This window comes from Panthera tigris, chromosome D4, assembly GCF_018350195.1.
Source record: "Panthera tigris isolate Pti1 chromosome D4, P.tigris_Pti1_mat1.1, whole genome shotgun sequence".
NCBI lineage: Eukaryota > Metazoa > Chordata > Mammalia > Carnivora > Felidae > Panthera > Panthera tigris.
Window position 1 is genome coordinate 28,603,912 of NC_056672.1, and position 576,716 is coordinate 29,180,627.

General features: G+C 41.1%; 2 protein-coding genes and 2 non-coding genes across 21 annotated transcripts in view; 3 read left to right on the top strand and 1 right to left on the bottom strand.

The window, feature by feature from the left end:
* The first annotated feature begins 43,133 nt into the window (after window positions 1–43,133).
* Window positions 43,134–383,210, top strand: AOPEP (aminopeptidase O (putative)). Of its 11 annotated transcripts, XR_006210295.1 has the most exons (19): window positions 43,134–43,197; window positions 79,214–80,142; window positions 93,058–93,224; window positions 113,094–113,247; window positions 120,616–120,861; window positions 229,869–230,058; window positions 234,068–234,174; window positions 256,428–256,532; window positions 257,879–257,981; window positions 258,614–258,721; window positions 270,156–270,199; window positions 280,816–280,876; window positions 307,148–307,210; window positions 307,630–307,704; window positions 359,445–359,561; window positions 377,473–377,559; window positions 379,470–379,614; window positions 382,030–382,276; window positions 382,665–383,210. XR_006210295.1 is itself a non-coding variant. In XM_042963287.1 (18 exons), the coding sequence occupies exons 2-17, from the start codon at window positions 79,346–79,348 to the stop codon at window positions 379,608–379,610; spliced, it is 2,565 nt and encodes an 854-aa protein (XP_042819221.1). In that variant the 5' UTR covers window positions 43,134–43,197; window positions 79,214–79,345; the 3' UTR covers window positions 379,611–379,614; window positions 382,665–383,210. The 11 variants fall into 11 exon arrangements, 8 of the variants coding, with proteins under 8 accessions (XP_042819221.1, XP_042819222.1, XP_042819224.1 ...); XM_042963287.1 differs by lacking the exon at window positions 382,030–382,276; XM_042963288.1 differs by lacking the exon at window positions 382,030–382,276 and having other exon boundaries at window positions 382,807–383,210.
* Window positions 53,017–53,161, top strand: LOC122233358. The gene has a single exon (XR_006210908.1). It is a non-coding gene; the product is annotated as a U4 spliceosomal RNA (small nuclear RNA).
* Window positions 91,653–91,759, top strand: LOC122233363. Its single transcript, XR_006210912.1, has one exon. It is a non-coding gene; the product is annotated as a U6 spliceosomal RNA (small nuclear RNA).
* A 15,637-nt stretch (window positions 383,211–398,847) lies between the features above and the next one.
* The window catches only part of FANCC (FA complementation group C), a 261,535-nt gene continuing 83,666 nt past the window's right edge, over window positions 398,848–576,716 (bottom strand). For 3 of the 8 annotated variants that reach the window (XM_042964675.1, XM_042964672.1, XM_042964678.1), the window contains 14 exons: window positions 564,227–564,469; window positions 562,555–562,639; window positions 556,898–556,992; window positions 484,103–484,216; window positions 483,153–483,217; window positions 464,218–464,382; window positions 444,544–444,700; window positions 433,887–433,939; window positions 432,522–432,621; window positions 424,477–424,552; window positions 421,834–421,915; window positions 419,190–419,364; window positions 414,919–415,125; window positions 398,848–399,663 (listed from right to left, as the gene is read on the bottom strand). In XM_042964675.1, coding sequence (XP_042820609.1) covers window positions 399,409–399,663; window positions 414,919–415,125; window positions 419,190–419,364; window positions 421,834–421,915; window positions 424,477–424,552; window positions 432,522–432,621; window positions 433,887–433,939; window positions 444,544–444,700; window positions 464,218–464,382; window positions 483,153–483,217; window positions 484,103–484,216; window positions 556,898–556,992; window positions 562,555–562,639; window positions 564,227–564,391 — 1,794 coding nt within the window. In that variant the 5' untranslated portion in view covers window positions 564,392–564,469 and the 3' untranslated portion in view covers window positions 398,848–399,408. Of the gene's footprint in view, window positions 399,664–414,918; window positions 415,126–419,189; window positions 419,365–421,833; window positions 421,916–424,476; window positions 424,553–432,521; window positions 432,622–433,886; window positions 433,940–444,543; window positions 444,701–464,217; window positions 464,383–483,152; window positions 483,218–484,102; window positions 484,217–556,897; window positions 556,993–562,554; window positions 562,640–564,226; window positions 564,470–568,637; window positions 568,745–568,950; window positions 569,017–569,042; window positions 569,171–576,716 lie in introns of those variants that run through there. The other 5 variants (XM_042964676.1, XM_042964680.1, XM_042964674.1 and 2 more) reach the window with 5 other exon arrangements.

The window sequence follows — 576,716 nt, forward strand, 5'->3', positions numbered from 1 at the left end:
CAGTAAAATCCCACCCTCTCAGCATGGCTGCAGCAAAGATTATCAGGGCCCTACTCCTATCTGCTAGCACTGGCTGTTCCAGGATATGCCCAGAGCATCCTAGCGTAAGCACCTGCTGCTCTTCACTTGAGAGAGTTCTTAGTTGTGAGCAATGGAGCATAAGTGCCAGGAAATCAATGCTCCTGGGCAGCAGGCTTCAGTCAATGATAAATGGGAACTGAAGGATGAATTCTCCATCTTCCTGGCTCCTGGGGCAGGGAAGCAGGGGAAGAGGGAGAGAATAACTGAGGTATTGTCCATGATATCTCCCAGATTTTCCCAGTGGAATCGACCCCAATGGCCCACAGGAGCAGTCTGCTCCATAATGCACATTATTTTTGCTTCCTTCCCTTCTCTGTCTTGCTTCCCCACTCCTCCACCAGGGCTTCATAGAATCACCCCTCCCAAAAAAACTACTTGTACTCAAAACTTTGTGCTTTTGTTATTGTTGTAAGTTGAATTGTGTTTCCCAAAATCATATGTTGAGTTCCTAACTCCCAGCTACCTGTGTATATGACCTTATTTCTTTATAGATGTAATTAAGATGAGGTCACACTTGATCAGGGTGGGCCCTAATCCATCCAATATGATGTGTGTCCTTGTGTGTATTTGTGTGTGTGTGTGTGTGTGTGTGTGTGTGTGTGTGTGTGTGTTTAGTTACTTTAAGACAGAGTACGAGCAGGGGAGGGGCAGCAAGACAGGGAGAGAAAGAATCCCAAGCAGGCTCTGTGCTGTCAGCTCAATCCCACAAACTGTGAGATCATGATCTGAGCTGAAATCAAGAGCTGGTCACCCAACCGACTGAGACACCCAGGCATCCCAAAGTGTGTTCTTTTAAGAAGAGGGGAGACACGCACAGGGAGGAGAAGGCCATGTGAGGGGAAAGCCATGTGTGACAACACAGGGAGAATGCCATGTGACAAAGGCAGAGGTTGGAGCGATACATCTACAAGCCAAGGAATTCCAAGGATTGCCAGGAACACCACAAGCTAAGAGAAAAGCAAGGAACAGATTCCTCCATAGAGCCATCAAAGAGAGCATGCCAACACATTGGTTTCTGACTTCTGGCCTCCAGAACTATGAGATAGTACATTTCTGTTGTTTTAACTACCCAGTGTGTGGTACTTTGTCATGGCAACCCTAGGGACATCAATGCAGTTATCTATTGCTGTGCATAACAACTGCCTCAGAACTCAGTGACAAAAACAATGGCCATTTTGTTTTATCTCACAACTTCCTGGGTCAGGAATTTGAGAAGGACTCAGCACAGTCTTCTGTCCCATGTGCTGTTGACTGAAGTTACTCACTGGTATTCAACTAATAACAGGGCAAGTCCAGAGTATCCAAGACAGCTCGTTCATGTGTCTGGCACTTGGGTAGGGATTTCAGGGATAGAAGGCTGGACTCAGCTGGGACAGTTGTCCAGAAGGTCTCCACATGGTCTCTCTAACATGGCTATCTTAGGGTTGTCACGGTCCATATGTGGCAGCTGAGGGCTCCCAGAGAAAAGGTGTTCCATGAGACCCAAGCCGAAGATGCAAGCTTTCTGTGACTTGACATCAAAAGTCCCAGAAGGTCGCAAATGAATAAATAAACAAAAAGCAGAATCAGACCTATAAGTACAGAGAACAGACTGACGGTTGCCAAAGGGGAGAGCGATGGGGGGATGGGCAGAATGGGTAAAGGGGAGTGGGAGATACAGGTTTCCAGTTGTAGAACGAGTAAGTCACAGGGATAAAGGCACAGCATAGGGAATATAGTCAATGCTATTGTAATAGTGCCATAAGGTGACAGATGGTAGCTACACTTGCAAATATAGCACAAGCTATAAACTTGTCGAATCAGTTCATTGTACACTTGAAACTAATGTAACAATGTGTGTCAACTGCACTAGAATTAAAAAAAAATTTTTTTAAAGGATGGCACTTCTAACGCATTCTATTGTTCAAGAGGGTCACTAAATTCAGTCCAGATTCAAAGTGTTGGGAATAAGATTCCCCCTGTCTCAATGGGAGAAGTAGCAAATCTACTCACCTGTCTCACCTGTCTCAGCGTCTGCTGCTGGGGGAACCCAACCTGACACAACAGCCTACAAGAGCCTTTAGCATCTGGCCCCTGATCATCTCTAGGGGCATCTCTGGCCCTCACATTCACCTTTGGTACCTGATATGCCAGATTCCTCACTCTTTTCTAACACCCCAAGTTTTTGTCTTGCTTCCATGCCTTTACTTCATTTTTTTATACACAAAGTAAAAAATATGTATACACAATAGTTGTTCTTGCTCTTCTCTGCCCAAAATGTCTTTCCCCCTGATTTTTGCTCACCAGGCAGGTGAACTCCTCCTTCAAGACCTAGATTACTGGACATCACCTTCTCCATCCCAGCAAGGTCACACATCTCTCTTCTTGCTTCTGTCTCAACTGCTGGGTAAATATCTGTTTGCTTGTCAGTAAGTTCCTCAGGAGAATGGACTCTTCTACTCTCTATCTCTGTACACACACGTCTGTTGATGGATGAATGATCTGTGGGCCCTAAGAACCCCAGGGTAAGTATCCAATCAATTAAGCAGATTGCTGAAGTCTTATATCAGTGTTATGCCAATTCTTGAGTGATTTTCTTGATTTCAACCAGCTCAGTGTAGGAGATGGTCCTCAAGCTGTCATGGGAAAAAGAGACATAGGTGAGAAGACAAATCAGAGGAGATGGGGGGGGGGGAGGCGGGATGAAAGAGGTGATGGGGATTAAAGAAGTCACTTGGTGTGATGAACATTGGATGATGTATGGAAGTGTTGAATCACTACAGTGTACACCTGAAACTAATATTACATTGTATGTTAAGTATACTAGAATGAAAATTAGAAAAATAAAAATAAAATAATGGGACAGCACATGCACTGGATTGTCTCTACACCACCATTTAATTCTTCTTGTTCCCTAATAGGCTTTGTTGACATATAAGCTGGAATAAAGCACAAAGGCAGTGCAGGCATTGGTAAAATCTTTCTACATAGGGATCAATAGTAAATATTTTAGACTTTGTGTGCCAAGAGGCAAAATTGAGAATATTTTGTGTAGATGCTTATATAACCAATTTAAATGCAACCTTTGAAACATTTTTTAAAAACATCCTTGAGCTGGCAGTCAGTGGGCCAGATTTGGACCATGGGTCACGGTTTGCCAAGCCAGGGTGTAGCAGATTGGGAGCAAGATTTGAAGCAAGGAGAGCTGGGCTCAAGCGCATACCTGGTCACTTATCACATGATCCTCGGCAGCCTCCTCTAGTGCAGAAGGCCCCATGGAGATTCTACAATATAGAGTCTCTGCTTCTGAGAGGATGGAGTAGAGTTAGGAATCCTGGCTAACCTCCCATGTTCCAGGGCCAAAGGGAGCTCCAGATACTTGATCCTAGCAGAGCAATAGAGAAAAGGAATATACTTAGAGCATTGAACCCCAGGGAACAAACTGTGAGCTTAAACCCCACCCTAACACCATGTTGAAGGCCTAGTGATGCTGGGCCATGGATTATGTAAAGGGACCTATATGGTGGACCTCCAGCCAATGCAGTGACAGTGGTTCCAAGCAGAGGTCCCCACCCAACATCCCATCCATTTGCATGAAGGCCCAAACACGCCTCTCACAATCCTGGATCCAGTTCTTTTGTTAGTTAGGGATTAACTTATACTCAAGTCCCATTATCCAGGAATTCAGTAAGCCCAAGTGTTCTCAGCCAAGGGTTGTAGTGTGCTCCTGCAGCATCTGCAAATGTGCAAAGGTGTTTCTGGTCAGCCCATTGGCCTTTAGGGAAGCGCATTTGCCAGAGATGATACACATTCTACAATTCATGGAACAGACCCACACAATGAAGACATGTCCTGACCAAATGCCATTAACACTTCCATTGAGAAACATGGCTACTGAGGCACTCCAGCATCTCTGGGCTGTTGGAATGGGGATAGGCGAGACATCCTCTTTATCTTTAACTCCAACGAACTTCACCTTTCTCATCTAAGCTCACAGATGCTTGCAAGAATCAAGACATTATGCATATGAGAGACTTTTGTAGAGTGGCAAATGTTAAAAATCTATCAACCATTGTTATTGTTATGAACAATGGTGTTCTCAGGTAGCTTCTAAATATGATGCCCTTTTTGAAAAAGTAAATGAGATATAACCTACATGCAGTATTGTGGACAAATCTTAAGGTATAGCTCAATGACTTCTCACAGGTGTGCATACACTTCTTTACCACCCAGATCAAGATATAAGATGTTCCCACCACCGCTAGAAAGTTCCCTCATGCCACTTTTCAGTCAGTACCCCCTCCCAGAGGCAACCATTCTTTTGAACTCTCCGTAGATTACTTTGCATATTCTTGAACTTCGTATAAATGGAATTACACCACATACACTCTTTTGTGCCTTCTTTTGAGACTCAGCCATGTTACATTGCTTGTATCAGCAGTTTATCCCTTTTTATTGCTGTATCATGACATATATCTTTTTTGGGTTGAAAGGAATTTTTTAACCTCACACTTAGAGCAGAAGCAACAAAAAATCATTTCCTTCCCAGCACGACTTCTGATCCTGGTCTCTTTACCAGCCTTGCTCCCATGCTTGGGGAATTATAAAGTCAATTAGCTTTCAGCTGCATTAGATTCAGACCACACTGTCATCCCTAACAACGACAAGGTCCTAGAGGGGAAAAGGATCTGTTAGCTTAACATTCATTAATCTATTTATCTGTCCTTCCAATCAAAATTTGTTTGTCCCATAATTAACTGTTTTATTTACACAGAAATAAGAGAGACAGACTACTCTCTCAATTTGGGAACATGGTGCCTTAACACAAAAAGTACACAAGCTGCAAACAAGACATGGGGAGTGGAATGGAAAACTCCACTGAGTGCTTTCCTGGCTTCTTGCCATTCTGTGACTACTTAATGATATATATATATATATATATATATTTTTTTTTTTTTTTTTTTTTTTTTTTTTAAGCCAACTGGTCTCACATTTAGGCCAATTTTTCTTTTACTAACATGGTCTTTTTTGTCTTCGATCCAAAACAGATTGAGAATCAAGGAAGATATATTCTATCCACAGTTTTATTTCAATAGTCTGTTCAATTTCCACTAATGACAATCATTTATATATCTTTAAATATAATATTGGTGCTAAAGAACACAAGGCAAAGGCAACATTCGGAGCCCAAGTTGAGTAAGAATTCCACAGAGATGCAGGTGAGGTGGGGTTTTATCAGATTGGTCAATTTGGTCTGCTAATGCCCCTTGCTGGAAACGAGTGCCCCTCAAGGAAACGAGTGAGCCCATAGGGAAGTGTCTGTCAACAATCTACAGGTTTACGTATATGGTGCCTAACACATATCGTCAATGGTGCCATATTAAGTTGAATCTGGACTCCCTTCAAGGCTGAAAAGAAACTCAGGGAGAAATGACTTTACATTACCCCTGCCCCCACTTCTTGTCACTGACATCACTGCACCAATCAATATTGCCAGTATGAGTCTTTGTATTTCATTGCTCTGTCCCAGGGCTCACCCCAGTTTTGTTCGTCAACTAACCCAAGAGGTGATTAGGAAAATGTTATTGCCACACTGAGAAGTTTATGGGGCTAAATGAAGCCTGTAAATAATGTAGTTAGCAAGTGGAGGCTGTTCTGCCCCTTTTCCTCTTCTGCCTCCAGGTCATTCAAGCTGCCCTAAGGAAAGCATCAGAATAAGCCCTTCAGAATATTTCGTAAAGGCTAATTAAAAGACAGACTCCCTATTTTCATGTAATTAAATAGAAATCTTGCCTGTAGAATCAGAATAAAGTTGCTTCACTTGTCCCACTGAACTGACTAAAAATAATCAGGTGTTCTGACTTACTGTCTGTCTTCTCTCCCACCACTAAAAAATAAGCTCAAATAGGACAGTGACTTTGTTCAGTTCACCATTACATGCCTGGTGCCTAGACCAGCGCCCGACACATAGTAGATAGACTACACCTACTTGTTAAATAAATGAGGGGTTGTAGAAAAGAAAGAGGAAGGAAGGAAGGAAGGAAAGAAAGAGTAAAACTGAGATAGGTGAAGTGCCTCGCCCAAGGCCCCATAATCACAGTAACCTGGGTATTCAAGAAAGATTGACTGTAAATATCACCTCTTTGTTAAATATTTTCATTTCTTTCTTCATATCTATTGGCAGTATTCATGGTCTTTAGAGGGGATAAAAGAGGAGAAGAGTTGTCACTTTTCTAGATAAACACTTGTAATGAGTCATCAGAGTTACTGTATATCATACATGAGAAAAAGAGCAATAAAGATGCTTTGGGAGTGAATACTGGTGACTGGCTAGGCCCAACAACCAGCCAGTAACTTGCTGACTTACAGCATATGATTCAAATCCACAGGTCACAACATATCCGAGATCTTAGCCAGGCTAAGAATGCTGTAATTGCATGGGTATTAAAGGTCTGGGTAGTTAGTTGCCCCAAGGGTCTTCTATTCAATCTACTTTTTTTTTTTTAACCATATAACCTAAGATTCTTGTGTATCACAAGACATGCCCATAGAAAAGGTAGAGTTGAGAGCTGATGCTCTTTTTCTTCATGCTTAGGGTATACGAAAGAAATATACCTGTTCACAAATATGCAAATAATTGACTTAAAGTCCAACTGATTTGTAAGAAAGTTCTTGAATCACCTCCTGGTGTTCTAGGAATTCAGTATTTCTCAGTGCAAATATCAGACTCCTACTCAGATACACCAAATGGAGACTTGGCTGCTTTTGAAGCATCTATTTACTTAGAAGAATAAAGCCCACACTTAAGAGAAAATGTGCCTTATTTTATTTGATGTTCCAAATGCTTCTTTGCTTAAGGATTACTCCACAGAGATGCCAGCACAGACAATGCAGCTTTATAGTGAAAAGTAGATCCAATCCAGCTCAATATTACCTATTCATATTTCACAAAACTATAAGGCTCACAGCAAGGAGAAGGAGGAACCAACACAGAGAGAAAGTGCTCCTGCTTCCTGGAAAAAAAGGAGATGCCAATATGGGGATGGTACCACATAGCATACCTTAATGCCTTTTTAAAAATTTATGTGTGTACCTTTCTCCTTCTAGTATGTGTTCTCAAGATAGAGAGCAAATATGTGGCTTTACAATGTTTTCTACCAGCAGAAAAATCACAGTAACCAAGCATACCTGAAAGCTCATAATTTTCCTGGCCAGCCCTCTTTAGGTTTATTCCTTTCATTGCATTAGAAACGGAGGCTAATTAAGGCAACTGGGGAGAGAGCAAGCCAAATTGGATTTTTCTTATAGCTTTCCCTTCATCTCACAGAATGATGTCATTAAATGTTCAGACTATGAAATGCCAAGGACAGCCTATTTCCACCGTACTATGGGTCATGCTGGAATGCCAGGGAAATATGCCACAGAATGTCATAAAGCTTTACAGCGCTACAATAAAACCTACATGGAGGCCAAGCAGAGTATGGGCATTTACTTCTCTTTGTAAACAGACTCCATGAAGCCAGAAGGAACCTAGGTGGGAAGCAATGCAGGAAATAATGAAGTGAACAGCATTGCATTGCCACTCTGCAGGCTTTTTGGTCTGGAGGCCTCTTGAATGACTCAAAGGCTTTACGTAGAACTGAGGATTGGGACTGCCAAATCACACACCTTCTTGGCAGATATACTTGACCACAGGTGGCTCTTGAGTTATAGGGCTCTATCACGTGGCCCCTTGATACCTCTTTATAATTGAGCAAGCTCCAGTGGGCTTTCATAATTGAGATATATTAGTCAAATCGGTTTACCTCATTTGTTTGCATGAACCCTGTGATTTGAAGAGTTAAGAGTTAGGTTATAATCCACTAACCAAGTTTGCTTCATACAATTGATTTCCTTAAATTAGGATAGCTTGATTTCATTCTCAGGTGAAAATTATGTAGTCAGACTCCTCTGCTTTTATTGTTTTCATGTGTCTAAGCAGTAGTTGAGTCCTTAACCTTACCCAGATATAACCATTTGTGTTGATGTTGATCAAAACATGTGACTATTACCAACTACCCAGCCCATATTACTAATCTGTACTGTGTGTAAGGCATGGCTCTAAGTGCTAGGAGATAGCCATTGATCCAAAAGCAATAACACCTGCTCACAAAAAAATAAACTAAACACACATTAAGATGATTAATAACATAAGCCTATGAAAAGGGCAGAGAAATGCAGCAGTTTAAATTAATAACTGGAAGAACATGAATGGAAACAAGGTCAAAAGAGGTAAATATAGCTTACGAAGATCAGGGAAGATGTAAAATTTAAGGGCGGTGACCTGTAAGGATAGTTAAGCAGAGAAAAGGAACAAACAAGTGGAAACTGTTGCCTGACATCTGACTAGAATAAAAGGTTGGTTATGTTCCTCTTATGGACTATCTCAACTGCAAAGCTGAGGAATTTAAACTTGTTTTTATAGACAATGGGGAGATATAGAAGTTTCTTAACAAGGGACTTACATTACCTGGGACTATTTTATCATGAGCAACAGAGAAGCCAAGTTGACCTGGCCCAAACAATACAGTGACTTTCTTGGCTTACAGAATGGAAATATCCACAGGTGATACTGGCCTCCAGTGAGGCTTGATCTAGCAGTCCCAACAAGGACATCAGGGGACTTCTCTATGTCATCTCCATCCTCACATGCCATATTGTCTCTCCTTCCCATCCCATCTGCCTCACTGGCAGCTCCAGGCTACTTGTGGTAGCAAAATGGCTGTAGCAATCCCAGACCCCAGATCCCCTCCCACATCTTCCAGGGGAAGAATGAATATCTTTTCTGGTAGCACCTGTGTAAGATAGAGGTCTCAATGTCTCCTTGTGCCTTGATGGATCTGACTGGGTTACTGGCATATCTGGGAACCAGTGAAAGAAGTAAGATAAATGAAAAAAGCTGAGTCGAAGCCAGGAGAAGTAGGTGGGGTCTATCCCCTCTAAACCATAAGGCTCAAAATGAGGAAGGAGAGATTTCATAAAGGAATATCCAGGTACTGTTAGGAAGAAAGAATGGCTACTTGGTAGCTAGAAAGTGACAGATGTCCACTAGAGGGAATAACACAATAAAAGGATTATGTGATAGGCAAGACCAGTCTACCAAGGTGGTGATTTCAGACCAGACCCAAGGGTGATTTCTCAAGTAGAAAGAATTCTTAAAATTTTTATTTGGAAATAAAGGAATTATCTTTCTAGAGATGTCAGCATTATTCAGAAATCATATCCATAGTTTTCAAATTTATTCTGCACACTGACCAGCCAAGAGAAGGCAGTGGGCATTCAGAATGCATGAGAAAAGCATGGTCGGCCTTGAAAACTGCCTTTTTGTGTGTGTGTTCCTTTTTTTAAACTATTGGGCTCAGCCCTTTGGCCCTCACAAAAGCAAATTTTGACACTGACTTCAATAGAAGAAGGAAGCCACATTTTCAATAGAAGGGCATTTTTTTTGTCTGGCTTCAGTCACTGCAGCCGGAACCCATTGTGAACTACAAAGCTATCTGCGCACAAATTAGGAGCACACCCACCAGGCCTTGCCAGCTGTTCTGCCTTCTTCAATGAAGTCACAACTGTCGTTGCCACCATAGTTCAATGCCACAGCAACAATTGTGAGGGCTTAGTGTCTGTATTTCTCAAAGTTTCTTGGGGTGGGGGAGGGAGACAGGTGTCCCCCACCTGGCTTCCTACAACAGAGGCTCACACTCCCCCCAACCCTTACTTATCTGCTCTTTGCAAACGAATGCAGTCCCAGGTCTCAGGACAGTGTGAAACTAGGCAGTGCTGGGAGAAAATCCTTGAATGAGAAAGGTTGACTGAAGGAAGGACAGCGAATTCTAAAGAAGACAGTTTGATGGTGATTGGAGATGTGTCCCTTATCAAGTGCATCTGAGCTTGACATGATTCTCTAACCCTAAGAGGAACTCCTTTACGTATGGAAGGCTTTTAATTCACACGAACAGGCTGAACCATCACAGCTCTTGATTGGGAAGGAAAATGCAAGTTCAAGTCAGAAAGAAAAATGAGGAGTGAAGCAGGAGTCTTCCACTCCCAGCCTAGGCTTGTTGGTACTCATTGAACAGCTGGACAGAGAGGGATTTATTCTTATCCTCTCTGGCAGTAAACACACTCAGAATGAGGAACGCTAATTTGATGCTAAGACCAAAGGCTCCAGGTTTAAAAAAAAAAAAAAATCATCTTCCCCATGCAGATGGCGCGCCCTTCTTAAACACAGCAGCTGATAAATGACCCATTGAAGATAATACTGTGTGTCTGAAAAAATTCGATACCGATGAAAAGCGAAGAGAAATGAACATCTGCAAATTGCTTAGTGTCAAATAAACAGGGCCTAGGTATAGAGAGGCAGAGAATGAGAACAAGAGGAAGCCAGGAGGCCCGGGATGGGTGACACATGATAGAATGTTTTTCCCCAAGTGTATCAAGCACTTGGTCAGTACTAAGGTTTTTGACATTTAAAGCCAGTGGGAGCTATTTCCACTACTGATGGCACCAAGGAAGTGACCTTGGACTTGTTTCTTCCCTTTCCTTCCCTTTCCCTTGTTCCCTATTCTAAAATATCTCTTTGCTAAGTAGCTTGAGCTTTGCCAAGTAGTTTCTAAGGGCCTTGAGGCACAAAACAAATGCAAACAGCTCTAATTCAATTTTCTGAAAGCTCACCAAACAGATGCCACTAATGACATTGCTCACTTTTGCCTAAAGAGAACAGGACAACCACATCTTTGTGCCACAACAGCAACATCTTTTTCTTGACTTTTTATCAGTCTGTGCCCATGACAGTGAGTGACACAGAGAAGCTCCTGATAAAATCAGTAGTCTTCCCCACAGCCCCCCTCATTCTGCTCCAGTCATTGAAAAAATAAAGTGATATTTCTGTGTTTAGTTCTTCTGGCGGTTTCTATCACAACTCCATATTTTATGCTTATTTCTCAATTTCTTGACTTTAACATGAGACTTTTTTACTAACTCTGGTAAGAAAGATGATGTTTCAGTTGACTTTTGTCTCCCCCATCACTTCTTTCTACTTCTTTAGTGCTTGAGAGTTGTTAGATGGTGATTATTAGATCTTCTACGGGTGATTGTTTAACTATAAATAATATACTATACTTAAATATTATTATAAGATAATAAATAGTATACTTGAATCTCTAGTTATTCCAGCAACTTCCCCTTTTATAAGATGAGGATGTTGCCTAATCGGGGCTTGTCTCCTTTTCTCCCCACTTCTTGCTCTCCGCCTTCTGTTGGCTACAGCCTTTCCATCATATCACCAAGATGTGGCCTAAACCTCCACCATGTCTTCTGTGCTTTGACTGAGACTAGTTCTCAAACTGGAAATCCAATGCACAGAGGTGACCACTCTTTTACTCTTGGTCCCTGCCAAAGAGATGGATTCCTTTCCAAAGTCAACTGTATTACCAAGCACCAGCTCAAAGAGGCACCTATTTGATTGGGGGAGACAATCATAACAGAGACTTTTAGCATCCTACTCATTTTCCTGGCCTGAGAGTTTCAAGATATAACCTTGAACCTTGCTTCTTCAGTCATTGTTTTTGTGTAAATTAACACCACTTCACCTGCTAAACAAACCCACCACCCAAGGTTTTCTGATGCAGGGAACAAAGCACCAAACTACAAACGCACAGAACTTTTGGCAGTCAAATGCCCCATTTTAATTGTTAATGGTGTCAAAGTGTATTCATCAACATTTAATGCTGCCCCTTGAGCAATCTTCTAAATATGTAGAACTCAAACACACCTCTTTCCAGTAATGGAGATCTAAACGTGACTAGGGTTAATAGGAATAAATTTGCTTTTTAAAATATAAGCTGGAAAAATTTTCATTGCAACCCAACGTTTCTTGATAATTGACAGAAAACAATCTTCATATGTTACTTGAAGTTTAAAGTAAGTGCAATAGTATAGCAGTACTTAACTTTTTCTGAGCAGCTAAGATGGCCAACTGTCCTAGTTTGCCTGGAACTTCCTCAGGTTTAACACTGAAAGGCCCACATCCCAGGGAAGCCCTGAATCCTGGAAAAGCCTGAGATGGTTGATGCCCCTGCATATGGTAACAATGATGACAGTAATATTATTTGTGTTCATTATGGGCCAGGTGCTATGGTAAGTGATTTAGATTGTTTTCAATTTTAACCTTCATAATAACCATGCAAAGTAGGTATTACTAGTATCCCCATTTTAGAGTTGGGAACACTACAGCCTGACAAAGCCAAATTACTTCCCAAGCTTGCAGAACTAAGTGGCTGAACTAAGATTCAAACCCAGGTTATCTGAGTCCATATTCGCTCCCATATTAAAACAAATTCCATCGCATTTTAGATTAAGGTTGTCAGATAAAATACAAGGCACCAAATCAAATTCAAATTTCAGAAAGGCAACAAGTAATTTTTTAGTGTGTTCCCAACTGCATGGGACGTACTGATCCTAAAAAATTATTCATTGTTAACAGAAATTCAAATTTAACTGGACAACTTATAATTTATTTGCTAAATCTGATGGTCGTAGTTTGGGGCAATCACCTGTTCCAATAAAAATAAATTTTTATTGATGCTTTATGTGGCCCAGTGTATTTATGGGCTGGTGAGATCTAGCGAGACAGGTTTCAAATTAAAGGAAACCAAATAAATTAGAGCAAAAATGCATCCACGTGTTGTTTTATTTGAGCAACCTGGTTGATCTAAATAGCCTCTTTCTGAGATAGAGTCGTAATTCTGATATATTTGGCTATGAGAATGGAATGAAAGTAGGGGACATTTACCCATTCATTCATTCATTCATCGTGTGTTGAGTGCCTACTATGTTCCAGGCACTATTCCAGATATTAGGTTACAGCCAAATAAAACCAACTCCTAGTTCTCCTAGAGCTTACATTTTCTAGGGGGGAAATGGGCACTCAATAGATACACTAGCAAGTAACATGGTTTCTGGGAGTGGTATAAACCATGAAAAAGAATATAGCAGGATAGGAGGCCAAAATGAAGCGAGGTGTTGCAATAGCTATAGTCAAGAGAAAGTATCCAGTAAGGAATAAAATCCTGAATGAAGAAACTGAAGCCCTGTGTATATGTGGGAAGAAAGATGTTAAGTAGAAGAAAGAGCAAGTGCTAAGACCCAGAGGTGAGAATGTGCTGGGCATGTCAAAGGCATAGCACAGAGCCTGCAGACAATTAGGTAAATTGCAGAGTAGGAGGCAATGAAGCTAGAGAGAAAGAGGCAGGGGTTAGTCACGTAGGGCCCATTGGCTGTGGTGATAACCTTGGATTTTATTCTAAGTGTGAAAGATTATGAGCAGGATGTTAAGTGATCAGGTTTATACTTCAGATTCACTGTGGGTGCTGTGCAAATAGAGATACTGTTGCAGAAGTAGAGGAGAGAGATGCTAGTGGCCTGAATTAAGATGGGAGCAGTAGAGAAGGGGACTGTCACATTTAAGCTATATCCAGACGGTGTGACCCAGGCAAATGTGACATTTAAAATCATTACCAGTGTCGTCACAAGGGAATCTCCAAGATTAAGGAGCACTGCTACTTTACATTATGATAAGTCATTTGGACTATTAGTTCAGAGTTTTTCAATGTGGTTGCACTTAGTAAGCACCCAGGGGACTTAAAAAATACTAACGCTTTGGTCCCATCCTTTGAGATTATGGGAGTACAGGCCTGGACATTGGGTTTTTGTTGGTTTGTTTTTTATTTCTTTATTTTTAAAGAGAGAGTGAGAGCCCACAGGGGAGAGGGGCAGAGAGAGAGAATCTTAAGCAGGCTCCGGGCTAAGCATGGAGCCCAATGCTGGGCTCAGTTCCACAATCCTGGGATCATGACCTGAGCCAAAAGGAAGAGTTGGATGCTCAACTGACTAAGCCACCCAGGAGCCCGACATTAATTTTAAAGTCTCCTTGGATGATTCTTATGTTCAGGCAAGTTGAACATCTCTGATCTAAGAATAGTGGGAACGCTGGGGTGTGAAGAGATAACATTTCAGGGCATGGGGCAGGAAAGGAACAAGAGTAGATAAATGAGGGCAAGGAATTCATCAACAAAGCTTTGTTGTTAAAGCAAGTCCTATTAAAAACACGCAGAGATGAAAAAAGGATGGGGGAGGTGCCTGGGTGGCTCAGTCGATTAAGCATCCGACTTTGGCTCAGGCCATGATCTTGCAGTTTGTGAGTTTGAGCCCCGTGTCAGGCTCTATGCTGATAGCTCAGAGCCTGGAGGCTGCTTCAGATTCTGTGTCTCCCCCTCTCTCTGCTCCTCCCCTGCTTGTGCTCTGTCTCTGTCTCTTAATAATAAATAATGTTAAAAAAAATTAAAACAAAACACTCAGAGATGGCTCTAACCATGTATGGTTCCAAAGCCTCTGGCTCTGGAGAGATAGGACAAGTGTTCTGCATGACTACAAACTTTGGGGCTGCCACAGCCTCCCCCACTTCCTGCTTCCCTTTCCCATATACACTCAGAAGCAGATCTGGTCAGCAGTAATTATTGTTGCCTTGCCCTCAAAGCCTGCCATGGCCAGGTGGTGACCTAACTTGCAAGTGTCATCTCCTTCATCAATTTTTGCCTAGGCCAATTCAGTTTCCATGGGACTTCAAGGTCTTAGAGATTGCAAGATAAATTGGGAGGTGCCCAGACCGCAGTTCTCTTTTGTTCCTTTCCAGGGAAGGCATATGGCGACCATTCTCCTATACTCTCAGGAGCAGGCCTGAAATTCCCTTGCCATTGATGGGAAAACTCAAACAAAAATCAAAGTAATAATCAATGTCACTTAGTGAATTAGTGATGGAGACAGGAACAGAATCCAGACTTTCTAACTTGGGGATCTCCTGCTTTTAAGTCTAAATGCTTTTTATTTTAATCCAGCTGTGCTGAGTTAATAAGACTTTGACGAAATCCAGCCCTGTATTTTGTAGAGTTAACATATTTGATATTTACCTCAGCTATTTGTTGTCTGTTTAATAAGTTTTGTTTGTCTTCCCAGATGCACACTATTTGGCAGTGTATAATCACATACAATTGTTTACACCATTTACTGTTTGCTTTCAAGTCTTGCCAAGCAGGACTTGGTGTAAACTAGCTGTCTGCAGCAGCCACACTAAGTTAAGCCTTTAAAAGGGTCTAATCGGGCCTATATAAATAAACAAAATGATATGGAAAATAAGCCCATACAAATTTACTCCGTGCCTGGCCAGCTGGTAAATATTCAGACCTTTTCTCCTACGAAACAGATGGGATTAAATCTTACTCAGGACAGTACAGTCCCTTTGTAATGATTACAGATAGCTATTTAAGTTTTAATTTAGAGCTATAGCCAAACCCTACATGCACACACATGCACGCACACACACAAACACATACACGAGAAATCCTTTCTGTGGAAATAAATTTCAGTCATGTGATTAGCAAAGCTTCACTCTTATTTTCAGAGAAAATGGTCAGGGAAGCAAATTTCATAGCTGCTCATTAGAAGGCCAATGGGCAGGTCATGACAGCTGGGGAAGCACAGACAGTTTGATCATCTTTTAAACTAATAAAGGAGATCAGCAAAAATTCACCAACTAACTGCTTAGGCTTCTGAAGGAACTCCGAGTCTAAGGAGAGCAGTTTCTTTCTGAAAGTGTCCAGTGCAAGCCATCCCTTATTGTAAAATAGCTCAATGCTTACTTCTTCCCAGTAGTGGTTGCAGGGGTCCTATGGCATAATCTTTGTGTATGAAAACAATGCAATATCACATAGGAGTTTTTGAACTGGCTGCGAGTTAATATTAATAGTCCCTTGGGTAAAAAGTGAGTTTTGCATTCATTTCTTCAGTAAATGTTAGTTGAATAGCCACTGCATGTCGGACACTGTGCTAGGTGTCACAGGCCAGGGCAGCAGATTTGCAAAGATGGAAGGCCTAGTCTTTGCTCTTGAAGAATAAATAATTTAGGAGATTTTGTCTTCTTCTTTTTTAATTTTTTTAATGTTTTTATTTTTGAAAGAGAGAGAGACACAGCACAGGCAGGGAAAGGGGCAGAGAGAAAGGGAGACAAGGAATCTGAAGCAGGCTCCAGGCTCTGGGCTGTCAGCACAGAGCCCCACGCGGGGCTGGAACTCATGAACCGCAAGATCATGACCTGAGCCGAAGTTGGATACTTAACCGACTGAGTCACCCAGGCGCCCCAGATTTTGTCTTCTTTATGCCTTTGTTCACGCTCCTTCCTCCAGTGAAAAGCCCTCTTCTGCTACTTGAGAAGAGGCACACATCCTTCAGAACTCTTTGATTGCTCAAGCTATGTGTACACTCATTCATACCTGGTTCCTCCTGCTTTGAGTCACATGTACTTGGATGTAAACCTGTATACTCCATAAGCCTCAAGGGCAAAGGTCAGATCTTGTCGATCTTGGTATCCTGCACCTAGCAAGATGGGCATTCAATAAATACTCGTTGAATCAATGAGTAAGTGAACAATAGTAATATTTCTTTGAAAAATGGCAAGCTATTTGAATAGTTGATTGGTGTGCTTGAATTTACCTCCCCTGAAGTGGTAACAGAATGGTATTTGAACTTGTCCACATTGTGTAATTAATACCAGAAAGGTTTCTGCTGGCTAAAATCCGGGGAGAGCATTTCTATTTCATCCAACAAATTTTATTTAAAGTGCCTTTTTTTGGAATTGCTGTTGATTTTGGAGCGTGTGTGATGAGGGCATTGTGGTTATGTTTAAAAGGGAGAGTCATTGTGTGTCAGAAGTACATACTGAAATATTCACAGATGAAATTAGGTGATGTCTGGAATTTGCTTCACAATAACTGGGGAGGGATAAAGAGTAGGAATTAAAATGAAGAAAGACCAGCCACGAGTTGATTGTTGTTGGGATGATGGATACATGAAGGTTTGTTAAACTATTCCCTTTACTTTTGTATGTTTTAAATTTTCCACATATAATTAAATTTTTTCTTTACATTACAAAAAAGAATAATCCTTTTTAAAAAAATGTTTATTTATTTGGAGGTGGGGAGAGATTGCACAGGGGAGGGGCAGAGAGTGAGAGAGAGAGAGAGAGACAGAGAGAGAGAGAATCCTAAGCACTCTCCATGCTGTCATAGCAGAGCCCGATGTGCGGCTTGATCTCACAGACCATGACATCACGACCTAAGCTGACATCAACAGTCGGATGCTTAACTGACTGAGCCACCCAGGAGCTCCCAGAAGAGAATAATCTGATGTAAGGATCACAACTGGACAACAAGATGTAAAACCACAGATCAAAGTTGCTTCTGCTCAGAACACCCACAATGCTGTAGTTTTGGGATGAAGTAAAAAAAAAAAAAAAAGAAAAAAAAAAAGAAAGAAAGAAATGTACACTTGCTTCACTTCTTTAAAAGATTTTTTAAAATGTTTATTTATTTTTGAGAGACAGAGACAGAGTGTGAGCAGGGAAAGGTCAGAGAGAGAGGGAGACACAGCATCCGAAGCAGGCTCCAGGCTCTGAGCTGTCAACACAGAGCCTGAGCACAGAGCCTGAGCCTGGGACGCTCAACCAACTGAGCCACCCAGGCGCCCCTACACTTGCTTCACTTCTGACCATGCCATTTCTTGACCCTCAGAAGTTGTCACTTTTCTGAGGGCCAAGATTCATTTTCAAGGATTACAACCTGACCATTTCCTCTTATAAGCACATTTGCTATAATTATTTATGGCACACTCTGAGAACCTGTGTAGACAAAGGAAAGAAGTGTATGGTGATGCCAGGATCTCACCCCAGAAATACGTTGAGCTCAACTCTGGAACACCTCCACTGAGGATGAGTAAATGAAAAATCTTCCACCTCCTACCCCCATGCTGTGCTCCATTCTAGCAATTTTTGTGAACCACGTATTTCTTGGATAGCGTTGTTAGATAAAATATAATTTTAAATATATATATTTTATATTATATATAATATTATATTATATAATTATATAATATAATATTATATAAAATATAATTTTAAAAGTTAAATTTGAATTTTGGGTAAACATTAAATAATCCTTTATTAAATAGAATTATGTCTCAAATACCCATGTGGGACATATTCATTTTTGTTTGCTAAATCTGACAACCCTATTCTTGGGGTTTATATGGTGCTTATAGCTCCAATAGTTAGATTAGTTGATTAATTAATTAAAGGATGATTTTCCATATTCAGTTGGTTTAATTATCCTGAAAAGCCTTTCAGCCCTGCCCTTCAGTAAAACAATGAACTGAAAAAGGCCCAACTTTACTCAAAACCACCAAACTGTGTAGAATACCTGTATTTTCAAATCTATCTTTATTTTAAGCAAAGAACATATATACATTGTTAAAATCAAATAACACTAAAAGGCTGATAATAAAAAAAATATTAGCCTTCTGCCATGCCCTCTTCTGAACCCTAGATCCACTCACTCCTTAGAACCAAGAGTAAGGTGAAGTCATCAGTCCAGTGGCTACCTTCATATCACTAAAAAATAGCCATATTATGTTATTTCAATTTTTGGCATTATATATTGAGTTTCCTTTTAATACGTAGGGATTTCACTTCTTTCCCACTATTCTCATTCTGTCCTTCTGGTTTTATTACCACTTTTAGGGAAATCAATAATCACATGTTTGCATCATTGTCATTATTTCTATGGAATGAATCATGTCCTTCAACATTCATATGTTGAAACCCTAACCTCCAATGTGGTGGTATTTGGAAACAGGGGCCTTGGGAAGTACTTAGGTTTAGATGAGGTCATGAAGGTGGGGCCCCACATGGGGTTAGTGCCCTTACAGGAAAAGGAAGAGAGACCAGACTGCTCATTCTCCTCTGTTTCCATGTCTGTCTCTCTCTCCCTACCCCCCTTTTCTCTCCCTCTCCCCCTTTTTCTCATCATGTAAGGACACAGTGAGAAAGCAGCAGTGTACAAGACAGGAAAAGAGCTCTTGCCAAGAACAGAGTCTACTGGCACCTTGATGTTAGAATTCCTAGCCTCCAGAACTTTGAGAAATAAATATATTTGCTAAAGCTACCCACTCTGTGGTATTTTGTTATAGCAACCTGAGTAGACTGATATAACCATACATATACTCACTGCAGAGCCAAATAATGTATTATGATTACATTTTATTTCTTTTATTAATTTTTAGATAAGATTTTCTTTGTTTTTTTTCTAGCTTTATATCCTCAATTATTTGCATACATTCTATTATAGTGCAATTCAAAGTATGGCCCCACAGACCAACAATCAATACCATGTGGGAACTTATCTAAAATGCTTAAAATATTAGATATCCACATGCAAAAAAATATATTTAAAAAAATTGTCCAACTGTTTTTCAAAGTAGTTATACCATTTTAAATGCCACCAATAGTGTATAAGAATTCTAGTTCCTCTACATCCTTGCCAACATTTGATATGGTCAGGTTTTTAAAAATTTTAGCCATTTCAGTAAATTTGTAGTGGTACAATGTTGTGATTTTAATTTGCATATCTGTAATGATGTCAAACGTAATGATATCAAAATTGACTAATGATATCAAACATATTTTCATGCCCATATTTTCCATCCATATATCTTCTTTGGTGAAGTGTCTGTTGAAATCTTTTTCCCATTTTCTCTTTGTTGTTGTTTATTTATTTTGAGAGAGAATGAGAGAGAGATAGAGAGCAGGGAGGGGCAGAGAGGCTCACCACTGTCAGCACAGAGCCCAACACAAGGCTTAATCCCATGAACCATGAGTGAGATCATGACCTGAGCGAAAATCAAAAGTCAGATATTCAACCAACTGAGTCACCCAGGAGCCCCTGAAATCTTTTGCCAATTTTCTATTGGCTTGTTTCCTTATTACTGAGCACTTTTTATATATTCTTGCATAAGTCTTTATCACGTATATTCTTTGAAAATATTTCTCTAGTGTATGACTTGTCTTTTCACTATTGTAAAGTGTTTTTCAAACAGTGTAAGTTCTTAAATTGATAAAATCCAATTTGTCAATTTTATTTTGTCTAACGGATCATGTTTTTGTCTTTAAAAATTAAACACATGATACAGGCATCCCATTTCTAGGTATTTACCCAAAAGAAATGAAAGTGTATGTCTACCCAAAGACTTGTACATAAATATTTGTCACAGCCTTATTTGTAATAACTAATAACTGACAACAATGCAATGTCCATTAATAGGTGAATGGATAAACAGATTGTGGTATACCCATTCAATGGAATTCTATGTAGTAATAAAGAGAAATGAATTACAGTTTACCCTTGAATAACAGGGGTTTGAACTGTATTGGTCCACTTACATGTGGATTTTATATATATATATATATATATATATATATATATATATATATAGTACCATACCATAAATGCATTTTCTCTTACTTATGGTTTTCTTAATAACATTGTCTTTTCTCTAGCTTAACTTTATTTTAAGAACATAGAATATAATGCATAAAATATACAAAATATGTGTGAATCAACTGTTTATGTTGTCAGTAATGCTTCCAATCAACAGTAGGGTATTAGTACTTAAGGTTTTGGGGAATCAGTTCCCATAACCCCTGAATTGTTCAAAGGTCAACTCTCCTAACACACACTACAACATGACTGAATCTCAAAATAATTATGCTGTCAAAGAAACCAGACCGAGAAAGAATACATACTGTAGGATTACATTTATGTGAAATTCTAGAAAATGCACACAATCTATAGTGACAAAGAAAAAAAGATCAGTGGTTGCCTAGGAAGGTAGAGGAGTGCGAGAGAAGAGAGGATCACAAAGGGACAAGATGAACTTTCTGGGATGACAGGACGTCACAGGTATGCAAATTATCAAAAAAATACCAAATTTTACACTTTAAATATGTGTGCAGTTTGTCATATGTCAATTATACCTTGATAAAGCTGTTAAAAAATACTGACTGATAATCATGGCGTTATGTGGGTTGAGGGGAAATGTGGGGGGCGCTTTTCTTGGGCAGCTTCACAGCAAAGGAGATTGTTTTTGTAACTCCTAGAAGCATGATGGTACTGTCAAGAAACTAAAGTATCAAAATAAGTTCATGGAAAGGGCAATGCACACTGAGAAATGTTAGCTGCTGATGCAGTGGGTCTGCAACAATGCAAAAACTGCAAACTTTTCATCAAGGTAGAAAATAATGCCATGAGCTGTTCGTGTGTTCGGTTGGCGGTGACAGTCTTGCTGTCTATGTGACCCAGTCCACCCCTCCTTTAGTATTGATTTATAGGTGCATGTTGCCACTTACACAGTTTTCCATCTCTTAGTGCATGGTTTTTCATCCCTTTTCGGTTGTTTAAAAATTTTAACCATGATCATGTGTAGTTTCTTTCTTGGAAATGTCAGTCAGTTGAGTATGATATCAGCAAAGAATTATTCCTTGAAATCTTTCAGTGCCCCTACCTCTCCAGTATCTCTGCGAATTGTCTTTGTCTCTCCTCTTTTCTATCATTACCTCTGCCCTCAAATTGTTGAGGATATCTAGAAGGTTCCCTTGGCTGGTTCAGGACCACTGAACCTGTGATTTTATAACATTGTCCCACCCTGCCTTTCATGCAATTTTTTCTTGTGACTCAAGACTGCCTAGTTTCACCCTAGGTTTGCTGCAATATAAATTGATTCCAGAGAAAGTCTCTCCAGGCTGGTCACAAGTTATCTGTATCCTCATGGGACATTAAACACTCTGAAGACTCTCTTCTCTTACAATTGGTATTTTGTACTAGTTTGAGTCAACAACAGTTTTGGAGTAGTTTAAGGTGACCATAGTTTTCTTCCACTTCCAGGTACCTTAAAAGCCTCCCTCCCCTAAGTAAAAGAATTCCCTAGGACCCCAGCACACTAGGAATGCTAACAATATGCTGGGACATTCTAGAGTTCTGTGTGTTCACACACAGACAAAATTACACAGATGCTCCTTTAATTAAAGCCATGGGGACTTATTTGAACAAAGTTCAGAAGTCAGTGGAAATCCAAGACTGGAATAGTCAAGGTGTCTTCAATCAACTGTGCAGTAAACTCTACTCCTTTCTGGAAGCTGGCATGGCTCAAGCCAAGCCATCTGTTGTTCCCTCTAAGAACGACTAAAGCCACCCTCACTGTGTCTGCAAAAGTAAAGTAGATTTGCAAACCTTATGAAAGGTTCAAGTAGGACACTATATTGTGCCGTTGGATAGGTACTTTTAGAAAAGCCACCAAACGCATACCACTTTCAAAGACTGGAGTTCATGCTCAAATTATAATTTGAGGCATAAAGCCCACCCATGACATGTTTGCCAAGATATGGTCTTTTAAATAGAAAATGTGAAATAAAAGATGGCAAAATTATTTATGACTGTAGCTAGAGATTTGGCAAGCTTTACTTCATATCTTGATAAATCATCCAAACACTGAATAGCATTTGTGTTCAATGGAGATAGAACTAGAATTAATAGGGTAATGTCATCCAAGAGTGTATATTATTAATTCTTAATGGTGTGACATTATTTTCACTGATGGAGATATTTAATGTCCTGGAATCAGAGCAAAGAGGAATATATTAGAAAAGAAGTACTATTGCTCTATCATACCCCCATATAGGGCCACCTACATGCAAAATTGTCATCTTTCTCTTTCCATCATTTGTTTCTGTTCCCTCTTTGAAGTTGTCACCTTCTACCCAAAGTAATGGACCCATTAGGAGTCATAAATGGCTCCTTTGTACCCATTGGTACAGGGCCATGTACTCATTAAAGTCTCATTAAATTGATCTCAAAATAAGGGAAGTTTTTGGAAATTCTCCAACTGCTATTAAGACAGGCATAGACTGTACTCGTTATGAGTTGTCTTAATTTGGGTTCCCCCAACAACAGACCCTGAGACAGGGATTTAAGTGCAAGTAACTTATACCAAAGCTGATCAAGCACTGAGGGAGAATTAAGGAGGGAGGAAGGCCAATAAAAGGTAAATTACTGATCAACTTATCTCTGTGGGCAAGTAAGGCTAATTTCTACCGGGGACCCTCTGAGAGACTTTGCACAGCATACCTCAGAATCACCTGAGTGAGGGGTGAAGAAGCTGACCTTTTCATTTACCAACTCTTGTCCTCACTGGTTGAGGGTCACTTCTATGAATTAAATCTCTGTGCACAGGTCAAGTGGGTGCCAGTAACCAGAGAAGACCCTCACGCAGAGATATCCAAGAAGCCTGTGGGGCATAGAGGGAGACTCTTTGCAGGTGACCTCCCAGGTGGGTGTGTGGGGGCTGACTGAAGGGGGCCTCAGAGGTGGGTGTGAGGGGGGTCATCTGCAGGTACCCTCCTGGTGGGCCAAGGGGGTATTGGTGGAGCACCAATCACGTCTGCTACAAGAACTCTGGTCAGGCCGACCTCAATTCAAATCCTCACTCTGAAACTTACTAGCTGTTTGGTCCTGACTAAGGTGGTTCATCTCTCTCAGCCTTGATTTCTTCATCTGGGAGGATAATATTAATTGTGCACACCCAGTGGCAGTTCCAGATCCCAGGGTATTAGGAAGGAGTGCTTAAGGACTTGTCTAGAAGCTGCATTTCCATTGTAAGCACACTGTTGCATTATAAGAATACATGTTTAGGGGCGCCTGGGTGGCTCAGTCGGTTAAGCGGCCGACTTCGGCTCAGGTCATGATCTTGCGGTCCGTGAGTTCGAGCCCCGCATCGGGCTCTGTGCTGACAGCTCAGAGCCTGAAGCCTGTTTCAGATTCTGTGTCTCCCTCTCTCTGACCCTCCCCCGTTCATGCTCTGTCTCTCTCTGTCTCAAAAATAAATAAACGTTAAAAAAAAATTAAAAAAAAAAAAAAAAGAATACATGTTTATTTGGGGTGCTTGGTAAAGATTACAAGGTTGCTAAGCTTCCCTAAAGCTAGTTCCATTGTACTTACCTTAGAGAAATACTGTAAAGATAAAATGCCTATAGGGCAAATGTGATTGCATCACTCCCTTATTTAAAACTCCTCAATGGCTTTGCATTACCTTCAGGAAATGCCTTTTTTTATTTTATTTATTTATTTTTTTTTTAGGGAAAAGACCAACACAAGGCACAAGACCATGTAAACCTGACACCCTCCCTATTAACTGAAGTCTTCTTTCCTATCTTTGTCCTCCTCTCTTCTGTAAGTTTCTTGGATGTACCTGTCTGCCACAGGATCTTTGCATATACTGTCCCTCCTGGAATGCTACTCAGTCCTCACATCCTTAGACTAACCTGAACTTTCACCACTTAACTCTTCTTCTTACTCTTCTCCTTGCTTGGGCCAGCTCTGCCTTGACCCCACAGTACCCTGGCTCTCCCATCACCCATTATCATCACTGGATGGCAGGGGGTAATTTCCAGGCACCTTAAACTTCAGCTTTCCAAGAGAAAATCCATTCTAAAGCTAGGGAGATAAAATGCAGAACACGAAGACTTCTTGGGATGGGGAAAGACAGCTACTCCCCACTCATTCCTACAGCACTAAGAAGAGACCCCAAATTAATATCCTACCATAATCATCTCATCAAAAGCTGGTTTCATATCTTACCCATATCCATTCATTATTAATGTAGGAAAAAAATTGCTTACTGCTTGAAGTTCCTTTTATACACATGTTATCTTTTCAAAATATTACTATATTTCCCCGTAATGAGGAACTTCACAGTCAACAGCTGCTTTGACCATTGGCCTTTTCTGAGTACATTTCAGTCAGTGAAAATACTTACTCATGTCTGCTTTTCTTTTAATTTAGCCAGAAGAAAATATTGAATTATCAGTTTCTCTGGATGAAAACCCAAAACACCGATGGAGAATAGGAGATATGGTGGAACATATTAATGTGTTTTTTTTTCCTGTGTTCAAAAGAATCTCTCAAGAGCCTCTGCAGTGTGACTCTGTCCCTGGATTCCTGCTCTCTAAAACTTAGTTAGTAATAGAAAGCTACATGTTTTTTTAAAATCTATAAACACCGCCAACCAGAACAGTGAATGTTCACGTTGTCCCACATGCAACTTCATCACAGGGTACCTTCCTCTGAAAAGGCTAAAGGTAGGTAGAGAAAGATTGGTTGTGATTCTCCTCAACTGATTCTATCTTTTCCATTCTTGAGAATTAAAAAAAAAATTTCCTCTGAAATTAGGTTTTAATAACTTAAAAGAGACTAAAGCTTATGAGAAAGAACATAGAAATAGGCCAGACTGTATAATCTCTATTGATCTCCGTGATGTGATTAATCACATTAGTTTTCTGGCAGCAAAAGTAAAACAGTGCTCAGTGCAAGAAACTTTTCTGAAATTCTTGTGCTATTGTTGGTCTTATTTACAATGAACACCACGGTTATACAGCCCAAGGGGTATGCAAGCATTTAACTTGGGATCTTATCTGGTGACCTGCAGATTTTAGTCAAGCTTTTCCGGGGGTGCAGTGAAGGATAGGAGGCAGCAATACTGTCCAGCTGCCAAGATTTATCTTTGTCCTCTCTGTAAGCCAACATTCTCATATTGCTATACGATAGGCCAATGATTTCCTAGAGCCGGGTGTCTAAATTTTATCTAAAAATTTGCATGATTAGCATAGGGATTTGCTTCATCTGCTGGGTGGGGTATTTTCACACTCCTGGCAATTAAACATGAGACTTGGGGATCTCTCTCCCCCCATCCTCTTCCAGAGAAGGCTACTCAGCAGCGATGTTTGTGTTCCCTGGCCAGAGATGAGTGGATTAGGCATACACACTTGACCTAAAATGGTCTTAATCGTGTTCTTTCTTTCAGTGATTTGGAATTGGAATTAAGAGATCTGCTATCTCTTAGAAGGAAGAGATATAAACTTGAGTATTCTGAGATGACCATCTTTGCTTATTACATGGCTACAGAGCAAGAAAAAGTGTATCTAGGAAGAAAAAAAAAAGAGAAAAGCAGAAATACTTGAAAACAAGAGAAGAGAGAAGACAGCTCTACAGGCTTCCCATGGTTCCTCTGACCCAGATGCATTCCTGCCTTTGGGTTCTGTGAGTCACTACTGTGTTTTTATAAGAAATTCCCTTATATGATACTTGAAACCAGAGTCACAACTAATACAAGCATCCAGCCAGTGCTAACCTTTTGTTATAAGACAAGAGATTAGTGTTTATCAATCCTTTTATGGAAGTGTTTATATTTTAAGTGGGTTTGAAAACCAGTTATTACTGACAGTAATGGAACTAGAAAAAATTAGTGACTTTTGAAGGGCTTTCAATCAAGTTGAATCCTACAGATTCTTAGGAATATATCTCTCTAGGTTGAGACAAATAGCAAGTTTTTGCATTCAGATAGAGTATGAATGTGGGATGTGCAGACAGAGAGGGGGATACAGAATCTGAAGCAGGCTCCAGGCTCCGAGCTGTCAGCACAGAGCACAACACGGGGCTTGAACTCATGAACCACGAGATCATGATCTGAGCCAAAGTTGGACACTTAACAGACTGAGCCACCCAGGTGCCCCCACCCATTCTTTTAATAAATAAACATATTGAGCACCTTCTGGATGAGTCAGAACTGGGTGTTGAGATCAGCTGCTCACACTAGCCTGAGGCTGGCAAACCACTTAGTCTCTCCCATTCTGTCAACCACAACCACAACCACAAAAACCATCCTAGGGTCACGCAGGCTATCTTCCTTTGACTTCTTGCACTCAATCTGTCTTCAGCTTTTTTAAAAAATATAATTTATTGTCAAATTGGCTAACATACAGTGTGTAAAGTGAGCTCTTGGTTTTGGGGTAGGTTCCAATGATTCATGGTTTACATACAACATCCAGTGCTCAACCTGGCAAGTGCCCTCCTCAGTGCCCATCACCCATTTTCCCCTCTCCACCACACCCCCAGCAAACCTCAGTTTGTTTTCTGTAATTAAGAGTCTCTTATGGTTTGCCTTCCTCCCTCTCTGTTTGTAACTATTTTTTCCCCTTCCCTTCTCCCACAGTCTTCTGTTGTTTCTCAAGATCCACATATGAGTGAAAGCATATGATATCTATCTTTCTCTGACTGACTTATTTCACTCAGCAAAATACCTTCCAGTTCCATCCAGGTTGCTGCAAATGGCATGATTTCATTCTTTCTTATTGCCAAGTAGTATTCCATCATATATATAAACCACATCTTCTTTATCCATTCATCAGTTGATGGACATTTAGGCTCTTTCCATAATTTAGCTATTGTTGAAAGTGCTGCTATAAACATTGGGGTACAGGTGCTCCTATGAATCAGCACTCCTGTATCGTTTGGATAAATTCCTAGCAGTGCTATTGCTGGATCGTTGGGTAGTTCTATTTTTAAATTTCTGAGGAACCTCCACACTGTTTTCCAGAGTGGCTACACCAGTTTACATTCCCACCAACAGTGCCAGAGGGTTCCTGTTTCTCCACATCCTCTCCAGCATCTGTTGTTTCCTGAGTTGTTAATTTTAGCCACTCTGACCGGTGTGAGGTGGTATCTCAGTGTGGTTTTGATTTGTATTTCCCTGATGATGAGTGATGTTGAGCATCTTTTCATGTGTCTGTTGGCCATTTGTATGTCTTCTTTGGAAAAATGTCTATTCATGTCTTCTGCCCATTTTTTTCCACTGGATTTTTTGTTTTTCATGTGTGAGTTTGGTAAGTTATAGATTTTTGGATACTAACCCTTTATCCATTATGTCATATGCAAATATCTTTTCCCATTCTGTCAGCTGCCTTAGTTTTGTTGATTATTTCCTTTGCAGTGCAGAAGCTTTTTATCTTGATGAGGTCCCAATAGTTCAATTTGCTTTTAATTCCCTTGCCTTTGGAGATGTGTCGAGCAAGAAATTGCCTGCTTTCACCTCTAGGGTTTTGATGGTTTTCTGTCTCACATTTAGGTCTTTCATCCACTTTGAGTTTATTTTGTGTATGGTGTAAGAAAGTGGTCTAGTTTCATTCTTCTGCATGTTGCTATCCAGTTCTCCCAGCACCATTTTCTAAAGAGGCTGTCTTTTTCCATTGAACACTCTTTTCTGCTTTGTCAAAGATTAGTTGGCCATACTTTTGTGGGTCTAATTCTTGAGTTTCTATTCTATTCCATTGGTCTATGTGTCTCGTTTTTGTACCAATATCATGCTGTGTTGATGATTACAACTTTGTAGTAGAGGCTAAAGTCTGGGATTGTGATGCCTCCCGCTTTGATTTTCTTATTCAATATTACTTTGGCTATTTAGGGTCTTTTGTGGTTCCATACAAATTTTAGAATTGTTTGTTCTAGTTTTGAGAAGAATGCTTGTGCAATTTTGATTGGGATTGCATTGAATGTGTAGATTTCTTTAAGTAGTATTGACATTTTAACAATATTTATTCTTCCCATCCATCAGCATGGAATGTTTTTCCATTTCTTTGTGTCTTCTTCAATTTCCTTCATAAGCTTTCTATAGTTTTCAGCATACAGATCTTTTACATCTTTGGTTAGGTTTATTCCTAGGTATTTTATGGGTTTGGTGCAATTGTAAATGGAATCAATTTCCTGATTTCTCTTTCTGTTGCTTCATTATTGGTGTATAGAAATTCAACTGATTTCTGTATCTTGATTTTCTACCCTGCAACTTTGCTGAATTCACATATCAGTTCTAGCAGACTTTTGGTGGAGTATTCTGAGTTTTACATGTAGAGTATCATGTTATCTGCGAAAAGTGAAAGTTTGACTTCTTTGCCAATTTTGATGCATTTGATTTCATTTTGTTGTCTGTTGCTGATGCTAGGACTTCCAACACTATGTTAAACAACAGGGGTGAGAGTGGACATCTTGTTCGTGCTCCTGATCTCAGGGGGAAAGATCTCAGGCTTTCCCCATTGAGGACGATATTAGCTGTGGGTTTTTCATATATAGCTTTTATGATGTTGAGGTATGTTCCTTCTATCCCAACTTTCTTGAGGGTTTTTATTAGGAAAGGATGCTATATTTTGTCAAATGCTTTTTCTGCATTTGAAGCAGCCCTGAAGCCCAGGAATGAATCCCACCTGATCGTGGTGAATAATTCTTTTGATATGCTGTTGAATTTGATTTGCTAGTATCTTGTTGATAATTTTTGCATCCATGTTCATCAGGGATATTGGCCTGTAATTCTCCTTTTTTGTGGGGTCTCTGTCTGGTTTGGGAATCAAGGTATTGCTGGCTTCATAGAATGAGTCTGGAAGTTTTCCTTCCATTTCTATTTTTTGGAACGGCTTGAGAAGGATAGGTATTAATTCTGCTTTAAATGTCTGGTAGAATTCCCCTGGGAGGCCATCTGGCCCGGGACTATTATTTCTTGGGAGATTTTTGATAACTGATTCAATTTCTTCACTAGTTATGGGTCTGTTCAAATTTTCTATTTCTTCCTGTTTGAGTTTTGGTAGTGTGTGGGTGTCTAGGAATTTGTTCTTTTCTTTCAGGTTGTCCAGTTTGTTGGCATATAATTTTTCATAGTATTCTCTGATAATTGCTTGTATTTCTGAGGGATTAGTTGTGATAAGTCCATTTTCATTCATGATTTTATCTATTTGGGCTCCCTCTCTTTTCTTTTGGAGAAGTCTGGCTAGGGGTATATAAATTTTATTTAATTTTTCAAAAAACCAGCTCCTAGTTTCATTGATCTATTCTACTGGTTTTTGTTTTGTTTTGTTTTTGGATTCTATATTGTTTATTTCTCCTCTGATCTTTATTATTTCTCTTCTTCTGCTAGCCTTGGAGTTTATTTGTTTTTCTGCTTCTAGTGCCTTTAGGTGTGCTGTTAGATGGTGTATTGGTGATTTTTCTTGTTTCTTGAGATAGGCCTGGATTGCAATGTATTTTCCTCTTAGGACTGCCTTTGCTGCATCCCAAAGCGTTTAGACTGTTGCGTTTTCAATTCATTTGTTTCCATATATTTTTTAATTTCTTCTTTAGCTGGCTGGTTGACCCATTCATTCTTTAGTAAAATGTTCTTTAACTTCCATGTATTTGGAGGTTTTCCAAACTTTTTCCTGTGGTTGATTTCAAGTTTCATAGCATTGTGATCCAAAAGTGTGCATGGTACTATCTCAATTCTTTTATATTTATTGAGGGCTGTTTTATGACTCCGTATGTGATCTGTCTTAGAGAAAGTTCCATGTGCACTCGAGAAGAATGTGTATTCTGCTGTTTTAGGATGAAAAGTTCTGAATATATCTGTCAAGTCCATCTGGTCCAGTGTATCATTCAGGGCCATTGTTTCTTTATTGATTTTCTATCTAGGTGATCTGTCCATTGTTTTAAGTGGAGTATTAAAGTCCCCTGCAGTTACCACATTCTTACCAATAAGATTGCTTATGTTTGTGATTAATTATTTTATATATTTGGGTGCCTCCAAATTTGGTGCATAGACATTTATAATAGTTAGCTCTTCTTGATGGATAGACCAAATAATTATGATATAATGCCCTTCTTCATCTCTTGTTATAGCCTTTAGTTTAAAATTTTTTTTTAACGTTTATTTATCTTTGAGACAGAGAGAGACAGAGCATGAACGGGGGAGGGGCAGAGAGAGAGGGAGACACAGAATCGGAAGCAGGCTCCAGGCTCTGAGCCATCAGCCCAGAGCCCGATGCGGGGCTCGAACTCACAAACCTCGACATCGTGACCTGAGTCGAAGTCGGATGTGTAACCAACTGAGCCACCCAGGCGCCAGACAGCCTTTAGTTTAAAATCTAGTTTGTCTGATATAAGTATGGGTACTCCAGCTTTCTTTTGACTTCCAGTAGCATGATAGATAGTTCTCCATCCCCTCACTTTCAATCTGAAGGTGTCCTCAGGTCTAAAATAGGTCTCTTGTAGACAGCAAATAGATGGGTCTTTTTTTTTTTTTATCCATTCTGATACCCTATGTCTTTTGATTGCAGCATTTAGTCCATTTATATTCAGTGTTATTATTGAACTATTTATATTCATTGTGTTATCTGTAGGTTTCATCCTTGTAGTGATGTCTCTGGTCCTTTGTGGTCTTTGCAACATTCCACTCACAGAGTTCCCCTTAGGATCTCTTGTAGGCTGATTTAGTGGTGATGAATTCCTTCAGTTTTTGTTTGTCTGGGAAAACCTTTATTTCTCCTTCTATTCTCAATGACAGGCTTGCTCGGTAAGGGAGATTCTTGGTTGCATATTTTTCCTATTCAGCACATTGAAAATTTCCTGCCACTCCTTTCTGGCCTGCCCAGTTTCAGTTGATAGGTCTGCTACTACCCCTATGTGTCTACCCTTGTAGGTCAAATCCCGTTTGTCCCTAGCTGCTTTCAGAATTCTCTCTTTATCTCTGTATTTTGCCAGTTTCACTATGATATGTCATGCAGAAGATTGATTCAAGTTACATCTGAAGGGAGTTCTCTGTGCCTCCTGTATTTCAATGTCTGTTTCCTTCCCCAAACTGGGGAAGTTGTCAGCTATGATTTGTTCAAGTACACCTTCTGCCCCTTTCTCTCTCTCTTGTTTTTCTGGAACTCCTATGATACGTATATTATTATGTTTCATTGAATCACTTACTTTTCTAATTCTATTCTCATGGTCCAGAATTTTATTTCTCTTTTTCTCAGCTTCATATTTTTCCATAATTTTATCTTCTATTTCACCTATTCTCCCCTCTACCTCATCAATCCTCACTGTCACTGCTTCTATTTTGTGCCTCACTTACAGTATTTTTTAATGGATCATGACTATTTTTAGGTTCCTTGATCTCTGTAGCAATAGATTCTTTGCTGTCTTCTATGTTTTTTTCAAGCCCAGTGATTAATCTTATGACTATTATTCTAAATTCTTGTTCAGTTATATTGTATATATCTGTTTTGATCAATTCTTTAGCTGTGATTTCTTCCTGGAATTTCTTTTGAGGATAATTCTTCCATTTTGTCATTTGGCTAGTTTTCTGTCCCTTATGTGTTTTACAAGCTTGTTATGTGCCCTGCACCTGTGAGCACTACTATATTAAAGAGGGGTCATACACTGTCCAGGGCCTGGCCCTTCAGGAGGTGTTTTTTGGAGAGTGTTATTTGCTCTCTGTTTTTGTGACTTGGATGACTTTATCTCCCTACTCATAGTGATGTTTTGGACCCTACACCAGGTGTGGTTTGATTTGTTCGCTGAAGTAGCCTTGGAAAGGAAAACAAACAAAAAATAAATAACAACAAAAAAAACAACACACACACAAACAAAAAACCCAAAAACAAAAAACCAGAAACACCAGCTACAAGTAAACAGCAGGCTGGGGGTGGCGCTGATGGAAAAGGTCTTATCCCATACAAAGATAGAAATGACAGAGGCAAGGAAAAATAAAATAAAATAAAATTGACCAGACAGAGAAACTATACGACTTAATCCAGAGAGTGAGAAAGGAAAATAAAGAACGGGGTGTAGAACAGGTATAAAGAGAATAGATTAAATATGTCTGCTTAAATAAACCAACAACCAGAATAACCAGACTAGAGGAGAGGAGAGATAATAAGGAGAAAAGGAAGGAATAAATATATATATACACAATATATATAATATAATAGAACATAATAAATATATTATATTAAATTATATATTATATTATTGTATATTACATTTTATATAATATATTATATTATTATATTTTATATAATACAAGTATATTATATTAAAATATAATAATACAATATAAAAGATATATAATATTATATATATATAAGAATTGTCTGAGAATGAAATCAGGCCATGCAAAACTGCTGGGTGCCTTGGAACCCGTGGCGGTGCTGGTCTGGCTCGGAGGAAGGGCTGTCTGGTTCCTCAGCATCAATCCCACTCTCTTAGATGCGGAGTTACAAGGTGCAAAGGGGCGTGGTTTGGTGCAGGCGGGTACCGCCTCCCCTGTGGGTCCCCTGTCCCAGGCCCACCTTGTTGGTGATGGGGAGAAAAATGGAGACACCCAAGTCTCTCCTCCACAGACTGGGTGTCCAAACCACTGTGTTCATCCCATTCTCACTGTGCCTCAGGCACCAATGAGGCAGTTTTTCCTGCTCCACCAACTCCCACGCCTGCCTGGTGCTTGGCTGGAATTTAAACCCCGATGTCTTAAAGGGGCACACTTGCGGGTGCAGATAGTCTTTGTCCTTTGAATGGTTATATACTTCTTCCCACAGCACTCCAGGGAGGGGATCGCTTTCTCCTACTGTGGATTGCGCCTCTGAACTAGTTACTGAGCCTAGGGCTGGCTCCCTTCCTCCCCAGGTGCGGGAACAGGGCAGCCAGTCCCAGTCCAGAGATAGCTCCACAGTTAGAGATTGGGTCTATCTCCAATCCCCGTCTGTGGGTTTTCTCTTGTCCAGATACAGTCCTACGCTTTCCAGCCTCTTTCTCTTCCCTTTGTCTCTCTGCGGAAGGGCATCCTTCCCCTCCGTTCCTCCTCCACTCCTCCTCCGCCCATTTTATCTCTGCCGGTTCGCAGTCACACACCCACGGCCTGTCATGTTGTCTCAGTGGGTCCCTGGAGGCGTCTCTCTCACTCTGCTGCCCGGACTCTTGGAGTTCAAGGTCCTTTGGCCTCAACACCGCTATGTTTGAGGGACAGGGGAACTTCGGTTCCGTACTTCTCTGCCATGTTGGATTGTCTTCAGCTTTCTTGGTTTCTCAATATCCATCTCTCTTCCCCAATTTTATCTTCATGTCCTGGTTTGTCTTTTTCACCATCCTGGCTTTGCTATTTGGAATCCACCTAGGACACAATTCCAGAGCTCTGATCTCTAATGAAATATACCCCTTTTATCTCCACAATAGCCTGGAAGTTCTTTGATGTCAGGGACATATTTTTCATCTTTGTATCCTCAGACCCCAGAAATGTACCCAATTCATGGCAGCACTCAGGAAATGTTGCTAAAAGAAAAAGAACGAATGTGGCTATATGACACACGTCCAGTTAGCAAGGAATGTATCAATCTTATATCTCACATATCCTCTTTTCCATTGAACATACTCCTGCGTTAGAGAAGAAAAGAGAGACCAGAGATGAGTGTAGAAGGACTTTCTTTTCTAGAAGCCAGAGGCTCTGTGCCATCTATGGCTGAGCCACTTTAGTGTTTGCTTTCACTGGAATCCTTTGAAAACTGTTGTTTCCTTCTCTGGTAGAAATAAATATTTTATCATGAATGCCACTCTCTTTCTTTCTAGGAATCACTGTATTCCATCCATTTTGACAATACTTTGATGGCTTCCTGTGCCTTTTTTTCTTACTTTTAGTAAAAGGATCATCATTTTCAGTTTTAGTGCTCTTGGAAATGACCCTGTCACTCTAAGCCACAGGATCTCTTCTGTGTTTACTTTTCACATCAGCTTCAGTGTGGTAATAAGATCTGTGGCCTAAACTGCTATATGACTATAAAGTTAACCCTTAAACAACTTGGGGGTTAGGGGCACTGACCCCATCCCCACCCTGTGCTGTCAAAAAATACACATATAACTTTTGACTCTGCCAAAACTTAGCTACTAATAGCCTACTGTTGGCCAGAAGCCTTACCAATAACATAAATTGGTTTTATTGATATATATTTATATGTTATATGTAATACATACTGTATTCTTCCAATAAAGTAAGCAAGAGAAAAGAAAATGTTATCAAGAAAATCGTAAGGAAGAGAAAATACACTTCTTACGTTACTGAACTGTATTTATCAAAGAAAAAATCTGTGGTAAAAGGACCCACACAGCTCAGATCCCTGTTGTTTGATTGACTGTATATAAAATCTATAGTAATCTCTTCAATCTATATTGACCAAGTCACTGAGATGACCTGTGGCCTATGTTTGTTAGGCCTGTCATTATATTCAACTTTCATTTACCAACCATCCTTCTCTGGTATGATTTTCCTTTTAAAAACTTGCAAACATTTCATATCCTGCATTTATATTTTGACACATTCACCCCACCTGTCTCTCATCAATCCATAGGGATTTTTAGAGAGAATTCTTTTTGCCACAACTCCTGCCTTAGGCAATGATGGCATGCAACCCATGCTGGGTTCTAACATGCTCACTCCCTTAGGTGTGACATGTGGCTGGACTATGGTGACATTAAATGGGCCAGAGACATGGCACACAGGCTTTAGGCTAATTTCCTTATTCTTTAAGAATTTTTTTTAATGTTTTCTATCATTTTTGAGAGAGAGAGACAGTGTGAGCAGGGGAGCAGCAGAGGGAGAGGGAGACACAGAATCCAAAGCAGGCTTCAGGCTCTGAGCTGTCAGCACAGAGCCTGAGGCACGGCTTGAACTCACAGACTGCAAGATCATGACCCAAGCCAAAGTCAGACGCTTAACCAACTGAGCCACCCGGGCGCCCCTAATTTTTTATCCTTAAGGAAATTCTATTAAGAGTTTAGAGGCTTATGTAACTATGTTTGGTAGTTAGGGGAAGTTAGAAAAGTAGAAATTTGAAATTAAGAAAAAATGACAACAAGCATGAAATCATTTAGTGACATTTTCTCATTATACAAATGAAGAAAATGCAAACTCAGACAAGATGAATAAGTTGCTGGGGCCATGCAGATAGTGACAGAATCAGGGATAATTATGAATTTTCCTTTAGTGGATGGGAATTTAGTAGACCACTCATACCAGAAATCCTGGGGCCTCTTATAACAAGGCAAAGCACAAACTTTATCTTCTAGAGAACACGAAGACCCATTTCCTTTCTGTGAACTCCTCATAGTTCATCCTAAAATAGTGGTAATGGCTTATCAAAAACCGCACTGGTATTAGAGCTAGGCAAAAGGGTATTGTAAAGATTGTTTAAATCTAGTGTACAGTAGAGTAAATTGTGGATAAGTGTTTATTTAGCACATTCAAAGAGTAAGATGGTAGCAGTGACAAAAACAAAAACAAAAACAGAACAGGAGAGGGGCACCCGGTGGCTCAGTCGGTTAAGCGTCTGACTCTTGGTTTTGGCTTAGGTCATTGTCTCACAACTCATGAGTTCAAGCTCTGCATCGGGCTCTGAGCTGACGGCACGGAGTCCTGCTTGCAATTCTCTGTCTCTGTCTCTCTCTGTCCCTCCCTTGTTCATGCTCTCTGTCTCTCTCAAAAATAAATAAATACATTAAAAAAAAAAAAAAAGCAAGAACAGCCATAACAGCAGAAGCATCAGCACGGAGTACTATTTAAACATGGAAGAGAAGGTTTGGTATAGAAAAGAGTGAAGAGGTAAATCTACAACCCCCCAAATGCTGGAATTATCCGCCCCTTTATTTTCTTTAAAAACATTTTTTTAACATTTATTTATTATCGAGAGACAGAAATAGAGCATGAGCATGGGAGGGGCAGAGAGAGGGGAGAGACAGAATCTGAAGCAGGCTCCAGGCTCTGAACTGTCAGCACAGAGTCCAATGCAGGGCTCGAACTCACAAACTGTGAGATCATGACCCAAGCCGAAGTCAGACGCTTAACAGACTGAGCCACCCAGGCACCCTTATGCCCCCTTTTTAATTGCACACAACAAAAATTAATTGCACCTAGCAGCAGCAGCAACAACAACAAACTTTACTAATGGGCAAAAACCAGAAACAGTATTGTTTACTAAGAAGTCCAAAGAGATATCAGGGTCAGCATCTCAATGTCAGCAATGACTCAGGATCCACTCTCTTTCTCCTCCTCCTTTGTCAGCACATTGGATTTTCATCCTTTCTTAACTTTTTTTTAAAGTCTATTTATTTAGTTTGAGAAAGAGAGGGCACGAGTTGGGTAGGGACAGAGAGAGAGAGGGAGAGAGAATTCCAAGCAGGCTCCATGTTGTCAGCGCAGAGTCTGATGCGGGGCTTAGACTTATGAACTGTGAGATCGTGACCTGAGCCGAGATCAAGGGTTAGACGCTTAACTGACTGAGGCACCCAGGCACCCACCTTTTCATCCTTAGGCTTACCATCCAAGGTCAAGATGGCTGCCACACTCCAGCATCTTTGCCCTCAGGCCAGCTAGCTCTTCTTTTATGACTATCTTTTTGTTAGAAAGGTAAAATCTGTCCCGGGAGCACTTAGCAGTCTTCCCCTTCCTTTTCATTGCCCAGATGGTCCCACATGACGTAACTTAGCTGTAAGGAAAGCTGGGACCATGAGGAAGGGCAGAGAGGAACCGGATTCCATAACCAGTTTAGATTTGTAACTGTTCATCCATTGAGACTGAAGGAGGGGCCTATCTTCTTTGAGGTCAATGGATTTTCTTCCACAAAATCAGGGTTCTGTTACCAGGGGAAATGAGGGATATTACGTAGGATACGAGTGAGGCTACAAGAGGGAAGTATCTGATTTATCAAGAAACTGAATTTAGGAGTTAATGCCTTCAGACAGTATCTCTTACAGGCCTCTGTTATGTTCTCTCAGGGGCTTGGGGTTACAAAAGTGAGCCTCCACTTCCTCTGAGAGGATTTTTCTTTTTGGTACTCAGGTCTACATTCAATCCACAAACGCGTTTACTGTGTATTTTTCTTTTGACCCCTAGTCCTCATATCAGTTAGTTTTAGTAGAAGAAACAAACCCAAAATAAAGTGACTTTAAAAAGAAAGCAGCCTATATTTCTCTTGGTGCAAGTGCAGAGATGGATAGTTTAGAGCTGGTATGGTGGTTCTGTCCACAAAGTCCTCAGGGGTCTGGACTTCCATCTTGGTGCTTTTCCTTAAGGTTCTGAAGATTGAATTATAACCCAAGATAGCTACTGTGGGAATAACCAAGACGCCTGGGTGGCTCAGTCAGTTAGCATCTGACTTCCGCCCAGGTCATGATCTCATGGTTCGTGAGTTTGAGTCCCACATTGGGTGAGCTTGAGCCCTGCTTCTGGTGGTTCAAGCCCAGGTTTGGGGGAGCCCCACTTCTCTCTCTCTCTCTCTCTCTCTCTCCCTCACTCACTTGCATCCTCTCTCTCTCTCTCAGAAAAAAAAAAAAAAAGGAATAACTAACACATCTGTGTTCCACTCAATGGACAGGAGGATGGGAAGAACACAAACTATGTCCCATCTGTTTTGAATTTTTTTATGTTTTCTTATCTATGAGAGGGAGAGAGAAAGAGACAGAGCGTGAGTGGTGGGGGTGGGGGGAGAGGGAGACATAGAATCTGAAGCAGGCTCCAGGTTCTTAGCTCTCAGTACAAAGCCTGACACGGGGCTTGAACTCATGAACCATGAGATCATGACCTGAGTCAAAGTCAGATGCTTAATTGACTGAGCCACCCAGGTGCCCCTGTCCCATCTGTTTTGAAAGGATGGTTGCTACATTATACTTACTCTTACTGCCATTATCCAGCACTTAGTTACAGAGCCACATCTAGCTGCAAGGGAGGCTGAAAGGTAGTCTAGATACTTTTTTAAATATTTATTTATTTTTTAGAGAGAGAGAGTGTGAGCAGGGAAGGGGCAGAGAGAGGGGGAGACACAGAATCTAAGGCAGGCTCCAGGCTCTGAGCTGTCAGTACAGAGCCTGACGTGGGGCTTGAACGCACAAACCAAGAGATCACGACCTGAGCCAAAGTCGGACACTTAACCCACTGAGCCACCCAGCTGCCCCAGAACTGTCTTTATGTTGAGTGGCCATGTGTCTGGCTAAGATAGGATTTTCTATTATTTAAAATCTGAGGGTTCTATTATTATGAAAAAAAGAGATTAGATATTGAGGAATAGCCAGCAGTCTCTGTCTTCCCCTCCTCTATTGTACAGAGTTCACCTGAGCCAAGCCACAAATTCCCTTGAAAATGTTCCAGTGCACTAAATCGCAGTGGATATCAACAGATTTCATGGGCTGATAGCCTCAAGGGGAAAAACAGTCATTAATGAAAAGCATATCTGCTATACGCATTCCAATTATTCCAGAATTTAGGAAATACCTCTGCTTGCGGCATGAATAAATACTCATAAATGTGAGTTTTATAACTGAAAGACCAGCTGAAGATTTTCAAGAGTTACTGAATAAATACAAGATGTTGACTCTGTCATTTTGATTCTGTGGGGTGATGATTTTGTATATGTGATCATAAACCTTTAAATCAAAATTATACCTACATCAACAATTTTAATAAAAAAACAGTATTTTCTAGAAAACTGTTTTTTAAATGGATTATGGCAGCATTCAAAATAAACTTCTTGAACACTCTTGGACCCAATCAAAATACTTGCTTTTTGTGAGAAATTTCTTGAGAGACCTTTGAGATTTATCTTTAAGAAATAACACACAAGTGGGGTGCCTGGGTGGCTCAGTTGGTTAAGCATTGACCTCAACTCAGGTCATGATCTCATGGTTCGTGAGTTCGAGCCCCATGTCAGGCTCTGTGCTGATAGCTTGGAGCCTGGAGCCTGCTTTGGATTCTATGTCTCCCTCTTTCTCTGCCCCTCCCTGACTCATGCTCTGTCTCTCTCTCTCTCTCTCTCAAAAATAAATAAACATTAAAAAAAAAAAAAAAGAAGTAACATGCAAGTTAAGGTAAGCCAAAAGCAGGGATGGGTGGACTTCTCCTTCAGTTTGGTGGCCTGGATACTTCAGCTTTACAAGCTGAGGGATTCTTTTCCATCAAAAGACAAATACCGTATTTTAAAATATCTAAAGACTGAAGCTACAAATGTAGAACTAGGGACAGAGCGTTTAAAAAGGCAGTGAGTTTGATTCTTTAAATATTCATTTTTAATCTATGTTTGTGTGAAGAGTGAAAATTTGTTGACATTTACAAAATTGTGTTTGAAAGAAAACATTTATCACATAGCTGTTTGTGTATGAAGAATATAAAGTGACTTAAAAATATCTTTGTCTATGTATTTTGAGATATGAGAAATTGACACAAAAATATTTGGACTTTTTAATGTTTCAGATTTAAACGCATCTTCTGTATAGGAAAGATGGCACTTATGTAATTATAGTCTTAACTGTTGTGCAAAGAGTCTTCACAGAACATACCCACTTGACATAGGCCAGAGTCAAAACCTAGAAATCTATTCCTTTAAAAAAAAAGATTCCATTTTTTCATAATAAGTTACTTTGTAAAATATAATTTATCCTATATAACCATGAGAAACAGGTGGGAAGAAAAAAGACAGTGGAAGGGGACCTTTATTCTTATTCTTATGAGTAACAAACAACAATATAATTGGTAATGCATGAATAACTTAGAAAAACAAGATAGCTTTTACCATGTGGTTTGTTGTCTTGGCTACAGTTGTTGGTTAGCTGCCATACACAGAGTTTTAAGTGAGTACTTGTCCACTTTTCTGAGTTCTTTTTACTCTGAATCATCAAAATGAGAAAACTCTTTTTTCCCCCCTTTTTTTAGATGGGTGGGGGGAGGAGGGGCAGCGAAGAGGGAGAGTGAGAGAGAGAGAGAGGGAGAATCCCAAGCAGGCTCCATGCCCAGTGCAGAGCCCAATGCAGGGCTCAATCCCAGGACCGTGAGATCATGACCTGAGCTGAAACTAAGAGTTGGATGCTCAATTAACTGAGCCACCCAGGCATCCAAAAATGAAAAAATTTTGCATGTAAACCAACTTCTAATGACTGTTAATATCAGAAATCACCATACTCTCAACTTCAACTCCAGGTTTTAAAATTCTACTCGAAATCTTTAAAATCAGATATTAAATTCTTTAGAATAAAAAAAGGGCAAATTTCATCATGCTATTGAAATGCCATGTTCGATTTTATATAAAATTTGTTTCTTGTTTTTCCATTGTACCAAAATTATTTTTACTGGAATCAGTTTCAGTTTTTTTACATATAAACTTTACAGTAAAGTTAAAATTCAGTATTTTTTTTCTTCATGAAAAATTATAGCCATTAGAGCTTCTGGTATTATGAACTTTCTTTTGTGGTTAATTAACCAAGACAGATTTTTTTCTGCACAAACCTTGTAGATTTAAATTCTGTCAAGAATATTTGTTTTCCCATCAACATTTAATAAAAGAGAAATTGCATTTGCCATGTCTGTTTTTCTCAATTTTTCCAGTTTTCAATATTACCAACCAGTAGCTTCTTTCATTTTTTATTCTGTAACAAAACTGTGTGTAGTTTTAGCTATTTGTTAATTTCATTTTGTATTGCTTATTTTAATCAAGTCCTTTTTTTCCCTGTTAACCTATTCACAATATCTTTGGTATTAAAACAGCCAGGCAAAAACCACAAAAAAATTCTAGGCAGTGATTGTGATATGTTTGGTGGCTTTAGAAGACAGAATTTTACAAATGGAACAGATCTTAGAAATCAACTAGCTCAATCCTCTCATTTTACAAGTGAAAAAACAGAGGCGCAGAAAGGTTATGTGACTTTCCCAAAGAGAGATACAAATGCTTCATCAAAGGCAGTAGTCAGTTAAGAATGGAGGTGATGGGCAGATGTGATAAATATTGAGAAGATCAAGGTCAGCACATGTTTAGTTGGACTGTGGGATAAGGGAGAGATACAAGTCTGGGATCATCCTGGATTTTAGGCTTGGGTGACTTGGTGGATGTTGATACTGTTAACAGAGACAGAGAATAACTAAGTAGGTTGGGTTTGAGGGTGAGGGTAGATGATGAGTTCAGTTTTAAATGTCAAGTTTGAGATGAGAACTGGATGTCTAGGTGAAGTTTGAGTATTTCGATAGGAAATTTTAGAAAGGCTTGGGTGGAGAAACAGACTTGGGAGTTATCAGCTTACAAGTTGTAGTCCCACAAGAGTAGATGAAGTCACCCTGCTGGGAAAATATCCACCAAGGAGGCAAAGTTGTAGCCTGCAGATGTGTTTTGTTTGGTCCAAAATAAAAATTTAACAAAATTTGAATTAGTGACTAATATTTAAAATTTAAGAAATTTTATGTAAGTATCTGTATATTTATCCGTATATTGATTTATCTTTAAAAATGAGAGGATCTGACATCACCAAGCCAGCACTCCTGGTTGGCAAAAATCATCTAGAACTGAGTAGGGACCATGAACTCCATTTCTCCATAGTCTCCATTCGCGAGCTGGCCCATAATTTAGGAGTAATTTTTGACACCTTTCTTTCCCTTTATCGCCTTATGTAATCCATCTCCAAGGCTGTCATCTTTAGCCCCAAATTATTAAATTTGTCAACTTTTCTCCATCATTCCTTACACCATCACTGCAAAAGCAATTGTCTCTTTGCATCCTTTCTTGTCTTCCAATGAACTACTATAGACAATATCGTTCATTGTATACACAACAGCTAGGGCGGTTTTATAAAATCAGATCCTGTTACTTGCATGTCTAAACCTCTTCACTGTCTACCCATTACACTTCAAATAAAACCCATGCCACTTATGATAACCCAGAAAGGCTCTGCAATATCAGGACTCTCCTTGCCTTGTTGTTCTCATCTTCGGTTTTTTTCCCTACCCTACTTTCTCACTTTCTCAAGGGCACCACATTTTATTTCCTCCTCATAGCTTGCGAACATGTCAACACTTCTCTTGGTTGTTCTTCCTCCAGATCTTGACAGAGCTGGCTTCTTCTCAGTTCAACAAGTCTCTTCAGAGTTACTTCCTTAACATCTCAAACTAATAGGGCACCCTCTGTCCTTTAGTTTCTGCGGCAACTTTTTCCCTCCACACACTTCTGATCTCTACGAATGCATGTGGATTTGTTGAGTTATTCAATATGTACTTTCTCAACTATAAAGGAATCTCCACAAAGAGATTACTGTTTTGTGCACTGCCGTACCCCAGACTGCTTGCCGGGCACATAGTTGGATTTTAATAAATTGTGGTGGAGTGAATATGTACACTTACACTCATATATAACAGAGGCCGAAAAAAAAATAAGGAAAAAAGTGCACTACTGTAATTCAGTAACTTTTCCTTTCCTAAATACTTGTAAGACTTTGCAATTAGAAATAATCGAGAAACAAGGGCAACCCCACACTTCCCAAAACCAGCCGAACATTCCCCACCAGCCCACGCTCGCCGCAGCTCTGCGCTTGCGCAGACCTCCCCTCGGAGACTCCGCCCAGTCTTCCTGAAGGGGTGGGCCGGGCCGGCAGCGTCCCGGGCGCGCGTGGATGACGTCACTCGACGCGGCCGGGGTAGCCCGTGGTAACCCAGAGTCTGCGGAAGTGGAGACCGGTGGGCAGGCGACTGAGACAGGTAACATGTACGCTCCCAGTTGGGTCCTTGCCTTCCTCTCCTTTCGCGCCGCGATGGCGGCGGGGACAGCAGCATCCTGTTCTAGAGGCGACCGGGAACCCTCCTCAATCCTCATCTTCCGTCGGTGGGGTCCCTATCCCTTCTGAGTCGTCTCAGACTCCTGAGGCTGAACCCGTCCTGGGGACTTGGGCTGAGCTGCCACTTCTCTCCGCCTCAGCTCTTGGGGTGGCGATGGGCCCTGACCTCTCCTCTCCCCACTGGCACAGACCCTTCTTCAGCCTGCATTTGTCTCCTTCTTTTGCCTCCAGGCCCACTTAACCCCCCCCCCCCCCCCCCCCGCTCCTAGCTCCACAAGACTCATCTCCAGTCGTGTTTAAGGAGACAAAAACAGTTTACAGGTCTCTTAATTTCCACTTGCAGTGAAGCCCAACCACCTTCCCTGCCCCCCAACCCTGTACCACCCCCAACACCCGCCCCAAGAATCCTTACTGAGATCACCAAGCTTTGAATTTGGGTGTCCCTAAAGAGCATTCTTTCTGTCAGTCAGTTTTACTCCTTAACGCACGTATTTGTTGAATAAGGGAATGGCGAAGGAATGTGAAAATCTAGTGTGATAATAAATGATCCACATGGGATCCAATCAACTGCTGAGATGGATGGAACAGTTACAGCATCTCATTAAAATATTCCTTATTCCTAGTTTCCTTTTTGGTTTTCAAGCGGTGGCGACAAGTACCTTTGCAAAGTTAGTCAGCAAAATAAGTATCAGAACCCCACTGGGAATGTGTAGACAGCAAAAAATTAAAAAAAAAAATTCAGGGGCGCCTGGGTGGCGCAGTCGGTTAAGCGTCCGACTTCAGCCAGGTCACGATCTCGCGGTCCGTGAGTTCGAGCCCCGCGTCAGGCTCTGGGCTGATGCCTCGGAGCCTGGAGCCTGTTTCCGATTCTGTGTCTCCCTCTCTCTCTGCCCCTCCCCCGTTCATGCTCTGTCTCTCTCTGTCCCAAAAATAAAATAAAAAACGTTGAAAAAAAAAATAAAAAAAAAATAAAAAAAAAATTCATATTGTTGATAGTGGGACACCGGTTGTTACAAAACCAACCAGAATAGATATGGGAGGAAAGGCAGGATTCTGAAATCTATGATCTGGTGATGGTTTGGTTTTGTGTTTGTCTTTAAGTATGTTCCATTTTTGAATAGAGCATATCTTCATATAATTTTGAGAAGCCTGCCAATTACTTGCTAATTGGTAAGATTAGGTTCTTATAATATTAGGGGGACAAAGTAGAATAAGGTTATGGAAATAATAGTCACTCATTGTTAACCATCTGCTGTGTCTCAGGGACTTCATTTGACACTTTGCATATGTTTTCTTCTTAGCTCACACAACAACCTTGTGTGAGTTAGGAATTACTAATCCTCAATTTACAGAGAAGGAAACGAGCGCAGGTATGTGAGGTTAACTTGCCAAAAACTCTAACTAAATGCTGGAGCCAGGCTTTAAGTTCAGGTCCGTGTATGACTTCAAAGCATATACCTTTTGTTTGTTTGTTTGTTTTTAAATGACTCTACTATAAATGACAAAATTCCAGCTTTTTCACAGTAGTCACATCTAATTGTGTGAGTTTATTCACTCATCTATCTAAATGATTTGACACTTTGTAATATCTTTAGTATTAAGTTCTTATATACCTGGAATTAAAATGCCTGGAAAGCTTAATTTATGATTCCCCCTAGACACACACACACACACACACACACACACACACACACACACAATCCTTGAGAATGAGATAAGTGGGAAGCAAGATTGCTCAGTACAACCCTTCTTCCTTCTTTTTAGACCCCTCAGGGAATGTGTAATTCATGATTTTGGAAAGTTTTACCCCTTTAAGAATTGAAAACCCTATTGACTATTTTGGATAGAAAAATTTTAAATGTCCTAAACAATTCCTTGCCTTCTTAAATACTAAGTATACTGATGTATTTTAATCTTTTCTTAATGTCTTAGAGCAGTCATTTTATTTATTTATTCTTTAATATTTATTTATTTTGGAGAGAGTTCAAGCAGGGGAGAGGCACAGTGAGGGGGACAGAGGATCTGAAGTGGGCTCTGTGCTAACAGCAGAGAGCCCAATGTGGGACTCGAACTCACAAACCATGATATCATGACCTGAGCTGAAGTCTGACGTTCAACTGACTGAACCACCCTGATGCTGCTCAGAGCAGTCATTTTATTTTTTTAATTAAAAATTTTTAAATTTATTTTTTATTTTTATTTTTTTATAATATAATTTATTGTCAAATTGGCTAACATACAGTGTGTGAAATGTGCTCTTGGTTTTTGGGGTAGATTCCTGTGGTTCATTGTTTACATACAACATCCAGTGCTCATCCCAACAAGTGCCCTCTTACTGTCCTGTGTTATAATTTGGTAATTTCCTCAGAGATTTTATTATATTTGACCACCCAAACTGCTTTGCATTTGGAGTTTACCTATACTTTATGTATTCCATTCCTCACTGTCACCAAGAGATAGTAAACCATAGTGATTAACCATAGGGATGGGGTTGGGGGGAGCGTGGGGTGGCTCCTGGGTGGCTGTCATGATCTCACGGTTTGTGAGTTAAGGCCCCTCGTTGGGCTCTGCGCTGGCTGCGTGGAGCCTGCTTGGGATTTTTTTCTCCCTCTGCCTCTGCCCCTGCCTCTGTCTCTGCCCTTTGTCTCCTTCTCTCTCTCTCTCTCTCTCTCTCTCTCTCTCAAAATAAATAAATAAACATTAAAAAAATAAAAACATTCAGGGACTGGGGAACCACACTTCCATTATTCAGGTCCTAGCTCTGTCACTTACTAGCAGCTCAGTGAGCCCAGACAGGACAGTTGACCCCTCTACACCTCAATTTGCTCATTTGTAAAATGGGAATAATAAGATACTTTTTATCAGAAGATGTTGTGAGGGTAAAGTGAGTTACTTTATGAAAAGGGCTTAGAACAAATCAGGCATATTGGAAGAGCCATGTAAGTGTTTGCTAATATTATTAGTCTAGTTTGGGCCTTAGGTTCTTTGAAAATTGCATTCTAGTTCTCTGAAAATTGTTATTCTTTGAATGATATTTGATATATAATATTTATGACTTTACTGGAGAATTAAATTATCCTAACTAGAGTGCCTTAACCTTAGCCATTCTGGGAAAATGCTAATTTATTAAATTTACTTTCATTTTGTCTTTGAAATGCAATATGCTTTTTGGTTGCACTGTTTGGAGTGAAGACTTCAAATATTTCATGTTATTATATGTATCAAAATAATAGACCTTTAATTTCTGTTTTGAATTTGGGGGATATTTCAGTGGTTTAAATTATGGTTTACCAATATATGGGAACCCACTCTACTTTTGAATTGAATACCAGTTGATTTATATATCTGTTTATTGTGCTCTGCACAGGTATGCTGTTGCTCTCATGTTATGATTCTATGTGGATAAATACCTCCTCATAGAACTAACCATTATGCATTGGTCACATATAAAGCTACCTTCTCAGTGTAATTCTCTTTTTCTGTCTTCAATGAGCTAAAAAAAAAATTGACTATACGCAAAATTAAATAATGTTCCTTATTGAATTTACAAAGTGTGTACCCATTTTCAAGCATGTATTTTAAACCAAGTTCAAGCTAGGAGTTGATATTGACTCCTTTGGTATCCCTAGTCAGGAACTTGAGAATAAGTGATCTACTTTTTTAATTTTAGTACCATTAAAGCTGATACTCATGTTAAAACTTCCTGTTGAAAATGTAGGTTGTATGTTTTAAAGATTTTGATTGTGGTAAAATATTCATAATATAAAATTAACTATTTTAACCATTTTTAAGCATATAATTCATTGCAATTAAGCACATTTGTAGTATTGTTTAATTATCACCATTATCCATTTCCATATTTTTTTCATCATTCCAAACAGAAACTCTATACCCATGAAAAAATGATTCCCTATTCCCCTCTCCCCCTCCCCCCAGCCCCTGGTAACCTCTATTCTACTTTCTGTTTCTATGAATTTACCTATTCTAGGTGGAGTCATACACTATCCTTTTGTATCTGGTTTATTTCACTTCATATATTTTCAGTGTTCACCCATGTTGTAGTAGAGTTCATCTGTGTGGTAGCATCTATCAGAATTTCATTCCTTTTATGGCTGAGTAACATTCCATTGTATGTGTATAGCATATACTATACTTTTGATGCATATTGAATCATGCTTTTATAGACTTCTCATTCCATATAGTATGAATTTAATACTTGGTGATTTGGTTTGTGAACTTCTAGAGGATGGGAATGGAAATACTTGAAATAATGTTATTGAACAGTAAACAAAATGCCTGGTAATAGTGTTAAACTGGAGCTTGAGCATGCATTATAGTGTAATTTTTCTTCTCACCTATTATTTAGTCTAAATAGAATAAGGGAAATAATAATCATGATAACATTACATAGTATTTCTACAGTGTTTACAGCATGCCCGGCATTATTCCAAGCACTTTACCTGTGAAGTAGGTACTATCACCATTCTCTTTTATAGATGAAGAAACCAGGCACAGAGAAAAGTAATTGAATTGTTAAAATTGCAAGGCTGGCAAAGTGGTGAAATTGGGATTTGAACTCAGGCTAGGTGGCTCCAGAGTTGATTTATCCTATGTTTTGTGTTGACATTTGGCTCACTACCAATTTTGCAACGTAAATTCTCTTGCCTGCCACACTCTTCCTCTACCTTCTCTTTTTATACCGTTTTTAAAATAGAACATTACTTCTGAGCTCAGTAGGTAACAGAAGAGCCTCTGAACCCAAATTGTCAAAAGGATGACAGGTGCTTCTTATTTGGCTGGGCGATAACATTTGAATGACATTCAAACTGCGTTTTCAAAGCTTAGTTCATATTATCTTTCTCTGAGAGCCTGTCTTTGAAAAAACAGATTTTGAAACGTTTTAAGATCTCATATTGCATATATATTTTGTTGGCATTGACTTTAGATGTCGCACAATTCCCTCACTCTTTTTCTGTGTGTGAAAAGAGTTTTTTGTTTATAACGTTACTGTCAGGATCGTTTATGGCACATTCATTTTGGTGCTAACTCATTACTCTGCATGGTTTGATTCCTGAAGAAATTATCTTCAGATAACATTTTTATATATATAATCAATTTCATTATAATTTTTTCTTGGCTTTTTCCTTTGTTTACATTTTATTTCTTTGACACTTGCAGTTGAAGGTTTGGTTTTTGAAACTGATGGGAATTGGGATATGCTTGATAGATTTTGGCAGCAAAAGAGAGATATATCAGCCTATTTCATTTGCAGTAATAATGTTTTGCATATGTAGCAAGTATGGTGCATATTTGGAGGTATCAACTGTCTGAGTAATGTCTGGAGGAAATAGAATTATAGAATGAATGTTAAGGGTGCAAAGGGTCCTTAGATATTTCTCTCATACCCTTCATTCAGCAGTTGGGAATCTGAAGCCTGGGATGCTTAAATGATTTCCCTATATTCAAACGGTATTAGAATCCATTTTTTTAAAAAGAGTTCCAATGTTCTGTGTTCTTTTTAATCATACCTCATTGTACGTATGTAGCATCCTTACTTGTAAGAGGGACTCCCATTTTTACTCATATGTACTTAATCTTATAATACGTTCTAGGTGAGAGAGAATGACTTGAATTGGATAGGTTGCCAAGAGAATGAATTGATATGATGGATTCAAGAGGTATTCAAGTTAAATCAGTAAGACTTTGCAATTGTTTACATGTGGCTGAGAGTAAGAAATCTGGGGTACTTGGGTAACTGAGTAGATGGTGGTGTTGTTCACTAGGAAAACTTAGAGGAGATCAGGACTGGGTGTATGAGGTCAAAGTGAATAGAGCATGGATTGCACATGAGAAAAATAGAAGCTAGAGCTGGAGGACACACCAGCATCTACGAAGGGGGAGAAGGAAGCACCAAATTGGCAGGAAGGGATAGAGGAGAATGGTATCACAAATACCAAAAGAGGAGAGAAATTTAAGGAGGGTACGGTCATGTGTGTTAATGCTCCAGAATTCAGGACTGGAAGAACCTACTGCAGTTGATAAATAGGAAGTCATCTGCCTCCATTGTGGAATTTTTGTGGCACGGTAGGATGTAAGCAGTGGACTGGAAGGGAGATGGAATAATGGGGGTGGGAAGTGAAGACAGTCCTTTTTAGGAATTTGGCTGTGAGGGGAGAGAGAGAGAGAAGAGCTGGAGGGGAATGTGGGAGTAAGGAAAGGTTTTTGTTCATGTACCCCCCCCCCCCACCCCAAGAAGAGATTGGAACAATCACTTATTACTGAGATGTAAAGGGTGGAGAGAGAGAGGATGAAGTTGAGGGAGGGGCCTTAGGGGCTGGATGATTGATGAAGCAGGGTTCCAGAGAAGGGCAGTGGGAGAGGATGTCACAGGCTGTGATCAGGGAGTCCTGGGACAGGAAGGACACTTACTCCACCTTCCTGGAAGGGACCGCTTGGGGAAGGGTGGGGATAAATGTGAATAAGTTTGTAGGTGGGGAGGGAATATGGGAAAATTCTTGCCTGATGGTAGCAAACTTTCCTAAATGAAGTGGGTAAATTTGCTGATATTGAGTGCTGATTCGGTGGAGGATTGGGGATAGAGGTAAAAGTTTAGAGTAGTCACTGAGGGGAAAGAACAGGAGTTGAGGGGGCAACTAGAGACACATGAAAGGTTGCCTGCCTGGTAATGCTGGGGGTCTCATTGAGGTTGGAATCTGTGAATATGTAACATCCACCTTTTGCATGGTCGTGTGATATTTATTTAATAATTTATTTCTTTAGCTTTGGTTGAGTTCAGTACACTGACTTTAGAAGTAGAAAACTTGGGTGTTCAGTTGGTTGAAAGGTTTTATAGAATAGGTATCAGAAGGATGAAAGAGCAAGAGAATTGAGGTTAAAATGTTCTAAGAGTGATTGAAGAAAGGAACCACATTATCTAAAGAAGACCACAGAGTAGAGATTCTCAACTTCAGAAATGTAGAAGCTGTGGGGCTGTTTTGTGCGGTGTAGGATGTTTAGCCTTCTTGGCCTCTACCTACTATATGCCTCCCCCTCTAGTTGTGACCATCAAAAATATCTTCAAACATTGCCAGATACCCTCTGAGGGGCACTCCCCGATTGGAGCCTCTGTCCTAGAACCAGAGGGAGCAGATGCATTGAAGATAATGGAAAAGCTGAGGGACTGGAGTTTCAATATAATAAGAGTTGGTGAATAATTAAGAGAAAGAATAGGGAGAATAGGAAGCCATGCTCTGATATAAGATTATGGAAATGAAGTATTTAAGTGATGGAACTGTTCCAAGTAGTGAAAATGTCAAGAATGGACCATTGGTTCACCGAATGGAGTGAAGGCAAAGGTTGTTGGCACTGAGTAGGTAATTTGGGGAGAGAGAGAAAGCCTATAGTTACGGAACAAGCTGGGAAAGCAGCTGCCAGAACTGATTTTTTGGATGTTTGTTTCTTTACTCTATCCATTAAGTGTTTCTCAGTTCTTTTTCTAACATTATCAATTCCCTGACCATGGACCTTCCTTCTGTAGTGTTTTAAAAAGTCATGGTGGGGGCAGCGGGGGCACGTGGGTGGCTCAGTATCCGACTTCAGCTCAGATCATGATCTCATGGTTTGTGGGTTCTGGCCCCGCATCAGGTTCTGTGCTGACAGCTTAGAGCCTGGAACCTACTTCAGATTCTGTCTCCTTCTCTCTCTGCCCCTCCACAGCTCATGCTCTGTCTCTCTCTCTGTCTTTCAAAAATGAATAAATGTAAAAAAAAAATTTTTTTTAAAAAGTCATGGAATTTATTCAGCTTGGTTTTTGTAGTATTTTTAGGTGAGGAGTTCTTTTTTGTTTCTTTTTCAGTATTTTCTTGATCTGATTTTGTGATCCTTTACTTATAAGTATATTACTTTTCAATAAGCCCAGGTTCTGTGCTGTGTGACCTAATTTCAGGGTATTTCTTTTGCATTTGGGCACCTCATTATGAAGTCTGCTATCTTTGGCAGAAGACGTATCAACATATCCTTAAATCTTACAACCTCTTAGAGATGTTCTTCTTTTCCCTTGCCTTCCCCCACCCCATTGTTTTCTCTTTTGCTCTTTATTATTTCATATTTATTATTTAAAAAAAATTTAATGTTTATTTTTGAGAGAGAGAGAGAGAGAGAGAGAGGGGGACACAGAGTGTGAGCAGGGGAGGGGCAGAGAGAGAGGGAGACACAGAATCTGAAGCAGGCTCCAGGCTCTGAGCTGTCAGCACAGATCCCCACGTGGGGCGCGAACCCACGAGCTGTGAGATCATGACCTGAGCTGAAGTTGGACACCCAACCGACTGAGCCACCCAGGCGCCCCTGTTTCATATTTATTTTTAAGCTGTGATTATATGTATGTGTGGTGTTGATTGACAAGTAATTACAGTGGACTCAGTAAGCTGGACATATTCATAGAATATGCCTTTAGATGCTTTTCCTATGTAATAATGCTTACTTTGCATTATTCATCAAGAAAGTGCAATAACTCCCACCTCTTTTACAAGGCATTAAAAAAAAAACTTATCCACAGATATAAGCTGATGTAGGTTTTATTGTAATATCCCAAGTATTGTCTTGCAAAATAGGAAGTAAGTAGGTGGCATTAAAAGCCTTGACATTTTTACTTGATTCTTACATGAATTATTTTTTGTGAGTGCTGATCTATTTGATCAGTATTATACTATGTTTGATCTAGTATAATAAGTAGCTCTGTCTAGGAATATCCTATTATGGCTAAATCCCCTAATGGTGATGAACTGATTTTTTATGACCTTATTTCTATACTTAAATATGAGGATTTCCAAGAAAAAGATTAATCTGTTACTTCAATAAAGAACAGGATGTGAGGGCGATCTGGCTGCGACATCTGTCACCCCATTGATCGCCAGGGTTGATTCGGCTGATCTGGCTGGCTAGGCGGGTGTCCCCTTCCTCCCTCACCGCTCCATGTGCGTCCCTCCCGAAGCTGCGCGCTCGGTCGAAGAGGACGACCTTCCCCGATAGAGGAGGACCGTTCTTCGGTCAAGGGTATACGAGTAGCTGAGCTCCCCTGCTAGAACCTCCAAACAAGCTCTCAAGGTCCATTTGTAGGAGAACGTAGGGTAGTCAAGCTTCCAAGACTCCAGACACATCCAAATGAGGCGCTGCACGTGGCAGTCTGCCTTAAAAAAAAAAAAAAAAAAAAAGAACAATGACCAGTTTTTCTTGAGGACTTAATTTTGGTATTTAGGATCTAACACCTCAAAGGAGAAATGCGTTGTTCTCTCCAAACCACAAAAACGGACATTCATCCTAAGTACAAAAGCAGGCCAGAAACATTTTATCGCAGAAGTTGTGCTTTAAAAAGCAGCAGCATTACATCCCCATCGGTTGTTCTCTAGCGGCAGATGACACTTGACGATTTTTGTGCTCAGTCTGCAACCACATTCAGTATTGGACAGATATAAGATTCTTCAGTGATGGCATTCGAACACACGTATGCCCAAGGACTTTGTTGTTAGTAACAAATCATTTTGATTCTGAACATGGTTTAATGACTTTTCTAATAGAGTGTTTTAGGTTCTGGAAATACCATGGTCATAGAATATGTTTTGTTTAGTCATTTTCTTACAATGATTTAAGAAAGTCATATTTTTCACACTCCTTGTAAATTGTTAATGTTATGCAGTATTTGCAGCATTTAACCAGTTTATGGCTAACATTTTAAAAATATCCTTCCAGCTTTGTGCAGTGGCAGTATCGTAGCCAATGAGATTTATCCGAGGCGCGATTATTGCTAATTGAAAACTTTCCTAAAAATATCCTTCCCTGTTGGGGCACCTCAGTGGTTCAGTTGGTTGAGCATCTGACTTTGGCTCAGGTCATGATCTCGCAGATTGTGGGTTCGAGCCCCGTGTCTGGCTCTGTGCTGAAAGCTCAGAGCCTGGAGCCTGCTTTGGCTCCTTCTCTCTCTGCCCCTAACCCACTTGCATTCTGCCAGTGTCTGTCTCAAAAATAAATAAACATTAAAAAAAATTTTTTTTAAATATCCTTCCCTGTTGCTATTGTTCTGTATCATTCTCCGGGTCTATACTTTTTCCTTAAGCATATATCGAAGTCTCAAAGAAAAATGAATTGTTTTTTTTTAACGTTTATTTATTATTGCAAAACAGAGAGAAACAGAGCAAGAGCATGGGAGGGGCAGAGAGAAGGGGAGACACAGAATCTGAGGCAGACTCCAGGCTCTGAGCTGTCAGCACAGAGCCCGATGCAGGACTTGAACTCACAAACCACAAGATCATGACCTGAGCCGAAGTCAGATGCTTAACTGAGCCACCCAGGCACCCTGAAAAATAAACTGTTTAACCTGCCTTTTAAATCATCCTAATTAATTTTAACATGGTCCCCAATTACATATGTTCAGTTGTATATTCAAATTGAAAAGATAATGGAGATCCTGGAGATCTTCTAAGATATTGAAGCTATATCAAATATGTTTTCTTTATTATCTTTCTCCCAAATGCTTTTCAGTTTCTAGGAATTAGTTGAAATCTCTTTTCTTGGGAAGGATGAACTGCATATATGTTCAGTTCACCACTGAGACCATGATAATCACTAGGAGTATATTGTAAACCTCAGTGAGATGGATTTGAAAGCCATTTACAGAGAATGGGACACCTATTTGTAGTGTGTAAATTGTGGACCTATCTCTCAATGGAGAAATCTGTTATATATTTATTCCCATGGAAGAGCAGAGTGTAAATATTGAGATCTGAATGCTATTTCTAAAGAATCTAATTTTGTCAAATTTTGCCTTTGGGTACAGTACTCCTTTCCTTGTCCTTGGTTGTCTGTAGCTGTAGCCCTGTGACAATCACCAAATAAATCACTAAGTAGAGGGAGTCTGTCTTGATTTCTGGCTAAAGGAAATGTAGTTTCCTAACACAGGAACAGAGTGACCTCTTGCCCTTCCTACAGCTTTCCTGCTGTAGGAAGTATGGTTTCCTATAGAGGACAGAAAGGTTGTCCACGCAGGGTAGAAAGTGGGGGCTGTAAGGTCAGACAGAGTCCAGGAATTAGGGGAGGGATGTGAAGGGTATTTATCCCTGCAGATGCCAAGAAAGGACAAACTTTTCACCCATACTACAAGTTCTGAATGATGGAAACTTCTTGAAGATACTGAGAAGAGTCTTACACAAGAAGCCCTATGGAAAGTGGTTAGAGAATTTGCCAAGTGGAGCCATTTTTTAGCATCATTGAACTCCACAGTGAATCCTGAACAGTGTTGATTGGGAGGAGACCAGAGTTACTATAACCAGAGTTAGATTAAGCCAGTGGTTCTCGAAGTCTGGTTGCTAGACCAGCAGTGTCAATATGGAATTTGTTAGAAATGCACATTCTTGGAGCTCACTAGTTGGTATTTTAACAAGATCTTATTTTTTTATTTTATTTTTTTTTACGTTTCTTTATTTTGAGTAAGAGCACATGAGCAGGGCAAGGGCAGAGAGAGGGAGAGAGACAACCCCAAGTAGGTTCTGTGCTGTCCTTGCAGAGCATGACACGGGGCTTGACCCCACCATGATCATGAGATCATGACCTAAGCCAAAATCAAGAGTCAGACGCTTAATGGATTGAGCAACCCAGGTGCCCCTCACCAGATCATTCTTATGCATGTGATCCTCAGCCTACGCTTTGAGAAACACCGTGCTAGATCTTTGAGAAGAGCAGTAATTTATTGGATTACAATTTTATCCTTGAGGAGTTCTGAGATACAGATGTGTTCCTGAATTGCTGGAGATATTCACAGATATGAATCTTAATTGCTAGCAGTGAAGCTCTCTGAATATTTAATACTCACTAGTAAATTGTATAGAGATGCTTGGGATAAAGTTCTAGAAATCATGAGTATCCTTCCTAGGTTAAAGATGCCCCCCCAAAGGCCAGTTGGACAGTATAACATTATAACACAAAACCAGTCAGATTTAAAAATTTGTTGTATATAGTTCATGTTTTCCAAATAGTTTTTAGGAAGCCTACGTTTATAGTTATGGGGCTACATATTAAAACTTTATACAGAAAAGGAATGGATTTAGTTGAGAAAATACTGGAAAAGTGTATCTTTTTGCAGCCTCCAAGCCATGTGTTAGAAGCCAAAAAGGGATCAATAGTATTAAGAAAATACTCTGTCACTGTGCCTATAGGCTAGTACCCTAAGTTCACTGTTGGGGCAGGAGTAGATTTATCTAAAATGATATATGATTTTTTACTGCATAGAATTATATAAAAATTATTTTATCTAGTTACCAGAAAAATGATTCAAGAACAAAAATTGGGGCAGGAAACATCTCTCTCTCTCTCTCTCACACCCTCCCCCCTTCCCTCTCCCAGTTCTCTTTGGAGACAGCCTCAGTTACCGGCTTTCTCTATGCCTCACTACCTAGGACTCAGTTAGGGCTTCTTGAAATGAATAAGAATAAAGGCAGTGACTTATAATTGTGTCACTTATTTAGGATAGATAACTACAAAAAGAGGTAGTCCTCTTTGCAGTGTGAAAAGGAAGTGAAAAAAAAAGTGGTTAAATATCCAGTGTCTTCAGGGTGGTTTTTTTTTTTTTTTTTGAGGGGTGTGAGGGCATGGTATCATTGCATCCCCCATCAGGAATGGGGGTAAGCTCCTTTCAGGAAGCTGTTTCAAACCACCTACGGTGCTAATATTTCAGAATGAAATCTAACCCATATGTCTTCTAGATGGGAGGAACAGGTGTGGTAGAGCCCAGACTCTTTCTTTGCCCTAGAATACTACTTTAGGAGTGGGCCCTTCTGCAGGCTTTCAGTACTGGTGTTGGCAGGAAGGAAGCAGGATAAATAAAAAGCCCTGCCCACCTGTCCATTAGGCAGTTGGTCTTCTGCCAAGTTCAGCTCTGTGGCTGTAGCAAGAACCCAAGAATTTGTAAAGAGGACCTAGCATCCTTGTTCTTTCAGCTGCTTCCCTCATGGAGGCCTACTGCCTGCCATCTTTCTGTACCATCCACTCCAGTGTTATTCTCAAATACGTTTTCTTGGCTGAATGCCAGCCCTGTGGCTCCCACTGATAATGTGCCTTCATAGAGTAGGACAGTCCTAAATTTTGCTGCAAAGTGGCTTTTGAACATTCTGATTTCCTTAACAGTTTTTAAAGTGTAGATACAGATATGTTACCAGGCTCAGCTGATTTTTTAAAACCAGTGTTTTCTTGACTTGTGTGCAAGATGATTTAAAGTGGTACATGGATAAGCATCTTTTGAATTTTAATAGTTATGTGTCCATTTTAATATACGGTGGAAAAATGTAAATTAGCCAGTCAAACCCATGATTTCATGGATATTATAAAAGTTGAGTCAGTGGTAAAGTGGATTGAAGAAAAAGTATTTAATAAATAACAAGGTGGTATGAAGATGGCAAAAATACTGAAGGTGGTACATACATGACCGAAGTTTAGGAGATACTCAGGGCTTACACTTTTTGAAATAGTCTTTAAAACAATATACAAAATAAATTCTGAGGCTGAAATGCCATGCCATGTTGGAAGATGTGCATTGGGTGTAGCATAGATCTTTAACTACAAGTTCCTATTCAAGTCAATGTACATCTCTTTTATTTAAAAAATTTTTTTTTAACGTTTATTCATTTTTTGAGAGACAGAGCATTAGTGGGGGAGGGGCAGAGAGAGAGGGAGACACAGGATCCGAAGAAGGCTCCAGGCTCTGAACTGACAGCACAGAGCCCGACATGGGGCTCAAACTCACAGACTATGAGATCTTGACCTGAGCCGAAGTCGGATACTTAACCGACTGAGCCACCCAGGCGCCCCAATGTACATCTCTTTTAAATGGCCCTTTTAAAACATGAAGCTTATACTAATCCTTGCTAATATCATTGATACGTTTTTACTGAGTCTTTTCTAAATTATGTAAGATTTTCTATCTTCTGTAGGACATGGGTAAGAAAACCACTGTAAGACTTTGTTAAAACAGTTTGCTGTTCTTTTTTGCCACTTTTAAAAATAATAGCTTTGGGGCACCTGGCTGGCTCTATTGGTAGAGAATGCAACTTTTGATTTCCAGGTCATGAGTTCAAACCCTAAGTTGGGTGTAGAGCCTACTTAAACAAATAGCTTTGTTGAGATGTAATTTACATACCATAAAATTTAGCCTCTAAAACTGTATAATTCAGTGGCTTTTAGGATATTCACAGAGTTGTGCAGCCATCTCCTCTGTCTAATTTTCAGGTATTATCATCACTCCAAAAGATATTTTGGACTCCTAAACAATATTTTAAAATACCTGAGGTCTTTGGGGCACTTGGGTAGCTCAGTTGGTTAAGTGTCTGACTCTTGATCTTGACCCCGATCATGACCTCCCAGTTCATGGGTTCGAGCCCCATATTGGGCTCTGTGCTGACAGTGCAGAGCCTAGTTGGGATTCTCTTTCTTCTCTTTCTCTGCCCCGATCCCACTCTCACTCTCTCTTGAAATAAACTTTTGAAAAATTAAAAAAAAAAAAAAATTAAAATACCTGGAATCTTTGAATAGCTACTAGATGACTTCTGTTGGTGTGTTGTAGAGGAGCCTCGTGCAGTGAGTGGGAACTGAATTTTGAGTCTCTTGTCATGGATTCAAGGAGTCTGTATCTGTCATCTGTTTTTGCTAGTAAAATGTATTTTCCTATGAGCCAGAGCAGTGACTTTTTCTCTGTAGCAGAATGTTCATTAATAAACTATTTTCACAATACCTCTTTAAGTACTGAGTTTCCAAAATAGTTTCTATTTAAAAATAGTGTTTTTCAACAATTCTAGAAGAGGAAATCTTATGGAAAAAGCTGATATTTTTGTCTATATTTTCTTTTCCGATTTCTTTATTTTTACCCTACTGAACTCTGTAACCCAGCTCTATTAATCTAGATCTTGTTTCCACTCTATGAATATTTATAGATAATAATAAATTATATTAATTCTCTTAATGGAGTTTGAAAAGTTTTGTTAACTTTTATCCTAGCACAAAAATTCCTGGGTGGTCTGATAAAACCCTCATCTTTATTAAATATTAAGCCAGTTCTTTTAATTAATTATTATTATTTTTTTTTTTTGAGAGAGAGAGAGAGAGAGAAGCGGGGCTCACCCAAAGCAGTGTTCGAGTTCACCCACTGTGGGGCTCGAGGTCACCAACTGTGAGATCATGACCTGAGCTGAAGTTTGATGCTTAACCGACTGAGCCACCCAGGTGGCTTTTTATGTTTAAAGGCTGTATTAACTGAATTATGTCTACTAAAATGTTCAATAGTTATTTATCTTGGACCTGTAGTGTACAAAGCACTTCATGGAATAATAGCCCTTCCTTTTGCTTCTGCTGAAGTCCTGCCTGATTTCAACCATTGTACTCAAATTCTGCAGTGAGGACAGCGAATGAATTTGAGCACGAGCTGGGATTATGAAGGTTTTAGAACCATTGTTGGGTGAGTAGCAGGTGAAAGAACTGAGCTTGGAAGAGAAGACTTGGGCAGTATCATGAGGGCTCTCCCAGCCATTCCGAGTTTGTCTTGTTCTGGAGAGTAGTGGGGGAAGTTGGTGTGAAAGACGCATATGTCAACAAGGCTGGAACTTCTGCCAGCTGAGGAGGCCTACAACATGAGTTTGTGTTCTCATGTTCTAATTTCCATCCTTAAATACCTTTCCACCATCTTCCAGTTCCTAGAATATCTTGTCCAGTGTCTGATGGTAAGAATGGTTTCTGGACAGTGTTTTGGCTATTCATGGATATATGGAATGTTACATTATTACATGAATGCATGATTTTATCTTTAACACATAGAATACAAACATGTAGCATTGTTTGGTATAATGCAGTTTTATGTAGTTGTATTATTAGGTCAGGATTTAAATTTACTTTGCATTTGGTGTATGTGGAAGATTTTGTTGCTCCTTGAAATGTAGGATCTATAGAATAGTATAAACCCTCTTGCCCATAAACAACAGAATATGGTGTTAAGAGTGGTGGGGAAGACTCTGGTAACAGTGGGTGTCCATGTTTGTATGGGGATATGGGGATAGTCCTTGACCTGTTTCACTGTTGCTTGTGTCATTCAACTTACAGGGTTAGGATCTAACGAGCTTTGCTGCACTTGAAATGGGTATTTTTGATCTAGGCTTGGACTGTATTTGAGGTAATACAGTATAGTGCTGATCTAGGGTCTAGAGCCAGACCATAAGAATCTAAATTTCAACTATGGCATCTAATAACTGTGAACTTAGGGAAGTTATCTTAACCTCTCTGGGCTTCAGTTTACTCATCTGTAAAATGGAGATAACGGACCTCACTGGATAGTGAGGAGTAAATGAAATTATGTATTTAATATGCCTTGCTTATCTCATAGCAAGTACCCAATAGATGTTAGATGCAGTTGCTAATTGTTATTCATACTGGGATATAAAGGTCAAGTGCCTTCTCAAAGATTTCTAAATAGTCCAGATGAGTTCTGAATTGACTGAGTCCCCAAAGGAAAAAGACTCTGGTCTTCTTGGTCTTTCCAAGGACTTTTAGATTCATGTTGCTTGTTTGGGACCAACACATTCTAGGGAAGTTTTGGGTGAATGGCATTCTCCTGGCTGGCGATAATTTGGATATCTTCCATACTTTGTTCCTGGAACCTCTGAAACATGGAGCGTTTGTGGGATGGGAGTTTCTCTGGCATTTTTTCAAAGTCCATGGCTGAATGTGCAGATACTCCAAAGAAATATTGCAAGAACACTTTGAAATATATCAGAGCACTTCGAAAAATTGTACCACCTTATGCTACAGGAGAAAAGCAGTATATTTGTCTCAAGGGAGATATAGTAAAGGACACAAAGAGTTTAAGTTAATAGGATGACAAAGTGTACTATATCTAAATCTTCATGAGTGTCATAAAACTATACTCAATTTTATAAGATTGAGGTATTCATTCAACAAGTGTTGATTAAGCACTTATTCATACTGGTTAGCTTTGAGTGTTAGTTACCTAGGAGAGTGTTAGGAAACCCCTTGGCTTTTGTTGCTAAGACTGCTTCTCAAATCAAGGTAGGATCTTCATGCTCTTTTCCTGGTGGCAAATTTCAGGGGCTTATCCTGGTTTTCTCTCTCAGAACTGCCTCCACTCACTCCTTTCCTGGGATTTTATTTTTCCCAAGACTGGCTGCAGATAGGCTACACTATCCTTAGCTTTCACCTTTCCTTGTTGCCCCTATGGTTATCTTCAGATCCTTGTGGGATTCAGGATTTTACTGCTAATCCTTATGGAAAAAATAGAAGGCGGCTAACAAATGCAGAGTTTAAAGATTTGGTGTTTTTACAATTATAGTTACCAATTCAGTGCTAAGATAGTAACTTACAATTAAGACTGAAAGACAATTGAAAAATAACTAGGGCTTCTCTTTTCCTTATGCTGAACATGAAGTTCACCAAGTATATTCTATTCTATATTTTTTGTCTCTTCTACCCCCTTGAAAATCCTTTTTCTATCTCTTCTATCCCCCGTGAAAATCCTTCTTTCCAACAACACAGAGATTGATGGAATCAAGAGAGAGCCTTAAGAATCCTCCCTGATATCAAGTATGTAGTTTGCATTCCCAAAGAGCTCCTAATAGGATGATAACATGTTTTAACATGGACCTGGCATTTGTTTTAATCAGGTATGATCAGGTGACAGACATGGAGATGAGTTGTCTTTGAAAGAAAAGTTTCTTATTTACAGTTCCCAAGAGGAGGGGGCATACCCCTAAAGCCACACATGGGAGCACCAGGGTTGGTCAGGAGGCAGAAGAGCAAGGGTAGAGCAGGAGCCTGAGCCTTTATTGTGGTTTCTGGGGAAGACCAGGCAGGGCAAAGTCAGCAGACTTAGGACTGGCTAGTTTGAGTCCTTTTGGAGGGGTCTGGGCTTTTGGGGTGGTCCCTAGTCCTTGATAGCTTGCCCTGGGAAGAATTGGGGCTGGGGGAATATTGGCTTGGTGTATGAGTATTAAAGGAGGTGGTTGGGAGCAACTTCTTACTCAACATGTCTCCAAAGGGAAGGGAAATAAAAGCAAAAATGAACTATTGGGACTTCATCAAGATAAAAAGCTTCTGCACTGCAAAGGAAACAATCAAAAAAACTAAAAGGCAGCCAACAGGATGGGAGAAGACACTAGCAAACATATCGGATAAAGGGTTATTATCCAAAGATCTATAAAAAACTAACCAGACTCAACACACTAAAAACAAATAATCCAGTGAAGAAATGGGCAGAAGACATGAATAGACACTTTTCCAAAGAAGACAGCCAGATGGCCAACTGACACATGAAAAAATGCTCAACATCACTCATCATCAGGGAAATACAAATCAAAACCACCTTGAGATACCACCTCACACCGGTCAGAGTGGCTAAAATTAACTCAGGAAACAGCAGATGCTAGTGAGGATGTGGAGAAATGGGAGCCCTCTTGCACTGTTGGGAATGCAAACTGGTGTAGCTGCTCTGGAAAACAGTGTGGAGGTTCCTCAAAAAATTAAAAATGGAACTACCTTACAACCCAGCAATTGCACTATTAGGAATTTATCCAAAGGATACAGGAGTGCTGATTCATAGGGGCACGTATACCCCCAATGTTTATAGCAGCACTTTGAACAATAGCCAAATCATGGAAAGAGCCCAAATGTCCATCAACTGATGAATGGATAAAGAAGATGTGGTTTATATATATCCTGCCATTTGCAATGACGTGGATGGAACTGGAAGGTATTCTGCTGAGTGAAATAAGTCAGTCAGAGAAAGATATCCTATGTTTTCACTCATATGTGGAACTTGAGAAACTGAACAGAAGACCATGGGGGAAGAGAAGGGGAAAAAAATAGTTTCAAACAGAGAGGGAGGCAAACCCATAAAAGACTCTTAAATACAGAGAACAAACTGAGGGTTGATGGGGGCTGGGGAGAGGGGAAAATGGGCGATGCGCACTGAGGAGGGCACTTGTTGGGATGAGCACTGGGTGTTGTATGTAAGCGATGAATCATGGGAATCTACCCCCGAAACCAAGAGCATACTGTATGCAATGTGTGTTAGCTAACTTGACCATAAATTATATTAAGAAAAATAAAATAAAGAGAAAATTAAAAAGATAAAAAGAGGTGGTTGGGGATGTGAATTCTGGATTGGTTGATTTGCATATCGGCTAGCCCTGGAAAGACTTGTCTGTCTGGGGGCAGCAGGGCCCCAAGATGTCAAAGCATCATCAAATACAGAAAATGAAAACCATGATTAACAGATCTCCTGTCTGGTAGACCTGTGCTTTTATCACAGAAGGGACTCTTTCAGCAGCGTTTTACTGACTGATACAAAACATGGTAACGTGGCTCCCTGACCTTCAGGAACTTACAGTCTAGCTTAATAAAGAAAGCCTGCACGCATCAGTGACTGGTCATGCAGGGCACAAGGTTATGTACTGGGGAGATCTCCAGAGTGTCCTGGAAGTTCAGTGGAAGGGGAGACAGAGTGTCCTGGAAGCAGTAGAGGGCAGTGGTTAGGAGGATGGGCTGCTGGGTTCATCCGGCTTTGTCATTTATTCGCTGTGTGGTTTTGAGCAAGTTACTTAATCCGCATGTTTTAGTTTCCTCATCTGTAAAATGAGTTTAATAATAATAGTACTCATCTCATAGAGTTACTTGAGTAAATTAGTTAATACATGACAAATGCTTAGAACAAAACCTAGCACTTAACAAGTATTCAGTGTTAGCTGTTGGTAGAGCTGTGGGGGAAAGTTTGATTGAGTAGATAGAATTGATTATTTACCATAAAGAGAAGAGAGAAGGGAAGTGTTCCTTTTTTGGGGGCGTGGGTTGGTGGGTGACTGGAAGGGAGCCTGACAGTTCAGGAAATGAGAGGTTAGTCTCGTAGGATAAGACTGAAAAAATAGGTTGGTAAGAGTTCTGAATGCCAAGGAGTTTGCATTTTTCTTTAATAGAAATTCATTCAAGGTGCTTTTTTTTTTTAGTAGAGCCAGGATATTAAATTCACACTTCAAGAATCAGTCATGGTAAGTATGGTTTTAGAGAGAGGAGAGGCTTGGTACAGAGTGTATGAGTCAGAATAGGTTAAGTTAGCATAGTAACAAATAACTCTAAAATCTTTGTGGTTTTAACAAGGTAAAGGTATGTTTCCTGCTAATGCTGCATGTCTATCACAGCTCAACTGGGGACTCTACTTATAATCATCCAGGCTGACAGAAAAGCCACCCTCTCATGTTTTGTTTGCCCAAAGAGAGAAGAGAGCACTCTGGAAGGTCATGCACTAGCAATTAAATATTAGGCCTGGAAGTGACACTCATGCTTCCATTTATAACTTATTGGCTAGAACTAGATGGCAGTCACAGGCTACCAGAAATTGCAGTCCTTCTATGTATGAGGATTAGGGACTGGGGAAGAAGAACTGGGAATATTTGTAAATAGCACTAATGACTGCTCACCACCCATGGAGACTCATTTAGAGGGTTGTTGTATAATAGTTCAAGTGTGTGGTCTTAGTGTATGGATTAGAGTTGTCCCTGGCAATGTGGAGAAGAGCTGGATAAAAGAAAGAATTTGAAGGAGTAGAATTTAAAGGTTGATAATTGATTGGGTAGAGTTACAAAGGAGGGAGGAGTCAAGATGAGGCAGAACTCTTAGACCCAGTGGAAGGTGATGCTGCCATAGCAGACAGAAGTGTGGAAGTTGGTGTGTGTTAGGGAATGGTAGGGGCCCAGTCCATGCCCTGCAGGCCTCTGGAGCAGTGCTCCTTAGTAGTCTGCCAGCCAGTGCTCAAACAGAGAGTAATCATTTAAAAACTATTATAGTGGGGTGCCTGGGTGGCTCAGTCAGTTGAGTGTCCCACTCTTGATTTCAGCTCAGGTCATGATTTCATGGTCCTGAAATTGAGCCCCATGTCAACACGGACGCTGCTTGGGTTTCTCTCTCTCCCTCTCTCTCTGCCCTTCCCCCTCTCGTTCTCTCTCTCTCTCTCTCTCTCTCTCACTCAATAAATAAACATTAAAAAAACTATTATAGTAATTATTTTCTTCTTTCCCATGCTATGGTTTATTCTGGTTGCGCTTATGTTAAATCCGATGATAAAATAATCAGGGCTTGTGTTTTGTAGGGTTTTTTTTCTTTTTGTGATTTGTTTTCATTATGTTTTACAAAAGTGTTGACCTGTAACGGGAAAAAATAACTAGCCCCTCGCCACAGATAGTTTGAGAAGTATTGCTTTGAAGGTAAGGACAGGGACTTAAAGACAGAGCTGGAGGTAAGGAGCTGAGTCCTTTCCATAGGGAGGTTAGTTGAGTACCAGAGATGTGAGCAAAAGACAGATTCCAGAATGAGAAGAGGGCCCAGGACTGTGAGCCTGGGGGACATCCAATGTCTGAGAGCAGAGATGTAAGAGGGGGTGTAGACAGTATAGTCTCCTAGGAATCATTGGAGGTGATGGGAGATTAGTAGTGACAGATGCCACAGAGAGTCAAGGAAAAGGACTGAGGTCAAGCTAGATTTGGCAAGAAGAAAATCCCTGTGAATGTTTAAAAATAAACTTTTAGTGAAGTGGTATGGTCAGATACCAGATTTCAACATTGTAAGAAATGTGTGATCATAAAATAGAAGAGGGTATGGGCTATTGGCTGGGAAAGTTTGATAGTAAGACAGAGGCAAAAGCTCGAATGGTACTGTTGGGCCAAGTAAGGGAAAGCATATTTTGCTGTTACTGGGGTTTGTTGTTGTTGTTGTTGTTGTTGTTGTTGTTGTTGTTGTTGTTGTTTTGTTTTATTTTGTTTTGTTTGCTGTAGGAGAACCTGAGCAGCTTTAAAGGCTCCTATCAGCTGGGAGGTGGGAGAGTAGATGTGGGAAGGAAGGAGGCGGTGGCCGTGTTCATGGCAGGAGCAGGAGTGGAGAGCAGAGGTCATGAGTGAGCCTGGGGGGGTGGGAATGGGCTCTGCCTGAACAGGAATGGAGCATAACCCAGTAACTGCTGGTAGATGGTAAACTGAGGGTGGTTAGCAGGAGAAATGGATGGGAACTCGCAAGTCTCTGTGGCTTCAAAACCGAAAATGCATGGTAGGGCATTACAGGGGTGAAACGCTGATGTGGTCCGAGTTCAGTGAGCAGGGACTCAGAAGCCCTGGTGAGAGCATTGGTGAAATGGCTCGAAACAGCATGGGTCCAGCCTGGGAAATTCAGCTTCATACTCCAATCACTGCTCAGTAAATAGGAGTTACTGAGAGACAGAGTCCTGGGGAGATGGGGAGTGGGCGTCGTATAATCCCCATCATGGTTCAAAGAAGAATAAAAATGTGGTAAGAAATGGACTTAACATAAAATTATTTAATTAAACTTACATCTGATATTTAGAAACACAATTGTTATTCATTAAAAGTATGAAAAAATACAAGTATGTTTTAGGTACTGTAAACATTATAATATTTGAAATGCACCTTAAAACCCTCTACCTGTCAAAATCATCTGTTAATTAATTTCTCATTTTCATGGACTTCTCTCTTAAGTATTAGAATGGGGGAGGGGCACCTGGGTGGCTCAGTTGGTTAAGTATCTGACTCTTGATTTGGCTCAGGTCGTGATCTCATGGTTTGTGGGTTCGAGCTCCACATCAGGCTCTGTGCTGCCAACACAGAGCCTGCTTGGGATTCTCTCTCTCTATTCCTCCCCTGCTTGTGCTCTCTCTTTCTCTCTCTCTCAAAAAAAAACCAAAACAAAACAAAAAACACAACAACACCAAAAACAACAACAACAACAACAACAAAACAACTTAAAAAAAAGTATTAGAACGGGACAAGAGCTGGGCAGAGATGCAGTGTCTGTTGTTTGTCCTCACCCCTCCCTTCCCTGACCTAATTTTGCTCCCTTCATACTCCTGTACCCAGTTCTAGGTTTTCCCCTCACCTCTGCGGTTTTCTATGATGGGCTTCTGTTTGGTTTTACCTGTGACATTAACACGCGGTGGCATGCCGTGGTTACTCTGTAGGATTGCCCTGCAGTAGAGGGCAAGAGCACTCTGGAGTCCAACTACTTGAGTTCAAATCTTGGTAATCTTGGACACTTAGCTTCTCCCCACATCATTTCCTCATCTGTAAAAGGGGATAAAGAATAAAAATAGAATAGAATAGTATTACAGTAAACATCAATTATTTCTTCTTCTAGATAGATTATCTCTAACAGATGTTTTCATTGCTTTTCGCTAGTGTCCAGTTTTTCATAAAGGCACTTAAAAAAAAAACCTGACAAATCATGGCCTTTGCCTCTGGATAATGGAGAGTTGTCAGTATATGTTAGTAGGTCTTGTGCCATCAACAAGACGGCAAAGAACACAGGAAGGGGGAAGGATAAAGGGATTCTGTGAGGACAAAGTCAGCTTGTCTGGAGAGGTGTATCCACAACAGGCCACGCTATGATTGATGAGTTCTTTGTTGTGTTCTATTGACATGTCTAACAGTTTTTACACAGAAAAGCTGTTTTCTAGTTTTAAAGTTTAGATGTTTATATGAAACCTTTAATTGTTGTTAGTGCCAGGAAACAAATCAGTGTTGATGAAGATACATCTCCTAAGGAGGAATGAGATGTTGCAGTTCAGCAGGTAAAGAACTTTTCCACTGCCTTTGCTGGTCAGTATGACTTCTTGAAAAAGGAGTAGAAAAGTGAAATTTCTATTTTCTGTAACTGTAATGTGTTCTCCTAGGAATCCTTTTGCGATCACTCTGCTATAATTTAGTTTAAGTGGCACTTTTAGAAAACTGGAACAAGTTCTACTTTGCAAGCAAGTAGCAATCAAAGGGATAAATTCTTTTCTCTTTGAAAATAGAGTGAAATCACTTCCAATCTGATCTTTGCAACCCAATGCCTGCTGATACTGTGAGCATAAACACATTAGGCACCAGAGAGGAATGGCATCTGGATGCTGAGATGGGATCAGAATAGCCAGAATAAACACAAGCTGCCATCAGGGAAGCTGAATTCCATCATATCACATCATGTTCAAACATAATTCAGGGCAGTCATATACTGATGTGAGTAAAATCAGTTTTTGTTTTCTGTTTTCACATGTTAGACCTCTCTCCCTCCCCCCTCCCCCGCCCCGACTGGTTATAATATATAAATCAAGCCACAGCTGACAGTGATTTGCTTTCTTTATCCGGAAAAAGGCCTTTGACTCTAGTTCTGACTTGGCCTCACTGCACTGATCTTCATCACAGGCACTTTCTTTAATTCCCACAACAACATTAACTCCAGTTGTTGTGTTTTTTCCCCCACATATACATATCACAATAGCTCTTTCATTGCAGGATCACAAATTATATGCAGTCACCCTTATATGCTTCATGAAAGCAGTAAATTTAAAGAAAAGAGAGTCTATTTAAAACTTGAGACCAGAGACCATAGTTTATCTTATTTACAGTTTGGTTTAAAGATTGGTATTTAATCTTTATTAAATCATACATATCATACCACATGGTAATCCTGAAAAGTGCTACATATTTTTATTTATAGTTAAGGGAATAAAGCAAAATCCCCTTTTCAGTATGTTATCTTGCATTATTTACTCAGTGATAAATGACATTGCCTCACAGGTATGAGTTTTGCAATGAAAGACCCTATTGTAGCATATATTTATACCACGGGCGGGGTGGGGGTGCAGTGCAGGCTGTTAGAATTAGGGTTCCAGAGGGAATTTAAACTCTGAATATCCTGGTACTTTGTTCAGTTAAAACATATAGCTTAATGTTGTTTTAACACTGCATTTTTACTTGAAGTAGAAGAAAAATAAAAAGAAATGAACAAAAGGGGAAAGCTTAATGTTAAAATGCTGGAAACCAAATAAAGTGACTGAAGGCATATTGGCATATCCTAAACTCAAAGATCAAAACTGTACCAGAGATAATGGTGATTATCTGATTGGCTTGTTTCTGCTGTTTAAAAATAACTTCAACTTTGAAAGTTTATTAACTGTTTAAGGCATCAGTGAACCATTGCTATCAAATTGGCAAGGTATTAAAATGAGCAGCTGAAAGAAGAGTTCTGAGGGGCCAGACACTTTAATAGCTACTCAAACTTTTGGGTGGAAAACCTGCTCCATGCTATGTCAACTTGTCCGTGATTCATGAGCATTTCTACTGAGAAGGAAAGAGCCAGGTATTTTGGAGAGAGGATTAGTCTTTTAGAGTATACATTTGTCTTTAAATACAAAGAATTAAAAATTTAAAAGTAAGTAAGAGGAAATACCAATTTTAAATTAAAGTAGAAATTGGTCCAGGCCCCCTTTATTCAGAAGTTTGGATAATTTAAGTGGAAATGGGTTGCCGTCATGCTAAGCACAAAAACAAGAGCTTCCTAGTAAATTGTTCTTATAAAATAAATAGTATTTTAGGACTAATATATTTGAGGCAAATGTGCTTCCCCAAATTCATTAAACACTTACAAGATATCATTCCATTGTTTTCTGAGCTACCATGATTTCTGATAAGTGTTGTTCTGATGAGACGCCAGATGTCATTTGTGTCATTTTCCTCCTGTATGTAATATCATTTTGTTCTGGCTAGTTTCAAGATTTTTTTCCTTATTTTTGGTTTTTAGCAGTTTGTGTCACACCTAGCTGTGGTTTCCTTTGCATTTATCTTGCTTGAGTTCTCAGATTCTTGAATCTTTAGATTTATATCTCTCACCAAATTTGGAAAATTTTAACTATTCTAAAAATAAATGGTTTCTTTTGTGATACTTTCAGATTTACCAGAAGATTTGCAAAGATACTATAGAGTTCCCATATATGTATCACCCAGCTTCCCATAATCTTACATAATGATGGTGTATTTGTTAAATTATAAAAGTAAATTGGCACAATGCCACTAATAACTACAGTTTTCCCACTAGTGTCCTTTTTTATTTTCTTCTTTTCCTGTTTTGGGATCCAGTCTAAGATACTACATTACATTTTATCATCATGCCCTAAGCCTCCTTCAATCTGTAACAGTTTTTCAGATTTTACTTGCTTTTCATTGTGTTGACAATTTTGAAGAATACTGGACAAATATTTTTTAGAATGTCCTTCAGTGTGGGTTTGTCAGATGTTTTATAATACTTAAACTGAGCTTATGGATTTGGAGAAGAATACTACAGAGGTCAGGTGCCCTTCTCAATGATTGAATCATAGGATGGGATAATGATACCAGAATGACTTATCACTGGTGATACTAACCTCGATAATGTGGTCAAGTGTATGTCTGCCACATTTCTCTAAATTTTGTAGTTCTTCTTTTCCATTCTCTATTCTTTGGAAGTGAGTCACTAAGCGGAGCTCATACTCAAGGGGAAGGAAATTAAGCCTTACCCCTGCCTTTTGGAAGAAGTAGTATCAATTTCTGTTATTTGGAATTATTTAAGGAAGATGTTCCCTTCTTCCCCATTTATCAATCATTTGTTTTTATCAAAATTGAGTTATAGGTGTTTATTTTACTCTTTGGGTTCTAATCCAATACTGTCATTATTTATTTTCCTGCTCAGATTGTTCTACTTTTGGCTATTGGAAGCTCCTGCAGTTAGTTCCTGTGTCCTTTTGAGATGCCCATTCTCCCCCACCCACTGCCTTTTTTTTTTTTTTTTTTAAGCTTTCTTACTTTTGGGATCTATATGATGCTGTAGGCTCATCTTCTGTTTTTCCTGCCCCACTCCTAGAATCAGCCCTTCCTCCTAGGAGTTCCTTTCATTGGAAAATGGTATTTAGGAACCATAACCTGGGTGCTGGTTGTTGTCACTGCTCATTATTTTTTAATGTATTCTTTGCTGCAGCATTCTTATTCACCTGTTCTTCTTGGACTTCAGTTCTATATATGTTAAATCTTTGACCCAAAGTACCTGGGACTCTGTTCATTGATTCACATTTTTTCTCCCTGGTCTTCAGATTGCTAATAATAATATTTGCTATATAAATATTGCCATATAAATATTTTTGCTATATAAATATTTTCAAGATTACTTATTCTTCTATAATCTCTGTTAAACTTCAGTGGATTTTTTATTTCAGACATAGTATTTTTCAGTTCTTAGAATTTCCTTTTTTTTTTTTTTTTTAAGTAATTTCTTTTTCTCTGCTGAGTGTACCTTAGTTCATTCATTATGGTATTTGTGTCCTTAACTATGATACTAATAACTGCTTTAAAGTCCTTGTTTGCTGTTTCTAGCATTCTAATATTTGGGTCCACTCATGTCAGTTTCCATTTGATTGCTTTTTAAGTATGGGTCATATTTTCCTGTTTCTTTTTGTGTTTAATAATTTTGGATTTTATCTTGGACATTGTGATTGATACTTTAGTAGAAACTGGATTTATGTTCCTCTGAAGAGTATTAATGTTTTGTATTTGTATTAGGAGGCAATTAACTTGGCTGAACTTAAACTTTCAACTTTGCCTTCCCTGAAGTGGGCAGCAGCAGAAATCTTACTTCAGTTCATTTAGCCATACTTGGACTATTTGGTCTGCCTCTAAATGCATGGTTCAGGGGTTCCATAGAAAAGTAGGCAGTATATATGCAGAATATGGGCCTCATACCTTTTCTGAAGTTTTCCTTCTTTACTTTCCAGGTACTGAGTCAGTCCTGAACTCTGTTTTCTGATTTTTTAGCCAGTAAGGTTGCAGGTCTCAGTCTGAATTTTAGTAGTATAGTGCCAACTAGGGTCTGCCCTCAGATGAAAAGCAATAACCCAGGAAACTCAGTGCCATTCCCTTCTCCCAAGTGTTAACTCCCTACAGTTTCTGTCAGCTTTCTGTTCATTCTCATGAACCTTCAGATTTTTATTGTTGATGTCTAGAGTTTACGAGTGCTATCAATAAGAGGATGGGTTTGATATAAGCTACTCTGCTATTACCAGAAGTGGTACTCTCTTTCATTTAAGAGGAAGAACAATATTAATTAAACAATCAAACAAAAAATGTAAAATGAAAACTATAGTGCTATAAAGAAGTATACAGTGCTATGAGATCTAATAGGGAAATTGACTTAATCGGTGAGGTCTGGAAAGTTTTCCTTGAGGACATGGTTGGGAGAGAGAAAAAGTTAATAAAGAGAATAGAAGAGGATTCCACATAGTTGTTGAATGAATGAGCAATATGGTCCAGCTTTCTTTGCATCTTGGCTTCTTTGCATGTATTCTTATCCCCTCAGTCTTTAATCATCTCTCTAGGCTTCTGTGATGATGAAAGGGAGGGAATCTGTCGCTATGGTGCCTAGAAAGTTATACAGCAAACCATGGCCTGCATGAAAACTTCTTAAGCCAGGGGACTTGTGGCTGTGGACCATTTAATTGGTAAAGTGGATTTCGTGGGTTTCTGGTCAGTATGATGAACTGAATTATGAGGAATTCCCCACCCCCCCCTTCAAGTATTTAGAAATGCTGGGGGCATCTGAGTGGCTCAGTTGGTTAAGCGTCTGACTCTTTTATCTGAGCTCAGGTTGTGATCTCAGGGTTGTGAGTTCAAGCCCCGTGTTGGGCTTCATGCTGGGTGTGGAGCCTACTTAAAAAACAACAATAACAAACAAAAAACTTACCAAGTATTTAGAAATGCTGGACAAAGTATAACACACACACACACACACATGCAGATTCACAACCAAGAAAGAGTTATCCTAGTTAACCAAAATGGAGAGGGAAAATGTAGGCTTAATCGCAAGGGGGTTGGATCCTGATATATACCAAGGAAGAGGTGTTTGGCCATAGACCTAGTACCTGTGGAGAACTGAAACTGAGATACCTGTATAAAGCCAGAAGCCATGAAGGGGCAAATGGAGAAAGAAAATTCCATTACACTGTCTCAATAGAGAGGCAAGGAAAATTCCTGTCTACTTGGCGTTATACATGGAAAGAATTCCTCAGACTAAAGGAGCACACTGAATCTTGAGCAAGCCATATAAAAATAAATTCACATTTAAATACATCAAATGAGACAATAGAACATCAAAGATAATGAAAAAGTATAAAAGCCACTAGGGAGAAAAAAACAGATACATATCAAGAAATGCAGATTAATATCAAATGCCTTATCAGCACAAAGAAATGTCAGAATATAGTATAGTAATATGTTCAAAGTACTAAGTGAAAATAACTATCAGCCTAAAATCTACACTTAGTTAAGTGATCATTCAATAGTGAGGATATAATAGTGACATTTTCAAACATATGGATGTTGAAAGTTTACTACTCATGGACTCCTGAAAGAATTACTAAAGACATACTTAAGTAACAAGGAAATTGTGGCAGAGTGTATTTTCCCAAAATGGCCATAACAGTGTCTACCTTCTCACAGGCCACTCTGCAGTATGACCTAGCCACTCTCCCATCAAGACATGAAGTTGAGTTCCCTCTCCTTGAATCTGGACTAGCTTAGCTATACAACTCTTTTTGAAACCAATAGGATATGGTAGAGTGATACCACAGTGACTTTTGAGGCTAGGTCAGAAAAGGTCATTCAGCTTTCAACTGGTCCTTTGGGACACGTGCTCTGAGGCCCACCAGTTGCCATATAAGTTGTCCAGCTCTTCTGAAACCTCTATGTTAGATGGGCTGTGTATGACTGCTCCTGGTCATCAGAGCCCCCAGATGAGCCATCCTCTTACCACTGAGTGCCGTAGTCATTTTCATAAGATTCAGAAAATAGCCCAGCTGAGTGATACCCAAATTCCTGACCCACAGAACAGAATCAAATGGTTGCTTTTTGAAGCCACAAAGTCTTGAGTTAATTTTTCAGGTAGCAATAGCAACTGGGACAAAATTGAACCCTGACAGGATGAATGGAATGCATAAATCAGTCATGAGTAAGGAATCTGGTAAACAAATACAAGTAAGTATTAACTTTTTTTTTTTTTTCTAAGTTGGATGAGGGTTGTTAAAGATGTGATATTGGGCTGCCTGGGTGGTTCATTCATTAAGTGTCTGACTCTTGACTTCAGTTCAGGTCATGATCTCATAGTTCATGAGTTTGAGCCCAATGTTGGGCTCTGCACTGGTAGTACTGAGGCTGCTTGGTATTTTCCCTTGCCTCCCAGTCTCTCTCTGCCCCTCCCCCTCTTGCATGTATGCCCTCTCAAAATAAATAAACTTAAAAAACCCCACAATGTGATATTAAGGCATTAGCAACAATAATGTGGAAGCTGATATATCAGAGAGTGGGGAAGAGGAGAGACTGAGGGTAAAACTTTCTAGGGTCTTATTATTTAGAAGACTACTAGAGATTGACTTTAAGTAGGCACGTTAAAGAAATAGATTGTATAACTTATGAAACAGTAGAGGGAAAAAATATTTCAGAAATGCAGCAAAAAGCAGAAAGTAAAAGCTAAGTAGCAAAGAAATCATGGTAGATAGAAGACACAAAATAGGGGCGCCTGGGTTGCTCAGTCAGTTAAGCCTCTGGCTTTGGCTCGGGTCATGATCTCACATTTCCTGAGTTCGAGTCCTGTGTCATGCTCTGTGCTGACAGCTCAGAGCCTGGAGCCTGCTTGGGATTTTGTGTCTTCCTCTGTCTCTGCCCCTCCCATGCTCACGATCTGTTTCTCTCTCTCTCTCTCTCTCTCTCTCTCTCTCTCTCTCTCTCAAAAATAAATAAACATTAAAGAAAGAAAGAAAAAGAAAGAAAACATAAAATAAATTGGTTGAGATGAGATCAGTGCTGTTATAGCAGTAATCATGATAAATGTTAAGTAAATTAACCTCAGTTATTAAAAATGATAATTATATGTTTTAAATACAGCCAACTGTTGCTTTAAAAGGATACTCAAGGCAAAACAACCCAGAGCAGTTAACAATAAAAATAAAGAGATAAAAAAGATGTATCAGTTAAAAACAAACCAAAAGAAAGTTGGTGTGGCAATACTAATCTGAGGCCAAATGGAATTTCTAGGTGTTTCACCCAGGGAACACTTGCACCAGGAGACCTATATAGGGATGTTCATTGTAGCATGGTGTATAATAATGACAAATTTAAAAGGATTTAAGTATCAGTAGGGAAATGTGTAGATAAATTGTAGAATATTCATATAGGGACACTAAGCAGCATTTACAAGACATGAGCCAGATTTATGTGTATCTACATAGCTGTATTTCAAAACCACTGAGTGAAAGAAATAAGTTACAGAGTAATATGTCAGTGTGACATTTCTAAATACAAAATAATACATTTGTGCTTCTAAGATTCCTTCTAATTCTGAAATTATTTTATCAAATTTCACAGCAATAAGCTATGTTCCTATGATTATATGCATTTGAGTGTCTGAGGAACTGTGCCCAGAAACAGTATACTTCAGCAAGTAAACTGGCTGTCATTAAGAGCAATCACTGTATTCTACAGAAGGAACACACTTGGAATAGCAGAAAGCTATCTTCCTCTGAACAAGTAGTCTGTAGAATGAAATATTTTGTAACCACTCATAGTGTGCTCAGTGGTATACGGTAAATTTCTCCTTTTCCCTTGACTTGCTTACAAGGAAAGAGATGTGGCATAAAGAGGGACAGGTATGAGAAGAAAAAGTGAGAACCATTTGGAGAAAGATGTTTTTTAAGCCATAACTTTCTACTAGAACCTATGCAAGCCAGAATCCCTGCTCTGTAGATAGCTAGACATAGAAGTCATAAATGACCTCAGATGTCAATTCCACAGATATTTGCTGAGAACCTACTGTGTACGTTCTACTCAACGTGGCCATGCATACAAAGATGAATCAGGAATCTCTAGTTGTTTTTAGACCATGGAAGGGTAGAGGTAACTGCAGAATGAGGCAGGATAAGGGAAGGGTCATGAGAATCACACATGTGGCTTTGTAGCTTGAAAGGAGAGTGAAATTATTTTCTTTAGAGGTATCTGGAATGGCTCTACAGAGGCTATTTTACACATTTGTAGGTGTGTGCACTTCTGTTTGGCGAGTGAAAGTGGCAGGGCAGTTTCTTCAGTGTGCCATAACTGTTTAGCATTTGATCCTCTCTTTTGCCCCCTCCTCCCACGTTTCTCAAGAAAAATATTGCTGTACGTTAATCCTTTTGAAGCCTTTACTGGTGTTGCTAAGACAATCGTTTAAGCGTTTAAAATACATACCACGCAGTACACTTATTTTAGAGGCAGCAGTGGTTAGCCACTGGAAACTAACCATTGGGTTTGATAAAGGGGGGAATTTTATATGTTATGGCTTATGACAGAGAATGGAAAAATGCTTCAGTGAGACAAACTGGCATTTTAAATTGGAGCACAATAATAGCAAAAAGTGCTGAAGTCAACAGACTGCTTAGAAATATGGTTACTATTTGCTGAGAGAAGCCTTACAAGGTGGCCACGTACTCGCATTTGCAACCACAGTTAGTTCAGTTCTTCCCTAAACGTGGGGCTGTGACCCTGATTGACATCAGTGAGAGTTGTGAACTTGTCGAGAAAGGAGATTCAGGTCATCTAAGAATCCAAGGCAAGGAGGAAATAGGTGTAATAAGCAACGAATTTAACAGACTTACATACATATTGTACACAGCTTAGGTTGGAAACCATGCAGAGGTGACCGTGATCTTCTGAATCTTCTGGGGCTGGCCTAAAAATTCTCCTTTCCCCACAAAGCTATTACAGTATGAAATGAGTCTAGTCCATATGACTTGAAGGATAGGAATGGGAGCATGGGAATACAGGAAGACAGTCTTAGGAGGTGACATTTGATTTATGACTTGGACAACATAAAGAAAATGGCCACAAGAGCTGGAGAATGAGAATTGCAAGGGAAAGAATTGGCAAGGAGAAAAGCATCAGAAATGAGTGACCGTGGCACATTGCTTTACCTCTCTGGGCCTCATTGTCATGATTTGTAGAACTAGACAGTTGCACTAAGCCCTAAGGAATCTGTCAGTTCCAGAATGCAAAGAAATAAAAACTTAGTTAACATAGGCAGCAGGGTCGAATGTTTTTGTTTGTTTTTATTTTTTTCCAGTTTAATTGATGTAATTGACATACAACATTGTGTTAGGTTAAGGTGTATAACATACTGCTTTGATATGGATATATTGCAATGTTTGTTTTTGAAGATGGCAGCCCCTGGGAGTGTTTGAAACATTGGGAATAGGATAGAAACACTGAGAGGAAGAAGATGTTGGCAAGAGAAAAACATTTTTTGTCAAATGTAAGAAGATTCCAAATTAGTAGGAGGAGATAGAGTTTGAGGGAAAGCTTCTTATTTCTGATATTTCCTGTCTTGTGAAGGGTGCTTAATTACTGTAAAATTCTTGATCACTTTACTCCTTCCCTCTTAAAGGAGGTGGAGCGGGAAGAAGAAATCGAGCATGTTCTGTTCCTTTGAGTTCCTCCCTTTTGCTTTTAGGCCAGCAGTCCTGACCTTGGAGGGCTATTCTCCTTACTTCTCCAGGCCCTAATTCTTACCTGGAGAGGGTACCTTTTGTGGGAGCTTTGACCTGATCCAGTGTTTCCTGTGACCCTGGGGGTAAATCTATTGAATTTTGGGATTGAGTTTTCAGGTACCTTTGGCTCCCACACTAAACCATCTTCTCCAGTTTAACCTTCACCTGTAATAATAGTGATATTTTGGTATCCCTCTGCCATATCCTCATCTTATATTTCAGTGTGTTCAGAATTTGAGTGGGCAAGAAGAGTGCTATTCATTTGGCCCTTTCATACCCCAGAAGCTAGGATTCAAGGGGAAAGGAATTAGCTTTGGGGAGAAGGGATACTATTGTTTTCTTTGAGTCAAAAAGGAGAAGGCAATAGTTGTGAAGAACTACAGATACTTGAGCCATGAGGGAGTTTCAGAGATTTGAAATAATCTCAGTAAAGTGGGAGGCCAAATAGTTAGCCGAGAATGAGTCAGCAGGCATGGAACTGGAAAGTTAAAAGAAGAAAAGATTTAGAACTGCAGCTATGGGGAGTGTACTCAAGAATCCATGGAAGAGAAGCAAATGATTCCAGTTAGGGTGACGAGGTGATGTTAACAGGCTTGGATGGATGGGATTCTCAGGCTGCCTTATTATCGGCCACCAGGGACAAAAGTGGTGACAACTGCTCTATAGAATACATTTTATTCTTAAATTATATTAATTTTTACAAGTAAATGAAAGGATCTATTAGGGTTAGACTATGAATTATTCTTTACATGACAAGTTCAATTGCTTTCATGCAGAAAAGAAAACACTCTGTCTTCCTCCCTTGGCCTATTGATTCTTCTAGAGCCCAGGCGAGTGCCAACTTCTTTATAAAGTAATCTCAAAATATTCTTTGCATCCCTGATTTCTCTCAGTTCCTATTACTTTTAAAGTCAAACTGTATATTGCCACATACAGTTTGGTGAAGGGTGGGAGAATAGAGAGTAAGGAAGGATTTCAGGAGGTGATTGCACTTGAACTGGGTGTGGAGACAGAATAGAATTTGGCAGGTGGCTATGGGAACACTCCAGGTATGGCCACTGCCTAGTCCAAAGAGCAGGTCATATTTAGGGAGAGACTGTTGAGCAGGCCCTTTGGCTAGAGGACACGGATGCAAAGGGAGTATGGTCTCCGTGCCGGGAAAATAGCTTGAAACCAGATTGGACAAGGATGCAGGAAGCCAGGTTTTCCACCCCCCTCCCGCTTAGGGTAGGTAGGATTTTCCTGAGGAAGTAGCCTGTGGAGAGGTAGAAAATGAAAATTCAATAGGTTTGATTTCTGGAATGAGATTCTAAAAGGAAGGAAATAAGAGTCTAGTAGACAGGCAGATAAAATCTGAGGGGAAGTGAGGAGGAGTTAAACAGAATAAAAAGGGAGGGTTCAGTTTTACTTGAAAAGTCAAGCAAGCGATGTTTTGTAGTTGATACAAGAATACCTCCTGATATGTAGAAACACAAAGATTATTTTAAATATATCTACCCTGTCAGAGTTGTTATTTCTTTCCCCCGTTTTCATTTTTGGTAAAAGAATAAAAAATAAAGAACAGCATATGCTGAAAGAAATTAGGTACACAACAGGGACTGAAATAATTTCAAATAATTTTTCTTATAGCCGGATTGCTATTATAAAATAAGAATACATTTTGATTCAGAACTTTTATGAAGAACTTGGGCATTTTATTACAACATCTGTTTCTACATTTTAATTTCTCTTTTTCCTTTTATAGGTATTTGCATACTATTTTTTTTTTCAAGTGAGAAGACCTTTTTGTTTGCCACAAGAAGGCTATTATCCAGAATGTTAATGGGTTTTCAGCTATTAAGATGTAATGATATACCTTGAGTATTTAACTATAAATTTGAAAAATCTCCATGAACAATCTCAAAGGAATACTTAGAATGCACTCCTGGTAAATTGGCTCATTTTCCTGTAATTTACTGGAAGTGCTGATATGAGAGCAGGCCTAATGTGAAAAGTACATTAATCCCTGGAGTTACATTTTATGTATTAAATTATTACTCTCAAAGAATAAAACGTATGAGGCCATTTAGCCTTCGTTCACATTTGTTACTTAGAATCACAGTAGAGAAACAATCACTTATCTTTGATGCACAAAATTAGAAATGATGCATTTAATATCTTTTAAAACAAGAGGCGCAGTGATGCTCAGTTATGCTTTTGCATAACAATTGCTCTTTCCCAGAACAAGGACTGTTCTAGTTAAGAGCAAGAATCTTCAGGCTTTGTGGAGGCCCCTTTCATTCCATTGGTAATTGAAATATTTTTAGAAACCCATAATGCAGCCTTCTTTGATGTCAGTCAGAAAGATTAGTCTGCCTTCTAGCCATGAGCTTCTACCACATTGGGGGATTATTTAAGGAGGGAGTCAGTTTGCTGAAGTGAAGCAGTGGTTGTAGGAACATTTAGGGTCTTTTTTGGAATTTTGTCTAATGGTGTTTTTCTTCTTTGCCAGGGGACTGAAAGAGCCATAATTATGACATCAGGTGTTTTTTTGGTAAGCGGCCATTTATGATTCCGGAAGATTAAGGCAGCTAGGAAGCCCCTTCTGAGATTTTAACAAAGCTCTCGAACAACAACCAACGCCATGGACACAAAGCTGGACCCTTCCCGGGATGACCTACCTCTCATGGCCAACACCAGCCACATACTTGTGAAGCACTATGTACTGGATTTAGATGTGGACTTTGAAAGTCAAATCATCGAGGGCACCATAGTGCTTTTCTTTGAGTCTGGAAACAGATTCCAGAAACAGAGTGGGTCCACCAAGGAACCCTGCCGATCAGAGTCAAACGAAGCCTGCAGATTTAGGATGCCTGAACCCTGCCATAGTCCTGTGACAGATACAAGGACCTTCTCCTCTAAAACAAGATCTAATGATTTTACAATCTGTGGTAAAGGTGAAAAAGATACTTCTGGTAAAGATGGTAACCATGACAACTGGGAACAGGCTTCTGGGATTTCTAGCTCAAAGTACTGCTGTGACACAGGGAATCATGGGAGTGAGGATTTTTTGCTAGTGTTGGACTGCTGTGATTTATCTGTGTTAAAGGTTGAGGAGGTGGATGTTGCTGCTGTGCCAGGTATTGAAAAATTGACAAGGTCTCCCAAGCTCACAGTTGTTTCTGAGGAGCTCAGGAATCAGATTGTGTGTGAACTTGTGACTCTGCCTGCAGATCGTTGGAGGGAGCAGTTAGACTATTATGCTCGTTGCAGCCAGGCTCCTGGCTGTGGGGAACTCCTGTTTGACACTGACACTTGGAGCTTGCAGATCAGGAAGACAGGGGCTCAGACAGCTACTGACTTTCCTCACGCCATAAGGATACGGTACAGCACCAAACCCCAGGGGCGATCAGTTACCTGGACCTCAGACCAGAGTGGCAGGTAGGTTATCTGGGCGCCCCACAGCCCCCTGTCCGTTCATCTCACACACTGGGAGAGGAGCCTTTGCAGGGACACTCTCAGGAGACAGTCTCTGCAAAGATGCTCCTCTTTATTCTGTGGCATTACCCATCTAGCCTCAAATCCCTAGACCCATGGTGAAGCAGGTAAATTCCCAGGCATGCTCAACTCTTAATGGGATTATTTCCCTTAAGTCAGGATGAAAAGATTACCTTATTAAGCCCCTGTATTTCTGATTTAGGAGATTGAAAGGCAAGCCTAATGATTAAATCCCGAGCCTACCTCTCTGTTGGGATCTCTGCTGGCGACTTGAGTGCTGTAGATGGAAGCGATATGTGGCTCTGAGCAAATACTTTCTCAAAGTTCCTTCAGATTCCCCCTGAGGGAACAAACTGCCGCCAAGCTTTGTTGGTGTGAGGCCTGCTAAAGTGGTTCCAAATAACGCCAGCTCTGCTTGGGGACTTTTCTTACTGTACCTGTGTCTTGGCAGCTGCGCCTCCCAGACTGTCAGTTGTCAGGTAGCGTGAACCCCCACAACACTGGAATGGTGTGTTTTTGTGGGGTGTGGCGGTCCTGCTGAGACTGCACACTTGCTCCTTTGGCGCTGATTCTTCATATTTGACACCAGGAGCCTCTGGGTTTTTCGTGTGGAGAGAAGGAATTGATGAAGCATCAATTTCCAAGGGCACGTTAGGTTAGGCAGCCATTTGTTCTGTTCTTCTTGCCCTTCCTCCCACAATTGTTCGAGGTTTTTAGAATTTGAGGATTTTTAAATCAAACTTTTTTGATTCCTCATTATTTTACTTATGTCTTTGTGCTAATGTACTGCAAATCGATAGGAATGCTGATCTCCATGATCTTGTTTTGAGCGCCTTCTTTTATGGCATCAGACTCCCTTGACAGAAGTGGTCGTCTCTGGAAATTGCTTAGATCTCTTCCCTAACCCCCTTCCCCCTCAAACCTTTTAGATTTGCTTTTTTTAAAGCATCACTTTAATTTTGGGCTCTAATTATCCTATTCCTTGCCTCCAATCTTACCTCTCTGCTCTGGTCTCCCACTCTACTTACAATGAGTTCAGTTCTTGTCTTATTTCTGTTGGAGTCTGAGACAGTCTTTGGGAAATTGCAGGGTTGGTACAAACTTACACCAGTACAAAAGCATACTGATTTATGTATAGAATAACTTATTGGATATTCTTGGGAAACCAGGAGAGAAAGAAACAAGTGTTCTTTCTTTTTTTTTTTTTTTCTTTTTTAAGTTTATTTATTTATTTTGAGACAGAGGGAGAGCGCCAGCAGGGGAAGGGCAGGGAGAGAGGGGGAGAAAGAATCCCAAGCAGGCTCCATGCTGTCAGTACAGGGCCTGACGCGGGGCTCAATCTCACAAACCGGGAGGTCGTGACCTGAGGAGAAATCAAAAGCTGGACACTTAACTGACTGAGCCACCCAGGCTCAAAGAAACAGGTGTTCTAAATGTATCTTTAAAATTTTTTGAAATTATTAAGGATAGGGTTTTCAATGAGATTTAACAACATATGGTCTCTGAATACTTGATTAGGAAATCGGTTTTTAATACTCCTAGATATTTCATTTTTGAAATAAAATAATGGGGAAGAAGAGTCTATTAATAGTAATTGGAAGAAATATTCATTAATGGCCTCACACATGGCTTCCTTCTCAGTGCTCACTACACAGAAAGAGATTAGATTTTTGAATTACGTTCCATGTCAGGTGTGAATTACGTATGGATAAATGCTGCTTTCTGTAAAGGAACTGAAGGGGTGCTTGGGCACATCTTGTTCCTGCAAAGGTTGTCTTGGCAAATTTACTTGTAATGTTTCCTCTTCTGATAATTCAATAAAATGCATGATCATAGCAGGAGTTTAAACTGTATCCTTGGAAATTTGTGATTATGTGTTAGTAAATAAATGGCATTTATGCAGCCTTACGAGGATAATAAATTTTGTTTTAAAAAAGAAATCCTCAAAAGATGTTTCCTCTCCCTTTTGTCTTTTTTTGGGGTAATTTATGGCCACTAAATCTTTTTAAACTCTCCCACATGCTTAAGAATAAATCTAGGTGTATATTGGTAACTGTTTGGATAGTTTAAGGACTTTAAAATGCCTAAGGATCCCAGGTTGCTAGACAGAAAAAATTCCTCAGTGATAAGAAGTTAATCATCATCAGGGTTACTAGGCTTTATGAATACGATTGTGTGAAAATAGAAAATTTTACTATTGTATGAAAAATATAATTGGGTAGAGCTTATTTTCTCCAAGGCATAGAGTCTGCTTTTATTAAAACTAACATTTTATCCTTGAGTGGCAGAATACTATCTGCATACCTACCATAAATTCTTAGTCCTGGATAAGAAATGTTTTATTCTCATTTTACAATTAGGAAAATTGGATAAAGTTACTGAAAGCTCCTAGAAAAATCCATGTTTCAATTATAAGAGGGAACTATGTTTCTTACTTTTGATCTTTACCATGTCCATTTTTATGTGCAAAGATTTCAATATGTTTAAAAAATAATTACATTAGTTTTCAATAAATTTCTATTTTTAATCAGTAGAAACTTAAGAAAATCTCTAAATTGTTAATACCTTCCCTTTTGAGTTCCATCAGTACCTTCTCCCCTTGTCACGCTCCCCCTGCCCCATGTTGAAAATAAAACTTAAATTATTTAATTTGATAATATATAAATAATTATCATTTAGGAGATCAGAGGATCCCAGGCTGGAATGCACATTGTGACCAAACAATCTAACTGTATTAAAAATGTATGAAACAACCTCGCTGGTGGGGGTTGGGGGAGAAGGTGCTGACCTGTCACTTTGGAAATGAGGGGAGTCTGTAAAACTAAAGGCAAAAGGCAGTGCACCTCAGTACTGTGCTGTAGTTGATTAAGGTATTTCCCATGGGGATACAGGTTAACAAGTCCAGGACCACTATACATGTCTACTGGAATTGAGCAATTCAGTCAGTTATGTAAACCTGGGAACCAGGTTTCCTACTTTTGAAGTGGGAGGTTACAGAGAGCCAGGGGAGGACCCTAGAATGATCTATGTGCTGATAGATTAGAATTGGAGGCATCACTGTAAACTTATGTTTGGCTTAAGAGGGATACAGATGGTTGTATGTAGAAATACTGTAATTATAAGTAGGTGTTTTCCAAGGGTTAGCATGAAAGCATAAATTTCCTTGCTTGTCAGCCAAGAGGGTCTAAAAGCACAGTGCCTGGATCTTGGTTTTTACCATTCTCCAGTAAGGAAACCAGGGCTTCTTGGAGGAATGGCTAGGACTGGAGGAAATAGACAAGATGAGCCCTGGACACCTTGTAGTGCCAGAAAATAAGGAAGTGCTCAAACAGCAGCAGTAGTAGCCTGCAATTGCGAGTATATGCCCAAGGTCCAAGGAGCCATCTGAAAGAACTCCTAATGAACAAACCTGGGCAACAATGTAAAATAGTTTTGGATGATGACCTGAAGTATAAAATAAATATTCATGAGTTCACATTGATATAAATATTTGAATAAACAAATGGAGGCGAACAGACAAATCTAAGGTATAGAAGTTGTCCAAATTATGTAGATACTCTATCCTCAAGGAGATGGAACATAACTCCTGGCTCCTTACCAAGTATGGACTGAGAAAAATGAGTAACTTTACATTAGAAAAACCTGACAATCATGACCTGTCAGTGAGGAGGTCAAAATTAACATCAGTAGTGATGAGTCATGTTGATAGTGTGTACCCTTGGTATGATGTGATGAAATGACATCTTTGTGATTGTCCTCCCTCCAAACCCATCATCCCAATGGAACCAAGAGAAAAACATCAGATAAATCCCAGTTGAGGGACATTCAAAAAATACCCAACCTGTACTCCTCAAAACTCTCAGGGCTAACATAAACAAAGAAAAGCAAGTCTTAAACTGTCACAGTCCAGAGGAGCCTAAGGAGACATGAAGGAGATAAAAATAGTATATCCTGGAACAGAAAAAGGATATTAGGGAGAACCAAGGAAATCTGAATAAAATACAGACTTTAGTTAATAATGTATCAATATTGGTTTATCAGTTGTGACAAATATACTAACGGAAAATGTTAATAAAAGTGAGTATGGGGTAAATGGGAAGTCTATGTATTATCTTTTGCACTTGTAAAAATAAATCTAAACCTGATCTAAAATAATGTTTATTAAAAAAATAAACTACAAATTTGGAAAGCAGTCACCATCTTTATACCTTAAAACCTCCTTTTTGTAAGGGAGATTTTTATCAAGTGACCGTGTTTTCTGGGGAACTGAAAATGTATTTGAAGCTATAATAGAGTATTTCTTCCAATAGTTTTCAGTAATTTCTTCTTCCCCATTATTATTCTAGTTCTAAAGTGAGATATCTGGGGGTGCCTATGTGGCTCGGTTGATTAAGTATCCGACTTCCGCTCAGGTCATGATCTCACCACTCGTGAGTTGGAGCCCTGCATCAGGTTCTCTGCTGACATCTTAGAGCCTGGAACCTGCTTCAGATTCTGTGTCTCTATCTCTCTCCCCTTCCCCCACTCATGCGTTGTCTCTCTCTCTCTCTCTGTCTCTCTCTCTCAAAAGTGAATAAACATTTAAAAACATTTTAAAAAAATAAAGTGAGATATCTGGTAGTGTGAAAGCTACAGTTTCCTACCGAGGTTTAGCCATTGTGGGATTATGGAAGATCTTGAACTGAAATGCTCTTTCTTGCCTCAGTCATTACAGGTGACATTTAAAAAGGACTGCCAAAACAAACATGTATGTAACAATTTGATACAACATGCTTCTTGAAAACCCTGTTTACGTTTTGTAGTGTGAATGTGTGTGCCCTCTCAAACTATTTTGAAGAACTATTTCAGAACAGGGACTGAGTCAAGAATGTGTTAAGGAGTTATTGTTAAGCTGGGAAGGAAGGGGACTTAATATCTTTTTGGTTCTAGATCCCTAGTATACCTAAGAAAAAAACTTTTAGAAATGAAAATCTTTAAGGGTGGTGCCTGGCTGGCTCAGTTGGTTAAGTGTCAGACTCTTGATTTCAGGTCAGGTCATGATTCCATGGCCATGAGATCAAGCCTGAGTCTGCTTAAGATTCATTCTCGGGGCGCCTGGGTGGCGCAGTCGGTTAAGCGTCCGACTTCAGCCAGGTCACGATCTCGCGGTCCGTGAGTTCGAGCCCCGCGTCAGGCTCTGGGCTGATGGCTCGGAGCCTGGAGCCTGTTTCCGATTCTGTGTCTCCCTCTCTCTCTGCCCCTCCCCCGTTCATGCTCTGTCTCTCTCTGTCCCAAAAATAAATTTAAAAAAAAAAAAAAAAAAAAAGATTCATTCTCTCTCTCTCTCTCTGCCCCTCCCCTCTAGACCTCTGCCCCTCCCCTGCTGGAGCGCGTGCATGCTCTCTCTCTCTCAAAAAAAAAAAAAAAAAAAAAAAAAAAGTCTTAAAAAAAAAAATAAAGAAGGGGTGCCTGGGTGGCTCAGTCAGTTAAGCATCTGACTCTGGATTTCAGCTCAGGTCATGATTTCACAATTTCTTGAGTTCGAGCTCTACATGGGCTCAGTGCTGACAGTGTGGAGCCTGCTTGAGATTCTCCCTCTTTCTCTGCCCCTTCCCCACTGCACTCTCTCTGTCTCTCTCAAAATAAATAAATAAATTTAAGGGAAAAAAAAGAAATGGAAATCTTTAATTCAAAGTTTATGTACGTTTCCATTTACTTTTCTTTTCCACTGAATAAAATGTTATTTAAAACCAAAGCATTCTCTCTGGTAACCCATTCTCTTTTCCCTTAGGATCATTGTAATAGTCGTGGAACCAGCCAAGTGGTGTAGATAATCTGGGTTTAAGCTGATGACATCACTGAACAGGAGTTGGAGTTGAAATTCAGTTAAATATAGGAAATTTATTTTTAAAGCCCCGCTTACTTGGATCATCGTTAAAGATAAGGAAACTGATTAGGAAAATACACTATAATTTAAAGTAATATTAAAAGTTTTTAATTCCTTACATCACTATGATGTTGTTTTAGACAAGACCAGAATGAAGTTGGCAAGATACTAAAGAGAATAATTTTTTTCAATTATGTTTATTATTTAGCTATTGGACCAAGGAAAATGTAGACTTCAGGAGTATTTTTAGTTTGATATCAAAACCAGATGTTAAAACATGTTCCCCCTCCCCCACTGAAGTAGTTTCATTGTTTAATATCTCACTATAAAGGAAAGATTTAAGAGAATTGAGCAGATCTTTTGGAAGAGATTTCAGGTCTGAAAGGAACATTTCTACAGCTAATCCTTTTTTTTTCTTGCTTGCTTCAAGAAACCAATACAAAATTCATGAGGACTGAGGTAGGGATGCACAATAATGCTGTGATACCATTGTAAGAGGAGGAAGTGATAGTCCCAAACTTAAAAGTTTGCAAGCGTTCTACTCTAGCCTCTTTCTCCCCTTGCTGACATTCTAGATCTATCTCTGTTTCCTAGAATCCCAGGAGAAAAGGCAAGGATGGACTGTCTTAATTTACAAAAGTAACCCAAATGACTAACCAGCCAAACAGAAAAACCCTGAATAACCAAACATCAGTAGAAAATAACAAATCACAATGACCTATACCAAAGAGCATAGTATGTTGGAAAGAAGCTGGAAAGTGAGAGCCAGGAGACCTGAGGACTTGTCCCTTGTCCGAGCTGTGCTGCCCATTAGCTGTTTGACTTCAGATAAGGCATTTTACTTCCCTGGAGCTTAATTTTCTCATGTGCTAAAAAGAGATTTCATTGTAGGATCTCCAGATGAGACTTCCAGATGAGAAATACTGTCTTTGCCTTTATAAACAACTTGCCTATTCTGTACCCAAAACACTTGTGCTGAAAAGTGGGGAGTTTCTGACTCAAAGCCACTTCCATTCAGTCCAGTTCATTTTGTACACAAAATCTGAGTCAAAGTAGCATTCTCCTTGTACCTGCCACATGTCCAGTATGATTGATGGATCCTGGTTTCAGTAATTATGCCATGAAGGAGAATATAATGAGGAAGGTGTGTGTGGAGAGTTGAGGGGAGAGAGTGAGTCATAGTTGACATTTCCTATTTTAGTAGTTCGGTGCTTGGTTTTTGTGGCACAAGAAAGCAAGAGGGTTGCTTGCCTATAACTTGGGTTTAAGGAGAACATGGAGTCTTACAAAAGATCAGGTGCTGGAAAGGGAAGAGATGGTAATGAACTGAAAGAGGCCTGATGACTTTGTCACCCTGGCAAGTTTATGAAAGAATCCGACCCACCGGCACTGTTAACATCTTCGGCCCCCTAGCCTCCAGTGACCAGATCAGTATCTCATTATGGGAAAACACCCCAACAAGCTATACTCATGGCAGCTTCAAGCTCATCACCTCCTGCCCGCTTCTCCTGAAGCAGCCCTCTCCCCAGTCACTGAACCAAGTCTCTGAAAACAGGTGATTTTATGGAAAGCGGTGGAATTTGAAATGTTATTTAAAATAAGAATAACCCCCTTTTCACACTGACTGCAAAAAGACAAATCATATAATCATCACCTGAAGAAAAAGAAAATATGTGGCTTGAATCAATCCCCTTCAAGTGTTCTTTCTATCTAGAAGTTTATCTTCTGTCTATAAGGTGGCTCCTTAAGACAATGAGCAAGCATGGGAGTGTTTGCCGACCTCTTACCTTGGAAGGCATAGGTCATAGTCCATTGGGCTACTATAACAAGATGCCACAAATTTATTTCCTACTGTTCTGGAGGCTGGGAGTCCAAGATCAGGGTGCCAGTGTGGTCAGGTTCTGATGAAGGCACTCTTCTGGGTTGCAGACTGCTGATTTCTAGCATGGGGGAAGGGGCTTAGGAGCTAATGGTATCCGTCACGTTCATGCAATCCTTGTCCTCATGTGACCTAAGCACCTCCCAAAGGCCCCACCTTATAATCCCATCAGTCACATTGGGCATTAGGATTTCAACATAGGAATTTGAGGGGACACATTCAGCCCATAGCAGCATAGTGTGTCTCACCCTTGTTTGACCACTCCACGAACACAAACGTGTCAAACTGAAGTAGTAGCCATTCTGGCAAGTTCTTCCTCCACTTAGAAGTTCTCTTTTATTTATTTATTTATTTATTTATTTATTTATTTATTTATTTATTTTATTTTTTAACGTTTATGTATTTTTGAGAGACAGAGAGTGGCAGACAACGAGCAGGGGGAGGGGCAGAGAGAGGGAGACACAGAATCTGAAGGAGGCTCTGGGCTCCGAGCTGTCAGCACAGAGCCTGACGTGGGGCTCAAACCCACAAACTGTGAGATCATGACCTGAGCAAAGTCAGATGCCCAACCAACTGAGCCACCCAGGCACCCCCAACTTAGAAGCTCTTTAATGGCAGCAAGTCATGGGGCCGCTCTTACGCTGTCTTACCCTGTTCTTTTTCTGATTTTCAGTGTCTTCCTCCACATTCCCACAACTCCTGTGCAGTTAACTGAGCTCTCCAGGAAGTCTTTCATTGGGTGGCTATCCCAGGGCATGTGGGATGAGCCCTGGTGTGGGAGAATTTTCCTTTGCGTGCTAGAAGGAATTTTTCAGTCTGGAAATAATGAAGTTCTAAGCATTGGAGACTGGCGCCTGCACATCTGTCCCGTGAGCGTTTTAGCAACATGGCCGAGGTGCAAGGCTGTGCATGTTGAATAAACACAGCTGCATTTATTTCTGTGATTACACATCCAGATAGCTGCATAGCATGTTTATAAATGCACATAGATTTTCCTCCCCTCTTGGAGCACCAGGGGTGGGGGACAGGAAATCAGTTGTCTGTAGTTCTTGTTTGTAGGTGTGCATGATGGGAGCCATCTTTACTCTTGAATCACTATGTGGGGAGTAAGATTTTCATGATTCAGTGAAGTCCCTACATTCACCTATTCTCCACTTTTTGTTGGATGCCCCAAATTCCACCATTAGAGTTTTATCCAGAGGTTAAAGTTTTCATCTCTGTTAAAATATAGTTACTTAACTTTAAATTGTATTAGATATTTGCACTAGGGCATGTGACATGCGTAAGGATACCAGGTTGTAAAAGCTCAAAGCGCCATTGCTTATAAAGTCCCTGGTGCTTGGTTTGGGCATGTTGGGAAGGAAGGAGAGAGGCTGCAACTGAGAAAGAAGAAAAGGCCAAGAAAGGAGGAGGCTGAGAGCACGAAGATAATCTGCGATTTCAAGAAATTTTGCCTAGGACCTCCCTCTTTGGTGATTATTTTCCTATTGGCGAAAACATTCCAATAAGAAAGCAATGGTGTCTTCTATTAGACGTGGCTATATTTATGGATGGGGCTTCTACACTTTCAGAGTTACTGCTCTGGAGACCAAGGGGAAAGTGTGGTGTTTCTCCTAATCAGATGGTGCGGGGGGGGGGGTCCCCAAATGTGGGGCGTCCTGATAGGGTGGGGGCAGGCAGCATGGGCAGTGAAAGAATTCACCAAAGGCAGAGCAAGGGAGATAGAAGTTTACTGAATACACTGCAAGGGAGCCCAAGGGAGGACAGCAAAGGACAGACTGTCTGCATCGAGGCTGTGGTTGGGGCTGTTTTTAAGGGGGAAGGTGAGGACATATGGGGACATAAGGAATTTTCCCCTTTTTTCGTACCTGCGCCTGGTTGTAAGTAGCTCATAAGTCAGTTGGGGCCTGTGGATATTTTGAGGTTTGTCACCTGATGAGCCAGGTGGTTGCTGTGGGCCCTTTTGCCTTCCTCTCCATTCCATTACTGAAGCCTGTTGCCTAAAAGTGGCCTCTACAGAAAATAGAAAACACATAGATTAAAGAAAAAAAATGTTTAATGTTTATTTTTGAGAGAGAGAGAGAGAGCAGGGAAGGGGCAGAGAGAGAGGAAGACACAGAATCCCAAGCAGGCTCTGTGCTGTTGGCGTAGAGCCTGATGCGGGGCTTGATCCCGTAAACTGTGAGATCATGACCTGAGCTGAAGTTGGGCGCTCAACTGACTGAGCCACCCAGGCGCCCCTTGGGCAGAGAAAGTCTTAGGAGATCTCCAGTCAAAGGTCTGTCACTTCCTTGTAAATATCACAAATAGGTTTAACTCCACATGTCTACTTAGATTGGAAGTGGCTTCCTAGAGCTCTTGAACTGAGAAAAGTTGTGGGATCCATTCTGCTTCAGTGAGGAAGAAAGCCTTGATTCTCAATGTCTACCATTGTCAGAGGAAACGAGTTTATACCTGCCATTTGGCTGGTGGGAATACACCCCATTTCCACTGATGATACCTTTCTTCCTTGAGACCCTTCTATAAGATGGGCTTTGGGGGAAAAAGCAAAACAGTTAGTAGAGTTTTCAGAAGTAGGCATACCTTGAACCCCAACTCCCATGAGCTACTTGAGCTGCTACAGCACTGTCCCACCATGCACCCACCACTACCAGCCCCACCTGGGAGGAAGCTGGGAGAACCTCATTAGGTTCTTCAACAGTCTAAAGCTGGATGGTTAACCAAGATTAAGTCAACTGACTAAGGGTCCAAGGAGGCCAAGGTGGGAGTTCAGAACTCGTTGGTGGGAGATTCTGGGCCTTCTATGAAAATTTACCTTTGTTCTTAGATTTATAAACTTGGGACCAGAATCATAAGTTTATGGCCCAGAATAGAGGTCGGCTCTCCCCTCCATCGCCGTTTGACTTGGGACTCGGAGAGGTCAAGGGACTTTCTCACAGTCATTTGATAAGTTGGCCAGGACCACAGGCTCCTCCATTTCTAATCTTTCCTTGCCCTGTGTTGGACTTGCGAGCACACTGGCATGCACACCGCCTGGACAGAGAGGCTGCAGCTGCCTGTTTGCTCTGACATCCAGTTTCTGCCCTCCTTGTGACCTCTGAATGACAAGGAACCTCATTTCCCAGGCTGCCTTGTCTTCTGCCTCCTACTAGGTTTGGCCCACGGTTTGGGGCACTGGTGGAAAATTTGAGAGCAGGAGTTGGTGAGAAACAAGGTATTTCTTCCTCCCTCCCTGCTTTCTTTGGCATCTCCAGCAGTGACTGAGTCTCCCCTGGTCCCAGCACCCGTTGGACAGTCCCCACTGTGCCTCTGGCTTCTGCCACATGACCCCTTGAGCTGCAACCCAGTAATTCCCAGTAACACCAGCTCCCTCAGCCTGAGGACTCACTGCTGTTTACCCCTTCAGCTAATTCCCGGGTTGCCTCATTTTCCTCTGGCTTCTCGGCTCTTCTATTATTTGTATAGCCAGTTGCCTATGTTAAATTACTTATGTTTGGTAAGATCTAGACTGGTGTGTCCTTTCCTTACTGGGCCCTGAATGATGGAGTAGGACCATCATTCTGTGTGTTCCCTCACATTATAGGAACACAATAAATGTTGAGTCATAATCATGTTAATGAAAAAGGAAAACCAGTTTACCCAAGAGAGTTAGTGCTCTGCTCTATTCCTTTACTCTGTAAATCAAGCTGATTAAAACTACATCATGTTGTGCTCACTTCGGCAGCACATATACTAAAATTGGAACGATACAGAGAAGATTAGCATGGCCCCTGCGCAAGGATGACACGCAAATTCATGAAGCATTCCATATTTTTGGGTAAGGGGCATCAAGGAATCTACCCCTGAAATCATTGTTTCACTATATGCTAACTAATTTGGATGCAAATTTTAAAAAGTAAAAAATAAAATTAAAAAAAAAAAAACCCTACATCATGTTTGTCATAATTCCTGAAAAGCAAAAAAGTGGAGACATTTTCTTAAGACATTTTCCTGAGGGTCAGTCGTGTGCCTTCAACTCTGGTGTCAAAAGAATGGATTTCTTTGATCTCCTGGATCTTTTCCATCTCTGTCCTCTGATTTAATCATGGAAAGGATCGTTCTTGGTATGGGTGGGTCTGTAATTTTTAATTGTTGCAGAACGAGCCCTAACGTCATACTATTTGGTTTCCTCCACTCGCTTTGGTAATGACTCTACACTTGGCCTTCCCATCACAAGCTTGGTTGTTGTGACCTACGGTCCTGTTTAAGTTTTTTTTTTTTTTTAATGTTTATTTATTTTTGAGACAGAGAGAGACAGAGCATGAACGGGGGAGGGTCACAGAGAGAAGGAGACACAGAATCTGAAACAGGCTCCAGGCTCTGAGCTGTCAGCACAGAGCCTGACGCGGGGCTCGAACCCATGAACCGTGAGATCATGACCTGAGCCGAAGCCGGACGCTTAACCGACTGAGCCACCCAGGCGCCCCAATATCTCAGTGATCTCTAAACATACTTTCTTTTCCAGAATGTTTTCCAAAAGGTTTGTAAGAATGTCTCTAAACCTTTTTGTTTTCTTCTGAAGGTATTAAGGGCCTAAGGGGAGGGGCATGGGTAATATCAATTTTAAATTGGCAGAATAGTGGGGCACCTGGGTGGCCCATTTGGTTAAGCGTCCCACTTGGTTTCAGCTCAGGTCATGATCTCACAGTTTGTGAGTTCGAGCCCCACGTAGGGCTCCCTGCTTGGGATTCTCTCTCTCTCTCTCTCTCTCTCTCTGGCCCTTCTCTGTTTGTACTCTCTCTCAAAAATAGATATATAGATAAACTTAAAAAAAATAAATTGACAGAATGGTATTTAAAGCTATATCCAAAAATATATTCTTCCCTTAAAAAAAAAACAAAAAACAATTCTCTTTACATATTTAAGTAATTCATTTGGGAGAAGTTACTACCCAGCTATTCACATAGCCAGCCCTTGGCAGTTTTAGTTCAAAATGCTTTGAAACCAGTCAACTACAAAGCCTCAAATGTTTTCTCTTTAAAAGCTCAACTTAACCTTCACTATGGCGGTGGTGAGAAAAGTGACAACTCATTTAAAGATTCTCCCCTTTTGTTTCTTTGTCTTTCTTCTGCAGGCCATGTGTTTATACTATGGGATCTCCCATAAACAACAGGGCCCTTTTTCCCTGCCAGGAGCCACCCGTTGCCATGTCAACATGGCAAGCTACAGTTCGAGCAGCTGCATCTTTTGTTGTTTTAATGAGTGGGGAAAATTCTGCCAAGCCAACACAGCTTCGGGAAGGTACCGTACATGTGTTCTGTGCTTCTTTCTGTATTGCGCACATGCTGGACCCAGGGATCCAGTACGCAATGTTTTTCTCGACTTTAAAGAGCTCCTTGATTAGTTGGGTTGGAATGAACCTACTAAAAACATTTTGCCAGAGAAAACAGCAGGGGATGGGGAGGGGCACTTGAGAGTCTGGACAAAGCATGCGGGGCTCTTCATGCCAGAGTTATCAATTCCTAGATTATTTTAGCAGTTGCTTTCACCTGGTGGTTTGTGGGCCATAAGCGGGTGGTCTCAGCTGAAGACTTTTGGGCAGGCAAATGTGTCACAGAAACACTGTTACAGTTGGGTTGTCTGGAGTTCAGTCATGGAGCCTGTACCAGGTTATTTGTTGCACTGAGCAATCGAACTCCTGTTGGCTGACCCACTGGAGATGCCCTGCTAAGGCATCTGTTCTACACACTGTTTGCCGATTCGGTTCTGAACCAAAGGTGTGTAAGAAAGATGGAAGGCAAGTGCTAACGCATCAACGTTTTGTCTGCGAGTCACGTGCCTATTGCACTAGCTAACATTTTCAGTTAAGATCCAGAGTGTGTTGACGCCAGGTAAAACTTTTGTAATTATAATATATATTATTTCTTCATTTAAAATATGGTGTCTCCTCCTATGTACTTATTATAGAAACTTTAACACTTATAGAAAAGCAGAAGTAACACAAAATAACTTTAGAGAAAATGGTTGCTAACATTTTGCTGCATTTCCCCCCAGTGTTTGAAATCAGTATGTATAATACGTGTTATCATTTCAAAATTGTCGTCGCAGCATGTAAGAGTTTTATATTCCACTCTTTTCACTTGTACTGTATCTTGAATTTTTTCAGGCCACTAAGTATTTTTCAAAAATATGATTTTAATGTCTGCATAATAATTTTGTTGTATATATATCAGATTTTATTTAACGTTTCCACAGTATCAGGCATTTTTATTATTTACAGGGTGTTTTTCCTATTACGAATAAAGTTGCATTAAATTCCTGAGGAGATAGTGTGTATAAAATGAGATAGTGTGTGTTGAGTCAAAAGTTTTGAACGTGTTTAAGGTTGTTGGCACATATCTCAAGTTATTTTCCAGAAAGGTTGCACCAATTTCCATACCTATCTAGCTCTGAGGTTAACCTGGAGCTTCACCTGTCTGACAGGCAAGAGAAAGTCTCTCTTTAATTGGACCGCTTTGATTATCAGTGAGGTTGCACCTGTCCTTGTGGGTTTCTTAACCATTTTCATTAACTATTCACTTCCTTTGCCCATTTTTATTCTAATAAATAAGCCTTAGTGAAGCTTTTCGAAAGTTTGTTTCACCTTTTAATTTGATTGGGTCTTTAAAAAATAAAGATACTCGGGGCGCCTGGGTGGCTCAGTAGGTTGAGCGGCCGACTTCGGCTCAGGTCACGATCTCGCGGTCCGTGAGTTCGAGCCCGGCATCGGGCTCTGTGCTAACAGCTCAGAGCCTGGAGCCCATTTCAGATTCTGTGTCTCTCTCTCTCTGACCCTCCCCCGTTCATGCTCTGTCTCTCTCTGTCTCAAAAATAAATAAACGTTAAAAAAAAAATTATAAAAAAAATAAATAAATAAAGATAGTGGAGCCTCCAAGTTGGTAAATGTGAAGATGCAGAGAGAAGGCATGGATGTTTCATGCCTCTTCCCACGTCCCTTCTCATATGTGTCTCTTCCATCTAGCTGTTCCTGACTTGTCTACTCTTCATCAAACGTAGCAGAGAAGTACACTGGCTGAGGGTTTCTTTGGCTCTTTGTTTCCTTATGGGGCCCCCTCATCACATAAAACTTATATTAAACAAATCTGTAAGCTCATCTCCTATATAAAAGAATAAAATAAAATAAAATTATTAATCTCGTATGATATTTGTGGAAGTATTTTTCCCAGTTTATAATATGCCTTTTAATTTCATATAATGTTTTTGACCTAGAGGAGATTTTAATTTTTATGTAGTCAAATCTGTCAAGTTTCTCTTAGAAAGTCTTTTGTTGCTCTGAGATTCATCTGCTTTGTTCTAATATTTTTACTTAAATTTTAGTTTAATTTTTGTAATTTAATCTGTTGGCAGTTTATTCTGGTCAGCTGTATGAAATGAGAACTAAACTTTTTTTTTTCCCCAAATAGGAAACCAGTTGCTCCAAGATCATTTATTAGATTTTGCTGACTTGTAGTATCTCCTTTTTTAAAACAAAAAAATTATCTTTATTTTTGAGAGGGAGTGAGAGAGAGAGAGAGAAACTGAGAGGGAGAGTGGGGGAGGAGCAGAGAGACAGACAGACAGACAGACATAGAATCTGAGGCAGGCTCCAAGCTCTGAGCTGTCAGCACAGAGCCCCACGTGGGGCTCAAACTCAGGAACCATGAGATCATGACCTGAGCCAAAGTTGGACGCTCAACGGACTGAGCCACTCAGGCTCACCCCTCTCCTTTTTTTAAGTTTTTTATTTTAACTCCAGTATAGTTAACATACAGTGTTATATTGGTTTCAGGTGTAAAATCTAGCGATTCAACAATTCTCTGCAGTACTCAGTGCTCATCATGACAAGTGTTATCTTTTGATTTGTGAGATCTCCTGTGTCAGAAACTAGTTTTATGCATGTACTGGAGGGTTCAGTGACTGTTTACTTGATTCCCAAGGTCAAAGCCAAACAAAACAAGCAATATATTTAAAAATTTTATTTGTGAGGCAACTGGGGGGTTCAGTCGGTTGAGCATCTGACTTTGGCTCAGGTCACAATCTCACGGTTTGTGTGCAGAGAGCACAGAGCCCGCTTCTGATCCTCTGTCCCCCTCTTTCTCTGCCCCCTCCCAGCTCACGTTCTCTCTCTCTCAAAAATAATAATAAAAATAATTATAATTTTAATTTAAAAAATAGTAAGTAAATTTTTACTTTTAAAAATTGGTCACATTTACGTGGCTCATTTGGAAATGAACAAAGGACCGGGGTGCCTGGGTGGCTCCTTTGGTTAAGTGTCCTACTTTGGCTCAGGTTAGGATCTCACAGTTTGTGAGTTTGAGCCCCACGTCAGGCTCTGTGCTGACAGTTCAGAGCCTGGAGCCTGTTTCAGATTCCATGTCTCCTCCTCTCTCTGCCCCTCCCCCACTCACACTCTGTTGCTCTCTCTCTCTCTCTCAAAAATAAATGTTAAAAAAATTAGAAAATTTTTTAAACAAATGAACAAAGGACAAGAAAATTGCAATAAAGTTACCTTTTTTGCTCCTAATTTCCACCTACCCAGTAATTGTCCCCCAAGGCAATCAAGGTGACCAATTTTCTTTGTGGATGGTATAGTTTCTCCTTTTTTGTTGCACAAATCATAACATGCTATACACCTTTTTGTATTATGCTTCCTCCTCTAGAATAAATGTGTCTTATAGCTAATCTTATATCTGAACATAATAAAGAACTTCCTCATTATTTTTATGACTACAGAGTATTCTGTAAATGGATGTTTCACAATTTAGTTAACTGATAGCTCTTGACTTCACTCTTTATCAAATAATAAATTTAATGAGCATTTACTTCTCTCCTCTTCCCTCATCCACATTCCCCAGTTTTAATTAATACAGTTTGTGGTTTGGGACTGATATTATCTTTATATTTTGTTTTTGTATTATACCTTGTTCATTTAAGCCTTGTTCATGAGGTGTGACAAATATATATCTCTGTGTAATTAATCAGCCCCCCTATGAAGACATAGACTCTTTCTGTTCCCCTGGTAATTCCCCGTGCCTTTGCCATCTCTCCTTAAGTCATTTCTCCCCAGCCGCACACCAGTCTCCCACTGCTCTGATTTCCATATCTCTGCCTCTCCTGTGGATTCACATAAATGGACTTATTCTTTCATGTTGGGCTGCTTTTGCTCTGCATGTTTGTGAGTTGCATCCATATTGTTGTTGGTGTCAATAGTTTACTTTTTTATTATTTTTTTTATTAAATTTTTTTTTAATCTTTATTTTTGAGAGAGAGACAGAGTGTGAGCAGGGGAGGAGCAGAGAGAGAGGGAGACAAAGAATCCGAAGCAGGCTCCAGGCCCTGAGCTGTCAGCACAGAGCCTGACACGGGGCTTGAACTCACGAACCGTGAGATCATGACCTGAGCTGAAGTCTGACGCTCAACTGACTGAGCCACCCAGGCGCCCCAATATTTTACTCTTTTAAGGAAATTGGTGGTGGGGGGGGCCTTGGCTGGCTCAGTCAGTGGAGCATATCTCTAATCTCAAGGTTGTGAGTTTGAGCCCCGTGTCGGGAGTAGACTTTGCTTAGAACATTTTTGTTTTTTTAAATAAGATAATTGATGAGTAGTCACCCATTATATGAATGAACTGCACGGGTTTTTGTTTGTTTGTTTTTTGTTTTATCTGCCCACCTGGTGAGAGACATTTGAATTGTTTTTGCCCATCACAGAGCATATGCTGTGGACATTCAATTATAAGTCTTTTTGCAGATATAGGTTTTTATTTCTGAGTAATCATGGAGTGGAATTGTGGGATCATATATGTATATTTTAACTCTGTAAGTATCTGCCAGACTAGTTCCAAAGTGATGGAGTCATTTTCTGTTCCACCAGCAGAACACGTGGTGTTGTCAGTCCTTTTAATTTTAGCCCTCCAGCTGGTGGTAAAAAACTTCTCCTTGTGGCTTTAATTCACATTTCTCTGACGGCTAATGATGGTGAGCAACTTTTCATGTGCTTATTGTACATTCCTATATCTTCCTTTAAAAAAACATCTCTTCAACTCACTCATTTATTAAATGTGGGTTTTTGGTTGTTTTTATTATTAGATTGTAACAATACTTTATATACTCTAGATACAAACCTTCTGTCCAATGTATGTATTGCAAATACACTCTTCCAGTCTGTATGGCTTGCCTTTTCATTTTTTACTAGTAGTCTATAATATAACACTGATTTTTCTTAGAGACATTTTGTTCTGTAGTAATTCCATTACAGATTAAGTTGTTTCTGTAACAGTTTCTTGCAATCCTTCCTCATCTTTTTTATCTCATTACTTTGTTGTCTTTTGATCTCACTATGTTACACTGTCTCAGCCTGTTGCCTTCGCGTGGTTTTTTACTATTTTTTTAATAGAAGTTATATCTCGTATCATAATTGGAATGCCAGTTTGCTGAACTTGTTTGGGGTCTAGTAAATTGACTTCCAAGGCTTGTTCTTCCTCTGAGTCCTTAGAACAATGTTTTCTTTGACCTTTATTTTGAGGTTTTTTGTTTTTTGTTTTTTAATAGTGTTCATGGCTTTCCTCTCTGCTATGTACCGACAGGATAAAGTCTATGGATTTCCCTGCATTCCATTCACTGTCTACTTATATGCTGCCTAAAACCCTCTCTCTGTTAATCACAGGAGAGGTTACAAAGCACACCGCTCCTTTATCCAGGCTCTGGTGCCTTCTTGCAAGTTGTCTAATGAACTTCTGGTGGGCTCACACAGGGTCTTTTTCTACCCTCCCTATGTGGTTCCGTGACATGCTGAATTGATTGAGTATATGAAATGCCACAGCCTCAAGCAGGCACTGATACCTGAACTCCTCCAGCCTCTGTGGCTGCCTATTGTGGTTTACTTGTGATAACTACACTTCCTCAGATGCTGTGTGGCTCTCCCTCCTCCCACTTCACCACGGCTACATACTTCCTCATTCATAATTTGGCTCTGCAGTTCAGATATAAAGGCTGTGTTTGGCAGTGTTTCTCAAACTTGAGTATTATTTGTCTTTTTAGAGGGGAAAAAAAAATCCCGATTCACTGGAGTTGACTTAAATTACTTGTTTTAGAATGATATTTTAGAAAGTATAAATGGAAGACTGGGTATAAACTTTTACACAGTATATGTTATATTACATTATGGATATATTATTGATATATATTATTATGATATATGTGATATGGTCAGTATATTTATTATTATATATTTCGATAATATTTGTTATATATGTTATTATTATGTAATAACTCTTACACATCTATAAAGCCAAAATCAAATATAAACTAAACATAGACCAAACTATTAAATCAATAAAATTCAAATTAGCAACTTAATTTAATGAAAAGATTATTATTTTGCTGAAATGAAATTGCCCCTCACTATAACTGTAGTGTGGACAGCTCCATGAAGGTTCTGTTGAGATTATTGTGCGTCTTCTATCCTGAGCCACACAAGGATCTTGTCCTCCACTGCTTTTCTTCCACGTGTTGTAAAGCTTTTGTTTACACAGCATACTATTATGTCATCTAGTCCTTATTCACCAAAAACATCATCCATATGTTCTTTTCTTGTTATCTTTCAATAATTAAAGCAATTTTGCATGTCCCTGTGCAATCATATACACTAATGCAGATGTAAACTGTGAAATTGTTTACCAGTACTCAGTTATATCTGGATGATCCAGCCTGCTTGCCAAATCTGGCCTGCTACCTGTTTTTGTAAATAAAGTTTTACTGAAACATGGCCATTGCCTATGGCTGCTTTCGTGCTACAGTGGCAGAGCTGAACTATTGTGATAAAGATTGTATGGCCTGCAAAGCCTAAAATGTTTATTAACTAGCTTATTACAGAAAAAAAGCCTTCTGACCCCTTTCGTATCTGTCTATAATTGTCTATTTGAAGATTATCAAAATTAGAACAAGAATTGATTTTAAAATTTTCATGGAAATTTTTCATGCCTGCAGGAATATATCTGAGAATCTTTTTTTCAGAATTAACCAGTTCAGGGCAGAGTTGTAATAAAGGAGATGCCTACTGGGATTTGCTTATGTTCATACCACTTACACTTACGTGATATCATGGAGTAGACTTTACCAATTCAAACTGAGAAAGGATTGAGTGAGACAAGGAAAAATACTCATACTAATACCTAATACTGCAGTTCCCCTACAGACCACAGCTGAGGTTTTCCAAAGGACAACCGGAAAAGAGTACTAGCAAAGCTCTTTGCTAGTTCCAAAATGGCTATCTTGAGGATGGAATAATGCCTCCAAATTTCTGTGCGCTCCCTAGAGAAAAAGGGTATGTGGCTACAAGATGATACTACTTCCTTTCTAAGTTATGTTTTCTAGATTGTAGAGTGGTCTCCTAGGTCCTCCACTCTGTTGTGCACAATGCCCTTTAAAACGATGAGCTCCCCTCAAAAACATGAGCGGAAAACTGGGCCCCCAAGTCACAGTTGCCATCACAGTGACGCATCAGCGTGATTAGCACATTTGGCAGGCACCAGCTGATTTCTGGAAAGAAGCAAAGCACCTGGGAGCAGCATAATGTAATGAGGCAGATAACAGCAACAGAAATGACAGCAGCCTTTGGGCAGGGGACAGACATCAGAAGATGGACCTCTGAGCCCTTGCTACAGGAGGGAAATCATTCCTCTTCGCTCTTTACAAAAAGAAGGCTAATGGTTTAGATTGCAGCATGATGACCATCATAAGAATTTTATTAGCTCAGAAGTCACTAGCCTTTTTTTTTTTTTTTAACGTTTATTTATTTTTGAGACAGAGAGAGACAGAGCATGAACAGGGGAGGGGCAGAGAGAGAGGGGGAGACACAGAATCCGAAACAGGCTCCAGGCTCTGAGCTGTCAGCACAGAGCCCGACGCGGGGCTCGAACTCACGGATCGCGAGATCATGAACTGAGCCGAAGTCGGACGCCCAACCCACTGAGCCACCCAGGCGCCCCTCACTAGCCTTTTTTCAAGAAGGCTACCTCAAAGCTATCGATTTAGATTGGCTGGTTTGGCCCCTTTATTATTTAACTTCCCCAGCATAATTTCATTTGGGCAGATAGAAATGTTAGCTTGTATGTTACGGTTGGCCTCTGTTGCCTGCCAAAATGTAGCTCAACTATTATGCACAGAGACCCATTGCCCCCCAAAAGTGCTTTGTATGTAATAGGTGCTCAGTACTTGCTTTAAAAAATGTGTTCTGTATTATCAGATAGAAGTTCATGGAAGGAGCATTTAAAAGCACTACTGAATAGTAACAAAAAAGATTTCGGGGTCATTTCTGTACTTATGCTTCTGTTTAGAGTTTATGCCTTTTTTCCTAGGCTCAATAGATAATAAAAGAAAAAAGAACGGCACAACATTCTTATTTTTCCCTGTTCTGCAGTTCTTTTGTTTAGTTTAGTTTTATTTTATTTTTGTAGAGTCTAATTTAGTTTTATTTTTGTAGAGTCTAATTTAGTGTATTCCTACTTCCTAGATAAATAAAACATTCCACTTATTTTTCATGGAAAGCCTGATGTAAATGAATAAAACTAACCTAAGCTGCTTACAAAAGTAGGAGAAGAAGCATATGAACAAGAGAAAGGTGTTAAAAACTCTATGTGCCCTTGCATAGTATCTGATTTCATTTTTCTGTGCAAAAGTAAGAAACTGTAGACATTACTTCATCCTGGGCAAAATGCTACTCTGGCCTGCCCAATAGACTAAGTCTCTGACATTCTCTCTCTTGACTTTGTGTGGGGAAATTCCAGGAAAAAGCCAGGATTTCAGGGTCCAGACCCTCCTGTGTGCAATTGAAAGCCAACTTTCTTTCCTCTTGATGGCTCAAAATGAGCAATACTACTTAGACTGCTCCCACAGTATGCAACCAGGAATTACGTATAAGGAAATGATAAAGTAAAAGACGTTTAGGAATGGTTATGATTAAGAGTTTTCACCACAAAGAGAGAATGCAACGTAGAGAAAGCTCCTTGTTTCTAGAACTGAGGAAACTGTATTCTGAGCTAGCACACATACATATGTTTCAAGGGATAGGAGTACAGAGTGAATGCATTCACCTTTTTCTCTTTAGAAAGCTCCTGGTGATCGAGACAGTGTTGTGCTCCGTTACATCCCTCACTTTAAGGCCTCACATCATGTCTCAGCACTTTCTAAATCTTTGTCCATTCATTCTTTTCATTGTGACTTGCTTCTGACTGGCTCTTGCTTGCCCTCCTAGTGCTGTACTTACCATATTTGGCATACGGGAAGTCATCATGATGTCTTTTGGCTAATGATGATTACAACAGGCATGGACCAATTCTTTTTGCTATGGATTTTTGTCTTAGGCTTGACGTTCATGAATTTTTTCATGTGAATAAAGTTCTCAAGTGTACCTGTGACCATCTGCAGCAGTATGATTTGGTGCCTGGTTTGCTGACCCATTTTGTACTTAAGTTTAAGGGGAACTGGGTAATCTGTGTCACAGGTCAGAATGGTGGGTGAGATGTGGAATAACAAGCCTGGTGAAATGCTATGTATTCCTTTAGGTATTCGTTAACCGCGAGGGAAAACCTCAAAACCAATGGAGGTACTTGTGTTCTCAGTTCAGTAGGTGGCGCTCTTTTACCTGGTTCACAAGAATGATCTTGAAGGTCATTCTCTTCGGGGAGTCCTGTGCCGCAGGCAGTACCATGTTGTGGGGAAGGAAACCCGAAGCCCTGCTGGGTGGCATCAGTGCCTGAGAAGTGGTGGCATGACCTGGCAGTTGGCCCTGGTTAGGCAGTGCCGGTGCATACCAGCCCAGGGCATTCTTACTGTCTCCTTTGTTCTGGTGCCAGTTCCCGCCCTTGAGTAACAGCAGAGAAGAACTAACGAAAGACAGTCACGCCATGGGTATTCAAGAGGGTGGCACTAGCTCATAAAACCAGAACGTGTAGACTCAGCAGCTCAAAAGTACTGAAAGAGAAAGGGCTGGGGTTTGCTGAAAGACCCAAGCACTGGACAGGCAAGCCAAGAGAGGAAGAGCAACCCAAACCGGGACCTTTCCCTCCTTTTTATGTGTCTGTGATTATTAAAAAAAAAAACACAACACGTATATAACCTGCGCATTGTGTATGGTGTGACTATCTCTTACACTTAAAAATACACATTTTCCTTTATACACGTGTTCCTATACACCTTTAATTTGTAATACAAAGATACTGCAAAATCATAAAATAGCTTGATACATGGAATAATTTGGGCAGGAAATTCTGAAATTAAGAAGAGGGGCTGGAGAAAAAAAAATCAGTCGTGAGGTAGGAAACAAGCAGGGGCTACAGAAGAATTGAGGAAAGAAACCCGATATGTTAAGTAAAAGCATGTATCAATCTGATGTTTCCTAATGCTTCATGTTATTTGTCTAACCTACAGTGGAAGGGTTTAAAAGATAAAGTGAGAGCTTTTAATAGGAAGAATTTAAGTGCCTGTTTTAATTTTCAGGGAAAACAATAACTCCTTAAATAACAAAAAAATTCTGTGAGATGTTTAACTTTGCAAAGATAAATTATCTGCCTTTGCCTCTAGAAGCAGGGTGGTTGTGGATGGGGTGGCAGTATTTTTACAGTGTGTTTTGTATTTCCAAGACTCCCCTAAGAATAGGATAATGACTTTCCATATATTTTGTATTTAATTTACTATTCGTGGGCATAATTGATGTGTCAAAATGACTACAGTATCTTAATTTTCTTCTGGTTTTCTTTTTATAAAAGTGATCTTCCCAAATAATGAGCACGGTTTTTTACAGGCTTAGTGTAAAAAAGTTCTTTCTGCCTCCATGGGCTGATTCCATCAAATTCTTCCTTTTTCCTCTTTCCTCTTCCTATGGAGGAAGACTGAACCTTTAAAACTATTCATAGGACGGTGTTTTAAAATGTGATAAATAAGAAAATAATTAAGGGAATTGTTTTAACACTCCAGTTATAAGAATTTTTAAAACTAAATTTTGAACTGCCTCTTATGATTTAAAAAGTGACCTATTTCAAATCCTTATCATACGTACAAAAAATACAGTCATCTTCAAAGAAAATTTCAATTCCGTTCTGGACACGAACAGGTCTATTTGGATCTTATAGCAGCTGCTATTGTGATCATAAGAACAATACTTGATATGATGTATCTGTCTTACTCGTGAGACCATCGGAGTATAAGAATTTTTCCACCCTTAGTAAGTTCCAGTTTGAGGAGGTGGTGAAGGGGTATTCAGGAGCTTTCTGAGGAGGCCCAGAAGGGAGGCAAGATGGGTGGCTGCTCAAGCCTGCTTGGTTAGGGAGTGCCACTTCCTCTGGGCCCCTTCCTACCTCCCCCCTCCCTGTTAGTCTTGCTAATGAATCCGGCCTGGCTGTGAAATCATCCAGTGGTGTGATGGGCTTCTGGCCTTTGCAGAGGAAAAACTCTGGGTTAATTCAAGTACAGCGTGTTCTCTTTGTTTTGCAGCTGGTGTAGCAAGGGAGTCTAGGGCAAGTGGATTGAATCAAAAAGGAAAATGAAGGCATTCACTGTCTGTTTCATCGAGGATGGCTCATTTAAAGTAAACACCATTTAAATAGTCTCCAAATGGCCCATTCTATATGAAGTCATACAGGATGCCCCCTTTGGGCTGTCATTCTCCTTTAAATGGATCGCTTTGTGTGCACTGCGTTTTAATGCCATTCAACCTTAAACCCCCATATGTGGGCCTCATCAGGCCACAGGCTTTGGTGCACATGTGGCAGCCATACCTTCAACATTCTTTGTCTCTGTCTCCAGACAGTCAGCCCAAGCAACAGGGGGAGGTAGTTGTAAAGACAACAGCAGTTAACATTTCTTCAACACTTATTATGTGCCAATTACTATGTCAAGTGATTTCTATATATATTATCTAATTTAATCCTCACATAATCCTATGAGGCAGATACTATGATTATTCCCTTGTTATAGATGAGGAAACTGATGCATAGAGAGATTAAGCAATGTGCCCAAACTGGTAAGTGTGGCTCAGGGAGTTGGACCCCAGCAGTCAGATTCCAGAGCTGGAACTCAATCAATGGACATATTCAGAAGAAATAAGCTCTCATCAATTCTCTTTGCAAGGTAGGCTTATCCCAAACAATAGATAATCCGGAAATTATTTCTCTTTGTCTTTGGAATGCATGCTCTGCTTTCTGGGGCAGTATTTCCACCTTGTTACTTGCATTTTTTGCCGTTGGGTTCGAAGATGAGATCAGGTATTCCTTGAGCAGCTAGCTCCCTGTGGCAGTGGGCAGTCTTCATACAAGATTGGGCTCAGTGGAATAATCCATTAGCAGACAACCCCAATGAGACTTTTCTACCAGACATGCCCTCATAGTAAGAAACTAGTAAAAACCTCCCCCAGAGAACTGAAAGCGTTCAGTTGTCACAGCGGTTGCTCCAACATTCACCCAGGGTTGGGCAAGAAGCCCAGGGCTGGACAGCTTTGGGGAGCCTCTGTGAAGGGTCCAACAAGGGTCTTTGGGAAACGCATTTCTAGCCAGTTTTTATTTGGCCCAGCGCATTGATCCGCCCCTGTTTAACCATCACTTGGTAGCCTAGAGAAACTTTTTTGCTGTTAAGGCTCGAAATATGAAACAGTTTATTCTAAATGACCTCCACTAAGTAAAGGAACTTTAAGAATCTTAAAAAATGAAAAATCCTGAGGATCATATAGAAGAAAATCATCTTGAACATTTAAGATATGGGTTTGAGTGATATTTTCAATACATCCTACCCCTGCCCCCCAAATCCTTTCTTTCCATTGTTTAACTTCAGAGAAGACTACAAGGGAGCAGTGGTAGTTTGGATATATTTTTGCTGGGCTTGACTGAGGTTCTGCTATCACTTTTGCTATCTCACTCCCAAACTTCAGGTCGTTTAAGGTTTCTGCCCGAAAAAAATAAAATAAAATAAAACAAACACATTGATCTCTCCCTCTTCCCTGCCACATCTCTTTATGGCTTCCAGTGCCCTCCCCACATCACCTCTAGGATACAGACATTCCAGTAAAGGCCCTGGGACAGGATGTGATTGGGCCCTCTCTGTGACCTTGCATAGCATCTAGCAGAAACCACTTATTCCATTAGCACTGTTCTCTCTGGAAAGCAGTTCTAGTTCTTGCTGTTTCCAGAAGCCTCCTCTTGCCCATGTGCCAGTTGTATGGTACAAGAACCAAAGAGACAGTAAACATCAGATCAAAACTTCAGTGCAGAGCGTAGGGAGAAAGCCTGTTGTGTACACGGTTTCCTCTCTTTTCCCTCTCAGCTTTACTGAGATATAATTGACATATAACATTGCTTACGGTGTACAACGTCATGATTTGATATCTGTATATACTGCAAAATGATTACCACAATAATGTTAGTTAACACATCCATCACCCCATGTAATTACATTTTTTTTGTTTTAAGAACTTTTAAGATCCACTCTCTGATCAACTTTCACATATACAATACAGGATTGTTAACTGTAGTCACCTTGCTGTACATTACACCCTGTGAACTTATTTATCTTGTAACTGGAAGTTTGTTTCCTTTGACCACCTTCACCCATTTCTCTGCCACCTCCCCTGCCCCCCAACCCCTGGCAGCCACCAATTTATAATCTGTCTCTGTGAGTTTGATGATTTTTTTAGATTCCACAAATATGTGAGGTCATTCAGTATTTGTCTTTCTCTTGTGTTTTACTTAGGATAATGCCTCCAAGGTCCACCCATGTTGTCAAAATGGCGGGATTTCCTTCTTTTTTTATGGCAAGTAGTATTCCGTTGTGCGCGTATACTTCACTTTCTTTATCCATTCATGTGTTGATGGACACTTAGGTTGTTTCCATGCCTTGGCCTTTGTAAAGAACATTGCAATGAACATAGGAGTGTAGAAATCTCTTTGAGATAGTGATTTCATTTTCTTCAGGCACAAACCCAGAAGAGGAAGTGCTGGATCGTATGTTAGTTTTATTTTTAATTTTTTTGAGGAACCTCTATACTCTTTTCCACAGGGCTGCACCAATTTACACTCCCAGTAACAGTGCACAACAGGCCCCTTTCTCTGTTCCACATTCTCACCAAAACTTGTTGTTTCTTGACTTTTTGATAGTAGCCATTCTGGCAGGTGGGAGGTGATCTCTCACTGTTGTTTCGATTTGCATTTCCCTGATGACTAGTGATGTTGAGTGTGGTTTCATGTACCTGTTGGTGATTTGAATATCTTTGGAAAAATGTCTATCCAGGTTCTTTACTCCTTTTTAATCGTATTTTTTGCTGTTGATTTGTAGGAGTTCCTTATATGTTTTGGATATTAATTCCTTATCAGATAGGTGGTTTGCAAATATTTTCTCCCATTCTGTAGGTTGCCCTTTGATTTTGTTGATGATTTTCGTGGGTTGTTTTATTTTTTTTTTCTGTGCAGAAGCTTTTTAGTTTGATGTAGTCCTGCTTGTCTAGTTTTGCTTTTGTTGCTTATGCTTTTCATGTCATATCCAAAGAGTCATTGCCAGTGCTTTATTCTTAGAAGGACTTTCTAATAGGTTAGTACCTCTTCCTTATCTCTAAATTGCCTCTTACTTCTGAGTTGTATGTTATCATTTCAGTATAATCTTAGGACCAAAAATATTGTTCTTTTTTCATTAGTTGACTGATTATTTTTATTTTTTTATACTAAAAAGGCACATATTCAAAGAGTGAAATAGTTCTATTGGGTTTATTATACTCCTCCCCAAAATACCTCTACTGTATTTCTTCTGTTTCAGAAGTAACCCCTTTCACATCTTTTAGCTGATTATCTGATATATATGTCCATGTTGTTCAGTAAGATGCAGGACTGTTCAGGGTTGATCTTCCCACTCTGGCAGGTGAGGATTTAGCTCTCTCCATGCCCTCGTAACACACATACCCCCTTCCCCAAATCCCATCGTCCCGATGTAATAAATTTCATAACCTTGATTAGATCAATGTTCTTCACATCATTATATCTATGTTCTTAGAAGCTGAGTCTTGTACAGCTTTGATTATGTTATTGTTTCTGTACAACATGTTAGTTTTTCATGGCGTTAATCATTGTTTTATTGTTTGTTTTTCCTATTTGCTTAGTATTTACCAACCCCAGAGGTGTTGAAAGTTGTTTCAATCTTCTAAGGTGCTCGAATACATCAAGTTGCCTATCAATTTCCTCCTGAAGCAGTCTTTCCCAGGGTCCTGGAATCTGCTGAAGAGCTGGGTTACCCTCTCTGCTGGGCGCATAGTTGGCGCCTGGGATCACCCTTCTCCATTAGTCTACAGATTCCCTGTGCTTCTCTCTTGTATTGGCTTGTCTGCCTTCCTCTTGGTTTACTATATCTTTGTGAAGCATATTTTACATACTTAAGTAGCTTCCAGAGAATAGGATACGTGGGAGGTGAATTTTTTGTGAAACTGCATGTCTGAAAATGTCCTTATTATATGTTGATTTTTTTCCTTCTTTTTGGAAGCTTGTGGAATCTTGTCTTTGTCCCTAGGGTTCTAAATTTCAAAATGAAGTATCTTGATGTGGATTGATTTGTATCTAGTGTCCTGGGTTATGTGCCCTTTCAATCTGGAAACTCATGGCCCCTTAAATTTGAGGAAATCTTCTCAAATTTTTTAACTGATGATTTTTTTTCCCTTTCTCTTTTCTCTGTTGTCTTTTTCTGGAGCTTCTATTACTTGGATATTGGGCCTGCGGAACTGGTTTCTATTTTTCCCTCTTTTTTTTTTTTTTTCTTCTTTCGCTACTTTTTGGGAGATTTCCACAGCTTTCCATTCCATCTCACACCTTTATTGAATTTTTCTTTTCTTCTATCGTGGTTTTAATTCTCTTTACTTTGGAATGCTCCTTTTTTATATTATACTCTTCTTATTTCAGCACTGCAATACTTAGCAGTGTATACTTAGTGGGTATATGTTTGGTGTTCTTTGAAGTTTTCTTCTCACAAGACCACTGACCTTCAAGTTGCTCGTTTTCATCTCTGTTTCACATCAGAGGCTTTCTAGATGTCCTGGAGGTGCTTGATTTGTCTGTAGGCATTCAGGAGTAGGGACTAAAATACTGACCGGAAGCTCTGTGCCCACGTAGGGCTTCTCAGCTGTGAGCTAGCTTCACCATAGGCTGATCATAGGACACCTCCAACTTAAGTCTCCTTAGTTGCCTTCTCTTGGGCTGTTCAGCTTTTTCATTCCTCTGCCTGGAGGGTAAAAGACTGATTGCCTGCACTCTGGGAACCAAATGAGAAGCTGGCTGGTGGTCTCAGCATCTGATATGCGTATGTTCATCTAATCCCATTCATTTGCCTTCAACTGTGCCAGTTTCCTCCCTTCTTCCCCACCCCCACCCACAGCCGCCCCCAGTCTAGAGGCCTTCTCTCTTACTCTCTGTAGAAAACAAATCTCCAGTTATTTGCTGGGGTGTTGTGGGGGGCAGTGTGGGGGGGAGCTAGCACAGGTGTGTGGAGTAGGGGAGTCCATCTGGGGATCTAAGCCCTTCTTAGATGGTCATTCAGCCAGGCCTGCTTAGTTTTGTGCTTCTTCCACCCCCAGCTTTCTGGGGTTTCTAGAGGATAAAATGAGGTGGCTCTTGTCTTTCTCCGTTGCCAACTCAGGATTCAGATCGGCTGCGTCATTAGCCCTGCCTCCATCCGCATGGTAGCTTCCAGTATTTTGCAGCTCCTGTCTCCTATTTTATTCTCCCTGTTCTTCTTGGTGTATGGATTTTTTTTTTTAAATCCTTTTACGGGGTGCCTGTCTGGCTCAGTCATTGGAGTGTGCGACTCTTGATCTTGACATTGTGAGTTTGAGCCCCATGTTGGGTGTAGAGATTACTTAAAAATTTTAAAAATCTTAAAAAAAAAAAAATCCTTTTACTGTCCTTTAATTGGGCTTTGAGAGGAAGCAAAAGTAGCTTCACGTGTTCAGTCTTCCATTTTTACCTGAAAGCCTCACCATTGCTATTTGTCGAATGCCCAGTGTCTGAAGTTTTTAAAAGGAAAATTCAATGGCCCACGGTAAACACTGCAAAGTGTACATCACAGAAAGCATGACCAGACCACAGCCCTTTGATTAAGAGAATTTTGTTAGTCAAGATTTTTCTTTTAAACCGAGGCTGTTCCAAAGATTTAGTTCCTCACCCACAACTCCTTTCCTCTTCTTTCATCTCCAGCCTCCCCTCAACCTCTCATCGTGTTCAGTCCAAACTGAAGGTCTTCATGGAGCAACCATGGGGCGGCATCAGGTTGCAGGGAATGAGGTAGTTAAGGGAAGGTAGAAAAACGAGGGAGGTGGGCTCGGTGCAGCGTGTCCTGCTGAGTCCATGTCATGCTTTTATTAGGTCTGCTGTGACTGTCTCTACCCTCTTCTTACTGGCTGGGGATCAGAGCAGCTGTTCTCTTTAAAGCTGTGGCTTTCTTTCAAGCTGAGTAGAAGCTACACACATCACCGGATTGGCTCCAACATCACTGGATTTGGTTGTCTCTTTAAAGAGGAGTGTGCCTTCAGCTTCTTAGAGTGGCCGTTCTGACTCCAGAAGCAGGATGAACTTGCAAACAGGTTTGGGAGCATGGCTGCCTCTGTGATGGGTTTCCAGTAGTTCTGAGTGTGCCCTTCTATATTCTTTCATCAAATATCTCCTCCAGTGACTTCCAAACTTCATGTCCTATCATACTTATTCAAACTTGATATCATAGTTTTTCTTTATGTTTAAGCCTTTGTTTTCTATTTAAATTTTTTTCTTAAGATTTTTTTTTATTTTGGGGTGCCTGGGTGACTCAGTCGGTTAAGCATCTGACTTTGGCTTAGGTCATGAATCTCACGGTTCATGGTTTGAGCCCCTCATCGGGCTCTGTGCTGACAGCTCAGAGCCTGGAGCCTGCTTCAGGTTCTGTGTCTCCCTCTCTCTCTCTCAAAAATAAACAAACATAAAAAAAAAAGATTTTATTATTATTTTTTTAATGTTTATTTATTTCTGAGACAGAGATAGAGCACGAGCAGGGGAGGGACAGAGAGAGAGGGAGACACAGAATCAGAAGCAGGCTCCAGGCTCTGAGCTGTCAGCACAGAGCCCGACATGTGGCTCGAACTCACAAACCGTGAGATCGTGACCTGAGCCGAAGTCGGTCGCTCAACTGACTGAGCCACCCAGGCACCCCAAGATTTTATGTTAAGTATATTTTGAGAGAGAACGGGCGCGTGCAAGTGGGAGGAGGGGCAGAGAGAGAGAGAGAGAGAGAGCTCTGCTGTTAGCACAGAGCCCGATGCAGGGCTTTATCCCACAAGCCATGAGATCATGATACAAGCCAAAATCAAGAGTTGGACATTTAACTGACTGAGCCACCCAGCTGGTCCAGATTTTATTTTTAAGTAATCTTTACACCCAACGTGGGGCTTGAACTTACAACCCCAAGATCAAGAGTTCTGTGCTCCACTGACTGAGTCAACCAGGTGCCCCTAAAATTTTGTTTCTTTGGATCTAAGTTGGTAGTTTCAGGGGATAATAAATAATGACCCCTCTAGCTTTTGGAGTTTCAAATGAGTTGAGAGACAGAGAAGACAAGCATAGGGAGATCGAAATCTAACCTTTATTATTGATTTTTACAGGTAAAAAAAACACTTTGAAAAATGTCATGTTAGGTCTACTGGCCAATGTGGGCATGTTAACTATTTGACTCTGAATTTGACATCTTATCCACTCACTGATCATATTGGACAATCACAGGCCACTCCATGAGTGTATGGCCCTCTAAAACTTTTAACAAGAATGACAAAGGGGCGCCTGGGTGGCTCAATTGGTTAAGTGTCCGACTTCGGCTCAGGTCATGATCTCACGGTCTGTGAGTTCGAGCCCCACGTCGGGCTCTGTGCTGACAGCTCAGAGCCTGGAGCCCGTTTCAGATTCTGTGTCTCCCTCTCTCTCTGCCCCTCCCTGTTCATGCTCTGTCTCTCTCTGTCTCAAAAATAAATAAACGTTAAAAAAAATACATTTACTTTAAAAAAAGAATGACAAGAATAGCTCCTGCAAAAGAATTAGTATTGGGCTGAAAGAGAGGCTAGGGCTATTTGAGTAATGGAAGTTCCCTACATGGAACATGAGGAAAGGAGAAGTGTGTTCCATAACAAGAGGTGATATGAATTCTCCTTAAGCACATCATCAATTTATAGCAGATGCTCAGGAAAAAAAAAAAATACTGTATTAGATCAGGTTGTAGGGTGCATTCAGATATCAGAAACAGTGAAAGCATTTTCCCATCGTAGAAGTAAGAAGTATAGTGTTATAAACTATCAGTCATTTGTTTTTTTTGTAAACACCTTCACTATGTTTTGGCCTAAGTGGAACACACACCCTTGGCTGGGGTGGGGAGCCTCAGCTGAAATTCCAGGCCTGTTACAAACTAGCTGGGAGTCCTTGGCTCCCCTGAAACTCTCTAGGCCTGGTTTTCATCTGCTCCTTAAGGAATGGGGGAGGAGCCCAATACCTGTACAGATAAAAAGGATAAGGGATAAACCTAAGCTTCCAGAGCTAATTAGTTTCAGAGTTGGGACTAAAACCCAGGTATCTTCCTTCCCTGGTCTCTCCATTCTCTACCATATCCATTTTAGATGGACTTAAATTGAATTTAGACAAAATAGTTTAGCAGCACAGTAGTGATCATTCATGTGTTCATTTCTTCATCTATGTATTCAGCATAGCATCTTTTTTTTATGCCAAACACTGCTCTAGGCAATATGTATGAACAAAAGATGTTCTTGTTTCTATAGCAGCATACAGCCTGTGCCCTTTATGTGTTTGTAGCCCTTACGTGACCATCTCAAGTGCCACCCTTTATTTATAGCCTCACTTGAAGTGCTTCAAACTGATCCCTGGTCTTTAAGGAGATACAAACTTCCTTAGCTGCCCTGAAACCGTCATCCCTCTAGGCTCTGCCTGAGAACTGCAGTGATGCCCCTTGAGTAGATATGACCCATCTCCAGGAGTAGCTCATGCCATCTTATCACACAAATTCTTTAAGTGCCTAAAGCGAAAAGGTACAGAGTGACGTCCAGAACCATTCATTGGCCTCATTACGGATTTTCTCCTTCTGTTTATAGGGTGCTCAAGCTGGCATTACTATGTAACCATGCCAATGCCGGCCTCCACCTTCACAATCGCAGTGGGATCCTGGACAGAAATGAAGCCAGAGACCTGCTCATCCAATGATCTGGCAGCAGAGAGATCTCTGTCACCTTCCGAGGCTGACTTCAGGTTCGTATTTGGGAACTTGCTGAAAAACAAACACTTAAGGGAGCAGTATGATGCATTTATTCCAAGCACTGGGAATGTGAGTCATCCCTGCTGAGAAACTAAACCAAAATATGATTAATCAAAGCAGGAAAACCCTACTGGGAGGGAAAGGGAGTTGAGAGGCAGAAATGTGGGCATATTGTTTATGCAGAAAGAAAGAAAAGAAAAGAAGTATATATGAAATCCTCTGTGAAGTCAGGTGAAATATTTTTATGTGTTTGGTTAAGTCAACAGAATCCTCAGATTCAATGTCTTCCCTCCTTCTACACTTTTTAATTTTGGTTTTCAATGCCAATTTGGTCAAAAACACAATAAAGAGGAGTTGCTTGTCTGCTGGATTACTTCGTAGGCCACTCTACTGTTTTCGTTCCAAGGACTGCTGTTAGCAGTGCGTTTGTAGGGGTGGCCCTCCATCAGTGGGGCTTGTCAGTCTACTTTGGAGCACAGGACACAAGGTAGCTTGTCACAAGGTCATGGTTACAAGTAACCTCCTGGGTTAGGACTCCATTAACTTGAGTAGTGATTCCTTCTTTTTCAAAGTGGACCAGAGAAAATCAGTTTAAAGTGTTTAAAAATCAGCATAGGCCATTGGATATTCACTTGCAGCTTCCCCAGACCTTCAACTGTTTCTAGCTTTGAGAACCAAAAGGGAGGAAGGGAATGGACATAGGAGGTACGAAGTGTCCAAATTGTGCATTATTGCATCATGCTTCATTCCTGGGACTTGTACACCCAGCTTAGTTTAACCACTTTTCCTGTTTATACACAGTCACTATGTCCAGTACCTTCTGGTAGAGAAAGCCCAGAGTAAACCAACCAAGATACGCTTTTAGTGCAAATTCCCTTGTGTTGGTTGTGTTTTGCCATGTTGTTTTCACTCTTACTGCAGTGGTTGCAGTGGTGGTTGGTACTGTTAGGACATAAAGCCATTGAGCCCTCTCCTATGACAAGCATGTCTTACCACTTGCATTTTGCTTTTTGGAGGAATAGAAGGGATTTCCACTTCCTGCTTAGTAACTTGCCTATTTTGGACTAGTCTTCCCTGAGCTATACACAGTATCCTAGATTGCTTATTGGATTTTACTTATGCACTCTTGGGAAGAGGAGAGTTGTGGATAGAAGTGACACATATTACTTTCACGTGGGAATACTTACTTGCACGTGAGACCCTTTCCTGCCACTGAGCTCAGAGTAGGCCAATGTGGCCTACTCTGTTTTGGGTGGCAAAATTTCTGCATAGGGAGGACAGGTGCTCTAGAGAGTTAGTGCGATCCTCAGTGGACTTGTTAGGAACAAGAAATAAACTTTTTTCTGTTGTTAAGCTACTGAAACACTGAGGATGTTTGTTATTGCAACATACCCTAGCCTATCCCAAAATGATAGAGAAGTCATTGGATGCTTGAAATCAGGAAAAGTCTTGACTTAAATGTCATCTTGATTAGTCCTGAGGATAAGCCTATAAGATAGATAGGCTTTATTATCTCCATTTTATAGATAAAGGTATTGAGGTTTTAGACAGCAATATGTCCGTGTTCATATCTCTACTGAGTTACAACACCTGGATTCCCATCTGGGCTTGATCCCCTATAGAAGTGATTCAGAATCTTTCCTGGGGAGTTTTAAAAACTGTGTATAATGTCCATGCCTTACTTGGAGTCTGATCCACCTTCCCACCTGGAGAGTCACTGCCATGTCTGAGTCACTCTTATTGATTGGAATGAGTCGCCTTAGAACGGAAGACAGAAATTGAGAATTCTGCCTTTGAGCATGAGGGTGCTGTCCCTACTGGTTGGGTAGGTTTCCTGGGGCAAAGCTGTACTGTGCTTCTCTGTAGAATAAAGACTTTGCTTGGGGTTGTCAAATTCTTCATGATGAAGAAGCACTGTGCTCTTCACCTACAGCCTCAGGGCTGCTTGACTGTTAGAGGAGGTGTGCAGTTGAAAACCATGCGCTGTAGTGCAAGGCAAAGAAAGACATTTGTTATTTTTTCCTTCTAGCCATATTCCCAGGGATACGAGGTTGGGGAGTGGGCAGGACCACTTCTTATGTGCTCTTTCTACTGCCCATAGCAACAGAGATGGCTTTTCACTTTGTGCCCGTAATTGTGAAGGAGGAAGCCATGGCCATTTCCATTGGGCATTCTGGGAAGAGATGGCATCTGAAATTCCCGTTGGGGTTCAGGGGAAGGGGATGTTGTCCTTTAGAGTTTACAGCCAGCTGAGACACCATAGAAGGAGAGCACAGTAAAGGTTTTGTTACTGACAGAAGCTGGACTTGGGAATACTCAGGTATACAGTCACAGTGGGCTTTCTAATACTCCATTTCCAAACTAGACAAACTTACCCGTCCAGTTACCTGCCTACCTGGACTGCTTCTGGCCTCCACAACACAGATACACGCAGCCTGCCTCTTGGCCAAAAAGTACACCGTCTGTGGGCAAGCAGATAGGAAAAGAGGCAGCCCAGAGTGGCCAAGCCAATCAGAGCAGCTGGAGAGAGGTCAGAGGTGCCACTCCAGGGGAGCATGTCCTTGTGTGGAGAGGCCTGAGGAACGGAGTCCTTCCCACACTCCCTTCCATGTCTGACATGCTATGACTAAGTTTTCCCTTCATTTATCACTGTGCTTGTCTATCAAAAATGTACTGCTGATAAAATAATAGCTTGCATTTGCTTAATCCTTCCCTGGCTGCGTGCTTCATGTGTGCTGTCTTTAGTCATCAGAGGGTAGCTTTGTGTTTTTATCCATTAAATCTCTGGCTCCATGCTACGTTTGCCAACAAAGGTACTCTGAAGTGCCAACTGCAACAGTGTTTTCGGTTATGTTCACATCTGGTCCCCTTGCTTTCCCCACCCCCCTCTTCTACTTCAAACCTTCCCAAGACCACCAGTTCAATGCACGTAAATGTAACTTTTATAGGGGCCTTATATACCACAGGCTTTCATTTACCTAAAGTGTTCATCTGGGTCCCAGAAATTTGGCCAAAGTATTGGTCACTGAACTTTTGATCACTGTTCATGTGGGCTAAATTATAGGAAGAACATTCCCTCTTCCAACTCAATTCCACACGTGCTCCAGCCCACTCTGGGTGAGCATTTTCATAAATACGTTAATTAGAAGGCACTTAGGTAAACCATTGAAAGTTTTATTAATTTTCTTCGGCTGCAATATAACCTTCTCTGGCCACAGAGGAATCTTTTTATTATGTTTAACCTCTGGAGGCCTTTGTTAAAGCATTGTCTTTGCTTTGGGCCCATACAGTTTAAGCATGACACGGAAACTTGGATAAAGTCCAGAGGAACTCAGGAAAAATGATTAAAAGCGTGGAAAATAGGCACCACAAAGAAAAGGCATTGAGGTTGCTCATCCTAAAGAAGGGAAAGCTTGGGTGGGGGCAGGGGGGAAGCAGTTTTCTTTAGAGTTGTGGGTCTGTGGAAAGTTGCCTTGTGAACCTAGCAGAGTGAGGCCCTATTTCTGTGTCTTTGGAAGGCTAGGAAAGAACGAATGATATATAAATCATAGGGGAAAATGCCAATTTCCAGTACACGCTTTGTTGTAGAGAAGCCTTTCCAAATCTTCTTGGCTTGGTTTGATTTCTCCAGCTCTAGCTCCCTGGTATATTTCAACTTTCTGGCTTTTATTGTACATCCTGCATTTTGCTTTGCATTATACGAGAATTCCCCTAGGAAATGCATCCAGCTTTCAGATACGACTGCATCACTGCGTATGTATTGTCATCATTGCCAACAGCTCACTGGTGGCTGGTGGTGGCATTTTGAACACTTGTGATCTTTACGGTATGAAAGCATCTACTCTGCTTGCTAAAATATGTTAATAAATTGTCCAAACATCTTAGAGTGTCGTTGTATGTACCAGAATTTTAAATTTTTTCTTCCATTAAAACTGTAAACTCTTCAAAGGTAGGGTCAGAAATTTATTCCTATGTGTATACGTGGCACACCTTTGGGGTGCCTCGAGTAGAGCAAGAATGCAGGAAATCATTACTAAATGATTGAGTTGAACTGTCAAAAAAGGACCTGCATCCCTAAGGGAAATTTTGGTGATTCCTTTTGAGCCTATGACAGGGAAATGTCTTTGTCAGCTAGTTTCCATACATTTCATTCTGGAAACAAGAGGAGGACCAGAGGAGAACCTCTGTAGGCAGTGTCCAATCTTGTGATTCTGAATAAAACCTGGTCACTCTTCTTCCTTGGAAAGACCTCATGTGAAATGATTTCATCCCAGGAATCGCAGGAGAGGGAACCAGTGGTCTGGTTCCCATCATTTATCAACCTAACATTTATTTCACCAGTTCTTCCCACTCTTGGCAATATTAATGGGCAATATCGACAAGGAGGAACAGGAAACCAGAGAACCACAGAGCAGCTGAGCTCAGCTTCTAGAAAAATCTAGGATCCAAATTTACTCAAGAAGATTAACGGAGTATGTGGGGAAGGAAGGTCGGGAGGGAGGAGCTTGTGATGACTCACGATGTGATGAAAAGAACAGTTCTTATTCCTCAGGAATGCTGTGTGGATTAATTGGGATAATGCACATGAAGTGTTCAGAACAGTTCTTGGCACACAGTGAATGTTCAATAGCAGTTGTGGTAGGAGTTATTGTTTACTATTCTTAATTCTCATCAGTATGGATTATTTATAAATAACAATCAAGCATTATTATTAATCTTTAACTATTAAAATGTTTACCCTGATTATGAGCCTGGGCACAGGGAATAGCTATTTACAAATGCTTGACTTGTTGATGATACTAAGAGTGGGTTGGAGCAGGCACAGCTATAGAAATGAACGGTCGAAGGTGAGTGTGAGAAGAAGCATCTTTGAGTTCATACTGCTTTCATAGAGGACTATTCATGACTTCATAAACGTACAATATGAAGAGGGGCGAGGGCCTCATGTGGAGAGTTGTCAGAGAATCACAGTACCAGAAGAAACCTTGGAAGCCATGTTTTTTGTTTTTAACGAAAGTATAATTAACATAAAACAAAGTGCACAGATTTTAAGTCTGAGTTTTTGCCAATTGTTTACACCCTAAACTAATAGAGGACATTCCAGCATCCAGTAGTTCCCTCACCTCCTTTCCAGTCAGTTCCTCCCCTCCCCCTGCAGCCATTTTCATGAGACCACATTAGAGACGAGAAAGGGGCCCTGGGCACTGAGTTGCTTGCCTCACATCACAGTTAGCCCGTGTGAGAACAGCCACTGAAGCCCAGCTTTCCTGATCCCAACGTTGGAACTTATGTGTGGCCTTCCCTGATGCCACGTACATTTTTATTGGGAGAGCCTTAATAGTCTCATTTATCTATAGGTTGATTACCTTAAAGTCCTGCATTTTCTCCCAGGCTTTGATTATTAAAAAATGGTGCTAATACACACAACTGGAATAACCTTCATTCCCCCTGGCTAGTGCCGTTCATGTCCAGAGAGAATTTAACTCACCTTTTCTCTTCAACAAGTTGACTTTTTTTGATACCTCAAATTATTTTCTGATCTTTCTTGGCTGCAGGAAATAGTCTGGCCCCGTGGTATGTGTCTAGATAGGCCAGTGGAATGCCTCGTTGCGAAATTGTGCTTTGACACATAGAATTTAAACTTATGCCCCACATTTGTACTGAAGATGCCTCCGCACCTCCAGTTTCTCTATTATTTAATGTGCTCTGAAAGTTTTTCAGGAAGTGTAAGCTTTAATTATTATAGCCCGTTATGTCCCTATGTAAATATCTTAGGTGGTTAACTCAATAAATGGCTTTCTTTTTTATTTTATTTATTTAGAGAGACAGAGAGCACGTGAGCAGGGGAAGGGGGTTGGAGAAAGAGAAAGAATCTTAAGCAGGCTCCATGCTCAGCGTGGAGCCCGGTGTGGGACTTGATCCTACTACCCTGGGATCATGATTTGAACTGAAATCAATAGACACTCAGCCAACTGAGCCACCCAGGCACCCCTTAATAAATAGACTTCTTTACTTAATGAGACCTTTGAATGTATACACCAGTACAGTACTTGTCATTAGGTGGACATTTGAAGCCTTTTCAGGTAAATGTTTACCAACAGGCACCTTTAGTCACTTTCTCCATAAAGCAAGGTTATCAACCCAGGGGCTTTGGCTAGCATTCAATGTCAATAATTATATTCTCCCTGTTGCCTTATCCTGGCAGAAGTGTTTATGGGTCTCCACCCATTTTTCTTACCCTCAACAGCGGTAAAATGTCACTGGTGCTGGAAGCTGTGTTCTATGCACCAAGCTGTGGGAGGGCAAGGCTCATCTCCATAGCTGTGTGGATCTCCTTGGGCAGTGCTGGCCTTGGATAAGTGAAAGCCACTTCAGAAACTTGGAGAGGAATTATTGTTGTGGCCTGACCCTATTGGGACATGCCAGCATTTTAAGGTTTTTCATTATTCACTGTGAATCCAACAAGCACCCATAGGTAAAATTGTAATTTGTAAATTAAAATTAGAGGGGTTTTCCATTGTGTTTGAATAAAGGACGTGCTAACAGGCAAAAAAATAGAGTTCCCTTTGATGTGGGTTTCTTTGGGTAGATGAGTTCTCTCGAGGCCTGTGAGTCAAGTTCTAGGAATTCTTTTTCAGCTCCACCTTTGACAGAATAACTGGCAGCGATCAGATGGTACAGGCTGAGCTCTGATCTGTTTCCTTAAAAGGTTGATTCTGTTCAATTTGTATCAAAAGTGGATTGGGGAAAATAAAAAAGTGTCTCTGTATTCCATAAGAGCACAACTTCTGATGGCTTTTAACATGAGCATCTGGATTACTTTTTTAGTAAAATGGACTGGGTTCTTTTGAAAAGTCGAAACCTGTCCTGTCATTTGGTTCATTTTTTATTCTAGGAAATTCTAGAATGGGATCTTTAATTTGGCTTTGCACCATCCTTGCCTTTCTAAGTTATGAACTGTTTCTGATTTGGAGATTTTTTTCCATGGTGATACTTGAAAAGCACATTTCTGAGGGTCAGAAATTTTGCTTTTTATTTTCGGGAGAGGGTTGTTTTGTTGTTTTGAGGCTTGGGAGGTTTTCCTTGTTTACTCTAAAATAAGTAGGAAAATCTACTTTCACTTAGTTTAGATTGAAGCTACTCGGTCAATTCAGCACATCAATAAGTATTTTGACCTATAGTTTTTCACTGCTGCAGAGAAACAGACAAGCCAAGAATTCCATTGAACTGTCTTGATCGTGAGCCCATCTGAACTGCCGTCTCTTAGAAGTTGTGCATGTCTGTGAGAGTTCCCCACCTCCATGGCAAGAATAAACCTGATTTACCATAAAGTGCATCTATTTATTTCGTGTTGTTCCCAGGTATGTTGGCATTTGTGGTCACATGGAATACCCCTGCCGCTTCCAGAATCCTTCTGCCACCACCCAGGAAATTATTCCTCATCGGGTCTTTGCCCCAGTGTGCCTCAAGGGTGCCTGCCAAGAGACCCTTCTGCAACTGGTCCCTCCTTGCCTCTCAGCAGCACACCGTGTCCTGGGAACACACCCGTTCTCCAGGCTGGACATACTCATCGTCCCCGGCAATTTTCCGAGTCTGGGGATGGCCAGGTACGTTGTTCTATTGTGGCACTTGGATAACATGCTTTGGACATCCTTTGACTATTTCTTGCTTTCCCTGGGCTCTGTCAGGGCTCCGTTAGGATGGAAGGGCCACAGTTGCTCATGCTTGGACATCTCATTGCTGCCTCGAGGGACAGTTTGTGTGTAGCCTCCACCACGCGGGAGCCTTTGGGTGTCGTGGGCTCAATCAGCTGCTCTGAAAATAACAAGCTCACATTGTTGCTTGGATTGAAAACACATTGTGCCCCCAGAGTGATGTATGTTGGATCGTGGCTGATGAGTGACTGGTTAGCTTGTGGTGAGAGCATAATGCTAATGGGCCCAAGGTCACAACTCTGGGCAGAGGAACACAACTTAGTTCCTGGGCCACAGGCTGCTCACCTAATCCTGACCAGCTGTCTCATCCATTCTCGCCATTGGTCATAAGGGCAACGACTTGAGAGCCCCTGTGTCAGAGAGACTGTGGATGGATCAGTGTAAATCCATCACCACTGCTGGAAAAACAGCTCAAAGCAGATGGCTTACCAGGGGGTGGGGCAGTGGGGGGGGGGTGTCACTTGTCTTGCTAATATTTTTTAATGTAATAAATGCATTATTCTTAATGTTTTCTCACTTTAGTTCTCGTGGATAATCCAGGCCTGCAAGGTGAACCTTTCCCTATATATTATTGACACCTAAAACCCATTCGTTAATGCTATTGTTCCTTCAATAATAGGTACCTGTGCTCCACTCAGCATTTTACTTGTTACATACTCAGGATTTCACTTGGTTATATTTCTATGTGAAAATCTTAATCATTAACAGTGAATATGCTTGACTGAAGATAGGAAAAATAAGCTCATCAAAACATGTGACTTTAAGTTTTTCCCTATTAGTCAAGGAAATTCCTGCTGCCAATTAATTTCCATGCTTTTGAACAGCTGTCATTTGTGGTGTTTTCCCTGAAAACTGCATACATTCTTAGTAAGACCCATGAGTAGAAAAGAACTGACCAGAACATTTGCTTTTGATCTTTACTACATACGTATACTTTTTAAAGCTGGCTGGCTAGTCTTAATCCTTGAGGAGGTCTGAGAAAGTCATTTTGGCTGATTTTTATCCTGTATTTATGAAGATAATGAGAACGTAGAAACTAGGATAATTATATATATTTGGTTATGTGCATCAATATTGTTTTGGATGTCTATATATAGAATTTGTCTTAACAAGGGGGATTCTTTGGTCCCTTTGAAGAGTCTGCTGGACTTAATTTAAGCAGAATTATTGGCGAAGAAAGGGTTGTTCATTAAATGTTTCTCATTTGTACCTAGTTTTGAGGGCCTCTATTTATTTGGGAGTTTTTAGCACTTTATGAGAGTTGTAGCTTTTCAGGGCATGTTTGCTAACAGTTCCAAGTTCTGACGTGAGGGGACCAAAGGCAGAGTATTTTTCGTACAGAGGACCTCATTTTCTGTAGCTCCTTCCTGACAGCAGTCTGCCAAAACCAGAATTTGTTGACCTGCAGGCCATTCTGGAAAGCCTCTCTTTTCGAGTTTGCGTGCCCAAGCAGGTAGGCAGTGGGTTTGCTGCTCTTTGAGATATTTAAAGTGACTTAAACATGCTTTGCTCTGTATTTTGAAAGTAATAAGCCTAAGAACCCTAAGGCCAAATGGTACTGGGCACAAATGTCAGAAAATGTGATGGTTATAACTCAGCAGCAACAAGACCGTTTTTATGCTTTAAAAACAGGAGACCCGTACATTTAAAATTTTGTGGTTGGTTGTCAAATATCATTTTCCCCCCATTTTTTTCTTTCCTTTTAGACTGTGGAAGTAGTCTGCCCTGGTCTAGATGTTTTCCTGGGCTTAGTTACGGTTCCCCATATTTGAGCTGTGGAGGGGGGATTGTGTATCTTCCACTGCCAGCCAGGGGTGGGGGGAGCACTCTGTTTTTCCTAACTCTGGCCTAAATTGATTCCACTTGCTTGGCTTGACTCTCGCGGGATCCCAACACCTTGAGCCACATGCGAGTGAGTGGGGTTTATGACTCAGCTGGCTCCGGGGGCCCTGCTGCCTTATTTATGGTCAGGGCTTTGCTTGGGGCTCTGTAAAAGCAAAGCTGGAACAAAAAATGACAGTCTTGTAGGTCAACCCTGTACCCTAAACAGGAACAGAGAAATCCCAAGTGTAGTAGGAGCCATCCAAAAAGACCTCTGCACTGAAACTTGCCATTGTCCTGTTAATTGCAATGCACTAGAGATCAAAGGATTTCTTGGTAGATTAAATGGTTCTTTGCCGAGTCCACATTTATAAACATGTAAGCAAGATCATAAATTCCATACCTCTGGACTTCTCGAGTGATTAGGTCTTAATCATAGTGAATACCATTTTTTACCATTGTAGTATTCTTTTTTGGTGAATGGCATTAAACATTCCCACATGAACTAAAATGGGTAAATTGTTGGTAACCATTTTCAAGAATTTTCAAAAACTTTGGATGATATCCATAAAGATTCTACTGTATTTCAAATATTACATATCGTAGTTTGTATGGAAAAATCTTAAAACTCTCCTCTCTGAGTCTGTTTGGAGCCTGATTCTGATATTTCAGTAAAGTAGGGAGAAACACACTTGTATAATATGATACTTTGAACATATGATAATGACAAATCAATTTATAAGAAGGCAAACAACACGTACACATTGTTTTAGAATTTGGCGGGCTTTTCAAACATAGCAGTAACTAGAACATCTATCAAAACCGCACCTCAGAGGGGGACCTGGGTGGCTCAGTCAGTTGAGCGTCCAACTTCAGCTCAGGTCATGATCTCATGGCCTGTGGGTTCAAGCCCCACGTCAGGCTCTGTGCTGACAGCCCAGAGCCTGGAGCCTGCTTTGGATTCTGTGCCTCCCTCTCTCTCTGACCCTAACCCACCCACATTCTGTCTCTGTCTCTCTCAAAAATAAACAAACATTAAAACAAAAATTAAAAAGAAAAAACTACGGGGCGCCTGGGTGGCTCAGTCAGTTAAGCGTCTGACTTCGGCTCAGGTCACGATCTCGCGGTATGTGAGTTCGAGCCCCGCATCGGGCTCTGTGCTGACTGCTCAGAGCCTGGAGCCCGTTTCAGATTCTGTGTCTCCCTCTCTCTCTGACCCTCCCCCGTTCATGCTCTGTCTCTCTCTGTCTCAAAAATAAATAAATGTTAAAAAAAAAAATTAAAAAAAAAAGAAAAAAGAAAAAACTGCACCTCATTTTTTGGGTCACCTTTAATATAATAGGAGCCATTACTTATCAACCTCCTTTTCTCAGTCACTGTTCTGGGGAGAGATGCTTTCATTCTCTTCTGATTCTGAGAAGAATCACCGGTTTGCCCCTGAGACACTACTGACTAGTTCCATTCCCTTAATTTTCTCACTTGGTGCATGTACACTTTCTGTTTGTTTCATTTTGCTTGTGCCTTCCATAGAGGTTGAATCTGCCATATAAGGAGTATACCTTTCTTGGATTGAGTAATATGTTGTCTAGCCAAAGACGTGAATGCATTTTAAGTGAATCTCCAATGTATAGATCCACTCTCTTTGTGTGGGTATAATTAGTGTTCTGCCATTTTCATTGTGTCCTCATGTTTTTCTCAGGTGTCTCAGCTAGAGATTGACGAGTAAGCCTCGTTTCCCAGGTATTGAGAAATACATGAAAGGAACTCATCATCGTGCTTACATTCTTTGTTATAATAATAATAATGTTAATGGAATAATATCCTGGAACCAGATTGATGACAGTTGCTTAAAAATTAACACCTCAGTCTTACCTCTGTGTGTGTTTATAATAAATGCTTTGCTTTGCCATTTGTCTTTCAGCGGTTCACAATTACATGTCACGGGGCATAATTAGGTTGGCAGAACTACCTTGCTGACATCCAAATACATTCTTTTTTTTCCTCCTCTATTTGAATTTCAAGAATCTTCTGCCATCATTTCAGAGCGGTTTTGTGTTTAAAGCACTGGAAAAAAAAAAAAGCTGTGTTTTCTGTGAGTCTCCTTCTCAGATCTACTGTTTGCATGTAGCTTCACCCCTGGTTCCGCTTGGAAAGTTGAAAAAAAATACAGTGGCATTGTGGTTGACATTAGGTGATGATTCTGCTTTGACTTGTTTTTCCACTGGTTTCATAGCAGATTGTCTTGTTCGTCTGACCATTGTTTGCCTATTTATTTATCTGGTCATCCTTTCAGTAAATTTCTATTAAGCACATACTGTGTACCAGGTAGGATTTAAGATGCTGAGTCTATGGGGGTGAACAAGATTGATGAGATCTCTGTCATTGCAGAACTTACATGCTGGTCAGGGGAGAAAATCGTATACTTAAAAACAAGAAACTAAGATGTGTGCTATGAAGAATGAAAACCAAGTAAGTGACAGGGTGATCGTTAGGGTGGGGAGGCAAAGACTTCTTTAAAGAGTGATGTTTGCTATGAGACAGAAGAACAGAAAGGAGCCAGCCTGTGACGGTCTGGTGGAAAAGCAACCCAGGCTGAGGTAGTGCAGGTCCAAAGGCCCCGAGATGAGAACCACTGAAATGGGCTGGAGGGGCAGAAAGAGAGCAGTGAGCTTTTAGAATGGCTTCTCTTAGCTCCTTCCATAAAGTCATTTTGGGTGCCAGGAGATTCCATGGTCCCTAAGTGCTTGGGTCACCAAGCCACCTGCACACCCTCATGAGGAGCACTAGCAAGAACGACCAAGAAATGGCAGAGATTGAGTGGGGATTGATGGTTCCAGGCAGTGAGGTGTTATGGAGAGAGAGCTGCAAGAGAAGTCAGATCTTTTCTCCGTTTTGTGAGGACCAACAGTGCCATACCATCTTGTGACTGGCTAGTTAGAACCTGACTTGGCTTAGCATTTGCTGTCCTTGAGCAGAATTCTCCATCGCGGGGCATCAGAACACCTGGCAAGGACTGGCAACTCTCCTCTTGTGGAGAAGAGAGAACACAGTCTCAGGCCACCACATGGCCTTTCCCAATGGCTGATTGATTCCTTCCAAGCTTTTTTGACACATTGGATCCAGGGAAGGAGGCTGTGTTTATATGCTCTCATCCTAATTTTATTTATTTATTTATTTATTTATTTACTTACTTACTTACTTACTTACTTACTTACTTACTTTGAGGGGGAGAGGCAGAGAGAGAGGGAGGGAGAGGAAATCCCAAGCAAGCTCCACACTTGGCACAGAGCCTGACACAGGGCTCGATCCCACGAACCCATGAGATCATGACCCAAGCCGAAACCAAGAGTAGGACACTTAACCAACTGAGCCACTCAGGTGCCCCTACTCATCCTAATTTTTAAGTTTTTCAAAGACTGAACAAAAATAGGATTGATAAAGAGCATAGAGAAATAATCACTAATTACTTAAATATCTTCAGTGCACTTCACAGCAGAGAAAAACTATAAAGCTCCCTATTACACATGGCTTATCCTAAAAGATGTGATTGTGCAATAAAAGGCTTCTGGGTGCTTATACTAGTTCCTGACTGTTGCAGGCACAATTTTCTCAAGTACCTCAATTTGGGAATGAACGGTGTGCACATACATGCCCAAGAATGAACGTCACCAGCTTTCCCTCCGCCCCCTCCTCCTGGGGTTAGACAGGGTGTTGTCCTGTTTATTCTTATCTCCCAGCCAGTGTGTAATAGAATAAGCAAAACATAACATGCTGGTACAAAGGGCCTGTTGTTTTCAGCCTTCTAATTGTGCTCCTTTTTGCCGGGGAAGGAAGCAGTCATAAATTTCTGTCATTATCTTAAATAGCAAGGTTTCACAGCTTTGGGAATTTTTCTTTGCTTGTTCTTTGTTGGCTTCTACTTGAATTTTTTCACCCCCTCCCCCCAAACCAAAACCGCCATATTTTTAAATAGCCCTTTAAATTTTAGGGGATGTGACCCCATGGTTTCAATGCAGGATGCAACTGTAGTGATTCTTCCATTCAGGAATCTGATTTGAGCCGTAAATGAGGGCACCTTTCTGTTCACCAAGGCTGCCACCTCTTCCCCTCTCTGATGTGCTGAGGATTTGGGGGGTCTGTGTGTGGGTTTTGTTTCTTTGTTGTTGCTGTTTGTTTCCCAAACTCTCAAATTCTCAAATTTCTTTCTGAGTGGATTGGTTTTAAAAATGTCTTGAAGGGGCATTTCGTTCCCATGTTTTCTAGTATAACGCTTCTGTGTTTTTTCAAGTAGGTGGGTGTGAATGATAGAAAGCAGCTCGAACCATCCTTCTCTTTTTCCTGAAAGACTTTAATCCTGTGTTTACTGGCACGCCAGCCCTTGCCATAGTGATGAACAAGCAACATGTGGGTGAGTGGTGAGGTCCCACGCAAGGAGGCTTAGCTCACAAGTGTCCCCTTTGTGGCTTCCTTTGTGTTCATTCCTCCATTTCGTTTTTGATCTCCATTTTTCTTCTTGAGAAAATTATCTGACTTCTTTTCCCTACTGTCTTACAGAGAAGGGTCTAACATGTTCTAGTTCTTCTGTTTTTCTTTCTTGAAATAGAAACTGGTATTCCTACAGTCACATTCTTCTGAGACCTTGAAAGCCCTTGGCCGTGATTATTTGGTTAGTTTTGACACTACGAGTTTATACTGAGTGGGGCAGGTAGTGAGAAGGTGTATGTATGCTCCGTTCTTCATGGCACAGGTGCAGGAGGATCTATGATGCCTCCAAGTCACTTAAAGCCAGCATGTCAGAGAGAGAAGTAAAACGGCCTCATCACAGGATGGCTGTCAGAGTCTGGGGTTCAGACTTAGGTGAGTGTTTTCTGGAACCCTCTCTGAGGTGTATGTATTTGCTTCAGGGTCTCTTCCTGGGAATCCTAGTGTCATGGAGTCTACCTGAAGGTCAGCTTTCACCGTGGGCTCATTTTGAGGCAGCCACAGAGTCTGGGTAACCAGGCAGATTCCTGGATCACATGAGTAAGTTGGGGCCAGGCTCTCTCTCTCTCTCTCTTCTGTTGGAACAACAGCAGAGTGAACTCACAGCTTTTGGCTTAGCCAGAATCTTCTTCTTGCCATCAAACAGCTGTGCGGCTTGTCAGACCCAGAAGTAGCATTTTATCATCATTACGCCACGATTCCTCACCCTCTGAAAGATTAGGCTTAAGTGTTTTGTTTTCTTTGAACTGTTCTCCACACACATAGACTGACAGTCCTACCTTCACAGAACACTGCTGGGGTCATCCTTCAAGAGAAGTTGTCAGGCCTTTGAAAGGCCTTCCTGAAGCAATCATCCCTCTGCCTACATTTGTAATCTTCTTCTCTCCATAGGCCCCTAATCTCTTCCAGCCCTTGAGCCTGAGATGGCCAGTCGGCACTACCTTCCCATTTTTCCACTGCAAAGAAAAGGCTTTTATTTTTTCCCCCTCCCACTTATTTCTCCACAGAAGCATCATTACTAAATAGAACATACACTCCCTGGCTGAAAAAGAACAATGGAATTCAGTGCGCAAAGTTGCCTGAGTTGGAATGTTCCCAACCTTGTGGGTTCTCACTCCTCAGACCACTACACAGAGTGAGCAAATGCTACCAGCTTCTGGACTGTATTATATATGTATGTGGGCATGGAATAGACTCCTTTGGGGGAAAACACCAACTCTGGAAACAGTCCTCAAGCAAGGCACAATGCATGAATAACTCTGCTCAGTGGGAACATTGCCTCTGCTGTATTACAGCCAATATGCACCTGCAACCCCCCGACATCTGAGCCACAGAGGCCTGTGTGCATAAAGTGGGTGATTGTCACTTTACCCCACCACTGAAATGTAACTGGAAAAGTGTGCTAGCTACCTTTTATAAAAAGTAGTATTCACTTTAAAAGGCCAAAGATGTGATCCTTTCGAAAATGGATTACTTTTTAAGAAATTGATTGCTTAGTGGGACTTGCGGGTACAATGCAAAAGTTCACCTTGATTTAACCCGAGTGGAGCTTAGAGTAGAGCATGTTATATTTCTTAGTTAACTAACCATGCTATTTATAGAGGTGACTCCTCAGAAAGTCTAGACATTGTTCCGGGAAGACAGAATGCCAGATCTGCCCTTCACTTTCCCAGTTAGCTTGCTGAAAATAACCACCTCCCCTTCTCACCAGAAAATGGAAAACTTAGAATTCCATTTCAGGAAAGTGTGAATGATACTTGGGCTCCTCAGCCAGGATTTGGGATGGGCAAAGAAGAGGGGGTGCTCTTGTGATCCTGGGGGCCCATCACTGGGCCTTTATTCCTTAGAGGCCAGCTTGCTGAGTTGTGGGGACTGTGGTTGGCAGATCCTCATATTTGAGTTGGTCCACTCCAAGAAGAGACCCTGAGAACCTGCTTTGAGAATGAGCCAGCTGCAGTTCCTGGCTTTTATCACACATGTGCAATTTCTGAACATCCTATTGAAAGCTGGCAGGTGGAAAGGCCTGGATGGGCAAAGCCAAGAATTCATTCAGTAGATGCATATCAATGGACAGGTATGATGAATGCTGGTGATTCTGTGGCTGCAAGGAAGTAGGAGACCTTTAGTCTAAATTAGGGTTTTCTACAGTAGGTTCCAAGGAAGACTAGTTTTGTGGAATGTTAATAATGTGGGAAAAGGAACTGTGGCGTAATTAATTCAGGAAATGAATGGATTAAACAGAGTTAAAATGGAGTCTTTGCTGGAGGACTTCTAAGAAAGCCTTTAATATTCTATTATCCTGATTTAATATCCTGGTGTATATGTGCCTACTGAAGATGGGCCAGAAGGTGCAGTATCCCTCCTTATGTGCCCAGGGATTCTCCTTTACAGTATACATTCCTCTTATGGTCTCAAAAAAACCTCCTCAAAACAGAACTTTGAGAAGGAATTCTATTCCAAAATATCTTGGAGCCCACTGTACAGCTGGCTGTGGAATCCACCTTTCATTGTGTCAGTGTCAGTGTCAGTTGAGGACCTGCCATGTGTCAGGCACTGGTGAGAGCCTTGCTTTATCGCAGTGAGGAAGATGGGCTCACAGTTTAGTGCAGGAGGCCCTACACTTTTCTGATTCTACATCTCTTTTTGAACTGTCACCCGCACAAGGAATTTACAAGTGTTTATAAGTTGTATACATTTCATACAGCGTTAATATACTTGGGCACACTTTAAAATGCACACAAAAATGGAAATGAGATAGGATGAGAAAAATTTTAAGGAGTTTCTATTTCTCCTTGCATCTAGTGGGTTGGCTAGAGCCCTGGCATCCCTAGAACCTGGGTTCCACCACGGAGACTCAGATTCGGTGGGTTTGCAGTGGGGTCTTGCCATCAGCAAATTTAACACGTCCACACAGGTGATTCTGCTCAGGTGTTAGAGAGCAGTGTGTGCACTGGGGACTGTGCAGGGTTGGCAGGCATCTCTGGACAGGTTAAATTCTCCTGGGAAGCTCTGAGACTCCACACCCTGCCATCTTCTCTCAGGTGAGAATGTCAGACTGAGGAAAGAGGATAGCAGGGATGCTCCGTGGTAAGGCTCCCTGCTTGTCTGTTACTCGAAAGGAAGGGGTGTTCTGGAGGAGCTGAACCCAGTGACAGGCCAGGATCCCAGGAAAAAGGAAGGGGCCGATTTATTTATTTATTTATTTATTTATTTTTTACTCTGATTTACTTTTTATTGGAAAATAAAATTGAGGTATACATTATAATTAGAATTATTTTTAAAATACTACCACTATTTGATTACTTGTACTCTTTTTTTTTAATTTATTTTTTAATATATGAAATTTACTGTCAAATTGGTTTCCATACAACACCCAGTGCTCATCCCAAAAGGTGAAGGGGCCGATTTAGAATCGCCTGCAGAGTGTCTTAGAGCCCTAACCTTCATTGATTTAATTAGGTTTTTATGCTGAGTTTTTATGCTGAACAGGAGTGGAGGTGATTCAATTTCATTTAGCAATTTACATACACATATATTTTCTTTTTGATGTAAGAGCGAGTTAGTCATAAGCTTGGGATTTTCTTGTACTCCTTGGGCACCTAGGCAGCAGTGGGCGTTTAAATTTTAGGCCCGCAAGCAGAAGGTTCAGAAGGGGCCTCTCTTAGTCCTGGTTAATTGCAAAATAAACAGATCTCAAGGGCAAGGGCCCCTTCCTTTCATAATAACCGCCTCTGCTCAGCACACCGTCAGTGCAAAACAGCGTTTCCAAATACCGCATCAGGAGCACGCTCCGTGGATAAAGGCCTTCATCCTCCAGCCCAGCCATTTACAACTAAGACCCCCTCCCCTCACCCCCTCTGAGATGGCAGCTAACTTGTTCCCCCCACCCCTTGTTTTTAGCCTCCAGATACCTCCATTTGCAAGCTAATAAGTTGCACGTACATATGTTTGAACAGTTGTCAGGCTTGTCTGCCGCTCAAACTGTGCTTTGGTTTAAAACAAACAACAACAGAGAACCCAGAGGAGGGGATGGATGAAGACATTTTAGTTGTACCTGCAGGTGGTGTTGTTTTGACCTTGACAGTCAGTTTTAAACGACCTGTCAAGCACCTTTGTGTGCTTCTGGGCACACCCACCTGGAAGATATTATATCCCCTAAGCTTTATGTGCCCCAGCAGGCCAGCCCCAGGTCCCTGGATTTTGTTTTCATCGATGGAGGGTTAATGCATGCATGGCAGGACTTTACTGAAAGGGGCCCAGCTACAGACACTGTTTTCATTTAATTCTGATTTCTCTTCTCTCTTGTCCTAACCCTCCCCACCCTCAGGCCCTCCCCACCCATCCCCTCCAGACTCCCTCCACCCCCCATCAGCCTTTCCTGCTCTCTCACCCCTCTGTTTGGCTTCAAACCATTTCTTCCTGGCTTTGATATCTTCTTGCAGAGCTGCAAGCAATCAAGAGATTATGGGCCCCAGAGCTCAGCAGGGCACACTGCCTGGTAGGGGGCTCAGGCCCCAGGCCACCGCAGGAAATGGGGCCCAGAAAGCCTGCCAGCCTCCAGGACCCTGCAGCCTGGCCCCCTTCCCCAGGGCAGGGGGCGGGGGCACCTCCTCATCTTCAGTGCTATCTGGGGAGACATGTTTGGGAAGGAGTCTTACCTTACCTATGTGGTCCAGGGTCACCTCTGTTGTATCTGTTTGAAATTTATCTTTTACAACTTCGAGTCTCCCCTCTGCTTCTGAGCTGTGCATGGTGGTGCTGGAACTTGGGGTGAGAGTGAACGGACGAACAAAAGGAGCCCATTGGATCCAGCCTCGTGCCTGCCAGCACAGGGATAGTTTCATGTTATTTGAGGATACAGATGATGGCTCTTCACCTGGGGAATGCCTCTTCTGTGGCTTCCATGTCTGAGGCCCCAAGTTGTTGAAGGAAGTCTGTCCCCCCCCCAAAAAAAAACGACGAAGAAGGCAGCAGAATAGAACCGCCAGACATTTTTGGTTCAGGTCAAATTCATTTCTAAAAGAAGAGATGACAAAGAAGGTGCTTGTTGTCAAGACTCAAGACCAAGTGTCTATCTTCTCACTCTGTAATACTTCCTCCAGAGGCCCAGATCTAGACAGTCACCTAACCGGCATTGCCACCAGCACGATGTGTTCACAGAGGTGGACAGAGGAGGGGGTCTCACCGAGGTCTGACTCAGGGTCTGAGAGGAGACTGGTGCTTGTCAGCCTGTCCTCCTCAGACCCCAGGAACCTTCCCAGGCCGTGGCTGTACCTCACAGTGCCTCCCTCCCACAGCCACGTGCTACTCATGTTCGTAACTTCTCCCCCGAGGCACCTGTGTACTGGAACCCTAAGATGGGCATGAGTTCCTCCCTGGGATCTCCCAGTCGGGGATGAGGGGTAGAGGGGGCTGAGGAGTGTGTGGGGTGGGAGTGACCCGGCTGGGTCTCCATTAGCAGGAGGAGCCTGGTCTCAGATTGGAAGAGGAGCAGAAATCTGGGCGAGAAATGGCATTCATGTGTGCCCCTGTTCTTCCCGTGGGTCTGCGAACCTTCCCACGGAGCTCTGTTTGGTCCAAGCTGGTTGAGTTGGTTTTCTGTCATTTACAACCCAGGGCCCTGACGAATTTACAAGGGCTACTTCTTTTTCACATGTACAGACAAAGTATCATTAGACCTTAGGATTGCAAAGATGAGTCAGTGGCTTTGAGCAACTTGGGATCCTTTCCCTTCCAATTCTTACATGGTAATACCATTGACCAACTCTTCCCAGCTTGCGGAGGGTCTTCGTGCATATATTCTGTCATTTGATCCTCACAGACAAGCTCTCAGCCCTGTGATGGCCCAGCTGTCACAGGCTCCCGAAGCTACCTTCAGGACCAGCCCGCTCTCCTCATGGAATCCCTCCTACTCAGAGAGGCCTGTCCCCAGCGCCTGTCATGATTTTCCATTCTCCCCCCGTGCCCCGGCAGGGCAAGCTCTGCTTTCTGCTTGGCCCAGGAGTTTATCTTGTGGGGCGATGAGTCTCAGCAGGTGCCGACAGCCAGGATCAGGACCTGGGCTTCTGTCACTCTTGGCCTCTGAGGCATCGGGCAAGTGGATTCTTTCTTTTTTTTTTTTTTTTTAATTTTTTTTTTTAACATTTATTTATTACTGAGAGACAGAGAGACACAGAGTGTGAGCAGGGGAGGGGTAGAGAGACAGGGAGACACAGAATCTGAAGTAGGCTCCAGGCTCTGAGCTGTCAGCACAGAGCCTGACGTGGGCTCGAACTCACAGACTGCAAGATCATGACCTGAGCCGAAGTGGGTCGCTTAACCAACTGAGCCACCCAGGCACCCCAAGGACAAGTGGATTCTAATGGTGGGTTGTTTGCTTGAGGTGAGGAATAGAAACCTGTAGACCCATGCACAGACTGTGAGCTTAAGCAAGGGCAAGACGTGCAGTTAATATCCTTTCCTGTGGTTTATTTCTCCTTGGTTAGCCTTTTGAACCATTGTGCTGTTACTGCACGCTTTTTCAGAGCCTATGTCAGTCCTTCCGTCCTTGGGACGTAGATGATGGAAGGAGACACAGATTTTGGAGTGAGGAAAGACTGTGTGTCGTGCAGCTGTGCCACTGACTGTTGTGACACTCGGCCCAGTTAGTCGTTTGTAAAATCTCTGTGGCTGCTCACCTCCGGGACTCCTGTTTGCATCAGATAAGATCACGTTAACAGCTGGTGCATAGTAGGCTCTAGGCAGATATCAGTCCCTTGCTTCGGTAGGCTTGGAGACATTTGGTAGTTTTATGGATCAGAAAGCACCTCTGTGATTGGCTGCTTACTAGTATGAATCACAAAATTTAAGGTTCCCTACCAACCCAGGATGTCCATGATTCTCTGAAGTAATAGCTCCAGGGAAAAAATAAAAATAGGTGTGATAAGTTACCATGGTACTATGAAAACATGAATGGTTTGTTACAAAGAGTTATTGAGCCCAGATTACTCAGACCGTACAAATGGAATTTCTCAATTCAGTGGAGCCTTTTAGAGTAGCGCCTACATTCTTGTTAGGTCTCCCTTCAAGGATGTAGCTGAACTTTAGTAGTTCACATATTAACTTTTCTCCTCCTCCCCAAAAAAGTTGAAGATGGCAGCAGAATAAAACCAGCAGACATTTTTGATTCAGGTCACATTCATTTCTTAGTTCCTTTTCCACATCTAAAAGAAATCCTGAACTTCTGGGGATTTGGGATCCCACCCGGACTCAGCTGGACTGTCCGAGCCCCCTGGGGCTCTGGGTCCAGCAGTTGGAGAAAGCTCTGTGTCCTTGACCCCTTTTCCTGTGGCTTTTGGATCAGAGATGGAGCCCTGTTCACTCCTGAGGCAGCAGTGTCTGGTCCGTTCTCGGTGGTATCGGAGGCATTATCTGACCTACGCTTGAAAGGACTATGTGATGGAAACTTCCAAAAAAACCCTGTGTCACCACCCCTGCCACTTCCAAATGGAGCCAGAGAGGCTCCGAATCAGGAAGAAGGCCAGGCTGGAGAGGGGCGAGCAGCGGCGGGGCGGGGTGATGTCCTGCTCTGCTCTGCTTTGAATGCCAGCCCTGCTCAGGCTGCCTTCCCAAGGCCCCTCTCCCAGAAGCCCACACACCATTTTGTAAGTAGTACTCTCCTGTGTTGGTTGAGATAATCCTGTAGGCCAGAATGGGAATGGCTCAAGACACTTTTGCAAAGGAATCAACCTTAAAAGGCCTTTGAATAGTAAGTTTCTATAGTGAAATTGTTTTCTATTTTTGTTCCTAATCTCTGTTCCCATATACCTCATTCCTCATTCTTTAGGTACTTTTATTAGCTTTTTATATAACTTCCTGTGTCTCTTCATGCAAATGCAATAACACCCAGTAAAACTATATGGATATTACCACCCCTCCCTTTCCTTACACAAAAGGAGGCAGCACACACACACCCTGTTTACTCTGTACTTTTTATCACTTCACATTACATCCTGGGCTGCTTTCTACCAGTAAGTCCTAGTAAGTTCTCTCTCTCTCTCTCTCTCTCTTTTTTTAAACTTAGTGGCATTGGTGTTCTACTCTGAGGATGTTCCCTTTTTATTTTTCCAAAATACAGATCTTTGAGCTTTCCCCCCAGTATTTTACTGTTGTCAACAATGCTGCACTGAGTATTTGGTGCATTTTGAGGAGTCAGTAAATGCACAAAGATTCCATCGATTTGCCTGCTAGTTGCGGGAATTAGGGCTGTGCCTGCATCTTATTCATCCCCCACTACAGGTGGGACCGCATGAAGTTTCTCAGGAAGTTTCAAAAGCAATCAAATGTCAGCACTTTCGTGTGGCTCTCGAAAACTTGGAGGAACCTGCATGCAATAAAGCAGGGATGGAAACGAGAATAATAATCTTCACCTCAAACCTAACATTCCATGGTGAGGCTTTTGTTCCTTTAGACCCAAGCCATAATGGATGATCCCTTCTCAGTGTTTGGTAATGATGTTGTTTTTCAGATTTCTTAATTTCAGCAATTTTAAAGATGTATTCATCCCATTCTCAGTAACTTGGGAAATTGAGAGAGAGCCTCTTTTTTAAAAATGAACCTACATGTTTGACATTTTTAAATAGCCCATTTAATAGCTATCTCTTTTCAACCGCATTAAGAAATGTCATTTATTTTTCTGGTTAAGAGAACTAAATATTGTTTATACAATTTGGGCTGTTGGTTTTATTTATTTGGGTTGTGCCCTGGTGTTGAGTGAATGGTTGTAGCTGGTGGAGGGACCCACAGCTGGGCTCTCGGCAGCTGGGTGTTTACTCCAGAGACACAGAGGTGGGCAGGCAAGGGGCCGGGCTGAGCCCAGGCCAAAAGGTCAGCAACCCATCTTATAAAATAGTGCTGCTGTGTAGGTTTCAAGTCAAAAAGTTTGAAAGAGGAAAAGGAGAAATATGCTTTTAACCTTGTAAGAGAGAAAAATAAAGGGGAAAGCCAATGCGGGCTCTTTTTTGTAAATAGGAGGATGTTGAGAAGACAGAGATTTTTAATGGTTTTAATCTTCAGACTTGGGCAGAAAGCCAAGCATGATCCGAAAACAGAAAAAGTGGAATGAAATGCCAGAAAGGGAAGTGGAAAGTAGTGGGATATGGAAACAACCAAACGTGTCCGAATTTCCCGGCTTCTCAAGGAATGGGTTGAATTGTGGCAGAGTTGCTGAGACATGTTTTTCTAAGTCCAGATGAATGTCCATTTACCACCCCCCACATAATTCTAGAGCATGTCACCCAAAACTCAATTTTAAATAGTGAGCAGAGGCTAGGCAGCTACCCCATTATGGTTTCATGTTGGCTAGAATAATCTAATTTTTTTCAGTGACATCAACGGGAGGTAAGCAAGGGATGTGATTTATCTCAGCCTTAATAAGGCATGACACTGAAGAACAAATTCAGAAGATGTTCTTTATTAGCATAGCAAATAATTTTTTTTAATCTCTAAAGGGCAACCATCTTAGTGGATTCAAAATTGATACGAACTGCAGGCCTTTGCGCTGCGTGTGTGCAGACACACACACACAAGCATTCAGCCTGTTGACCTCCCTGGTACATATTTACCAGAGATACACAAAATACAGTGATCCTGGCTGGGCAGGACACTGTATTTTGTGTGTGACACTGTTAAGGACAGTCATCACTTGAGGGGGACAGACAAAGAGAGCCATCACAGAAAGGCTCAGAGAGCAGGGTGAGGGGAGCTACTGGCCATTTGTGTTACTTCCCCTACCTGGCAGGACCCCTAGGCCCCTTTAGGGATGTGGTGATCTTGTTAGAAGCCGGAAGGTCATTTTTCCTATGCTCTCAAATGGATGTCTGGTTTGGTGAGAAATAGACTTGTGCTTGTCTGACTCTGAGGCCAAGGGAAATGACTCTTCATAAAAAGAAAATGATAAGCGAGTCCTTTTCTATAGCTAACCCTTGCTCCTCTTGCTGCAGCAACATACGTCCTACCATGACCGAACTCCAGCAGCAGAACAGCTGGTCACCCCATGCTGAATAACGGGGTGCCTTACTGCTGTTTTGCTTTCTTGCTAAGCCTGTTCCAGCTTTTGCTTTGCCAGCCTAGATAATCCCAACAGTTTTACCGAGCTCCTTTTGGTAATTTCTGTTTTCCTTTTCTTTAATCATCTCACTTGCCTTCTTCTGGATCACTTTCTAGTTCTCTTCATTGCCCAGAAATTGGAAAGTCCAAACCAGGCCCAGGAAGCTACAAAAGTGTATCTCCTTGGTGAATATAGGATCGATTTATGGAGCACTTAATTCTAGGCCCAGCACTTGCTGGGGACATTTCATGTGTGTCTGTCTCATGTAAGCCTTACAACCGCTTCTGGGTAGAGGCTAGTATTATTGGCATTTGATAGATGAGGAAACCAAAAAGACTAGTTGGGTCTTGCTCAGTCTCCCAAGTTACAAGGCTGAAACTCAACCAGGGTATCTGACTGTATAGCCTGCGGTTTGAGCCATGTCTCCCCGGTGCCGTGATTTCATTCACTAATCCCAGGTCCTTATGTTTGACAACTGTGCTGGGTAGCTGTCTTGCTTTCCATTTAAAGATTGTTATGGCCACCTTTTTCTACTTTATTAGCACATGGGTCTTCATTCCTTACTTCAGACTGGTCTGCACATGTTCCTGGAAATTCATTTTATTTAACTACTTTTCTAAGCTCTTTGATGCTCCTTGAATTTGAATTCAAGCCTTTCAAGAAGCCGTTTAACCTCTCTTAGCTCGATTGCCTGGAGGATCTAATGAAGTCTCTTACCTGGCGAGTGCCTCCTGGGAGTCTTGGGTGACCAGTGCCCTCCCTGATGTCACCCGCACACTTCCCTTGGTCCTTCCCTGGGTTTCCATGGCATATGGAATGGAAGGATGTGTAGCGTGAGCCACAGTGTGGGCTGCCCAGTCCAAATTTGGGAGAATTTCACAGTAACTTCAGACCTGGGGAAAACTAACTTGCATTTTGTTTCAAGGCCAGGGTTATCATGCACTCATGGCTCTCACCAAGAACCTGGAGCACTGCCAAGATAGCATTTTGTGGAAGCCATGCCTTTGGAATGAAAAAATACCACCTATGAAAAATATTCACCTGACGTTGAATTGTATCACAGCCAGCACGCTACACAGTACCAGGCGTGTAGAGGACATTCAGTTGATTTATTTATTATTTATAAAGTGAAGGAAAGAATGAATGCCCGTAGGGATAGCAATAGTGATGAAGGTCGTTTTACTTTTGGCAAAGATAGCTAGTGTAATCTCCCCAGTGTCTGGACAGCAGTTTAAGCAAGAGAAGGCAAGACAGGAATCACCATTACAGTTATCTTCCAAATTACAATTAAAGTAAAAAAAGTTCTCGTAACACATATTTTAGGACTAGCAGCAGCAACAACAACACGTCAATGTTCCAGAATCTCCTCATGCCCCTGAAACAAGGATTTCGAGAGTCTCTGGTCTTTAGCTTTTCTTTCCTTCTCTCCTTCTCTGGTTTCTTGCCCAAAGATGTTAAAATCCGCCAAGGATGGTCTCCTGCAAATCGCTTGCAATTATACCCATCATTACAAGTACAGTGTCGTGTCTACTGCGTTTAAGAGCTCAGAAGTACTTGGAAACACTGCTGGGAATAGTTGCTAACTTTCAAGTGGAACCAGAAAATAAACAATTCCTTTTTTTTTTTTAACGTTTATTTATTATTGAGAGACAGAGAGATGCAGAGCGTTAATAGGGGAGGGGTAGAGAGAGGGGGAGACACAGAATCCGAAGCAAGCTCCAGGCCCTGAGCTGTCAGCACAGGGCCCGACGCGGGGGCCTCACAAACTGTGAGATCATGACCTGAGCCGAAGCTGGTCGCCCAACCGACTGAGCCACCCAGGCGCCCCAACAATTTCTGCCTCCACGATTATGCTCTTCCAACTGTTTGTCACATTCAGCTCAGAGCAGGATCTTGAGTACAGAATATTTTTTCTGGTTGCCGCATGGCTCACGGAATCTGTAAACCATGGGAGTGTGTTATTGAGAGCACTTGCAGAAGGGTGGGACCAGGAGCTTGGGCTGGGAAGGCTTTTCGTTATTTACAGGGCAAGGCAGTGAACCCCGAGACTTGAGTTCCCTGTCTCCTCCAGGGAACTGAGGGTGCATTCCTTTACCTTGATGGAGGAAGAGAATTAAAAAGAGAAAACAACCATTCTTTTACATCTCTTTTTCCTCTTTCAATTTCACTGTCTAGTTTTTGTCATTTACCCTTCTCAAGTCTTGAAAATACAACTGCTTCCCATTTGGTAAGCTATTTTTTTCCCCCTTTTCCATTTGGCAACAGCATTTTCCTGTGTTTTCAATGGCACCAAAATTAACATGGCTGTTTTTATTTAACAGGAACAACTTCAAGTTTTACATTACACGCCCAGCCAAAGAATCTTTGATTTTGCCCTGGCGTTTCCCAAGAAGTTATCGTGGCTTTGAGAACTGGGCTGCTTAACTGCTCTTGCAAAGACAGCGGGGGCAGGAGGGCAGGTTGGGGAGGCAGGAGGGAGAGAAAGAAGGGAGGAGATGAGGGAAGATTGGCCTCCCCCAAGTTGCTATTTTTAATGTTTGCTTGCCTACTGAATAGCTCGATTTACCAATCCTACTGGATATCGTTTTGACCTTCCCCAGTTTTCTTTCCTGTTGAAAGCGTGATGGATGCGTTGCTGGGACACAAACCATTTGTTCTGTAGATTTTGCCATGTGCCTGCTCCCTTATGAACACCAGACCCTCCACATCCCTCAATATGGGATACCCACATGGTCAAAGGCATCATGCGTGCGGGAGGTATCCAAGCCCAGAATTTCCTAGGAGGTGGGATCTGAAACCCCAATTAGAAACACTCCAGGAAACACACATCTTTATTTGTTAAACAAATAGCCTTATGTGAGCCTTGGCAAAGACACTCACTTATTTTAAATAAGTGAAGTAAACATTACCGTGCAGGGGAGTGCCTCCTTAGGCAGACTGTGACTTTGAAGCCCAGTTTTAAGGTTTTAAGTTGGAACATGCACTGTTCTTTTTTTCCTTGGCTTGGGTTCTAGAAAATGTTGTTTCCTCATTTAGTAATTGGAGAGTTAATGGGGTTCTTTGTGATGCTACTGTAGAAGAGAGACTGTGTTTTATTCGATTCTGGGACTGTAATTAAAGTGGCGCCCATCGGCGTACTTAGAGTTAAGGTTGCTTCAGCTTTTCCAATATAAACTCATATTTCAGGGGTTTATAACCAGCTATAAAAATTTGCTTCTAGCTACAGACCTGGCATATTCAATGTCAGCCTAGGAATAACCTTTACGCTTTAAAAAGTCTTAAAAAGGATAATTAAAAATTCAGTTTAGCTGTTTATAACTGCTAAGTTACAAGGATACAAGGAAATAAAAATAGCTTCTTTTTATTTTAGCAAAAAGTTGTGACCCATTTTTAAAAATGTGGGCAAGGTTCTTTGAGATTTGTTACGTCTTCAAAGGAAAATACGGCAAAATCTCTGTGAAAGATATTTTAAACGGATATTGTTTCAGTTTTCCTCATGGCGACAGGCGGGGCACTAGTAAATGCCTGCCTCGTCTTCCAAGACATGAGCCTCCCATAGGAGTCCTGGCAAAGCTGTTTTGCCATTGGACTTCAAGTCATTGGAACAGAACTCCTGGCTGAGGAGTGCACAGCAGCCTCTTGCTCGCACGTGGAAACACGGCCAGTCCTTCCGGTTACGAGGCCGGGGCTACTCTCGCATCCCACCCAGCCCTAGCCTTCTGGCCCCTGCATGTGGGGATACGGTGAGCAGCCCCAGTACAAAACCATGTTAGAGATCCACTTGGGGGCCTGAGAACCGTCTCCCAGCCGTTGCTCTGTGAGTGTAGGGAAGGGGAAGAGGGAGATTGCCCCTCTGAGAATCTCTCTTAAGCTCATTGGCAGTTGCTGCGGCAAGTAGCTTTAGGTGGGGCCATTTTTGTTCCTGCTGAGAGATGGGTGTGATCCTGTTTTCACACGTGATTCAGAAGTCCACCAAATAGAACCTTCCTTAAGGCTTCATGCTAAACAGCTTTACCTTCAGTCATTCCTTCTTTAGTAGCTGGGGTTTTGATTGATGCCCTGTGGTGATAATGATGGTAGTGGTGGTTGTGATGGGGGAAGGTCCTGATGATTGGGTTGATGGTATTACTAGTGGAGGAGGCGATGGCCACAGTGGTTGTCGTGGCGGTACCAACACTGCAGTGATGGTGGTGATGGCAACACTGGGAGTGACAAACTTCTGCCTGCCCAGGCTCTTTTGCAAAGGCAGTGGCGTTGGGAATCTGTTTGTTGTGCTTTCCCAACACGCAGTATGCCCAGTGGAGCCAACAACTGGCTTTTGATAGATTTCGCCTTCCAGCGAACAATGAGTTTGGTTTGTAGGAGAGGTGATTACACGCCCTTTTTAAAGGGCAGGTCTCCCTTTGAGAGCCAGAGAACAACTCATCTTCTTTTCTGTGGCTCCCAGTTTAGGAACTTTAGAACCCTAGACCTGTTACTAGAGACACAGCGGGACATAGGTAATATTTCTACCAAAATTGAATTGCTTGTTATGTCCCAGGAGCTACGCCCTGTGCTTTCCATGCATTGTGTCTGTAAATCCTTTCAACAACTCTGTAAGGCAAGCTTTTATTATCTTTGTTTTGCAGCTTAGGAAAGTGAAGCGTGGCTCATAGGTAGCAAAACTGGGGCTTGAAAATGGTGATTTTTGTGACATCAAACCCTTTTTACTTCTTCCTCCACTGTGGCCGCAAGATAGCTTTTCAGTCCTCCTAGGACTTTCTGGAATATCTCTTATCTTTCCTTAGGTAAGGGTATGGGAAGAAATTCATAAGAGATTATTCTATATTTGGTTTTCTGCTGTAACTTAGCATGAGTGCAGAGAATGTCTTTGCTCCCTACATATTTCCTTATACTCATCATGTACTCAGATGACCCTGTTAAGATTCATATGGGAACTGTTTGGAGGCTCTTCCCGCATGTTTTCAAGGCTAGAACTGTGGAGTGATCTTTTCCTGACCTGGCTGGTCTTTGGCCAAATAGGACATTGGGCAAGCCAGAAACCAGGCCCCAACAGAAAAAAGCAAATAGAGATAAATATTTATCCTCATCCCAGTGGGATCCCTCCATTTTCAGGATCAAAGGCCTACTTTGTGTGTGTCTGTTCATGAGCCTTGGGGTAAGTACACAGAAGCAGGCGACCTGTAGTATGGCAAAGACTCTGTGGTACCCAGGATCTTTAACCCTCAAACAAATTCCCTGGTGATGTTAGGAAAAAAAGAAAAGAAAAGAAAAAAGAAAAGAAACACAAAAAACCAGAATCCTATTTATAAAAATAAAAATATAAATTGCATTCCCTAGACACAGAATAAGAAAAAGGAGGAATGGGGTGCGAGCAAAAAGAAAAGAAAGATGAGAAGAAATGGAAAAGACCAGAGACAGAAGGCTAGAAAAGAAATGATGGAGAATAGTGGTTTTGGAGTAGGCGCTGGGGAATATTTTTATAGGAAGCATGGAAGCAGGCGATAGATGTGTATTCCTCCTGTTGTGTGCGTTGTCTTCTCACTTGTCTTGATAATATCCTTTGAGGCATAAAGGTTTAGTTTTGATGAAGTCCAATATATCTGTTTCTTTCTTGGTTGCTCGTGCCCTTGGTGTCCCATCTGAGAAACCATGGCCCAATCCAAGGTCATGAAGATGTGCACCCGTGCTTTGTGATAGTGTTATAGCCTTAGCTCCTACATTTAGGTCTTTCATCCATTTTGAGTCAAGTGTTGTGTGTGGCATGAGAATGTCATCCCTTGCATGTAGATGCCCACTTGCCCTAGATTCGTATTCCTTCATGTAACAAACAGGTATGACATACATATTGTGTGCCGGGCATTGTGAAAGATGCCAAGGAGAAAACCGTCAACAAAATAATCATCAGTGTCAGAGTGTTTCAGAACCTGGGGACAAAAAAGGCAGTTTAAGAAATTTGGGGGTAAGGTAGACTTTCAGAGGACTTAGACTTTTGAGCAGAGTTTGTTTTTGTTTTGTTTTATTTGGTTTTCCAAAAAAAACTGGGAAATGAGGAAACCTGCATTAGGATTACCTGGAATGCTTGTCAGGAGAGCAGAGTGATTTTATATACATGTGATTCTTCTATGACTAGGTATAAGATACAGTGCTTTATTTTTTAAAATTTGTTTTAAACATGTGTTCATTTATTTGAGAAAGAGAGCGCTCATGCACACACACGGGGAAGGGCAGAGACAGAAGCCCAAGCAGGCTCCGTGCTGTCAGTGCAGAGGCCCACGCAGGGCTCAGTTCCACGAACCGTGAGATCATGACCTGAGCTGAAATCAAGAGCTGGACACTCAACCTGACTGAGTCACCCAGGCGCCCCTAAGATACACTGGTTTGTATTAGAAGCCAGCTAGGCTTGGTTATTATTTCCTCTTAGATTATTATCAAATATCTGAGTAACATTGATTTATATATTTTAACATTAAAAAAAAAATCAGATCTTTTTTGTGGTCTTATTTTGAAATCCAAAGAAGTGAGGCTGTTGTCTAACCACATACCAGACTGCAGTTGTGGAAGTCATTCTCCTAAAAGCCTATTGATGAAGAAATGTTTTAGATGGGAAACATGATCTGTGTCTGGAAAGGGACGTTAGAAACTGTTCCCCATTTCTAAATTGGATGCACTTCACAAAACAGGCCATGCCCATGATGCCAGGGCACTGGGCAGAGTTTCCCTGAGCAGCTGGCTGCAGCTGCTCATTCAACCAAAGTTCTTCTTTCTTCCACAAAAACACCCACAAAAGGACTGTGCGAGTACCCCCAACTCACCCTGGCCGCTTGGCAGATCCCGATTGGCCCTAGGTAGAATTCATTATTCCCTTGCTCCTAGATTTCCTTTGCTGTTCATTCCCTGAATAGAGATGGAATAAAATGCCTTGACTCTAGCTCTCTCTTGGCATTTGAGGCACTTGGTGGTTTGGATTTCACCTGACGTTATGACTGCAGGTGACAAGGGGAGCTCCGTAAAGGAAAACACAATGATACATTCACATGCATGTCTCTGTGCTTTGCCTGCACAATCCAAGGGATCATGTGTGTGAAAGAACAGCATTACCAGAAAGACTACGTGAACTACATCAGACGTTTGACTTTTAAAAAGAGAAATTAGTTGCTTACAACTTGTGAACTGATTGGATATAAGACTGTTTTTGTATATACTCTAAGGGACTGAGGGCAAAAGGGTGAAGATCATTAAAAATATTGTGTTAAGTTCTGGAAGAAAAACATGAGTGAATTCCTTTTTTAACCTCAAGCTGAAGAAAACTTCTGGGTTCAAAATAGAGAACCAATAAAACAAAACATTGATAAATTAGGGCACCTGAAAACAAAATGCTTTTGCATGTAAAAAAAAAAAAAAAAAAAAAAAAAAAAAAAGCAAAGCAAATGACTCATTGGGAAAAAAAAATATCTGTACTTTATGCCATAGACAAATAAATAATGAGCTTCTAAAAATGAAAGAGGAAAAAAAAAAACCCAATAACCATATAGAGAAATGAACTACAGATATAAACAAACAGTTCACAGAAAAGAAATCAAGTATCTCTTAAAGCTACGAGAAGACACTCAACTTGGCTCATCATAGAAGAAGTGTACATTAAAACCACTATCATTTCTTACCTATCAGGATAAGAGTCTGACAACATACACTGCTGGTGGAGCTGCAGGGAAACAGGCAATTTACATTGCTGGTAGAAATGCAAAACAGTTTAACCTCCATCGAGGGGAATTTACATATCTAATAAAATTAGATAGTCCTTTTCTTCAACAGTCCAGCTTGTAAGAAATTATCTTACAGATACATTGGCAAAAACAGGAAAATACTCATGTAGAAGGTTATTTATTGGCACAGTAAAAGACCAGAAGCAGCCCAAATGCCCACCAATTTGACTACCTTAGAGAAACTATGGTACATTCACACAATGGAGCACTATGCGGCTATAAAAAAAAATTGCAGACTCTCTCAAAGGCCATGTAATCTTTATATATATTGTTACATGAAAAGAGCAAGGTAGAGGAAGTATGTACAGTATCAATTGTTAAATTGATACTAAACATCAATTCCTTTGATATTTAACAAGAACAATGGAAATATAAATGATAAAAGTTTTTAAAATGGTTACCTTTGGTGGAAGGGAATCAGATGATAGGGACAGAGATAGGAGCTAGACTTCTTTTAACCACACCTTGTGTTGGAGACTTCACTTTGGAACTGAGAAAATATTATACATAATTGTAAACCTATGGTATTTTTTTAAGGAATCCCTAAAAATTGAAAGCAAAATGAAACAAATGAACTTAACTGTGTTTCAGATTGGCAGCATGACTATACAGAGTAACTATTCCAAGTACTTTAAAGTACAGTAGTTTGATTGTATACTTCCAGTGGAGTTACTCTGTTCTATTATATTGTGAGTGGTAGTGATGATGTTAATTTGAGGCTGTTGTCTATTGTAGGATAAAGCAAATGAGTAATTATGTTGGGGTCTTTGAGGACTGAGATTTAAGCCATTGGAGAAAGAAGATCCAGATGTAAAATTGATGGAAGTAAAAACTCCATAGTTATGAATTTGAAATGGAAGTGTTTATGGGCTTATCATGTAGTTCATGTTGAGAAAAAAAAAATTTCCTATCTGTGTCAACTGAAAGGCCAAGGGATAATGTAGCAATGAGCATCTCTAGCACATAGTTTGTGGTTTCTAAATACCATTTCTCACTAAAGGGAACTAGTACTCCTAGTAGAAATGATTGTTTCCAAATTTGGGGCAGGAAATGTACAACTTGTGCTTGAAGGTTTTTGGGGTTTTTTTTTTTTGTTTGTTTGTTTTTTTATCATACCAGAAAGCAAAGAAGCTGTCAAAGACAACTGGAGCCACAATCAAAGGACTTGAGAGCCAAACTGAAGACTTTGCCCACTGGGGCAATTTGAGCATTAATAGGATAGTAACTGCAATGGTTTAAAATACATCAAACATGTTTAGATCCATGAATTAATAATAATAAAAATAAACTCACATAATTGCTCATCCTCTAATGGTGCCAGAGAATGAATTCATTATTTTGAAAACAGATAAACAAAGAGAAAGAATCAAGCATTTATCCTGTCTTTCCTGCATGAGCTGTATCTCAGCATAATCAAATTGTTAAGAAAGGGAGTTTCTCTTTATAGAAGAATTCCAGCTCATAAATTAAGAAGTGATGATAGAATGGAGTATTACCATTTTGCAACCCCTGCTTAATTAATGGATTAATTAAGTGATCATTTAGGCCTACTAATGGGGGGGACAAAGGCGCACACCTCTGTTGAAATTTTCTTAGCCAGCTAAAACCAACCTAAAGTTGCTCAAGCTTCTAGATGTGATTATCAATTTACAGGAAATACAGAGGACAGAGAAACAAATTAAATGACAGACACTACAGGCATATAATGAGCAAAATCCGGGTAATCTTAAAGACTAACAATCTGGTTTTTCACATAAATTGCAGAGAAGAGGGGCATTGGAATCTAAAAAGAAACTTAGAGAAATACCAACCAGTTCTAATTATGGACCTTATTTGGATTTCAGTGTAGACAAACCCAACTGTAAACAAGCATTTATGAGATAATTAAGGAAATGTTAACACTAGGTAGTTGATGATATTGATGTAAATACAATACTTAAGGTATAAGAATAGTATTGTAGCTTTGTTTTAAAATGAGTCCTTTTAGGGGTATCTGGGTGGCTCAGTTGGTTAAACGTCTGACTCTTGGTTTTGGCTCAGGTCACCATTTCATGGTTTTGTGAGTTCGAGCCCCATGTCAGGCTCCGTGCTGACAGTGCAGAGCCTGCTTGGGATTCTCTGTTCTTCCTCTCTTTCTACCCCTCCCCCACTCGCATTGTCTCTGTCTCTCTCAAAATAAACTTTAAGGAAAAAAATGAGTCCTTCTGGAGCTACATACTGAAATATTTATTTGAGGGATACAAAATGTACATCGTGAAACAATTATAACGTGTTATAGTGAATGGTATGAGAGAGCATATATTGAATTATTTTTGTCTGTTTACTTGATTCTTTCCTCACTAGTCTGTAAGTCTCTGGGCAATGATGACCCTTTATTTTCATTTCTTTCTCCTCGTGAGGTGCCTACCACCATGCTTTGCCATGGTAGAGCCTCAGTAGCTCTTTGGAATGAATATTGAATCACATTTAAGGTTGGAAGAGTATGATATTGGCATGTATTGTAAGTATAATGAGAACTATAGACAGTGAGAGAAGAAATCTTTTGATACATACAATTATCAAGGAATGCTTCATGGCTGGAGAAGGGCAGGCAGTGTTTTAAGGATGGTAGGAGGAGCATCCTAGGATGACAGGAAGAGTGACATGGATCCCCAGGATGATAGGGCAGCGCTGATAATGCTGTATTCAGGGAATGGAACGGGGGTGGGGGGGCTTGAGGGGGCAGGGAGGTGGAGTTGAGGTAGGTCCAACTGAACCTGAAAGTTGTTGGAAGTACTTTGTTAAGAATGGAAATTTTATACTTGTTTTGATGGACAATGAGGAGCCATTATAGATCCTTGAAAAAGGAAGAGACATGGTAAAGGACAGGGGACAGGGATGCTATAAGAAGACCCACAAATAGGGGCACCTGGTGGCTCAGTTCAGTTGAGCATCTGACTTTGGCTCGGGTCATGATCTCATGATTCATAAGTTCGAGCCCTTCATCAGGGTCGCTGCTGTCAGCACAGAGCCCGCTTTGCATCCTTTGTCTTCCTCTGTCTCTGCCCTTCCCCTGCTCCTGCTCTCTCTCTCAAAAAAATAAAATAAAATAAAATAAAACCTTAAAAAAAAAAAGACCCACAAATATATGGTCAATTCATTTTTGACAGAGATGCCAGGTTACTTCATGTAGGATAAGACAATCTTTTCAACAAATAGTTCTGGAACAACCAGATAGCCTTTTTTAAAAAAAATTAATTTTTTTCAGTAGAAAGCTTGGACTTTGGTTTTATTAAAACATTTTTTTAATTGAGATATATAATTCACATATAACGTTATATTAGTTTCACGTATACAACATAACGATCAGATGTTTGTGTATATTGCAAAATGGTCACCACAGTAAGTGTACTTAACATCCATCACCATACATAGTTATAAAATTTTTTTTCTTGTGATGAGAACTTTTAATTTCTACTCTCTTAGCAACTATCCAATATATAATACAGTATTATATATTAATTATAGTCACCATGCTGTACATTACAACTGCAGGACTTTTTTTGTGTTTTATATAAATTTATATTTTATATTTTACTATTTTACTATTTTACAGCTGGAAGTTTGTACTTTTTAACCCCCTTCACCCATTTTCCTCACCCCCACAACCCTAGATTACTGTACTAAAAATGAATAGTGGCCTTAACCTCATGCAATACACAAAAATTTACTTAAAACAGATCATAAACCTAAATTAAAGGTAACATAGAACTTCTACAAAAAAACAGAAGAGAAAATCTTCATGACCTTTGGATAGGAAAATATCTCTTAGGATACAAAATACATGAACCATAAAAGAAAATATTGATAAATAAGAATTCATCAAAATTGAAAATTTCTCCTACTTGAAAAATATAGTGAAGACAATTAAAAAGGCAAGCCAGAAGACTGGGAGAAAATATTCATAATATATATGTCTGACAAAGGACTTTTATTCACAATAAATATAATTCTTACAACTCAATAAGAAGATAATCCAATAAATAATTGACAAGTATTTTTTAACAGATACTTTAGAAAAGTAGATAGACAGATTGTCAACAAATACTTGAAAAGGGATCATGCAAATTGACCCCCCAGTGATACCCCAGTTGACTTCTACATATTAGAATGGATAAAATTAAAAAGACTGGCTGACAATATCAAGTTTGGCAAGGATATGGAGCAACTGAGACACTCCTACATTGTTGCTGGGAATGCAAAATTGTAAATAACTCTGGAGAACAGTTTGGCAGTTTATAAGTTAAATATACATTTTCCAAATGACTCAACCATTCCACTCCTAGTTAGTTCCCCGAGAGAAATTAAAGTTGTAAATGTCCACACAATAACTTACACACCAGTATTCATTGCTGCTTAAACTGCAAACAACCAAATGTCCACCATTATGTGCATGGATAAACAAATTTGGTATATCCATGCTATCCATATAATGGAAACCTACTCAACAATAAAAAGAAATGATACATCTAGCAACATAGTTGCATCTCAAAAGCGTTATGCTAAAAGAAGCCAGACATGAAAGAGTATATATATGGGATAATTACATTCATATGAAATTCTAGAAAAGGTAAATCTTTAGTGACAGAGAGCAGATCAGATCTACTGAGTTGGGGCACAAGTCAACTTTTTGGCAAGATGGAAAATATTCTATATCTTGACTGTTGGGTGGTTATGTGGGTGTACATATTTGTTAGAACTTATCAAAATGTACCCTTTAAACCAGTGCATTTTATTGTATGTAATTGAGTGAGCAGAATAGATTGGATGGGTAAGAATCCAGCTAGGGGAGTGCCACCACAGGATGTACAGGAGTGATTCTGTCCTCTGTCCCCCGCCCCCTACCCCAGCAATGTGTATTTAACTCTTTACTAAGGGTTCATGGAGTCAGAGTTTTTCTTTGGCTCAACTGTTGCCTGTTGTGTGGTCATCCTTGGTCTGTGCCTTCCTAGCTTTAGCCAATATTTTCCTTTAGTCTCTACATCACTAGAAACAACAGGACACTGGGGAGAATTTGGTGATTGATGGAAGAGAGCACAGAAAATATTCCACCATCAAATGAGCCTCTATTTTTTCTCCTTTAAAACTGGGGCACCTGAAACAAAACATTAAAAAGAATGTTTTTAAGGAGTGCCTGGGTGACCCAGTCAGTTAAGCGTCTGACTTTGGTTCAGGTCATGATCTTGCAGTTTGTGTGTTCAAGCCCTGCACTGGGCTCTGTGCTGACAGCTCAGAGCCTGGAGCCTGGTTCAGATTCTGTATCTCCCTTTCTCTCTGCCCCTCCCCTGCACACACTCCATCTCTCTCTGTCTCTCAGAAATAAGTAAAACGTTAAAAAAAAAAAAAAAAAAAAAAAAAAAGCAGGGCGCCTGGGTGGCTCAGTCAGTTGAGCGTTTGACTTCGGCTCAAGTCATGATCTCATGGTTCGGTTTGTGAGTTTGAGCCCCACATATGTCTTGCTGCTGTCAGCAAAGAGCCTGCTTTGTATCCTCTGTCTCCCTCTCTCTGCTCCTGTCCTGCTAATGTGCCTGTACTTGCACTCGTTCTCTCAAAAATACATAAAGAAACAAAAAAAAGGTAGTCTAACTTACCCTCATGGTCTCTAACTTAATTTCCTGCATTTCTCAGTGACTTAAATTAGAGGTATGAAACTTCGCTAAGAAATGCATTAAGACTCCTGCTTATTTAAAAAAAAAATGTTTTTAATGTTTATTTATTTTTGAGAGAGAGGGAGACAGAGTGTACCTGGGGGAGGGGCAAAGAGAGAGGGAGACACAGAATCCGAAGTAGGCTCCAGGCTCTGAGCTGTCAGCACAGAGCCTGATGTGGAACTTGAACCTGGGAACCATGAGATCATGACTTGAACCGACGTCGGATGCTTAACCAACTGAGCCACCCAGATGCACTGAGACTTCAGCTTATTTTTAAATTTTGGTCTATTAACCAGACAAGAGCAAAGACTTTGACACAGAGTTAGGTGAGTGCTTGAACTTTTTTCTTTTTGCTTCAGTTGAAATGGTATCTATGTAAAATCCCAAAGAGCAGGTGAGTGGAGGGAGTAGACAGCCAAGGCAATTCTGTATTTATGACTAGTCCCAAGTGTGTTTTCCAAGTGATGAGTTCAGAGGCTCTGATGTTTTAGTGGGTTTTTCTTAATTCTTCTATTGTTCCTTGTTTTTGCCTTTGTTCTCTTTGCATCCCCAAATCAGTCAATCCCAGTTGAGGGGATCTTGAACTCAGAGATGTAGTGGTGTAGGGGAGGGATGTGTAGCTGGACATGTTTATCTGCAGGAGAAAGCACCTTGATGAGATTGCACACATTTGGCTGACCTTTTCCCCTCGTGGCTTGTGTGCGTGTGTGCACATGTGTGTGTGCATACATATATGTTTGCAAGTGCATACCTTTTCCCAGGAAAAGGTAATTGCCACATAACTTAAGACGTGCATAGAATTTCTACAAACATTCATATACAGGTTTTTGTAGGAGCATAAGTTTTGATTTCTCTAGAGTAGATACCTAGAAGCAGGATTGCTAGGTCATATGTTAAGTATATGTTTAACTTTTTAAGAAACTTCCTAACTTGTTTTTGCAGTATTACCTTCCCATTAGCAATGAACAGGTGTTCCGCTTGCTCCACATCCTGGCCAACACTTGGTATTGTCAGTTTAAAAAGTTTTAGTCATGGGTCGCCTGGGCAGCTCAGTTGGTAAAACGTCTGACTTCAGCTCAGGTCATGATCTTGTGGTTTGTGAGTTCGAGCCCCCTGTTGGGCTCTGTGCTGACAGCTCAGAGCCTGGAGCCTGCTTCGGATTCTGTGTTTACCTCTCTCTCTCTGCCCCTCCCTGCTCACGCTCTTTGTGTGTCTCTCTCTCTCTCTCTCTCTCTCTCTCTCTCTCTCATAAATAAACATTAAAAATTTTTTTAAAAATTTTTAGTCATTCTTTTAGGTAGATAGTGGTATCTTACTGTGATTTTCATTGCATTTCCCTATAGTTCATGATGTTAAACATTTTTTTATATGCTTATTTTCTTTGGTGTAATGTGTGTTCAGATATTTTACCTATTATTAATTGGATTGTTTTCCTACTGTTGAGTTTTGAGAGTTCATAATTTATTTTGAATAGAAGTCCTTTGTCAGATATGTGATGTGCTAATATTTTCTCCCGCTTGTAGCTTGTCTCTTCATTCCCTCATATTGTTCATGATATTGTTCAAGTCTCTTTCAAAGAGAAAGTGATATTAATTTTGATGGAGTCTAATTTATCAATTTTTTCTTTATAGATTCTGTTTTGGTGTTATGTCTAGGAATTCTTTGTCTAACTCCAGGTCATGGAGATTTTCTATTATGTTTTTTTAAAAAGTTAATAGTTAGGAGCACCTGGGTGGCTCAGTCAGTTGAGCATCTGATTTTAGCTCAGGTCTTGATCTCACGGTTCATGGGTTTGAGCCCCACATGGGGCTCAGTGCTGACAGCTCAGAGCCTGGAGCCTGCTTCAGATTCTGTGTGTGTGTGTCTCTCTCTGCCCTTACCTTACCTGCTCATGCTCTGTCTCTCTCTTTCTCTCAGAAACTAAATAAACATTAAAAAAAAATTTTTTTTAAGTTAATAGTTTTATGCTTCATGTTTAGATCTGCGATCAATTTGAGAAAAAATTTTTGGTAAGATGTACTGTTTAGGTCAAGGTTCATTTTTTTGCCTATGTATGCCCAATGATGTTTTAACATCATTTGTTGAAATACTACTCTTTCTCCATTGGATTGCCTTTGCACCTTTGTCAAAAAATCAGTGACCATATTTTTGTGGTCTATTTCTGTACCTTCTAATCTCTTCCATTGATCTGTGTCTAATGGCATACCTGCTTTGATTCCTGAAGCTTCTTTATAATAATTCTTCAAATTGGGCAGTATGATTCCTCCAACTTTCTAATTATTTTCAAAAATTGTTTTAGCTAGTATAATTCTTCTGGCCTTCCATATAAATTTTAGAATTAACTTATCTATATCTGCAAAATATATACACATACTGGAATTTAGATTATTTTTGCACTAAATCCAGAGATAAATTTGGAGAGTTGACATCTTTACTGTGAGTCCTTACTTTGAGTCTTCCAATTCATGAACATGATGGTGTATCTCTCCATTTTTTTTAGGTCTTCTTTGATTTATTTCATCAGTGTTTTGTACTTTATAGCATACAGATTCTATACTTGTTTTATTAGATCAAGTCCTAAGTGTTTCACTTTTTACAGTTATTATAACTGGTATTCTTTTTAAACTGTGGTTTTCAGTTTTCATAGGTAGTACATATACATACAATTGCATTGACCTTCTATTTGCGATCTTATTTCTCATTTATTAGTTCTAGGAGTCAGAGGAAAAGGGTGGTTCTATTTCTTCCTGTGTACTTTGTGTGACTTTTTTTTTTTTTTTCTTGCCTTATTGCACACTTAGGACTTCCAATACAATGTTGAAGAGGACTGGTATGGGTAAACATCCTTGCCTTGTTCCTGATCTTAAGGAAAGTGCATTCAGTCTTTCACCAGTAAGTGTGATATTACCTATGGGTTTTTGTACATGTCCTCTCCAGGTTGAGTATACTCTCTTCTGTTCCTAGTTTGCCGAGAAATTTTAACATGAATGGATGTTGAACTTTATCAGATGCTTTTTTCTGTGTTAGCTGATATGATTATCTGGGTTTTGTTCTTTTTTTTTTTTTTCCTGGAATGTTTATTTATTTTTGAGAGAGAGAGCATGAGTGCAGGAGGGGCAGAGAGAGAGGGAGACACAGAATCCGAAGCAGGCTCCAGGCTCTGAGCTGACAGCACAGAGCCCGATGCAGGGCTCGAACTCATGAGCCATGAGATCATGACCTGAGCCGAAGTCGGAGGCTCAACGGACTGAGCCACTCAAGTGCCCCTGGGTTTTGTTCTTTAGGTTGTCAATATGGTGGATTACACTGATTGATTTTCAAATATTGAACCACCTTTGCATTTCCAGGACAAACCCACACTTGATTGTGGTATATGGTTCTTTTTCTATACTGCTGGATTCAATTAATTGATATTTTGTTGAGGATTTTTGTATCTATGTTCATGAGCTATATTGGCCTACAGTTTTCTTATATTATCTGACTGGTTTTGATATCAGGGTTATTCTGGCTTTATCAAACTGAGCTGGGAAGTGTGGGAGTTTTTTTTGTTTGTTTTGTTTTGTTGTTGTGTTTTCCTCTTCTGTTTTCTGCAAGAGATTATGTAGAACTGATGTTATTTATTCTTTATACATTTGGTAGAAACCACCAGTGAAACCATCTGGGCCTAGAGAATTTCTTTCTTAGAAGTTTTCTAACTACGAATTCAGTTTAATTATTAAAGTTACAGTACTATTCAGGTTATCGGTTTCATCTTGGCAGAGTTTTGGATGTTTGTGGTTTTCATGCACTTGTCTTTTATCTAAGTTGTTGAATTTTTGTGTGTAGAATTGCTGATAGTATTCCCTTACTATCCTCTTAATGTCTGCAGAGTGTGTAATGATAATTTCATTCCTGATATTGGTAATTTGCTTCTTTTGTCTTTATTTATTTATTTGTTTGTTTGTTTGTTTATTTTTGTCTTTCTGAGTAGAGATTTATCACTTTTATTGATCTTTTCCAAGAACCAACTTTTGGTTTCTTTGATTTTTCTCTGTTGTTGTTTTTTCTGTTTATAGTTTAATAGATTTCTGCCCTTATTTTTATTACTTCCTTCCTCTGCTTGCTTTGTATTTATTTTTCTCTTCTTTTTCTAATCTCTAAAGATAGAAACTTAGCTTGTTGATTTGAGACCTTTCTTTACTCATATAAACACTTTATGACATAAATTTCCCTTAGGCACTGCTTTAGCTGTATTCCACACATCTTGATATATTATGCTTTCATTTTTGTTCGCTTCAATATTTTTTAATTTCCTTTGAGACTTTCTCTTTGACCCATGGGCTGTTTAGAAGGTGTTGATTGATTTCCAATTGTTTGGAGATTCTCCTCTTTTATTATTGATATCTAGTTAATTCTGTTATTGTCAGAGACCAAATTTTTTGTGGTTTCAATTTTTTTTTTTTAATTTGAGGTTTTTATGACCCAGGATATGTTGTGTCTTGGTGAATGTTCCACATGCACTTCAAAAGAGTTTCTGTTCTGCTGTTATTAGACAGAGTTGTTTAAGCGTTCCTTTACCTGTCTCTCTTGTGTTGTACTTGTCTTGTATATAACATCTGCAAAGATTGTAAATCTCACCAGACAGTGTTATATTTACTTCCAACTGTCAAACATATTTTAAAGAACTCAGTAAGAGAAGTATTATATTTATAGAGACATTTGCCATTTCTCTTGTTCTTCCTTCATTTCTAATATTCCAGATTTTCTTCTGGTGTCTTTTTTTATGTGTTTGAAGAACTTTTTTTTCCAATTTTAGAGCACATCTGCTAACAAGAAATTATCTTAATTTACCTTCATTTGAGTGTGTCATTATTTTATTTGAAGGATATCTTCACATAGACTCCTGGGTATATCTTTTCTTTTAGCACTTTAAAAATACTGTTACTTCCTCTGGCCTCTTTAGTTTCTGATGAGAAATCCACAGTCATTCAAATCACTGTCCCCTTATAAGTGATTTTTCTGGGTGCTTTCAGGAGTTTTTCGTCTATAGTTTTCAGCAGTTTGATTCTGATTTGTTTTGGAATTGATTTCTTTCAGTTGATTTTGCTTAAACTTGCCCATCTTTTTGAATCTGTAGGTTTATATCTTTTGGCAGATTTGTGGGGTTGTCAGCCATCATGTCTTCAAATATTAAAAAAAAAAATTTTTAATGTTTATTTATTTTTGACAGGGAGAGAGACAGAGCAAGAGAGGGGCAGAGAGAGAGAGGTAGTCACAGAATTGGAAGCAGGCTCCAGGCTCTGAGCTGTCAGCACAGAGCCCAATGAGGGGCTCAAACTCACCAACTGTGAGATCCTCAAACTCACCAACTGTGAGATCGTGACCTGAACCGAAGTTGGTCACTTAACTGACTGAGCCACCCAGTCGCCCCTCAAGTATTTTTTCCTGCACTGCAGTCTCTCTTCTCTTTGGGACTTTAAATGACACAATGTTAACTTTTTTAGTGTTATTACACAGGAACCTGAAGCTTTGAGCATTTTTTTTTAACTTTTTTTTTTTTTCTCTTTGTTGTTCAGCTTGGATTCTATCACTGTACCTTCAAGTTTACTGAATCTTTCCTTTGTCACTTTTAATCTGTTATTGAGTCTATCCAGTGAGGGTTTTTGTTTGTTTTTTTGCTTCTGCTTTGTATCTTCTATTTCTTTGCTGAAACTTTCTACCATTTTATTTCAAGAGTGTTCACCCTTACTTCCTTGAGCATTTTACAACTACTTTAAAGTCTTTCTCAGATAATTTTAACGTCTCTGTCATCTCTGCATTGTCATGCATTGACTGTCTTTTTCATGTGACTGACATCGTCTTGATTCTTCACGTGACAAATAATTTAGGATTATATTCAGGACATTTTAAATTTTAATGAGATTTGTGTCTTGTTTAAATCTATGAATAATTTCTTTTTTTTTAAGCATGCAACCAGTGCAGTTAGGTTTAGGCTAGAAATTCTGACCAGTCGTTTGTAGATTACGGTTTCAATGTCTGCCCTGTTTTAAAAGTCTTTGCACTGCTGTTTGGATGTGTCCATCCTCTGTACCACCCTATGGGAAGCCTAGTGGTCTTTTGTGCAGTTCTCAAACTCTTTAGTATGCTGTTTATGGTCAGATCCCCACATACATAGCTTGGGTTGGGAGTGAACTCAGAAGTTTATAAACAGTGTTATTGGATGCTGGGCCCTTCCCTCTCTGCAGTCTTCCTTTACTATCTGGTTACCTGGGTCTCCTTTTTTTTTGGTCCTCTGACCAGAAAGCTGGGGCTTTAGTTGCCCCCTTCTGTTATACACTGCCCACATCTGTGCCCTTGTCCAGGGTCAAACAGCAGAAGTATTGACATAGGAAAAAAAAAAAAAAAAAGCAATAGGTGTTTACCCCAGCCTTTTGGACCAAGGCTTCAAAGGAAGCTTACCTCCCTCAGTTTTAGGTGCTTTCCACCACCCCTCTTCCCCCCCTGCTGTCTCCACTGCCTGTCACCACAGCCACTGTAGATTGTCTCGGGCTAGGGAGTGAGCAAACAGAGAAAAGAAAAGAAGAGGAAATGGGGAATTTGTCATCTGCCCCCCTCCCCACATAGATCTTTAGTACCTTATCATTGCTTTGAGTCCAGCCTGGGGAATATTGCGTGATAAATGGAGATTTCACTGGTTCCATAGTATTTTGAGTTCTAGTCTTTATCTACAACTTTTTCTGCTATTTCTTTTTCAGAGTCTTCAAATAGTCATTCCATGCATCTGTCAATATCTCAGATTTGCCTTCATTGGGAGAGAGGGGGTGATGGGAGCTTATTCCACCTGACTTGCAACCAGAAATCCTCTGGGCCTGTGTTCTTTTCATTAACATGTGGGGCCCCTGTGTAGACCAAGAGTTTTCCTCAAAGGACTTTATGGTATTCTTAACTTTTGCTTGTAGTTTGCATTGTAATGACACTAATAAGAACTTACTGAAATTGATTTTAGTGGTAGTTTAGAAGGTTAACAATTTATTAATTCTTTTTTATTCACCAAAACTGGATAAAATTCCAAAATGTTTTTATATTATGACTGAAATGTTTATCTTATATGGAAGTAATAATACTGAAGAAGAAACAAACAGAGGTAGTAAGAAAATGTTGAAGTCTTCAAAAATTACTTGCTTCCTTCCAAACAACTTACTCATGTGCCAGTAAACTTATTGCATTGTTTGAAGGCTGTGGGGAGCCAAGTCCTGTGGTTTTTCACTTTCTCTCAGCAGGTGAGGTCAACTATGTCACTTCTGCTTTATTTACTGTGACCTTTGTGTGGTGCAACAAGTGTAGGGGCACAGTACCAGGGAAGCAATGCCCTTGACCCTGTGAGACCAGATCTCTCCAGAGAGGCCACAGGCAGGGCTGTCCCACCTACTTTCTCCTCAGGCTGGCTCTGGAAGCTCCAGAGAACAACCCGAGTGTAATGGAGGCCCCACTGCCACGTTCCGGCCGAGGTGAGTGCATGGATGCACCAGTTCTTTAATAGTTGTCACCCTCCTCCCTTCTGTCTTCCCCTCTTCTCTTTTGGTTAGTGGCGTTGCCATCCACTCAGTGACCGAGGTCACAAAGCTCCACGAGTCTGAACTCTTGCTGACCTCCCACTCACTCCATCAGTCAGTCATCAGACGCTTCCTGCTTTTCCTCCAAAGTATTTCTGAGCCCTCTCTTCTCCCTTCTGAGGGTGTTTCCTGATTAGAAACCCTGTCATTTCAGTTGGCCTTTGAGGAAGCCTCCTCCTGGGTGCCCCTGCCTTTGGCCTTGCTCCCCTCAAAATCTGTTTTCTTCACCATAACGGAACTGTCCTCCTAAATCGCAAACCTGATTATCCAACCTGCCTGAAAAGTGACTAGAATTGGCTGCTGATCACCTTAGCACAGTATACAAGGCCCTTTCCTGCCTGCCTGTGCCCAGGTCATAACATGGCACCCCACAGAACCAGATTTCTTCTCAGCTCAGATTCCTCCCCCATCCAGGTTTTTTGGGCCTCTGCATCTTCTTACATCTTGTTCCTTGGGCCCAACTTGTCCCTGTTTCCCCACCCCCACCCCCTTTGCTGCCTGGCAAGCTTGTACTCATCTCTGAAAAGTTGCTTCAGGAGTATCATCCTCAGTGGTCCATCTCTGATCCCTCAGCGTGAGTTCATCCCAGCCTCCTCCTTTCCCATGGTACATTCTACATGTTTCTATTACTGTACTTTTCATTCTTGTGTTGGTCTGTGTTCATGTTTCCTTCTCATAGGCCCGGTTCTCAAGGAACTCACAGTCTACTGTGTCTTATTTGTACTTCTGTCCCCGGCGCCTGGCACAGTGTCTGGCATCTAGACGAGGCTCAACCGTGTATAACTAGTTTGTTATTGTTGCCATTCTTGCTCCTTCAGTCTCCTGGGTAAGTTGAGTACCAGACACAGAATGCCTGTGAGTCTTTGAAACCAAGTTTTTTATGGAAATTATAGATAAAATTTATTCAATTTAACCAAGACTCTCTTTTTGCTTTGTCTGATATTGCTGTAATGATTATAGCTTTTGAATACTCTGTTACTCTTCAGAACAGAAAAGATTATGTTGTTTCATAGTTTTGGGGTTTTTTTTTTGTTTTTTTATCCCCCTCACAAGCCAAAGTTTAGATTTTACACTTGGCTTTTTATTTCCCTCCAGTATACCTTCCCTTCTTTTTTTATGTGCATCTCAGTGTTATTTTTTTCAACTATTACTATCTCAGTATTGGTAAGATCTATGCTATGGAAAATAATTTCTGATAAATCTAGGTACAGTATTGCTTTATCTCACTATAGCTGGGTTATTTATTTTTCCTCCCCAGAGTTGCCAAGTCATACCGGGCATATTATTTAAATCTGTAAACACGTAGTCAACAGCCACTTGGTGCCAGAAACCCTTAGCACAGGGGATGCAAGTTAATGCAGAAAATGTGCCCTGGAGGAACTCACGGTCCCCAAGGACAGATGGGCCTGCTCTGAGGGGCTAGGGCGGGGCTGCCTGTGGACGTGGAGTTCAGGGGGAATGGTGTGAAGCCTGTTGGGCCAGGGCATAAGTTACCTGTGCCAGTCAGTGAATACCATGTAGAAACTTAAAAAGTGTCCATTTCAGAAAAACAGTAAAGAAGCCCAAGAATTTAGTCATCCATGCAGTCTGTCAATTAACAAATACTTGTTGAACACTTACTGTGTAGTACATACTGTTCTAGTTGTTCAAACCAGACAAAGTTCGTTCCTTTATGGAGCTTAAGTCCTGTTGGGGGAGACAAATAATAAATGAGTGCGTATGTGGGGAGATAATGAAAGTGCTAGGTAGAATAAAGCAGGGTAAGGGCACTAAGAGTATGGAACTTGCTATTTTGCAAATGGTGGTGGTTCTACTTCTTCTTTTCCAATTTGGATGCCTTATATTTCTTTCTTATATTTTCCCTAATTGCTCTGGCCAGGACTTCCAATACTGTGTTGATACAGTGGTGTCGTGGGCATCCTTATCTTTGTCTTATTTTGATCTTTGAAGAAGAGCTTTCATCTTTTCACCATTGAGTATGATGTTAGCTATGGGGGGAAATTGCTATTGTATATGGCCAGTTCAGGGGGAACTCTCTAATGATGTGATATTTGAGCACAAACTTGGAAGCAGCCGAGCGGGCCAGGTGAAGCAGAGCCCCTGAAGTAGACATGTATTTAGCAAGTTGGAAAAACTGCCAAGAAGGCCAGGTTTCTTATGCTGAATGACTAAAGGGAAGAATGGCAGGAAGTGTACATGGAGAAGTTGCTGAGGATCCAGTTGTGTGAGGCCTTCTAGGTCTTTCATTTTGCGTGGTAGGGGGAACCGCCTGAAGGTTTTGTGTAGTTAGTAACATGATTTGATTTATACCTTGAAATGGTCATTCTGGATGGATGCCTGATATTTTGGTTTGGGGGATAGGGACGGGTAAGAGCAGAAGCAGGCAAACAAATTAGAAAGCAAATGGAACAATCCATGTGAGAGAAAATGATAGCTTGGACTGGGGTGGTGGTAGTGAATGAGGTAAGTAGTGTTCATATTTGGGATATTTTGAAAATAGAGCTGATGAGATTTTGGAGAGGATTGTGTGTAAGACAGGAAAGAAAGAGGAGACTGGGACCACTTAAAGATTTGTGGCCTGAACAAAATGTTGATGCCATTTTGTTGAGATGGAAACAGCAGGGAAAGAATAAGGTTGTAAGAGAAAATCAACATTGGTTTTAAGTTCGTTGATTTTGAGATGTCTAAGTGGAACTGTCACTAGAATTCAAAGGGAAGCCCCTGACTGGAGATATAAATTTGGAGGGTGTTTAGGATGTAGATGGTACTTAAAGTCATGGGACTGGAAGAGCATGTTGTGGAAGGAGGTAGAAAGAGAGGATAAGAGGTGTGAGCACTGAGATGTGGTGGGCAAGAGTGTGAGCCACTGAGAAGTGGATTACATGAGGACTGTGGGATTTGGTCCAGTGGAGGTCACTGGTGACCTTGAAAAGAGCAATGGTGATGGAATGGTGGAAAAGGACGCTTACTTGCAGAGAGTTAAGGAGAGGATGGGGGCAGGAAGTTGAGACATAAGTATAGGAAGCTCTTTCAAAGAGTTCTGTTGTAAAGAGGACCAGAGGGCTGGGGAAGTTGCTGGGCAACCTGCGAAGTCCCGTGAACATGTTTCAAGGACAGACTGTATCAGAGCACACGTGTGTGCTGATGAGAATGATCTGAGTAAAGAGGAAGAAGTGATGAGAAAGGAGAGAAAGGATGGGTGATGGTGGCACATGTGTGGTTGTGGCACAAGGGATGGGGGTCCAGAGTTAGAGCAGAGTGGACCTTCGATGGGAGCAGAAGAGGCTCATCTCCCTGTCAGAGAAGAGGAGGCAAACATGGAGGCGGGTGCAGGTAGGGTGGTAAATTTGGTGGTGAAAGAGCGAGGGAGTCCTGTGTCGATTGCTTCTGTTCCCCACATGGGACTAGGTGGAGAAAGCCTGGGGGCAGGAGGACATTCAGAGGCCATTGCTTGGAACAGGTGACATCTCTCTTTAGTTCTTTATGCTATTGATTTCTTGTTAACATCTACTTTTTTGAAATTGAATAGATTCTTATAGAAGATTGAAGAGAATGAAGTTCATTCAAAAAGTAATGAAGCAGAACTGTGTTATTAGGTGCCAGGCGAGGAGCTGATTTCTTTAATGGGTTGAATCATTAATGGGGTGGGAGATGGGGGCCTTCTGTGCGGTAAGAGAGGAAACAGATATGAGTGGGAGAAAATTTGAGTTATGTTGGAACCGAAACAATCTCATTAGTTACTCTTAATATCCTTAGACATTCTGTAGGGACAGTTGATATCCTTTAGCAGATGAAGAATGAGAGCCCAGGGCATTTCAGTAACTGCCCATAGCATCCAGCAAATTAGTGATAGATCCAGGAGTTAAGTGGTGTCCTTGAATTTCTAGTTCATCACTTGGTCCCTGGACTGAAGCAAAGTGCTAAATCTTGACTGTAAACCCCCTGCAGGATCGGGGACATATCCTCACTCTTTAACGTTCAGGCCCTCACTGCTTCACAATTATTCTTCACAATAATTTCTACAATTAAGATGGGAGTTATTTGGCTACTGGCTCCAGGGGAAATGTGATACTCCAATTAGTTGTTCAGTTCCCAATTTAAGGCCCTCTGTAGAAGAGAGCATCTCATCAGCATACATTTGGTTAATGAGGGTTAATGAGTAAAACATGGAGGCTGACTCCATGATGGCTGTAACTGCTGTGTTTCCTTCTTTTTTTTTTTTTTAATTTTTTTTAGATTTATTTATTTGTGATAGAGACAGAGCACAAGTCGGGGAGGGGCAGAGAGAGAAGGAGACAGAATCTGAAGCAGGCTCCAGGCTCCGAGCGGTCAGCACAGAGCCCAGCATGGAGCTCGAACTCACCGTGAGATCATGACCTGAGCCGAAGTCGGACGCTTAACTGACTGAGCCACCCAGGCGCCCCCTGTGTTTCCTTCTTTATGCAAGTGCACTTCCAACATCATAACCGGGCAGATACATACGCGCGCACACACACACACACACACACACTCTACTATAGTAAATATAAACATTGAATGTAAGATGCATTCTGATTTTAGCAATGTTAAAATAGGAGTAGGGAAGAGAGGCAGAAGAGAAAACATGTCTTAAAACTAGAAATTAGGTAGCTCAAGTTTTCATTTGGTGTTGTACTGTGGAAACATTAACACTTTGAAGACAAATCTGTATTTTGTTTGAGGTTAGCTTTAAGATGGTTTCACTGGTAGCGATGCCTGGATGGCTCAGTCACTTGAGTGTCTCTTAGTTTCAGCTCAGGTCATGATCCCAGGGTCATGGGATCAAGCCCCCACATAGGGCTCTGTGCTGAGCATGGAGCCTGCTTGAGAGTCTCTCTCTCTCTCTCTCTCTCTCTCTCTCTCTCTCTCTCTCTCCCCCTCTGGCCCTGTATCCTGCTCACGCACTCTCTATCTTTCTCCAAAAAAAAAAAAAAGTATTTTACTGGCAAACCTGACTCCATGGATTGGTTTTAGGATTAAATGAGATAATGTATGTAAGGCATTAATAGCAGTCTCCAGCACATAGTAAAGGCTCAGTAAATACTCATTGTAAGTAATAATAATTATTGTATTTCTCTTAATATATTTTTCAGTGAGCAATAGATTTTTTGAAGTATTTGTAATGGTAAAATGTTACTTTTAGTCAGTAACAGCTTTTGCTAGCAATAAGAAGAACTGTACCTTTTGGGGTGCCTGGGTGGCTCAGTCGGTTAGGCATCTGACTTTGGCTCAGGTCATGATCTCACGGTTTGTGAGTTCAAGCCCTGTGTTGGGCTCTGTACTGACAGTTCAGAGCCTGGAGCCTGCTTTGAAATCAGTGTGTCCCTCTCTCTCCCTGTCCCTCCCCTGCTCATGCTCTGTCTGTCTCTCTCTCTCTCAAAAATACACATTGAACATTTTTTTAAAAAAGAAGAAATTTGCCATTTAATTAAGTTATTAATATGCAAAAAATGCACAAATGAATTATTGAACGCCTAATCGAGCATGGTACTGGGCTCAGTACTCATCAGAGAGAAGTCTTCTCCCCCACAGATCTGGTCCCTGCCCATTAGGTGTTTATAATCTATGACAGATGCCTTGGAGGTAAAGATGACCACTAACGTTGATTAAGCCTTAATGTGTGCCAGAGTCTGTTCTAAGCACTATACATTTATTCCTGCCAGCAGCCCTCTTAGTTAGGGACTCTGGTTATTCCTTTTTCAGAGAGAAGAAACTAAAGGCTGCACATCCAGGTAGTCAATGGTCCAGTGGGATTTGAGCCCACTGCCTGACTCCCTTGGCCACTGTGCTCTATAGCCTGTTTCCAACATGAAGTAAGTACACTGAGGCTGATCCCATTGATTGCCTGCCTAAAATCCAGTTCCACTGTCTTGCTTGCTGGAAGAGCCTTGATTCTGTTTGGTTCTTTGCCCCTCTCTATGTTTCTCAGAGAAGATGAATCCTGTCCACATTTCCCTTAGTAAATCCTGCTTCATCTGAGCCAGTCATGGTATCCTCTTTCCCCTTGTCAAGAATGTGGGTAGGCAGGGGCATTTTACAAGATTCTGGCCAAGGACTGTGAGGGGTGACTTTTTACATACTTCCGAGAAAGAGAAAGAGGTTTCTTCACTGAGAGAAATAGACACATAAGGAAGGACACCTCTCTTTTTCTCTTGACCTTTCTTGATCACATTTGGATGTGATACCTAGGAATGTGGCAGCCGTCTTGCCACTGACCTAAAAAGGAAGCCAATACCCAGAGTAAGGCACTGCAGAGACCGTGGCTGAGAAGCAGAACAGGACCTGACATTCTATACCTGGAGGCACTTAGCTCCTGCCTGTCTTGTTATATGAGAGAATAAGACCCCTCATTATTTAAGTTAGTTTGAATTGGCTTTCTGTTACTGGTAGCTAAAGGCATCCTCATTCGGAGCATCCCCACAGGTGTGCCATGGCATGCTGGTGTTCTGTAGATGTGTAACAGGTATGCTGAAATCTAGATGCCCTCAGCTTTCAGGTGGCTGGGAAGGACCAGGGGCAGCCAGAGTCCCAGACCTATTACCTTTAGCCACAGGCAAGCTTGGTGTTTAATCCAGAGAATTTACAGATATTTTCTATGTGTATCGTGGCATTGAAAAGGTTGGGAGGATGAAAAGATGCTCCATGTCACATGTCGTCAGGGAAATGCAAATTAAAACAAAAATGAGGTGCACGATTAGGATGCCATTAGGAGGTGCACATCCCTATTAGGATGGCCAAACACCAGATGCTGGTGAGGCGGTGGAGCAACGGGGACTCTCATTCATTACCAGTGGGAATGCAGAATGGTACAGCCACTTTGGAAGACAGTTTGGCAGTTTCTTACAAAATTAAACACACTCTTACTGTATGACCCAGCAATCACACTCTTTGGTATTGTAACCAAAGTTGAAAACATGTCCATACAACAACTTGCACACTGATGTTTATAAAGGCTTTCTTCATATAATTGTCAAAAGTTGGAAGTAACCAAAAGGTCCGTTAGTGGGTGAATTGGATAAATAAACTGTGGTACATCCAGACAGTGGAGTGTCATTCGTCACCAAAAAGAAGTGAGCTATCAAGCCATGAAGACATGGAGAAACCTTAAATGCATATTACTAGGTGAAAGAAGCCAATTTACAGTATACTGTATGATTCTGACTACATGACATTCTGAAAAAGACAAAAAAAAAAAAAAAAAAAAACCATGGACACAGTAAAAACATCGGTAGTTAATAGGGATTGAGGGTGGGGAGGGATGAATAGGAAAAGTGAAGAGAATTTTTAGGGCAGTGAAACTGTCCCATATGGTACTACAATGGTGGATACGTATCATTTTACACTTGTCCAAACCCATAGTATATAACACCTGGGGTGAACCTTAATGTAGACTGTAGACTCTGTGTTATAATAGTGTATCAATGTAGGTTAATCAGTTGTAACAAATGTACCACTCTGGTGCAGGGAAGCTGATAATGGAGGAGGCTCCACCTGTGTGTAAGGTTAAGAGCTATAGGGGAAGTCTCTGTACCTTCCATTTAATTTTGATGTGAATCTAACACTACTCTAAAAAATAAAGTCTATTTTAAAAAGTCAAAATACACAAAAAGCCTTAGAAGTAAGATGAAAATGTACCTATGGCTGTGGCAGTTAGCTATATTGGTTGGAAAAAAAGGTTGGGAAACCCTGTCCTAAGTTATCAAAAATATATGATAAAAGTATTATGGGGGCCCCTGGCTGGCTTCGTTGGGAGACATGCGACTCTTGATCTTGGAGTCATGAGTTCGAGCCCCATGTTGGGTGTAGAGATTACTTAAGTAAATAAAAACTTAGGGGTGCCCAGATGGCTCAGTCACTTAAGCATCGGACTTTTGGTTTTGGCTCAGGTCATGGTCTCACAGTTTGCTAGATCAAGCCCACATCAGGCTCCATGCTGACATCACAGAGTCTGCTTGGGATTGTCTCTCCTTCTCTCTTCTCTCTCCCTCTCTCTCTCTGCCCCTCCCCCTCTTGCTAGCTACGTATGCTTGTGCACTCCCTCTCAAAATAAATAAACATTAAAAAAATAAAAACTTAAAAAATATATTCTCCATCAGTGTGTCAATAATAAAAATGTATTTAAAAAAATTTGTTTGAGAATGAGTGGGGGAAGGGCAGAGAGAGGGGAGAGAGAAGCTTAACCGACTGAGCCACCCAGGCACCCCAAGAATAAAAGTATTTTAAAAGATAAACATATGTTTCTAAGAAAACATCCTTTTTCCCTTTTACTCTTCCAGTCTGATGACACCCTCAAGACCCTGTTCAAGTAGAATTTCCTCCAAGAAGCCTTCCTCAGGCCTTTAATTGCTCCCTCCTCTGTGTCCTATAAAAGGTTTTTCATATTTCCATTGTAGTACTGACATCACTGTGATTTAAAGATTGGTTTTTCAAGTCTGTCTCTGCCAGTAGACTGTAAGTTCTTGAGTGAAGAGATTTCCCTATTGAGAATGGCTGTCAGGAAGCCAGAACCGAGCTCAGTAGTCATTGCTAAATGAAGCTAGACGTGGTCATAGAAAGATACTTCAGGTCCCACAGTATTGATTCTCAATCTGGGCTGCTTTTTAGCAACACTTGTGCCTGGTTCCCATCCCCAAAGGTGATGATTTATTGGGTGTGGGTTGCGGCCTGGATGCTGGTACTTGAAAGGCCCCAACGATTCCAAAGCGCAGTCAAGTTGAGAACCACCATCCGGGAGGGAGAGAAGAACAGCCAGAGGGAAAGATGATGAAGGCCATTTGAGATCTGTGGCAACAATAGGTGTAAAAGGCACCAGCATCAGTAGGTCCACTAGCCAGAGAATCCAGCAGGGGGCTTGTCACAGTAGCCCTGATGAGAGATGGTGATCCCAGTAGGTGGGTGAGAATATTCAGACATAGTAATGGACGGGCCACTATGGGAGATGCCTTCGAGCAGTGCCACCTATGGCAGCGATTCTTATTCTGCCTACGTGTCAGAGTCATTGGGGAAGCTTTGTAAAAACATAAGTACTGGGGCCTCATCCCAGAGATTGTGGTCGAACTGATATGGAGTGGAGTCTAGGCAACGGTACTGTTTAATCTTTTTAAAGCTCTCCAGGTGATTCTAATGAGTTGCCGCGATTGAGAACTACTGCCTTAGAGAAAGACCAATAGAATTTGACCACACTTCAATATGAGAAATTGAGCAGAGGTTATCCCAAGCTTCCTGACTTGAGATGTTGTGGGTAAATTTGCATAGACCAGGGGTGGTGAGAGGCCTGGCTGGAAGTTGGACATAGGGTAAGGGATGAGGGGAAAAGATATGAAGATAACTTTTTCATGAGGTTCAGCTTGAGTTGACAGTGGGTCTGAAATCCATGACAGTTTTTGGTGGAGTGTTACATAGACCCAAGTCAAGCTGGAAGTCTGAGAGCAGTTTTTCAGTGTGGCTCATCTGGATCTCCCCACCCCCATTCCACTCTGTCAGGTGGTCTGCAGGTGCTTTGGCAGTTCTGGGGGATAAACCAATGAAGTCATTTTATTCATACACATTTTACTTATTAGAAATAATATTATTTTCATGGGAATCCTGTTCTTAATAATCTTTACCCTCTTAAAGATAGTATCTGTGCTAGAAAGACTGTCAGTCACTTTGTCTTAGACAATACTTGGTCAGCTGAATGAAGTTCCTCTCAGCTGACATGTTTTTATTTCATCTGCCATTATTGTTCACATAAATTTTCATGTATCACAGCTATACGCCAATTTGAAAAAAAATGGCTCAATGGTGAAGGGAAAAAGTAGAATGGAATGAGTCATATTAGCACTCAGAGTAATGTTAGAACTTTAACAGTGAACAGGACACCAGTGAAAATATAGAATATGTATCTGTAGCTGGTGGGACAAATGATTCCATGAGTAGGATGATTTAACGTAAGTGACCAAATAAGGATGAAAAGCATGCTGATGGATATCTAAAATTAGATTTTATTGAGACAGCCATCTCCTCAACCCTACCTCATTGTAAACTGCCCTTTTTATCAAATAGTGGCACGACATGACTGAAGCTTTTCTGTCACTGACTGAGACAATATTCGGTGCCCCACTTCATGTAGAGAAAAGCAGGCACAAGTCACACTACTGTTGAAGAGTTCATAAGGGTTTCTCCCAAGTTAGTGGCGAGTATAATTCTCAAAGAAAGCAGACTAGGGAATTTGGCAAAATTCTCTTATGAAATGGAAATTACAAAACATCCATGGTACAAATGTGTAAAAGCAGTTACTATTGGATGTACATGTTAGTAGATCTTTTACGTCACATTTGGGCAAAGCCAGTGATGTGCAGATTAAGAGACTCTTGGCGTATATGCAGTACTTATATGAAACGAATTGCTTGAAGAGTTTTTGTTCATGAAAGCCCGTGTCACCAGAAAAGGTTTGCTTTGGTTAATGATAATGTTGTGAGCCATGAAGGGCAATGAAAAAGGTAAGGAGGGACCCGTAGTGACAGATTCGGGAGGAAAAAGAACACCACCACATGAATAAAAGAAGTTACACTAGAATGTGATAACATTATTTTATTCTCAGAGAACAGTTTGTGATCTGTAACATGCCTCTTGATCCTGATTACAGTTGAAAAAAAATAACAAAAAGTGTGACAATTTCTCATAAATGAAGAAAATGGGCAGCATGTAGCATATTGGAGGCAAAGGTCCCTCTCAAAAGATTTTAGAACATGATATGAGTTATAAGCATGTCTTCATGACCCTGATTAGTGTCTGTAAAAGCCATTTCTATTATTTAGGTGGCTTTTTCAAGTGATATGCTATTTGGGGGCTGAACATTAAGATATTTAATGTTAAGTACAAGAAATCCTGTTATCTTGTGGATATATGAGGACAGAGACCCTATCTTGTGACCCTAGTGCCCAGCAGTGTCCGCAGTAGCTCAATAAATACTTGATGAGTGAATGGATCTTTATTCCTTAGAGAAAGAACTAATGGTGTATTGTAAGTTACGCTTTAAAGCCATATCCAAATGCTGCTACATGCTTGCCAAATGCAACCAAAAAATAGATTTGACGTCTATCGGCTGCTCTCTGCCCTGATGGAACATTCAGCCCTATGTTCCAGCTCTTGGATCTGATGTGCTCATCAGTTTGTGTTTACCAAGCCCAATTTATGTTTCCTTGGTGAGAAATCACCCCATAATTTTTAGGACAGTGCTGAATCTGAATATCCAAATGTATCTAACAGAGCTACCAAACACTTGTAGCCCTTTCTGACAGTCTCTACATACAAGGATTCTGATTTAGTAGAAATACAGAATAAGAAACTACGTGGAAGACAGCTCAAACTATTTGTCATTTTATGTCTGACAAATTAGTTTGTCATTATACATATAATGTCAAATATACATTAGGTAAATACTTATATACCATATCATCCCTCTCACTGATGTGAACTAATTTAAAATAACTTTGTGGGGCTCAGTGGGTGGAGCATCCTTCTTTGGCTCAGGTCTGTGAGTTCAAGCCCCGCATCGGGCTCTGTGCTGACAGCTGAGCCTGGAGCCTTCTTTGATTCTGTGTCTCCCTCTCTGTTCCTCCCAAGCTTGCACTCTGTCTCCCTCTCTCTCTTTCTCTCAAAAATAAATAAACATTAAACAAAATTTTTAAAAAATGATAATTTTGTAATATGCTTTAGTTTATCTTTAAAATTGTAATGAATCTTATTTTTTGTTGTTTTTTGTTGTTTTTTTTTTTTTTGAGAGAGATAGAAAGCCGGGATCAGGGGCAGAGAGGGAGAGAGAGAGGGAGAGAGGGGAAGAGAGAGAGAGAGAGAGAGAGAGAGAGAGAGAGAAAATCTTAAGCAGGCTCCATGATCAGCATGGAGCCCAACGTGGGGCTCAATCCCACAACCCTGGGATCATGGCCTGAGCCAAAATTAAGAGTCGAACGTTCAGCCAACTGAGCCACCCAGGCACCCTGGAACATTTTTTAAGAACAACATACATGAGAGTCTGGCGCTCAACCAGTCGGTTGATCCACCCGGGGTCATGAGGAATTTTATTTTTCATATACCTAGAACTGTTGGTCGATGTGTGGGTCAAATGCCCATTATGTTTGATAAATAATGGCCTAGAGATAGATAAAAAGAATGTATTTGCAGTTTATCCTTATAAAAACTACATTATACAAAGTCACAGGTGTCCTCCTCTTGGACTCTGGCGTGAGACCCAAAGAATATATGACAAAGGAGAGACACTCTCTTGTCACCAGATGTTCATGAGTCATCACTGAAGAAACATTAGAATATAAACCTGGCAAAGGGGCATGTACGTGGGGTTCATACCTTAGGGTTACACACCAAAGTTCTTTCTACCTAAGGCCAAGAAGCAAGCTCCTGCTAGGGAGGCTGATGCCCTGGGCATCAGCTCTGGAGTAGGGGCACAGCAGCAGGAAGGTCAGTGCCCCTGAGCACTGCAGCTGGGCACACACCATCTAGTGATACGACTCAGGCCACATGCTCACAGACCAGTATGCACGAGCACACCCACCCAGCATCTGCTCCTGTCAACACAGGCTGCTGTCTTCAGGGTGGCTGATAATAACTCAGGTGTAAAAACTGGATCATCTCAGTGAAAACAAGTTATTTGGCCAAATAGCTATTTACCACCCAGGAGATTAAAGGGAGACCAAGGGTAAAGGAAGACGCAGGAAGATGACGAGATGCTACATCTGTTTGAACATCATATTGAAAAGAATTGATAAAAAGCAATCAGCTTGAAATAGCTCATTATAGAATAGGTCTACAGTGCTTAAATATCAATTTGCCTCTAAGAAATAAAAGGTAATTTGCCATTATTTAAGCTAGTAGACGCACCTCTCACGTCTGAAATCAATGTGGAGGGGCAGAGCACACAGCACCAGAGGAGGGTCGAACAGACCTGAGTTTGAGCCCCAGCTCGGCCACTTGATAGCAGACTGTCCTTGGGAAACCCTTGGTGGCTTCAGTTTCTGATATATAAAATGGGGCAGTTGAGCTAAATGATCTTCGGAGTTTTGTTTCGTTTTTTACTTTCAAAATCTCATGACAAGTGAAGTGCTTTATAATATATCTGACTGCTTCCCAAATAAGCTCTGGGCTCTGTGAGAATCATCTTTGCTGAGATTTTCTTACATTGAAATGTCCTCACCTTCCTGCCCTGCCCTCTGTCAAGACTCAGCAAACTTGAACCACTGCACCTAATTGCCTCAACCATATTTTCTCACTCCCTCTCATCTGGAGCTTTCTTTATGCTCTCTTACAGCAGTTCTTATGATCATCGTTTCTTCAACCAGATTTTAACTGCTGTGAATTCACCTCATGTATGTTCATCTTTAACTGCAGAGCCATATTGACAACAGCTTTGAAAATTTCCGATTTCCTTTGGCAGGATTAATTTCCAACGACTTAATATCCTTTTCCCATCTGGAAGCTCTGAACGGAATAATAGCAAGATGGCTGCTCCGGCAAGAGGGCTATTATCCCTGTCCTCTGGGTGGGAATATTGAGGTTATGTTAAAATGTATTTCTTCACAGTGTGTCTCACCTCATAAATATTATTTGACTTCTTTTATAATGTTAAAATGAGTCATTGGAAATTTATATTTCTAGGCATCTTGTCTTACAAAATTGTAGATTGTCTTAAAGCAGCATACGTTATCTGTCTGCCAAATCCGAACTAGTAATATATGAGGCAGGACCATGACCAAGAGGCAAGCCGAAGGACGAATCTGAAAGTACAAGGCCTTTACTTTCATGGAATTGAATTCTCGAGCTATTCTAAAGCAGTTGTTTATCTATTATAAATGTTTTACTGTATTATGTAGGTGAAAACAGAAGATCTTCATGGATCCTAAACCATGAACATTTTGGAAGCAATACTAAGACATTGTTCACTTTGGTTTTTATACAAGTCCTCAGCTTTGAGGCATTTTACCCCTAGTGGTCAGTGGTTTCTTCTGTCTTGCCTTACAGTTTTCTCATTCCTCACTGCTAATTCTTGACTTAGGGCGTGTGTGGTAGAGGTGGTGCCACGAGTGCCATGGTGGAGCCATGTTTACCTGTGACTGAACAGTGTACGGCACAGTACAGACGGGGGATGTTGGGAAGGGGTAAAACTTTTCCAGATGTAAACCGCTGCGTTTTAGCAAAGAAATGTTATGGACTGTATACTACTTTCCTTGGTCTGCTGTAACAAATTGTCCCAAACCTGGTGGCTTGAAACAATGGAAATTGATTCTCTTATGGTTCTGGAGACCAGAAGTCTAAAATCAGTATGACTGGGCTGAAATCTAGCTGTTGTCAGGGTTACACTCTTCCCCCAAGTCTATAGAGAGAACCTGTTTCTTGCCTCTTTCAGCTTGTGTTGGTCACCGACATTCCTTGACTTGTGGCTACATCACTTCACCATTCAAGGCCAGCATCTTCAGATCCCTTTCTGCTATATTTTCATATCCCCGTTTCTTCTGTGTGTCAAATCTCACTCTGCTTCTCTCTTTTAAGGACAGTTGTGACTGTATCTACGGCCTGTCTGGATAATCCAGGATCATTTCCTCATCTCAAGATTCTTAGCTTAATCACTTCTTAAAGGATTTTCCCCCTTATTCCTCCCTTCCCTTCCCTTCCCTTCCCTTCCCTTCCCTTCCCTTCCCTTCCCTTCCCTTCCCTTCCCTTCCCTTCCCTTCCTCTCTTTCTTTCTTATGTATTTGCCATATAAGTTAACATTCATAGACTTCAGGAATTAGGGCATGGATATCTCTTGGGGGGGGGGGTCATTTTTTAGCCTATCCCAAACTCCATTTGTTCCAAATGAATCAACTAACCTTCAAGGCTCCTATATCTTCTCTCTCTTCCCATGCAATCTGGTAAGTGTTAAAAGCAAACATATATTAATTCACCACATATTTATTTAGGACCTACTATGTGCCTGCCACTAAATTCTTTGGCTACAATGATGAACAAATAGATGTGGTCCCTTGCCCTCATGGGGCTTATAGTCTGGTTGGGGAGATGGACATTAAACAAATACTTGAAAAAACACAGTACCACACACTGGTAAATGCTACACAGAAGGGGTAGCTTCTAGCAGGGTCCTGAGGAAGGTCCATCAGAGGAAGTAATGTTTAGGCTGAGATTTTGAAGGACAGTGAGAAGTAAGCCAGGCTAGGAATAGAAAGGAGAGCATTTCATGCAAAGGGCCAGCCTATGGCTGGAAGGAACTTGGAGCTTTGGAGGAACTGAAAGAAGTGTTGGTAGAACTTACAAAGCTGTGGGAAGACTGGAGTGAAATGAGATTGGAGATGTCATCAGGGGTCAGACTAGGCAGGGCCTTCTAGAAATGTGAGCTTCATCGAAGTGCACTAGGAAGACCGGAAGCTTAAGTAGTGGCAGGGTGGGAACAGGTGGGCATGGCATGATCTTGTTTATGTTGTTACAGAATTACTCTGCCTTCTGGTTGGAGAATGGGTTGACAGGACGAGGGTGGTGGCAGTGGCATGGTGAGATCCAAGGTGTGACCATAGTTCCAGACAAGAGGCAAAGTTGGCGTGGACTGGGGCTGGCGATATTGATGGTGGAGAACGTTGGAGAGATGCAAAATATGCCCCGGAGAAATGACAGGAGGGTCTCAAAAACTCAAGAGTTTTATGTGAGGGAGTCATGAGGAAGAGGGAGGTGTCAAGGATGACTCCAGGCTCCTGGCATAAGCAGCTAGATGGATGAGGGGGTGCCATTTGATGAAAGCAGGAGGACATATGGAGGAGCAGATTTAGAGAAAAGATCCTGAGTTCAAGTTTGTATATGCTAACCTTGAAGAAGTCAGTTGGCACAGTGCCTGGCACGGAGCACACTGGAAATAGGAGCTTCTGTTTTAGTCATTTTCGAATCATAACTGGCCTTTAAGTCTGTACATTTAGGTTCTAGCCCTGGCTAGGCCACTTCAGATAAATAAACCTCTCTAGGCATTAGTGTCCTCATCTATAAATTGGCAGTTGAACTGGATGCATTTTGTGGTCCCTTTCAGCTTTAATATGCCTACGATGCTATGAAATTCTTTGGTCTTGACCACCTGGACGCTGCTCTGGCCAGCTGGATCTGCTTCAGAGAGGCCGATGAACTAGAACCCTGCACATGGGTGGCAGTTTCTGGTGGAAGCTGACGCAGGGGGAGCCCTGGCCAAGGCAAACTGTGGCTAGTGAGGAGGCCTCATGACGAAGGGGAAGGATGTGGTTTGAGGAGACCAGCAGCTGCCTGCTGTCACCAGACAAGCATGAAATTTGCTGAGCTGCAGAGGAGATTGTGGCCGAGGAGGGCTGCTTATTAATTAGCGAATTAATGTGATTTGGGGCATATGGAGAAATGGCGACGGGCAGAAAAGAAGATGAAGTCAGAAAGAAAATCTTATTTCCTTCTTTCCTGTGCACTTGTCTGTTCTTGGCAGAGTGGGTTTCAGGGATAGATCATCTCGAGTCCAACTCCTTATCACTGACAGATAAAGAAAGCAAGGTCAACACCAAGTTCCTCAGCTCCAGAACCATGCCCGCCCTCAAGTCTTTTCACACCTGGCCCGTGCTTTCCTGCCCCACCAGGATGCTAGGGATGGTTTCCAGGAGCCATTTTAGGCCCAATTTTGGAAAAAGGGTCAAGTTTGGTTTCATTCGTCTTAGAGCCCACCCCTTGAGAGATTATTCATTCCTCCACACCCCCAGATATAAAAACACTGTATGTAATTTGCTACACTTTGGGCTCCTCTCCTCAGTCAGTGCTTTATTACTCAAAGTAAACCTGGCTGGGCCCTGATTCCACAGGGCTCCTTCTGTTCAGCTGACCTCGTCTGGGCTCCTTGGTGGCCATAACGGCACTTGCTCTCCTGAAACACATCCTGTGAGGGAAGCCTGTGTCCAGGTCTTCCATTAGCTTCGACAGCGCCTTCCTTTTCCTCAGGTGTTGATTGGTTGATTTTTAAAAACTGAACAATGGCTTTGTTTATGAGGAAAAGCTGAAAGGGAACTTATTAGGAAAGTTGCTGCTTCATCCTGTGATTGTGGTTAGCTTGTGAGTAATCTAATTCCCTGGCCTCTTCTTTGGAAGCAATGAGCGGTCAGTCTGTGGCTTTATTGTTATTTCACAACGTAGGAGGCACAGCACCCTACCCCTACCTAACAGTTTAATTTAAAACACCTCATCGGAGGATGTAAGCAAGACTTCAGATGGGTCTGTTGTATGGGAGGAAGCACATTTCTCTAGAAGTCACTACTGGGCTGAGGTCTGAGCAGGATCCTTAAAGAAAAGCAGGGGTCCTGGGCCTGAGGCATATTGTAGAGGAGGCTCAGGGGACTTGTAAGCAATATCAGGCATGTGTTATATGCAAGGCAGGGAGAATCTGGAGCAGAGATTCCTCTCCTAAATGGGAGGAGGGGGGTGAATGGTGAGGTGAGCCATCCTTTACGAGATCCTCTTTAAGGCTGAGAGACCACATTCTGAGAAACGGGAGGGCTTGGTTTCCAGAGGCCACACATCTGGTTGACCTCCTTCCAGTCTCCTTGAACATGTTGTGCACATTACTGAAACAGAGGCTTCCCTGCTGTCGGTCCCCACTCGGGGGACACCCAGCCCATTTCCACCGCTTCTACAGGTTGCCCCTCTTGCAAGTCTCACCTCAAGGGCCAGTTCATCCCTGGAACCTTCGCCAAGAACCCTTGTCTTCACTGGCCCTTTGGTTTCTGCATTCTTTCCACAGTTGCAGGCTTAGCACATAGTTTCACTTTGTTTTTTGCTGCTGTGTGTTGTTTCCTCTGGGTGGCTGTCGGGAAGATGGGCAGGTTGTGCGTGTTCATTTTCACTGGCTAAATCACTGACATCTTAAGGGGAAGAGCTAAGTCTTGAATTACTCTGTATCCTCTGACAGTATCAGACTTAATTCTGAGGACAAAATACGTGCTCACAAGTACTTGCCTACTTGTTGGTTGTCAGTGTTTTTGTCAAGTAATAGATTTTTTCAAGGCACGTGTAAAGTCTACCTGTGTCTCATTTTCCGAATTATTTTCAAAATCATATTGCTAAGATTTAATGTGGCTGCATGAGACAGAAAACTGGAAGTATGACTTAATTAAGATAGGACATTCTTTCTTTTTCCATGCGATGGAAGGGCAGAGGGAAGAGTCCAGGGTGGGTGGGACCCCACAGGGCAAGCACCCAGCCCTTAGCCTTCTCTTTCTTGCTGATCTGCCCCATAACAAGTGATTTTCATTCTCAAGATCAACACATAATCTACAGTGGCTGATTGAGCTCCAACCATTTTAGGAGTACATTTTAGGCAGGAAGAAGGAGAGAGGGAGGAGGAGGAAAAAGGGACAAAAGGCTCGCATCAGCTGCCTCCCAAGGAGCTTTCCCAGAAGCTGCTGCAGAATGCTTTTGTTTGCATCTTATTAGTTCAGACCTAGTGACACCTAGCTACAAGGGAGGCTGGAAAATGTAGGCTTTATTCTAGGTGGCCATGTATTCAGTGGAAACTTGGGGGTATTAAGGAAGAAGGGGAAATACAGCTAGAGACTCTGACACATGCGACCAATTAGATAAAGTGAGGTACACAGGAATAACTGAGTCCTTTTAGCTTTGTCTCATCAGACCGTTCAAGAATTCTCCAGTGCGCCACTCTTTGCGTCGACTGTGTGCCTGTTACTATGCTGTGTGTTAACAGTAGAGAAGAGAACAAGACAAATGTGGTCTTTACGTTCAGGAAGTTTACATTCAGGTTGGGGAGACAACAGTAAGCAGGAGAATAAATAAGTGAGCAATAAATAGTACTGAAAAGAAAATAAAATCACATGGCCTTGGTTGGTTTTAAAAACTATCCATCCATTGGGTATGCTTAGAGTTGTTTACTACATGAAGGAAACAGTCTTCTTCAAAGCTATTTTGGTTTCTCTCTTGGATTGTGCTTCTAAATCTCTATGAGCTTTTTAGGTGAATAAATGTGTTAAAATTGCTTTGCTAGACCAGTCATAGGAAGATTTATTTAGACTGGATAGTTTTAAGCTCACGTTTCTAAAAAGTTTATATCTGAGTATGTTTATATTAATTAGGGTTTTATTTATATAATGTAAATGCACATTTTCAGGAGCCATTTATTTAAACATGTAACGACCATTAAGCAAAGTGTTGTCAGTTCTAGAAGAGACTTCTGATGCTATGTGTTTAATAAAGCTGTGTAATTTATAAAATACTTAGAAAAATGTTAATGTTTTATACTTTTTTCCCCAAGGGAGGAATTTTTGTTTCCCTATGTTCCAGACACAATGGTATGATTAAGTTATTTAAATTTTATAATAGGTTGCCATCAGAGTAAGATATGTCTTTGCAAAGGATTTTTTTTTTTTTAAGTGAATAAAAAAAACAAAGAGCCATCAGCAACAGTTGGGTGGCTTTGATTTGATGTGCTTTGTAGCAGTCCAAGCTGATTTCTCAAATCCTATGGTAAGATTGCTTAGGGTTAAAGAGACACTTGGTGAAACTTTCATTGTGTGACTCTTTTATTAACCCATACTTGAATAACTTTCTACTTTCTAATAGTAATTTTCAGCTATTTCAGGCCACGGTTTATCATCTTCTAATTATGGTCAACTCCTCAATCTGAAGAAGAAAGAGAACATCCACATTGTTTAGAGTATCTTTAAGTAAAAAGTCCTGGAGACCAGTTCTGGACTGGACACATAGGAATGTTAATCAGCAGCAGTAAACTGTGCGCTGAAGACGTGTTTAAAACAAACCAGGGCTTAGGGAAAAACAGGAAATTTGACCAAACAACTCTTCCTCGTAACAGGTTTTGTGTGTCTTTGTTAAGATCATCACAGCTTGTTTTAATTCTTCTTTAACTTCCTTTCCAACATGTGACGTTATGTTTCTTTGCAGTTTTATATACAGCTTTCATTTAATAAGCGCTCTTCCCTTCAGACGAACCAGGTTCCTATAACAGGAATTGCAAATGAAAGGAATCTATAATGAAATTGCAATGCTGCGTATTAGTCCGTAGGCAAATTGGTGTTATAGACTGCTCATTAACCAGTCTTACGCTGGGATGGCGTTTAAACAGCCTTCCAGCCCAACTTGTAAGTGGTGACATTATCTGGCATTTGGAAGAATGGGAACACATTTTGCTTACCATTCCTAGCCTTATTCTTATATTCTTAATTTTAAACTTGACCCTTTGTTGTCATCGTAATGTAAGAAACCATTCCCATTTAATCTGGGACAGACAGCTGCAGATGTTTAGAGACTGTAATGCATAAGTTCTCACAGAAACCTGACCTAAAACGGACAGATGTTTGAACTCCTATGTAAAAATCTACTCTAAACATTCTGGGCTACTGCTAGACAGGAATGCCAAACATTCCCAACCACAAATTATACTTGATAATAACCACCTTGATAACAGAAAGCAGCAGACCCCCAGTTCCATTACATGATCTGGAGGAAGATAACAGGGCTTTGGCATTTTAGCTTGGCTTTGGTATATTTATAGATGATTAAGACCAGTGCAAATTGCATCGTTGTGAAAGTTAGGAACGATTAATTCATAAACAAAAATTCGCTGAGCACAAAGGTGTAGACTCTCTTCTCCATGTAACTGGATGGGAGCAGCGAGTCAGTCCCTGACTGTGAAGCAGAAACAAGCCTAAAACCTGGCAGGCTGAGTACACAAAAAGCCATATGGCTCAAGAGAGGAAATGGCCACGCGTTCCCTTTTCAAGGTTCTGAAATCAGTGTATTCCTGAAGAACCATTTAAATAAGCTCACCAGCATGTTTTATTTTATGAAACGTGGGGCGTGCCGGTTATGAAATGGGAAGCCTGAAATGTGATACATCCATCTTAACCAGCTCAGGGTTTTTATTCAATTCTTCAAGCTTTAATCCTATTAACTCTCATGCACAAAGGAAATGCAGGGCTCCTCTCTGCCCAGGCCTGGTGGCATTTGTAAACCAAGTCTTGAATTTTACAAATAAAGCCTATTGGTTGATCAAAAATATAGCAAGCATCAGTGAAGCCACTTTTCAAAAAAAATTATCTTAGATTGTTTACTTTAAGAAAAACCCTTAGGAGAGATTGATGACTTAAATCAGTGTATAGATTTTGGATTATTTTGTTTTTAAAGCAGCTCACTTGGATATGCAGATTTTTGTGGCTTTTTTAAACCAAGTCTTTCGTTGATTTAGGAAAGCTCATTGGTTGATTAAAAATATAAGCAGCATCAATGTAACCACTGTCCAAAAGGATTTTTTTCTTTAGACCTTTTACTTAAGGAGTTTTGAAGGGTCTGGTGATTCACCATCAGTTTATAAAATCAAGGATTGTTTTAAAAGCAACTTTACTTAAGTAAGTCAGAATTTTGGTGTGAAATGCATCATACTTACTTCTGGCTGTATGTCCTTTGGATATAGATCTAACCCAGCAAAATACCAAGATCTGATTATGATGCTGTTGGGAGTTAATCTCATTGTCGTGAACATGGGCTAATAACACATTAGTCCATATTATATTATACCCTTTCCAGCCTGTGGCCTGCTGTTTTGATTAAATTTGGTTCTTGCCGTTCAGATTTGAAACCTCAAAGTCCTCCTGTTACCACCTATCCCGTTTATAAAGCCTTTCTCTAAAATTTTGAGCTATTTTAGATCTCTATTACTTACAAAATTGTATCCCAACGTAGAATGTTATCACTAATGTAAAATCAGAGAGGGTATTTCCATCCATCCATCCCCTTTGTGTTCAGAAATACTTGCTATTTACAGGTGGCGGGTTGTCATTAGCACAGCCTGCCCTATGCTGTGGTGGCCTGGAATGTCTAGCATTTTGGTTTACATAACAGTTTCACTGGGGTGTTTGCTTTCAGAGGTCACTTCAGTGTCAACCTCACCGGCACACACATAAGTCTGCCTGTTCCATGCAATTGGCCAAGGAAAAAGAAAATATTTTATCCAAGCATTCCCCCCTACTTCATTTCCTTAACCTAAATTATTTGAATATACATTGAAAGAGTGATAAAATTCACCTCATATTCTGAAGAGTAGGTTTATTTTTCTGTCTGATTTCCTATCCTGTCTGACTCTTTTCCTGCCTGGGAGGCACCTGGCCTATTAGCTAGGATGGCTGACTGCTCCCTTTCCAAACACCTTGGCCTGAAGTTAGGAATGCCACTAGGTCAGTACCCCTTAAGACCGTCACCAGAGTCCTCCCAGCTCTGATAGGATCCATTCTGACTCAGAACACCAAGGAACATTCTCTTGGTGAATGAACCTGGGTACTTATGTGCTAGTGCATTGATTTTCCTATAGCTGGGTTTAAGCCAGTTGCCTTTCATTTCAAAAATGCCAAAGTATCACATAAAGGTATGACATCAGACCAGCTAGGAAAATGAGAGTTAACATGTTTATAACATAATATGATATGATATAATATAATATAATGTAATATAACATAATATAATATAATATAGTATAAGTATATGTATGCATATACATATACGTATACATATACATATAAATATGTGATGTTTATATAAATCCTTCTTGTTTTCCCAATCCTTGCTTCCCTGGCTGTTTTCCATTTTGACAGTCAGAACACTCTGGAGATTTGCCTACAGACAGTGGCCACCAATTTAAGGATTTGTTGATTATTTATTAAGGAAAATTGCAAAGCTCAAATAAACAAACCCGTGCTGGGTGAAACAGTTGACCAAAATTAGCAATTCCCAAGATTCATTAGCATTAATGAGCATAACAGCCAGGGTGGGCAGGCCTTTGTGTCACTTAGTCCCCAGGAAAGCCACAAGTGGCTCCATCTTTTTTCCAGACCTAGCACAGTTCTGCAGTGTGGGCAGGGCAGTCTGCTGTAGTAAGAATACCTGCCGGTCCTTGATCTGGAGGACTGTGCTTTCTGCACTTGGAGAAAATGTTTCAAAACGTTGATTTTCCAGTCATTGCCATTACACATCACATGTCTCTCAGGCTTCTGAGCCATTTGAGGAATGTTTGTGAAATGCTTTAAGTAGGATAAATGAAGGTAAAACTGATTCTTAGCTGGGAATCTGAGGAGGCGCCCGAGGGAGTTACCAGCAGCCCAGAACTAGGCCTCTAAGCCCCACTCTGCTTAGTGTGCACTTCTGAGTGTTCTTTCTCTCTCTTTCTCGCCCTCCTCCTCTCCCTCTCCCTCCCTCCCTCCCTTTCCGGCTCTCTCACTCTCTCTCTTTCTCTCACACAGAGGTATTCAAGGTAGCTTCACCACAAAGTATGACCATAACTACTTAATGACATTTGGGGAAAAGGTGGTTCCAGAAGAGAATGTGATTAGCATTACCAAATAACATTAGGGAAGGAAGGATATATTCCAATTAGATTCTTGCCTTCTCTTTACAATGGCAGACTCGGGCACCTGGCTGGCCTAGTGGAGTGTGTGACTCTTGATCTCAGGGTTGGAAGTTCAAGCCCTATGTTGGTTGTAGAGATTATTTAAAAATGTTTTTTAAATCTTGAAAACTAATAAAATGGCTGACTTTTCTTTTTAATTTTGCTGTCTTTCAAAGCATGTATTCAAAACTTACACAGTCCAAGATGCTATTCAGGAGTTGCCCTTAAATACAGATACTATCAGTTAATTGCTCATTTGAGACTATTAGAAACCATACTTCTTTGGGACAGAAGTTGGTAGTTAAGTATTCCCTGGACTGGCTACATAATTGGTGGGGCTCGGTGCAGAATCAAAATTCAGGGCCCCTTATTCAAATGCCAGGAGAAAGGTATTAATATAGAGGACTTTTCCTTTTATTCCTCAGTCTTGGTCTCAACTTGTTCTATGTTTTATTTATTGCTTAATGTGATTTTTAAGTAAAGAAAAATTTTACAAATTTAATTATTATTACAACTCATCTTTATATTATGAAAAGCCAATTTTAAAAGCTTTTTAAAAATTTTTATTTATTTTGAGAGAGACAGGGAGAGAGAGAGAGAGAGAATGAGCCCATGAGATCTGGGAGGGGCAGAGGGAGAGAGAGAGAGCAAGAATCCCAAGCAGGCTCCACACTGTCAGCATAGAGCCCTACAAGAGCTTGATCCCAGGAACTGTGAGATCATGACCTGAGCCGAAATCAAGAGTCAGACTCAACCGACTGAACCACCCAGGCGTCCCTAACTGATTTTTAATGCAAATATAAGAACATTCAACTCACATGCAAAGTCATTGAAATCACATAGCTCTTTGTAGCGTATACATACCTAGATTTTCTTACCAGAAGTGGAAAGGCTGCAGAAAACTAGCTCACTCTTTTTTATTTCACTTCTTGATGCATGCACATTCTACCAACACTGTCTACTTTTGACTTCCTGATGACTGAGGAAGAACTAAGAAGAAAATGAACTATATAGCTCACCCTATCCTACCCTTTTCTTCTGTCCCATCATTTTCAGCATCTGTGGTTGGCTAATACAGGGAAGTAACAGGAGTAAAAATGATTAGCTGGGGTTCCTCAGTTGTTAGTGTTTCTTAGAACTCTTTTTGATTTCTGGCTTCAGATTTTCCGAAGAAAATTCTGGCTCAAATGGAAAGCAGAGCCTCTTGGGTAATCCCACTTACTCAGTCTCAGCCATAGCACAGCTACCTTGTGCTCACTTTGAGTCTTCCTGAACTCCCATGCAGTGTGGGTCCACCAGAATTCTTTGTTCATGGGCATTGTGACTGCTCTGTGCGGATAGAGTGGCAGGGACCATAGTCAGACACATACGATGCACATAATAGCTTCTCTGCTCATGTGCATGCTCCATTGTCCCATTGTCTTGGCTTACAAAACACAAGTTCAAAGATAACATTATTTAAGAATTTCAAGACTGAGACATTAAACCAAGCACAGGGAACACAGGGCCCTGTGCACAGGTGGCACACCCATGAAGTTTGCCCTGAGTACTCCTGTGCTTTAGCTGACTTCCAGTGTAGACCAAGATCCTAAAAGGTGTAAGGCTTCATGCTTTACCGCTCTCATTTTTTTTTTTTTTTTTTTTTGCCTGATGGGAAGGTCTAGAGAACAAGAAGATGCCAGAGGCTGATGCCTTACCCTGACCCAGGTTGCCTCCATCAACAAGTGATCCAACGGGGGGGGGGGGGGGGGGGGGGGGGGCATCAGGGGGGTCTTCTTCCCTTTAGCTCAGCTCTTATCAAACCTTCATCCAGTCTTACTCCCCACCCAACCTAGTGAAATGGAAATAAGAATTGCAGAGGTCCATTTTATTATCACTAAGAGCTTACAGATATTATCAGACTTTATTTCTCTCCTAGGTCAACAGCTTCCCACCATGGAATTATTTTTATTTTTTGTATTTTCTTAGCATGAAATATTTCAGAAATAGAAAAAGATTTAGAGAATTACGTAAGTATCCAAGGGCACCCATCATCCAAATGAGACCTGAGATATTACAAATACAACAGAAGTTCCCTGTGTTACCTTCCCCAATTTCATTTCTCTCCGTGCCCCTCCCTCCAGCAACCCCTATTCTTTCTCATTCTCCTTCATTTCTCTACAATTTTACTTCATATGTATATACTCTCAAAACATTTATTTAGTATTTCTTGTCATGTTTTAAAGCTTAACATGAATGTGAATTCAGTTCCTATCCGACAGCTTGTTTTTTACCCTCAAAAACCGTATGTTTTTGAAATGTGTCCATGTTGCTGTGGCAGCCTTTGTGTCCAGTTTAATTTTATGTTTCCGAAGTTCCAAGTTTTTGATCTTGTACAGGGTTGTTGATTGTTAGTGAATGCCCTATTTCTAGCTTGGGTGGATTGCATCTAGTGATTAGCCTTTGAAACTTTATGTAACCAAAAATTTGTTTGGAGGCTTGAGTCATCAACTCTTATCTTTTCTATTGAGTTTTCCATTCAGCCTATTGTCTGGGCAAAATATGTGTTGGAAAAGTTTACTAGTATCTCTTGGCAGTCGTTTGCTGTGGATGGCACAGCCGTGTAGAATGAGCTGGGTAATTTTTTTTTAATCACACCATTTACCTTTAAATTAGATTGAATTAGTATAAAAGGAAGCATGTAGAGATACAGAATCCAAGCCAGATAAGACTCATCTCACCTAAAAGCAGAATGAATGATTACTCATCTATAGAGTGCCATTTGGGGACAGCCTATCTGCTGTGACTATCTCTCCACAGATTACTCTTTTATGTAATCATTGCCCAATACCATTATATGCATTGCTTTTTAAAGTCTGTAATATTGAGCATCGTCCTTTGATATGAGTAACATTACCAAATTGATTTCTCTCCTGACAGGAAAGATAGAGCACGATAAGGGCACTCAGCACTTGGGCAGGAGAAAGCCATGAATGTTTTTTAAAGGGAGACGAAATGGTCAAAACACGATTTTTTTTTTAATTTTTAAATTATTTATTTTTTTAAAGGACAAGAGTACAGTGAGTTGATAATAATTGTTTCCATTTCTAGAGTACCAATTACATGCCCAGCACATACTAAGTGTTTTACGTGCATTCAAATTCCACTTAGTCCTCACAGTGACCCTGCAGAATAAATATGTGTTTCATCATTTGATAAATGAAAAAAGTTCAAAGGCATTAAGACAGTTCCCTCCAAGTCCCAGAATTGGTAATGGGAGGGCCAGAATTGGACCCGGATGTATGTGTTCACAGAGGCAGGGCTCTTTCCACACTCCAGTAAACCAAGCTTGCTGATGCCACAGTTTAGCAACAACCCAGCCCTGCCTTAGGCAGGAATCACCACTGGTGCCTGGCACAGCACGATGACTGCATGTATGCCGTGTCTCTTGTGGATTGGGAATATATAAGCTGGATGTGTGTCCTCTCAGTGGGAAAAGAAGTAGAATGTTAGTGGTTATGTGGTTTCCAAGGAAGAGCCAGAAAAACTAAAAAGTCACTGTGATTTGGGTTTTTACAGACCCGCCTTTGGCCTGGAAGGATCCCTGCCCTACTTGAGGTCTGTCTCAAGTAGCTGGCTGGCTTCTGAAGGGTGGTCGAGCCATCACCCGCCTCTCTCTGCCTGCATTGGGTTAGGCCAGTATCCACTGCTCCAGCAGAAATAATGGCCAGCCGTTCCTCTTACTCTCCATCCCTCTCTCGGCCTTCTGCCCCAACTCTTGAAACCTGGGAGTAACTTCCAATTCCATTCTCTAAAAAGGTCTGTACGCTGGAGTGCATTCTGGTGCCCCACCCTGACATCATATTTTTGAGCCTGTGTCAGCAACTTTTCTACTCACTCTCATTATAGCTCTTTCATATGACCTTGATTCATCTTGCTATCTTTAGCTTTTCTCTCTTAACCATAGCCACAGGTAATGCTTCGACTCAAGCGATCACAGGATCTCTGCGCCATGGGTGCTTTTCGGCCTTTCTGTTTTAAATGTGTCTTTCATTTATCATCCACCCAGGAACCTCTCTGGGTTGATGGCATAATTTTCAGACTTCCTGACATCTGAATGCGGCACGTACACACCCTCCTTAATGTTGCCTGATTTCAATCTTCTCGGCCACAATAAATCTGACACATACCTCAAGCCAATGGCATGCTTGTCTTGATATTTTGATCCTTTTTGCTTTACCACAGTGATTGCTTGATTTAAGAAAGTAGCTCTGGCATGTACTATTTTTACTAACATTGATGTGTCAAGTTGGGCTTGAATTTCTGCAACCCCTTACCAACCTGATCATTCCAGACTTAAAAGTATTTTGCCTATCTGATATTTGCTAGTATGACAATTAGGTTTTTTCCTTGTCTTGTATCTCATAGAATAATAATAAATATGATGAGTTGAAGTTTTTTTTACTAGTTTTTTATAGTCCAACAAGATAGGAACTAAATGGTTCTACGACAGTAAAAAGTAGACTCTAGAATTTTCATATGACTTTTCATCCTCTCTTCTCCAGGTCTTGTTTGGGTGGCATATCTTTGCGAATCTGAAAAAGTGGTCCTCCGAATGGGGCATATGTTTAGATAGATTACACTATTCCGATTGAAACGGGGTTACTGATTCTTTACTCTTGTTTTTTTTTTTTTTTTTTTTTTTTTTGGCTTGTTTGGTTTTTAAATGTCATCTATCCAACTCCCTCATTTTACAGAGGAGAAAACCAAAGCCAAGAAAGGTTGACCTACTCATGGTTTTTCATATAACTCATAGCAGAAATGAGCTCAAACCCAGGGCTCATGAGTTCATACGTGCAGAACTTCTAGGAGAAATTTTGAAACCTCACTTCCACATAATATTGGGTCACTAACTGATGAAGCAATAGAAATGCCTCTTTGAGGCCAGAGTTCTATACTCTATTATTTATCCTCATAGCTATGTGTTTCCTATATTCTCAAGTAAAAGAGTTTAAATATCTAAAATTCATTTAACCTCAAATCCTGTTACCCCCAAAGAGGCCATCACTTATTTCCATGAGATATGTTCACTGTCCTACTCAATCAGTGACCATTTGTTCAAGTGATACTGCGTGTTTTCTGAGACTTAGCTGTACTATTCCCTGTGCTTGAGTGGAAAGAAGAGACAAAAAAGATTATAATTTGGAAATGCTCATTTGGAAAGAAAAGACACAAAAGATTATCTAGCAGTAATAAAGTGCTAATTGTGTGGTACCAATCATTAGTGCCATGGAACTTTAAGGGAAATGAAAATCACTGCAAGTTGGAGCAGTCAGGGAGGCTTCCGGAGCGGTTTCTCACTTGCAGGATAGTTAAGCTTTCCACAGGGAAGTTAAGCAGCAAGACAGGAAGATTTGTCAAAGAGGAACCCACAGGTCAGGAGAGGCAACAAGAACAGAAAATATATCCAAGGGGGTAGTGAGTTATAACACAAATAAATAGATCAAGAAGGATAGCAGAGGTATGGACGATCCAAAGAAAAAACCAACAAGGAAGGGTGGGAAAAGGAAACGGGGAAAAAAATGGGGAAGAAAAAAAAGATGAAAATGAATCACCTAATTAATGGGTGGGAATGCTGGCTGATGGTTTCCAGGGCCACTGTTTCCAGGCCAATTATCTGTCAAAAATGCTTTGGTTTGGTGGCCAAAGGAAACCGAGGCGAAAACTCCCTGCGAAAATACTTGAATGCTTTCCCCAAACCTCGACTTTTATTTCTCTGATTTGAAAGAAGGCGTTACACTATTTGCCCAAGAATATGACTTGAAAGTTCTGATTCTAGAATTCTTTGGAATTAACATACGTGTGGTGTGGTCTTTATCTCATCACTTCGGGAAGCACCTGACGTCTTTGGAGCCAAAGCATAACTTAATAAATTACAGTTGCCTGGGTGGTTAGGAGGTAACTCTGCGAAGGAACTAGGGACTTTGGCCAAGTTGGAAGAAGGAACAAAGAGGAGGGGAAATTGCTGCTCTTCATTTCACTTTTCTCTCCCATATTTGGTTCGTTCACAAGAATTCACCAACTCGCAGAACCTAGAGCAATTACTTGGGGACCATCAAAAACTTTTTTGTTTTCTTTATTCTGTTTGTTTGACTTACATGTGTTATACACTAACTTAATAAAGGCCAAGAAAATGCTTAGTATAATTGTTTTCAAACTGCTTCTTTGAAACAGTAATATCTTCTCTGTTTCACCAGCATGGCTATAAAACGTTGTAGGTAGTAAATGCTAAATTCCTGACATAATTCAGTGTAGTCCCGGCCACTGTGCTCAGTGAAGTGATGAGATAACATGCCCTGCTCTCAGTGGAGGGTGAGTAAACCATTAGTAGTTGACTGAGGACATTCCGTCTTGTGTGCGGCCTCGACGAGGAACACAGCTTCTCTTCAAAAACAGAAGGTACAGCCTGGAGCATGTAAAGAATATGAGAGAATTATGTTCGATTTTGTGACCATGGAGAAATATGGGTTCCCTCTAAAACTAAATAGAAAAAAGGTGGAAAACTGTGATTAGAAAATTACTTGTTAAAGGTCATTGATATGATTATTAAAAAATTTTGAGTGTGTTATACAATTCTCCAGTGTTCCCATCCTGGCATTCTCAAAGGCATTGCTCAACCACCTACTCCCTTTTTTTTAATCCTAGAAAAGTACTGATGATTTAATGTTCTTCTACAAGAATATCCTCCTTTTGGTGGTTTTTATTATTTTTTTTAATTGGTTATAAACAGCAACCAAAAGAACATTCCTGTTTAAAGAAAAAAATAACCACAGGAAAATAGAGTTATTTTTATAATGATAATACTTTATACAGATCTGTGGTCTTTCATCTCAAAACGTTCAAGCACTTTTCAAATGTTGACTCATCACTTAGAAGATTGGGCAGTAATTCTGCTTCCATTTGATTTCAAAGAACTCACTGTGTCCTAAGACATGTGGACTCTCTTTTTTCTTTTTTTTCCTTTCATCCTCCCTTCCTCCCTCCCCTTTTCCTTCCTTCCTTCCTTCCCTCCCTCCCTTCCTCTCTCTCTCTCTTTCTTTTGTTCATTTGTTTGTTAAAAGCCAGAAGAAATGTGGCTTTATCCCAACCCACTAGGCACTCTGTGGATGAAGGAAGGAGCCATAGAAAAGCTCTTCGAAATTCTCAATAACACATGCTACAACTTAAAAACCAGAGACGGAAATCTCTACACGTTTTTGAAGGTCCAGAAAGGCATTCAGAAGATTTCGAGGCCTGAGTTATTCCAAGATTCAGAAAGCAGACTGCTTTCTGTTTCTTATTTATTTTTTTTAATAGGGCAGTTATGTTATTTCTCATAACCCTGCCAAACATGAATTTATGCCTTTCACCTGTGTAGGGAAAGATGATCAAGGATGAATTCTTGGCTGAAGAATATTGTAAATATTGTAAATATTTCTCAGGCCAAGGATAGGAAAATAAGCTGCCAATAATTAAAAGGCTTATGAAGTATACGTTAAGATTTTGTTGACTAACAGTCTCAAGATTTAGCCTTTATTGTCTTACTGATTTCCTGTGGTAGGTAGATTTCAATGGCCCGTCTAGCTACTTGTAAGTTGTTAAAGTAGAAGACTAGGTTGGGGGCTCTTATTCAACTCAGGGTCCATAGTTTTTCACCCAGATGCTTTTTAACTCCTCCACTTCCAGTTCAAGAATAGTATGAAAATATTTTTATGAGTATGGATCATTAGTATGAGAATAATAAAGTAATGGGAATAAGGTAGTTACTTCTAAGTATCAGAAAAATATGTTTCTCTCTCGTCTATGTGTCTAGCATAAGTATACTCCTATGAAATAATTTAGGTCAGTGGCAGAAGATATTAGTTAAAAATTTTAAACGTGAATTGAGGGTTGAGATAGAGATCAGGTTAATATTGTCTGACATACTAGAGGCCATATAGAGAAAGTGAGAGGAGAGACCCCACAGAATGATGGGTATTTGAGACCTCCATTCCAGGTACAGGCTCTGAAAGCTGGGACCTAGGGCAGCCTTCTGGCCACCACTTTATTTCTCAGAACTATACCCGAAGGTGGAGGCACTCAAGGCTTAGAATTTCATGAGGAGCATCACTAACTCATGGTCATCTGCTTTGGGATGCAAATTGCCACCTGGATCTTCCTTGGGGGCCTCTGTCTTCATCGCACTAAGCAGATCACAAGCCCAGGAAAAAACCCTTCCTCTCTTGGTCTGGAGAGGGATGGAGAAAGGAAGAAACCAAAGAAACCATAAAATCCCTTTTAATGCTGCTGTTTACTTCTTCCTTTGTCTCAGATTTCCCCCCATATATTAGCAGGTAATATTGCTAAATAAAGATGCTTCAGTGAGGCTTTGAAATCCATACCCAAGATAAGCTGTTTTACCAACTAAAGAATGAATTCTTAAGGAATTGGCTGTGGCACCCCAATTCGACTTCTAGGAAAGCTGAAGATGAGATTCTCTTAGGCAGTTAGGGCTTTCAGACTGGACATATATTTAGGCTAACCTTGAATTATCACAAAATATGAGACATGTGTTAGCAATTCAAAAAGAATCAGACTGAGCACAGACACTGGAGTTGGAACTTCAGGGTGCTGACCTCAGCCCTGCCATTTAACCGTGTGATCTTAGGGAAGTCACTTAATCTCCGTGCATCTCAGTTTCCTCATCTGAGAAGTGGGGACAATAGTACCTACCTCACAGGGTTGTCATGATGAAAGAAATTAATGCATGTATAGCTCTACAATCAGGGACTGGCACAAAGTAGATGCTATAATAATATTTGCTGCTGTTACTATTGTCATTGTTGTTTTAGATATATAGATAGATAGATAGATAGATAGATAGATAGATAGATAGATAGATAGCTTATACTAGTTATCTACTGACATTCAGATCGTTGAAGGGGAAAGAGCATGGAGTATACGCAGGAAGCTTTTATGAGCTGATCCCTGGTCATGGCGAACATCACTCCTATTCATATTCCGCTGGCTACAACTCAGTCACATGGCCACAGCTAACTGCCCAGGAAGCTAGAAAATATAGCCTAACATTGAGAGTCCAGTAACAAGAGGAGAGTGGATTTTGGTGAAGAGAATCTTCTGCCACAACCCTAAAACCCATCAGTAATCCCCTAGCTTTTTTTGCTTTTTCTGCTTTTTCAAGAGATCAAGTGCGTAAAGTACATGTGATACATTTAATAAAACATGTATTTTGCTAACTAAACATTGAAATATGTGGCTTAAATTTTTTACTTGAAAAGTCTTACAAAATCATCAAAATTAAATTAGTTTGGTTTCATATTTAAAGAGTTATGTTAATTGAAAAGGATATCAATGTGTGAAATCAAAACAGTGCCAGAAGATGTGAAACACATTCTTTTTTCAGTAACAACTGACCCACCATTATAATAAAATCTACATTCACTCCATTGGCTCCACGGCCAAGGTCAATGTCAGTACAATCTGAGGTTAGTGCAGTTGAAACCAGAAAGTATTGGTGAAAATTAAAACCACAAAGCATTGTGGAAAATTGAGAGATCTGGATGGAATACAAAGGTCAGAACGGTAGAAAATTGTCTGATGAAAAAGCTAACCCCAAAGAAAAGCAAAAGTAATGTGCATCTGACAGGTGGTAGGCAATGGAGTTTCTTTGGCAGTTATTAAAGCATACAAATAAAATATAGCCAAGAGCCAGATGTGCTTTGCTGGATGTATAAACACTTTTGAGAAGATGTCTATAAACTGCATTTGTAGAAATCCAGTTTTAATGCTTTAAAAAAGATACCTATGGGGCACCTGGTAGCTCAGTCGGTAAGCATCCGACTTCAGCTCAGGTCATGATCTCATGGTTCATGGGTTCAAGCCCCGCATTGGACTCTGTGCTGACAGCTCAGAGCCTGGAGTCTGCTTTGGATTCTGTATCTCCCTCTTTCTCTGCCCTTCCCCTGCTCGTGCGCACGCTCTTGCTCTCTCTCTCTCTCTCTCTCTCTCTCAAAAATGAATAAACATTTAAAAATTTTTTTAAATAATAAAAAAAGATATCTATGTAATCAAGTCCTACAAAAAAGGCTAAACCTTTTATTTCCATGGTCTATTAGCCTAAGTAGTTACTCATTTTTTGAAGTAGGTCATCCTATCAGGTCACGTTATATGTGTATGAAAGCAAACTTGTGATAATTTAAAAAATCTGGAATAGACATGGGCTGACTTTATGCTTTTTTCTTTTCAAATATATCAGTTTTAAAAGAAAAGTAAAAAAGAAGGTGATATCATGCAAAATTTCTTTAAAAAATGGGTTTAGACTGATTTCCTACAGTGGGATTGTTCTTTGCTCCTTAGTATTGTTGAAATTTGTGGGACAGTACAGTCAGTTTTCGACAGGGTTAATACAACACGTTATATTAAGTTTTGTAAGTCCCAATATTTGAAATTATCTTTAAAATGCCTTAAAACATCCATAAAATATACTATATGTAGATATGTTTATATAATCTATCATGTAATAGGAATGTATAATGCAGATTAGTATACAGTGATGAAATACACATGCACGTATTATCTCATGGTACTATTTAAATTATTAGTGTCTGTTTTTTCTTATGTGTGGGTGTGGTTTAATCCATGTAAATTAAATCCATGAAAGATGGAGTTCCATGGTGTAGAGGAACAAATACTGGACTTGAGTTGGAAGTCCTGACATTTTATGACCTTGGGCAGGTCATTTGCTCTTTCTAAGCCTTACCTCTGTTGCCTGTAACATGAGGCTACTACTTATTTCGTAAGTTGTATTAAAGATCAAATGAAATGGTATGTAAACTCTAATGTGCTATACATATCAAGAGGTCCCTACTAGATTGAGAGTATCAGAAGGGCAGGCACCATGTCAGTCTTACTGCTAGTGAATTTTCATGAGTCTGTGCTGGAAGTTATGTTGGATGACCAAACCAGGGAAGTAGTTCAGTCCTGTGTTTTCTGCCCAGGAACAGACATAATCAGATGGACTTATGCACAGAACAGTGTTAACATATCTGAAGTAATGAGGGCAAACTAGACTCTTTTCTTGAACTTCAGCCTGTACAAAGAGAAGCTAGAGCTATTCATGTTTAAGTGAAATAAGTCCATAGAGAAATCCAGTATAAACACTGGAAGTTTCCCTCATTAGGCTGTGAGCAGTGGGTTTTATTGGGAACGGATTTGTCATGCTGAAAGTTTTCTAATCATAAGGCCATTGTTTGCCTTGACGGACTGTTAAAAATATGTCTGTTCACCAGACTTTCACCTTTTTTCCAATATTACATCTTAAAAAGAGGATTACTTTAATTATAGTAGCATATAATTAATGACAAGGAAAGAAGTAAAAATGAAAGTGGACAAAAAATCTATTATTAACAGCTGAGGTGACAGTGTCAACCAATTAGAATTTTATTCCCTTCTCCATAAAAATGAGACTTTAAGCATTTTTGGCCATGGCGCGTAAGTAAAGTTAATCCATCATAGAATAAATTGAGACGAAGCACGTGTGTGTGTGTGTGTGTGTGTGTGTGTGTGTGTGTGTGTGTGTGTGTGTTTTATTTTGAAATAATTATGGAGTCACAGAAAATTGCAAAGAAATGTACAGGGATGTCCTATGTGTGTATCACTCAGCCTTCTCCAGTGTTAACATCTTGCCTAACTGTAGAAAAAACTAGGAAGTTGACATTGATGCATTACACAGTTTATCCAGATTTTAGTAGTTAGACAATTGCCCCTTGAACAATGTGGGAGTTGAGGGCACTGACTCCACACAGTCAAAAATCCACATGTAACTCTTGACTCCCCAAAAACTTTACTAATAGCCTGCTGTTGACTGGAAACCTTACAGATAACGTAATTAGGTGATTAACACATATTTTGTCTGTTATATGTATTATATACTGTATTCTTAAAGTAAGCTAGAAAAAGAATATTACTAAGAAAATCATAAACAAGAGAAAAATATATTTACAATACTGTATTTACTGAAAAGAATCCACATATAAGTGGACCCACACAGTTCAAACCTGTGCTATTCAAGGGTCAGCTGTACATACATTTATTTCTCTCTACATTTGTGTGTGTGTTTGTAACTCTCTGCAATTACATTCTGTATGTAGTTTCCACCATGTGTAACCACCATCACAATCAAGGTACTTAAGTATACCATTACCACAAGGCTCCATTGGTGTTTCTTTATAATAATGTGTCATTTCTCTCTGACTTTTTTCAAGATTTTTTTCTTTCTCTTTGCTTTTCAGAAAGTTAATTATGATGTGTTTGCGGGTTTCTTTGGCTTTCTTATTTGCAATTTACTTAGCTTCTTGAAACTATAGATTTATGTCTTTTGCCAAATTTGGGGAATGTTCAATCATTATTTCTTTGAATATTTATTTTTTAAATATTTTTTCAGTCCCACACTCTTCCCCCTCTCCTTCTGAGGCTTTGATGATATGAATGTTAGAACTTTTGTTATTTTCCCATGGAGCCCCAAAGTTCTATAGTTTTATTTTTTTATCTGTTTTCTAACTGTTCAAATTGAGTAAATTTTATTGATCTACCCTTCAAGTTTACTGATTCTGTCTTCCATTATCTCCAATTACTGTCAAGTCCATCCAGTGAGTTATTGCGTTATTGTGTTTAACATTTTAGTTATTGGGGTTTTTTTTCAACTCTATAATTTCCATTTATTTATAACTCCTCTTCCTTTGCTCAGATTTTCTATTTTTTCCCATTTATTTCAAGAGAATTTTTAATTAATTATTGAAGCATTGTTTTATGGCAGCTGCTTTAAAATCCTCGTGAGATAATTCCAGCATCTGATTTTTCTTGGAACTGAGGGGAAATTAATGATCCCAACCTCAAAACATTTTAAAGTCAGTGGTGAACTGAATCAAACTAAAACAGCAACAAAACAAAGCTGCAGTTAGACTACAGGGTGTATTGATTTAGCCTGACAAAGAAAGGGGAATAGCTTTTCCTGGAATAAATATTATCTACTTAAGTTTTTACTTTTCTTATACTCTCAGTTGAGTATACAGTAAAAAATAAAATTATGGGAAGGAAGGAAGGAAGAAAGGAAGGAAAGAAGGAAGGAAGGAAGGAAGGAAGGAAGGAAGGAAGGAAGGAAGGAAGGGGAATAAGAAATCAGTCATTAGAACCAGACCACAGAACAGCCAGATGTTGGGTTAGCAGACAAGGACATTAAAATGACTGGATAAATATGTTAAAGGATCTCATAGAAAAGGTAGACAATGTGAATGAATAGATGGGGAATATCAACGACAATAACAAAGGACACTTTAAGAAAGAACTAAATGGAATCTCCAAAAATTAAAAAAAGTGACACATTTATATAATGGGGTAAAGAATAGACTACACACAGAGGAAAAAGGATGAGTGAACTTAGGAACAAATCAATAGATTTTATCTGAAATAAAATGAAACATTTTTTCATTTTATGAATGGAGCATCTTAGAACTGTAGAACATTATTAAATGGTCTGACACATGTGTAGTTGAAGTTGCAGAATGCAAAGAGAGACAGAATGAAGAAACAAAATATTTGAAGCAATAAGGGCCAAAAATATTATAAAACTTATCCAAGAAATTAACCCACATATCTACTAAGATGTTCAGCAGATCCCAAGCAGGATAACAAACTACAAACAAAACTGCATCTAAGTATATCATGTCAAAATGCTAAATATCAAAGATAAATAGAATATCTAAAATGCAGCCAGATTAAAAAGAATTATTACATTCAGAGGAACAACATTAAAAATGATGACAGACCTCTTCTTAGAAACAATGGAAACTGAACACAGGGCAGTATTGCTGTAAGGATGACAGATGAGTGGAGCAGAATACAGAATCTAGAAACTGACCCATACACATATGGTCACTTTGTTTTTCACAAAAATGCCAAGGGAAATCAGTGGGGAAGTGGGCTGAAAAAACTAGATATCACTATAGAAACAAATGAATCTAAACCCTTCCCTCACCCCAGAAACAAATATTAATTTGAGTTGGATCAAAAACTACATATGAAAATTAGAGTCCTAACTATTCTAGAAGAAAATATAAAATATTCCTGTGACATTGGAATACAAACAGATTTCTTAGGACATAAAAGTGCTAACAATAAATGATAAAATTAATAAACTTAACAATTCTAATTATGAATATTTGGAAATGAACAGGTTAGCCATAGACTGGGACACAATTATTCACATTATAAAGGGCTTGTATTCAGAATATATAAGGAAGACAACTCACTTTAAAATATGATAAAAGGCTTGAATAGTCACCACCCACACATACACAAATTAGAAATGGTCAAAAGGACATGAAAAGATATAAAAAAAATCGTCACTCATCAGGAAAATGCAAATTCAAGCCATCATGAGATAACATTTATACCCACAAGAATGACTAATGGGTGGATAGGATTATGTTAGCAAGTATGTGGAACATCTGAAATCCTTATCCATTGCCTATAGAATTGTAAAATGATACAGCCACTTTAAAAAACTTTTTGGTACTTTCTTACAAAGTTAAAAACACACCTACCATATGACCTAGCAATCCTGCTCTGAAGAACTTATAAAAAGAAATGAAAATGTATTTATAAAAAGACTTGTACAAAAATATTTATAGCAGCCTAATACTTGATAGCCCCAAACTGGAAGCAACCCAAATGCCTCCTAAGAAAAGAATGAGTGAACAAATTATGGTATGTTAGTACAATGAAGTACTACTCATCAAGAGAACATGGATGTCAAAAACATTCTGCGGCACCTGGGTGTCTCAGCTGGTTAAGCGTCCAACTCTTGATTTTGGCTCTTTTCATGATCTCGTGGTTCCATGGCACACCACATCAGGCTCTGTGCTGACAACATACAGCCTGCTTGGGATTCTCTTCCCCTCTTTCTCTGCCCACCCCTTCTTTCTCTCTCTCTCAAAATAAACAAATAAACTTTTTTTTAACCTTTATTTATTTGATAGAGACAGAACATGAGCAGGGGAGGGACAGAGACAGAGGGAGATGTGGGGCTCGAACCCACAAACTGTAAGATCATGACCTGAGCCAAAGTTGGACACTTAACCGACTGAGCCACTCAGGTGTCCCAGAATAAATAAATAAACTTAAAAAAAAATTCTGGTGAGCAAAATCCAGTTACTAACGAAGGCATATTATATCATTCCACTTATATGAAATTCAAGAACAGAGAAAATTAATCTAGGCACTGGAACTCAGTAGTTATCTTTGGGGTGGGGGTGAGATTGACTGGAGCAAGGCATGAAGGAACTTTTGGGGTAATGGGAATATTCTAAATTTTGATTTGGGTGGTTGTTACTTGTGTGTATTCAATTATCAGAAATCATCAAACTATTTAAGATCTGTTCATTCTATTGTATATAAAATTTAATTCAATTTAAGAAAAAAAACCCAAAGTTCACTAAATATCTCAGAGAGACCCAAGTTCTAGGCTTCACCTGTACCATTTACTAACAGTTGCTCCTTCAGCAAGGTATTTAACCTCTCTGAGATTTCTGTCCTCATCTAAAAAGTGGGCATTAAAGTAGTATCTACCCTATAAGGCTGCTTGAGGTTTAAAGTGGTTTAATACATATAGATCATTTAGCATAGTACCTGGCAGATAAAAAATATTCATTAAGTGTTAGTCATTATTTTCTATTGTCCTTTTTTTTTTTTTTTTTCCCAGTTGTAAAAACAGAATGGTTCACTACTTTGCCCAGGGACACCGGTTGTATATTTAACAGGTGGCGAATTAATCCAAACAGGTTCATTCCAGAGTGAAATTTGTATATCAAATTGTTTTAGAAGAACATGGAGAATTACTTGTGATTGATTGTTTCATTGGTTGGTTGATTGGTTAATTAAGCCAACACAGAGACATGATAGGCAGTTAATCAATGTCATCATATTGAACTGTACGGTAGGAAGATTAATCTGGCAGTGTTGCATATGATTGATTGGGTCATACAGAAACTGGTTAGTTATGAAGCAATTAGAGTTGCCCTGAGAAGTGGGTGATGCAAGCCTCAGTAAGGTGGTAACAAAGGGAATAGAAATGAAAGCATGGATTCTAGACGGTGGAGAGGTAGATTCTTGATGACATGACAATTGATTGAATATGGGAGTTGAGGGATAGGATAGAACCAAAGAGGACTCTGAGAAGGATGGTAGGGGCATTAAAACAAGTAGGAACATCAGGGAAAGGAATTGGTTATGGGTTGGGGGATAGGGAAGTCAAAATATGAGCTTCTGTGAAATGAATGTGTGCAACCAGCACAACACCCAGATACATTGTGTATCTGTCAGCACAATGCCTGATAAGTGGATGTCTGTGGCTGCTCTGGAGAGGTGGGCCCAGAGGGAGCACATTTTAGAGACACATGTTAGTGACAGTTGACATTCTGTGAGTGAGTGGAGCAAGAAGGAGGAGTGAAAGCTGAGGAGGGCCTCGGTGGAAGAGCAGAGTAGAAACAAACTATGGAACAGGGTGGTTTTTGACGTCTGTGTAGAACAATGGTGCTATTGTTGCTTTACCAACTGGATGCATGTTTTATGCTGTTTCCTTCATGTGATTGCCTCTCTTTCTCCTTCATAGAATCAAACATAGGACAAAAATGACTGCGTTTCTTAAGCTTTGAAAGGGCTTTAGTGTGCCCTTTTAGAAAACTGAGCTCCAGAGATGTAAAATTAAATAGCTGAAGTCACAAGAACGTGATATGGTAGAATGTCAACCAAAGTACTAGTTTCTCTGAACTTTTCTCTTGTTGATACAGCAGGTGTTTACTGAACATTCTTCTGGGTACATTGTAGGATAGAAAGGAATGTAAGATTCTCAAGGAGCTTTTTGTTTTACCAGGAAGACAAGAGATATAATAAACAGCTGGGTAACAGTACAAAGCCCTTTAAATCACATGCCAAAATGATTCTAGTCAATGAAAGTCACAAGACTGGAGACTCAGTAAACTCAGATGGCCTGATTTCATATATGAGTGAAGACTTGAGCCTTAAAAGATGAGTATAAAATGAGCAGAAGAGAAGACATTTAAGAAACAAGAAGAGTATACAACTAGGTTTTTAACAACCTACATACCAAATCCCGTTTTAACCTTTTTATTGACACATTTTACCATGGATCGCTATGAAGCAAATGGCTTAGTAGTCAGTCAGTCTTGTATTGGTGTGAAGAGAAACTGTCTAGAGCCAGTTAACCCCAGAAAAATAAGCCCACTGAATACAGGCAGCATTCATTCATTAATTCAATAATTCAACACTTACGGAACAACTGTGTACCAAGCATAGTACCGGGTGTTAGAGATACAAACATGAGTCACATAGGTCTCCTGCTCTAAAGAAACCATTCATAAAGAAACAACTCTATACTGTTCTTAGAAAAATGTGAAGTGTATAATTGTTTGCTTTATTTTATTTATTTATTTTAAGTAGGATACATGCCCGGTGTGGAGTTTGAACTCACAACCCTGAGATCAAGACCTGAGGTGAGATCAAGAGTTGGACACTTAACCAACTGAGCCACCCAGGTGCACTTATAATTGTCTGCTTTAAAAAGTGTTCCTAGTTCATGGAACATTTATAGAAACTAATCATATTGGGACTTACTAAAAATGTTGATCAGTTCTTCAAAAGAAATAAGACTATCTCTGATCCCAATGCAATAAAATAATAAATTAGGAAACCAGAAAAGAGGACCAATATCTCTCTCCCCTAAAATCTTCTTTCTTCACCTTTGCATCAAAGAAGAAATTAAAACCTAAACTGCAGAGAATATCTAGAAATCACATGAAACACCATCTAGCCCAATTTAAGGGATGCCACTAAAATTGTTCTTGGTGAAAAATTTGTAGCCCAAATCACTCCTTAAGAGTTTAGAAAACAGTGATAAAGTCAACCTAAAGAACACAGAAGAGGCAAGGGTCAAAGCAGACACGAATTAGAAAGCATGAAAAAGAAAACCAAAATTAATGAATGCATCCAAAAGTTGCTTTTTTGTCAACACCAATAAAGCAAAGATAACATTGGCTAGCTTACTTAAGAGGAGAAAGGGAGGAACTAACACAGAAGATTTAGAAATGAAAAATGGCAAACAACAACAGATGGCAAGGAAATTTTTTTTAAAAATCATATAGTACTCTCTGAACTTTTCAGCAAATAATTTTGACAATCTGGGTGAAAGAAATGATTTTCTAAGAACAAATGAATCACCAAAAATTGATATCAGAATAACTATCACTAGACAATATCCATGGAAGAAATAGAGAAAGTTACCTGAGATTTCCCTGGGAAAAACACCAGACCCAGGTGGGTTTCATACATGAATTTGCTCAGATTTTCAATAAACTGGTAAGTCCTAGTCATAATAATATTTCCATAGAAAAGAAGTCTTTTAAATTATATATATGAAGCCAGCAAAATACTAGAACCATAATCTGACAATTTAAAATAATCATATACTATGAACTGTTCTTATTTGTGAAGATGGATGTAAAAATCATACACAGACTATTAACAAGTGTAATGGAGTAATACATAACATATCAAAAGCATGATAAACCAAAACCAGGTGAACTTTATACCAAAAGTATAAGAATGGTTACATCTGAAGAAACATATTAACATAACTTACTGTATTTATAGGTCAAAGACATCAAAGCTCAGTAGTTGCAAAAAAAAAAAAAAAGGCAGTTAACAAAATTCAACAATATTCCTAATAAATACTCTTAGAGAAAATAGGGCAAGGTGGATTTTGTAAGCATTATTTAAACTATGTGTACGTATGTGTGTATTTGTGATCAGATGCTAGCATTATGCTTAATAGTAAAACAGAAGAATGTGCTGTTTAAAATGAAGATTAAAACAAGGAAAGGTACCCCCCCATCACCATCATTATGTAACATAATTTGTATTCTAGGGCAGTGGTTAATAAATTATACCACCTGTGTACCAACTGCCTGTTGTTGTGAATAAAATTTTATTGGTGAACAGTACTGCCCATTCATTAACATTCTGTTTCTGGCTGCCTTCACACTACAATTCTAGAACTGAATAGATGTGACAGAGGGTACATGTGATAAAGCCCACAATATTCACTATCTAGCTCTTCATAGAAAAAATTTTCTCATCTCTGTTCTAGATAATACAAATAGATAAGACCAAGTGATATATAAATATTGCAAGGGGGAAGCAAAACTATCATTATTTGCAAAAGATACATATAAAACCCAAAATGATCATCTGAACAGAAAATAAAAATAATAGGAAAATTCAACAGGACGGATGGTTACAAAATAAGTTTCTTGAAAATCATTGCTTTACAAACAATAAAAAGTTACAATGGAAGAAGAGCTTTAGAAAATCACAGAAAAAAAAAAATTTTGGAATATGGAAACATGTGAAGGAAAACCTAAACTTTCTTGAGGATCAGAACAAATGAAAATGGATAGAAAGACTTATAAAAATATTTCTCATTGTCACTTATTTTACATTAGACTTTTATAAAAAAACAAAAACAAAAAAATCCAGCCCCAAGTCATCTGTAAATTCAATTTGATACCAATTAAAGTATCAGTAGGTTTTGGGTTGAACTGATGGGGGAAGAGGGGCTTTTAAATGATATTAAATATTATGATACAGATGGGTGCATATGGAAATACGTACATATACATGGATTAGTATGCACACTTCCATTTCATGGTTCTGTCAGCTCATAGGACCTAGAAGCCAAGAAAACCCCAGCAGGAAAAATCATAGTCAGCATAGATTTGGGCATTAGTAATAACATTTTCCTGGGGCGCCTGGGTGGCTCAGTCGGTTAAGCGTCTGACTTCAGCTCAGGTCATGATCTTGTGGCTTGTGGGTTCAAGCCCTGCGTTGGGCTCTGTGCTGACAGTTCAGAGCCTGGAGCTTGCTTCAGATTCTGTGTCTCCCTCTCTTTCTGTAACTCCCCTGCTCATGCTCTGTCTCTCTCTCTCTCAAAAATAAATAAACATTAAAAAAATAAAAAAAAATATATTTTCCAGTAAAAGGAGCCATATTCCTCAGGGAGAAATGGCTGATTCTAGGGCTAGGACTGGGAATATATAAGACAAACCGATAGAAACCTATAGAATGCCACAAACTAAGGAAGTACTGAAAACATCAAAGCCCCTAAAAGTGATGTGGTTATGTCAGTGGGACGCAAGAGCCAACTGAAAGAAGTCTCACTGTCCAAACCTGGAATAATTTGAGCAATAAACAAATAATGCAGTATTAGATTATAACCCAAAGTACAAAATAAATACCTTTAAGTCTGCACTGATATAAATAAATGATTGAACAAATAAATGAGGGAGGAAAGACAAATCTTCTGTGCAGAATTCCAAATACCTTATACTTTAAGTAGGTGGATCATAATGCCCCACATCTTAAGTGTGGACTGTGCATGGTGACTTCCTTCCAAAATATCACATGGCAAGAGGCAAGAAGGAAGTTTACAGTGGAGAGACCTGACAGATTGTCCTACCACTTCAACCCTGTGATCAAGGCCAGTGTCAACAGTGATAACTCATGTTGATATCGCATCCTTTGATATGGTGTGATGAGAACAGCACTTTACAGCTATGGTCTTCCTCTGCAAAACCTGTAACCTCTCTCTAACTATGAGGAAAACATCACACAAACCCAAGTTGAAGGAAATTCTTTAAAATACCTGACCACTCAGAATTGTCAAGTTCTTGAAAACCAAGCAGTCTGAGAAACTGTCACAGTAAAGGAGGCCAAGGAGAGATGACAGCTAAATGTAATGTGCCCTTGAATAGGATCCTGCAAAAAAAGAAAAAAGGGGGGACATTCAATAAAAGCTAAGTTTGTTCAGTCTGTGTGAATTATGGACTTTAATAATAATGTATTAAGATTGGTTCATGGTACTAGTATACAATTGGACCAATACCTTTACAGCTGCGTATACATTTTGACAAATGTACTAATGTAAGATGTTAACAATAGGGCAAACTGGATGGGGGTTCTACTGTCTCTCCAACTTTTCCATAAATCAAACAACTCTAAAATAAAAAGTTTAAATAAAAAAGTATACAAATTGAATGTAAGAAATAATAAGGTATGTAGCTCAGCCTCAATAAATTTCCCATGAAAATAATATTTTTAAAAAGAAAAGGAAGAAAAACACTAAAAGTCATCTGAAAAAATAAACATGTGAGAATGAATGGGGAAACATTTTTTAAAGATTAATAAAGGGTTCTAGTTCTATCAAACATGAAAACATGTTACCAAGATACATTAATCAGAACAGTCTGTTACTGAGATGGAACTAAACACTTGAAATGTGATAGAATAGCACTAGGAACTAGATTCAAATACATTGAGAACTATTTTTATGTGAGAAAGGTAGCGTTTCAAATCAGCAAGGAAAAGATGGATTGATCAGTAAATGTTAGTGAAATAACTTATAAGCAATTTGGAAGTTTAGCTGCACACCATATTTTCTTTCACAAAAATCCAGATCAAACATCAAATGGAAGCAAATAAATGAACAAACCACATCAATATACAAACATGACTATTTATGCTCTTAAAATGTGGGAATCCTTTTATAGTCAAATGATAAAACCCAGAAACCAGAAAGAAGTGGTGATAAATATGTTTACATCAAAATTTTAAACTTCTTTATTGAAAGAAATGCCATAAACAAGACTGGAAGAAATAAAACAAAAGGGGGTGGGGGATATATATAATGCATGACAAATAAAGGGTCGGATTCCTTATTTTTTAAAGTATTCTAACAAGTACTTTAAAAATCTCTCTCCCCAAAATGAAAATCTAATGTAACCCAAAAGAAAACTGGGCACATGAACTTGGCATTGACTTTTTTTTTTTTTTTTTTTTTTTTGTGGGAGGAGAAATTGCTGTAATTACTTTTAAGGCAATTTGGCAATATTTACCAAACTTTCAAAAGCATATTCTCTTTGACTCAGCACCTCCACTGCTAGGAATTTCACCAAAGAATGGGTGGGTGAATGGGCGAGAATGTTCAGTTTAGTATTGCTGGTGAAAACAAAACTCTATAAGCCATCCAAGTGTCCATTAGTAGGGCCAGGATAACTGCATGCTGCCACACCATTCAGTGGACTTTTCTATAGCCTTCCAAGGAATAAGGTAGAAGAACTACAGTGGGAGAAGCTCCAAAACACGGTATCATCTTAAGAAGCAAGATGCAGGAGGCATTATGATTTGTCCTATACACCTGAACATATTTTCTGGAAAGATTCACAATAAGTTTTTAACACTTCGTCTTGGAGAAGAAAGACTCAAAGGGGAGGACTGATGAGAATTTTCCTCATCGTTTGTTAATTTTTTACACTGAGATCTTTTTACGGTGCACATGTTATTCATTATTAAAATTACAAAAACAAAAATAGAAACAAATTACAGACAACCGTTTTCGATAAGTATCACAGAGTGTTAAAACTTACATTGCTTGAGTCCCAAATTACTATCTAACTAGAATCAACAGAGTTAAAATAAATTTAACGAAAAGCAGAGACTTGGCACTTGAATCTGTGTTGTTTTTTTTTCTTTTTTTTTTCTTTTTACCTCCAGCAAATATATGGATTCATTTGAATCTGAATATAGTTTCATTTGAAATACTGAACATAGTTTATTCCCATGGACTTACAGGAGTCACAGGGGTCTGGGGAACCCAGGATGGGAACTGCTATTATAATATGAAGAGCACTGGACAGGGAGTCAGGACAATGAATGCCACCACTAACTACTAATTGCGACCAGCTTGCTCACTGTGGGACTTTAGCAAGCACCTTATCCTTTCTGAGGCTCTTTTTTCCTTTGTAAAATGAAACCACTGGGTAAAAGGTGGTGGCAAAAGTCCCTTCCAGTTATCAAATTCTGTGGTGTACGTACATTCCACTCTGTAAACTTTTAATGCCCCCAAAGCGATTGTGATGACTACATTAGCTAGCTAACGTAAACATTATTCTTCAGAGTGCCCCTTTCTTGGGTTTGAGCCCTATGTCTGGCTCTGCAATGACAGTGCAGAGCCTGCTTGGGATTCTCTGTCTCACCCTCTCTCTCTGCCCCTCCCCGACTCCCGTTTTCTCTCTCTCTCAAAATAAATAAACTTTCAAAACAAACAAAAAGACACACGCACAAAAAAGCAAAGTACACCTTTAACGGACAAAAACAATAGTATCCCTAGACCCTTGCTGGTATCTTATGGAGGGCTGGTGGTTCTTCACACCTCATGAAGGGGAGTACAGAGGTCCCTTTTCTTACATTTCTGGGCCTTTCAGGACTTCCCTGTGCTTTCCTCCCTCTCCAGAGAATCTCTTGTGTTGTTATCATCTTCTTCCCCATTTCTCACTGCACTTGCCCCAGATTGCACTAGGAAAGTATTTTATGGTACTTGGATAGAAGATAATCATGGGACACAAGCTATCACTTCTGTCATAGTATTCAGTACTGATAATTCTTTGAAACATTTTTCTCTGCATATCTGTATCTTCATCAACTTTCAGGTTTCTCCCTAAGAGAAGAGAATGGGGAGTGTTGATCATCCAAATGTCATCTATATTTGGCTTCAGAGTGTTTTCTACTTAGCTTCCAGTTCTGGATATATCTGAGATTCTGGGAACTGACTTTAAACAAAATCACGAAGCTTCGCTGTGAGGATACATCTGACTCACAAGTTAAGTGGGATGCTTCCCAGGTGCCCCGTTTCTTAGACCTTGCTCAAGTCTTTCCTACAATAACTCCATACTTGGATTAGCTCACTTTTTCTCAGATCTTGGCAAAACTGACCTTTCTGTATTCCTTAATGTCAGGAGGTGGGTACCATTTGGGCTTCTATTTCTAATCCATGCAAAGTTGAGTAACTAGTACAAAATATCACTTCACTAAGTGGTTAGATGGGAGATATCATCAAAACAATTAAGTAGAATGTGGTACTCACGGTCAACAAGCAGGAAGTCAAATGTTATAATCTTCCCTGACTCGTGTGGAGTTGGCTTATATTTATGGCAAATTCTACCTTTTAATGGGCAATGACAAAAAATAGAGTATTTGGATTTGCTCAGATTAAAAAAGAATTGATTGCTTCCTCCTCTGGGCCCCCATACCTCTCAATACATTCTTTCATTCTTTCAATTCATTAGCAATTTTAATAACCTAACCTAGTATAGTGTAGTGTAGTAAATGTTAGTTTTGTTTTTCATTTTTAACTGAGATATGATTGGCATATAACATATTAGTTTCAAGTGTACAACCTGATGATTCAGTATTTGTATATATTGTGAAATGATCACTGTAATAAGTCTAACATCCATCACCATATATAGTTTTTTTCTTGTGATGTAAGTTTTTTCTTGTGATGAAAACTTTTAAGATGTACTCTTATAGTAGCTTTCAAATATACAATACTATTAATTATAGTCCCATGCTGTACATTATATCCCCAGGACTTATTTATTTTATAACTAAAAGTTTGTAACTATTGACCACCTTCACCCTTTTGGTGATCCCCCCACCCCTTGCTTCTAACAACTACCAATCTGTTCTCTGTATCTATGAGTTCAGTTTTTTCTTTTAGATTCCACATGTAAGTAAGATCATAAAGTATTTGTCTTTCTCTGACTTATTTCACTTAGCCTACTACTCCCAAGGTCCATCCCCATTGTCACTAATGGCAGGATTAATTTTTATGGCTGAATAATATTCCATTTGTGTGTGTACACCACATTTGCTTTATCCATTCATCCTTCATGAATGTTAGGTTATCTTAGGTAGTTTCTGTCTTGGCTATTGTAAATAGTGCTGCAATGAACATGGGGGTACAGATATATTTTTGAGTTATTGTTTTCATTTCCTTTGGATAAATACCCAGAAGTGTTATTACTGGGTCATATGGTATCTTTTTTTTTTTTTTTGATCATATGGTATTTCTTTTTTTAAGTTTTTGAATAACTTCCATAGTACTTGCACCAATTTACATGTCTTTCAACAGAGCATAAGGGTTCTCTTTTCTCCACATTCTTGCCAACACTTGTTATTTCTTGTCTTTGTTTTTATAATAGCCATCCTATACAGGTGTGGATTGATATCTCATTGTGATTTTGATTTGCATTTTCCTGATTATTAATAATGTTTATTAGCACATTTTCACATACCTATTGGCCATCTGTTGGTTAAGTGTCTGACTTTGGCTCAGGTCACGATCTCATGGCTCGTGAGTTCGAGCCCCACGCTGGGCTCTGTGCTGATAGCTCAGAGCCTGGAGCCTGCTTTAGATTCTGTGTCTCCCTCTCTTTCTGCCTCTCCCCTACTCATGCTCTGTCTCTGTCTCTGTCTCTGTCTCTCTCAAAAATAAATACACATTAAAAAATTAAAAATATAAAAGAAGAAAGAAGAAAGCTCTACTTTCTTAAGATTTCTTTGGCTATTTGGAGTCTTTTATGGTTTCATATGAATTTTAGGATTATTTGTTCTATTTCTGTGAAAAATGCCATTGGAATTTTAGTAGGGATTGCATTGTATGTAGATCACCTTGGGTAATATGGACATTTTAACAGTATTAGGTTTTATCATCCATGATAATGGAATGTCTTTCCATTTATTTGTGTCTTTAGTTTCTTTCATCAATATCTTACAGTTTTCAGTGTGTAGTTATTTCACCTCCTTGAATAATTTATTCATAGGCCCAAAGCAATCTTGAAAAAGAAAAACAAAACTCCAGACTTCAAAACAATTCCAGACTTCAAGTTATATTACAAGGCATTAAAAAGTATGATACAGGCATAAAAATAGACACATAGATCAATGGAATAGAACAACAACAACAAAAACAGAAATGCACCCACAATTATATGGTCAATTAAACTTTTAACAAAGGAGGAATGAATATACAGTGGGAAAAAGACAGTCTTTTCAACAAATGGTGTTGGAAAACCTGGACAGCTACATGCCAAAAAGTGTAACTGGACCACTTTCTGTCACCATACACAAAAATAAACTCAAAATGGATTAAAGAGCTAAATGTGAGACCTGGAATCATAAAAATCCTTGAAGAGAGCACAGGCAGTAATGTCTCTGACATCAGCTATAATAACATTTTTCTAGATATGTCTCCTGAGGCAAGGGAAATAAAAGCAAAAATAAACCATTCAGACTACATCAAAATAAATAGCTTTTGCACAGCAAAGGAAACAATCAACAAAACTGACATACAACCTGGGGTGCCTGGGTAGCTGACAGTGTGGAGCCTGCTTGGGATTCTCTCTCCCCTCCTTTCTGTCCCTCCCTTGCATGTGTGCTCACTCTCTCTCGCTCTCTCTCTCTCTCTTCCTCCCCTTCTCGCTCTCAGAATAAATAAACATTTATTAAAAAAACTAAAACACAACCTGCTAAGGGGAGAAGATATTTTCAAATGATGTATCCCAATAAAGGGTTAGTATCCATAATACATAAAGAACATATACAGCTCACCACCCAAAAACCAAATAATCCAGTTAAAAAATGGGCAGAAGACATGAACAGGCATTTCTCCAAAAAAGACATTCAGATGGCCGACAGACACATGAAAAGATGATCAACACCACTCATCGTCAGGGAAATACAAATCAAACCACAATGAGATATCACCTTACACCTGTCACAATGGCTAAAATCAAAAACACAAGAAACAAGTGTTGGTGAGGATGTGGAGAAAAAGGAATCATCATGTACTATTGATGGGAATGCAAATTGGTGCAGCCATTGTGGAAAATGGAATGGAAGTTCCTCAAAAAATTAAAAATAGAACTGCCCTATGATCCAGGAATTGTGCTACTGGGCATTTACCCAAAGAATACAAATACACTAATTCAAAGGGATATATGCACCCCTACGTTTATTGCAGCATTATTTACAATAGCCAAACTGTGAAAGCAGCCCAAATGTCCATCAATAGATGAATGGATAATTGCCATTTGCAACAACAGGGATGGAACTAAAGAGTATAATGCTAAGCAAAATAAGTCAGCCAGAGAAAGACAAATATTATGTGATCTCAGTCATGTAGAATTTAAGAAGCAAAACAAATGAGCAAAGGAAAAAGAGAAAGAGAGACAAACCAAGAAACAGATTCTTAAGTATAGAAAATAAATTGGTGGTTACCAGAGGGGAAGTTGGGGGAAGGGAATGGGGGAAATAGAGGATAGGAATTAAAGAGTACCCTTATCATGATGAAAAAAATAAAATGATTTAAAAAAATTTATTCCTAGCTGTTTTATTTTTTCCAATATAGTTGTAAATGGGATTGTTTTCTTAATTTCTCTTTCTGATAGTTTGTTATTGGTATATAGAAATGCAATTTATTTTTGTATATTGATTTTGTATCCTGCAACTGTACTGAGTTTATTTATTAGCTCTACTAGTTTTTTGGTGGAATCTTTTGGATTTTCTTTATATAATATCATGTCATCCGCAGTGACAGTTTTACTTCTTCCTGTCCAATTTGCATTTCTTTTTCTTACTTAATTGCTTTGTTTAGGACTTCTAATATTATTAGAAGAAGTCTAGGACTCCTAATATTGACCAAAGTTGCATTTTTGTCTTTTTCCTGATCTCAGAGGTAAAGCTTTCAGCTTTTCACTGTAGACTGTGATTTTAGTTGTGGGCTTGTCATATATGGCCTTTATTATGTTGAGGATATAGTGAGTGTTTTAAATGGAAGGACAGGCCCTATGCATATCATCCTTAAACCCCTTCCACTTGGCTCAGTGTTCCATATGTGTCCAGTATTCCTCTGATTGTTAAATGTGAGTTTTATCTTTTGAATGTGGGATTAACCCTGAGTCCTTAGGACTAACCCCCACCCCCTCCAGTGTCTCACACCCATATTGCTATCCATAAGAGATTGAAAAAAAAAATCTGACTTCTTCAACTGATTTCACTTAAAACACATGTACTTTTCACTTAGGAAAGTGCTTCTAAAATTTTAATATGCGTATAAATCCACTGGGGATCATGTTTAAAATGCAGATTCTGATTTGGCAGTGCTGAGGTAGGTCCAAGATTCTTCATTTCTAGTAAGCTCCCAGGAGATGTTGATGGTCCTCATTCCAGACCACATTTTGAGTGTCAAAGTGTTGCAGTTGAACTTGTGTGTGCTGTTAATTGTTTAATCAGGAAAGAAAGTCACGTTTCAATTTCCAGTGAGTATGTCATTTATTGTTTCTTACACATAAATGAAAAGGGGTGAAAAAGGGTGAATAGGGTTACGTGTGAATGATGCTCAGAAAGTGAGAAAAAAAATAATGAAGCTGGCTAGATTTTGCTTTGTGTGTCGTTGCTTCAGCTCCTGAGGAAGGTGAGCGGGTCAGCTGCCAAAACACAGGTTAGTGCGTGGGCAAAACACAGCAGCTGCTCAGTGTTTTCCCCAACAGCATGCCCCCTTTTAGGAGTGGAAGCATAGACAGGTATTGTATCCAAAAGAAATGACAAGGAATGGGACTTTAAATAGGCAGGTGGCAATTGCCCAATTGGGAATTTACCCAACACATTAGTGGTGTGATTTGTGTAACTTATCTTCGACAAAGATATGTTTGTCTACCTCTTTCATCACAATTTAGGCACATTTTCTGGCCCTGAGTTTCCTACGATTTTCTTAATGTGTATGTATGCGCACGTGTACACACACTCCATTTAGGGAAGAAAATTGGAAGCTCATTTTTATCTTTCTGTGATAACTTTTCGTATTTCTGTTTCTTGAAGTAGTTCTGCTTGTTTGCTTCTGTTTTAAAGATTGTAAAAGGGCAGCAGGCCCCCGTGCTGGGGGAGAATGGTAGCAAATGGATCTGTGGTCATACACAGCAGGTGTCATCCTTACCCTGTCTTTATGGTAATTGAATTGGTTGAAGATACATGGAAATCCAAACTAGATACACTTTTTAAAATATCAGTAAAACACTTGAGATTGCCATGTGATTGCCATTTGCTGCGATTTGACTGCACACCGTAACTACACAATTTAGCCTTCTTCTTGTCCAAAATGGTGCTCTTTGCTATATCTTCAGTTGAGTGCCCACAAGCCCAACTAAATTAATCTCTCTGAAAGTAAAGGGGGTAAAATGAAATGATTTGAGGGAAGTCTGGCCAAGACATTCATGTATCAATATTGTACATGACTTTGGAAATCCTTACAGCTTCCCTGCCAAGGTGGGTGTGATGTCCATTTTAGAGATAAGAAACTGCAGCCCAGAGAGGTAAAGAACTTGGCCTGAAGTCACACATTTATCATGCACTTGAACCAGGATTTTTACTCAAGTTCTGTCTGGCCTCAAAGCCTGCCAGACCCACTAGCTCTTTGACTACTTCACTGAGAGTCCTCTAGGGCACTGGGCATCATCTGAAGCTGTTTTTTAAAAAAATCATAGGAAACGTCAATGGCTCTCTCTCACACACACTAAGTATAGAGCCCCGCCTCTCAGCATCACCCATTCCCTTTTCTCTTCTGGCTTTTCTTTTTAAAATCTGCCATAATGCGGAATATGACAACCTCAGTTGAAATATCCATTTTATCAGGGCATCTGGGTGCCTCAGTTGGTTGTGTCTGACTCTTGATATCAGCTCAGGTCATGATCTCATGGTTTGTGGGTGCAAGCCCCACATCGCTGAACAGTGTGGAGCCTGTTTGGGACTCTCTCTCTCCTTGCCCCTCACTTGCTTATGCTCTTTCTCTCACTCTCAAAATAAATAAATAAACTAAAAAAAAAAGGAACAAATTAAAAAGTACATGTCCTTTTATCATGATCAACAATAAAAATCAGGAAGATCCTTCCATTGTACATTTCAGACCTTTAAGAATTTCATTTTGCTCCAAGTGGTCTTGTTGAACTGAGTTCTAAGTCTTCCCTATGACTTCCATTTTATTTTTCAAATTTCTTTTTTTATCCACGAGGAATCCATGTATTTGGGTCATGTATGCCACCACTCTTTACTACAAATAGGTGTCTTCATGGAAATTCTGATAGTTTGGAAGCAGTTGAATGTACTAAAATCACAGCCAGTATTTCAGCTGCTATTAGCATTCTAGCTAAGGAGAGTTTATTGTTCCAGTTTTAGTCATTATAATAGTCCTGTTTAATATTGCATGATCCGTGGGTTGCCATAAACTTGGTACAAATTGGAGTGCTGATATAACATGAAATGAAGCGCCTTGTCTGAATGTTGCTTTTGTTTTGCATTTAACAAATTAGTATGTTGACATTTGTCACTGATGGATTTCATTATTTGCTGAAAGGGTTTTAGGGGGTTTGACAGCATGAATGGTTTGTCCTACAGACTTTTGAGAATTGATAAAAGCATCTTTGTTCTTTGTACAAAAGCACAACAGATATCTTATTGATGGGTACACAAAAAGGGATGGCTTGTGTAGCTGCAACATAAAATAAACCAAGAAAATAATTTTTGAGTTGCTACTTATGCTTTTATGTGCTGTTTTCCCTCTCATCCTTTTTTTTCCCCCCTGATTAAAGAATGCATTTCATTCACCACAGGAACAAGCTCCAGAGCGATCAGTGATCTTTTAGTAAACTTAAAATATTGGTTTCTTTATGCTCCACTTACATATTGTTTAAGAAAAGTGGTTTTAAAATGTTATAAAAGCAGTTATTATGTAGGGATTGCATTAAATAACTGTCCTAACCCCTCCAATAATAGAGGTAAGAGGAAGGAGCCAGCCTTTGTGAATCAAGAAACTAAGAGTTGCATATAGAAAAGAAAAAAGATAAAAATTTGATTTAAAAGTCTAGTTTAATCAAAACAGTAAAAACACATGTTCTTCTGTCATCTCTTTTCTATAGTTACATGTACAGGGATAACCTTGTTGTTCAAATGCACCTTCTGTCTACGCGTCATCGAGCCCTTATTGGAAAGTTGCTCACCTCACACTTTTGCCCCAACCATTTTAAAACTTACCATAAAATGTATTCTGGGAAACACACACACACACACACACACACACACACACACACACACTTCCAGTAAACGCCATGATAGAAAGCTACACATAATGAAATCTATCAGTGATCAGATAATAATGTCCATCACTAACAACTGCCACCACTCAAACTAAAGCAGTCAGACACTGTGCAGAACCATCCATCATCACTGTCATTTCCACAGGGAGTGGAGATCAGGGCCTCTGAGGGGAGGGCTACAGAGGCCCTTGAGCAAGCAGAACATAAAGCAGGTGGGGGGTGCAGATCTGATTTTGCACCACAAAAAACACAAACCAAGGGAGGGAAAGTAAGTACCACTTACTGAATGTCTCCCCTGCTAGACTGTGATCTCTCTGACCACCCCAGCCTCTGCCCCTTTTGTTCATGAATGTATCCCAGGCACCCAGCACAGAGCCTGACACTTAGCAGGCTCTCAGTAAACATCTGCTGAGTGAATGGATGGATCAGCACCAGTGTCCACCCTATGTGTCCTGTTTGTGCAACCCAGTATTGAACCAAGAATTTCTGTTCCCTGAGTGAATTCACTTTGTAGACCATGGAACCAACGCTGGTCCTACTGCACACATGTCCAGAGTCCAGTTAGAAAGAGGAGCTGGGCGTGAGTTCCAGCTCCTACCCATGTGCTTGCTGTTTCAGGTCAGTCTTTTCCTCTCTCTGAGCCTTCATTTTCTCCCCCGAAGGGAAAAAATCCACAATCCTCACTAAGCTGTTAAGGTTCAGTTAAAAAGAGAAAGAACAGATGGATGTGAAGGGCCTTTTAAAATTATAAGGATATTGCAATTTATTAATTGAAGAATGTCTCTTTTGGGAAGTCACTGATGGGAGAGTTAATTTACTAAAGAAAATACAAACACATTTGTGAGCGACATAATGGTATTTTTAAATCGGGCTTATTGATTTCCCAACACACAGAGTAAAGCTGAACTTGCAGCCTCGTGTGGAATGTGTGGACAATGCTGCTTGGTGACTTTTGCATGCTGCTTCCCAGTCGTCCCTTAGCTGTCATCTCAGGGTTCTTTCTGCAAAGGAGAAAGCTGAAGATCTGAGAGATCTGGTGGTTGGCCCCGGTTCCCACGCAGTATGGTCTCCCAGAGTTCCAGGGTGCAGGGGCCACTGCAAAGTGTGCTCAACCCCACACATCAGGTTGTTATGGGCAAAGGTGTGCCCCTTACACACACACATCCCAGCCTCTCCAGAGCTTCTTCCCAAGCAAGATCTTGGGCCTCAGAGTATCAGTGGGACAGGACATTTCTCCCTTCAGTCATCCATGAACTTCTATTGAAACAATCCCTCTGCAAACTGGAGTGCAAGGTATTTTCTCCTTTGAGCCACTCACAAAGGTGTAGGTAGGCAGCTGGCTTTGTGACAGTCTGGAGAAGGAGCTGCCCTGGACATCCAGAAGCCAAGACTCAGTCCCCAACCTGCTCTGAGCCTCAGTTTCCTTCCTTGCTGTTTGGAAGTGGTAGTTGCCCCAAATGACCATTAAGTGCCTTTCCAGCACTAAGACTCTTTGAACTCCAGGTTTCTTCCTTTCCAACTTATGGAAATTATTTTCCCCACTTTTCCTGAGAGGGGAAGTATAGACCCCAGGCTGTCTCTGACGACTGCCAAAGCGGCTGGTTTTTAATGGAAAGTCAGCTTCCTTCTCAGGTTGCTTAACATAGCAGAAGCTTCTCGAGAACAGAGAAGCCCAATGTTTCCCTCTAGCTTTTTGACGTCATTTGCCTGTGGGTGGGTTCCCGTCCACCGCCACCTCTCCAACCACACCAAATTTTATTGCACAGATTTAAAAAACACACCTCGGTGTGGCAGGCCACCTCAAGAAGCAGTTTAGCTCAGGAACCCCTGCCGCTAAGCTGTGGCCGAGAGAGCTAGTTTCAGTCCAGCCGTGGACTGTGCCAGCATCCCGTCTGGAGGAGTAAATTAGCCATCCTCTCCCTCTGGGCCCCCCGCCAATAAAAGCGGACTGTTCACTTTACACTATCTCATGGGGGATTTGAAGAATCAATTCTAAACACGGACTTGAAAGCACTTAGCGGTCTAAGAGACAGCATAAGAAGGAGGGACTAACATTTGTGGCAAGTTTTCTGTGTGCCGGTACTGAGGTAGGCACTTGACTCTTATTCTTTATTTAACTCAGCTAAATAATCATCATATACAAAACTGTCAAAACAGTTTCTTTTTAGGCCACTGTGAACCTAAAACTTTTCAGGAAGACAGTGGAAAGAGGGAGAAAAGGAGAAACCAGACCTACCATAAGCCCCCGAGAAGCTGAATGTGTTTGCCGTACGTTAACACCATCCACACAGAATTAAAAAATCTAGTTATGTTCATTCGCAACTCCCACATATGAGGCATTGGAAATACATCCGCTAACACAAATATTTTGCCCTCTTTGTGCTTTCAAATGTCAGAGGGTTCAGCTGAGTGATTGCATCTCTAGCCACTGATAAATCACCAGGAGACATTAATCTTATTCCAATATTTTCCTTTTTAAGTTGAAAATAATTTTGCCAACCCTCCTAGTATATGTTTAGGTGATTAGTCTTAAATGTGCACTAGGTGGTAAATTCAGGAGAACTGAACTTGGTCGCCAAAATAAGCAACGTTGCCCATGACATTATGGAATAAAAACACACACTCGACTTGGTCTCGCCTGCTTTGAGGCTTCTCTCGCCTGGTAACGTGAGCAGTGTTCACGGTGAGGCTCATGTGTGGAAATCACGCCACACAAAAACTGTGAGTCAGGTCTGTTCTCAGAAGAACTGAGGTAATGGCTATTAATATTTTATTTCATACGTTACAGTGTTTGCTTTTGCAAACACTGTAGTTAAGGTTACCTGCCTTGACGCTCCATCATAACCCAGTTTTTCTTTACGCCAGGCTTTCTTTCCATAGATGTGTTCAACCCAAAGGTCAGCTGCAGAGCCTTAAAAAAATGAATTAAAGAACAAGAGAGAAAATTTGAAAACAGTAAAGTAAACCGTTAGTTACACACTGAAGGTATGACACCTTATATACCAAGAAAATAGCATGGGGTGTTCTCTTTTTCTTGTTTGTTGTTCTTTTCCTCCTATGTGAAACTGGTGAGCGGAAAAAAAAAAAGAAACCAACAGACAAAAACAATGTGGTTGAAGCTTTCCTTCAGGGTAGCTAGCCCTCTGTCAGTAGGAGAAAAAGCCAAATCTTACCAGAGGGCGCATCCCAGTAATCAGTGGCTGTTAGGTGGGTAACATCCATCTCAGAAGCATTTTGTGACCATGGCTAGAGAAGATGGCGTCCACCGATGTCTGCCCTCAGTCGCCACGAGCTTTGAGTGAGACACCAGTCTCAGGCAAGGGGGCTTCGCTGGTTCTGCTGTGACTGGGATTTTGTGAAACACTTTAGGATAAAATGTCTGGCAGAATTGGGTCTGACATGAATTAGCTGTGGCACAGGCAGCTCTCACCATGTGGAATGAATGAGCTCGCTCTCTGGGTCTTTGTGTTCTCATATGTAGAATGGGGAGGGGCAGGTCTCTAAGATTGCTTTTGGATGGACTGTCCAGGGATTCCAGAACCAGTCTCATACCTTCCCCAGCTTCAGTGTTAGCTCATCTCCCTGCCTCAGCCCGTCTCCCACCTGTGAGCCAGATTCTACCCAGGCCTTTGAATCCCGTGTTCCTGCCCCGGATCTGCTCCTCTTGCTCACCCCCATGACCCCCATGGGCTGAGTTTTTCTCCTTGACAGTGCTCCCTGTGCTCACCTTTCCTCCCCACCTCCAGTCCTCCATCAAAATGAACCTGTTCTCTTTCCCAGAGCCCTTCCTGGCAGCTGGCTAAACAAATAGCGCATGCATGTTCATCCTGTGCACAGTGGCTATGAAACAGTGTGCTGTCTATCTCCCCCTGGGCCCTGGGACCATGTAATACCTGAATCCATGGGGGCTGACTCTATTACGGAAGGGTCAGGTGTCTTTGCGAGGCTGGGTCACTAAAATCACACCACTCGGTTGCGATTCCAGCTTCTCTGCCATGGCACCCCAGCCTCATTGCCTCTGGCTTCCGGGCATGGGTCTTAGGTGGCCGTAAGGCACCCAGCACATCAGCTGCGGATACACTCGGCTTCCCTCAGGGCGTGGGAGTGATCGCTGCTCCAGTCTCCCTGTTCTGGCCCACTCCTGCTTTTGCTTTTGACTTCAGGATCTGCTCCTGACCTGAGATGCCTAGCTTCACACTGAGTTGGCCTTGGCCAAAGAGGGCTCTGATCTGGGGCACTGACCTAGGCAGGGTCCACCTCTTTCTGAGGACAACTCAGTGTCATTTGCCCAGGATCTGTCATCTGCACTTTTCCGCAGTGGGATGCAACAGTGTTTCTAATTCCCTGCTGCTTGAGAAGTATGGGAATTTTCCCAGATCTCGTGGCAGCTCCTGACATTGCTGCAGAGCAGGATCTTGGGTGGGGGAGGGACGGTCTATAGGATGAGCCATATGAGATCGCCCATCTTTGGACGTTGAGAATGGTCAAATATCAGCAGTTTCATGTGGTTCATCCCAAAAGTTGTAAAGATGGAGGAGAGTCAGGGCCTTGTCCTGTTTTTATTTGCCTAATCAGCATGCTGGGTTTTGCTTGGAGTGTTACATTACAGAAATGTCAGTATTCTACATCGAAGGATATTAGTGTAGGTTCTACTACTACTGCTACTCCTTATGCTATTATTATGATGACTACTACTGGAGGTCACTTGAGAAACAATTGATAGCAGTAGAGGGAATGCTAACCCACCCCCTAAGAGTCACTGCGGGCCTGGCCTCAGCCCCTGGTCTTTTGCCTTTGGAACTAGTTATTTAAAACGAACTTTCTCCTAGTCCCGTTCTTGTCTTGTTTGGCCAGTGTGGTTAGTTGTGGCGATAGGGGACGTTGGGTGATCAATGGCCTCCGACAGTGTGCCTGCCACAGTTTCATTTTCAAAATGTCATGGCAATAAAAAAGTCATTTGCTAATAAAAGGTGGGATTCATTGCGAGTGGCGTTCACATCCATGCTGTCACTGCCTCACCCAGGTTTCTCAGAGCGGCCGCTGGCTGAGTGTCATAGCTGTATGATGTCATTTCAATCATAACGTAATTTTCCAGCTGGCCAGGATGGAAAAGGGGCTTATTATTGTGGCATGTTTTCCAGTGTGTCTGAAAGAAAATGAAGCAGACATGGATATATGGCAGTATCAGTTCTGTTTTTACAGGTGTGTCTGAAGGATACAAGGTACCTTTTACTTGCAATAGAAATGTGACTCTATGGCAAAAGAAATAAAAAAAAAAAAGTTTTCTCGAGAGATTTAAAATATATACATAATTAGTGTTGGAAACTGGCCTGGACTACATTCAGCTTAAAGAACTAGGGGAAGGCTTCCCAGTCTCTGGTCTCGTTCCTGTCCCTACTGATGGGACTCTGGCTTAATCTTTGCCTTGATTTTTCCAAGAAGAAAATGGAATCCCCCCAAGATATTCGTCTGCTTGTTTTTAACCTTTCACTGAAGGACAACACATTGCAGAAAAGTGCACAACTTAAGTGTACAGCTCATCGAGCGTTCACAAACTGAATATAGCTTTGTAACTAGCACCCTGATCAAGAAGCAGAATGCGACCAATGCCCTGGAAGAACCCATGCCCCCCTCCTTCCAGTCACCTCCCTCCTGACACACACAAGGCCCAATGTCCTGACTTCTAAAAGCAGTGAGACCCATGTCAGACTTCTGACCTGAAGAATGGTAAAATGGAGATTTGTGTTGTTTTAAGCCTCTAAATTTGTAGTGATTTGTTATAGCAGCAACAGGAAACTGATACAGTGTTGCCGCTGGTAAATGGGAGAACCATGAGTTAAACCCATGGCTCTGTCCCCAAAGCTTGAGTTCTTAAAAACCACCATAATATATAGATAGCATTGCCTTTAGCTTGAATGGGTTTCAGTCTTCTGTGGAGGATAAGAAGGTAAAATAAAAGTCCAGATGTCAGCCAGCATCAGGGTAAGTTGGGAAATAGGTAGAATATGGCCTTGAAGTACATACTCTTGCCCATCCTGCAGTCCCTGCGTTCAAACTGCCTCCTGTCTAGAAAAATATGAGATACATTACTAACACTTAAGGGTGAATTCTTTTAGCACGGTAGCTCTTCTGAAAGTATTTGCATTCTAAGAGACCCAAGGAGTGGCTCTTTAACATCTATGAGAAGGACGGCTGAACTCGGGTGCTGTGGCTGGCCCTACACCTATATGCAAACCCCTTCTTCCTGCCCACCTCTGCCATGGAATCAGAAAAAGCCAAAGAGACTCTTCCCCATGCTGCTTTACAGCCTTGGGTAACCAGTGAGAGGAAATCAGCTCTGGGCTTTCTGGAGCAAGTTTTGCTTTCTTGATGAAAGGAATAGATATTGCTGGCACAGCACCCCTTTTCTCCTGCCTTTTTGTTTTATGTTGAACATGAATGTGATGCCTGGACCTGCGGTAGCCAACTTGAGACCATGAGGTGGCAGGTGTGAGGACGAAAGTGAAAATAGGAAGGATGGCTGGCAGAATGGGATGATAGAAAGATCTAAAGCTCTGACTGGCATTGCTGAGTCACTGAACCAACCCCAGCAACCACCCTCTTCCGGACGTCTTGTTATAGGAAAGAAGAGAACCCCTCTTCGTGTGTACCAGTGTGAGTTGTCTTTTCTGTTAAATGAAAAGCTTAGTTAAAAACCAGAAGACTGAAGAGTGAAACCTTTTATTTGTTTATTTTTCGTTTCTGGTGCACTTTATTACCTTTTAAAGGGAAATGCTGTTAAGTTCAAAACCTCTGAGAATGACCCTCTGCCCCATACTTTCTAGGACCACCCTGGAAAATATGAGGCATATTGTCTGTTTATATCCTCAAGCATGCTGTTAGTCTATTTGTGGAGTCAAATAAAGATTAGGGAATATGGCTATTGTTCTTAAAAGCAAAGTTATTTATGAGCCTCCAACAGTCAGGTGATCCCTTGTCCTTAATGGCACTTACTGATGCAGATGAGTACTTTCAAAAACTCAGAGAGACATTTACTTCGTGAGCAATTACTAAGAAGATCCCTGACCGGATAAAGACAACTTGAGCAGGCTAATCCTTTCAGCAAAGGTGGTGATATATATTGTGGCAGCTGAATGCTCTTTTACAGCCTAAAGAGAACAATCAGTGAATTCATTCATTTAATTCATGAATTTCCCTTCTATTTACACTTTAAACAAACATGCCAGTTGTTTGCTTAGCTAACAAGCTCTGCCTTCATTATAAGCCATTAGTGACTAGTAATAATTGAAACTGTGTTTGGATTTCAAAAATACAATCAACCTGATTAATTCCACTCTTAGTAATATGGAATTTGTAGTGAATGGCTTGAGCGAGGCAGGAGTTTGTGTCTTTGTCCTCTCCACGAAGCAAGAGTCTGCTAAACTGTTTTATAGACATCAACAAGTTTGACAGTAGAATGTTTCATGAAAAACTAAGAGATTAAATCCACATGCTTATAAGGAGTGAGGCAGCAGATGAAAATGAGTGCATGGCAGAGGATTCCCTAGAACACTTCGTCTTCTCTGCCTACTTTTAATAGAGACGCAGGTAGAAGAAATATTTCACTTTGCCCTTAATCCTGCTGTAAGAAAGGGGGAGAAAAAACACACAAGTGGATTCAGCCAGTGGTGGGGAGACAGAAAGGAGTGGTGGGGAGCTGGGGTCTGAGGGCCCAGGCTCCCACTCAAAGGGTCACCTGCTATTCAGCTGCAGTTGCTACATGGGAATATGGGTCTAGTGTGGCCAAATCTTTCAAATTTTCAGTATAATTAGAAAATCTGGATCTCAAGGTGAAATATTCCCACTTAGAAATTTTGACGGTGGATTTTTTTTTTTTTTTTTTAATTAGAGCAATACAGCCACCACAATGTAAATCAGTGGCTCTCTGAGTGTGATCCCTGGACCAGCAACATCAGCATCACCTGGGAACTCATAGAAATGTAGATTCTCAGACCCCAACCAGGCCTGTGAGTCAGACTCTGGAGGTGGGGGCCCAATGATCTATTCTAATGAGCCCTCCAGGTAGGGTTGCCAGGTTTAGCAGATAATGCACGGGGCATGACATACCCTAAAAAATTATTCATTGTTTGTCTGAAATCCACATTTAACTGGGTGTCTTGTATTTATCTAGCAACCCTACCTCTGGATGATTCTGAAACACACTGATGTTGATCAAGCAAAACACATACATAAGCCAGGCTGCCTGTGTTTGAGTCAGATTTGACATCTGCTATGGGATCTTGGACCAGCGATGTAACATCTTTGTGGCTTGGTTTATTTGTGTGTAAAATGGGGGATAGTAATATCTCCTTCACGGGATTGTTAGAATTGAACGGGTTAGTGAATGTAAAGTATTTAGAACCATGCCTGGGTGAGAGTAAGCAAGGTCTTCAGAGTTTACCATCATCATTATTTTGTTTTTCCTCTCATTTTTCTCCACTACCGCCACCACCATTGGACCAACCAGCAGGGAGTACTTGAACTCAGCTTCCTTGAATTCTGTCTTCCTGGATCTACCTTTGATTTAGAGATCTGAGTCTGTTACCTCATACCCTAAGGCAGCTCTGGTGCTTGTTCCTACACAGAGTACCCTAGTGCTTTGGAAGCTAGCTGACAGTGTGGCTGTCTGGCAGGAGGACCCTGTGCCTTCTGCACAGATCTGCTTCCAGGAGTCATTCTATCAGTTTGCAGCACCCTGCTGTGTTCAGGCCTATCGCTGTCCAGACCCACCTTTTTGCCCCCTGTATGCTTTCATCAGCCCCCTGCACAGCACTTAAACATATTCCTAAGTACATCTTGAGGTTTCAGATTCCCAGAGTGCCTCTCAGTGGTGGAAGCAACGGATGACCTCCCCTCCACCCCAGTTAAATTTCTAAGTACTCTTGGGGAAATTCCCGCAATTTCTTTCTCTAGACAAGGAACATGGGAGGACGTGGTTTGTGGATCCAAAGAGTGCTCACACCATACTTCAAGGGAAACCCATAACCATGTGGTTCTTACTGAGGGTGGTGCAAACTGCCTGAACATATTCCTTCATCGAAGCAGCTTTCCAGGCTTCCACCTGGCCACGAATGACAGACCTGTACACGCAGCAAAAACCGACTGGATGAGATATTATGGTGCTGAGTAGCACCATTTTGTTGCTAATATGAGAATGAAGCAAAATGCATTATTTTATTAAATAAAATTTCCCCTGTATCACAGGGGAAGCTAATTTTATTAGCTCTTTTTATGGGAACAAACATCATCACCCTGGTTGGGGAGGACGGGAGCAGGGGGTAAAGGAGTGGAATCACATTTTGTCATCCGTGTGCTTTAGTGGAGGCTGCCAACATGTTTTAATTGGTAATTACTTACCAGGAGAGTTCTCCAGATCCTGCAGAACACAGCTCTTGGTTCATAAGTAATTTAGTGATTTCAAAAGACATGCTCAGCTACAATAAATATTGTTCATGTAGTTTTGGTATGGGTAGGTCCCTGGTGTCCAAAACATCAGAGTGTTCAGTAACTTCAAAAAAACCTGTTTCTTGGGGCGCCTGGGTGGCTCAGTTGGTTAAGCATTCGACTCTTGGTTTTGGCTCCGGCCATGATCTCACGATCTCATGGTCTGAGCCCACGTGGGGCTCTGCACTGATAGCAGGGGGTCTGCTTGGGATCTTCTCTGTCCTTCTCTCTCTGCCCCACCGGAGCTCATGTGCTCTCTCCCTCTCTCTCTCAAAATAAATAAATAAACTTAAAAAAAGAAAAAAAGCTCTTTCTTTGTTTTCGTCTGTGAAAATCCAAAGACTCCTTAGGTAGACATTGTACATTAGGATTCAGAAGGAAAGGAGTCCAAATCTGGTTGGATAATTCAAATACTAGTTCTACCTATGATTCTTAAGCTTTACTTGTGGCTTTATTTAGCTTTTAGATCAGCATAACCACGAGATACCAACCGCCACCACCTTCCTCAGGCAGGGTTGCCCCAGTTAGATGTAGCCAACTCCTGATAGCTCATTGCTAGCCCTGTCTCCACTTTTCGTTCAGGGCTGAGGTCTAGACAGCATTCCCAATGGACTGATTGCCCAGCGGTGCAGGAGTACGGTGTCTGTTGCTCTGCTTTTTGACAGCTAAGCACTCTGCCAAAGACAATCTCTGTTTTCTCAAGTCGGAAGTGGTCTTTGTGTTTGCTGGAACGAGAGGTGGTCTCTGCGTTTTGTTGCTGCCATGCTATGATTTTTCCCATTAGCAAGAGGCCAAGGCCAACACTAAACAAAGTTGTGAAGCGGGCAAAATGTTTTGGTGTCCCCAGCGCCAACCCTTTTTCCCTCCTTGTGCCTCACTTGGAACCCCATCTCTCCTCCCAGCTGTCATCTGTGCTCAGCTATTGAGCCTTTCTCTGTCTTCCATGAGCCCCATACTGAACCCTGGTAGGATGCACACCTCAGTGTGCAATGAAACCATGAGCTTCTTCACCTAAGGTTACTGCTTTAAACCAGAGAGGAGAAAGATTGTAGCTCCTGTCCATAGGTTTATTTGCTTTGACCTGGGGTTTGAAAAAATTGCTGCCTATTTCCCCCTATTGTTTTCTACTTCCATCTTGTAGTTACCTGTTTCCCTATATTATTATCCCCCTCTAATCTACTTCCTTCATCTTGTTATTTGCTTCCCATCTTGTTGTCTATTTCCTCCTTCCTTTTGTAATCTGCTTTTCTCATTTGATCTGTTTCCCCCTCTCCTTGACTCCTTCCCCCTCTCCTTGTCTATTTCTCTATCTCCTTGTGTGCTCCTCCCATCTTTTTGTCTACTCCCCTTATCTTTTTATCCATTTCCCCCGTCTCTGCATCCCTCATTGTATTATGTTCTTGGCTCCTGTAAACCTTTGAGCTTGCGACCTGCTTTAAACCATCTCTTCTTGAAAAAAATTTCAGAGGATTGTTGCAGGCAGTGAACCTACTCTGTGTGATGCTATAATGGTGGTTACATGTCATACATTTGTCCAAACCCATAGAAAATGCCTCACGCCAACAGTGAAACTAATGTAAACTGTAGACTGTGAAAATGATGCATCAAGGTAGATTCATCAATTACAATAACAAATGCACCATTTTGGTGGGGGATGTTGATAGTAGGGGAGGTTATACATTTGTGGGCAGAGGGGTATATAGAACTCTCTGTTCCCTGCTGCTCCGTTTTTGCAGAACCTAAGTTTTGAACCTAAGACAACTCTAAAAAATAAAGTCTATTTAGGAAAAGGAACATCAGGAGTTAGCAAAAATGGGTGGGAGATAGAAGGCAGGGAGAGTCTGGCGTGTTCCTGGCCTCCTAGGGATGGGCCTAAGCACCTTTGCACCTGCTTATCTAAGCATCCCCTTGTGGTGGTCCACGAGGGACTGCTGGCATAGGGCAGGGTTAGAAAGAATGAGGTGCTACATTCAGGAATTTAGGCCCTTTGAAGGCATCAGAAGTGGAGTGGTAATGTTTTCCTCGCTTTGCCCCCTGTCCCTTCCATCCTCACCTGCTTTCCCACAAGGAAGAGGCTGAAGGTCTACCAATCAAAAGTCTGGTAACCCTGGCCGGTTCTGGCTGTGACATACATTTAGGGAACAGAGGTCCCAGGGCATGGCTGGTGGCTTCCCTTGGGTGGACTCTGAAGATGGGGCTCCATCAAGGACATTATTGCACCACTGGGCTTGAGCTAGCACAGAGGGATGGGAGCCCAGAAGTTGCAGATCTAAACCAAATGACCCTGGGCAGAGTTGGGCAGAGTAAGGCTTCAGGGTCAAGACTGTATGAATAGAAATACTCCATTACTTGCTCGCTATGTGACCTTCAGCTAGTCACTTTACCTTTTTCTACCTCACTTTCAGAATCTGTAAAATGGGGATAATAATAAAATCTATCTCCTGAGGTCATGAGATAGATCAGATGAGATGATATATATATCATATAGTGCCCAGCACATAGGAAGCACTCAAGCAATATGAATCTTTAGAAGGAAGATTTGCTTTTGGTAGAAGCCTCTGGAATGTGGCCTGGGGATTCTCTTAGTCACTCTCTGCTGTAGTTATGTTGGTAGTTTCAGCCAAAATCCATTTAGGTAGGATTGCCTGGGTGGCTCAGTTGGTTGAGCGTCTGACTCTTGGTTTTGGCTCATTTCATGATCTCACAGTTCATAAGTTCGAGCCCCATATCAGGCTCTGCGCTGACAGCAGAGTCTGCTTAGGATTCTTTCTCTCTCCCTCTCTCTCTCAAAATAAATAAATAAAAACTTAAAAACCTGAATTCATTTAGGAAAATGAGTAGATGTTTTGCCACCTGTTTGCTATTCAGAATTTTTAAAGGAAAACTTATACTAATGTTAGCCTTTTCTCCCAAACCTAGATCTCAGTGTCGATCAGATGTAGTAGGTTTTCGTCAAGATTTTAGAGCTGGTTTCTACCTCAAGCTCCTGAAAGTCCCATATCCCTGAAAGAACATTCCCTCATCTCCTACAGGTCCAGTGTAAAGACTACCTTGTGTGACCACAGTGGGATGCCAGATGGGGCAAATGAAGCATAACTAGTTCCTACTGAGCAGTCTCGGAGCCAGATGGGAGCAGGGGCTCTCCAGGTCATCTGGGCCACCCCTTTGCCTTTGGGACCACAGATGCCTCCCCTACATCAGACTGCATGCCAGAGATAGGGACTACAGGATTTCATTGCAGAGAAGAGGGGCTCCAGATTGAGCATTTTTGTTTGTGAACACATTGGTTGAAGTGCTTGACATGTATCACGCTAACCTTAAGGATGAAAGAGAAAACACATTCTGAATCTTAGGGAGTGGTAACTAAGATTTGGTCTCCCTTTGCAGATTGCCCCAGGCTACTATGAATTTACTTTTAGCTGTCCAAATTAAATTAGCAAGTAATTAAGTCATGCAAGCAAAAGCTGCTTTCACATGATTATGAGACCCTTAAAACTATCCAGGTTGACTTTGCAGGGAAAAGAGCCTCTTTCCTGGTTTCTTCCTTCCTCCCCATAATGGGACATTGGAGTCCACATATTGTTGAGATTGTGAAAAACTGAACCGCTAAGAAGTTCAAGCTCGAAGAGTATAAATCTGTTTCCTGGATGCCCCTCCCAAGGATCTGTAGAAAAAGTGAATCTGCTCCTCCTCCCCCCACCCCCCCACCCCGGGGGAATTGGGATCAGCTCCAGTATGATGGGAGGGGTGGCCTTAACCAAAAGCCATTTCCTGTCCCGGTCCCACCCGCAGCCTGCTCTGACCTGCTGGGCGGCAACGTGGAGCTGGAGCCCCTAAGTGCTGTACCTCTCCCTGGGCAGCAAGATGGGCCACGCTGGTCACGTCTCCCTGGACAAAGCTGAAATAAATCACACACCAGCCCCTGCTTAAGATCTGATGAAATTCTCCATTTCCGTTCCAAATTGAATTCCTCCCGAAGGATTGGAGCAGCTCTTGAGAGTAATGAAGGCACTCCTTCCTCCTCTGCTAGAAGCATGTTTTACATTAACAGACACAGCCTTCTAATCTGGATGGAGAGGTAGCTTTTAGGAACAGTCCTGGGAAGCTGTTTTCAGGCCAGAAATGATATTTTCAATCTCGAGGGGCAAGGCAGCAGACATCCACCACCACGTGGCCTCTGTCGGGAGCAGCCCCGCTGGTGGTCTCCTGGGAAAGAATGGGAACACGTGTCCTGCTGTCGCTCTGTGCCGCCCCCCTCCTCTGCCCCCTGTCCTCCTCCGACCACTTGTAGCAAGGGAGAATTTATGATACAACCCAGGAGGCTTCTGCTTTTTGAGAGTTGGAAGTATTACTTTTCTGCCCATCTCTTATTTGGGAAAAGTGATAAACTGTGTGAATTTAAAAAGAAAACAGTTTTTAGGATGAAGATATCATTGAAGTGATTATCTTCATCCTTTGCAGTGATGAATCGACAATTTGGCATATTGTAGAGGCAGCTGACACAGGCCCTTTTAGGGGGAAACAAGACAACCTGTTTTCAAATGGGCCTTGTCAGAGTGAAGACGGATGACCCGCTGGCTGATTAGGACCATGAATAAGGTTCTGAGAATGCGGGAATGTGTGAGGAGCCCAGGGGTGAAACTTATAAATCAAGGTTAAGGTAGAAGTAGAAAATTCTAAACATCCATCCTGTTTTGAAGGTGGGCAGGAAGTAGATTATCTGCTGGTAAAGGAGTATTTAATATTACTTAAAACTCCTTAAAGTGAGTTTAAGAGCATTATACTTTTCCTCACTCACTGTTGAAAAAAAAACAACAGGGTAAAAATCGTACGTAACACGAGCAATTCTGACATTTAGGGTCGAGAGGAGGAAATTCTCCTTAAAAGTAAATTCTATTGGTCCTTTTGTGTCAGAATTTTGTTCATAACCCTTGAGAAAGATTATCAAAACCTTACTCCATTTTTAATCCATGTTTTAAATTTAGTTTTAAGAAAGAAGCCATTTCCTTCATAGGGAAGTACCACCCCAGAGTCGCCCACAGTTAAAAAGCCAAGCTCAGAGTGCAGACTCCACTGCAGGAGGATTTGGGGTCTGGTTCTCAACTGGAAAATTGCTTTTCAGGGAGAAGGTCATGTTTTCCACTGATAATAGGGTCACTTATATCAAATGAAACACCCTTCCTTCCGACCCAGGAGGATGTTTAAGCTTTGATCTTTCTCCGAAGACAGTAGGAAATCCATTTATTCCTGGCTAGGAAGAAGGGCCTGGGGATGGGAAGTGGGAACGTAGGATTCCAGCCACGCTGGTCCCGTCCTGAGCCCGGCCAAGACGCACAGAGGCCAGGCCGGGTGGAGTCTCCAGAGCACTGGCAGGTGGGGAGGGAGGTCTGGCGGAGACAACAAAGGCCCTAGGAGGGAAAAGATTAAAGGGCAGGAAAGCGCACAGCCACCCCTCACCCCCCACGCAGCTGCTTTTGTGCATTCCTTCAGGCTCTCTAGACTTTGATATTTGCATAAATGGGCCTTGGCTGGACTTCCACGTTGGGACAGAACAGCGAGCCATCACCGAGGATGGGGCAGGCGTTTTCTTCGTGGACAGTCTGGCCGTGACTTCACAGTCATCAGCTTGTGTAACCTTCGTGGGTTGAGTGGACGGGTCAGTCGTCCAGTCTCTGTAACTACGTGCGCACCGTCTGTGTCTCTGGCCAGCAGACCCTTCCGATGCAGACTCCTCTTTGAGCCTGTTTACAAGGCCTGCAGTTACTTCTGTTTTGTTTTAGCCAAAAGGGCCAAGCGCTGCCAGCAGTATGTCTGGAATGTTATTTACTTGGTACATTTCTGTGGCTTTCCTTTGTAGCACTGCACATGCCAGAGCAAGGGGTCATTTACTCGAAAATGCCAGGTTTCACAGTTTGTCTTCTCTATGGGGTGACTTGCTCAGTAAGAAGGTTAGCTCCTGTGCCTGTCAGTTCCTTCCTCCCTTGCTTCCATCGGCCCTCCTGTCCTCCCTTCTTCCCTGCCTTCCTTTTTTGTTTTCTGACTTTGTCCTCTGAACTACTGCTGGTGGCTGCTGCATTGCCCCCCTCCCCCACCCACCGCATCCTAAATGCCCCAACCACACGTTTTAATTCCTGGGGTTTCTGGTGGACTCTGCTGAGGGCCTGGCAGACACTTCATTTGCGTGCTTGCCCTGTTATTATTTCACATGAAAGCTGTCTATTTTGGCACACGTGGCTCCTACGATTTCAGTGGAGCTCTCCGAGCTGAATGGGCGATGTTGTGCAAGGGAAATACAGGTGGGGTTTTCTCTACTGGTGGCCATGGGGGCGGAGGACAAATCTGCGAGCAGTCCCGGCTTGTGCAGAGCCGGCGTGGTAGCAAACAAATGGCTTTTGAAGGAGGGAACCCGTGTGTACAGTTTCTTAATTTGGGAGGTTTCCCAACTGTTCTTGTCCAAATGAAGGAGGAGGGATTTTTTTTTTTTAAAGCAAATTCTTCATTAATAAAAGTGTAAACAAGTCCTGGATAAATGAAAAATGTGGAAGGTGGAAGCAGAGGAGGTTTTCTATCTGCCTCTTCTTTTTTTCAGCCTCCCTTCCTCCCATTTGTCTATGCAATCTAATCATGGTATTTGGGGTTTTAAAACAAGGTATGGAAAATGAGATTAGATAAATCTCCCCATCTGGGGCCAGCCCTGGGGCCGTTCGCACACCTGGGAGTGTTGGCTCCCCCCACCCCCTGCCTAATTTTGTTATGTCATGTGAATGTATAAGCAGCTACAGATAGGAGATGATACCTTTGAAAATCTTTGCCTTGCAGAGACTGCGCCTTCATCTGAGTGTCTCAGAAACCTCACCCATCCACGGCACCTGTTGGTGTGTTAACTCCATAACCAGCCCCAGTCCGAAATGGAAAATTTTTGCTTCCATTCTTCTCGGCCTTTCCTGTCCTTCTGCATGACTTCTCAATTTGCGTGTAAGCTGCTCGGATTTTTGGCTGAAGGGGCTTCTTTGATCACTCTCTTGACAGCATGGGCTTCACAGTCTCACACCTGCTCTTCTTTTACAGTCCAGATTTCAGAGTAAATGCTTCCATTGCCTTGTAATTTCTTCGGCATAAAACTTTGGTGCAGGTTACTCATTACAGGTAATAGCCGTTGGGTGACGGAGACGACTGCTTGGCACAAACGGCCACCTGAACCGCTGCCAGAAACGTAAACTGCCACTTTATTTGTTTCTGAAAGCATCTAAGCTGCAAGCCTATCCGTCATGATCTGGCATGCACATGATAATAACAGGCTCGCCAGGCTGAGAAAGCCGCCCCATGGGGCAACCACGAGGGCAGGCTCTAACAAGACTCCGTGTGTTTTCTCCCCCATTATCCACAGCCCACACATCATCTTCCTCTCTCAGAGCGTCTTGACGGGAAACAGCCATCTCTGTGGGACCCGTCTCTGCCATGAAATCGCTCACGCCTGGTTTGGCCTAGCCATCGGGGCCCGGGACTGGACGGAGGAGTGGCTGAGCGAAGGGTTCGCCACTCACTTGGAAGATGTGTTCTGGGCCAAAGCACAGCAGGTAGGTTTACAGTGACCCTAAGCATTTCCCCACCCAGAGTCAGATTCTCTTCACAGGCATCTGTTCATTCAACAGATATGTAGAGGGCTTATTGTGCACCAGGACTGTGCTGCTTGCTGGGGAGAGAGCTGTGTAAACAGAGAAAAGTCCCTGAGCCCTGGGGGTTCTCAATGCAGGGATAGGAGAGAGAATGGGGAAACAGACAAACACATCTGTAACACGTCAGGTGGTGAGGACTGGAAGGCAGATGAAGCTGGAGAGAGTGGTGGGAAGCTGAGTTTTAGAAGGCACTAGAGGGCTCTCTGATAGTGGACATTCGAGCAGAGACTAGGAGCTCAGGTCAGGCTGTGGCATACCCAGGCACTCCCTTGTGGTTATGGTTGTGGTGATGGTGACTGTGTATGGTTTTGGTTCTTTACTAATAAGATAAAAATTTAAATCGGGAGTTGTCATCTCAGATGTCTGCTGGCAACTAATGAAGACTGAAACGCGGCTGGTGTAATAGGTGAGGGAGCGGTGAGGACTCAGGCCAACTGGGAGCTGCGCATCAGTGAGGGCCAGTTGTCATCGTGTGGACGGGAGGGCTCGGGGGAGCCTGGACTCGTAGTTGTTTAAAGGAAGTTCTCAATCTGGATTTTTATGTGAAATTTAGTAATTTAAAGAATACTATGCCAAGCGAACATACCCAGAGGTATGGGCAACACTTTCCCAGTTTACAACCTCTGCTTTAAAGAATTGGGTGCCAGTGCTAATGAGGATATGGCAGCTAAACTGGTTCCTGCTTATGTTTTAGTTCCGAGTATTTGGTCACTTCTCTTCCCTGCCATCCCCACCCCTTACACGCTTACTGGACTAGTTAACATTTTCTGAAATCTTCAAGTTTGTGCATACCTGTGTGGTTTTGTTTGAGTTCCTTCTGCCTGTTGAAATCCTGTTTATTTTTCACTAACCAGCTCAAGATCACCTACTCTGAATAGCCCAGACTGATCAGTCCACTCACAATCCAATACTTACTCTTCTAGAAGCTTGGAACTCCCCCAGTATTTGGTACCTGCCTCTTTTTCCCTCACTTTTTTCTTTTTCCCTCGAACCTCTCAACTAGACTGTGACCTCTTCCCAAACGAAGCTACATCTTACTCGCCCTCCCACCCTCTCTGCCCCTTGGCCTGCAGCATGCACCCTGTGTCCCCTGCCACACAGTGAAGAGCAGCCACGTGGCAGGTTTGGGAAAGGCGGCTGGGTTTGGAGTCAGACCAGGTATGGAATCCCACCTCTGCTGTTCACCAGCTCTGTAAGTGTGGGTAGTTTATGTAGCCTCCCTGAGCCTCAGTTTCCTCATTTGGAAAATGGGTATAAGAATAAACATTTGCACTGTGAATGGGAAAATTATGAATGACACATGGAGCTTGTGCAAGAAATACCAGTTCTCCTTTTCTGCTCTCATTCTCTTTGTATTTTCCACCATCTGACGCACAGTAGACATTTAGCAAGGGTTAAATAGGCTAATATCAATGAGTCTCTATCAACATCCCTTTTCTCAGGTGCTTCTGTCCTGAGACAATCAGATTTGTGCTATTCTTGATAAGTGTGAAATTTATTTCAGGCATGTAATGATGATCTCTCTGTTCATCATCTCCATCCCCATGAAGCGCTCCTCCTTTGGCTTTGCCCCTGCCCATAGTTCCAGGGGATCACGCCTGAGTCTCATCGCATGGGTCCTGCCTCTTACTGCCCTGAATATGTCCATCTCCACTAACAGAGACATGAAGCCAGTCTGGCCTCATCTCACAGCTGCATACCTTCTGTGTGTCCATCTGTGCTAGACCTGTAGAGATAATAGGATGGGTAAGACACAACCCTGCTCTGAAAGAGGTCATAGTTGAACTGTGAAGATAAGAAAAGCACACAGCAGACAACAAGTTAGAAGAGAGAGGTAAACACCGAATATTGTATGGCTTCAAAGGTGGGAGAGGTCAGGTCTGAGCTGATCCAGAAAAGTCTTCTTGGAGGAGGTGACTTCTGACATGGGCCTCAAAGGGAAAGCAGGAGTTGAGGATTCTTTATCCCTCCTTTCCCCTTAACCTGGCGCAGGAGACAACCCACCTCATCACCCTTTACTGTCTGGGCAATAACTCTTCTATACGTGAAAACACTTTGGTCTGAAATAAAGTGGCCATTCCGGATTTCAGCACAAAGTTTGGAAACATTTCCAGAGCACGTGGGTCACTCTAGCTCCTTCCTTGAAGGGAGGTCTGAGTGTGTGCAGCAGACCTCCCAAGCATGAGAGGAGGGCTCTTTGGGGCAGGGAAGGGTGCACTGGCTCACAGGACTCTCCTGGCCAGCAGTGGATGTCACCAGGGAAGAGGTCATGAGGCACACTGGCCACTTGGCTGCCCAGATGACTGTGCTGTGCAGCACTGAACATTAGCAAGCAGGGCAAAGTGGGGAGGGGGAAGTCACTGAATGAGGAGATAGAAAGTGGCATTCCATAGGGAGAAGTGAATTGAGTTAGCTGCAAGATTGTATCATATAACTTGTCATCAACCCTGATAAAAATCTAAACTCCTTCACAGGTGTCTTAGCTCAGGCTGCCATAACACAATGCCACAGACTGCGAGGCTTAAACAACACTTGTTTTCTCATAGTTCTGGGGGCTAAAAATCCAAGATCAATGTGCTGACAGGCTTGGGTTCTGGGGAGACCTTTCTCTCCTAGCTTGGTGATGGTCACCTCTCAGTATGTCCTTCCATGGCCTCTCCTCTGCATATGTGGAGAGAGAGCTCTGGCGTGTCTTCCTCTACTTGTAAGGACCCCATTCCTGTTGGACCAGGGCCCATCCTAATAACTTCATTAACCTTAATTACCTGCTTAAAGGTCCTGTCTCCAAATAGAGTCACATTGGGGGTTAGGGCTTCAACATACGAATTTTCCATAGCAACAGAGCACACAGAACCTATTGATCATCTGGCCTCTGCTGGCTACTTGGCACCTCTGTCCCTCCCCAATAATAGCGTGCTCCCAGCCTGACCATATCCTTCACCATTCTGTAAATACATCACACTCTTTCTAGGCCCCATGAACCTTGCACATGCTTTCCCTCTGCCTGAAATTCCTCCTCCCCTGGCTGACTCCTCCTGTCCCTGGGGACCAGCACAGGCCCCAGCACCTCCTCAGGAAAGCCTTCTGACTCACCTGGCTGGCCAGAGGGCATCTAGATTCTTCCTTAACCTCTACCATGACTGCACTCTAATGGCTGGTGTTCTTATCAGTCTTCCTGGAGTACATGCTGTGTCCGTAATGTACCCAGGGCCTGGCAGAGACTCAGTAAATATCTGTTGAATGAACCATTAAGGCTCTTTAGTTTCCAGAAATGCCTGTTGATACTGACATTTCCCTCCCTAGTGGATGTTCTGCTGCCCTCCCTTACAGAGACTTTAGCCGCAGGGCCTCATGAGCCCAGTGACAGCCGCCGATTCTCACTAGCAGGGCAGGGAGTGATGGTGCTCCCCTCCCCCAGACTCAGTCCAGGCAGTACACTCTTTCTGGTTATATGCAGACAGAATCATCTGGGCTGCATTAGCAGGCTCCACTGTAAACAGCCCTTAACAAAACTGAGGGCTGGGAAAAGTAGGAGGTAAATGGAGGGGACCTGCCCCACCCTATGCAGAAAGACAAAGCAGGAAAGGTCTGGATGGAATCAGACTGGAAATGGCCCCCTAGGGAAGCCTGCTCTCTTGGGGCCAGGGTTGTGTGAAGGGTGGGTCTAGGACCAGGGGGCGCCTTCCAAACAGCCAGGCCCAGCTCTGTCACCAGCAGAAGAGTGAGCAACTGGCTCTTTGAGGACCCGCCAGACTCCCTCTGCCCTCTGACTTTTCTGGTGGGGCACAAGGCACGGTGGAGAGACCATCAGCCTGAAACTGAGCAAGCTGCTCCTTTGGGCAGCTGTGACCCACACGAGGACAACAGTGACCTTTGTGCACATGTGTTTGTGTGTCTGTGGCCCAAGCAGCTGGACCCCCATGAGGCCCAGGAGCAGCAGGAGCTGAAGGCTTGTCTACGCTGGTGTCGTCTCCAGGACGAGGTGCGGAACTCCCCGGAGGAGATGCAGGTGTTGAGGTAAAGCGCCAGGTGATCTCTTTGCCTTCTCATCCTCTGCCTGCCACCTCCTTCCTTCTCTCCTTCCAGCCACCTCCTGGCCATCTGTGAAATCTGCTGCGTTTCCTTTTTAAATCAAATTGGGTTAGGTCACCACCACCCTCCCCATCCCAGGGATGTGATTGTTGTGTTTTGCGTCTTTCAGGGCTTTGCCTTCTGACATTTTCCTGGTGTCTCTGGCCAGGAAAAAACTAACACAAGGCCGTTTCCAGGACCAAATTCTTCATTTGACGTTCTAAGAGTCACTTTATGTGGTGGCTGAGGACTCAGACAAGGTTGGGGTCTGATGACCTGACAAAATAATAAATAAATAAATAAATAAATAAATAAATAAAGCCAAAAAAAAAAAAAAAAAACTTTAGGAAAACCTTGATTCCTAAGTGTTTAGTAATAACAGATGTTTGTGTCAATGGGGCCTTTTGTTTCCCGTCTTCCCAGCAGGAGGCCGCTCCCGTGCCTGGGGAAGATTCTACTCCTAGCTCCTGAGTTTTGTTTTCAGAGTGTGACTTGTAGCACTTACTTGTAGGATTACTTCTTGCGCTTTTTCCATTTTTGCCCCTCTCTGCTTTGCTCATTTCCTTCACTTCTCTAAATAGTTGTTATTCTGAAACCCGAAGCCTAGGCCCTAGGAACGCCACGATTGCTATGACAACAGAAGCTTTCATCCTGCTAGAGCCAAGCATGTGGAATCCTCAGTCTGACAGGTGGGAAGGCAGCCATCCAGCAATAGCCCCTCATTTTTGATGATGACCCTGAAGGCCAGTCCGCCTCCCCAGCAGGGCCGGCCTGAAATGGTTCAGTTGTTGTTGTTTTTAAATGAACACCCCCACTCCACAGTGAGTGTCCACTGAGGCTAAGTCTGAGGGAAATGCACGGGGCCCAGCCTGACCCCAGGGAGGCTGGCTGGTGCTTTTGAGCAGCACTGCAGCCTGGGCGTGGCCACTCTTCCCACAGACAAGTCCCCCCAGCTCGCACGCAAACCTCTGCGGTCCGCTGACTCATCCATTGTTTAGGAGAGCCAGAGCCAGAGCCAAAGCCAGAGCCAGGAGCCCCGCGTCCCCCACCCAGCACCGCTGTTTGTACACCTCTGCACTCAGCCAGTGGGACGGCTATACCTCCCGTGGGACTGATATGGACAGCGTCCCTGATCTCGTGGAGCTTCGACTTAGCGGGACTCTGTCATATTCACAGCTAGTTATGCTGAGAAGTGGCACGAAGGGAAGGTGTCTCTGAGGACCATGAAGGCTTGAAATAGGAAAGGGCCTGACATGCTGGTGCCGGAGGGATGGTGGGGCCAGATGGGCAGAGAAAGGCAGGCAGGAGTCAGGTCAGCAAGCCTTACTCCAAGTGCCTGCAGCAGGGAAGGGTCATGATCTGTCTTGTGTTTTCAGTGCTGCTCTGGCAGTTGGGGGGGTGGGCTACAGGCAGCAGAAGGATGGCAAGGAGAAGGGTTAGAACCCGCAGTTATCCATGCAGGAGATCCTGGGGGTGGGGGGCAGATGCAAGGAATAGACCCATTTGAGACAGGTTTGGGTGGTGGAGCTGCTGGATCTTTGGTCATTGAATGTGGAGAAGAGGGAGATGGGAGTGTCCAGAATGATTCCAGGCTTTTGACTTGAGCAGCTGGGTAGACGGTGAGGCCATTTGGTGAGACAGCCGAGATACCGGAAAGAAAAATAAAAATCCTTAAGTTTGGGATGCCAAATAGATACTCAATATTGAGAACTCAGTGGGGTCTACAAGTCAGCAGCTCACTGGAGAGATTGGAACATTCAGACTATAAATACTTAAAACTGAGCACATTGAAATCACCAAGGAGAGAGGACGGCAAGGGAAGAGGTTGGAGGAAGGTGGGGAGCCAGCAGAGGAACTCTGGAAATCAGTGTGGAAGGGGGGTGGGGCATCGTAATGAACGTGAGTTGATGAAATGTGCTCCCAATTTATAAGCAGGCCAACCGCACACAGAGAAGTCATCACACACATGAGGAGAGCCTTATCTCTGCACTCCATGGGGCTGTGATCAACCCAGCCTCTGAGGGCCAAGAGCTTTTCCTGTGTATATAGAGCCGGGAGAAGAAATACACTATATTTAGACCCTTGTGCTGGAAAGCTTATTATGGCATTTGTTTTTGTCTTAGTATTCAGAAATCGTGTTTGCCTAAATTTAGGCAAACCATGAAATGGCTGCATTTGAAAGATTTGTTGCACATCAGTATAGAAACCAGGGCTATCAGATGTGCTTATGGTGGAGATGAGATGTTTCTGAACCTGCCCTGAGTTACATAGTCTAGGTTTAGTTTACTCCCATCCTGTGGAATTCTCCCTTAAATGGGAACGGAGAGCCTAGAAATAACCGAAAGTGAAAAAGAAAAAAAGAATCAGAGTTATGAGAATTTGTTCTCAGGTTTTATTTTTGTTTAATATGCAAAGAAATCGCTTAAGACAAGACCATAATCAAAGACGCTATCTTTCTCCTCCCTCTCTTTCAAGATACCCCATGGTCTTGAAGTGATAGACCAACAATTTAGAAGTTTGGTTTGTGTCTTGCTACGTTCCTCATTCCTCGGTGTTGACAGACAAAATGGAAACTTTTCTTACTCATCTTTGCAGTAGCTTTCAACATGGTTGACCACTCCCTCCTTCTAAAACCACTTTCTGCACTTGGCTTCTGTGTGTCACACTCTCCCTGATTTCCTTCTGCTCTGATGCCAACCCTTCCCCACCCCTCCTGCTGGCTATTCAACATCTTCACTTAGATGACTCACAGCTCAGAAAGAGAGATTAAGGTGTCCAACATCATACAGCTGATAAAGAGCAGAGCAGAGATTGAAACCTAGGGATGGAAACGACCCTCTTTTCCCTAGTCTCTCTCTCTCTGCTTTCAAGGAACTCGGTATAGCATTTAGTTGCATTTAAAAAAAAAAGACAAAAAACAAAAAACAAACCCTGAAGGTATCTTGAACCATGGAAGGATACAAAGATTAGGGTTAAAAAAATTATCATTAGGGGCGTCTAGGTGGCTGAATTGGTTAAGCATCTGACTGTTGATTTCGGCTCAGGTCATGATCTCACTGTTGGTGAGTTTGAGCCCCGTGTTGGACTCTGCACTGACAGCGTGGAGCCTGCTTGTGATTCTCTCCCTCCCTCTCTCTCTCTGCCCTTCCCCTGTGTTCTCTCTCTCTTTTTCAAAATAAATTAAAAAACTTAAAAGAAAAAAGTATCCTTGGGCCAAGCATCTTTGTCTTTTACACATGAGTGCATGTGTCTGATTATTTCAGTAGCTATAAGAAAAAAAAAAACCTCAACATTGTGTTGATTATAGATATTGGAGTATTAACAAAGTGAGAAGAGAAAAACTAAAATTGTATTTGGCTCTGACGTGCTAATGTTATAACTGTTTCCCAATTGTGTCTTCCATACACCCGGTGTTGAACATGGCTCTCATCGGATATGTCCTGGATTGACTTGGTTGTAAGATTTCATTTGGTTACAACAGTTCCTGTGTTTTCCTTCTCAGCGTTCCTTGGCTGGGGAGCCTGTAATGTGGCGGCAGGCTCTTGTGGCATGACGATTTGCTCATAGTTTCAAAATGCTAGGGGTCACATTACTCACTCCATGTCTTTTCTCATTTGTTAATTATTAAAGATGCTTTTCCCATAGATGAGAGCCCGGCAACTCTCCCCAGACTCCCCCCCCCTCACCTGTCCACTGACCCTGGACAGAACTGTACGAGGCAAAGCTGATCTTACTGCTGTCCTACTCTGCCTGGCCGCCACCACTCTGCTCTCCTGTTGTTTCCACCCCCGCCCTACCCTTGACTGTGCAGCAGTCGTGACTCTTGCCAGGGAAGATGCGAAGGGCCTTCTGTAAGACTCCCATGCTTTTGGTCCCTGGGGCGCTGCTGGATTCTGGCATTCTCTCTCTAAAGAGCTTTACCCTGTGAGTGTTAGTATATTCTGACAGGTCTGCGGGACAGAAGAGCTACAGTGGCAGGGTCAGGAGAAATCTCTGTTGGTTTTTATTGTTTGTGATTTATTATCACTTCCCCTCTTTTCTGGATTCATTGTTAAAGTCAAGCTCATGCTGAGAAAAACGTGAAAATATATCATGTTGAGAAGGCGCTGACAGGCCCAGAGTCTGATGTGGCTCTTTCTCCTAGCTGCTGCCTCCACAGACGATATAATTCTAGAGAAACACCAATATCTTTTCCTACTTTCCTCATAAATGTCTCATTCCCTGGTCGAAAAGACATCCCATAATAATGGGGGGAACCCCATGTATGCAGCTGTCCACAGCCAAGACGAAGTGTGCATGCCGTGCCGTTGGTTCTATGGGTTTGCGTGACACCTGAACACTGGATGTTCCATTTAAAACAGTAAGACTTTGGGGGCACCTGGGTGGCTCAGTGGGTTAAGCGTCCAACTTTGGCTCAGGTCATGATCAAACGGTTCTCGCGGCTCTCACAGTGAGTTCGACCCCTCCCATCGGGCTCTGTGCTGACAGGTCAGAGCCTGGAGCCTGCTTCAGATTCTGTCTCCCTCTCTCTCTGCTCCTCCCCTGCTTGCTCTCTGTCTTCTCTCTCTCTCTCACTCACTCAAAAATAAGTAAACATTAAAAAAAAATAATAATAAAACAGTAAGACTTTTGAAATCAGTCTATGTGTACACCTCTGGTATGCATGAAGCTTTTGCCTTTAAAGTTTTTCTCAAAATTTTTATTTCTGATCCTTGAAGAACACAGCAGTCTTTTCCCACCCACATGTGGGAACTCAGCCACTCGTAGCCACACAAAGCTGCCTCATGGGAAAGCTCCCGTCCTTCCAGAGTCCCTTGTTGCCGTCACGCACCCACCTCCAGCCCAGAGGCTCAGCCTCCGCCGCTCCTCCTCCTGGGGCCAAGACTCCCAGCATGCCCACCTCAGTCTCCACCGGCCCCACAGCCTGGGAACAAATCTGTTCACTCTTTCCTGGGCAGCTCCCTTCCCCATGGTCTTCAGTGTTTATTCCAGACCTTTCCTGCTCTCTCTTCTCTTGCCTCCTGTCCCCCAGGGAAAACTGAAGCCATCAGCCATGTTCTCCCTTCAATTCTATAAATGCATCAACATCCATTTCTCCCTGACCTCTCAGATGCCTGAAGACAACCTGTCAGTCTTAATACAGTTACAGACAAATTTCTAGTTCCAGAGGTAGAAGTGGAAATGCATGTGCATCGACGCAAGTCTAGAACTTGCATATACCTAGGTGAGCTTTAAACCTTCTGCCCATAAGGAAGAAGGGAAGGGGGGGGGGTGGGAATCCATATATGAAGGGAGAATGAAGTTGCCATCACTTTGGGCCATGGGCTGGGGTCATGATTCTAGGGAAACTTTTTTCCTAAGGCCATTTTGCCCTTAAGATCACCAGATTCTGTAAATGTATTCCGGTCTTTATATTATTGGAACTCCTCTGCTTTGTTTGATACTATTGATAACTCTTGCCTTCTGGGGATCTCAGTCGCCTGGCTTTCCTGGTGGCACCTCTTCTGGCTCTTCTTCAGAGTTCTTGTTTCCTCGGGGGCTCCACTCTTAGAGTAGTCTCATCCCTCTGGAGTAGTCTCATCTACACCCCCTGCCTTAGGTGGGATTCCCCAGAAGCAGTCCCTGAGACAAGATTCATGGGGAAGAGATTTATTAGGAAGTATTCCCAGGAGGGGAAGTAGAAGTGAGGAGAAGGAAAGGAGGCCAAGCCAGGGTATCAAGTCAAGTCACATAGGATTGCTGTGGAGGCAGTGCGGGTCAGTCTCAGAGTTGTCCCCACCAGGGTGTGGCTCAGCGTGTGTATACCCCTTTGCCTGTCCTCATTGCTTGGACAGATGTACGTCCCGAGGTACTTCTGTCTCTTGTGTTTACAGGTAGAAGAACCTCAGGCAACCAGAGAGCCACATCTGACAGAGTCATGGAGAGCAGGACAAGAGTTAACGTGCACACAGATAAAAAGGCCCCACAGAATGTGAGTGGGGCATGGGCACTGCTGACTATACCTCCTCTCTGTGCTGGAGGCTCCCACATCCCCAGGCCAGCCCCACTCTCTCTTAAAGATCACATGTGACTGCTTAGCTGCCCACTTGACATCCTCTTTTCCTGCTGGCCCTACAGCCATCTCACACTGGTAACCCTGTCCCATGGGCCCCATCTGCTCACCTCCTATGGTGGTGAGCCCATCAGTGGTGGCTCAGGTTCTCACGTTCATCCCAGGTCAAAAATGGGGGATCTTCCAGTTCCTCCCTCCTCTCTCCTCCTTGCCCTGGGAGGGTTTAAGTCATCACTATGAACTTTTCTCACAAGTGTTCTCAGTTGGGCCCTTCTCCACTCCTAATACTGCTGTCTCCCTGGTTAGAACTTAACTCACTGGCACCAATCCAACAGCTCCCGAATTGTTCTTTCTGTCTCTAGTCATCAAGTCCACCTTCCTCACTGCCACCGTGGAGCTTTCCCTGAAACACCTTCTAATTCCGCCACCTTCTTACTTAAAACTCTCCAAAAGCTTCCCTTCACCTCCAGGAAAAACTTCCAAGTTCCTTAATACAGCAGGCACAGCCCTGCACGCCATCACTCCTACCTGTGTTTTACAGTCCCTTCTCTTGCCATTTTTTGCTTCACCCCAGCCCCCTCACTGAGGTCATATAGAACCCTACAGTATTAGTTTGCCAGAGCTGCCATAACAAAATATCACAGACTGGTATGTGGAAATTTATTTCTTACGCTTCTGGAGGCTAGAAGTCCAAGATCAAAGTGTTAGCAGGTGTGGCTTCTTCTGCAACCTCTCCTCTCTGAGCCCACACTTGGTCTTTCCTTTGTGTGCCTGCATTCCTGGTGTCTCTCTGTGTGTCCTGATCTCCTCTCCTTGTAAAGGGTACCAACCAAATGCCTCATTTTAACTTAACTAGCCCTTTAAAGGCCCTGTGTCTAAATCTAGTTGCATTCTGAAGTAGGGCGGGCTAGGGCTTCAACATAAAAATTTTGGAGAAATGTAATGCAGCCCATAACATCTACTGTATGCCTGTTCTTTCTTAACCTCCTTGCCTTGTTTTCATGTGGTCTCTATTAGAATGTCCTCCTCTTATTGCATGACCCCAAATTGTCATGATTCAACACAGATATCACCACATTCCAAAAGTCTCAGGCTCTCTCCTGACAATATAAGCATGTGACCCTCATCTGTAACCCCTAAATGCTCTGGTTGTATCTCCATCCCTCATCTTACTACATTATTTGATAATTAAATTCAGAATGAGCCATGTTATATTGCCAATTATCGACCCTTTTTAACCTACAAACACATTAGTTTCATATGGTCCAACCTAATGCATCTTTCTTCTGAGTCATGAGCCTTGTGAATCCAAGGACTTCTTCACCTCTGTATACCACAGGGTTTGGCACTAAATGGATACTCAATAAATGTTGAAGAAATGAATGTCCTAGACAACATGATCTCTGTCCCTGAGGTTCTTTCTATATTATTTGCAGCGTTGAAATATTGGTCAGAAGACAGTAGATAGAAAAACCCTAGGCTGTATCCTCAGAGTTCTGAGGACTGGGATATTACTGTTGGCAGGTTTAGCTAGAAAGGGTGGCTGGGAAGATGTGAGGTTTGAACTGGGATGGAAAGAAAGGCTAACATTGAGACTGGGAAAGAGCTGGAAGGAAGGGAACTCAAGGAGCAAAGCATGGCAGACGTAAACAGTGAATTAATTGTGGAAATGGACATTAAAGTGAGAATGAGCTTCCTGGAAAGGATAGCCATCAGGAACCCCATGAGACTGAAGGGGGCCAGGGAAGGACAGGCTAAGTAATGGAGTTCCTTAGATGCCAGATTCAAAAGTTTGCACGTGACCATCCAGGCATTGGGGAGCTATTTTCAGTTCCAAGAATGACATAATGAAAATGAGAGTTCTGGGAAGATTACCCAGCCTGTGAGATCACACATGATCAGAGAGACAGAGACTAGAAGCCATTTCAGGAACCCACACCTGAATTTAGAAGAGCTTAGGATCCTCTTCCTGGTTGGCCTAGGGCTCTAAGTGGCTCATTTGGGGCTATTCAAAACTGGTTGGAGAGTCCATACAACTTCAGAGAAGGCTTCTAATAATAGGATGTAAAGCTTTCTCTGATTGCAGATAAGGATTGGATTGACCCACTAAAGGAAGTGGTTGAATATGTGGGCTTTGTGAAGTTTGTTATGACTTTAACAGAGTGAAAGGCAATAGTCCCAGCTCCTTATTGGCCAAAGCCTGGTCTGTCCTGCCTCATTTTAGAGAAACAACAGCTGCGAATGAAGGCCTGGACCCTCTCCAGAGCTTGTCAGTCTTCAGGTCTCAACCCCGGAGAGTAGTCTAGGGTTTAGGAAGCCAGAGTGCCTGGATTTGCATCCTGTTCTGACTCCTCCACTTGCTGAGTGACCTTGACAGAGGTACACAGCATAATAAGCTTTGGTCTCCTCACTCTAACATGGAGATGATAACACAATGGTTTCTACTTTATAGATGAGTAAGAGGGATAATGTGATGAATATGTACAAATCACTTAGAACACATATATTGGGTTGAGTCACAGGGACTTGCCATTTTGGTAGATCTAAAATGGCTCAGTAGTGTCAGTTTCCAATGATTCAACCTACAGTAAACACTCAACACATGTTAGGTACTGTCATCTAGACCCTCTGACACTTGGTCAATATTTACCCAACGAGTGACAGAGGGCACAAGGACACAGCCCTCGCAGCCAGCCCCACTCTCTCTCCTGGTTTGTTCTGGTTTCTCTCTTCTCTCACTGCTGCCACCCTCCTCTGGTGAACACAAAGGCACCCTTCTCCTGTCTCTTTAACAACTGGAGCCTGGAAACACTACTTTTCCTCTTGATTAACTTGGAATTGGCAAGAATGTTCAAAAAGTTAATTTATAAACTTAGATTTTTTTCATTATTTATTTTTGAGAGAAAGAGACAGAGCGGGGGAGGGGCAGAATCTGAGAATCTGAAGCAGGCTCCAGGCTCTGAGCTGTCAGCGCAGAGCCCAACATGGGGCCTGAACTCGCAAACCACGAGATCATGACCTGAGCTGAAGTCGGATGCTTAACCGACTGAGCCACCCAGGCACCCCGAAAAGTTAATTGTATTAAGAAGTTAAGAGGATTTTTTAAAAATTTTTTTTAATGTTTGTTTATTTTTGGGAGAGAGACAGAATGCCAGTGGGTTGGGGCAGAGAGAGAGGGAGGCACAGAATCTGAAGCAGGCTCCAGGCTCCGAGCTGTCAGCACAGAGCCTGACACGGGGCTCCAACTCACCAGCTGTGAGCTCATGATCTGAGCCGAAGTCGGACACTCAACTGACTGAGGCACCCAGGTGCCCCAAGAAGTTAAGAGGATGTTTAAAGAAGGGGTGGGGGAGCAAGAATGCCTGGTTACCAATGAAAAAGATGGGATTAAAAGCAAAAACAAACCCCCCAAAAAGTTTGAACATTAGACAAAGATGCTTAAACTAATAGCTTGAGGCAAGAATTACCTCGGCAATGCTTCTAAGACAAATGGAATCTTCATACCTTCCTGGAACCTACTTTTGGTCTCATCTGTACATCAGGGCCACACTGGTGTCCCCTCTGGTGCTGCTCACTCGGTACAGTTCCCCTGGCATTCTGTGCAGAATCTGACCACAGCCCTGAGGAGAAAACAATTCTGGCCTCTATGGCTTCAAGCGTTCTTACCTGAGTTCTGACCGCTGGCACTGGCCTGTGCACTTCCTGGGATCTCTACATACATACCTTGGAACTCCTACCCTCTACTCCATCCCTCAAGCCCGGGACCCCCTTCACCCCATTTTTTCTGTCTTGTTCTCTTTTTTTGAGCTGCGCACACTAGCAAGCTAGCTGTATAGACGGTTTCTACCCTTTCGTGACAGGATGGTGCTGTACCTGTGCCAGCATTTTCTGAAAAACCTTAAGGCTCTCCGCTAGCCAGAAACAGACTCTGCCCTTTCCTGTCTCAAAGGCCAGCTCCCTCCCCCTGAGCTGCCCACTCAGTTCCTGTTTCCTGTTGGAGGGACACCCTCAGTTCACACTTCTTTTACCCGACAAAGATGATAGACATGTCCTGAATATTTGAACTCAAATAGCACTCCCTGTTCATCTTGCTGAACCATTCCCTGGTTACTCATCACTCAGGTATTTCTAAGGGAGGGATAGAATTCTCCTTGATAGGCCCCTAATTACATATTTACTGTACATTGTGTTTCATTTTTACAATTACATTTAGTAGGGTTTTTTAAATATAGGAAAACTTAAAGAAGAAATAAAGCAGTTCATAATCACTGCTTAGTTAACCATGGTGTGGGGGTGGGTTTGTTTTGTTTTGTTTTTGTAATAAAAGTACTAAGAGGAAAACCCAGACAGTTTAGAAAGGTGTTAATTCCATCCCCACCATTCCAGTCTTCATTCACCCTAAGATAATCTCTGCTAGCATTTTCTTGTGAATCCTTCCAAAAATAAATTTTGTAAGTATACACGCATACTTCTGTATTGCTCCCCCGTGTGCGACTGATTCATTATAACACTGTTTGCCTGTGAAATATTTTCCTAAAACATAATGCTAGTCCTGTATAATAATAATTCATGTATATAAACCAATCTATAATAATTCACTCTTATTTTGCCTCTGAGGATATCTCACGCACTCAGCCAATCCTAGCATGATGTACACTACATTCATGGCTAGTGAGTGTTAGTTGCCCGCTCAGAAAAACTCTCATCCTCCCTGTACACTTCCCTCGAACACCACCATTTAGTTTGTGTTTTGGCCAATAGTTTTGACCAAGAATGGCTGACAAACAATACAGGTATTTGACTGGACTGCTGCAAGGACACATAAAAAGAATCTTCTACATGTTAAGTTTTATAAGGGCTTCTTCCTCTTTCAAGTCAGTGGTGGAGGAGATAAAGAATAAAAAAGAGGGATTATACTTCTGTTCAAGATTGCACTGGAGGTTCTAGCCAAGGCAGTTAGGTAAAAAAGTGAAATAGAAGGCATCCAGATTGGAAAGGAAGAAATAAAACTATCTCTTTTTGCAGGCAAAATTATTTTATATATAGGAAATCCTAAGGAATTTTCTCTCCAAAAAACTGGCAGAACTAATAAACAAGTTCAATAAGGTTGCGGGATACAAGATCAATGTACACAAGTCCATTGTGTTTCTATACACTAGCTATAAATAATCTGAAAATGAAATTAAGAAAACATTCATTTGCAATAACATCAAAAATAATGAAACAGTAATAAATTTAACAAAAGAAGTGCAATACAGTGGAAAGTACAAAACATTGTTGAAGGAAACTGAAGAATGAAGTAAATGGAAAAGCATCTTGTCTTCATGAATTGGAAGACTTAAGATTGTTAAAATGGCAATGCTCAGTGTCAAAATTCCAGCTGCCTTTTTTTTTTTTTTTTTTTCAGAAATGGACAAGCTGATCCTAAAGTTCATATGGAAATTCAAGGGACCCAGAATAACCAAAATGATAAAGATTGAGGACTCATACTTCTCAATTTCAGTACTTACCACAAAGCTACAGTAATCAACACATGTGATTCTGGCATAAGGACAGACATATAGACGAATGGAATAAAATTGAGAGTCTGGAAACAAACTGTTCTTTCTGTTTATGATCAGCTGGTTTTTGACAAGGGTGCCAAGACCATTCAATGGGAGAAAGAATAGTCTTTTCAACAAATGGCCATGGGGTAACTGGATAACCACATGCACAAAATGAAGTTAGACCCTCTGCTTCATACCACATACAAAAATTAACTCAACATGGATCAAACCCCTAAATGTAAGAGCTAAAAACATAGGTATAGATCTTCATGGCCTTGGATTAAGCAACTGTTTCTTAAACTAAAGAACAAGTGACCAAAGAGGAAAAAAATCAATAAATTGGACTTCATCAAAATTAAAAACTTTTGTGTTTCAAAGGACTCCATCAAGAAACTAAAAAGACAACCCACAGAATGGGAGAAAATATTTGTGAATCGTATATGAGGGACTAGTATTCAGGATATATAAAGAACTCCTATAACTCTTATAACTCAAAAGACAACTCAAATTAAAAATGGGCAAAAGGGGGCACCTGGGTGGCTCAGTCAGTTGAGCATCTGACTCTTGATTTTGCCTCAGGTCCTGATCCCAGGGTCATGGGATCAAGCCCCGTGTCAGGCTCCGTGCTGAGTGTGGAGTCTGCTTGGGATTCTCCCTCTCTTTCCTTCTGCCCCTCTCCCCCATTCATGTGCTCTCTCTCGCTCTCTCTCTCTCTCTCTCTCAAATGATTTTTTTAATGGGCAAAGGATTTAAATAGACATTTCTCCAAAGAAGATATACAAATGGCTAATAAGCACATTAAAAAATGTGACATTATTAGCCATCAGGGAAGTGCAAATCAAAACTTCAGTGAGGTATCACTTCATACCTACTAGGACAGCTATCCTGAAAAGTCAGATAGGAACAAGTGCCACAGAGGATTTGGAGAAATTAGAACCCTTGTACATTGTTGGTGGGATTGTGAATTGGTGCAGCTCCTTTAGAAAGCAGTCTAGTAGATCCTCAGAATGTAGCACATAGGGTTCTCATACAACCCTGCAACTCTACTCCTAAGTATTTACCGAAGAAAAGTGAAAACATAAGTCCAGCCAAAAACGTGTACACAAATGTTCATAGAAACATTGTCCTTAATAGTAAAAGTAGGAACAACCCTAATGTCCATCAGCAGATGAATGGATAAATAAAGTGTGTTATATTCGTGCAATGGAATATCATTCAACCATAGAAAGGAATGGAGTACTGTTATGTGCTACAAAAATAGATGCCTCTTGAAAACATTATGTTAAGTGAAAGAAGCCAGTCACAAAAGGCCATGTGCTGTATGATTTCATTTATTGGAAATATTTGGAATAGGCAAATGGATAGAGACAAGAAGTAACTTAATGGCTGGAGTGAAGGGAAAAATGGAAAACCACTGCTAGTGGGTGTGGGATCTTTTTTGGGGGTGATGAAAATATTCTGCAATTAGGTACTGGTGATGGTTACACAACCTTATGAATATACTAAAACCAGTGAATTATACTTGTTTTTAGTTTTTTTTTTAATGTTTAATTTTGAGAGAGAACACAAGTAAGGGAGGGGCAGAGAGAGGGGGACAGAGGATCTGAAGCGGACTCTGTGCTGACAGCAGCAAGCCCGATGTGGGGCTCGAACGCACAAACCATGAGATCATGACCTGAGCCCAAGTTGGCCACTCAACTGTACTGAGCCACCCAGATGCCCCCGAAGTTTTTTTAAATGGTGAATTTTATGATATGTGAATTATATCTCAATTTTTTTTAAAGAGAGAGATTGATGGAAATCATTGCATATTTTATAACATTTCATAACATCATTTCAGCCTTAGCAGGGTTGACCAGCAGTGTCTGAAGGAGAGATGGAAGATGAAGTTATGGCAGAAGGCAACTGGTTTTCTCAGGGCATTGGATGAGCCCCAAGGAGCCATATCTAGCACTGGATGCCTGGAAGATATCTCCATAGGGTTTGTGGTATAACAACCCCACCTAGAGATGAGTCACTTCCAAGAAAGCATCCCTCAAGTACAAGTATATACACATGAGTGAGTGTGTGTGTCAATTTGTTTCCACCACATACCGTCCCTTCCATTGTTCTCTTAATAACCTGAGGTGCCTGGGTGGCTCAGTTGGTTGAGCATCCAACTCGATTTCAGCTTAGGTCATGATCCCAGGGTCATGGGATCAAGCCCTGCATAGGGCTCCATGCTGAGTGTGGAGCCCGCTTAAGATTCTCTCTCTCTCTCTCTCTCTCTCTCTCTCTCTCTCTCTCTCTCTCTCTCTCTCTCTCCATGTGTGTGTGTGTGTCTTCCTCTCTCCCTCCCTCTGCCCCTCTCCCCTGCTCACACACTCTCTCAAATTAATAACCACAATAAAAACTAAAAAAATAATAATAATATAGTCCTGACTCTAGTTCTATCATCAACACATGTAGGTTTTGGTTTTTTTTTTAACTACTGCAGAATATTCCAGGATATGAGTGTCCCACAACCAACTAACCACTTGTCAACCACTGGACATTTTGGTGATTTCTAGCTTTCTGCTTTTCCAAACAATACTGTGGTGAATGGTCTTACTGTTAATGCACAGCATGTTAAATATAAGACCTAAATAGTACTCAGTTGCCCGCAAGGCTGAGAAGAGAGCTCTTCTCCCAACTACTCATCTTGTTTTACATCCTGGTGCATACTGGGCTTCAAACCCAGGCAAGCCCTCCACCCCCCTGTGGCTACCAGTCCTCAGCTCTGTGCCATTCTCCACCAAGGAGGGAAAGTCCTTCTCCAGCTCCCACAGACCATCTGCTCCTCTTTGAGTCATAAGATGAGACGAATCTTCCCACCATCTCAGCACACAGCAGCACACATGCTGTTGGTGTTCAAAAAGTGCTTCCAGCCCCCCTTACAAAATGAAGCCAGTGTTTGTCTCATTTGTCTCTTTCTGGGATAGTGTCGTGGTTTTTTGTTTTTTTTTTTTTTTTGCTTTTTTTTTGATGCAGTACAAAAAAGTTTTCCCTTATTACCTTTTCTCCTGAAATCACCTCCTGTAATTTCCAAGTTCTCTGTAGTCCTATGTTCTGAATGTGTATAGCTGACGGACAGCTTGCCTTTCGTCATGATCACCCTAGCCCTGAATAGAGTATGCGGCTCCTTTTAACCTGGATTCTGAGGATTCCAGTTCAGGTTTACTGCATATGCACCTCTCTTGCCTTCGCCCTCTCTCCTAGACTACAACTCTGTAAAAAATATAATGAAAGCCTCTTATGCTTGGATCATATACTCTTACGCTACATCTATCCCCAAATATATGTGGTTGAATAAAATTAAGTTTCCTCTAATTCATTTACGTGTGTGTGTGTGTGTGTGTGTGTGTGTGTGTGTGTGTGAAGTTTATTTATTTATTTTGATAAAGAGAGAGAGCAGGGGAGGGGCACAAAGGGAGGGAGAGAGAATCCGAAACAGATTCCACACTATCAGCACAGAGCCCAACACGGGGCTTGAACCCAAGAAATGTGAGATCACGACCTGAGCCCAAGTCAGATGCTTAACCAACTGAACCACCAAGCTCCTTGTGTGCTTGTTTTAATCAGAATTTTTAATCAGAATCACCCTTGATGCTGATTTGGCATGACCAAGGCTACATAGCAAACCTGTTGACTCCACTATAGTGGATGAATAATGTTTTACATCTAAATACTGCAGCTTAAATAATTCTGGGTTATTTTATCTTCTAAAATCCTAGAACATTAGGGTCAGAAAGGACCTTGAAAGTGATTCTGCCTAACCTTCTGTATCCCTGACAGACAGCTACCCAGCTTCTACCAAAGGATTTCCAGGATCCAATTCTCCCTGCTCTGGCAAGCAGCAATTTCCCTGTGGGTATGCCCATCTTAAAATGGCCTTCCTCAGACTGGGCTGGAACTGCCTCCTTGTAAGTTCTTCCAGGTCATCTTCTTTACCTCCAGAGTTACACAGGATTTGCCTTGTTCTCACCCAAACAAATCCACATGTGTGAAGACCATTGTCTTTCCTTTCCTGGTCACTAGGTCCCAAGATTTGGAAATCTGTCATACCTAATGCAAGGTTGGGAGAACCCTTGCCTTCCTGGGCTTGGTCCTTTGTTGTTGTCTTCATTGACAGTGACTTTCTCCAGATATGACACCTGAACTGAACACAGTGCTGTTTGCAGTTACACCTTTGAAGAATTCAGTGGGACTATTCCTGCTTCTCTTGTCCGGCTAGGCCAGAAAAGAATGAACAAGTACTGATCAAGTTGGATGCACTCACATATATACCATATTTCGTTTTTAAACCAGTATCCTACACCTTCTAATGGTGGTCCTACCATTCCAATCCCCACACATTTTTCTCTCCTCAGTAACGTTTATTGAGTGCTTCCGATGTGCCAAACACTTTTCTAAGCACTCTATGTACATGATCTCATTTTGTCCTCAAAATGGCCCTATGAGATGGGTTCTGGTACCATCTTCCTTCCCATGTGAGAGATGAGGAAACCAATGCATAGGGGTGTTAAGCAGTTGGCCACTTTTCTACAGCCAGTGGGTGGCAAGCCGGGATGCAAGTAGAGGAAAGTCTGGCTCCAGAGCTCAGCTCTTGACCACTGCTCTGGACGCTGTCTGATGCCCTCCCCAGCAGTACTTCCAACTACCTTCTCGTTGCTCCTGTTGAGCCCACCTACCAGCGTGGTTATTATTTTGGAAGTCACATCAATCGCTGTTGAGTTTATGGGGAAAGACTTATTCTTTCAAACCTCTTTGTTCTTATTAACTATTGTCTTATTAATTTTGGATCTTCATGTCAGCATGTGCTTGCTGTTCTTGCCTGTGGATGCTGTCAATCAACCAGCTAGACTCCCAGCTTGGACTAAAATGCAAATCTGTTACACCAGTACATCGTCATTCCTGGGGCTCAGCCTAAGTAGTACTCCCTCCTGGTTCTAGCCAGTAATTAATCAACAGCCTTGAGTTCTGTTTTTTAACCTAAAAGGCATGAAACAACCACTATGCACTCACCACTGCTACATCCATTCTGCCAGCTGACTTCTGTCAGGATGCCTGATGCCTGCAGTGAATTTATGGAAGTGGCCCTCCAGATTCTATGTTCACTCCTATAGTTCCTCATTTTCTGTTCTAAGAGCTCACAAGCTCTGTGTGAGTCACAGTCACGAATTTCGTCTTTCCTCCTCTTAACCCCTCTTCCTTAGCAAATGAGAATAACATTTGTCTGTCCCCACCAGTCCCTTTCCTGTTGTCTCCGTTGGTGATGTCCCCAGAGGTCTATGATTGCCAATGGAAGCTTTCAGAGTTGTGGCATGTCCCTTACTGGGGCCTGGCATCAGAACTCTTCAAGGAGGAGGGAGCCCCCGTCACCTGTCCCAGGCATCAGTTCCCACAGAACAATGCTGTTCTGCCATGTGCAATTTGAAAATCATTCTCCTTGGCAGGAAAGTTGAAGCAAAGTGGGAGTTCAAGTACTTCTGTTGGTTCCGTTGTGTCTTCACACCTGGTCTTTTTTATGCTCCAAACAATCCCTCTAAAGCCCCTTTTGTTGTCCTAAACATTCTCCATTAGCATCAGCTCCTTCTGACTTTTTGCCTTCCTGACAAGGATTTTATACTTCTGGGCTCTTATATTTAGCTTTGGTTTTTTTCTCTCTCCAGCATCCCCCACTTTCATCTTTTCGCACATGGCCTCTGAAAATTCACCTCATCGGAAACCTCCTGGGCAGCCATCTTGGTGTCTTTGCTCTCTGTTGTCTTCCTTATGTCCTTTGAAGACATGTCTAAATTACCTCTGGCTCAGACCATTGTATTAATCTCTATTTTATTTTATTTTTTTTCCTCTGGGATTTTGTTTCCTAGGGAGTTCTGATTTATGGGCCCTCAAAAACCTGGGGACTGTTTTGGTTTTGTACTGATGCTCATTGCTTCCCGCTTTTCGAAATTTCATCCTTCATTTTCCTACCCTGCTTATCAGAGCTGGTGGACTTTGTATTTTCTACAGTTCCGCTAACTACAGATCTTTCCTTGGTCACCTTCAGCAGCTGACCTCTCTTTCTATAGGTTCTGACCACTGGCTCCTTTCACCATCAGGGGTTACAACATACGTCTGCACTTTTCTCTGGCTCCTTGGAGGGAAGCTTCCTTCTGTCTTAAATCATCTTAGCAATTGCCTTTTTCAACACCAGAGCAATATCCTGCTGTGTCTGCTACAGGATAATGGTCCCTGATGGGGAAGAGAACCTTCAGGCTGGATAACTGTTAAATCCATTGTGAAAAGCACACAGATAATCAAACTTGCCAAACGGTAGCTCTGACACAACACAACTTCATTAGTTAAAGGTGTGCACAACTTTCTGTCCACTTCTCTCTGGTAGCACAGTCCACAGTCAGGTCGGTGGCAAGGATGCACATTTTATAGATGGGAAAGTTGCTGCAAAAACAAATGGAGAATATAAGATTCCTGTACTTTGAATTATTTGCGCCTTCATTTTTTACCCAGGATTTTAGAAATCTTCTCACAGAGTGGTGTAGACTATGGGCTTGTGTGTCAGAAATATGCCCAGACCTAGCTCACAAGAACTTTAGGCAACACCTGAAATTTGTTGTTTCTTTTTATTCGTTTTCTGCTGATTCTTCAAGGAGCAGATTTAAAGACTGACCCCTGCAGGGTTTACACTCAAAATTGGGTTTCTCAAAGGGAAGGTGTAAGTCCTCATTACTGTGCCGTACCTTCTTTAAAATACTTTTTATTTTGCAGTAATTTTAGACTCACACGAAGTTATTAAAACTAGAGGTTCTGTGTACCCTTCGCCCAGCTTCCCCTAGTGATAATGTGTAGGACCACAGAGTGAGGTCTTTTGTTAATGCCTTTGCCTGTCATAGGCGGGGTCAGCTGGTGTTCCCTGAACTCCAGTCAGAATGCATTATGCCGATGACAGCATTCATGCTGTGCATACAAAATGCCAACAGGAATTCTGGCTAAGTGCTACTAGATGCTACAACAGCCTGATGAGGTGTCATGGTCACGATCGCTGTCCCCTTTTTTACAGATGAAAGAACAGGCTTCGTGGGGTTGCTTGACTTGCGTGGTTCTTAAGCGGCAGAGTTAAAATTCACACCCAAACTCTTACCCAGTGTTTACACTGCTTCCTCTGTAGGTCCCACATGCGTATGTGGGGCTCAGATAAGTACCAGGAGGCCAGTTTCTGGACAAAGGTAGTGTTTAACTTCCTCCATTGTGGTGGCATGAGTGAGGCCCAACTCCTGGCCTTTCACACCTGGCAGGTCAGCTGTGATGGATAGACAGACAAGCATGTTGAAAAGCTAACGGCCTGTGGTCTCATTTCTTTCTCTCTCATTTCTGGGATGCTTAGTTTCTGGCTCAGGCACAACAGTGGAGAATTTATAGATGAAGATATCTCGTGGCTCTCACTTCTACTGCCAAGGGGTAGGAGATGGAGAAGGCTGGCAGACGGCCCGTCTGGGCGGTGGCAGAACAGGAGGTGTTCAGACCCAAGCTGACACGCCTGAGCACCTTTCGGAGGCATTTTCCCAAATCCCACCTTTGGTGATACTCCTACAGAATTGGTCCTTTCTTCGGGAGGTTTGAGTCTAAGTGAAATCACTGTGTTATCAAAGATCACTGCTATCTGACAGTTCTTTCAATGTCCATATTGCTTCTGAGCGCAGCGGAAAAGGAAGGAGGCAAGGAAGGGAAAGGTCATGCTAATCTCGGTTGTTGCATTTGGTGCCAGGTCCAACAAAGACCAAGGACATTTAAGCCCAAACGACCTTGGTAACTTGATCTCCCACATTCCATGTATTCCAGCCAAGGAAATAAACACTGGTGTGTCATGTTAGAGAGATGCTTAACACTTTTGTATTCACAAAGTGCCTTCATGTTATCTGAGCGTCATCACGCTCTGGGTAGGTGAGGAAACTGAGCTTCAGGGAGGGTAAGCCACCTGTCCCAGTTTCTCCACTTCTATTTGGCGCATCCACCACGGGGGCCTGGATCTTGGGGACACCTCAGAGTTCAGCAAGGACTTCAGTGTTCCAGCCTCAACTCTGCCACTAACTGGCTTTGTGGTCTTCCACAGGCCTCACTTTCCAGCACTTTAAATGGACATAATCATAGTACCTGTCCCAGCAGGTTCTTGTGAGGGTAGAAGGACGTCATATGTAAGAAGAACTCTGCAGAGTACCTGGCACAGGAAATGGTAGCTGTTAGTATTAGTTCCATTCTCCATCCATCAGGAATGAATCTGGCTACAATTAATAGAATAAAGCGATTTTGGCTTAAACAAATGAGGGTTCTTTTTCTCAGACAATAAAAAGTTTGAAGGCAGTCAGTCTCGGGCTGGCCAGCAGCCGAATGATACCATTAAAGACTATTTATGTTATTTCTTTGGTTGATTCTAGTCTCCATAGCATATTGACTTACTGCCTCCAGGTTGCAAGGTGGCTGCTGTACCTCCATCTTCCAGTCATATTTCCCTCTTTTGTAAGGAAAGCAAAAGCTTTCCAAGAACCCCACTTCAACCACAGTAGACATCTGCTTTTGTCCCATTGACCTGGACCGTGTCTTCTGACTATTCATAGCTGCCAGGACACTTGGAAAGTGAGCATTTAACTTTTCAGATTTAATTGTATAAGAGGCAGGAGAGAAGGTGGATGAGAATGGGATTGAGCCAAATTACATTTGCCACAGCTCTTCCTGCCTCTCACAGTGTCGTTTGAAAAACATACTGCAGGGGCACCTGGGTGGCTCAGTCGGTTGAGCCGCCAACTCTGGATTTCGGCTTAAGTCATGATCTTGCAGTTTGTGAGATCAAGCCCTGAGTTGGGCTCTGCACCGACAACACGAAGCCTGCTTGGGATTCTCTCTCTTCCTCTTTCTCTGCCCCTCCCTCCCTCTCTCTTTCTCTTTCTCTTTCTCTTTCTCTTTCTCTCTTTCTCTCTCTCTCTCTCTCTCTCTCTCAATACGTAACTAAACATTAAAAAAAATTAAAATAAAGAAAAACGTACTTCATTGGTCCTCAGGTGTAGAGGGCTTCGTTAATGCTAGTCATGTGTTCTCAGCACATGAACAGCAAACTCCCTTTCTACACAGATTCCCTTTTATTCTCACAAAATGTGTACTGCTTCACGTGCGTCTATTTTTTCTTAACTTTCTAACTGAAATGTAACATGCATGAAGCACACAGATACTTCTAGATGGCTCATTATATTTTTACCTATGTATCCTTGTGAAAGTACCACTGAGATCAATATATAGAATGTTCCCAGCATCTCAGAGACCCTCCTCTTTTTCCCTGCTCTGTCAATACTTGCTCCCAAGGGTAACCATTGTTCTGATCTCCATTCTCAAAGGTCTGTTTTGCCTGTTCTTTGACTACAATTATTTAAATGCAATCATACATTGGCATGTGCTCTTTTTAGGTGTGCCTCCTGTCACTCACCCAGGAGAGTCATCTGTTTTTGCATGGAATGGTAGTTCCTTTGTTTCCTGCTTTCTCTCTGTGCTTTGTCTCTCTGCACAGACCTGGGGGTAAATGGCATCATGAGAACCGAAGTAGGACAGCAGAGCAAGTCACCTTCTTCCCGCTCATGGAGTATCTTTTCCTTGTAAAAACCACTCCCTTTGATTTCTCACAAAGCTTGCCTGCACACTGCTCTCTCCGCCACAACGTCTACTTTAAAAGGAACCTCTTGGAGACCTGTACGTTTGCCTTGGATGCTGTGAGCATAAAAGAATTTTCTTGAACACCTCTTCATTTGGAGAAGGTGGAAGAACAAAGTAAGAGAGGGACGCTTTCTGGAAAGACATTTTTAGGCAAAGGAAAAAAGGAGCACCAACTAAAGGCATCATCAGGGGCGCCTGGGTGGCTCAGTCGGTTGAGCGTCCGACTTTGGCTCAGGTCATGATCTCACGGTCTGTGGGTTCGAGCCCCGCGTCGGGCTCTGGGCTGATGGCTCAGAGCCTGGAGCCTGCTTCAGATTCTGTGCCTCCCTCTCTCTCTGCCCCTCCCCTGCTCACTCTCTCTCTCTCTCTCTCTCTCTCTCAAAAATAAACTTTAAAAATAAAATAAAATAAAATAAAATAAAATAAAATAAAATAAAATAAAATAAAATAAAGGTGTCGTCAGGAACTTGAGCTAGAAGGCAACCTTCAGAGCAGACATTTACATTGGTCTTCTGTGTCCCTCCCCTTCTGATAGTCTCAGTTTAAAGTTTAAGGCCTAAGACACTCACAGCCAAGTCTGCCTCTCTTGGGGCTGGGAAAGCTGGTTTGAATTCAAGCCGACTCTGAGAAGCCTTCCTCCTGCCAAGGCTGTGGGTGGTGGGCTTTCCCTATCAAAGCCAGTGCGGCTTTCTTTATAAAAACGCTCAATCCCAGGACAAACTTGAGAGCAGGAATAAAGCCGATGCGTTTCAATGGAGTCTTAAATGAAGATGAAAGAGACTAGTTATAGCCGCAAGTATGGTCATGTATGTAAGTCAGGGATCAAGCACAAAAATGGAAACTATGCAGTTAGCTCCATCGGCCAGTTGTTGTCTCTCCTTTAGGAATCTGCTGGTCCCGTGCCTTGTGTCTGCCGGGATAATGTACTGGAATATTCAGCAGAGACTTAATCAGAGGTTCTGGCTTGGCAGCTTGAACACACTGCAAAGGTACTGACCAGCAAGCTGGGCCATCCTCAGATACTTCCATTTGGGTACAGCGTCCTTACACCCTTGTGTCTGTGAGCATATGGATTGCATGGGTGAGCCACTGAAATCCGTTGCCTCTAATATCAGATGACCAACCTTGAATTTAGCAGTATTTGTTGCTTTCAAAGATTTTATTAAGTTGATTGAGTAATTATTGTATCCCTGGCCCTTGCTAGGGGCTTTGCATGTATTTTCTCAATTATTCTCCATAGGACCTGGGGAGTTAGGTAGGATTAGTCCTGGTTTGCAGATGAGTAAATTGAAGACAAGAGAATCTAAGTAATCTGCCAGTAATTAACAAGTAGTAAGAAGTGGGGTTGAGATTCGACACCAGGTCTCTCAGATTAAAGGCCAGGTACCTTGAAACACCACACTACTTTGGAAAAATAAGCGCCCCCCTGTCTGATATGTCAGCCCTCTGGTCAGCCCTTCCCTCCCCTCACCCCAAATCATGCTCTTCAGTGTGTCCAATAAGTGACTGGTTTTAGAACAGCTGAAGGCTGCAAATACCTTGCCACTTATTTTGATTTTAGCTAGTTGTTGAAGCTTCTTTGTTATGCACTTATATTTTTAAAGGGATTTTTAAAAAATACTTGACACTATAGAGCAAAATGAAAAGCACCCTGATAGATAATAAGCAGACATTGGTTTCAATGCTGATATCACCACAAGTCGAAACAAGCTGGGAGACTGGGGATGCAGACTTAATTTCGGTGTGCCTCAGTTTCCCTCATTTGTGAAGCAAGAAGGTTAACATGTAGGATGTCAATGTCTTCCAGTTCTAAAAACGTGGGCTTCTACAACTTCTGTTTTTGTTTTTGAGATTGTAAAATGGCCTCGGAGTACAAACATTTCTTAAGCCTTGAACTACTTAAATGCAAATTAAGAGAAGTGGATAACATTGGGGCTTTCAGAATTTTTTGAAAATGATATTAATTCTTTATCCTTCCAAGTAAAGCTGCATTTTCCATTGCATTTCCCAGTTCATCACTCCCACTGAAAGAAAAGCCCATCGGTTCTTAAATAATTCATATTGGAGCTCAGATTCCTTGAGGGTCTGGCAAGCTTTAATCTTGGATAAGATGATGTAAAATATTGCCAATAGCCAACCTCAGGTTGCCAACCCAAATATAAATCCCTCCTTGTTTAGTACATGAATTTATAATATAAACTGTTTTAAATTATACCTGGTACAATTGAACAGAACTCAGACACTGTTGAGCAACTTTGAAAATAAGAAATAAGATGATGTTACGGTTTAATTAGTTCAGAATGCGCATACTTAAAATTTTTCTGCATCATTTTAGACCCAATAAAGAGAAGACTGGCCATGTGAGTGACTCAGGATCATCTGTCGTCAAACATGGGCTCAATCCTGAGAAGGTCTTCATGCAGGTTCATTATTTAAAGGTACGTGTAGCAAGTGGCAGAGGCCAGTTGTTATGGGGCAGCACTTTTTAGGTTATACATGTAACCAGGGAAGACTAATCACATGGCTGGTGCCAAACAAAAACATTATCCACATTGTAATGTCATTTGACTGGGAAGATATCTTGATTGTCGCATAATTAAAACATGTCATACCCCCCAAATGAGACATGAATCAAATTCCCTGCCCTGCACTTCCCTTCCCTCTGCTTCCTGTCACTTTTGAAGAACAGAATCTTGAAATTGCTGTTAGGTTCCAAGTAGAAGACAGGAGTAATAAGGAAGTATTTTACATTGCAAAGGCTTTTCCTCATAGCTGAGGGTGGCAGGAGCTGGGCCCCTCTTCACTTTTGGTCCATGATGGACATCAGGCTTCATGTAAACAAAGGAAAAACAAGATGGTGATACCATTAACCGAAGAATTGCAAGCAAAGTAGGCCTTCCTTAATTTCCAGGACCCGCCTTACTGGTAAGGGTATGGAAGGCAGCCCAGGACAGGCCAGAAAGAACACTTTACATGTGCATAAAGCACTGGTGGGTGAGTTAGAGTTGGCTGTGTTTTCTCACAAACCCCTGACAGGCATCTTTTTTTTTTTCCCCCTCCTTTCTTCTAGGGCTATTTCCTTCTCCGGTTCCTTGCCCAAAGACTTGGAGATGACACCTATTTTGCATTTTTAAGAAAATTTGTGCACACCTTTCATGGGCAGTTGATTCTTTCTCAGGTAATTTATGAGTCATCATGAGTCCATGATATATAATTGGAGGGAGTGTGGTATGTAGGGACTAGGTTATGTGAGTATTAAAAAGTAGGGGAAAGATTTACGATTTAATGCAGTAAGAAAAATAGGAAGTTAACGAAGTGGACACAGGGCAGTGTTGTTTCAGGGAGGCTGACCTCCCTATAGCTTTGGGACAGGCTGTAACCCAAAGCTGTTCCTGTGCACAGTGGTGTGGATAGTTGCACCTTAAGTGACCCTAAAAACAGAAGCAGCGCAGTCCCTCTCTTCTCTCTACCTGGAATGATCTTTGCAAGCAAAGGTGCACCCACCGTGTTATTCTTTCCCCTTTGCCCTTATCATAACCTTCATTGTCATTCCCATTATTTATAATTATATTTTCATTTGTGGGTCCATTTGCTTTTTTCTGTCTCCTCCACTCTGTGTATAAGTTCAACAAGGCCAGACCATGCTCTTTACGTCACCAGTACCTAATATACAGTTGGTACAGTACATGTGCCATATATATTTTATAAACAAATAGATTAATAAAAAGATACACTGACATAGTCAGGTAGCCTGGCCACAAAACTATCAGAGAAAGACACTGTCAGCTTATACTGGCATGAGGCCGGGCTGCACATAGCAAGAAAGTTAACAAAGAGGGAGAGGCTCTGAAAACAGCACTCATAACTGATAGAGAATAGAAGATGCAGCCTCAGCACAGATTGGTCTGATGGGTATTTTTGCTATTTGACAGTGGTGCTCATACACAGTCTTGAAGTCACATTGCCCACAGTGTTAGATGTAACAGATGTGCATGCACAGTCTAAACACTTGTGAAGGGAATAGCATGATGTGACAAGACTGGATGGCTGTTCCTTGCTTCTACGTTCTTTTTTTTCTTTTGGTTGCGGGGGAAAGGAAGGTGTTCCTAAGCATGTATTTGGAAAGACATCTCGAAAGGGGGCTCAGAAGTCTTATATGCTTGGTTGACTGATTAGCCCAAACTCCTACTGCTTAAAACCACTTCTCACCAAGATACTGCATTGTTAAATGAGTGCCTCACATTTACCGTGACTTCGGAGGTTCCGATTTCAACTTCCCGTGAAATACTTAGTGCCCCCCTCCACCAAATTGCTCGGTTTTTCTGTTGTTTATCTTCTGTGAACAACAGCTTTATTGTTTTCACATAACAGCTTTATTGAGATATAATTCACATACCATAAATTTCACCCTTTTAAAGTGTACAAGTTGGTTGTTTTAGTATATTTGCAAGATCGTGCAACCATCACCACGCTGTAATTTCAGAACATTTTCATCACCCCCAAAAGAAGCCTCCAATCCATTAGCAGCCCCCGCCCCGTTTCCATCTCCCCCCAGTGCTAGGCAACCACTAACCTACTTTCTGTCTCCATGGATTTGCCTGTTCTGGGCCTTCCGTGAAAATGGAGTCATATCATATGTGGCCTTTTGCGCTGGATTCTTTCATGTAGTACAGTGTGTTCAAGGTTCATGTTGTAGCACGTAGCAGTACTTCATCTTTCTTTTTTAATTTTAGTTTTTACTGTTTAAACTTGGGTAAAATGTACATAACAACATTTACCATTGGAACCATTTTGAAATGTGTAGTTCGGTGCATTAAGTACATCCGCATTGTTGTGCAGCTGTCACCGCCATCCATCTCTAGAATGTTTTGATCTTCCCAGATTGAAACTTGTATCCATTAAACAATAACTCCACATTCTTTTCTTCCCCCAGCCCCTGGCCACCATCATTCTACTTCCCATCTCTATGAGTTTGACTACTCATGAGTTTGAATCGTACGATACTTATTCTTTTATGTCTGACTTATTTCACTCAGCATAATGTCTTCAAGGTTTATCCATGTTGGAGCACATGTCAGAATTTCCCTCCTTTTTATGACTCAATATTCCATTGTATGTATCTAACCACATTTTGTTCTTCTATCCATCTGTTGATGGATGCTTGGGTTATTTACACCTTCTGGTTCTTGTCAATAATGCTGCTTTGAACATTAGTATACAAATATCTGTTTGAGTCCCTGCCTTCTTATCTTTTAATTGTATTTGAGGAACTGCCATACTGTTTTCCACAGCAGCTGTACCATTTTACATTCTTACCAGCAGTACACAAGGGTTCCTATTTCTTCCCATCCTTACCAACACTTGTTCTCTTGTTTGTTTTGTTTTGTTTTGTTTTGTTTGTAATAGCCATCCTAGTGAGTGTGAAGTGGTTTTAATTTGCATCTTTCTGAGAATTAATGATCTTGAGCATTTTTTAAAGTGGCTCCACCCTCAAGACTTGAACTCATGACCCTGAGATCAAGAGACTGGTGTTCTACCCACTGAGCCAGCAAGGCACCCCAATATTGAGCATCTTTTCATGGCCTTTTGTGTATCTCCATTGGAGAAATGTCTATTTAGATTCTTTGCCAATTTTTCATTTGGGTTGTCTCTTATTTTTGAGTTTTAAGAGTACTTAGTATATTCTAGATTCAGATCCCTTTTCAAATATATGATTTGCAAATGTTCTTTCTCATTTTATGGGCTGTCTTTTCACTTTCATGATAATGTCCTTTGTAGCACAAAAACTTTTAATTTTGATGAAGTCCAATTTATCTTTTTTATCTTTGGATGCTTATACATTAGCTATGGTATGTAAGAAACCATTGCCTAATTGAAAGTTGTGAAGATTGACTCTTATGTTTTCTTCTAAGTGTTTTATAGCTTTAACTCTTACATTTAGGTCTCTTATCCATTTGAGTTAATTTTTTATATATGGTGTGAGGTAGGGATGTAACTCCATTCTTTTGCATGTGAATATTCAGTTGTCTCATGACCATTTGTTGAAAAGATTATTCTTTCCCTCCATTGAATTGTCTTGGCATCCTTGCTGAAAGTCAGTTGACTTTATTTTATCTATAGTTTATTTCTGGACTATTAATTCCATTCCATCAATCTCTATTTCTGCCAGTACCACAATAAGTTTGGAAATTATGGCTTTTTCACTGACACATACTCATTATAAAAAAAAATTCAAGCAATACATAAAAGTACAAAGAAGAATGTGAAATAATATTTAAAATCCCACCACCTATAAATACCCATAATGAATATTAGGTGAACTTCATTCCAGGAATTATACTCTCTATTTCTCCCTTTCTATATGTTATAGATGATATGTATACATGTATCTGGATGTATATCTGTATATAGTGTATATATGTGTGTGTATGTGTGTACACATGTATAGACACAAAGATATATTTTAAAATAATTTTATAGGGGCGCCTGGGTGGCTCAGTCGGTTAAGCGTCCGACTTCGGCTCAGGTCGTGATCTCGCGGTTCATGAGTTCAAGCCCTGCATCGGGCTCTGTGCTGACAGCTCAGAGTCTGGAGCCTGTTTCAGATTCTGTGTCTCCCTCTCTGTCTCTGACCCTCCCCGTTCATGCTCTGTCTTTCTCTGTCTCAAAAATAAATAAACGTTAAAAAAAATTAAAAATAAAATAATTTTATAAAAATAGGATTATATTGTATGTGCTTTTTAATGAAGTGTTTTCAACTTTATTTTACTTGAATTTAACAAATGAAAAAGAAACTAGTGAATGCAAAAAACTTTCCTGAACTTCAGATACATGTAAGAGAGAAAAGAGTCTTCTATAGTTAAGAAGGATGATTACAAAAAAGTCTTTGAGGTTGAAATTATTTTTTTCTCTTTAGCTATTTATTTTCTTTTTAGAAAGCATTTGTTTATTCACTTCTGTAAAAGCTGAAGAAATTAGCAGTTATGTATTTCTACTACTTTTCCCCCAATTTGAAACTTTTCTTAGTGAATATTTTCACATAGTTAAGGTTTATATCCTTTACAGTATGTGCTGTAGCCATACTTTTCACAGTTGTATAGTCTTAGCTCTGTATGTAAAGGACTTCACTTTCACCACCTGTCACTGTTTCATGCTTATGTATTTAGGAGTGCCATATTTTGATTTGACTTTTTGTTGGCTGGACTTGTTATCAAATTGATGTTCAAGTTGAAGACTCACTGCTTCTGTGATTTTTGAGTTCGTATGTGCTTGAGAATGTTTGTTGCCTTTATAGTTGAATTACAAACTGGATTGGTATAAGATTCTTGGGTCACGTTTTCATTTCCTCAGAACTTTGTGGATGTTGCTTAACCTGCCTCCTGACATTAATAAAGCTGTAGAAACTACTTTTTCCTCTATATACCACTCAGATGAAAGAAGGATTCTTTTTCTTTTATCTGTGACATTTAGTAATTGACTCAGAAAATAGCTCGGTGTCTATGAGTCTGCATCAGTTTTTTGTTTTTGTTTGTTTTTCCCTAGAAAGGAGTGTGCACTTCCAGTTTTACCTTCTGTTCTTCCTTCTTTTAGTAAAATTGTCTTAGCTGTATGTTTGAACACATTTGGGTTTTTTTCCCTTGAAGGGTCCTGAATTTCAAGGTTACCAGTTATCCTTATGTTACATCATCTTTGTTTTGTTTTTTGGGAGAGAGGATGCAAGTGAGCGAGGGCAGAGAGAGAGAGAGAGAGAGAGAGAGAGAAGCGGGCCTCTCCTGAAGGTGGGGCTTGTGTTCACCCAAAGCGGGGCTTAAGATACCTGATGTGGGGACTTGAACCCACAAACCATGAAATCATGATCTGAGCTGAAGTCAGATGCTTAACAACTGAGCCACCCAGGCACCTGCCTCTATTTTATATCATTCTTGCCTTCCATATCTTTTATTTTCTAATTGCTTCTGTCTTTTTGTTCTTGATGGCCTGTGTTTATCTCAAATGATATTATTTTTGTTATTAATGTTGTTATAACATTATAGCAATTTTTTTTCTTTAATGTCTGTTTTTATTGCTGTTTCTGTATTATTGGTGCTCCTGTACTGGTATTATTTTGGTCCTTAATTTATTTTCTTTGCTTAGAAATCTCTCTTTTCATCTCATTTCATTGGTTTGTCATCTTGTGTCTGAGCTTTCATTTTACTGACTTTATGTTCTTATTATAATATTTAAATTATTTTATAGGGTAAATGTTCATAGAGAATTTTCTTCTGTTCCTTGGATTAGGTTTTCTTCAAGACTGGAGTCTTTGTCTTTTATTTTATGTTTCTTAGTTCTTTCTCGCCCTTTATGTGGGTTTTTGTTGCATTAATTTGCATAGTTGCCATACTTTTCTTGTTGCTTATTCTCAGTATAAGTAGCCCTGTCCTGACCTTTTATTTATTCTCATATGTATTAGAACTTTGTTCTTGATTTCTTTCCCAACTTGTCATAGACATGTTTTCTTTCCCTCTGAGCTACAGTTTCAACCTTGGGTGTTAATGCATGGAGAGAGTGAAGGGCAAGAGCTCCACTTGGAGCTACATACAGCTTTTGTTGCAAAAATTTGGCTGCACTAACTCTTGAAATTCTGTTAAATGTCCCCAGCAAAGATTCTCATCACCTAATTTGGGTGCAGCTTTTTCCCACTGCAGATACTCTCTCAATAGTGTTCCTCCAGTTCTGCTTGGATCTCTAGAAGCTATACAGTCCATCAAAGAGCATCCTCCTCAGTTGTTTATTTCCCAGGTTTTGCTTATCTCTCTCTAGTAAACATTTCTAGTCCCTTCATGGTCAAAAAGAAATATAAAATAAAAAATAAATAGAAGAAGAAGGAGGAAGAGGACTCGGTGGTGGTGGTGGTAGAGGAAAGGTAAAGATAGTCCTGTTTCTTTCCAAATGTGTGGGTATCTGTGAGAATTTTCAGGGTTTGGGCAATTTACCAGTCCCACTACTGCTAAGCATGAGGTTGCGTGGTGCAGAGGGAGGGCTTAAGGCTGTGTTGGATTCTTATGTTTCTTTCCTTAGTATTGTCTCCTTTTCAAATTTATGCCGTGACGCTGTACTTCTTTCCTTGTTTGGATGCTGCCGGTGCCGCCATTTTTTGTCTTTTTTTTTTTTTTTTTAATTTTAATTTTAATTTTTTGATTTTTTTTTTTTTTTTTTTTTTTTTTTTTACTTTTTAATGATGAGTAAGGCTGTGATCCAGGTTCTTTGCTCAGAAGTCCTTCAGGGGTACCTGGGTGGCTCAGTCGATAAAGCATCTGGCTTCAGCTCAGGTCATGATATTGCCCTCTGTGAGTTCGAGCCCCGCATCGTGCTCTGTGCTGACAGCTCAGAGCCTGGAGCCTGCTTCGGATTCTGTGTCTCCCTCTCTCTCTGCCCCTCCCCCGTTCATGCTCTGTCTCTCTCTGTCTCAAAAACAAATAAAAACATTTAAAAAAATTTAAAAAAAGAAGTCCTTCAATTTCTTCTTTTTCCAATTTACTTCTTAATCATATCCCTTGTGAAACCCCACCTGTCCAATATTTTATGGTATTACCATCTTCCCAGTCCCCACTACATGTTAACAATGACTTCTTGCTGACCAGTTCATTTCTCAGTTCTTACCCTGCCAACCCTGTCCTTGCTTAAATTATTTGGTTATTTGTTTTGCCTCTCCTACCTCCCTCTCCCCATGACCATGGTAATTATTCATAAAACATCTGAAAGAAATCACTAGTCCTGTGCAATTATCAAGCCATTGTCAGTTTGTCTGGTAGAATATATGTGTACCTGCTTTTTATTGAATATTTTTACCCGGATTAAAAAAAAAAAAAAAAGAAATTACCAAATTAGCCTTGTGCCAAACATTAGTGTATTTTTTTTTTAATCATGCCTAATTCACTGTTATTAGGTATTAATCAAACTAAGCTATCTGGGACTGACCTGATTATATAGGTTATTACAAGAGTAGGAATACAGATTATTATGACAGTAGGAAATGACAAAATATTCACAAGGAATGTATTTTTTGATTGGGGTGAGGGCTTGTAACAATTTCCAAGGATCCAGATAAAAGTTTATCCTAGCCCACTGTCAAAACAACAGGGGTTTTGGGCTTTGAGTTTGGTTTGGTTTGCCTTTGGTTTTAATCTTTTTTTCAGGCATACTGTAGAGGTGACAAACTGGGACTCTGGCATTTGTTGCTAGCTAACTTTGTCAATGATCCTAGAATCAGGCTTTAAGGAAAGTCCTCCTTGTCCAGTTAAGATTTGTAACTTAAAATTCAGCCAACATGTTGAAGGGAAGAAAGAAGCTGGATGGAAGAATTGAAAAGAGGTAGTGAAGGAAAGAATAACCATAGGAGACATTTTTCCTTTTATATTCTCCTGTTGTGAGAAGAGGGGGAAAGCTTCTGTCATGAGTCCACTCTGGGGTATATGCCAATTTCCAAAAAGAGCCAGGAAAACTAGCAGGTTGTGGTTAATGATTAGGTCTATAAAAGGAGTAAGAAGGACCAGCAGGGTTGATTCCATTGATACAGCAATGGGGCCAAGAATGTCTTTGGATTGGATGGATCTAGCACTGTGGATGGCATTCACACAGCCCATGGGAATACAGGCACCATGACTTAGAGATGCTCGAGGTGTTGGGGTTTTGTGATCCATCGTGATCCTCTAGACCTGTTGTCCCCAGCATTGGTTGGAAGCCGCCAGCCAGCTGCCATGTGACCTGCAGGTCTCAACCCTGAGGCAGGATGAGGCAGATGACGACCTGCTTTCTCAAAAATGAAGCAAGGTTTCTTGGAGACCTCCTATACTTTTCCTATATTCACACAAAATTCTGGAACATTGTGTTCTGTAGTCCTATAAAGAAAGATCCAATTGTGATTGAAAAATGCAAAAGGGAAGAATTAAAGTTAACTCTGAATTACCTGCTTCTCTTGCAGTTAAATTCTCCTCCTTGTCATTGAGTTAACGTCACTTTCTCTTCTATATAATTGAGCATAAATTACTGAACGAATATGGGATGAGTCAGTATGGACTATAAGGAGATGATGAAGCAAACTTAGTAAATTATAATTATGGCACTCAGATTAAAAAAAATTTTTTAATGTTTATTTATTTTTTAAAAAAAAATTTTTTTTTTAACGTTTATTTATTTTTGAGACAGAGAGAGACAGAGCATGAACGGGGGAGGGTCAGAGAGAGGGAGACACAGAATCTGAAACAGGCTCCAGGCTCTGAGCTGTGAGCACAGAGCCCGACGCGGGGCTTGAACTCACTGACCGCGAGATCATGACCTGAGCCGAAGTCGGACGCTCAACCGACTGAGCCACCCAGGCGCCCCAATGTTTATTTATTTTTGAGAAAGAGACAGAGTGTGAGTAGGGGAGGGGAAGAGAGACAGAGGGAGACACAGAATACAAAGCAGGCTCCAGGCTCTGAGCTGTCAGCACAGAGCCCGACGTGGGACTTGAAACCACAAGCTGTGAGATCATGATCTGAGCTGAAGTCTGATGCTTAACTGCCTGAGCCACCCAGGCATGCCTCAGCACTCAGATTTTTAAGAAGCAAGAATACTATCAGTAAGCCAATGAAAGAAATATTTGCAAAGTAATCAGTATACCAGATTGTGACAAATTAATTTCTAAATTAACTTTTTTACAAAATAATTATTTAAATTATAAAACTTTGGCTCAGGCCATGATCTCATGGTTCACAGGTTAGAGCCTGCATTGGGCTCTGTACTGACAGCTCAGAGCCTGCTTGGGATTCTGTGTCTCCCTCTCTCTCTGCCCCTTCCCTGCTTGTTCTCTCTCTCTCTCTCTCTCTCTCTCTCTCTCTCTCTCAAAAATAAATAAACATTTAAAAAAATTAAATTATAAAAATAATGACTTTAAGAACCTCAAACAAAAATAATTCCTCACAGGGGCACCTGGGTGGTTCAGTCGGTAAGTGTCCAACTTCAGCTCAGGCAATGATCTCACAGTTCATGAGTTCGAGCCCCGCATCGGGCTCTGTGCTGACAGCTCAGAGCCTAGAGCCTGCTTCAGAGTCTGTGTCTTCCTCTCTCTCTGCTCTTCCCCCACTCACACTCTGTCTCTCTCTCTCAAAAATAAATATACATTAAAAAAAATTTTTTAATAATAATTCCTCACATTTTAGATATTACTCATTTCCTCTTTTTTCTCCATATATCTACTGAAGGTGCTAGGAAGGACTTTAGATGTGAGGCATTATTCTGTTTGGAGTTGTCCTTTTCCATTCTGACTACACAATACATTTTTTTAAAAATTAGTTTTGTTGCTCTTTGTATCATTTATTGTAGGTGAAGCAGCAGTAGACAAATAATAACTTGGAAGGAGAAGGGAGGTTAGGAGAAATAAACCTTTCATTAGTATTCCAACTAGAGAGACTTTGCCTGTGGAAGAAATGGCCTTAACCACCTGTAAACACAGAAAGGGATGGCGGCTATGCTTGGTGCCATGATGGAGAGAGAACACCTTGTCATACAAATTATTTGCAGATTTCCATTTCTCTGCAGTTCCATCTGTTTGTAATATGAAGGTCAGTGCTGCTTCCATCTTGCACCATGACTTAGATGGATCTCATCAGAGCCCCGAGCTGACCCTGGATCTGAAGACTTGGTTCTTGGGGCTGGGGCAGAGGGTGGGGCTTCTTTCTGAAGAGAGTCATTTGGTAGTGTCTTATTTGATCAGTTGGACTCACACACAGGTCCCTCTTTAAAGGACCTGTTGTAAAAGATTGTTTTCAATTTATTAAAAGAAAAACTTCATGCATAGACCTTGTTTATTGTTCAATATCAAGTCCCTAGAAACTTTAATATTCATCTTCTCTCTTTCATGTTCTACATTTATCCAAAATAAATATTATCAAACCCTGAAGATAACTTAGGGTTAACACTAGTCTGGGGTCACTCAGCAAATAAAAATGCATAACATCCACTTACATTCAAATTTCAGATAAACAGCAAATAATTTTTTAGTGTAAGTATGCCCCCAATCTAACTGATCATCCTGTATTTTATCTGACAAACCTAGTTGAGACCAAATCGAGATTCTAGAATTAGATGGGCTGAAAAGATTGGTCACAGTACTTAAGGTGCCAATTAAATATAAATGTAACTTTGAACATTTATATGTGAAATTTTTAGGCCTATGATATTGTGATTATGTTTTTATTTTTATTTTTTTAATGTGTGTTTATTTTGAGAGAGAGAGAGGGAGAGAGAGAGAAAGCGAGCTCCTGCCTGAGAGCAAGGGAAGGTCAGAAAGGGGTAGAGAATCCCAGACAGGCTCCGTGCTATCAGCGAGGAGCCTGACGAGGGGCTTCATCCCATGGGTTGTGAGATCATGACCTGAGCCAAGATCAAGAGTTGGCCACTTAACCGACTGACACTCAGGTGCCCCATGGCTATTTTTTTTTTTTAATGTTTGTTTATTTTTGACAGAGACAGAGACAGAATGCGAGTGGGTTAGGGGCAGAGAGAGAGGGAGACACAGAAGCAGAAGCAGGCTCCAGGCTCTGAGCTGTCAGCACAGAGCCCGACGCGGGGCTCGAACTCACGAGCTGTGAGATCATGACCTGAGCCGAAGTCGGACGCTCAACCGACTGAGTCACCTAGGCGCCCCATGGCTATTTTTTTTTTTAAAGAGTCCTTATCTTTTAGAGATAATTTATTGAAACATTGATTGATGCAATTGTGTAACATTTGGGATTCACTTCTGAATAGTACAGGAGGCAGGTAAGAGGTTAAGGCGGATTGGCCGTGGGTTGATAGGTACATGAAGGTTAATTATACTCTTCTCTACTTTTGAGTGTGTTTGAAATTTTCCATCATAAAGGGAAAAATGGGTGTGTCTTAAGTCATACCTTTAGTTTAGAAAAATCTATTAGTGAAAGATCCTAAATGTGAAATAATTGAGGATTTCACAGCGGCATGGAAGAGGCTGTGGAGGCATGGGCCCATGAACCATTTTGTAATTGTGACATCTTTGTTCCTCCACTGGGGTATTAATTGTCTTGATTTTTGTCTTCATCTTTTTTTTTTTTTTTTTAAGTAATCTTTACACCCAACGTGGGTCTCGAACTCACAACCTTGAGATCAAAAGTTACATGCTCCACCAACTGAGCAAGCCAGGTGCCTGTCTTTATCTTTCCTTAGAGTAATGCAAGAATGTTGCAAGTTAGTCACTAGCCCCTTGGCCTTGTGATTGTCCAGTTGTAACAGGATCTCTAGGGAAAGCTCATGACGAGAATGTGGTTGAGTAGAGAGAGGATGGTGCCTTTTGAAAATAGTTAAACATGAAATAAAATAAATTGGTGGGTTAGGTCAAAATAACAAACAGTACATTTTTCAATTTGTTTGTGGGTTTTACAAAACAAATCTCTTTAACTGATTGGATTGAAGCCCTGGTAAATTAATAAATACAATATATCATATAATAAGTCAACATAGGCCTGGCTTCCCTACCAGGTAAGCTGTCAGCAGCTGGGAGCACCCGGTCTCTGGCATGATTCCGGACAGAGTTATTTATTGATGGACATCTTTAATGGTTTGCTTTTTTCTTATTCCAGGATTTCCTTCAAATGCTGTTGGAGAACATCCCAGAAGAGAAAAGGTGAGGACCAATTTAGGAATTAAGAGCCCGGTTTTACTTTTAATGTTAAAAAAGGATCCTGCCATTGTTTGGCTTGTTACAATCTAGAAAATTCAATCTTCCTCCCTTAACTAACTCCCTCCCAGGCGGAGGGAGTCCCAGGACAGTCAACCAGACCGAGAGTGAGGCCCAGGTGGGTGTTGGGAGTTAGGGCATGCAGCCTTGGGAGGGCCCAGAATAGATGAGCCCTGAAAGTAGTGTAAGAGGCAAGCCAAGGACACTTTGTGGCCTTAGTTACTGTGAAAAAGAATGGAGGAGAGGAGAGTTCTAGGTTAGGGTTCTCTAGTTAATGTAGCTTAATATAAGGAAATACTGTTTAATTGAAGGTAAAAGCATAGTGTAGTAATAAGAGCCTGGGATTTGAAGTCAAGTTCTCCTAGGTAGGTTCTTACATCACTGTGGCTCCTTCCTAGCTCTGAGATTCAGAGCACGTTACTTCATGCCTCCAAATTTCAGTTTTTCACCCTTGGGAGGATTAAAGGATATAATACCTGTGAAAAGTAGGTGCTCAATCAATGATTGATACAGTTAAAACAATAGTCATGTTCTGTGCATCAGTCACTGTATATAGGATCTATATACAGTAAGTCATTTAATCCTCATTGCAGTCCTCCACCACCACCACCATCATCATAATGGTTATCGTTTTATTTTTTTAATTTTGTTTTAGACAGAGAAAGAGCAAGCAGGGGAGTGGGGCAGAGAGAGGGAGAGAGAGAATCTTAAGCAGGCTCCATGCTCAGCACAGAGCTCAACATGGGGCTCAATCCCACAACCATGAGATCACTACCAGAGCCAAAATCAAGAGTCGGATGCTCAACTGGCTGAGCCACCCAGGCGCCCCATCATAGTGGTTATTGTGAGCCAGCACTCATTGGAAGGTTTCTATATGCAGACACTCAGTTAACCTTCCATCCAACACCGTTTGGTGCATTACATGCCTGCCCCTATTTTACCAGTAAGAGGACTGAGGCACGAGGAGCTGACCACGTACAGGAGGAGGAGGTTTAGGACCTACATCAAAGTTTAGACTAGGTTCATTCCAACCCTCTCCTTCTAATTTCCTGTCTTCATTTAGACAGTAAAAGTGAATACCCTGAAACATAATTTCTAATAGCAAAATTGGTATTTAACCTTAAAGGAGGGCATCTTGAGAAATCAAACATTTCTTTGAAGCGGAGCCAATGTTCCTCTCGTTTCTGACCCACAGATTTAACTATGTTTTTATGCTCACACTGGGTCTCCAAATGTGGAAATGAATTCTTTCACACAGACACTACTTGGACCCACACAAGGTCATCTTCCATGTAGGTGGGCCAGTCTTACAGGCAGTCCAGATGAATGTCTTAAAGGGAAGGTGGCAGTGTTTATGCCACCAGAAGATGACATATAGGTTCAGGGGAGTTTCCAGGGGCTGTGAAGACATGAAGATTTTTTTCTAAGTGTTAGATTTTTGCCTGCCCTTTTGTCTTAACTCCCATCTTTCAGATTTTTGCCTGCCCTTTTGTCTTAACTCCCATCTTTCACGTTCTAATTCCAATTCCAATTCTACTTCTAATTCCAATTAGCCACTTACTTTTAAAAATTAGATGTGGGGGTGCCTGGGTGGCTTATTTGGTTAAGCGCCTGACTCTTGGTTTTGGCTCAGGTCATGATAGTGCGGTTCGTGGGTTTGAGCCCCGCATTGGGCTCCGTGCTGTTAGTGCAGGGCCTGCTTGGGATTCTCTGTCTCACTCTCTCTCTCTGCCCCTCCCCTACTAACTCACTCTCTCTCTCTCTCAAAATAAATAAACTTTAAAAATAAAATAAAATTAGATGTGAATACACACACATAAAGCAAACCAGTGCACCATACAGAATGAACATACCTCTATTATTTGATAAATCCTTTATTTCTGCCTCTTCATGTTCATGCCTTTTGATGCTGTAGGAAATCTTATACGGGGAGATTGCATGGAGCTTAGTAATTGGCCAAGATAATTAGCTTTTCACGAGGCTGCTCCTGAAGGAAGTGTGGTTTGTTTTGGAAAGTCTAAAATGTTTCAGATTTACAATCCTTTCTTTTAAAGCAGAGATATGGGTTTTCTTTATGCAAAAATCACATCAGATGTGGCCATTATTCCTAAGGTCAAGAACAACAGTGTATATATATATATATATATTTTTTTTTTTTTTTCTTTTCTTTTTTTCTGTACCTCCCTGAAATAAGTTTTCATGCCCTCTGGTAGAATTAAGCAGTTTCCTTAGAAGCTAATGCAAGAAAAAAAAGAAAAGAAAATTAATGGAAATGGTGTATTGCTGTTACCGAAGTCTGTTACTATACATTGTTTCAGAAGAACCTCTTAGGGCACAAATACAGCAAATTTCATGGAAGCAACAAAGTGCATTTTTGGTTTGGGAGGTCTTTCTTTTCATCCTCTTGCTACTAAGGTTATGAAGTTCATTTGGATGGCCCTGAGCCCTCCGGCTCCAGGGGACCTGGATTTTATCATTGTGAATATTTATTGAGGGACATTCTGTTGGACCCACAAAGAGACTTTTGTTGTGATTGTGGAAGAGCCCCGTCTGTTTGATAGTGGCCACCGACCAGCAACCTTCACCATAGGAGAGGATGCCTCTCCCAGTTAGGATCATGTTTTGGCTAGCAGGTTTAAGCTTCTTTGTGAAAGTCCCCTTAAAAGTTAACATCATTTCCTCCCTACAAGGAATCTGTTTCAGCAAGTATACCAGAATAGTTTTTGAGACTCAAACATCTTCTTTCCTGCTAACTAAACTGAGAATCTAATTCAGCTATTAAAACAGACCGTTTGCCCTTTTACCTATGCAGCATATTGTACCAATTTTATCTGGGTCTCCGAAGGCCCCACACCTACCCCCAGAGCTTCTAATCTGTGGCTCTGCTGCAAACTGATCCCTGGGCACATCTGTTAGGCACGTGAGCCATTCTGATCGGGACAAGGTTCTTCAGATTAGACCAGTTAGTGTTCAGGAGCCAGCATCCTGTGTGTCATAGTGCTTTTGCATTGTTCTTTTGCTTTGATTAATTTAACATTATCTATTGAGCACCTCCCATACCAGGCTTTATATAAAGGCTGGACACTAGGGGACGGGAAGGAATAGATTCCATGCCCAGCCCGCAGGGATCTCCTAATCCACTGCTGAAGATACACGTGAAACAGATCATTGTGACTCCTGGGAGTGCTCCTGGGAGTTTCAGACTCCTCGGTATACAGGGAAAGGCCCCCCATGTCCTAGCCTCAAGCCTGGAGGCAAGGAAGTACCTCTGAAGGTTTAAAGTAGGAGAGTGCCATCAGCAGGTTTGAAAGATACTGGGGCGGGGGGCGGGGAGGGGGGGTGCTGTGGAAGATAGATGTGGGTGGGAGGGACTGGAAGTCCACCAATGAGAAACCAAGACAGCTGTTCACCCAGCAAGATCTAGAGCTGGAACCCGGCAGGGGTTGTGGCAGGAGGGTTTGAGAATAATGAGCAGATCTGAGGGATATTCCAGAGAGGCCACAGGTAAGACTTGGTTGGTTGTTTTTGGAAGTTATAGGGAGGAGTCCAGCACGACCTGACCTACCTTTCTTGGCCACTCAGTTATTCTCTGAGGTAGCGCTGGAAACATAGCTCAGAGAGGGGAGATTTGTCTCAGGAACCAGTATGGGGCAGAGGGAGTGAAAGGGAGAGGATTTGAAGGTGGAGGGAGGAAGGTGAGGAGCTGTGTTTCACACATCTTCAACGTGAGATTTCTGTTTAAATGCTAATGTTTTATGAGACCAAGGGAAGAAAAAGCTGAAAGGGCTTAGAAGGAAATCCAAACGGATCCTAGGTGCCAACCAGCCCTGATACAAGAGCACCCTGCCCACCTGATACTGCAGCCATATCAACAGTGGGTCTCATCAATTATTATGTCTGTGTGTGCATGTTCCTATGTTTGGTTTAATTCACTACCCTTCCTCCCCCACAGAGCTAGGGAGTACTTGCTTATAAATGTGACTTCAGCAATCTTCATTATCTACCCGAGCACAAATGACTCCTTTTGATCAAGAAACAAGTAACCATGTGCACGGTTCTGAGATGCACACTATTTGTATCTACTGTAGAGAGAAAACTTGAAGACAAATTATCGGGGTACCTGGGTGGTTCCATTGGTTGGGCATCCAACTCTTGACTTCAGCTCAGGTCATGATCCCAGGTTTGCGGAACTGAGCCCTGCATTGGGCTCTGTGCGGACAATGTGGAGCCTTCTTGGGATTCTCTCCCTCTGCCCCTCTGCCCTGCTCACGCTCCCTGTCTCTCTAAAGTAAAAAAATTTTAAAAACCAGAACATAAATTACTAAAATTTGAAAATCCATGCAGAATGTCAGTCATGTGCCAAACAAGGGCATTTCCATTTTAGACCAGAGCACTGAGGGTCCCGGTGCTTGAGTGCATCTCGTACCTGCACTTCCAAAGTCCGTCCCATCTGCAGTTTAGTTCACGTGAAAGTTGCAAGGGGCTTTAGAAAGTTGCGCAAGTTGTGCTTTCCTTTAGAGATATGGAGCGTGTGTGATCTTTGGAACCTCAAGAGGCTGCAGGTGGGAGCCAGAGTGATAAAGACATCTCTTCTGGTCAGCAACAAGCTGAGAGGCACAAGTGGCAGAAACAGCTGATGGTCAGCCCACCCAGCCTCGTCACTCCGCCCTCAGATATCAACTGAACAAGCAATACCACAAGCGCAATACCATTTTCACACAAGCCTGGGTCTATTTCTATGCATGTTAACCTCACAGAGAGAAGAGCCATTGCCTTTAAACTTTCTCAGCTTTAAACACAGCTTATTTCTCTAGCCAGCATTATGCCAGGGCGTCCAGCATATTCTTTCTCCTGCCGTGTTAACTATGTGTGACCACATTTATAGCTCAGAGGGACTGGAGACAGACGCCTGAAATGCAGAGTTGCCTTACAGGATGTAGGAGTACAGAGAGGGAACTCTCCCAGCCGGAGGGTGAAACAACCTGCTGTTCCAGATATCCAGGAGGCCTGGGTAATGAGGCAGAAGTACCGCTCGCTAGTACAAATATGGGGGCATGCATCGTGGGCCTGTGTACTTTTAGCTATCTGTATAAAATCAATTTCCATAGTGATCAGACATGCAGAAGAGTAATTTCCTGTAAGTCCTGGGTCCCAGCGAAGTGGAATTGCTTCTGCTTGTTGTTGTGATGCTTTAAGCCACATGATCTCAGAGGGAAAACATTCACCACTGGCTTAGACTCTGAGCGTCTTGATTTGAAAAAGCCAACTTTTGCTTTACCATGGCTGTATATCCAAATCCAAACCTAAAAATTCACCGGCACTGTCACCTCAATAATTATGACAAAACAGCAAAAACTACATAATTGTCACTTTTTCCCTCCAAACATGCAGTCCATTTCTTCCTTGCAAATGAAGCATTATTGGGGCACCTGGCTGGCTCAGTCGGTAGATCTCTTGATCTTGGGGTTGTGAGTTCAAGCCGCATGTTGGGCAGTGAGCCTCCTTAAAAAAAAGTAGGCATTAATCACACATCCCTTATAACTTCTTTGGGAGGTAAAGCCACTTCTAGTACCTTAAAAAAATAATGGTTTTTTTAGCAGCTGCAGTTACTGCTTTTATCTTCCTCTCGTAGTTCAGCGTCCCATTCCCCACTAGCAATTCCCAAATAGGCATCAGTGCAGTTTGACATCTGCATGGCACTGGGAGTCGAGAAACCTGGGTCTTTTCTTTGGCCCGACTTTGGCCAGTCTTCTCATGCTGCAGTTTCTCCATCTGCTAGAAGCCACACACAACAATTGACACCCGCTTCACAAGGATATTATGAGGAATGAAGTGATAATGGTTATAAGATGCTTTGAACCTTTCCAAAGGAAAGTGATCTGAAAACACATGTTCTTTTCACTCAAGGAAGAGTGTCTTTTGCCCCTGGATGCAGCTGAACAATGAACTCTCCTGCCCTCACACTTTTGCCCCTCCTAAGGGTCTCTCCATCTCTTCAGAACTGAAATCGAAGGGCAGACAAACAGGGCGACTACAGCAGGGGCCAGGCCACCTTCAGCAGGAGAGACATGAGCAAGAAGGCAGGAGTGTTTGGAGCAAGCACAGGCCCTTCTTTTCCACAGATTTGCCTGCACCAAAAGTCACGACCAGCATATCACGATGCCTAGGTTCAGCATAGAAAGAAAAGCGGGGGCTTTGTAGCCAGGCAGCATAGACTTGGATCCCAGCTCTTCAAGTACCATCTGTGTGGCCTTGGATAAATCCCTTAACTTCTTGGAATTTGTATTTGCTCATCTCTGAGATGGGGATAATAGTATTGGTCTTGCACAAATGTTGTAAAGTGTAAATGAGATTTTCGCTACAGTGCCTGGTACATAGTAGGTGTTCAATAAATAGTAGCTGCTGCTTTTATGCCTTTACTTGATAGTGGACAGAGGAGTTCTTATTTGCTTTGTTTTTGGTGCCATGGTATAGTAGTACCTGTGTGTGCAAATACTAAATATGGCAAAGCAAAATTTGCCTTAATACTTTCCAACGGAATAACCCACACAGTTGGCCTGGTCTGTTGTTCAGGTTGTAGACCGTAGCACAGATTGTTCACCAGCATGTATATTCATTCCATGGGGAATCATCCTGCAGAGAGCGATGGAGCCCAGTGTCTGCACATGGTCTCTCACTCATCCAGTGCCACCCTCCACATCCATCCCCAGCACACCACGTCTGTCTAATCCTCTTCACATAGCCTCTCATGTGAACACATTCACAGCCTCCACTTTGGTCTCCCTGCCTCCAGCCTCTTTTCCCTCAGGTGCTCTTCCTTGACTCCATTTTGTTTGTGCTATTCTGCAGCCATATTCAGTGCCTCTTTGATGAAGCCCAGGCCCAGGGACAGGGTTTCAGCGTTCTCATAGGTTACCCCTTTTCTTCCCTCACCTCATTCCGTGTGCCAGCCCAGGTGACCATGGCTTTGCGCTTTCCTGCTTCATCTCCCTTTACCTGCATGCACTTTCCTTCTCTTTTACTGGTCCTGCTCCATCACTGGGCATAGCACAGCCTTCCTCCATGACGTGGTCCAAGCTTTGCTTCCTTTAAGAAGACTCCTGGCATGCCTGAGTGGTACAGTCAATTAAATCAAACTCTTGATTTCGTCATGATCTCACGGTTTATGGGATCGAGCCCCGTGTAGGGCTCTGCACTGACAGCACAGAGCCTGCTTGGGACTCTCTCTTTCCCTCTCTCTCTGCCAGCAGCCTGCTTGCATGAGCTTACTCTGTCTCTCAATATAAATAAATAAGCTTCAAAAAAAAAGGCTCCCCTAACACACCTCCCACTGTCCTTCTAGCTGCCGCACCTGATGCAGCCGGTGCCCCTTCCACACATAGTCCCACCTCTCCGCACAGGCCCTGGCAGCACGGTGACTATGTCTGTTGTGTGTCCCTACCGGACAGGCCCCAGGGTTTCCGATCTGAGCCTTCCCCAGAACCCTGTGCCCTATAGATCTATGCAGGGAACGAACGCCCGCAGGCAGGAGGCACTGCCTGTTCTTCAGTTTTCTCTGGTGAAGACTGGGCCTTGCTCAGTAGCATTCCAGGACTCAACTCCTCAGCCCCTCCCCATGCCACCCCAACAACGTGTTTTTAAGCTAAAATTCCCTGAAGGAAATTTATGTCCGTGCTCTTACTCCTCCACGGGGAGGCACAACAGCTGTTCGCCATCTTTTGTAAAATCACTCAAAAATGGCCATGAAGTCACTCCCAGACTTCTCTTCTTCAGGACATTTAATCCCAGTTCCCTTGACCTCCCTTGCGGATCCAATGCATTCGGCCCTTTGATCCTCACTGCCACTCTTGTCTAAATCCTTTCTAAATTCCCTGTCTTCCTCTCAAGTTGTGCAAGGTTTAAGAATGCCTGTTTTTCTAGAATGCCACAGCACAACAGAGCTCAGGTCAGAGTGAGCCTCTTGCTTTGGCTTTCCTGAGTTCGCTGGAAGGATGGCGACAGGAGCTTTTGGCCCCAGGGCTCCAGACCCAGGAAAGGAAGCAGATGAATGGGCGGCTTAGGAGAAGCTTCAGCAAAGCTTCTGGGAAGGAAGGACAGGAAGAAAGCAGGCATGCCTCTCAATCAGGACAGACAACTTAGAGCACCAGCAGATTCCCCCCGCACAGCTGTTGAGGCCCCAGGGCAGGAACCCAGCACCACCAAATGACCCGCCCTCCTGAGTGCCAGACAAGGTGGGGATGGTCTGCATTTGTTCCAAACGAGCAGGCCTTGCATGGAGCACCTTGTCTTCCGTGGAAATTATACAGTCTCTGCCTTTGCAGCCCCTCACATTTCCTTAGAAAATAAGACCACTTTGAGTTTCCTCAGATACTTCTCCAAGAGGCCCCTTCAGCCCTGCCTACTCTCCCTAGCAGATCAATCAGGCCTGTTACAGGGCATTTCCAGCACTGCTCCGTGCCACCAACCAAGCTCAAAAAGGAACAGTGACCTGGATTTAAGGTGTTCTGGGAGCCACCTCCTCTCTTCCAGTCATCCACCCACCCCTGCGCCACGTGCTGCACACACACACACAGGCACATGAGTGCACACGTGCATGCACACACGTCTCTACACTCTCATGGTCATGAGGGGGAGCTTGGCCACTCACACCTGGATTGATGCTGCTAACTGGCCACAAAGAGGTGGGGCAAGGCTCGGGGACAGTGGCACCCGGTGGTACCTGCACACGAGGCACATCCAATAATTCCACTGAGTCTGGGAACCTGGATGAGCCCAGGGTGAGCAGCCTTGGGAGGTCGTCACTCTCCCCTTCTCCACCGCTGGCCTCTCCCCTTCCCCTGCTGTTCATCTCACAGATGGACATCACCTTGAAAATGAATCCAAACCGCTTTGTCTGTGTAGTCCCTCTTGCCCCCTGTTTTGTTTGGAAATACCAACAGCTGAGCCCTTTGGCAACCTTGGCTTTTGCTCTGGCCCCGGGAAGACCAAGGCACCCAGCGACTTGCTTCTCACTGGGGAAGAAAAAAGAAGTGAAAATATCAGCCCAGCCCCCTCTTCCCCACCCCCACCCACTTTTCCCTCCTCCCCTTCCCACCACTTCCCAGCCTGGGAGGTGAAAGGAGCTCTGGCCTTCAGTACCTTCACAATGCAGACAGCACTGTATCTTTCCACAGCTTCTCTGTAACCCCTAAAGGGAGGGAGGAAAGGGATATTCTATATATATACAGTTTTTTAACGTTTTGGAGCCTAACACCTTGGGAATCTCTTACTGGGAAAAGTAATTTTTAAATTAAAAGGGAATATTTTTTATTGAGTCCACTGTGAAATGTGTTTTCACTCATTCCAATAAAAAATACCAGTGGGAATCGTCTTACACCAGGAACTGGTCTCCGTTCTGGATTTAGAGAAGTGAGTAAAACAGACATTAGACCCTGATCTCAGAGAGCTTCAACCCAGCAAGGGGACAGGTAAAGGGCAAGTGGTTAAATAAATGACAGTTACAAACTGATGAATGCTGTGGTGCAGGGGACAGGGAGCACAGTGGGTGTCACACACAGCCTGGGAGAGGGCTTGGGAAAGGCCTCTGCGAGCAGAGATACGGGGCATGAGTGGGAGTTATCTAGAAGTGAGCTGGGGTTGCTTTAAACATCATTAGCCCAGGAAGACAGGAAGACACAACCTAAGGTCTCTTGACCCTAAATATACTGGATATTTCACAAATTTAAGAAGTATTCAAATCAGCAGGACCTGAAACCAAAAGAATTTCAGCTGGGGCGCCTGGGTAGGGCTCAGTCGGTTGAGCGTCTGATTTCGGCTCAGGTCATGATCTCACAGTCCGTGAGTTCAAGCCCCACGTCGGGCTCTGTGCTGACAGCTTGGAGCCTGGAGCCTGTTTCAGATTCTGTGTCTCCCTCTCTCTCTGCTCCTCCCTTGCCCATTCTCTTTCTCTCTCCATCTCTGAAAAATGAATAAATGTAAAAAAAAAAAAGAATTTCAGCAGACTTTGGGTCAGACTTAACAAGCAACTGTAATGTTTCAAATAAAGCAGAATGTGGGCCTGCTTAAAACAGAGGCATGGAAACTGTGTGCACTCTTGCAGCCAAGCCCGTCTGTGCTCTGACGGTGAATTGCACCATTTATGCCTGTCACAGCCCCTCGTCACGATAAAGTTCAAATGTCATTTTGGTGTACTAAGTGCTACAGCATTCAGATTTCACTGTGCCGCCAGCTCTGGGGGAAGCGGTCACGCCTGATGTGTCCTGTGGACATGCCCTATCGTCCGTGAATCGGTACTCCCAACCAAACAGTTCCTGCCAAGGCATTGAGAGCACCTACGATGGTGTGCCTCTGATGTTTAGATTTCATGGTGCACCTTCCTATTGACTGAAGCTGTCCTGAGTGTGGCTGGGTCCCCCCCTGCACTTTAACCTGGGACAGAGTTGCTTTCTCCAGAGAGCAGCTACCTCTCTGGAAGACGGATGCTGTGAGGTACCATAGAAACGTGCTATGTAATAAGTGCTCTGTACCTTTTTAATCCTTTCCTTTTCATTTTATTTTTAAAGGCTTGAGTTGTCTGTGGAGAACATCTTCCGAGACTGGCTTGAGAGTTCTGGAATACCCCAGGTGCGCCCAACATTGCTGCTCAGGAGAGTCTGTGGAGGATAGTAAAGCTTGCTGCTTGGTGTATTGCTTAGGACAGTGATTTACTTATGTGTGTAAATATAAAATTAATCATCTGGCTGAGTTGGAGTATCCCTGAGTCGGGAAAATGACAGTCTCCCACCCTTGTCAGCCTGCCATCATGACGTGTGTCTCTGGCCTCTGCCTCAAGTGGTGCTGTAGGAGGGCGCCTGGTTGACCTTGAGCGGTGTGTTAAATGAGATCTTGCAAAGTGTGGTGTATGTTTTGGGTGCTGTCACCAGGCAGCACTTCGAGGCTACCAGTGGATTGAGCAGGTGGCCTCCAGCTCTGCTCTTTGGACACAGCCGGATGAATGAGTGAGCCGGCTCGCCTGCAGCTCTCCTCTGACCTGTTGTGCCCTCATTCCCCATCATTTCCCCGGTGCAGCTAGCCCCTCAGCTTCCTCCTCTGGCTCTGCATCCCTGCCTCAAGCTGGTCCTATCTGCATGTGCTATTTAGATTCATCTCTCTGTCTTAGGGACCAGGACCTGCCCCTCCTGAAGGTTCTGCTGTCTCCTCCTCTTTCGGCCCATGGGCACCTCTGTGGGAGAGACGTTCCCACCCAGCCCCAGCTCCACAGGAACTACCTGGCTTGAGGCCTCCTCTCTCTCCACTCTTCCCAGGTCCTGTGCTTCCTGGAGCCTGAAGGGCAGCCCCCGAGTGCTGACCCTCACTAGAGCATGGGCCCTGGGAAGTCGAGGGAGGCATCCTGCGTGGGGCTGGTTAAAGGACTCTGCAGGCCTGGAGCTTCCCAATCTGGGCTGGTCCCCCGAGCAGCTGCAGACCCATCACAGTGGGCCCTAGTGTCTGGGGGTGGACCCCCATGGCTGTGAGAAACTCTGCCCTGGGTCCAGGCAAGCAGCCCCCTTAGCTTGCTCGTTTCTAGTTTCATGGCTGGTTATATGAGCTTCCCCTTGGGAGTGTCTGAATGTCAATGAATGTCTGTGAACCATGAAATTAAGGAACAGGAGGGGCTGCTCTCCATTACCTTTTCATCCTCTCTTTGCATCTTTGTCCTTTCTGTCCCACGGGGGGGATGTCGGTCACCAGCCACCATGAACTCATTCCTAAAAAGGACGCATTGCCTTCTGTTCGGGGATGCGTGGCACCTGTTAAAAGTTATTTGTTTGGCCCAGTCCTTGGGAGCAGAAAATAAAATCCTGAGGTCTAAAAAGCAACACAAAACAGGGGTGGATAAGGCAATACCTTGTCCTGGGAGCCAGTGCTCTCACCTCCTAGGTATTGTAATGAGGTTCTGTGACTTCCACGGTGGTGGAAGTCATTTGCCGAAGTCATTGCCAGGCCATTTGCCGACTAGAAAAATCTCAAAAACAAAGTTAAGGATTGTCTGATCCCAACTAGCCAAGCGCTGCCTTCTTGTTTTAGATGGGGGCAGAGGGCATTCGCCAAAGCTGCATGCCTTGTGCTCCGAGGCCAGGCGGTTGCAAGGCGCCCAGACATTCTTTCCGCGGCCTGGCAGCTGGGAAGAGTGGGGAGCTCAGAGAGCAGAATCCTGAAATTTCCTGGCTCCGAACAACAAGGCCGCTGTATTCAGCAGTTAGCCCTCAGGGAAGAGGAAAGAAAGAGTCCTTAATCGGGTGCCCAGAAGCAGGCGCACCCTGCTTGGGTTGTAACACTGGGACTGACCCTCTTGGTCCCAGGAGGTTCCCTGATTTCCCCTGAAGAGAAGGAGGCTGTGCCACCAGCAGGAGGCTTTTGCTTTTCATTAAAAGTGGGAGGGGTGCGGCGAAAGGGAGATTTGCCTCTAAGCGGTACATTTTTTCCAAGGTCTAGTTGCGTTTGTGACAGCTTATAGTGTAGACAAGAATTTCTGCTATAAACTGACGAAACCTGCTGTCAAAACACGGCCAGGTGCAATGAGGCCAACCCAGCTATAAATTGTCTTTAAGACCCAACTGGTATTTCCTTGGGCGCTTAACTGTTCAGTAAAAACAACAGCATCAGACAGAAAAGACCCTGATTTAGTGCATATCTTTCCATTGGTGAATGATCAGACGACATCGTTTCATCTCTGTACCCATTCTCTGCCATTATGTATATGGTTGATGCTGATTTACTTGCTCACAGCCCTTTTTGTGCTCCTTGAGAGTTCCTTCTCCCTTCCACCGCAGTGAAAGGTTCTGCAAAGGCCCGGGACCCTCTGGTTGCAGGAGCCTGGCGGTGAATGGGACACCTTGTTCTTTGTCCTCATCATTATAATATAAAGTTACTAGTGTGCTTGGCCTGGATTGACAACCAGGGCACTGAAATCGCTTCGATGCTCTTTGTTCTCGTTAAAAATTTCTGTCCACCAGCAATTGAAGTCATTCATGACAAAAGAGTCACGTTCTCCTGGTAAAGTTTTCATTCCACAGGTTACAGAGGCTTTTTGTCTCCTCTCAGGAAGGCTTGCCTTGTGGTTGGCCTCGATTTTCCTTTTTGGCCACACTGAATGGAAATCATTAAAAAAAATGTGGAAATCACTTCAGCAGCAATAAAAGTAAGCATGAGCCCCAAAGAAGTAAAAGAAATTGGATCCAAACCTCTTTAAAGAACACCCAACCCTGTAACCTTTGGCTTTGCAAACAGATTTAAAATTGATTGTACCATTGGTATTATAGGTTATTTCCTTTTATGACTTTTTTCTAATTATAGAAGTATTACATATTTATTTTAGAATATAAAAAAATTGTAATAAGAAAATTAAAATGGCCCAGAGATAATTTTTGGGGATAAATCCCTTCAGTCATTTTTTTTTGATGTATGAATACATAGTTTGACCTTTGTCTACCTTTTTATTGTTGTTTTTGTTTTGTTTTGTTTCTGAGAGAGAGAGAGAGTGCATGCGTGAGCAGGAGAGCGGGGCAGAGAGGGAGAGAGAGAATCTTAAGCAGGCTCCACACTCGGTGTGGAGTCCAACATGGGTCTCAATCCCATGACCCCAGGATCACAACCTGAGCCCAAATCAAGAGTTGGATGCTCAACCAACTGAGCCACCCAGGTACCCTGTCTCCCTTTTTAAAACTCAAAATAAGATGTTCTCTGTAGCAAGTTCAAGCAGTAGCAAAATATAAAGAGCAAAAGCCCTTGCCCCCTCAGTCTTACTCCCCAGAGCACATCCATGCTTGCTAACCACTTAGTACGAGTCCTTCCACACATTTTATGTGATATACAGAATGTAGGTGCATATCTTAAAAAAAAAAAATGTTTATCTATTTATTTTGAGAGAGAGAGAAAGAGAGAGAGAAAGAGCGAGGGAGGGCAGAGAAAAAGGGAGAGAAAGAATCCCAAGTAGGTTCTGTGCTGTCAGTGCAGGGCTCTATCTAACAAATCACAAGATCATGACCTGAGCCAAAATCAAGAGTTGGAGGCTTAAGCAACTGACCCACCCAGGCATCCTTTTTTAATGTGCATACCTTTTTTAAATAAAATTGGAATCTTTTTATTCAAACTGAAAGTTCTCATTTAAAAGTATATCTTAAGCAGTTTTCCATATCCTTTGATATAATTTAAGAGCCATAATTTTTAACAGCTGCATAACTTTCTCTTTTTTTTAATTTTTTAAGTTTTGAGAGAGAAAAAGAGTGTGAGCGGGGGAGGGGCAGAGAAGGAGACACAGAATCTGAAGCAGGCTCTAAGCTTTGAGCTGTCAGCACAGAGCATGATGCAGGGCTCGAACCCACGGTCTGTGAGATCATGACGTGAGCTGAAGTCAGAGGCTTAACCGACTGAGCCACCCAGGCGCCCCTGCAGCTGCATGGCTTTCTAACAAATGGTACTGTAATTTAATTTACTCAGATTCCCTCCTCGCCCCCACTGTTGGAATAGTATACATTATTTCTTAGAAAGTCACCCATTCTGCTAATTTGGCCATTCTATAAATAGATTTTGATTTCTTTTCATGTCTGCCCAAAGGTCTCCTCCCGCCCCCTACCAGCCCATATGTACACATATTCCAATCTCCTTTTAAAACATTTATATGCAGATACATTAGAAATAACTTTTCCCATCCAGTCTTTCATCTCTACTTCCTTATTTTAGCTGCTACAGAATTCTCTGACTCCTCTTTTTCTTTGAATTCCTGGCCACATTGCAAAGTCCTGGTATCCTTATGTACATATTTATTAAATTTTGAATTTTCTTTCCTTTCCTAGCACCTCCCCATTGTTTCATTGTATTTTGCTTGGACTGGTTCAGTAACTAATTGGTTTTTTTTTTTTTTTTAATTTTTTTTGTTTAACGTTTATTTATTTTTGAGACAGAGAGAGACAGAGTATGAACGGGGAAGGGCAGAGAGAGAGGGACACAGAATCAGAAGCAGGCTCCAGGCTCTGAGCCATCAGCCCAGAGCCCGACGCGGGGCTTGAACTCACAGACCACGAGATGGTGACCTGAGCTGAAGTCGGACGCTTAACCGACCGAGCCACCCAGGCGCCCCTCTAATTGGTTTTTTAGCCACCAAACTGTCCCCCATCTATTGCTGCATCAATACCAAGTGAATCTTTCCAAAAGACTCATCCTCACCAGGAACTTTTTTCCCCACTGACAGTGGATTGAGAACAAACTCTTTGGTCTGCTATTTGAGGCTATCAGCAGAACTGCCCCAGGCTGTCTTTTTAAACTTTAATTTCTACCCTCCTAGGTGTATGTCCAACCATAATTTCCAATCTCTACATGATCGTTTCTTTGCCCCCAGCCTTCCTTTGTGCATGCCTTTTTCTCTCCCTGTAATGCCTTCCTTTCTGTGTCCTTAGCAAGTGTGGTAGCCTGCCTTACATTGTTGCTGTTTGCGTTGTGCCTCATCCACAGGCTGCCCAACCCCCCCGCCCCCACCAGAGGCAACAAGGGCTGTGTCTGACTCATCCTTGCCTTACCTGCTGTGATGCACATAGTAGGTGCTCAGGGTCTATGGCAATATGGCAGCTGCTAGCTACATGCAGTTATTAGTGCTTGAAAAATATTTAGTGTACCTGAAGAGCTGAATTTTTAATTGAATCTAAATCTAAAGTTAAAAGAATAATTCAGTTTTTGTTTGGAACAACTTTGGGTATGTGAATGAATCTACTTTTTTTTTTTTAATGTTTATTTTTGAGAGAGAGAGACAGTGTATAAGCTGGGAAGGGGCAGAGAGAGAGGGAGACAGAATCTGAAGCAGGCTCCAGGCTTTGAGCTATCAGCACAGAGCCTGACGTGGGGCTCAAACTCATGAACCGTGAGATCATGACCTGAGCCGAGGTCGGACACTTAACTGACTGAGCCACCCCAGAGCCCTAATGAATCTACTTTTTAAACTAAATTTTATTAAATCTAAATACAGTTCAAGCATTTCTGGTTAAAATTTAGCACTTGAGGTGGACTGTGAAAACTCATCAGATTTAGATTTAATATAAAAAAATGAAGGGTAAATATCTCTTTAATGTTTTTTAAAATATTGTTTACATGTCAAAATGATACTATTTTGGCTACATCATAACCCAATGCATATATACCCAGTAAAAAATACTATTAAAATTAATTGTAGCTGTTACATGTTACTTTTTAAATTCACCAACTAGAAAATTTTAAATGACAAATGTGGCTTGCGTATATTCCTATTGAACAGTGCTGCTGTAAAGCTATTAGTTGAATTAAAATCTGAGTGCACCATGCCTTAAAATCCCCCACCAAATAAATGTAAGTGAAAACATCTATATTTTTGTCAGATGTATGGATAAAGATACAGCTTGACCAACCCATACACGCCCTTCAATCTGCTCTGACGGCACAGATGATTATAATGCATGGATGGGAGCGCTTATTCACAGTGGACATCCAGAAGGGCATGAACTAATTACCAGCCTCACTTTAGCTCCTCATTTCAACTCCCAGGCAACCTGTTTTCCGAGGTACTATTAAGTAGCATACAGACGCCAGAGCGCCTCACGGCCCATCTCGGGCTCTGTCTGCTCTGGGGGAAGTGCTCAGCACATGTGACATGGCAAAATCATAGGCAGCAGTGGCACCGATGAGGATAGAGAAGATGGGGGAGAGCTGATCACATCGAGTGTCTGGGAAATAGGCGGGAAGCAGCTCAAGCTCCCAGACTTGCTCCTGCATCCCAGAAGTTACAACAGCAGGCTATTGTGTCGTCTTGGAAAACACCACTTCTTTTTAAGCACACATCTACAAGTTGCCAAAGGCCACACAAGCAAATGATAGAAAACTCAAGTCTCCTAGGGAAAGTGGGCCGGTTACAAAACAGGAAATTTGATAAGATGTGGTGCTTGTAGCACAGAGAAAGTCAGTGGTTCATTAGGCGAATAACTTGTAGGCTTGTTTTTGCACGGTTTAGGTAATAACACCAACATTAATTTTTGTTTGTTTAATTTTATTTTTTATTTTTTAAAATTTACATCCAAATTAGTTACCATATGGTGAAACGATGATTTCAGGAGTAGATTCCTTAATACCCCTTCCCCATTTAGCCCATCCCCCCTCCTACAACCCCTCCAGTAACCCTCAGTTTGTTCTCCGTATTTAAGAGTCTCTTATTTTGTCCTCTCTGTGTTTATATTATTTTTGTTTCCCTTCCCTTACGTTCATCTGTTTTGTCTCTTAAAGTCCTCATATGAGTGAAGTCATATGATTTTTGTCTTTCTCTGACTGACTAATTTCACTTAGCATAACACCCTCCAGTTCCATCCACGTAGTTGCAAATGGCAAGATTTTATTCTTTTTGATTGCCGAGTAGTACTCCATTGTGTGTGTGTATGTATGTATATATATATATATATATATATATATATATATATATATACACACACACCACATCTTCTTCATCCATTCATCCATCGATGGACATTTGGGCTCTTTCCATACTTAGGCTATTGTTGATAGTGCTGCTATAAACATGGGGGTGCATGTGTCCCTTCGAAACAGCACACCTGTATCCTGTGGATAAATGCCTAGTAGTGCAATTGCTGGGTCGTAGGGTAGTTCTATTTTTAGTTTTTTGAGGAACCTCCATACTGTTTTCCAGAGTGGCTGCACCAGCTTGCATTCCCACTAACAATGCAAAACAGACCCTCTTTCTCCACATCCTCACCAACATCTGTTGTTGCCTGAGTTGTTAATGTTAGCCATTCTGACAGGTGTAAGGTGGTATCTCATTGTGGTTTTGATTTGTATTTCCCTGATGATGAGTGATGTTGAGCATTTTTTCATGTGTCGGTTGGCCATCTGGATGTCTTCCTTGGAGAAGCGTCTATTCATGTCTTTTGCCCATTTCTTCACTGGATTATTTGTTTTTTGGGTGTTGATTTGATAAGTTCTTTATAGATTTTGGATACTAACCCTTTATCTGATATGTCATTTGCAAATATCTTCTCCCATTCTGTCAGTTGCCTTTTAGTTTTGCTGATTGTTTCCTTTGCTGTGCAGAAAAAAGCTTTCTATTTTGATGAGGTCCCAATAGTTCATTTTTGCTTTTGTTTCCCTTGCCTCCGGAGACGTGTTGAGTAAGAAGTTGCTGCGGGCAAGATCAAAGAGGTTTTTGCCTGCTTTCTCCTCGAGGATTTTGATGGCTTCCTGTCTTACGTTGAGGTCTTTCATCCATTTTTTTATTTTTTGTGTATGGTGTAAGAAAGTGGTCCAGGTTCACTCTTCTGCATGTCGCTGTCCAGTTTTCTCAGTACCACTTGCTGAAGAGACTGTCTTTATTCCATTGGATATTCTTTCCTGCTTTGTCAAAGATTAGTTGGCCATACGTTTGTGGGTCCATTTCTGAGTTCTCTATTCTGTTCCATTGGTCTGAGTGTCTGTTCTTGTGCCATAACACCAACATTATTTTAAGGCCCGTTGGGATACTCCATCTCAGTGGTGTCTATAAGAATTCTACATTTAAATTCTTTTAATGTTTATTTTTGAGAGAAAGAGAGAGAGAGAGAAACAGAGCATGAGTGGGGGAGGGGCAGAAAGAAAGGGAGACACAGAATCCGAAGCAGGCTCCAGGCTCTGAGCCATCAGCATAGAGCCTGATGCAGGGCTCGAACTCGCGAATTGCAAGATCATGACCTGAGCCGAAGTTGGACGCTTAATCAACCTAGCCACCGAGGCGCCCCAAGAATTCTACATGTAATGGTCATTCAAGAAAACCGAGACTGGTTGGTTTGTTTTTTACAAATTCCAGAGAAATTGTATTTTTCGAATTATATCTGCTATGAGAGCCTTAGTTCTTTTTTTTTTTTTTTTTTTTAATCAATAATAGCATTTACCATTATGAGGTGAGCTTTGGGGGCTCCTAAAAATTTTGCTGTCATTTTTGTCCAGTGGTTTGACTCATGTTTTCTAAGTGAGTAGACATCTTGTAAGGGGTACTTTGAGATACATTGACTAGATTCTCTGGCCTCAGTTTGGGCAGGGCCTGTAATGTTGAGTCACCATGGTTTATCGAATAAACCCCTCAGAGTGATACACTGTTCCACAGTCACAAGAGACGGAGAGTTTTCGTTTGTAGCCTGATTTTACATGAAGGCGTCTGTGCCTTCATGCTCGTATTAGTTCAGGCTGCCACAACAAAATCCCACAGACTGGGAGGCTTAAGCAACAGACATTTATCATCTCACGGTTTGGGAGGCCGGAAGTGCAAGATCAAGGTGTGGGCAGGTTTGGTTTCTCCTCAGGCCTCTTTCCTTGCTTACATACAGCCGCCTTTTTGCTTTGTCCTCACATGGTCTCTTCTTCTGTGTTCGTACAGATCTCTGTCCTAATCTCTTCTTATAAGGACACCAGTTGGATTATATTAGAGCCTACTAATGTGATCTCATTTTACCTTAATCACCTTTTTAAAGGCCCTATCTCCAATACAATCACATTCTGAGGTATTAAGGGTTAGGACTTCAACACGTGGATTTTGGGGAGAAAACTTCAGTACTTAGCAATGTTTATTCCCAACACTTCCCTGATTAGTTCCACATTTCTTGTGAATCCCTTCAAAATGGCCAATAAAAATCACTCAAGTCAACCTCACTATATTTTATTCCCCTAGGGATGTATATTTTGGGTGTCTATAGTTTTGGGAGGGTCCCAAATGACATTCTGTCTTGTGGAATGAGAGAGAAAGAAATATGGGAAGGAAGGGTCTGTTCTCCCAGAGAGTACTAGGCAACTGAAGGTCTGTGCTGGGCATTGCGTGTTAGTGGGGGCATCTGATCTGACACTGTCTAAATGCATAAGGCACCATGAGGAAACAGGAGGCATTTCCCTTTGGTGTGCCAATGAAAGCTCTGTGTCCTTCCTACTTTTCTCTCCCTTTCAAAACCCGATTTCCAGAAAGAATTTGAATCTCATTCACAAGAGTCTAAGAGGAGACTCCAAGGGAATAATAAGGATGAAAAGTGTCTCCTCTCCCTTGAAGATTTCCTTTGTAACTGTGTTGGAGCCTAGGCTTCTACAGAGCTGTGAAGCATCCCAGGCCAGATGGATGAGATTTGTGAGAGGAATCTTCCAGGGTCTGAAATCATACCTACTCCAGTGCCTTCCCTCTCTGTCCCCTCCCTTCTTCCCACAAATAAAGCCTGTACGGCTGTCCTTTATGAGGGACTGTGGATGACTCAAAGATGAGAGAACACAGGCTTTGCCCTCAACATGCTTAATAATTCAGTAGGGAAAACAGATACACAAATAACCAACCTAAGGCAGAAAGCAGTAACTTGTGAAAAATGAACTAAAGTTTAGCATTTGGAAGAAAGAGGTCATTTCCCATGTGTGGAAGCAGGGAGGGCTGAAGTACCATTTGAAGGCAATCTTGAAGGACACGTAGGAGAGAAGGCCATTCCAGGCAGGAGGAGAGCCGTAACCAGCGTCTGGTGGTAGAAAACTGAGCATGTATGTTGGAGTCAGAGCTCTATGATGGGGAGGCGGGGCTGAGGAACCAGTTTGTCATAAGCATGATTAAGGCTCGGTGGGTAGTGCCCAGAGGAATGGAGGAATGGAGGCAGTATCCCAGAGGAATGGAGGCAGTATCCTGATGGAAGGGAGGGGGGAAAGCATCTTCCTAGTGAGCCTCACTGTCACTCCCTGCTCCCTCCCAGCCTCTGCCACATTCTAAACAAGGTCATTCTGCCCGCAGTAATAGAAGGGTCAGTGCATTTTTTTTTTGTAGCGATAAAAAAATATAATTGGTGAATGCATTTTTTTCTTTTTAGAGAGAACCTGTGCAAAAGCAGGGGAGAGGAGCAGAAGGAGAGAGAATCTTAAGCAGGCTCCATGCTCAGTGTGGAGCCCGACACAGGGCTCAATCCCATGACCCTGAGCTGAAATCAAGAGAGTCAGACACTTAACCAGCTGAGCCACCCAGGGGCTCTAGGTGAATGCATTTTGGCCACAGTTTGGAATAGTGATCTTTCCCCCTTCCATTTCCCTTGTCAGGGACAGGTTTATTGTTGCTTGCTTTTCGTGGAGAGTGGGTTCTGCAAAGGGCATTGATTAGTTAGGCAGGACCCTGCCAGACTGCACAGGAACTTGGATGTGATGCTGGAGGGTTCCCACAAGATTCAAGAGCCACTGAGGGCCGCCAGAGGCTTGCAGATGTGCAAGCAGCCTGGCTAAAAGGAAGACTCCTGGATGAAAGGCCAAGCCTCACTCCTCCATTCGGGTTCTAGGGAGTTTCAGGAAGTGAGAGGAACAGTGAGGGAGTGACTTTCACTCCATAGTTTTTAACTTCGAACTCTTATGTCCAGGAGCTGTTCATTTACATGGATGCTTTTTAAAAGCATCATTCAGTATCTGGATGGCCAATGGTGTCTCCCCAGAAAGCACATGCAGTGGGCCAACAGATATCTACAGGTGCCCTCAGAGAAATAAGTAAGAAGCCATGTGAAACAGGCACAAGTTCATGTAATGCAGATAACATGCCTGAATCCTGCTAAGTGATGAGGGAAAACACTGAAGATATTGACCTAGACTGAGGCCTGCATCCTTTAGGATCTCAGATTGGACATCTATTTTTATTTTTTTTTAAGTCTATTTATTTTGAGAGAGAGAGTGCACACATCTGCATGAGCAGGGGAGGGACAGAGAAAGGGAGAGAGAGAATCCCAACCCTCCCCCGCCAAACTGTGAGATCATGACCTGAGCTGAGATCAAGGGTCGGACACTTAACAGACTGAGCCACCCAGGTGCCCTGGACACCTGTTTTTAAAGTGAGCTCAGGAAGGCATATGGGAATGGCTCTCTCAGGTGGGTAAAGAGCATTTAAGAACTTGTTTCTTTAAAAAGAATAAAAACTCTGGGGGCGTCTGGGTGGTTCAGTCTATTAAGCATCCAACTCTGGCTCAGGTCATGACCTCACAGTCCGATCTGTGAGTGTGAGCCCCATGTTGGGCTCTGTGCTGACAGCTCAGATCCTGGAGCCTGCTTCAGAGTCTGTGTCTCCCTCTCTCTCTGCCCCTCTCTCCCACTCATACTCTGTCTCTGTCTCTCTCTCTCTGAAAAATAAATGGTGAAAAACAATTAAAAAAAAAAAGAGTAAAAATTCTGAACTGGCCCAGAGGGACACTAACATGATCAGGGTGTGACACTGTGGAGAGAAAAACAATATTTGCTTCCTTTTGAACCAGAAGGAAAAGGAAGCAGGAGCCACTAGCTTTGAAAAGTCTATTTGGCTCCATCCAGTTGATAGAGACAGTTGGTAGGGGCCTGTCTACACACATGGTTTTTAATGAAGAGATAAGTGTGGGTATTTTCTAGAACCATAGCTTTGTGGGCTTGGGTTAGAGATCCTCAAGTCCACGAAGCCCAGTCGTGCTGAGACCTGGTTATCAGAATCATCCAGGAAGATGTTTAAAACTACGGACCCTGGACTCAGACCCTACCTAGTGAATGATGCTCTCCATAAGTAGGGCTGGGACCAACTGACAGAATCCATAATTAGGTCATATTCTGGAATGTATTGAATCAAAAGAAGTTTTCTTATTCACTGAGTATAATCTAGGCTCTTAGGATCCTTTAGTCTTACATTCCTCCTGGGCAATCCAATTATTTGGCAGTATGGTTCGGGTTTATTTGTTCAACCATTATGCCACGCATTGTGCTAGACAGTGGGCTTATGGAGCGGAAAGGACACAGCTCTGCTCATGAGCCCATGGCCCATGGGGGCATCTACAAACCAACCATTTTTTCCAGGTGTGCAAAAGGGGCCTCTGCCCTGAGTTTGAGACCTGAGAGGAATCAAAGAAGTTGACTTCTTTGCCACATTCAGCTAGGAGACTAAGTCCATTGGAAGACTGCATGCCTGGAGGCAGGAGACTCAGCTGTGCCCCACTGGGTCACAAGTCAGCCAGCTCATGTGCAAGGGAGCCAGTGTGACTGGCCTCAAGGTATAAAGTCTGGTAGTCCATGTTTGGATCTACAGGTGTTACTTGTTTTTCAGGCTCATATATACTGTGCACCCATGAGAGAGATTCACCTAAGTAAGGACATCGCAGCAATCATAGTGATACCACTTATCAGGACTTCATTGTAATGGTGCTTTATCTATTTCATAGAGAGACATCTCTGGAAAGAAGGAGCAATGTAAACTCAAAGAATTAGCACAAAGATATCAGCTTTAGGTTGTAAACCTTTATGTCAATAGAAAAGCATTTGATTCTACTTTTGAAGAACTGCCCCTATTCTCTGTTTTATTAGCCTGAAGGCATATTCTTGTAGACTCTTTAGCAAAGGCTGGTTATTCTGTATTTGCCTTGTACTCTTCCCACATCTGGGGAAAGCCCTGAGACCCAGTAGTGTGGCGACTTGTGCACTTGTTGCACACCCACACACCCACACACACACAGGGCCCCTTGGCACTTTGACATTGCACAGCATTGTTGCACATACTGATGTTCAGCTCTGCATCCCATGCCTCTGGGCAGCGGCTCTGATGGCCCTCCACGATGCTCACAGGGACTTCCGCCAGCACCTGCCGCCAGAGCACCTGCTGACAAGGAAAGCTATTAGGAACACTTGGCTGATTTTAGGCCACAGGCCTTTTTTTCCCCTTCTCTTTTGTGGAAAGACATTATGTCGTACAAAATAGGTGTGTATTTACTATGCGCGTGGTATGTGCTTCTTGGGTGTGGCCTCTATTGCTTCCTGGTTAAATATTAGTCTTTTCCGGTGTTGCACAGCCTTCAGTCTGCTTTAGAATCCTAGACAGGAGCAAGTCTTGGTGAGGAGCTCATTTTTTCTCCTATGGGGGAGCTGCACCCCAGGAGTGGTGGCCTGATCTGCCCAAGCTGATAGCTCTTGTGGATGACAGTGCCACAGCTCAGCTCTAGGACCCTCAATCGTCTGTCCATCCAAGTAAGGTATTTTGTGTTTTTAGCAGTGTTACTTTTAATCCAAATCAGCTTGATCCCATCCTTGTCTTCAGTTTTACAAGACTTATGAAGAGATAACAAATGAATACAGCAGGGAGCTCTGAGCGGTGGTGATTTTTAATGTAACTAATGACTGCTCCTTTTCCTAAATCTGTTCTTTATTCTTTAGTGGGCAAAAATGTGCCTAGTGCATGCAGTAATATGAACCTCACTTTCCAGGGCTTTTTGTAAGTGTGTGCCATGGTGTATATACATCCTTCTTCCAATGGATGTTTCTAAATAGTAGCCCTGTGTATCTGACTACTTTGCATGGGAAATTTATGGCTTTATGGCATTTTTTGGTGTGAAAAATAGGAGTGTGTGTAGAGATGAGTTTAGGTCTTTGCCTTTAGAAAGACATAGCTATGCCTCCCTTGAAATGGCAACTAAATTAGGTAATAAATATCAGGTCACCAAGATAACAAATGAGAAAAAGCAATTGGTCTAACAAAAATGTGTGCTTATGTACTTTCTAAAGCATTTAAGGAATGCATCCTTTATCTTCTTACTTGCATTCAAAAGCAAATTCCAACTAGAGTCGCTGGCTTTTGCCCTTATTTTGTCCCCTCCACTTCCCCAGAGCAGGAGAGCATTGGGGTGCACGGCCCGATGGTGACCCACCAGCAAGTGTATCGCAGGTCAGGATAATAGTTCGTGATTGTCAAACTTCCCAAATCCAAATATGTGTTTAAAACAGGACAGCATGTCACACACATATCTCTGTATGACAGTTGTCTGTGATTTATTGGCACTTGGCAGTGGGTGTGTTCGGCTCATTCAACAGCAGACCCTGTCCTTCCAGGTCGGCCTTCCAGCTTGGGCCTTCACAGGCTCAGTGTTTCTGCTGCTGATCCTATTTATAACTACCACCACCATATCTAAGTGGGGTCCAGACAATTTGATGCATAAAATGCAAGGCTGCATTATTTTGAGGTTAAGGAGCAGGAACAGAGGCTGGGTGGGAGAGGAGAGTCAGTTATGGTGTATCCAATTTGCTGTTTTCACAAAGCATGCTGTAGTGAATTTTTGTTCTGCAAACCTAATCCTATATTGGATGCAGGAGGCAACTGATACATTAGATGCAGCTTTGCAAGCAGTCCTGTACTGCACTAAGCTGTGTGGCCTTGGGTGAACCACTTGCCTTCTCTGAGCCCTTCCTGCTTCTTTGGGGAATGGGGGGCACTGGCTTGGGTGAAGGCCAGAGCCACTTTTTTACCGTATGCTGTGCCCAGTACCTGGCTGAGCTGTGAGCTCCAGATGAACCTGGTGGCCTCTGAGAGGAGCAAAGTTGGGATTTGCTTTTCCTCTAAGCATCTTCCTTTCTTACCTGGGAATCTGTGGAATTGCCCTTAGTTTGGAGTGGTATTGGGAGAGTTTTCATATGTTTCCTCCTGAGTGGTGTTTTACAAAGGTATACTCTCAAGAAATCTTGTGTGTGCATTTCTTTGCTCTTCAGTTGGCACATTGCTATTTGAAATGATTATTAGGAGAAATCATAGGTAATAATCAATCTGCAAGAGTGTTTAGGCTGGCTGATCATTGAAGAATAGGCATTTACTTCTATTGCAAATCAGTTATTCACAGACCTGTTTGGCCAGCAGGAGGTGAAAAAAATTTTTTTGCCAGGGTTGTCGATGTCTTGAAATGCCTGCAGATCAATAAAAGCTGCAGGTGAGTTTACCTTAGACAGAGGCAACTATTATTTTTAGGACACATTTTGAGCCATAAAAATAAATATTCACTTATGTCTGTTGTCCAGATGACCTTGGGGGGAATAATGTCCAGTGAGTTCTGGGAGAGGAAGACATTGGGGCCAAATGGTCCAGAAGGAGCATCTCATTTTTTATGCTGCTTTTATATTTAAATCTGTAGATTATTTACCACTTTAAAAAATAAAACCAAGCAGAGCCAGTAATGAAATGTTTATGAGAAATTGCTACAGTGATCGCTGAGCTTGTAACAGAATGTTGCAGTATTCCTTATATTGACAAAGTAGAACCTATTTGGCATTGAGGTATAACAAGAAATGATCAAACCCAGATGCTTTCCTAAAATTATATTTTCAGTGCATTTATATGTCTGTTACAAAGTGTGCTACATGCTAAAAATATTTTCCTTTGTAGGCTAAGGGAATTTCAAACCACATTGAGAGCTACATAGATCAGATGGTTTTTCTTAAAGAGCATTTAGGGCATCCTGGTTGTCATTAGTCCTGACCTTGCAATACGACATTGTTTATGCCAGGAACCTTCACAATTCACTTCTTAATCTCAGCAACTTTATTGGCATGAAAATGCATGGAAGGGAGACCAGAGTCAATACGTCAGACTTGGGGGCTAAGACTCCAGGGCAACAAGTGATAATAGGGTTGAACTGGAGAGAAAGGCCCTCACTCCCATGGCCTGTTTATGGGGAGAGGTTGTCTTCCCTGTTGGCAGCTCCTCTGGTCTTCATCTCCTTTGCTCTGTATTCTCTTCCTTTTTCCTCAGTTGTGTGTGCAGTCACTTTTCATATTCCTTGTGGCCAGACAAAGATACGTTCTCTGTAAGACTCTTCCTGGTTATACTTATTGGAAAGTTGGCTTCTCCAGAGTTCTTGCTGAGTTTCTCCTCCTCAGATTGTATTTCTTCATCACTGTCGGTGATTTTGTGACTGAAAGATGTCTGCCTGAGTTTTGTATAAATGCATCTAGTGAATGAAAGTGTAAATGGGGGCGCCTGGGTGACTCAGTTGGTTAAGTGTCTGACTCTTGATTTCAGCTCAGGTAACGATCTCATGGTTTGTGAGGTGGAGCTGTGTGTCGGGCTCTGTGCTAACAGTGCAGAGCCTGCTTGGGACTCTCCCTTCTCTCTCCACCCCTCCCCTGCTCACTTTCTCGCTCTCAAAATAAATAAGTAAATAAACATTAAAAAAAAAAACCTGTAAATGGGTAAATCCAGGAACATGTAGGTTAGATAGCTCTGTGTAGAATTGTATTTATCAATTTAATCTTTCTCTCTTCTTAATTATTACATTAGCTTTAAATGCACATAGCTACTATCAGGATTTTAGATGTTTTTGCATCTAACACCTGGTCATATTGGTACCTTCAGAGAACAATTTGGAAATATCAAATTTCATTTTACAATATTCTTAGAACAACAGTGGGCTTATTGTTTTGAGAGAGATGGGACCAGAAACAGAATGATCCCCTTTATAATAAGGCACATGAGAAAGAGAACTTGCTTCCTCATGTCCACCCGTCCTTTGGGAAGGGACAGGCACTTGTTCGTTGTAGCTCAGCCGTGCCATATCACCATAGGCCCCATCAGTGGCATCACATCTGTGCGGTGGTCAGGTGAGGCTTTGTATCATGATGTCACATCTCATTGATTTGATACCTTTGAAAGTTTACTTAAGTTCAGAATATCAGACATACGGCCCAGGCTTTTGTTCTGGGGTTGGGGGGTGGGAGGAAGAGGAAGGGAATTAGCATCTACCGGCCCATCTTTGTGCCTCTTGCTTTATGGGCTATTTCATTTCATCCTCAGCTCTGCAAGACAGACAGCATAATCTCCTAGAGGTCATGTGACATGCCCGAGGTTACACAGCTTCTAGCTGGCAAGGATGGAGGTAGCTGAGGTCTAAATTCTGAACTGTATATTTCTTATTACACATGGCTTTGTACAAAGATTGTTAAGCCACATTCATAAGACAGCACTTAAAAGCAACAACAGCATATCTAGTGGTATATTAGCCTGGTTTCCAATGCTCTTGGACCTCAGAGAGCAAGGCAGTGAGGTAAGAAATGTTCAGATGGAAGGCAAAACTAAAGCAGACCTCAGTATTTATGGTATAAATTGAAATCCATAATTGTAAAGACAGAAATGACCAGCAGATTGTTAGGTTTAAGAGAATCTAACATACGTAATGTTAATATGAATATGAATTCCCTGGGTAGATTCTTAAATTCTGCATATTAGGTGCTTATGATGAGGCTAATAAAGCTTTAATGTTCTTTGTGGTTCTTTTTCATCTCTCCTACTACTGAGCACAAAAGCTGTGTTGTATGCAGAATGGCTGGGTTGATCCCTAGTAGAGAGAAGTTATGTTTGGTATCTAAAGAACAATGAGAGTTTGCTGCTTGGCTGATCAATGCTGGATCAAGTTCACATTCCCTGGCTCCTACTCTCCCACCTACACAGGCAGGGGGGTGGAAGTGGAGCAAAGGAGGGAGGCTGGGTCCTTTCTTCACTGAGAAAGAGATGTGAGCTTGGGCTTTCCTAATATGGACACAGCTGAGCCTGTGTAGCATTAAACATTGATTTAATCCACTGCTGGAGGAAACATCCTACAAAAAGTGAAGAGATTAGCAGCCAATTAATTCCGGCCCTTCCCGTTGTTTTCCTGGAACACCTCTTCTATGGATCTAAATGTTTGGTGAACAAACAGTCTGGAAAATAGCTTTTTCTCATGTATTATTTATATTTGGGACAGCCATCCTACCCACCCTCCCATTGTGATGGATTTTACTTTCCTTACTCTGTGTGTGGTGTGTGTGTGTGTGTGTGTGTGTGTGTGTGTGTGTTCTTACTTCTGAACAGAGGTGGGATGATTTAGGCCCATTGTGCTTGTTTGCAAATTGTGACTTCATTGGGTTCTCTTGGGAGGCCAGATGAGAGGCAAGCCAGTCTGAGTGCCAATGTTTTTAAAAATAGACATGCTGGGGCCCCAGACTCCCAATGCATAGCCTCCTTTAAAGGTACCATGAAGCACAAGGCACTCCCAGTGCAAATATTTACAGGTACCACACCCACTCCATCTTAGGGAATAACCAAAGGGACCTAGGCATGAGCGTTTGCGTTTCAAGCTACTGAAATACTAACATATATGTTTATGCTTTTAAAAAATAGTAACTAATATCTTCTGTAAGGCTTGTTGCCAGAGTAGTTTTCCTATAGCATCATTGTAGTGTGTTTTTCTAAATAAGGAAGCCCATCTGGTAAGAGGATGGTGTCCAACACTAAGCAGGATCAACCTGGGTTGCTTCCTGTGCAGAACAGTAGCTTTTGCACATAACGAAGGGTCTTTTCCATTGGTTCACACTGACCCTTAATCATGGCCAGAAGTCTTCCAAATGCAAGATATTTGTTTCCAGGGAATAGGTGGCAGCCATCGACATAATTAGAACATTGTCTACAGGGGATGAGTGGGGAAATAACCACCTCATATATACAGCTTTCCAGGTTCCCTGAAAGGCAAGGATCTATGCTGCTTCCACTCAGGATCCAGAATTGTATTAACTGCGAACCTGGAAAAAATTCTGAAAAGCCAAATACCCATCCATTCTTGCCTCCCTTCTGGTTAGTGTTGAGATCTTCCATTTCTTTTCAATCTTTTGTCTATGTGTGTACTTAACTAATCTTGCTGAGAAGTTCATCCCTATGTGTAAACTATAGGAAATGCTACGCTGGGTCAGGCTGACAGCATTGTGTCTGCTGACTACCCAGAGACTTATTGAAATAGAACTTAATAGATGGCTGTCCTCTGTGGCACTGACCTTGAAATTTAGATGTCTCCCAAACATCTGGAATTTCTTAATAGTAACTTGTTAGAGATAGGTCATCATTAAAATGATCTAAACCAGGGGTTCTCACCACTGGCAGTACAGTGGAATCACGGGGGAGGCATGGGGGTGGAGAAGGCTTTAAAAATGACTGATGCCAGGGTTCCACTCTCAGGATGTGAATTTAAATGGTCTGGAGTGCCACCTGGGCATTGGGATTTGTAAATCCTCCTGGTGATTCTAAGAAGCAGTCAGGGGACCCACTGATCTAAAGCCACACCTAAATAACTTTATATTTCACCTGTGAAACTCTTTAAGGTCAAAGTGTCCGTGAATGTTAAGCTTCTGTAAAGAATTGCAGTCATACAGATGCTGAAGGGGTATACAATATCTGTTTTCTGAAATGGCCATTTCAATGGATTTTTATGGTATGGGATAATATTTTATGGGCTGTGTTTTGATCTGACGTTGATCGGATCCACATAATAAGCAACTATTTTAAAGTAAGACAGTCATGCTAGATGTTCCTTAAGCTCTCATGCTAGAGTAGAAAGAGTACTACATTTACAGCCAGGAGATCTAAGGGCCACACAATATTAAGTACTAAATACAGGAAAATTTAGGGCACCTGGCTGGCTCAGTTGGTAGAGCATGTGATTCTTGATCTTGGAGTTGTAAGTTCAAGTCCCACGTTGGGTGTAGAGATTGCTTAAAAATAAAATCTTAAAAAAAAAAGATACAGGGGCACCTGGGTGGCTGAGTCAGTTAAGCGTCCAACTTGATCTCAGCTCAGGTCATGATCTCAGGGTTCATGAGATCAAGCCCCATGTTGGGCTCTGCATTGACAGCATGGAGCCTGCTTGGGATTCTCTCTCTCTCTCTCTCTCTCTCTCTCTCTCTGTCTCTCTCTCTCTGCCCCTCCCCTACTCTCTCTCTCTCTTACAAAATAAATAAATATGAAAAAAAATTTTTTTAAGGTCCAAAAATTCCCCAAGACTCAGTTTCTTCATCCTGAAAATGGGACTGTGTGGGAAACAAACAGAATGGCCTACATGTGGAAGCACTTTGCAAGCCTTACAAAATTGACCACCCTGGTTCTTTCTACCAGTTCTGAGGTTCCGTCATCTCTGATATACGTAGCAGTTCAGTACTTTTTGTGTCTTAAGGTCTCTTCTGTCCAGCTTCTAGCGATGTTGTAGTCTTAGTTTTAACAGTCTAGAATTTGATAAATAACAACTGCACATCACATGTGTCTCTCGATTTTCACAACTCTCTAAGAAAGGAGGCTTAGACCTCACACGATGGATATATGGCAGAGCCTGGATTCAAAGGCTGTCTGCATGCTCCTGCTACCATGCCGTGTCACTGCCTGGTCACATGTGTGTCCTGAGGTGAGGGACTGTGTCTTACTCATCTCTGTGTTCACAAGCTAGTGTTCTGTTTTGCAGTAGGCTCTCAGTACATTTGTTAAGTGACTAACCTGTCCATATGTCCAGTCTACATTCTTCTTCTGGAGGTCAGAGCTCATTTCCTCTGGTTTTGATATCAAAAAAGATAAAATACTTGGTTGGTTAACATTTTTATAGTATTTCAGTGTGATGTCTGTATAGCACTGTATTTACTTTTGTTTTATATTTTAACAGTTTTTTCCCTTGAATTTTATGACTATAATCATACGTCCTTACCTTTTGTGCTTCACTTCTAAGTGTTTTTAATGGAGAGAAATATTAGAACCATAACATTTTTTCCAGACCCCCTTCCTCTCCCAGAAAAAAAAAAAAAAGAAAATTAAAGAAAGAAAAAATAAACCAAGAATATTTTATTTATTCTTATTCCTCCTTGCCCAAAACAGAGTTAAGACAGCTTCCAAAGCAAAATACAGAATGATAAAAATAAATTAAAATATTAAAAATGAAGCAATGTGAAAATAATGGCAAGAAAATAAGATGGGGCCAGGAATTAAATTAGCATACAGTATGCACTCCCTGCAGTTCCTATGCTTGGTTTAGTGTAAGGTCACAGAATTTTCTAGAAGAGGGAAAAGGGATCAATTTGCAGTGTTCATGAGGTAAAACAAACCAGGTGCCTCAGTCCAGCTATTCCTGATGTTGATACCAGGGAGAAGTTTTTCCTGTGGGTCCTCTCAGAAAATTACTCTTTAATGTAATAAACAATCCTCTGAAACCATCCTTACGGTAAACATTGTGATGGATTTTATGGGGCTGTTTCTTATAATGTGCCTCAATAAAGGTTGATGGCTTCTTACCAGAACATAATGCGATAAAAGGAATTTCACAGAGCACCAGTAAGATGTAGTCCTGCGCCAGCTGTATGGTGGTCTGCTCTAATCCAAAAGGATCTTAGAGTATCTAGGGTAAGGGTTTGGTCAATCAGAAAAATCTGTAAACCTTCTGACAATTGATGTGTGTGGAGGAAGTGGGTAGGGGACCGTGTGTGTTGTAGGGGTATTTTTTTTCCTAGGGTGCCAACAGCTGATAGCTAATGCTTCAGATTCTCAGAGGGGATCTACCAATGCAAGAACCAAGCATGTTCCCTCAGGCACGTTCCGTAAAAGTTTCTAACAGTTTGGGGTTATGATAGCTGAGAGAAAGAGGTTCTGTGAGCCCGTTCACTGCAGAACAAATGTGGGAAGGATTTCCTTTTTTGAAAACCATGCTTTATAAGGATTCCACTAAGAGGTCCATTGGGCAGGGCCAAAATCCTTGTGAGAGAGAATTAGGCATTCATTCTTACAGAGACACAAAATGGGCAATAATAGAAATTATAGCTTTTCTAAAATCAAACAAAAGATATCATAAAGGAATGCTACATTCTAAAATGGTAGAGCAAAGTTTAAAGACATAGACATATGAGAACTTTGACCCCAATCAGGATTACTTCCTTGTTGTTATTTGCAACTTAAACTAGCCTTGATTTTATTTCCAGTTTTGTGTAGATGCTTACTTTTCCATTTACCCTTGATATATGTTGGCTATAGATCCCTTCTGAAACCAGCAAAAGCTTCTGGACCTCTCTACCTTGTTTGGTATTAAAAGGTCTTTTGACTTCTTACAGTAGATAGTTTTTCCTCTGCTGTGCCCAAGGGAGTGTAATTTGCCATCTGAGGCTGTTTGGACTAATTAAAGGGCTCCCCTTGTCTGCCCTTTCGGCCTTCTAGGTGACTAAGAAAGTGTGCTGCTGCTTCTCATTCCTCCGGACTATAGCTCATCATGAAACAGAAGCACATATCCATCCTAACAACACGACATTGATATCACTATCTTATTCCAGTGAAAGGAGTCATTTCCTCTTAACAACAACAACAAAACCAAAACAAACAAACAAAAAAAACAGAAAAAGGTTTTCTCTCCAAAAGTAGTCTCCAGCCACTAGATTAAGTAATGCTTTTATTCTAAAGCAATGGCATTTTCCTCAGCCTCTGAAATTGTCTTCAGCTATTATAAACTGCATTGACAAGAAAGTTTCTTAGAACAACTTCCTTTCAAAACTTGCATCTCTACTAGACGAAACATTTTTCAAAACATAATTCAAATAGAAAACATCTGTTTTTAAAAGATAGCTTTAAAGTGCTTTCACCACTTTCTTAAAGATAGTTATTAGACTATCCATCCCTGACTACGGAATTCCAATTTTTAAAAAGTGGTCTTCTTCCAGTTTCTCCACACCTTACCTTTGTCAGGGTCAGCCCAGGAAGAAAGAGAGATTCAGGTGGGCAAAAGGAGAAATGTGTGGAAGTTATATTGAACACAAAAAAAGAATTAAAATTTTTCTAATAATATTTTCCCAATAATTTTGAAATATGTTACTGTTTTATTCCAAATTAAATTCAGCTGCTAGCACCATTTTAGAATATAATTTTTATGATTAATATTAGGGAATTAGGAATCTTTATTTCTCATTTCTATTTTTATTTTCTTTTTGCTTTTCTGTTTTTATTTTTTTTAAGTCATTTTAGAAGTACCCTAGCAATGAACTGAGGTCCATGGTCTTTCTCTTTAAAAAATGCACAATTTTGTGCTCTTTACAAAACAAGGTATTTTAGTGGAAAAACAAACAGGAGCTAATTAGAAAGATCTTCATCTTGAGACTCTTCCCCTTGAAATTTCATACGCTATTCATTCAGCCATTTGTTCCTATGTCTTCCACTCACTTACTTAACATACGTATTTCGTATCTACTATGTGCCAGCAGTGTTTTTATTGACTGGACAAAAATCAACAAGAAAAGAGACAGTATCTCTTTCTTCCTGGACTTTATTTTTTTTTCTTCCTGGACTTTAAAGCCAGTTGGGGAGATAGACATTCAACAAATTAATAAAAAATAGCTCTAATAGAATGTACAACACAGAGCAAGCCCTAATGTAAACCATGGGCTGTAGTTACTAATGATGGATCAAATATTGGTTCATGAATTGTAACATGCAGCACAGTAATGCAAGATGTTAGTAACAGAGAAAACTGTGTGTTATGTTGGCATATGAAAACTCTGCTTTCTGCATAAATTTTTCTGTTAACTGCTCTAAAAAATAAAGTCTTAATTAAAAATAAAAAAAAATTTAATAGCTCTAAAAGATAAGCAATTTAAAAGAAATAAACAGGATGCTATTAGAAGGAATAGCAGGGGTGACATAATTTGGATTGGGGAATAAAGAAAGACCTTTCTGGAGTTGTTGTTAATAAGTAGGAGCCAGCCAGGCAGAGAAGAGAAAGAAGTACATTCTTGGTGAAGCAAAGTGATATCATTTGAACTACCTTTGGAAATATTCTTCTGACTTCTCCATGGAGGATGGATCATGGGTGTGGTCATGAGGGTGCATGAGTACAAAAGAGACAAGTTAGGAGGAACTTAGAATGGACCATAGCTTTTATCTACTCAAAGTAGTAGTAGAACAGAATGACAGTAGGATTCTTTCCTTTGCTCAGTTTATGCCAGAAGCCATTAGGTTCTCCATGAGCCACAGGCTAGGAAGACAGAAGACTGTTAACAGGCAGCAAGACGGGGTTCCCAGGTCTCCATTCCTAAGATCTTTCCAGCAGCTCAGTGGGATTTTTAGAATGAGGAACAATCGTGTGTGTGTGTGTGTGTGTGTGTGTGTGTGTGTGTGTGTGTGTGTATCTGAGACTACAATAAGATGAGAATTATAAGGGAAAACAAGCCTTCAAGTACTAACTATCCAGCTGTAAAAACAGATTTTCATAGAAATCTGTGTCGGATTTAATTTTCAATAGTTATCCATTCCTGCTACTGGATTGTTGGAATTTATTTTGTTTTTTGTTTCTTTTAAGGCTACGTGTCAAAAAATTTTTGATAAGTCAACAAAAAGGATACTTAAGGAAGGTCCACTTTAGGCAGGGTGCTGTTTTAATACATCAGTGTTGAACGATTTGTAGCAGAGTTCTTAGGGATAGTGAATTCCCAAGGAAAAAAATTCTAGTGAGTAAAGGGAAGTGTTTACCAGTATATAGATTTCTATTGATTCTGGAACTGTAATTAGCAGCGTGGAAGCTCAAATAGTTCAAGGTTTTGTTTCCATTTAAAATTAAGCAGCTCTGCATATACATAATCCACTTCATCATTTGTAACTTTTATCTGCCTATGTGTACTGTGCACTGGAAATTTGCAAGACATTCACTATTTTTATGCATTTCTTTTACAGTGAAAAATTGTATATGATAGTTGTACATTACATAAGGATTCACCACCACTTTGAAAAATCTTTACCAAATGAGCATGCATTTCATAGCACTTAGCTAGTAATGATACAAAATGGCTAATATGCCTATCTAACTCTATAGAGTGACTTTTTTTTTCTTTGTATTCCTGGAAGCACAAACACTTAAGAATCCCCCATTTGAGCAGACCTGTTGTTTATTTTAGGACATATAAGTGCATCATCAATGTAATTTTAAGTAGTCCAGTTATGAATATGGGATGAAGGGATAAAATAAAGTTTTCCACTCTGATGTGTCCATTAAGAAGCTCCTCTTTGTGTAAAATACTCCGTGGCAAAGTTGCTTCTATTTAAAGTATTGAGTTTGATCTTGGCTTTGATCTAAAGCTTTTGATCTTGAAAGAAGGATGGGGTAGCAATAAAGAGAGGGCAAGACAGATTTTCTTTAAAGAAATGCGATAAAGTTAAAGGGATGGTCAAGATCAACAAACAGAAATGCTACCCGACTCCTCTCCCCAAGCGCTCACCCCCATTCTGGTTCAGCCAACTTCTGATGCGGATGGGAAGAAAGTCTTTTGGGGGTCGGCGGAAAAACTTGGAGTATCGCAGGCTTTTACAAACTAAGGGGAAACTTTCCCCTAATAAGGAATACAGAATGTACCCTTTTAAATTCTCCCCCTGTCGCTGGCGGGGGTGGGGTGGAGGTGGGGTTCCATGGGCAGAACGCGTGCGGTGCCTACTGCGCTTAACCGGAGAGTGTAGGCTCCGTCGAAGCGCGGGCGGTGCGCGGGGCTCGCCTTTACGCGCTCCCGGTTTCTCCCTGGGGAGGTCACCTGCCACAGCCCCGGAGTCCGGAGGGGCCACTGAAAAATGTCTACTTAATGGCGTCTAATCCATTCCCGGAAAAAAAAAAAGTCCACTAGGAAAGTTCCTTTCCGCTCCGCATAGACCATCTGGACACTTAGGTTTCTGACCGGAGAAGCGAGGTGGCCTGGCCGCGGGGGTGGGGGCACTTCTCAAGCTAAGCCCTTTCTCCTGCGGCCGGGCCGCGCTCCGGCACGCTCAGCGGCAGAGAAACCCTTTCGCGGGTCCCCCGGAGCCCGCGGGGGTGGGGGCTGGAAAGGTAAGGCGTGCGCGCCCGGCTCGGTCCGCGCGTGGGAGGACGCGGGAGCGCGGGCGCGGGCGGGACCCGGGGAGAGGAAGAAAGACGTTCGCAAAGAGAACAATAAAATAGGGACGCGCCGGCGGGGGCGGGGGCGGGCGCGGGCGCGACCTGAGGGGAGGCCGGCCCGGCCGCCTATACCTTTAAGGCAGGCCCCGCCTCCGCCCCAGCGCCCGCCCTCCGCCCGCGCCGCCGCCCCGGCCCCGCGCCGCCCGCCGCCCGCGCTGCGCCTTAGGTGTTGCGGGCCCCGCGCGCCCGCTGCTCTCGAGCGGGCTGGCCGGGCGGCGGGCGCTGGGCGCGGGCGGCGGGGCCCCGGCTCCCACCCTCACCTTCCGCGGTCGAGGTAGTGGGTCAGCGCGCCGAGTTGGTGGGGCGCGGGGGAGGGAGGCTGGGGCGGCTCCCGGGGTAAACTTGACTCTGTCCCCTTCCCCCGCAGCCGCTGCAGAGGGAACGCCAGGCCGGGGCGGAGTGCGGGCTCGCGCGGCAAGTGAGCGTCGAGGTGAGTGCGGGGGGCGCGCTCCCCGCGCTCCCGTCCCTCCTCTCCCTCCCTGGGGCGGTGGGTCCGGCGCCGCATCCCCGCCGCGGAGTCCCCGCGGCGCGACGCGCGACCGCGGTGGGTAAGATGGCCCCGTTCGGGGGGCTCCGGCGCGCACCGGCGCGGGGGCGGGCAGCCAGGCCCGTGACCGGAGGGAGCGGCCCGGGCGAAGGTCACGGCCTGGGTGCGTCGCACCCCCCGCGCGCCTCCCGGGCCCCCGGCACTGAGGCCGCCCAGCGGGCCCGGAAGGTGCCCGTGGCTTCCCCAGGTGAAGCGCAAGAAGGCTGCGTCGCGAGGCGGTCGATCGTTTCTTTCTCACGCCGAGGAAGGGCCCTCACGACCCGTCGTCCTGTTTAAAATGCTCTGTGGTTTTTGAACTTCAGGTCGAGAAATGGATTCGAATGAACCGGAGACCCCGAAAACGGAAGCGAAGGGAGACCGAACAAGTGTTTGAAAAGGTAGGGCCCCCGAGAGAGAGCACCGGGTGGAGTTCTTGAGAGAGCTCCCTGTCCGCCCCAGAGGACTTGGTCACAACAATAGAGTAGCGTTTGTTGTTTTTTTTTTTAAGTTTTAATTAAATTTACAGTAGGCTGTAAATTAACCTGGATAGTTACACAGAAAAATTGGTTGACAGTGCTAATGATTATGGACGTACTATGTTGTCAGGAAGAGGATGACCCCGGATGGAGCTATGTTTCATGTCCATTAAATAGAGCAATGGGACATAAGCGGGTTCCGTTATTATGTTAGACCAGTAGTAGTTATTATGGCAGTTGTTAAGGTACTTCTAGACGGGCGGGGGCGGGGGCGGGGGGGGGGCGTTCTGAATAAATTGCCCACAATATCGGGTTTCTCTGTTCGGTTGTGATAGACACAGCACACTCACTTAGCTTTGGGACTTTAAATTAGAGTAATCTTAAAAATGGAGGGAGACGATGGATTTCTTTTGAAACCCTAGGAGGGATTTTATTTACTGTAAAGCACATGAAAAACTTGTTTTTCTAAATTTAGAATTTCAGTATGTTACTTTGCAGAAGTTTGGACTACCTATTTTCTCCTGAAATTATATTAAATTAAAACTTGATTTGTCATTGTAATAAATAGTATGAAATAAGGTAAGTATAGTCTGTTGTTTTCTGAGTGACTTTTATTGAAAGCTCTTAAAAGTGAATAGCGTTTTCACAAATGTTATAGCAGATACGATTTTTGTTGCGCCTACTTAATTACTGTACTGTTTTTTGATTCTTGATAGCACCAGGGGATTAAAATAGATGTGTGTTGTTTTTCTGCTGCTAGAATGTATGATGAATCACTCCTGGTTCTGAAGCCAAGTTCTTGCTGATAGCATTGCTGCTGACTTCTGTGATGTGTTGCCTTAGTATGGGCATTGCAGCGTCCGAGAATGTGCACAAAGCACATCATAATGAAGGTGATCCCAGAGTTCCAGAGTGCATGTAAGGATACCAAGGCCAGCTTCTAAGAGAATGGGGAAAAGAACTGGCCTAGGATCCTGGTCATTTGTAGGGAGACATTCAGTGTGTGAAAAGTGGCACCCCAGCCCTAACCTTTTTAAACAGAGTCATATCTGTCAGTTCAGTTAAACAGTAATAGAAAAAGGTGTCATTTTGAAGAGACTTGAGTTTTCTGACCATACCTCGGCATGCTGTGGTAGGTTGTGTTTGTTTAACTTCCATGCTCTAGGTGTTTTAAAAAATGTAAGGTGATGAATCTGATCATAAAATGTCCAAAGAAGGGAAAAGTTTTATGGTTGCTTAGTATTGCAAAAAAAAAATTTCCAGCTATGATTTTTTTAAGCCAAAAATAAGATTACTCAAGTAGACCATATGCCAGGCGTGAATGAAGGGAAGCCGTTACCTTTGTGGATTACTAGGTACCATCACTCCCCAAATCTGAACTTGAAGTATTGTGACGCCTTCAGAGAATGAGAAGGGGGTGCTGAGGATTTCACCTACCAAGAAAATGGGGTTCTTTGCTGAGCCTTCTCGGCTCCGTAGAGGCTGTGTATTAGAGCTTATGGGCAAGGTGCACGTTTGACTTTTCTTAGAAAACGTGGGCAACAGTTTTAAAGAGGATACGAAAATGAAGTAGGTTGGGATCAACACACTGAACTTCATTTCAAAGAATGAAGCTGAAAGCTGAAGCTTTGAGGGAGGAGGTAGAGAGGTCAGAAGATGGGAGATTTCAGAGTTGGATCAGAGAATATTAATTATCAGCGTGTCCAGTCTTTCTTCCTGGCTCTGCGAGGCAGCCGAGCCCTTTGCCCACTGTTTTGCCTGTGTTACAGCCAGGAGAGGGTTAGGAGCTCTCTGAGGCAAAGCCTGTGATATTTTCAAGGGCAAGGTGAAATGGAGTGTGATCAGTGACCAAGGGCATCAGAGCAAGTTCTGAAAGGCACAGAGGCCACCCTGCAGCTGGAAGCCAGGGTGCCGTCCCCTGATTGCCTGAGTGTCTATTCTGAAGTACAGATCAAATTCTGTGTGGTAATGAGTATTTAAACCGAGGTCATATGTTAACCTTTTGCTACGATTTGAACCTGTTAGTAGGAATCTCAGTAGTTAACTCTCTGTTGAGTTTAGTAAGGGTTTTTAAATGTCTGCCACGCGACGAGTAGAGGCACGTTAGCCAGTTTCTCCTTTTTCCTGCATCCGCTGTCTATTTCTACAGCATTCAAGTAACACTGTGGTATTTTCAGCTTTTATTCATTTTATATTACTGTAAAATATGAAAACGAGTGGTAGTCATTTCTGGTAGGCATAATTTTCAGTCTACCCATCGCTTTTATTTGCCTACTTTGTTTTCTTTGCCCCGTCTCTCCCCCACGCCGCCCTTCCTCCATCCCCCAAGTCTGTATTTACATCTTCCAGGCTCACGTGGGACTCAGCCCAGATCTGACTGAACTTGGTTAACTAGTCTGTGTTTTACTGTGCTAGGGTCGGAACATTTCTCCTGCAGTGTTTACTGACTTGTGGAGAGCAGAGTCTCCTGACCTGCCCGCGGAAGGAAAACCGAGCAGCAGTGCGAGGCCACAGTGTGGAAGCGGGCAGCGGGCGAGGAATTATAGGTGGCGAATGTAATCTTACAGGAGGTATTTGTCCCCCTCACCCCACCCCCCGTAAAGAAAATCACGAAGGTGCTAAGTGGTAGGCACGGCCTGATCTAGGAGTTGAGTTTTTCAGTGAACTCAGAAGGGGAAGCAAAACAAACTTACCCTGTTCTCAGCTGTGGGTTAAAATAACGAATAATGAAATAAAGTAAACTGGGTGAGTGAGAGGTTCTACCGGGAGAAGTGATTTAAAATGCTCTCCTGGCCTTTCCCGGCTGTTCTCCTTCCTGTGCGAGTCCTTGAGTCCTTCCCTCCCACCCAGCCACCGGAGGCCCCGGGCTGTCTTATAGGTTTCGCTTCTCGTCTTCCTGAAGCTCATAGTGCTGTCTTATGCGTCTTCTGTCTTCCCTGATATTTACTTTCATTTTATTTTCTCTTCATACTTTAGCCCCCTTTCCACTAGGTGCAGCTCAGATCCTTTTTACTGTTCTCGGTCGTCTTCATTTTAAATTACAAACTCACCTCTCTTTTGCTTCTGGTCCTCAGGTGTTTTCTCCTTACATTATGATGTTCTTCCTTTTATGTTATTTCAAGTTCCTGTTACTTAGTTTCAATAATTTGTGCAGCAGAAAGGCAAGGAGAGCAGGAACAACTACACAAAGAACAATTAGGGAGAATGGCTCAGCTCTGCAAGGGGCAGTGAAACAATGGTGGTTGCAAAAGTGAATTGTATGTGTATTTTTTTTTAATAATGTTAATAGATTTTTCTAAATGGCTGTTGGTTTTGGAAGAGGAACATTTTTTTCCCTGCTTTTATCTTTCACTGATTCAAAAATAAATTCAAATTATCCATCACATTCAAAGATTAAGGAAAAACATACTTTTAAAATATATGTGAAATATAAAGATTTTAAGTAGTTTTTTTTTTTTAATTTTAAGGGTTAGTAATACTATACTACACAATAATAAATAGTATATTGAGGAAAAGAATGTGTGAATGACGTATGATTCCTTTAGAAGAAGAAAATTCCAATTTTCAGATTGCAGAGAAGCACCTGAAATCATGTTTTATACGTACCTGATAATGTACAGAGGATAAATTTTAAGATACTCTTTTCTGGTCATCATCGAGTATATATGATGTCACAGGTATTCATTGGCAAACTTTCAGAACGTTGAAAATTCAGTGATACTAAGGTTGACTATTATTATTGACAAGCTATCTTTTATGTGTGTTAGTTTGTTTCCAAGCTAGTGGTCTTGGCGAGGGTGAGTGTCTGGCCTGTGTTACGATTAGTCATAAGGAACACGAGGTGCAAATGGTTTCTAACAAAAGCACCCTTTAAGGTTACCTTAATTGTTCTTTCCTGCCAGAACCCTAAAAACAATACTCCAGAGCATAAGATTGTTAAAAATGTGGTGAAATTTTCCTTGAAATATCGAGTGAGACATAAAGATCTAGAGAGATGGTTGTGAAAATGTGGATTTTATAGTATTTAGTCGCCATCTCAGAGTCTTTGAGAAGAGAAAATGCGGACAGTTTTCTTTGTGATCTGGAGCATTTTCCCTCAGTTTTACTTCATGTGTTCTTTCCTCACATTTGATTCTGAACTGCAGTGATTATCTTGGTATGAATAATAATTTACAGATTAAAAAGTGTGTATAGAACCCATTTTGGCTTATGCATTTTGCCACATTTATTGCTCCTTTTAAAATTTTATATGTTCTAAGAAAATGCGTTTATTACAATTCTAATATTGAAATATTCAACACGTTAAAGGTAGGTACAAATTTTAAACTATTTAACAAAATGCTTTACTGCTGTTTGTCTTTTGTGACAAAGGTCTGTTTTATATTAAGTTTATGATTTCTGGAAAACTATTTAAGACTAATAAAAATTATCTGGCTCTTTCTTGGACCTGTAACAGCAGACGGTGACCGTGTTAGGCTTGACTCTGGAGCGATCAGGATACAAAGCTTTAGAAAATGGCACAAGACGAATTTAAAGAGTGCTGAACCAAGGGTCCCTTCACTTTACAGGAGCTACCCCACATTTAGCAAAATGGTAGGCTGCAGGCAGCCACTCTTATGCAACTGAGGCAGCATTGGTGTTGAGTGGTTTCCCAGGCATCGGTGCCCTTGCCTCTTTTTGAAAATGTTCCTGCCCTGTGAGAATTCATAACTAGTCTACATTTATATAGCTGTAATCTCTTACAATAGCTTCATTGATACTTGATCTCCATAGAAAAGCTTTATGGGTTCTAATGAGTCACTGCTCTTGAGGCACCAGCCGCCCTCCCTATCTGTGAGTGGCTTTGTGTCCTGTGTTGTACTGATTGTGCCTTTGGATGACAACTTACTTGAGTGATGGAGAGAGGCAGGGTAATTTATTAAAAGTAATTACAAAGAAACCTAACAAAAAGAGTAATTACAGTGCTGTTAATATGCAATTCGTTATTTTATTGCTGCAATATTTAGAACTGGGTCTTATTTGTGGGTCTCCCTTTTTTCCTTGTAAATCTCTGGCAAATACATAATTTATTAAATTCTCTATACCTAGGTCTCAAAGTAGATTTGGTTTTACAAAATCTTGGCTTTTTCTGCCTTTTTTTTTTTTAAACTGGACCGAGGAAGAATGGCTGAGAAAATGTATTTTTGGTAGCCTCAGGAAAGGAGGCTGATCTGCATAATTTTATGCCATTAAATTTTCATCTGTTCCATAGATTTATTTTTTTAAGAATCTGCGCCTTTAAGAAAATGTTCTAAGAATTTTGAGTGTACTGAAATTCCTTCCATTTTCAACTAGCATAACGGAGAAAATTAAAGTACAGTCATCCACTTACCTCACGCACTTATTCACGTATTTTAAAAAGAATCTGTGAATGGGACTATTAATATAATAATAGCTGACACTTGTCATGTGTCAAGCTCTATTCTAAGTGCTTTGCATGTACCCGCTCATGTAAATGTACCATTAAAGTAGTACCACCAACCAGCAGTGTGCTATGAGGATGTTGTAGACGGGGGCAAACGCTTTGTGAAAGTAGGTGAGGTATAAACAAATCAAATAATTGCTGCAGAAAAGAATGCTTTGGGCAAGATGTAAACAAATTTTTTTAGCCCAGGCTATTGATAGCCCTAGACCACGAGCATAAAGGACGCATCTCTAAATGAGGAAAATCCTAGCCAGCGAATGTTTTGAAAACACATGAAAGTGTGCAGATAATTACACTATTGTTGATTTTAGCAGATCTGATGCCAGCAGCCAGCAACTCTTCTGTGCCATGAAAGATGAAAGCCATTTTAATATAAAACATGAGTGTGGCTGGAACAGGGAGGCGGGCAGAGAACAATCTTGTGCCTTTTTAGTTACTTTTATAGGAAGCATTAGTTACATTCCTGTGATAGAATGCTTTACTTGGCCATCATTCTCATCTCAGGCGTTTTAATGATTGCTGTTTTGCGCCTAGCATCATACAGCAGTAATAAGATGCGTTATTTTAGTAGGACCTACTGATGTCAGTGTCATTTAGGACCTGTGAATGTTTCCATTCATCTTCTATTTCAGGAGGCGGACACTACTATGTGTCTTTAGGTATAGCTGACATGTATTTCACTTACGTTTCTGGGTCTCTGAGTGCAGCAGAACTGACACTCAAGCCTTTTATTTTATCTCCAGCACTTAGGGAAGGACCTGATTACATGCAGCCTTGATTACTATTTGTTGAATGAGTTAGATGAATGATTCCCACACATGGCACTTACCTTCCTAAATCATACTTGGCGATTACATTTTTTAAAAATTGTAATGTCCCAGTTCTTGTTTAATTATTTTGATCTTTAATGACAGAGGTTTTCACGAAGGCACATTGGGGAGAGCTTTCCTGGTTGTCATGGGTCATCTTTTTCATCTCGTCTATAAAGAGAGCTCAGAGCCAGGAAGACCTGACCCTGGTCCCAACTCTGCCACCCAATCATGTACTCCCTGAGTTTGTCACTTGACTTCTGCTTTCATCTGAAAATCCTTTCATTTAACAGGCCAGTTAGGCCAGTGTACCTTAATGATAAGATTAATGTGTGTGTTTGGCCTTGACTCTTACACTTTTATGATGTAATTTTTCTTTCGTCCATTTTTGGTATTTAGGAGGCTTATATTTTTGTTCTAGTGGTTACTTTGACATAATAATACATTTTGGTTTCTTTTCTTCACTTTATTTATTTTTTTGCTCTTGTGTATTGATTTCCTGCTGTGAGCAGTAGTGAAATTAGATGTTAACCTTTTCTTGCCCCTCCTCTTTTGATCTTCTGTCATGTGACTTGAAATACTGTTTTTTTGCTCCAGTTAAACACCTTTAACACAGCCAACAAGCTGACAGTATTTATACAGTCTTCCCATTTCCTCCTCTTTTTTTTTTTTTTTTTGGTAGTTGTACTAGATTTACAGTGTCAGCGCATGTAGACATAGTATACCATATGCTTTATAAAATCACATAGTTTTAATTCTGCAAGTAAATTTATAATGCTCATCAGCTGCCCTTATATAACTGATCTTCAGCAATTGGGATTTTTTGAAGCTAGTTCCAGAGTGGATTTCTCAGGAAGAGCTTGGGGCAACTATATTTCCTGAGGTCTTGCATTTTAATAAGTTTGTGCTCTTTCCATGTGAGGGTCAGTTCAACTAGACACAAAATTTTGGATTCATGTTTTCTTTGTTTAAGTGTCTTGAGTATGTTACTCCATTGTCTTGCATGAAGTCTTCTGCTCGTCTCAATTCTTCCCCTCAGAGTGACCTGGTCTTTTCTCTTGGACATCCAGATCATTTCTTCTTTAAATTCCAAAAATGTTACTTGGGTATGTCTCATTGTGGGCTAGTTTTCACAGTTGTCCACTGGCTTTTGAGCTTTATTTGCCTCATTTGTAAAATGAGAATAAATGGTAACTTTTTTTTTTTTTTTTTTTTTTTTTTTTTTTGCTACTCAAAGTGGATTTGAAGACCACCTAAGATACTGTATATAAAGTGCTTTACATTTATTTTAGTTTCTGTGACTCTTCAAAGTCCCCTGTTGTTAGGAACTTTAAAATTTAGAGTATTTTATGGGCATTTGGACTTGAGTTGGCTTTATATTTGGGATAAATCTAAAGTGGATTCTCTGAAGTCTTTTGTCTGCATTTTAGCGATGTATAAATGCATGCCGACTCCTTGCGGTAAGCAGGCGGTCTGTGCCCATGCGTGGAGAACTTCTGGCCTAAAAACAGTGGTGCTTTTTGAAAGAATCTCACGTAGAAAACACTTCCTCCATTATATTCTACTCACACTCTTCTCACACTTAGTTTCCCACATAAAACTGGGTTTACATGACCGTGGTCTACGTGTAGAACAATACACAGGAAAAAAAAATTTTGTTTTTCAAATAATGAGGGCTGAAAACTCAAGTCAGTTCTCATCAGCCAACATGTTTTCTTGGATTTGCTGTACATAAGTCCTATGTAAGAAGCTGCTGGAAAATACCAGAGACACAGGAGATGTCATTTCTGGCCATGGGAGATAAAACACACACATATCAAAGATCATTTACAAAGCAGCATGTGATAAATAAATTCAAACCAGTGTGGCACAAACTAAGGACATGAGTATATGATGCATTTTACCTGAGGCTACCCTGGACTCGAGTTTCCACGCCTGGGCCGTGTTTTGATAAAGCAACCTTTACACATGCAGCCTGGAAGTTGCGGTGGGAAGTTGGGTAACTGAATTAACTGAATCCATTTTAATGCTTTTACATGATTTGTAAGCACAGATAGGGGTTTGATTGACGTACATGTAAATAGTGTTAGTGTCTTTATTTGAAAATGTGATTCTTAAAAATAAATTCATCCATGTTTTTCAAGTAAGGCTGGAACCTATAGAAATTCTGCTGACACTTATGAACCAGAATCATTCAAAAACTCAAGGCTAGAAATATAATACTGCCTATAATTCCATGTTTAACACATTCCTTATTAAATTCTATTTTTATTTGAACCATTTATTTACTGACTTAACTGCATATCCACAGCACACAAAACCCCGAATAAGGAGTATGCATAAATACAGAGATGAATGGAAAACAGGCCTCAACTAGTTTACAGTTAGGTGTGAAAAACTGTATAAAGTGGGAAACAGAACTGAATCAAACGTCTATGAGTGGTAACGCAGGTATGTGCACAGAGTAGTTTGGATATCTGTAAGGAAAGGGAACCCTCTCACTTTGGGCATTTTGCGTTATCCGTAAGTCTGGTCCCGGATGATAGGGTATAAATATTTGTTCGAGTTTATTCAGCTTTTGTTACTTTGTAGAATTGAGGGTACCAGCATTTCGGTTCTCAAGATTCTGATGGTCTTCCCGAGAACATACTGATGCTGCAGTTAGCACTTCCCTTCAGCTTTTGCAAAGTGCCACTGCCAGGTCATGCTATCTCTGGGCTTGAGGACGTCAGGTTTTCAGTCTGTTTCACTCTATTTTTGCCCTTTTATTTGCATCGTTAAGTTTTGGAGTTTTTTCCTTCCCTAAACTTTTGGTTTCAGAATCAGGGATGGTGACTGCAAGCTCTAGAGCCCGTTTCCTCTTGTGATTCTTGAACGTTGGATCGTGTTATTCACAAAGCATCGCACTTGTTTCAGCACCAGAAATATAGCATGACCTTTAAAAAAAAAAAAGTATTAAGGAAATAATTCTATGCCCCTTTTACCTTTCTGATGATGAGCACAGACTCATCGAACGAGCTACAGAATGGCATTAAGTGCACATCCAAATCATCAACATTTTAAATGTCTCTCTACAAATCAAGAAAGGTTTGTTTTTCAGAGTGTTAAATTCTAAATCATAGGTATGTGAAGGTTCAGACTTCATAGACACGAAGCAGGAAAACAACCTGATTTGCAGTGGTTAATACCAAGGAAACTATGTAAAGTGGGAAAAGATGGTCTTAGAATATGTTTGTACTTCCCTGGCATTTTCGCAGAAAACAGGAACAGTAGCCCTCTTAGGCAGCTGCCTTTATAACTGAAAGACAGAAAGCTTATGCTGTTCGCTTTCTGTGGCCATTTTCATTTGATGTCCAAGGAAAGAAATTCATGGTCTCCATGAGGAGCAGGAGAAGTCAAAAAGGAACAGCACAAATCTAGAAGAGAAGCAGGTCACAGCTCTGGACTGAGTTCGTGTACAATTTGGTTTCTCACTTTTTCTTCTTAACTGTCAGCCACACAAACTCTAGTTTTCAGTGTCGAAGGTACGGTGTGAGCATTTATTCCTGACGCTAATGGTAAAGGATGCTGAGTGCTTCCACAGACAACAGAAGATTATGGTTCTGATTCTCTCTTTTAACAGTTTCATTGAATTTAATGTCCTGTGTCTTTTATATGACATAAAATTCACCCACATACAGTTTGTTGGGTTTTAAGACACTTACACAGTTGTGCAACCATCATCACAATCTAGTTTTAGAACATTTCCATCACCAAAACGTTCCCTTGTATCCATTTGTGGTTAATCCACATCCTGACCCCTAGCCCCAGGGAACTACCAATTTGCTTTCTGTCTTTAGTTTTGCCTCTTACACAAATTTCATATAAATGGAATCATACACACTTTAGTCTTTTGGACCTGGCTGCTTCCATTTATCATCCTGTTTTGAGTATCAGAAGTATTGCGTATATTTGTGTTTGTTCCTTTTCATTATCAAGTAGTATTCTATTGTGTGGGTGGACTGCATTTTGTTTATCTGTTTACTGCTTGATGGACATTTGGGTTTTTTGCAGTTTTGGCTTATTATGAATAGTGTTTAAGTGTCTTTATGTAGACCTACTTCTTTTGGGCATGGCTTGGCCATAGGGTAAGGGTATGTTTAACTTTTCAAGAAACTGCTAAACTGTTTTTCCAAAGTGGCTGCAGCATATTTCCACCAGTAGTGTTTAAGGTTCCCAGTTTTTTGTGTTTTTTGTTTGTTTGTTTGTTTGTTTGTTTGTTTTTTATAGAGAGTGAGTGCAAGCTGGGGAGAGGGGCAGAGAGAGAATCTGAAGCAGGCTCCATGCTCAGCGTGGAGCCTGATGCAGGGCTCAATCCCACAACCCTGGAATCATGACCTGAGCCAATCAAGAGTTGATGCTCAACCAACTGAGCCACCCAGGCGCTCCTAAGGTTCCCAGTTTCTCTGTCTCCTCATCAGCCCTTGGAATTGTCAGACATCTTTATTTTAACCATTCTCATGGGAGTTGAACTATGCTTTCTATACTTCTTTTATTTCTTGTGAGGATCTCAAAGTATCTCTATACCCCAATATGCTTGTGTCCCGCATTTTACAGATCAGAAGGCAGTAGAGCAGTACCTGGAGAATCTAAATGTCTCACCCAAGATCCCCAAATGAATCACTGAGCTTAGAGTGAGTCCTCATGCAGCAGTTGGGGACACAGCAGCCTGTTTTCCAACTCGTGGCTCCCTGTGACTCAGGGCCTTCTTTGTCCTCATAGCTTTGTTGGGTGTGGCTTTCTTTTGATCTTTGTAGAATGATCATTCTTATCCTCTGTGGAATTTTGTCTGATGAAATCCAGTTGTTTTCTGCAGAGATGTGCTAGTGTCTTGGAGAGGTGCTCCTTAGCTGCAGTACACAGGCTTGTGTGGCTCAGGCCTGGCTCCCAAGGTGGGCCCTGTGGACTGTGCCACCACGTGTCATCCTGTCAAAGGGGGTAGATGCTTGCCTCACCAGAGCCTTGTGGGAGTCAAGTGAGGTGACTTATCGAAAACAGCTGGCGTGTACTAAATATCTAATACATTTTACAGCACCTCTTCAGATGACTGTGAAGGGCTGATTATCTTGTGGTGTGTGGATGGTAACACCACTCGTATGGGTTTTTTTTGTCTGTACAGTGAGGCAGGAAAACATTCTTAAATTGATATACTAATTAAAAAAAATCAGCCATGGTTTCATGTTCTTTGGTCTGCAGCAAATGTAGCAGTAGTACTTTTATAAGTTTGTATGTTTAGTCCCTGTCTTTTGGCTTCACTCAAGAAGACTAATCCTACTTCTCAGAGCTACTGGATCAATTCATGTGTGTCTCCCTTCGGTTCGTCCACTCTGGTAGAATAAGGTGTTGTTGTTCGTGTTCCAAGTTGAAGTGCTCAAAGTGTTCTTTAGGCTATAAGATCTGTGTTCTAGCAAAGTTCGGCTTTAGATCAGTCTATAATCATTTCTTACACTCAACATGTCATTGCTTTTGTTTCTTTGGACCAAAATGTTCTGATATGAAGTTCCTTTGAAGGCTGGTGGGGTTTATACAAATACCCAGCTAATGAAAAGCACTTAAATATGGGGCACACCTCCCCACTCCATTGTAACTTTGCAGGTCATGTTGAAGAGAAGGTTCCAGTTAACCTCTGTTGCCTTTTGCTGGCCAGAGTTGTAGTGTTTATTTCATGACAAAAAGTGAATTCTAGGTAGTTGTCTGTGAGATGATTATTTTCTCTGAAATGACTCTTGGTCACGTTGAGTTTCTAAGTGTTAAAAGGGAACGTGGTTTTTGGATCTGTGAAAAATTTCATCTTGGTCTCTGGCTGCCACACAGAACAGGAGCTAAAAGGTTGAGAACTTCAGAAACTAGCCTCCCCACCCCCAAGGAGCTGTCTAAAATGACTGGAGGAGCGTGTGCGGGGCTGTAATGTTATGAGAGCTACTGGAGGTCCTAAGCGCACAGGACCATGAGGGGGGAAATGGAGGGGAATGTCCCATGGAAAGTTGAACAACTCCAGCTTCAACTTATTTGGGAGGCCATACGGGATGGAGCTGTTAGACATAGGGAAGACCTTACGGCTTCTCCAAGGCCAGCCTTTCTGCATGTGAAAACACGGGGGCCTTGAGAATATTTCAGTCCCAGGCTGGAGTGCCCGCCTGGAACCAGAGCCCACGTCTGTCCCCATTTTTGCTGTCTTCACCTGGGCACTTCCCCCAAAGCAGGGTGTGGGGGCAGAGCGGCTTTGGGCTCCAGGTGAGGAGAAGTGGGTCCCGCTGGTCTTTGTTTTGTTGTAGGGCATGGACAGCTGAGGGAGGCCTGGAAAGAAGGTCTGGGGGACTCAGAATGTCCCTACAAGGCCACTCCTTGTCACCTAGAAACACATCCGGAGTGAGGGCCCTTTCCTAGCATACAGAGGCTTGGGTAGGCACGGACCAGGTCTGATTTTGAGGGCTCAGTCATTTCCGAACGCAGAGAAAGACTTCATGGTGAGACAGCTGGGTGTCTGCAAGGGTGGACGTGGACATTTGCTTTTCATAATAAATGAGTGAATTTTACAAGGCACAGATTATTTGAAGTTTTTGTGATGCTTATCACAGGCCAGGCAACTGCAACACGAAAATGTTGTTGCGGTAGTTTTTTTAATCAGACATAAGTGTGACCAGATTACTAGGCATTTTATTTTGGAATGTGGTAAAGGCACACCCACAAATGCCTTTTCTTCAGTCTGTGCAGATATCTTCAATGTTTATTCTAAAATGCAAGGCTGCTTTCTGTGTTTCTACATATTCCTACCTCGATGTATCGCACGTTTAGAGTTATGTTTTTCTTCAGTGTCTCTGACTTGGCTTGTGGCTTACAGGCCAAATCAAACCACCTCCACCTCCAAAACAGTATTGATAAAACCAGTGCTGAACTTGGATTATGAAAGGTTTAGTTCCCAGAACTTGCTGTACTGTTGGCAGGGCAAAGTGAGTAGGAATATTATGATCTAGGGGAAAAACTTCTTGTGTTTTATCTGCAACACAGCTGGCAGATACAGAAGGATAGTGCCCCAAATGGGCAGACGAAAAGGGGGAGTGGGTACTGAGCTGCCTCAGACTTGCAGAAGGCACCCTGTCCCCTCACTCCCAGCAAAATAAAAGGGGCTGGAGAGAAGGCACGGGATGAGATTCCTGCACTGCTGATCTGGTATACTTTGAGTCTTCTTTTGAGATTAAGTCCCTGGCTTGGTCAACAGTAGCATTACCCAGTCCTAGAGCACCAGATTATCATAAGACAAATTTCGATGATGCTGAACTGTCCTTCAACAAAGGATTACTGCTGCACCCACATGCACATATAACTTGGTTGGTATGCATGCAGACGCACACACGCATGTGCACACACATTTACCTGTTCCATCGACCTCTGGCCTCCAAGCAGGGGAGGTTAGGGCTGAGGCCTGCTATTGTGACCACTGTCTCCCATCTCAGAGGGAAGCTGCAGACTCTGTTTCCACAGCTGGCACTGTTTGAGTCTGACTCATGCTCCCTGTGCGTAATGCAAAGTCATTGTCATTGTGAGCCATCTGAGGGAGAGGTTTGGTGGAAAAAGTGACGGTGGAGCAAAGCAGGCTCCAGAACAGGGGGTGAAAGATATGTTTTTTGTTTAGTTTCGCTGAACTTGTAGTCACTTTTCTGAGAACTGCCGTCATCCTGCTAGAGTTGGAGATGCTAGAAGAGAGATCTGGCTTATTGCTGCAGGACTCCTCACTCTTGTGTTCACATTCTTAAAACAGGAGGAGGGGAGGAGAGTAAACTAAGTGATTGTTGTAGATTTTGAACATGTATCCATAATTTCTCAGTTTCCAGTTTTTTTTATCGAGCCTGTTTTGTGATCGTGTACTGTTGCAGAGAAGGGGATGTACTATAAATATGTGCAAACTTCAGTGTTCAAATTATTTGTATTCAAAAGGAACTTCCAATAATCGGGAGGGTGAGACATGTCATTTACAAGAGGGTTAAGAATAAAGAAGTTATCTCTATGCTATTTTTGATGGGACTTTTTCCTATGAAAAACAGTTACCAGCATATGTGGAAACACTTCCTCATTTTTTAAAGACCATTCATTTTAGTATCAGAAGTAGTTGAAAATCAAAATAAAGTGGTTATTTTAATAATAGCTCAGTAGAAGGAGTTCATGTGTCAAGAGCATTTACCTCCCAGTTTTCTGACTCTAGTTTTCTTAGCAAGAAAAATGTTAATCTGTTGTGGATGGACACTTTTTTTCCCCTCTTCTCAGAACATGTGTGGTTTCCATTAACTTCTTTCTCCACAGAACTTTGGAGATGGCCACCACTGATGCCTATGGGTCATCTGTGCTCCTAGAATTGAACTGAAATGGTACAGTACATTTCTCCCCCTCTATTGTCCTTCACGACATGGAATTCATAGTCAGATAGATGAATTGAAATCCCATCTTTATCCCTTACTAGCTGTTTTACCCTGGACAAACTAGCCAGTGTAAGCCTCAGTTTCCTCATCCGTAAAATAGTTACTATAAAGCATTTAGCAAAGAGCTGCCACTAGATCATTGTTCACTGATACTAGTTATTAGCGTTATTGGTGATAGGCTTTTCCAATACCATCGTCAGGGGTGAAAGGCATTTATCATATGTGGTGTATTGAGAGAACAGAAGGAGCCCTGAGAAGCAATAGGATAGATCAAGAAATGTAGCCACAGAAGAATGGCCACATTGGGAACATCAGCCTGGCATCTCTGGACCAGCTGGAGTGTCCCCAGCATTAAGACCAGGGAGGCAGCCCAGTGACTTCTCTGGCAGATCTCAGCTACGCCTAAAGGTACACCTCTCTCCCAAGCTGACCCAGGAGTCTGCTCTGTGGGGCCACTCTGCTTTAGACAAATGCTGCTTTGGGTTCTGTTGGAAGTTTCCACTAGGCTCCTCCGAGACAGTTTTAGTTGGAAGTCCTCAGAGAGGTTTTATTGATTTGGGTTGAGGTCTTACTTAAAGTCATCTCAATCATCAAAAGGTCTGGCTATCCAGAAATACAGTGCTGGTGTCTGAGCACTGTAGAATTCCAGGAAGTTATCAAAAATAAGCGTTGAGATACCCCCGCCCCCCAGCAACCATAGAGGTCTGAGTTTACAATAACTATTATTCTTATGTAGAGCTGGCTCCAAATAGTGAGTTTCCCCAGGCGCAGACTTACTAATAGAAACCCACTTAGACACTGAAGAAATGGGCCCAGTGTTTTTCTCAACTATAAGTAATGTATTATGCATGATTTAAAAAGGCTTCTCAGAATGTCCTTGCTTATGTAAATCAAGAATCAATATTTTTTAGAAAGAAGTTTTTATAGATAAGCCATCACATTATTTGATAATCAGACATCATTTTCAAGTAGTTAAAAGGGTCATTGGACAAAACCCAGTGGACTGACTTTGCTCCCTAATTGCTAAGGATTGAAACTCCACATACCCTCTAAATTATGAACAGGCTTGAATTTTTTATGGGAAAGAAATTATTTTTTTATGTAGGATAATTTTCATGTCAACGTTATATTAGCCAGCTAGCTCTATCAGGTTATGCACGTTGCTGCTTTTACTCACCTGATCCCTACTTTTCCTCTGTGAAGTTTATTTTAAATAAGAGATTCAAGAATGAGAGAGAAAGTAGGTTTGGAACGAGGGGAATGAATCATGGGAAAACACTGCTGGTCCTTTTCATTCGTCCTTGGCATTCTTGGAATATTCTTACCTCTGTTGACAGAGAGCAGCAGTTCAGCTGCAAGGCTTGCTAGCAGTAAGGGGCATTGTGGGGCCCCCTGAGGAGGCGGTCGCTGGAACATTGTCCCCGTTTTCTCCCAAGCAGTGCCTTACCTCTCTGTGAGTGGCGAGAGCCACTGGAAGGATTTCATGGGGGGTGGGGTGGGGGGGGGGGGAGCTCAGCAGAGGGCAGCACTGTGACCCCGTGTGAGTGCTGACTGCCCCAGAGATGGCATGTTCCTATACTCTGGGCCAAGTGGGGGCCCTGCCGGCCAGTGTGTCTCCGAGTACAGGCAGACTGCTGGTAGGGGGAACAGTTTTATTGGTTTTATTGCTTCTGAAAATAGAGGAAATACTCAAGAGTGGTGGGAGAGAGGAGGATAAATATAGCGTTTCCGTTTTCCTGCTCATTCTGTTCTTCACAGCATTTCATTTTTCTTAAGATGGATTTTTATCCTGCCAACTTCAACAGAAGATAATTGCCTACCATTTCTATCAGATTGGCCCTCTCATCACTCGTGTACTTACCGTTGTTTGTTTATTTTTCCTACTCAGAAACTTTTGTACAAGGTGGTCCTGAAGGTGCTTGTCCGTAGACGTGGCACAGGTATCGTGGGTTGTGGCGGGACCTCCCGTGAGTAGATGGCAGGAGCAGTCTTGGTGTCCTAGCTATGGATGGACAGAGATTCTGGATACTGACTACCTTGTTCTTGTCCTTGTTTCTTCCATGACCCATTTCCTAGAGGGCTATTCCATGTGCTTGTCACCCTGCCCCTTCCATCAGCCCACAGTGCCCAGAACCTGTTTCTTGTGCACAGGAACGGTGCCGGATGCCATCCAGCGTGTTACCTTGCTGTGAAGGCAGCTAGCACCCTGGCTGTGAGGCACTGCCCAGCTGAGCAAAGCAGTGAGTGTATTTAGGAGGTGCTTGGCAAAAGTGGACTCGGTAGGAGATGGGAGGGGAAGGCAGGCTAGGTCGTCTTAGGGCATCGTACACGGTGTGCCTGTTTACCAGACTGAAGTTTGTCGTTATGTAAAATTATTAAGTAGGTACCCATTTTAACAAATAAAACTAACTTTGAGGTTTGGGAGGTAAGTGGCTTGTGTTAGATTTTCGGCACATAAACTGAATATAAGCATTTCCCTAGTTTCTCATTTCTTAATTGTTCAGAGTGTCCATTAGCATGCTTATCCTAGTGCCTGGCCTAGGTTTGCCCATTACAAAGGTCCTATGTTCATAGGGCAGTGGACTCTGCGTTCCCAGGCCCCAGCACAGTCCCCGACGGCAGTGTGCAGTAATAAGTAAGCTACTCGTAGTTACCGGCTAATAGGGCCATGACCCGGTTTGAACTCCATAATGAGGAAAGAGCAGATTTATTTGCTCCCCCTGTGCGCCTCCCTCCCTGCCATGCTCCTTTATTATCTTTAAGAGGAAATTGAATAGCAAAATTCTGCATTCTCATAATGTTAATGGCCTGATGTCATCTTTTCCAGTCTGGAGTCAAAAGAGAGGGATGACCAAAACACAGATTTAACATTTCATAGCTGTCCAGAGCTTCAGCTGTAGGCTCTATGGGTATATGTGTGTATATGTTTTCAACAGCTTGTGTAAGGTGTAATGTAAATAGTGTGAAATTCAGTGTATAATTCATTGGTTTCTAATAATTTTGCCAAGTTGTGCGGTCATCACCAGACTCCAGTGTTAGAACATTTCCGTCGTCCTTGAAAGATCCTTGGTGCCCATTAGCAGTGGCTCCCTCCCCATTTCCCCCCACCCCTGCTCCCCAGCCATGGGCAACCAGTCATCTATTTGCTCTTCGTATAGATTGGCCTTTCTGCACATTTCCTATCAGTGGAATCAATGTGGTTTTAATACATTTGCCTTCTTTCACTTAGCATAACGTTTTTGGGGTTCACCCATATTATAGCATGTATCAGTAGTTTGTTCCTTTTTATTCCTGAGTAGTATTCTGTTGGATGGATATACCACATTTTGCCTGTCTCTTCACTCTTTGATGGACATTTGGGTTGTTTCTGGTTTGGGGCTATCATAGATGCTGCTGCTATAAAGACTCACAGAACTTTTTGTGTGGACGTGTGTTTTCGGTTCTTTTGGGTAGGTGCCTAGGAGTATTACAGTAAATTTATGTGTAACTTATTAAGAAACTGCCAGATTGTTTTCCAAAAAAACTATATCCTGTTACATTCCCAGAAGTGAGTGATGTATGAGGGTTCTAGTTTCTCCACACCCTAACCACAGGCTATATTTAAGGAATAACCTTAATTTTTAACTTTTATTTGATATTCTATGCATAAAAGAAAGGTAGAAACTGTTTTAGTGTTTTTGTAACTTTTCAAGCATTGTTAACACAATTTAACCGAAATTGTAGTCCTTGGTACTCTGTCTTCTCCAATCTCCGGGGTCTACCACCAGTCAGTGGTGCAATAGTTTGCAGTAGTTTTACAATGTTCCATTTAATTACGTTTTGTGTGTGTGTGTGTGTGTGTGTGTGTGTGTGTGTGTGGACTTGATATGAAGTATGCAGGGTATGTGTGTATGTGTGCTGTTAATTGTCTCAACATTAAATTAGTTTACTTTGAGAAGGGATTTTATTTTTTGGACTTTTCTTTTTAGTTTCTCTGTTCAGACAAAAGGTTATAAGTTTATATTTCTTTTTTTTTTTTTAAGTTTATTTATTTTGAGAGAGAGTACACACAAGTGGGGGAGGGGCAGAGAGAGAGGGAGGGAGAGAGAATCCCAAGCAGGCTTCACGCTGTCAGCACAGAGCCCGACTCAGGGTTCGAACCCACGAACCGTGAGACCATGACCTGAGCAGAAGTCAGGAGTCAGATGCTTAACCAACTGAGCTACCTAAGCACCCCAAGTTTATATTTCTAACTATACAGATTGTCTTAATATAGAGTAGACACATGTGTTGTAGAACCATGTTTTATGGTACTTTAAATAATCAAATGGTAAGTTTCTAGTTTATAGAATTAGGTAGCTTTTAAGCATTCTTTATTAAAAATGCAAGTAGAGGTTTTTGTATTAATCTGGGCCATTTCCAGAGGCATCACAAAAGTTGTGCAGGAATAATTTATCACATAATTTGACATGGCAGGTATTTCTGTGCACTTTCAAGACCAAGTGGTAAAAGTTGCTTATTATTTTTGTGTACTCTAGGATTTGCAGGTGTGTTTTATTCTGGCAGTGAGCTTATCAAATAAGCATTTTTCTAAGCACATCCTAGTCACAGCCAAGCTTCCTGGGTGATGTCTGTGGCTGCTCCATGGGTACCTCGGGACACCTGCAGGCCTGCTTGTCTTTTGAATTTGTGCTTGTCCAGAGTTGGCTTTAGCAGTGACTGGATAAAGATAACGGTTTTTTCAGGGATGAGAGCACCTGACCTCCCAAGAAGAAAGGATGAGAGGGGTACCCAAGTGCCAAGTGACAGAAGTCCATGGGAAGGAAACAGCAGCAGAGATGTTCTCCTATGTCCTGATGGCTGAAGAGACCACCGCAGCTGAATACAATTGGCATGAACTGTCCTAGTCTCCATATCTGTTCTGGCACTTTGACATGTGGGAGCAGTTTGGTATAAAGGAGTAGTTCTCAAGGGGCAGAATCGCCCCCATGAGGATGATGTGGTTATCGCAGCAATTGGGGGGCACTGTGGCCATTAGTGGGCTGAGTCCAGGAACCGTGTACCTACAGTTGTAGTTCTTCTCAGGGTGGCGAGGAATCAGCTGCTTTCCTCAGCGTCTAGGTGCCTGCTGGAGAGTTACACAGGTGAAAATCCTGGCTCTAATCTAACTCTTGTATACACAGTTTTAATATTTACCAATTTTCTCTAGGAATGTGACTGCCAAGTAAATCTGTGAGGATTGTATGTTGTTGAATTTTCCCCAAAGTGCTTGCCATTTCAGAAAACTTTGTCCTCAGTGAGAATGCTTTTGTGTCTGAGTAACTACACAGCATGCTTGATTCAGTTTGCATTAATAGCTGTGTGTTTATGGGGATTCTTCAGGCCTCTCATTGCTTCATTATGTCTTTTAGGGTTCATGGGTTTGTAAATACCGCAGTGCACATTACTACATTTGGACCTGCTTTCCTTTGACTTCTCCTTTATGTTACAGATGGGGCATTCTGTTAAGTTCTCCCTCCCATTATTTGTGGTATGTGTGTTAGGCTATCTAAGGATTTCTCTTTGAGTTAGTTTTAAAAGCAAGGCATTGTTTCTGATACCATGAGAGCCATTGGCTCCACGTTCCAATAGGCTTTCAGTCCATGTTACAGGTGTGTGTGGAAGGGGGTGTCCCAGCTGATGGGAGGTGCAGGGGGAGCTGAGTTTGCAGATACCTGTGGAGGGCAGGGTGCTGCATGTCACTGAGCTGTGCTCCTTTGCTGTAAATGGATTCTCCTGTGGGCTCTGTAGTACTCCCTGGGACTACTTGCTGTCTCCTCCAGTGCAGAACCCTCCCCTCGGTAGGGAAGGGGGGCGGGGGGATGGTCACGAGGCTAGTCACATATTTCTGAGAAGAGATGCAGAGTGGAGAGTGAAGAACTGAGCTGTCGGGCTTCATGATGACATTACCTAATTCCTTAGGGGCGCTGCATAGACGCACACATTAAATCATCTTACCAGTCTCAGTTTTCACAGCCTTGGCCCTTCTGTCTGTGTGTGTTCCTGACAAGGAGCTGTGCCCCCTGATACACACTGGAGCAGCCCCTTCGGGCCTGTGTTTTCTTAGCAGGGCAGTTAGTTACTCGGAGCCCTCACCTGCAAGTGTCCTTCTCCCTGTGAGTGACAGTTTCCCCTCCTGGGCCCTCAGACACCTGCCAGCCTGTCATCACTCTGAGCCACTTTGTGCCATGCCAGTCCCTCTTCATCCCTGGGTTTTCGAGACGTGATATTTGGCCGGCTCCTAACGATCTTAGCACTGATTCAAGTTTGCAGATTTTCCGATACTAATTATTCTCCTTCTAATTGTTACTGATATTTTGGGCATTTCAGTGCTTATAAGTGCCTTCTCCAACAGCTTATTAGGGACACAAGGAGGGAAAAAAATTAATTCAGCTTTTTCATGGAAGCTCCTGAGAAAGATTTACTGGGGCAGGGACTTGGAATTAATTTTAATTTAGTTTATTTGTAATAACCCAAGTCCACTGTTAATAGAACAACTTGAGTTTCCACTAAGCCATGCGTACGCCTTTGAGAGTTTCTTGGTAAAATCTGAATGACATTGCAGGGTAGCCTGGGCCACAGTATGCCCGCCCCACGGGGCTGATTGGGTGGGCTCTCTGGGGATCCCAGTTTATGTTGCTCGAATTGTTGGACATCTAGATCGAGTGCTGAGCTAACTGGTGCAGAGTGGTATGTCCCCAGTTTCTACACAAAGTAACTTCAGTTTGTTCTCCTGTGTGGCACCTTTCCTGTATTTTTACTTCAGCATGTTTAACTCTGTTTCTCGTTTCAAATCAACGTGAGCCAAGCAAATCAACATTTTTTTGTTGCAAAAGTGGTATACTGTCAATTAGAGAAAACTTAGGAAATACAGGAAAGGATCAAGAAGAGGGTTGAAAACTGACAGTAATCCAGTCATCCAGAGAGCTACTTACTCTTAACATTTTAGTGTTTGTCTTTTAAGTCTCTTAGTGAAAAAACTTATTGAAAAAGAATGGGAGTGTGTTTTGTGTTTATGACTTCAAAGGTGGTTCATTCAGGCTACTTTTTATTTTTTCCTAATTAACTGAATTCAGTGATTTTGAAATTCTGCCTTTTTGGAAAGGTCTGTTTTATACCTTTCATAAAAAGTTAACTTGCTTGACAGTGAATGCTGGAATCCTGGCTTTCCCAGGGACTTGTGTACCTTAACTAAATCTGTGTGGAAATGACCCTGTGTGTACTAGAGTAAACCTTTGTAAACGCAATTGTCACGATCTCACGAATGGATGCCGGGAGTGGGTGTCCAGCACTTGTGGGATACTCCTTTTACCTTTGACTTTCTGCGTGTGGCCGCTGGTGTAAACAGTGGCAGCAACATGCTGTGTCTCTGCTTCCTCTCTCATTGTGAATCAGACAGACATCCATTTCAGGATCTGAGGGTATGCTACCAGCTCGCCTCATGACTTGTGGGTCGAGCTTGCAGTCACAGTATGGGAACTATGGAAGATGCCTCTGTTCAGCAGTTAAATAGGGGGCTATTTCTGTTCCACTTCAAGAGTTATGCTGAAATTGATACTCCCAGCTTGTTTCTAAGGAATATGCAGTTACACAGCCATCTTCTCTTTTCTGGCTTCTATTAAAATGCACATAGTCTTAACTTCAAAGTAGTATAATTGAGTCCTGAACAGGGGTATAACTGATGCCGTGCCTCTCTGGGTTTTGTTTTTGTTTTTGTTTTTTTTTGCAGCCAGGCTGGCTTTTCTGGCTATCTTGCTCTCTACATTGGTGAAAACCCCTCCCAGAGAGGCTGCGTCCCAGGCTAGTGGAAAGTCTGGCATGTGCATTGCCCATTTCATCCTTGGGGTGTGCAGGTACACACGTGTGCGCAAACACACACACATCGTCACGGGCCTGGTAGTGTTACCACACAAAGTGAATGTCATACACAAATCTGTGTGGGTGAATAGTGGCGATTATTTTGGCGATGAATGGATTTTTCAGTATTTACCAGTATTGGCTTAAATGGAGTCAGTGTGTCTGTCTGCTTTTGCTCTTGGTGCATCTACTCTTTTTAGTTTAAAAAGAGTGTCATGAGTCTTAGGTAGGCTCTCTTTTGTTGCAGGACATATTCTGGTTAGGCACGGCCCACATGTTCCCAGCATGCCAGAATGTGATGTCTGGTAGGTCTTCATTTTAACATGAGAAGAAAGCAAGTCCCTTAGAAAAATTTTACAGCAGCTGATACCTGCCGAGTCGTGGCTCTCCGTGAAAGGTCAGGTGCACAGCTCCTTGGCAATGCCCTAACAGTGCCAGCTGGTGTGGAGCATGACGTCAGAGCTGCACAGTCATGAAAATGAAAGGGGCCACTGGGGTTTAGTCCCCCAAGGAACCAAAGAATTGCAGAAGCTTCCCTGTGCATCTTGAATACTCTTCCCAGCCCAGCTCCCAGAGGGTAGCAGAATTAAAACACGAGCTTCCTAAACTGTTACTCGATCATGTCATTGAGGGTCATTTTTGGAAATGTATCTCCGTTCCAACAGGCAAATGCTATCTGCTCCCCCATCTTGCAACTTGTCCCCAGTATTTGGAGGATTATCCTGTTTGTGGACCTTGTGCCACCCTGAGGGGCTTTGGTGTTCCACAGCCCCCACCCTTTCTTTTGATTACATGTGTTTCTGCTAAAGACGTCTTTTTCCAGCGCTTACAGGGGGCATGAATAAGTTGCTCAGTCCCCTGTAGTTTTTTGTACTTTGTGGTTTCTCTCATCCTGTTGTGTTAACCATAACATGGAAAGGGGCCTGATCAGAAGGCACAAGTCCAAGGATATCAGACTCATGTGTAGTGGCCCAGTAACTCCAGTGTGCCTGCAAACACACTTTGTTGTGTATGTCTGAGAAAGCCCCATTGGTCCTGACCAACCAGGGCCAAATGCTTCCGGTAGTGTGGCTTTCCTTTTTGGGTCACCCCTCTTGGAGCTGTAGGTGCAAGTCCTGGCCCTCCTGGGGCGCTGGGGTTGACCAGGTATTCCTCAGGTGCGGAGGAGCTGTTCCACACCCAGCAGTCTGTGGGGCCTTGTGGCTCATCAGAAAGCCTATCCCTTCTGGAGCAGAGTGGGCTTTTGCCTCCAGGGAAACAAGAGGGTCCCGTAGCCCTGTTTTTAAAACCTGCCTCGTGGGTATGTTCTCAGTTAAGTACGGTCTGCCGTTCTGCCATTCAGAGGTATTTCTATTGACACAGAAGCCACTGGCTAAAATCTGGAGATGTTTTTCTCTGTCCTTGGAAAGACAGCGGTGTTCACTGTTCACCCTCACCTTGGGTGTCCAGTGGGACTGGTCAGAAGAGTTGATGTTCCTCCAGCATACTCTCTGCTCTGTAGGTCTTTCTGAGGCACGGGATTCAGTCGTGGCACATTTCAGGAGTGCCAGAGGCTAGTTTTTGTAACCAGTAAACAGTAGGTGCTATTGAGGAATAGAGACACATTCTCTGAAACAAATCGGTAAATACATGGCTGAATAGAGTCAGGGCAGGGTGATTTCTTGTACCCAGTTGTGTGCTGTGATGAAATAGCCTTTACTCTATGATAAAATAGCCTTCTTGCTGATTTTATAGGCTGTGCTGCCCTGAAAGATTCCCAGAGGTCTTTACTGACTGTGGATGTACGTGTGCATGTGTGTGTGTATAATGGGGATGGGCTTTCCTGATACTGTGCCAAGTGCTGGAACACCCGAGTTCATTTTAGAATGGCTGTTTTTTAGAGCACCAGTGTAGTTTCTGAGGAGATTTCAGTTAGAAACAGTGGAGTTAGAGGAACGCCTTGCGTGGTTTGAGGGCAGGTACCTGCAACTCCAGTCAGCACAGATCTCTAAGAATAGCCCTGCTACCATGTGCTGTTAATTTCAGAGGCAGTTCTCTCCTACTGGGTCACAGAGGCTGGAGGGTGGCACGTCCAAGGTGTCCACCTAGTGTGTCCTCGTTTCACCCCTTCTTTTGATACCTTTGTTCCCCTTTCTGGTGCTAGCCTCTCCCCCCACCTGTTGATTTGGGTGGCTCGTCCCCTCAGGGTGCCCAGCATTCCTCTCTCCATTCTCCTCTCTTATCCCTGCTCCCCTGCACCCCACATGGTGACTCCTTCCATCCTGCGGAATCTACTTGTCCGGTTTCCCTCTCCTTCCACCCAGTCATGTTCCACCAGACGGCCTTGTTAACCCAGTAGCACTGATGGGCTTACATGTGTGTGGTCCTCTCTGTATCGGTCAGTGACTCTTCATGTTAACTCCATAACTCAGTTTCCCCTCTTTGAAAATGAAATACTAGGTTAATTATCTGACACTAATTAATAATAAATTTAGTCTACTAAATATTCCTTTCACCAGAAGGATCCCGTTGGGAATATTTGACATTTAGGAATATGAGCTTTATGTTGAATCTGGCAAGATTCAGTGAATCACAGTGCTGTTTTTTGTATTGTGCCATATCAGAAATGGGACTGGAGTCTGAGTTACATAACAATTTAATATACAGAAATAATAAAAATCATATAGCCAGAAGTTAAATGTCCAAAGTTCTTCGTGTTGGGCATTAAATTTAGTATACTATACATAGCAGTTTATAATGTCAAACCGCATCATTTGCTTAATCAAGTAGGGGTTCTAACGTGTTGTATGTTCTCTGCCCATTTTGCTGTCACCTGTGTTAGTGCAGTTCTGTCCCCTAAATTAAGAGACTTGCTTTCTATGTGACCTGTTGGTGACACGTGTCCCTGCTTTGTCTTCTGTTTAGAGATTTGGTTCCGAGTCCTGGCATTCATGTTGTTTTCTCTTTAGGGTGCATATTTGAAAACCAGGGGTTTTCAGTTATATTTGAAACTTAATCGTACTTTTATTTCTTTTTCAAAGCCAAAATGTAAGTAGTGATTACTTCATCTTTATTCTTATTACACTTTTGAATAAGAGCTTAGGTATCTTCATAAAGTGGATCCTTCACAAAGGAGAATGGGTCCAGACAACCACTAAAACATACTTTTTCACCCCCATTTTCTCCCTCCTGGTAATATAGGTCGATTTGAAAAATAACATCAAGATACAAGAAAGGGCAAAACTGGTAAATACAAATTGAGTTTTCTGACACAGATCAAAGAGGTGAGAGAATTTGAGACCATGTTCCTTACAGTTTGAGACAATAAATGGGGCATAAATGGCATAAATGGTGAGGGTGAAACAGTTGAACAGTAAAGATGAGCTAGTATTGAAACCGTACTTGGGCATTAATAATTTCTCCCTTAAACCATGCACTGTGGCCTGTGAGGCCTCCTTTGGCTCATCAGTTTTTATGTGGGCTAAAGGCACTTGTTTGGAAGATGTAAATATCCTCATGTTTTTTTAATGGAGAAAGGTTGGAACAATTATGCCTTCAATTCTGATCAACTGACAGTCCTTGATTTCACATGAGCCACACTGAGAGAAAGCACATACTGTTTCGGTGATGTAATACACATCTCTAGAAAGAGGAGCTTGACAGGCAGGCCTTGCTGTGATTCTTGCTAAAGGCTAGATTGGATTGATTGATATGTTTCTGGTTTTGTTATGAACCTGGGAGGGAAGCGGGAAGACATCCTATACATCTAGCATTTTGTTTAATAATTTGGAAGAAAAACATTTCTAACAATAGTCACACTTCATTTTTTTCCCTGAAACTGGACATTAATTGTTGGCATATTTGAAAAATCTGCCCCAAAGATGCATCCTGTGAGAGCAGTCAGAAACTAACTCAGGTTGAGGACCAGTTGGAACACCTTGAAGATCTAAGCAGTAGTAACTCTCTAAGGAATTTCCTTTGAACTGGTGCCTTGCTATTTTTAAAAATGAATCCCCTTGACACCAGATTCACACAATATATATATTTTAATTTTTTTAATGTTTATTTATTTGAGAGAGAGAGAAAGAATGTGAGCAGGGGAGAGGCAGAGAGCAAAGGAGACAATCCGAAGGAGGCTTCAGGCTCTGAGTGGTCAGCACAGAGCCTGATGCGGGGATCGAACTCATGAACCACGAGGTCATGACCTGAGCTGAAGTCGGACGCTTAACTGACTGAGCCACCCAGGCGCCCCACAATATTTTTTAACGTTTATTTATTTTTGAGACAGAGAGAGACAGAGCATGAACGGGGGAGGGGCAGAGAGAGGGAGACACAGAACGGGAAGCAGGCTCCAGGCTCCGAGCCATCAGCCCAGAGCCCTACTCGGGGCTCGAACTCACCGACCGCGAGATCGTGACCTGAGCTGAAGTTGGACGCTTAACCGACTGAGCCACCCAGGTGCCCCATTTTTTAAAAGAAATCAGTGCGTAGCATAGCTTGTCTGTCAGTAAGAGCAGGCACTGCCCTTTCATCATTCATTGACCCAGACTCGCCCCCTACACCACATGCTTTCAGATGCTTCATCCAGAAAATGAAAATGAGAGACTGCAGACCCCGGGGAGAGGCTCCTGTGACGTTGGTCACACTGAACTCTCTTGAATACAAAAGACTGTACAAATACTCGTGTTTTAAATCTCCCCAGATTTTTGCTATCTCGTAATTGAGGTGTCTTTTAAGAATCCTGCTGTGTTTAAGGGTTCCTTTATGAGGATGCACCTGTGATTTTGTGTGTGCACATTTCCTGTAAGCCTAAGCTTCTCTAAGCTCGAGGGCAGTTGGAATCTTCCAGTGAGCTTGCTTGCTTTTGCAAGATCTTACTGGTTTCTCTGAAGGACACTTTTTGTAATTTAATTATTTGAAAGTATGAAAATACAATCTTTTGATTTTATTATCTGAGGTTGTAATTCTTGAAGATGGAATTTGTCTGGTAGGCTTCACTTGATTTTTTTTTTTTTTTAATGTTTGTTTATTTTTGAGAGAGACAGAACACAAGTAGGGGAGGGGAAGAAAGGGAGGGAGACAGAGAATCCCAAGCAGGCCCCGCCCTGCCAGGGCAGAGCCGAAACCAAGAATCAGACGCTTAACCGCTTAACCGACTGAGCCACCCAGGTTCCAAGGTCCTTGCTTTTAATTGTCACCTATGGAAAAAAATCCTAAATTTTAAATAACTTTCTAAGAGTAGCAACCCTTAAAATGACAGGAATCATAATGGAGGGTGGGGGAATGTCCTTCATCCCTTATAAAGGTATTTAATCTTTTTGTCAAAAATCTTTCCTTGCTCCCTAATTAGCTTAATACGTAATTGGCCATAAAACGTGTGTATTTACTTGCTCTTAAAAAACAGAAGTGTGGTGTTGTATTCCTTTCAGCAGCTACCAGAATGGTGGGGATTTTTTTGTTTTAAGCGGGGAGAACACTAGTTTGTTGCAGACGTCACCAGGCGTGACATAACCGAGAAGTGGAGGAAACCTGGCCCCGGGAGCTCCACGTCTGACCTGGAGACCACAGGGCTGGAAGTCAGCCGGGGTGGGGGCAGGGCTGTGGCTCTGAGAGCCCTTTGACCTCCTTGTCCCAGCCTGGCCACAGCTCACTTTAGCAGTCCAGGCCCTGAATGTCCCTCCCTTGCCAACTCAACTGTTAGGGGATCAGATGCTCACTGCGTTTGGGCAGGTTGCGCATTCTGAATGTGCTACTTGCAGAAAGTGGTAGCATCTGTTAAACTTTTCATTTGAAACCTGGATGCCGCTGTTTTGTTGGAACATCACACATGTGTGAGGTGTCTCCAGCCTTACTGTGGGCATGAAGATTGTAGAGAGCCTACAGAGGCTTTTGAAGTTTTTTACCAGCATGACCTCAGAACGGTATTGGTAGTTTGGTTATGAATAACTGTTTTATGATGTTTCAGGAAAAATGTATTTATTTGTTCACCTTTGTATTTTTTTGTTCGCCTTTAAGTTGGGGGGAAAAAAGAAAGGATTTTCTTTTATCAGTGTCTATTTTATCTTAAGAATTTTTTCTGAAGTCATCCTTTGCTTATTTTACCCAAAAGCTGATTAGAGTTCATTGATAGAAAATAATAGGCTATACAAGTAACTACAGAAAATATTTGTGTCCTTAGGACATATAAGTCATCAGAAGTATTGCCACATTTGGTTGTAAAGGTTGTACAGGGTTTTATTGTTTGAGATTATAGTATAAAAAATAACACCGTATCTTGGGCACCAGAGCTTGATGAATTCCGGTGTGCTACAGAAATTTAACTTGCATTTTTCCCTAGAATATTCACCTTTCTTCTCCACCTCTCAGTTTGTGGAGTAAATAAGGCATCATCTTTGTTCTGGGCATAGTGCCTCCAGGAGATGACTGAGGGACGGGGACAGGATGGTAAATCGTCCAGTTTGCTAAACTAGAAAGGAAAAGCCCGTAAGTGCTGTTTATTTCTCTTCAGCTGCTCTCTGCAGGCCTTCAGACGCTCCTGGAGAAGGAAGTGCTTAGTCCTGAAAACTATGGCAACATTATAAGTGATTTATCTGTATAGTGTAGCCCATTACCTGGCAGACAAGCTCATAAATTCCTGAACGTTTATCTGGCTTCACTTGCTGATTTATCGTTATCCTGAGCAGCATTATTACTGGGCCCCTACTTACCGAATGTGACCAGGAGTATGGTGCCTTGGCGGGGAATGTTGGCACCTCTGATGTGTACAGAATACATGGAGCTCTTTCGGTGAAAGTTGCTCGGTGTGAAGAATGCTTTCAGTGTGAGAAACCATCCATCCATCCACCCACCCACCCATCCTCACTCTGTGCAAGGCCTGTATCTCTCAAAAGTAAAGCTACATGTATGTACTGTCCTGAGACAGGAGAAGGAACGGAAGTTTCCTAAAGAATAAAGTACATTCAAGCAAGGTGGAAAACAACACTGATTCCTGTCATTATACCAAAGGTGATGGTATAAACTAAACCAAACGCTCTGGAAAACTAGATCCCATCAACCTTGAATGACAGAGCTAGATAGGAATGAGCCCAGCCCAGAGTGTAGTTGGGAGAACATGCTGTTTCCAGCAGCTGCAATTTCACATACATCAGACTGTGAATTCTTCTGTGCTTTGGTTTCTAGGCAACTTGCACAAATTTTAAATCTGAATATAAACACATAAACTCTCCCCTCCCCTCCCCAACCAAAAAAAACCCTCCTGAATACAATGATAGAAAGCCTAATGACATAACCCCTGTTTGCCACAACTCTTGGTAACTACAGCAAACAAATCCAGGCCACTACCTGGCTATTTAGAGATTCTGGTGGTTAAATCTAGGAAGTGAAGACAAAGCAGCTGTAAATAACTCCTTTTGTTGCAAAATGATTAAAATTTCTACGGTACGAACAAATCGTGGGTATTCTGCTTCCAGGATCCCCTGCAAGAGAAGGGATCTCCTCATGGAAATGGTTTCTTTCATTAAGGGAGATTTCTTTTCCTGTATTTTTAATTTGTCCTGTATTAAGATTGTTAGAAGTCGTAGATCTCTTTATTGACAGCAGCATGTTTTGTCCATGAAGGGGTACTGGATGGTTTCTTGAATACTGGCTTATCTTACCTTTTCCTGTACCGGCTCTCAGGACTCACGGAGTCCTGTTTGGATGGATCAGGGCCTACACTGCCACAGGGAGGGAAATGATAGGAGCAGTCCCTGAATCAGTGTGGCTGACTGTTGGTGTTGGGGATTTGGACTTCAAGATAACCGTGGCGAGTTTATAGGTGAGGCAGGTTTAATAAAGTTGCCAGTAAATGTGGCAGTCGCAGTGATCTTGGTAGACCAGGCACTGTTTAGATTCATGTGGGAAACTCCCAGCCCTAGGTTTGAAAGCAGGGTTATTGTGGATCCACTGGGCAGACAGAAGTTGAATGGGACACCTGTGGGGTTTTGCCCAGTGCCTGTAAATATTTAGTAGTGTAATGGCTGGGAGGGGATCAGACAGTATGCTTTATGCACTTTGGGAGTCTGCATCTTGAGGAGTGTGGATCAGTTGGGAAACGTCCAAAGAGAGGTAATATTAGAGAATAAACATTAAGATCTATGAGGAGAGTTTTTCTGTCTAGTAGCAGCAATGTTTGAGGCTTTGGGGATGAACTGCCAGCACGGTTCTAGCTTTTGTGCCTCTGGACAAGTCACTGAGTGCCTCTCAAAACTCTCCTGTAGTGAGGAAGCCAGACATCCTGCCATCTTTGTATTTTGTCCTGTATTCAAAGGAGGTGTCCACAAGATAATCTTTATTTTCACAGGACAAAAATTAAGTGATTTAAACTGCACTGGCGGGTTTAAGAGTCCTACTTTGCAAATTATAAATCAATATACTGTGTTACTAATAGAAACAGTTAATAAATTCATATTTTTACACAGCTGTATCTTGATCTTAGCTCAGATGTTGATCTCAGGGTCATGGGTTCAAGCCCTGCACTGGGCTCCACACTAGGCTTGAAACCTACTTAAAAACAAAAAGAAAACCCACAACATTTTACTTTAATAATACTTCTCCTAAAGTCTTTAGGGCAGGCTATACAATAGAAACAACTTAAGAGTTTACTAATTTGTTTACCCCTGCTATGGACATCATGTTTGTTTATTGTCATTCCTTCATTTTTCATGTTATTAATTTTTAAGTCTTTAAAATGGCCCCTGGTGTTATTTACTGTCAAGAACAGTGACTTGTAACGGCAGACTAAGATTGCTGACATTATTTTTTATTTCTCAGAGTTTGTAAAAACTTTTCAGGATGTTAAATTTCTTAAGTTAGTACATGATTGATATATTTCCTTTTCCCACAGAACTAAAGCATGTTAAGGATGCTATTTTAATTTAATTTAATTTAATTCTGGGAATATAATAAGAATAGCATTAGGGGCTTGTAGGAAGGGCTAGAAGAGGAAGCACGGGTCTTGTTAGCCCTCCTCGAACACAAGCAGCACCAGGTGGAGACGGTTTCTCCTCAGTTCCAGAGGACCTCAGGAGGGGAGAGGAGCACAGGGGTCAGGTGGCTTTGAGGCCACATCTTCACCAGAGGGCCCTGCTTCCCCAAGCCCTTCCCATAGGCTTGTGTCTACATTGATAGGAATAACCGTCCGTACATAATCAAACATCAGTTACTTTCCTGTGCTTTGTAAAATTTAATGCCTGGCCTCTTTTTCCTGTGGGTTTTTTTCCCCTTTAGAATTACATTGCCATCAGGAATGGTTTTCTGAGAACTAGGGACGAAGGAGGGCTGTATTTCACGGTGTGCAATTCTGCTAATAAAAATGGATGGTCAAACACAAAGCCAAGTTTAGCTTCCAGCTAAATGCTTCCAGCATTTAGACCATTGTACAGCCACATGATAAGCACTTTTTTCTAAAGAAGAATGTCAAGGCCCAGGTCCAAGTGTGTTTCATCTTGGGCTGCTTCCCAGTGCCTGAGGTTCCACATTTTCCAGTTCTTCTCCAGAACCTGCCTCCATCCCTGGGATTAAAGAGCAGGGAGATCTGACTCCTTTGCTCATTTCTGACCAAGTGCTCCAAGAGACACCTACTGGTAAGGATGCTTTCCCCCTCCCTCCAGTTGAGTGTTCATGGAGGTGAGGCCATTTGTGACAGAACTACCCCTCCCCCCCTCAGCCTTCCTCTCTTGCAGGAGGGAGGGTCTTAATTTGGAATGATTCCAGCTCCTCTCCTGCTGGTTTAGCTTCACAGACCAAGTAATGCCAAAAGAGAGCCAAAGGTATTTAAAAAAAACCACTGATCCAAGTGAGGTATGATTGGAAACAATTGCTTTTCTAATATAGGACATGGCAAAGAATTACACTTCTTCCCTCAGTGAAGAGTTTACCTGGAAAGATACGGCTCATTAATTCTCTTTGGAAAACATAAAGTGTGAAATTTGGAAAACATAATTGGGCAGTTCCGTGATAAAGTCTGTATACCATAAAAAAAAAGAAATTAATGGCACTGATCTTGTGGACGTGTGGATTGCTCTGTCCTCTTAACCTGTTCCTTTATAGCTCAGGCATTTTGTCTGGCTTCTGCAACCACACGGTGTCAGGCCATTCCGGAACTTGGCCAGGTTTAGCACACCTGAGTGAAACATCTGGGGCAAAGGAAAACCCCTTCAACAGCAGCTTTGTTCCCTTTGAACAGTGGAAGAAATGGCCTTAGGAAAAGATTGATTTGTGCTAGAAAAATAGAAACCATGGGGATCTATTCAAAAATAACTTTGTGTTTTAAATCAATTATGTACTAAAAATCTGATACGGGCCAATTGTAATTGCAGTGCTGTGTGTTCAGATTCCTCGATTGTGTGTATATATGTTTTGGGGGGAGGGTGAGTGAACATTTCAAAAAACTATAATAAACTGGGCTGTGATCTCACCATATGTGTTGAATTGAACACAACTCTTCTGCTTTTAATGAAGACTTTAGCCTTTAGGGGTAAATAAAACATCACTAAACAGGGATGGCCTGAATATTTTTTACTGGCTGTAATAATTAAAGCCATGAAAAAGGTGGTGGGGTTATGTTACTTATTAACTTGAATCACTCTTAGATTTGATCAAGACGTGGTTGCCCATGGCGTTTTGTTTCATGTTTGTCCTTTGTTTCATTGACATGCTCTGCCCTGGCCTCCATGGCACTAGAAAAGCAGTGAAGCAGTTAGGAACCAGACCCTAAAGGGCTTTTAGACCCCCTATCCAGCTTTCTTCTCATCTCAGCCCACCGACTCCAGCAAACTTCTCAGCCACTAGAGTCGAGCCTGAAATTCCCTATGAAGCTGTGTCCTTGGGGATGAGGGGAGGGCCCAGGAAGGAATCCTCCCCTCTTAGGAGGAAACTGATCAGAGTGCAGGTGTAGCCGAGAGCCTTTAAAGAATGTTTTTATCTTCCTCACATATTGAGCCAAACACAAACCAGCAGTGAGGTTGATTCTAAGAGGAACTTAGAACCCACATGTATTAGTTTCCTGTTGCCGTTGTAACAGATTACCACAAATTCTGTGACTTATAACAACACAGATTTATTACCTACAGTATCTGGAGGTAAGATGTCCAAAATCATTCTCATTGGGCGAAGTTCAGGGTGTCAGTAGGCCTTTCTGGAGGCTCTGGGAGAATCCACTTCCTTTCCTTTTCCAGTTTCTAGAGGTCCCTGCAGTCCTTGGCTCATGGTCTCTTCCTCCATCTTCAAAACCAGCAAGGCCCGGCCAGTCTTTCTCACGCTACTGTCTCTCTGGTTCTCTCTTCCTTGCCTGTCTTCTTCACTTCTAAGGACCTTGTGATTACATCAGGTTCACTCGGTAATCCAGGATCATCCCAGCTCTAAATCGGCTGATTAGCAACCTTAACTCTCCCTTGCCGGGCAACCTAAAGTACTCACTGGTTCCAGGGATCAGGGTGTGGCCATTATCTTGTTTACCACACTAGAGAGTATTGATAATGTAAGAGATTAGTGAATTAGGAGTTCATAGAGTTGGATAGTAGATACAGGCTGTGTGGTATTAGAAGTGGGTTTTCATAGCTTCTTACTAAGGTTTCTTGTAAGTACTATCTGGAAAAATTATATATGTACATGAACACACATGGTATGTAACACCAATAAATAAAAAGATCTTTATTTTTAGCTTGAGTGGGTTTCTATTTTACTGTAATATCTAATGTCAACTAGTAAATATAAAGACACTTTAAGTGTGACATACACATATTTATAATTTTAGTTTGGGGGGAAATGGCATTTCTCTATTCAAAAGAATGATCCAATTATAGTTTCATTGACTTGAGAATAATTGAATTAATCATGTTTTGTCTTGTGAATTTTTTGTTATAATTTGTCATTAACACCCCACTTCATAGGAGAATGTCCAATGAAAATGATACTCTATTTAAAAAACAAGGATACTCTATTTTTAGCACTATAAAGATCCTTTTGGTGCTCACATCTGTAAAAGTTTTACATAGTTTTAAGCACTGTGTGCATTTCTTGTGTGTAAGTGGCTTTTCTGTGGGCCCTTGCCCCAGTCATCTCTTTTGAAGGCCCTGTGTGGTGTGAGCCCATGTCTGCAAGGCCATGGCAAAATCAACTGAGATAGCAGATGTGTGAAGTTCTCTGGGAGAAAAGCGCCATCTGTATTTGCATAAAGCAGAGCTGCAGTGGTTAAGCTGTCAACAGCTTCCTAGTAGAAAATGTCCCTGAAGTAGATATGACATTTACCTGTAATGGCTTTCTTTGCCTGTGAAATTAATGGTGTAAGGCTTAAAGAAAAAAATTATCTTTGAATTTCTGTTTTAAAGTTGATCCTGTTTTAACAAATTTTCGTCATTTTAGTTGCTAAAATCAGTGCTAATGGGCACAAGATTGAAACTTTGATCTTGCTGCAAGTCAGGTTACATTAATTCCGAATCATGTAAGTTGGCTGTGCTGGGTGCTGAGGGTGGGGCGACTGAAAGAAAAGACCTCCGGGGGCCCTTCCAGGAGCTCAGAAGCTCCGTGTGTGCACAGCAGCACTGACAGTTCTGTTATACGGCAGAGCGGGACTACCCACGTGGGAATAGGTGAGAGAATAAAACCCAGGAAGCACAAACCGTTTCTGGAAGGGTTCTTGAAAAAGGTAGCCCCTGAAAAGTGATTAGGGGGATCCGAGGGCATTCCAGGCAGAGGGACTGGTTATTAGCAATTCATATCAGTTTGCAAAGAAAGTTTGACCGGCTGAGAGGATTGGAACTGGAAATGAACGTATTGAATGACACACATTGGGGCATACAGGTCACTGTGTCAGAGAACAGAGAGAAGAGGCGGCCAGAATCAGAGTTGTGCGTAAGCGACACTCACCTGCCCGGTGGGGTTGGGCAACATGGGTTTATAATCCAGATCCATGCCGTCACGCAGGCCTGACGAGGCCCTGGGGCCCGCACAACGGGAGGCGCTACAAACCACGGAGGGAGGGAGAATGAAGAGCTGCTTTGGTTCACGTTTGGTGGTTAACTTTGGGAGGGTCACTGGTTTCACTCCGTGCTCTACGCTCCTTGTCTCCTTGTGGGCACAGTTGGTTCTTGGGGAGCGTGAGGGAGGAGGGTGGGCCGTTGTAAATTCACGCCAAGGACCAAAGTGGGTCACGAGCCCAGAAGTGCGCTGGCCAGTATTTCTTGACACCCTTAAGAGTTGGGTAGAGTTTTTGGGGATGCGAGAATGGAACTCGCAGTTTGCGCCCAAGGTCATTAGGCAAGTAGACCCGGGTTCTGACTCGCCCGCTGAAGGCGCCCCTACTGCCTGCTGTTTGTGTTCGGAGGAAAAGGACGCTCGTGTTTAAAGAGAGGCAAGGCAGTCTTACCGCCTGCACCAGGCGAGAGCCGCAACCCCGCCCCGCCCGGTGCAGCCAGGTGCGGGAGGGTGCCGCGGCCGGGTAGACACCTGCAGGGCTGAGGGGGGGGGGGCGGGGCCGGCGCGGAACCAGGACACCGCCCCCTCCGTGAGAGCCCCGGCAGCCCGCCCACCACCCGCTCTCGGTAGGTTGACCCCTGCGGCGCATGGGCCCACTCTCGGGCTGCGAGGCCGCGCCGACACTGGCGCGGGAGCGGACTTTATCTGGGCTTGGCGGTTCGTGTCGCGTGAGGGTCCGGGTGGGGGAAGACGAACCGCGGCCGGTGGGGCCCCAGAGCCAACACGACTTGCTTTGGTTGAAACTTTCTTGTATTAGGGGTGCTCCGGGCTTCGGATCCAGGCATTTGGGCACCCCAGAGATTCCCTAAATCCCTTTTCTTCTTCTTCCCTGCGGGGACCGACTGCGCCTTCCTGGTGGACTCTGGGTGCTCGGTTCTCCCGGCGAAAAGGCTTCTGTGCGTATCGTGGAGGCATCCGGCGTGCTCACCCAGGGTCTCGGCTTCGTAACCGGAGAGCGTTATTCGCGCATTGATTCTACGCAACAGCCGTAGGCTCCTAGGAGCTAGGTACTTTAATTTTGTGCCCCCCTCCACCCTTCATAATTTGTTGTCCCCGTGCTTTCTAACTTAGGTCATTCTTTGCTTCAGAGACAAATGTGCTCGGGGACAGATGTCAGTGTAGTCCTACCTGGTTTTAAACTTAGGTGAAGTTGGTTGACAGCGTGGAGCGAGACGTGTAGAATTCGGGCAGCATCGTCCAGCGGGACCTGTGGAATTGATACTGGCGTTTGGGGACTTGCTTTTGAAAACCCTTGGAGAGGTGTCCCCCCCCACTCCCACCCCACCCCGCTTTGAAGAGAGGTGGGAGCGCAGGGTGCTGCGCAGGTGGCTTCGCAGTGCTGGCCCTCAGAGGACAGCGCTCTGCTTAGGAAGGGGAGGGGGGAGCAAACGTTTCCTAAATACTGCTTCTCCCCCCCCCCCCAAATAAATAACAATTTCATGGAGTAGGGCTATTGATTTGGCTTCCAAAGGGGGAAATGGTAATTATAATAATAGCTTGAGCAAATAGTTTTGGAATCAACGAGAAATGAAATCTCTGATGTTGAGAACTCTGCCTTAGGTGGAGATACTTTCAGGACGGTATGTGTATTTTATTTTAACTCTTGCTCTTTACCTTGCAATGTAAAGCAAAATTGCAACTTTGACTAATAGCTTAATCGACAGTAGCTTTTTGCTTTTAAAAATAAATGTTAAAATAAGTTTGTGTCAGCGATGAGGCTGATAGCATGGGTACTTGGCTGTTAGAGGTTTGCTTTTATGAGTCATTTTGGTATATTTTGTAAAAATTTTTTATTCTTTTCTGTCTCTTATTGCAGAATATTTATGTTTATTATTTGAAGGAAGATAACATGGATTTTTCAAACAAACTTTTAAAAAAGTGTTATATTGAATGATTTTTACGTGCTTACACTTTTGAAAAGCATATTAATGTCCTTAACTAATTTAAAGGAGGCTGTCCTGTCTTGTACGCAAAGAGATTGGCTTAGCTAAAGAAGACTTTAAAGCCATTTAAATATTTAGATGTTGGCTCAGTGGGGAATTTTGGAAGGATAAGTTTTGGGGGAAATATTTTTTTTTTCTGAAAGAGGTTTCTCCCTGTGTTGGTTCTCAGTTGCCCACTATGTTTATTTCATCTGCAGAACAAGTGTTGGGAAGTCCTTTCTATGTATTTCCCAAGCACCTGATCTACTTTAAGTGTTTAATTAAGAATATCATCTTATATTCAGGGCTTTATCCTTTTAAACGGGGTAGGCACATTAGCATTTGAAAGTGTTTCCATTTGGTTTTAGTTGTTTCTTTGTTTTAACTTGGAATTAGTTGTTTTCCTTGTTAAAAGAGATTAACTTTTTAAATGATTACTACAATGAAACTAAGTTGTGTTCAGGTATTTGTCTTAATTAACATCTAGAGAGGCAAACAGCTGCTAAACAAAAATCACATTTTGTAACAAACTAAGGCACTAAATTAGTGTTTCATAATGTGAACAGTTAAGATTTCCTTCATTTAAAAATGGAGAAACTTTCAGGCATATCCTGGTAAATGCATGGAGTGGAACTGAAAATTGTACTTATGCCTGAAATTTTGAAAAACTTAAAATCTGTGTTTGGGGAAAAAAAATGTAATGAAAGGGAAAGACTTGAGACATATACCCTATTTTGTGCAACATTTTTGTAGTGGTTGCTTTTATTTCTCCAATAGTTCATTGCCTTTTTTTTTTTTTTAATCATTCACGTAAACTTCTAAGTTGTTGAGTAATTCTTCTAAAATGGATGCACATTGCTTTAAAGATCAAATTAGTACTAGAAAGTAAAGTAAGAAAGGCTTTTTTGTTTTTGATGTTTTTTAAAGTCTTTCTAACACATACTTTACGGTTATAATTTTACTCGTCCTGAAAATTCCAGTGTACATTTAAGCTAGCACAAAGAGTTTAATACCCAGAAAAGCTGTGAATGGGCTATTATAATTTTCTAGGGAAAACAGGCCTGATCACATCCCTTCCTGAGAGTTCCTTGGGTTTGGGGCCATGTTATCTTTTTGACTTTATTGTGAAGTATGTCTCTCTTTGAGAAATGCCTTATTCCTGATAAATACATTTCCCCCAATCTTTGAAATAGTTACTGTAGTTGATGGTAGTTGCAGTGTTTGATTTTGTTGTTGGAATCTGTTCTGGTGACCTTTATCTACTGGGATTGCTATAAGATTGGAAAAAAGACTGGCCTCTTGTGTGCTGTTGAAATATTCTGGTTGTTTCTGGCGAACATGCCAGTCATTAGGCATTAAAGCTTGTTGCTCTTGCACCCAGGATACAATCCTGTGGTGTTTTCCTCCCTTGGATAGGAAGGTAGCCATTCTGCCAATATTAGTATGAACAGTTAGCAACCTTCACCGGTACTAGTAAAGAATTGTGCAGATTGCTTGCTAGAAAGATGCCCCGTGTAGTTTGTTTCCCTTTCATTCATATAATCTATAAACTGTTAGAAAAACAGTCCTTCCATGTCTCTGTACATCTTACATATTTCCAAGTGATCCAAGAACGTTGGTTCTGCAGGAGGGATCAAACTTACAAGTTTAATATTCATTTGTTCGAAACGGGGGTGTTTCTTTTTCTTTTGTTACATGTAGCTGGTATGTGCTGGTGTTTTTCCACAGAAATGCTGATATCTTTGTGAAAGGGCATGTATACCAGAGGTTAAACTTTTTTTTTTTTTTTTTTTTTTTTTTTTTAAGTACAACGTTCAGAGAGAGAAAGTCTTCACATTCTATAAATTAGGGGAAAAATTGCTACAGCTATGATTGCCTTTGTTCTCAAAGCCACTTGAATTGCAGGCTGTGTTGGGACTGGTTCGTACATTGTTTAACTGCTGAGACTAAGACTTCTAATTAGAGTAATTACCGGGCGGGAGCGGACTGGCGGGGCGGGGCGGGGCGGGGGCCAGGGGTGTGGCCGGGCCGGGGCGCTGAGCGCTGGGAGCCGGGCCCGGACTGGCGGCGCGAGGCGGGGCGGGGCGGGGCGGGGCGCGGCGGCCGGCCTCTCCGGGGATTGGCCGCGGAGGCGGAGGCGGTGCGCGGGGCGGCCGCGGGAGATAACAGCCGGCGCCGGGACCCGTCGGCGCGGACTCCAGGCTCCGGCCCACGTCCCGACAGGAGCCTCAGTAAGTAAGACGTTTTCCCCCCGGCAGGTCGGCGGCCCCGCCCGCCGCATCCCGGCCCGTCTGACAGCTGCGGGGGCCCGGGCCGTCAAGTGGTGTTCGTTAGGAGAATTAGAGTGGTTTCTTCCCCTTCTACCAAATCCCTTCTTGCTTGCCTCTTTTTAACCTCAGTCTTTCCACCAGATGAGCTTTAGCGGGAAAGAAAGCCAAGTTTGCTTTACTGTTACTCGTTCTGCTTCATAATCGTGCCCTTATTTGCTGACAGCTAGCAGCCCATTCTGTGGAGTTTGCATTCCCACCACCATGGTGATAGCGTTCCGTGTGAATGGGAGCTCTCCTTTGCCTTCAGAAATGCTGTAGGGGGCTTCCGACGGGCTGTTTGTTGCCTTTGTTATCCTGCCTTTGTAAGTCGCTGTAAACATTTTAACTTTCAGAGTGTGTTCCATGGCCTCTGCGTCGGTATTGTAATTTTTGGTGTGTTATATTCACCAAGCCTTCAAGGAAAAAAGACCAGGTAAACAAGTGTGTTCGGATGCACACAAGAAAACTCATTTAAAGGACAAATCCATCAGGAAAGGAGTAACAAAAATTACTGCTTCTGGCTGGAGCCTTCTTTAGAAACGTTCTACAGGGTAACTTTAGTCTCTAGAGAACTGTTCTCCTTTTTCTTCTTCTGTCAAGGGTGTGTGCTGATCAAGAAGGGTTCTGGTCTTTGAATTCCTAGCAGGCATTCTTGGATGGAAATGTAGACTTAATGCTGGGCAGCTGACCACAAACAATTTTTAAAAACCTGCATTTTAAATATTGACTCTAAAGAGAAGTTTGTTTGGGTTGCCCAGGAAGGAGCAACCTGTTTTTTATTTGTGTCTCAACTATTCCTTAACAAAGTTCTGAGATGAGACCCTACGTTGTGACATCAGCGAAGAAATAGTTCTCAACCTGTAAGGTTGCATTTAGTCATTAAAAAAAAGTATGTGTATCCGTTTTTCTTTTTTATTTTTGGGGGAATCTGTGAGGACTGTTTTTTCAAATTAATTTATTTTAAATAAGTCAAGCTTCACTTTGATATAGAATGTGTAGATTATGATTGGTGTGTTGTAACTTTGATATAATGACAGTAGCAAAAATTGTGTTAAAATGTTGAGAGTAAATATTTTTTTAAGTTCTTTTTAGTTTTAATTTTGTAAGAAAAAATTTTGAAAATCTCTTTTTTTTTTTTTTTTTGTAAAGATAAATTCCAAGTTAACTTATACAGATAATTTAGGATACTAGGGGGAAGGGAAAGTTGGCTTTTCCAATGGACTATTTTCCACTGAAATTAAATAAACAGAAAACTTAGAAATGTCTTAACATGTTCTGTAACTTCCAAGAGTTGTTCTGTGCTATTAAAATGTATTACTCCAATAAAATAATATTGATATTTTTTTTACATGAGCACATTATACATAAATAAAGGAAAATCTGAAACAATTTTTATGAAATTTCTTTAGGAATCTATTAAGGATAACTCGCACATCCTTGAGATTTTAGATTACCACTAGAAAGCACGTTGTGGGGTTTAATCATGTTCGTGCCAACACGCATTAGAAAGGTCTCTGACCTACCAGGATTTTAGATCCATGGTTAGTATCTGTTTGCATCTTTGAAGACTTACTTCTGTTGGATTGACTTTCCAGTACTTGAATTCAGATGAGAAAATATTTCCATGGCAGGAAACAGGGCCGCATTTCAGATTTCCTGTTCCCATATCAGCTTCAGGCTGCCCCCCGGGGGCGGCGAGCCTCAAGTCCCAGCTGGAGCTCACAGTAGATTTAAGATTATAAGTGTGTGAACTCTCCTAGTGATAAAGTGGGTATTTTGCTCCAAAAGAACGTTTTTATTAAGCTTACTATTTTAATCTACTTGTTCAGTTGGGAATAGTTTCTGCTATGATGAGAAGTACATTAATTTGTGAATTACTTGACCATTTGTACAGAGCATGCAACTTGGTGTGAACAAATCTGGCATCGATGGTGTCCGTGTGGTTTTATTGTTGTTTCCCATTCACTGTTTCACCTTCTTACATGATGTGCAACCACAAGACATCCCCTTCTCTTTATACAGAGCTCTGACCTCTAGGGGTGTTGCTTCCCTCAGGTGTTAATATGGAGGAGGGGGAAAAGAAGTTAAAAATGAAGTAAACATTTCTTGAAAGTACGTGAAACTTGTTCTCTACCTTTCTTTCTCTTGAAGTTCTTAAGTCCATATCTTTTTCAAGAATACGAATTGCTGTAATTGTCAAAGTGACCCTTAACCAGTTCATCGTTTATTCTTCATAAAACTTTTCAGAGTTAGTCGTGGATATAAAATGTCTGGACTTGAATCCAGAAGTATACAGAATTTGAGTGAAATCTGATTCGTGTGCTTTATATAAATTCTGTCAAATAACCCTGAGACATTGGACAGTCCATTGAACTGTACTCTCAACGCATTTTTATTAGGTAAAAATAACTTTTTGTTTTATTGCCCCAGAGTCATTCACACAGTCTGGCTCCCCACCCTTGTCTGCCTCCCACTCCCACAATGCCTCCTTACTTGTGGTTGGCTATACATATATCTAGGGATATGTGTCATGTCAACTTCATGACAGAAACCGCAACACATTGTAGGCATGTGGCTAAATTCATGCTTAGTTTGAATTTGGTAGAAAATATAGAAAGAATATTAGAAAATAAAGTCTACTTAAAATAAAAAATATTTCTGTTGTTTTGACTACATGTCTGGGAAGAAGAAAGGGCAGGAACTAGCAGTAATGGAATGTGAGCATTCTAGACCAGAATAAACACCCAAAGATGAAATTGGTTTATAAATTACGTTCTGCACTTTAAAAACACCAATGTGTGTGTCCCTCTGTGCCTGAGTCGGTTTGTAAGCTGAGGCCAGTGGTTGACTTGGTTTCTCCCTCCTCCTGTTTCTTGTTTTCTTTCTCACCTTAAAGTCTTGTTCATATGTATCATTGTCTCTAAAATGATTTTGTGGCTTACTTTCTTTTTGGCAGGTAATTTTCTAATTTGAAAAAAAATCTTGAATAGCAAGTTTTAACAAGGAGACTGGAAAGCAAAAGGCAGGTTTCTCTTAGAGATGCTATCAAGTTTTTGCACGTAGAGCAGAACGGGTTATTGCAATTCCTCATACAGCGTAACTTACTTTTTAGCTCTTTAAGAACATTACAGAGCCATCATTTCAGTGAATACAGTCGATTACAGTTGAAGAGGCATTTGTACCGTTTAAGAATCCTCTACTATGTCTATTATTATACAGAATGCTTGAAAAAAAACTCTTTAAATTGATGTATTTGAATGTTTGTATTTTTTGGATTTGTTTTAGTTTAGACATGAGAATCACTCCTGGCTAGAATTTTCATTTGTAGCTGTAAGTTTTTTTGTAATAGATTTAAATCACCAAATCGTTGACTGACAACCATTCTTGCCATCATTTTTACTATGTTACTCCACCTACTACATTGTACATTAAGTCCTTTGTTTAAATTTGATAAACATGTGCATGTCAGGCCTGGGGTAGATGGTGCAATAAATGAGCACTGTCGGTTCCAGTCTGAAAGGAGTTGCCTTATTAGACTTTTTACGGAAGTTAAAATATAGTTTTGTTTGAACTCGGCTATTCTTTTATTAAACTTATAAGGATCTTATTTTTGTCCATAAAATACTGAAGAGAATATTTTCAGTAACTTAAGTTTCTCCCCCCCCCCTTTGCTAACTACTTGTTTAGAGGAAAAAGTATGTTTTTAGACTGAATGTTCCTAAGGGTTACATATTTGTACTTATGAACACCTTTTGTGCATGTTACATAGATCGATCACTCTTTACCAGGAACATAGGGCTACATGAAATATATTCAACCAAATGTTACAAAGAGGCATTAAAGTTGATACAGTTATTATTTACTAAAGTACTTAATTTGTAATAAATAATGTTCCACAGACTATCTGATTTTGACATTTGAGGGGTAATACAGGAAGTTAGAGAAAGATGGGAAGAAAATTCTCGGTTTGAATGAAATTACTGTTTGCTTTTTTCTCTTGGAAAAAACTGAACGTATTTGATAGTTCATCTGTGTTGTAAATGACAACATAAAAATCTGAGCGTGCAGCTGTTTGATGCAATGCCTTATATACAGAAAGCATTTCAAGGTTGTAGAATTCTAGCCGTTGGCTTGCACAGAACTAACGTCTTATATTTAACGGTGCTAGCATTCATCTTTATATAGTAACGTTGAAATCAGAACTTTTGAGATCTGGGTTATTTTCAAATATTGTCGTTATGACTAAGAGTAGAGGGTTACCAACAGGTTTCTTGTGACACTCGTGCTAGAGATTCTGCCTGTACTGACTGAACCTCTTCACAGAAGCCCCCAGTTTCCAGGTGCAGGCTTTGTTAGAGCACGTGCTTCAATCGTTTATGCAGTTCAGTGCTTAGATTAGATTGCTGTATTGAATTTCTTCATAAAGTAGATCTTCTCTTTATTAAGTAAATTGGGAAATGTTTTTTGACTTAAGAAAAACGGTTCGCTTCAGCGGGAGGCAGAAAAAAGGGAAAAGACCAAGACCAGGCAGTTCACGTACTGTACTTTTGAGTCATGGGTGGGGTCAGTACCTCCAAAAGTGACCCCACAGAGACTAAAACAGACACCATCATTAGCAAATAAATAGTATCTGATATAATTTACTGGCGTAAGTCAGTCTCATGTGTACACGTTATATAAGAGTCACATTTTCATGTGCTAACTTAATGTCACCAGCTTTTATAAAAGTATTATCCAGGCTATATGCTGACATAAAGCCTGTTATTTAAACTACATAAAATGCAATCCTCTCACAGCTTTTATAAACATGTACGTTAATCATTTATGGCATTATATATTTTGGAAAAGAAATCTTTGTAAACACTCAACGTTGAAAATTACCAGAATTTTACCAGAGTGCTTAGGATTTTTTATGTCTGTTTCCCCTACCCAGGAACCTGCCAAATCAGTAACCAAAGGGGCCACAGGGTGACCATTCCTGATCTGAATTTTAGGCTTCTCAAAAAAATCCTCACTCGTGAAGAAGAAACTATAAATTCCTAAGTGATGCAGTCTATTCACTCTGCCATGACAACAGTGGCATGCTCAGTATAGGGCTTCATAAAGCTTTCTAAAGAATTTGGAACACTTGAAAGTATCAGAGAATACTTCTAACTTTTCTTGCATTTGCAGTTTTTTTTTTTTTAACAGAAATCTTTTTGTTTCCTTGGAATTAATTGTCTCACTTAAATTAATAATATTGTATTGAATAACTGATGTCTTTGTCTTGAATAAGTGCGTGTGTTTTATGAGCTAGAGTTCCTAACTTGTACATAGTAATAGCTTCTAACTCAAAATTCTAGTTGCATATGATTTTATGACCCCCTAAAGTCCAGCATGCAAATACCTTTATCATGAGAACTGTCAGCTGGTTTTGTACATCAGATTGTGGCCATGGTATATAACCACATAATGGAGTAGTATGCAGCTGTTAAAAAGAATAAGATGGAACTGTTCCCGTAATGTGGTAAGATGGCAAGAAATGTGTATGAGGGGAGTTACTGTATTTTTGTTTTGTAGTAAATACGCTTTTTTTTTTTTTTTGGTGTGAAATGAATTATATGAATAGTTGCTTCTGCTTAAATTTTCTTATTAAAATTTGACCACAGACCTACTCCCTAAAGATGTTTGACAATCAAAACTGTGCTATATGAATTTTTATTTATAGATAGATTGCTTTCTTATTTTGAAGGAAATTATTTTTGCTTTTAATTATTTGGTGATTTTCATTTGTTGGTAAATCAAGTTCATGTCCCCAATATTATATGAACTATGACTTCTTTTCTTAAATTTGGCAGTTCTTTAAAATGTATTCAGTTTTTGCTTTAGCATGTAGGGGATGGTTTTTCTTTTGTAGGCTTTGTTTTTAGTTTTTCAGCAGAAATTCAAGCCAATTGTTTTTCCTCTACAGAAGTTACCAGTTTAAACTAGAAATATTTTAATTCTATCATGATACTTTAGTTGATAAAAGCTCTTAGGCAGAGACTTTCCTGTGTAAATGTTATTACATAATTCATTTTTGTCAGCTAACAACGTTTATCATTAAGAAGGTGACAGAGGGGCGCCTGAGTGGCTCAATCATTTGGGTATCTGCTGTTGATCTCGGCTCAGGTTATGATCTTACAGTTCATGGGATCAAGACCTGTGTCGGGCTCTGCGTTGACAGTATGGAACTTACTTGGAATTCTCTCTGTCTCTCTGCCCCTCCCCTGCTCATGCACGTGCACGCACGTACATGCACTCACACACACGTGTGCGCCCTTTCTCTCTCTCAAATAAATAAACTGGAAAAAAAAAAAAAGGTGACAGATGAAGGAAGATTATATACTAATGATGTGAAGACCATAGTCCTGCCCAGTGTCTGGAGTCTATAAGGTCAACTTCACCAAGGTTCTGATACTCTTATGATTTTGTGTGTCTTTTGGGGTTGTAGAGAGGGAGCATTTATGGTTTGAGGATTTTTTTTTTTTTTTTTTAGTATATCTTAATTTTACCCATTTCCAAAAATCATCTTACGAAAATTTATACAACTTAGAGATTTTTGTTTATTTTGTTTCATTTGGGGTCAGAGCACTGTCTGAAAGCTGACTTAAGTCTCCATCTTTGTGTCCTGTAGTCAGTCCCTTGTTGCCCTTAGTGAGAAAAGTACATGAAGGGGCACTGTTGTTCTTGCTCTGGACTGTGGGGACTCCTGAGGCTATGTAGTGTGGTGTGAGTTTTCTGGGAAGAATGGAAAGGAATTTGGTGGACTTGTGGAGAAATCTTACAAAAATGACTTTTTATATCTATGAGTTACCTTTTTAATCCAAAGGCCAGAGAACTGCTGTCTCTATTGTGCCCCTATGCCCCAGAGCCTGTGACTTTGAAAGGTCAACAGCTTCAATTCTGGTTGGACCCTGCTTCTGTTGAATTTCAGCCAGCAAGTCTCCAGCATACAGGAGAATTTGAGATTTTTCTCCCTCCCCCATTTCTTCTGTTTTTGTTCAGTGTAAACAGTTCCTGCCGTAGTAACATAGACAAATATAGCAGAGAATGCTTTTCTGGAAGAAGAATGCTCCCTAAGCATTTTTTAACCATTTTTGGGAAGAATTGATCTTTCTGTGTATTTCAGACACACTGAAGGAGGGAGGTTGTTGCTGTAAATTGAAGTGACATCATATGTATTGCCCCCATTGATCCGCTTTTAGTCTCCAGCCAGGATAAAAGGAAATGGCAGCAGGGAGGAAGCATGCTTCATTTAGGCACAGATCCAGAGTGATAATGGGGTAATAATAGAACTCACGCCACTGTCAGTCGGTGGCTGCCTTAGTCCCAGGCTCATTCCCCGCCTGGGAGCCTCTCAGAGACTTCCTTCGTGTGTGCGGCTGCAGCCTGGCCAGCTGGGCCGGGAGGGGAGGTGCCTTCCTTTTGAAGGGGTGCAGGCGGTGGGACTTGGACGTTGGTGGCACCGGGTTCCTTGTGTCGGTTCCTGCCTCTGGAAGGTCAGTAGTGAGACGCATTGGTGACATTTTCTGATCTAGGAGGCAAGCTGGCCTTTTCTGCATCCTGCTAATGGAAGAAATGGTGGAGGGGCTCAGTTGCGTGGGTGGTCCTCTGGGAGTCAGGAGTGAGTGATGTCCCTGTGACAGCAGTAAGGGGCTTCTGGAAGAGTCAGGGTTTGTTTGCTTTGTGCTGCTTGTAGACTAGGAGGGTGGGTTAGGAAAATTCATATTTTCTTTCCAAGAGCCTATGTGGAAACTCTTTAAAACCATTCCGAGTTGTGTGGCTTGCCTCAGTTCTTAAGTTGACTGGGAAAATACCAGGTAGACTCCTTTTTCTTTGTATGTTTCTGGGTAATTAGCAATTATGGAATCCTTTCTCTTTAAAATAAGAACACAGACTTTTAAATCCTTAACAAATAGCATTTGTGTTGACTGACCTCCCTTTACCGTTTTATTTTTTGTATTTGAGTAAGTTTGACAGTGCTGTGAAGTTCTCTTTTGCACACAAAGTATGCACATGACTCGGGCACCCCATAGTCTTATTTTGTCGGAGTTTCTGTGGCAGTTGAATTTTTAAAATACCGAGCCAGTTTCCCTATGGAAAAAATAATTACCCCGTCATGAATTCCTTGTTTGTGCAAAAGGAAAGGACCTTCTATTCTTGTCACTGTTGAACTGTGGGTGTAAGCACCATTAGACCCTCAGAAGTAAAGGCAAGTTCTTTTCAGAATGTTTAGAGCTGCTTTCTCAGGAGATAACGCTCTGAAACACGTACTTTATTTTTCTTAATTACTTCGTAGTGCAACGGAAGCTGTCAGCACTGCTGCGTTAAAGCACGGTTGGCATAGAAATCACGTGAAATCTGATTTGATTTGTACGTGGGTGGAAGTGGAGTGACCCACGCCACGTTTCCCACTGCTCCGTGCCAGCTGCCGGACCGGTGGTGCCCAGCACTGCACTGGCTGGTGTGTGAGCTCTGAACTGCTGTGCAAAACATTTCGCTTTTTTATGTAGTGCTTCTTTCTCATTGTAGGGTGGCTTTACGGGGAGTAAATGTTGATTTTACGATGGGAAATGTGCTGTATTAAAGTGAACAACTTACCACATCTTTGCTTTAATATCGTCGCTTCAAGGTCTGTAATGTCATGTAAAAAAATTATGTCACGTTTACTTGTGAATGAAAGACCTTTGATCAGTTTTATTGTCTGTGTACTAAAGTAGCATTTGATTACTAATTTTCTCTAGTTTTCCCATTGTTTAGAAACTACAGTTTTCCTGGTGAATTAGAAGAGCTGCAGCTGAAAGCCAGACGGCTACAGGTTGTTTACTAAGAGAGAGTCTTCTAGAAGAGTCCATCCCGAAGTGTAGGACTCGCAGATCTCCCTGTGTTAGGAATGGTCTCAAGTCTCTGTGTGGGCCCTCGTTGCCGGCTCTCTCATCAGTAGGGGCCAGGGGCAGGGGGCGCTCCCTGGCGGGGTGTGCAGCTTGCTCTGTGCCTCGCCCCAGTTAGAGGAAATGAAATGTATTAGAGAGCCCTGAAGGTTTGACACACACACACACACACACACACACACACACACACACCTCTCCCTAATCCATCTCCAACGTCTGTCTTAAAGCAGGGGGCTTGGCTTTAAGTATTTTTCCATTGAGGAAAATTTGGAGAGGACAAAAGCTTTCACTGATCCTTGTGGTTTTGTTTCTGTGTGGATGTGTGACCTTTCTGCTCAGAAGAAAACTGCAAGAGATATAAAAGTGTGAATCCAGGTATCTTGATAGATTCACGTTAGTAATTCTTCATTTGTAAATTGGAGTTGTGTTTGTTGGTTAAACCCAGTTGGGGGTAAGTTAAGGACCAAGCGACTCGTCTTACTCAAGGGTTTTTTCCTCCCTGGGTCTCTGTACTTTAAACCAAATCCCAGACTTGAGTTGTAACAATAGGCGTCTTTGTACGTGTGTGCACATAATAAGGAGATGCTTTCCTTCTTGCTCTTTCCTTCCCTGTAACTCTGCAAATTGGCAGGGCTAGTTTCTGCTGTATTTAGTTAGCGAACAAGTCCCACACCCCCAGCTGATGAGTAGTGTTCTATGCTGTATCAGGTGGGCCCTCCCCAGAAGCCCTCTTCCTGTATCCAGAGTGGCCTCGACACGAAGCCATCGCTCCTGGTGTTGGCTAGCTGTGGAAGTGCTATGGACCAGTTTTGAGAGTGCCTTTTGGGGGGAAGGAGTGTAGGGCTGGATGGGCCCCTCAGTCAGTCTGGGGCTCTCCCCTCCACAGCCCCCACAGAGTCAGATGCTAGGCTAGGTCACCGCCAGGTGGGGGCCACTGGGGCACACTTTGTAAAGGAAAGTAGTGAGGGGGTGGGAACCCTGATGGGGCAGAAAGGCCAGCTCTCTGAAGAGGGTTCAAATGCAGGAGGACAATTGAGGAGTTGACCTAAGGTGCTGTGAGGGGTTGTACTCAAGGCCAGTGCTGAAGGATTAGCCTCTACTAGAGAAGAGCCTTCTTAGAATGGGGAAGGAAGGATCCAGAGAGGGAGCTGCAGCATGCTGTGGGTGGGAAGGAGGGCTGACAGAGCCTGGGTACATGCAGGGCCTAAGGAGATTGCTCGTGGTGTGAACTGGTGGGTGAGGAGGCTCCCTAGAGGCTGGTGGTCCTGGATTTGGGCTGTTTTAGAAACAAATTTTTTGAAAATATAAAAGTCTCGTGTCTGAAACTATAAAGAATGAAAAACTGGCGTTTTTACTTTTTGTTGTTACGTAGTGATTTGATCCCTTAGCACATCTTAAAGGCACATGACTTAATAATGAAAGAAAATGAAGTGTTAGCTATTCTTTGAGTCTTCCTACAGGACCTCACAGGTCAGTGCTGGTTGTAACCCTCTATTCTTGCTGAAGGCACCTTGTTCTGATCCTGTCAGCCTGAGAGAGGATCCACAGCATGACTCTAAGGTAGATGAAGTGCTGCTATAAAATACAAATGCCAAGGAATCAAGTGATGTGCTTCTGTGTCTATCTGTAGGAAAAGTGGGAGTTTTATTATCACTTAGAAGGGCATAGTGAGAAAATACAAGAAATGCTTTCCTTGTGGAATTGCCTGGTGAATGTTATGCTTGCAGGCTGCTTGATGTTCCTCCCCATACATTTTGGACAAGTGTATGTGGTGTTTGGGAGTAAGGGTAGGGCGGAGTGCCACTTGGAGACAAAAAGGCAGAAAGGTAGCTAGAGAAGCCAATGGTTTTTAAATTTTCTTCTAAAGTAACAGAAAGTGGGGATTAACATCCAGGTGGTGGTATGAACATGCTGTTGATCTAGCATTGACTTGCACACCGAGAAGATCGAGTTTGCTGACAGGGATTATCTGGGTGCAAGCAAGGAGGGAGGGCATCTTAATGTGGAGAATAATGGAATTCATAATAGTTTTAAAACCTTGACTTTAGAATGGATATTTTTCAGTTCCTATAAGATGTATCTGAGATTAATTTTTTCCTCCTTTGTTTGAGTGCTGCTCTTTGATAGAGGCTGATCTAGGCATTGCGTGCAGTTCAGTTGTGAATAAAGACATTTTTCCTTGGATTTCACAAATACCGTTTGCTCACAAATTAGTTTTTGTTGCTTTTATGTTGTATAAAAACATTCTTTCCTTGCCTTTAAGTATTAAACACCATTCTTTTGACGCATCCTTATGAAAAACTCAGGAATAAGGGTGACCTTGTGTGTGTTGTGTGTGTGTATGTGTGTGTGATGATACATACATATATACATACATACATGTATAAAATCACGTGTACAATCATTTTAAAATTTTGATGGAATAATAAACTTACAACTTTTATAATGGAGGATTGTGAGATATGGTTCTCCATTATGTGCTTTTTATTTCTTGGTGTACATTTGCAATGTTTAGGTGATAACAAAGGAAATCTGAAAGCTGCTTTTTAATATCAAATGGCTTCTTGAATCTTTACCTAGATTAAATGGCATTTTTTGGCATATGCCAAAAAGAAAGAGGTTTAATAAACCATGATATTGTTTTATTAAGATAAGTACAGTTTTTGTCATTTCAGAGTGTATATGTATATTAAATTGTCATGTTGCACACCTTTAAAAAAAATCACATTGTACAACCTAAAAATAAAAAGATAAACACCAGATCTTTTGATCTGCTCTAAATATAGAACTGACATGAAAAGCCATGGAGAATAGGGCTTAATCAGGCCCCGGAATGTAGTGTCTTTGGGAACACAGTGTAAGCCCTGAGCTTTTACCAAGGTCAAGTTTGTAGTCTTTTCACAAGCTTTTTGGTTTTGCCTTTAGCTCCTTCCAGACCAGCTTGTCTTACTTCTGGAGCATCTCTTGGAGCAGAAGACTTTGAACCCCCGGACTCTTCAAAGCCTTGAAAGGGCATATCGCCTCACCCAGCAGGATGCAGAGGTAACCAGGAGCGCTCTTGGAGCTTAGACGCTGGGCCCTCGCTGTTGGGGAAGACAGGTAGTCCCATCGCCCCCATGCTGCTAAAGCTGCTGTTTCCATCAGCAGCATCCTTGCTGTGTGGTTATGATGAAGAGCAGGTACTTGGAGCCGAGCGTAAGCTGTTCCCCTGGTTGTGTTTGCTCCAGCAGGGGGCCTCTGCTCCTCATTTCACCAGAGTATCTTGCCGTCCTAAGTTTTCCCTTTTTACTTCTCAGATCATGAGGATGGAATAAGTTTCCTAAAGGAATGAGCAGACAGGGTGCGGTGTTTCTGAATTATAACTCAGGCGGTCATTTTGTGCATGATGTGCGCCCTCCCGCAGCACGTTTGAGGAAACTTGGCTCAGATGTGCCACAGCTTCTCAGTCGTGTTCAGTTAGGACAGGAAAGGAGCCATGTGTGAAGGAAATGAAAACTAAATCTAACAGCCATGGTTTGAAAAGCAAAACTGGATGCTTGTGGAAAGCAATATGATGTGGTTCATAATATCTTCTAGCTTATTGTGAAGAATGCAGTGTGAATCCTAAGGTGAATTCCAGGAGTTTTTATATATAAAATAGTAAATAGTTATTGTAGTAAGTCATCTGAAGAAAAAAACAAGCACACAATCAAAACGAGAAAAGCTCTTTTATGTAAAACCCTTAAAATACAAGTAAGTCTGGTTTGTGTCTGGTTGAAATAACTGAACATTTAAAAACCGTCCGGTCCAGCGTGGCAGCCTTCAGGCACATGTGGCTCTTGAGTAATGGATACATGGCTGTCGTGAACTGAGACGTGCTGAGAGCGTGAGATGCACCCTGGATGTTGAAGACGTAGTGTGTAAAAAAGCAAATTATCTTATTAATAATTTCTTATTGTTTTATACAATGTCAAAATGATATTTTGGTACGTTGGGTTAAATAAAATATTATTAAAACTAATTACAGTCATTAAAATGGAGTAAATTGAGAAAAGCCCACTCATTATTAGATTAAAAGGTAAGATGGACATTGTTATGCATTTTAAAGCCCCATAAATTCGGGAATTAATGGAAAACTCCAGAGAAGACCCATGTAGCTTTTTACCCACCTGAGCACAGATCACACGTGCAGTGGTTGCTGTTTATTTCAACTCTTATATTTTTGTTTATGGGAGTTTCCAAATGCCAGCATGTTATTTTTAATTAGTATTTAAAAAACGTTTTTATTTATAGGCATGAGGTTATGTTTTAATCAGAGCTGAATGCTGCTGAAATGCCAGGCCCCTGTGACCGGCAGCGGCCAAGGCGAGGGCAGGCGGATCACAGCAGGCGCCGGGCACCTGTCACTCTCTGCCCAGAAGCCAGGAGGTGGGATACCCTGTTTTCCCCCTTCCTTTTGGCATAAAACACATCGTGTTCTTCACTTACAGCTCAACGAAGTTGTTACCTGTAACCTCTTAAACCTATGAGAAGTAGGACAGGTTTAATTTGGTTACTTACAATATCTCACAAAACTTATAAACCAGGATACCTGAAGCCAGGGCAGGCTTTCCAGCTTGGGTCTCTGTTGGCGAGAGCCTGGGGCCTGAGGCCTGCTTTAGTCCGTTTGTATAACTAGTACCGTCCCTGTTGCTCTTTGCAGATACTTAGCTCTGCCAGGCACTAGGGTAACAGCAGTGGTCATGAGCAGCGAGGGTCACCGTTAGGAAGTTTATAGTCTTCTGGAAAGACAGCTCATAAGTAAATGAATAAGACCATTTCAGGTCAGAACTATGCAAGAGATACACAGGATGAAGCCGGGCTAGGTGTCTCTAGATAGAGTACTCCAGAAAGGCCACGCAGAGAAATTGACATTTGAGCCAGGACCTAAGGACAAGAAGGAACTGGCCATATCAAGCCCAAGGGCCAGGGGTGATTTCTATACAGGGGTGACCACAAGTACAAAGGTGTGAACTCGGCATGTGCTAGGATAGGGGTCAGCAAACTTTTTCTGTAAAGTAGATATTCAATATTTCAGGCCATACGCTTTCTCTTGCAGCTGTTCAACTTTGCTGTTGTAGTCCAAAAGCTGCCGTAGATGGCATGTAAGCAAACATGTGCTGTGCACGGGTAAAACTTTTTGTGGACCCTGAAGCTTGAATTTCATATAATTATCACATGTCCCAAGATACTCTTTTTGTTGTTGTTCTTTTAAAAAGCCATTTAAAAGCATACACACCGCTCCTAGCTGCAGGCTGATCTGGCCTGCCTTATCCGGAGTTTGTTGACCCCTGTGCTAGGGCCTGCAGGGCTGAGGTCAGGGGTGGGCAGGGGCCAGATCAAGGAGGGCCTTGGGGCCGTGGTGCGCGGTTGGGATTTTTTTCTAACAATGTGCCCTCACCTTGCCCCCTCCCCAGGTTCTCTGAGGTCCTGGCATGTAGTTGGTTATGCTGACAGCTTGTCTCACTGTGAAGTTTCCTTGAAATGTCACTCAGAACCAGAAAAGCAACAGGATTTTGGCCAACCAGGGTGTTTTCTAGAAACTTCATTAGTTAAGTGTGATTTCTTGTGACATTGATTAGCAGGAATTTAGTTGAATAACCATCTGCCTTTATTTTAAATGACAGAACATTTCATGGGAGAAAGAATTGTTATTTGGTTGGAAGGGCTTGAGGATTCTGACTTTATTCTCAGTGTTTCTCCTTGACCTAGATAAATAAGGATAGTCCTCTTTGGTTATTATCGGGGCTTTTAAACATGTAGTAAATAGCAGTCAGTGGAAAGCTGGCGGAACTTGAGTGTGGCAGGCTGTGTGTGGAGCACACCTGTGGGAAAGGGTTCTGGATGGGCTTCCCCGGGAGCAGTGTAGGCTAAAGCCCCGTGATCCTTGTTCAGGGTGCTGTGACCTTGGGATCAAGACTTGAGCCCCAGGAACGGCTGGGCTCTATGGCCCACAGCAGGGAGTGTCATCCCCCATGTTTCCAAGGTGTCTCCCCTTATTCTTGAACAGGACTTTTTCCTGAAAGCGTATGTGTAAAGTCGTCTTGGACAGGGGGGCCCACTTCCCTGGGCTTTGCTGCTACAGTGTTTCCACAGCTTGCGGCGGTGGGGTCTTCAGCTGTTCATGCCCCTGATCACTGCAGCCCTCCTTTTTTGGCAGAAGAGCACGTCCTTGATGCATCCCACCAGAAGATTCTCACCTATTTAAGGCACCTGTCTTGCCACGAATGGGGCCCCTCTGTTCAGTAGCTGCTTCAGCTTCTTCGCTGTCACCCTCCTTGGCCCCTCCCTCCTTCCTTCCCTGTGTGTGGACAGCCTAGTGCAGGCCCACGAGGAAGTCTGTGTCTCATTGTTCTCTCCAGGTAGCTCAGTGTCGGTGCCTGTTGTGCAGCTTCTGTGTGTCAGCTGTGGTAGAACGTCTGCTCTGTGTGTCAGGGTTTCCGAGCATGGTGCCGTCTGCTCACCAGGGTGTTGCGTGTCAGATTGGTGGGTGTCGGCCTTCTGACTTCCCTGTGCCCGTGTCACCTGTGGCGTGAATACACGGGTCTGCTCCAGCCTTACAAGAAGAGCGCCGGAGCACAAATGCGATTGGAAGCTGGGCAGTCCTGGTGTCCTCCTAGGTCACTTTGTGTCTTGCCTGCCCACTCTCGTTGCCATCATCTGAAACGGGCACTGGTGGTGGGGGAATGTTTGCCTTCCTTAGCCTGGAAAGTATCGTTGAGTACAAGGGTCACCCATCTTTTACATCCTTAGCTACCGAAACTACTAACCTTATTGTGGGGCTGCTTTAACCAAGATGGAAAATGAGCTGAGGGAAAATTTAGTTCACAGAAATATGATGTCTACACTTTTTGACCGTATTGGCCCAAATAAAGAGCTATAGAAGTTTACAAATACAAGTTTTAACTGATTCTTGAAACAAAAGATCTTTTCTAAGTTCCTTTCTAAGTGAGGACTTTCCTGCCCTCTTCAGCAGGTCTCTCAAAAGTGTAAAAATAGCTGCTGTGGTAGTGAGGTGAGGGTCCACGCAAGGTGGCTCTGGGACCTTTCTCCCCAAGAGCCCCACAACTGACCTGGAAGTTAACTTCTTTCTAAACAAGTGTTTTGGTTTTTTTAAAAAAAATTTTTATTGTTTATTTATTTTTGAGAGAGACAGAGACAGAATGTAAGTGGGTTAGGGGCAGAGACAGAGGGAGGCACAGAATCTGAAGCAGGCTCCAGGCTCTGAGCTGTCAGCACAGAGCCTGACGCGGGGCTCGAACCCACGAGCTATGAGGTCATGACCTGAGCCGAAGTTGGACACCCAACCGACTGAGCCACCCAGGCGCCACAAAGTTAACTTCTTCCTACAGACTACAGCCAAGCACTTCAAAATTAGGGGCACACCTCCGATGAACTTTCAGGAAATTCAGAATCAGCAACTCAGTATCTTATGTGTCTTAGGTAAGAGTGGGGGACGTTAGAAAGGTCTCCAAGGTGTCATGCCCTGTCCTGGTGCTTCAGTTGGTAGATTGAGCCAGAAAATTAATTCTTGGGAGAGGCCATGACCAGCATCAGCTCCCCCCATCATTGCGTTTGGGGAAGTACTGAAGGCTGAAAGGAGAGGTCTCCTGGGTTAAGTTGGAATGGGACAGCTGGGCGCCAGCCCTCAGTCTCCCTGGATGTGCTCCCATGACTGGCCACACGAAGGGAAGGATGGCGCCTGTTCCTGACCTCAGGAGCCACTCTCCATGCCATGATCTCCTCTTAACACCCCCGCAGAGCATCTGGTACTGGCCAAGACACTGACTTAGGAACGAGCTACACTCAAGTGCCAGGCCCCCAAGAGGCTGCTGACCACAGCCAAGTCGTCCCCCTGCTGGGTCCCGTCTTCGTGTCCGCACAGTTGTTGCGGGGACCAGACTTCAGGTGTTCCAGCTTGAATGACCACAGCCAACTGGCAAAAAGAGTTTCACAAAACCGGTTTTACTCTTACATTGTCTATTATAATTTCCTATTTTGCTTTCTTTTAAAACGTGCATTGTGATGCAGTAAACTTAGTTTATGACCCACCAAATGGGTGCCAGCCACAGTTTGAAAAATGCTGGATGAGATGATGTCGGGGTCCTCACCAGCTCCCCTGCTTCCGCCCTGCGGACTGTGGACGACGATCCTGTGCCTCCACCTTCTCAGGATTAAAGTAGAGCCATGAACCCCTTCTTCATGGGACCATCAGCAACATGCTGTGAGAAAACGTCTGTGAGCATCCATGGCTTTAACGTAATGTGTGTTCATGTAAGACTCACAGTCTCTCATTTGTTGTGAAATGGTCAAGTTATGTTATTTAGCTTGGACAACCTTTGTATTCTCTCCTTCCTTTAATCTGTCAGGGAGAAAGAGAGAAAAGAAACATAGGCTACCTAACTGCTGGGAGCCCCTAAGCATCTGGTCACAGAATTCTTGATCTGGGGGTGTGGTGGGCTTGTGGGGTACGATGCCGGGGAGAACTGGCTCTGAATCACAGTTTGCCAACCTTCTGGACTGTGGTGGGGTGGCCTGGGCATTGCAGGAACTTTAGCATCCTTGGCCTTCACGTGCTACCAGGAGTGCTGCCCACCCACCCCTGATCTGGCAGTCAGAAATGTCTCCAGACATACCCAAGTGTCTTCTGGGGGGCAGAGTCACCCCATTTAAGAACCCCATCTCTATAGCCCCAACTGATTCACAAAAGGCATTTTTTTCCTCTCATCTAATAAAGCGTCTGATGAGTGGTTACAACACAACACGGAGGAGTTAGAAAGATCGTTAACAACATGTAAGGGCCATCCTGAGTCATCGTACTCATGAGGCTCCAAACAGTGTAACCTTGGGAGAGGTGAAAACAAAATCTCTTACAGGGAAGAAAAAGAAGGAACTTATGACTAAAGTGGTAATAGCAAATAAAGCCGAGGAAACAGATTAGCAAAGAAGGGCAAACCTGTTTTACCACTAGTGTGCAGAAAAAGCCCTGCCAGCATCCGTGGGCTCTGCTCCGAAAAGGACACGTTCAAGGTTGATTGCAAATGGGAAAACATCCAACCTTGCACGCCTTTCCCACACCGCTGCCTTTCCTCTCTTTCCCGCTGAAGAGCCCTTGAACCCTCTCCCACGGTGGGCTTTGCCTATGCAGGGAGGGCATGTATTTGCATACATCGTTACTAAGAGAATTTTTCGTTTGCTTGAACAGAAAACAGGACAGGCTCTCTTTGAAGTCCAGAGGTAGACAGGATAATTCCAGGAATGCAAGGGTCTGACAGCTCTGGTGCCCATTTCTGATTTTGTTTGGGCCCAAAACATAGTTTCTGTGAATTGAGAGAATTTCATGGTTCGGAGACCTTGACATGTTATAAAAGGGCAGAGAATAAAAGTTTAGTGTAAGGTGTTATATCTCTCAATTCTGAAATTGATCCATAGTTGTGACTCTGCCCATTCCTTTTAATGCTAACATTCCTTCCATTCAAAGTTACCATCTTCTGCAGGGTGTTCCTGTCTGTTCCCTGTCGTGCAGAGCTCCCAGTACCCCTTTCCTAGGCTGCTTGCTTTCCCACAGTATTCCAGCTACAAAACAAATAAAGCACTCCTATTTTGTTTTCCACACAAAACAGTTTAGAGGAGAGATTAGATGTGATCACTTAGGTCTTGTTGCCGCTTCAGGCTGCTCTGTCAGTTGCATTTGTTAAAATGCAGTCCACTGAACTCCATGCCTCCTTCTGCTCTGGCTCCACGCACAATCTAAGCAGCACGAAGGCAGATGCTGTGGCCTTGCTGACATCTGGCCCCGTAGTCCTGGTGCCGTGTGAGAGCTGCATGGTGCAGGGACACTGGGCAGGACCAGTGCCGGGGCTCAGCATGCCCCACCCCCCCTGCAGTGACACCCTTCCTTCCCTCCCTCCCTCCCAGAGGCTGCTCTGCTGTACACGTACCCCAGGACGTCTCCAGGTCCTCAGCCAGCATTGTCAAGAGGCACCATCCTGGCCCAGAGACCCACGAGGCAGTTTCGGGATTAAACGTGAAAGAGAGACCATTATGGAGAGTGAGAATGGTGTGGTAATAATTAGTGAGATGGTTTACCAGGGTAAGATATGGGGCGGGAGCTTCCAGAAAGGCAGGTTGGCATCTGCCATATCCAGCATTGGGCTTTTTGTCATAGTTTTTTTTGCAGGGACAAGGGGTCTGGCTTGGTGGCCCCTTTGATGTGGTTAAGCTCAGGTTGCAAATCAAGAGGTCAACTGCTAATGAACCCAAACTTTAGGATGTGAGCTATAAATAGTGTGAAATAATACCCACTTTTCAAAAAGCCAAGACTGTGCTTGTGGGGGACGCTCAGCTGCCCCTTTGACACAGCATCATATTTCCTTTTCTAGTTTTCAGAGCTGGGTGGGGTACAAGTTGAAAAAAGAGATCAAGGTAATTTTCTTTAGTTGCTTTAGATATATACCTGTCTTTAAACTTTGGGCCTTTTATGATGTGGGAAAGAACAGAGCTCTTATATAATTCTTTAGTTATGTTTTTTTCTTTGTTGTATTTGGTTTATGAAACAATGTTTTAGAATATTTCCTTCCAAGTCAGGAAGATCTCTCTAGGTCTTTCTTGGAGTTTTCTTGATTATTCAGTTCAGTGCCTCTAGAATTTTCCTGGGGAAATCTTGCAATGACTAGTTTCCCCTGCTATAGTGTGATAAAGGAACTTTTCAAAAAGTGATCTACAGTGACAGAGTTGAAAGACTTTTATTTTTTAGATGAATATTCCTCTTTGTTTCTGAAGGCAGGGATTGTGTTTTATTTACCTTGAATTGTTACAGTATGTTGGGGCTGCTGAAATATGTGTTAAATGATGAAGATAAAGGAAAAAGTGAGCCACTTAATGGCATAGTCTCAGTTTTTCTTCTAAGGACCATTTAAATAAACACTTAACATCAGTTCATACTATTTATAATTTATCTGTAAATACAACAAAAAGGAAAGGAACATTTAATAGAGGGGTGGTTAGCCATAGGCTCAGCCAGACTTGATTAGAAAAGTTCCTGGTCTCTTCCTGTTCTTTGTTTTTGGCCATTTGGTGCTCAGCAGCAGGTCTTGTGGTATGGAAACTTTAAGGAGCATCATCTAATCTTGCTATGTCCCTCTCCACCCCCAATCTGTACAGATTTTCTCAGCAAGTTGCAGAGATTAACACATTTTCTGGGGTTACAGATAACATTGCCCTAAAGCTCTTTTGGTAGAGCCCAAAACCCAGCTACAGCTCATGTCGATTTTGTCTTTAAAGGGCTCATGAGTGAAATCACTGGGGGGTTTTGTTCGTTCTTCTGGGCTCTTTATACCTCCAGTAGTTTACATATTTTTGTATTTCTGTGCTGAAATCCACACCAAAAAAGCACTGTATTGTCTGTGAACACTGCCCTTTTTTCCCCCCCACAACTATAAAATGAGCCATGTTCACACATAAAGTGTCCCATAAGTGCCCTAAAATAGAGGACTCACTTTTGCCACTTTCCAGATCGCTTTTCTTCCCTCCAGTGCCTTGCCTGGACACTTTCCTTGCTCTCTAGTTCCATGGCACATCAGGAGTTGAGGTTGGGTTAGTAGCCTTTGAGCTGTCAGTACCTATGCACCACACACAGAACACAGCCTCTCTCAGGGGTGTGCAGGGAGCCTTCCCCAGGACAGCTGCTGCAGGCAGGGGGCGGTGTTCTGTGGACCTCACACAGTTTCCTGGCAGCGTGTGCATCTCACGTGCGAATGTTTGTGCCCGTACCTGATGGCAAAGAGAAGATGATATTGGATTTAAATTGTTTAAAAATTTAAGAGTCCTCATTTATATGCAAATGATGGCATGTGTTTTGTGTGTGTGTGTGTGTGTGTGTGTGTGTGAGAGAGAGAGAGAGAGAGAGAGAAATTTAAAGATCAGCTAAACCTTATGGGGTGGCATTGTAACTGGTTCTTCTAAGCTACTTTGTCTGCATGTTGCTGCACTGCAGCCTTGAACCACGTGGACCCATGTTCGGTAGACCAACCGTCTCGCCCCTCTGTAGGGAGAAGCAGCCCACCGTGCTGAGCACAGGCGGAGCCTGCCATCCGGGAAGCAGTAGGCCAGAGCCGGCCCTGCCCCAGCCCTGCTGTCAGGACACCAGGTAGTTCCCTCAAGAAGAGATCCTGGGGGCACCTGGGTGGCTCAGTCAGTTGAGCTTCTGACTTCGGCTCAGGTCATGATCTCACAGTTGGTGGGTTCGAGCCCCACATCAGGCTCTGTGCTGACTGCTTGCTCAGAGCCTGGAGCCTTGCTCTGGATTCTGTGTCTTCTTCTCTCTCTGCCCCTCCCCCATTCACGCTTTGTCTCACTCTGTTTCTCAAAAACAAATAAATGTAAAAAAAATTTTTTTTAAAAAGAAGAGACCCCATAGTAGTGCCCTTTGCTGAAACAGCCTTCCCCAGTTGGGCTCTTGAGTTGTTTTTAATAACAGCTCTGAGAAATAATATAATTTATAATACATAAATATAAAATATTTATCATTTATATATTATTTATGTGTATGTTTATTATTTATATGTTATATAAATAATATAATAATTTACTCATTAAAGCAAATAGTATATCCACAGGAGAAGCAAGAAGGGTTAGAACTTGCCCGAGAGAACTCTGAATAGGGCTGCCTCCTTTATAATCCTTGATGTCTGTCATACATTTATCCTCCCTGTCACTCTCTGTGGACGTGTCCAGTGTGGGGGTCCCCACAACCGTCTGAAGGATCTCTGTTTTGCAAGTTGCCTCAGCATGAGTTGTATTTGGCTGTAACCAGTTATGACCGGTTTTACATAACCAGAGCGTGACGGATGGTTGGTAGGCGTGACGGATGGTTGGTAGGAGCCCCGAGAAATTGCTGAGAGCCTCTGAGGCCTCCCATGTTGCCTTTACCCTGGGCAGAGGGATCTGCCCACCTGGCTTCGTGACGTCAAGTGCAGAAACTTTTCATTCCTTTTTGTTTCAAAAAATTGGGTAAAGACTTCAAGAGAAAAGGAGAAGTGCTAGGGGTCTTGATGTGAGGGCCACACGGCTGAAGGATCTTCCATGTTTCCTCGTGAGGGAGAGCGGACGAGGTGTGTCCGGCCCCAAACAGAACGCTGGTCGAAGATGCCGTCTGTCCCGGAGTCGCTGCAGAGGCTTTCCTGCCGTTGCGCTGCTGGGCAGGCCTCCGTCACCAGCCGTGAAGCCACTTTAAAGCAAAGTTAAATCTAATTTCAGGCACAAATGGAAAAAGCAGTTTCATTTATTGCTGTGTTAGACTTATTAACTCCCAAAAGCCATGGGCCTTGGTCTTTCTGTTTACAGGTATAAAATGGAACTCTAAATGAGGTTTAATGGGCTTCCCAGATCATGTTCCCCAGACAGACTTTTTCCCCTTTAACAGTCAATTTTGAAATCAAAAGGACTGAGAAGAAAGGGGAGTACTTCCTGTCATAAATAGGATGGGTGGTATTCTTCACAGCGTTTTACAGCTTCCAACTGCGCCTTATAATTCCAAAGTCGCTGGGAAGCATTTGAGTCTTTAATAGTGATTCATTCATTCAGAACCGTTTATCAAGCGTGTACTGTGTGCCAGGCACTGAGATGAGGCCTTCAGGTCATCTTTAGATGACCTGAAGGCACCCAGGCCCCTGCTGTCACTGAGCTTGTACACTGCACAGGCAAACAAGGAGACGCAACCTGTTCCATGAGGCACAACACCGAGTGGCCAGTGGTGGTGGAGTGCTGATGAACTTGGGCCACAGAGGCAAGGTCAGGGATGCACATGTACAAGATCCAAAGAGCAAACAGGTGTGCTGGGAAGAGTGGGACCACAGCAGGGCCGTCTAGTGTCACAGCAGAAGTCCTTGTCCCCTCCCCTCCTGTGTGCTGGCCCCTCACAGCCTGCTTGTTAAAAAGCCATAGTCTCTTAACATACTTTGGGACTTTCTGGGACACACTGAGACTTTACATTAGCAGGGGAGCATTCCCTGCCGTTGTTTTTAAGTGATGGTGTGCGGGCTGCACTCAGCGAGCAAACCCAACAGCGGCAGGTAGGGAAAAGGAGAAATGCAGAATACTATATCCATGTTGAATGCTGCTGTTAAGATCAGAAATGAATTTGGCTGAATGGCTAGAATTTCATGTTCATTGGGTTCTCCATTTGTGCAAACTTAATGTGTTTATAATTTTTAAACATTTAAAGATAAAGCAAGGGAAGCAGCTTCCTACAGGAGCCATAGGTGCCTGCTCAGGCTTGGATGTTGACGTGCATCAAACCAAACCCTGGCTCCCAAACCACAGCAACAGAAGCAACATGGTTGACTCTCTCTCTCACCTTGACTGATGTATGGTGTTGGTGACACAGTGGCTATCAGAGCCAAGTCTAAGGGTATTAGCCAAGTTACTGGAACTAATCTCTTACATATACAGCAGTCTCTGCTCATTCTGTGTGATTCCATTTATTTTTCAGGCACAGTAACTCCTCTGTGAGACTCTGTTTTTCAAACTCTGCCTGCAAGGCCCCACAGAGTTTACTGTTTAATTTAAAGGTGTTTCCTACCTGACACAGAGGTTCAGACTGCTTGAAGAACCACTTAAATTCTTTTCTCAAACTGGTCTTTAGGAGGTTCCAGAGTACACCTTTTTTTTTTTTTTTTTTTTGAGAGAGAGGGAGAGAGAAGAACATGCACGTGCAAGAGGCGCAGAGAGGGCAGAGAGCGAGAATCGCAAGCAGGCTCCTACTGTCAGCACAGAGCCCGACACAGGGCTCAATCCCAAGAACCGTGAGATCATGAGCTGAGCTGAAATCAAGTCAGACACTCAACTGAGTCACCCAGGTGCCCCAGAGTACACTTTTAATAAAAGTTAGAAAAACTACGTTTAAGAAAAGTTTAAAAATCACTTCAGAAAATTAGTCTGTTAGATAGTAAGCAGGCTGTCAGGGAGCATTCCCATAGAAGAGTTTTTTGTTCTTTGAAATTAGCTTCATGGAAAACACTCACATTGAAGTAAGAAAAGAAAGAAAATTAGGTAAAAGCTGTAAAAGAGCCTTGGGAATTGTGAAGCGTTAGCAAGCATGGGATCTGGGGTGTGTGGTGATTCACAGAGGGGAGCCCCGGCAGTGTGGGGAGATGAGCGAGCTGGTTGAGGGGGTCACTCTTCCTAAAGACCTCATTTCCTCAGTGTCCGGTCACTCACCCATGCGTGATGCCTAACCATCCATGTTTGTGCTGGGCCCACCGGCTCAAGAGATGCTCTATTTCAGAAGGAGTTTAACTCAGGCAAAATGGGACTCAGAAGCCCCACATTCAGGAACATCCTAGATTTCCGGGCAGGACCGGGCTGAAGCAGGCCTGACCCAGCTCACGAGGACCTCCCAGCTCTGTGTTCTGTGACATGGTGCAGGTAGATTTGGAGGTTGAACATTTTACCAGCACACTCAGACCTTTCCTCACTCCAGGGGCCTGGGGTTTGGGCTTCCTTCCGTCCTAGAGCAGGTGACCAGTCTGTAGCATGTAGCCATGCCAACTCAGCCCACTCTGTTTTTGTAAATAAAGCTTTATCTGAAGATAGCAGATCTCACACCATGTATTTATATACTGTCCAGGCTGCTTTGGCAGTACAATGGCAGATGGGCTTTGAAAAGCCAAGAAACACTCACCCTCTGGCCCTTGACAGGAAAAATTTGCCAACTCTTGTTCAGAGTTCAATACAAAACTGGTTCTGGATGCATGAAAATTGTCAGGTTGAAAAGAGATTGGGGTTGTGGGGGGTGGGCTTCTTCTCCAGCAATCTCTCTTTGCTGTTTCCAGGAGAGAATAATTACATGAGAGGGAGCACCAGCACGTCCTAACAAAGGTCATGGTCATATCACAGGGAGGCCCCACTGGGTCATGGGACTTGTCCCCTTGAGTCTGAGACATGGATTGGGAATACAAATGACCCTGTGAGGCAGGTGCCAATTTTTGGGCACTGCTGGAAATCAGGGGAGCAGGCCAGAAGCAGTTCAGCTTGGCCAAGCCCTTTGGGTAGTAATAACTTTCTTGAAATGGCAGAAATGCCAGGGGGCTGGGGCACAGCTGAGGGTTTTGTTTTCACAGGTGGTTTGGGAAACTCCCAGGTGCCTGGCCCTTGGGTGTACTTCCGGCAGGACTGAAGAGCCAGCTTCCCTGGGCCTCTCGGCCGCTCCCTGGTGGTGCCCCTGCTGCTTCTCCCAGGGGGAGTCTCAGACTCCTGAATCCCCTCCCCAGCCCACCCGAGAGAGCCCAGCCCTCTCACACACCTGCCTTCCCTCACACACCATCCAGGCTGCCCTCTCTACCTTCAGCACAGGTGCCTTGCTCTGTCATTTCACCAGGTAACAAACACTTCCTTGGAAATGATACTCCCAAGATTTCATAATTTCAATAAATAACAGAACTTCTGAAGTAGAAAAAGCCAGACACTGGCACTCCAGCTAAAGTGACAGTATATGGGACTCTTCGCTACTCACAGTGGGTGACCTCATTTTCACAATAGCTCAGAGGGGACGCACACTTACAACCCACCCACCCCCACCCCCCACCCCGGGGAGCAGGGCCAAGCTGATGGAGCTGCTCAGTGGCAGACCTGGGTCTCCAGCCTGGGGCCTCAGGCTCTGTGACTCAGGGCCCAGTGGGTCATGAAATCAATTGAGTACCAACTAGCATAAAGAAGAACAAAATAACCTGAGTAGGGGAAAGGATTAAGAAAAGAACCATGTTTCTGTCTATGTGCATGTATATCCACATGTATACACATCACATGCAGGGGACTGTTTGGACACCCAGGCCGCATGTCTACCACGTCCCCCAAGGCTCAGGCCTGTTGCCACAGACACAGCCCATCCTCTTGGAGAAGTCCCTGCTGAGGTTCAGGGATCCACCATCCTGGAGCAGTTATGTGGATTATTGGAGGGTTTTCATTCTCTGTCACCAAAAGTGGGTCTGATGAATCTGCTTCTGCACACCTACCCTTCATTGTCCACCCCCCCCCCCAAATCCCAATTCTAAAACCTGCCCATCTGGACCCAACCCCAAAGGACCAGTCACGTTGTTTTGGCACTCTGGGGAGAGCAATGATGTCTGTGCACTCATCATTGTTCGTGGGGGCTTTGGAAACCTGGAAACTTCTGGAATCCATTTCCATTGGTGCAGATTAGCATGTGTTTTAAAACCCACCTGTGCACTGAAGCATCCACATCATTTTTCTGTTCAGAGTGTCCTTTGAGCAGAACTCTAGAAAGCAGATTTTCAGACTAATTTTTATCGGACCAAAGTATTTGTGGGCACACAACCGTATATGCATGTCTGTCTACCACAACTTCATTGCGACATCTCGGGAAGAACCAGGAACCTAAGTTCTCTTTTTCCATATCCTCCGTCAGTCCCGTGCCACATGCTCTGCTAAGTGCTCCGTGTGTGTGCTGGGAACCCCCTGTGTGGCTGTTGTGGGCACTTGTCCTGCTTGTCCCGGGCAGGGGACAAGCAGTGCCTGCTTGTCCCGGCACTGGTAGGGGAGGTGGGCCAGGACCCATCCTGAACACGCAACGGTGGGGAGGTAGACACGTCCTTGGAAACAAGGCCTCCGGTACCCTCCCACACACACTAGGTCCCAGGCAGCCGGAGAGAGGGCACGGGCACTCAAGGTCCCTGGGACTCCCCTCTTTGCTGCCGTGGGCAGCTCTGTCCCTTTTTCTCATTCTCTTCAGGTTCTTGGCCTTTCCTTCCCTCCCCACGTGGTCCTCACCCCTACTTCTCCATCCGGCCTGATCACATTGACCAGTGTTCGGGGCTAACCTGTTGGCTGACTCCGGGTTTTCAGGTGCTTCCTATAGGGCAGGACTGGGAGTGATGTGAATTTGAGTCTAGTTCAAAAGGTCATTAAAAGTTTTCATCTCTATCAGCATACCTGCGGTGTAATAAAACGTGACTCTTTGAAGTGTAATCTGGTCAGTGTTGGCGTGTGTGTGCACCTGCAACACTGGAACTAAATGAGCAGAGTCGAGAAGCCACAGGTGCTGTGGGAGGGCTGCTGGGCCCGCACTGTCATGTACATGCACGATGTTTATTTTTCATCTCATGGAGGAAGTTAAAAGTCCAGGTGACCACTACCCCCATTAATTAATTAATTAGAAATAAGAGCAAATGTACAGGATGGACAGCTCTCTCCTCAGAGACCTGTTTGAAATTCTCTGGCTCTGGCTCCGCAGCATGGAGAACCTCACTTTCCCCATTTCCAGAGGGGGCAGGAACTTAGTACGAGTATGTGACAGCCTCTGTCAAGGACTGTTCAAGTTTCTCAGTGATCTGGAGAAGGACTATTCTGGCAGTGCCCACTATGGAAATAATTGCTAGGAAAAATTAAGACAGGTGTGACTTTGCTGCCAGCTTTTCAGCAAGACCCCATTACGTGTGGTGGCAAGTGGCCATGCAAATTGGGTCCTCAAGTTTAGGGGATAAAAAGTGAGGGTTTTCTTTGTCAGCGAAATACGAAGAGAGGTAAAAACCCTGTGCGCAAGCAAGAAATGTGTCAGGCCCTTAGCCTCACACAGCATGTCTGTGATGTCTTTTAAACATCCTGTCACTGAAATATTGAGATGCACTGAGTTCTTTTGTAAAGAAAAGGCTTGTTGTTTTTTCTGCTCTTAGAGGGGAGGGGAGGGGAGCCTGGGCTGTGCTTCCTGGATGCCATGTTGGCCCTCAGGGGTCAGAAGACTAGATCGCTTATTAATCGTGACAATAAACCCTTTTTAACAGTAAGAGAAGTGGCAATACTGACTTCATGTTGGTGTGAAGGAGCCTTCACTTGGGGCTCCTGGACCTTCACCCGGTGTGGTGGGACCACCCCACCTTCCGCCAGCCTGGCGGGTCTTACTTTGCCAGGAAATAGGCCCTTGTTTAGGCCTTGTTATCTCTGTGTAGATTGGGAGAGGAGAGCACGGGAAGGGGAAATGAGAGGCTGAACCCTCCATTTCAAAATCAGGTCTAAAAAATATAGCCTCCCCAGGTGTTAGAGTGCAGAGAGGTATGGTGTGGGCACGTCACACACACCTAGGCGGTCAGGTCAGAGCACTTGGAAAGCCGACGGAGCTCTCCATCACCCCACCAAAAGCTGGTGCAAGCCTTCCAGTGTGCAGGTGTGAGAGGGGATTGCTCTTCCCCAGGGGGCATCCCACCAGGCCACACCGACTTGCCGGTCCTTCTCCTGACCTTGGGGAGCTGGCCCCCACTTTCACCAAGCTCTCAAGATATGGCCAGTGGTATCTGAGGTGTTTAGGTTACCGTGATAGGGAGAAAACGGGGGGGGGGGGGGAGGGGGTGGCGTCTAAGGGTGCTGGTCAGGTGCTCTCCAGGGCTCAGCCTGTGGTACTCGAACCAGAGTGTGGGAGCAGGGGTCTGGTGGTTCTGGTGGCTTCTGATTACTGTAATGGGACAAGCTGGCTTCTTGGAGCTCTGTTCAGTTGTCTTTTTTGTGAGACCGTTTTAGGGGGTGCCCTTCATGGTCTGTTCATTTCTATTGGCTGTATAGGAAAGAACATTCTGTGGAAGATGGAAAGATTGCCAAGACCAGTGCAGTCCAACCTCTTCCCATTTCTTGTGATGCTCTGAGGCCATTAGCTCATTTCCATGCGCCTCTGAAATTCCTTCGTAGATGTAAATTCACTGGCATCCTGTCCTTAGAAGTTCAAAGGGCTCGGCTGCCCACAAGCAAAAAGCAGCACCACCAGATCCCCCGAGTTAACACCCAGTCTCAGAGAGGACTGTAGCCCAGGGGAAGGATTCTTCCCAGAAGATTTGTTTCTTCATACTTACTTGTTTGTGTGCAAATCTATTTATAGTAGATTAAAGGAGAGATCCGGCCAACAGTGGGTAATGATATAATTTACAGGGGCCCCAGTCAGAATGTTGAAATTGCTTACATTATCCCATTGCCACAAATGGATTACTATGCAGGGTCTCCCTTTTTCAAAGACAATGAAAACAAAGAGGGGAGGAAGGAAGTTAGGTGCTTGTAATCACTTCCATGTATGGCTGATGTTGAGCCAGGAATGGAATAGAAAGTGGTGAACTCCTCACTAGGGATAATTGAGAGGGCTTTGAGGCATTGGCCTGCAACTAGATTCTGAAAACCAAATTCGGGTAGACTCTCCAGCTAAAGAATGTGCCAGCAGTGCCAAGAGCTGGCTGGGGCTCTGCCTGCATCAGCAGAGCTAGCTAGTGCTGGGACTAGACCCCCATATTGTCTGTAGGGGCTGGAGCTCCTGGCAAGTGCATTCTGGTAAACCTTTAGTCAAGTGGATCTGGACTGAACGGCGCCCACATTTAGCTCGTTCATTGGCGGCAGGCTGCACAGACCTGCAGCACAGTGCCCTGCTCTCCTTCCTGTCCCCGGGCGCCCTCCCCAAATGCTGCAGAGGTGAGCTGTGCATCTTCTCGGGAATGTGGAGAGCAGTGTCTTCCTGAATTTACCTTGTTTATTGTTAACAGTCAGCAGCATTGAACCAGATTGGTTATTGCAGGAAATTAAGCAGTTGCAGTTTTAAAGGGAACCTTCACTAGTGGCACGCTGGAGGACAGAGCAGTCACCTGGCTGGGATGTGCACTTCATTTCCCCCTTATGTTTTGCATTTATCTGTTTTGTCTTGCAGAATTGCACTTAAAAACATCAAAACACCTAACTAAAACGTGTATTTTGCTATCCTAAAATTGACAGCCTTCCAGTGAGGGACATGGTTCCTTTCTTTGCAAAAGAAATTAAACTAAAATGAGATTTGGAACGAAGTATCATTAATATTCTTGAGAGTGTAACTTTTGCTAATACAAATTCTGTCATTAAGATAGGCTAAGGAAACCCACCAGCTTGTTGCTTACTGGATTTTCTCTCCTTCCTTAAGGTTCGCCATCGGTGGTGTGAACTCATCATAAAGCATAAATACACAAAAGCGTACAAAGATGTGGAGAGATTCCTCCAGGAGGATCAGGTAATTCTTTTAATTACCTGGGAATTCTTTTAATGCTGTCTCCTGACTGTCCAGTGCATTTACTAACACAGGGACCCAGGTCGTTAACATCTTTTTCATCACAAATACTTAAGCATTTTCCAAAGATTTTTAAGAAGTAGGTAGGAGCTTACCTAACACATTTTGGAGCTGATTCCCCATCTCCCCCCACTTTGTCCCTCTGAAGCATGAATTACACCTCTTAAAAGCTTTGGTGGTTTGACCCAGCTGTGGACCACTGTCATTACTAAATGACACACATGCAGACCTCACAGCATCCCCAAATCTCAGGTCAGGCCATGGCTTAGCTGTCACGGTGTGTGTTCGTGTCTTTAGCGGCTCTTATTTAAAGTATGCGTGGACATGAGACTAGTCAGGGAGAGCCGGCCTGGCTAGGACAGTCTGGTCTATACCTGTACCAGCCACACCCTGCCACACCTCGCCACACCTCACTGTTCACCAGGGGAAGGCAGTCACCTTCCAAGGAGCCTGCAGGAAACATGTATGCGCATGAACGTGTTGGGGGGTGTCTGCCTTGCGTCCTCTGCACCACCCACGTCTGCCCGGCACGGCCGTGCATGGTGATGTGTGTTCTGTGGGTTCTGTCAGCTGCTGGAAGGCAGCCTGCAGCTGGTTGCTCTTAGCGTGACCATTGTGAGCGAGCTTTCCGCCGGGTACTGTGGGCTGAGAGAATGGAGCCATGCTTCAGTGGGGGTGGGGCAAACAAAGGGACTTTTGATAGGGCCTGAGTATGGGGGGCAGCCGGCAAGTAAGGGCTCGTTCTTCCCACAAAGAAAAGTACATGACTTTGTACCAGGAGAAATGTCACATTTGCACAGTTGGAGCAGAGGTGTTTGGAAACACAGACAACAAAGACAAAATATAAGAGCAACTTAAGGTCTGTTCTGAAAACCAGAAGTAACTCCTTTTTAGAGCCAAGACCGTTGCCAAATAAGGATGACCATAACTCAGCTTTTTAAGGAAAGGATTTTTGAGCCCCATACTACCAAATTTTTATCTTGTTCTAAAAGGATCTTTTGAGATCCTCCCTCTAATTTGCTCCAACAGACTGTAACCCGTGGCATAAGTAAGCTTGGAATCAGAGAAAAGGCAGAACCAAAGGGTTCTTTTGGTCTTCCAGAACCTAACTGGCTGTTTGTAAAACTGTAGGAAAAATGCAGATGTGCATGTCTGTGGACCATTGTCAGTACCAAATGACTCACAGCATCCCCAAGTCTTGGGTCAGGCCGTGGCTTAGCTGTCACAGTATGTGTCCGTGTCTTCAGTGGCTCTAATTTAAAGTATGTGTGGAGAACATTGTTTTGGGAACTGAAGAGGCGGTGTTTGCTGCCACGGCAGGGATGGTTGAGGGGCTCTGTCGGGCTGGGCTGACGCAGCGGACATATTTCCCTGGGTGGGGTGACGTTCTCCCTGCCGTGATGCCATGTGACGTGCTGGTCTTCATTCCCCAGCCGCGCCTCAGGGCGTACTTCCCTGAGAGAGGTCCTGCAACCCTGTGACACGCACACCACGCCTCGGAGGCCACTTTCAGCCACGCACGTTTCCGTGGTGGGCATTGTGGGGACCTCCCTGACTCTCCCTGGTGATACCGACACAGTCATCCCTGGAGAAATGCTCGTGCGTCACTCTGTCACCGATTAGATTGTCACCACAGTCCTGTTGATGGAATTGATTGTTAAGAATTCCAGGGGGCTTCAGTGTGAACAAGAAAGTGAAGGGATCGAAAACTGTTGGCTTCAGGAGGACAGCCACTCGGCCGTCTTCTCTAGGGTCTTTGTAGTTTCCACACGGGCAAGTGTGTGTTCCAGCAGCGCAGACCGTGTGCATGTGGACGTGTCATTTCTTTCCCTTCCGTGCTCTGTGCCCCACAGGCCATGGGCATCTACCTCTACGGGGAGCTGATGGTGAGCGAGGACTCCCGGCAGCAGCAGGTCGCCCGCCGCTGCTTCGAGCTGACCAAGGAGCAGATGGACAGATCCTCAGCCCAGGTGGTGGCCGAGATGTTATTCTGAAGAGGTGATTCTCTCTCTTCCCTTTCTCCACTGTTCGGTTCTAACCAGAGATTCCTCGTAGGAGCCACGTGAGTCGATAAGGAGGCGCTGAGCCACGGTCCTCCACTCCTCAGTGGCTGGTGGCCTGGGAGTGCAGGCAGAACTCACGCTAGGCTGCCCAGGTTGGCCCCAGGAGCAGAGGCTGCCCACCCCGGCGGAATCACTTCCCTGGGCACTGCTTTGGCCACTTTAGGTTTTGTTACTTGTAGGGACAAAAACGCAGGAGAGCATTTGGAATAGGTTTGGACGGTGGAAGCACTGATCCAGTCTTCTGGTGAGGGCTCACACGGGAGCACGTTGCTGGGTTACCCCGAACCTTGAGCTCCGTGCAGGCGTCTGGGTCCATCCCCAGCCCACCATCTGTATGAGAACATGAGGGGTCTGACCAACTTGAGGGCGTCCTGCCAAGGTGTGCCATGTGCTCCTCGACCCCGCTGTGCCTGGTTTATTTCTCACCTCATGTTGGAGTGGAATCTCCTCCTGGTCTACGCTGCAGTGCAAGTCCTAAGTTATTTAAGCTGCTTCCTGTTAATTGTCTTGGAATTGACCTATTAGATGTACATTCTAGGAGTGTTTAACTGTGGGTTTCTGCATTTCACAAGTCACGTAGCAGGGGTATGTGCAGCTTTGTTAAGTACAGTTGTGGGGCTGTGGGTGTATTGTCATTTGTTACCTTCTCAGTGTTTCTTCACAGTTTCACATGATGTAATGGGGCCCGTCTAATTCTGTCTTTTTTTAAACTTCACATCAGATCTCAAGCATTTTTCATGTTCTACAGCTTATCGACAGGTAGAATTCTTAATGGTTATGTAATATTTTATGTTGGTATTCGTAACCCAGTGTCAGATTTTGTTTGCTTCTGATGTTTTGCTGTATATTAAGACCATTTCTAACTTGTGTTAGTGTCTTAGTTATTTGAAAGAACTCTGATATGAAGGGGAGAAAAGGGATTTTTAAAGTAGGATCCTCTTTTTCCATAAGAGTGCAGGAACCACATTTCCCAGGAAACAGAGTAGTGGAAATGATTGCCATGGCTGTGCGTCCTGTATAGCTGGACCCAGACCCTTTCCTTGGTGGCTTCGGGTCCTTCAGGGCCGGGCCAGTTGAGAGGGACCGGTTCCCTTGCGGTGGGCCCCCTGTAGTAAGAGTATAGATCATATTTCTCTTTAGATTTTCGGTTTCATGGAGAGCTTGGGGTTCTTGAAGACTGAAACACAGTGGGGCGGGCTGTTCGGCCCACTGTCCCCTGTTCCAGCTTGTGGAGAACCACAGCGGGCACCATGGCTCTGCGTTCCTCCTCGTGAGTTTTCGCGGAGGTGGTCACGAGTCGGCTCCTTCCTGGGAACTTCCCGTTCCTGCCCCTTGTGGGTGAACGTGGGGGCCCCGTGCGTGCCCCGCCCCTCGGCCGGCCCTCAGCGACGACGGCACCGGCCGGCCCCGAGGGTGCAGACGGCAAACCGCGCAGGGGCAGCCGCTCGTTGCCTTTTTAAGTTTGTGCTCCAAGGCTGCACAGAGCCCTTTCGATTTAAGACACTGGGCCTCTGGGACGCCAGGTAAACGCGCAACAAGGCGAAGTCAAGGCCACGCGGGAGCGGGCGGAGCGGTGTCGGCGCCTGGTGCGTGAGGAAGCCAGCGCGTGCGGTGCGGGCGGTGAGCAGGCGCGGCGCTGCTCCGAGTGCTCTGGCTGCTTGGGTTCCTGGCATGCTGATTTGTGACTTCAGATTAAAATCACATTGCCAGGGATTACCACGCAACCACGACCTTGGCTGCTCCTCCGGAAGCCATAGTTCTCTCTCTGTGCAGTTCGGAGAACACGCTCATCTCGTAGCTCTTCTCCAGAAACGGAAGAAGCCGACGGCTGTGGAAGATGCTCGCCGGGCCCCCCCAGTGTGCCCAGCCGACGACCTCTCTGACGAGGTGCAGAGCTTAGCTGATTGGTGAACAGTGACTGGTTTCCGCTTTGTTCACAGTGGCTAAGTTCTGCACCTGAAGAGAAGGTGAGATGGGGACAGTTAAGTTGGAGCTGCTGGGGCAGAGGCCGCCGCCGGGTGGTCCGCTCAGGCACCGGGCGCCGCTCCGGACGAGGCGACACCCGCGTGGCTCCGAGGATGCAGTTTCTCCTGTCGTGAATGCATGAGTGTACCGAAAGTCTGTGGGACTATCAGTCCACTGATTAGACACCTGTCTGAACGGTCAAATGTATTGAAAGCTGCAAAAATTCTTCTTACATACAAACTAAAGCTAAGTGCGCCGGCAAAAAGTCCAGTCAAAACTGTCAGCAGTTGGTTGCATGTGAGTAGGGCCGTTGCTTTCAGAGGAGACCCCTGGTTGCGGTCTCCCCCTCCTCCCGAGCATGGTAACCTCTCTTTTGTGTTCGCAGCCCCGCAGGCCGGCGCAGGAGCTCCCAGCTGAGGCACTGCTTCCGGGCTGTCGATTGGACCCGCCCTCCGGTGCCTACTGAGCTGATATCAGTTCTCATTTTACACACTGGCTCAGTTCAGCAGGAACAGGAGTCGAGCCCTAGAGCAAAAAGCCTTCCTGTGTGTAAGTGCCCGGAGGCTCCGGAGCTGGGACTGCGCTCACCGAAGACCGCGCGCCTGGACCCCCGGCAGCGGCGGCGCCCGTCTGTATGTGGCCCTGGGGTGTGGATGTTGGTGGCATCGTAGTGATACGTTGACACGCAGGGGACGAGGGGACGGGCTTCCACTCCTAAAGGCAGAACGCGGTTAGCGCTTCACGGGACCCAGGCCGCGCTGCCTCCTTGTGCGCTCGCTGGGTTCAGGCTGCGGAAGCAGGTGCAAGGAATGGGGCCCGGGTTACGGTCGCTGGCTTTCACAGCCGTGTGTGAGCAGTGCGGCTGTGGACCCCACTGTGGGGTCGTGAGGTGCGGCGGGTTTCATCCCATCCTCTCAGTCTTGTCTCCAAAGTGGAGAGCGAAGGCACGCAGCGGTACTGGTTTACAAGAATTCTTCCGTTGTTACCAGGCTGTAAATTTTATTGCTGTTTCCTTTGCAGGAAAGATCACAGCGAGATTCTTTTTCATGCATCTACTCCTAGCCCTGGTGGGACCGGGATCGCATTGACCCTGGACATCAAAGGAAGGGTATTGGGGCTGCTAAAGCCATCAGCGTCCAGGCCTTGGTGCTTCTCTTTCCAGAGGCTGCTGTCCCTGGAGTTCACGGACCGCGTGGTGCCTTTGTCCCCCGCCCTGAACTTGCCACCCCAAGACACGCAATCTGAATTGGATCTCTTCTGTGAGGTCAAGGCAGTTCTTTCACACAAACGATGAAAGCTGTCTGAGAAAAAATCAGAAAAACTGCTGAACTTGTTGCATGGATCCTCTCAGCATATGGCTGCACTGGATGTTTTTTAGAATTCCAGGAAGTCAGAGATTCTGTATACTGGGATCAGTGAACACCATTTGGTATTCTTCTCTGGGTCATTTCAGAAAGATCCTACAGGATTGTCTTGATTGCTAGGTCTTGTTCTTTAGCTATTTCTGAAAGGGCAGGGTAAGAATCCAAGATGTGTTCATAATAAAACATGATTGCTGTTTTTGTATTCCTGCGTGCTTCTGAATTTCATACTTTTTATTATTTTTTAATACTGTTTAAAAAGAAAAATGACGTTACCCCAGGGGTATTCTCTGCAACCTGATACCGTCCCTCCTGTCCACCGGTTGGTCTGTCACCCTCCCAGGTGGCCATGGGAGCGTGAAGGGTATGCTCCTGCTCTGATGGCGCACACGTGCGCACACGCACACGGAAACCAAGCTTCCAGGCGCTGTTCTGGAGGGAGGGTGGTGTGAAACCGCGGGAAGCCCTAGTGGTTGGTACCATCCCGAGATTGTGCCAGAGCCCGAGCTGGACGAGAGCAGCCTCAAGGGCGGCTCCAGGCTGTGTTCACCCGGCTCTGCATCGGGCTTGTGGGAGGAAGTGTGGTTTTAACACATTCTTTCATTAAAAGCTCTTGGTCTCCAGAATTCTTTTAACGGTGACTGTTACTCTAGAAGGTTTCCTGGGGGTTTGCTCTTCTCTGTTACATGAGTTGCATATGATTGTATGTGCTTTGTTAGCCATAGTGGTACAAGATTCAAATTTTGGGGGCCCCCTGGGTGGCTCACTCGATTGAGCACCTGGCTCTTGAGTTCAGCTCAGGATCCCGGGGCCATAGGATCGAGCCCCTTGTCGGGCTCCACGCTGAGTGTGGAGCCTGCTTAAGATTCTCTCTCTCTCTTTCTCTCCCTCTCTCTCTCCCCCCCGCTTGTGTGTTCTCTCCCTCAAAAAAGATTTTTATTTGTGAATTTGAATAAATGCAAGAACGCTGCTTCCTGGGAAGCGTTGGGATAAACGACACTGTCTCCCTCTGGTCTGTGTGAGTGTTCGGCCGTCTCGGGTGGAGCGGGAAGGGACGCAGAGGCACCGACAGCGCTTGCCCACCTGGCTGTGTGCACACAGCCACTCACTACCTCCTCGTGGGCTGTGGGCAACCAGCCGGCCCAGTGCTTAGCCTCTTCTTGTGAAAGCCTCCTTTGTCCTTAGAAACCACTGAGGCAGAGCTGAGCTACCGCACGCACGGGATTTTGCACCAGACAGCTAATTGCCTTGCTCCCGTGATCCCAAGTCCTCTGGGGTCATCTGAACTGACGCCCCCGGTCACGGCTTCGGCTGAGTCCCGTGGGTTGTTTGCCTTCTCGGCTTGCAGACGCGGGCATCCTTACCTGTGTCGGGTGTGGTCCCCACAGGGACCACAGGGAAGGTGAGGGAGGAAGAGTGAGTGGGCCTCCACGGAGACCTCCTGTTGGTGTTCCGACCACACCCCGTTATCCACCCCTTCCGAGTTTCTTCAGAATCTCGAACAGGTTTTCCTAGCTTGCACCTCAGCATCTCCTAAGAGGACGGCAGCGAGGGTGCAGAGGAGGAGCCCGTGGCCAGAGCCTGGCGGGGCTGCTGGATTGCAGAGTGGCCGCCGTCAGCCAGGAGGCAGGTCTCTAAGGCCGGCATGCTACTTTTTTAAATGTTTGATCTGCTTGCAGAAAAAAGCTTCACGCTGGTAACCGTGGCGGGTCACCTAGGGCGTGTAGTAGGATTTGAGTTAGAAAGCACCCTGCCCTCCCTGGGCTGCTTTTCTTCACATGACCACGTGGCACCTCCCAAGAGTGGCCTCGGTCCAGGCCGGAGAATTCGCAGAAGACCCAGGAGCCCTGGGGACAGAAGATGGGCTGTGGTGGAGATCAGGATCTGGGTGTGAGCCTGTCCTATCCTGGTTCCCACTGTGGATCTCGCCTCGATGGGTTTAACAGGCCAGATCCCCGAGGTGTCCTACTAAGTGACAGGCAACGTATGAATGTGGGTCCACATGCCTCAGGGTTTTCCTCCCTGGGACTGCACCACATGCTGTGGTCCGTGCACTCAGTGCTGCACTTGTCAGGGACGGCCCACCTCTTCACCAACGGGCTGAGGGTTGACAGGCCTCACTCTTCATCCCATTTGCTGTCAGAATGGGCCTGGGCCAGGGTGGGGTCAGGTGACCCCAGGTGACCTGCTTTGGGAAAATGGCAACTTGAGTCAGATGCACTCAAGTCACCATGGAGGAGTCACAAAAATCCTGTCTGCATGGCAGTCTGGCACACTTTCTCGGTGCCACAGTTTCTGCTGTCTGCTCCCCCGGACCCCGTTTCTGGCCTTGGTTCCCCTGACCCCTGCCACGATTCCCACGTGAAGCAGATGTGACGGGATGAACCATCCCCAGAATGAGCGTGGGAAGTAAACCAAGAGGAACGAGACTCTTACCAGCAAGATCGCACATCCCCAGCAGAGGGTCCCACAAATCCCCGTGGGTTCCCTGGTCTAGCAAAGCAAAGAAACACCTAGCAACCGTGGTGCCTGCCCCTTACGGCTTCCTTAAGTGGTAACTCTGACCCCAAAACACTCAGCCTTTACTGGCTGTCAGGAACCAGTCGCTTCACGGGGGCTGTCGGGGGATCCCCACCAGGAGTGGAGTCTGTAAGCAGTCTCCCTTCTTGGGAGGAGCCCAGGCCCGCCGAGCCTTTGCAAGGGATGTGGGGGACGCTGCGGGAGCCTGCCACCACCCCAGCCAGGAAGTCAAGCACAGGACGGGTGGTGTTCTACCAGAAATTATCCAAGAAGCAGTCTTGTTCTCTGAGTTGACTGGTGCACTGCCAAACACCGTCCACCTCTCTAGAACCAGGGGGACAGGAGCCCATCTCCCCGGTTCACCTTGGCTTCCAGCATATTTGGCAGCGGCCAGGCCTCTGGTGTCCCCTGGGTCCTCCACCCTGTGCTTGGCCTGGCTGGGGCCTGGCTGCCACCCCCTGGCCAGCCTGAGGTGGTCCTGTGCCCCCTCTTCTGCAGTTAGGCTGAGGGGCCGAGCTTCAGAAGGAGGAGGTGTGGGAGCCCCCCACTCCCACCCCCACCCCAGGAGCCCCCGCTGCCTGTCCAGCTCCCACCACCCGGCTTTGGGCCTCAGCCAGGGCCGAAGTGCTGGGAGCTCTGTCTGTACCAGGACTGGAAATGGAGGTGGGGGAGAAACAGGGAAGAAATACAAGGGAAGATGTTTCAGTTCTCCCTCTTGGCCTCTATTTTAGGATTACAGGGTTTCAAAGCATTTATTTTTATTGGAATTTCAAATCAAAACATCGAAGTAATAGTCTCCATCCCAAATGAGGTACAGACATGTCACAATAGCAAGCAGAACGCAGTACCCCAAGTATAGGAACCAGAAATAGTAAACTGTGTCCCTAACCTTCCACCATCCCTTTAAAATGAAGAACAGAGCTCCAAAAGAGAGGCTTCAGACAGATGTTTCCAGTGCGTTCTGGCTTTCTTCCCTGGCCTGCCTGGTTCAGTGTGGACACTTGGCAAAGGGTGAGTGCAGGCTGCACCTCGGCCTGGGTTGGAGCTGTGGGGAGCCGCGTGGGGCGGCCCATCTCACAGTGCCTGCCTTGGCCTCAGGCGGCCTCACCAAAGACACCTGAAACCCACCGGGCAGCTGGAAAGCAAAAGCTGAGTGAGCTGTGATTAAGGGCCAGTGTTTTTAGAGCTCTATGTTCTGGGCCAACCACTTGCTCATTCAGTAGATGAGCGGCCGGGTAGGAGAATGAGGGGCATGAAGGAGGTCTGCCCACCCCTTCAGCAGGGCAGACCTACACTGGTGAGTGAGTAGTCTGTCCCAACGCGCCTCCTGCTTGACAGATCTTTGGGCACCCCAGGCCTGTGGCCTCTGCTAGCCACCCTGCCCGGGGTGACAGGGCCCACCGCACCCCATTCCTGAGAAGTAAGAGAGGGGCTGCTGCAGCTGTCACAGGCAGGTGACAAAGTGCAGCTGCTTTGGGGTTAGATGGTCCCTTGGAGTGCCCTCTCCTCAGGACACCTTGGGCTGAACCGGCTCCTGCTACAGAGGGGGAGGTGGGGGGGCTTCAGTGCGGGGTGGGGGTGGGGGTGCCCAACTATGGTAAAGACTCCATACCTAAGGGAGCCTAGACTTCTGGAGACCCTTCAGCCCAAGGTCGGGGCTGGGGGGGGGGGGGGGCGGGGGGGGGGGGTAGAGAGAAGCCTGAGGGAGGTGTGGGTTTAAAGGGCTGTCTGGACCTCCCAGGGTGGTTCCCGAGGCCAAGCTCAGCGGGGAGGGCGTGAACTCATGGCCCCCGCCCCAGGCCACTGTCCTGAGGACAATGACCTGGGCATTCCCTGGCTGGGCCCTGGGGGTTTACAGGGTGGAATGGGAGGAGAGGCGGATCCGGGCTATTCATAGGCGGGGGTTTTATAGATCTTTTCCCACCCTTTGGTGCTGTCTGGGAGATTGATCGGCTAATAAGGCATTTCTGTTCCAGTCCAGAGGGTGTGAAAAAAGAAGGAGGCGGCCATCAGCCGAGCCTGGGGGCGGAAGGAAACTCCGGTAAAACTAGACGTTCCCAGGACCAGCACTAGTAGCTGAGAAGCTCCTGCCAGGATGACGGGTGGGGATCGGGCACCCTGGTGTCGGAGCACGGGTGCAGAGGACCTGCTGGAGCAGCCCACGCTTGGGAGCCGGGCCTGGGAAGGGCTGGTGACAGCAACAAGACCGGCGTCTGTGTGCGCGTGTGTGCGTGTGCGTGCGCGCGCGCGCATGCGTGATGCAAAGCAGAACGCCGAAATGCAGGTAAAAGCCTCTCCGGCCGCAGATTTCCATCTGTCCCACACAGCGCACGTGAAACTGCCCTGGTGGAGATAAAATGAGCCCAGGGCTTTGGCTCCTCAGCCCCCAGGTCTGGGAAGAGACGGAGAACTCTCAAAAGGCTCGTCCCGCCACCTGCTCCAGCTCCCTGAGTCACTTCCGACGGCTCTGCCACTTTACGCCGCTGTCACACTGAGGGGGTGCAGGATGCCGCGGTTTCTCTTTTCTTAAGCCTCCTTGTGCTCCTTCTGCCGGCCTGTGGTGGTGGCTCCTCTGCCGGAGCCCAGCCCAGGAGGCGTTCCTGTCTGTGGGCGGTGCGGGAGGTGCCGGAACCGCATGTGGTTGGGCCCTGGCAGTACTGCCAAGAGCCCCGTGTTCCAGAAAGTTCTTTTCCGTTCTAACAGTCTTCCCTTGTTGCACCAGGTCTGGCAGAACAGGCCTCGGGGGCAGGAGTGTCCTAGGACTGGAGAGGATACCCCCGGAGATGGGAAAGGCAGAAGGAAAGGAAGCCCTCTGGGTTAAGACCTCAGCCCTCCTCAGCCTGATGCTTCAGGCTCCACCACCCGACCGCCTGATTTCAGTCTCCCAGGACTTGAACATCAGGTATGGTAAGGAGAGGCTCTCAAAGGAAGTGTGAGTCATGGGGATAAACGAGAGGATAATTGGGATGGTGGGTCATGGCCCACACCCTACTCCCACCGGGGATGCTCGGGAAACCCCAGTCCTCAGGCCATCTTCCCTGTAAGTCTGGCATCTGGATGCAACCAGGTTGTCTTTTACTAGAAGACTCAATGTTCAAGGCTAGAACATAAGTCCCTTAAATAAGCTGTAAAATGGCATGGTGCTGAGCAAAGTGTGGGAAATACCAGGGAGGGTGTCCCCTTGTGCAGCTCCAGGTGGCCCTGAACCCCCGTTCCCTCCTAGCACCGGTTGACATAAGCCTGTCTTGCAACAGGCAAACCTGAATCCACCTGTATGTGTTGCTGAATACAATTTTTTTTTTCTTGGTATACATCAAAGATGCAAACAAATAGAAACAATATGTAGAGCAAAAAGTAGGTTTCCCGCCACATGTTCACCTGGTCCCTTCTCCAAAACCTTCACCATTAGGAGCTTGACGGGCCTGGCCCCGCACAGACTGACTCCACAGATGCGCTCCGGTAAGCGCACGTCCACGGCCCCGGCTCTGTGCCCACATGGGAGCAGAGCGCACACCGATCTTTCCACGTGACAGCCTTTCAAGATTGGCTCGCAGGAGGAGCTTGACTTCTGTTTGGACGGCTCTGTGGTCTGAACATCACACCCTTCAGGAGGCAGTAGTGGTACATAGCTGGTGGGCTCCTTTGCTCAGAGCCCGGCCCTGCCAGACGTCATCTGTGCATCTTCCTGGGTTTGTTTCCTCATCTGTAAACTGGACAACTCTGTTAGGTGGTTGTGAGAATTTGATGAATGAATTGATGTAAAACCCTGATAACAGGGCCTAGCATCAACTGTAAGGGTGTGTGTTCCTCTTTGTTCATTTGTTGGTCTATTTAACCGTCCCTTTACCACAGGGCCTTCGAGCTGTTTTCAGTGAGCACCTATTTGAAACAGTGCTGCAGGAAGTCTCCCTGGGCATTCTGGGTATTCACGGCACCAGTGTGTCTGTGGGAGGGTTCCGGCGGGGTCCGTGCAACCCGAAATGGAAAACGGTGGCTCTGAAGAACTGATGTTTGTTAATGGAGAACAGGATATGTAAATTTTTTTTAATATTTTAATTTTGGAAAATTTATATAAGAAAATTTACCGTCTTAACCATTTTCAAGCATACAGTGCAGTGACATTAAGTACCTTCCCAGTGTTGTGCGACCATCACCACCGCCTGTCCACAGAACTTTTTCATCTCCCCAGGGTGAAACTCTGTCCCCATTAAACACTAACTTCCATCCCCAGACCGCCCCCTCCCTGCCCCTGGCAACCTCCATTCTGTCTCTATAAATTTGTCTACTCTGGGCACCTCTTATAAATATTGTGTGTAATCACACAGTATTTGTCTTTTTGTGTCTGGCTTTGTTCACTTAACAAAATATTCTCAAGTTTTGTCCATGCTATAGCAGGTGTCAGAGCCTCATTCCTGGTAATATTCCTCTGTCCGGATAGACCCCTATGTTGATCCACTGATCTGTCGATGGACCCTTGGATCGTTTCCATCTTTGGCTGCTGTGTAGAGCCACAGGGAACATGGTGGACAAATACTCCTCTGGGTTCCTGCTTTCAGTTCTTTCAGGGATACACCTAAAAGTGGAATTGCTGGATCATATGGCGATTCTGTTGCCACACTGTTTTGGGGATGTATACATTTTATTTTTTAAATTTTACTTAAAAATTTTTTTTTAATTTTATTTTTGAGAGAGAGAGGCAGAGGTCGAGTTGGGGAGGGGCAGAGAGAAAGGGAGACACAGAATCTGAAGCAGGCTCCAGGCTGTCAACGCAGAGCCTGATGTGGGGTTTGAACTCACGAACCACAAGATCACAACCTGAGCTGAAGTCAGATGCTTAACCGACTGAGCCACCCAGGCGCCCCAGGGATGTATACATTTTAAATATTACAACATGACCACTTGTCCTTCTCTCTGTATGTGGGACAGTGCCTGTGTCCCACCCCTCACCCATCTGGCCATGTCAGTCCTTTTCGCTTTTCCAACCATATCGATATGGGACAAAAAATTGAGTTTCTCATAGCCGTGTTAAATATTTTTTAAAAGTCTTGCCAGAGTCCTTTGTATTTCTCCTGTTAATTGTGTGCAGTGTTTGTATCACTGGCCCATCAGTCTCTGGGTGGGAGGCCTTCTATTGATGTAGAAGAGCTTTTACAGTTAGAACTTAGTTATTTGTCATGTGTTGCAAATGATTTCCCCCAGAGTGTTATTTCTATTTAGATTTTTGGTTATTTTGTTTTTAAATTTTTATTTTATTTATTTGGGGGGGGGGGGTGCAGAGAAAGAGGGAGAGCGAGAATCCCATGCTAGGTGTGTAACCTGACATGGGGCTCTATCTCACAAACCATGAGATCATGATATGAGCCAAAACCAAGATCAAGAGTCAGACAACCAACTGAGCCATGCAGGTGCCCTGGATTTTTGGCTAAAGTTTCTGTATGGTCAATTTTATTTGTCTTCTGTGGTTTCTGGGGTTTCTTTTTTAAAAAAATGTTTATTTTTGAGAGAGAGACAGAGCCAGCAGGGGAGGAGCAGAGAGAGAGGGAGAGAAAGAATCCCAAGCAGGGCTGCACTGACAGCACAGAATCCGATGCAGGGCTCAAACTCACAAACTGTGAGATCATGCCCTGAGCTGAAACCAAGACTGACTGAGCCACCCAGGTGTCCTGGTTTCTGGGTTTTCTTTTTTAATGTTTATTTATTTTGAGAGAGAGAGAATGTGAGCAGTGGAGGAGCAGAGAGAGAGAGAGAGAGAGAGACAGAGAGAATCCTAAGCAGGCTCTATGCTGTGAGCACAGAGCCCAACTCGGCTCAATCTCATAAACTGTGAGATCATGACCCTAGATGAAATCAAGAATTGGACACTTAACTGACTGAGCTACCCAGGTGCCCGTGGGTTTTCTATCTTACATAGAAAGTGCTCCCATTTGACTGAAGGGCCCCAAATGGAGAATTTGTGGAAGTTTCCATGTGATATGGGTGGGACCTCAGGCCCTCCCCACCTCGGGCAGGGAAAGACCCCTTCCCTCCTCCCTGGCCTCCCCACAAAGGACTAAGAGGCCTTCTTGGAAGCTGTGGCCCCGGGACTTCGACTGGCAGACCCAGGCAGGGACGTGGGTGGGGGGGGAGGGGGAAGCAAGGAATTCTAAATGAAATAGAAAAACATTCTTTCTACATCAGGGAGGTTCTGCTTCTATAAATGGCTTTTTATTTATCTTAGTAATAGGCTCTCTTCCCAGAGTAGCAGCAGCCTTCCTACCACCCAGTTCCAAGCAGAACTGCCAGAGCCTTCTGTGGAGAGAACCCCAGCCCAGACTTCAAGATGCTGACATTTGGTAAAGAAAGAGGGTTGGACATTTTATTTTGGAATGTGTCTTTTCATCAAAGAAGTGGAGATCCAACTGGATTTCCCGACATCATCTTTTCCCTGTTGATCAAAATGCTTTTATCATATACTAAATCCCTTTACAGATGAATTCAAAAAATAATTATTGGGCATCTTTGATATGCCTGCAACTATTTCAGGCACCTGTAGTGGAGACAAGAATAGACAAAAGGTGTAAGTAGATTACCTGGTGTCTAGGAGTGGTGTGTCAGGGACAAAAGCCAAGGTAGTGCAGGGTGAGGAGTGGAGTGCGATTGTCAATGTCAGGGAGGCCTCATGGAGATGATGACCTGTGAGCAGACAAGGGAACTGGCCTGCATGTCTAGGAGGTTCAGGACAGCCTGTTCAAAGGCCCTGATGTTGGAGTATACCATGTGTGGAGTCACTGTTGGGGGCCCATGTGGTGGTGGTGGTAGGTGGGTGAAGGAGTTGCAGAGAAAATTAGGAGAAGTCAGAGAGTAAAAGGGGGTCCAGATTGTGTGGGGCCTTAAAGCCATTTTAAGAATGTTGGGTTTTACTCAGCGTGAAGTGCGGAGCATTTGGAATGCCTGGAACAGCGGCATGCCATGTTGCACTGGAGAGAGATCTCTGAGGCTGCTTGCAGCAAGGTGGGCAGGAGCAGGGAGGCCAGGCAGATGACGGTGTCTAAGAGTGGAGGGCAAGAAATGGTCAGAATAATCTAATGGCTTGGATGTGGGAGTGAGAGAGAGAAGAATCAAGAGTAACTACAGAATTGGGTCTCAGTCACTGGAAAGATGGAGTTACCATCCACTGACGTGGGAAGATCGTGGGTTTAGGGGGATGGCATGGAACTGGTGGCATCGGCTTTGCACATGTTAATTTGAGATGGGCATCCGACCTCCAGGGGATGCCCAGTGGGTAGTGGGACGTCCAGGCCTGTGGTCCAGGAGAGGGTGTGGCCCCTCTGCACAAAGATACTACGTGAAAGCCCAGTGCAGGGAAAGTACACAGGGCAGAGGTGCAACGATGAAGCCTGGGAGCGCTCCCCAGGGAAAGGTCAGGGGACAAGCAGGGACCAGCTCTCCAGCTGAGGGGAAGCCCTTGAATGTTCTGCCAGCCAAGGGAAAACTGGCAGGGAGGAAGCAGGGACTGACGGGATTAGAGGCTGCCCAGGCCTGTGCGGGACCTGAGGACTTCTGGCTGGGTCCATGAGGAGGGGCTCGCCACCCAGATGGGGGTCTCTGTGTGCAGCTCCCTTGGTCCTACCACACTGCGGTCACACTGCAGCCTTAAAGCACATGCCAGTGTTTGTTCCATCTCTTTATACCGCATTACACTTTACTTTCAGATTTTTCCTGCCTGTTCCTGATTGCTTATTTTTCCCTAAGAATTTTGGATTCAGATTATCTAGTTCTATTAGGATCCTATGAAGTCTAATTTACATGTCTGAAACTGTGTTTCTCTCCAGGATGTCTTTCCAGAAACAAACCCCCAGCTAGAGCAATGGTTCTCCACCGGTGGGTGAGGGGGGTCCCCCCCAGACGTTCTGGAGAGTCTTGTCACCGCTGGGCTGGCACGTAGTAGGGAGAGGCCAGGGATGCTGCTAACACCCTCCAGCGCACATGACGCCCCACATGGATGCAGCTGCCCTACACTGTCAATCGCACCACACTGGAGAAACTTGGCCTCAGGTGTCTGCGCACTGGCTCTCTGCCAAGGGCCCTTCTCTACCTCTTCTTGATTAGTAGTCGGGCTGTTTCATGGTACTCGACCTTCTCGAATGCTAAAGAGTAGGTGATACGTATTATGGAGTTTTTATTCTCTCTAGCTGCCTAGGCCCTGACCCCTTCCTGTAAGTAGGAGACCACTGGTATCCAAGGTGTCCAGTAATGTCATGGAAGCAAAATAAGCCAGACACATGCTTTTCCAGGTGCCCTTCCAGCTAACGTACAGGTTGTCAGATGCACTAGTGCCCCAGAGTGGGGACAGGGACTGTGCCCCTGTGGGGGTGGCGGGCCTCGCACAAACAAGCCACAAAGGTTCTATGTGGCAGGATTTGGTGGCGACAGCAGGAGGTTCCTCACAGGTCATTCTGAAGCCAGGTTTGGGCACTGTTGTTAGCTGCCTGGCACCAAGTCCTGTCTGCCTGACAATTCTGTGGGCTTTTAGATACTTTTGATCAGTTCCCTTTTACTTTTAACATTGTGTCCAATCCTGTGGCTTGCCACCAAGAATCCCGGCTGATATCCGTGGATTCGTCATAGTGAGGGAAACACCAGAGGCTAGTGAGATGTTCAACACTGATTTAACTCTGCTTTTCTACAGAAAAGTTAAATGTGAAACTTTCCACATAAAAGAATCCGAGTGTCCTACCCAAAACCCCAAATACAGGAAGTTATCATGATTATGTTGCGACTGGGGAAAAGGAAAGGCTGACATTGTAGACTTCATTACCAGTCTGTGTATGAGGGATAGGATTTGGACTCACGGTATAAAATTGTGGAATTGGATTTAAGAAGAAGGCCTTACCACACACATACTTATTTTGCCTTGCTTTTGGTTCTTTAGGAGTAAAGTGGCTTGGTGAGGAGTAATAAGTGACAAGTGTTTGACAGTCTGTGGAATCCATGTGAAAACCAGTGTCAGGCAAGGAAAAGGCTATCGCCAGCACTGCTGATGGGGCAGGGCGGGAGGGAGGGGGACAGGAGGGAAGAGAGGAAAAGAAGGGAGAGCAGCACAGAAAATTCATGTCTCTGCTTCCCTGGAAGCAAAATCAATTCGCATTCCTTGTCAAACAAGGACCAGCGTTCCTCACATTCGCCCCCTGCCCCTCTGGGTAACAGGACAGGCTCCGTTCTGATCTCCTTCACATCTCTGGCCACCGCGGTGGTCCCCCCTTTCAAGCCCCTGCTCGTGACTTCTCCACCGTGACAGAAGGTATGGCTTCCTCCTGCCCTCTAGACAGGTTTCCATTTTTGTCCCAGCATCCTTGTCCCACCAGTGAGCAACGGGGCCGAGAAGTGCTAAAAATGCACAATGACATGAACAGCCCAGGACAGTTCAGCAAGGGGCTTCTTCAGACACATCTTGGCCACCTGCCCCGCTTGGTCAGGTGCCTCTGGCCGATGGAGAGGTGCAGGGTGGCACATCAGGAAGCAGAGCGACCATCCAGGAAACCCATGCCAGCTGTCTGACTGCAGAACCAGGGTGGGCTGGGTCCGGCAGATGCCACTGAATGGAGCTGGGGGTGGGGCGGGAGGATTCCATCCCATGACTCCTAGGGGACCCTGTGGAGGCTGCAGCACGAGGGTCACAAGTCTGTGAAACAGTGGTGCGCACAGCGGGTGTGGGCTGTGCTTTGTCGGACGAGCTCCATCTTTAGAATCGGGGAAGAACAATGTATACAGGCCAGTTCCATTTACACTAGGTGGTAGTATGGGAGGCTGGCTTACAGAAGAGAAAGACATGTACAGTGCACGTCGTTTTGTTTCAGCAGCCCCTGCCAACTGCCTCCCTGCAGCTCCCTCCCTTCTTCCCTGGCTGTGGGACCCCAGTTTGTAGGTATCTGACGGCAAGATTCTCAGGCCCAAAGGCTACGCCAAATTGGTTTTTTCTAGGGGCAGGTCTATACAGGTTTTGTGTAGCCTGAGCTTCCATAATTGAGGAGAGAAGGGAAGCTTTTTTCTAAGAAAGACTGTACTCTTTAGTGAATACAAACTCACATGTATTGTGACTTTTTATTTATAATGAAAAAATAAATTACAGATTTAAAAGAGCTAACATGCCACACGCCATGAAGTACCAGTGGGTGACAGCCTTTGCATTAATACGTGGCCAGTCATGCCTTTCCTCTCCAGTTTTTGGCAGCTCTGTCCTCTCTGATCACCTCTTGTTGGCACAGTTATTTTATACATTCCCACAGTCTCTCCAGCATGCTTACCTAAAACTTCATTACTAAGACTTTAGAAAGCTCTACTCAGCTTCCTGGCTTGCTGTGGGGAACACAGAATTGTAGAGCTGTTGTCAGGTCTCCGAAAACCTCTATCAAGTTCGCCCCAGACCCAAGCCAGAGGTCTTGGAAGGACTCTTCACACTTCCCTCATTGTTGCTCCTGTGCACCTGCGGGCCTGTGGTGGCACAGGCCACCCTTCTGCTGTGCCAAGGCCCCTGGGCTAGCACCAGCTGAACTGGTCGGGCTGGTGCTGGCATTCTTGGAAGCTGGTCCTCCACAGTAACTTCACTGTGCCCCAAAGTGGTGCCGAACCAACTTGGCTTCCCTCAGCTGGATCGCAGAAGGTGCACGCTGCCCAGGGGCAGGGGGGACAGTAGGAGCACACGGAGACATTTTTGCCAGTTGCAGTTAACGTTTCTTTACAAATTTTACAAAACAGACGACCATGGGAGCACAATGCCAGGGCCTCTCCCAGGGCCTGGGGAGGGGCCAGGTGGTGCAAGGCCCTGAAGCTCAAGCCTCATTAGTGTCCCGATAAATCTTAGCAACAGGGTGGCAGCAAGCCCCATTCTGCGGCGGCTGGGTCTGCCAATGACATGAGGGTCTCGTGTGGGCTTGCGAGCAGAGACACGAGAGCCTTCTTGGAGGCTGTCAGAAAGGCCTGGGCTTGGCAGCTTTCTTGAACTTGGAGAGAAAAGCCAGAACTCCAGTGAAGCTGATCTGCAGCCATGACATTGTTGAGTGGCTGAATTAGCCACCTCTCTGGGTTTTGTGTGTCTGACACCATCAGGTGTCTTGCCTGTTTAAGCTACTCTTCACTGGATATTCTGCTGGCGGAAGCCAAAGGCACGTGCCTGGCACAGACCCTGTGCTGGAAAGAAACCCAGTCTGGTCAACCCCACATACAGCCTCTGGGCCTCAGCCCTGCTGCATAATGCACGCCGTAGGCCTCCGTGCTCCTGGCTCTCCAACGGGGGGAGGGGGGACAAGGCTCAGTGGCCTACAGGGCCTTCGCTTCGCTCATGCCACCTGCCTTGATGTGCATTCTCACCAGAGCCCTTTTCTAGCGAGATCTTCTTTCAAGAAACTGAAGAACACCCATGTCTCCAGACTTTCCCCCCAAATCCAAGGCAACTGAATGAGGAGGTGGAGTTTCCAGCCTGCCCCTGGCTTTCTCTGCCCTGACTGGGTTTCCTTACTGGTAGCTGGGTATGGGCTTGCTCGGGAGTGGAGGGAGCACAAGGTGTCTGTCTTCTGGGGTTGTCAAGTGGAGGGTGTCACTTCCCACCTTTCTGCCCTGTGCGCCCCTCCATCTGCCCTTTGGGAGGCTCCCTCCCCCTCAGAGAAGTGAATGGAATGATGGGGTAACCCCTTCTAAGGTGATGACCAGGGCCTGACCGCCTGTGAGGCTTTGCAGCTGCCCCTCCAGTTTGCGGAGCAGTCCTATTTTCCTTGGTTTCCCCCGTGGAGCATTCTCCCTCTTGTTAGTGGGAAAGGGCAAGGAGAGAAAACAAAATCAGTACACAAACCAGTGCCTGCTATTCCCTTCATGAAAGCCTTCACAGACAATGAAGGTTCACTTGAGACCCAAGAACCGCTTGGCTGCCAGATCAGATAGTCTGGTCAGGTGCTGACTCACATGTCCAAGGCTTGAGAGAACTTAGAGGCTTTGTAAAGGAACTGAAGATACTACAAACAGGCTGAGGTAAGGTCAGGACAGGAAGGAACCTTCCAGAAATGCAGCTTCAACAGTCTGAGGTGGGTAACAGGTCTTGTTTATATTGTTTGCTGTGGAATACAGCATGACTGGATTTCTAGTGGGAGCACACCCACAAGAGAATTTGATTCCTGGTGGGAATCAAACTTTAGGGACTATTCACAGCCACTAAGCAGATTCCCTTCTTCATGCCCCCAGAGGCTGGTCACAGCTTCCATGGCAAACAACATAGGAGAGATATCCTTGACTCTAAATGAAGCCTAAAACTCCTTTATCAAAACTACTACACATTTTGAGGAAGACTTTTTATATGAAAGAATGCTGGTAGTCATGACTAAAGTATTTTATCAGTGCACTGTTCAAACTGCAGTATTTCTCAAAAGTTAAAAGTTCTTGAATTTTTCAGATCTTTAGGTAGATCCATATACCGAAACGGAAACTCCCCTAAAACCACGACCTCTAATACAACAAAACGCTACTCACACCTCAAATAGGAGCTCAAATTGCAGGAGACTCAGAGATTACTAACACATAAATCAAAGTAGCCATAAAAGTCCTGACTGATTCGACCCACACAAAAGAGTGTGTACACACAAAAGAGTACACAATCAGTGCATATGAAGAATAAACTTGAGGAGCACCTGGGTGTCTTGATCTCCGCTCAGGTCATGATCTCATGGTTTGTTGAATTTGAGCCCCACGTTGGACTCTGCACTGATAGTGCCTGCTTGGGATTCTCTCCCTCTCCCTCTGCCCCTCTCCTGCTTGCTCACTCACAGATTAAACTTTAAAAAAAAAAAAAAAAAAAAAAAAAAAAAAGTGAGGTCCTGGGAGGATTTTAGTTCATGTAAGAAAAAAAAACAAACTTGGAAGGGGAAAAAAATTTTCAATTGATGTGAAATAAATATTAGGGTTACCTATTCTTTTTTTTTTTTTTTAATATTTATTTATTTTTGAGAGACAGAGAAAGAGCATGTGCAGGGGAGGGGCAGAGAGAGAGGGAGACACAGAATCAGAAGCAGGCTCCAGGCTCCAAGCTGTCAGCACAGAGCCCAACGCGGGGCTCGCTAACCCACAAACCGTGAGATCATGACCCGAGCTGAAGTCGGATGCTCAACCAATTGAGCCACCCAGGCGCCCCTGGGGTTACCTGTTCTTTATTAGGAATTTCTAATTCCCACCTCAGTTAATTAGACAACTGAAATATGATGTCTTCTTCCAGAACATATCCTATATTCTCACATCAGTCCTCTCTGAGGTAACGTGACCTCCCTTGGTGGGAGTGTTTAGCAAACAGAAAGCAAAAAGAGTTAGCATTGGAACCGGCTTTATTTCATTGCTAAGCAGTGCTGTTCTCCACAGCCGAGCTGGCTTGACTGCCCACCACAGCAGTGGCCCCAGTCACTACCACTTGCTACTGGGCCTGATGGCCTCTGCTTCTCCTCGGAGGTGCCCGAGAGACTCCTTAGTGAAGAATTTCTTAGGGAAGCAAGAGTGTGGCTTTATCTCAAAGCCCTGTGGATTAAAAGAAACACCAATAACAGTAGCCTGATTTCTGAAAAAAGAGATCTGTGGAAAAGGACTAAGTTACTTCTAAACTGATCAGTGGTTCATAACCAATTTCTCGGTCCAAAGACTTTGAACCACTCAAGTAATAGTTGTGTATCTTCATTTGATATGAGGAAAAAGGGAAATGAAAGTGTTCTCCTATTCAAGGCTTTTCTTCAGTGATTCTCTGACAGCTGGACTGAGCAGGTAGGGAATGCTCAAGGCACAATCTAGTCATGAACTAATAAGCCAGACTGAGTTTGGGCTAAGGAATTTGTCTTCTGACTTCATAAAATATGTTCTAGCAGCTCTCACCAAGATGTCTATGGCTCATCCTCACTACTCGTTCCACGACGAATCAGTCTCATTGTTTCGTCACGAGATCTCGGGGAGCCTGCTGCATGCACAGCAGCTCCATGTGCAGCCGGCCGATGCTGGATGTGAGCATGCAGCTCAGCCAGGAGCTCTCGGGCCAGTTTTCTTGACCTAGGGGCTTCCAGGCAGAGGCGATCCCATCTGTACAAGGTCTGGTCAAGAAAGCCAGCAATCTCGTGGCTTAGGTCATCGGTTGGAGCCATCTGCAATGAGTACAGAGGAGAAAGAAAACTAAAACACTAACTAGACAGATTCATCTCTTTGTCCAGTGGACCAACCGGACCCGTCCTTCCCCGAAAAGCAGCTGCATTCCTGTTAGCTTTCAATGACTCTCGTTTTGTTTTCAAGGTGATGAGCAAAGCCAGTCTGTTCTCAGAGGTTGGCCATCCAGGGAGCAGAGTCATTTCCTAATGATCACCCTCTTCTGACAGAATGGCCCCAGACTCACAAAGGCTACAAATAAGCCCCACATTTCCTGGAATGCCAGTCACAGGCTGTGCGAGTATTTGCTGTGGGGAAGCAGAGGCAAGCCGTGCTGCAGCCTGACTGTCTGCAAAAGGCTCACACGAATATGAGAACTGGAAAGTGCTGAAAGGAAAATGCCACCTGCTTTCACACAAACAGCTTTATAAATGGCATTCTTGGGCTAGCAACCTGGGCCCACTTGCTTTTTAATAGACATCTAAGGTTTTAACACCTGATTCTCAAGGGAAGCAGGAAACACAGGAATTGTTAGTTCTGCTAAATACAGCCTCAAGGCATTCTTAGGTGTATTTTCCTAAGAATTTCAGCTCAGCAAAAAGGGAAGGGTGGGAATCTCACAACTGAATTGTGTTGAGTTTGCTGTGATTTTTTTAGACACAAGCACATTAAGAAGCCCTGATTTTGACAGTAATCTACATATTCATTTTGTGTGTGACAGTTTCTATAGACCAAATATTTGATTAGCCACAGCAGCCAAAGGTCAGCTTCCTCTCCGTCGCCACAGAGGGCCTTCTGGTAGGGTGACCGACCGCCCTCGGACTATCGCGTGGCCCTGGATACCCTTCAATCCAGGGCCACCACCTCTGACCGGCAGTCAAGGCACATGCTCAGGCAGCACAGGATACCGTGGGGCATACCTTGATGGCATTAGCTCTCTTCAACCTCAGCTGGGAGGGGCTCTGCTGGGGGGTGGGGGGCAGGCCACCAGACTAGGTGGGGTTCGCTGTGGCTCTTGGTGTCCATATTACCACTGCATGGTTTTTACTCAGAATCACAGATGCTGTGGGTAACCTCTGTCAGACACAGTCTGTCTCTGTGGATGAAACTGCATAAGCCTACCTGAGACACCTTAAAAGAGTTAATGTATTTCCTAGACCCCAAGTGCAGAGAGACTGCCATTGATCCCAGGGCCTCCATTGGGCTGGAAGCACCGCAGTGGCACAGCCATGACAGCTGACTGTGGAGGCCGGCCGCTCGGACCTCGTGTCATCTTTATGAGACAGCTCAACCTCCATACTGTTCCACTCATGGTCTCTAGTCACACGTGTCCACCTCCCTGCAGCTGAAGTAGGCAATCTGCATTGTTGGCTGAATTTAAGTTCATTTGAGTTCAACAACTACAGAACTTACCTCTGCGTTTCAGATGCTAGCTAACTTTTTACCTGTGACTGCTGTGGTCCAGCAACAAAGACAGAAGGAGAAGGAGGGAGAAACATGAGCTCAGAGCAGGACAGAAGGCAGAGAGAGCAAGCCTCAGGGGCAGGAGGAAACCGAACACCGCCTGAGCTGCTTGTGCCTCATCCGGGTCAAAGAGGTGCAGAGGAAGGGAGCACGTGAAGATGGCAAACAAGTGAGTGGGACAAGAAACGTAGGAGCCAGAGGAGGAGAAGACTGCATGAGAAGAGGCAGGGCTTCTGAAGAATGAGTTCAGTGGAAATCCTCAGAAGCCCAAGGCAGGCAGAAGCTGATCGCTGGGGCCTGTGCAGGAGGCAAAGGAAGTGGTTCGTAGGGAGTGCCCTACGGCAGAGGCTGGGGCATAGGAACATATGGAGGCCTCAAGAGACAGGGCTCAGACACGCAGCCCCCTCTGTCCACAGCATAGAGTGCTCCCCAAAGCTGGTGCTGGGAGAAGAGGGATAAGATAGGGCACAGGCCCAGGAACTGCTCTGCTCGGGCCTGAGTTCACATCAAAGCTGGGTCAGGGCTGGGGTCCTCAGGGCAGCTGGAAGAGAAAGGCTGTCCTACCAAAGCCAACACTTCTACCATCTGGCCACTGCCTGCTCCCGGCCAAGCAGCCTGGCCCAGGGCTCCTGCCAGGGTGCTTCCAGAGAGAGGAACTGATGAGATGGGGGGACGAGGAGAAACCCATGAGAAGCTGGCACCGTGTGGAGGACTCCTGCCCTCTGTTCTGTTTGTAGCTGCATTAGCCAGGCTGTCTTCAACCTGTCATGGGGCCACTGCAGGAAGCCTTCCAGTTAAGAAGTGTGGTATGTTACTAAAAATAGTTTCAAAACACCTGCAAGGACAGTGTCTAGGAGGCTCTCTCGGCCATGATGGGCTCCAAGGTGCCCAGACAGCTAGCATCTGCTAAGAGGCCAATGTGTAAAGAGGAACATTGGTGCTTTTCCTTCAATGATTTTTTTTTTTTTCAGCTGAGCTGACTTACGATACTTTATGAAGATTCACCGGGTTTTCAAACTTCCCTCAGCCTCACGCACAGGTCTGCAGCTGGACTATTTTGTGAGAATGCACTGCACAACCTGAATTTGTGAAATACTCCTTATTCACAGTAGCTTCTCTGTGGGAGAGACTTAAAGGTGGTCCATTCTGAATGTGACTGTTTCCCCAGAATGGGTGAATATGTGACTGGAATAACTGGATATCTCTGAGGAGCATTCTCTGGGCCACTTTCTTCCTTTCACACCCCATGAGCAAGGCCAGGCCCACCATCATCTCTCTGGCCTGTAAAGCAAGGCAAACTCCAGCAAGGGTCTGCTTCTCCATTCCCAAGGTGACAGAATTGGAGACGAGCAGAACAGGAGTTCCCCAGGGAGAAGGAGGGCACAGGCTCCGGGAGGAAGGGTTTGAGTCCCAGCTGCCAGGCTTGAGAAGGCTCCCCTCAGGGCTGTGGTTCCATCCACAGGTATTGAGGACAAGGACAGAAGGTCAGAGATCAGGTGACAAAAAATGCCACCAATGCTTTCATGATTCAAAAGTGCCTGCTGTTGACTTAGAATGTTGAAAAATAATTAGTTGAAAACTAATATCCTATCAGTTTCAGGTTTACATCATAGTGATTTAATATTTTTATACATTATGAAATGATGTGGTATCTAGTTATCATCTGTCATCAAAGTTATTACAATAATATTGACTATATTTCCCATGCTGTACATGACAGCCTCATGGACTTTATTCATTTGTTTTATTTTTTAGATTCCACATATAAGTGAAGTTGTATGATATTTGTCTTTCTCTGTGTGACATATTTCACTTAGCATTATACCCTCTAGGTCTACACATGTTGTCACAAATGGCAAGATCTCATTCTTTTCTATGACTGAATAATATTCCATTGTGTACATATATCACTTCTTTATCCATTCATCTACTGATGGACTCTTAGGGTATTTCCCTATCTTGGCTATTGTACATAATGCTGCAAAAAACATACAGGTGCATGTATCTTTTCAAATTAGTGTTTTTGTTTTCTTTAGGTAAACAACCAGTAATGGAATTACTGGATTGTAAAATAATTCTATTTTGAAATTTTTGAGGAACCTTCATACTCTTTTCCACAGTGGCTGCACCAATCTATATTCCCAAAAACAGTGCACGAGGTTTCCTTTTTCTCCACATCCTCACTAACACTTGGTTTTGTCTTAATTTTAGCCATTCAGACAAGGTCTAAGGTGGCATCTCACCGTGATTTGGATTCACACTTCCCTGATAATTAGGGATACTGAGCATCTCCTCATGTCTGTTGGCCATCTGTATGTCCTTCTTAGGAAAAATGTCTATTCAGGTCCTCTACCCATTTTAATTGGATAATTTGCATTTTTGGTGTTGACTTGTGTAAGTTCTTTATATATTGTGGATATTAGCTTTTTATCAGATATCATTTGCAAATATCTTCTTCCATTTAGATTACCTTTTCATTTTGTTAATGGTTTCCTTCACTCTGAAAGCTTTTTACTTTGGTATAATCCCAATTGTCTATTTTTGCTTTTGTTTCCCTTGTGTGAGGAGACATATCTAGAAAAATGTTGCTGAGATCAATGTCAAAGGAATTACTACCTATGTTTTCTTCTGGGAGTTTTATGGTTGTAGGTCTCATATTTAAGTTTTTGATCCATTTTGGGTCTTTTTTTGTGTGTATGGTGTAGGACGGTGGTACAGTTTCATTCTTTTGCATGTAGTTGTCCAGTTTTCCCAGCACTATTTAGTGAAGAGACTGTCTTTTCCCCATTGTAGATTCTTGCCTTTGTCATAGATTAGTTGACCATGTAAGTATGGGTTTATTTCTGGGATCTCTGCTCTGTTCCAATTATCTGTGTGTCTATTTTTGAGCCAGTACCATAGTGTTTTGATTATTATAGTTTTGTAGTATATCTTGAAATCTGGGACTGGGCTTTGTTCTTTCGCAAGATTACTTTGGTTATTCAGTGTCTTTTGTGGTTCCATACAAACGTTCAGTTTATTTGTTGTAGTTCTGTGAAAAATACTATTGATATTTTGATAGGAATAGCACTGAATCTACAGACTGCTTTGGGTAATATGGACACTAATTCTTCCAGGCTATGAGCATGGTATATTTTTTAGTTTGTGTCATCTTCAATTTCTTTCATCAAAGTAGTACTGTTAGATTGTTTGAGATCTTTCATTGATGAAAGTAGTTTTCAGAGTATAGGTCTTTCAACTTCTTGGTTAAGTTTATTCCTGGGTATTTAATCTTTTTTTGTGCAACTGTAAATGGAGTTATCTTCTTTTTCTTTCTGCTACTTTCTTGTTAGTATATAGAAATGCAACAGATTTCTGCATATTAATTTTGTATCCTGAAACTTTATGGAATTCATTTATTCTTTAATTTTACTTTTTAAAAAACGTTTATTTATTTTTGAGACAGCACGAGCAGAGGAGTGGCAGAGAGAGAGGAGGACAGAGGATCCAAAACGGGCTCTGTGCTGACAGAAGACAGCCTGATTGATGCAGGGCTCAAACTCACAAACTATGAGATCATGATCTGACCTGATACTTAACAGACTGCACCACCCAGGCACCCCTCATTTATTAATTCTAATAGTTTTGCTGGTAGAGTCCATGGTTTTCTATGTATGGCATCATGTCATATGTGCAAACTGTGACAGTTTACTTCTTCCTTATCAATATGGATGCATTTTATTTCTTTTTCTTGTCTGACTGCTGTAGATAGGACTTCCAGTACTATTTTGAATAACACTGGCAACAGTAGATGTCCTTGTTTTGTTCCCAATCTTAGAGGAAAAGCTCTCAGTTTAACTTTCTCTATTGAGTATGATGTTAGTTGTGGGTTTGTCATTTACTGAGATACCTTCCATTTAAACCTATTCTGTTGAGAGTTTTTATCATAAATGGGTGCTTAATTTTGTCAGGTGCTTTTTCTGCAAACATTAAAATGACTATGATTATTATGCTTTATTCTGTTAATGTGGTATATCACATTGATTGATTTACAAGTATTGAACTATGCTTGCATCCATGGCATATATCCCACTTGATCATGGGGATTGTACTTTAAAAAATTTGTTTTTAATATTTATTTTTGAGAGAGGGAGAGGGAAAGGGAGAGGGAGAGAGAGAGAGAGAGAGAGACAGAGAGAGACAGAGAGAGACAGAGAGAATGAGGGGGAGAGGGGCAAAGAGAGAGATAAAGAATCTGGAGCAGGCTCCAGGCTCCGAGCTGTCAGCACAGAGCCTGACGCGGGGCTCAAACTCACAAACCACTCAAGATCATGACCTGAGCCAAAGTCATGGCTTTGACTGAGTTTGCCATGACTGAGCCACCCAGGCACCCCATGGGAAACTGTACTTTTAATTCTGTTTTATGGCCTGATGTGTGATCTGGACAATGTTCCATGTGAAACTGAAAATTCAATTCAATTTGCTAATATTTTGCTGAGGATTTTTGAATCTATGTTCATCAATAATATTGGCCTGTAATTTTCTTTTTTTTGTGCCTTTGGTTTTGGTATGAGGGTAATGGCCTCATAGAATGTATTTGGAAGTTTTCCTTCCTCTTCCATATTTTTGGAATGGTTTGAAGAGAATAGGTATTAACTTTTCTTTAAATGTTTGGAAGAATTCACCAGTGAATCCATTTGGTCATAGATTTTTGTTTGCTGAAAGTTTTCTGAAAACTGATTCAATTTCATTATAGTAATTAGTATGTTCATATTTTCTATTTCTTCCTGATTCAATTTGGGAAGATTATGTTTCTGGGAATTTATTTATTCTAGATTGTTCAATTTGTTGGCATGTAATTTTTCATAATAGTCTCTTATAATCCTTTGTATTTCGGTGGTTCTGATTGTTACTTCTCCTCTTTCATTTCTAATGTTTATTTATTTTTTTATTTCTGAGAGAGAGACAGAGCATGAGTGGGGCAGGGGCAATGAGAGAGGGAGACACAGAATCAAAAGCAGGTTCTGTCAGCATAGACCCTGACAGGGGCTCAAACTCACAAATCACGAGATCATGACCTGGGCCAAAGTTGGGTGCTTAACCAACTGAGCCACCCAGCTGCCCTGTCCTCTTTCATTTCTGATTTTTTTTATTTCAGTTTTTTCTTTTTCTGCCTAAAGGTTTACCAATTTTGTCTAACTTTTTAAAAAACTAGCTCTTGGGTTCACTGATCTTTTTTTTCCTTTCCTTTCCTTTTTTTTTTTTTTTACTCTCAATTTCATTTATTTCTGCTCTGATCGTCATTATTTCTTTCCTTACACTAACTTTGGGCTTTGTTCTCTTTCAAGTTCCTTTAGGTGTAAGTTTAGATGGTTTGAGATTTTTTTTTTTGTTTCTTAGAGTAGATCTGTATTGCTATAAACTTCCCTCTTAGAACTACTTTCACAGCATCTGAAAGATTTTGGACCATTGTGTTTGCATTTTGTCTCTGTGTATTTTTCTGATAGCCTCTCTGATTTTCTTCATTGACCCACTGGTTGTTTAACAGCAGGTTGTTTAGCCTCCACATTTGTTTCTTATTTTTCATTTTTTCTTGTTATTGATTTCTAGTTTCATACCATGGTTGTTGGGAAAGATGCATGGTATGATTTCAATCTTCTTAAATTTACTGAGACCTGTTTTGTGGCCTAACGAGTGATTTATCTTGGATAATGTTCTATGTGCACTTGAAAAGATTGTGTATTCTGGTATTTTGGGGTGTGATGTTCTGTATATATGTAAGTCCATCTGGTCTAGAGGGTCATTCAAAGACACTGTTTCCTTATTGACTTTCTGCCTGGATGATCTAGTTATTGGAATAAGTGGGATATTAAAGTCCCCTACTATTATTAGCAATTTCTCCCTTTATGTCTGTTAATATTTGCTTTATGTATTTAGATGCTTCAGTGTTGGGTACATAGATATTTATAATTATTATACCCTCTTGGTAGATTAATCCCTTTACCATTACATAATGCCGTTGTCTCTTGTTACAGTCTTTGTTTTAAAACCTATTTTGTCTCATATGAGTATTATTACCTCACTTTTCTTCTTTTTTTTGTTTCCATTTGCATGAAATATCTTTTTCCATTCCTTCACTTTCAGTCTGTGTCTTTAGGTCTGAAATGAGTCTCTTGTAGGCAGCATGTAGATGAGGGTCTTGAGTATTTTTAAATCCACTTCATCACCTATTGCCTTTTAATTGGAGCATTTAGACCATTTACATTTAAAGTAACTATTGATAGGTATGTATATATTGCCATTTTGTTCATTGTTTTCTGTTGTTTTTGTAGTTCTTCTCTATTTCTTTCATCTCTCCTTCTCTTTCCTTATGATTGACAGCTTTTTTAGTGTTATGCTTGGCTTTCTTTCTCTTTATTTTTTGTGTATCTACTATAGGTTTTTAGTTAATGAGTACGATGAGGTTCATGCATAACATCCTAGTTATATAGCAATCTATATTAAATTGATAGTCCTTTAGTTTGAACACATTCTAAAAGAACTTCCTTTTTACCATCCCATCCAAGGTTATATATGTACTACTACTTTTTGCTACTTTTGTCTCATAACCTTCAAGTTATAAGTTATTGTTCCACTATCTTTACTATGTGTTTCCTTTTACTCATGAAATTTTTTCCTTTTATAATTTTCTTATTTCTGATTATGGCCTTTTATTTTCCACTTAAAGAATTCCCTTTAACATTTTTTTGTAAGGCTGGTTTAGTGATGATGAACTACTTTGACTTTTGTCTGGGAAACTCTCTTTCAATTCTGAATGATAATCTTCCAAGAGAGTATTCTTGCTTGTATGTTTTTTTTTTTTTTCTTTTCCCTTTCATCCTTTTGAATCTATCATGCTGCCACTCCCTTCTGACCTGGCAAAGTCTCTGCTGAAAAGTCAGTTGAAAGCCTTATGGAGTTTCCCTTTATGATACTAGTTGTCTCTCTCTTCTTACTTTTAAAATTCTCTCTTCATCTTTAATCTTTAACATTTTAAATTAGTATGGTCATGGTGTGGACTTCCTTTGGTTCATCTTGTTTGAAATTCTTTGTACTTCCTTAACCCGGATGTCTGTTTCTTTCCCCACTTTAGGGAAGTTTTCAGCTATGATTTCTTCCGATAAATTTTCTGCCCCTTTCTCTCTTCTGTTTGTTCATTTGATGTTGTCCAAGACAGCCCTTAACCTCATTTAAAAAAAGTCTTCTGTTCATCTTGGGTGTTGTTCTATTACCCTGTCTTCCAGATCACTGATCCATTCTTCTAATCTACTGTTGATTTCCTCTAATGTATTTTTCATTTATTTATTTTTCATTGATTCATTCTTTAAGTTTATTTATTTATTTTTGAGAGACAGAGAGAGAATCCCAAGCAGGCTCTGCAATGTCAGCATGGAGCCCTAACCCATGAACCGTGAGATTGTGACCTGAGCTAAAACCAAGAGTTGGACACTTAAACAACTAAGTCACTCAGGTGCCTCTGATTCATTCTTTTTTATATTATCTATGTCTTTGTTAAAGTTCTCAGTAAATTAACTGAATTTTCTCTCCATTCTGGTGAGTATCTCTAGGATCATTACTTTGAACTCCTTATCAGGAAGACTGGTAATCTCCATTTCATTTAGCTTTTTTCCTGAGTTTTGTGCTTGTTATTTTGTTTGGAGCATATTTTTCCATCTCTTCATTTTGCCTGGCCTATATTTTGATGAATTCAGTTAAACAGTTAATTCTCCTCAACCTGAAAGAATGGCCATCTTCTGTATAGACAATGTAGGCCTGGTGACTTTGGCTGGCTGCTTAGATCTGTGTCTAGGTAGGTTGCAGTCCCAAGATGCTCAGTACAAGGGGCTCCTGATGGGGCAGCAGAGGCCAAGGTGGGAATAGGCTGGGAGGGCCCAGGATGCCCTGCACTGGGGGTATCTTAGCAAACTGTCTGGAACCAAAGTAGTGCTGTCCTGCATCTGTGTCACCTTGGTGAGATGGCTAGAGCTACAGTGAATGCTGACCAGGGGTACCCTTGTCGGCACTGTGCTGAGGCCACCTTGGTGGGAAGGCTTGGGTTAGTATGGGCTAGGGACCCAGGCTCACTGTGGTGATAGGCTGGCTGGGGCACCTGGACCCTGCTCCCATCCATGCTACCGAGGTGGAGGGGGAGTGTAAACCATGGCACTTGCCAGGCCCTTTGATCCAGAGAGTTCCACCAGACCACCCCTCACCCCCCCCCCCCCAAAACACACACACTGGCAGGGTTCTAGAGCCGGAGGCTTTATGTTCTAATTGTTCTTTTAAACCACAGGTTTTTGGTTTTTGTTTTTGTTTTTTCCTATTCCACAGGTGTCTGGTGCTGTGTGGGCTAGAGGCATGGGGCTTGCTGAGGTGGCAGGCTGGCTGTGGTGCCTAAATAGTGGCCAGTCTATGCTATGAAGATGAAGGGAGAACGTAAATCATGGTGCTCACCAGCCTCTCAAACCCAAAGAATTCCAGCAGCTCCCCCACCATTTGGCAGGGGTCTAGGGCTAATTCCTCTATATTTTAGTTAGCCTTTTAAACCATGACTTTTTTTTTTCTGTGCCCCAGGGCAGATGAATCTACTTATGGTACTGAGGGACCCTCTCCACTGTAGTTTGCAGTGTGTGTTCCCTTTCTTACCATGTCTCCATCTCTCTTGCCATTCTCTATGGCCTATCTTTTGTTGTGCAGAAGCTTTTCAGTCAGCCTTCAGTTTTTCAGGAGGAATTGCTCTATAAATAGGCATAGGTTTGGTATGTCTGTGGAATAGGTGTCTTCCTACATTGCCATCTTGAACCAGAATTTATGACTTACTTATTTTATAATTGTAAGTTTGTACTTCTTAATCCCCTTCATCTACTTTGCCGCCCCCCCCCCCCCCCCCCCCCACTCCCTAACCACCATTCTGGTAACTATCAGTTTGTTCTTTGTATCTATGAGTCTGTTTCCATTTTTTCTTATTCATTTGTTTTGTTTTTAATTTTTACTTTTTTCTTAAATAAAGACATTTTATCTATCTATCTATCTATCTATCTATCTAAGGTAAGCTCTGTGTAGGGCTTGAACTCATGACCCTGAGATCAAGAGTTACATGCTCTGCCAGCTGAGCCATCCGGGTGCCTGTTTTGTTTTTTAGGTTCCACATATAAGTGAAATCTTCTGGTATTTATCTTTCTCTTTTATTATTATTTTTTAGTCTTTCTCTTTATTATTTCACTTAGCACAATACCCTCAAGGTCTACCCATGTGTTTGCAAATGGCAAGATTTCATTTTTTTTCATTTTTTTATGGCTGAGTAATAACAGTCCATATACATACCATATATAACCTTTTTATACATTCATCTATTGATGGACACTTAGGTTGCTTCCATATCTGGGCTATTGTAAATAACGCTACAATGAACATAGGGGTGCGTGTTATCTCTTTGAATAGATGTTTTCATTTTCTTCACATAAATACCTGGAAGTAGAATTCCTTGATGGTATGGTAGTTGTATTTTTAAATTTCTGAGTGACTTCCATATTGTTTTCTATAGTGGCTGCACCAATTTACATTCTTACCTACAGGGTATATAATGTTCTCTTTTCTCCATATCCCTGTCAACTCTTCCTTTTTGTCCTTTTGATGACAGCCTATCTGATAGGTGTGAGGTGATATCCCATTGTAGTTTTGATTTGCATTTCCCTGAGGGCTAGTGATGATGAGCATCTTTTCAAGTGTCTCTTGGCCATCTGTATTTCTTTGGAAAAATGTCTTTTTAAAAAGTCCTCTGCCCAATTTTAATCAATTTTTTTAAAGTTGTGAAAGTTCTTTATATATTTTGGATATTAACCCCTTAGCAGATGTATGATTTGCAAATATCTTCTCCCATTCAGTAGGTTACTTTTTCATTTTGTTGATGGTTTCCCTCACCATGAAAAGGCTTTTTTAAGTTTGACATAATCCCATTTGTTTTATTTTAGCTTTTGTTGCCCTTGCCTGAGGAAACTGGTCCAAAAAAATACCACTAAGAATGATGTCAAAGAGCTTACTGCCTATGTTTTTTCTTCTAGGAGTTATATGGTTTCAGGTCTTACATTCAAGTCTTTAATCCATTTTGAATTTATTTTTACATATGGTATAAGATAGTGGTCCAGTATTCCCAACACCATTTATTGAGTGTCTTTTCCCCATTGTATATTCTTGCCTCCATTTTTGTAGATTAACTAACTGTATATATGTGGATTTATTTCTGAACTCTCTATTCCATTGATCTATATGTCTGTTTGTGCCAGTTCCATACTATTGTAATTACTAAAGCTTTGTAGTATAGTTTGAAATCAGGGCATGTGATACCTCTAGTTTTGTTCTTTCTCAAAACTGCTTTGGCTATTTGGGATCTTTTGTGGTTCCATACGAAATTTAGGATTGTTTGTTCTAGTTCTGTGAAAAATGCCATTGGTATTTTAATGGGAATTGCAATGAATCCGCAGATTGCTTTGGGTAATAACTGTAACAATATTAATTCTTCCAATCAATGAATATGGAATATCTTTCTATTTATTTGTACTGTCTTCAATTTCTTTCATCAGTATGTTATAGTTTTCAGAGTACAGGCCTTTCATCTCTTTGGTTAAATTTATTCCTATGTATTTTAGTCTTTTTGATGCAATTGTAAATGGGACTGTTCACTTTTTGATGTTTCATTTCTGTAGGGTAATTTTGTATCCTGTGACTTTACTGAATTCATTTATTAGTCTTAATAGTTTTTTGGTGGAGTCTTTAGGGTTTCTTAAATATAGTATCATGTCATCTGCAAATAGTGACAGTTTTATTTCTTCCTTACCAATTTCGATGTCTTTTCTTTATCTTGTCTGATTGCTATGGGCAGGGCCTCTAGTACTACGCTGAATAAAAGTGGTGAGAGTAGGCATCCTTGCCTTGTTCCTGGATCTTAGGAGCTGTATTGCTATGAACTTCCCTATTACAACTGCTTTTGCTGTGTGTCATAAATTCTGGAAAGTTGTTTCCATTTTCATTTGTCTCATAGTATTTCATTTGTTTCAGGTGACAAAAATGGCTCTAATACCTTCATGATTCAAAAGCACCTGCTGTTGACTTTTTGTTTTTTTGTTTGTTTGTTTTTTTAATTTTTTTTTTTAACGTTTATTTATTTTTGAGACAGAGAGAGACAGAGCATGAATGGGGGAGGGGCAGAGAGAGAGGGAGACAGAACCGGAAGCAGGCTCCAGGCTCTGAGCCATCAGCCCAGAGCCTGACGCGGGGCTCAAACTCACGGACCGCGAGATCGTGACCCGGGCTGAAGTCGGACGCTTAACCGACTGAGCCACCCAGGCGCCACTGCTGTTGACTTTTTGAAATAGCTTTTAATTTTAGAACAGTTTTAGACTTCTAGTTTACTGAAAAGATAATACAGAAAGATCCCATATCTCTGACATCTGGTTTTCCATTAACATCTTAAATTAGTACATTTATCACAATTAATAAACTGATATGGATACATTTTATTAACCAAAGGACAGACTTTTTCTGATCTCCCCAGTTTTTCCATAATGTCCTTTTTCTGTTCCAGGATAATATCTAAAATACTACATTATATTTAGTTTTCATGTCTCCTTATGCTCCTCTTGGCTTTGACAGTTTCTAACACTTTCCTTTCAATGATGGCCTGGACAGTTTTGAAGAGTGCTACATAGGTATTTTTGTCATTTGTTTTTCTCATTATTAGACTGGGATTATAAAAGTTTAGGGGAGGAAGATCACAGAAGTGCCATTTTCATCACATTATATTAAGGGTACTTATAGTCAACATGTCTTATGACTGTCATGTTGACCTTGATCACTTGGCTGAGATAGTGGCTGAAAAGTGACTATTATTACTTATAGCTGGCCAGAGGTAATGTTGGTTGATATCAAGGTCTATGGACACATGGACGTTTTTTTAGCTCTTAGCCTTCTGTCTGAACATGAGAGGCAGGACTAACAGGCTGGCTGCTGTGGCCTGCCTGCTCCATGCTGACTGTTTTACCAGGACTGAGGAGAACCTCCTGGGTGCTAATTTCTGAGGTTCTTGGCAGTCCTACTTATCACTGGGACTCTCTCCATATTCACATTCAAACAGAACCTGCCCAGGGAAAGGAGCAAGAAGGGGCTCTCTGGATGCTGAGAACATTCCTGATTTGGTTGCTGGCTGCATGGTTATTTATGGTTTATGAACATTAATCAAGCTGTATGTTTTCTGTATGTATATTATATGTCAGTAAAAAATAAAAACAAAAGCAAATAAAAATTCCAAAAGCTAGCATGTGGATGCTTTTTAAATTTGGTCTTTTAACCCTTTTGAAGTGGACAGTTCATTGGCATGAAGTAAATTCACAATATTGTACAACCATCACTACTATCCATTTCTAGAACTTTTTTTCATTATCCAAAACAACTCTCCATTCCTCTCACCTGCCCAGCTCCTGGTAACCTCTATTCTACATTTTGTCTCTATAAATTTGCATATTCTAGGTACCTCATAAAAGTGAATCATATAGCATGTGTCCTTTTGTGTCTGGCTTAGTTTACTTAGAATAATGTCCTCAAGGTTCATCCATGTGGTAGCATATATCAGAATTTCATTCTTTTTTAAGGCTCCCATTGTATATACAGACCATATTTTATTTATCCATTTATCTGTTGATGGACACTTGGGTTGTTTCTACCTTTTGGCTATTGTGAATAATGCTGTTATGAACAGGGTGGCCAAGTGTTTAATTCTATTAATTCTTTTACACAGAAGTAGAATTGCCAGATCATATAGTAATTCTATGTTTAACTTTTTCAGGAACTATCAAACTCTTCCACAGTGGCTGTACCATTTTAGCATTCCCAACTGGAAATATAGGAGTGTTCCAATTTCTCTACATCCCCACCAACACTTGTTATTTCCATTTTGTTTGTAATAGCCATCCTAGAGGGTGTGGAATGTTACCTCATCATGGGTTTTAATTTGCACCTCCCTAATGGCTAATAATGTTGAGCATTTTTTCAGGTGGTTATTAGCTATTTATGATCTGTTGTCCATTTTTGAATTGGGTTTTTGCTGTTGTTGAGTTGTAAGAATTCCCAATATATTCTGGATACTAACTCCTTTGTCAGATACGTGATTTCCAAATATTTTCTTCCCATTCCTGAGTTTGTCTTTTCACTGTCTTGCTTGTATCTTTGATGAACAACATGTTTTAATTTTGATGAATTTCAGTTTATTTATTTTTTGTTGGTGGTGCCTGTGCCTCTGGGGACATTATCCAAGAAGTCATTGCCTAACCCAATGCCATGAATGATACTCACTTTTGACTTGGACCATTCTTTATCCCTCATGTCATCTGGGTTTCAGAAAGAATTCTTTGTAATTAGCAAACACTGTTTTTTAATTAACAAACAAAATTTTTTGGATTGCTATAGTGAACACTTCTCACTGAAGTCTTGTCCATCTTCATGACGAATGTAACTGAAAGAGTAACTACATGGGAAGACAGAAGACCTAGCTTTACTATGGACTCTGACAGTAATTGTGACCTCTTTTTTCAGAGCCTCCATTTTCTTCCTTATTATAAAGGTGTCACAAGGGGCAGGCTCTGGGGTCCATCCCAACTTTCAACTTCATTGCCTGTCCATCCATGTTTGGATAGCACCTTGGTACACATACTTGTCAAAGGCCAGGCAATCCTCATACCTGGAATGCAAATGAGAATTAGCACACTATTAAAGGGGAGACTTACAAGGGTGATGACTTCTCGAGCAATCGCATGGCCTCCAGGAGCCCATAGCAGGAAGTTCAGGAGGAGGTGTCTGATCAGCTGTTGACATGAAGGTGGTCTGGGGTCTCTGTCTTGGCTCTCTGCAGCTGCTGCCTGTAGATCCCTGGCTGAGAGAGTTGGACTTCTGAGCAGCTTCTTGAGGTGGCTGAGCACTGCCTTTACCTCTACCTGGGAAGTATAATTTCAAAGGTGAGAGATTAGGGAAGAGTCAGGACCTGTATGGTTCTAGGATTTATTTGGGACTTTGAAGCAAGCCCTAGAAAGAGGAGAGGACTGGCGACCTAGGGAAGGCAGACAGAGGCGACTCATGTCTGAGCTTATACTCTGTTCCAAAACACAAACCCAAATGGGCGTAATGGAAATTTCTTGACTTTCTTTCGTCTTGCTAAGCAGCCAAGGCACCACGCCAGGAATTGACCTTTTTTTTTTTTTTTTGTAAGAAAAGAGACGGAGAAAAATCCTCAGCAGAATGTAGTCAGATTTTTATATTGTGGGAAAAGGAACAAAAGGCTCCTTGAAGACTCGCTCTCTATCATAGCCACAAATCAATTAAAGCCCCATGCAATTGGACCTCCACTGAGCCAATGTTCTGATAAGAATGAGGTTTGCCTTTTGCCTTTTGTTATCTCTGAGGGGAGGAAACACACACATACACACACACACCACATTTGTTTTGTTTTAGACACTGGGACAGTGTTCATACATGTTGAAAGCATAAGCAGAGGTCACAAGTCTGTAGAATTCACATAATGTGATTGTTATAGGTCTGTGGGTTGTTTTTGCATAAAAAATACTTATTTCATGCTGAGACTTCTGCTTGCTATAAGAATAGTACATCAAGATGTGACGTGGAAAACAAAGAAAAACTGAAAGCCATAGATCCAAAATGCCACATGGAACTCATGAACAGCTATGTTCCATCATTTTCGAAAGAGTACTTAGGCCTATTCTGAGAATTCCCATGACCAATTTTATGGATTTTGTGTGAGTCGTCTTTTTTTTCCCCTGGAAGTTAAAGCCTCATTCAATGAAGTCTGTCATAAACTCCAATACACTAGGAGTGCTGTGTGAGCTATTCTGACCACAATCCAAGACCGTGAGAAACTGTACCATGGGGCTCTTCCACGGAGAATGGCAGCGTTCCAACAGGAGAGGGCTACTCTCTCACCACCTCCTCTGTCAGCTGGGCCCAGCCTGCCCTCATCTGATGGCATCTATGGGAGCCCAAGACCATCTTACCATCTAAAAGGTCTGCAAAAATGTCAGGGCTTAGGAAGCTATGCCTTCATATCCATTTTCTTCTTGACTGGCATTTGATTTTCTACCCTTGTTCAGTACTCCCTAAGACTGGTTGTCTTCATCCCAGACCATCTTTCCCTTCAAATGCCTTCCACATCCATAAGCTTTCACCTGACATGCCAAAACTTTAAATGCTTTTTAATTTGTTTTTAGTAAAAGAGATAAGCTTTCTTTTCTAAGGATTACTTTTTATCCTGCATTATGAAAATTTACATATGTTCACTAGAAAGTCTGAACAACAAGGTATGATGTACCTCCACCATCCAAATGAAAGATCTGATCTAACTTAATCTCAGGCTGGTCTTGCTCCATTTTCTCCAGGGGAGATGGAGGAAACCAGGTTCACAACCTTCTCATTTGTTCCCCAGGCCTTGTGAACCCAGAGCTCACTATGCGCCATGTTTGCTTACAGTTCTCACAATGCACTGTAAGAAACTGCATGTATCTATGACATAAAGTCTTTGAGAACATGATTTTTCATGGCAGAATGTTAGTCCATGGTTAGAATATGTCACAATTTATTTAGTCAGTTCCATACTATTGAAAGTTTAGGCCATTTCTAACATCTGCAATTACAACAATGCTGTAATGGTATTCTTATACATAAATCTTTGTATGGATCTCTAATTACTTCCCTAGGATAATTCCTAGAGGTGGAATAACAAAGTCAGAGTACGAACCCTGGCTTAATTCTTATGGGTATTCAAACACAGGCATTTTGTGTTTTTATCATGATTAAATTCAAAGTTAGCAAAAGAAGATGAACACTGGCTGGCAGCAAACAGGGTCTGCAGAGAGAAGGGCGCGTCTTTGTGCGGCAGTCGCCCTTGCTCCCCCGTTACTGAACCTCAAGGATGGCCAGTGGAGGCTGGCCCACAATACGCTGTCAGGGCTGAGTGATTAACCAGGATTTAATGACACCTTTTGAGGAAAGGGCACAGATGTTGTCAGGCTCATTCAAATCTCACAATAAACATGCGTTCAAAGGCAGCTCACAGTTTGTTTCTCAAGTCACCCAACAGACCATCAAAGGGATTTAAAGTTCACAAAACCCAGGAGAGAAAGAGGTATGTATTACTAAACTAGGAAAACTGGGCCCACTTCCTCCCCAGGATGTCACACACACCAGTGCCTCAGGTTGGGCACCAAGGAGGAAGAGGCTTTAGGCTCACAAACATGAAACGTGTCTTCAGTCATAAGACAGATAGCCCCTCTCACAGGATAGCTAAGAAGGAAGCGAACATGCTGGTGCTAAACTACTCTGAGTGAACTGATCTATTTTTATCCAGTATGCTACAGCATCCCTGCAGTAAGAACTATGTACAGATTAAAAAAAAAAAAAAAAAAAAAAAAAAAAAAAAAGCCAAGGTAAGTATTAGACATGCCAATGCAGAACTTTCTAGAAATTACCTTTCTTTTGGACAATTTATTTCTCTACCTTTCAAAAGTGAATCTCTGTCTGTTTCAATGATTGATCAGGAATTTAACATATAACTTACCAACTTAGCTTATAAGGAATCAAATATAAAGTATATATAACAGGGCTTTGAAAATCATTAGTGCTATATACATTTTAACTATTATCACTAAAAATAAGATAATGAAAACATAATTAGGATTTCTCTTAATAAGTTTAAGTTTAATGTGATATTTTAAAAGGGAGATAGAAAGCTTTCTTCTTAGTCATAAAGCAACCCTCAAAACATACGTGGATTATGATAATTTCTTAAAAACGTATTTTTGATCCAAAATAAATTATCACCAAATTTCAACTTTTTAAAATCTAAAACTCTTTCTTTCCTTTGCCATGCAAGTATTCATTCATTTTTTTAAATGTTTATCCATTTCTGGGAGAGAGAGAGAGAGAGAGAGAGAGACAGACAGAGACAGTGTATGCAGGGGAGGGGCAGAGAGAGAGATGGAGACAGAGAATTTCAAGCATGACATGGGGCTCAAAACCACAAACCGTGAGATCAAGACCTGAGCCAAAATCAAGAGTCGGACACTTAACCAACCGAGCCACCCAGGCACCCCATGCCATGCGAGTCTTTAAATAAGAAAAATATACAGACATATCTGTACTAGTCTCTGCTTTTTTCAAACAGAAAACATGAAGCAAATAGGAAACTTACTCTCTACATAAAGAAACTTGCTCCCTTTAATTATTAAAATTAGCAAAAAGTGTTAGCAGCTAAAGTTTTAAAAACCGGCAAATAAACATTTGCAAGGGAGGTGCCAATGCCTTTAATCAAAGCACTGCTTCCTGTAGTCATTATACTCTGCATAAAATAAAAACTCGATTTGCCATAGACAGCCAGTCCTGTATTAGCTGCTCTGTTATTTAGGGAATGCCCAAGTCCTTTTTCAGAAGCTAAGGGGTTAATATCAGATTACTTTAGTAAGAGTGCTAAACAAAGCCTGTAATGTGAGGATTTGTTGTCTGATCCAAGAAAGCAGTAAGTCAAGACGGAAGCAGACAGGGACAGGCTGCTGATCAGAGAGAGGACAGTGCTCCTTAGAGGAGCGGTCAGATTCTGCACGGCAAATGCTAGAGGACTTGGCCCCTGGGCCAGGGCTGACTGTAAACAAGGGCATTGGTGGCAGCTGAGCAAGAACAGATAAAACAATGTGGGGGACAGAAGGGCTATGCCTCATCTCTGTGGTGCTTCCCAGGAAAGCAGAGTGGCAGTTTCCCATGTCTAGTCAACTCTGTGAGGCAAGAAGACGTCTCCAACCACAAACCTAGCATGCGTGCACTCACCCATCTGGGTGGATGTGTACATGCTACCACACGTGAGCACAGTGAACAGCCAGTGCTTAGGTGCCTGGGGGTTACTGGAGGCCAAACCCACCACAGGCCCCTTCCTGCAGCATCTTTTCTGATCCCAAGAGACGAACCCAGAGCACCACACACAGCACGTCCTGCCACCCACCATGGTCTGTGCTCGCTGCTGACTCCTGTCACGTGGACTGTGGCTGAAGGCCAAGAGCCACAGCAGGGCTTCCGGGGGTTCAGCTTCTGACATCACTAACTGCTCAGCCGCGATGTCAGCCCATCCTCCAAAGTGAATGAACAAAAACCAGCACTCAAAGGGGCCTCCGTAGGACCTGGAACAGAACCAAAACACATGGCAGCTGGGCAACTTGACTTCTTTCTCTTTTCGGTTCTTAGAGCAGCTGTAATGTCTGCGAATGGTTGGCTTAAATTGTTCTTATCCACTGAGGTACATCTTGCAAGGAATACAAGTTAGATTTAAAAAATAGCTCACAATGCCATTCTGAACCCATCACAGGACCTTCAAAGGCAGGTCTTTCAAAATCCCATGTGTCCCGAGGACTTTAGACACTTAAATCTTTATATCCAAGGACCATGAGTGGCTACAGGCTTCGACAAAGAAAGGTTCTGGGCCATGACCAACAGGGATGCTACAAGATGAGAGCTTTCAGGCCCCCTCTGCTTTCTGCAAGGCCTGCACAGCTGGGCTGCTGTGAAGAGGGGGCCTCCCAGCCCTGAGGCAGCCACCCAGGTAGCTCCAGAGCAAGAAATGAGGGGGCTCCCTGGGGTCCAGATGGAGACCAGGAAGGGATGCAGACAAAAACATATGTTATTTCCTTTCTGACAAAACACAAGGTTCTGGTCAGTATTTTGGCAATGATGAACTTTGAATGGGCTGCATACTGTATATTCTTTCCTGTCATGTATGGGAAGCTGAAAAGTTAGAAGCTTTTATGAAGCTATCCTTTTGCCATGCTGGGAATGGACAGGCACACTGGCTATTTAAAAGATAGATTCTGTTCAAGGAAAGGATCTATTAATATGCACAGTGACAGTGTCAGCAGCTTAACATCTCCCCTGGGGAAAATGGAGTGGGACTGGCCTAAGATCAGAACTTCTCTTCTGAACCGGGGAGGTTCCTGGAACAGGAGAGCTCTGGGCCCCTCTTGGTTGGATCTGGGTCTGCTATGTCTGTTCTGAGAGCAAGTGATTAAATGTTTTAACATCTAGCTTGTGGAACAGTGGAGAGAAGAAGAAAGGGGAGTATTAATCTTACTTGTCCCACAAGAGGAAGAACTGGTGCTCTGTGGGCCACATTAGCGATCTGCTGGGTTATGATGGCTGAAAAGCCAGGAATGGGTTCCACAGAGGATCTTCCCTACAGACCTCACTATAAGCTGAGCAGCGGGGCTCTCTCACACTCCCTGGACAGAGGCTACAGGGCCTACCTTGCAGAAATGGGCCGGGTTCTTTTTCTTCTTTTCTGCAGTAACTGAGTATGTGAGGCAGTCCTAGTGGCTGGCTAAGAAAGCACCGGAACCTGTTCACTGGCCCCTCCCTGCAGGTGGACCCAGAAATCTAGTTAAGGCAGATCTAAGTTAGGTAAGAGTCCCATGAGGCTTTGCGTTGAGGTCCTGCTCTTCACCAGAGACAACCTGAAAGCATGCACATGGGACTGACAGGTGTTACAGGCCATTACCATGCTGATACTCTGAACCCCACTTGGCTGCCAGTTCTTTTTGCCTCCTTTATTGGTAAGAATCTTGAGTGCAGGGTGGTGAGTAACCGGCACCAAATGTGCATCAGTGATCATGAACATAAGGAGCACCAACCGTAATATGTGATGGCTCAGCGAGCAGATTACAGAGAATTTCAAGAGGGAATAGTGGCAAAAGGAACAAATAGAGATGGTCTTAGTAAGTTAGTACAGACAACAAATAAAATATTTGTACTCTAAAAAAAAAAGTAAATCAAGAGGAAGGTGCAGGGTGTTATGTCACAAAGAAGTTAGTAAAGCCTAAATGGGATTGCTTTTAGGAAAATTAACGCATGAGAGTACTTAATATCATGTTAGAAACTAATTTATGTTAGAATATAATTCTAATTTTAGACAAATTTCTATTTAAAATTTTTTTTTTAAGTTTATTTTTGACAGGGAGAGAGAGACAGAACATCAGTCGGGGAGAGGCAGAGAGAGGGAGACACAGAATCCAAAGCAGGCTCCAGGCTCTGAGCTGTCAGCACAGCGCACGATGCAGGGCTCCAACTCACGGGCCACGAGATCATGACCTGAGCCAAAGTCAGACACTCAACCGACTGAGCCACCCAGGAGCCCCTAAACAAATATTTATTAAAAAGAGGAGGAAAAAGGGACATTTTACCCTACTGTGCAGGAGAAATTTAGAATTTCCTTCCCTAGAGAGCACAGAGGAAGGGAGAAGACCAAGGGACCCAGAGAGCACGGTCCTCTGCATGGCTGGGGGTGGTGGCAGCATGCGGGCTCTGCTGTTTTCCTAGGGTCTGCTCTTCTTCTCGTTATGCTTGTACATCTCAAGATCCAATACCAATACTACTCAGGACAGTTTCTATACAAGGTATTTACATATGCACTGCTGCTGAGCTGCTCAGAGTGACACACGTGCAGCTATGTGCTTCTTCCACTTCTCACTCAGCAAGGTGCTTACCTGTTTGGGCGTGGTCACAGACCAGTAATGCCTTCCCCTTGGCCCTCCTCAAACAGATGATAAGGATCAAGAGAAACCACTGTGAGACGGACCTAGGCATCATTAGGATTTGCTTACCCATGAGTCTGGTCTTCAACTATTTCTCTGAGCATTTCAGAAATATGTTTCAGTGGCTGGTGCCACAGTTTTTGTGGGATATCTGTGGGTGGAGAGACAAACCAGAGGGAGCTGAAGAAAAGTAAAACCTATTAGGATCGTCTGCAGCTAAGACCAAAAGAGCTTTGGAAAACGGCTATATTTTTCCTGGCCCATGGGACCCATACCACTGGTCTCCCGCTGTTCCCAGCCAGCATCCACCCTTTAGGCCTGGGAAGATCCTCAGTGTTACACAGAACTAAACTTCAAAGGCTCTTTAACTCAGGTACACAGAAGTAGACAAACTCCATAAGCAGCCCACCCTAGGACTGAAAATGTTATGTTGCAGATACCTCACGTTTTTTCTTTTCTACCCAACCCCTCACTCCTTATCACTGACAATTTGTGATTTCAAAGTACATGGAGATGGTAATAAAAGTCAACAAGGAACTAAGGAGAGGCTGCTCAATTGTTTTTCTATGACTGTGCTGAATTCAGAATATGATTACAGGTTTATAGGGAAGAATGGGCCAGAAAAATAATACATGGGTATCATGTGAACAAATGTCTTTTCTTAGTTAGTTTTTCTGGTTTCATAATTATCCCAAGGTTTTAGATACGCACGTATCTGCAGTTCTAAGTAATATCTGAAAAAGTTACCACATATCCATACAGTGATAGATTCTATAATTAAATACACGAGAAGATAATGTAAGTGATAAGGCAGCCACTGTAACTACCCCGTAAGTGTTACAGATGAAAAGATCATCTTTCCCTCCTCTGAATGCCCATTACTCTTGATTTGTAGCCTTTGAAAGCATTTTTCATTTTCTTCTTTGTATTAATTATTTAGATACTTATTTCATGTCCCCCCACTTGTAGCTCTTGGATAGTCAGGACTTGTAAGTGATCTATCTTTTATGCCCCACAGGACTTTACTTTTATGTCCCACAGGGCCCCAATCAATTTCTGATGAATAGAAGATTCTACTATTAAAAAATACTTCAATTTGTGAATTAAACATTCATTTTTTCCAAAAAGAATAGGCTGAAAAGTAGCATAGGAGCAACTTCTGCTTAAATTTACTTATTTATTTTTGGACACAAATCTAAGACCATCACACAAAGGAAAAGGTAGTAAATAGGTGAGTTCCATGCCCAAGGTACCCCCTTAGTCTTGTGTTTATAGGTTTCCCAACTTACAAAATAATAACTCCAATATTTCTTCTGGAGCTCATTCAGTTCTCACGTAGGCTGACCTCAGGCTTCTCTAATCTGACCTAAGCTGTAAAGTGTACTTCTAGAAAGAGAAATTTGTTATCCAAGTTTTCCCACTGTGTTCCCACAGGTTAAATTTCACCAAACTGTTGATCAGAGGTCCCAGCAGCCTCACTACCACCTCCACCACTAGCATCTGAGAGGACAGTGTCAGATGGGTCATTCTGGGTAAAAACCTACATCTTTTAGAAAAACAAAGAGAAGGGGTGCCTGAGTGGCTCAGTCAGTTGAGCGTCCAACTCTTGATTTCAGGTCAAGTCATGATCCTGGGGTTGTGGGACCGAGCCCCACATTGGGCTCCAAGCTGAAGACTAAAGCCTGCTTAAGATTCTCTCTCTCTCTGCCCCTCTCCCTGCTTGCTCTCTCTCTAAAATAAAATAAAATAAAATAAAATAAAATAAAATAAAATAAAATAAAATAAAATATAATAAATATTTAAAAGAAAATGAAGAGGAATTTGAATTTTGTAAAATACTCTGAAACTTGAAATACTCTTGTAAAATACTCTTGAAACTTTTCTCGAATGAATCAATCTACTCAGGAAAAAGGCAAGTAAAAATGGCATGAAAAAGGAAATATCACTGGCTCTTTCCCTCTTTCCTTCCACAGTTAAAATGCCTTCTTCTCTGGCACAGAGCCAGTGCTGTGTCAGTGCTGCCTTTCCTTCAGATTCTAGGCTTTAGTGGAAGGGGAAGGACACCTTTATTCTCTATGCCTGAAATGTTTCCTAAACACAAGTTCTCAGACATGTTAACAGACCAATGCCAGTTGGATTAAAGATGGGATCATCAATTTCCCAACTGGATGTGGCCAGTGGAAGGCTGGCAAATGAGACCAGAGAAGGCCATGATTTAATACACTTACTGAATTCTTTCAAAAGTCTTTTTCCCTTGGCTTGGTTAGGAGAAATTTCCCCTAAATTTCCTTGGCTTTGTTCATCATTTTATCTTTTCTTCTGTAACAAGGGGCACAGAGCGGAAAGAATGAAATACAAATAAATGTACTGTTTTAACCTACCTCAGCCAAGTCTTAGCCTGTTCTTGGCATTCAGGTGGATCTAGCTGGCACCAGCATAAGCCTGGGTTATCCTGAGCAGGCTATCAAAACCTAACAAGAGGACATTTTTTTTTTTTCTTTCTTTTGGTAAGTAATGGTAACTGGGAAGTCCAGCAAATTCTCATATCAAAATCCCACAGATGTGAGACCCTGGGAGCTTAAAAGGATGTTAGAGATGACTGATTCCATCTCCCTTGTTTTACAGAGAAGGAACTGGTAGGGAAGGGTTATGATTTGTCAGCCCTCTTTCTCAGAAATTATTTTAATATAGGCAGAATCGACTTTCACATACCTTTTGGGTGTTGAAGCAGCACCATAACAAGAGATGGAGAAGCATAAGGAAAGTAGGTCTTGAGTGTAAACTTCAGCTACAATAATTCAAAACCAAATGAATGTTAGGGTTGAAAGGGGTATTAAGAAGGAACAAAATCTTGCATCATCTGCCCCAAAATGACTGCTTAGTACTAACATAGTCAGAATGTTTTCTTAAACATTTATTTAAAAAAAATTTTTTTGGGGGGGCGCCTGGGTGGCTCAGTCGGTTAAGCAGCTGACTTCAACTCAGGTCATGATCTCGCAGTCTGTGAGTTTGAGCCCCGTGTCGGGCTCTGTGCTGACAGCTCAGAGCCTGGAGCCTGCTTCAGATTCTGTGTCTCCCTCTCTCTGACCCTCCCCTGTTCATGCTCTGTCTCTCCCTGTCTCAAAAATAAATAAACTTTAAAAAAAAAAAATTAAAAGAAAAAAAAATTTTTTTTTCCAATAAACTTGTAAATATGTTCTAGAAAAATGAACCTTTTTGAAATCACCTTCTGGAGCTTAAGAAAAATAGAGTTATCCTCCTGATGTCTTCACAGCAGGTCTTTACCTCAAATGAACCAGATTATGCACATAAATCCATTTAAGTGAGAGTTTCCAAGGCAGTTGTGATATTAGATATTCCAGCATGATTTTTTAACAACAAAAATAAGCATGAAACAACAATGGTGCTCACTATACTTTGAGGGCCAAAGAGCTATAGTTATTTACGCCTTCAGAAGGCACAGAGGCTTTCAAGTACTTTGTAAGAAATTGAGGGAAAATCTAGAAACAGTGAAGTGCATAGGCTTTGATGAGTTTTGGTAAATCTGTAAATCCATGTGACCATCACCCCAGTCAAAATAGAGAACATTTCTATCACCCCAAAAAGTTCCTTTGTGGTCCCACCACTCCCTGGCAACCAATACTGTGATTTCCACAAAAGAGATTTGTTTTGCTTATTCTTGGATTTCATATGAATAGAATCATAGAGTATGTATTCTTTTGTGTCTGGTTTGGCTCAAACTTTTTTTTTTTTTTTTTTTTTAGATTCATCCATGTTAATGTGCATAAGTAGTTCATTCTTTTTTTATTGTTGACATAATCATTTTATGAATATACCATAATGTTTATTCATTCTCCTATTGATGGGTACCTGGGTTGTTTCCAGTGTGAGGTTATTATGAATAAAGCTGCAAATTAACATTCATATTTATGTCTTTTTGTGGACATGTGCTTTTTCTTGGGTAAATACCACAGGAATGGAATTACTGGATCATGGAGTACACGCTGTTTAACTTTATAAGAAACTGCCATGTAGTTTTCTAGAACGGCTTGTACCATCTCACACCCCTACCAGCAATTTATGAGAATTCCAGTTGCTCCACACACTGCAAACATTTGATATTTTGAATCTTACTAACTTCAGCTATTCCAGTGGGTATGAACTGTCACTACTTTATGGGTTTACTATGCATTTACTTGATGGCAAATGATGTAGAACAATTTTCATGTGTTTATTGCCAACTTATATATGTTTTTTGAAGTGTGTATTCATCTCTTTTGTCCATTTCACAAAACTGAGTTGTTTCTTAGGGACTAAGAGATTTTTATTCTGGACACAAATTCTCTGTCAAATATATGTATTAAAAATAATTTCTTGGGGAGCCTGGGTGGCTCAGTCGGTTGGGTGTCCAACTTCAGCTCGGGTCATGATCTCAGAGTTTGTGAGTTTGAGCCCCAGGTCAAGCTCACTGCTGTCAGCCTGTCAGTGCAGAGCCAGCTTCAGATCCTCTGTCCCCCTCTCACTACCCCTCTCCCACTCGCGTGCTCACGTGCGCTCTCTCTCTCAAAAATAAACATTAAAAAAAAAAAGAAAAGAATTTCTCTCAGTTAGTGCTTGCCTCTTCACTTTCTTAACAATGTCTATCAGAGAACAGAAGATTTTAATTCTGATGAAATCTATAATTTACCCATTTTTTTTGGATGGTTTGTGCTCTTTTTGCATCCCTCCTAAGAAATCTTAGATCGTTCCAATATAAAAAAGATACTCTCCTATGTTTTCTTCTAGGAGCTTTATAGTTTTAGCATTTACGCTGAAGTCCATGATCCACCTCATATTAATTTTTGTGTTGGTGAGTTAAGAGGTTCATTTTTTTCTCATTTAGATAATTGGCTGTTTCAGCACAACTATTCAAAACTTTCCCTATTGAATTGCCTTGGTGTCACTCTCAAAGATCAATTTACTACACACATACACACACACACACACACACACACACACACACACACACACACGTATGAACTTTGTATGGATATATCTCTGGACTTTTCAGTTCCACCAATCTATCCTGTTGCCAATACCTCACTGGCTTGTAGCTTAAAGTCTTGAAATCAGGTAGTGTGAGTCCTCTGATTTTGCTCTTTCCTTTCTTTTTTTTTATTGCATTTGTTTTTCAAAGTTGTTCCGTTGTTCTGGAACTATATGGGTTCTCTCCTTACATATTCAAGTTTCTTTAAGCAATGTTTTATAGTTTGCAATGTAGAGGTCTTATGCACTTGTCGTTAAATTTACTTCTTAGTATTTTACAGGTCACTGTGCATTTGTCTTTCTCTTCTTACTTCTGTCAATTCATGTATTCATGAATACAATTCATGTATTTTAAAACTGTTATTAAGCACATATCCATCGTTAATTGGTATTTCTCCTGATGACCTGACCATTCTGTGGCATTAGAAAATGTCCCTCTCTGTCTCTGGTCATACCCCTTGCTGTGAAGTCTATGCCATTGGCTGCTAGTAGTGCCATCCAGCTTATTATTTGCACAACCTAGCTCTCCTTTCTTTTACTTCAATCTACGATTTTATCATTAGAATGAGTCTCTTGAAAATAACATACAGTTGGATCTTGGTTTTTATCTACTCTGACATCTGCACCTTTGTACTAGCATATTTAGCTAATTTTTATTTAATTTTTGCCATTAACATACTGTTAGTATGTTTGTGTTTAAGTCTATCTTTTGACGTTAGTTTTCTTTTTTTGATGTTAGTCCTTTTTGTTTTGTTTTGTTTTTGTTTCTGTTCCTCTGGCAGCTCACGGCCCTGTCTGTTGACACCTCAAGTCAATCAGATTGTGCCTTCAGTTCTGGGCACCCCTGGCCCCACGCAACCCCCTCCCACTCCTCACACGAGCAACCTAAGGAGACAGTTAACAGAGACCCCAATGTGGTTTCCTTTTTCAAAGCTTAAATCTCCTGTAGTTTCCATCTGCTTTTTTGGTTGTTCTCTAGTACCTTCAAATAGTTTTTAAATATATCTTGATCAGACTCTATAATTTTCTTTTGGAAATTTAGTCTAATACATTATCAGACTCGGCCACTGCTGGAACCAGAACCTGAAGTGATTTGCTGTTTGTACTGAGCCATTTTGCAAGTTGACAAAAAAGTGGTTTGTCGTGGCAACACTAGTTCAACTGGGCACATTGACGGAGCTGCACCGCACTCATCAAATACGACAGGCGCGAGGAAGGGACAAAAAGAGAAGGAGAAGGACTGAAGATAAACATTTCTGACAATGGGAAAGAACATGGATGAAGGGGATTTCTCACGAACTGCTGGGGGGAGTATAAACTGACACAACCACATCTGAAAACAATTTGGCACCATCTACAGAAGCTGAATCTTCTCATACCTAATAACCAGCACTTCCACTCCTAAACATATCCCAGAATGTCCAGAATGACACCATTTCTAAAGGAAAACAAAATCTGGATGCTTACCACCACTTTCCCAACAAAGTATTACATGGCACCACCCCACCATGGCCACACACAACACAGAGTGATCACAGGGAGTGGAAAAAGCAAGATTCAAAAGACTGCATACAGTATACTACTCTTGTTTGTTGTTTGTTTTCTCAAGTGCAAAAAAGCAAAGAAAGCATGGTTTGGGAAATCATATATATGTGATCATACTATTTTCAGAAAAAGCAAAGGAATGACAGACATAAATTCAAAACATTTATGGCTAAAGTGGAGGAGAAAGGCAGGGCTATAAAACAGAGATGGGCTACATGGATACATATTAAGTTGTTATTACCAGTCCAGGTCTTGTTTGGATATTGGATTCATATTCATTTTATTAAGAATAAATACATGAATGAATGAATAAAACACAGAGAGGAAAGAGCGTTACGCATGGATCACACAGGACACAGGGTGTTATGCATCAAGGATTATGACTAATCTAAAATGGGCACTTGAGAAGGCAGGGGATCAGTGATGAGAAACGGCCATCAATTAAAAAGGCAGACAATTAGGAACAGCCCTAGAAAGGGAAGTGATATAATATACGTATATGAAGCCCTGTGCAAAGGTAAGAGGTTATTGCCTTCTTATTCTGAGTCCAAAGTCAGGGCAATGAATTCTTTTTTTTTTGATCTCTGCCCTGCTTTCCACTGGGACTCAGTATGTGCCCCTCCACACCACTAAACCCATGTACCCTGAGCAGGGTAATATTCTAAATGAAAAGCAACAGAGAAGAGAAAAAGCAAGAGAGGAGAGGAGAGGAGAGGAGAGGAGAGGAGAGGAGAGGAGAGGAGAGGAGAGGAGAGGAAAGGGAAACAGAAAAGTAACAGAAACAGAGGAAATAATCTTAGAATTTGTATGGAACCACAAAAGACCTTGAATAGCCAAAGCAATCTTGAGAAAGAACAAAGCTGGAGTCAGCATACTCTCTGATTTCAAACTTTATTACAAACCTACAGTAATCAAAACAGTATAGTACTGGCATAAAAACAGACCCACAGATCAATAGAACAAAATAGAGCCCAGAAATAAACCCACACATATATGGTCAAGGAGCCAAGAATATACAAAGGGGAAAGGACAGTCTCTTTAATAAATGGTGCTGGGAACACTGGATTGCCACATGCAAAAGAATGAAACTGGACCACTATCTTAACAACATATACAAAAACTAAACTCAAAATGGATTAGAAACTGGAATGTTAGGACCTGGAACCATAAAGCTCCTAGAAGAAAACAGAGGTGGTAAGTTCCTCAACAATGGTCTTGGCGACGACTTTTGGTTCTGACTCCACAAAAACAAAGGGAACAAAAGAAAAACTAAGTAAGTGAACTACATCAAACTATAAAAACTTCTGCACAGGGGAGCCTGGGTGGTTCAGTCAGTTGAGCGTCCGACTCTTGACTTTGGCTCAGGTTATAATCTCACGGTTTGTGGAATTGAGCTCCGTGTAGGGCTCTGTGCTGACAGTACTGAGCCTGTTTGGGATTCTCTCTCTTCCTCTCTCTCTGCCCCTTCTCCTACTCACACATGTGCATTCTCTCTAAATAAATAAATAAACTTAAAGAAAAACCAAACTTCTGTGCAGCAAAGGAAATCACCAACAGAATGAAAAGGCAACCTACTAAATGGGAGAAAATATTTGCAAATCATATATCTGGATCAGAGGTTAATATCCAAAATATATAAAGAATTCATAAAATTCAATAGCAAAAAAAAAACAAACCCCAATCTGATCAAAAAATGGGCAGAAGATATGAATAGACATTTTTCCAAAGAAGGCATACAGGTGGCCAACAAGTACATGAAAGGGTGTTCAGCATCACTAATCATCAGGGAAATGCAAATCGAAACCACCATGAGATATCACCTCACACCTGTTAGAGTGGCTATTTTCAAAAAGACAAGCTGGCAAGGATGTGGAGAAAATGGAACCCTTGTGCACTGTTAGTGAAAATGTAAACTGGTGTAGCCACTGTGGAAAACAGTATGGAGGTTCCTCAAAAAATCAGAAATACCATATGATCCAATAATCCCACTACTAGGTATCTACCCAGGAAAAATGAAAACATTAATTCAAAAAGGTATCTGCACCCCCCACATTCACTGTAGCATTGTTTACAACAGCAAAGACATGAAAACAACCTAAGTGTCCACGGACGGATGAATGGATAAAGAAAATGTGTTCTACACATTCAGCCTTAAAAAAAAAAAAGTGCTATCTTGCCATTTGTAACATGGATAGAACTTGAGAACTTATTTCATTACTAAATGAAATAAGTCAGACGGAGAAAGATAAATACCATATAATCTCACTTACATGTAGAATCAAAAAAACAAAACAAAGCAATACACCACTTGAGCTCACAGATACAGAGAACAGATTGGTGGTTGCCAGAGGCAGGCTGGGGAGTGGGCGGAATGGATGAAAGTGATCAAAAGGTATAAACCTCTAGTTAACAAATAAGTAAGTCTTGGGGCTGTAATGTATGGTATGGTATACAGTTAATAATACTGTATTGCATATTGAAATGCTGCTAAGAGAGTGTATCTTAATAGTTCTCATCACAAGAAGTTTTGTAACTCTAGTTACAGATGTTAACTGGACTTATCGTGATCATTTCACAATATATATAAATATCAAATCATTATGTTGTACACCTGAAACTAGTATTTGTTAATCATACCTCAATAAAAAAAAAAAAGACTGAAAAAAATAAGAACAAACAAATCAATTAAGGGGTGCCTGGATGGGTCAGTCAGGTAAGCATATGACTCATGATCTTGTGGTCATGAGATGGAGTCCTGCATCAGGTTCTGTGTTTACAGTGCAGAGCCTGCTTAGGATTCTCTCTCTCCCTCTCTCTCTGCCCCTACTCCTCTCTCCGCTTACCCGTGCACTCTCTCCCTCAAAATAAATCAGTAAACATTAAAAAAATAATAATTTTAACAAATTAATTAAAAGCAACTGTAACTCTAGTCCAAATCCACAGTGCCCAAGGCCAACAGTCAGGAGCAAGGCTGATAAGAAAAACACCCTTAAGCTAATGCTTTAACCAGTGTCATCTGCCCTAACCTAGGTGTCTTCAGGACTCAAAGGGGCAGGTTTTTTAGAGGTTGGCTCCTAACTGAATTACAGAGAATGTATAGGGAGGATAAAAGATGTTTATAGTTATGCCTCAAAATAGGTGTGAGGGCCAACAAGTGCTTTTCAGCAGAGCTCTCCTCCCATATTCTAGGCTGGGTATTGAAATGCGGTTTTCTACAGTCTAGTTAACCTCTCTAGGGAAAAAGGATGAGAGAAAATCATAAATATTTATGATTGTCTTAAAAAGCAGAACATCTGCTAAAACCTGAGAGATTTCTTTGGTGTAGGGATGTGTGGGATTGCAGCAGGGCCAAGCATCGCACAGCACTGTTCTCCTATGTGAGGCTGTAGAAAGCCGCCACGAGGGGACCATGGCCCACCTCCTGGGGAGCTGCAGTGGACCCCACACACAGTAAAGGTCAGTTAAAATATCCCAAAGCGAAAGCTCTGGTAGAAACGCTGTTTCATAAGGTCCCTCTAGTCGGTCACTGGCCCTTGGCAGCAGCTGCCTGGTGTCTGCTGAGGGGGCCCTGCAGTACAAGCCTTCCTGCAGCCCCCCACGCGTGGCTTCTTACTGACTGTGACCACCTCACACCTCTTGGTCATTGTCATTCCTAGCTGCTTCTCTATAATCATTCAAATCTCTCCTCATCATTCTCACTGGCTCCTTTCTCTCCTGGAACCCAGTTCACATTTGGGTTCCTCCCAGGCAGGGAAACTCTGATGATTAAGAATGTCCAGCACTGCTCTGTACTCTGTGGCATTTCCTTCTTAGCACATGCCACATACACTACTGCTGGCCTGACAAGGGCAGAGTCCCGCTCAGCAGACAGCATACAACACAGGGCCTGGAAAATGCATCCTCCAGGATGGCACATGCTGGCATGCCAGTTTTCTTACACAACAGTAGATAAATGCTTCCGGGTACCAGGGCGTAGGGCAGACAAGAACTATCTGGATTCATTTTCAATTAAAATGGTTTTACCTTTGCTGGGGCATTCATTTGGAAGCTTTCTTCATAAGCAAAACAGTCTATCAAAATCACTAAAAATTAAGTGCTCCTTTCTGGTGATTAGCCAGATACTCTTAACAGCCTTCCCCCCTCTACCCCGCTTGGGGGAAATGACTAATATGTGCAATATAACAAACCTGCTTGTTTTGTTTTTCCAGAGCTTCCACAAAGCACCATGTAAACACTTGAATAGCGGCTAGTACTTCTGGGGCTCCATCGGTTTCCAGGAGTGCATACCTGAGCAATGCAAAGCCAGATTACACACGTTTAATGATTAATCTGGCAAACATGTGACTCTGAACTGTAAAAGGGAAGAGTGGAAACATTTTTTGTGTGTGCCATAAGCTTCAGCAGTATCCTAGCTCATTAGATTTCGGTCCTTGTGCGTCACTCCTTTCCGAAATACTTTCTTTAAAGTAGCAATCTGCAAAGCTTCCTTGCTTGGTTTTTAAATTATGAAGCACTGCACATCCCTTCCATATAGGCCTGAGTGCTCTCTAGAAGTATTTGTACACTGTATGCCCAGGCATGCAAAATCAACAGACCGTTTTCTTTTCCAAGTGGAGAAAGAGCTCCAAGGGGGTAAACTGTCAGGGTCAAATCTACACAGTAAACGGTGGAAGAATCTGTGTGTACCTGGATTGGTTTCTGCGCATTTTCACGAAACTAACTTTATATTGGAACAAAAGAAATCAACTCAAACCTTGCCCGCTTTAAACTAAAAACCGCATTGTGACTTATTCCTATGCTCATTTAGCTTGAAGCTGGTATGTTTTAAGACCAACTTAAGGGCTGCTGTAAAAATTCCTTTCCCCAGGGTTACTGTCTGCCCTGGAGGCTCTACTGGTGAATGCCAAGGGGGACGGGTGGGGGAGGGTGAGTACCAGGGCCGCACCAGTACCCACGAAAGAGGACAGAAACCCTCTCTGGGTAACAAGCTCCCACTAACTGCCAGCCATGGTATCCACGGCCTGGTATCCACTGGGCTCTCACTCATCTATAAATCCAACGTACTTCCCAAGAAGTACTCACATTTGCAAAATTAATGTGTCAGAGGATAACACGCATAGTTGATCTTGCCTTTCAGAAGAGCTCTCTTAAGAACTGCCTTACTTATTTTTCTTGGTTTTTCTTAGCTTTAAAATCTTTTAAAAAGATTGGTCAGCCCTCATGTGGTGAAGGGAGTACACTGCTACACTTTATTTTGAGCTGAGAAAAATCCTACATGAATATTTAATGATTTAATATCGAATTCAATTCTGCCTTTCTACCATTACTAGAATTTTAAATGGTTAAAAAAAAGAAAGTTATCTTAATTCTTAGGCATTGGCTTTTAAATATACACTGGCATTTGGGTTTTACCAAATAGCTTGGATGGGTAAGACAGAATCAGAAACTAACTTCCCCATGGTATAGCCAGAGACTACCACAAATTCTTTTATTTATATTTGGGAACTGAGCATTTCTAGGCCAATTATTAGCAGAAATAGCACACCATTTACCTGAACATTTCATCAACAATTCTGAATATGGCAGGGTAGCAGGCTGCTTCAGGCTGTAAAAGAGACCAAAAGTAAAATATCAGAAGCATTTCACTGATAACATAATGACTGGTTATTATCGGGGAGATGAGTTGTCTAGAACTGCTCGTGTCTAGAAAATGGGCATATTTCTTTGGGTTAGAAAAAAAAAATCCAAGTGCATGGAGCAAATGGGTTCTCTTGAGGCAAAGAGATCATGGACAAGCTTTATTTCCTCGTTATACTCCTGTATGTTCCACATTTTCCACAATAAGCCCATACGACCCAAAAAAAGAGTCAATAAGTATCATGGGAAAATAAGTATCATGGTCAATAAGTATCATGGGAAATTTAAAAATGCCTTTCACCAGCATGTTGTAGTGAAGGCAGAGCTTGTGTGCGTTGCCAGTTTTACACAAAGTGCCCATGGGTCTGACCACCTCCCATGGCCTAGAAGTGCCTCAAGGTCAGGTCTGGGCCTGCTATCTTTTCATTCCTCCTTACTGAGCAGTGACAACATAGTAATTGAGGATTATTATAAGGAAAGCAGGGACTACCACCATCCGGAACTATATATGAATTTAGTGGGGTGCCTGGGTGGCTCAGTCAGTTGAGCGTCTAACTTCAGTTCAGGTCACGATCTCACAGTCCATGGGTTCGAGCAATGCGTTGGGCTCTGTGCTGACAGCTCAGAGCCTGGAGCCTGCTTCACATTCTGTGTCTCCCTCTCTCTCTGCCTCTGCCCTGCTCACATTCTGTCTCTCAAAAATAAATAAAACAAAAAAAAAATTAAAAAGAAAAGAATTTAGCAGCTTCTATTATTTACAATGGAAAAGGGGTTAATGAACACAAAATATAGATATCATCATCTTGAACAAGGGAAGTGATCTAATTTATTCTATGAATATTTTTGTGATGGTTCTGATGGTTCAAGCCTGCAGAAGTTGACCCACCATAGCTTAGGTAGGGCTTTAATGGGCCTGACTCAGGTTCCCTGTCTTTTCAGCCAGACCTCAAAGCATGAGAGTTAGCCAGATGAAAAATGCCATTTGTGAAACAAACACATATTTTACAGTAGCATCCAAATGTGAGTGGATTAAGGAATTTCTTTGAGTCATACTGCACTTGATATGACCAGCTTTGGCAAACATTTTTTCAAAGCCCCCTCAACAAAAAAAGAAGAAAGGATATGCCTTGCTTCTCAAGTTTTCCGGACCACGCTGAAGAAAGAATGGAACCTATCTCCACAGATTTTCTTTTCTACTCTCTGGTTTGAGCTGGGCATTTTGAGTTGTAACATTGAACGTGTGCCATCTAGTGTTCATACACCGTCACTACAGCCTGCCACAGAAGGCTCCAGGCAAGAGCACCACCACTTATTAAAATGATGGGATAACTTCCTTTTAATTATTGGAAGAGAGAGATTTGTGATTTGTAAGTTACAAATCTCTACTCTCTAGGTAGAGTAACCCATGCTCCCTCATCCTTCACTGATGTGAATTTTTATCTAAAAGAGACCAACTAAAAATTCTCATAGGTAAATCCATTATGTACTCAAAAAATAGTCTGGCAGGGCCACAGTTCAACAGAAGAGATGCAAGTTATTTCTTGGCTTTGATCTCAGGCAAGTCTGTTAATCTCCTGGAGTCTCAGACCCACTGTAAATAATAACAGTTACGAACAAGTCACTGGATAAATGCCCAGAAAATACCATAAAAGTTTCTACGTATTCATAATGGAAAAATCAAACAAGAAGGGAAAAGCACACTGTATGTCTTTTTTTTTAATGTTTATTTATTTTTGAGAGAGAGAGAGAGAGAGAGAGAGAGAGCGAGTGGGGGAGGTGCAGAGAGAGAGGGAGACACAGAATCTGAAGCAGGCTCCATGCTCTGAGCTCTCAGCACAGAGCCTGATGTGGGGCTCAAACTCATGAACCATGAGATCATGACCTGGGCTGAAGTCGGATGCTTAACCAACTGAACCACCCAGGCACCCCCGCACACTGTATGTCTTAAAGTGATTCATCAAATTCGCCAAAAATTTTTCAAACTTTCGTAGATGGACAATATGCCTCTTAAGTGTTTAAGACCAAATACTGTCAAATGCCCACAGGCAGACAGATACACAGAGCCTGAAAATGCACTGATAGAAAACCAAAACCAGAAATGGTAAACAGAACCATTCCTTTTGAGAATGGTCTAACGAATCTAGAGCCACTCTATACATTTGATGCTAGTAGAAAATCATTCAACACTGATCACAGATTTCTAAATGGCAAAGGAGAGGATGATCCACTGTGTAGAACAGGGCTACTATGAAACTCAAGGGGGAGAAGAAAGGACGCTGTAACTCAATTTATTAAAAGAGAATTCGAGTTTGGACATACTTCTATTTTATGCAGTGTTTTCTATCAAAACCACTCAATCCAATGTTTTAAATGTCTCCAGAATGTGTGGAGAGAGCTGCCTGCTCTCTCCATGCCAATGGACTCTCTTAGAGTTCCTTCTGTCTAAATATTTCAGACTTTTGGTTGCTCTCAACCTGCTTCTACAACCCATTTCAGCTTTTACAACAGATAAGATGCCAGGAGGCAGGGAAGCCTTGCTGAAACAGCAGTGGCAGAGATTTTGATTTAAAAAGCAGTCTTCCTTGCTGTTCCAGAGCCGTGAACAGCTCTTTCTCATCCTCAGCCCTTACGGATGGTTTTTAAAACAAGACTCTTTACACTTCCCGAGCACATAATTTCAGGGTCAGTGAGTCCCCTCATGAAGCCTGGAGTGCTCACAGGCCAGGCATGTGTCCCAGTGACATCAAATCACAAAAGCAAACTTAAGCTGCTTTTCCTATCAAGAGAATCCTCCAAATAGAATTAAAGTCTTAATTTATGCTTCTTTGGAAGCCATAAATTTCCCTTCTGAATCTTTACAGCATCCTTGTGAGGGAAGAGGCAAACATTTAACCCTTCTGTGTCCTGGCTTATTTGTGGAAGGGGATCCTACAGTAAACACACCACAGGCCACTCTGCAACCTAGCTCGAACCCTAGCTCTGAAGCCCTACACTCCAGGGGATTATCTTTCCTGTAAAAATGAGGGAAAGAAAAACTTTCTTGGGTTCCATCTGTTTATCTGTTTTTCTCCATCCTACCAAAATCTGTTCCTTCTCAAGCTCTGCTTGCTCTTCTCCAACTGGCCTAATGATTTCCATGTTCAGATTATTTCAAATCTAGGGAAACTATGTCACCAAGAGGCCATCAATAACACGTGTTTTGCCCTTCTCTCTTCCCCTCACACCACCCCAATCCTTTCAGTGAATGTCAGAGGACTAACAGAGGATGATGATGGAGGGCTCCAGACTCTGACTTCCTCTTCCTACGGACCAGATTGTTCTGTTGGGTGTCTATCCCCTTCCCATCTCCCACAGCGATTCCAAAATGCCCTGTGTATCTCCTCTCTGCCTAGGACAGCCCATTCCCATCCCTCAACAAAACAAGGGATGACAAAGTCCACACAGAAGAAATGTGTGGCGGTGGTGTGTTCTAGTCCTGTGTCGTGGGGGGAAGGTGAGGGAGAGGCCAACTATCCTTGATGTCCAATCTGTTATTTCCATCCCAATTTATCGAGGATTATTACAAGCCACTTGTCACTTAAGAGAGGCCTGAGAACATGGAAGAACATAACTCTCATGGAAGAAATCTTTCCTCTTTTCTATCATTTTCTGATTCCTTGCGTGTGTTAGAGTATGGGGAGGAGGGGAAAAAGAGAATATAAACCAAAAAGGGATATTATAATATGATTTGAGGTAATTCACAGACAAAAGTGAATGCCTCTTAAGAAAAGGGCAGTGAGGAAACCAAAAATTCTGAAGACTTTTTCATTTATCATCCTTCATAGATATTTTTATCTAAAAAATAAAGTGGGCAAACTGCAGGTGAGAGGTCAAATGAAGTACAGGAAGCCTGGAACAGATTCTCTTTCATGGTCTATTTTAATATAGTTAACTATTTTTACTTAGGAATGGTCATTCTTTTAAAAAGAAGTGGCTGATTAGAAGCTCCCCCTTGAGTTGACCCAGTAGCCTCCAAACCCTGATAGGTGGGAACCCTTGTGTTAATATATGTATATAATTAAAGGGTGACTGTATTTATCAAAAAATAACTTTGCTCTTTTAAAAAGGGGATTCTTCATAAGATTCATTTCAATAGTAAGCTCCTTTATTGAGTTGAAAAACAATTTGGTTTTTAAAATATCTACTTATATAAAATCTTCGTATCTATTGTGTAAAATAAGGCACCTTTATAAATATGTATGTTTTATGATGCCATTTTCTTCTTTTCTACTTCCAAAATGCTAAAAAGAAGACTGCAAATATCCCTTTTACATTTCAGGACCCATTTTGTTTCAAAACACTCAAGTTTCTTTCAATAAATTTGAGCTTGGAAAAATTTTTCTTTCTTTTAAATCTTTACCAGATGTTGTTTATACTACAAGCAACTTTTTTCCATATTCCATAATGTAATTATTGTTTAATTAGTGATAAATGTATCATTTCTGGGCTTAAATAAAAACTTAAGTTTTTAAAATTTTAAATTTACCCATGCTCTCCAAGGGCGTTAAGACAAAGGGATGCCAGCTCTGGATGTTGAACAAGATCCATAAAACCTGAAGTTCTTTGTAGCCTCGCCCAGTGGACTCTATATAGTTAGCTTGTGCAGCTTGAGCAGGAAGATGGTCCCTCAACCTGAGAGCTGCTTCTTGGCTCAGTGACTAAGTGGCACTAAAACCCCAGGTCTAACACTGTGCTTTTTTTTGTTTTTTCTCTCCCTTCATTTGACTGGTCCATTGCAAAGTCCTGAACCCCCCAACAGTAAAGCAGCACTTGCAATCTGGGCCTCCTTTGCAGAGACAATGCTGGCGGGGGGTGGGGGGGTAGCGGGGTCTGGTGCCCCCCAGAGGTCAATGATGGGAAGTGCAACTACTGTACGAGATGCAGATTCTTTACTTTTCTGTTACAAGCATAAGCCACCACACTTTCAATTCGATCACTGCTAAATTCATGCGCCACATTAAAGCACTCAAAAAAGAAATGCTTAAAAAACTGCTAATGAAAAATATGGAAAAGAAAACCCTAGAACGTTGGTAAGAAGTTATTCAAGTACAGAAAACTGACATCATCTGGGATCTGGAGTTAATTCTTTAGTATAATCTTTTATTAATGGGGAACTGTGCTTGGAATTTTGTGTAAAGGAAGTTTTTCTTTTTGAAGTGGCTACAACTGCTCTTTGGAGGATGAAGACAAGAACATATTCTATCTCACATCAGGGAGGTTAACAAGGACACTGAGATACCTTCATGTTTTTTATTCTTAAGTTGTTATTAGATTAAGAATTAATTTTCCCCCCAGCTTTATTGAGGCATACTTGACAAGATAAAGAATTTTAACTGAGCTGTGAAGACTTTTGGGTAGGAGAGAATATGAGGAGTATTTTCAGATTTAAAATCCGAATAAACAAAAACAAAATGAACCCAGTCTCCCTTCCCCCTCTCCTCTCTTTCTTTCATGGGCAAATCTATCTGTGAAGATGAAGGACCAGCTCCTCTGGACCCAGCTGGAGGGGCAGGCGGCATGTGGGGTCAGCCAACAGAGGAGTAGAATGAAAGGGCATGGGAACGAGGGTACATCCCGGCCCTGGCATGCAGCAGGGCAGCCAAGCACAGTGCCACTGTGCCACCCAGCCAGCACTTTTCATTCAAATGTGGAATATAAACAATAGCTTTCTGGGCTCCACAGACAGAATTGTAACTAGAAAACATAACATCCTTCTGATTTGGGTCAGCCTTGGGAAACCAGTGTCAAAAAAAAACCCCCTGTATAATTAGCAAGTAGTTTTCACTGCTTTTGGTGACATTAGTTTTTAAGGTAGGTCTGAAGCTATAGATTATGGTCTTGAAGTGTGTATTCTGTCAAGGAAAACACAAGACCATCTGCTTTGAAAGGTGTCAGTCTGCACAGTAAATGACAAACTGAGGTTAATACTGCAATTTATTTAGGAGCCACCACATGCAGCAGGTGGCCATGAACTTGGGGCCAGCCCAACCCATGGAAGCCAAAGGGTGAGTCTCAAAAGTAAGCAGGTTTTGAAAACTTGTTTTTGTTTTGGAAGTCAAAAAGATATATATGCATTTAGAATTCAGGTAATATTAGGTTGGTGCCTGTCTTAATGGAAAATAGCAGGCTTTCCAATATACAAACTTAATGCAATCCCTATCAAAATACCAATAGCATTTTTCACAGTACTAGAACAAACAATTCTAAAACGTGTATGGATCCACAAAAGATCCTGAATAGTCAAAGCAATCTTGAAAAAGCAAAGCAAAGCAAAGCTAGAGGTATCACAATTCTGGACTTCACATTATATTACAAAGCTGTAGTGATCAAAACAATATGGTACTGGCACAAAAACAGACACATAGGTCAATGGAACAGAACAGAAAATTCAGAAATAAACCCACAATTATATGGTCAATTAATCTTTGACAAAGAAGTAAAGAATAAAACCAATGGGAAAAAGATGGTCTCTTCTATAAATGGTGTTGGGAAAACTGGACAGCTACATGCAGAAGAATGAAACTGGACCACTTTCTTATACCACACACAAAAATAAATTCAAAATGGATTAAATAATTAAATCTGAAACCTGAAAACATAAAAATTCTAGGAGAGAGTACAGGCAGTAACTTCTTTGACATTGACTACAGCAACTTCTAGACATGCAACTTCTTTCTAGATGTCTCCTGAGGCAAGGGAAATAAAAGCAAAAATAAACTACCTGGACTACATCAAAATAAAAGGCTTTTGAACAGCAAAGGAAACAATCAACAAAACTAAAAGGCAGCCTATGGAATGGGAGAAGATATTTGGAAATGACATAACTGATAAAGAGTTAGTATCCAATTTATAAAGAACATATAAAAGTCAATACTCCAAAATGAATAATCCAATTAAAAAATGGGCTGACGACATTAACTGACATTTCTCTAAAGAAATACAGATGGCCAACAGACACATGAAAAGATACTCATCAGAGAAAAACAAATCAAACACCTCACACCTGTCAAATGGCTAAACTCAGCGACATAAGAAACAACAGGTGTTGGTAAGAATGTAGAGAAAAAGGAAGCCTTGGGCATTGTTGGGGGGTATGCAAACTGGTACAGCCACTATGGAAAACAGTATAGAGATTCCTCAAAAAGTTAAAAATAGAACTACCTTATGATCCAGCAATCACACTACTGGGTATTTACCCAAATACCAATTCAAAAAAAAAAAAACACCAATTCAAAAAAAAAAAAAAAATATATATATATATGTATATACATATATACACACAATTACACACACACACACACACACACACACACACATATATATACAATGGAATATATTCTATTCAGCCATAAAAAAGAATGAAAGCTTGCCTTTGCAATGGCATGGATGGAGATAGAATAATGCTTAATGTATAATGTCAGAGAAAGACAAATAACATATAATTGCACTCATATGTGGATTTCAGAAACCAAACAAGCAAAGAGGGAAAAAAATGAGAGAATGAGAAAAAAAATTAAAAAACAGACTCTTAACTCTAGAGAACTGATGACTACCAGAGGGGAGGTGGGTGGGGGATGAGTTAAAGAGGTGATAGGGATTAAGGAGTATACTTGTGATGAGCACAGGGTGATATATGGAAGTGTTGAATCATTATATTGTACACCTGAAACTAATATTAATACTGTCTATTAACTACCTAGCATTAAAGTAGAAACTTGAGCACCTGGGTGGTTCAGTTGGTTAAGCCTCCAGCTTTGGCACAGGTCATGATCTCGCAGTTCGTGGGTTTGAGCTCCACATCGGGCTCTGGGCTGACAGCTCTGGGCCTGGAGCCTGCTTTGGATTCTGTGTCTCCCTCTCTCTCTGCCCCTCCCTCACTCGTACTCTGTCTCTCTCTCTTGGAAATAAACAAACATTAAAAAAAATTTTTTTTTAATAAAAACTTAAAATAATAAAAAATGAACTACCAAAAAAAAAAAAAAAAGGAGAAAAGAAAATACCAAGCTTTCAAGTCACCGAGAGGCCAAAGAACATTTGGGGAGATCATTTCCCTTTGTACAACCTGTACCACACTTTTATCTTTTGTTTTTGCAACATCTTGTAACTATAGAATTTCCAGGGCTATTTCTGGACAGTCCCAAAAGATGGAAACATAATTAACAGTGCTCCATATAAAATACAAGTTACGTAGACCATCACACTTTAATTACTCTCAGAATCCAACCCTAATGTAATAGGCATCAAGTTTCTTCTGGAGGCAAACACAGCAGGACCCTGCTAGCAGAGTCTAGGAGATCTCTCTGATACTTCTGCATGGCCTTGTCACTGCACGGAGATACATGCTGTGATAAACGAATGAGATGATGCAATTAGGAAGCAGGTTCTTCAGGTTACCCTTCTAATCACTCAGTCACGTCATAGCCATCTTCCAGCCTGCCTGGTTTTCTAGCACTGCAGCCCCAGGATGCCTGAGGAGAACAGCCCACGCCAACCAGGGACTTGCAACTCTGCACTGTAATTACCTCCTTGAACGATAAAGCATACAGAGGTCACATCCTGCCAATGCCACAATAAATTAAACCAAATAACACCCTCTGGAATCCTCCTCTGACCATAATGGAAGCTCTGAAATCTACACACATGATCCTGATAAATACTTTTGTAGATCAACGGCCTTCGAAGCTGTCTGCCTAGGGGAGATCAAACTATAAAAGTTGGAGACTTGAAGGCTGTGTAAGGGCACTGTCTTGTGGGGGGTGCCTGCTTCCTGGCTCTCAAGCCTGAGGGCCCAGGTATAAAGGACATGGGGGAGGTTCAGAGAAGAACCACAGGACCAATGAAGGGCCGCAGAATCAAACCAACTCAGAATGTTGATAGAACTGGAATTTATCTACAGGGAGAGGATCTAAAGACAATTTAATAAGGACCCTGACAGCAAGGAAATAACTCAGGTACTATATTTTGCCACGGAAAAAGGACTAGAGAAAATTAAATTATACCATCACATTTACGTTAAAAATAGAAATAGAGATTTACCTGATAATAAAAGTAATGTTTGAAATGGGCTATATAAACAAACACCTTTGTTCATTTTGAATTTTACTATAATTATTATTATGTAAGGTGCATTCTTATTTCTCACCTAGTAAGGTACTATGCAACTCTTTTGAATGGTGAGGTCAAGCAGTCATTTTCCTAAAAACAAAAAACCTCTCTGCTGCTCTCTTAGTCTTCTGTCCCTATCTTCCTTCCTTCCTCCCTTCCTTACTTTTTTTTTCCTGTCAAACACTGCAAACTTCAAATCAGCTGGGTTCAGTTTGTGCCACTTAACTTACAGGTCCATGGCCAACGGTGACTATAGCACCATCCACAGTCACCTGGGAGGCCCCAGAACGTGAAGGCAGAAAGAAGCCTATGGAGTAAGAGAGAAAGCCTGGACAGTTACATATAAGAGCTGGGGGTACCTACAAGGAACAATGGACATAGGAAGAAGGCAACTGTTTCAATTAGGATTCCCTAACACAGCCTCCAATTTGAAAGAGAAAGAAAACAGGACGTTCCAACTGAATTATAAAAAATAGAAGGTGTCTGGGAGGTGGCATTGTGGAAACTGAGCCAACCTCAGAGCTTCCCCCTTCCGAAGTCTCAGCTCAAGTGGGGAGGTGAATACACTCTCCTGCCAGTTTTCTTGCCCCCAACTGAAGATCTGACTTCCCCATCTCTGAACTAATTTTCTCCGTCTGTACAGCAGGAAGAAAATCTCTGTGCCCTATCTTCCCCAGGTTATGACAGCTAATGAGAAAGCATGTTAGAAACCACAGGTGTTCTGGTAAAACAGAGGCACAGGGAGCAAGGCACCTCCCTTAGTTTTTGACTGGTTTTTTCAGGCAGCATTGGTCTTTATTCCTGCTCTTACAAAAATGCACATAAATTCCACAGAGTTGCCTCCTACAAAAAGAAAACAGCCCCACCCCTCAGGTTCTGGGGGCTGCCTGTGAACCCTGCCACCTAACACTGGATTAGGCAATGAGGCCATTCCATTTGGCCCACTGAGCCCCCAAATTCCCAGGCCCAAGAAGTCCCAGGTACAAGGGAGGATAGGCGAGCCACATCGGGGGAGGAGGGTTCAAGGCTGGAAGGCTTATACCAAAAGAAAACTTACAGAATTCTTCCTTGTTTTTGTTGCTTTAATATTTCTTCTAGGGTTTTGTTTTATTCCTCCTCTCATTCATAAGATCTTCATTTTTTAAAACTAACTTTTCATATGGAAATAAGAAATATTGTTTGAAAACAGTGTGCTCTAATATCAATTCTTGTGAATATGCAATAGAAGGTGCATCAGTCAAGTAAATCTAGAAGCCCCCATTTTCAATACATGCTCCAAGTATGCAGAAAAGCCCGGCCACTGGTATTTCTACAACAAAATGCAGATACATTAAAATTCTGTTTACATTTCTCCTTGCTTTGAGAAAAAGAGATGATACCCAGCATCCTCTTTAAGGAGTTTTCTCCTAATCAAAGCCCAGCACGTACCAGCAATGAATCTTTCAAAAAGCATTCGATCCTTCTCAGGAAATTTCTCTCACTGGAGATTAGCTTTTCAAAAAGATGCAGTGTTGCTTTTTCAAGGCTGGGAAGGTGCCGAAGCCAGAGGCAGATGACAGCTGATGTGGGGAGAGAAATCTTCTTCCTTTCAGCAAAAAACAAACAAAATTTTAAACAGAAAAGGGTTACTGAGAAAACAAGACTGAGAGAGATCAAAATGCAGTCACGAATCCAGCTTGTGAATCTTTTCATCATGGTCAGCAGCAGTTAATATTTATAGTATCCATGAAATTCACCAAGTGTCCATTTGCAAAATAATGTGAATTTGCTTCCAATTCAACTCAAGAAATCAGAGAAATGCTCAAAGGAAAAAAAATGCTTTCAAAAAGGATAAACAAATATCAGTGATGGAAGAAAGTGATAAAAAATAAGATGGAAAAAGGCCTTGAGGTATACATCCCTAATTTAAAAAAAAAGTTATGTTTGGAAGACATTTGTTGGGATGAGCACTGGGTGTTATACGTAGGGGATGAATCACTGGATTCTACTCCTGAATCATTATTGCACTATATGCCAATGAACTTGGGTGTAAATTAAAAAAAAAAATTATGTTTTAAAGTACATCATAAAGATTTAATATGTGTAATCAGACCTGGGTTTGAGTCCCAGAGCTACCACCGACTAACTGGATGGCTTTTGAGAAAATTATTTAACCTCCAAACCTCAGCTTACTCATCTGTAAAATGGGCCTATCTCCCTCATAGTGTTCTCAGAGGTATCAAATGCAGTAATTATACATGTACGAAGATTAGCACAATGCTTGACATCTAGTAAACGTTCAGTAACTGTATTTGCAAATCTGTTGCTTGAAAGTTAAAAAAATTTTTTCCTTTAGTAACAATTTCATATATGGTGGTTATCACCAGGTAGATCCAGAGTTGATCCCTACCATGGTACTCTGCGCCCTGAACATTTTGTGGAGCTGTGTTTCCATAGAAGAAGGTATGTGGAGGTTCCTCCTGTGTCAGGTCGGTGAATCAGGGGTTCTACCTCCTGGGAGGTAGAGTGAGGAGACACCTGTCTAACTCTGAGCCACTGGTGGCCGTCCCCACAGGGCCCTCCCTGTGAACAGTGGGCCTGTTCTGGCCTGGTGAGACTTCTCTTTCTTCTTTCAGCCCTACTTTCCCAAGGAAGGCCTCCTGCCTCTTCACCTGCAGCACCACAGACAGCAGAGTGCTTTCCAGGTTCTGCCAAAGATGTTTACTGCCTTTAGTAAGAAAAACAAAAGCTGAGGGCACAAAGCCTCCTTATTACCCAAAAACCCCTTCAGGGCTTTCCCTTCACCATGGCTTCTGGGCCATTTCTCTGCAGGAGCTGGCGTGAAGCCCAGGGAATGGGTGCAGGAGCAGGAAATGAATAGGCGGAGTCACGGTGCAATTTCTCGTGATTTCTCTTTTTTCTTCTCCCTCAGCATAACTCCTGCAGACCTCTGTCCTGGATTAACTCTGGGGCAAGGCTAGACAAAGCTGATGAGTTGGAACAAGTCTCACAGAAGCAAACAGAGGGCAGGATAAAGGCCCCCCTCTGACTCTCTGATCTCACATTCTCACCCTGAGCTTCAACTCTTCTGGGAAGTCCCGCTGGACCCCTTTCCCCCATCTCCCCACGCCTGGCAAAGAACAACTGCCATGGTGCCCCCACCCCTGCATCACCTGGCACATCTGGGGGCCACACCATGGATGCCACCGGTGCTCTAGGTTGCAATTCCCATGCCACCTCCCCTGTTATACTCAATGGCAAGGAGATGGTGGTCATTCACTCAAGGAAGATGACGGAACACTTCTGTGTGCCAGGTACAGGCCAGAAAACTGGGAACAAAACAGACTAGGTCTGTTTTGGGGCCCGGTGGGAGGTACACATCACATACACACACCAAAACTGAGAAAAAGGCATTAAGAAAAAGGACAGGCTGAGGTAAAACAGAATAAGAGAAGTGTCCCAATTTAGATTGGGTGTTCAGGGATCGCCTCTCCAGCTGAGCTGAGATTAGCTAGGTGAAGAATAGCCGGAAGGGCATTCCAGCTGGGGGAATGGCAGCTGTGATGGTCCCGAGACAGGGAAGAGCAAGGTCAGAAGAAGAGAGAAACCCCAGAGTGCAAAGGTGAGGTGGCCTGTGATGAGGCGGTACCAAAGGAAGGAAGGCTCTGGGATTCTATTCAGTGATTATTCTGGCCTGAAGGACTTTACACAGAGGAGTGCCAGGATGTGAGTTACAATCAAAGATCACTCCAGCTGCAGCACAGAGAACGGAGTGCGGGACTAGAATGGGTGGAGGGAGCCCAGGGGGAGCTGGTAGCTGGCGTGACCCAGGTGGCAGTGGAGAAGTGAAGAGTATCTGGAATGTATTTTAGCAGTAACATCAAGAGGAACTGGCAATGAATTTGATGAGAGGTGGTGAAGGTGAGGTAGGAATCAAAGTTGTCCCAGGTTTCCTGAGCAACGAGCTGGAAGGATCTAGCGTTACTCCAATGGAAAGAAGGAAAGAGAAGATTTGTGAAGGATTTATTAAGAGCTCAGTTTGGGGTGTACGAATTTACTTGTTTTTTAAATGTTTATTTTTGAGGGAGAGAGAGAGAGAGAGCATGAGCAGGGGAGGGGCTGAAAGAGAGGGAGACACAGAATCTGAAGCAGGCTCCAGGGTCCAAGCTGTCAGCACAGAACCCGACATTGGGCTTGAACTCGCCAACTGGGAGATCATGACCTGAGCTAAAGTCGGATGCTTAACTGACTGAGCCACCCAGGTGCCCCATTTTTTTAAATTTATTTTTTAATAGAATTTAGAATATCTGAGGAGCGCTCAAAAAAGAGGGATAAAGTAGGCCCTTGAATATCCAAGTTCAAAGTTCTGGGGAGCTATCTGGGCTGAAGATACATATTAAGGAACCGTCAGCCAGCATGGAGTGACACAAGAGTGGAGAACTCCAAGGGCCCATTGGGGAACTCCATCGGGGAAGAAGAGGGCCCAGGTCTGTGCCCTGAGCAGTGACAACAGGTAGATAAGGAGGAGTTGCAGACGGAGGAGGTAGGAGATACACAAGCAGAGAATAATGTCATCCAGGAAGAGAAGGAAGGTCTGGCTCTGATCAGCACTGCTGAGACTGAGGACATGGGAGGGGAGGGAACCACACGCATTGCACTGGACAGGCCCCCTCTGACTTCCCCAAGGTCATGGTTTTGATAGAAGCCAAGAGCAGTCAATGAGAGAGGATGGAAGTGCAGCCATTACTGGCGACAGGTCTTCAGAGGGACAGCTGTGACAGAAGCAACACCAGGAGGCTGCACAGAGGTGTAGTGTGCGGGACAGCAGAGCTGACTGGTAAGCCAGATGCAGAGGAACAGGAGAGGCTTAAAGACTGGTAGCCACCATTTATTAAGCATTCACCTGAAACCATGCTAAGTATGTTAACTGTAGTTTAATCCTACAAAACAGGTACCATTATTATCCTTATTTTACAGAAAAGGCTACTGAAGTTGGAGAGAGACCAAGGACTCACAGCTACAATCTGAACCCAGGAGGTCTGATGCTGGAGCTGGTTGTCTACCTAAGGTTATACACGAGCCTCTCCACTCTGCAGACTGAAGAGTGGAGGTGCTGCTTGGAACAGGGGCCCGGGCCCAGGGGAGCAAGCAGATGGACTTCCCATGTAAGCCAGATGCCCAGATGCCTGGACCCTGTGTTCACTCCCTCCAGTATTTAGGGAAGTCTTTTCAAAGTCTAGGCTGTCAGCCAGTTTTAGTCACATTAGTAGACCCTTGGGAGTGGTTTCCATCCAGCTTTCTAAAGTAGAACACTACTGGGCAGGGGCTAAGGGTATCTGTAGCCTCTGTCATGGAGCCAGGAAGCCCCCAAGAGGCAGGAAACTCTGAGGTGCAGAGGGAATATGGCTGCTCAGTGGCTCCTCCCTTCCCAAACAGCAGGGATGTCTTTTGACCTGCATTCACCACATGTTATCTTTTTTCAGGATCCATATGAAATAATTATGTACATCATTAGAGAAGTTTCTCACTTCAGTGACAGTTTTCAGGCAGCACCATTCCTAGGCTCTCAGAGCAGCTGTGTGCATTAAATGTGATTTTTACCATCAGGTCACAGTGGCTGAGTGATGCCTGGCAGCACAAAGGTAGGAGCTGTTGGGAATGAGCAGTAGATAAACATGAACACATGTAACAAGGAAACTAGGGTAAAATGGTAGTTCCACCAAATATCTGAAATAAAAGACATTGCTTAAAAATTTATATAAGATCTGCAAAATTACACATTCAAGTCAGCAAATACATAATGCTTTTGTTCTATTCTCACAGTTTAAAAAATGTGTATGTTAACAATTATCTTTTATTGCCTCTGATTCAGACTACACTCGATTATTTGCTGTGAATTATTAAATTTATGGACCTGTTTAATATTTGAATGAAAACAATCTATTTTGCCCCCCAAACACCAGAAAATAACTTTTTATAATCAATACTGGTTGCAGAAATCACCAAATCAATATGATCTTAATATATTTGCATAACAGAATTTGACTGGACCAACATATTCAGATTACATAAAATGTTCTAAAAGTGTACCAGGTTGGTTTTGAAATAAAAAAGGCAAATTACATTATATGTCAATTATATCTCAATAAAACCAGGGGGTAAAGGCAAATTACCAAAGAAGAAATGCAAAAGGCCAATAAAAATACGGAGATTTCAACCTTGTTAATAGTAAAGAAAGGTAAACTAACATAGCTATCATTTTCATCCTCACACATCAGTAAAGTTTCAAAGAATGGCATCCATGCTGAAGTAGGTACAGGGGACATATGTTCTCAGAGGTGAGACAGGGAATGGTTTTGTTCATTTGGTTGTGTCATACCACATAATGAACTGTGAAACAGACATCTTCCTGGCCTTCATAACCATACTTTTGTGACTCTGCCTGGCAGAAATAAAAGCATCACTGGGAGGATATTCACTGCAGCAGTACTATAAAAACAAAATTAAAAACAGTTTGAATGCATCCGTTGACAAGCAGCTGAATAAATTAAGGTCCATTCATATCAGGGAATATGTTCCTATTTTATAAAAATGAGCTGGATCTATATCCCTTGAAGGTTATCCAAGATATATTGGTTAAAAAACAGGTTCCAGAGTCATGTGTAGGGTGTGATGCTGTTTTTGTTTTTTGTTTATATAACTACTTAAAAAAAGAGAAAAATTGTTTTATACAGATGTCTATGTCTCCAAGAGTATAAGGTATGGTTATCAGAAGTACTAGAGGGTGATAATGAGGGGATAACTAAAGTTTTCTGCATACACATCTGTACTATATTGTCTGACCAGATAAAATGAATATACGTTTCTATGGAAATTTAAGAAGCCAATATCAGTATCTAGCCTGGATACTGATCAAAATAATGGATTCAAGAAAAACATGATAAGCTAAAAACTTGGCTCTCTCAGACTTCTAGCTAATCATGGGAAGTTTTCTGCATTATAGCTATGTTTTAGGAAAATGAGATTGGGTGTTTGGGACTTATGTGTGGTACATTATAATTTTCTCATTTAAAATACGAGGAAGAGGCTCCCAGTCAGTGCTTTCATGTAGAACATCTGAGCCTTAGTAACAACTTCTGACACAAAGAAGGGAAGCCTGACAGGGCACTCTGCTGTGTCCAACATCTTCTGCTTTTAGAGTCTTCTAGATAGATGGCCCCTTGGCATTTAGAAAACTGTACTTTGTCTCTCCAAAATACTGAGACTGTTGTTTGCCCCATCTTTTCCAAAAAGAGGCAGTATAATAAAGAAATTAGTTCAGGTGCTTATTAAATAATTTTGGCTCCAAATGTTTTTTAATAGCTGTAATAAAAATAGAATGCGGAATTCAATTCTCTTCAAGAACAGTTCCTAATGAGGGCAGTGCCTGTCGGTAGGGAATGCCAGAGAGGCAAAGGGAAGGAAGAAGCTTCCTCACTCAAGACAAACATAGGCAGTATTCACCTTTCCAAACCAGAAAGAGATCAGGGCCATTTGGGTTGCCAGAGAAGCCCACAAAAATTGGGGTCAGCTTTTCTGGATAACTACTTAATTCCAAGGCACTAGAATGTATTCTTTCCCAAAGGTGTATTTCCATGAAAACTTGATCTAAGAAGCATGCCAAATTTGAGGACTGTGCCATCATCACCACTTACATGTGCAGAGAGATTACTTTTCAAAGCAAACAGCAGCAACACCAAGCAAACACAAACCCAAACACAAACCCAAACACACTGTAATGTCTATTATAAATCAGTTATCAGCAGGTTTTTATTTGAAAAGTCAACTTTTTCAATGACTAATTTTGTTATCCTATTAATGTAAAAAAAAAAAGAGGCTCTCAGGGAGTCTCAATAAATAAATAAATAGAAATGGGAGTTTTAGTTACTACTATACTTCTTTGCTACCTTTCTGTCCATGGTATTACACTAGCCTTTCATTTATATACATTCGCCTATATTATTCGACAACACTGAAAGCCTGAGTTTTCTTATCTGAGCTAAAAAAGCACATTCACAGTCGCACCGTGAGGCCAGTTGGTTCGTCAGTCCTGCATCCATTCTTCCTTTGATTTGTTCAATTGATTCATTCATTCTAGCATGTAGGAAAAAACTCTCCATCCAGTCATCAAACTTCTCAATATTTTTGAAGCAATGGATTTAGATTTACCTGAGACATCAGGTCATGCTGAATTACTTACACTCCACAGACTTATGGAAGGATTTCAGCAGCTCTCCCAGAAAGGTTTTTTGCAACCTGCAGCCGGCAGGGGGCTGTGATAGCAACACCAGGGATAGACTTGAGAAGTTAGGTTTGATTTTTAGGCTAAGAATAAGAAATTTCTTCTAGGTTATCTAAACCACAGAGAGGGACAAGCATCTGCTGTTTAAAAGAACACAGGCAGCCCATTTCTGAAAATACATGACTGTATTTGGAAGCCAAGGCCAAAGACACCCGGCCAATGGTAAAACATGAAATTCCACTGGTGTACTGTGGTAGGCAAATAGTTGGAAGTCTAAACATAGGGCAGGGTGCACTGGTCAAAGAAAGTATGTAGTTTCTAAATGACCACACAGCACATGTGGGGAACTGTTCAAGGGGCAGGGGGGGGGAGAAGAGTTGGGTGTGGGGGTGGTAATCTGCACTGACTGATTGAATCAGCCTCCCCATGGCAACATGTGGCTGGGATGCTCAGTCCATGGGAAAGTGTCCATGGAAAGGCTCCAGCCCTTACGCCACTGCTTGGGGAACTTGCTGAGCTGAAGCCATAGGAATTGGACAAGTTGAAGGCCACCCAGCATTTCTGGACTGTCTGTCCCCTTTGGATTAGCAGACACAATTTTCCAAACCAAATAAATTTTATTAGTTGCTGAGGGAGAACATGCTATCAGAAGTAAAATAAACAGCAAAGGAGTTCAGGCCCACTCATGAAGCCACTGCCCTCAGCTTTCCATCTGAGCACTGTGGGTGGAGCAAAAGTAGCTATTTTCTGAGCACGTCTCTTCCTCACCAGTAATTTCTGAAACAGCTTTGAGAGATTTCACAGGGAATACCTAGGGGCATTCTCCTCCCATTTCCCTTTAATTAAATTCTTGCTGAAAAAGGCTGAAAGTATAGGTTGCTAAGACCCTATAATTTGATGAAATGTATTACTAAATAAATCAGAAATAGAGCTGCCATGGTGAAAGACAGAGAGCATTTTACTTAAAAATAAATACTCTGAAAAACTGCTTTGGAAAATGAAAGCTGGTGGGGTAAGCCATTGGAGACTGAAGTATGAAATAGTATGAAGGGCACACACATGTGGAGCACATTTATCACATTATACAAGCTTTTAAACTGATTATTACTCAGTCTTTTACATAAATAACAAAGATAACTGATCAGACTCCTTAAGGAAACTCACTTTTTGGGTACATTTTGACAGAGGTTTAGAGTAGATAGAAAAAAAGACTGCATATTTTAACCATGAGAATTATGTTTTGACTTATTTTTCAACATCAAATAATTTAACCTTCTATCTCTTTTTCTAAGATATTACCTTAACAAATTCCTGTACTATAACATTTCATGTAAAATGAAATTAAAACTTATATTCTTACATTAATTTTTAAGAGTGATACATGAAAAACAGCATATACTCCACTGGTAACTACTTCCTTTGGGTTAACTGAAAGAATGATGATGGTTTTGAGGTGTTATTTTCCAAATATGATGATATAATAAAAATCAATTTAAAGTTGGAAAGAAGATACACTTATATAGAGCAAAAAAATCCCCCCAAGCCCCAAAACTCAATAAAACCTTGGGAGTAAAAAATGCCTAACACCTATATATGTGGAAAATATTTAAAACACTCTTTTAAGATCAAAAAGTAAATCTGAACAAACCAAAAGACGTAAGTGTTCTTGGATAGGTAGACGAAAGCCTTAATGTCAGAAAGATGTCAGTCGTCCCTCAGTTAACCTATATATTTAACATAAGCCTCCCCCAAATAACATTAGCTATCTTTCCTAAAGCTAGGCACACTGGTTTCAAAGTTTATTTAAAAGATAAAACAAGCAAGAATTGTCAGAAAAATCCTGAAAAGTAAGAGAAATGGAGAACTAGCCCTATTTTATATTAGGTATATTAGAAAGGCTCCACCATTAAAACAAAGTGGTACTGGTGTGTGAATATACTACAGGCCAAAAAAAAAAAAAAAGAGGGAGAGAATAGAAAATAACAAAATAGGCCCAAATGCACACAGAAGTTGAATGTATGATTAAGGGAGAGAGTAGTTTGCATCATTTATTACACTGGAGATGGCAGAATGCTCTATAATCTGACAGTGGGGAAAAGTAACCATATTATTTCAACAAATACTTTACAAAACAAAAACAAAGAGAAATTGGGAACCTACAGATTGAAAGAGATTTTTGAACCTATCAGCCAAATTCAGCTTTGACCTCTGATTCCAAAAGAATCAACTGTAAAAAAAAAATGGGGGACAATCAAGAGAGTTTACTGTCTGACTAAATACATGATGGTGCTAGGGGCGCCTGGTTGGCTCAGCCGGTTAAGCACCCGACTTAATTCAGGTCATGATCTCATGGTTTGTGAGTTGGAGCCCTGAGTTGGACTCTGTGCTGACAGCTCAGAGCCTGGAGCCTGCTTCAGATTCTGTGTCTCCCTCTCTCTCTGTCCCTCCCCCACTCACATTCTCTCTGTCTCCCTCCCTCCCTCTCTCAAAAAATGAATAAATGTTAAAAAAATTTTTAAAATAAATACATAATGGTGCTATGGAATTAGTATCAATTTTTAAATATAATAATGGTATTGTAGTTATATAGATTTTCATATACGGCATATGGAGACTTCCAATCTCCTGTTGTGCATGAAAGGACCTTGGAAGTGACCGCTCTGTCTTAACAACAAGTACAAAGCAAAACAGACTGAAAAATCAACAACTCTTCTTGCATCCTTAAGAGAGGGTCAGGACACAGGACAAATCTTGGCCCCCAAGACTGGAAAGACAGATAAGCAAATACAGGAAATTGTGACTTACTGGAGTAGAGATCCACAAGTGGTAACTGCCATGGGAACCAGTGCCCAGGTAGGAAAACCTGAGTTGTAATTAGTGAGTGGTTGGAGGCCCAGTGTGGATAACTCAAGAGTTAAACATTCCAGTGGGATCCAGTTATGGAAGTGTCCCACAAAATTATGAAACTTAGGAGCTTAACCAGGTCCTCACAGTAAACAGTGGGAGTAATTCCACTTCTACTTTAGGTTTTGAATACAATAGAGCACTCCATTCTTAAATTGTTTTCTTTTAACGTTTATTCATTTTTGAGAGACAGAGACAGAGAATGAGTGGGGAAGGGGCAGAGAGAGGGAGACACATAATCTGAAGCAGGTTCCAGGCTCTGAGTGTTAGCACAGAGCCCAATGTGGGGCTTGAACCCACGAACTGTGAGATCATGACCTGAGCTGAAGTCGGACGCTCAACTGACTGAGCAACCCGGGCACCCCTAGAGCACTCCGTTCTTAACAAGGCCTGCCTTCAAGGGAAACTAGTTAATCAGAGCCTAACCTCATATGGTATTATCAGAACCTAACAGACCTAGGGGAAGGCAAATAACCAATTCCAGTCAGCTCTGGACATCTAAGTTACGTGGAGAAAAAAACCTGAGGAATCTCATGAAGTTCACAGTCCAGAGGCATAAGCTCACTAAAAGACTGAGACCTAATTAAAAGACTATAGAACACTTCCCCTCCTCTCATATCTCACCACCAAAATACAAAAGCCTATTCACAGCAGTTACTATTACCTAGCATATCTAGCTATCAAGAAAACAATTACAAGGCATAGCAAAAGGAAAACAACAACAACAACAACACAGTTTAAGAGACAAGGCAATAATTATAACCAGACATGCAGAGATGTTAGAATTATTAGACTGGGAATTAAAAGCAACTATGATTAATATGCTAAGAGCACTAATGTATAGACAGCATGTAAGAACAGATGGGCAATGTAAGCAGAGAGAAGGGAATCTTTAAAAAAAAGTAGTATTAGAAATCACTAACAGAAATGAAAACACTAACAGAGATGAAGAATGCTTTTGGTGGGCTAAATAGTGGACTGGCTGAGGAAAAAATGTCTGAGCTAGAGGATATATCCATGGGAACCTTAAAAACAAAAAAAACCCCAAAAAACCAAAAACAACAACAAAAATACCCGAAAAAACAAGAAACAAAGATTGAAAAAAACAGAACAGAATATTCAAGGAATGTGGGACAACTACAAAAAATATATGTGTAATTGATGTACTAGAAGGAAAAGAGGGAGAGAGAAAAACAAAAAAATTTTGAAAAATGATGGAGAAATTTCCCAAATTAATGTCAGATACCAAATCACTATTCCAGGAAGCCCAGAGAATACCAAGTGGGATAAATGCCAAAAACTGCTCCTAAGCATATCACTTTGAAACTACAAAAAAAAAAAAAAAGAAAAAAAATCAAAGATAAAACGTCCTGAAAGAAGCCAGAGGGAAAATACATCTTAACTATAGAGAAAACAGATAGGATTATATCCAACTTCTCAGAAACCATGCAAGCAAGAAGAGTAGACTGAAATATTTAAAGGGTTGTGAGAAAAAAAAAAACAAAACACAATCTAAAATTCTGTACCCTGTGAAATTATTCTTTAAAAGTGAAGGAGAGGGGCGCCTGGGTGGCTCAGTCGGTTAAGTGGCCGACTTCGGCTCAGGTCATGATCTTGCGGTCCATGAGTTCGAGCCCCACATCGGGTTCCATGCTGACAGCTCAGAGCCTGGAGCCTGTTTCAGATTCTGTGTCTCCCTCTCTCTGACCCTCCCCCGTTCATGCTCTGTCTCTCTCTGTCTCAAAAATAAATAAAAATGTTAAGAAAAAAATTAAAAAAAAAAAAAAGTGAAGGAGAGGGGCACCTGGGTGGCTCAGTTGGTTGAGTGACCAACTGTTGATTTTGGCTCAGGTCATGATCTTGTGGTTTGTGAGTTCAAACCTCACATTGGGCTCTGTACTGACAGTGTAGAGCCTGCTTGGGATTCATTCTCTCTCTGTCTCCCTGTCCCTCTCCGCCCCTCCCCTGCTCCCACCCTCTCCCTCTGTATGAATGAGTGAATGAATGACATGACACAAAAACAGATGCTCAGATCAATGGAACAGAATAAAAAATCCAGAAATGGACCCACAAACATATGGCCAACTAATTTTTGACAAAGCAGAAAGACTATCCAATGGAATAAAGACAGTCTCTTCAGCAAGTGGTACTGGGAAAACTGGACAGAGACATGAAGAAGAATGAACCTGGACCACTTTCTTAAACCATACACAAAAATAAACTCAAAATGGATGAAAGACCTCAATGTAAGACAGGAAGCCATCAAAATCCTCGAGGAAAAAACAGGCAAAAAACTCTTTGATCTTGCCCGCAGCAACTTCTTACTCAACACATCTCCGGAGGCAAGGGAACCAAAAGCAAAAATGAACTACTGGGACCTCATCAAAATAAAAAGTTTCGCACAGCGAAGGAAACAATCAGCAAACCTAAAAGGCAACCGACAGAATGGGAGAAGATATTTGCAAACGACGTATCAGATAAAGGGTTAGTATCCAAAATCTACAAAGGACTTATCAAACTCAACACATAGTAATCCAGTGAAACAAATAATCCAGTGAAGAAATAGGCAAAAGACATGAACAGACTCTTCTCCAAAGAAGACATCCAGATGGCCAACAGATACATGAAAAAATGCTCAACATTACGTATCTTCAGGGAAATACAAATCAAAACCACAATGAGATACCACCTCACACCTGTCAGAATGGCTAACATTAACAACTCAGGCAACAAGAGATCTTGATGAGGATGTGGAGAAAGAGGATCTCTTTTGCACTGCTGGTGGGAATGCAAACTGGTGCAGCCACTCTGGAAAACACTATGGAGGTTCCTCAAAAAATTAAAAATAGAACTACCCTAAGACCCAGCAATTGCACTACTAAGTATTTATCCAAGGGATACAGGTATGCTGCTTCGAAGGGACACATGCATCCCAATGTTTATAGCAGCACTATCAACAATAGCCAAAGTGTGGAGAGAGACCAAATGTCCATCCATGGATGAATGGATAAAGAAGATGTGGTGTGTATATAGTGTGTATATATATGTATATATATACATATATATACACATACACACACACACACACACACACACACACACACACACACACACACACACAATGGAGTATTACCCAGAAATCAAAGAGAATGAAATCTTGCCATTTGCAACTACGTGGATGGAACTAGAAGGTATTATGCTAAGCGAAATTAGAGAAAGACAAATACCATATGATTACACTCATATGAGGACTGTAAGATACAAAACAGATGAACATAGGGAAGGGAAGCAAAAATAATATAAAAACAGGGAGGGGGTCAAAACATAAGAAACTCTTAAATATGGAGAAAAAACAGAGGGTTATTGGAGGGGTTGTGAGAGGGGGGATGGGCTAAATGGGTAAGGGGCATTAAGGAATCTACTCCTGAAATCATTGTTGCACCATATGCTAACTAACTTGGATGTAAATTTTAAAAAATTTAATTAATTAAATAAAGACATAAAAAAGAGAGAAGAAAAATAATATAGATCAGATATTCAGATCTACATAAAGAGCATCAAAGAAAAAATAATGAAGGCAAAATAAAAACTTATTTTCCTATTTTCAATATTTTATTTATTTATTTATTTATTTATTTATTTATTTTATCTATCTATCTATCTAGTTAGAGAGATTGTGAGCAGGGTAGGGACAGAGAAAGAGGGAGAGAGAGAATCCCAAGCACACTTCACACCCAGCATAGAGCATGATGCAGGGCTTGATCTCACAACCGTGTGATCATGACCTGAGCCGCAATCCAGGGTCAGACGCTTAACTGAGCCACATGGGTAACCCTATTTTTCCTATTCTTAGCTGATGTAACAGAAAACAAATTGTTCAAATAATATTAAATAGGAACAAGGTACTCAATTATGTGTGTGTGTGTGTGTGTGCACTTATGTATGCTATGTATAAGTGAAATGTATGATAATGATACAAGAGACAAAAAGGGGGAATTAGGATTATTTTATTATTGAATAGTACTCACACTATCTGTGAAGTGGTGTAGTGTTATGTGAAAGTGGATTTAGATTAGCTATAAATGTATATTTCAAACACAAAAGGCAGTAAAAGAGTGGAAGACAAAAAGAGCAACAAATAACAAGAGCAACAAATATAAAGCAGTAAGGAATATAATTGATATTAATCCAACTATGTCAATAATCACGTTGAACCTCAGTGGTCTAACTGCACCAATTTAAAGATACAGACTGAAAGAGTGGATCAAAAAACAAGACTCAACTATATATACCTTGTCTACAAGAAACCAGCTTTAAATATAAAGAAACATACAGATTAAAACTAATGGATGGAGAAAAATATAACTAACACTAATCAAAAGAAAGCAGGAATAGATATACTAATTTTAGAGCTGGCTTTAAAGCAAGCAAAGTTATCAGGAATATAGAAGTTCATTACATATTGATAAAGGCATAAATTCTCCAAGAAGATATAACAATCTTTAACTGGTATGTGCCTAATAATGGAGTATAAAATTATATGAGTAAAAAATAACAGAATTGCAAGGAGATGAATCTACTATCATAGCTGAAGATATGTCAACATCATTCTATCAGAAATGGACTGATCCAGTTGACAGAAAATCTGTAAGGACATAGTTGAACTCAAAAAAACCATCAATCAACTATATATATTGCCATTTGTAGTCTACTTCATCCAACCAGAGCAGAACACACATCCTTCTTAAGTTCACAAGGAACGTTCACCAAGATACACCACATTCTGGCTATAAAACACCCCTTTCCAAATTTAAATTAATAGAAATCATACAGTATCTGCTCTAAGACCAAAAAGGAATTATAAACCAGAAATCAGTAACAGAAACATAACTTGAAAATCCCAAATTATGTAGAGATTCAACAACACACTTCTAAGTAACCCATGGCTCAAGTAAGAAACCTCAAGAGAAATTTAAAATTATCTTGAACTAAGTGAAAATGAAAACACAATTCATCAAAATTTGTGGTATGCAACAAAAGTAGTGGTTAGAGGAAAATTTATAGCACTAAATGCATATTCAGAAAATAAGCAATATCTAAGATCAACAACCTAAGTTTCTACCTCAGGGAGCTATATAGATAAAGAAGAGCAAATTAAGCTCTTAATTAAGATAAAGAAGAGCAAAGTAAACAGAAGAAATAATAACAACACGGAAAACAGGAAAGCAATAGAGAAAATCAATGATTTTCTTGGTTTTTGGAATAGATCAATACAATCAATTTAAGTCTCCATCCAGGCTAAGTTGAAAAAAAAAAAAAAGGAAAAAGAGAACATAAATTGCTAACGTCAGACATGAAAGAGAAGACATCACTACATCACTATGGGCATTAAGAGAATAATAAAGGAACTCTATGAGCAACTCTATGGGGATAAATTTGATAAACTTAGAGACCAATATCTCTCCTTAACATAGAAACAAAAATCCTCAACTAAATATTAGCAAACTTAATCTAACAGTGCAAAAAGAATTCTGCATCACAACCAAGTGGAATTTGTCACAGGTATGCATGGCTGTTTTAACTTTTGAGAATGAATTAATGTAATCAATCACATCAACAGGCTAAAAAAGACAAATCATGTGATCATATCAATAGATGCAGAAAAAGTATTTGCTAAAATCCAAACCCATTCAATACAAAAACTCAGTAAACTAGGAACAGAGGACAATTTTCACAAACTGATAAAGAATATCTATAAAAACCTAACAAGAATTAATACTGTTAAAATGTCCATATACCCAAAGCAATCTACAAATTCAATGCATCAACTATCAAAATTCCAATGGTGGTTTATAGAAACAGAACAAACAATCCTAAAATTTATATGTATCTCTGAAAGTCCCCAAATAGCCATAGCAATCTCGAGAAAGAGCAAAGCTGGAGACATCATGCTCCCTGATTTCAAACTATTTTACAAAGCTATAGTGATTAAAACAGTATGGTATTAGCATAAAAACAGGCATACAGATTAATGTGATAGAACAGAGAACTGAAAAATATATCTATGCATATATGCATTTTATGACAAAGGAGCCAAAAATATAAAATGGAGAAAGGACAGTCTCATCAATAAATGAAGCTGGGAAAGAACACGAAAAATAATACTAAAATTTGTATGGAACCACAAAAGAACCTGAATAGCCAAAGCAATCATGAGAAAGAACACCAAAGCTACAGGTATCACAATCCCAGATTTCAAGATATACTATAAAGCTGTAGTAATCAAAACACTACGGTACTGGCACATAAACAGAGACATAGATCAATGGAATAGAATAGAGAGAACAGAAATAAACCTATGCTTATATGGTCCTTTAATCTGACAAAGGAGACAAGAATATACAATAAGAAAAGACAGTCCCTTCAATAAATGGTGCTGGGAAAACTGAACAGCTGCATGCAAAAGAATGAAACTGGATCACTTTCTTATGCCATACACAAAAATAAACTCAAAATGAATTAAAGATCTAACTGTGAGACCAAAACCCACAAAACTCCTAAAAGAAAACATAGGCAGTCATCTCTTGGACATTAGCCTTAGGCACATTTTCATGGGTATGTTCCATTGGGCAAGGGAAACAAAAGCAAAAATAAGCTATTGAGACTATACCAAAATAAAAAGCTTTTGCACAGCAAAATGAAAACACAACCTGCTGAATAGAAGATACTTGCAAATGATATATCTGAGAAGGGGCTAATATTCAAAATATATAAAGAATTTCTACAACTCATCAGAACAGATATACCTCAAAAATTAAAATTAAAATGACTCTATGATCCAGCAATCCCATTAGTGGGAATATATCCAAAGGAAATGAAAATGTATCTCAAAAAGATATCTGTACTCCCATGTGTACTGCAGCATTCACATTAGTCAAGATATGGAAACAACCTAAGTGTCTATCAGTCGATGAATTAATAAAGAAGATGTGGTATATTTATGTAGTGGAATATTATTCGGCCATGAGAAAGACAGAAATCCTGCAATTTGTGACACGGATGGACCTGAAGGCATTAAGTGAAATAAGACAGAGAAGCACAAATACTGTATGATATCACTTTATGCAGAATCTAAAAGAGCTGAACTCACAGAAACAGTGACTAGAAAGACGGTTGCCAGGAACTAGGGTGTGGTGAAATGGGGACATGTTGGTCAAAGAGTATAAACTTCCAGTTAGAAGATGAATAAATTCTGGGGATCTAATGTACATTATAGTGATTATAGTTGATATAATTTTAGTTGAAACAATATTTAAAGTTGCTAAGAGAGTAGATCTTAAATGTTCTTGCCACCAAAAAGAAATGGTGATTGTGTGACATGATGAACGTGTTAGCTCAGCTATGGTGGTAATGATTTTATAACATAAAAAGTGTATCAAATTAACTTGTACATCTTAAGTTTACACAATGTTATATGTCAATTATATTTCAATAAAGCGGGGGGGTGGAGGGGATGTAAGTAAGTAAATAATTAAGTAGATAAATAACTAAACAAACTGATATTTCCTCTTGTACCTACATGGAAACATAACAGGAAGCAAGTACGCTTTATTGTCTAGTTTTGCAATAATACTTAAACATTTTTGGAAAACTCTTCTAAATTTTATCTAAATTATTTTAGGTGTACATATACTTAGATATTCTTCAGAAATATATAAATATGACATTTTTAGATTTTCTCATAATTTGTTATCTTATTCAAAAATAAAATTCATTCATAATATATTTTCTTTTTATTTTTAAACATTTATTTATTCTTGAGAGAGAGAGAGAGAGAGAGAGAGAGAGAGAGAGAGAGAGAGACAGAGCATGAGTGGGGGAGAGGGAGACACAGAATCTGAGGCAGGCCCCAGGCTCTAAGCTGTCAGCACAGAACCCGATGCGGGGCTTGAACTCAGAAAACTGTGAGACCATGACCTGAGTTGAAGTCAGATGCTTAACCGACTGAGCCATCCAGGCACCCCTATAATATATTTTGTTACACTTAAGAATGGATCATTGACTTTATGAAGGAGAATTAAAATGTTTGCTTTCTCATCTCCAGCTGTTTGTGAAAAGATGAAACCACTACATCAGGTATTTCTTTTGACTCATGACAGGGAGACAACTACTCCAAAGCAACTGGACTAAACTATAAATGAAAGCAAATATGAGGAAAGTGATTCTTCCCCTGGCTTCAGAGAGGTTAATAATTTACCTCATTGTGCCATATTCAATAGAATGCTTCCAAATTACTGTTGTAGTACTAGTTAACTGTGGCACCAATTTGAGACCAATCATTCAGAGTCTAAAAAAGAGGAATTAAATAATTCAAACATAGATGTAACACGTTAATATTTCATCAAGAGGATTACACTGCTGCCTTAAAACTGAATCTCTAGAGATGGAAGACCTTGCTGTGTTGCTAGTATTCATCTGGTATCAACAACAGGTATCAACAGGAGTTCTGTTAAGAGAACCGGGCAGTACGCACATGTGGTAGAGAAATATCAAAGTGTTGAATAACTATTCTGAAGCTCGTGGCTTTTCCTGGGACAGCCGTGTTGACATTTGCACTCGAAGTGCAGCAGCACTAGTGAGCAAAACCACCGTGCCCAGCACGAGTCAAGCAGGGAAACGGTCACTGTGTTCTTCACTCTGTGTACAGTAGTAACACTGCCAGTTTCACACAAAACTGTGTTTGATGAAGCAGCGTCAAATATTAATTTCACTGAATCTTACACTGGCGAATACTTTTGATTAAAAAAAACATTGTGTGTGGGGAAAAGGAAAGCATGCATAATGCCCTTCTGCTGCATGACAAATCCGGATGGTTGTCCCCAGGAAAAGCACTCGCACGTGTAAGAGCTGCAAGATCAACTACCACCTTTTTGTCATGGAAATTTACATGGAAGAATGGCAAACAGTGGCTGCTCAGAGTTGAGTATTTGGCACACATTTTCTCAAAAATTAGTGAAATGACCCTTGTACTTCAAGGAAAACAAATGACAGTATTTTGTAGCCAATGATAAATGTGAGTGTTTAAGCAGACTTTGAATCCTGGAAAATTCACTCCTGTCAGTGGGAGCTTGACAGCTCCCCAACACCTGAACACATTTCTGATGGGCTTGGTGCTGACAAGAATGAATGTAAGTTTTGATACTATAAAATGAAATATGTCAAGGTTGAAAAGGTCTACATAACTTAATAAACCAGTATTTTCCAAATGAACCATGCATAAGGCTACAAGATCCTGCTTGGGCAAAAGAGCTTTTAAAAGTATACCACAGACATCCAATGGGTTTTAATGTAACAGTATGAAAAGCTCATTGTTATAATCTCAGATTCAGCATAGCAACTAACCTTACAACACTACCATTTTCAAAACATTTTGAAAATCCACAATTATCTGAGATGGCTACTGCAGTATTCCTGTCTGTTCCAATATATCTCTATGAGGCTGAATTTTCTACACTTCAATGGAAACAACATACCAGGCTGTACCAGGCTGCACACAGAAACATGTATGAGAGCCCAGCTGTCTTCCATCAGACAATAAAGAGATTTGCAAAAATGTAAAATAATGCTGCTTCTGGTATACATATTTTCTTGGAAAAGATCACTTTTTAATAAAAATATGCTATTTATGTGAACATGTAATCAATTTATTATTTGAAAATGAATACTTTTAGAATATCTGTTTTATTTTCAAATATGATAAAATATTGATAAATACAATGCACATTTTTTAAAAAAAGAACTCACTGGGATCCTCAATAATCTCTATGATCATAGAGTGGTACTGGAACCAAAGTTTGAAAACCGCATTTCCAATATGCTGAAGTATTCTAAGAAAAGGAAAAACAATGCTGGATGAGAGAGTAAATGGTATCACTTACAGCAAGAAGGCCTCATTCACAGCATCAAAGAATTCAGGCCAGAGCACCTCCTGAGGTTCATGTCCATGGTAGGTGAGCAGAGCCTCCACCAGTGGTTGGATATCTGGCAGAGTTACAAGTGGTACACAAACTCGCGACAGGAACCTTATCTTTTCAGGAGCCATTCTATGGAATGAATAACAAATAATTATCCAAATCTTAGAAAATCTTCATGCTAAGATTGACAAGTTACTTGCTTTGTCCCTCACATAAAGGGGGCTACCCTAACACCATCTATGAATTCTTCTCTTACTCCATTCTCTAGAAGAAATCCTTTAGTCCCATTTTAACACCACTTATTCTCAAGACTTTGGCATAACTATCTAGAGGCACCTCCAATTTACCATGCCCAAAACAGAACTCTTGAATTCCTTCCCCAAACATTCTTTCCCCAGTCCTGACAATCTCATTTCCTCAGGCTTTGAAGGCCATCCTTGATTCCCCCCTTTCTCATGCCCCTTACCTAATCCAACAGTAAATACCGTCAATTCATCTGACAACTTCTCTACATGCGCATCACTACCCCCTAATTCACCATCACCTCCAGCCTAGGTTACCGTGGAAACCTTCTAAGTTCTCCCTGCTTCTGTCTTCACTCCCACTGTTTATCATTAAAACAATTCCAGAAACTCTTTAAAAATTCAGATCACTTCACTTGTCTGCTCAAAGCTTTGCAATGGCTTCCCACCTCAGAGAACTAGGAAAGTCTTATACTGGCTGCTGAGGCCTTCCATGACAGGGCCCCTTCTGTTTCTCTGGCTTCATCTCCTTCTACTTTTTCCCTTGCTCATCCTACTCCAGTCCTCTAGGCCTCTAACTACTCCAGGTGGGTCCTGTTGTTCATTCTGCCCAGAACTCATGGCTAGCTAGCTCCTTCATTCCATATCAATCTCAGCTCAAATGCTGCTTTATGTGACGGCATCCCTGACCATCCCATTTAAATGTACTTACCAATATGGTAGCAATCAGCTACATGTGGCAATTTAATTTAAATGAAAGAAAATTCAAAATTCCTGTTCTCAGTTGCACCAGCCACATAACAAATGTTCAACCGGTACATGAGGCTAGTGGCTGATGGTACTGAACACTGCAAATTTCCAGAACTTGTCCATAACTCCAGGAAGCCCCAGTGGACAGCAGAGCTTAATAGAGAAAATGCCATCTCACCCCACTGTGTATCTCTGATCTCACTTACCCTGTTTTACTTTTCTTCAGAGTACTTTTCATCACCTGACCTATAATGTATTTATTTATTTATTGTTCATCATCTGTTTCTTCCTGTTAGGATATCAGCTTTATAAGGACAGATACTTTTTTCTATTTTGATCTCTGCTCCGCTTCTAGCATACAGGAAATGATTCCTTACACATACCATATGCTCAAGAAATAGATGTTACATGAATAAATCAACTAGAGATCAATAAAATGAAAGTTTGAGATGTACACTATTAGAGCTTTTCCTAGCTATATTTATATATAAATCTAGAAATTTAGCATGTGCTTTTTGAAACACAAATGGAACCATAGCAGAGAACATAAAGCTGTCCCTCACTTTTTTTTTTACTTGCTGCCTCATATTAAAAAATGTATGTTCTAGGGGCGCCTGGATGGCTCAGGTTAAATGTCCAACTTAGCTCAGGTCATGATCTCATGATTCATGAGTTCGAGCCCGCATCAGGCTCTGTGCTGACAGCTTAGAGTCTAGAGCCTGCCTCGTTCGAATTCTGTGTCTCCCTCTCTTTCTGCACCTCCCCCGTTCACGCTTTCTGTCTCTCTGTCAAAAATAAATAAACGTTAAAAAAATTTTTTTAAATGTGTGTTCTATAATTTAACAAAGCCTCTATTTATAGGCATTTAGGTTATTTCCAATTTTTCAGTATTACTGCTGAGAATTACTGTTACTATTACTGCTATAGTTTATTACTAAAAACACTGCTGCAGTGGTATCTATGCATATGTCTATCAGTGACCCTGTGTGAGTATTTGTATATTAACTGCATTCCAAGAGACTACCAGTTTACTTTTCCCCAAACTCCAACCCAAGTGCATAATCTCCTTGCGATACATTCAAATACATCTGACATACTACCATTTTCATCATATTAAAGAAATTTTTCCTAGAACCCTCTGACCTGTTCCAATCCAGGCAGATTGCTTTTTATTCCCTCTGTACAGTTAACACCTTGGTCTCTGTCATGGGGATTTCCTTCACTTCTCTCCTGAACCCCATATCTTTTTCTTTCTTGGTTCATTCTTCTTATGTGGAAAAAGGTACATGAGTGATAAAGTACTTGAGACCTTGCATGTCTGGAAATATCTTTATTTTACTCTCACACTTGATTAACACTTTGGCTGAGTATAGAAATCTTGTAATTTTCCAACAAAATTGTAAGGGTGTGGTTCTAATGCCTTCTAGCTTCCTCCAGTGTTGTTTTTGAGAAGCTCCATGCTATTATGAATTTTCATCCTTTATATAAGTCCTGTTTTCACTCCCTGGAGGCTTTTGGAAATCCTCTCTGAAATTTTACACTGATATGTTTTGGTATGGATTTATTTTTATTCATTGTGGTCAGCACTCAGTGGATCTTAAATAAGAAAAGTTCTATTAGATTGTTTCTTTGACAATTTCCTATCCATTTTTCAATCTGTTTTCTATGAGAACTCCAATGATTCTGGATATTGAATTTCCTGGACACTTTGCTGTCTTTTCTTTCTTATTTTTCATCTCTTGGTCTTTTTACTCTAGATTTAAAAGAACTTTTCAAATTTATCTTCCACTCCTTTTATTAAGTTTTTCATGACAAATCTCTCATGATTAATTTACAAGAACATTAAAAAAATTTTTTTTAAGTTTATTTTTTTTTGAGCGAGAGCATGCGAGAGTGAGTTCAGAAGGGGCAGGGAGAGAGGGAGAGACAGAAAATCCCAAGCAGTCTCCACACTGTCAACATGGAGCCCAACATGGCTCAAACTCACAAACCATGAGATCATGATCTGAGACGAAATCAAGAATCAGACACTTAACTGACTGAGCCACCCAGTTGCCCCACAAGGCAGGAGTATTATAATGGCTGCTTCATATGTGTGTATTATCTTTTGATACGAGATCAAAACTCAAGCACTGTCCACCCCGGCTACTGCAAGCCTGTCTAGAAATGCAGGTACAACTGTCCACCACGGGTCTAGGGGATTGGTTATGGGTAGTCTCTACCATGGTAATAGCTGAAATGAACAATTTACTGGCCAAGACTTCCCCCAAAAGCTGTAAGCCTTCAAACAGACTTCAGAGTTCCAGAACAGTTACATCAGACACAGTCTGTCAGTAAAATTTTTGTCTAAGTAAAGGTTGGATTCCTGGTACTTCCTCCTCCATCATCTTCCCTGACATCCCCTTCTGATCTCTTCTATTAAGAAAAAGAAAAACAAAAACAACCTCTCACCTTCTTACTTTCTACTACTCTGCCCTTTTGTATTTTATCCTAGGAGAACTATTTGGCTCAATCTTTGAAGTCATTACTTGCTATTCAGCTGTATTTCCTATTCAGTCTTCTACTTTTTTTTTTCGTCTATGAGTCCCCTCTTTTAAAAACATAACCAATTTATTTCTATTTCAAGGATTTGATAGTTTCTCTTATTTTTAAGACATTAATTATCATCCCCCCCTTTTTTTAACCATTTGCTTGTCTTAGGTAATGTATCTTCCGTTTTGTGGCATTTAGTTCATCTTTCCTTATGGTGTTGGTTTTCCATGAATATCTAGGGATTTTTGTTTCCCCTCTCTGGAATTTGGGATTTCCCACTAGCCTCTCCATGACTGCTTTTTACCACAGCCTCCTCTGGTACTTGTGGAGAGGGTCAGGATGTATTCCTGGTTGGGGTTGCCAATAAATTGTACTCTGGGCATTGCAGCACCCCCAGAATGGCTGGGAATTAATAGCCATTTGATGCTCATTCCTCCTCCAAATCTTCTCCCTCCTTCCTGATGGAAACAGGACACTTCTGTTGTCTCTTGTTGGAAGACAGCAGATAAGGACTGCATGAGGGCCTAGCCCTTAGCTGGCTTCTGTAAATTGAGGCAGTGCAACAGGCTGTCTTGTTGGCTGCCAGGTACCTCCTGCTCCATGAATCCACTCCAATGTTACTTTTACCTTTTGCAGTAGTTTTCTCTTGCAAGCTTTTTGGGCTGTGATATTTTCCTTCAAAAATATCCCATAACCTGCCACTTGAAGTCTTTCTTGTAACTTGTGGGTCATCAAATGCCTTATTTATTAATATTTATTTAGTATTTATTTATTAGTATTTATTAGTATTTATATATTTGTTAAAATTTCTCCATCATTGCTAAGAGTTGGGAGGATAAAGTGAATGCTAGGCCATGCATGAATTTAGTTCACCACTTGATTTTGTCTCTTATATTACATTTTCATCTTACTCTCTTGCACTTTAATCTTTAGGATCTGGCCAAGTTCTCTACATTAGAGCTACTCAAAATATGGTCCTCAGAATCACCAGCAACAGCACCCCTATGAATGGGACCAAGAAATCTGTTCCTTAACATCTTAACATCAGGTGATTCTTATGCCTACTGTAATTTGAGAAACACTGCTCCACACTACTTCTTCAGTAGCAGTCCCGAGAACTAGATGATTATCAATCTCTAGTAACAATCTGAATACTTTAATAGACATGATAGAACTATGTTTTAGATTTTCTGTTTTGTCTTTTTTGTTTCAGTTTAGCTATATTTTCTTGATAATCAACAATAAAATTCTCAGAGATAAATTTTTTGTCAAACTACACTAATGATTTCTTGTGTGCAGTTTGTCTTTTCTCCTCAAATAATTACCTTTTGCAAAATTCACTTCTTGTTCTTTACCACTTTCCTAAATGACTGAGGTCTCTTCAACCACAGGTATCTTCCACTATGCTTTACTGTCTTTCTCTAACCACCAAGGTGGTTTTAGATTTAAAAATAATTGTGTTTTTGAGTCCATTATCTAATTTTAATGAAAAGACATATTTGGCTTGAGTTGTAAATACCATAAAGTTTTGGAATTTATGAACTTATTGGGTGGGATTGGAGAAGGGAAGAGTTGTTGTATGTCTGTAATGTGGACTGTTTTTCATGTATATTTTGCACAGAATCTAGCAGAATATTTTGCATAGAGTATTAAGAGCCTGATGTGTATCTGAGAAATGGAAAAATAGTTACATGTACTCAATAAATCTAGAACTCTGAATGAAGCAGGGAGGTGTTGATCTTGCCCTTCAGCAATCCTCTCTGGAAGAACCGGTTAAGTCCAACTTTTCCCTCATTATCTTAAAATTTTTACCATTCTCTCATTACTTTAGAAGAGAGGGCTCAGAGACTATCACTGGCTACTAGGGGTATGGAAAAGACAATCCTGGCAACAAGGGCATTTATCAAGCACTGAAATTTATGGGATGCAGACTGTATCTCCCAATCAGGCTGAAAAGGTCCAAGAGAATTTTGTGAAAATTTCTAAAGTCTTTTGGGGTGCTTCGGTGGCTTAGTTGGTTAAGCATCTGCTCTTGACCTCACTCAGGTTTTGATCTCAGGGTCGTGAGTTCAAGCCCTGCATTAGGCTCCATGCTGGGCATGAGCCTACTTTAAAAAAAACCCTAAAGTTTCATATAAATTTCAGTAGCTTGTCAGTTGACCTACCTAAATGCAGGTCAACTGATAATGTTCTGAAAGGCTTCAAGGTGCTCACAGCCTTCATGGCTCCCTCTTTTGGTCTTGAGCTTGCCAGAGTGTGGAAATCCAACTTCAACTAGAGTTAGGCAACACTTTCCAGACTGGAGTACACTAAGCATTATGTCTTGATTAATTGCCAGAGCAACACTTCCAAATGATCTTTGCACAAGAATTCAACTGCAGAAGGTTCAACAGTAACCATATACTGCTAGAAACATCATTCTCATGTGGCTATGTTGAAGTTTCCAAACCATCTGCAGCAAACCACAGAACTAACTACAAGATAAACTGATGATGCTCAGAAAGTCCAGAATGTCATTCCTTCTAGACGGTTTATAGCAAAGAACAGGAGAGAATTTAAACGTTCTGTCATTGAATTGTTGATTTTAGTTGGTGGCAAGTGAAATTCTATTTAAAATGCTATGACAAGACTATTTATCAGGCGTCTAAAAAGAATGCAAAAGGAAACCAAACAGATTTTCCTATGTTTTTTGTTCCTCTGACATTTTATGCATCAAAGTTATGAGATTTTTATATTTTCTAAGAGACTTTTGAGTCTTTTGAAATGAACTTGAAACATTCAAGTAGCAAAAAGTGAAAGAAATGTACAGATGCCCTCTTTAAAAAAAAAAAAACAGAGAAAAACAGAATAGCATTGTTTGTATGGTGTTTAAGTTTGAGAGGCCCTTGGCGACTTGAACATTTCAAGTCTTCCAAGCAGAAGGTAAGTAATGATAAAATTCAAGTTTCATAAATAATGGGAATATCTGCATTCAAGTGTACTGGAAAGTAGTTTTCCCACTATGCTATATTCTTATTCAACTTTTTTGATTTTTAAATCTTAGAAATGCACAGATAACTTCATATATATATATATATAGCAAATTTATATTGTTATGACGCATATTCTAGTTATTATTATAAGTTATGACAGCAACAAATATAATGGCTCCAGCATGTTTGGCAGCTCTTTCAAATGTTATCATGATGGCATTTCACTACCTGATTTCATCAAATCAGTTTCTAACTGAGACAAGAGAACACACTTGGTTGGATTTATAATTCACTAGAGAGCTGTAGATGTGGAGTTCTGAGTCTCACATAAGCTTTAAGGGATCCAGGTTCTTTTATGGATGGAGAACAGAACTTCCTGGCTTCAGGTCTTAAAAGTAGAACTTTAAACGCTCATAAAGAGACTCAAAAAGAATGCTGAGCATCAAATTGCTTTTTTAAATTCAATCTTCTGATAATTATAAATGAACTTAATTTAATTTCTCTAAAAATTCAACACATTCAAAAAAATACCTGCAAAAATTTCTTGCTGAATTCTAAAATTCATTCTAAAAATTAAGACTCCATAGTAAACACCATTCAAAAGAGCAAATTAGGAATGTATCAGATGTATCAGTGTCCAAAGGACATTCTACTAGCATATGCACCTCATATTCTTGGTAAATTCAGTTAAGAGTTCTACTAATTACATCAATGATTTGCTTTGACTAAAAATGTTTTTAAACTATTACCAAATTAATCACCATGTTATCCTTGCTGCTACTGCCAGCTGGGTGCCAGCATGGACATCCTTCAGAAAACTGCTCTGCACCAGGGAATGTGCATATTATTTTTTTTAAAAACATACATCCTTACTGAAGAAGCAATCATAAACTCAGGAATTAACCTGCCCCACAAAATGAGCCAATCTGGCACAAATGGAAATTTCTCAGATGTAAAGAGTATATTAGCTAATAGTTTCCAGCAGGCTTTCCTAATTGTGGTCAATGGAGTTTAGATGCCTTTCTGAACTGCTGTCCTCTTCTGTCCTGAGGGTGAGAAAATGAAAAGTACACATTCTGAAGAAAGAATCTGAAAGACCAGTATAGTCAAATAATGGGTACAGTGCAGAAAGACACTGTAAAGGAGAAAAAATACTGCAGAGTGCAGAGAGGAATCAATATTAAGCAATCTAAGGCTGATTAAAAATGATTTTTTTTCATGAACTACAACTGCCATTTTGGAAATAAGACCCTGTGGCAGGAAATTATTCCTTTATTATGAATATTCTCTTTTAAGTTTTGGTATTTTGCCAGCTAGCACTGTATTTTCATTTTTAAAAAGTCTAATTATAAAATTATGTATAGAAGAACATAGGGAATTACTATAACATCAACTGTGCACTCATTGCCATGATTTCACAATGCTAACATTTTAGTGATATTTCTAGTTGACGTTTTAAAGAAATAAAAATGTTTCAGTTACAGTTGAAACACCCTCTCCTGTCTCATTTTCTCTTCCCCTTCCTAGGAGTTAGCACTCCCCTAACGATGGGAGTCCTCTCTGTCTAGTTTTTTTTTTTTTTTTTTTAATGTTTATTTTTGAGAGAGAGAGAGAGAGAGAGAGAGAGAGAGAATGAGAATGAGAATGAATCTCCAGCAGGTTCTGAGCTGTCAGTTCAGAGCGTGATGTGGAGCTTGATCTCAGGAACTATGAGATCATGACCTGAACTTAAATCAAGAGTCACTCAACAGACTTAGCCACCCAGGCGCCCTCTTTCTGTCTAGTTTTAACACTTTTACTTTATATGTGTGTATTGTTTTGAGTGTTTTTAAAACTTTATGTAATGATGACATTACGGGTATCTTTTTGCCACTTCCTTGCTATTCTGTTCTGTGGGTCTTTGTGTCTGGCTTTATACAAGTACCAAAGTGGCTTAATGACTAGCTTTGTAATATGTTTTGAAATCAGGAAGGGTGAGGCCTCTAGTTTTGTTTCTCTTTTCAAGGTTGTTGACTATTTCGGGTCTTCTGAGATTCTATATGAATTTTAGGACTTTTTTAAAAATCTATTTCTGCAAAAGAAAAATGCCATTCGGATTTTAATAGGACTGCATTGTATCTATGGGCTGCTTGGGGTAGTATGGACATTTTAACAATATTAAGTCTTCCAGTCCCTCAACACAGAATGCCTCTTATGTATTTGTGTCATGTTTAATTTCTTTCAGCAACATTTTGTAGCTTCCGGCATATAAGTCTTTCATTTCCTTAAGTTTATTCCTCAACATTTTATTCTTTTTGATGCTACTGTAAATGGGCTTTTTATATATAAAAAAAATCTCTTTGTAAAACTGCTCACTACTAATGTATAAAACACAAGTGATATTTGAGTATTTATTTTGTATCCTGTAACTTTACTGAGTTAATTTACTAGTTTTAATAGTTTTTCTGTGGAATCTTTAGGGTCTTCTGCATATAACATCATGTCATGTATAAGCAGAATAAGAGGTTCTTTAAAATTTGGATGCCTTTTGTTTCTTTGTCTTGCCTAATGGCTCCAGTGCTTCTAGTACTGTGTTAAAAAGAAGTGGTGAGAGAGGGTATCCTTGCTTTGTTCATGATTTTAGAAGGAAAAAATTTCAGTCTTTCACCATGGAGTGTGATGTTAGCTGTGGGCTTTTCACACATTGCCTTTATTTTGTTGAAGTATGTTCCCTGTATTCCTACTCTACTGAATGTTCTTATCATCAAAGGATGTTGAATTTTATCAAATAGTTTTTTCTGCTTTAATTGAAATTATCATTTGTTTTTGTCCATCATTCTGTTAATATGGTGTACTACACCAAATGGTTTTTGAATGTTGAACCAACTTTGCATGCTAGGAATAAATCCCACTTGACCATGATGCAGAATCTTTTTAATTGCTGAGTTTGGTTGACTTGTATATTGCTGAGGATTTTTACACATGAATATTCATCAGGAATATTGCTTGCAGTTTTTTTTTCTTGTAGTGTATTTATCTGATTTTGGTATCAGGGTAATGCTGGCCTCATAAAATGAGTTTTGAAGTGTTCCCTCCTCTTCAATTTCTTGAAAGAGTTTGAGAAGGACTGGTATTAATTCTTTAAATATTTGATAGAATTCTCTAGTGAAACCATCCAATTCTGGGCTTTTCTGAGCTTTCTCCTTCCTGTTGTAGATCTGTTCAGATTTTTAAATTTATGAGTCACTCTTGGTATGTTTATAAAAAATTTATCCATTTCTTCTAGATTATCCAATTTGTTGCAATATAATTGTTCATAGTAGTCTCTTTTTATTTTTCTGCAATGAGTTGTAATGCCTTCTCTTTCATTTGATATTTGTTATTTTAGTCTTCTTGCTGATTTTCTTAGTCTAGTTAAGGGTTTGACAGTTTTCTTGATCTTTTAAAAAATCGAATTATTTGTTTTTTTCCCATTCTCTCTTTAGTTTATTTCTCCTGTAACCTTTACTATTTCATTGTTTTTGCTATCTGTGGGTTTAGTTTATTCTCCTTTTTCTACTTCCTTGAAGTATAAAGTTAGGTTGCTGATTTGAGATCTTTTATCTTTATTTTTTTAAACGTTTATTTTTGAGAGAGAGAGAGAGAGAGAGAGAGAGAGAGAGAGAGAGAGAGAGAGAGAGAGAGAGAGAATGCACGCACAAGCGGGGGAGGGACAGAGAGAGAGGAAGACAGAGGAACCGAAGCCGCCCGATGCAGGGCTCAAATTCACAAACCATGAGATCATGACCTGAGCCAAAGTCAGGCGCTTAACCAACTGAGCCACCCAGATGCCCCAAGATCATCTTTTTTAAACAAGATGTTTACTGCTATGTACTTTCCTCTTAGTACTGCTTTTCCCTCATCTTATACATTTTGATATACTGTGTTTTCATTTGTCTGAACATATTTTCTAATTTCCCTTGTGATTTCTTCTTTGACTCATTGTTCAAAAATGTGTTGTATAATTTGCACATATTTGTGAATTTTCCACTTTCCTTTTATTTTTTTTCAAGTTTTTTAATGTTTATTCATTTTTGAGACACAGAGAGAGAGACAGAGTGAGAGCGGGAGGGGCAGAGAGGGAGAGAGAGAATTTGAAGTAGGCTCCTGGCTCTTAGCTGTCAGCACAGAGCCTGATGCGGGGCTCAAACCCACAAACTGTGAGATCATGACCTGGGCCGAAGTCAGACACCCAACTGACTTAGCCACCCAGGCACCCCTCTCCTTCATTTGTGAAGGATACTTTGCAGCATATAATAATCTTGATTGGCAGGTTTTTGTTTTAGCACTTTGCTATGTCATCTCACTCCCTTCTGGCCTTAATGTTTCTGCTAAGTAATCCACTGACAATCTGGAGTTTCCTTATATGTGCTTGTATTCTTGCTACTGTCAACATTCTCTGTCTCTTGACAGTTTAATTACAACATAACTTGCCATGGGTCTTTTTGGGTTTATTTTAGTTGGGAGTTTGAGCTTCTTGAATTTGGATGTCTAACTCCTTCTTCAGATTTGATAGTTCACTTTTTCTCTCTCACTTCCTCTGTGACTCCCACAACACATACAATTGGTCCATTTGATGATGTTTCATAACCTCTATGGTTTAATTAACGTTTCATTCTTTTTTCTTTTTATTCCTTGATTTGAGAATTTCAAGTGACATGTCTTCAAGTTAACTGCTTGATCAGTCTATTGTTGAACCTCTCTAGTGAATTTTTCAATTCAGTTATTTTTTTCTTCAGCTCCAGAATATCTGTTTGGTTGTTTTTAATAATTTGTATCTGTTGATATTCTCATTTTGTTTACACATTTTTCTGATTTAATTTAGTTGTTTATCTGTATTCTACTGTAGTGCATTGAGTTCCTTTAGGACGATTATTTTTAATTGTCAGGTGGTTCATTCATAGCTCTCCATTTCTTTAGGGTAGGTTTGTGCAAATTAATTTTGTTCCTTTGGGCCATGTTTACCTGTTTCTTTGTGTGCCTTATTTTTTGTTGTGTTTTATGCAATTGAAGAAAGCCACTTCTTCTAGTCTTTATGCACTGGCTTTGTACGGGGGAACTTTCACTAATCAACCTGGTGAGAGAATCTGGGGGTCCTTTGAATCTTTTCTGGGGATGTGTCTTCTCTGGGCTTATGTAATTTCCCAGAGAGCTTGCCAGTTTTTCAGGAGTTTGCAATCTCTTCCTCCCTCTGGTGTTTGTCTGTGGTACTGCAGGTTCTCTGGTGCCACAACAAGCCACTAAGTTTTTGTTCTCTGCAGCCCCTCTGACCTTCAAAGTGGGCTGCTTCAAGTCAGGGGAGACAAAAACCAATCCCTAGGGTAGCCCCTTCAGAAGCTGGAACATTAGATACACATTCTACTCTTCTTTCCCACCCCCCAACCCACCCAGACAGAAGCTGTGAGTTGGGTGTTTTCTCCTTACACCAACCTCCATCTGCAGCACTGCCAGCTCCCTGGGGCTACAAAAAGCAGCATAGGGCTCTCTAACATTCACGCTCTCCAGGTATTGAAAGTCTGCTCATTCCCCATCAGTGGTCAGAGTCAGGTAAGTTACCTGAGGCAGTCCCTCAGGCAGCCCCCGCAAAAGCAAGAACACTGAACATATTCCATTCTTTTCTTTCTCCCTCAAGGGACAAGCTGCAAGCTAGAATTTTCCTCCCAGTCCCACCAAGCTGAGCCAGCTTAGGGGAAGGGCTACAGTGGTTGGTATAAAATGGCTTTCTTACCCATTTCAATATGGCCATTTTTGACTTTGAGCTTGCCTGGAGTATTGTAACTTCTTAATTGGTTTCTGGAGTTTTCAAAGGGAAACAAGGACTGGAGCTTCCTATTCTGTCTTGCTGACCTCACTCTTGAATTTTTTAAATGTTTATTTGTTTAGTTTTCCTCTTTTGGTAATAACTTGCTTATATTTCTTGTCCATTCCTTTAAAAACATTTTTTTATTGGGGCACCTGGGTGGCTCAGTCGGTTGAGCATCCGACTTCGGCTCAGGTCATGATCTCACGGTCCGTGAGTTTGGGCCCCGTGTGGGGCTCTGTGCTGACAGCTCAGAGCCTGGAGGCTGCTTTGGATTCTGTGTCTCCCCCTCTCTCTCCCCCTCCCCCCTCATGCTCTGTCTCTCTCTCTGTCAAAAATAAACATTATAAAAAATTTTTAAAAGCAGGCTTCAAGCTCTGAGCTGTCAGCACAGAGATGAAGGGCTCGAACTCACGAACTGTGACATCATGACCATGTCAGATACTTAACTCACTGAGCCACTCAGGCATCCTTCTTGTCTATCTCTATACTGGAGTGTATGCCTCTTTATGACTGATTTGCAGGAGGATTACTATACTTTGTATACTAATCCTTTATCTGTTTTACAGGTTGCAAATTATCTCCCAATTCTGTGGCTGATGTTTTCCACTTAACAGTGTTTTTGTTTTATTGTTTGTTTGTTCTTAGTTGAGTTTTTAAAAAAATCGTCAACTTGACATATTTTGGGAGGATGGTGTAGACTACATACACATTGCCTCTTACTGATGTTTTAAGTCTCTTACTAAATTTGTTTTTAAAGAAAATTTTTCAATTTTTTAATTATTTTTTTCAATGTTTATTTTATTTTATTTTTGAGAGAGAGAGAGAGAGCACAAGCAGGGGAGGGACAGAGAGAGAGGGAGACACAGAATCTAAAGCAGGCTCCAGGCTCTGAGCTATCAGTGCAGAGCCTGACATGGGGCTCAAACCCACTTGTGAGACCATGATCTAAGCCAAAGTCAGACGCTTAACTGACTGAGCCACCTAGGTACCCCTCTTAATAAATTTCTATTATTCAACATTCATCTCAAGGTAAAATCAAAGTCTGCACCCGACATGTAAATAAATGACTGTAAATGTTTTCTATGTCCCCCTTGGAATTCTTCTTATTACTATTTAGGTATAATTTATATATGGACAACTATTACCACTAATGATCCACTTTTAGGACTTTTCCATCACTTCAAGATCTTTTGGGCTCATCTGCAGTAAATCTCTGTTCCTATCTTTAGCCCCAGGCAACAACTAATCTACTCTGTCTCTATAGATTTGCCTATTCTGGACACTTGGTAAAAATGAAATCATATAATATATGGTCTTCTGTGACCAGCTTCTTTCACTAAGCATAATGTTTTGAGGTTCACACATGTTGCAGTGTGAATCAATAGATTGTTCCTTTCTTACTGAGGAACGGTATTCTACTGTGTGGACATAACATATTTTGTTTATCCATTCATGAGTTGATGGGTATTTGGGTTGCTTCCACTTTTTGTTTATTATGAATAATGATATGAATATCTGTATACAAGTGTTCACATGCTTATTAGCCATTTGTATATATTTTCTGATGACATGTATTCCAATCTTTTGCCTATTTAAAAAAAAATTTTAATGTTTACTTATTTTTGAGAGAGAGGGAGAGAGGCAGAGACACCCAGGTGCCCCTGCCTATTGTTTTAACTGGGTTGTCTTATTACTGAGTTCTTCATATATTCCGGATAGGAACCCTTTATCAGACGCATAATTTGAAATTACTTTCTCACAGTTTATAACTTGCCTTTTCATTTTTTAAATGGTGGTAACAGACAATACTTATTTGTTTAATCCATCCAGTTAAGGTGGACCTTTGGATCATTTCTGGTTTTGAACTATTACAAAATTAATATTTGTATGAACATTTGTATACAAACATTTGTATAGAGGGGTGCTTGGGTGGCTCAATTGGTTAAGTGCCTGACTTCGGCTCAGGTCATGATCTCACCGTTCATGAGTTCAAGCCCTGTGTCGGGCTCTGTGCTGACAGCTCAGAGCCTGGAGCCTGCTTGGGATTCTGTGTCTCCCTCTCTCTCTGCCCCTTCCCTGCTCGCATTCTCTCTCGCTCTCTCAAAAATAAATAAACGTTAAAACAATTTTTTTTAAAGAAATATTTGTATAGCAATATTTGTGACTACCTATGTTTTCATTTGTAGTGAGTAAATACTCAAGAATAGAGTGGTGGGTCATATGACAAGTGTATATTTAACTCTATAATAAACTGCTACACTGTTTACCAAGTGGTCATACCACTTCACATTCTCACAGACAGCAGATGAGAGATCCAGTGGTTCTAGATCTTCTCCAACACATATTGATGTAAGTGTTCCCAATTTTAGTCATTTGAGGGAGATACACTTGGTATCATTTTTGGGTTTTTTTCTTGCTTAATTATTTGATTGTAGTAAAACATACATAATTGTTATCATTTTAATCATTTGTATTTGGTAACCATTCAGTGCCATTAAATACACTCACATGCTGTGTACCTGTCACCACGATCCATACCCAAAGCTTTTCAGTATCCTTAACATAAACTATAGACCCATTAAACAGTAACTCCATTCCCTCCAGCCCCTGATAACCTCTGTTCTGCTTTCTGTCTCTATTGAGTTTGCCTCTTCTAGGTACTTCATATAAATAGAATTACACAATATTTGCCCCTCTGTGTCTGGCCTATTTCACTAAGCATGGTGTTTTCAATGTCCATCCATATTCTTGCATATACAAAAATTTTATTCCCTTTTATAGCTGAATAGTATTTTCTATTGTACTTATATACCTTGCTTTGTTTCTCCACTTCATGTTTCATTGCTGGGAACTTGAAGTGTTCCCACCTTTTGGCTATTGTGAATAATGGTGCCATGAACACTGGTGTACGGAGAGATATTTGTTCAAGTCCCTTCTTTCATTTCTTTTGAATATATGCCTAAGAGTGGAATTGTTGGGTCTTATTTTAAGTCTATGTTTAATTTTTTGAGGAACTGCCAAGCTTTTCCACAATGGCTGTACCATTTTACATTCCCATCAGCAAGACTATTCTTTCAGGAATCATCTTTATAGTTTGTTACATTCCCACCAACAATGCACAGGGCTCTACATTTTTAACTTACTTGCCAACATTTATTATTTTTCTTTTTTGTTTGTTTTTTAAATGATAGACCACTCTGGTACATGTGATGTGGTACCCATTGTGCCTTTGATTTGCATTTCCCTAATAACTAGTTATGTTGAACATTATTTCATGTGCTTATTGGCCAGCTCTATATCATCTTTTGAGACATGTTTAAACAACTCTACTGACCATTTGGGGTTTTTGTTTTGTTTTTTATAATATATTTTATTGTCAAATTATTGCCCATTTTTGAATTGAGCTTTTTGTTATTGTTGAGTTTCAGTTCTTTATATACTCTAGATTTTAATCCTTTATTGGATACATGACAAAAGTTTTCACTCCTTCACTAGGTTGCCTTTTTGCATTCTTGATAATATCCTGTAAATTCATAAAAATTCTTAATTTTAATGAAGTCCAATTTATCTACTTTTTCTTGGTTGCTTATGCTTATGGGGTCATTATCCCCCCCCAAAAAAAAAAAAAATCACTGCCAAACCTAATGTCATTAAGATTTTCTCCAGTGTTTTTGTTTAAGAGTTTTATAGTTTAAAGTTCAGATCCAAAGGATTCTATAAGCTGAAGGCAAAGACAATTTGTGATATAGCTTTAATTGGCAATAGCTTTACAAAAACAAAAAGGGACAAAAGTCCCTTGTTCCCAGCTTCTCTTAGTTAATAATTCGTTAAAAATGAAATGCTCACCAATGAAGACAACTTTGAATTCTCTTACACAGTGAAGAACATTTTGTAATGTGATTAGTTGCCTTTTAATTTGTTTGAATCTATTTGATTTGTTTAGTCTAGATTTTGGAATATTATGTTTCTTTTTTTTAAATATAATTTATTGTCAAATTGGCTTCCATACAACACCCAGTGCTCATCCCAACAAGTGCCCTCCTCAATGCCCATCACCCACTTTTCCCTCTCCCCCACCGCTTATCAACCCTCAGTTTGTTCTCAGTTTTATGAATCTCTTATAGCTTGCCTTCTTCCCTCTCTGTTTGTAACTTTTTTTTCCCTTCCCCTCCCCCATGGTCTTCTGTTAAGCTTCTCAAGATCCACATATGAATGAAAACATATGGTGTCTGTCTTTTTCTGCCTGGCTTATTTCACTTAGCATAATACCCTCTAGTACCATCCACATTGCTGCAAATGGCCAGATTTCATTCTTTCTCATTGCCAAGTAGTATTCCATTGTATATATAAACCACATCTTCCTTATCCATTTGTCAGTTGATGGACATTTAGGATCTTTCCATAATTTGGCTATTGTTGAAAGTGCTGCTATAAACATTGGGGTACATGTGCCCCTATGCATCAGCACTCCTGTATGCCTTGGGTAAATCCCTAGTAGTGCTATTGCTGGGTCACAGGGTAGTTCTATTTTTAATTTTTTGAAGAACCTCCACACTGTTTTCCAGAGCGGCTGCACCAGTTTGCATTTCCACCAACAGTGCAAGAGGGTTCCCATTTCTCCGCATCATCACCAGCATCTATAGTCTCCTGATTTGTTCATTGTAGCCACTCTGGCAGGCATGAGGTGATATCTCAGCATGGCTTTGATTTCTGTTTCCTGGCTGATGAGTGACATTGCGTATCATTTCATGTGCCTGTTGGCCATCTGGATATCTTCTCTGGAAAAGTGTCTATTCATGTCTTCTGCCCATTTCTTCACTGGATTATTTGTTTTTCGGGTATGGAGTTTGGTGAGCTCTTTATAGATTTTGGATATTGGCCCTTTATCCAATATGTCATTTGCAAATATCTTTTCCCACTCCATCGGTTGCCTTTTAGTTTTGTTGATTGTTTCCTTTGCAGTGCAGAAGCTTTTTATCTTTATGAGGTCCCAATAGTTCATTTTTGCTTTTAATTCCCTTGCCTTTGGAGATGTGTCGAGTAAAGAAATTGCTACGGCTGAGGTGAAAGAGGTTGTTGCCTTTCTCCTCTAGGGTTTTCATGATTTTCTATCTCACATTCAGGTCCTTCATCCATTTTGAGTTTATTTTTGTGTACGCTATAAGAAACTGGTCTAGTTTCATTTTTCTGCATGTTGCTGTCCAGTTCTCCCAGCACCATTTGTTAAAGAGACTGTCTTCTTTTCACTGGATATTCTTTCCTGTTTTGTCAAAGATTAGTTGGCCATACATTTGTGGGCTCAATTCCGGGTTCTCTATTCTATTCCATTGGTCTATGCGTCTGTTTTTGTGCCAATACCATACTGTCTTGAGGATTACAGCTTTGTAGTAGAGGCTAACGTCTGGGATTGTGATGCCTCCCACTTTGGCTTTCTTTTTCAATACTACTTTGGCTTTTCAGGATCTTTTGTGGTTCCATACAAATTTTAGGGTTGTTTGTTCTAGCTTTGAGAAGAATGCCGGTGCAATTTTGATTGGGATTGCATTGAATGTGTAGATTGCTTTGGGTAGTATTGACATTTTAACAATATTTATTCTTCCAATCCATGAGAATGGAATGTTTTTCCATTTGTGTCTTCTTCAATTTCCTTCATAAGCTTTCTGTAGTTTTCAGCATACAGATCTTTTACATCTTTGGTTAGGTTTACTCCTAGGTATTTTATGGTTCTTGGTGCAATTGTAAATGGGATCAGTTTCTTTATTTCTCTGTTGCTTCATTATTGGTGTATAAAAATGCAATTGATTTCTGTACATTGATTTTGTACCCTGTGACTTTGCTGAATTCATGTATCAGTTCTAGCAGACTTTTGGTGGAGTCTGTCGGGTTTTCTATGTAGAGTATCACGTCATCTGTGAAAAGTGAAAGTTTGACTTCTTCTTTGCCAATTTTGATGCCTTTTATTTCATTTTGTTGGCTGATTGCTGATGTTAGGACTTCCAACACTCTGGTAAACAACAGTGATGAGAGAGGATATCCCTGTCCTGTTCCTGATCTCAGGGGCAAAGCTCTCAGTTTTTCCCCATTGGGGATGATATTAGTGTCAGCTTTTCATAAATGGCTTTTATGATGCTTAAGTATGTTCCTTCTATCCCAACTTTCTTGAGGGTTTTTATTAAGAAAGGATGCTGTATTAAGTCATATATGCACATCGACTATCTGTGTGGCCTTGGAAATACTGTTTGTGTGTGCATGTATACTGTATGTATAACACAAACACATACACACACTCTCTGAACTGAGTCCTTCCTTTGTTTGTGTATCCCTTACTGTATGTGTAGGGATTTTTACTCAGGGTCACAAGGGACGTTGCATGATTTACTGCCCTAAAAAGCTGAAAGAATAGTGATTTAAAAAAGAAAGTTTCATAAAATTCACAAATTTGCCATGTATAAATAATCTCTTCACACAGAATATAACTGTAACTATGAACATGATTTTCCTAAGAATTATAAATTTTTTCTCTCATAACCAAACTGATACATTTTGAAACTTGAGAAGGGGGATGTTTAGTTTAACACCTACCGCCTTTGAGTGTTAAATCCATTAAGATGATTCTCTCGGAGTTCAGACACTAATGATAAAACCATCTGTAAAACAAAATCAGTTGCAGGTTAACTCACACTGCAAAACAGGATTACATCAGTTCTATTTTTCTTGGTGTGAGTGATATTTCCGTTGAGATTCCCTACTCTCCCCTACCCGTCCTCTCCTTGTTTTACTTTGTCAAAATGAAAAGAAAGCAGTGCCAAGTCACATTTACAAATAACTTGGATTTTATTTTTAATGTCTGTTATTCTGCATTCCAATGTAAGCAAATGAACAATAGATCATTAATTTCCTAAGAAAACCAAACCCGTTAAAAAAAAACCACATTATAGTTAGCTTATTTTTTCTTGCCTAATTTAGTACTTTATCTTTTAAAAATTCTATTTATGTATAAAGTTTCCAAAAGACCAAAAAAGTTAACAAACATTATTTAGAAGAGTTATGTTAAGATCATAAATTAAAATTTCTTGAATTTGGCTAAAATTCAAGGCAGAAGAAAACATAGCTTTAATACTAAGATGAGAATATATAACACTATTTACAACACTGTCATTTATTGAATTTTTTGCTTTAACATAAATTCCTATCAGGAATTTTAAATACAAAATGCGTCCAACAGTAAAAGGGTGTGTTTACATTGTTTAAGGAAATCTCTTCTTCCAAAAATCTTTGAGAGAATAAATGAGATCTGTTAAGAGAAGAAAGGGGTTGGGTGATTTAGAATAACCTCTCCTGGTTTCCCTCTTTTTTCTCAGAATCTCCCACCTCAGGTTTCTTCCTTATATGGCTATAAGTCTGCCCAAGATAAGAAGAGATAAACAGAGAAAAGTTAAACATCTCTCCTGGAAGAGTGAAATATTTCCATTTACCCTTTTTGCTGATGGTACATTAAGCAACAAAAATTTCAATACATTAAAAATACTCACATTTTTAAGCAAACCAGAATAGTAATCTGCAGGTGCATATCCAAGACCTTGAATAAAAAGACCAACTTCTTTTGTATCAAATTTGAATGCTGACAGTACATGAGATAGCAAGCCCTTAAAAACATAAACAGAAAAAGTTATTAAAAGTGAGTGCAAGTGGCATGTGCTTATTACATATAATGCCTAGAACCCATGTCCTCTGTAAATGCGGTGATCTCTATGAAAGGAGTAACCTTAGTTTGTCCAAATACCCAGTTCATATGGATTCAAGATATAAAGAAATAAGTTGGCCTTAAAATTATCATATTAAAATAGGTCATTTATTTTACTATTCTATTTTTTCTCTTTATTTTTATAGAGAGCAAGAGAGAGCACACAGGTGGGGGACAACATCTGGGGGGGTGGGGAAAGAGGGAGAGACAGAGAGAAGGAGAGGGGGGGATGGAAGGAGAGAGAGAGACAGCCAAAGAGAGGGAGAGCCAGAGAGGGAGAGGGAGAATCTCAAACAGGCTCCATGCTCAGGGCAGAGCTCAACACGGGCTCAAGATCAAGAGATCAAGAGTTGGATGATCAACCAACTGAGCCACTCAGGTGTCCCCAAAATAGATCATTTTAAACAAATGTTAACAGTGAAGCAAAAATAATGAATGAACAATGCTTACCCATATTAAGAATGTGATCTTTATTGTTTTTAACTCAGCAAAATATTTTTATCAAAGTAGATACAATAATTTAACACATCACAAGGAACACACCACAAATTACTAGGGAAAGATTATGAATTAATAAATGGTGCTCTGGGAAAAATATTTTAAAAAATTAGATTTGTACCTTATGTCATTCATTAAAATATACCTGAACTTAATGTAAATTAAAGGGATCAATATAAAAATGAAGTAAGGGGTGCCTGGGTGGTTCAGCTGGTTAAGGGTCTGACTTTGGCTCAGGTCATGATCTCATGGTTTGTGAGTTCAAGTCCCGCGTCAGGCTCTGTGCTGACAGCTCAGAGCCTGGAGCCTGCTCAGATTCTGTGTCTCCCTCTCTCTCTGCCCCTCCCCTGCTCATGCTGTGTCACACTGTCTCAAAAATAAATAAACATCAAAAAAAATTTTTTTTTAAAAATGAATGGGGAAGAACTTTGTAAACTGAAAATTAAGAGAGCAAATCATTGTTTGTTCTAAATAGAAATAAAATCTTGTGTCTTCAGAAAATAATATAAGCAAAACCTAGGAAGAATTTTAACAATAACATATAACCATAAGTAGTCAAATTCTTGTGCAAAATATCATATGACAAACACTAAGAACATACATAAAAAAATGAGTATGAACAGATAATTCATAAGACAAAATACAAACGTGCAAGAAACACATGGATAAATTCTTCACCCTCATAAACTCAAAGGGTAAATTTAAGCATCAACATACCATTTTTCACTTAATGAATTAAAGATTTTTACAGACCTAAATACCAAATGCTCATCTGGGTTCTCTGAAACAGGTACTCTGTGTGAGCTATTAAAATATAAATGGGTATCCATATATCCTGGTGCTGTGAACCACACTGAGGCACCCCCAGAGAGAGTGAGTGGGTATAACACAGCCTATAACCCACCCCAAGCTTGGACTGCCAGGGCTATGTCTGCCCAGAGGTTTATAACCTGAACAAAGGCGCCTTATAGATTAATAGAGGCCTGCCTTATAGAGATCAACTTGAAAATATATATTAAAGGTTTTTTAAAAGCATTCAGAAGTTTTAATGTACCTGGCACACATTTAAGGAAATAAACCTAAATATGACGATGGGGATTATACTCAAAAGATGTTCACTACAATGTTCTTTCTCAGTGAAAAATGTCTAACAGCAGAGACTAATTTATCATACCCTCATTCAGTGGCTCATTGTAAACCATTAAAATGTTTATAAAGAATTTATGAGAGCATTTTAAATGGTTATATTACAATTTTAAATGAAGAAAGGAAGATGCAAATTTTAATACACAGAAACAATCTCATCAATTTAAAAATAATCCACACCATACATGGAAATGAAAAAATAATGAAGAAACTATCATCAAATATTAATAGTCTCTGTGATGGTACTATTATGGACATATATTTTTTCTTTCTTTCCTTTTTTTTTTTTTGTTCCTTTAAGAGAGGGAGAGAGTGCAAGCAGGAAGAGGGGCAGAGGGACGGAGAGAGACAGAGAGAGAATATCTCAAGCAGGCTTCACGGTCAGCACGGAGCCCGACACAGGGCTTGATCCCACAATGCTGGGATCACAGTCTGAGCCAAAACCAAGAGTCTGACGCTCAACCCACTGAGCCACCCAGGCGCCCCTATATTTTTCCTTCTTTCTACTTTGGTATATTTTCCAGTTTCCTATGCATGTATGTGTACTATTTTTATACTCAGGAAAAAAAATTTACTTTTTGAAAAAGTGTTATACTTGGAAACATTTTGTTTTTTAGTAGTAGCTTTATTGAGATATAATTCATATACTATTAAGTCTACTCTTTAAAGTATGCAACTCAGTGGTTTTTCATATATTCACAGGGAAATAAGCCACTTTATTTTTTTCTTAACTCCTGCACTGCATTCTGTAAATACACATTACAAGATAAAATAAACTTGTGTATGTGCATCTAAATTTGTGAGTCCATACACATATACTTGGATAGGACTAAACCTAGGGAAATAAAATAATATAATAAATTTCACCTACTATCACACTTAATAAGCATTAAAAACACCAAAGGCTGACTCTCCCTCACTGGCTTGTTTGAAGCTACATAGGGCTGTAGGCTCTTTGGCCCCTCAGGACTTTACGATGTCCTACTCTCTCTGCCATGAAGGTTCTTCCAGACCTGTTTAAATGTCACTTCTTGAGGGAATTCTAACAGTTAAGACAACTAAAATTTACTGAGTGCTTTCCATGTGTGAAATATTGTGCTAAGTTCTCTAAGTATGGCATCTCAGTTAAAATCCCATAAATCAAATTTTTAATAAAAATTCAATTAAGCAAGTTTCAATTAAGCCACCTATAAACAGGTGGCTACTATCATTATAATTCACACGATTGACCCTTAAAAAGTTAAAGCACAAAGTACTACAGACCTAGTTGGCATAAAAAGTAATGCAGTGTATGTACAATAGAAGGAAACTGATTTCAAGGCTGCAACAGTTAAGAATCAGTTACGACTGTAGATCCTAAGGAAAACCATGCCAAGGCTTTCCCCTATAAATCCAGTGCCTCCCAGAAGCACTCACATCCTGGGCCTTGGACCAATGAGTGGAGGCTGGCTTCCCAAAAGTGCAGGAGTTACTTTGGTAGCTGAGCCAATGAAAGTTTAAAAAAAAAAAAAATCTAGGACATTCAGTAGGTTCAGAGGGGGTGACCAAGGATTGTAACTAATTCCTGAGAATGTTTAAAGTAGCCATAAACAGTTCCCTAGATAGTATTCACAATGCCTGTATTATGCAACACCTAAGGTCTTGGAAAAATGAAAACAACCTAATTGTCAGACCTGTCCTGGCCTAAATTCCCAAAATGATATGAGTAGAAACTGATTTTTAAAAAATCAAATGCTATAAATATTAGTTCCCCACCCCGCTGCTTGACCTGTTTAAAAAATAAAAACAAACAAAAAACCCCATACTGTAATATTCAGTGTTGGCAAGGATGTGGTGAAAGGGGTACTCTGCTGTTGTTGGGAGCACAAATTTATAAAGCCTTTCTGGGAAGTCACTTGATGTTATGTAGCCAAAACCTTAAAATTCATATCCTTTTACCCAGTTATTTAATTTCCAAGAATATATCTTAATGAATGTTTTAGGTTCATAAGCAGCATTACTCATAACAGTGAAAAACTGCAAGCAACAAAAGTACTCCACACAACACTGAACTGGTTGAATTCATCATGGTTTATCCAACAGTGTGAATTATGTTGTAAAAAGATATTTAACGACCCAGGAAAAGACAATGTAACAATTTAAAAAGCAAGGTGTCAAACTGTGTTTGATGTGATTTTAATTTTGTATGGAAAAAAAATGCTAGGAAGAAATGCAACAAATAGTTAAAACGGATTTTTTTCTAGTAGCGATTTAAAATTTCTTCTTTAAACTATCTGCATTTCCAAAGTTTCTACTATTACCAAAGCTGGGGTTACTTACTCTATGGCCAAAACTTATAAGGAACCTCCCTATATCCACTCTGCATGAGGCAGCTTGAATAGTTTTTTTTATCATAACAATGCAAATCTGATTGGTCTTCAGCTTAAGATCCTCTACGGCTTACTTTTTATCATAAAAAATGTTTTGTAAAATAAAATGACATGCGGGGCGCCTGGGTGGCTCAGTCTCTTGAGCGTCCAACTTCGACTCAGGTCATGATCTCACGGTCTGTGGGTTCAAGGCCAGCGTCGGGCTCTGTGCTGACAGCTCAGAGCCTGGAGCCTGCTTCCAATCCTGTGTCTCCCTCTCTCTCTGCCTCTCCCCCACTCTCACTTTGTCTCACTCTGTCTCTCAAAAATAAATAAATGTAAAAAAATTTAAAAAATAAAATAAAATTACATGCTTTAACTTATGTCTGTTTTTCCCATAATTCCCTAATACAAACTGCTATGGAGGGCCAAGAGAGTTTTATTCCTGGATAAAATAAGCATAGGTCCTGAGAAACAGCATACTGAGGTCTGGCTATGGTTACATAACTTCCAGACACCTCAAACTTTAGACCTTCAAATCTCTTCTTTAAAGTAAACTTAAAAACTGACAAGCACTTCTCATTGTTAAGAATTTTTTTTACTGCCACCTAGTGGCTACCAGAAAACCATTAAACACAAAACCATTCAAGATTCTGGAGGCATCTAACGCCTGGACAAAAATTCATTCCTACAGTCGTATGATAATTGATTCTTTTGTAAATGCCAACAGAGCAGTCTTGGAGATTCTCTATTTCAATCTTCTCATTTTACTAATGAACTTATGAAGAACTGGGTTTCTGAATACAGGAATCAATATCAACAAAAAGGACATGAATGTAAACAAACAAGCTCTGACTTGAAGGGCTTAAAGAAAAAGTGCAAATCATTCAATCATCCTGGCTGTGGTCTAAGATCCTTCAAGGGTGGAAGGTGCAGTAATGAACACAGCTGTGGGCAAAACATCTGAAGTCCAATTTTGATTCATGCAGGAGTTTTAAGAACTCTGCTAGTATTTAAAAAGCCATTTTAAAAATGCTTATACCATTTATGGTGAACTTTCATTAAGGAGAGACATTTTAAATAAACCAGAGGAAAATCCACTGCCCTTGTTTTCAGGTGCTCTTTTTGTCCTCACCTCACTGTATCTGCTCTATCTTGAACAGGCAGCACATTCACAAGCGGGTTAGGAAAGCTGGACCAATGAGGCTGTGGTTTGGCTCACTGTTGGGTTGTGGAAGAAGGGCTGTGGTTTCTGCTCAGGCAGAGGGTTAGGAGAGCCAAACTGTGGTCAATCTTCTTGAACTGAGACAGAGCACATATTTCATGCTTCTCCAAACAATTTCTTCATCTGATCATTAAAGTCTTTTAGAATTTCCATCACTTTGGTCTCTATTGCATCTAGCTCTTTATACATACTATAAATAAAAAACTGTTTAAACAAAGATCCCTTATTCATTCAACAAACATTTTGAGTATGATCTGTATTCAAGCCACTCTCCTACGGTATTGGGAAATGAAGCCCCTGCAGCCCATGGAAGGGAGATGGAGATGGAAACAGCCGTAATAGAAGACAGAATGCAGTAAGTGCTACAACGAGGGGGTAAGACAATCACTGTGGGAACAGAGGAAGTAATGATTAATTCCAACTGTAGGGTTTCAGAGTGCTCCCAGAGATGATGACTTCTGGGCTGATTCTGATAGCTGGGTAAGGACAGCAAGAGTGAGGGGAAGGAGGCAGGGAAAGAGAGAAGATAGGCTGTGTAATGGGACGGACAGAGAAAACAACTAGGGAAAGAGAGAGAACTGGTGGGAAAGAACTACGGGAAAGGCCATAGTAGGCAGAGCAAAGACACATGGCAAATACTCCTGTCAATCCTCCTGCTCCCAGCCCTTGCTGGATGCCTCAGCACAGCTCACCCCCTACCTCTCCCGCCCCTGCACCACACAGGGCTTCAGCTCACCTGGCCAAACTTACTTCTCCTGGTCTTTCTCTTTGATCTCTGCAATCTGGTGACAGCAGGCTCCCTGCTGGTCACCACATTCATCCTCCCCTTTCCCACCTCCATACCATTTCCTTATCCTGAGAAATCCAACAACCTCCACACATTTCTAGCTGCCAAAATTACACATATTTTTCAAAAACCCATCTTTGTCCAAACTCCTGTTCCAGTGCCTGACAGGATGAAATTGTACTCTCCTGAAATCTCCATGGTATCCTATTTGTAGTTCTCGGACAGTGCCTACCAAGTTCTGCCTTGCACCATAGTTACCTGTTTCCTCTTCTACTCATTAGCCCACCGGCTCCCCAAGAAAGGGACAGTCTTACTATCTTTATATTCCTTAGAGCAAAAGCTAGCCCACTACATTGCACATAATAGGCATTCAATAAACACGAGCCTGGGGCGCCTGGGTGGCTCAGTAGGTTAAGCGTCAGACTTCTGTGGGTTCACCACCTTGGGCTCTGTGCTGACAGCTCAGAGCCTGGAGCCTGCTTCAGATTCTGTTTCCCTCTCGTTCTGCCCCTTCTCTGCTTGCACTTTGTCTCTCTCTCAAAATAAAATAAAGACATAAAAAAAATTAAGAAAAAAAATAAAAATAAACACTAGCTTAATAAAAATAAATAGAATGAATTGCTCATTTACAGTTACTGAACAATATAATCACTGCGGGATTCCTTTGTGACCTCATTACAGGATAAAATAATAAATTTTGACCAAAAAATTTAATCCTCAAGGTATAGCACAACATGTTTAATCTTATCTTCTCTCAAGCCTTTACCAAAGCATCTGGTCTATCAGTTGTCGGCCAATAGAACTGCTACCATTTTGAATACTTGGCAGGTTCCTTTATTGTACAAAAATACATGTGCCCAAATACTGAATTAGTCACTTTTTTTTTATATTCCCATGGCATTTTATGTAAATATCTAGTAAAACATTTATGTTATTATCCTGTTTGTTATACTTAAATAATATTAAAATTCCCAATTAATTATATCATTGCAAGTGATTTAGTTTCCTAAATTAGATACCATAGTGAAAACTGGCTAATTTTCTTAATAACACAATCTTAAATTATCATTGCCCCCTGACAAGAAACACAGTCTAGAATCTGGACTAACATCTAAGCACCACCTAAATATATTACTTCACTGAAAAAGAAGAAAAATCCTCTATAAAGTAAAATGGACCAGCAGTGTTCTGTGCATAGTACTACACGACAAAACAACAAAGAAGATAAATGTTACAAAACTTTAAAAAGCATATATTAAAGACCTGCCTAAATGGAAAGATATACTATAGCCTCAGCAAGAAAAATTCAATGTCATGAAGAAGTAAATTCTCATACAAACTCAATGGAGTGCCATTAACAATCCTAAATAGGTTTTTGTTTGGTGGAACTTCTGAAGCTTGTCTAAAACTCACAGAGAAAAGCAAGTATTCAAACATATGCTAAGGAAAAGAATAAAATTACAGAAATACACAGCATGACTCCATTTCCATGAAGTTCAAAAGCAGGTACACTAAACAAGGTGCTATTCAGGGACACATACACAAGGGGCAGAACTACAAATTCTGCAAATTACTTCTGGATAAAGGTTCTAAGAGACAAAGTGGGATAAAGCGAATTAAATATTTTACACCATTGTAATGATTCTGTGCCTGTTTGTCTGAAGCACCCATAATACTGAGATTTCTCAGGGAAAAAATATCATTGTGGTGATGTAGTTTCACTGCTAACTTTTCTAAAATCTGAAATCCTTATCTAAAATTATAAGGCAGACTGTTTTCATATTATGATATAATGCATACCCACTGTTGTTGATAAAACTAGAAAGAAATAAGATACAAATGCTTGAAGTTATTTAGAATTCTGTAAATTAAAAACACTTTACAAGCTTCCACAGTATTTTTTTGTTATTTCTATAAATTAAGAATTAAAAAATATTTCAAAATGCAACTGGCACACGTAACTGGCATACCATCAGATACTAGCATAATTTATAACCCAAATCAAGAAGAAATGAGTCCTAAGTTAAAGATATGGATTTATTTCTAGTATGTTCTTTCTAAAAATCAGATGTTTAATTTAACATAATTTTGAGGGGCACTTGGGTGCTTCAGTTGGTTAGGCTCCTGACTTGGTTTTGGCTCAGGTCTGATCTCACAGTTTGTGGGATTGAGCCCCATATCAGGCTCCCAGCTGACAGTGTGGAGCCTATTTGGGATTCTCTCTCACTCCTTTCTTTCTGCCCCTCCTCCACATGTGCACTCTCTCTCTCTCAAAATAAATAAATAAACTTCAACACACACACACACACACACACACACACACACACACACACACACAAAACTATTCCTTTAGAATAAAAGTAAAGTTTTAAAAATAAAGAACTTACTACATTATTTCTTTCAACCCAAAACACTAGTCTGAATAAATTAACCTAAACAATGCCAGTATCCAACTTGGAACACGACAATTTGTTTCCAACAGTTAACAGTCTTATTAGTCTCATTTGGGTATGAAAGGTTCAATCTAATAGATCTGCAATTACCATAGTTCCTTTTATTTCAATTCAATATTGAAACTATTAAATGATTTTTAATTTTCTAGAATGAGTATCTACTTAAGCCAAAGTGGACAAAGTCTAATTTAGTGAGCAATTTACTATGAAAGAAAATTAATCATACAAAACAGGTACTGAGAAACACCTTTCCCTATTACATGGGGAAGTATGGTTCAAGAAACTAGGAAGCAAGATTCAATAAGTAGTCATTGATTATTTTGCCATTCTCATAAACCATACACTGTGAGGTATTAAAGTTCAAATATGACTCCAAATCAGGGAAGAGGATAGAGTACAATTGCTTTTTTCCTGAGAAAACTTGAAATTCTACCATTTAAAACAAATGGATTTATTACTCAGCACTCTTTTAAGTAAAGGTTAGTGCTGAGAAACTATGTACTGATCTAGCCCCTTCATGGGGTTATTGAAAATATAAAGCAGACTTTGTACTTGATATGGAAGAATTACAGAAGTTAGTATTATGTGAAGAAAGTAAGTTGCAGAATAACACATGCAGCATACTTCCATTTATGTGAAAAGAAACATAAAAAAATAATGTATTTTCATATATAAATGCAAAGACTAGAAGGATCTATAGATCTTCCATGACTTACAATAGCATTATGTTCCATTAAGTATATCATAAGACGAAAAGCGCATGTAATACCCCTAACCTACCCAACATCACAGCTTAGCCAGAGCTACCTTAAATGTGTTCAGAACACTTACATTAGCCCACAGTTGGGGTAAATCACCTAACCCAAAGCCTATTTTATAATTAAAAGTTGACTATCTTATATAATTTATGGAGTGCTGTACTGAAAGGAAAAAACAGAATGGTTGTCCATGTGGGTAGAGAATGTTGGTCAGTGTACGGGGTTGTTCACCCTCACAATTGCTGGCTGACTGGGAGCTGCCACTGCCCAGCATCACAAGGATCGATCACCCACTGATACCCTCGGAAAAGATTAAAGTTCAAAATTCAAAGTATGGTCTCTCCTGAATGCGGTCATTTTTATACCATCATAAAGTCAAAAAATTGTCAGTTGAACCCTTGTAAGTTGGGGACTATCTGTACAGTCAGTTGATACCAGATATTTCTTCTGTGGAGGGATATGAAGGCTCCTATGTTTGAATTGTTTTCTGTTTGTTTGTTTGGTTTTTTTTTGGTCTGTGAGACATTTACACTGATGTATTATTTGTATAATTTTAAAAGGAAAGGAAGGAAAAAGGAAGACTTTGATTTTGATTCTAGCTATATGATCTTGGGGGAATTTTTTTTTAAATAGCCTCCCCAGTTCCCATTTCTATTAAATGCAGATGATAAAGTTGATTGTATACATTTGTTACAAAATTAAGATAGGTACATGCATGGGAAGCAGCGAGCACAGAGTGTTGGGCTCATAGCACATCCCTGATCATTGGTAGCTGCTCTGTTGTAAATCTCAGTTTGAGTTAGGATGGAATATAACAGACAGTCAAGTAACCCAGTTCTTGGGTTTGGGGTATCTTTAACCTTCTCTGTCTTCATTATCATGGTCAAGGTCTGCCTTTTGCCCTCTGAATCATCACAATGCTGGGTCTTGCATACATTCATCTGACAGTGGGGCTATCATCTTCAGGTTTATCATCTCATAATCAAATAAGAAACAGATGAAGAGACCGAGGAAGAACCAGTGAAAATGAGGTCGCCTACCTCAGTGTTTCTCCTGGTGTGATGTGAAGACACTTCAATCAGAATCATCTGGTTCTCAATACCATGCAGACATTCCACTGAATCAAAACCTCTGGGTATAGAGCTTCTCCAAGAGGACCACCACCCACCTCACTGCACTGTGAAGTTTAAGGATCACCACTCTAGCAGCTGACCACAACCTGAACACCTGTGTATTTACCTTTTATGCACTGGGGGGAAAATTGAGACAATAGAGAGAAGCCCACATCTTCCTATCACCTCCCTACCTTTGCTGGAGTTAATCCTTCTCTGATCCAAAATCTATTCTAACAACGATCCAAACAAGCCTTACACCATCCCATGTAGTAAGATTACTCAAGCAGCTGAATGAGAATACGTTCAGATTGGAAATATCCCAGAGCGGAACTTGGAGTCAGACACACTTAGGTTCACCTAGCAGCTCTGTTGCTCAATGGAGAAAATCATTTACTGTCACTAAGCTTCAGTTTATAAGATATTTTTGAAATGGAGAAAATAATACCTCTCAAGGTTAGGAGGACTGAAAGAAATCAGGTAGGAAAATCACCCGGCTAGAGATCTGGCTCATAGTAGGTGCTAAATAAATGTTAATTCTCATGGTTCAGTGCCAGGGCTGACCCAATTTCTTTGAGACAGACCGAATATCTACAAGTTGCCCATTTTAGGAAGAGACAGAGACAGAGACTGAGAGAGAGAGGAGTCTTTGATGCATTCTGTTTCATGATCTGCCTACAAATCAAACATTAACAATTGCTTCCATCAAACTTAAATATTTTCAATGTCTCCAAATTAGAGACATGATTTGCACTCTCTCTCCCTAAGGTCTGTCTTCTGGGGTTCCCAGGAAAGCAAGTGTGGTGTCACTGTGGCCACAGCTTCAGGATGCACGCAAGCTGGTATTTTTCATGCAGGCCTCTCCATAAAAAATTCTCATTGGCTCTTGCCCCACCTCCCTCCTATCATGACTTCATTTTCAAAATACCCTCCCTCCCACCTCAGCTGTCCTTGCTTCTGGGGAGAGGACGTTGTCAGAGAGTCCACAGGGCCAGTGAAGAAGGTCAGGGTTCCTGGAAGGCAAAAATTCCTGCCCAGTGAAAGGAAAATGTTAGTTTTTGTTGTATTTTGTATTCCTGTCCATACTTTTAATCTTCATAATCAATACAACTTATTATCCCTGTTGTTATCTGGCAGTCTGAAACAATGAAATGTTTGAGTCTGTTTTCTCTACAGGTTATCCTTTGTTTCCTACTAACTTCTACTCCCTGTGGTGCTCCCGGGTCTCATGTCTAGCTTGCATACCCCAACTAATAATCTTTCCTGGTATGACTTGTGGTCCTGGTCCCTTGTCCTAATGCTGAATCCACCCTAATCCTTTTCTCATTTCATTCTGAACACTCAAAATTATGGTCTGACATGCCTCTACAATTAAAAAAATAATGTTATAAATAAATTGAAAATCAACTTCTAAAAGAGAATTTCTTTTAATTTAAAACTTGGTATATGCAACACTGTCATGATTGCATAGTATTTGGACATTCTGGTGTGCTATTATTCAAATCCTTTGTAGATCAATTAAACGTACCAATTGATCTCAATTAAGATGAAGCAAAGTTACTCACATCTCTTTTACACTTTCACATCCATAGCCAAAACAAATTACTACAGACAGATTTCTGTAGCTTTTCCTTCAAAATCCTGTTTTCAGGGTTTTTTTTTTTTTTCTTTTTAAAATTTATACGTCCCACTGCAGTTTCAATGAAATGATCTACAATAAAAACCTAACTGGCCTGGTATTTTTAGAGCCCTTTTTACTATGAAATAAACACTCAGAAATCTGGAGAATTGCAGTGGTTAAGTGTGTTAAGTGAGAAGGAAGGCTGCTCATTCATAGAACCGCCCAACACCCATTGTTTACATAGCCTATTCCATGAGCAGGATGCTGACATAACACAATTCACAGAATTTCCAAACACAGGTCCAATCATAACAAAGTCTTCAACTTTTACTTTTGCTTACAGAACCTCTTGCTTGCTCACTGCGGGGGGAGGGGAGGCAGGGGGAGAAATACAGTTGGTTTTCCAAAAACCAAAATCAAAAGGCTTTAGAAAATAAGCCTGAACTAAAATAGCAGTATGAATGATTCAAACAATGGCATTGAAATATATCTATAATCACATACTATAGAAAGACATAGGTAGGGAGACATAGAAACGTACGCTTTATACTTACTGTAAGCAGGTCACGTGTTTAATAACCATGTTGCCAAGCTTAAATGATCACTCCTTTGCAAGCACCCTCAGTTCCCTGCTTGCCACCCTCACCCTGACGTGAAGTACTTGCCTTGTAAAATCCCAACCCTGTGAACCCATCTCTACCTTGTCTCCACCAGACCCCACACACCCGATACTGGTGAGAACATCAGACACCTGAGCCGCCTGCTCTGGCTCTGATTTCATCACCACACCCCATGAATGGGCTCAGCATTGCCTCACAGCCCTCCTATGCTTGTGGTCAATTTGCTCCACAACTTTCTGAGCAATTATTTCATATCTCCTCCTCTCTCATCACACCACTGCCCCCTTTCCACAACTCCTGGCTAAGGACCTCGTCTCATAGTTGAGAAAACAGCAATTAGCCTGGAACTCTCTCATATCGTCACCAACCAGTTCATAAACTTACCTATACGAACAGCCCCGTTTTCTGTCTTTCCCCGTATTCTGAAGGGGAGAAGTGTGTCTCTGCTCCTACAAAGTACAGGTGTCCAAGTGGGCTCTGACCCCCTACTACCTTCTTCGCCAGGACTCTCTATAGCAGTGATCCTCATGCTCTCTGGAATCATCACTGGACTGTTCACATCAGTTCATAAACATGCTCTAAGATCTAACTTAAAAAAAAAAGTTCTCCTTAATCCAACATCTCCCTCCTAATTACTGCCTATTTCTTGCTCCTTGTTTAGCAGTCTCCTGAGGAAGCTGTCTAAACTTGCCTTCTCTATTTCCCCACCTCACATTCATTCCCCGGTCTTCTCTAACCTGGCTTCTACCATTTCACTTATCCAAACTCCATGATGCAAACCAACGGACCCGCCTCTATCCTTAGACTGCTCACCTCCTCAGCAGCATCCTAGGTGTTGGCTCTTCTCCCAGAGCCACCACCTTCTACACACACCCAGCACATGCCACAGTGGGGTGGGGCACACAGCCGGTGTGGGCACACTGTGTCCCCGGCTTCCATTCACTTGAAACATTTTTGTTTTAGCTGGTGGCATACTACACTATACACGTTTCTCTCTTCATCCAGTCTAATTTGCTGGTACTTTTTCCTCAACCTGATTTTTAAGTTTTGGAGCCCTCAGAGCTCATTGTGAACCTCCAGGAGATCTTTTCTAGTTCTATCATTTTAGACACCGTTTACTACTGAAGTCTTCTGTTATAAAGAGTTTAAATCCACTTTTGATATCAGATTGCTATGAGCTTTCAAGTCCCACTGCTCCCTTCCCCCTTCTGCTCTATATCTCAACAGCTAACAAGGAAGCTGATAAGAAAGCCTCGGTGCTCTTTCCTGTGGCTTACACATGGCAACTCCTGCCCAAGTCCATCCTCTAACCACCATAAAAGTCAAACCAGTCTCCTTTCTTCCTCTCTCAAGTCATTTCTGGAACAGCTGTGGAGCCAGCTCTCATCTCCTTAGAAAGCCCCATTATATGAGTACTAAATCTTTTCAAACCCTCTTAGTATGTGTGCAGTGCCCTCTTGGTTTAAGTGTGAGCCACTCACTGATCTCTACATCAGAACCAAATTTAGGGAGGGCGTCAGGAGGTCCATCTCACTCTTGTTGGGTGACTGCAACACATTCCAAAATTCTAGCTCCAGCCCTGCTCCCTCTCCTATGCTCCAGATTCATATATGCAACTGGCTTACTTGATGTCTTTGAATGTGGAACAGATCTCTCAAATTTAACAAGTCTAAGACTACTATTATTCCAACCTTCCCCAAACCACTTTTTCGTCTTTGTCATCTGAGTAAATGTCACCATCCACATGGTTGTTCAAGTCAAAATTTTAGCTGTTACCTTTGATTCATCCTTCATACCCTTTCCCTCATCCTCCATATCTGATCTATCAGCTGTCCTGGTGTCCTTCTCTCTAGTACCATTTCTTTCTTTCTTTCTTTCTTTCTTTCTTTCTTTCTTTCTTTCTTTCTTTTAATGTTTATTTATTTTTCAAGAGACAGAGAGAGAGAGAGAGAGAGAGAGGGAGGGAGGGAGGGAGGGAGGGAGAGAGAACGCAAGCCAGGGAGGGACAGCGAGACACAGAGGAAGAAAGAGAGAATCCCAAGCAGACTCCACACTGTCAGCATGGAGCCTGATGTGGGGCTCAGACTCACAAAAACCGTAAGATCATGACCTGAGCTGAAACCCAGAGTCGGACCTCAACTGACTGAGCCACCCAGGCGCCCCATCTAGTACCATTGCTTTCACTCTGATCCCGTCCACTATGATCTCTCACCTAGATGCTGTCATAGCCTGCTACCTGCTTTCCCTCTTTTTATTCTTGCCTCCTCCCCCCAGATCCATTTTCCATAAGGCAGCAAGAAGGGGTGTCAGGATATAGTCTTCTCAGGGGCAAAACAATATTATAGCGAGAAATTCTGTGAGTTTTGAATGCAGTAACAGTTTTGATGAGACTGGTTTCCTAATGGAATGGAGATCCAGGGAACAATGAGATCAGCCCCTAGAATGTGAAAATCAGAAGCTCAGTTACCACTGTGGTTCAGCTAAACCTAGGTAAACAGTTCGCTTCCTGGAGCTAACAATAGGAGGAAATCACTAGGTAGCCATCACGTGGTTCAGAGCATTGACCTGGCAGTAGTCACCTTCACTTACTCCAGGATTCAAGGACAAGAAAGTCTGTTCACTCTCTAGTTCCTGCCGTAGATATTTTGAGTTGAAACTTGACACCCAATAATGGGAAACCCAGTAATAAAACAGAAAGTGGACTACACGTCCAAAGACCCAAGTCCTGGTTTTCCAACCCAGTCAGCTTTCTAAATGTTTCTTAACATTTAGAGCCTTGCTTTCTCATTTTCAAAATGAAGATATATTTTTCACAAGGGATTGTTAAATGCATTTATGTATGACCAAACTGTAGAACACCACACAAATGTGAGTTTTTAACATAACCCCCTTTGACATGCCCTTTAAGCAAAAAATACTTTTGATGCAACTGAACTTTTTATTACTAACAATTACAGAAGTGACAGAGTAAAGATCATTATGGAAATTTCAGAGATACACAACTATGCACACAAAGTGAAGATTCTTGGAACTGTCCTAAATACAGAATTCTATTCCCAGCTTGTTTCCCCCCAGATGTCAGTCTTTTCCTACACAGTTTCATTTTCCACCACACTCCCTGGCCTCCCCTCATCCAAAGGTTACATGTGAGAATGGATTTCAGTAAATAACCATAAATTCATATATTGTTAACACCAGTGGAAAAACAAGAGTCTCTTGTGAGAGAGTTGCTTTACCATTAAAACTCTACCATAATGTATCCATATTCAAAATAAGTTAGAGGGCACTGAGCACCTACTATGTACCTCACTTTGGAGATGTAACAGTCAACAAGCCAGTTTAAGTCGTTGCACTCATGGAGTTTACCTTCCAGTGAGGAGAGAAGTAGGAAGGAATGGATAAATAAAATACACAATGATAAGAGATGATGATCAGAATGCTGTGACTAGAAAAAAGGGGAGAAAGAGTAGGCTTACTGTATATAAGGAAGGGAGGCAACTCTGAAGGCTGAGCATGAGACCAAGGCCTTAAAGAAAAGGAAGAAATAGCATTTCAAGCCAATAATCAGCAAGTTCAGATCAATGGCAAATAAGAAAGTACACTGCAGAACCCCCAAGAAGGCCAGTGTTGCTAGGCCGTGTGAGGAGGGGGTAGAATGGGATGCTATAGGATGGAGGTAAAACAGGGTTCCAATCACATAGGATCCTGAAGGCTGTGGTAACAGGAGCTGGGGATGTCATTTCAAGCATAACAGGATGAAACTAAAGGGTATTTAGAATGAAAATGATCTGATTTATATTTTTAAAACTATTAAATTTAAGCTTTATTTTGCAGCTAATGAAGAGCAATGAAAATGTTTCTGAGGAGGGTATTGGCATAAGCAATGCTTTACGAAGACTGGGTTGGCAACACTATGCAAGGCATACTAGAAGAGGAAGAAGACATTGGAGGTTGCCGTTAACAGCCAAGTATCACGTAAAGTCAAAAGGCAGCAAGTGCCTGAAGTGCCCTGATAACAAAGGACTGAAAAGAAAGGATGAAAGAGAGACATACCACACAGGTGGGATGCACAGGACTTGGTTTGAATGAAAGAGAAGAGGAGGAACTGTGGGGAAGTTTTCAACCAAGACACACAAAGTATAAGGGCAGAGGCCCAGGTAAAGGAAAGATTCAATTTTAGCCATGATACCACTTGCTTCTCATTCTACAGTTACCACTCTGCTACCTCACTGTATTATTCCAGCCCAACAACACTAGTTGTTTCTTACCCAAGGCTGGGCATCAGTATCATCAGACACCAGGCCACACATCAAACCCCCTGAAGAAGGACATGGAAACTATTTTTTAAAAATCCCACCAGTGATTCTGATGTGCAGCCAAGGCTGAAACTCACTGGCCCAAACAGTATAAAACCAGAATTGATTTTGTTTGGTGATAAATTCTCTTGCTTTTTGTCTGAAAATATCTAATTCTGAAAAGAATGACAGCCTTTTCACCCCCACCCCTCAGCATTTGAAGATCTCATTACACCGTCTTCTAGCCTTCATGACTTCTCTGAGAAGTCAGTAGTCAGTCTAATTGTCAAAGCCGGTACCACAGTGACAGAGGTAAGGCACTTGCTTTTAGTGTGAAACTGGATCCACTGCCATGTTCCTACCCAGCAACATATGAGTGATCCACTTCCTCGTCATCCTCACGAGCATTAACTGCTCTATTTTTGAGTCATTTTGACAGGTGTGTGGTGATATCTCATTGTGATTTTATTTTTTGCATTTCTCTGATGGCTAATGATTTGAACATCTTTTCATGTGTTTAATTTACCATCTGTACTTCCTTTTTGTGAAATGTCTGTTCATGTCTTCTGCCCATTTTCTAATTGAATTGCTTGTGCTTTTACTGTTGAGTTTTGAGACTTTTGTTCCCTTCATGTACTGTACTTTCGGTAGTAAGTCTAAGAACTCCTTGCCTAGCTCCAGTTTCTAAGGATCTTCTATTTTTTCCCAAAAGTTTTATAATTTTACATTTTATGTTTAGGTTCCTGATCCATTTTGAATTAATTTTTGTGTAAGTTGTAATGTTTAGGCTGATGTCCAAGTACACCAGCACCACTTGTTGAAATTCCTCCACTGAGTTGCTTCTGTACTTATTAAAAATGAGTTGAGCCTATTTGTGCGGCTGTATTTCTGGAGTCTATCCTGTTTCAATCATCTATGTGTTTATGCCTCTGCCAACAACACCTGATATAATTACTGTAGCTATTATAGGAAGCCTTATGATTGAAAAGAGTGATTACTCCCACTTTATTCTTCTTTGTCAAGATTGTTATACCTATTCTAGGGCCTGGGCCTTTCCATATAAGTTTTAGGATAAGTCTATGTGTACAAAAAACCTTGCTGGGAAGTGCTTTAAACTTACAGATCAATTTGAAGAAAACTGACATCTTTATTATGTTGAGTCTTTCACTGCATGAATACTATATGTCTTTCTGTGGATTTAGGTCTTTTTAAATTAATTTAATCAGCATTGTATTATTTTTATCATTTTTAGATTATACAGACCTGTTTTTGTTAAGTATATAACTAAGCATTTCATTTTCTTTAGGGGTGACTATAAGTGATATTGTTTTTAATTTCAGTTCCCACATGTTCATTGTTAGTATATGGATATGTAGTTGACTTTTGTGTGTTGATCTTTTATTTGGCAATTCTGCTGAACTTACTTATCAGTTCTAAGAGTTGTTTCCTTTTTTCTTTTCCTTTTTTTTTGTTTGGTAGGTTCCTTGGGGTTTTCTATATTGACAGTAATATCATTTGCAAATAGGGATAGTTTTATTTCTCCTTTCCAATATAGGCCTTTTATTTCTTTCTCTTGCCTTATAATAGTGGTTAAAACTTCCAGTGCTATGAAAATAAACACCCTTGCTTTGTCACTGATCAGAGGGGGAAAGCATTCAATTTTTCACCATCAAGTATGATGTTATTAGTTGTAGGTGTCTGGTAGATGCTCTGTATTAAGTTAATTCCCCTCTATTCCTAACTCACTGAGAGATTTCTGTCATAAAAGGGTACTAGATCTCCTCAAATGTTTTTAACTTGCATCAATTGATATGAAAACATGATTTGTCTTCTTTTGCTTATTAAAATGGTATAGCACATTGATTTAGTATAAGCATTTAAAAATTTTTTTTAATGTTTATTTATTTTTGAGAGAGAGACAGAGTGTGAGTAGGGGAGGGGCAGAGAGAGAGGGAGACACAGAATCCAAAGCAGGCTCCAGGCTCTGAGCTGTCAGCACAGGGCCTGATGTGGGGCTCAAACACATAAGTGAGATCATGATCTGAGCTGAAGTCGGATGCTCAACCAACTGAGCCACCCAGGTACCCCACGTATAGGTATTTTAAAGTCTGAGACTTATAATGCCAGTATCTAAAATTCCTATGTGTCCGTGTTGCTGTCTTGTTGTATCTATGGATTCAATTTTGCTGTTGTGACTCTTTGTGTGCCTAGTTATTTTTATTTTGTGCCAATTATTACATTTACTAAATCTTGGTAGAAATAATTTGAGGTACCAAATGATATGAGCTTCTTCCAAGGAGGCTTCTACTAGACCTGAAGCACGAGCAATTCAGGACCATCTTAATCCAATTTCAGCAAACTAAGATGATCTGATGCAAAGCTGCACTCCTTGTGAGGACCTGTCTACTTCAGTTCATACTTACTCTCAAGGTCCCAACCTAAAGTGAAGGGCTTCACAGGCTTCCTCACTGGTAGCCCATGGACTCTAATTCGTATCCTCCTCACCCCACAATGCTGTTAAAAGTATCTTGCTCCTTATTAAGTTGATTCCTCTGGAATTTGTGGACACCTTCAGCCCCAAACAATGGGTTCACCTCCCTTGGCCTCTGTCCTTACTTGGATCCTGATATGGTAAGCCTTTACTATTTTATGGGCTTTTCCATGCCTTCAGGCATGTTTTTAATATATTGTCCAGGCTTTCTCATTCTCAGGAGGAGAGTTTTTGAGTTTGCAATAGCTAGAAACAGAAGTTCCATATGACCTATTCTGAATATCTGATGAAAGTTGTGAACACACTTCCAGGAAAGCTATCCATACCAATAACCTTTTAATACAATTTCATGGAATTTGCTGACCTTCTGAAGCCCATCTATGAACTCCCAGGTTCAAAGTTCTCAAGTTAAAAAGCCAAATATAGTAAAAAGAAAAAGGAACTGCATGCTAATCAGAGTCCACAGGTACTGACCACTTTGTGTTAGGCATTATGCTAACAGCCCTACAATCGTGCTTATTTTTGCACACACTCATAGTCTCTGCAGGAAGCATGGCTTGTTGGTACTGAAAGTGCTGGGCTGGCTCCTTAGGAAAACCAGTGGTGCATGGACAGGAGAACTTTCTACTGCTACCACTGCTGCTGTAACGCTGAACCCTGAGTCAACATAAAGGAGCTACTATGCAGAGGCCAGAAAACAATGTGTAAATCTGGGCACATTTTAAACTGATGGAGCCATCCATGGGGCGCCTGGGTGGCTCAGTCGGTTAAGTGTCTGACTTCAGCTCAGGTCATGATCTCACGGTTCATGAATTCAAGCCCCTCGTTGCGCTCTGTGCTAACAGCTCAGAACCTGGAGCCTGCTTCAGGTTCTGTGTCTCCCTCTCTTTCTGTTCCTTCTCCCACTTGCTCTCTGACTCTCTCTCTCAAAAATAAACATTAAAATAAATAAATAAACAAACAAACAAACAAACAAACTGACAGAGCCATCCAAAGAAACCTTCCTGGTAGGTGGAACAAAACAGCAGAGGTTGCCATAGGACCCCAAAATTATAGTGAAGTGGGCAACAATGACCAATTTCTGGAGTCCCTAAAGGAGAGGCCAACCTCAGGAAGGTAGATGGCCTACAAGCAAAAATATAATCAGAGGTTTGAGACTCAGACCCCTAGAATGGGCACAAGGCTTCAGGCCAGATGCAATAGCCATAGCTTTGTAGGTCTAGAGATGGACTAAAGGTACCCAGAGCCAGCACTCACAGCAGTAAGACATGCTTCATGACCCAGCAGGAGCTAGGGATGATGGAATTTCTAAAACACTACCACACTTGACTGGCATTAAATACTGTAGATATTAGGCAGAAAAGGGCTGTAGACCAGAACAGTGGTTCTCAATGGGGCCAATCAAAACCCACCTTTTTTCCCCTCCCAAATTTGTGGCTCTACTGGTATTTACTAGTCAAGGAGGATTAGAAATATGTCTTGTAACAGTGAACTGTCAGACACAACTTTCATATGTCCCACTGTACTTTCAGGTATGTAATACCTACCCTTAGAGCCTAAATTTATTTTACATATAAACACAAAGCATTTTTTGCATGTTTTGACATCCTCTTACTTCTCAAAAAATTAACTTCCAATGTCTATCAGGGGAGGTTTTAGTGCATTTTAGTCAGAGCTTTGTCAGGAGTTGTCTCTCATTTTGGAAAATCACCCTGCAGAAGGCAAGACCACTCGTTGTATTTTCCCCACTGCCACATCACTCTCTTATATCAGTCTACGTTTGTGGTGGTTACATTCTCATATGTGTGTGTGTAGATACATACCTCAGATTATTTATTATGTCTTCTAAGGTCATGTCAAAGCACTTACATTTTGAAATGTATATTATTTCATACATTTTATAGTAAAGGTGACATACTGTGTGGGTTTTTTTTGTTTTTGTTTTGTTTTGCTTTGTTTTGGAAGAGTATGAATTTCACTTCAGGATAGCTAAGGAGACATTATAAAATGTCTTCTAAAAAACTGGCATTGAGTCTAAAAGTGTTGAGAATTCTGCTATGTACCACCGTCCTTAAAACAATACTTCATTCAGGCCACACTTTCAAAGTCCCCACAGTCCTTAAGATCCCTTTCCAGTGGGGTGCCTGGTTGGCTTAGTAAGTTAAGCGTCTGACTTCCTCTCTGATCATGATCTCACAGTTCATGGGTTCGAGCCTGGCATCAGGCTCTCTGCTGTCAGAGCAGAGCAGCTTCGGATCCTCTGTCTCCCTCTCTCTCTACCCCTCCCCCGCTAGCACGTGCTCTCTCCCTCTCTCAAAAATAAAATAAACATTAAAAAAATATATCCCTTTCCAGTATGTAGGGTTTTTATTTCTTTTTCTTGCCTGATAACAGTGGCTAGAACCTCCAGTGCTATGAGAAAAAAGGGGGAAAACATTCAACTTTTCACCATTAAATATGACGCTCTTAGTTTAGATATCTGGTAGATGCTCTTTATCAAGTTAAGGTAAATCCCCTCTATTTTTAACTCATTGAGAAGTTTTTGTAATGAATGGGTGTTAGATTTAATCAAATGCTTTTTGCTGTGTTAATGGACATAATAATGATTTATCATATGATAATATGATTTTTCCTTGTTTTTTCTTAAAAGATTTTATTTTTTTTTTTAACGCTTATTTTTGAGAAAGAGAGAGAGAGAGAGAGAGAGAGAGAGACAGAATGTGAGCAGGGGAGGGGCAGAGAGGGAGGGAGACACAGAATCTGAAGCAGGCTCCAGGCTCTAAGCTGTCAGCACAGAGGCCAATGCAGGGCTTGAACTCATAAAGTGTGAGATCATGACCTGACCCAAAGTTGGACACTCAATTGACTGAGCCACCCAGGCTCTCCAAAATATTTTATTTTTTAAGTAATCTCTACACCCAACATGGGGCTTGAACCTACAACCCTGAGATCAAGAGTCACATACTTCATCTACTGGGCCAGCCGGGCACCACCCCTTCCTTTGCTTACTACTATGGTAGATTACAGGGTCGCTGGGTCTGAGTCAGCACTAACTGATGGCAATCTGTGCCCTGGACAATATGCTCCACAGGGCAGTGCCTGGATCAGTTTGAGTGCCACTGTGTGTTCAGCATAGCACAGGTAGGGCCTAGTGTCCATAGGCATACCATTTGGAGAATGAAGGAGGGGAAAAACACTGGTCCCTGGTTTCCATTCTAAGAATGAGCATTTATAGGGGTGCCTTGCTATGGTTCAGTGGGTAGAGCGTCTGACTCTTGATCTCAGGGTCATGAGTTTGAGCCCCACATTGGGCATGTAGCCTACTTAAAGAAAAAAGAAAAAGAAAAAAAGAATGAGCATTTACTTCCAGGTTTTGAAAGGTGCACATTCACCTTGATACAGTGACTCTTGTTTAGATGAGATCTTTCCGTATTTTACTTCCCCTGCAAAGTTTTATATTATAAGAACCTTCTATACAAGAAAATGGTCATCTATTAGGTGAAAAGTTCTCACAGCTCATATGAGCTTTCTTTTTTCCTTAGGAAACACCTGTTTTATTTTTAGGATGGTTTATACTAGTTGACATCTATCTACTCCATGTAGTATAGCTACTGATAATAGCATTTAAAACTGTTTTTCTTTATTTTGGTATAAATCTAAAGGATAAAATCTCTTATTTCTAAATTTTCATTGTCAAATCTTCAAAATTACAGACAAATGCAAACAGATGCTATCAGAAATATCAGTGAATATTTGGTATTTGAATACCTGTGCAAATGAGTCACTATCGAGAGCTAATATAGTACAGTGGTTAGGAATCCTGAATCTTAGACATTATCTCAAAGTGTGTGTCACTTTGTAAACAGTCAAAAAATGTGCATTATAAAAAATAGCCCTGTTGTTCATCCACATGACATCTTATAAAATACAAAGGAGGTGTACCCAGAAGCCAGACTGGCTGTTTCACTTTCATAGAAGCACAGTAAGATGTTTAGTGGAGTACTTTCACACACCAAATGGGGGGAGGGGGAGGAGTTCAGGCAAATTCCTTACATGTCTTATCTCATCTAAAATATGGAGATAATTTTACATGTCCTGCAGATATCATAGGGTCGTCCTGAGAATTAAAGGAGATGTGGATTTGCTTTGAAATCTACAAAACAGCATCAAAATCTAAAGTATTAATATAAGTTATTTTTATTAGAATCTAGTGATTTCTCAAGTAACATACATGTATAATAAGCAGATCACATATAAATAGCAGATTATTGTGTCATTTTAAAAAGTTTTTACTTATTTATTTTGAGAAATAGAGCAAGTGCACAAGTGGGGAAGGTGCAGAGAGATGGAGTGAGAGAATCCCAAGCAGGCTCCATGCTGTCAGCACAGAACCCAATTCAGGGCTCAATCCCACAAACCGTGAGATCATGACCTGAGCCGAAATCAAGAGTCAGATGCTTAAGCGAGCCACCCAGGTGCCCCAAGATAACTTTTTCTTAAAACATACAACAATCTAAGGAATAAAAGCCACCTGAAGAATAAGCCTGCTTCAATCATGAATGTAATAGTCAAGTGTTCTTCTGGATTTAGACAATCAAAATGTACTCTCTAGAACAAGTCACCTGAGATGATGCCAAATTGTAAAGTATAGTACTTCTCCCAACAAGAAAGCAAATCCATATAATGCAATCTAGTACTCTGTAATACAAAAATAAAATTAGTTGGGGCGCCTGTGTGGCTCAGTAGGTTAAGTGTCCAACTTCGGCTCAGGTCATGATCTCACAGTCCATGAGTTCAAGCCCCGTGTCAGGCTCTGTGCTGACAGCTCAGAGCCTGGAGCTTGTTTCAGATTCTGTGTCTCCCTCTCTCTGACCCTCCCCCATTCAGCTCTGTCTCTCTCTGTCTCAAAAATAAATAAACGTTAAAAAAAAATTTTAAATACAATTAGCAAAAGAGAGGTCATTTTTGAAAGCTTTAAACTTTAGTAGTATAAGTATAGTATTAAGCATTTTAGAGTTGTTTGATTTGTTTCCTTTTTCAGCAAGAGGCAAATGTTAACTCTGCTAATGCATTTTTTTAAATAAGTCAAGAGGGAAAAAGCTACATATAACACATTCGTCCCCCCTGCGCTGCTAGTCTCTCATCAATTCCAGCTCAGTTAACCTCTGTGAAACTAGTACAGGAAAAATAAACTGTGCTGCTACTGTGGCTGAGACCACACAACTTTTTAATGGAACTGTTCCAAGGCCTGAAGTTCCATTTGAAAGTCACTAACAAAACCTTTGGAAATGTTAAGGAAAAAAAAAAAAAAACAAACCAAGCCAAATAACTGGAGGCCTGGCAAGCCCTAAAGCCTGTGCTTATCCACACTCACAAAATGTAATCACAGGCCCAGTCAGTTCTGTCCTTCCTTCTGCATTTTCCTTCAAAGCAATCCACTAACAAAATTGCTATTTCTGTTTTCAGTTAAAAAAAAAAAAAAAAAAAAAGAAAGGAGGAAAGGAAAGGAGGAAGGAAGAAGGAACAAAGACAGATTCTATATAAATTAAATGTGGAACAAAACCACATTTATGCCACCACATAACAAGAACTACAATAGTTCTTAACTAATCCACACTGAAATCTGTTGGTTTAGCACCTAGTGATTTAAATTTGTTCCCTTTGCCTAAGAAACACCACACTCTAATACCAGCCAAGACACAGAAGGCCACCTGCTTAGACAGTTGTAGATTCCTTTTTAAATGATAGGTAATAGCAGGTTTAAAGGTTTCCAAGTTTAAAAAGATTTCCAGAAACCAAGTCCCTTAATATACTCCAAACCTCAGATTAGCGATGTTGCATTGCTTTCTATAAGATACACACCTACATTCTGCTTAAAGAAGCATTTGCAGCTGCACTATGTAATACAGAAGACAGATGGTTCTTGACTACTATAATCTTGGAAGAAAACTGAAAAAATTAATTAGATATTTGGCAGAACTCAATAAACAGCATAGTAAGCTCATTATCATGCAAATCACCTAAAATGCCAAATATATAAAATTGCTGTATTAAGCTCAGAGAAAGAGGAAAACTTCCTCCCCAATCATGTGACTAGAGACTCAATGGAAGACTTCAGGGGTGCTGCTGGCTATGAGGAGAATTGGGGAAATCTACCCAGCAGAAGTGGGGATTTCTGAGCACAGAGGACAGGGGGTTAATTGGAGAAAGGCTGGTCTGAAGAAAGAGCCAGCTCTCCCGGTATGGGTCAGAAGTTTCACAACTTCCTACACAAATAGTGAATCCACCCTGCCATAATTTTCCAAGGCATAGTCTGTTTCTGGAAGATACTTGGAAGATAAGCAATCACTTGTTCTAAAGATTTATGGCAATTCTAAATAGAGGCAATGGAACCATGCGAAATCTTACCTATCTCCATTTTCAATACAGAAGTTTGCTCCATGGGGCAGTTAGCCCCTCCCAAGTCAAAAGTAATCACATTCTAAAGGATTCATTTACAAAGCAAGATAAACTAAAAAGAGAAGGTTTAAAGTAAGAATAAAAGCAAAAATAATGGCTATTTTGCCAGTTACTTTCTTTTTCTTTTACATCCCTAAACTGGAAATCAATAGAAAAATTTTAAAAAATTCAGGTAACTGAGACAAATGTGGTTAGAAATATCCCAACTACATCTAAGACTGATGTATTCTACACTTATTTCAATTGCTATAGATTCTATGATTGCCAAAGAATTGTCATGAAAGATGGCAATCTATGTTTGTTAAAATAAAAGCCATGTATTAAAATACAAATGGGTACAGATGACGTCAAACTAGAATGAATTATCAGTTAAATACGTGAAAGGGATCATAACTATGTTACCTATAGCTCCTTCTTAAATTTATAAGAGGACGCTGGAAGTTTTACTTGATAGATATTTCATTTATAAAAAGACACATCATGAAAATGTCCTGAAAGTGTAAAGTGGACAGTTAATACCTCATGGCTATGGGCTAATTTCATATGCTTTACAGGCTCACTTGGATCAGACTCTCAGAAAAACCAACAGAGTATTAATTTGAGAGCCACACCAATAGTCCCAATATCTATAATAGCAGTTCTTAAATTTTTTGGTCCTATGATCCCCAAAGAGATTTTGTTTACATAGGTTTTATCTATTAATATTTACCCTATTGGAAAATAAATCTCAGAAATATTTACAATGTTATCTATTAATTCATTAGAGATAATAAAACCCTTTACATGTAACAATATTGCTTATGAAAATACTATATCTTCCAAAACAAAATAATTCTGAGTTGAGTGACACAGTTTCACATTTTTTGCAAATCTTTTTAATGTCTAGCTTAAAGACAACACCTGTATTCTCATATCTGCTGCTGCATTCAATCTGTTGTGATACGTTCCTTTGGCTCAATATTTGAAAAAAATTCAGCATCACAAAGATACATAGCTAGAAAAGGAATGCTATGGCAGATCTCTTAGAGACCAAAGCATCATTGGACCACACTTTGAGAGACACTAATCAATAACACAAAACACAATGATGAATACTTACACTTATGGTGGAGTAAGGGTAACACAGAACTGCAAACATCACTGGAAGCATATTAAACACCATGTTGTACTATGTCAGTATGTTCTTTATAGACCAAAGACCAGGAAAGGAAATTAATTTCAAGAATAGTAATCTAAATTCATGTAATATATTCACTTTAATTTCATTCAAGAAACCCCAAAAAGTATATAGTACATCCAGTCTTTTAGTCTTCATATTACTTCTGTCTCTCATATTGCTAAGCATCTTTTTTATGAAAGGCATTCAAGGGGTACATCTATATATACCCATGAATCTCTGCTATGAGGACATTATCAGCTTAATTACATACTGGTAACTAGGGAAATGTTCTGAAAGCACATCTATGAATAGAAACCTGCTGAACCTTCATTGGGTCTCAAACAGGCCACTCCGTGGGAACCACAACATGTGCCTGAAATGAGGCATTAAGAACTCTACGGCACATTTTCTGCAAAGGAGGGTTTACCCTGGTGTCCTAAGGCAAATTCTGAGAACCATCAGGAAGCTCAGGGAAAGGGAGACTGAACACTCAGTCTTAAGTATATGTTAACCAGTACTATTAAAATAAAAAATGTCAACATCCCTGCTTTTGATATGGTTACTAAGCTCCAAATGGTAATTTCTCAAACCAAAACCAACCTGCCTCACCCGTACTCCATTTAAAATTAAACGTAATCCTTCAATTTATAGATGAAAGACAATTCCAAAAGAAAGTTAAATTCAGCATCGTTAACTTGTCCCAGTTGCACCCAGACTCTCAAGTTCCAATCCCCTCTGCCAGAGGGTCCCACATCAAACACAGGATGGCTCCCCATATACAGACTGTAACGTACCACAGAACAAAGGGTGCCCAAAATAGCTTCAAAATACCAAAGGGGATTAGCCAGCAATTTTTTTCTTAAATTAAGCCATGGTGATCTAAAGCTTGGCTAGTAGCATCAGAACAGAGAATTAGATTAGCTTTATCATAAATGAAAATGACTGAAGTATTTTATAAGTGCTTTCATGAAAAACAATTAAATTCTCCAAAAAACTACTATAGCAATGGATTTTTTACAGGTATGACTTTAAAAGGAAGATATTCCTTCTAAAGTGTATAATCATTCTGCTTTCTCTTTAAGTTGGTTTTGACAATGTCATTAACAATTATAATTGTAGGCAATTTATTTATAATCAGTTTATGGAAAAAAGTACAGTATGACTTTATTAGGGACTGTATCTTATGAAATACAATTGCAAACTATTTTCTGGTTTTTTAAAAATCTCCTTTATATTACTTAATTATGTATCCTAATATAAAATAGTATAAAGTCTTGTTTTATAAAAAACAAATTGAAGACTAGGAACAGCTGTTTATAATTTTAAGCCATAAGACATTATCCCCTTAAGGAAATCAATAGGGGTGAGGAGGTAAGGGTATACATTTGTAATATTAACTGGTCTCCTATTAACATATCTACTTTTCCAAGGCTTTCTTTTAAAAATCACTCTTTTAGGAAGAAAATGTTAAAGCTTCATATAATACATTACCATTTATACACTTTATCATTAAAAATAACTCTTCCCCAGGAAAACTGACCAAAGCTTTAATAAACTCCTAATTCTCATGGACAAAAACTAATGACTTTGCATTTCCATCACTTGCTTCTTTTGTTAATAATTCATAAACACTAAGGGCTAGGTAATAAAAGCTTATAAAAGGGGGAAATGGATTACTAAATATCAAAACAGGCCAGCAAGGACAACATGTTTTAATAAGGAAGAAAAAACTTTGCAAATGATTCCGATTTTCATTCAAACAAACATCAAAGGAAACAAGGGAGAGACATTGAATGTTTTAAAAATAAAATAAGGAAATAAACTGATTAAATTCATTTACCAATGCTTTCTAGTAGAAGTTGCTAACTTGTAATGATCACCATATCCTACAGGTCATTTTCAGCTTTTGTGCTGAAAGAAAATTTTGAAGTGTAAAACATATAATTTTGAAAAAAAAAATTAAGTCACTGGACAAAGAAAGCAATAGCATCTGCCTCCTCTGATAAAAGCAAACAATTTAAGCAACAAACATTTAGAGGAGGAGTCTAGAAAAGGAGAAGAGAGAGGAAAAAGCAAGCTAAAAAGAAATGCTATCCTTTCTCAAAACGAAAATCCTGAAAAGCCTGTGGAATGCTGTTTACTTGAGCTCTGCCTCACAATCCCTCTCGAAAGGGGACTGGGCTGCCTGAAAGGTCTGCGGACCGTGACCACCCACACTATGGGAAGCACCGTGATTAAAGAGAGTGCTGTACTCCAGTATCTGCCAGAACAGTCTGCGCCATGTTGTAATTATTAAATTTGCAGTCTTTTTATAATCTGTTGCATGTGTTGTGGCAAGTCCCCTACATTGTCTAACAAGAAAACCACTGAACATGAATAGCAAGTTATTTTTAATGTGCACAAACGGCTAGAAAACTGGATACTTTTAATATTACAATTTCAACTTTCACAAAAATGGTTCAACTAACCATACATCTAACACTACCATGAAAACAGATATGCCACGCCAAATTCCCTTTCAATCCTCTTAAAGAAGATAAACAGCCCAAGTTAAATTCCTTTATAAGTAGCTAAGATGTAGGTTAAACATATACTAAGGAACAACTTATCCTTACTTCTGTCCAATGATTAAACACACAAAAGAATACTAAGGGATACAGGTATAAAACTCTATTTACCCCAAACTTTTGTTTTCTATCAAAAATTTGCTTTCCATTCTGTGTAATTGTGTTTACGACAGTAATATGGCTTTAAACACATGCTTTTCGAGGAGTGTTATTCCCAGGTGGTGCTTAAATATCAGTCAGGACACCCAAGAACAGGCATTCAGAAAAGGATGGGAGCACACCCAAATCCTGGCTCACCAACCTACCTGACCCCACCCTCCCACCCTCACTGAGGGAGCTGTCACCTAGGAATGGCAGGTCTTCTCTGTAGGAGTAAGGCAATACAAAGTTTTTCCTAAAAGTCTTTTTTTAAAAAGAACAAGTCGGGGGCGCCTGGGTGGCTCAGTCGGTTGGGTGTCCGACTTCGGCTCAGGTCATGATCTCACGGTCCGTGAGTTCGAGCCCCGCGTCGGGCTCTGTGCTGACAGCTCAGAGCCTGGAGCCTGCTTCCGATTCTGTGTCTCCCTCTCTCTCTGCCCCTCCCCCGTTCATGCTCTGTCTCTCTCTGTCTCAAAAATAAACGTTAAAAAAAAAAATAAAAATAAATAAAAATAAAAATAAATAAATAAAAAGGACAAGTCGGCTCTACCAGAAACTGGCAGGTAGGCCTGCCCCAAAGGCAGGTAAGTAAGACCTCCAAACCTCCACCTAAACTCATCTACATCAGGGCCCTGGCCCTTGGAAGGAAGGGGTGTGTGAGTGAGCTCACACAGAGAGCTAGCAGTGGCTTCCATCACTAAAAAGGAAAGAAACCAAGAAGAATTAAAGAAAACAAGACAACCATAAGAATTTTTTTAAAGATCCTTTCTAGAAGCATAAAATCAAAACAACCAAAAAATTGTGACCCATCTCTGTAACGTTCCTGCCAAGACAAGCCTTTCATCTGGAAGACAGATGACAGTCTCCCTCTTCCTAGTGATCAAAGTCCTTGAAGATTATTTGCATAGGTTAAGCAAGGAATGAGGATCCTTCTTTCCCAAACATACCTCAGAAAGCCATAAAATCTCCCAAAACCACAAGCCCGAGACTGAGAAAACCAACTTTGAACTGTGCTGGCCTCCAGGAGCCTTAACATTTCCATCTCTCTCCTGGACGTATGCTCCCGTGAATTGCAGATGGCTCCATTACTCAGTGCTGGGGCAGGGACAAGAAGGGATGGTCCCAAGTATCTCTTTCACGGTGTTACAACCTCCCCCTACTTACTTCATTATATGCTTTATCTTTGGCAAAATGCTACAAAGTAAAAAATGACACAAAGCTGTGTGAGCTATGCATTGACCTTAACAACCATAAAGCAGTTTATGTTTAGAGGCTTAATGTAACAAAATTTACCCTGTTCCAATGAATGGAGAAAAAAATATACATATATATGTTCATAAAATTATGCACTTGAGTTAAATGCCTCAGGCTGATTCACAGTTCCTTTTCAATGTTATTTTAGAACTTTACTAGTAGATTAGACTACATTTATAAGTAGGACACAAACAGCTCTGATTGCAGTCAGGCTCTTCATCTCCACCTTCTACTAAACTTTTCAGGGAAGAGGGAAGGGATTCAGAGAGGAGCAAAGCATTAAACTCTTTAAATGACTCGTGCTAACCCACAAGCATTTTAAGATAAAAATCATCCATATATATTCTTTACTACATGCCTTCTAATATGGAAGCTGTTTTCTTTCCTTTTGATAAATCTGATACAATTTCAAATTTAAGAAGTTTGCAATAGAGCCACTGGTCTTGGGCTCATAAAGTTATTGTTCCCACCCTACTTAGCTTAAAAAATAAAAATAAAATGGGGGGGGGGCACCTGGATGGCTCTGTCTGTTAAGCATCTGACTCTTGATTTCAGCTCAGGACATGATCTTATAGTTTCAGGAGTTCAAGCCCTGCATGGACTCTGTGCTGACAGTGTGGAGCCTGCTTGAGATTCTCCCTCTTTCTCTCCCCCTCCCCCACTTGCACTCTGTCTCTCAAAATAAATAAACTTAAAAAAAATTTTTTTAAATAAATAAAATGGGGATTAGAGCTTATGCATACTTTAAATATGTCATTTATACACATTATACAGAATACACTAAAATCCATACATATCTCCTGAATTTTAAAGTGCCTGATTTATGGACACAGAGATAAAAGATTAAAGTGTATTATGAGCCTTTAAGTGTTTTCTTGAATTATATACTGGCTTCAGTATAAACTATAACAAAAATAATACCTGCTACATTTGCAAATTGTTTACTTTTTAAACAAGTACTGCCCCCCCAAAAAACCCCACCTGTACACTTAAATCTGGAGGTGATACTGGTGGCATTATCATCATTATCATCATCATCTCATCATCATTACTGTTGTTGTTTCATAGATAAGAAAGCTACTCAAGTTGCCCGTGTGACTGACCTGTGAGCACCAAGTTTGTGGCAGGTATGTGTGTACATGCACACATGTGTCCTATTCCCTGGAGTCTATAATACGTTTCTTTACAAGGCAAAAGGGAACTGAGGTTGCAGATGGAATTTAAGGTGCTAATGATAAGATTATCCTAAATTACCAGATGGGCTCTGTATAATCATAAGGGTCCTTAAAAGTAGAAATAGGAGGCAGAAGCGGGAGAATCAGAGAGACGGCACTCTGAGAAGGACTTGTTGGCTCTGAAGGTGGAAGAAGGGGCCATAAGCCAAAGAAAGTGGGGTAGCCTTTAGAAGGTAGAAAAGGCAAGGAAATGGAGTCTTTCCTAGAGCTTGCAAAAGAAACATAGCTCTGCCCACACCTGAATTTAGTCCAGCAAGACTTACCTGGATTTCTGAACTGCAAGATGAAAATGTATCATTTAAGCCACTAAATTTGCAGTAATTTGCTAAAGAAGCAATAGGAAACTACTATGTAGCTCATTTGCACCAGGGCCAAGATTCAAGTCCACAGCTTCAGACTTGGTACTTACCATGTCCCTTGGCATATAAATTATTGTTTTCTACCTCTAAATGTCAATGCATTTAAAACTTAAAAAAAAAAATTATGTTTATTTATTTTTGAGAGACAGACAGAGTATGAGATGGGGAGGGGCAGAGAGAGAGAGGAGACACAGAATCCGAAGCAGGCTCCAGGCTCTGACCTGTCAGTGCAGAGCTGGACGTGGGGCTCGAACCCACAAACCATGAGATTATGACCTGAGCCAAAGTCAGACACTTGACTTACTGAGCCACCCAGGCACCACTAAGTGTCAATGCATTTAAAATTACTTAAGTATGAATAAAAGACCTTAATGGGATCATACTTCACCTATCTGAAACTTAGCTAACTATTAACAACTTCCACCAACACAGTTCAGTACTAGATGTATTCAAGAGATAACAAGTCCAAATGTTAGGATATTCCTGAGAGCCTTTTGAGTCTTTATTCAGTGTCATTACATATAACTACAAACTACTTAGTTCTTACTATGTTTAGATCAGATCTAAAGCAGCATATTGGAAACAGAATAATGCATTCTACAGGCAAGCACCGTGACATTAGGAATGGCAGCTAATGAGATAACCATAAAAAAAGGAAAAAAGAAATACCCATGTATGAATTAAAACAAAATAAAATGCCTTATCTGTTGGGAGCAGTACCCATTTCAGTAAATGCACCTCCACTTAAAATTTTGGGAGTCGGGGCACCTGGGTGGCTCAGTGAGTTAAGCATCCAACTGTTGGTTTTGGCTCAGGTCATGATCTCACAGTCTTGTGAGTTCGAGCCCCAAGTCTGGCTCTGTGCTGGCGGTGCAGAGCCTGCTTGGGATACTCTCTCTCCCAACCTCTGCTTGGGATTCTCTCTCTTCTGCTCTCTGCCCCTCCTCTCTCTCTCTCTCTCTCTCTCTCTCTCTCTCTCTCTCTCTCTCTCTCAAATAAATAAAACTATTTAAAAAATTCTGGGAGTCATCCTTGATGTTCCCTCTTCCTCACCCTGCTCCCACTATTGTGAAATGAAATGTCAACACCTGTTGATTATATTTCCAAAATGAATCTGAAATACACCTGCTTTCCTCCAGCACTTAACAACCATTCTGGTTCAAGCCCCTATAATCCTTTGCCTAGAATACTGCAACAACTTACTTCCACTCTGATCTGCTCCCACAGGCAGCCAGCTGAAGATTACAACCTGAAATTTCTGTTTCTAGACATGTACTTAAAGAATCTCTAACTCAGGAGGCCTGTACAGACATACTCAGAGCTAACTGCGGGTTACAGCAAAAACCTAGAAATAAGGAAAATACTATACAGCAGTGAAAATGAAGGCACTATAGCTTGATGTACACCAGTACAGATGAATCTCAAAAAACAAAAATGAAAAAACACTGAGCAAAACTAGTGGAAGAATACATGTCATTATATTTACATAAAATTAAAAAAGCATGAAAAATTATATGTTCTTTATGACTCAATATGCAGTCAAATTATGTTTTATAAAGCAAGGCAATCATAAAAAGAAAATTCAAGGTAAGAGATAATGGGAGTTGAATTGTATGGATGACTTTGAACATAATAATATTCTTTTGCTAATGCTGGATGGCAGATACAAGTATTCATTATTCTTTAAATTCTACAATGTACATGTTAAAAAAAAACAAGGGATGTTCCAATTAAAATGGTGAAAAAAATTCTGAGCTTTAAAGGAATAAATCTTAATCTAATCAGAAACTTAGTACAACAATTACAACAATGAAATAATAACTCACATTTGTTGAGCACTTAACGTCAAGCATTGCTCTTAAAACTTTACACACATACACTCACCATATATAATAGTTTAATCCTCCTAACAATATTATAAGGTAGCAAAATTGTTTTTGCATGTAGATGGGAAATTGTACTTCTGAGAAGTTCTGTGACTTGTCTCAGGTAATACCAAACTAGTAAGTGGTAGATCCAGGATTTAAACCCAGGGAGTCTGTTGCAGAGTGCCTGTGCATAATCATTCCGCATTACACAGTCGCAAAACGTTGTAATTCCTGTTTGATCTGATCTAGAGGCCCAACAATTTTTTTTTTTAATTTCACAACCTTAAGGAAGGACAATGATTACAGAACAAAAACAAAGACTCTTAAAGTATTTCCTGCACATTCTGTAAACTCTTACAATTCATATGCTAATGAACAGGTTACAAAAGAGCTCTGTAACCTGAAAATGTTAACTACACAGACAGCAAGTAGCATATTAATACATACGCTAATCTGTAAAACTGACTTGACAATTTCCTAAACTCTTACAAATTTGTTCAAGGTTTTTAAAGTACTCCAGTTATCTTCCGGACTTCTAATCCTAGGCAGCTATTGCATTTATTCTCTTCCTTTTACCAAAAAAAAAAAAAAAAAAAAAAAAGGAAACTGGACAAAATGTTTTCAGACATTTGACAAGAGGAAGCACCAGGCTGCCTGATCCCTGAAAGTAGAAAAACCAATGAGGTAAGTCCTATGATTGGCTGGCTTTCTGCCTGGATGCACTTTCTGAAGCATGGAGCAGGGAGAGCCATTTCAAGCAGAGCACAGAAGCCTAAGTTAAGGAGACTGATAATGGACTTTGCCCTAAAATTCCAGCTGCCTTTGTGTTTCCAAAGAAGGGAGCCAGACAGAGAAAAAACTCCAGAAATCAACATGGAAGTTGTACCTTTGGTTGAACAATAATTCATGTATATACAGGTGAAAATCCATAAGGGCAAACAAAAAACTGCCAGGGAGTGATAATGATAGGGAAAAATTATGTTATAAGGTGGCTGACAGGACTGATCAGGGGATTCCAGTCCCCGCCCAAAGACTCCCCCTTCCAGGTTCTTCTTCCTACCCCACTTGCCCAGCGCACGCCAAACTACTACTAATGTGGAAGTAACAGACTATAAATTGTCCTCCATGCTTGAGTTCGGAACTCAGACCTTTGGAGAGTGATCTGCTATGAGACCGCCAGTGTGAAATAAACCTCCTGCCTTCCAAGATCTCTGAGTGCCCCTGGGTTCTTCCACCAGGTGATCCAAACCAGGTTCCATAACAATAAGATAAACAATTCCCAGATATCACATAAGACTGGGAGACATTGGAATTCTGTGTTCAGGCAATCATTAGACACTCAGAAAGGGTCACATCTTAATAGTAGGCTAAAATTAGCCCTGGAGGAAGGTTACTACAGATCCACCGCAATACAGTTTAAATAAAATGAAGCCTGGGAAGGACTGACCTAATCTTCAAGGAACATAAATGTCTGTCAAAACAAAACAAAACTAAACTAAAAAGAAGACAACATAATCAAAACATGCAACAATGTAACATTCACAATATCTGGCATCAAATAAGAGGTTACTAGATATGCCTAGAAGCAACAAAGTATGACACATAACCAAGAAGAAAATCAGTCTAAATAAAGAGGTTGAAAATGACAGAGATGATGCAATTAGCAAGCAAAGACCTTAGCAGGTATTTGCATATATTACAATTATAGATGTTAAAGAAAATTATGAACATCATAAAGGGAGAAATGGGTGGTTAAAAAACACAGGCATACCAGGACGCCTGACTGGCTCAGTCAAGTAGAGCATGCAACTCTTGATGTTGGGGTAGTGAGTTTGAGCCCCACATTGGGCACAGAGCTTACTTTAAAAACAACAACAAAACCAAGACATATCTTGGAGATATTGTGAGTTTGGTTCCAGACCAGTGCAATAAAGAAAATACCACAATATAGTGTGTCAAATTAATTTTCTGATTTCCAAGTGCCTATAAAAATTATGTTTATACTATGCTGTAGTCTATTAAATGTGCAATACCATTATGTCTAAAAAAATAATGTACATACCTTAATTTTAAAACACCTTATTGCCAAAAAATGCTAACCACCATCTGAGTTTTCACCAAGCTGGAATCTTTTTGCTAGTGCAAGGTTTTGCCTTGATGATGTTGACGGCTGCCGACTGATCAGGGTGGCAGATGCGGAAGGCAGGGGTGGCTATTCCAATTTCTTAAAAAAGACAGCAATAAAGTTTGTCGCATCAACGTACTATTGCTTTCATGAACAATTTCTCTGTAGCATGTGATGCTGCTTGATAGCATTTTGCTCACAGCAGACTTTTCAAAATTGGAGTCAATCCTCTGCTTTATCAAGCAAGTTTATATAATATTCAAAATCCTTTGTGGTCACTTCAACAATCTTCACAGCATGTTCACCAGGAGCAGATTAGATCTCAAGAAACGACTTTCTTTGCTCCTCCTCTGTAAGGTGCACCCCCTCTTCCCTTCAAATTTTATCATGAAATTGCAGCCATTCAGTCACATCTTCAGACTCCACTTAAAAAAAAATTTTTTTTTGATGTTTATTTATTTTTGAGAGAGAGAGACAGAGCCAAGTGGGGAGGGGCAGAGAGAGAGGGAGACACAGAATCTGAAGCAGGCTCCAGGCTCTGAGCTGTCAGCACAGAGCCTGACGCAGGGCTTGAACTCACAAACTGCGAGATCATGACCTGAGCCAAAGTCACACACGTAACCAACTGAGCCACTCAGGCCCCCCACTCATCCTCCACTTCTAATTCTAGTTCCCTTGCTACTTCTATCACATCTGTTGTTAATTCCTCCACTGAAGGCCTGAACCCCTCAAAATCATCCATGAGGGTTGGAATCAACTTCTTCCAAATTCCTGTTAATGTTGATATTTTGATCTCTTCTCATAAATCATGAATATTCGTAATGACATCTAGAACGGTGAATTCTTTCCAGAAGGTTTTCAATGGACTTTGTCCAGACCCATCTGAGGAAGACTTGAAAATTGGAATTACTCCTTGATCCATGGCTACAGAATGGATATTATGTTAGCAGGCATTAAGAAAAAACATTAATCTCACTGTACATCTCCATCAGGGCTCTTGGGTGAACAGGTGCATTTTTAATGATCAGTAATATTTTGAAAGGATTTTTTTTCCTAAGGAGTAGTTCTCAACAGTGGGCTTAAAATATTTAGTAAACCATACTATAAACAGATGTGCTATCACCAGGCTTTGTTGTTCCATTTAGAGCACAGAGTAGATTTAGCATAATTCTTAAGGGCTTATGACTTTTTTGGAATGCTAAATGAGCATTGGCTTCAACTTCAAGTCACCAGCTGCCCTTAACAAGAGTTTCAAGTCTGTCCTTTGAAGCCAGGACTTCTCTCTAGTTATGAAAGTCCTAGATGACATTTGCATCCAATAGAAAGCCGTTCTGTCTACACTGAAAATCTGTTAAATGTAGCTACCTTCGATATTTTATCTTTGCTGGATCTTCTAGATAACTTGCTGCAGCTTCTATATCAGCCCTTGCTGCTTTAGCTTATACTTTTAAGTTATGGCTATGGCATCTTTCTTTAAACCTCACGAACCAACCAACCTCTGTTAGTTTCAAACTTTCCTCCTTTTGCTTCCTCACCTCTCTCAGCCTTCATAGAATTAAAGAGAGTTAGGGCCTTCCTTGCTCTGTATTGGGCTTTGGCTTAAGGAAATGTTGTGGCTAGTTTGATCTTCTATCCAGACCAGTAAAACTTTCTCCATATCAACAATAAGGCTGTTTCACTTTCTTATCATTTGTGTGTTGGTCACTGGACTGGCACTTTTAATTTCCTTCAAGAATTTTTACCTTGCATTCACAACTTGGCTAACTGTCAGGTGCAAAAGGCATAGCTCTGGGTTTATCTCAGGTTTTGACATGTTTTCCTCACTAAGCTTAATCATTTCTGGGTTTTGATTTAAAGTGAAAGACCTGTGACTCTTGCGCACTTACAAGCCTGTAAGTAGGGTTATTAATTGGCCTAATTTCAATATTGTTGTGTTGTTGGGAGGTCTAAGGTGAGGAGGAAAGATGAGGAACGGCTGGCTAGCGGAGCATCAGCACCAGTGGAAGTTCAGTATATTATATGGGCATGGTTCAGGGAGCCCCCAAACAATTACAATAGTAACATCAAAGGTTAATGATCACAGATCTCCATAACAAATACAGTAACAATGAAAATGTATAAAATCTTGCAAGAATTACCAAATGTGGCCAAAAAAACCCACAAAGTAAGCAAGTATTACTGAAAAAATGGTGCTGACAGACTTGTTTGATGCAGAGTTGCCACAAACCTTTAATTTGTTTTGTTTTTTTAAATGCAGTATCTGTGAAGCATAACAAAGCAAAATGCAGCAAAATGAGGTATTCTTCTAGAGCTTCAATACCTGAACTGAAAAATACACTGAATTGAGTTAAAGCAGATTAAATATTGCAAAAGGGAGATCACTAAACTAAAAGACACAGCAACTGGAACTATCCAAAATGAAGCAGACACAGAGAGAAGATAGGATAACTCATGACAAGAATCTCAATGACCTTTGGGAAAATATCAAGTACATTAATGTATAATGTATCTAGAGTCCTAGAAAAGAAGGAAAAGATACAGTAAGCATTTAAAGAAATGATGGCTGAACTTCTTTCAAATTTGATAAAAACTATAAATGCACAAATACAGGAAGCTCAAAACATCCCAACTAGGATAAACACAAAGAAAACCATACCATGATACATCATAATAAATTTTCTGAAAACCTGTGATAAAAAAAAAAAATCTTAAAAGCAGCCAGGACAGAAAAAGACATAGATAAACAAAAAGATAAGAATGTCAATAGCTTTCTCAGAAACTATGCAAGACAGAAGTCAATCAAATTACATCTTTAAAATAAAAGGACAAACAGCCTACCAAAACAGAATTGTATATTCAGTGAAAATGTCATTCAAGAATGAAGATGAAATGACATCTTTTTCAGACAAACAAAAACGGAGAGAATTCTCAATAGCAGACATATGCTCCAAGCAACATTAAGTTTAAAAAAAAAAAAAAATGTTATCAAATGAAAATGAGCATCTACACAAAGAAACAGAGTGCTGAAAGTGGCAAATATGTGTATTAATAGAAAAGATTTTTTTAAGTTTATTTACTTATTTTGAGAGAGAGAGAGAGAGAGACAGAGCACACACACAGGAGGGGCAGAGAGAGAGGGAGAGAGAGAATCCCAAGCAGACTCCTCACTGTCAGTGTGGAGCCCAATGTGGGGCTCAAACCCACTAACTGTGAGATCATGACCTAAGCGGAAATCAAGGGTCAGGTTGCTTGACCGGCTGAACCACCCAGGCACTCCTAAAAGATTTTTTCTTTAGTTTTCACTTTTGTTAAAAAAATAATTGACTGCTTAAAGCAAAATTAATGACAATGTATTCTGGGTTCATAAAATTTTCATAAGTAAAATCTACCATAACGATCAACAAAATCTAGAAGAAATGGATGTAAATTGCTGTAAGGTTCTAATATACACATATATACTATATGTATATATTATACTTTCAAATAAAATAAATACTTATATGATACAAAATATTATAAATCCTGGAGCTGTGCTGCCCAATACAGTAGCCACTGTATTGCCACCTGTAGCAAATTGAAACTTAAAACATGACTTGTCTGAATTGAGATTTGTTACAAATAAGTTACATTCTGAATTTTCATGAATTAGTATAGAGAAAAAAATGAAATATCTTGTTTGTAAATATGGATTACATGTTGAAATAATAATCTGGTTGTATTATGTTAAATATAATATTTTTATAATTAATTTCATCTCTAATTAATTTTTAATGTGGCTATTGAAAAATTAAATTTACATATAGAGTACATAATTGTGATTCACATTATATTTCTAATAAACAGTGCTGTGTTAGAGCAACCACTACAAGATAAAATAAAAAGGTATAGCCATTAAGCTAATAGTAGAGATAAAATGGAATAGCAAAAATAATATTTTTTAAAGTTAGGAGTATAGGAAAAAGTGATGAAGATCAAATGAGAAAAAGAAAACAAGAAGCAAGATACTAGACATGGCAGTCTTCAAACACAGCCCTAAACATCTTTGATACTCTTCACATTGAGAAGTGGGGTTTCTGTCTTCTTCCCTTGAATCTGGTAGGGGCTTGTACCTGCTACTAAGAGATTGAAGTGAAAGTGCCATTGTGTGATTTTTGAGAGGAAGTTACAGAGAACAGGCAGCTTCTACATGGTTCTTTTGGAGATATTTTCTTGAAACCCAGTCACCATGGTGTGCGGAAGCCAAGATGCCCTATACAGTGGCTGTGTGTAGATGGTTTCCAGCCAATAGCCCCAGTTGAGTACTAGCTAACAGCCATCATCAACCACCATTAATTAACAGGGTAAGCTTTGAGATGATTCCACCCCAAGTCATTCAATTCAGTTACTAGCAGCATTCAAATCTCCCCACCTGAGGCCCCTGACATTGAGAAGTGGAGAAAGCCATCCCCATTGTGTCCTCTCTGAGTTCCTGACTGATAGAAAACAAAAAGGAATTAAAATGATTACTATTTTTTGCTATTAATTTTGGGATGGTTTGGGACTTAACAACAACAACAAATACAAAAGATTTAAGCCCAGCACACCAATAATCAGGAGAAATATTTAAACATTCCATGAAAAGGCAGCAATTGTCAGATTGGATAAAAACCAAGAACCAACTATATGTTACCTACAAAAAACCCACTTTATAAAGGCACAAATAGGCTAAAAATAATATGATGGAAAAGGATATACCATGCAAACACCAATCAAAAGAAACAAAGTGTGTTTTCTGTTTTTCTCTCTAAAATCAAAGTATACTTCAGAACAAAAATTATTACCAGAAAAAAAAGACATTTCATTATAATAAAAGGGTTGATTCATCAAAGATGTCACAATTCTAAATGTGCTTATACCCAATCACAAAGCTTCAAAATAAACGAAACCAAAAAAAATGACAAAATTGAAAATAGAAATAACTCACAATTATAACTGGAGACTTCAACATCATCTCTTAGTAACTGGCAGAAAACAGAAAATCAGTAAGGCTACAAAAGATTTGAATAACAGTGTTATTGGGAGACAATGCTCCTTAAGTTTCTTGCATCTCTGCACATTTTGTAAGCCAAAGCAGTGACTGCCTTTGTGCTATACAATCTTTTCAAGGAAGCAAACAGCTTTGGAAGAAAAGAGGTAGGGTCTTAATCAGAAGCAAAGGGCAGGTTTGTTTACTTCTAAAATAATATCTCCCTCCAGGGTAAAAGGAAGTTTATGTGCAGCCTATTACAGAAGATTTCACCTTCACAAGCTGAAGGTTTCTCAGCTCTGACTCATATCCATATATATGAACAGTATGTACCTGGAACTCTTCATCCCCCCCATCAGAGAACACAGGGGACAAAGAGAATAGACACATACATCAAAGTCATATTCTTTGTTAGGAGTAATATAGCTCTTTGTTTCTACCAACAGGCATTAAAAAGTGACAGACTGGGGCGCCTGGGTGGCTCAGTCGATTGAGCATCTGACTGCAGCTCAGGTCATGATCTCGCAGTTCGTGGGTTTGAGCCCCGTGTCGAGGCTCTGTGCTGACAGTTCAGAGCCTGGAGCCTGCTTCTGATTCTGTGTCTCCTCCCTCTCTCTCTGTCCCTCCTCTGCTTATGCTGCCTCTATCTCTCAAGAATAAACAGACATTAAAAAAAAATTTTTTTTTTAAAAAGTGACAGACTAACTTCTTAGGATTCAAGGAGGAAAAAAAATCTCAGACTTTCACAGTCTTCAACAACTATCAACCACCTTGACCCAACTGACATCTACAGAATATGCCATCCAATGTTACTATGAACTTTACATAGAAGTAACCACAACACACCAAATCCAGAACCATAAAACACATCCCAGAGCATTAAAAATAACTAAAATAATACCAATACTTTCTCAGACACAACAGAATTAAATTATACATTACTAAAAGAAAGAAATCTGGGGGCGCCTGCGTGGCTCAGTTAATTAAGCATTCAACTTCAGCTCAGGTCATGATCTCATGGTTCACGGCTTTGAGCCCCGCAATGGGTTCTGCGCTGACAGCTCAGAGCCTGAAGCCTGCTTCGGATTCTGTGTCGCCCTTCCTCTCTGCCCCTGCCCTACTCACACACACTCTCTCTCTCTCTTAAATAAAGTTTAAGAAACTTTTTTAAAAAGAAAGAAATCTGAAATATCCTCATATATTTGAAAATTAAACAAAACATTTCAAAATAACCAGAGTCAAGGAAAGTTATGAGAGAAATTAGTACATATTTTGAGGAAAATTAAAATGAAAACACAATGTCCCCAAACTCAAGAGAAGTAAAGCAGTGATTACAGGGTAATTTATAGCTTTAAGATTTAGGTTTCAAATGAAGAAAGGTCCCATTTAAGTTTCAGCTTAACAGTTAGAAAGAAAAGATCAAAGTAAATCCAAAATAAGAAGAAAGGAAATAAGAAATACAAAGGCAGAAATAAAAGAAATTTTAAAAATATACAAACAAGAGATAAAAATCAGTGAGGCCCAAGACTGGTTCTTTTTAAAAACTTAGTAAATTTGTTAAACTCTAGTCATGGGAAAAAAAGGGAGAGGTTGCAAGTTGTAAAACAAAACAAACAAAAAAAGATGCAAGTTCTAATGTCAGAAGTGAAAGTGAGAGAAGACCACTGCATATCCTATAGATATTAAAAAAACATTATATATAAAAAAAAATCATGTCAAGAAAGGTGCAATGGATAAATTCTTTAAAAGACAAAAGTTACTGACTCAAGATGAAATTGAAAACCTTAACAGAATTTACCTAGTAAAGAAACTGAACTCAAAATTTAAAAACTTCCCACCCAGAAAAGGGGCGCCTGGGTGGCTCAGTTGGTTAAGTGTCCAACTCTTGATTTTGGCTCAGGTCATGATCTCACGGTTCATAAGTTCAAGTTCCATGCTGGGCTCTGTGCTGACAGCATAGATCCTGCTTGGAATTGTCTTTCTCCCTCTCTCTCTGTCCCCCCACTCGCTCACTCTCTCTCAAAATAAATAAACTTTAAAAAGATAAATAAAAACTTCCCAGAAAAAAATATCTCAGGACCAGATAGTTCCAATACTGATATTAAGCAAACATTTAAGAAAAAATTCTACATTCACTTAGAAAATAAAGGTGAATTTCTGTGGTATCAAAGCCAATGAACACATTATTGGAAAATGAGAGACAAATAATGCACGTGAACATAGATGCAAAAATCTTTAACAAAATTTTAGCAGTAGAAAGCAACAGTATATAAAAAGGAAAACATTACATCACTAAATGGGGTTTATCCCAGTAATGAGAGGTGAAGTTAACAATCTAAACTGCAATGATGCGAGGTGCCTGGGTGGTTCATGGTTCAGTCAGTTGAACATCCAACTCTTGGTTTTGGCTCAGGTCATATCTTGTGGCTCCTGGGTTCAAGCTCCACCTCGGGCTCTGTGCTAATGGCAGGGACCCTCCTTGGGATTTTGTCTTCCTCTCTCTCTGCCCCTCCCCCACTCACTCACTCTCAAAATAAATAAACTTTAAAAAACAAGAAAAAAATTGCAATAATGCAATATTCGCTATATTAGCATTGATAGTATAAAGAAGAAAAATCATATGGTTATCTGAATTGATAATAAAAAGCATTTTTTACAATATTCAAGATTTGATGGAGTAATGCCATCAAAACAGCAGACTAGAAAGTTCCAGGCCCTCATCTCCCCCAATGTTAATATCAAGAAAATAGTTACCGACTGACTAAAACAACTTTGTGGGAACTCTTGAAAAGCAGTCAAGGATTTGCAGCACCAAACAAATACACAATCAAGGAAAAGCCACACTCAAAACAGTAGGAAATTTCATGGTGTTTTTGCTTGCCCTTGTCCCACCCTCTCCCTGATGCAGCTGAGAAGGAAGTGATCCAATTTCTAGTTTCCTCCTTCACAACAACAGAAAAAGAGTGAAACTTGTTCGTAATATTAAGGCCTGCCTGTGGCCTGTCCGAGGGATTGCTTTCTCTATTGCCTGACTCAGAGCTCAGATGCAAATGGTGGTACAGTTTGGATTTCAGGTTTAAAATCATAGAAGGCAGTTTTTACTACAACCTGTAAAAACTACAGAAGATGGGAGACCTACAGACACCTAGAGGTAAGATTGTAGGAAAAGAAAAACAGTAGAATGTCCAACATCCTATACTGAAGCAGGAATGAGACTCATAAAAATACTAAGACATTTTAAAGAAGCCATGTATATAGAAAACTTGGAAAAAGGAAATGTACAGGCCCAGAAAAAAATGCATCCAGAAAAGGCCTAAGAAAACCTTAAGCCTTCATGCCAGGCTAACTAGTGAAGGTTTTCTCTCACGCACAGCAAATCTGTTAAGATTAAGAAAACTGGCTTTTTGAAATGACAAAATTCCAACAAACATAACCATGCATGCAAAGAAAAAGGGAAATATGGCCTATTTAAAGGAACAATATAAATCTCCAGACTGATCCTAAGAAAACACAGACTTTGGACTTCCTAAAAGAAGACATAAAAGCTGTGTTCAATATGCTCAAGAAGTTAAGGAAAAACAACAAAACTAAAGAAAATCAGAAAAATTGCAAATGAACAAAATGAGAATATCACTATAGAGATAAATATCTCATTAAAAACCACAAAGTAGAAGCTCTAGACATGAAAAACAGAACAGAATTGAAAAATTTGCTGAAGGGATTCAACAGCAGATGAAACAAGCAGAATAAAAAATCAGGAATTTAAGGAGAGGTCATTTGAAATTATTGAGTCAGAGGAACAATAACAACAAAAGAATGAAGAAAGTAAAGAAAGCCTATGGAATACCATCAAGTAAACCAATATATGCGTTAGGGGAGTCCCAGAAGGAGATGAGAGAGAGAAACAGGCACAGATAATATATATAAAGGTCAAAAATTTCCCAGCGGAAGGAATTGGAGATCCAAATTCAAGAAACATAAAGGACTCCAGCTAGGATGAACCAAAAGAGGTCCACAGTGAGACATATAATCAAATTGTTGAAAGTTAAACACAGAGAATCTTGACAGCAGCAGGGGAAAAAGGAACTAACCACAAATAAGGAAGCTCCCATAAAATTATCAATGGGATACTCAGCAGAAATATTACATGCCAGAAGGGAGTGGGTGATATATTCAAAGTGCTGAAGAAAAAGCTGCTAACAAAGATTACTATATCTGGCACAAATATCCTTCAAAACCAAAGGAAAATTAAGACCTTTCCAGATAAACAAAAGTGAGGGGAATTCGTTTCGAGACCTACTATACAAGAAATGCTACAGAGAGTTCTTCAAGTTAAAACGAAAAGATGCTAGACAGAAACTGAAAACCATATGAAAATACAAAGTTCTACAATAAAGTTAAATACATTGACAAGCATAAAATCATGTATTATTGAAATTTAGATATGTATATCCACTTTAATTCTTTCAGAAAATTTGAAAGAAGCATAGAAAATAAATCAAAGTTAATGGGCACACAATGTATAAAAATGTAATTTGTGATATCTATATCATAAAGTGAAGAGGCAAAGTTATAAAGGAATTTTTGTATGTGACTGAAGTTAAGCTGGTATCAGTTTACAAAAGACTCAACAAAGAAAATACCTATAGAATCTGAACCAAAGGAGATAAGAGGGGAATCAAAACACATCACTATAAAAAATCAACTAAACACAAAAGAGGAAATAAGGAAGGAAATAAGGAACAAAAACTTATGACATACAACAAAAACATAATGACAACAGTAAGTCCTTCCTGTAATTACTATAAATGTAAATGGGTTAAACTATGTCTAAAGACATAGATTGGAAGAATGGGTTAAAAAACAGAAACAAAAACAATGGGATCCAACTATATGCTGTCTAAAAGGGACTCACTCTAGACCTAAGGACAGGCATAGATTGAAAGCAAAAGAATGAAAAAAATAATTTCATGCAAACAATAAGGAAAAGTAGAAATACCACATTAGACAATATAGACTTTAAGTCAAAAACTAATACAAGAGTCAAAGGACATGATATAATGATGAATGTGCCAACTCACCAAAAACATAACAACTATAAATATGATGTTTGATGCACCAAACATCAAAGCTCCTAAAATTATAAAGCAAGCAAACACTGACAGAATTTAAGGGAAAAATAGCTTAAAATAAGAGTAGGAGACCCCAATATCCTGCTTCCAATAATGTACAGATTAACCAAACAGAAAAGCAATAAGGAAACACAGGACTTAAAAAAACACTATAGACTAATTGGACCTAAGAGACATATACAAAACATTCTTCCCAGTAATAGAATACACTTTTTCTCAAATGTTCATACAATATTTTCCAGGATAGACCACCTGTTAGACTACAAAACAAATCTTAATAAGTTTTAAAAGACTGAGATCATACTATTTTTTCCAATCACAATGAGACAAAATTAGATGATAATGGTAGAAGAAAAACTAGAAAATCCACAAATAATGTGGAAATTAAACAACATACTCTTTTTTTTAACAACACTCTCATACAATCATTAGTTCAAAGAAGAAATCACAAGGAAATTAGAAAACATTTTGAGACAGATGAAAATAAAAACAAAACATATGAAAACGTACAGGATATAGCAAAAGAAGTGGTAAGAGGGAAATTTATAGATGTAAGTGTTTATATTTTAAAAAGGGAAGTATATTAACAACCTAACTTTAAACTTTAAGAAACCAGAAAAAGAGGAACTAACTCAAAGTTTCCAGAAGGAAGTAAACAATAAACATTAGAGTAGAGATAAACAAAAAATAGAAAAACAACAGACAAAAATCAATGAAATCTAGAGTTTGCTCTATGAAAAGAACACAAAAAGAACAAAATCTGACAAATGTTTACCCTGCTTGAATAAGAAAGAGACAGAGACAGAGACGGAGAGAAGACTCAACACAATCAGATATGAAATAGAAGACATTTTATATAAATAGGATTATAAAAGAGTGCTCTAAACAACTGTATACCAACAAATTGGATAATTTCGATAATACAAACAAATCCCTACAACAACAAAACCTATCAACTTCATTCTATGAGGACCAGTATTATCTTGACACCAAATCCAGATAAAGACACTATAAAACAACAACAACAACAACAACAACAACAACCACAACAACAACAGCAACAACAACAAACTATAGGGGTGCCTGGCTGGCTCTGTCAGTAGAGCATGTGACTCTTGATCTTAGGGTTGTGAGCTTAGCCTCATGCTGGGTGTACCAATTGCTTAAAAAATAAATAAATAAAATCTTTGGGGCACCTGGGTGGCTTAGTCAGTTGCGTGTCTGACTCTTGATCCCAGCTCAGGTCTTGATCTCAGGGTCAGGAGTTTAAACCCCACTTTACACTCTGTGCTAAGCATGAAGCCTACTTAAAAACAAGCAAACAAATGGGGTGACTGGGTGGCTCAGTCGGTTAGGTGTCCAACTTTAGCTCAGGTCATGATCTTGCAGTTCGTGGGTTCAAGCCCCTCGCCAGGATCTGTGTTCACAGCTCAGAGCCTGGAGTCTGCTTCTGATTCTGTCTCCCTCTTTCTCTGCCCCTCCCCTGCTCGTGCTCTGTCTCTCTCCAATAAATGTTAAAAAAAAAAACACATTTTTTAAATAAGCAAAAAAAAAAAGTAGAAATTTGAAAACTACAGATCAACATCTCTGATGAACACTGATGCAATGATCTTCAACAAAATACTAGCAAACCAAACTGCAACACATTAAAAGATTACACACCAAGACCAAGTAGAATTTACTCCTCAAATGCAAAGATGATTCATCATACAAAAATCAATTAATGAAATAAACCATATTAACAGAATGAAGGGGGAAAAAAAACCCCATGATCATGTGAATTGATAGAGGAAAACTGTATGATAAAATTCAGTATCTCTGAATGATAAAAACATTCAACAAACTAGAAATACAAGAATACTATCTCATAATAAAGACCATATGTGAAAAGTCCACAACTAGCATCATACTCAAAGATGAAAAACTGAAAGCTTTCCTTCTAATCTCAGGAAAAAAGCAAAAATGTCCTCTTTTGCCACCTCTATTCAACATAGAACTGAAAGCTGTAGCCAGGGCAATTAGGTAATAGAGAGAAATAAAAGCAATCCAAACTTGGAGTAGTAAAATCATTTCTGTTCACAGATGACATGATGTAATATATAGAAAACCCTTAAGATTCCACCAAAAAAAAAAAAAAAAAAGATAGAAAGAAAGAAAAAGAAAAAAATAAAGAAAAACAAACCCTGTTAGAATAAATGAATTCAGCAAAGTTGCAGGATACAAAGTCAACACACAAAATCAATTGTGTTTCTCATGACATGAACAATAATCACCCAAAAAGGAATTAAGAAAACAATGCCATCTACAATAGCATCAAAAAGAATAAAATATTTAGGAATAACCTTAGCCAAAAAGAAGAAAAACTTCTAAACTGAAAACTACAAGACAGTGCTGGAAGAAATTAAAGCTTCCAATAAATGAAAAGGCATCCTTTATTCATGAGTTGGAAGATTTAATATTATTGTCAATACTACCCAGAGCAATCTACAAATTCAATGTAATCTCTATCAAAATCCCAATCTAGTTTTCACAAAACTAGAAAATCTACTCACAATTCAAATGGACTCTCAAAGGTATCTAAATATCCAACATAATCTTGAAAATGAAGAACAAAGTAGAGGTCTCCTGCTTCCTGATTACAAAAGCTACTACAACTATGCATTAACCAAACTATGGTGCTATGGAACAGACTAATGGCACAGACTAGAAAGCCCAGAAATAAACTCTCACATATATGTTCAAATGATTTTCAAGAGGAGTGTGAAGTACATTCGATGGGGAAAGGGCAATCTTTTCCACAAATGGTGCTGGGAAAATTGGATATCCACATGCAAAAACAACAAAACAAAACAAAACCCACAAAAACTGAAGCTGGACCCTTATTCCATAACATAAGTTTACTGAAAATGATCAAAATTCTAAATTTAAGAACCAAAACTACAAAACTATTAGAAGAAAACATTGAGGAAAAGTTTCATGACATTGCATTTGGCAATGATTTCTTAATATGACACTAAAAACACAGACAACAACAAAATACATGATGTGTGCCTCACTAAAAAATTTAAAGCTTATGTGTGTCAAATTACACTCTCAATATAGTAAAATGCAACCACATAATAGGAGAAAATATCTGGAAATCATATATCTGAAAAAGGGTTAACATTCAGAATATATAAAAAATTCTTACAACTCAGTAACAACAATACAAACAACCAAGTTAAAAAAGTGGGCAAAGAATTTGAACAGACATTTGTTTAAAGATTTATAGATGGCCAATAAGCACATGAAAAGGTCTTCAGCATCACTAATTATTAGGGAACTGAAAATCAAAACTACAATGAGAAATGACATTTTACCCACTAGGATGGTTATTGTTAAAAAGAAGCAAACAGAAAATAAGTGTTGGGGAGGCTCTAGAGAAAGTGGAATCCTCATACAATGCAAATATATGCAAATATAAATTATTCCAGTCAATATAAAAAACCGTATGGCAGTTCCTCAAAAAAATTAGAGTGTTACTACATGATCCAACAGTTCCATTTCTGGGTATATATACAAAAGAATTGAAATGAGATTCACAAATATTTCTACACCCATGTTCACAGCAGCGTTATTCACAAAATACAAAGGTAAAAGCAACCCAAATGCCTCTTGACAGATCAGAGGATAAACAAAATGTGATATATACATACAAAGGAATATTATTCACCCTTGAAAAGGAAGGAAATTCTAACATATGACACAACCTTAAAGACATTATGCTGAATGAAATAAACCAGTCACAAAAAAACATTGTATGATTCCACTTCTATGAGAAACCTAGAGTAGTCAAATTCATAAAGACAGAAAGTAGAATGGTGGTTACCTGGAGCTGGGTGGGTGGGGAACGTGCTATTATTATTCAATGGATATAAAGTTTCAGTTTTGCAAGATAAAAAATTTTCTGAAGAGGAATGGTAGTGATGGTTGCACAATGTAAGCATATTTATGCAACTGAAATGTACACTTGTTAAAATGGTAAACTTTGTTATGTGTATTTTACTACAATTTTTGCAAATTAAGTAAAAGAAAAAATAAAAAACATTCAACATTCATTTATCATAAAACTTTCAATAAGTTATAAATACAAGGGAATTCTCTCAAGTTGATGAAGAACATCTATGAAAAACTCACTGTTAAGGTCATGTTAATGTTAAAAGGCTGAATGCTTCCCCCTAAGATCAGGAAACAGGCCAGGTGTCTACTCTCAAAGTATGTATTCAACATTATACTGGAGGATTTTTCAAGTTCAATTACATAAGAAAAAAAATTAAGGGCATATAGACGGGGAAGTAAAAATTAAAATATGACTATCTACATACAAAATCTTGAAGTCTATGAAAAGCTGGTAAGTTTAGCCAGGCCCCAGGATACTAAATCAATAAACAAAAGTATATTTCTATGTACTGGCCACAGAAAACTGTAAAATAAAATAAATAAGCATCCAAAAATATAAAACTTAGATATAAATTTAACAAAATATGTGCAAGAAATGTACAGTATAGACTTCCGGGAAAGATGGCAGAATAGGAGGATCCTAAGCTCACCTTGTCCAAAGTATACAACTAGATAACACTCATGTCTGTGTAATTAACCCAGAAGGCAACCCAAAGACTGGCAGAACACTCTCCACAGCTAAATGTAGTGAAGAAGCCATATTGAAGAGGGTAGGAAGAGCAGAGAAGCAGTTAGGAGACAAAGATATGCATGGGATGTCTGCAGGAGGGACACAATGGGCACAGTGTGGGGAGAGGAGCAGATCCCCATGCCAAGAATAGCAGGCAAAGGGGTCCCACACGGGAAAGATGAATCCCTGTATCATTTGGCTTTGAAAACCAGAGGGGCTTAACAAGCAGTGGGACTTAACAGCTGAACTTTAAAATTCACTAGGTTTGACTCTGGGAGATCCAGGAGGGCAGAGTTCTTGCTTAAAGAGATAGTACAACAAACATCCCCACTGAAATACAGCATAGAAGCAGCAGTTTGAAAAATACATGGAGTATACAGGAAGGAGATTTATTTACCAATCTTGAAGTGTGTACTGGAAGGAAGGGATCTCTGAAAGACCTGTGCAAGATTAAAAGAGCTAGTGGGTACCATTTCCCTGGCCTGCCCCCAGTCTAGATATATGGAAACCTGTGAGAACCAGCACAGCACCAACACTCTCTACCTAGCTTGCTAACAGTGAGCCCAGTCCCCATACTCCTCTTTGGACTTTTTCCATCGTGGCCATAGTAAGGGTTTTTCTTAGTGACTGCAGGTCCCCTACCCCCACAGTGGACCCTCACGACCTTGTTGATACCACCCCCCCTCCCCCACCCCCACCACCACATTCTCCTATGAACCTACTCACTCCAACCTGCCAGGCCTTGGCAGGATCTTTCCCAGGCAGCTGTAGGTCCCCTCCCACAAAAAACCAGACTGACCTTGCTAGCACCTAATATTCTGTCCCTGTGTTTTCCTATGAACCTGCACCAATATGCCCTTGGCCAGAGCCTATCCAAGGCAGTGCCACAAGCCTGGCAGTGATCAAGCAGTGGCCAGCACCACCACAAAGTGACTCCTGTTCCAAGAAGAGGGGAAAATAATAACACACATCAGTCCAACTGCAGTCCAGGAGTGGGCTGCAGGCAGGTATCAGATCTGACTGTAGGCTCTGCCTGCCAATGAAAGCTTTTCAAAGGACAACACAGGGGGGCACCTGTGTGGTTCATTCAGTTAAGCATCGGACTCCAGCTCACATCATGATCTGACAGTTCATGGGTTCCAGCCCTGCATCGGGCTCTGTGCTGACAGATCAGAGCCTGGAGCCTGCTTCGGTTTCTCTGTCTCCCCCCCACCCCTCTCTCTGCCCTCCCCTGCTTGCACTCTCTTTCTCAAAAATAAATAAATAAACATTTGAAAAAAGAAAATAAGGACAACACAGGGAGAGCACCCTGCAGTTTGCATCTCTGACAAATACATAGTATGATTAAACTCAAGCCCAAGGCAACCCCAGACTGGCCATTAACACAAGGATCAAACCCTGTCCACAACAGGCAAAGAGAGCTGCTGCAGATGACTGGAATGAAGGCAAATAAATGCAGCTCAGCCAAAACAACAGGGTGCATGCAACACACATAGCATATACCCCTGAAATGCCAGGTTCTGGTAAACAGGGAACAATGCATTGCAGGGCATTACAGGACCTCTTCTTCATCATAAGGTTGCTACTTTCAAGAACAGAAGACATAGAAACAGAGAGTTAAACAGAAAGAGGAGACAGAGGAATATGTCACAAATGAAAAAAAAAAAAAAAAAGACAAAAATCGTAAGAGACCTAAATGAAATGGAAATAAGTGCCTGAAATGGAAAAATGCCTGATAGGGAATTTAAACAAATGGTCATAAAGACAAAAATCATAAGAGACCTAAATGAAATGGAAATAAGTAATATGCCTGATAGAGAATTTAAACAAATAGTCATAAAGATACTCACTGGATTTGACAAAAGAGTGGAGGACCTAAGGAAGACCTTTAACAAAGAGACTAAAAACATGAAAAAGAACCAATCATAGATGAAGAACTAAATAACTGAAATTAAATATAGACTGGATAGAATAAATAGTAGACTAAATGAAGCAGAGGAACAAATCTGTCACATGGAGGACAGAAAACTGGAAAGCAATCAAGCTGAACAGGAGCTAGAAAAAATAATAATAATAAATAACAACAGACAAGGAGAATTCAGAGATACCATCAAATGTATTAACATTTCAATGACAAGGATCCTTAAAGGAGAAAAGAGAAAGGGTGCATAAAATATATTTCAAGAAATAATAGCTAAAGACTTCTCAAATCTGGGGAAAGAAAAAGAAATCTAGATCTGGATGCACAGAGAACCCCTAACAAAATCAACCAAAGAAGGTCCATATCAAGACACACAGTAATTAAAATGGCAAAAAGTAGTGACAAAGAGAATTTTAAAAGAAGCATAAGAAAGTTACATACAAGAGAAACTCTATAAGACCATCAGCTGGTTCTTCAGCAGAAATGTTGGAAGACAGAACAAAGTGACATGATTTATTCAAAATCCTGAAAAAAAAAAAACCCTGCAACTAAGAATACTCTATCCAGCAAGGCTATCATTCAGAAAAGAAGGAGTGATAAAGAGTTCACCGGACAAAAAATGTTAAAGAAATTCATGACCATTAAACTAGCCCTACAGAAATGTTAAAAGGGACTCTTTGAGTGGGGAAAAAAGACCGTAAGTAGGAGTAAGAAGAATAGAAAGCACAAAACCAGTAAAATCAAGTATGTATATAAAAATCAGTGAAAGGATTCACATAATAAAAAGATGTAAAATATGACACCATATACCTAAAACGTGGAGTGTGGGAGGAGCAAAGAATAGATTCAAACTTAAGCTACCATCAACTTAATATAAACTGTTATTTGCATAAGAGGTTTTGATATAAAAACTTAATGGTAACCACAAATCAAACACTGGTGATAGCCAGCAAACCATGAGAGAAGAGAGCAAGAGAAGAAAGGTACAGAGAAGAGCTACAAAACAAAAACAAAAACAAAAAAAACCCCTAAACAAGTAACAAAATGTCAATAGCTACATACCTATCAATAATTACTTGAATGTAAATGGATTAAATGCTCCAATCAAAAGACACAGACTGACAGAATGGATAAAAATCAAGACATGTCTATATACTCCCTTTATTTTTTTCTAATACTTAAAAAAAAATTTAATGTTTATTTTTGATAGAGACAGAGAGAGTATAGTGGGGGAAGGGCAGAGAGAGCGGGAGACAAAGAATCTGAAGCAGGCTCCAGCTGAGCTGTCAGCACAGAGCCCAACATGGGGCTTGAACTCACAAACTGCAAGATCATGATCTGAGCTGAAGTTGGACGCTTAACCAACTGAGCCACCCAGGCACCTCTACACTGTCTTTATAGGAGACTCCTTTCAGACTTAAAGACACATGCCCTTTGAAAGCAAGGGGATAGACAAGATAGAGATAGAGATAGAGATAGAGATAGAGATAGAGATAGAGATAGAGATAGAGATAGAGATAGAAAATATATATAGCCACCTAGGTGGCTCAGTCAGTTAAGCGTCCGACTCTTGATTTGGGCTCAGGTCACAATCTCACGGGTTCATGGGATTGAGCCTGCATTGGGCTCCATGCTGACAATGGGCCTGCTTGGGACTCTCTCTCCCTTCTCTCTCCCCTCTCACTCCCCATGCTGGTGTTCTCCTTTTCCCTCAAAATAAACACTTAAAAAAAAAAAAAGAATATACTTATGATGAGCACTGAGTAATGCATATAATTGTTGAATCACTGTATTGTACACTTGACACTAATAGAACACTGTATGTTAACTACACTGGAATTAGAAAATAATAATACATTTTTTTAACTAAAAAAGACATACTATAAGCTACAAAATACTGATGAGAGAAATTAAAGAAATACAAATAGACAGCTATAGCATGCTACTCTGTTGAAACACTTAATATTAAGATGTCAATTCTCCTCAAATTGATTTATAGATTCCAATCAGAATCTTCTGAAGCATTTTTGAAAAAATTGTTAATAAATATATCTGGAATAACTAGATATCAATTTAGAAAATAAATCTCTACCTCTACCTCACATCCATATGAAAAAGTTAACTTGGGGCACCTGGGTGGCTCAGTTGGTTAAGCATACAACTTCAGTTCAGGTCATGATCTCACAGTTCATGAGTTTGAGTGCCACGTTGGGCTCTATGCTGACAGCTCAGAGTCTGGACCCTGCTTCAGATCCTGTTTCCCTCTCTCTCTGCCCTTCCCTTGCTCATGCTCTGTTTCTCTCAAAAAAATAAATAAAACATTAAAAAAATTTTTTTTAAGTTAACTCAAAGTAGATTATACACCTAAATATAAATAAAAGCTAACACTATAAAACTTTTGGAAGAAAACAAGAGAAAAATCTTTATAAACTTAGTACAGGCTAAAATTTCTGAGGACACAAAAAGTTAAGATTCATAAAAAAAATAGACAAATATAGATTTCACCAAAATTTAAAACTTATGGACTTTGTAGTGTATTATTAAGAAAATGAGGGGCACCTGGGTGGCTCAGTCGGTTGAGTGGCCGACTTCGGCTCAGGTCACGATCTCACGGTCCGTGAGTTCGAGCCCCGCGTCGGGCTCTGGGCTGACAGCTCAGAGCCTGGAGCCTGTTTCAGATTCTGTGTCTCCCTCTCTCTGACCCTCCCCCGTTCATGCTCTGTCTGTCTCTCTCTCTCTCAAAAATAAATAAACGTTAAAAAAAAAAAAAAAGAAAAAAAAAGAAAATGAAAAGGCAAGCCACAGATGAAGTGAATATTCTTTTTCTCTCGTATATATATCTATATATATGAGACATATATGTCTATACATATAGATATATATACATATGTATATGTCTATACACATAGATATGTCTATACATATATATGCACATATAGATATGTCTATACATATATACACACACATATAGATATGTCTACATATATGTGTGTGTATGTATAGATATATATATATACATCTGACAAAGAAACAGTATCTAAAATATTTTTTCAAAAGCTCAGTCATTTGGGCCCCCAGCTCTTTGATTTCGGCTCAGATCATGATCTTACAGGTTCGTGGGATCAAGCCCTGAGTCGGTCTTCATGCTGATGGTGCACAGCCTGCTTAGGATTTTCTCTCTCTCTCTCTCTCTCTCTCTCTCTCTCTATCTCTCTCTCTCTCTCTCTCTCCCCCCTCTCTTTCTCTGTCTCTCCCCATGCTGGTGCACTCTCTCTCTCACTCACTCTTTCTCTCTCTCTCAAAATAAATTAAAATAAACATTAAAAAAATAAATAAATAAAAGCACGCTGAGGTGCCTGGGTGGCTCAGTCAGTTAAACAACCAACTCTTTTTGGCTCAGGTCATGATCTTGCGGTTGTGAGATGAGCCTCGCATTGGGCTCCACACTGAATGTAGAGCCTGCTTGAGTTTCATTTTCTCTGAACAAACAAAACAAACAAACAAACATTTTTTAAAGCATGCTTACACTTAAGGCAATTTTTTCTTAGGCAAAATATTTGAATAGACGTTTCACAAAAGAATCATGTGCACATGAAAAGATGTTTTAACATCAAGTCATCAGGGAAATGCATATTACAAGCACAAAAGGAGACCACTATACAACCATGACAATGACTAAAACAAACACAAACTGAGTATACTGTGTTGCTGAGTATATTAAGTATACATATACTAAGTGTATGTTGAATATGTGGAGCTATTGGAACTCTCATGCAGTGCTGGAAAAAGAATGTGAACCATGTGGCAGCTTCTTATGCCATTATGTATATGTGTATCACACACAATCCAGCAATTCCAATCCTAAGCATTTATCCATGAGAAATTAAAACATGACTATGCAACACTTATACAAGTATGTTCATAGCACCTTATTCATAATAGCCAAAAATTAGAAACAATCCAAACTGCTATCAACACATAAATGGATAAACAAAATGGTGTACTGATACGAGGGAATACTAGACAATAAAAAGGAATCAACTACTCAGATAAACTACAACATAGAAAAAATCTGAAAAACATTATGCTGAAAGAAAAAAGCCAGACAAAAGAATAAATACTGTATTACTCTGCTTATATGAAATAATAGGAAAAAAGCAAATCTGTGGTGATAGAAAAAAGATCAGTAATTGACTAAGGCCAGGGTTGAAGAGTGATTGATTGTAAATGGGCAATAGAGAATTTTTTGTGATGACAGAAATATTTTAATTCTTGATTGTGGTGGTGGTCAGAGGGATGTATATACATTTATAAAAACTAGCAAACTGTATACTTTAAAAGGATACATTTTATTGTATGTAAAGTTTGCCACAATAATGTCAATTTTTAAGATAATATTATAACCACAATACATTATCATAATTCAATGAAATAAAAGCAACAAATTAAAAGAAATATTAAAAGGAAAAATCCACCCATATCCCATTATCCTTACAAAGCTTTTTCATTTCTGCTTGTAATCTTAGTCAATGCATATATATTTTGCACAGCTATTATTGTTTTGTATAAATAATTTGACATCCAACATTTAATTTTACAATACACATTTTTCACATTATTTCTTAGGCTATACAAAATGACAACATAGTATTTCTTCAAAAGATATGCTATAATTTAGTTATCCACTAATCTTTAGACATGTACATTGCTTCTCATTTTTTTCCAAATATAAAAATTATTAAAATGAACGTCATGTATAAACTTCTTTTCTTAATTTGCATACTGTTTGGGATAAACTCCCAGGAGTCATGGCTAACTTTTTTTTCTTTTTCACTTGTCAAATTTTGTATTAGTTGGCTAGGGCTGCTGTAACAAAATACCACAAACTGAGTGGCTTAAACCACAGAAATTTATTGCCTCACAGTTCTGGATGCTAGAGTTCTGAGATCAAGGTGACATCAATGTTGGTAGTTTCCTGACAATTTTTGGTATTCCTTGGCTAGCACCCCAATCTCTGTTTTCATATTCACATGGCATTCTGCCTTTGTGCATGTCTGTGTCCAAATTTTCCCTTCTTATAAGGACACCAGTCACACTGGATTAGGGGCCCACCCTACTTCAGCTGACTTCATCTTAACTAATCAATTCACCTGCAAAGATCTTATTTACAAAGATCACATTCTAAGGTTCTGAGATTTAAGACTTGAATGTACATGAATTTTGGGGGAACACAATTCAACCCAAAACAGAAGTTATACTTGTTACTAAAAACTCAAAAAGCAGAAAAAATATAACAAAACAGTAAAGGCTCTTCTCATCTCTACTTTCCACACGAGTAATCGCTTAATTAACCCCTTAACTATTCTAACATTTGAAGACCAACTTGGCCTCTCATAAACAGCATTTGGTGTTACTGATGTACCAAAGACTAAATCCAGCATGAATTTTTTTTTAATTTTGTTTTAATATGTTTACTTATTTCTAAGAGAGACAGAACGCGAATGATGGATGGGGAGAGAGGGAGAGAGAGAGACACAGAATCAGAAGCTGGCTTCAGGCTCCAAGCTATCAGCACAGAGCCCGACATGGGGCTTGAACTCACAAACTGTGAGATCATGACCTGAGCTGAAGTCAGACACTTAACTGACTGAGCCACCCAGGCACCCCCCAACATGAAATTTTAGTTCACTATAAATGGTAAACGGGTGATTTTTGAACACCTAAACATTTGAACTTTCTTTTTCCTCACTTGAAGGATCTCTGCAGGGTCCCTAAGACATCTCAGAATCATAGAATCATAGATTCCAGAGCTAAAAAGCCTTAGAGATAGGCTGGCTTAAGTTTAGGTGGCGGCAATATATTTTTTGAGTGGCTTTAGAGTCAGACCTAGCTCCAAAATGGTCTGCCACTCATTAGCCAGTAAGTTACTTCTCTAAATCTAAACTCTCTTGTCTATAACAAAGGGTAATGATACCGGTCTTCATGGAGTTGTGAACATTTAGTAACATAATTCATCTAAAACACATACTAAGCACTCAACTAACAGTAACACTATCCATTAAAGTTTCTTAAAAAAATTTTAAATTGTGATAAAAAACACGTAACATGAAATTTACCATCTTAACCATTTTCAAATATATAGTTCAACAGTGTTAAGTATATTCACATTATTGTGCAACAGATCTCCAGAACTTTTCTTCTTGCAAAACTAAATTCTATACCCATTAAGCAAATCCCTTTTCCCTTTTCCTCCATCCCGTTTCCATGAATATGACTACGTTAGAAACTCCCATGTTCTACTCTGTTTCCATCCATTTGACTACTTTAGATATACCCCCATGTAAGTAGAATCATGTAGTATTCTCTTTTAAGATATGGAAACAAGGTATATAATTTATGTAATATTTCACTAGCAGAGCCAGAAGAGATCTGGATTTCCTGATTCTTAAAAGAGTGACTCATGTGAGGTTATTTTTTAGTTCCAGTTGAGCTACAAAAGCTGCCTGATAGCCAGCATTTTTGTAAGTACTGCTTACGTCTACCATTGAGTGAAGGACTACTTAAACCACAAAGCCTTTAAAATACCTGGAAATCAAGATTTATGGATTTAAATATGCCTGGTTCTTTTGCTATGCTGCTAATTTATAGAAACTCCAATGTTGTCAATATTAAACAGAACCAGATCTGATAGGAACAACAGTCAAACTAAGATAAAGTGTAACAATCTCTAGGTCAAAGAGAGTAAGCCAGTTATAGTTACCAGCTTACAATGCCTGGATCTTGGGAGGGATAGATGTCAGCCTCCTAAAGAAATGCACATGTGGTCTGGGAAACAACTGAACTTCAAAACAGATGTACAGATCATGTCGCCACATGTAGTGCAGACATCCACATGGCCCTCAATGGTGGCTATTCACTAACAAATAACTCTACTATAGACATTACTGTTTAAATTTACTTTTCATAGGGATTTATCCCAAAATAGTCCAAGGAGCACTATCCAGAAAATTTAGATTGAAACACAGTGAGCCTATATCTTAGAAACATATATTATACCTGTAACACACAGACCTAAAAATTCCCCTTTTACTCCAGACTGAGGTTGGGGCACAACAGGAGAACTGGGTGAGGGGGTTGTAATAGGGAGAAGGCTGGGAGTTACAGAAGGGGATCTGGTCAATGTTCTATTAACCAAGCCAAGTCAATTAAAGTTATAGTTTAATGGAAAAGCCAACATGATCATAAAACAAAAATAAAACAAAATAAACAGAAAACATAAAACAGGTCATCCGGAGAACATCACCAAACATCTCAAACATCCTGTTCCTAATTGGCAATAAATGTCTTGATCTGGCCTATTTGAGCAGCAGCATCTTACTAAAAAACAATCTGCTACAATTTAGAATTAGATATCCACCTAAATGAAATGAGAAAGAAAAACCTAGCCAAGAACACAAATGGTATCTCATTTTGCCCTCTCAGAGGAAGCAAATTTTTATTCCAGGAAGTTCAGTGTCTTCACATTAATGATTCAGGAGACAGTTACCACTCCCTAAAATACAGAAAGATAAACACTGACAATTCAACTTCGTGTGTGTGTGGAATGAACAGCTGATCACATCGAATGGATGTAAAATACTTGGGAATAACAATAGCAGGGTTTGCACAGTTTCCAGAATGCTGCAAGATGCTAAATACCATATTTATATTGCAAAACCATGAAATGCTGAGGAAACTTTATCAGACTAAATAAGAACATGATATTTAATAAGCCAGATGCTATTTCATGGAGTTACTGAAGTACCTGCTGCCAGTACCTACTACTAGATATCACTGCCCTAACACAGTATGGCAGACAGCTTCAGTGGTTTCCAAAAGCCCTGGAGAAAACACATTTACAAAGCTATAAAGAAATTTTCCACGCTTTCCCTTTTTCAGTTGCGTGTTCCCAGCCAGTTCTATTGAATAACAGACAGGAAAAGGAAGAGGACTCAATTTGTATTACAGTCTCTGCATTATGTAAGTCCCAAGAGGTAAAGGAAAACCAAATGACAGTGAGGAAGGCAAGAGAGAAAACAGGGCCTCTGCATGCCATGGTCCTGGAAGATGGTACAGGACAGGAATATGCAACAGCTGCTGGGCTACCAGATCCCCTCCTCCTCCCTCTTGTACATTCTTAGTTGGCTTATTTTAGGGATTCTGCCACATCTTTCCCTTATATTTCTCAGTTAATGGTCACACCATCCACCACGATGTTCAAGGCAAAAACCTAGGAGTTCTCTGTTAGATTAGAGGGAAACAAATTGCCCATCCTCATGTTTCCAGAGAAGAAAGAACGTCCACCTCACTCCTTAGGTGCAAAAAGCTTTAGGAACAGTTTGGGTATCTGCGAAGGATGTTGTGATGTCACATCCATATCATTCTTAGCCATCTCTGCCTTGCCCAAGGTCACACCTCCTTCCCACAATGGCCACATTCGAATGATTGATGGAAGCAGAGGCATTAAGGCCCAGCCCTCCTGTCCCAAAAGCAGGCAAGCTCTGAAGGGTCTCCTATCTCTGTCCCTGTAGGCACAGGGGAGGTCTCCACTGAGACTGCACTATAGCTGAATTTTTTTCCTCTGCACAATCCTGCATCCCTCCTTTCCCCTCCACAGCTATTACCCCCTGCACTCTCCATCTCAAGGCCAGATTTCCAGAAAGCCCAACCTATGACATCATCTCTCAGTCCTGTCACTCTCTTCTCCCCAAAAGAACTGAACTAGTTGGTCAATTTGGGAGAAGAAACTAAAAATGCCCAGCACCACACATTCCTCTCCCGACTCTGTCTTTCCAACTTGCCTTACCTGCCCAAAGTATGTGTTCTGGTCTACTGCTGCACCATGCTTAGCCAGGAAGGCTCATTCCCTGCCAGGTAGGTCTATTGTGGTCCATCTTAGCTGTGACTAGCTGACTTGGCTACCATAGGTAGATGGGCCCGACTGAACCATAGACATAAGCTACATTCTTAAATCTGTTTTAAGAGTTAAGGGACTAATGTTTCAACCAACTACCTAACTCTGATGTATCTCAACTAGTTCCTAACTCAGAAGATGGAAGTGTTATTTATTACTCCCTTAAAATCTCAACATTATCCTTAACTGCTCCTCTATCCATTCCTTAACAACCAATCAGTACCAAGTCCTGCCCTCCTATATTCTCAAATGTATTTTCAGCATTTAAGTCACTATCCAATTCATATTCATATAAGTGTCCCTCACTCCCAATTTAAACCCCTCCAATTAAAATCCTTGCTTCCCAGATTAAGGACAGACATTCTTTACTGTGGGCCACTTGAGCCCTCAGGATCTAGCCCTAACTCTCATGCCTAGTCAGTATATGACACATGGGATAGCCCGTTCTTATTATCATTACCAGGAAGACCTTTTCTAGCTTTTTCTTTGCCGCCTCTCCTACATGCATCTCATATCACTCTCAGTTCTTCCAGTTCCATGTATGCCCCTGGCCTCAACGGTCATCTTTGGAAAGCCTTCTTGGCCAGCCCTATAAACCTCCCCAGCTCCCAGCAAGGGTTCTTCTCCTTTTCTTTGGGCTACCACAGTACCTTCCATATGCTGTTCGTCTACTCCTTCACTTGTTACATTACAACAAAACCACATGATCTTTCAAGGCAAGGCCTTCATATCCCAATATCTGCTTGTACACAGTAGGCACTCAGGATATATTTATGGAATAAATGAATGAAGGATTGCGAAAGACTAGAGGAGAGCAAGGAAGAAAACAGGGAAGCATATGAATCACAACAAATGCCCCTCTCCCAATGCCACAGTTAAAATACTTTCAGTAGCTCCTTCCATTGCCCTATGCTAATTTATGAACGAGCTCACAAACTGGCATTCATGGCCATCCAAAATTTTTCCCAAACTGTTTTTTTTCTAACCTTAATTTCTGCTTTTCTCCCTAAGCTTTTTTTTCTTCCCAAGCTTAAATGGAATAATCATTCTTTTTTGACTATACCCAACCTTCTGTCTGTTCACTATCTTCTTTCCAAGTGGAACCCCACCACCACTAGCATTTACCATCTAAAATCATACTCATTTATTCACTTATTCAGCAAATAATACTGAATATTTACTACACGGCAGATACTGTTCTACACTTTTAGAATAAAGTCTCTACTCACATGGGCCTTGTAACCTAGTTGGGAGAGAAACCTGGACTTGTACAAGGCTCTGGCATCTGTGGGTATCTGCTTAAGTCAGCGTTTTCCAGGTGCCTCTGCTGTGGGGCTGAAGCCAGTTCACAGGCTCTAGCCAGGTCCACAGCCCAAACTGGGGTCTGTCTGTCCTATTACCTGATACAAAAGTGGATGAGACTCCACTTGGGTCCCTTGGCATATGCTACTGGATCTCACAGCTCCCACACAGGCATTTCTGTTCACGGAAAAATGTCGAATTTTAAATGATTAGCAGGAACAAAAACAAGAACATCTTATGCTGCCATGATGCTGCCATCTTCTCCCAGGATGACTTCTTTAACACACATCTTCATAATCAGTGGTGGTGGAAAACGACTCTGAGCCAAGTATGAATTAAAGCAACTTTTAAGCAGCTGTAAATATTCTGTCAAATTCACTATTTATTCATAGTATCCTTTGAGGAAATAAGATTTTTTTTCTTTTACAACTGCGTACACATATACCTGAGTTTCGAAACCCTTCAAAAAAATAGTTTATGAAGACCCCAAACAAGTCTGTTTTCTACATTAGGATGTTGTTGGCTGCTAGAGAAAAACAAAACAAAACAAACCTCTAAACCAAACTGGCTTCGACAGGAAAGGGAATGTATTAGAGCACTGAAGTCCAGGAGTGGCTTGGTCCTGGGCCCAAACAAAACCAACCTGAACGCGACCCTCTTTCTCCTTTTTTCAGCTGTGTTTCCTCAGGACTAACTCTTTTCCTAGGCAGGCTCTGTCCTCGTGGTCCCACAATGACTGACAGCAACTTCAGGGACTATGTGCTACCTAATTCATGTTCAGCAGGAAAGATAAAAATCTAATTCCCCAACCATTGAAACAAAAGGTGTAGGACTGTCTTTCCAATGTGGGCTATAAGTCCATCTTGATCAATCACTGTGGCCAGGGAATGGGGAAGGGTGGTCTTGGTTAAGCAAGGTAAGACTAACCTTAAGACCTTGGTGCAGTGAATCTCACCTCAGATGCACAGTGCACAGCTGAGAAATGCAGGGTACTAGAAGAAGGTAAGAAAGGAGGGGCGCCTGGGTGGCTCAGTTGGTTGGGCGTCCGACTTTAGCTCAGGTCATGATCTCACAGTCTGTGAGTTCAAGCCCCACGTCAGGCTCTGTGCTGACAGCTCGGAGCCTGGAGCCTGTTTCAGATTCTGTGTCTCCCTCTCTCTCTGCCCCTCCCCTGCTCATGCTCTGTCTCTCTCTGTCTCAAAAATAAATAAAAACATTAAAAAAAAAAAAGAAGGTAAGAAAGGACAGAGATAGATACTGGGAAAGCAATTAATTACTGTCCACTGTATGTGTGAATACAAAAATTCAAAGAAAAAGATACTAGTTCTATGTTTGTTACTTTGAAAGTAAAACCAAAACAAAAGAGATCACAGTCATACAGGATTGCCAATGTTTTTCCAGAGTAGAGGTATGGAAGAGAAATCTCCAGCATCTCCAGCCTTGTCCCTGAATTTTACCTTGCCTCTATTGTCTTACTAACTGACCTCAAGAAATATGATATTTTCCCTTTTAAATTGCCATTTAAAACTTGGGCAATAATTCTTTCCCGAGGTTTCAACATCTGAACTGAGCCAAGCTAGCATTTTCAAATCCCAAACAACACGAAAATGAATAATAATAGAAATTATCTACAGTGTAGACACAATCACATTTCCCAAGTACCAGTGTCTGTCCCCTGGCTGGCCAGTCCCAAGTGCACTTGTTCCAAACCTACTTTCTCCTCTAAGCCCCTTACCTGTCTTGCAACTTGCTATATACAATACCAGCATCTCTGAAACCACTAGTTTTCTAAAAAGTCAGGACTGTAGAATGCCTTGACAATGATGTGTTACACCAAAAATAACAAAACATACAATTTGGGGTTCACTTAAAAAACACTGTTTATTAGATTCCAATACAAAGAAAATCCTCAGAGGAGGGTTTAGCCTTTTTGGCTAATTGGATGAGATACCCACACACATTAGGGAGAATGATCTACTTTACTTAATCTATTTAAATGTTAATCACATTCAAAAATACATCACAGAAAAACCCAGAATAATGTCTGATGAAATATCTGGGTACCCCATGGCCCAGTCAAGTTGACACAAAATTAATCATCACAGATCAATGAGACCAATGGAGAGATTTAGAATATGTGCAAATACAAAGATGCTTGACTTATGACAAAGGTAGCACCATCTACCGGCAAGGAAAGAACTCAATAATGGTGTTGGCACAGTGGGTATCCGTGTGGAAGCAAAGTGAAAATGGATGCCTATTTAGACCATACAAAGGAACAGTTACAGGTGGACCACAGACCTAAATGGGAAAGGCAAATCAATACACTTTTAGAAAATAATATGGAAGGTCTTCATGACCTTGCAGTGGGGAAAATTTTCTTAAGCAAAATACAAAATTATTAACCACAAAGGGAAAGATTGATAAATTTGACTACAATAAAATTTAAAATGTCTTCCTTAAAAGAAAATAAAGAAATGTAAACACAAACCATAAGGTGGAAAAAAATAGCCACAATAAATATAAATTAAAAAAGTGCTTAGATTCAGTACATCTACAGAATTTCTACAAATCAGTAAGAAAGACAACCAAGTAGAAAAGTTATTAAGAAATCTGAACAGGAATTCCACAAACACGTGCTCAACTTCAGGGAAATACTTCAGGGAAATATTAAAACCATAATAGACACTACCACATGCATCTACTAGAATAACTGAACTTTAACAGTCTGACAATGCCAAGTGACCAGGAAGCTACGGAACTCTTACACATTCATCATAGCAATTTAAACTGGTACCACCACTGTGGAAAACAACTTAGTATGAGCTAATACAATTAAAGATATACATATTAAATAACCTACAATTCCACTTTTTTTTTTTTGCATGCTCTTTATTTTGACACAACAGGGCATGTGCAAGGCATGTTCACAAGTATTTGTTTGAAGTTATGTACAAAACACATCCTTTCCTTCTCCAGCTGCTCTTCTTTTCCTCTGTAGTTTTTTATAAAATACATGCTTTGTGGGGTGCCTAGGAGGCTCAGTCGGTTAAACATCTGGCTCTTGATTTCAGCTCAGGTCATGATCTCATGATCATAATCTCACGGTTGTGAGATCAAACTCCACATTGGGCTCCATGTTGAGTGTGGAGTCTGCTTAAGATTCTCTCTGCCTGTCCCTCTGCCCCTCCCCCTGCTTGTGCATGCTCTCTCTCTCTCTCTTTCTCTCTCTAAAAAACAAAACAAAACAAAAAATAGGGCACCTGGGTGGCTCATTTGGGTAAGCGCCGACTTTGGCTCAGATCATGATCTCACGGTTCATGGGTTTGAGCACTGCATCAGGCTCTGTGCTGAGAGCTCAGAGCCTGGAGCCTGCTTCAGATTCTGTGTCTCCTTCTCTCTCTGCTTCCCCACCACTCCCCCCCCCCCCACACCGCCCCAGGCTTGTGCTCTCTGTGTGTGTCTCTCTCTCTCAAAAATAAATAAACATTAAAAAAAAAATACATGCTTTGAAACTTGGATATACAGGAAAGAATATTACAGCAACTCTGTTCCTAATTCTCCCCAACCAGAAACAAATTCCCATCAAAGGTAGAATGGATAAACACACTATAGTGCATTGATAAAATGGAATACTCTACAGTAGTGAAAATGAACAAGTGACAAATACATCCAAGATCATGGGTGAACCCTACAAACATCATACTGAACAAAGTAAGTTAAGCACAGAACAATATATTGCATATTATTTCATTTATATCAAGTTATAATCTTAAGCCAAACTCCATAATTAAGTGGTAAAACCATAAAGCAATGTAAATAAAAGCTAGACTAGTGGTTACCACCAGAGGGGGAGAGAGGAGCACAGAAGCAGGAAGGAGCACCTGGGGGCAGGGAGCTTATAAGAGGCAGGTAATGCTCTATTTCCGGACCTAGGTGGTAGTTAACAAAGGTATTTATTTTGCAATGATTTTTAAGCTTGGCATTTATGCTCGATGCACTTTTCTGCACATGTGTTAGATTTTAAAATTTAAAAGTTATGTGGGGGCACCTGGGTGGCTCAGTCGGTTGAGTGTCCAACTTCGGCCTGGGTCATGATCTCCCCATTCGTCAGTTCGAGCCCCACGCTGGGCTCTGTGCTGACAGCTTGGAGCCTGAAGCCTGCTTCAGATTCTGTGTCTCCCTCTTTCTGCCCCTCCCCTGCTCATGCTCTGTCCCTCTCTGTCTCTCAAAAATAAATAAATGTTAAAAAAAAAAAATTAAAAGTTATGTGGGTTTTTGTTTTTTTTTTTTTTTAAGAGGGATGAAGTAGAAGACTAAAGCAATACATGTAGCATCTGGATACTGCTTAGCATTACATTTTGAAAGGGAAAAAAGACAAAGTAAAACCCTTTTAACTGAACTTACCCCTGGTATTCTGTTGTTTTCTTCTCTTCAAAATAAAAATTACAGAGGTATGGTCTTGCCCAGAAAGGACAGGTATCTCCTAAGTGTGGCAGGCCTGGAGATCTGCCCCTTGGGTTATAAACTCTCAGAACAGACTATCTTTAAATCCACTACTGTATCCTCAGCTTCTGTTATAGTGCCTGACAAACAGTAGGTGCTCAAAAAATATCTGTTCAATTGATTCACCAGTAAAACTAAGTTTTACAAGAATCAAGTATTCTGAAAAGATGTAAAAGAGTCCTGTGACTTCAATAAATCTCTAAATTTTAAGAATAGCCACTGAGGTAGTTATTTGATGGTACATTTGAGGTTACCAGTAAAACTTCAAAAAAAAACACCCCACATTGTATTAATATATTTCCAACATAACATGTTAACATATGCTAGCATATGGCCAGCAAGTAATTTTAATTTCATCTGTTCTTCTTTTTTTTTTTTTTAAAGATTTTATTGTTGTAAGTACAATATGGGGCTTGAAAGGACAACCCCAAGATAAGAGTCACACACTCCACCAGCTAAGCCAGCCAGGCGCCCCTTATTTCATCTCTGCTCTAAAAATACAACTTATACAACTCAATCTAACATTTTCAAATTTAATAATCTGAATTTTACTAAAGTTTAGAGTTTACGGAAGAAATTCTTACTTTTTGACTTAGGCTGTTTCAATCACACTTGTGATGCTCCAGGAATACAGAATGACCCAAGATTTTATTACCACAATTAGAACTGCTTAGCACATGTAGCAGGCACGAGATAAATAAATGCTCATTGAGTGAACTAACAAATGTTATTAAAATATGACTTAAAAACTGAGAATTAACTGAGGGTTGATGGGGAGTGGGGGGGTGGGTGATGGGCATTGAGGAGGGCACCTGTTGGGAGGAGCACTAGGTGTTGTCTGGAAACCAATTTGACAATAAATTTCATATTAAAAAAAAAGAAAGCAAATAAAGGTATAGAAAATCAAAAAAATATATATGACTTGTATAATTTTCAGAAGGATATTGGATGACAAGTTACATATACTTAATGTATAATATGTCCTTCTAAAACTTTTAGGAAGAAAATGTCACTTCTAAGATAAATGTATATCCAAGACAAGTACAACTGATTCATAAACCAACAAACACCTTCTGTCTTATTGCAATTATGGCCAAAAAATATACAACTGTGTGGGTACTGATTTGTGATAGGTATACGCAATTAGCTTTAGACTGTTAAAAGTTAAACAGTATTATTCTTATACATGTTTTTATCAGGTAATATTACAGGCATGCCTAATACATTGAGGAGGGAAACTGTTTTCCCAATTTCATATGCCCTCGACCCCTCCCTACTAGCATTTTCTCTTCAGGGTAAAGCATATTCAGGACTTCTCAATTTCAATAAAGTCAACTGTATGATCTGGTCTGGCTACCACCTCCTATCTCCCTCCTTCAGGGCTAAGTTTCTTCAAAAAGTAACCAAAGTTTATCATCTCCACTTCCTTACCTTACTACCTTCATTCCTCAAACTATAGCAATCTGGCAACTTCCTTGCACCTCCCACTCAACCCATTCCCACCCAGGTCATTCCTCCTAGAGGCTAAATCCAAGCACTGCTTTTCAATCCTTACCTTGCTTTATGCTCTAAGCTGCCCTGTCCAATACAGTGACCACTAGCCACACGTAGCTACTGAACACTTCAAATGTAGTGAGTACGATGAAGGAAGGAAGTTTTTAATTTTTTAAATTTTAATTAAATTTAAATTTAAAAACTGACACTTGGTTCAGTCATAAGTTTCTCTGTAACAATTTGGGTATATGAACCTACTCTTTCAACTGTAAATTTTGTGAAACTGAAATACAGATCAAGAATTTCCAGGGAGGGGCACCTGGTGGCTCAGTAGGTTAAGTGTCCAACTCTTGATTTCAGCTCAGGTCATGATCTCACAGTGGTGGGATCAAGCCCTGTGTTGGGCTCTGTGCTGAGAGCTCAGAGCCTGCATGGGATTCTCTCTCTCCCTCTCTCTCTCTGCCTCTCCCTCATGAGTACCAGTACTCATAGTGGTACACTGTCTCTTGCAAAATAAATAGACAAGCATTAAAAAAACTCCCAGTGAAAATTAGGATGTAACATGTAGATGTAAAATGTAAGTGTAACACACACACTGGATTACCATGACTTAGTGCAAAAAGATTATAAAATAATCTCGTTAATAATTTTTATAGATTATATGTTGAAATGATAGTATTTTGGAAATACTGAGTTGCATAAAATATTATTAAAATTAATTTCATTTATTTCTTTTTGTTTCTTAAAGCAGCTACTGGAAAATTTAAATTATCCATGTAGTATGTATTTTATTTGCATTGGACATTGCTGCACCATAGCATCAGATATGAATGACCACTCATTCCTTCTCAAAACACTGCTGCTTCTCTCCTTTACTTCTTTGACTCCCTGTTTTTAACCTACAGGGTAGCTTATTCTTCCACTCACTCCCTGAATGCCAGTGTCTCCCAGGGTTGTCCCAGGCCTTTTCCCTTTCCCATTGCCCTGGGCAACCTCACCCTCACCCAAGGCTCCACTGTTCCCATACCCTGAAGACTGTCAACCTTCTAAGTATAAATCAGCTCTTCTCCTAAGAAGGGTATGCTCGACTCCACCTACACTTAAGCGATCTGCACTTAGCCTGCCATTACACCTTTTGAATATTTACCTCATTCATATTATAAATCTGGCCCCTCTTCTCCATTTCATTCAGGCCTGCATGATTTCTCACTTGATCACTACTATAGCTTCCAAAATGCTATCCCTGCTCCTTCCAAATCAACTTCCCTTTGCTGTTAAGCTTCTAAAATTCACACCTGGCCAGATGATTTCTCTGTTTAAAACACTTTGGTTTCCCCACTGACTCAAAATAGAAGAAAAACTTATTATTATACATAAGGTTTCATGCTTCATCACCAGCCTTACAAAATCCCAAGCTCAAGCACATCTAAGTACCTGTAGTTCCCTGAATATGACATTGGCTTTCTTGCCACCATCTTTGTGCATGCTCTTTCTGCTGACAAGAATATCCTTTCCTAAAGCTCTATTCCTGCTCTCCTAGTCATCCTTCAAAATTCAGTTGATATATTACCTCCTGCAGGACACATCTCCAAACCCCGAAGTCTGAGCAAGTGTCCTCTGTGTCACCATCACACCTATATATAACTCTGGTTACCAGTCTATGAATTCCCTGATGCAGCAGGAATTAAGTCTAATTTAACCTTCCTCTGCTATACTTTGATATGTACCTATTGATAAATGGATGCAGTATTAAGGGAAATCCACAGAATAAAATATAAGGTAAAAATTTTAAAATAGGCTAATAAAGTCATGAGTTTAAATGAAGAAAGTTAGTCCGATCACCCTAAAAACACTTTATTAGATGGCCTATTTCAGAACTTCATAAGCTAGCGAATACAAACATATATTCTAAATAATCATTGAAACATCAACTATAAAAGCAACAATTAAAAAGATTAAAGACTAAATACGTTATTCTGTTGATACAGCCTTGTTTTTCATAGCTTTTCTTCCCTAATTCTACTTAAATCACCTTTCTTCAGTTCTTTACAGTAACTTACCTTCCAGTTAAAGTCTGCACACTTTCCTTCCCTGATTCAAACCTTTTCACTTCTACTGTCCCTTCAATTCTTCTTTCAATCTAACAGTAAAATACAAACACTGTCTTTGTCAGCTCAGTCGGCAATTTTGTATAAAACAAAGGAATAGTAAAAAGCAGTGAATGGAATGATATCACCAGTCAGACTGATAGACAAAACCATATGCACCTGGGTGGGTGATTTCATAATACTAAGCAGCTAATCTGAACCATATGCATACTAAGTGGAGTCTGACAGGCATCAGCAAGTCCTTAGGGTTGTTACAGCAGGACAGTGGGGGGCATGAGAAAAAAATCAGGCAACTTGCTAGTGGTGAGGGCAGCCACAGCCCAGCCCTACAACATTCGCCAACTTGTGCCTGCCCTTCAAGAGACAGCAGAAACAGACAGGGGGGTGCAGGAAGCTGTCAGCTACATGCACTAGCACATCTGACTGACCGATTTGACGGTGTAAGCAGCGGTAGCCAACAAGCACCAGGTGCTAGTCTGAGCACCCTGGCCTGGATACCAACTTCAGGACATAAAGGCAGCAACTGAATTTTCTGAATTTTTGTTTTACTACAGATTAGATTCCAAGAGACGCAGAGAAGTACTTAGAAATTATGTAAGTATTTAAACTAGGTTAGTAGGAAAAATAAATAAATAAATAAACTAGGTTAGTAGGGAAAAACAATTTTTGAAGTATACCAGTTGCTTAAAGGAAAGAGAGAACATTCTTTTAATTACCTGAAAGTAACTTTACAAAATCACACATTAGTTAGGTCTTCCAGGCAAGGGAAAGTTCACCTTAAAGTCCACTATCTTCTGGAATTAACAATCAAGCAAAAATGAAATCTCTTGAATAACTTTACACCCAGCAAGATAATGGGACAGTGAAGCCTGTATTTGAAAAATTTTCTAAAATGTCACAGAACTGCACTAGTAAAGCAGCACATTTAAACAATCAATTTAATGCAAAGCAGTGCAGGACAAGATTTACTCTTACCCGTGTCCAGGAGTTCAGTTTCAGTTCTTCAGAATTCTGTGGTTCTTTATTAATCAGACAACATAAGCACCATAGTAGAATTTTTTGGCTTTCATCTGCAAAAAGAAAAACTAAAATTAGGTTTTAGCAAATACAAAAAGATAATCAGTATAAAAAATCTTTAAACATTATACTAAAGGAAATATATTTATCATATTTTATGAAAATATCAAACTACTAAAGTTACTGAACAAGCATCCAGGACCATGTGTGAAACTTTACTTTGCAGGGGTTTTTTATTCTTGTGGTTTTGGGATCACTTATGCTTAGCTCTTGTGTGGTCAATCCCTTTCTGATAAAGCCAGAAAAGAATGATGGAAATAACTAAAAGAACTGGGCTTTTCTCAAGATCATTTCTATCAAAGCATATTTCAAACCATTAGTAATTTCAACCTTTTTAAGGCAATACAACTGTTACAGATAGTAGTCTACATTTCTGTCTTACTCTTTTAATTTTCTAATTTCCCAAAATACCCTCACTTGTTAGAAAAAAATTTAACAAAATGATAATTTTAAAATATATTCTGTTTAGCACTAAATGGCTTGGATAAAATAGAAGCCTCTTACATGTTCCTCATTCTTTACTCTAAAATTGAAAACGTTACCAAATATGTATTGAAAACACTGAACTTGGAAATCTTATACTTGGCAAGAATATTTACTCAGTGAGCCATTTTCTTTTTCCTCTTTTGGTAACTGAGTCCATTCCAATTGGAGATTTCACAACACAACTGGGAAGCAAGAATGATGCCTCAAATGGAAGATGTCAGTACCTAAACTAGAGCCAAGAAACTATGGCCTTTATTGGACAGCCATTGAGTAGAAGAAGCTGAGGAAACCAAGCACCTGGACTCAATCCACTGCAGAATCACCTGCTGCCCTTGACCTTCTTACCTTCTGCAATCTCATAAACACAGCATTTCTAAGGGTTACATTAACAAGAAATAAGGAAAATACAAACTACAGCAAGCTACCTCTGCACTTTGAACCACACACCAAAGGACATTAATAGTAATTTTTAAACCCATTTTTTTCACCATAAACATCATAAGTTTGTGCTCTTCTGGTAATACCTCTGAACAAACTTTATCAGGCATTATTCTGAGGGACATTCATTTTTCTTTTTCCTAGTTTTTATTAGCTCAAATACATCACTGGCTTGCCTATTTTAAGTTTATCTCACAAATCATGTAATTTAACTTTTGAAGGTCCTAGGATTCTTGAGGTTGAACCGATGTCACTGATTAAAACTGTGACTGTTGTACTTCCAATGCTTTAAATATTAGAATAAATTCTAATTATCTTCATGTCACAGGGTATTGGGCAGATCCCATGATATGCTTACTACATAAGGCTTCCCCTGCTAGAAAAAATGCAACCCAATGGGGAGCATTTCCAAAAAGCAGACACTCACCTCTAAGAGAGGAGGAGGAGGAGGGAGAGGAGGAGGAGGAGGAGGGAGAGGAGGAGGAGGAGGAGGGAGAGGAGGAGGAGGAGGAGGGAGAGGAGGAGGAGGAGGAGGAGGAGGGAGAGGAGAAGGAGAAGACAAAGAAAGAAAATGTTATTTTATGGAACTTAAATCTAATAGAATCTAAAAATTGAAGTTTTCCCTAGGTGTTGAGTTGAGTCTGCACATTTAGTTCAACAAATGTATCATTTTTTAATTTTTCTCACAAAAACAAAAAAGAAAGAGAGCAGCCAGAGAAATGTTCACCCAATCTTTAGGAGGTGTCTTACTTTGCTCAAAGTACTAAAATTCACTGAAATGTACTGCTAATGAGTTTACTTTGCTTTAGGTATTTACAGGTAGGTGCAAGCCATCACTTGCTATTCCTGAGTGCCTCCAACACTCACTACAGGGGAGAAGGCATCTGTCAGGCTCCTCCCCTAGATCCAGAGTGGACATCCTGCAGGGCAGTTAAATGAAATGGGAAAATGCCTGGGATTCATCATGCAAGCAGTCACTGACAGCAGATCTTCGTGCAAATTTGGATTCTAAAAATGAGTGGAAGGGAAAACAATATACCAACATACATTTGCCACCTAATATTTTATTTTACTTAAGTTTATTTATTTTGAGAAAGACAGAGACAGCATGAGTGGGGGAGGGGCAGAGAGAGAATCCCAAGTAGGCTCCATGCTCTCAGCACAGAGCCCATGCAGGGCTTGACCTCACAAAACCGTGACCTGATCATGACCTGAGCCAAAACAGAGAGTTGGATGCTTATCCCGACTGAGCCACCCAGGCGCCCCTATTTTTTGATATCTTGAATTAAAATTCCAAATGAAAAGCTAAATTAATTCTGTAAACTTTATATCTGTAATTTAAAAGTGTGAAGGTAGCATTTTTAAGACAATAAATATTTATTATTTTAAGCTGCCAAGCTTAGGTGCAAATTGTTATATAGCAATAAATAGCAAATAGTGAGGTTATAACTGTTACATGCTTAATCGTGAGGGCAGAACTAAAAACAACCGGCCAGAATTCCAAGAAGGTGAAATCTGTAATTTTATGCAGAGAACAACCCTGAATAAAAGGTGTACCCTCCCTTCCTATTATGTTTTTTCTGGTCTCTTTGTGGTGTCTTTACATTTCCAAATTTCCTCCTTCCTTATTGTCTTTATCTCTGATCCAATTCTCATTTAACATTACCAGAGGTTTACTTCTTTCTTTGATAGAAACTGTCACATTTCCTGTATTTAAAAAGTGATTTTGATAAAATTTAAAACCATAAGAAAAGATCCTTTCCTGGACAATGTCCAACTAGCAAAACAAAAGTAGCAACATAGGCAAGACTTGATTCACCATGGAGTTCTGTTGCCTGTCAGTCTCCACTAAGCTCAGAACCAAAGGCACACCTCAAGCAGGAAGCTCAAAGTTCAAAACGTAACACAAGCTTTGAAACAAAAAGAGATGGAGAATTTGTTTCTGGTTGTCAGAGGGGCCCAATGTAATGAGGATAGGTGCTAAGGAAAGACCACAGACACTTACAAGTTTAAGGCCATAGGGATAAATCAGTCTAGCCTCTCACTTTTACAAATAAGGAATCTGAAACCTAGCAAGTCTGGCAGCTTGTCTCAGAAAAATCCCATCTCATTTACTGTCCCCTAAGAGTTGGCCCCAACTCAAACTCCTTTTTCTTTTAGCTCTTTGTTCATGGCTCCACAACACAAGCCATGCCTGAGTCAGGCTGATTCGCTGAGGTCTCTTTTCTGACTGGATGCTTCCAGTGGGCAGAAATTATGAGCCGTGTTTTCCTAGGCCTGGCATATTGGGGAACAACAAAAAAAAAAAAAGCTTAGCAAATATCTGCCCAGTGAATATATACTTCATGTGAGGCTGGCTAGTGTTAAAGCCAGAACTAGACTACTTCAACCACAATGGTGTGATCCACAGGCCAGATCATCACAACAATGCAGGCTTTAGAGGGGTGGGATCCTGGCTTTTATCAGTTTTACATTATGGGGAAAGTGATTTACTTACTCTAATCCATAATTGCCTATCCTGCAAAACTATCAAGGACTCGGGGCACCTGGGTGGCTCAGTTGGTTAAGCGTCTGACTCTTGATTTCGGTTCAGGTCATGATCCCATGGTTTCCTGAGTTAGAGAGCCACATTCAGCTCTGTGCTGACTCTGCAGAGCCTGCTTGGAATTCTCTGTGTCTGTCTGTCTGTCTGTCTCTCTCTGCCCCTCCCCACCTCACACTCTGTCTCAAAATAAATACACAAAACTATCAAGGACTCAGATCCACTCTGCAATCCACAGAGAACAGTGCCTAGCACAACATCAGCAATGCCTCTCATTCCACTTCTTTATTGTATAGCACAAACTTTCCCACATCTTAACATTTCTGAATTAGAGTTGTATTCTACATTCACCATATACACTTAAAGGATGTAGTATTTATTTTTCTAAAAAGTGGCTATTCAATGTGTGAAGTATCTCACAATGGATGGTGCCTTTAAATGGAGGAAAGTCAACAACTTCTTTTCCTTTCTCCTGCCATTAATATCATTGGTCTAGCTCAGTGTTTTTCACATTTCTGGTCATGACCCATCCGGGGGGTTGTAAAAATAATTTGGGGTCATGAAGACTATTTTTAAAATAGTATAGTGAATGTGGCTACACAAAATCAAAACAAGCATCCTTTCATGAAATGTGTGTGTGTATACACGTCTGTGTGTATGTATGTATGCGTATATACATGTATACATGTACAGAAAATGTATTTCTGGTCAAGGATATTTGAGAAACACTGGCCTAGTCAAAATATATGAACTTAGGGCAGGTATGTATGGCCCTGGTGGGCAAATACAGTGATGACTTGGCCATATTAGATCAAGAACTTCAACAAGCTGGGGAAGGGTAGGGGAGGAAGAGTCCACTCAAAGGGGAAGGGAAGCAAGAGGACTAAGTGGAGAGGAAGAGGGACAGATGAGGGTTGGGACAGAGTGAGTGAGTTTGTGTATGCTCCCGGGACCTAATGCAGCCCTGTCTCTTCCCCACTGAGTTCATGTTTCTTATAATTATTTATAATAGGCTAGGAAAGAGAAATTGTACAATTCTTTAAAATATCATAGGGTAATACTGACTTTGTTTTTTTATTCTCATCTCATTATATTATGCAATTAGTCTTTGACTTTAAACAATATGAAAAGTAAATATTAAACTAGCCAAGTCAAGGCAATAAACCTCAACTGTACACCTTCAGATGTGCCTCCTCCACCCTGTTGTAGGCCCTAGGATGACAAAAAGAACTAAAACCACAGTTCCTGCTCTTGAGAGGCATTCAGTCTTCCAGGACATCAGACAGGCAAACCAATAATTACAAAACAGTATAGTAAGTTTTATGGTTAAGGGGGATGTTATCAGCTACGAAGAGACTTAAAGAAGCTCCTAAAGCAGCCCCAAGCAAGACTATTTCAAAGAAAGTTTAAGAGGACAGGAGATGAGAACAGAGCTCCAAACAAAGGAATCACATGTTGCAGGCCCTGATATCATGTGCTTTCAAGGCACTGTTAGTAACTTGACCTGGCTACCATGTGTGTGGTGTGGTTGCAGAGGATTATATAGGAAATGAGGCTGGACAGGTAGACAGGAGGTCAGGGAAAGAACACCTCCCCCAATGTGTCCCCAGGTTCCTCTTCACCTTAGGTAAAAACCAAAATGTTACCCCTAAATAATGTCAGGGCCATAGGAGGATTCAGATATTAAAGAATGACTTTACACATGGAAAACAGTAGTGTGCAAGTTAATGTGAAATTATGAAACAAGAAATTATTTCATTATTATAACCATTTTATACTGAATTAAAAATGAAGTTATGATAATCATCTCGAAGAGTCTACTCTATAATATAAGGAGTCCTATTTTCTTACAGATCTGTGTGTGTGTGTGTGTGTGTGTGCGTGCGTGTGTGTGATTATCTATCCAAACATATATGGACAAGAAAAGGATGCTATCTTTCTAATGGAACAATGAATACATTTGAATAGCTGTTTCATAAAAAATAGGAGAAAATTTATAATTTGAAACTCTGTATTTTGTTAAACAATGCAAAGATTAAAATTATCATTAGAAGTTTATATTTTGAGAGGACAGGCTTTGGATTCTTACCAAATGCTAAAATAAAAGGATTCCAACAAGTTTTTGCCAACAGTTGACCTATTGTGGGAAATCTTTCAATGATCATATTTGAATCCTGTAAAAGAAAGTTACGTTTTGGTCAATAAAAAGACAATATGCAACTTAGAAAGGTTGAACTGACACTACAGGTTGAGGGAGTTTGAATGTTTAGTATGTATTTTGGAAAAGTAGGAGATTCAAATAAAATTTAACAAGTAACCATCTTATTTCATCCTTAAACCACATCACCAAAACTAAAATGTACAGCACATTTATGTAAAATCTTGATACAAATTAACTTTATTTTACTCATACTTAGGAAAGGTCAATTTGTTTAAAAATAACAAAGACTGCATAACAGTGAACAAAATATTGTGAGCAATTAATAGTTCTATGATCCCATGTTTTCAACCTGGTTTTTCACTCTAACATAAGAGAGATTCCTAACTCAGCTTCACTAGGGCTATTTCAAAGAAGGTTTGGGAGGACAAGAACTCTGGAACTTGTAAAAAGAAATAAAAGCAGCCCAAGCATAAAGATATATATCTCTGTTCATCACCATTTCAGTTGCTACATGCTTAATGACATCATACTTAATCTACAACAACCTAAAACCTGAGATGAAAAAGATCAACCAAATAGAAAACAGCTTAAGATTAAAAAATGTACATGCTGTTATACAACTGGCCCTCTCCCCACTTCTTTACCTCTCAAGAAAGTTCAAAAATAAGACCTAAATGAGGTAACATGTACATAAGCTGAAATGTAAGCTGCTGTACCAATAAATTCTTCACATTTGTCTTAGCATCAAGGCCAGCCCTAGACTTTCTGGGACCAATTTAAAGCCAAGCTGCAGAAGTCGAATTATAGAGAAACAATTTTAAAAGTTAGCTTTGGTTGATCACACAGACCATATCTTTCCTTCTAGTTGCTAAAGACATATGAACTCATATCATCAACATGAATAATTCTTAAAATTTCTGACTTGCTTCTTAGATTAAGAGAAGAAAAACGTAACACAAGAACACTTACATTAAATGACAATTTTGCTTCTCATTTTGAAATTACAAAGTAGGTGTAAAACAAATAATATTTTCATAATATGAAAGCATGTTAATTCATAAAAATATCCACTGAAGTAAAAATGAGAAATCATGTCAAAATGAAAATATATCAAATTTTGAACAATACATTATACAACAATAGTGAAGATACTCAAAATCTTAATATTCACCAGAAAAGACCACTTAAAATATTCATAAGAAGAGATCTTAATACCTATTACCTCTTAGTAGAACCTTATCTAGGACAGCATTAAAGAACAACATAAAGAAGCATTTCAGAAAACTTTTCAATATTTAATAGATGCAAAGGTCTTTAAAAGAATCCCAATTCTTACCTGACAACGATTGTCACAGTCTTGTTTTTTTTTTAAAAAAAAACAACTTTACTGGTCAGGAAGTCTCATGTGACAATGTAATTAATCAAGAAGAAAAGACTGAAATCATAAGAAATCAGAGATAAGGAAACCATCCTGTCCATATCACTTACAGGTAATTTGTCTTTCTAATCCATCAGGTCAATACTACAAGTTCCTGACCCTAGATAACATTCAAGCTTGGTGAAATGTAGTAGAGATTCATTATTTTGGTCTACTACCTACCATCTCTTTCAAGACTTCATACATCTGCCTCAGGAATTCCTGAAATCGAGGCAGATGAAGGCAGGTGTCTTTCTGGGTTTCCAAAGTGGAGGCCTGGTCCCACAATGAAAGTTTCTGCATCCAAAATTGGTAATCAGAAGAAAAGCCTACTGAATCTTGAGCCATCTTGGAAAAAGGGAAAAGGTGATGTATCTTCACAGCAGCCCGCCAAGCACTGAAGGAAACAGTGGGCACACATCAAATCTATAAGAGAGGGGAAAAATGAAACATTATTTAAGGGATTTTTATTGGTGACTTCATGTTCTACTGACAAGTGAAAGGGGAGTACAAGGGACTAAAGTAGCGTGATTTTATGGAGTCACCTTTGAATTATTTTAAAATGTGTCACCCAGCTGTAGCTCCAATTTTTACCATCTGAATTTTTTATCAGAGTGATATTACACTAGAAGTCATTATACTTTCACAGACACATGCTAATTATGCACAAAAAGCACAGCTGATAATACTTTATATCTTCTTTTCAAGATAGAGCTATTTTTAAATGTTCTGAACATGAAGTTCATTTGGATATTTTAATGTAATGGGAAATCAAAAACATCCATGTGTGTTAATAATAGTCTATGTCTAAAAAATGTTTTTGAAGTTCCCATGTTTTATATGCATTTCTGGCTTCTCATTTACGTGTTAAAAAAAAATCTCTATGCATTACTGTCCACTGACATTTCTTCCCAGTTTCTCTTCATTTTTTAGAAAAGAGTAAAATAATTCATTCCATATGGATCAATTTGAACAATCTATTTCATTAAAGACTAGTGTTTATGCTTGATCTCAATTCTTTCACGAGAAGAAATACTTTAGTGAAATATGAAAAAATGCAATTATTGAGGAGGTGTACTAGTCCTACATGACAGAAAATAGCTCATAAACTTGACCTACCACATGGGAAGTACATGTTAAAAAGAAGAGTGGAGTTGTGAAGTGAGCAGGCACCTCAGGCAGAGCTAGGTAAAGAAACCGCAGGTGCCCCCCCACCATCCCAGCTCCTCACAGTCCTCACCTATAAGAACCACACCCGGCAAAGAAGGGAGGGCTGCTTCTCATCAGGTGCAGGCTTTTACAAGTTCTCCTACTTTCTAGGGGTAGGGGTGATACTCAGTTTTCTGATTTCAAAAGACAGCTCTGCAAATGGTGAGTGAATTCAAATTCTCAGCAGCAGTAATTAACAGATAAAATGGTCCCAATTAAGTGCCAAAAACATCAACAAAGGGAGTTTCATTACTAAATAAGAAAGCAAAAAAATTTAAAGAGATCATAAAATTTGGTTGCAGTGCAAAAAATTTGAGACCAAGTACTAAAAAAATTGTACTAAATGGTACTAAAAATTTAGTTTTATAAAGGACCATGAGGTAAAAAAAAAAAAAAAAAAAGGTTTAGCAATAGTGACAAACGGCACATAATAGCCATGAATCTAGGCCTTCTCCCTGATTCCTCCCTTTCTCTCACTGACTTCCTGATCTAAGCCATCAACACCTGTCAATTCTACCTCCAAAATAAATACATGATCTCACTCAGCTTCATCCACTTCTTTCCAGCTCCACTGCTGCCATCCTATCCTATCCCATCCCATCCCCATCCCCATTCATTTCTTCCCTAGAGGCTTCTACCTGGTCCCACCTGGCCCTCTGTAATTTATTGTCTACAGTCAACAAAACCAACTTTCCCAAAAGGAAATCAGACCCAGCACGCTCCTGCTTAAAACCTTCCCACCCCAACTTCAATAGCTCCTTGAAAGAAATCCCAACTCCCTGTAGAAAAGACCCCAGCTCCTTGTTGGAGTCTCTAAAGTCCTGCAAAAACATGGCCCACACCCTCCCATTTCCCATGCTGCCTCTCCTCTGCTGCTCACTGTCCAGTCCAGGCCTCTCCTCTGTTCCACCAACACAGGGAATCCTTCCCTGTTTCCGGGGTTTTCTGTTGATTCCTCCACAGCTCTTATCACATCAGTAATTATCCTGGACATTTATTTGCTCATTTAGTTACTGCTTCTTCCACCAGTATATAAACTCCCTGTCTCTTAGAATTTAACATGGGCCTGGGGCACCTGGGTGGCTCAGTCAATTAAGCATCCAACTCTTAGTTTCAGCTCTAGTCATGATCTCACAGTTCATGAGTTCAAGCGTCGAATCCAGCTCAGAGCTTGATTGGGATCATCTCTCCCTTCTCCCTCTTCTCTCCCTTCTCTCCCTCACCCCCCCCCCACCACCTCAAAATAAACAAACTTACAAAAAAAAAAAAAAGATTTAACACATGCCTGGCAAACAATAAATACTGAGTAAAGAAATGAATAATTCACTGATATTTTTCAAAGTATAGTTCTAAACTGCTATAACAAAATAACAAAATGCTTTTCCAGATAGAGCAATTAACTTTTTAAAAGATAACTTCCCCAGAAAAAAAATTTTAAAGGCATATCTATGGGAAACTTAATTACTAATATCCCATTTTATAAATATAGTAATAGCTTTTACATACATACACTTACTATGCTCTTGACAATATATTAAATGCTTTATGCACATTAGCTATGTTAATCCTCATAGCAACCCTATGAAATGGGTACTATTATTGTCCTCATTTTACAGAGGCACAGAGAGATTATGTAATTGCTCAAAGTAAGATTATGTAAAAGCCCAAAGGAAGTAACTGCTAGTAAATAGCAGAGCTACAGGTTGTGGGATTTGAATTTAGAGAATCTGGCTCTAAAGTCTGTGCCCTTAATCAAAGAAATAAACTGAAGAAACAAATTAATGAATTTCTTATATATTTCATACAGTTCTAGATGCAGGTCTGTTTAGATATTTGGGGGCACTAAACTGAAGACCTTTTTGGTAGAGGTGACAGGAAACAAACATTATTTTATTATAGCCAAATTACAAACAACATTTTGCCTAGCAATGGGGATGCATCTGATTGTTTTAAATGCAAACAGTTTTAGAGATCATGTAGTGCAGTGGTCCTGATGGGCTGTTCCACAGCATGTCTAGGGGGGAGATGGTGATAGCTGGGAAACAAGTGGTGCCCTGATTGTGAAGGCTAGCAGTGGGGGTGCTGCTGACATTTAGTGCCCAGAAGCCAGGGATGCTGAACATACTGCAATACTCTGGGACAGCAGCTCACGAAGAGAAATGGTCTTCCCCCAAAGGCCAATGACAACCCTACTGCTGCTGACCTAATCTGAACACTCTGGAATGGGGCATCTGTTGATTGGCTGGTTGCGTATTCCTCCTCCCTTCTTTCCCTTGAGGAAAGAACCTCTCCTCCCTTCTACAAGTCTTGATGAGTCTATTAATCAAGGCATGTTGTGGCATCAGCCAAGAGGTGAGGTGGTGATTCAAGTTAGGCAAACCAGACTCTGTGCTGGGAATCTAAGTCTTGAATATATGGACATAAGGATGGAACTAAGTCATTCCAAAGACTCTCTTAGTCTAGATCCCTAAGGCTACCCTACATCACGTCCTTAACAAGGTATAGTTTTAAGCTCTCTTTTTTTTTTTTTCTTGAGATTTTATTTTTAAGTAATCTCTACACCCAACAGGGGGCTCCAACTCATGACCCCGAGATCAAGAGTCACCTGCTCCACCAACTGAACCAGCCAGGCACCCTTCAGCTCTCTCTTTAATTCTGTCCACTACCCAGGGGCTTGCCACAAAATCCTTTTTTTATTTTTTCTTAAATTAACCACCATTGACTTCTGTGATTTAAAAAAAAACTCACAAATTAATATCGTCTAATATATACTGATACAATATCTAATACAAACCAGATAGCGGGCTGCAGGCAGCAAAACTTTGAAGAAGGAGAATTTAGAACTGGTTACTGGCCCAAATCATGGAAAATGGCAGGGAAACTTCTGTTCATATTAGGGTATTGGAAACCAGAAGTCCATGGAACAAGAAGGTAATGTAGATCAATGAGGTATTGCCTATGATCAGGGCCACTACCTCATTATACTCTTCTAGTATAAAGTGAACCCAAGCGAAAGCCACTGGATTATCAAAAAACAATGTCTGGTGATTTGCAGAAAACCCCACTTCTCCAACCAAGGGACCAGTGAGTCTTAGTCAACGATATTAGGCTATCATAAACATACTCAAATGGTGACTCCAGCTCAAACTGCGCTTTCAGATATGGATCCCAACTGGATCAAATTAAAACCACCCTAGTCACCTAGAATGCAGTTATGAAGCTGGCGGTAAATGTATTTCTCCATAAAGATAACCAGAAGATATGAGAAAGCAGTTCACTTTTACCTCCCTTGGAGGTATCAACTCAGGACACGGTGTTACTAGACTGGTCTACCACAGTGAAGTTAGCTGCTAACAGAACCTGGAAACTAAGGAGACATAGGTACCTTACATGTATTCCAGATGGTGGGATATAAATCCCATAAACATACAGGGCCTGCCATTTCAGGAAGTCTCCTGTGATCCAATGGTCCGTGCCAAGTCAGGATATGCCCTTTAAAATAATGATAAACAACAGACTAGTGCCAGTGGTTGCCTCCGATGTGGAGACCTGGGTAGCTGAAAGACAGGTGCAGAAAAGAAACTTGGGTTTTACCATACACCTTTTTGCACCTTTTCAATTTAATTCTATGTATACTAATTACTGACTCAAAATTGTAACCACGAGCAAACAAAAAAGAAAGTGAATAATTGCTATACCTCACACCTGCTAAGAGGCAAAACATTTGGCTGATATATTTGGGATTCTGAACATAAACTGTCTGGGCTTTAGACTGTTTATCTGCTTTTACCTACTTGTCAGGCAATGAGAAAATATGGGAAGGGCCCAGAGCAAGAATCACTGTACAGCTGGTCCATGCTGAAGCGCTCTGCCACTAAGCACATATGACCCAGCAGATCCAATGCTGCCTCAAGTGTGTGTGAAGATCTGGATTCTGTGAAGAGCCTACAGCAGGCCTCAGTGACCTGGACTGATCGCTCAAGCCACAAAGCCGGGTGTGCCCAGCAGCACTCCATCATAATGTGCAAATTATGCCTGCTTGGGCAAAATGCACAAGTGAGGTTTTTGGATGCTATCTGTATGTCTTGCTTTCTGTGTCATATACTGTTTTTTAAATTCCCTTCCCTTTCATTTTTCCCTCTCCTACTAGTGAACCTAGAGAGTATATCATTAGTAGATAAATTTTCCAAAGTCTATAATTGACAGACTATAACAGAGATAGGAAGAGGCACTGACATTATCCAGAATTCCTGGACCTGAAGTCAGAAGCATCAACCAGGCATTACTTCAGATTATCTCCCTTTTCGAAGGAAAAGCTAAATTATGTTAGTTGGAAGTGTTTTAAAAATTCTTTGTGTAGAAAGCAGTAGGTCTGAGTGTACTGAGTAACCAACAAGTGAAAGGTAGTAGAGTTCTGTGGTTTTTGCCCACCTAGCACCCTTTTCCTGTTCCTTCAATATGAGCTCACCCTACTTTTGCTTCTTCCTTTTCCTTCTTCCTTTCCATATAGTCTGAGACTATGGATCAAGGTGTCCACACAGGTCTAACAGATAAGACTAACAGGAAAGAATGCTGTGCAAATAAAATGAAGTTTGTCTCTTTTTCTGACACCACTCATACACAGCAGACTTTTACCCAATAGAGAGAACAGCTTATGATGGTCTCACTTAAAGCACAGGCTATGTTATAAGCGAATTTTGTTTATGATGTTTCTTTCTCATAACTATTTAATGAGTATTTTTAAATTTACCAAAAAAGTAGACAAAACAGCCAAATGAACTCCTATGTATCCATTAACTAGTCCAAACAATTATAAAAAATTTCCATTTTAAAGCACATCACAGACATCACACCACTTTATCCAAAATACTTTGATTTCTCTTTTTTTCTAAGGATTTAAAAAAAAAAAGAAACCTGAGTACACTCTTTCACACCTAATAAATCCAGCCAAATAAACACAATAAATATCATCCAATGGCCCATCTATGTTCAAATTTCTTTAAAATTTTCCTTCATAATGGGTTGTTTATATTATAATCCAAACAAGATCCACACATTACATATGGCCAGTATTGATATTTCTCCTTTAATCTGTAACAAAATAATGTAAAAATAAGTCTCCCTTAATCTGTAACAATTGCCCCTCTTTTATTTTTTAATCTTTTCATATCATTTATCCCCTGAAAAAAAAACCAAGCAATCGAAAAGGCTAATAGAATCCATTGTATTGACTAATAGAACGTTTCATACTTGTGTATTTGGCTGATTGCATTCCTGTGGTGTTAGCTTGTTTTGCTCTCCCCTATACTGCGTACAAACTGAGAGCACAATTTAGAGGTTTTTTTAGATTCAGGGTCAATCTTTTTCCAAGAATACTTCATTTGTAGTGGTGTGTCCTTTGAATTAAACAGATCAGCTGTTTCAGGTACTGTCAACCTAATCCATCCATTATACTTTCCTTTCACTATCAACTCTTTCCTGAATGGTCTTAGGATCCACTGATGATCATTTTAGATGCATCAGGGGTTGAAAAATAGTGATTTTCTAATTTTATCCATTGGCTTATTTTTATGATATTTCTAGATGTATAGAACCCTTACAGTTGTAGGTAGTAGGAATAACAATCTTTTCCTATGGAAATCCAATGTATGTCTGCCCAACCCCGTGAAACTGCCAAAAGAGTTGCTAACTTCACTGACTCAGTAGCATAGGCCCTCTTGCAAGTTCTTGGGTCTCCCCTAGCTTCTCCAGAAATGGCAAATTGCCCTAAGGGTGAAAAGCTGCTAAAGAATGTCTACTCAGTGCTCTGCACTTCCCTTCACTGTCAGGGTCTTAACCCCTTGAGTACTGGGCATCTCTGCAGTTTTCCCATGGCTTCAAAAAATGTTTTATCTGGTTCTTCTAGCCACTCTAAAAAGCTGGAAGTAAAAGTCTATGTAAGTTTTCTTGATTAACCAGGATGGGTGAGGTAAACAAAAGTACAGAATATATTTAAGTGTAAACATACTTAGCAAAATTGCATCCAATTTCAGTTCTACTTCAGATAACGGTAGACTCTGTAATTGAAACCAACCTTCCTGATGAACACTATTTTATATGGTTACATGAAGTATGGAAGTGTAATAAAAAAATCATCAAGAGGCACCTAGGTGGCTCAGTCAGTTAAGCATCTGACTTCGGCTCAGGTCATAATCTCACAATTCATGAGTTCAAGCTCCACGTCGGGCTCTATGCTGACAACTCACAGCCTGGAGCCTGCTTCAGATTCTGCATCTCTCTCTCTCTCAAAAATTAATAAACATTTTTAAAAAATTTTAAAAGATCAACAAAGAATCAGAAAGACAGTGTTAAATTATTTGAGAAAGATCTTGACACATGGGGTTATACAGGCCTAGGAAGGCATTTCTGATCCTGAAGAGGTGGTTAAAGGCAAAAGTTAAAAAGCTTTTTTTGCAGGCATTACTTGCCTGAAAGTAAAAGTAGGAGCCCAGGCCTACCAAAGTGAGGTCCTGGTAAACCACCCCACACTTAGAGTTGGTGCCTATGAGGGTACACCCTGGGAGGATAGGTGAAACCAGAAATGAACCAACCTGCGTATACTACAGTCTAACTATGAAACTAAAGCTAAACTAAGGTGGTCCCTGGTTTCTAGGTCTGCTGCCAGGTGCCTGGAAGATGCAAACAAAAATCCTCTCTGAAGGAAAATAACTTCAAGGTTTCTAACTATTTCTAACTATTTCTAAAAATAATTTTTCAAGTTTTATTTACTTGTTTTGAGAGACAGAAACGGCAGATGTGGGGGAGCGTAAGAGAGAGAGGAGACAGAGAATCTCAAGCAGGCTCCATACTGCCAGCACAGAGTCCTATGCGGGGCTCAAACCCACAAAACCTTGAGATCATGACCTGAGCTGAAACCAAGAGTCAGATGCATAACCCACTGAGCCACCCAGGTGCCCCCCAAAAATAATGTTTCAAATACAACAAAAATTATATAATGAAAGACAATCAAGCACACAGGAAGAAAAGAACACACAAGAAAGAACCCCAATGGAGGATAACAAAACAAAACAAAGAATACAGTAGAAGTTCTAAAACTGGAAGAAAAGAAAAAAGGAACTGAAATTAAGAATTCAACAGATGAAGAGGCGCCTGGGTGGCTTGGTCAGTTAAGCGACTGACTCTTGATTTCAGCTCAGGTCATGATCTCATGGTTCATGGGTTTGAGCTCCACATCAGGTTCCACACTGACAGCATGGAGTCTGCTTGGGATTCTCTCTTTCCCTCTCTCTGCCCCTCTCCCGCTCTTTCTCTTAAAAATAGATGAATAAACTTTAAAAAAAGAATTCAATACATGGGTTTAATAGCTGATCAGACCCAATTGGAAATAGAATTAATGGACTTGGAAGATACATCAGAAGAAACTACCCAGAATTCACATGGAAAGTAAAAACAATGGAAAACACAGAAGAATGGTTAAGATACATAAAAATACAGCAAGATGGCCAGAAAACATACCTTCAATACAGTCAAAGGGGGAAAAAAAATGGCCAACCTAGAATACTATATCTAACTAAAATATTCTTCAAGATAAAGTGAAATAAAATCTTTTGACACATTGAGAGAGTTTGATGCCAGTAAGCCTAATCTAACTAAAGGATGCTCTTCAGGAAAATGGAAAATGATCCCAGACAGAATTCTGCAGGCATAAGAACAAATGAAAAACAACAAAAATGGTAGATACATGAAAAAATTTAAATTAACATTTATGATATAAAATAAGAATAGTGTCATTGGGGTTTTTAAATATATACAGAAATTAAAATATATAAAAGCAATAGCATACTTGGAGAAAAATAGAGTCAGAGTTCTAAAGTCCCTGCATTTTCCAGGAAAAGGAAGATAAAAGTGTTAAATAATTCAAGTATGCATACTATAATTTCTAGGATATCCACTAATAGAATATCAACAGGTAGTATATAATTTCCAAATTATCAAAGGAGAAAAATTTATAGTAAAAAAATGGCAAGATTGGAGAGAAAAAGGAATACAGAATGGACAAGATTTAAAAAACCACAGGGGTGCCTGGGTGGCTCAGTTGGTTAAGCATCTGACTCCTGATTTTGGCTCAGGTCATGATCTCACAGTTGGTGGGTTAGAGACCCACACTGGGACTGTCTGTGCAGAGCCTGTTTGGGATTCTCTCTCTCACCTTGTCTCTGCCCCTCCCCACTCGCGTGTTCTCTGAAAAAATAAGTAAATAAACTTTAAAAAGAATTTTAAAAAAGTGCACAGTAAGATGGTTGATTTAAACTAAAATATATCAGTAATTATACAATATGCCAATGACTTAAATTCCCAAGTACATCCCAAAGATTATCAGGTTTTTCACTTTGTAAATTTATTTTTTATTTATTTTTTATTTTTTTTATTTTATTTAAGATTTTATTTAAATTCCAGTCAGTTAACATACAGGGAAATAATTAGTTTCAGGTGTCCAATACAGTGATTCAACACTTCTGTACATCAGCTGGTGCTCAGCATAAGTGTACTCCTTAATCACCGTCACCTATTTAACCCATCCCCAACCCACCTCCCCTCTAGTAACCATCCGTTTGTTCCCTGTAGTTAAGAGTATGTTTCTCAGTCTGTGTCTCTGTTTTTTTTCCCCTTTGCTCATTTGTTTTGTTTCTGAGATTCCACATATGAGTGAAATCATATGGTATTTATCTTTCTCTGACTTATTTTGCTTAGCATAATACTCTCTAGCCTGCAAATGGCAAGAGTTCATTCTTTTTCATGGCTGAGTAATATTCCAGTGTGTGCATGTGCGTGTGTATGCGTGCGTGCGTGCGTGTGTGTGTGTGTGTATCACATCTTCTTTATCCATTCATCAATTGATGGGCACTTGGGCTGTTTCCATAACTGGGCCATTATAGACAACGATATCAGTTTTGAATTAAAAAAAGAAACAACTACATGTTATAAAACACACATCTAAAACATAAGAATATAGTGATTCAGAGAGGCTAAAAGGAAAATAGGAAAACAACAACAACAACAACAACATACAAACCTAACCAAAGGAATCAAATAAAAAAACAGTATCAATTCAAATACACTTTGGGGCAAAAAGAATTACCAGAGGTAAAGAGGGTCACTTCATAATGATAAAGTGTTCAATTCACCAGGAAGATTAAACAATTGTAAATTTGTATGCTCCAGTAATATGGAAATATAAAACAAACTATAAAGCTCAAAATATAACACAGAAATTGATGTAACTATAAAAATAAAGTATTCCATTCATACTGGGAATTTTCACACATCTCTCTCAGTAAATCACAATCATACAAAAATCCACAAATTACAAACTCTCCCTCAAAGAACACTCCAAGCTTGTTAAGTGTTTATGAACACTAGCAGAATGTTCACTGCGGCATTATTCATAACAGACCCAAATTGAAAAGAACCCATATGCCAGTCAAGAGTAGAATGAATAAACTAAATGTGATATATTCATATAAGGGAACTCTATGCAGCAATGACAATGCAGGACCTACCACAGGCATAGAGATGAATTTTCAATCATAATGTTGAGAAAAAGAAACCAACCCATAAGAATATATAAGATGTGATTCATTTACATAAAGTTCAAAATCAGGTAAAACTAAACTGTAGTGATTACTCTGAAAAGTCAGGAAACCTATTACCTTTAGAAGAAGAGAAGAAGTACTATCGGGAAGGTATACATGAAGGGCTCTCAAGATGCTGGCAATATTCTATTTCTTGACCTGGATGCCACTAACGTGTGTGTTAACATTTTAATAATTAAAAAACTGTAAGTCATGTTTATGTGCTTTCCTGTATATATTATTTTCCATTACACACACACACACACACACACAAATTCTCTAACTTCTAGATATACATTTACCACACACATATTACCTCAAAAGAAAAAATAAAAGCTGTCATGGCTTATAAATGCTAATCAATACATAAAATACTTGATGAATACAATTAAAAATTTTAATTACCAAAAAATTCTGTAAGTATTTTCTATTTTCTAGCTGAGTCTCTGAAAATATTACAACTATCAGAACTGGCCAGCGATACAAACCTAGGGTTTGTTTTCTCTTCTTCCTTCCCATCCTCAAATAACGGCTCCATCTTCCTAGCCCTGGCTCCTAGGAGAAGTAAATCCACAGGCTTCTCTATCTGCTCCCACTTTCCCCAAGCTATGTGGCTACTACTGCTTTGCCCTGAGAGGGCTATTGTCATAAGGAGGAAGAGACATCCAATTCATCACTCAGGGAAGGATAACTAGTGAGAGGTCTGTACTCAAGCAGATAAAATAAGGCGGTGTCCAGGCAGCTTTAAAAAAAAAAAAAAAAAAATAGCATGCCTCGTAAAAAGACAGGATTCTTCAGATTGATGGCGATTTTAACTTTTTTCACAAATGCATTAATTTCTTTATCCTAGTTCATCTGCACACTTATTAGACAACTGAGATCTGACTATACATTTTTTGATTGATACCAAATCCTTGACTTTTTAGGACTCTGCTTAGTGTGCATGCCCTCACATGGATGTCTATGCCCATATCCATTTCAGAGGAGCAACTAGAGAAATACTGTTTAAGCATCTTTTAAGAGCATTTAAAAAAAGGTGGATGTCAATCACATTATTTCCTTAAAACTTGGGATTTTAACAAGCATTTTGTACACAAACTGTATATATTAATGTAGCAAAAGCAAATGGCATGGAAAGTTGGAAGGAAATCCCCATTTTCCATTTCTTGAGTTATTTCTCTTTTGGCACATTTACCCAGTCCCAAGGAATCAAAACCAGGATTTCATGTTCTCCACATATACAGACTAAAAATAACAAAAGGTCTTAGTCCCCTCACTGTATATTTCCAGGAGAAAATAAAATGGTCTTCAGAAATTGCCATAGAGAAAACATAAAAAATGTCCTAAACCTGCGTGCAAACCACTATCCAGTGAAGGATGCCCATGTGCTTGTTCACATCCTTGTTTCCCGCTATTAGAGGAGATCCTACAGAAGGAGGCAGAAGGAAGGGGGATGAAGTGGCAGGGAAATCCAGCCATCAGAGCTAGCAATCAGAGACACTGAAACAGGGCTGGTTCAAAATGGTGTCTGCTTAGAATCACTGTCTCTCCCCTCTTCTCTCATTTTTAAATTGCTTGAAAGTTACTCTACTGCTTGCAAGTACTGTTTTATGAACTCAAATCACCTTGGCACAAAGATACACCACTGTCCATGAGAGTTCACAGTCTGAGTTGCTAGGATAGCATGGCTTGGATTCACAGTACAGCGGGTGAAAAAGGTAATGCTTCAGTGCTAAAAGGTTCCCTATTTTGGTGATTTACATTCTTTGGGAAAAGGATATTCAAAAACTTCATGGAAATGTGCTTCACAAAGAACATGGAGTTTACCAAGC

What these genes read in the sequence shown, in the direction of transcription:
- AOPEP (XM_042963285.1), top strand. Translation starts at nt 79,346, where the DNA reads ATGGACACAAAGCTGGACCCTTCCCGGGATGACCTACCTCTCATGGCC. An exon ending in GCCAACACAGCTTCGGGAAG is followed by an intron (nt 93,225 to 113,093) that starts GTACCGTACATG and finishes TTCTGTTTATAG; the next exon opens with GGTGCTCAAGCTGGCATTAC. An exon ending in CCTTCCGAGGCTGACTTCAG is followed by an intron (nt 113,248 to 120,615) that starts GTTCGTATTTGG and finishes TGTTGTTCCCAG; the next exon opens with GTATGTTGGCATTTGTGGTC.